The 576,716-nt window shown below is 37.2% G+C and overlaps 4 protein-coding genes, 2 long non-coding RNA genes and 1 pseudogene across 15 annotated transcripts; 3 read left to right on the top strand and 4 right to left on the bottom strand.

Moving 5' to 3' along the window:
- Positions 1-106,292: 106,292 nt before the first annotated feature.
- Positions 106,293-107,960, bottom strand: LOC140523775 (glucose-6-phosphate isomerase pseudogene; annotated as a pseudogene).
- A 103,765-nt stretch (positions 107,961-211,725) lies between these two features.
- On the bottom strand, positions 211,726-290,162 carry LOC140526671 (uncharacterized). 3 transcript variants are annotated; one of them, XR_011974471.1, is made up of 4 exons: positions 287,848-290,162; positions 257,182-257,245; positions 236,322-236,356; positions 211,726-212,624 (listed from the first exon to the last, which is right to left on the bottom strand). It is a non-coding gene; the product is annotated as an uncharacterized lncRNA (long non-coding RNA). The 3 variants fall into 3 exon arrangements; XR_011974473.1 differs by lacking the exon at positions 236,322-236,356; XR_011974472.1 differs by lacking the exons at positions 211,726-212,624; positions 236,322-236,356 and adding an exon at positions 254,082-254,358.
- LOC140526672 (uncharacterized) lies at positions 213,631-236,987 on the top strand. Its single transcript, XR_011974474.1, has 3 exons — positions 213,631-213,747; positions 233,464-233,543; positions 234,556-236,987. It is a non-coding gene; the product is annotated as an uncharacterized lncRNA (long non-coding RNA).
- Positions 278,253-478,443, top strand: LAMA4 (laminin subunit alpha 4). Of its 4 annotated transcripts, none has more exons than XM_072643068.1 (39): positions 278,253-278,429; positions 278,737-279,092; positions 334,606-334,707; positions 346,742-346,866; positions 354,695-354,775; positions 374,192-374,406; positions 378,530-378,604; positions 381,199-381,350; positions 382,996-383,106; positions 394,514-394,625; positions 403,145-403,312; positions 406,519-406,712; positions 413,248-413,364; positions 415,867-416,015; positions 420,643-420,784; positions 421,317-421,413; positions 425,548-425,664; positions 427,708-427,887; positions 431,534-431,673; positions 433,399-433,572; positions 434,481-434,626; positions 435,986-436,148; positions 439,382-439,515; positions 440,573-440,744; positions 442,754-442,885; positions 445,183-445,325; positions 448,122-448,260; positions 450,795-450,932; positions 453,429-453,562; positions 455,464-455,628; positions 456,631-456,784; positions 459,137-459,321; positions 460,454-460,643; positions 462,808-462,963; positions 464,929-465,088; positions 469,267-469,397; positions 470,677-470,770; positions 471,904-472,023; positions 477,983-478,443. In XM_072643068.1, the coding sequence occupies exons 2-39, from the start codon at positions 278,898-278,900 to the stop codon at positions 478,126-478,128; spliced, it is 5,448 nt and encodes a 1,815-aa protein (XP_072499169.1). In that variant the 5' UTR covers positions 278,253-278,429; positions 278,737-278,897; the 3' UTR covers positions 478,129-478,443. The 4 variants fall into 4 exon arrangements, with proteins under 4 accessions (XP_072499169.1, XP_072499167.1, XP_072499168.1 ...); XM_072643066.1 differs by having other exon boundaries at positions 378,530-378,625; XM_072643067.1 differs by lacking the exon at positions 278,253-278,429 and having other exon boundaries at positions 278,646-279,092; positions 378,530-378,625.
- Positions 478,444-490,888: 12,445 nt separating this feature from the next.
- FAM229B (family with sequence similarity 229 member B) lies at positions 490,889-496,762 on the bottom strand. 5 transcript variants are annotated; one of them, XM_072643071.1, is made up of 4 exons: positions 496,674-496,762; positions 492,623-492,784; positions 491,706-491,844; positions 490,889-491,126 (listed from the first exon to the last, which is right to left on the bottom strand). In XM_072643071.1, exons 3-4 carry the CDS (start codon positions 491,828-491,830, stop codon positions 491,009-491,011), a joined length of 243 nt encoding a protein of 80 aa, XP_072499172.1. In that variant the 5' UTR covers positions 491,831-491,844; positions 492,623-492,784; positions 496,674-496,762; the 3' UTR covers positions 490,889-491,008. The 5 variants fall into 5 exon arrangements, with proteins under 5 accessions (XP_072499172.1, XP_072499173.1, XP_072499174.1 ...); XM_072643072.1 differs by having other exon boundaries at positions 492,623-492,781; positions 496,674-496,761; XM_072643073.1 differs by lacking the exon at positions 496,674-496,762 and adding an exon at positions 493,462-493,521.
- On the top strand, positions 495,595-528,267 carry TUBE1 (tubulin epsilon 1). The gene is made up of 12 exons (XM_072643070.1): positions 495,595-497,012; positions 497,129-497,202; positions 501,569-501,621; positions 503,189-503,246; positions 508,875-508,990; positions 515,495-515,616; positions 517,195-517,382; positions 517,588-517,766; positions 518,849-518,989; positions 524,269-524,409; positions 524,892-525,066; positions 527,374-528,267. Exons 1-12 carry the CDS (start codon positions 496,541-496,543, stop codon positions 527,530-527,532), a joined length of 1,878 nt encoding a protein of 625 aa, XP_072499171.1. The 5' UTR covers positions 495,595-496,540; the 3' UTR covers positions 527,533-528,267.
- Positions 527,978-547,126, bottom strand: CCN6 (cellular communication network factor 6; the record flags this gene model as incomplete). The annotated part of the gene is made up of 4 exons (XM_072638086.1): positions 527,978-529,360; positions 534,262-534,455; positions 544,189-544,431; positions 546,814-547,126. Coding segments are annotated over 4 exons (1,032 nt in total), but the record flags the coding sequence as incomplete, so codon positions are not given.
- Positions 547,127-576,716: the final 29,590 nt, after the last annotated feature.

The following is a 576,716-nucleotide window of genomic DNA, read 5'->3' as shown; positions in this document are numbered from 1 at the left end:
TTTAGAAAAAAACCCACAAACATTCTCCCCAGCTTTCTGGTTCTCAGCTAGTTGGCTTCCAGGCACATTAGAAATTCAGGAGAGTTTACTGGCAGGACACTCAGTACTCCCTGATTTGGGGCCAGTTCTGAAGTGGAAAGGTGCATGGAAAATGGGTCAGGGCAGTGGAAAGTGGATTCAATTTGGTATGAGCAGTAAATGAAGATTCAATTGCCTAAAGAATATTCCTATTTGAATACTTTTGTTCATCTCCCATCACAAAAGTAGACTTTTTTCTACCATGGTTACTCTTGGCTACTTCTGCTCAATATGAAAAATGTCTTAATGGCAATGGCCTACATACCAATATAAATGAAACAGAAAAGGTTATACAAATAGAAAATATCCAAATGCACAGGAACTCTTTTTTGAAGACCTTGTGTTTCTTGGCTTTTCTATTTTCCCATACAAGTGAGTTAAGCTGAAGATCTTGCATCTAATCATCTTTCTCACTGGTCACTGTGGTATACTGCAGTTGGAGTCAGAGAACCTGAGTTCAGATTCTCTCTCTGACACTGAAAATCAACTGTGCTCTTTGGCAAGTCATTTAACTTCTCTGGTCTTCAGTTTCATCACCTGTAAAATAAGGGGGTTTGACTACATGCCTCTAGAATCCCTTTCAGGGGAAATCCCTATATTTGTAACAGAAATTAAAGAAGCTCAATATTTTCCAAAAATCACCTCATTTTATCCTCCCCTCAATGCTGAGATATAGACACTATTATTATCCCTGTTTTCTGGATGAGGAAACTTAGGCAAATAAAGATTAAGTTCACTTGCTCATGGTACACAGCAACTAAGTATTTAAGGCTGGATCTAAATTTAAGCCTTTTCTTTCTTCTTCTTCTTCTTCTTCTTCTCCTTCTCCTTCTCCTTCTCCTTCTCCTTCTTCTTCTTCTTCTTCTTCTTCTTCTTCTTCTTCTTCTCCTTCTTCTTCTTCTTCTTCCTCTTCTTCTTCTTCTTCTGTTTTTTGTTCCTAATCATCTTTTTAAAAATTTTATCATTGGGTGACAGAACCAAGATGGAAGAGTAGAAAGACACACCTACTCTAGCTCTTCCCCCACACCCCATAAAATACTTGTAATAAATGACTCTAAACAAATTCTAGCTCAGCAGAAGCCACAAAACAACAGAATGAAAGAGATTTTCAGCCCAAGGCAGCCTGGAAGGCCAACAGGAAAGGTCTATCACATGGGACAGGGCACAGAGCAGAACTCAGCCAACAGAGCCCAGTCCAGCCTTGGTCATGCTGCACCAGGCAGGAATAGGACCAGAGTAGGACTTGGGGGTGGAATCCCCTGCAGCAGCTGTGGTGCCCAGATCCCTCAATGCACAACTGCCAAAGACAGCTTCAAAGGTCAGTGAGAAAGTTTTTTCACTTGGGTGAGAAGGGAGCAATATCCTCCCCTAGCCCTGGCCCCAGGCAGTGGCAGCAGTGGCAGCAGCATCCATTTTTGGAGCACTTGACCTGGGGACCCTGGGCTGCTGATCTGGGTCTCAGTCCACAGGGGTGGCTATGGAGTGAGGAAGAATGCTGGCATGGTGGAGCTGGTGGAGGATCTGGAAGGGGAATTATACTTACAGATACTGGACAGAAAAGCTTTTTTAGCTCCCAGACCAGAGAGCAGGCTAGGAGAGGAGGAAGCTCCTCTCACTTGATTGTTCTACCTTGGAGGAACTGAGAACTTACAGTCCCCAGAGTATACCCTACTCTTGACAAAGGACTCAAAATTCAAGTAACTGGCTGGGAAAATGCCCCAAAAAGGGAAAAAATAAGACTATGGAAGGTTACTTTCTTGGTGCACAGGTATGTTCTTCCATCCTTTCAGATGAGGAAGAACAACGCTTATCATCAGAGGAAGATATAAAAGTCAAGGTTTCTGCATCCAAAATCTCCAAAATAAATATGCAATGGTCTCAGGTCATGGAAGAGCTCAAAAAGGATTTTGAAAATCAAGTAAGAAAGGTGGAAGAAAAATTGACAAGAAAAATGAGAGTGATGCAAAAAAATCATGAAAAGTGAGTCAACATTTTGCTATAGGAAACCCAAAAAAAATGCTGAAGAACATAACATCTTTAAAAAATAGACTAACTCAAATGGCAAAAGAGGCCCAAAAATCCAATGAGGAGAAGAATGCTTTAAAAAGCAAAATTAACCAAATGGAAAAGTATGTTCAAAAGCTCACTGAAGAAAATAGTTCTTTAAAAATTAGAATGGAGCAGATGGAAGCTAATGACCTTATGAGAAACCAAGAAATTACAAAACAAAACCAAAAATAGAAAACAATGTGAAATATCTCATTGGAAAAACAACTGACCTGGAAAATAGATCCAGGAGAGACAGTTTTCAAAATTATGGGACTACTTGAAAGTCATGATCAAAGAAAGAGCCTAGATATTATCTTTCATGAAATTATCAAGGAAAACTGCCCTGATATTCTAGAGCCAGAGAGTAAAATAAATATTGAAAGAATCCACCAATCACTTCCTAAAAGAGATCCGAAAAGAGAAACTACTAGGAATATTGTAGCCAAATTCCAGAACTCCCACGTCAAGGAGAAAATATTGCAAGCAGTTAGAAAGAAACCATTCTAGCATTGTAGAAATACAATCAGGATAACACAAGATCTAGCAGCTTCTACATTAAGGGATCAAAGAGTTTGGAATATGATATTCCAGAAGTCAAAGGAACTAGGATTAAAACCAAGAATCCCCTACCCAGCAAAACTGAGTATAATAATACAGGGGAAAAATGGTCGTTCAAGGAAATAGAGGGCTTTCAAGCATTCTTGATGAAAATACCAGAGCGAATAGAAAATTTGACTTTGAAACACAAGAATCAAGAGAAGCATGAAAAGGTAAACAGGAAATAGAAATCATACAGGACTTACTAAAGTTGAAGTGTTTACATTCCTACATGGAAAGATAATATCTGTAACTCTTAAAACTTTTCTCAGTATTTTGGTAGTTGGAGGAATTATATGTACATATATACATATAGATAGATAGATAGATAGATAGATAGATAGATAGATAGATAGATAGATAGATAGATAGATGATAGATAGATAGATAGATAGATAGATAGATAGATAGATAGATAGATAGATAGACACACAGAAGGCACAGGGTGAGTTGAATAGAAAGGGATGATATCGAAAAAATAAAATTAAAGTGTGAGAGAGGAATATTTTGGGAGGAGAAAGGAAGAAATAGAATGGAGCAAATTATCTCTCAGAGGTAAGAAAAAGCTTTTTCAATGGAGGGGGAAAGGCAGAAGGTGAGAGGAAAAAAGGAAGCTTACTGTCATCACATTTGTCTTAAGGAGACAATAATATGCATACTCAATTTGGTATGAAAATCTGTCTTACATACAGAAAAGTAGGGGAGAAGGGGAGAAGTAGGGTGGGGGGATGATAGAAGGGAGGGCAAATGGGAGGAGGGAGTAATAAGAAGTAATTCCTTTGGGGGAAGGAGAAGGTCTAAAGAGAGAATAGAATAAATAGGGGGCAGGATAGGGTGGAGGGAAATATAACTAGTCTTTGACAACATGATTATTTTAGAAGTCTTCAGCAAAACTACACATATATAATCTATATTGAATTGCTTGCCTTCTCAGTGGGACTGGGTAGGGAAGGAGGAAGGCAGAGAAGTTGAAACTCAAAGTTTAAGGAATGAATGTTGAGAACTGTTTTTGCCTGCAAATGGGAAATAAGAAATACAGGTAATGGGGCATAGAAATCTATCTTGCCCTACAAGAAAAGAGAGAAAATGGGGATAAGGGAAGGGAGGGGTGTGACAGAAGGGAGAGCAGATTGGGGGAAGGGTAATCAGAATGTAGGGTGCTTTGGGGTGAAGAGAAGGGAGAGATGGAGAGAAAATTTGGAACTCAAAATCTTGTGGAAATGAATGTTGAAAACTAAAAATAAATTAAAAAATTAAAAATTGTTTTTATCATTTTATTTTTTCCAATTACATGTCCAAACAATTTTAACCTTCATTTTTTTTTTACAATTTTGAATTTCAAATTCTCTCCCACTCTCCCTCCCTTCCCCTATCATTGAGAAGGCAAGCATTTTGACAAAGGGTATGCATATGCAGTTATGCAAAACAAATTTCCATATAAGTCATGTTGTGAAAGAAAACATGGGCAGCACAGTTTTTAAAATATATATGCTTTGATCATTATTCAGATTCCATTCATTCTTTCTCTGAAAATGGATAGTATATTTTATCATAGTTTCTTCAGAATTATCTCAAATCTTTGTATTGCTGGGAGAGTTTAAGTCATTCATATTTGATATACTATTGCTATTACTATGTACAGTGTTCTTCTGACTCTGCTCAGTTTACTTTGCATCAGTTCATGGAAGTCTTTCCAGGTTTTTCTGAAGCCATCCTGCTCATCCCCCAATTGATGGGTATCCCCTCAATTTCCAATTCTTTGCCATCACAAAAAAGTTGCTGTAATTATTTTAGTACATGTAAGACTTTTTCCTTTTTTTTTTTTTAACTCTTCAAGATAAAGACCTAGTAATACTATTGCTTGGTCAAGGGGTTTTATAATCCTTCAGGCATATAAAATGAGGTCTTCTTGATAGTGTTTTATCCACTGCAACACTTAGTGCCTCAATGACCTGACAGTCTAAGTTATTTAGATTTTAGGGTCTTAGTTTGCAACTCGCAACCCCTTGATTAAAGAGTTGTACTAGATGGTCTCCAGGGTCCATTGTAGCTTTCAGATGATGCTGTAGGGATTATAAAAGTAAACTATGAACAAAAAGAAGATTTTCTTTCAAAAAAGCAGGGAAAGGGGAGAAATAATGGTCATAGTTTCCACTAGCCTTTTAATGAGTTTTGCTTTAACTCTAGCCAGTAAACCTCAAGTTAACTGGGCAGTTTGCAGCCATCAAAATTTACCTTCCTTTGGAGAGGAGAGGGAGAGGATGAGACAATGGGCTGGATCCTCATTCAGACAACTTGGACTACTCACAGGTTGTGTTTGTCCTTCATTTTTGAAGAAAACCATGACATCAGGGAAATGATGACATGATTTGCAGTTGACTTTGATTTGAGTGAGAGGGTTCTTTCTTTCTTCCTTCCTTCCTTCCTTCCTTCCTTCATTTTTCTTCCTTCCTTCCTTCCTTCCTTCTTTTTCTTCCTTCTTTTCTTCCTTCCTTCATTCCTTTCTTCCTTCTTTCCTTTCCTCCTTCCTTCATTCCTTCCTTCTTTTCTTTCTTTCCTTCTCCTTCCTTCCTTCCTTCCTTCCTTCCTTCCTTCCTTCCTTCCTTCCTTCCTTCCTTCCTTCCTTCCTTTCTTTCTTTCTTTCTTTCTTTCTTTCTTTCTTTCTTTCTTTCTTTCTTTCTTTGTTATTTCTTTCTTTCTTTCTCTTTATTTCTTTCTTTCTTTTCTTCTTCCTTATTTCTCTTTTCTCAAACACCAACCTTTAAACCCATTTCACCCTGGAGCTCACAGATTGGACCACAATAAGTCCCAGCCCAAGTACCACTAAAAGACTGTAGTTTGGGCCCTCTAGACTCAGAGTGAGTGTCAATAGTAACTGTTTCTCTTGACCAGGAGCCCTAAGGGTCTTTTCTTTCTAGTTTAATTTTTTTTAATTAAAGGGGCCATTCCTTAACTCACTTCTTAAAGAGATCTATATTCTCTGAATAGGTATTACCTCACTCAAAGTGAGAACCTGAAAAGACCTTAGCCTAAAAAGGCACAGTCTCTCATTGCATCCTGGGTCATCTCCAGTCATCCTGATGAATATCTGCTCACTGGACCCAGATGAGCCCTCCCTCATTCAAATCAAAGTCACCTGAAAGTCATGTCATCATCTTCCTGATGTCATGGTCCTTTTTGAAAATGAAAATCAAACACAACCAACAACAACAACAACCTGTTTTAACTAAGCAGATGAATAATTCTATTCAATTCAACAAACATTTATTAGAAATCTAATGTGTAAAAGTCACCCTAGAAAAAATAGATGTTAGAGGTGCAAAAACAAAAAGCAATCTTGTCTTCAAAGAGTTTCCATTCTACTGGGGTTACAACATTTTCAGAAGTAACTAAAGATCACATGAATGTCATGGCATGAGGTAGAAAGAATTGGCAGCTGGGGGCATCAGGAAAGACCTCATATAGGAAGAGGCTTCTGAGCTCTGTTATTAGAAACTAGAATTTCTCATGAAATCTAGAGATGGGAGACCATGGGACATGGGGATTCAGGGATAGAGCATGTGTACAAACATAGAGGCAGGAGAATAGCTATGATGAGTGTATTTATAGTGTGTGTGTGTGTGTGTGTGTGTGTGTGTGTGTGTGCCTGAACTCCTTGGAGGAAGCAGGTACAGACTTTTCATTAATCTAGGGAATACCAGGTTTACAAGCCCCTTCATACTTACAGTAGAGCAAATCATATAGAACTCATAGACTTGGAAAGCTACTTAGAGTACTCAGATGTTAAATAATGTGTCCATCATCACATGACAGAGGCAAGGCTTGAATTCAGGTCAATCAATTGCTCAACAAGCAATTATTAAGCACCTACTATATAGCAGACACTGTGCTCAGCACTGGAATAAGAAGAATGAAATAATCTTTACTCTCAAGTTTACATCTTCATGTGGGTCACAAAACACACACACATACATATATATGTGTATATATATATTAATAAATATATATATGTATATGCAGTGGTATATATCAGTAGATTATATATAAATCTTCATATTTATAGATATATGTATATAATAAAATTATATACACTTTTAAAATTCTAATTATTTTAGAATGTTTAAAATTTTTAAATGCATAATAAAAATAATATATTGTTCATGGAGAGAGTATTATATATGTCCATGTATCCATATATATACGTGTGTATATGTATACATCAATTAAGGATAATAGGTGTGTATATATGCATACATATATAGTATATAGCTGTGACTGTATACTACTTCATATTTTTAATTCTTTTTAATATTTTCTTCATGTATATATATGCATATAATAAATATAAGAAGAATAATTACAAATAAGTACAAAGTTGTTAAGTATAAGATATAATGGGAGGCCTATAGGTGTTTAGGAGAACCAGAAAAAGACTTATGTTGAAGTTTGTGTTTGAGATGAGTCTTCAATGAGGAGAGGGACTATATGAGGCATATGTGAAGCAGGAATGTATTCTACGCATGAAGGATGGCCAATACAAAGACATAAAAAACAGAAGAGTGGGGTATGTGTGTGTGTATGTGTGTGTATGTGTGTGTGTGAGTGAGAAATAAAGGGAAAACCAGTTTGGCTGAATCAGAGAGTGCAAGGGCAAGTAATGTACAAAGGAAGATCATGGTCAGTTTTTGTAGGATTTTAAAGCCAAACAAAGGAGTTTATACTTTATCCTAGAAACAATAGAAAGCCAATTGAGTTAACTGAGAGGTTAATTGACATGGTTAGATCTATGATTAAGGAAAATCATCTTGGCAGCTGTATGTCGATGGAGAGTGGTAAGAGACTTGAGTCAAGTAGAACAGTTAGGAGGTCACTTTAATAATCTAAGAGAGACGGAGAGTGAGAGAGATGTCAAGATTACAAACATGGGATATTAGAATAATGATGGGGGCAGAGGAAAAGATAAGTTCTGTTTCAGACATATTGAATTTCAATATATTGAATTCAGACATATTGAAATTTCTCAGGATAACTCATCTGAGGGACCCAATAAGCCATTGGTAAAGCAGGATAGAAGCCCAAGGGAGACATTGGGGCTAAATATATAGAACTAAGAAACATCTCCATAGAGATAATAATTAAACCCATGGAAGCTGATGAGATCAACAAACGAGAGTGTAAAAAGAGAAGAGCACCCAAACCAAAGCTGCAAAAAACACCCATAGTTTGAGATGAGGTAGGAAGGAGTAATTAAACAGGTAGGCAGAGGATCAGAAAACGTAATGGCATGTTTGTTTGTTTGTTTTTTCTGACTTCAAGGCTATTCCTCTGTCTATATGCTACACCTTTCAGATTTATTTTATTTGTTGGTTTAAAATTGTTATTGGTCTGGACAATGTGTATGCTGATCAATGGATCTTGACTTACACAATTATTGAGCATAGAAAAATTTCTTGATTTATCTGGCATAAGTGGGAAGTCAATTCTAGAAGCTGAATCTTCTTTCTAACCAGGAAAGAAAATTTATAACTTTGGATTAAAAAAGGAAAAAACACTAGTTAAGTAGCTTGTGCATGATCATTCCATACTCACAATTTTAAATCTGAAAGGTCCATACTTCAAATGGAGTAATGACTATTTGGTCTCATATGCTCTTTCAGTGCGCTTGTTTTCATGATTATGTTTTGAAAGCTGTGTACGCTACGCATCTTCAAATTTTTAAGTTATCACTAAATCAGTGTGCAAGTATTTACTAAGTACTATATTCCAGTTGTTGACCAGGTGATGGAGATACAAAAACAAGTATGCAATTGCCCCTCCCCTTGAAGAACTTACAATCTATTGGAGGAGACAATGTGTCCATGAATAAGTAAACAGGAAATCTACATAAAATTCACTATATTACAAAGGACAAACCCAGTTTGGGATGAAAAGACATATTCCAAGTGCATAGGTAGATGGACAACCGACAGCATTAAAACACACACACACACACACACACACACACACACACATACACACACATAGCTCTCTCCTATGCATTTCTCTTTTTCAACTAGAGAGGACTGTGGAAGAACACAGCAGGAGCTAGTTGCTCTTCCTATTCAAATTATATTAACTAGAAAAAGGGGGGGGGGGTGACCCAAAAGAAGCTTTGAGAAAGAAGGGGATACTAGTAGCTTCGAGGCAGATGGGAAAGAGGACCAGATCAAAGGAATAGTAGGTTTCCTCCCTTGCTAAAAAGCCATGACTTTTCAGTTACCCTGAACTGAAAGTCTCTTGTGTTCCAATTTATTTAGTGTTCTTTTAATACTGCATAGTCAAAGCGACCTTTTCTTCTTCCCAGGAGACTTCCAGCAAAATATCCTATTTCATTAACTATCCAAATGAATAAGAATTTCATTTGAAGTATAATATTTGGGGAAAATTTGCCTGAGCCCCAGGATGCCGCAAGTGCCTTCATGATTTCAAATTCCTAAGTGACTCTTCAAATTTGATTAAATTCTAAAACTTCAAAGTCAAAAATGATTCTATTTCATTTCTACCCCAGTTACCTTAAGCCCGTTAGGAAACTCCTACCAAAAAAAAAATCAGACCCTTTATTTTTGACACTCATAGATGTCAAGGCAAACATACAATGATGGTTCATTTATCACATGGAAGCTGAATGAACATATGATTAGAAGCAGAATAAGCAGTAATAACGTGGGAATCTGTTCCATATTTTGGCACTCTGTGTAGTCTGTGTGCTTCAATTTACATTTACTCCTCTGAAGCTGGAATTTATTAAGGTATATTAGGGGTAGGTCCAGAGTTCATATTTCAAATTTTTCTGTTATTCTCCCATGTGAAAGTAGAAAAGAAGTGTCTCATTGATAGTGATAATTCCCACCACTGCTGAATATAGTTCCACTGTGTTTTTCTATCCAGCTGAGAAAATATTTGGCTGTGAAACATCTGGCTGAGGAATGTGGAGGGTCCCAAAACTGCTGGTGAATCTCCCTCAGTGGACATTTTTTGTAAGCAGAGTAACATGGAGTGCTAGGAAGGTCCCTGGGAATGAAGCTTCAGGCATGCCAGATGTCACTAGAAGTTTCATAGACCTTAGAAGGCCGTATAAACAGGACAGGATTTGTTTAGTAGCCACCTTGAGATTATTGAGTGGTTTGCAAAACAGATCCAATCGATAGAAAATTATTAATTGATGGATGTGCTTGACAGAACCAGGGGAGAACAAAGTTTGTAGTAATAAGAAGAGCATGTGAAAAAAAATGTACACAATAAACAAAGAGGGAGAGATTAGCCAATTTGTTGGCTTAACCAGATTAACCTGAAATAGTTATGTTAAGCACCCAAATCAAGCTAGACATATACCATAATGCTTTAAGCCTTATCAAAATAAGAGTACCACAAGAGACCATTCAAAAATCATTTTTGAAAGATTTTTATTTTGTTTTATTTAGAGGCTGCTAATGGAGCAGTGGATAGAGAGTTGAATTTGGAGTCAGGAAAAACCAGAGTTCAAATCCAGTCTCAGATGTTTACTAGCTGTGTGGCCTTCGACAATTAACTTAGCCTTTGTTTTGCCTCAGTTTCCTTAACCATAAAATGGAGATGAGAAAAGCACCTGCCTTGCAAAATTGTTGTGAAAATCAAATCAAATCAAATTTGTTTTTATAAAAAGTACTTAGTACAGTGCCTGGCACATAGTAGGCACCATATGCATGCTTATTCCCATCCTTTCCCACCTTCTTTTGCTTAGAGTAGATGGTCAGTCTTTATGTATCTTAAAAGCTATAAAGGTACATGTTGATAGCATTTCTTAATCATTCGCCAGTGGCCTTTAGCAATGAATATATTATGTTTCAGAAAAGAAGAATCAGCCTTTACTAATATCAGCATGTTATTATGGAAAGAGTACTTGGGAGTCAAGAGATCCAAGTTCAAATTACAGCTTTTACACTTACTAGTCGTGAAATCTTTGGCAGCACCTTTAACTTTTTCAGCTTCAATTTCCTTGTGTCTAAAATGTATAGGGGAGTTTAAATAATTTCTGGGGTCTACTCCAGCTCTAATATTTCATGATTTTATATTACTAAAGTAATAATAATGATAATAGACATTAAAAACCTTAAAGGCTAACAGTGTGAGAGAACTGTTTCTGAATAAACTTAGCCCTTCACAGCATTGGAAGGACCTAAAACATTTCCAAAGGATTCATGATGTAAAATGCCATCCATATCCAGAGAAAGAACTGCCAGGCCTAGAGGCCTGTGTGGGCTACCCAAGTCTTCTTACCTCACCTCCGAGGTCTTCGGTTGGCCAAAACCAGATGCTCATATGAGAGAAAGGACGTTCCAGAGTCGAGCAAGGGTTGAGCTTTATTTCAGGGTCTCGGTTACAAGTGCAGGGGAGTCTTCCTTAGGAGGAAGAGGGGGAGATTTCCTAAGGAGGCTAAGATCTTAAGGGATTGGAAGTAGAAGTACAAGCAGGGAGAGAGGGGGAGGGGAGAGAGGAAAGAAGAGAAGCGGAGCCTACTGTCCTCTTGGCTCCTCACGTGCTAAGAGAGCTTTCAGGCTTCCTCAATCCTACTTAACCTTCAGCCACACAGTTTGCATCTAAATACCGTGCTGTTAGATAACAATAGTGTGCCCAGATCCGGGACGACCTCGAGGGCAGGGAGACTCCACCCATCACGTATCTCCCGGGGAGAGGCGGAAATACCCGAGCTAGCCGAGCTAGCTCAGTCTGACCTTCTCGAATCCCCGCTGTTCATGGAGGGCCTCGTAAGACTCTAAGATTTAGAAGTCCCACTTTTACCCGCCCGAGACCGTCCACACGGATTTGAACTTCTAATCCCAACAAAGAACTATGGAGTCAGATCACAGAATGGAGCAGACTCTTTTCTCTTGTGTTATGTTTTGGTTTGGTTTTTCTTATGATTTCTTCCATTCTTTTTAATTCCTTTGTGCAACATGACTAATGTGAAAAGTATTTAATAAGAATGTATGTAGAACCTATATGATTTCATCCTGTCTTGGGGAAGGAGGGGGAGAAAATGTAAAACTTATGGAAGTGATTGTTGAAAACTGAAAACAAATAAATTAATTATAAAAAATTTTGAAAATAAAATGTTTGAAAAAACACTAAAAGCTAGTAACACTTTAGCATTTTCTGTTTACACAGATATATGTGTGTAAATATATTATCTCAATTAATTTTTACAATAAGCCTGTGAAGTAAATACTGAAGGTATTTTTCTCCCCATTTTACAGATAAACAGACTGAAGCAGAGAGATTATGGAACTTGATCAAAGTGAGTATGTGAGCATTTAACCTGATTCAAACTTTTTTTCACATTTATTTTATTTTTAATTTATGGAATAAAACAAACATTTCTATAACATAACATAAAAAAGATGATTGCATATGAAATTGTAAATATGTACAACTTACTATTTCTTTTAAATATGTAATAAAATTATTACGTAAATTTTTTTTCTCTCTTTCTTCTCTCCCTCTCAACCCTAGAAATGGCTACTATTAGACACAAATAGGTGTGTGTATGTATATATATGAGTGTATATATGTACACATAAACACACATATATACACACATAAAATTATTCTGTACATACATTTATTTATCAGTTCTTTCTTTGGATGCAAATAGTGTCTTTCTTCATATGTCCTTTATAATTATTTTGAATATTTATAATAGTCAAAATGACTTATTCACTCAAAGTCATTCTTAAAACAATATTGCTGTAACTGTATACAATGTTCTCTTGGTTCTGCTTATTTTGCTCTTCATTATTTTGGGCAAGTACTTCCATGTTTTTCTAAGATCATTGAGCTCATCATTTACTATGGCTCAGTAGTATTCCATCACAATCGTATACCACAACTTGTTCTTATCACACAAACAGGTCTTCCTGATAGGCCAGCACCCTATCTACTGCATCATGCTGCCTTTTTTTCATATAATGCTCTACCATTTATAATACAGATTGCTATCAAGAAATGAATAAGGTGCAATGAGTAACCATACCGTCATCTTAATGCTGACATGTTGGTGGTATTGAATGCACCTTTGTAGCACAAAGAATGTTCTTGCTATCAGAAAGATTAATCATTATTTAATCCAACCTCTTAAGAAATTAAAACCTAGAAAGGTTCACTGATATATAGATAGTCACATAGTTAATTAGTAGAGCTAGAATGGAACCAGTTCTCCTGCTTCCCATTCAGTCACTTTCTCTCCTATATTGTGATCTCATTATTGGGAGCAATAACAATAATGCTTTGAAAAGTTAGTGTTTCCATTTATTCTTTCTGGTTTCTGAAACACCTTATTATCCTACAAGGGCCTCTTATGTTATGAAAATCCCTAAAGAGAGAATGTCAGCAGCATTTGAAAGAAACTGGGATAGAGAGGTGAGTCATGAACTCTGGTTGTCATTTGTATTCAGTGACCAAAAAAAAACCAAATAGTATTGACTATGAGCCAGGGCCTCAATAATCTTATCAAGATTGTTGATAAGTTGCTGTTTCACTTTATACAACTCCTTTCTTCCTCCCTTCCTTCCTTCCCTTCTTTCCTTCCTTCTTCTCTTTCTCCCCTTCCTTTTTCCTTTTCTTCCTTCCATCCTTCTTTCTTTCCTTCTCTCCTTCTTCCCTCTCTCCCTCCTTTCTTTCTTTTCTCCTTTCCTTCCTCCATTTCTCCCTTTGTGCTTCCTTGCTACTTTCTCTTCTTCCCTTCTTTCTTTCCTCCCTTCTTTCTTTCCCAGCTATGTGACCCTGGGCAAGTCACTTGATTTTCAATGCCTCTGGCATCTTGGTGCCATCGTAAGTACTGAAAAAGTGACTTTCTTACTTCAAGTTCCCTCTTCTGATGAAAATGAGAGGCCTGGTCAAACTAAAATAGCTTTTTCAAGGAAATAGAAAGAGCTGGGAAAGAGAATTCTCGTAATAATAATAGATGGTCAAACACATATTAGGCTGTAAATAGGAATTCTGATACATTTTTTCCAAATGTCTATTTCCATCAATATGGGCATTTTTCCCACTAAGTTGTTGCTAAATCATTATTTTCTGCAAATATGTTTTTTTTTCTTTTTTTAAGAAAGGTAGAAGGGAAAATAACCTCCTACCATGATTAGTAGCTCCACTTGTGAAGCATGTTCAACTTCTCTTCTATAGAGATTTCTTCTGTAATAAGCTAATACATTGAAGCATTTTTAAAAGGATTTTTGGTTCGGTTCAGTTTTTTGCTTACAGAATATATCAACTTACATACAGGAAAGAATCCAAGAATAGCTAGCCAATATATTTCTTGTTTTATTTTTAACTTTAACATCTAATTTTCTCTGGCACATCTGGTTTGAAACAGCTCTCTACACATGTGTTCACATTCCCTCACTCTACAAAATGCACAGAAAATGGACTCTCTTCTGGCCCTAAGGATTTACAGAACAATGTCAGCCACATTCATGTAACATTGCCAGGAAAAGGAAAACCTTGCAAAATCATGTGGCTATGTCAAGGAGAGTTAATAGCACAAAACTCGATGGTCTCCTCTTATTCCCTGTGGAGCTCACCTCATGGCATGACCTTTTTGACTGTAACAAATTAGTTTGACAAATTATTCCTTTCATCAGACTTATTCAATTATCAGACAGTGCTTGATAAGTATTTCAGAAATGGACTCTTTGTCTTCAATTGACAGGGAAGATGGATCTGTTTAACAGGTTTATTTGTTGAAAGATGAAGTTTGACTTCATGATGGCAGAGTGTGATGTGTAATGTGTTGGAAAATTCAGTCACATAGAATTCACATCTCATGTGTCATTATCTTTCTTTCACAGGGGAGTATGGACTACTCCTGACCGATGGGATTCATCATGTCTCTTAATAGAAAGCTGGTTTGGAATGCCACCATATAGCACACTGCTATTACTCATATATTTCTAGGTTTTATTTTTCATTTTTAAAAATCTACTTCTTGGGGCAGAGCCAAGATGGAGGAGTGAGAGCAACTATTTACCCAAGTTCTAAGACAAACTCCTTCAAATACCTCTAGAAAGAAAAGCTGAATGCATTTTGGAGGGGCAGAATCCAACAGGAGACAGACTGTGGCAGATTTCCAGCCCAAGACAGACTGGAAGGTCTATGAGAAGGATATGTTGCACAGGATTAGAGGAACACACAGAACACAGAGCACAGGCCATGGTAGAGCTGAGCAGGAAGCCCCATGTGGTCTGAAGTTCCAGAAGCACTGTGGATTCTCAAACATCAGCTCAGGACAGGAGTCCAGTGGAACTAGGGGAGAGAGAAGTACAGAATCCCAGGTAATTGCAGCAGTAGCCAGTCCTGAGACTATCAACCCACAGACTAAATGTCTGTAAATAACCTATTTGAATTTCCAGGAGCCAAGAGGGTGGAGTGATCAGTAATTGCTATCTCCCTCCCCTTGTTGACTTTTAAGAGCCCAGAGAATATTTCACCAGGAAATATACTGGGAGAGTGGAATCAGCCAAAGGGGTAAACAATCTCTTAAGTCATGAGGCTAGGAAAATGACTTAGGAGAGTCCCTCTTGCTGGGCTGAAGGGGACCAGTGCAGCACCAGAGCTGTCCCAGACAGCCCCACCTCAACAAACTGGGAGGAGATCTGAGCCCCAGGGGCGTGGAGCCCATAATCACCAAAACCAGGACCCCAGGCATGCTATAGCAGCTCAGGGGAATTAGGAAGATACTAGCGCAGACAGGATCACCAACCACTGAGCTTGCCTATGTTCTAGCTCAGCAGAGGAGACCTCCTGTGGACAGACTACCCCTCCCTCCCACTTAACACAGGTAGCTCCAGGGTAACTCTGGGGAAACACAGAAAGACTTCACCTAACCTCTGCTTTCCAACACCAGCCAGCTTAGCACGAGGTAAGCTGCAGCATTTTAGCTTCTAGTTGGAAGAACCAGAGGCCACAACACACAAAGCCTCAGTTCTAGGCACAAGAACTGTGGGACAGATCCCCCAGAAGCAGGAAAAGGGTGATCATCATGAGTAAGAAGCAAAGCAGAAAAGAAAAAACCATAGAATCTTTCTATGAGGACAAGGACCAAAACATGAATACCAAAGAGGTCAGCATTGAGACTGTACTCACATCTTAAACTTCGGAAGGGAATATGAACTTGTCTTAAGCCCAAAGAGCATTGTTGGAAGAGCTCAGGAAGGATTTTAAAAGCCAAATTAGAGAAATAGAAGAAAAATTGGCCAGTGATTTTAAAAATGTGAAAAAAGAATTCACAGAAGAATTTAAAAGGAAAATTGGACAAATGGGAAAGGAAGTACAAAACCTAACAGGAGAAAATAACTCCTTAAAAGGAACAAATGGACAGATGGAAAAGGAGATGTAAAAGTTAACTCAACAAAATGATTTGATAAAAATTAGAACTAGCAAGTAAAAGCTAATGATTCTATGAGACATCAAGAATCAGTCAAACAGGATCTAAAGAAGGAAAAGATGGAAGAAAATGTAAAACATCTAATTGGAGAAAAAACTGACCTGGAAAATAGATCCAGGAGAGAAAATCTAAGGATTATTGTTCTATCAGAAAGCCACAATGAAAAAAAGAACCTGGACAAAATCTCCCAAGAAGTCAGCAAGGAAAACTGCCCAGACATCCTACATCCAGAGGGCAAAGTAGTCATCAAAAGAATCCACATTTCCCCTCCTGAAAGGGATCCCGAACTAAAAGCAACAAGGAATATCATTACCAAATTCCTGTTCTATCAAGTGAAGGAGAAAATACTGCAGGCAGCCAGAAAGAAACAATTCAAACATCGAGGAGCTACAGTCAGGATCACACAGAACCTGGTAGCTTCTACTTAAAAGATGGAAAGGATTGGAATATGATAATCCATAAGGCAAAGGAACTGGGATTACAATCAAGGATCAATTACCCAGCAAAGTTAGCATAATATTTCAGGCAAGGAGATGGACTTTCAAAGAAATAAGGGATTTCCAGACCTTCCTGATGAAAAGGCCAGAGCTCAATAGAAAATTTGATTTTTAAACACAGGTCTCAGAAGAGGCACAAAAAAGTAAACAGAGGAAAAAATGTTATTCAATATGGGCAAACTGTTTACATCCCTATAAGGGAAGATGATACTTGTTAATCTTAAGAACTGTGTATTTATTATGATATATGAAAGGGATGTACATAGGTAGAGGGGGTGAGTATAAAGTAAGTGATATCATAATAAAATGTGATTTAAGAGTGTGAAGGGATTGTAATGGGAGATGTGAAAAGGAGGAGGCAGAAAAGGGTAAATTACATTATAGGAAGAGGCAAAAAATATATTACAGTAGAGGGAAAGAGGGCAGGGAGATGAACATTGTTTGAGAGTTACTCTTATCTGATTTGGTTCAAGGAGGGAACAACAAACTCCATTAAGTATATAAATATAACTAGCTCTAAAGGCAATAGTAGGGGAAGGGGGAAAGAAGAGAGAGGGGAGACTAAAAGAGAGGGAAGAAGTAGTGAGGGAAAAGGGGAATAAAAGGGATAGGGGCAAAAAAATGGAGGCAAGACTGAGGGAGGTAGTGGTCATAATTTAAAACTCTATTGTGAAGGGGAAGGGAGAAGGGAGAACTAAAAGCACAAATGGGGGGAGAGAGGATGGAGGAAAAGACAGAGGTAGTAATCATAACTGTGAATGTAAATGGGATGACCTCTCCCATAAAACAGAGACAGATAACAGAATGGATTAAAAACCATAATCCAACAATATGTTGTTTACAAGAAACACATTTGAAACGGGGGAATACACATAGGGTAAAGATAAAAGGTTGCAGTAGAATATATTGGGCTTCAGCTGATGTAAAAAAAAGCAAGGTTAGCAATCCTAATCTCAAACAAAACAAAAGCAGAAATAGATCTAATCAAAAGTGCCAAGAAAGGAAACTGTATCCTGCTAAAAGGCACCACAGAAAATGAAACAATTTCATTACTAAACATATATGCTGCAAGTAGTATAACATTCAGATTCTTAGAGGAGAAGTTAAGGGAGTTACAGGAAGAAATAGACAGCAAAACTATACTAGTGGAGAGCCTCAACCATCCCCTCTCTGAACTTGATAAAACTAAGCTCAAAATAAACAAGAAAGAAGTTAAAGAGGTGAATAAAACTCTGGATAAGGTAGATATGATAGATCTCTGGAGAAAATAGAATGAGGATAGGAAGAAATATACCTTTTTCTCAGATATACATGGCACATATACAAAAACCAACCATGTGCTAGGCCATCAAAATCTCACAATCCAGTGCAGAAAAGCAGAGATAGTCAATGTATCCTTCTCAGATCATAATGCAATAAAAATTACACGTAATCAAAGGCCATGGAAAGATAGAACAAAAATTAATTGGAAACTAAATAATTTAATCCTAAAGAATGAGTGGGTTAAACAACAAATCATAGAAACAATCAACAACTTCATTCAAGAGAATGACAATAATGAGACAACCTACCAAATTTTATGGGACACTGCAAAAGCAGTTCTTAGGGGAAACTTTATATCATTGAATTCCTACATGAATAAAATAGAGAAAGAGGAGATCAATGAATTGGGCTTGGAACAAATTGAAAATCCATAAGTAAATACAAAATTAGAAATACTAAAAACCAAAGGAGAGATTAAGAAAATTGAAATTAAGAAAATATTGAACTAGTAAATAAAATTGAGTTGATTTTATGAAAAAAAACAATAAAATTGATACACTTTTGGTCACTTTGATTAAAAAAGAAGAGGAAAACCAAATTACCAACGTCAAAAATGGAAAGGGTGAACTAATCTCCAATGAGGAGGAAATTAAAACGCTGAATAGAAAATACTTTGCTCAACTGTATGCTCATAAATTCAACAATCTAAATGAGGGTAGATGATTATTTCAGAAAATATAAATTGCCCAGATTAACAGAAGAGGAAGTTGAACACTTAAAAAACCCCATATCAGAAAAAGAAATTGAACAAACTATCAATGAACTCCCTGGAGAAAAAAATCTCCAGGGCCAGATGGATTTACAAGTGAATTCTAGCAAACATTTAAAGAAGTTAATACTTTATAGACTATTTGTGAAAATTGGTGGAGTTTTACCAAATTCTTTTTATGATACAAATGGTGTTCTGATACCTAAACCAGAAAGAGACAAAACAGAAAAAGAAAATAGTAGACCAATTTCTCTAATGAATATAGATGCAAAAATTTTAAATAAGATACTAGCAAAAAGAATACAGCAAATTATTGAGAGAATCAAGTAAGAAATTTCTTGAAATAATAAAAACCTTTGGCAAAGTTGCAGGTTACAAAATAAACCCACATAAATTATCTGCATTTCTCTCTTACTAATAAAACCCAACAGCAAGAGACAGAAAGAGAAATCCCATTTAAAGCTACAGTGGACACTATAAAATATCTGGGAGTCTACCTCCAAAACAAACCCAGGGACTATATGAACACAATTACAAAACATATTTCACACAAGTAAAGTCAGACCTAAGTAAGTGGAAAAACCTCAACTGCTTGTGGACATGCCAACCTAATATGATAAAAATGACAATTCTACCTAAATTCATTTACTTATTCAGTGCCATACCAGTCAAACTACCAGATAATTACTTTCTAGAGCTAGAAAAAATAATATCAAAATCCATCTCGATGAACAAAAGGTCCAGAATATCAAGGATACTAATGAAAAGGAATGCTAGGGAAAGAAACCTAGCCCTACCAGATCTCAAATTGTACTATAAAGCAGCAGTCATCTAAACTACTCTGTACTGGCTAAGAAACAGAGGGGTAGACGAGTGGAATTGGTTAGGTACTCCTGACTCTGTAGTCAGTGAACATAGCAACCTACTGTTTGATAAACCCAAGGACCCTAGTTTCTGGGATGAACATCACTGTTTGACAAAAATTGTTGGGAAAACTGGGTAACAGTGTGGTGGAAACTGGGCATAGACCAATGCCTGACACCATAGACAAGAATAAAGTCCAAATGGATACAGGATCTAGGTATAAAGATTGATACTATAAACAAATTTGGGGAGCAAGAAATAGTATATTTGTTTGATTTATGGAGAATGGAGAAATTTATGACCCAACAAGAGATAGAGAACATTTTGAAGTGCAAAATGGATAATTTTGATTACATTAATGTGAAAAGCTTTTGCACAAACTAACCCAATGAAATCAACATTGGAAGTAAGCAGAAAACTGAGAAAGAATTTTTGCAACTAGTGTCTGTGATAAAGGCCTCATTTCTAAAATATATAGAGAACTGAGTCAAATGTACAAGAATACAAGTCATTCCCCAATTGATAAATGATCAAAGGATATGAACAGGCAGTTTTCAGAGGAAGAAATTGAAGCTATCTATACTCACATGAAAAAATGCTCCAAATCACTATTGATTAGAGATATGCAAATCAAAACAACTCTGAGGCAGCACATCACACCTATCAAATTGGCTAACGTGTCAAAACAGGAAGATGATAAATGTTGAAGATGTGGGAGAGTTGGAATAGTGTTCCAACTCTCATTCATTGTTGGTGGAGCTGTGTGCTGATCCAAACATTCTGGAGAGCAATTTGGAACTATGCCCAAAGGGCTACAAAAATGTGCATACCACCCAGCAAAACTGAGTATAATACTTCAGGAGAAAAAATGGTCTTTCAGTGAAATAGAGGACTTTCAAATTTTCCTGATGAAAAGACCAGAGCTGGAAAGAAAATTTGACTTTCTAACACAAGAATGAAGAGAACCATGAAAAGGTGAACAGCAAAGAGAAGTCATAAGGGACTTACTAAAGTTGAACTGTTTACATTCCTACATGGAAAGACAATATTTGTAACTCTTGAAACATTTCAGTATCTGGGTACTGGGTGGGAGTACACACACACACACATGCACACACACACACATACATAGAGACAGAGTGCACAGAGTGAATTGAAGAGGATGGGATCATATCTTAAAAAAAAAAAAATGAAACCAAGCAGTGAGAGAGAAATATTGGGAGGAGAAAGGGAGAAGTTATATGGGGCAAATTATCTCTCATAAAAGAGGCAAGCAAAAGACTTATTAGTGGTGGGATAAAGAGGGAAGGCAAGAGAAAAACATGAGGTCTACTCTCATCACATTCCACTAAAGGAAAGAATATAATGCACACTCATTTTGATAGGAAAATCTATTTCATAATACAGGAGAGTGGGGGACAGGGGCACAAGCAGGGTGGGGGGGAGGATGGAGGGGAGGGCATGGGGAGGAGAATGCAATACATGGTCGACACTCATGGGGAGAGAAAGGACCATAAAAAAATAGAAGTAATGGGGGACAGGATAGGATGGAGGGAAATATAGTCAGTCCTATACAACACAACTAGTATGGAAATCATTTGCAAAACTAAACAGATATGGCCTATATTGAATTGCCTGTCTTCCAAGGGGAAGGGGTGGAGAGGGAGGGAGCTAAAGAAGTTGGAACTCAAAGTGTTAGAACCAAATGTAATGTTCTTACCACTGGGTAACAAGAAATACAGGTTAAGGGGTCAAGAAAGCTATCTGGCCCTACAGGACAAAAGAGAAGACGGAGACAAGGGCAGGGAGGGAGGATAGAGGAGAGAGCAGATAGGTCACAGGGGCAATTAGAAAGCTTGGGTTTGGAGGGGAGAAAGGGGAGAAAATTTGTAACCCAAAATTGTGTGAAAATAAATGTTAAAAGTTAAATAAAAAAAAATGTGCATACCCTTTGACCCAGCAGTACTGCTTCTGGGACTGTATCCCAAAGAGATCATAGAAATGGGAAAGGGTTCCATATGTACAAAAATATTTATAGCAGCTCTCTTTGTGGTGGCCAAAAACTGGAAATCAAGGAGATGTCCATCATTTGGGGAATGACTGAATAAATTGTGGTACATGAATGTAATGGAATACTATTGTGCTATAAAGAAATGAGGAACAGGAAAAGTTCAGAGAGGCTTGGAAATACTTTATGAAGTGATGCTGAGTGAAAGGCACAGAACCAGAAGAACTTTGTACACAGTAACAACCACAGTGTGTGAAGAATTTTTCTGGTGGGCTTAGTACTTCATTGCAATGCAAGGACTTAAAAAATTCCCAATGGACTCTTTTAGCAAAATGCCTTCCAAATCCCAAGAATGAACTATGGAATTTGATCACAAAATGAAGCAGACCATTTTCTTTTGTATTTTGTTTTGTTTTGTTTTGTGATTTCTCCCATTCATTTTAATTCTTCTATGCAACATGACTAAGGTGAAAATGTATTTAATAGGAATGTATACGCAGAACCTATATAAGATTGTATGCCATCTCAGGGAGGGGGGAGGGAGGAGGGACAGAAGAGGAGGGATGAGAAAAAAATCTAAGATATATGGAAGTGATGGGAGAACACTGAAAACAAATAAAATAATTTAATAAAAAAATAAAATAAAATGATAACAGTATATATCTAAAAAAAATCTTCCTCTTCACATATATCAGTTACATAGTACTCATGAACCTGAAACATAATTTTTATCTTCTAGATAGACAGAAGGGGACGGAAGCTGGGGCAGGCAGGCTTAAGGGTTTCATTGTAAAGAGAAGAACTGTTCCCTGATGAGGAAATTCCCTCTTCCAGTTCAGAATCATACCTGCTCTGCAGCTTAAGAGCTCCCTGGGGTACTGAAAGGTGCCCAGGGTCATACAACCAATATGTATCAGAAGCAGAACTAGAACCCAGGCTTTCCTTCCTTTGAGACTACTCTCTCCTGACTCTGCCATGATATCTCTCAGACAAGTGATTTTTCCCAATGCATTTCATTATACTCCTGTATCCGCTTTCATTACCCAAGAACCTAAGATTGTTTTTCCATTCCTTATGAAAGGGCTACAGAAACTATTCTCATAATTTTCAATACAGGGATGTTTTTCAATTAATGGAGGAAATAGAAGAACAATTGAGGAGGTTACATTTCTGAGGCTCTAGTCCACTGTACAATTACGCATTGTTCTTTGGATAATGCTTGACTCGTTTCTTCAGAAATTGTAGTGTTCCACAATAACAGTCATAGAGCATCATCAGAAGAATATTCTTATTATAAAGATGGATATTTCCTTCAAGAAAGTGTTTTAAGTCACTAAAAGCACTGAATAATTTCCCAAAAGCAAGGTAATCTTCTCTGTTTCTCTACTTCAAATATTGGCACACTCATTATCCATGAGTAGCATTAGTCTAAGACATACTTGTGTACTGACGAAGCGCATTCTACATGTTGTCCATTCAGTTGCAGGACAGACTCCACATTCTGAGGTTCTTCAACCAATTGGATTTTTCCAGAATGGATGAGATAGCTGAGCTGAAGGCTTCCTTCACATTTCTGCCTCTTGAAATCCTTCTTAAGGAAATGGAAGGCATTTTCTGTTTCTTGAAAACTCCATTTTCAATAGCTTTCTCTTCGAGTTTGTTAAGAGGTACCTTCCTCATGTACCAGGTTATCACATGCCCTAACTAGCTGGTGTGAGCTGACATGTAGCTGTCATATTGGTAGCTATCTACTGGAGTGTTCAGTGTTTAGTGTTCAGTGTTTAACTTGCTGATAAGTCACTCTGCTAAGACAAAAGCTGTGAAATTTGCTTGAAGTGATAGCCTATGGCTCTCTCTTTCCTTTAATGAAAGTTAAATGAGATTTTTAGAAGATAACAAAGAGGCATATCTCCTGGGACTAGCATAGACATCTAGTATTGCTTACCTATAGGGTTAATCTGCCCTGGCTCCTATATTGCTCTCTGCCCTACAGCACATGCACAATTGGATTCTGCATTTTTTCAACATATGGTTCCCACAAGGAAAAATTGGGGTTGTGTCCTTGTATCCATGCTTAAGCTGCCTTTTTTTTCCTTGAATATTTTTACTATGGGAGCATTCACCTCTTCTGGTATGGGTGGATATTTCAAGTCTCATGGATGATATAATGAGTGGAAATATAAAGAGGCATTCGAAGGAAAAATAGCTCAAGAAAAAGACTGGACTTTTCTGCCCTTTTAAAGTGGATCAGAGAAGAACTTGGAGATCAAAGGTGAGTTGTGTTCTCTGTTGACAATGCTATTTGTGGAAGAACTCTTTTTGTGGAAGAATTCATAGCATGTTTGAGAAAAGCAGCCCAATTATTCCACCTAAAGAAAGGCTTTGAGCATCCCTTTGGCTCAGTGATAAAACCCAAAATAATCCAAGAGAATTGCTTTACAGGGTTTAAATGCAACAGTCCCAAAATGTGGATAGGCACCATCAATGGCTCACAAGTTCTTATTTGCCTATAAAATGAGAGTGAAAGTGAGTCAATTATGAAGAAATTCATGAAGCCATCTTCCAACTCAACTATGCAAGTCTACTAGGAGATTTGGGAATTATAATTGGTAGAAAATTCCCAGGGATTTAGCCAAAAATGCATTAATGAAAACAAACATACTATATTCTAATAAACAAGAAATTCTTTGAAAGTACTTAACATCAATCCAAGTCCAATGCATTCCCCTTTAGGGCTGAGATTCTTTTCTTCCTTTCCTAGCCCCTAGGATAATCTGACCTGTGGTAAGTGATTAAGAAACAATTGTTGTGCAATAGATACACTGTTGAACATGGAATCAAGAAGCCCTGACTTCAAAATTCTGACTCAGACACTTTCCAGCTTTGTGACCCTCTTCACATACTTAATCTCTGTTCACCAGTTTTCTCCTCTGTAAAATGGGGTGATAAAAGCATCAGTGCAGTAAATGGAGTACCAGGCCAGCAATCAGGAAGTCTCATCTTCCAGAGTTCAAATCTGGCCTCAGAAACTTAAGAGTTTTGTGTTCCTGGTCGAGTCACTTAACATTGTTTTTCTCAGTTTCCTCTTCCATAAAATGAGCTGCAGAAAGAAATGGCAAACCAATTCAGGATCTTTGCCAAGAAAAGCCCAACTGAGGTCCGAAGGAGTTGGACACAAATGAAACAATTCAACAACAACAACCTTATAGGATTGTTGTGAGGATCAAATGAGAGAATGTAAAACACTTCGCAACTTTAAAGTTACATAAATGCTATTATTATTGTCATCATCTTCATATGCATTATCATTACTATTAAATGTCACCTAACATTTTTAAAAAATATCATGGTTGGGAGACACTTTAGGTTGTGGGCATTGTGGTATATTTTATTTTGAATTCTGTCTTTGGGCAGGTCCCCTAACCTCCCTCTAAACTTCACTATTCTAATCTGTAAAATTAAAAACTGAACAAAAAACCATTTATTAAGAGCTGCTGTGTGCCAGGCACTATGCTAATGAAAGGGGTTGTGGATATAGCATTTAAAGTCAGCTTCACCTCTCAATCTATAAGCCAACTCCCTCATTTTACAGATGAGTGTCAATGAACGACATAGTCATGCATTTGGCTGAATAAGGAGAGCAAAGGTCCCACTCCTCACATTGGTATTAATCAGTGTAATTATCAACCTTGAATCCAGAGGACCAATGATGAAATATGCTTTCCACCTCCTAACAGAGAGGTAATAAATTCAAGGTACAGATTGAGATACAGTTCCAGAAGTTGCCAATGTGGAGATTTGTTTTGTTTCCTTATGTATAGATGATAAAAAGGTTGTGTTTTTTCTCTCAATTTGGAGATGGGATGGCACCATTGATAGGGTTCCTAAAATGACATATATACATACATATATGTATATATATATATATATGCACACATGCATGTATATGTGTGTATGCATATGGATAAATATATACACACAAATACATATTATATAAATATATGTATGATTGCACAGAGAATACAAGGAAAATCAGTAGGAAACAAAGAGAGATGCTTAGTATAAAGCTTACTACAATACCTGACACGTAGTAGGTGAGTCATAAATACTTGCTGACTTGACTTGGATTGATTTCCTTGGAAATGACATGTGGAATTTATTATATACTTTTTAAAAGGTAATGAAATTTCTCAGGTTCAGGTACAAATCATTGTTTCTGTTCTACTTCACATATGGAAATGCTCAGCTTATTTGGTGTTTATTAAGTTCAGAATAAAAAGTACTCCAGAAGAAGAAAAAGGCCCATGGTTACAGGAAAGCTAGATACAATGGCATCCCCTTCTAATGGATTCAGCTCATTTTTGTTGATTTTTTTGCAAATAGATGCAAAGCTTCTCTTAAAATATCTTCCTTTTTCTTCCTTTTGGAGCATAGTAAAAATTCCTTTATAGTATTTATAAAAAATGGTATTTTAAGTACAACAGGCCCATACAGAGAAGATGCTTGCCAAAGAATCTGAGAAATTCTGAGGTTTGGCTCTTTTACCCCCTCCCTTACACAGGATGAAAGAAAAACCCTTGGGTATTTTCTTAAAAGTTCTAAAGAGGGGCTTCAGGAGGGAAAAAAATACTGAAAAAGATAGATGGAACTTCCTATAAGAGTGTTCCTCATAGCGTAAATGCCATGCTAAAAGATCATAGCAACTACAGCTGTAAAGGCAACAGATATGGCAACACAAAGAAGATAGGAGGCCTTGGTATGGCTCTAGTATTAGAGACAGCAGTGAATGAGGCAGAAAGTTTCTTAAAGGGGCTGTCTGAACCCCTGGGACCCACTGGCAGGTGATATATAATTGTCCGCTTCCTAATGGATTAAGATACCAGTGGGACCCTTGTATGCATCTTTTAGTTATCAGCACATAAGTACTAATAATTATAAATATGTACTATATATTAGTATATTAGCACTATGCAGAGACAACATGGAATATTGGATAGAGAGTTGACCTCAGAACCAGGGAAACCTGAATTCAGGTTCTGTTTCTAATACATACTGATTGGGTTGTCCTGGACAAGTCAGATAAACTCTCAGGGCTCTAGATAAATCTCTAAGAACACAGAGAACATGACTTGCAGAGAAGATGCTGATCTGCAATCTAGAGAGCTCTCCATACAAATGAAATTAGAGGTCCAGTTGCCATCCCTAAAAATAGTTTAGTACGTTAGTTCGTTGGTAGGCTTGGCTAAGTATAAGAGGATGAAGTCTTGAGAAATGGGAGGCAGATTTCTGATGCTTCCAGGGATATTTCTAGCAGGGAATTAAATGAGCCAAAAAGTTATGATTAAGAAGGCCTAAAGATTAAGCCAGGGAAGTATGATCCCAGGCTATCTATAATGGACTACAGATTACAAAAGATTCCACCAGCATTTTCTTCTAATGTCTTTGTAATAGGAGTATGTGTTAGGAGTCCACCTATAAGGGGGTAGTATGTATCCACTTGGATTTCACTTTGCTCAGGGAACCCTGAGGTTGAATGTATTTACCAGAATATTGAGCTCCAGAGACAAGGCAAAAAGAGAAACAACAGTTGCCTTAGGATAGAACACCAAAGACACTCAAAGAAAAAAATGCTCCAATCCTTGCCCTATACCCATTCTCTTACTAATTTTATTTTTTCTCATCCTTGCTTTTAAAAGAATGTCTGAAAGGTATAATCTTATCATGTATGTGTTCGTATGCATTCTAGAAATGTATTTAAAATAGCAAACTCTTGGACTTTTTAAAATAACTAGTTAGTATAAGGTCGGAATATTGCTGTGGTGCAGGAAATGATGAGTAGGTTGAATTGGAAAAATATAGAAGAGATTATCCACCTTCGCAGAAACAGAGGACAAATGAGTACAGTAGTCTTACATAGATGCATATAAATGTACATGTCAATATAGGAGTATGATTATAGCTATCTAAGTATATGTATCTGTAAGTGTACATAGGTAGGTGTATGTGTGTATATTTTATATATTTATATAATATATACATATGTCTTTGTGTGTATATGTGTATGGATGTGTAAATGTATGTATGTGTGTGTGTGTGTAAATAGATGCAGCTTTCTTCAGCTGGGGGTGGGGGAAGAAGGGGTCAAAGTAAAAAGTGCATAGCAGAGAACAAAAGAAAACTTACAAGGAAGCAAAGCAAAGATGGACAGCTGAACCCACTGCACAGTATTTATTATATAGGCTTTCTTGAAGTGGAAATTTATTGCTGTATATTTTGAATCCTCTCTTATGATCTGCTGTGCATGACAATTTTCTTTTCTTATTTCGTATTTGTTTCAATATTTAACTTTATAATGTGTTTCTTTTTCTTTTCTTATTGATGTTTAGGTTTTACTGTCTAAGTTTAAAATAGTAACATAAAATAGAAAATTTTCATCAGCTCTGTACACAGTGATTTGTAATAATAATAAATAATAATAGTAGTGATATCAATTTTCTCCTGTTTAGTAAATTCTCTCTCTCAATCCCAAATTGTTACCTTACAGACAGATTAAACTCATGGTAAATGGCCATTTAGTAGGGGAGGGGGATTTGTTTTTGTTTTTTATTAACAGCTGCTAAAAAGATAAACACAAAAGTCAGTAGTTAAAGAGTTATAACTCCAAGTTTTGGCAGCTTTAGCTGGAATCTAATAAATTGACAAATGGATTTTCCCTCTTTCCCCCTCAATTCTGCAGGAAGTGAGTGTTGAACTGGTAAACACTAAGACACTTCAGAAACAGAAGACAAGCAGATAGAAAATTTTCTATAGATCAGGGCTTCTTAAACTTTTTCCACTCACAACCCCTTTTCACCCAAGAAATTTTTACACAACCCCAGTTGCGTAAACATAGGTATATTTAATAGGTATACAAATCAAATATCTATTGATAATAAATCACAAAGAAATGTATTTTAAAACAATCCTTTGGTATACACATACTTTGACCATTTATTAAAGACAAAAACAAATTTTCATCCTAATGAGGTGGATGTGCTTGTTCATTTTTGCATAAAGAATTCAATTTTGGAGTATTTGATATTATGCCGATTATCTGCAATAACTTTTAGAGTTGATCAATACTTTGATTTTATAATGGTCAGTGTTGAGAATGCCACTTTGCATAAATATGTAGTATAAGATGACAGAAGTGTGCTAAGAGTAATTTCAGAAATTGTTGGAAATTGTCCTAATCCCAAAATTTATTTGACAATTTTGTGTGTAGAGTAAAAACACCACAATTCGTAACATACAATCTGAGCCAAGGAGTTTCTGGCAGAGTTAGTTGGCATTGTGTGGCATGATGGCAAGCATAGTGCAAAGTGTGCATGTTGTGTGGTCAGAACCAAGGCTGCAGGGAAGTTGTATGATGCAACATCAGCAAGTGCTGCCAAAAACACCTTGGATTCATTACGTGTTTGACTTTGAATTAACTTTTTGCAACTGCACATACAGAAGCCTTTCAGTGTTGCTAAATTTTTCACCACCCCCACATTCAGTTATGTGATATGGGGTCACATAAGAAGTACTGCTCTATGTCCTACTCCTAGGAAAGATATAAAAAAAAAAACTTAGTACTCTATGTACTGATTCCACCACTTTCACTTCTACCTGGATCTGGTTAGTGCCTTGTGCTACCATGACTCTTCATTCATCTGTTTCCTGAGTCACAATCATGAATACCTCAGGTGCTGTCCTGTCTTTTACTCATCTCTGCCCACACATCCTGGCAAGTGGAGGGGAGCCCAAGCCACATCGAGACTACTCCAAAAACTCCCTGAGTGCTACTTCTCCATCGTCTGTAACTAACTACATACTTCTCTCAGAAAGTCCTTTTCAAAACCATAAGAACTTGGAAATATCTAGTTTTCCATAGTGACCCTTTTCTAAAGTTTGAGAGTTCCTGAGTCTCACTAATTCAACTATGAGACAGAATTATATCTTAAATTGTCAAGGAGGTGATCCTAGGTTCTCGAAGATTATATTTGTAGAGAATAAACTTTAGTAGGTTCTACCAACCTGAAAAAACTTTAACTTTGGAACTTGGAGACTAGCCATATGTCTCTTATATGAGGGCCACCCCAGCTAAGTTTGGAGAGGTTATCACAAGACACTTGGCCACCAGGGAGCCTGGTACAAAGTTGGTAATTAATAATGCTTATCAATGGATTGACACTAATTGTTTTACGGTTACTGTTCATTCATTGTTTTTGAAGGGGGCCAATGACATCACGGGGTAATATCTTGACTTTTGCATGTGAACTGGATTTAAGTGGGGCAGAGTTGCACAAAATCATCAACCTTACTCTCTCTTCCAGACTCATTTAAGTCCAGTAGCAAGACAAAGTCAAGATAATTGATAATGGCCAGAGATGCAGTGGATAACCTTGATGTCTTCAACATCTGACAAAGCTATAAGTGCTCCACAGAATTTGCTTCAACCAACTTCATGACTATTGGAACAAAACATCCTCATCCATTCATTTTGCCATGGGAAGTCTCCACATGTTTGGGGCAGACATCTCCCTAACTCGTTGATGGGTTTGAGACTTGTCTGTTTTCCTCATCCTAGTTTAGTCTGTCTGCTGAAATGGTTTTACTAGAATGTGGCTGCTGCACATACTACCGCTTCTTGGACCCAAAGGTAGGAGTTGGGTGAGGTGGATGAGCAGCCCTGAAAAGACCTCAATAAGCCCTCACATCTGAGATGTTAGTCCTCCTGAATACCCCATACACAGTGATTATTGACAGACTGACACTAATTAAATGCTTCATATCAAGCCATGGCATTGACCACTATGGAGTCTTAGGGTTCTCAGTTTGCATATCAGTGGAGGCAGTGCTTCTAGTGAGGAAATCACAGATCCTCTGAAGTACTGCAGCCTAAGACATCTGAAAACCATAGGCTTTCCCCTTTTATCAATGCTGTCACAATATAGGAGCACAGCTTGCCCATCTTGTCTATTATAGTTGTCAAAATCCCATTAGAGGGTAAATTATCTCTCATAAAAGAGGCAAGCAAAAGACTCATTAGTGGAGGGATAAAGAGGGGAGGTGAGAGAAAAACATGAAGTCTACTCTCATCACATTCCACTAAAGGAAAGAATAAAATGCACACTCATTTTGGTAGGAAAACCTATCTCACAATACAGGAAAGTGGGGGATAAGGGGACAAGCAGGGTGGGAGGGATGATAGAAGGGAGGGCATGGGGAGGAGAGTGCAATTCGAGGTCGACACTCATGGGGAGGGATAGGATTAAAAGAGAATAGAAGTAATGGGGGACAGGATAGGATGGAGGGAAATATAGTTAGTCCTATACAATACAACTAGTATGGAAATCATTTGCAAAACTACACAGATTTAGCCTATATTGAATTGCTTGTCTTCCAAGGGGAAGGGGTGGAGAGGGAGGGAGCTAAAGAAGTTGGAACTCAAAGTGTTAGGATCAAATGTAATGTTCTTGCCACTAGGAAATAAGAAATACAGGTTAAGGGGTCAAGAAAGCTATCGGGCCCTAAAGGACAAAAGAGAAGACGGAGACAAGGGCAGGGAGGGAGGATAGAGGAGAGAGCAGATTGGTCACAGGGGCAATAAGAATGCTTGGGTTTGGGGGGGGAGGGGATAAAAGGGGAGAAAATTTGTAACCCAAAATTTTGTGAAAATGAATGTTAAAAGTTAAATAAATAAATTTAATTTAAAAAAATCCCATTAGAGATTCATTTCCAAAACAGCCCTTTGAATACCATCACGAGCCCATATTGCAATCATCACAAGGCAAGGAAGGGATATTTACAGAACTAGTCTTTGCAGTGTAACTGCCGTGTTAAGAATTTGTACATTTAAATCCTATGTTAAATAAATCTAGCATGTGGAAATCAATATTTACCTGAAGAAAAAGAGAATTAAGAAGTGTTCTTTTGTTTTAGAAAACAATTTGAATTAGGATTATCTATAGACCATCCCAGATGTAATTCAATGTGTATACAAATTGTTAGAAATATCCCTAGGATCTAATTCTAGCTCTGTCTTGTATTATCTGCATAACCTGGTATATAAATCACTTAACTTTGAGCCTCAGTATCTTTAACTATAAATTAGGGGAGGGGTGAACTCAATGACCTCTAAAGTCCTTCCAACTCTAAATCTATAATCTTAGAAGTTATAGAAATTTGACCAACTGCATGGACAAAGGATATTTCCTCACAGGGAATTCTCTAAACCAATGGTATCATGTATCTGAAATTAAAAAAAAAAAAAAACAAATCCTCAGGAGCATTCAAAGCTAAGAGAAGAAGTTTGCACAGCTATAATTTATATAGAGAAATGGAATGTTTATATTTTGGGTTTTGTAAGAATGTTCACTTTAACAAAGGCAGAATATGGTACTGATTAAAGAAAATAAACAAGGAGTAAGAGGAAAAGACCACAGGAATAAGCTGGGAGAATGGACCTAGTGAGAAAAGGGAAGGAGAAGAATGAAGCAAAGCCCAGAAAGATAAAAAAGCAAATAAGAGTAAAGAGGCCAAGAACTTTTCTCCCTACACCCCAGCTGTGCTGTCCTCCTCTTCTCTAATTGTAGCTGGGGGAATCAGGAGGTCATTTTCAGGTTCAAAGTAGCAAGGACCTGAGGAAGTCAACCTTTTGATTGTCAATCAGACCCACGGATTACAAATCCTGTGTGTTGGGAAGGATATCTGAGATTTAGTATTCATGTACTCTAAGACACTGACCCTAGATCACTTAAAGAGCCAATTAGCTTCCTCTTTCTCCTTATATGTTGATGTTTCACGGACAGAGTTAGAACCAAGGCTTATTCAACAAATCCTAGACTACTGTGATGAAAGGACACAATGTTATTATTGCTATCATTACAAGTGTCCCTTCACCCTGGTAATCTAGGACTTACTGAGTGAGCCTGGGTTCAGACTTTTTGAAAAGCTTTTAAGTTTTATTTCATTTAATCCATAAAACAACATGGTGGAGTAAGTACTATTATGCCTAATCTACTACATGAGAAAACTGAGATCAAAAGAGATTAAGTGACTTTTTCAAGGTCATATAGTACAGAACTATGTTTAAAGCAAGTTTCAAACCTAGATCTCTGATTCCAAAACCAAGTGCTCTAATAACTATGATATACTACCTTGAAACTTAAAAAGGTCATTGAAAGAGAAAGAAAAGTATCTTTAGACCAATAATAAGCTCATAAGCAGAATTCATTTCTCCCAGGAGGTGGATCCAGTCAGCATAGCTTCATGATTTTCTCCAGCACATGAGTAGGAGCAAAGGCAGTTGATGGTGGTAGTAATTCAAGGACGGGGCCTGGTAGGGCAAAATCAGAAAAAAAAAAAGATAAGGGGGTAAAAGACATGAGAAAAGCCAACATAGAGTTGAATTAAATCACTTGATCATGGTCACATAGGTGGTAATTTATCTATCTATCCATTTATTTATTCATTCATTCGTTTATTTTTAAGGAGGCAGCTGGGATTAAGTGACTTGCCCAGCATCTGCTTTGGCAATCAGATTAGGATCTTTTGCTGTTCCTGTTTTACTAAAAGTGCCTCTGACTGAATAATATGATTGAAGAAGATCTTTCCCATCCATTGATGGGCCTGCCCATTGTGAGAATCTTGATTAGGGGAGTTGTTTTGTTGGTTGTTGTCCTTTGTTTTTGAAGAGGACCAAAATGACATCACCATGATAAAGTGGCAGACGGTGACTGATCAGACCAATACAAGCTTGGAATGCTCTACCATAGGTTGTGCGCACATAGTCCATGAGATTATTTGGGGTGGATACCCCAAATTTGCCCGTCCTACATTTACTTTGTGCTGTCTCAATTCTGCTTTGCTCAAAGAGCACAGCACCCTTTTTGATGTGGGCATGCCATGCTGAGCAGTTCTGTGCCAGTGTCTCCCATGTCCCACAATCAAATCCAGAGTTCTTGAGAGACACCTTAAGAGTGTACTTGGATGCTTCTGACCACCATGTAATCACCTGCTCCATGCAAGTTCTCCATAAAATAGTCTTTTTTGCAAAGCATTTATTTTGCATTTGAACAATGTGATGAACCCATTGGAGTTGTGCTCTCTGAAGCATAGTTTGAATGCTTGGCAGTTCGGCTCAAGCAAGGACTTCAGTGTCTGATACCTTATCCTGCCAGGTGATCCTCAGAATCTTCTTAAGGCAGTTCAAATGGAGTGATTCAGTTTCCTGACATGGTGTTGGTAGACTGTCCATGTTTTACAAGCATATAACAATGAGGTCAGCACAACGGCTCTGTAGATCTTCAGTTCAGTAGTCAGTCTAATAGCTCTTCTCTCCCAAACTTTTCTTTGAAGCCTCCCAAACACTGAACTAGCTCTAGCAATGCATGCATCAACCTCATTGTCAATGTGTACATCCCTACCAAGGTAAGTGAACTTATCCACAGCATTCAAAACTTCTCCATTTGTTATAACCAATGGTTCCACATGTGGATGGTGTGATGGTGGCTGATGGAGCACCTGTGTTTTCTTGGTGTTAATTATTAGGTCAAAATTAGCACAGGCAGCAGAGAATTGATCCATACTTTATCGCATCTCATCTTTAGAGGCTGCATTAGTGCATAATCATATGCAAACAGAAAACCATGCACCAACACTGCCTCCACTTTGGTCTTGGCTTGTAACCTCTTCAAATTTAAGAACTTATCATCAGTATGGTAGATGACCTTGATGCTGTGTTCATCCTCATTGAAAGCATTTGACAACATGGCTGAAAGCATCATGCTAAGAAGCATGGGAGCAAGGACACAGTCCTGTTTTACTCCATTTGTGACGGGGAAGGCATGAGAGCATTGTTCACTATCCAGAACTGGGGCAAACATCCAATCATGAAATATACGTACAATATTGATGAACTTCTCCAGGCAACCAAATTTTTACATTATTTTCCATAAGCCCTTATGTCTAACAATGTCAGAGGCCTTGGTCAGATCTACAGACCTGGTGTACAGACCTCTGTTCCGCTCCTGGCATTTCTCTTAGAGTTGTTGGGCAGCAAACAACATATCAACTGTTCCTTGGCCCTTTCTGAAGCCACACTGGCTCTCACCATCTTCCAGGTGAAGGATCAACCTATTAAGAACTTTAGCAAGAATTTTGCCACCAGTGACTAAGAGAGAGACCCTCCCTGTGGTTGTTGCAGGATAATCTTTACTTTTACGTTTACCTTTACCTTTATAGAAATGGACAATGGAGGTGTCCTTGAACTCCTGAACCTCCTCTTGCCATGTAGCCTGGAAAATTACAATCATCTTTTGTATGAGCAATGGTTCCCCTGCCTTGTAAGTCTCAGCCAGAATAGAATCAGCACCAGGTGCTTTGTCACATGAAAGGAGCCTAATGGCCCTCAAAACCTCTTCTTCAGTTGGAAGTTTAGCCAAGGAGGGATTGACTTCAACTTGAATGGTCAAAGGAGAGTTGTTTTGTTGGAGGGTCCCAAGTACCTTTTGTTTTTTCTATTGAGGCACTAGGTCAGAGGGTTATGCCCTCTGGCTCTAAAAAGTGTATAAATACTCTGAGGGTGAGGTTTTACTTTGGAGCTTAGTTTTTGTAAGAAGGTTTGAGTTCTAGATAAGGACTCTGGGAAGCCACTTGAAGGAGCCCCCCAGCTTTGAAAACCCAGATGTCAGTGCTTCCCTCTCTGGTAACTATGGTCAGACAGTTGAACCTGTCTGTTGAATTATGGTCAGACAGAGGAAGCCATGTCTGTTGACTCTTTGATTTCTCTGCATTTTCTTTGAAGTTCAGGGTGCTGATACCCCTCAACTAGGTGAATAATATATGTGTTTGGTTAAAAGCATGATACCTATGCTTGGTTAAGGTGATTGTTAACCCCTCAAAAGTTGCCTTTCCTTTCATGAATGCAGATCTAAGAACCTGTGATAGCAGGCCTGTGTATGTTGGGGTGCTTACTTACTGTTACAGCATCACACTGCTAGTATGTGCCTGAGGCCAAATTTAAACTCAGGTCTGCCTGACTACAGTAGAGCTCTGTCTACTGCATCACATAGTTGCCCCATAGCTAGTAATTTTCAGAACAGGAATTTGAACCCCATTTTGTTGATTGAAAACTATTCTACCCACCACATTGTCCTTCAAGGAGTCCTAAATATCAAAGTTAATGTCACAGAAGATAGTCACTCCTTCCCTTTGGCACCAATGACAGGGTCCTAGACTGAGCTAGAATGGTAATTTAGAAGCCACTATATGGAATCTTTGGTTGTCATTGGGCAGTTGTAAATGGTGGAATTGAATGAGTGTTTTATTTATAGTCAGAGGACCTGAGTTTAAATCTCAGTTGTGACAGTTGACCTTCAGCAAGTTGATTCACCTTCAAATGTTTCCTCATCCATAATTTTAATATCTGGACTACATGACTTCAAAGATAACTCTTTTAACTCTAAATCTTTGCATTTGCTGTTCCCGCTTCTCTTAATTGACCATAGCTTTGTCTATTCATCAAAACTGAAAATAGAGGAAGCAAAGAATAGTAAATAAAGCATTCGACTTGAGGATCAAGAAGACCTGGGTTCATATTCTTCCCTAGACACTAGCTCTGTGACCTAAGGCAAATCTCTTCACTTCTCTGATGCTAGATCTCTTCATCTATAAAATGAGAGATTAAACTTAATGGTCTCTAAGATTCCCTCCAGTTCCAAATCTATGATGCTATGACCTAGAAAGACAGGAAAAATACTGCTAGAATTTGAAAGTGGGTATGGTAGGCATTAGGCTTCTTTCTACAGAAACTGTGGTGTAGGTCTAAAGGTTTTAATGCCCTGAATCCTTTGAAGTATTAACAAAAGTAAGTTAATTCGTTAATTCATTCAGCAAATATTTATTGCGTCCCTGTTATGTTTAATTCACTGAATTATGGGAAGGAAAAATGGCATCTTATCTGCCCATAGACATAGATATCCAGATACAGAGAGTGAGAGAGAGAGAGAGAGAGAGAGAGAGAGAGAGAGAGAGAGAGAGAGAGAGAGAGAGAGAGAGAGAGAGATTAAAGTAGAATTTGGTACATACATAAGAGGAATGCCGTGCTAAGAGATCAGTCCAGTGAGGCATCATTTCTATCAGGTCTCATGGATACTAAGCCCCTTATATGCTAACTCCTAGCATCTAAGTTGTTGTTTTCCATACTCCTAGCTATTTCTATGTCTGACAATTGCTCTCCTCTTCCAAGGACTGAGGTTGGAGAGGACAGGATTGATCTTAGAAAGAGGCTTAGATATTCCTATATGAAATTACTGTACACTAAAGCAGCTTTTCCCTTTTTAAAATTTATTTTCTTGCTTTATTTCATACTTCATGAGATCTTTTGTTAATACAACAGCTCTTGCCTACTAGAATCACAAATAGAAATAGTCATTGGTGTGGGAGCGTATATACTGGGTATATGTGTTTGCCCAGCTGATTCAATTCAGAAAAGACTTTCAAAACCCACATGGAAAGAGTTTCTTCATCATTCCATCTGCTGAAGTGGATTTTGTATGCACAATTTTGCTGCCACTTTGCGGGTTTGGAAATACAACCCACCCCTTTAATTTTTTCCAGATAGTATCTCCATATATTAGCCAGTATTGACTCAACTATGGTCCCAGAGTCTATACAGAGAGACTTAATTGTTAGTCGGTTAATAAGTATTTAATAAGAGCTTATTATGTGACAGGAACTATGCTAAGCATTGGAAATACAAACAAAGACAAAAATAATGCCTATCCTCAAGGAGCTCCCACTCTAATGAGGGAGAGAACATTCAAACAATTATGTACAAATATATACATATATATCACATATATATATATATGAATAAATCAGTACTAATTAATGGAAAGAAATTCACTAGCATTAAGGCTTCTTGAAAAAAGTAAAATTTTTAGCTAGAATTTGAAGGAGGTTAAGAATCATGGAGAATTTTCTGCTATAATTTATTGTTGGAGACTTTTCCTTCACTCTATAAATTTTGTTTTAATTATTATCACTCCATGTAACTCTAATTTACCAATGGCACAAAGGATAAGGATAATAGATTTAAAACTATAAGGGAATTTAGAGATCATCTACTACCCCTTTATCATTTTCTAGATTGAGAAATTATAGCCTGGAGAAGTAGGAATCTCTATCCCTCACCCCCAGAGCCTAACCCATGATATGTGTTAAATTTATGTTTTTGAATGGATATATTATGAACAAATTAGTGAATGAATGAATAAATGAATTGGGCAGTTATAGTGTTTTCATTCAAGCTCTTTCAACAAAGAATTTACCTCTGTGCTAAAATGAAAGAGCAAGTGACTTCTTACCCTTTGGGGAAACAAATTATACCCCATCTCTATCTAAGTTGGGAGTAACAAACAAAAGATTCACTGTCCTCTAGAGAGCCACCTAGCATTCTTATCTGAAAAGGGTCACTCATGTATTTGAAGGGCATCAGATCTGGCCCCCTAATTCTTTGCAAATTTATGCACATTAGACCCTAGGAATAGATACACATATTATCTATAAAAGCCCTCAATACCCATTCTAAGTGAATAGCTCATATTAAGAACTATTTAAGGAAGTGGACACAAGATGGTAGAGTATAGGAGGCAATTGAGCCAAACTCTCCCAGTATTTCCCTCCAAATAACTTTAAAATAACACCTCTAATCATATTCTGGAGTGTCACAAGATTGGAATGAAACCTTTTTTTCCAGCCAAAGACAATTTTAGAGGTCAGTTGGAGAGAGGTCTGTGTCACCAGCAATGGGCCATCTCAGAGCAGAGTGCACACTGTGGCAATACCAGCAGTGGACCTTACAAGGAACTACAACAGTGGTGGCAGAAGCTTTGGTAACTCTCAACTCAGAGAATGTAAGGGGGTCAAACAACTAGTCAGGAAGAGAATGCAAGGGACCTTGAAGACTCAGGAGAAGACATTTGCTGCAACTATAAGAGAAATCTCAAAGGGAAAAAAGAGTAATTGGACACAAGCTCAATAAGAATTCCTGGAAGAACTCATAAAGGATTTTTAAAATCAGATAAGAGAGGTAGAAGAAAAATTGGGAAAAGAAGTGAGAATGATGGGAGAAAATTAAGAAAAGGGAGTAAACAGAGGCACAAAAAAATACTAAAGAAGAATACCATAAAAGTCAATATTGGCCAAATGGAAATAAAAGGTACTTGGGCTATGATGTTCTGAAAGGGAAAGGAACTAGGATTGAAACCAAGAATAACCAATCCAGCAAAACTGAGTATAATTCTTGGGGGGGAGAAATGGATATTTAAAGAACTTTCAAGAATTTTATATGAAAAGTCCAGGGCTGGATAGAAAATTTGACTTTTAAATATAAAACTCAAAAGAAGCTCTAAAGGTAAACATAAAAGAGAAATCATAAGGGATTCAATGACACTAAACTGTTTACATTCTTATATGGGAATATAATAGTTTTAACTCCTAAGAACTTTGTCATTATGGAAGTTGGAAGGAACATGCATAAAAAGAGTGAATGGGTATAAGGGTTGAGAAAGAAGGATGGACTGAGAGACAGAAGGGGGAGGGAAGAATGGGGAAAATTATTTCACATAAAAGAGTTGTGTAAGGAAGAGCTTTTACAATGGAGGGGAAAATTGAAGGTGGCAGGAAAAATTCAAACCTCAGTCTCACTGGAATTGACTCAAAGAGGAAATAACACACACTCAGTTGGGTAGAGAAGTCTATCTTATCCAATAGGGAAATAGGCGGGGGAAAAGTTAAGAGTAGGGAGTGGGGAGTTACAGAAGGGAAAGTGGATTAAGGGAGGTCAGAAGCAAAACAGATTTTCAGTAGGGACAGAGTAAAAACAGACAGAGAAGGATAAACTGGGAAAAAATAGGATGGAATTAAATAGAGTTAGTAATCATAACTGTGAATATGAATGGAAAGAACTCACCCATAAAATGGAAGCAGATGGCAGAACAGAGAAGAAACCAGAATCCAACAATATGTTGTTTACAAGAAACACGCTTGAAACAGAAAGACATAAACAGAGTTTAAAAATAAAAGACTGGAACAGAATTTATTATGCTTTTTGTTGTTCAGTCATTTTAGTAATTTCTGACTTTTTGCAACACTATTTGGGGTTTTCTTGGCAAAGATACTGGAGAGGCTTGCCATTTCCTTCTTCAGCTCATTTTACAGATGAGAAAACTAAGACAAACAGGCTCAAGTGACTTGCCTAGAATCACATAGTTAGTAAGTGTTTAAGGCTGGATTTGAACTCAGGTCTTTTTGACTCCAAGCCCAGAACTCTATTCAATGTACCAACTAGCTGGTTCCCCCTATTATCCTTTAGTTGAAGTAAAAAAAAAAAATAATAAAGTAAAGATAACAATCAAGATCTCAAACAAAACAAAAGCAAAATAGAACTAAATAAATGATAGAAGAAGGGAAACTACATTTTGCTAAATGGTACCATAGACAATGAAGTAGTATCAGTACTAAACATTTATGCACCAAGTGACATAACATCTAAATTCTTAAAGGAAAAGTTAAATGAGTAATAGGAGAAAATATAGAACAAAACTATCACAACTTTCCTTCACAGAACTAGAAATCTAACCATTTAATAGATAAGAAAGAAGCTAAGGAGATGAACACAATTTTAGAAAGATAATATATGATAGAAGTATACAGAAAATTGAATGTAAATAAAAAGGAATATGCCCTTTTTTCTCAGCTATACATGGCACCTCACAAAAACAATAAGACAACATATAAAAATTTGTTGGATGCAGTCAAAGCAGAATGTAGTGTAAAATTTATGTCTCTGAATGTTTACATCAATAAAATGGAGAAAGAGCTGATCAATGAATTAGGCAGAAAAAATTAAAAACTGGAAAAATAATTAAAAATCCCTAGTTAAACATCAAGTTGGAAATCCTGAAAATCAAAGGAGAGATTAATAAAATTTAAAATATGAATAAATTTGCCTAAAATAAGGAAGAATATATTGAACTGAAGCAAGAAAATATTGTATATATTAATAGCAATATTGTTTTAAGAACAATGTTGAGCACATAAGTCATTTTGGCTGTTATAAACACCCAAATTAACAACAATGGTTAAATGAAGGAAGACACTATCTGCATCCAGAGAAAGAACTGAAAAACAGAAGTATGTATAAAGTGATTTTACATATATGTGTATATAATGGTGACAATGATGATGATAAAGGTATCATTTCTCAAATAAAGAGAGGTCTGCATCAAATTTATAAGAATATTTGTATTTTTGTAACTGCATCAAATTTATAGGAATATGAATTACTCCCCAACTGATCAATGGTCAGAGACATGAACAGGCAGTTTTCAGAAGAAAAATCAAGGCTCTCTATAGTCATATGAAAAAATGCTCTAAATCACTATTGATTAGGGAAATGAAAGTGAAAACAATTCTCAGGTATCATCTCACACATTTCAGATTGGTTAAAATGACAGGGGAAAAATGACAATTGTTTGAGGCAATATAGAAAAATACATTTTTGGTGGTTTGGAACTGATCTAACTATTCCAGAGAACATTTTAGAGCTATGTCAAAGGGCTATAAAACTATGGATACTATTTGACTGAGAAATGACACTACCAGGTCTATATCCCAAAGACATCAAATAAAAAGGAAAAGGGATTAGATCTGCTATTTTTGTAGTGGCAAAGAAGTATAAATTGAGGAGAGAGCCCATCAATTGCAAAATGACTGAAGAAGATATGGCATGTGATTGTGAAAGATCACTATTGTGCTATAAGAAATGACTAGTAGAATACTATCAGAAAAACCTGGGAAGATCTATATGAACTTATGTAAAGTGAAGTGAGCAGAAAAAGGAAAACATTTTTCACAATAAAACAGCAATATTTTACAATGATCACTTGTGAATGAGTTAGCTATTCTGATCAATAAAATAATCCCAGACAATTCTCAAGAACTCATGATGAAGCATACTATCATCAACCTCCAGGGAAAGAATTAATGAAGTCTGAGTGCAGACCAAAGCATAATATTTTTACTTTCTTTATATTTCTTGCTTTTTTGCTACTTCCAACGTTGCTACTATGAAAATATGTTTTCCATGACTTCACATGTATAATTGATATCATTCTGTTTATGTTCTCAGTGAGTTCTAAGAAGATTTGGAAGGAGGGAGAGAATTTGTAATGCATTTTTTTTAAAATGAATGCTTTAAAAAGCAGGCCTTGGGAGTGACTGAAGCGGCGGTGGTAATGTCTGTTTCTGGCGCTCTCAGCTGACAAATGGAATGTTTAAAAGTGATGTATTTTGACTTCCTGGAGCCAAGATGGCAGAGTAAGCAGTAAGTTACTCTCACCCTCACTTATTGACCTTGAAAAACCCAGATAATATGACCCTAGAAAAAATAATGGAGCAGTGGAGCCAGTAGAAAGATGGAGTGCAACCGTCTTTTAACTCAGGAAACTAGGGAGATTCATAGGAAAAGTCCTTCTTGCTGTGGCTGAAGAGGACTCGTATATGACAGAAGGAATCCCAACAATCTAGTGGCAAGCCCCACCTCAGCAAACCAGTGGCAGATTGAGACCAAGGCAAGTACCAACCCCCAACACACACCAGCCACCACCACCAGCTCCAGCTTAGCACCAAATAAGCTACTAGACCCTTACAGCCTCTAGCTGCCAGTACCTGAGGTCCCAGCACACAAACCAGTAAACAGGCTCCTATCCCTTAGCTCAAGAAGCATAGGACAGCACCTCCTGTGTCCTAGACTCAGAGATCAACCTTAAAAGCCAGGGGGGAAAAAGGCAAACACCATGAACACAAAGCAACAAAGAAAAACTATGACCATAAAGAATTATTACAGGGACAGGGAAGATCAAAACACAAACTCAGGAGAGAACAACATTGTCAATATATCCATGCCCAAAACCTCGAATGGGAATATGAACTGGTCTCAAGTCCAAAAACCCTTCTTGAAAGAGCTCAAGAAGGATTTTAAAAGCCAAATAAGAGAGGTAGAAGAGAAATTGAACAATTTCTTTAAAAATGCATTTGATTAAATTGGCGGGGAAAGTAGACTCCTTAAAAAGTAGAATTGGCCAAATGGAAAAAGAGATACAAAAGCTAACTGAAGAAAACTATTCATTAAAAATTGGAGTTGGGAAAGTGAAAGCTAATGACTCTACGAGATGTCAAGAATCAGTCAAACAAAATCAAAATCATGAAAAAATAGAAGAAAATGCAAAATACCTCATTGGAAAAAAAACTGACCTGGAAAATAGATCCAGGACAGATCATTTAAGAATTAGTAGTCTACCTAAAAGCCATGATAAAAAAAAAGAGCCTGGACAGTATCTTTCAAGAAATCATCAAGGAAAACTGTCCTGAGGTCCTAGAACCAGAGAGTAAAATAATCATCAAAAGAATTCACCGTTCACCTCCTAAAAAAGATTGCAAATTGAAAACTCCAAGGAATATTGTAGCCATATTCCAGAATTATAAGGTTAAGAAGAAAATATTACAAGCTGTCAGAAAGAAACAATTCAAATATCATGGAACCACAGTGAGGATAACGCAGGGCCTTGCAGTTTCTACATTAATAGACTGGAGGACAATGAATATGATATTCTGTAAGGCAAAGGAGCTTAGATTGCAACCAAGGATCAACCACTCAGCAAATTGAGCATAATTGTTCAGGGTAGAAGATGGACATTCAATGAAATAGGGGACTTCCAGACTTTCCTGATGAAAAGACCAGAGTTCAACAGAAAAATTTAGTCTTCAAATAGAAGCCTCAAGAGAGGCATACAAAGATAAAGAGGAAAGAAAAACACATCTTATTCAATAAGGGCAAATTGTTTACATTCCTACATGGGAAGATGATACTTGTAACTTTTGAGAACTATATCTTTATTATGACATTTAGAAGGGATATGAATAGACAGAGGGTGTAGGTATAAGTTGACATTGATGTGCTGATAGAAAACCTTATTAAGTGGTGAAAAGGGATTGTGTTGGGAAAAGAACAAAGGAGGATGCAGAAAAGGGTAAATTACATCACACAAAGAGGCACAAAGACAAATTAGAGTAGAGGGAAAGAAGGGAGGGAGATGAGCATTGTTTGAACCTTACTCTTATTGAAATTGGCTCAAAGAGGGAACAACATACTCTATTAGGTAAAGAAATCTAACTTGTCCTATAGGCAGTAGGAAGGGAAAGGGGAAAGAAAAGGGGGTGAGGTAGAAGGGAAGGAAGAACTAATAAGAGAAAAAGGAAAGAAAAAAGAGGGGGCTGATAGAAAGGAAGGCAGTTTGAGGGAGGCAGTAGTCAAAAGCAAAACTCTAGTGAGAAGGGAAAGGGAGAAAGGAGAAAGAAAAGCATAAACTGAGGGGGGGAACAAAATGGAGAGAAATGCACAGATAGTAATCATAACTGTGAATGGGATGAGCTTTTCAAGAAAATGGAAGTGGCTAGCAGAATGGATCAAAAACCATAATCCCACAAAATGTTGTTTACAAGAAACATTTGAAACAGAAGGATACACACAGTGTAAAGGTAAAAGGCTGGAGTAGAATATATTATGCTTCAGCTGAAGTAAGAAAAGCAGGAATAGCAATTCTGATCTCAGACAAAACAAAAGCAAAAATAGATCTAATTAAAAGAGACAAAGAAGAAGACTACATGCTGCTAAAAGACACCATAGACAATGAAGTAATATCATTACTAAATATTTATGCATCAACTGGTATAGCATCCAAATTCTTAGAAGTTAAGGTAGTTATAGGAGAAAAGAGATAGTAAAATTATACTAGTAGGGAACCTCAACCTCCTCTTCTCTGAACTGGATAAATCTAACCACAAAATAAACAAGAAAGAAGTTAAACTGATGAATAGAAAAGTTAAGATACCATAGATGTCTGGAGAAAATTGAATGAGGATAGCTTTTTCTCAATAGTACATGGCAAATAAACAAAAGTTGACCATGTATTAGAACATAAAAACCTCACAATCCAATGTAGAAAGGCAGAAATATTAAATGCAGCCTTTTCAGATCATGATGCAATAAAAATTGTATGAAATAAAAGGCCATGGAAAGGTAGACTAAAAATTAATTGGAAACTAAATAATCTTATCCTAAAAAATGAGTGGGTCAAACAATAAATCATAGAAACAATCAATAACTTCATACAAGAGAATGATAATAAGAAAACAACATGCCAAAACATGTGGGATGCAACAAAAATGGCTCTTAGGGGAGGTTTTATATCTCTATATGCTTACATGAATTAAACAGAGAAAGAGGATATCAATGAAATTAAGAAAACTATTGAACTAATGAATGAAAGTAATAGCTGGTTTTATGGGGGGGTGAGGAACACAATAGATAATACTTTGGTTAATTTGATTTTTCAAAAAAGAAAGAAGAAAACCAAGTTGCCAGCATCAAAAAATGAAAAGAGTGAATTCTCCATCAATGAAGAGAAAATTAAACAATAATTAGGAGTTATTTTGCCCGATTGCATGCCAACAAATTTCACAAACTTGGTAAAATGGATAAATATTTACAAAAAAATATACAAATTAACCAGATTAATAGAGAGGAAATAAAATACTTAAATAACCCCATTACAGAATAAGAAATTGCAAAAGCTATCAATGAAGTCCCTAGGAAAAAATCTCCAGGGTCAGATAGATTTACAAATAAATTCTATCAAAAATTTAAAGAACAATTAATTCCAATACTATATAGATTATTTGGGAAAATAGATGGAGTCTTACCAAGTTCTTTTTATGACACAAATATGGTGCTTACTACAACTACACTGCGAAGAAACAAAACAGAAAAAAAATATAGACCAATTTCCCTAATGAATATAGATGCAAAAATTTTAAATAAAACATTAGGAATAAGATTACAGAAACTTATCATGAGAATAATACACTACCATCAGGTAGAACTCATACGAGGAATGCAGAGCAGGTTCAATATTAGGAAAACTATGAGCATAAATGACCATATCAACAACAAAACTAACAGAAAGCATATGATTGTCTCAATAGATGCAGAAAAAGCTTTTGACAAAATACAACACCAATTCCTTCTAACAACACTAGAGAGCATAGGAATAAATAGAGAATTCCTTAAAATGATAAATAGCATCTACTTAAAACCATCAGCAAGCATTCTATGTAATGGGGATAAGCTAGATGAATTTCCACTAAGATCAAGGGTGAAACAAGGATGTTCATTATCACCACTGTTATTCAATTTGGTATTAGAAATGTTAGCTTTAACAATAACAGAAGAAAAAGAAATTGAAGAAATTAGAATAGGCAGAGAAGAAACAAAGCTATCACTCTTGGCAGATGATATGGTGATATACTCAGAGAATCCTAGAGAATCAAGTAAAAAAACTACTTAAAAATAAATAACTTCAGCAAAGTTGCAGGATATAAAATAAAACCACACAAATCATCAATATTTCTATGTATTACTAACAAAGCCCAACAGCAAGAAATAGATAAGTGAATTTCCATTTAAAGTTACTGTAGACATCATAAAACATTTGAGAGTCTTCCTCTCAAACCAAATGCAGCAACTATATGAACACAATTATTAAACACTTCTCACACAAATAAGGCCAGATCTAAATAACTGGAAAAACATCAGCTGCTCATGGGTAGACCAAGTTAATATAATAAAAATGACAATTGTACCTAAACTAATTTACTTATTCAATTCCATACCAAACTACCAAAAAGTTATTTTATAGAGCTGAAAAAATAATAACAAAAATCTTCTAGAAGAACAAAAGGTCCAAAATATTAAGGGAATTAATGAAAAAAATGCAAGAGGTGGCCTAGTCATACCATATCTTAAATTGTATTAAAGCAGAAATCATCAAAACTACTTGGTACTGGCTAAGAAATAGAGTGGTAGATCAGAAGAATAGGTTAAGTACAAAAGACATAGTAGTTAACGACTATAGTAATCTACCACTTGATCAACCCAAAGACTCCAGCTTCTGGGATAAGAACTCAATATTTGACAAAAACTACTGGGAAAACTGGAAAATCGTATGGTAGAAACTAGGCATAGACCACATCTTACACCATATACCAAAATAAAGTCAAAATATAAAGGCTGATACTATAAGTAAATTGGGAGAACAAGGAATAGTTTACCTGTCAGATTTATGGAGAATGGAAGAATTTATGACCAAACAACAGATAGAGAACATTAAGAAATGCAAAATGAGTCATTTTGATTACATTGATCAAAATGAGTCATTTTGATTACATTGATCAAAAAAGTTTTGCACAAAGCCAATGCAACCAAGATTAAAAAGGAAGCAGAAAACTGGGAAACTATTTTTATAACCAGTACCTCTGATAAAGGCCTCATTTCTAAAACATAAAGAGAACTAAGTCAAATTTATAAGAATACAAGTCATTTCCCCAATTGATAAATTGTCAAAGGATATGAACAGGCAAATTTGTAATAAAGAAACAAAAGCTATTGATAGTCATATGGGGAAAAAATATTCTAAATCACTATTGATTAGAGAAATGCAAATTAAAACACCTCAGGTAGCACATTACAACCATCAGACTGGCTAACATGACAAAACAGGAAAATGATATATTCCGTAGAGGATGTGGGAAAATTGGAACAATAATGCATCGTTGATAGAGTTGTGAACTGATTCAACCATTCTGGAGAACAATTTGAAACTATGCCCATACGGCAATAAAAATGTGCATACTCTTTGATCTAGCAGTACCATTTCTAGGGCTGTATTCCAAAGAGATCATACAAGTGGGAAAAGGATCCACATGTGCAAAAATATTTATAACAGATCTGTTTTGTAGTGGGAAAGAATCAGAAATTGATGGGATACCCATCAATTGGAGAATGGCTGAACAAGTTGTGGTATATGAATGTAATGGAATACTATTGTGCCATAAGAAATGAAGAGCAGGCAGACTTCAGAAAAACCTGGAAAGACTTATATGAACTGATGCTGAGTGAAATGAGCAGAACCAGGAGAGCACTGTACAAAGTAACAGTCACATTGTATGATGTCTAACTTTGATAGATTTATCTCTTCTTAGCAATGCAAGAATCTAAGATAACTCCAAAGGACTCATGATGGAAAATGCTATCCACATCCAGAAAAAGAACTATGGAGTCTGAATGCAGATCAAAGGATACCATTAGCTCTCTTTCTCTTTTTTATTTGTTTGTTTCTTCTTTCTCATACTTTCTCCCATTGATTCTCATTCTTCTTTACAACATTACTAATGTGAAAACAGGTTTAATATGAATGTATATGTAGAGCCTATATCAAATTGCATGCTGTCTTAAGGTGCAGGAGGAGAGAGATGAAGAGAAAATTTGGAACTGAACATCTTATGGAAGTAAATACTGAAAACTGAAAATAATGTTTTTTAAAAAAATGTGAAAAGATAAATTTATATAAATTTAAAAAATAAGAGACTGAGAGGAGAGAAAGTGAAAAAACTATTGTAGACAGCTTTTTCAAAGAATTCAACCACGAAGGGCAGAAGAAATATAGGATGATAGTGGAAATGGAAGGATCAAGTCAAAGCTTTTTGAGGATAGAGAAAACAAGGGCATGTTCATAGACAATAGGGAAGGAACCAGTAGAGAAGGGAAATTTGAAGAAAAATGAGAGTGGGGATGTCAGAGAGGGCAATAGAATTCAATGACTCATCTAGTTCTAATCCTATTACCTCTATCCACTTTTATAGGGAAATTCAATTCTAGACATAATTCTAGACACGTGATTCTTTCTAATGTGAATATTGACTGCAATATGTAGAAATGTGATTTTAAAATTTCCCAGCCTCAGAAATCTACACATCATTTTGTTGAAGTGGTATGCATAAAATAACTAGCTTAGTTTCTCCGAAAATATGAAGCACAGTTCCACTAAAAATAATGTCTTAATTTATCATTTATATTACTCTGCATTATATTTCTTAATGTTTATTAATAAATCAAGCAAATAAAAATGTTTAAGGGATTAACAAGGGATTTCTTCATAATAACTCCATGTAGTGGGTCATGCAATTAAATTTATCTCCACTTTACAGATTAAGCGATATGAGACACTAAGAGATAAAGTGCCTTATTCAGAGCCTCAAAGGCATCCATGATCCTGTATGTAGAGAAGAAATGGCAGCATCAGATCCAAACCCAATTATTATATAATTGAAACTGGCTCTAAAGTTAGAGAACTTTGGTTCATATTCCTCTTCTAGTACTCACTACACTGTGAAAACCTGGCTAAGTAAATAAATCTCACGGGGGCTCAGTTTCTTCGTATATAAATCTTAGGAGTTGAACTGGATGACCTCTGGTCTACATTTATGGTCCTATAATTCTGTGACCTTCACACTGAAATTATGGAAGAGGAGAGATATGCATGCCCTGTTAATTACACAGCATTTTCATACATCTGTGCTGCAAAAGCAATTAATTAAAGGGGTGGCTCATAAGTACTAAGAATCACATTTTGGGAGGATGAGTGGTATGGAATGAGGAGGACTAGGAACTCTTTGAGTTACAAAACCAGTACTTGTCATGGTAAAGTATGGAAGGCACAGAGTCCAGGTAGTAAAAACAGCTTCAATGTGAGAATTGCAATATTTTAGATTTAACAACAACAACAACAAAATCTCAAGGGTCTAATCATCCCTACATTGGTTTCTCAGATAAAAAGAGAAATCTTCAGCCTGCCTCGGTCAATGACAGCTCAAATTGTCAACTGATAAAACCTTGAGTTTGAACTCAAAGGCCACTTAGTCCTCTCCTCTCATACGATTTAAAAATAATTTACCTCACAAGGAAGGTACCTGATATGCCCAAGCTCACACAAGTAGTAAGCATCAAAGGTAGAATTCATACCCAGGTCTTCTGATTCCAGAGTCACAGCCCTTTCCACCATTTCACACTACCTAGGTGAAGGACAGGGCTCTGCTTTACCCACAAAGGGCACAGAATAGTAAAGTTTCAATGTCAGTATATGTCAAGGGAAAAGATCATTGTTTGTATATAATATTAATTTTAGCAGATAAGAGGCATTTGGGTCTAAAAGGTAGACATTGTTCTGAAAATCTTAAGTAAAGTGATTCTTAAAACTTCTGTTCTCCATCAGCAGCTCTGCTTTGTTTTGACTACATGAAATATCACACCCTAAAGTGGGTACCCTCTGATGGCCTTTCCCCATCTTCAAGTCCATCTTGTGAGTTGTCTTCTGCCATTAGATTATAAGCCCCCTGAGGGTAGGAACTGTTTTTCTTTTTCTTCTTTATATCCCCATCCAATGTTTACCATAATTCCTGTCATATAGTAGATGTTTAATGAATGATTATTGAATTGAAATCTATATTACTTTGCAAGGCACTCTACACCATATAGTCCAATGGAATTGATGGATATGAACATGACAAAGTAGAACACCAGAAGGGGGGGGGGGGAACACAGGCCAATAAAACATTAAAGGGGAGGGGAGGAACCAATGACATCGAAGCCCTGAAGAATGTCAGGTTTCCAAAGAATGGCCTGACCTTTTAATGCAGGGTTTCAGATCCTACATTCTGGCAGCGTAATAAACCCTGAGGTTAGGATGGGGAAGGGGTGTCTAAGAATAATCTGCAGAGAATGAAAAAATGACCACTCAAGGTCAGCCAGAGACTTCAGATCCTTAGAGTAGAGCTAAACAAGACCCATCTGGTTCCATGTTTCCAGCATGAAGGGCCCTGGTCAACAGGTTATAAGATACATGATAGGAGATGTGGGCAATTCCCCTCCCATAAAATCAGAGGGATAGACATAAGACCCCTCCCATGATTCCTCAATAAAATGTAAACTCATTGAAGGCAGGGATTAATTCATATTTGTCTTTGTATCCCTAGCACCTAAGACAGCACTAGGCACATATTAGGTGGTTGCTTAATAAATGCTTCTTGATTATCTAATGGATACTGCTATCACTTTAGGAACTGTATTTCTGAGTCATTTGAGGAGAAAATTCATCAAAAAGAGAGCTAGGGATAGGATGCAAGAAACCAATGTCCTTTATCTAGATCTGGAAGGGACCTTGATGGCCTTTAAATTCAATCCCTTCATCTTATATATGAGGGTCTGAGACTAAGGAAGGTCAAGTGATTAACCAGGAAGTATTTGTTAGAGGTGGGATTTGAATCCAAGACTTCTAACTCCGAATTCAGCATACCTTCTCCTGTACCACTCCTATATATGAGAGGTAATGAAGTAGTGGTGGGGAAAGAAACACCAGGGGATAGGAAGGCTAAGTAATTGATCTGTGGAAGAAGAAAGCAGTAGTTATTGACAACTGACAATAAAGACACAGCTCTGTAATCAGTCTATATAAGTAAAGTTAACCCAGGCCACTGGCCATTGTGCAAATGAGTTGTAATGTCAGAAGAAAAAAATACAAAATGTACAAAATTACGAACATGGGAATGTTCTACATGATTGCATATGTATGCCCAAATCAGATTTCTTGCTGTTTCAGGAAGGGGGAAGGAGGGGAGAGAGGGAAGAATAAAATTTGGAACTTGAAACCTTAAAAAAAAGTTAAGAATTGTTTTGTGGGACAAAATAAAATATTTTTTAATGTAATTGGAAAAGGTTTAACAAAATAAACAAAAATACAATAGAACATTAAAAAAAATTATTGCCCATAGGTGGTAGATTAGTGCAGCTCTGGGGAGTCAATTTCCCTGGGTGTCTCACCATATGTCTCTACATTCCCAGGTGATGTCTGGTTCCCTAGAGATAGTTTCATGCACTCACATACACTGTAAACAGCTTGAGTTCTGAAGGAAGAGCCTACGCCAAAGAGCTTAAGTGTGTGAGATATTTATAAGGATTTGTCTTTGACCAGATTTATATTTGGGTGCTCTAATCTGTAGGAGTTCTTAACATTAGGTGCATAAACTTGTTTAATTTTATTATTTTAATAATGATACTTTAACATAATTGACTTCTTTTCTCGTTGTCAGTAACTTTTTTTTTCAGTTTGTGTCTAATTCTCCATGACCCTATTTGGGCTTTCTTGGCAAAAATACTGGAGTTGGTTTGCCTTTTCCTTCTCCAGCTCATTTTACAGATGAAGAAACTGAGGCATAGTTAAGAGACTTGCTCAGGGTCACATAAGTAGTAATTATCTAAAGCCCATATTTGAACTCAGGAAAATGAATATTCCTGACTCCAAGGCTGACTCTCTAACCACTCTACCACCTAGCTGCCCAGGCTTCTTTTGTAAGCCTATTTTAAAGCATTATTCTGAAATGCAGCCCATAGACTTCATGAGACTGCCAAAGGGATCTGTCTCACAGAGGGAAAGGGAGAGAGAGAGAGAGAGAGAGAGAGAGAGAGAGAGAGATATTAAAACACTTAGAACGAGAGTCTAATACACAGAGAATAGACCTATGAAGGGGTGTTCCTGAAGAAAGGAAGCATCACATGGTCTTCTGGTTTCCCAATCTATGTTTTCTATTTTCTCATGATATTTCCCTTCCTAAACAGAGCTACCTTTCTTAGGCATGTTCCTAGGGATGCTTTCTCAAGGGGCTAATTCTCCGTTCTTACTCCAAGGAATTATATATCAATAAGAGCTTCTGATAGTTTTCTATACAATTATCCTTTAAACTAACTATAATGCATACTTTTCTGTTTTTCAGAGGCAGCTGTTAGTTCAGGGATAGAGCCCTGGTCCTAGAGTCAGGAAGACTTGAGTTCAAATCTGGCTTCAGACACTTACTAACTTTGTGACCCTGGAAAAATTAAATCTCTATTTGCCTCACTTTCCTCAACTGTAGAATGGGGATAATAACAGCACGTACATACCAGGGTTGTTGTGAGGATCAAATGAGATAATATTTCTAACAAGCACTTGCAGTATATAAATGCTTAATCTTTCCCTTCCTTCCCTTTCCTGACTCATCTCTTTGGAGAGGTGTTTATTGGTCCCTTCTGTTTCCAGAAGTCAGTATCCTATAAAAGTGCAGTTTTATGGAATTTTAATGATTTTCTTTCTAATGGAAAAGTCCTAAGGAGAAGACAACACAGGAGGTTTTCAGTAGCACAGCCCTACTGGTTCTGTTAATGCAAACGCAGATACTTTAAAAAAATTACAGGAGACTTTTAAGGCTCTATAAAGCATAGTATTTACATATAATAGCCTCCTACAAATGGAGGGGTTCCAGAGGGTTCTAGAAACTCTCCTCTCAAAATAGCTAAGACTGTATTAACCAATCACAGATCTCAGCATAATTAAACAGCATTGGTTTTCCCCAACTTAACTTAACGTGGTCCCAAATGAACACATCATGTACTCAAAACAATTGTCTTTCCTCTCAACTTCTCTCTTTCTGTTGATAGCACTTCCATCATGCCAGTCACCCAAGCTTGAAACCTTAGAGACTCTTCTCTCTCCCTGAGTCCTTTGCATTCAGTCAGTTGCTAAGGGTTGTTGATTCTACCTCCAAAGCATTTCTCACTTCCTTCATTGCCTTTTAACTGATCTCTCTGTCTTTAGTATCTTCCCTCTCCAACCTCTCTTCAAATTACTTCACAACCTCAAGAATCTGACTTCATCAGCAAGAATATTTCTTCTACCCATTTTGGTACCTAATTTCCTGCCAAGACAGCTGCCTGAATAGGAGACAGTCTTCCAGCCTCCCACATACCAACATCAGTAAAACTTTGAAGTCCTCACTGGACTTGTGATGTACAAGAATTTCAAAGTCATATCATGACTTCTTCCATCCTACAACTGCACATATGGTTAGCCAGAAGCCTCAGGTCAATAGGAAAGGAAGGAAGGAGGCAGTTCCCAGCACCAACAGAGGCTTAGCCTCTCAGAATAACCAGAGACTACCTAAAATCCCCATAGCCTGCTAGATTCGGTGTCCACAGGCAGTCAGATTAGAAAGTTCTGATGCATTAGCCCTAGGGTAATGTGAAGGCTCCAGGGTGGCTGCCTCAAGGAAGTAGCAGAAACACTATAGCACTCAAATAGGGAAAGCCTAGATCCAATCTGAGGTTCCTACTCCTCTGCACTGAAATACCAGATATGGTCCTGAAATACAGCACTGTTAACTTCAAAGATGCAAAGCTCTCCCAAGGTAGGGCTCAACACAGGAACCCAGGGTTCTATGCAGATCACTCCAAAGTATGCCTATGGGCAGAGCCCAATCCTAGCACAGTGTCCCAATTCAGGAATGAAACCTAGTAAGATGAGTTGAAAAAAAAAACACACACACTAGCATCAAAATTATTGTTAATCTAACTCCATAATGACTGCAAGCAGATTTAAAGGAAAATGAATTCTACATCCCATTACATTCTATGAATGTCTTAGACTCCTAGAAGAAATGAAGCAAAAGCTAAAAAATTAAATAAAGCTATGTGGAAGGAATAAATAGTTTGGAAGACAAAATGGTAAATATTACTCAAGTAACAGACTTCCTTGAAAACTATGTATACAAGATAGAAATCAAGGATTCCACAAGACAGCAAGAAATATGAAAAGAGCATTCAAAGGTTGGAAAAAATAAGATAAAATGTGACAGCAACTGAGATGGAGGAGAGAAAATTTAAGAATCACTGGAATCCCTGAAAACAATTTTCAAAAGTTGAACACTGTATTTCAGTTAATCTTAAATGAAAACTGTGTAGATTTACTACAACCAGAGGGCAAAGTGAACTACCACTTACTATTTTAAAGAAACCCCAAATGAAAAGTCCTAAAGAAAACCAAAGCCAAAATCCAGAACTGCCAGATATGAGGAGGAGGAGGAGGAGGACAAGGATGTACACACCCAGAGAGGAGGAGACCCCAGTCAAGATCATAAAAGACTTGGAAGCTTCTAAATTGAGATATCTGGGAATATGATATTGCAAAAGGGAAAAGATAAAAGCTTAAAACCAAGAACAACTTACCCTACAAAGCTGAGTATCTTTGTGGTGGGGAAAGGGGGGAGCTAAAACGGAGGGGAATGGAACTTCGGTGGAAAAGAACATTTTCAAGCATTTCTCAAGAAAACAGCAGAGTGAGTAGGACCTTGAAATATAAACATGAGTTCAAAGAAACATAGACAGATAAATTTGAGAAATTGGAAGGAACTGTAAGATGGTAGAGTGCTAATATTCTACCAGAAGAAGAAGAAAGCAATGTCCCTTCAGAACTTCATTGTCTTCAAAGGGTGTTAAGGGAGTTGGGAAGGGAAGGGAAGGGAAGGGAAGGGAAGGGAAGGGAAGGGAAGGGAAGTCCTGGAATCGATTGGTTCTGCTTTGAAGATTTAAAGAAAGGTAATATAAAGGATAGTTTTAAAAATAGACTAGAACAGAAAAAGAAAAGAGTGGAGTGAAATTTTTTTGTTTCTCATAATTGGAGTACATGAGAAGTGTACAAACATGAAGGAAGGGGTTGAGGGAGTGAGCATCAGATGAATCTCATTCATCGAAAATGGGCAAAGGAAGGTTGAACATACACATACATGCATGCATGTACACACAAACATGTGTATGCACACACAATCCACAAACACATGAACACATACAGTCTGACACAAAAGTACATCAAACTCAAAATGGAAATAAGCAGGGATGAGTTAGGGATTGGCAATAAGAGGGAAATTATTGCCAGGAAGAGAATAATCACAAGTGAAAAAGAATTTCTTGATTTTGAAGAATTAATAAAAAGGGTGGGATGGATAGAAAAGAAAAGAACTAGAATTTAAACAGGTACCTTAGTCTCTTAGATAACTGGAGAATGGTCAGTTGTGTTATTGGAATGCAAATAAATTTTATCACACTAAAAGGAATGACAAAAGAGAGATTTCAAAGAATCATAGCATGTACTGATGCTGAATGAATTGATTCTTGACTTTTAGTGCCTCCAGATGAACTTCATAATTATTTTTTGTCCTAATTCTACAAAGTAATCCTTTGGTAGTTTGATTAAAATGGTATTGAATAAGTATATTAGTTTTGGTGGTACTGTCATTTTTATTGTATTGACTCAGTCTACCCAAGAATAAATAATATTTCTCTAGTTACTTAGGTTTGTCTTTATTTCTGTAAAGTGTTTTATAGTTGTATGCATATAGTTTTTTTGTTTATCTTGACAGACTATATAATGTATCCCAAATGCATTATATAGTTATTTTAAATGGAATTTCTCTATTTTTTGTGTTGGGTTTTATTGGTATTATATAGAAAGGCTGATGATTTGTTTAGATTTATTTTATATCCTGCAACTTTGATGAAGTTATTCTTTCAATTAATTTTTAATTGACCTTCTAGGTATCTATATCTAAATATAAAACAACATTCATACTGTAAAGAGAAACAACTTTGAAAGCCTTAAGAACGCTGATCAATGCAATGACTGACTGTCTCTAGAAGACCTACAATAAAGCACATCACCCATCTTCTTATAGAGAGTAGATGGTCACAAAATATACACATCTTTTTGAACTATATTCATTTTTCTTGACTGTGTTTATTTATTACAAAGACAGGTTTCATACATTTTGGGGTTGAGGGAAGGTGGAGATCATTGCCAAACAAACAAGCAAAGAAATGAATGAAAAGATAAATAAGCAGGTAAATAAATATACAAGTAAATAATAAGCAAACAAAGAAATAAATAGATCCTTTCTGGACACTCCTTCAGAATTGCTGGGGCTAAAAGAATTCTCTATTTAATGCACCATTTTCTGGCTATGAGCTTCCCTGAATTCAAATTGGTTCTCAGATAAAAAAGAAACACACAAAAACAGTCCATCATTGGACCCCCATTTGAAATCTTTCTAGCTTGGTTTTACCTCAGGAGTGCACACTGTGGCTTCAGAATAGGACAACAGCAGATGTCATCTTTACTTTCTGCAGCTGCCCACATAATCTTTTAAATATACATGTCTGAGCCTGCCATTTCCTTATTAGATAACATTAAATGGTTCGCTATTTTCTACAGAATGAAAAAAATCTTCTAAACCCAACATTGCACTATCTGAACTTTTTGAACTGATGCTGAGTGAAACAAGCAGAGCCAAGGGAACGCTGTACACATTAACAGCAACATTGTACAACCAGCTGTGTTAGACTTAGCTCTTCTGAGCCCCGCAAGGATCGAAAATGACTCCAAAAGACTCATGCTAGAAAATGCTATCCACATCCAGAGAAAGAACTATGGAGTCTGAATGCAGGTCAAAGCATGTTTTCTCTTTGTTGTTGTTTTCTGTTTTGTTTTCCTTTTTTCTTTCTTGTGGTTTTCCCTTTTGTTCTGATTCACCACTCCCTTTCATCCACTCTTCATTCTACCCAAATTGGACTACTAGCTATGCTCCAGTTCATTCTACCCTCTCTAATCATTGTGCAGATGATTCCCTATGGGGGAGGAGGGAAGAGAAGACAAGGGATGGACTCTCTCTTCTCTTTTCTGAGTACTTAAATCAATATACTCCTTCAAGATTCTGCTCAAGTGATCATTTCTTCCATGAAAACTTCCCTGATGGCCCCAGTCCAAAGTGATCTCTCTCTCCTAAAATTTTCTTAGAGCACCCTATTTGATTCTTTCCTTTATCCCTTCCCCTTATATAGTACATACTACATGTTTCCTAGGAGATTCCAAACTCCTTAGAATCAGGGATCTAGGAAAAACCTCAGAGGACTGGATGGCCAGGGCTTCTCAAACTTTTTTTTCCATTCTCAGTTCATCACCATTGCATGGCCTGAAGGCATGCAAAATGCAAAGTCCACAAACTTTGTGTTCAGAACCAAGGCTGTGGAGAAGTTGCCTGATGCAACACAGGCAGGTGTTGCTAGAAACACGTCAGATCCATTATGGGCTTGATTTTTAATTAATTTTTAGTTGTTGTACATAGATGAGAAAACAGAAGCCTTGGGAAGTTAAATGACTTGCCCAAAGTCATAAAGATAGTAAGCTCAGAAGTGGAATTTGAACCCAGGACTTCTAACTCTTGATCTAGTGTTTTCCTCGCTATTCCACATTGCCTTGAAAGCAAGGACTGTGACTTTGTGTATTGCCTGTGTAACTCGAGCACTTAATACTCTGCCTTGATTAAATAAACATTTGGTGATTTAAAGCGTTTGAATTGAAATAATCATGATTCTAAGATGAATAATTTATACACATATTTTATAGACACATTATTTCAGTTTTACCACTCTAGTTCAAATAAATAATGGAATATATTAACTAATGATTTTATTCTGTAGAATCTGCAGTAACTTGATAGAGAATAAAAGAATAACGTTTTTTCCTTAAAGTTCACTATTGCTTTATCATCTATTTCCTGTAAGACTTTATTTAATAGAAAATGAATATATGGAAGCCTAGTTATAGAAATTATTTCACAAAATATTTTAATGGGTTACAAGGGCAGTGCTTGCCTTTGGAACTAGGTGAGTTCTTCCAACACACAAATAGGCATGGTGTACCTGCATCAAAGAAGGCACTGTATTTGTATCTGACCTGTGGTGGAGCATTCTGAGCGCTTATTGGTCTGATTGACTACAGCTACATAAACTGTAACTTGATTCTAACACAGTGATGTCATGTTCTCTTCAAGACCAAAGGACACCAATCAACCAACCAGGGCTTGAGCATAAGGATTATTGGGGAAGTAGAAGATTTGGTGAATTTTTAAGTTTACTAAATGTCATCACAATAGTGCTAATTATTACAGCTAGAATGCATACAGCACTTTAAGTTGTGTGGAGCAGTTTGCAAATGTTATCTCTTTAAAGACTATCATTTGTTTATGAGATCATGGGATCATGATCATGAAATATCCTTTGATTAAAGAGATCTAAGAAATTATCTATTTCAACCTTTCACATTAGGGTTAAGGAAAATAAATCACAAGAATCTTAATTTTTTTAATGCAAAGTCACACATTTCCTTTACTCAGTAAGCTTTCTGTGAAGTCCCTGGGGCATTCTCCATGACACCTGTATCCCCTAAAATCTTTATCTCGAATTTAAGATAATCTGTGGTTCAGCCCCTCTCAAAATCACATTTTATCAATACCCACAAATGCAACTCTTTTATCAACCAGTTGAGTATTCATTAATTAAAACAAAATACATTTAATCAAATAGCTTAGGAAATAAAGTGATAGTATACCATTCCCCCCATATCCATGTGGTGTACATTCTCCTAGAGGTTGCCACAACACTTCTGTGGAAAATACAGAGGCAGAAAATACATGACTAGGGAATAAACATGGGATACAGAAATGTGAGAAACAAGTTACCAGATATCATGTATGAAGAAGTTCAGTTGACTAGATCACAAGAATGGAGGTACAGATGAAGGCAATGTGGGTGGCCAGGACTGTTAACTTGTCTGACATCGCCAAGCCACTGATGCATTTCGGTGGTGTCATTACACTGCTCTCTGTTACACCCTTTTGGGTATGTCATCTCTCCTGAGTATCTGCACTGGCTTTGTCACCAAGCTTCTCTTTCTTGTCAGCTTCGGGGCTGTCCCTCCAAGTCTGCCTGCTTCTCAACTCCCAACAGGGTGCAATAAACATAAATATTTAAATATTTAAAAAAATAAATATAAAGCCTCTCCTGAAAAGGACAGGCTAAGAAATGACTAATTTCATCCTCCACACTCATTTAAGGGGGAGCAGAACAAAAAATAAATAGAATACACTGAGTCTAAGATTATCTTTTCTTTTCACTCCCAGGTCTAAAATGGAATCTCAAACCACAGTCTCAGGAAACTTTAGGATTTAAGATGAAAACTTCCTGATGACTTTAGTTTAATTCCTTCTAGGGTTCCTATGCCCCAAGAACACTGTCTCAAAGAAACAAAAAGGCAACGTGAAAACTTAGATTGTGAAGGCAACTTTATCCCCCAAGATCCTCACGGGTTTAGCATGCAAAATTAATTTGAGCCAGAACAAAAACTAAGCAAGAAATGCATCGTGCCTTTCTGGCATGAATTCCTGCTGGTTATGTGTATCTTTTAGCAGGGGGGAAAAATCCTGTTTTGGCAAACAAAATACTTTGCTGCTAATGTGTGAAAAGTAGAGAGCCTCTCTCTATACTCCATCATGTAGAATCTGAGTATAAATGACAAATTAACCGAATGGCAAAAACACATCCAATTGTATTGGCGCAGAAGACAAGAGAGAAGAATGAAGAGTCAGGAAGACCTGAGTTCAAATGCCCCCCCAAATTCAGACATTACTAGCTGTGTGTCCCTGGATAAGTCATTTAATCTCTCAGACTCAGTTTCCTCATCTGCAAAATAAAAATAATAATATTCCCTACCTCACAGAGGTGATATAAGCCTACCTTGAGGTAACATATAGCTCTTTGAAAATTTTAAAGTGCTGTATAAATACTATTATTGTTATGATTCCATACGACTCCTCTAAATCAGAGATTCCCAGGTTTTTCCATAACATTCCCCATCCATCACTTTCCATCTAGGACCTCAGTGCCAATGACTAGTATGTCAATTAAAGGAAAAGAAAAAGGGAAGATTGGATTAAGAGGACTGACCTGAATAACATATTTTTATTGCTGAAAGATCTTGGAAGGATATGCCTTGATTGTTCTGATAGAGCCTACTCTAACGATATTAAAAAAAAAAACAAATCGAAAAAAAAAACACCTTCTTCCAGCCCTTTCACATCAGTAGCTCAATTCATGAGAGTATGATTTTAACATTTGCAAATTGTTAATCTCAGAAAATGGTGCTCTTACCCAAAGCCACCCTAATTTCTTTCTGTGACAGACTATCACTACTACATGGATTATATGTGTAATATATACAGAGATCTTACATGTAAAGAGGTCTCACATGCAATACAGGGTACTCAAGTACAACATTTGAGACTCAAGTATACTATATACTCACCTGTGGGATTCAGTTCTGGTGCTGGAAATCCCCTCTAACACCAGTTAATAATGCAAGGCTAGTGTACAGTAACAGCAATATCAAAATTATTTAGACTTTTCTTTCAGTTTTTTTTTCTCCTTATGAGTCTCTATCTCTGCTTAAAAGATGAGGAAAATTTTTCCCCAATCTCTTTAAGGGAAAATTTTTTTAAAAATCTCATTATCCAGAATTCTCCTTCTCCCTCACTAACTCCAGCTCCCTCCTTTTCTCCCACTCCTTTATGCTGTCATCATTAGCCACACAAGCCTGAAACAATGGTCACTGTTTTCTGTTTTTGTTTATCTGTGTGTATGTGTATGTGTGTGTGTTATTTGATCAATGAGAAAAACATGTAAGAGAAGAAACACCTGAAATCAAAAGAGGAACAATTCAGTTAGGAGGCCAGCTGCCTAGGGCTGCCAATGAGAAGAGAACAGAATAGGCATCTGCTTTTCCTCCCACCTTCTTGGATTGGGTGAGAAGGAAAACAGTGGAGCTTGAGATTTATGTCTCAATAGCAACACGACCTAAGTTTTAGCCTTCTTATACTGATACTGTCCTGAATCTAAACTTCCATCATCTGTCCTTTCTCCTGCTTCTAATCTACATGAAAATGTCCCATATGGTGAAATCCATTCCCTATCCTTCAGCCCTGCATCTCTATGCCTATTTCTCAATGTGCCTAGACAAGATGGATTATTATGCCCCTTTCTCCTTTCCCAGGGTCTTTCTCTGAGGAGAAGGTAAATGTCAAGTGGACTTGGGAACTCTGGGTAAAAATGGTATGTCAGTTGTCATAACCACTTCTGAAGCTTCACATTCCTAAGGCATTGACTGTGCTAATGGGAGGAGGGAAAGACATGCTACATGTGAACATCCATTTTCCTCACCACTTCTTACCAACAGGGAGATCACGCCAGGAGCCCTAGGAATGGTAGCATCCCAGCAGAACATTGGGTCTGCTTTCAGCCCAGCCCTTGTAGCCATCATCCTAGGAAGCAAACCCAAAAGAAAGGTAACCTGGAAACTCTTCTGTAGGTGAGGCAGTTGAAAGCTTAGAAAAGAAACTCACAACCAAAAGTCCTTGGAACCATCAAATAACTCAACTTCAGAAACTAATATGATTCTTTCAGTGGAATGACATTAAAGAGAATGTCCTGTCATCTGCTATGCCCCTGTGCCCTAAGGACCATAGAACTTTCTATGTGACTTGCAAATGAAAACCTAATTACATGTTATTTCCTCCAATAGATTATGAGTTTTTTGAGAACAGGGACAGTTTTCTTTTCTATTTGTACCTGTAGATCTTAGTACATTTGTACATAGTAAGTACTTAAATGCTTTTTCATTCACTCGCCATCACCTCACCATTAATTTATTTTTATGTGAAGTAATTAGTAGCATTTTTCTAATCACCTCTGCTTTCCTAATTAGCTTAAAAGAACTTCAGGACTAATGCTGATTCCCATGTTCTAAGATAATAGATTATTATTATTTTTATTATCATCATTATCTGAAATTCTCACATTAGCTTGTTTTCTTTGGTCCTATTCTGCTTAACTTAATAGCTTTCCCTGATCTGTTTGCTATTCTAGTGAAGTTTGTCATATGACTCTGATTTCCACTTAAAGATGAGCCAAGGAATGCAATGTAGCCCTAGTCCAGAGGCCCAGGTGTTTTAAATTAAGAGTGGAATAAAGCATGTTCCTGGTTTAAGATTCCCAGGCCAGAATGAGTTCTTGACTAACGAGGTGAGAAATAGCTGACTCTCCCAGGCTTAACTGAGGGCACCCTCAATCTAAAGTTATTTTTCTTTTTTTTTTTATTTTTAATTTTTTTATTTTTTTAATGTTTAACAATCACTGCCATACAATTGCGATTTTATCCCTCCCCACCCACCCCCCACTACCTCCCTCCCTCCCCACGACTGAAGTTATTTTTCTCTGTTAGAATGGGTCCCCCACGCTAGATGGTCAAATGATGCCCTACTTTTATACTTGCCAAAGGTTGTGGGGTTGTAGTATGTTGTTTATTCTTCTTCCTCTCTCTCTCTCTCTCTCTCTCTCTCTCTCTCTCTCTCTCTCTCTCTCTCTCTCTCTCTCACTCTCTCTCTCTCTCTCTCTCTCTCTCTCTCTCTCTCCTTCCCTCCCTCCCTCCCTCCCTCCCTCCCTCCCTCTCTCTCTCTCTCTCTTCCCCTTCCTCCTTCCCTCCCTCCCTCTCTCTCTCTCTTTCCCTCCTTCTGTCTCTCTCTCCCTCTCTCTGTCTCTCCCTCTCCTTCTCTCTCCCTCTCTCTCTCCTTCTCTCTCTCCCTCCCTCTCTCTCTTTCCCTCCCTCTCTCTCTTCTCCTCTTTTCTCTCCCTCTGCTATCTATCTCTGTCTCTCACTAACTCCTTTCCTCTTCTTCTCTCTCTCCCTTTCCTTCTCCCTCATTCCCCACTATTCTGAGTATAAAGCTGTGCCAAATCATGTCATAGCTCACAGCCCCCAAAGGGAGAAAATGTAACAGGGAAAGTGATTGTCCTCACATCTTGATGTCCAGGAGAAGGATAAAAGGCAAAAGGCATTCTGGGATGGCAAATGAACATCACAATGATTTCATTATTTGGCAAGGACATTCCCTTATATTTTCTCATTTAGCCCTCACAACACCTTGGACAAGTGTATTCATTAAGTATAATTAGTTAATATAAGGAAAGTAAGCCTTAAAGAGGCTAAGTCATTTGACTTGCAATGGCAAATTTGGAACTAGAACCCAAGTCTTCTTGGTTCAAATCCTGTTTCTAGCACATACTACCTGTATGACCATGACCACCTACATGAAGTCTTTGCTGATCTCCTCAGATGCTAGTACACCTCCAAAAAATTATCTTGCATTTCATATCATGTGACAAAAAATTATCTTGCATATAGCTTTTTATTCTCTGTATTCTTATATTTAAGTGTAATTTTCTACTATAGAATGTAAGCTCTTTGAGGGCAGTGACACATTCATTTTTGTCTTTGAATTACCAGTGCCTAATAATAATATCCATTATTATTAATAATAGATACAGACATGCTTTAAGATTTGAAAAGCATTTTATAAATATTATTTCATTTATCCTCACAACAGCCCTGGGAAGTAGATACTATCATTATTGTCATTTTTCAGTTGAGGAAACTGAGGTAGCCAGAGGTTAAGTAGCTTGCCCAGGGCTACACAAGGAGTAAGCATCTGAGGCTGTGTTCGAAATCAGGACTTCCTGGCTCCAGTCCAGTGCTGATAGCCACAGTACAACCTATCTTCAATAGATGATTAATAAATGCTGGTTGAATAATTGATTCAAGTTTTTTTTTGTAGTTATGCCTTTTACTCTTATTAGATGGTAAAGTGCTTGGGAGGAGGGCTGGTGTCTTCTCTTTCTTTGTTTGCCTTGAAGTGCTCCTTCAAGATTTGTTTGTGTTTATTGGTTTATGTATTTGATGGAATAGCAAGGAATAGTGATAAGAATACTTCTATTTGGAGTAAGAGGATGTGAGTTCAAAATCCAGCTCTGGCTATATGACTTTAGGCAAATCACTAAACTTGTCTGGATCTTAGTTTCATAATGGGTAAAATGAGGGAATTGGACTTGATGACCACTTGAGATTTATTCCTGCTCTAAAGCTATGCTCCCACCATCTTATTCCATTAGACCACAAGAGATGATCAATAACCCCTGGGCCATTTGCAATTCCTGATAAACTGGGTACATAATTTAGTTTAGAGGAATGATATATTGACCCATTCTAACATGCTCTATGAATTTCCTGTCAAATAATAAGTATTTGTATAGCACTTATTATGCTCTTACAAAGTACTTCCATATACGTATAATTTAAACCTCAAAATTATTCTGAGACTTTTTAGATTTTACTATTAACTCTTTATAGATGAGGGAAGGGAAACCTATAGAAGTTAAGTGACTTGACCTGGGTCACACAGCTAGTTAATGATGGAAATGGAAATGGAATATAACCCTTGCTTCCTGATTCTCAGTCCATGATCTTTCTACTGCATCTCATTGCTTCCTCCAAACATTGCCCTTATAAGAAATGTCATCTATTTTCTCAGTGTGATGATTTTTGAAAAGACTTGCAAAACCATATCTATTTATTTCACTGTTAAAAAAACAATTTTAATAACAGCGATCACAAAGAATGGGTTACTTTATATAGGTTTTTATAATTTTATTTTTCTTATCTAGATACATTAACCTTTAGACATAGCTGGATCTTGGCATGTCAGTGACAAAAAAAATGTAATCTAAACCATAATTTCTCTAACCCGTTGGTTTTAATCACACACCATATGTGTAGGACTTCAGTGGTTAAAGAAATAAGAGGGTTTAATTTCTCTGACTCACAGGAACAAGGGAAATTGCCTTCTTCATACATACACACACAGAGAAGATTCCAAAGCCAAAAATTATAGTATGAAAAGCAATATTATCAAAACAAATTCTCTCTGCATGAGGCTCCATCTGCAGTCAGTCAAGGAGCATGTTAAGCACCTACTATGTGCCAAGCACTGTCCTTTTGCTTTGAGTTTAAATGAGTACTTACATCGCTGCATAAATGTTGGAACCATGGCTAAGGCTGATATTAACTGCACTCCTAGGTAATGTCCCATTTTTGTCATAAGAAGTAAGCAGTTTTATGTTTACCTTATCCTGCTAGCATTTAGAGAATATCTTCTCCACCCCCAGCCCTTGAATCATCTCAGTTCTTAGCCAGCTGACTAGAGATTAATAATAGCCACCACAAAGTAATTTATAATATAACACCTATGTTGTAACTTGGGAGGGCAACTATGTCTAGATCCTTTTCATGGGCCATATTTAGGTGCTTATGATAATGGATACCAGCCTCAGTTATTGCAGATTTAAAGTTTGAGAAATTGCTTCAAATTTTTTTAAACGTTGGCAGACCTTCTAATGAGATGTTACCCCAAAGGAAATCACAATAATCTTCCACTCTGTCCTAAATTTCTATATTTAAATTATTCAAATCTAAACCCTATTAGAAAAGGTGTGATCATAATTGTATTCTTATGGTTCCAAATCACAGCTGGGGTAGAATTTTAAGATCCTCCCCATCTGTTGGAAGCTTATAAAAATAAAATGAGTTTTTCAGTGATTCTTAGAAATTGGAAGCATTTTATTTCAATTTTATTATGCAGTTATCAGTAGCAATGAGCAATATTCACTCAGAGGGAAAGATATTTTTTAAGTTGTCCCTTAATTTGTTTTTCCACAATGGATTTTATTTGGAATAATTCATGAAACACTTTTCAAGGTATAGAAGAAAATTTATTTCCATTGGTTAAAAACATAAAAAATTAACAGCAAAGTGCTTTCAATAAACAGGTTTATTGCCCTACTGGCTCAGAAGAATTCAAGAGAGTTCTGTTGCTGTGGAAGAGAATCAAATAAAAATTTTAAATATTTGAATTATTACTGTAATTGTCCAACTTCCAAGCTGTGCTAAATTTCCAGCTTATGTTTTGTCTTCAGGAAGCTGAATTTACCTAGCTCCACACAAAGGATCTGGTCACTGCCTATCTTATCAGGATGCATTTATCATTCTATAAGATGCTTGCTTTCTTTTGGTATTTTTTTCTTTTGCCATATTATAGCTTTACACATGAAAAAATACCTTAGAAAGATTTAGAAGGTACACCCAGTGAGTTAAAGTAGGAGAAATGAGTGGAAGTTTCCAAATGCAAGTTTCATGTCAGAGAAAAGACAAAAATCAAAAGATTCTAGCTAAACTATTCAGAAATGGAGCACGCTGCCTTCCTTAGTGGGAAGTGGGTACCTGCTCGGTGGAATCTTCTAGCAACATCTGGATGACCACTTGTGAGAGGTTTAGAGAAGGCACTCATTCAGATAACGGATTAGAAGGGATACCTTCCAACTCTGCAGTTCTGTGGCTGTGATCCTGGGGCCCTCTGTGCTGAGAAATCTTAATTACATTAACAATCGATGACACCAGTAATCAATTAGTTCTCCACATGTGAATAAAAACGTTTGATAAACCATGGGAAACAACTGGTCCTATGGCATAAGATGCTTTGTCAGAGTTGCTTATGGCATGGATTATGACAAAGTGTCTACACTGTGGAGACATGAACTGGAAAACGCTGGAGACTCATTACTAGCAAACACGTTACTTCACCAGTAGTCAGATGTTTTAAATTCAAACCACACAATGCCCTAAGGTTTGTGCATAGTGATTTATCCAGTCTCTGAACTGGGAAGATGAGAAGAAAAATTAAAATTACTACATGAAAAGTTTTGAGGTCAGAAATTAGGAACCACTTTCCAGTTACAACTTAAATGGAAAACTGGAGCTGCCTGTTATCACTGAAAATATTCAATGGGATTTGTTGCTGTCCAGAAAATCCTCGTCATCTTGCTACTCAGTCAACAAGAATTTATCAAGCATTTGCTACGTGCCAAATACCATGCTATACTTAGGGGTACACAGAGAAAGGCAAAAAATAGTTCTTCCCCTCTCAGGTGAAATAATTCATACACACAAGTGACATATAAAAGATTTGGAAGGTAATCGCAGAAGGGAAACCCCTAGTCTTTGCCCAGCAAGCTGCCTATGCCTTAGGACTTAGAATCCTCCTGTCTGATACTCCCATGGATCCTATTCTGTCCCTTTTCTGAAAACTTCACCCCACCTCAGCCCCCAATATCTGGAATCTTCTTGGTGTAGGATCATCCATGGTAGAGATTTCTCATTTACTATCTGATTGGCTTCTCCCCACCTGTGATATAAGGCATGGGAAACCAACAAAACCCACCTGACCAATATTGTTCTCTTAACTATAAACTACCTGAGTTATCTTAAACCTGGAGCTGGCCTAATCTGTGGATTAAAGATGGAGTGAAGATTTCCTACGAGAGCTCAGCATTAACAAGGGCTAAGTCATGGTAGCCACCTTGTAGACTCCCTCTGCCAGTCATTCCCAATGCTCCTGGACTATTACTGGTTGGATTTCTTCACTTCTCTTCCCCAATCCTACTTTGGAGATGTCATTCCAAACCTTATCATGCAGGGATCAGCTGCTGCAATAATTTGAGAAGTGAAAGCTTCCTAATATTCTATCCTGGTTGGTCCAGCATCCTCTTCAGTGCTTCCTCAAGTAGCCTACCCAATAGGAGGGTCTGTTATTTATAGCATTAACTGGCTCACAAAATGTATCCAAACAGAGTTGAAAGGAAAAATGATGTATTTTTAAGTCTACTTGAATCCTAGCGCATTATAGGACCTTGTTTTACTGTTAAAAGCAAAGAATAATTTCTATCAATCAACAAATATTTAATAATATCTCACTATGGCACCATTCTTACAGAGCTCTCCTTCCAATGAGGGAGAAATCTATGTCAATATATCTAAGACGAAAACTGAATAGAATGACAGTAGGCATAAAGAGGAAAGCAGCAGCTATGGGAGGGACTAGCAAAGGCTTCCAGTAAGAGGTGGCCCTTAAGCTGAATTTTAAGGAAATTTCTATTGATTGCCCAGTTTTTTTTTCTTTTTTCTTCCTTTGGTTTTCCTTGCTTTTTTTTTTATCCTGTTTCTATATTTTATTTTTATATCACCTTCATCTTTAAATAGAGCTGCTAGGAGGCACAGTGGTTAGAGTGCCAGGCCTGGAGTCGGGAAGAGTCATCTTCCTGAGTTCAAATTGGGCCTCAGATATTTACTAGCTGGGTGAGTCACTTAACCTTGTTTGTCTCAGTTTCCTCATCTGTAAAATGAGTTAGAGGAGGAAATGCAAACCACTCCAGTGTTTTTGCCAAGAAAACTCAAAATGGGGTGTAAGAGATAAAATACAGCACACCTGAGGGTTGCTAGCACAGGTTCACTCTTCATTTGGCCAGACAGGAAAGACACTAAGAAGGGGTTTATAATCTTATTTTATTTTAGTCTAGTTCTCTCAGAAGGGGTTGCTGATAGTGAGAGCACAAAGTCATACAGCATTCCCTAATCACCCTTCCCACAGGGGCTGGTGAGAAGGGAGCGGCAACTACCCCTATGTCTCAATGGGGTCAATCGAGACAGGCACAACTTGTGCTTCCCCTAAATCCCCTCAAGCCTCAGTGGAGGCAAACAGAGATTCCCCTCAAGCTTTGATGGGGGCCGATCAAGGCACACACAGTATTCCAGCTTGTGCATTCAACTCTGTTTCCCCGCCAAGCCTCAATGGGGGCCAGTTGAGGTACACACAGCGTTTGTGCATTCCACCCTAAGGGTTCCCCATTCGTTGCCTAGTGGCCACCTGCTTTATAGATCAACAGACAAAGAAGGCACATTGCCAACAATAGCCTCACAAGTTTGCATCACCCCATCCCTGTATCTCACTGCGCAGCCGCAGTGGGTGTTTATGTTATTTACCATTATACAACTATGCGCAAGTGTGGTAGAGATGTTTGGAACCACAACTGTGGGAACTCGTATCTAGTACTTGGGAACTATTGATTGTTATGGCTATGGATCCTGGGAAACTGAACTCTGAGAAATAATAACAAAAACTCACTTTACACACACTAAAATCCATCTTACACTAAAATTCATTTCACATACATGGGGTCACAAAGAGACAGACATGACTGAAAATCAACTAAACAACATTCTAAATCTCCCTCTTTCCCTAACATTCCCAAAGTCATTCCTTTTAACAAATGGGAAGGGAAGAAGAGGGGGAAAAGGATAACCATGAACTAATTAATAAGCTATTAAATATCTTTTGGTAGTGAAAATAGTTCATTAAAAAAGTATTTTTGCCCATGTTTTTCAATTGTCCATTTTAAAGGCCAACGTATTTAGAATCTTAGGATATAAACACTAGAAGATACCTTAAGGATCATTTGTTCAAATCTTTTGGTAATAATAAAGCTCTTTTAAAATCAATAAGAAATCAACAAATTCTCACTGGGTCCCTGTCATGTACAAGACATTGTACTACTTTATTAAGAGTGTCAAACTACTTTGTTCTTCTATTCCAAAAGTATGCATAATAAGTACACAATTATATTTATGTCATGTCTTTAAGAATGAATTTACTCTTATCGCAGCCACTATTTACTTAGACACACAACTGGGCTTTATTGGATCACTTCTTTGCATATAAGGATGGCTATGAAAACTGATCGAAGAATTCATGGAAGCCATCAGATCTCTTATCCTTGCAGTTCACCCTAATGTTCCAATGAGATGAAGTCTTTGCTGATAAGAAATATAAATAAGGGAATTCCCTTGATTAAGTTAGGTAGAGGTGTTTATTACAATATCCCTGGAAAAAGAGATAAGGACCTAGCCAAGAGCAGTGTCAGTGGGCGTAGAAAGAATGGGGATAATGAGATGGATTCCAGAGATATGATGAAGGTAGAACCAGTACAAGGGAAGGAGTCATCAGAGTGGTAAACAGGAATAGAGAGTACCTAGAAAGGAGTAGGTCAGAGTTGGATTGGGATGAAAGCAAGAGAGAAATAAGGTTTTTCCTCTCAGGTTCAGGTACTCAGGACTATTCAGTTCAATTCAAAAAGCAATTATTAAGCACCTAATGTACCTGATATAGCTAAGTATTAAGGAACATAAATACAAAAGGGAAATACAGTCCCTGCCTTTAAGGAGCTTAAATCTAATGGAAGAAGATGATGCACTCAAGGAAACTGAAAGGGAGTGTGATTGGGAGGGGAGAAGGTACAGGATATGAAGACATAGTAGAGAAATCAGAGAAGTTCTAAAATAGTCCAGTCTAGTAGGCAATGAGATGTCTGGTGGTCCAAGACCCCCTCTTTAAATTGAGGGTTTGGGAATTCATAGCTCCACCCTCCAATCAGAGGGACAGAAGCCAGGGATGAAGTATGAGTGCCTGGATTATTTTATCAACCTTCAAACTCATGATCTCAAAGGCTTTTACAAGAAGAGAATTAGAAGTCTACCTAGTCTGCATTTCACAGATGGGGGAAATGAGGCATAGAAAGGTTAAATGATTGGCTCAAAACCACATGGCAAGTTAAGGGCAGGGCAAGAACTTAGGTGTCATGTCTCTCCTGTCTCCCAGATTTTTTCCTCTTATATCATGATACCTCAGCCATCTCTCTCTCTCTCTCTCTCTCTCTCTCTCTCTCTCTCTCTCTCTCTCTCTCTCTCTCTCTCTCTTTCTCATTATTGATGAAGATCTGGGGTAGGACTGAAGTCAAATCACAACAAAAAAATTTAAGGATGTGCATGGGACTAAAAACAAGGTTCCTTTAAGGAGAAGCCAAGAAACTAAAACTAAAACCATGATCACATACAAAACGATCAACCTCACAAGAAAGCTAAATTTGCATTTTCAGGGCTCTGTAGCTGGAGAGTTAATGTTATGTTTCCATTAAGGACTCTTGCTTTCCAATGAATCTGTATAGGCAGTTAAATCTGGATTCTCGTTGTTTAGTCATTCAGTTGTGTCCCACTCTTCATGACCCCATGGAACATAGCACACCAATATTATCTATGGTGTTTTCTTGGCAAATGATACTGGAGTGGTTTGTCATTTCCTTCTCCAGTGGATTAAAGCAAACAGAGGTTAAGTGACTTGCCCAAAGTCACACAGCTATCAAGTTTCTGAGATCAGATTTGAACCCAATTCTTCCTAACTCCAGGCCCAGCACTGAGCCATTTTTCTTCCAAAAAAAGTCTAGATACCTCCATTCAAAAATGTTCAATAGCTCTTCATTTTCTACCAAATAGAGACCATGGTTACACTCCTGAAGAGAATTTTGGTCATATAAGTAAGACTGTGACTTATTTAAAAAGGCATTATGAAGTACATGTATAAGGAAGAGGGAAAGAAGGAATCCACATTTGTATAGCAACTCCTACATGCCAGGCATTGAGCACATGTCTTTAAAGCATTTATAAATGTTGTCTGATTTAAATTGTCATGATAAAGAAACAATAAAAGGAAAGAAAAGTGAGAGCTCAAAGGAAGCCCTAAAGAATTCATAAAATCCACCCAAAGATAGTATAAAGACTAGCTACAAGAAGAGACATTTCTCACATATGCTACCTCCCTTCTGTCCTCTGACACTGCTACTACCCTCTTGTGAGCCTCCATCACCTGCTACCTGGACTATTGCAATGATCTGCTGGTTGGAATCATTTCTTCAAGTCTCTCCCCACTCCAAGGTGCTCTTCTACTCAGTTATCAAAGCGATTTTCCTAAAGCACAGCTCTGACCTAGTCACTCCTCTTCTCAATAAGTTTTAATGGCTTCCTATTTTCTCTAAGATCAAACACAGACTCCTCTGCTCTGGCATGCAGAGTCCTTCCTAACCTGCCCCATTTCACACCTTTCCAGGCTCCTTACACCTTACGAAATTCCAACATATTCTGCCATCCAGTGACATTGCCTCCCTTCCTGTTCCTCACACAAAACACACTATCTACTGAAAAGGCATTTTCACTCTCATGCCTACAATGATCTCCCACTCCATTTCTGCCTCCTGGCTTTCCTGGATTCTTTCAAGCTACAGCTAAACTCTCACCTTCTACCTCCTACTGCAAGTCATTCCAAATCCCTTCCAGTTCTAGTTCCATAACACTATTAATTATTTCTAATATGTCCTATATATAGCTTGCTCCCCTTCCCCACTTAGGCTATGTGCTTCTTGAGAGTAGGGATACCTTTTCCCTCTCTTGTATCTCCAACACTTAGCACAGTAAATGGCATGTGGTAAGCACTTCATAAAGGTTTATTGACTGACTGACATGTAATTTATACAGCACAAGAGTACAAAGGCCAGCAATGCCTCCAGCAAGAGAAGAATTAGTGAAATTGTGAAGAGAACTGAGAATTTGAGCTTCATGACTTTACGGGAAAATGAAAGTGGCTGAGTGGTTGGAAGTGTGGGGCAGGATTGTTTTTTGGTGGTAGATTGGTTAGGAATTGCACATAAATGAAGAGTTAATTATTTTTTATATATTTCCAAAAGGATCTTCTATTAGGCATTTCAAAGGCAAGATGTCCAAAAAATAACTTTCCTGCCAAATTCACCCCTTCTCTTAATTTCTATATTTCTATAATAATGCACCAATCAATCCAAAAGCATTTCTAAGGGCCAGGTACTCTCTGAAATGGAACACATATTTTTTCCCTAAATACACTCTTCTTCCTAATGTACACAGGCATGACTAGGATATACTCCACATGTCTTGCGCATGTAACACATTGTATGGGTCTCGGCTCTGATCACACTTTCTTGTAGGTCATCCAACTTCAGCCTGACCCTTGTCTCATTGCTATATATTTATATTATAAATATTGAGAACCCCAGTAATCTGGGGGTATATTGGATAATTTATTTCTCATTAGTGAATTTACAATCTGCTATAATTAACTAATTAGCTTGTGCCCCCATTCAAATTAATTAAATATTAATTATTCAATGAAGTAGAGAAAGATCATTTACCATTAATAATAACTCTTATTTACCTATATTTAAATAGTAAAATTACAAATTACTTCCTACCTTTCCAATCTTCTTATACTTATTTCCACATATTTTACAATCTAGCAACACTGGCATACTTGCCAACGATGGCATAAAACACTATATTTCCCATCTCTTTGTCTTTTCACTGGTTGACCCCCATGTTCAAAATCCTCTCACTCTTGTCCTTTGGCTCTTAGCTTCCTGGATTTTCTTTTAGTCTGGGTTCAAACACCTACATTCTATAGAAGCCCTAGTCCAACAGGCTAGTTCAACCAGCTTATAGTGCCCACCGCCTTCTCTAAGATTACCTTCTTTACACAGGTATGTACATATACACATATATATGCATTATGTATTCATTTTATATGTATGTGTGTTGTGTACATGTGTACATATGTACCCCATGACTACTCATTTACATGTGTATATGTATATGTGAGTGTATATATACCTACACATATATACTTACACACATATACACATCTATACATATTTGTGTGTGTGCTTGTACATATGAGTGTGGGGGCTTATATATGTATAGGTACATATATCCAGTATTTTGGCTATGACAAAAATCACTGCCAAAGTCACCTCAAACCCTCAAAATATCCCCAGTTGACCAATCTTTACTTGTCTGGAAGATGAATCTCCAATCTTTCAACTCATGTAACACAATGACTAAAGTCTCTCAGTATCTTCTTAATATTTCTCTTTAAGATTATTTTTTTCTTCTTGCCCTCTTTTCAATAAACATGAAACCATCTCTCCCAATTTCACTGCATTGCTGGCTCTTCACAAAATTATTTTTATAAAGTTACTTTATAATACCCAGTTAAAACATTCCAATATTTTTTCCTGAAATCCTCTGGACATCTCACAGTCTTCATAAGAACTTCAGAATCACAGAACAAACTCACATTTTCTTTCTGACTCCATAGGGAAAGGTACTTCACCTTAAGTTTTTATCTTAACTGGTTTTTCATATATTCTCATAGATCAAAAATAAACACACCTACATTCTCCCTGACTTCAAAGGGATGTTTTCACCCAAACAGTCTATAATATAAAGTATAATTAACACCAGCTAAGCCCTTATCTATATCTTAAACAGACAATAACAAACCCCTTGGTCTCTTTAATACAGACATTGAAAACACAGGTTACACTAAGTTCCCTAGTTCTATGAAAGACAGCACCTTCATTCCAGAGGAAGTAATCAGGGCATTACCAAGGTATGCACATTCATTCATTCAGTACATATTTATTATTTACCAAAAATAAAGCTGTACAGTATCTGTAATATAGTTATACAGTTAGAGAATAAATGGGGAGTAACCCTTTGCTATATCATCATCTATATCCCTCCCCAAAACCGTGGATGTTCCCATCAACTCTATCCTGGGCCCTTTTCTTTTCTCTTTTTACGACATCTAAGTGACCACATTAACTCCTATGGGTTGAATTGTCATCTCTATATAGCTGACTCCTAGATGTATGCATTTAACCCTAGTCTGTCTCCTGAGTTGTCGTCCCACATGGCTAACTGACTAGTAGACATTTCAAATCAGATGTCCAGCAGGAATCTCAAGTTCAATATGCCCAAAATAGAACTTATCCTTTTTCCCTCAAAATACACCCCTCTCCTAGACATCTATATTTTTGTCAAGAATACCACCATTCTTCAAGTCAAACAAGTGTGCAACTTCAAAGTCATTTTTTATTCTTGACTCTCTCAGCACAACTTAGTCAATCAAATGCCACACCTTCTACACACTACCTTCACAACATCTCCTGAATCTGTCCCATTTCTTTCACTCATATAGTTCACATCCTACTTCAATCTGAGGTCACCTGTCTATTCTAATATCCTTTTAACTGGATAATAATAGCATATATTTCATAGGGTTTTTATGAGATTCAAAATTTCTTACTCTAAAGACCCATTTCTGAAACAGGAAAGGTCAAAGAACTGACCTGAGAGCTATGTGAAAGAGATGGTATAACTTTCTGCACTGTGTACCTGCTGTCAGGAAAATCTGGCTGGCAAAACCCAGCCTCTCTGAACTGTCACCTCACGCTTAAGAGGTGGAAAATAAAGATCTTCAAGCCAAGGTGAGAAAGCATAACTATAGATGTTTCTACCATTCCTAAACTTAGGGTTTCTGCCTTATCTGAAAAAGGTTAACTGCCTGAGCTAAAGGCATCAGTTGAAATTGAAGCTGGAAGTAACAGAGACTACATCTGTCATTGAGAAGAAAGCCAAGCTGAATGGAAGAAATATCCCAGCAAAGTAATAGAGTAACAGTTATCATATCAACACACCCACTAAGATGTTGGCCCTTTCAAGGACCTAGTCAAGCTAGCTGTGAAGAACATCCCACCTCATCAAGAGAGTCACCAATCCAAAATCATCAGTGGATCTTGCAAGGACAGTCCCTGAGAGAGGTCCACATTTCTGGAGCTCTGAGTTGCGTTAGCCACATTTATTATCTACACATGTGCAACATAAGCCAGATGATGAAAACATTGGGGGTAAAGAGAGAGAGAGAGAGAGACAGAGTATATCATAGGTGTCTGGCACTATAGTATAAGCTGCAGGTATATTAATATTATAAATATAAGAAATCAAACTAATCCCTCTCTCACGGAACATATGTTCTAATAGGGGAAGACAATACTTGAAGGGAAATTGGATGAGGGAGCTGAGGGTATGCCACAGAACTTTATAGAGTGATGAGTGACATGATGAAACCTACACTTTAGAAGAAAATCACTTGAATGATTTTCTCGAACTAAGGAACCCAATTCAAAAACTGTTATAATAGTTAAGTAGGAGCAATCTGTCTTAGAAGATGGAAAAAGGTAAAATCAAGTGGAGTGAGAGGCAGGTCAAAGATGGTGAGGAAGAGAAAATATTGCAGCTGAGTTTTTCCTACAATCCCCTCTAAAAAACTTTTTGAAAAACCCACCTCAGATTAGGAAATAAAAATGGCCAGAGGAAAGCAGGTCTGGGCTGTTCATATGCCTGGGCTGCAACTTGACTTCCACTGCTTGATTTAGATGCTCAAAGTAAAACATTGGGAGGCAGTAAAAAGTAATATCTGTTGCTCACCTATAGTAGGAAGAGTTTTTAGGAAACTTGTAGCTGATCAAAATATTTCAGACAAGGGAGGGATAGACTATAGATGATGCAACAACATCTACATATGAAATAGAAAACTCCCCTGATTATCAAGAGCAGACTTGCATGAAAAAACATGGCATGACCATGAATCATACAGCCAGGCAGATTACCAAAGAAGACTTCCTGACCTTTGTATGGATGAAAGAGATCTGAGAGATTTCAATAGAAAAGTTAATCAAGTTAATCCTGCACAGCTAAAATTGAACTTCTTAGAAGCTGTGATCCACAGAAACAACTTACTATTGAAGATCCATATTATGGAAATGGATCTGACTTTGAGAGCAGTTTGTGAGGTGCTGCAAAGCATTTTTGGAAAAATCTCATGAAGGCTTATACTCTTTTATTGCTAAAGGACAATAGTGATTTTCATCGACTTAAAAATAAGGTATACATATTAGTTGATTCTTAATTAAAGAGGAATAATGCATTGCATTTGGAAACTATCATTGTTTCTTCAATTTATTTAATGTTCACATATGTTCTACTTTTAAAAAGTAATGAAAATCAATCATTACTTTTGAAGCAAGAATATTTTATTAAATTGATTACCATTGTCAAACTAGCTAAAACTGGTGATCTCTGTCTCAGATTTTAAAAATGCATTCATTATAATATGGAACAAACCAAAATTTGTATGTGATAACTAGGAAACCTCAAAAAATACAATCATTTATAAAGAATGTTTGATAGATTTTTACTTTAAGACAGCTCCATTTATGTCTAATCGGGATCTTTAACAGGTAATGAAAACATTTACCTTTATGTCAACAATAGAAACTAACAGAGGTCATTATGAAAAGGTAAAGAAAAGTGCAATTTAGTGCTTCAGCAGTCATTTTATGATAATAATGAAGAACAAATATTCTTTTGATTCATCTTTACCATCTTTTAATATGTGGCTGTCTATTAAAATAAATGTATTACCTTCCAATAATAACCATGATAATAATAATACCTCAAATCAGATTCTGGAGTGGCAGAGCACAAAGGTTGAGGGGAGACATTTTTCCAACCTAAAACAACTTAGGAGATAAGAAGGAAAGGTTTGTCGAACTGAGGTGGGGATAAGTCCAGAACTCACACTGCAGCAACACCAGCTGTGGAACTTGGCAGTGACAGCAGCTTCTGATCTCTCAGCTTAGAGGTAGTAAGAGGATTGGACAACTGTAAGAAAGAGATTATAGGAGATCGCTGTGCTAGCACTAGGGAAAGGAATATTATATCAATGATCAACTGTGACTAAATTAGCTATTCTCAGCAACACAGTGATCCAAGACAATTCCAAAGGACTCATGAAAAATTCTATCCACCTCCAGAGATTGAACAAATGAACTCTGAGTGGATATTGAAACATACTTCTTTTCCTCATTTTTCTTGGTTTCTTTTTCAAGAATAATATGTAAATATGTTTTTGTATGATTTACATGTATAATTGATATCATATTGCTCACCTTCTCAATTACTGGAGGGTCTGGAGGAAGAGAATTTGAAACTCAAAATGTAAAAAAAAAATTTAGAATAAATAAATATTTTTTAAAGAACATAGGTACACAGGTTGGCCTTGGTAAGGAGAAAAACCACCTCTTTGTCTGAGATTGTAGTGAAGAATGAAATAGAGTTGAATTATGTGAGATGAGGAGGACAGGAAAGGGGGAACTCCCATCAACAGGCCCAAACTTTTTTTTTTTTTATTTAAGTGTGAGGAGAGGTCCTTAGTTGAAAGGGTAGAGAGAAAAAAACCTACAGGAGGTTTGAGGAGAAAGAAGAAAGTTTAGACAAGTCACTGTGGAGAGTTGAATAGTGAACTGATTGTGGAGGATTGCAATGATTACCTTTCTACTGTGAGGTCCTAATTCAGATCAAGCTCCTGGTCTGATGACTTTGTACAGCCCTGACTCACTTAAGTCTAATTCATTTTCAAGTCATAACATCATCTTCCAGAAGCCATGGTCCTCTAAGAATTAGAATAGGATTCTTGGAAAAGCTCAAGAAGGATTTAAAAACCAAATTAGAGAAGTAGAAGAAAAACTGGCCAATGATTTTAAAAATATGAAAAAAGAAATCATGGAAGAATTTAAAAGGATAATTAGACAAATAAAAAAGGAAGCACAAAACCTAACTGGGAAAATTGGTAAATAGAAAAGGCAGTGCAAAATCTAACTGGTGAAAATAACTCCTTAAAAGGAATAATTAGGCAAATGGCAAAGGAGATGCGGAAGTTAACTGAAGAAAACAATCTATTAAAATTAGAATTGGGCAAGTGGAAGCTAATGACTCCTTAAGACATCAAGAATGAGTCAAACAGAATCTAAAGAATGCACAAATAGAATAAAATGTAAACTATCTCACTGGAAAAACAACTGACCTAGAAAATAGATCACGGAGAGAAAATCTAAGAATTATTGGGGTAACAGAAAATCAGGATGAAAAAAAAGTGCCTGGACAATATCTTACAAGAAATCATTTAGGAAAATTACCTAGAAGTCCTAGATCAAGAGGGCAAGATAGTCATTGAAAGAATCCACCATTCACCTCATGAAAGAAATCCCAAACTGAAAACACCAAGGAATATTGTTGACAAATTCCAGAACTATCAAGTGAAGGAGAAAATACTGCAAGAGACCAGAAAGAAACAATTCAGATATTGAGGAACTACAGTCAATATCACACAGGACCTTGCAGTTTCTACATTTAAAGACTGAAGGGACTGAAATATGATACTCCATAAGGCAAAGGAGCTGTGACTACAACCAAGGATCAATTACCATCAAAATTAAGCACAATATTTCAGACAAGGAGATGGGCATTCAATGAAACAAAAGATTTCCAGACCTTTTTTCTTGTGATGAAAAGGCCAGAGCTCAATAGAAAATTCGATCTTCAAACAAAAGACTCAAGATGGGCATGAAAAAGTAACCAAGAGAAAAAAATTGCTTTTCAATATGGGCAAACAGTTTACATCCCTATAAGGGAAGATGATACTTGCTAATTTTGAGAAATGTTTATTTATTACAATATTTAAAAGGAATATACATAGATAGAGGGAATGGATATAAATTAAATGATGTGATGATTAAAATGTGATTTAAGGGTGTGAAGGGATTGTAACAGGGACGTGAAAAGGAGGAGGCAGAAAAAGATCAATTACATCACAGGAGAGGCACACAAAAACACATTACAGTAGAGGGAGAGAGGGAAGGAAGATGAGCATTGTTTGAGATTTACTCTCATCTGATTTGGTTCAAGGAGGGAACAACAAACTCAGTTAAATAAAGAAATCTAACTGGCTGTATATGCAGTAAGAGGGGAAAGGGGAAAGAAAGGGGAAGGGGGGCTAAAATGGAGGGAAGAAGTAGTAAGAGAAAAGGGGACTAAAAGGGAAGGGGCCGAAAGAAGGGAGGGAAGACTGAGGAAGGAGGTGGTCACAAATTAAATCTCTATTGTAGAGGGAAAGTGAGGAGAGAGAACTAAAAGCATAAATGTGGGGGAGAGGATGGAGGGAAGACACAGATAGTAATCATAACTATGAATGTGAATGGAGTGAACTCTTCCATAAAACAGAGGTAGATAACATAATAGATTAAAAACCAAAATCCAAGCGTATGTTGTTTACAAAAAAAAAAAACATTTGGAAAATGGGGGTACACACAGGGTAAAGGTAAAAGGTTGGAGCCGAAGATATGCTTCAGCTGGTCTAAAAAGAAGCAGGCGTAGCAATCCTAATCTCAGACAAAGCAAAAACAGAAACAGATCTAATCAAAAGAGATAAGGAAGCAAACTATAGCCTGCTAAAAGGCACCATAGACAACAAAGCAATAACATTACTAAATATAGATACACCAAGTGTTGTAGCATCCAAATTCTTAGATGAGAGGTTAAGGGAGTTACAAGAAGAAATAGAAAGCAAAATTATACTAGTGGGGGACCTCAACTTTCCCCTCTCTGAACTTGATAAATCTAACCTCAAACTATACAAGAAAAAAGTTAAGGAGATGAATAGAATTCTGTATAAGGTAGATATGATAGATCTCTGAAGAAAATTGAACTGGGATAGAATGGAATATACCTTTATCTCAGTGGTACATGACACACATAAAAAAACTGACCATGTACTAGGGCATAAAATCCTCACAATCCAGTGCCAAAAAGCAGAGATAGTTAATGCATCTTTCTCAGATCGTAATGCAATAAAAATTAGACATAACAAAAGGCCATGGAAAGACAGACCAAAAATTAATTGGAAACTAAATAATCTAATCCTAAAGAATGGGTGGGGTTAAACAACAAATCATAAAAACAATCAAAAACTTCATTCAAGAGAATGACAATAACGAGACAACCTACCAAAACTTGTGCAAAAGCAGTTCTTAGGGGAAGTTTTATAACATTGAATGCATACATGAATAAAATAGAGAAAGAGGAGATTGATGATGGGCACACAGCTGAAAAAGTTAGAGAAAGAACAAATTGAAAATCCCCAAGTAACTACCAAATTAGAAATACTGACAACCAAAGGAGAGATTAAGAAAATTGAAATTAAGAAAATTATTGAACTAATAAATACAACAAAGAATTATTTTTATGAAAAAAACAATAATATTGATAAACTCTTGGTGAATTTGATTTAAAAAAAGAAAGAAGAAAACCAAATTACCAACATCAAAATGAAAATGGTGAACTCACCTCCAATGAAGAGGAAATTAAAACAATAATTAGAAATTACTTTGCCCAACTGTATGCCCATGATTTTGAGAATCTAAGTGAAATACATGAACATATACAAAAATGTAAATTGCCCAGAATAACAGAAGAGGAAGATGCATACCTAAATAACCCCATCTCAGAAAACAAAATTGAACAAGCCATCAATGGATAGAAAAAATCCCTAGGAAAAAATCTCCAGGGCCAGATAGATTTACAAATAAATCCTATCAAACATTTAAAGAATAGTTAATTCCAATACTATATGTACTATTTGGGAAAATTGGTGGAGTCCTACCATAATTCTTTTTATGATACCAATATGAGTCTGAACCAGGAAGAGCCAAAACAGAGAAAGAAAATTATAGACCAATTTTGCTAATGGATATAGTTGCAAAAATTTTAAAGACGATTTTTAGCAAAAAAAAAAAAAAATACAGCAACTTATCATGAGAATAATACACTATGATCAGGGAGGATTTATATCAGGAGTACAGGATAGGTTCAATAATAAGACTATCAGCATTATTGATCACACCAACAACAAAACTATCAGAAACATGATTATCTCAATAGATGTAGAAAATGTTTTTGACAAAATACAACAGCCATTCCTATAGAAAACACTGGAGAGCACAGGAACAAATGGTGTCTTCTATAAAATAATGAGCAGTATCTACCTAAAACAGTCAGCAAGCATTATAAGCAATGGGAACAAACTAGAAGCATTTCCACTAAGATCAAGGGTGAAACGAGGATGTCCATTATCACCACTGTCATTCAGTATAGTATTAGAAATGTTAGCTGTAGTAATAACAGAAGAAAAAGGAATTGAAGGAATTAGAATAGGGAAAGAAGAAACTAAGTTATCACTCTTTGCAGACAATACCCTGATATACTTAGAGAATCCCAGAGGATCAAGTAAAAAGCTACTTGAAATAATAAAAAACATTGGCAAAATTACAAGTTACAAAATAAACCCACATAAATCATCTGCATTTCTATATATTACTAACAAAGACCAACAGCAAGAGATAGAAAGAGAAATCCCATTTGCAGCTACAGTAGACACTATAAAATATCTGGGAATCTACCTGCAAGAACAAATTCAGAGATTATATGAACACAATTATAAAACACTTTTCCCACAAATAAAGTCAGATATAAGTCAGTGGAAAAGCATCAGTTGTTCTTGGGTAGGCCAAGCTAATATAATAAATATGACAATTCTACCAAAATTAATTTACTTATTCAGTGCTCTGCCAAACTACCAGGTAATTATTTTCTAGAGCTAGAAAAATAATATCAAAATTCATCTCGAAGAAGAAAAGATCCAGAATATCAAAGGAATTAATGAAAAAAATGCTAGAGAAGGTGGACTAACCCTACCAGATCTCAAATTATATTATAAAGCTGCAATCATCAGAACCACTTGGTATTGGCTAAGAAATAGAAGAGTAATTCAGTGGAATAGTTTAGGTACTCATGACACAGTAATCAATGAATATTGAAATCTACTATTTGATAAAACCAAGGAATCTAGATTCTGGGATAAGAATTCACTGTTTGACAAAAACTGCTGGGAAAACTGGATAATAGTGTGGGAAAAACTGGATAACAGTGTGGTGGAAACTAGGCATAGACCAATGTCTGACACCATACACAAGAATAAAATCCAAATGGATATATGAGCTACGTATAAAGATTGATACTGTAAACAAATTAGGGAAGCAAGGAATAGTGTATTCTTGAGATTTTTGAAGAATGGAGAAATTTTTAACTAAACAATAGATAAAGAACATTTTGAAGTGCAAAATGGATAATTTCAATTACATGAATTTGAAAAAGTTTTGCACAAAAACCCTAATGAAACTAAGAGTAGGAGGGAAGCAGAAAACTGGGAAAGAATTTTTGCAACTAGTGTCTGTGATAAAGGTCTCCTTTCTAAAATATATAGAGAACTGGGTCAAATGCACAAGAACACAAGTTGTTCCCCAATTGATAAATGGTCAAAGGATATGAACAGGCAGTTTTCAGAGGAAGAAATTAAAGCTATCTATAGTCATATAAAAAATGCTATAAATCATTATTGATTAGAGAGATACAAATCAAAATAACTCTGAGGTAGCACATCACACCTATCAAATTGGCTAACATGACAAAACAGGAAGATGATAAATGTTGGAGAAGATGTGGGAGAGTTGGAATAGTGTTCTATTCCCACTATGGACCTGTGAGCTGATGCAGCCATTCTGGAGAGCAATTTGGAACTCTGCCCAAAAAGCTACAAAAATGTTCATAGCCTTTGACTCAGCAATATTGCTTCTAGGACTGTATCCCAAAGAGATCATAAAAATGGGAAAGGGTCCCACATGTACAAAAATATTTATAGCAGCTTTCTTTGTGGTGGCCAAGAACTGGAAATCAAGGGGACGCCCATCAACTGGGGAATGACTAAACAAGTCAGGGTATATGAATGTAATGGAATACTACTGTGCTATAAGAAATGATGAACAGGAAGGCTTCAAAGAGGCCTGTATGAACTGATGCTGAGTGAAATGAGCAGAAACAAGAGAACTTTGTACACAACAACAAGCTCAGTGTGTGAGGAATTTTTCTGTTAGACTGTCCTTCACAACAAAGCAGGGACCTAAAAAATTCCCAATGTACTCTTGAAGCAAAATGCCTTCCACATCCAGAGAAAGAACTGTGGAATTGGATCATAGAATGAAATATACTATTTTCTCTTGTGTTGTGTTTTGTTTTATTTTGTTTTTCATGGTTTCTCCCACTCATTTTAATTCTTCTATGCAACATGACTAAGGTAAAAATGTATTTAATAAGAAGGTATGTGTAGAACCTACGTAAGTTTGCACACCATCTTGGGGAGGGAGTGGGGAGGGAAGGAAGAAGGAAGGGGAAAGGATAGGGAGAAATTCTAAGATTTATGGAAATGATTGTACAACACTGAAAACAAAGTAATTTTTAAAAAATAAATGAATATGCTCAGAAGCTCAAACCTTTGTTTCTTCATTTTTTTTCAGATTTCACTCACGACCTACTACCATAGAGTAGAGGTGTATAAGATTTAGGAAGTAGGCAGTTGGAGGAGGGCAATGGCATTTGTATATCAGTAAACCCTTACAATCACTGGAATGAGGAGGGTGTAGTGGGGTAGGAGTGTAATCATTGAGGAAATAGTCCAAGCAGAGTATCAATGCCTGGAGAAAGAGGTGCTGAGAGAGGTACTTGTGTCCAGAGAGAGAGAGAGAGAGAGAGAGAAAGACAGAGAAAGAGAGAAAGAGAGAGAGAGAGTTGTGTGTGTGTTTGTGTGTCTATCTATCTCCCTATGTCTGTTCCCTGTGTGTTTGTGTGTTGAAAGTGAATTAAGGAGGGGAGTATACCTGTGGTCACCAACAAAATCATCTCATCTCTTCCCATCATCTCCAAGAAATTTCTTCCATTATAATGTCTACTCTCATAAATTGGTTAGGAGAAGCTGTAACCACACCATTTTAATAGTTAATTGTTTCCTTGTGTCAGAAACAGCAGACTCTATGAGATTATAGGGCAACTCTAAACATCAGAAAACCTAAATCGAATCTACCATATACCTGTGTGAGCTAGAGGAAGTCACTTCTCTGTGCTTCTGTTTCTTCATGTGAAATATGAGGAGCATGTACTAGATGACTTCTAAGATCCTTGCCACCTGCAAATCCCATGATCCTAAAAATGAGCCTAAAATTTGGAAAACGTGTACTTCTCTAAGGTTCTTTCAACCAGTTGGTTTGGAAAAGTATGATTTTTTAAAGTAGGTCTAGAGAATTAATAATATGCAGGTAATTTTCAAACAAAACAGATGTTTGAATATGGACTATGTTGGACCCAAGGAGCAAAACCAAAAAACTCTGGAGATTTTCCATTTTGGTTCCAATCTCACTATGCTTCAGCCAACAATCTGGTGGGAAAGTAAATCCCTGATATATAACAGAGTCTCTGTCTACTGTGTCCCAAGCAGAATGTACTTGCCAAGTAGGCTCAGTTTCCTAGTTTACAAAACAACCCCCTAATAGCTCCTAACTTTAGGGAGCCAACTTCAGTCAAGGAGAAAATGAAGGCATTTTTTGTTGTTGGCTGCACACATTATTGGTCACTAAGATTTGAAACCATTAACAGCAAGAAGCGAAAAACAAAAAGCAAATAACAACAACAACAAAAAACCGAGTCAATTAACTAAAAGAGGTAATTAATAGGGAGTTCAACCTAGCAAAGGAGCCAAAACCTTGTGAAACTGAAGTTTATGGAATGCTTTTAGAGATGGATATGGACAATTGGTGAACAAATACCAACAACAAGTAGGTGGTGCGATGCATAGACTGCTGAGCCTGGAGTCAAGAAGATGAGAGTTCAAATTCTACCTCAAACAATTCTTAGCTGTGTAATCCTGGGCAAGTCATTTAACTACCATCTGCCTCATTTACCTCTAGTCTAAAAGGGGATCAGTACTAGCATCTACCTCCCAGGATTCTTGTGAGGATCAAAGGAGAAAATTTATAAAATACTTAGCACAAAGTAGGCATATTATATAAATGTTAATCACTATCAGCATTTTTCAACTAGAAGGATGGGAGGACTTGCCCAAGATTATACACATTCAGTAAATATCACCGGTAGGATTTGAGCTGGGTCCTATGACCTTAGAGTCAACATGCTTTCTACTCTTAATAAAGCCGTCAGAAGTGCTTACTGTATCTTTGCCCTCTTGTCTGGCTATTAGAGCAACAATACCAGCCACGAATGGCATTTGTGTACAGGTGGCTCATCAATGTCCCTCCTGTTGGGGAAATAGTCACAGAACCTCAGAAGGAAAAGAAAGAAGAATGTAGAAACCATTGGAAGGCATCCAAATGTCAAAGGTGTTTTGGTCTAGGAAGTCATACCCAGAGGCATGCTGGAGTCAGTTTGAGATAGCTAATTGTTAAATTTTCATGTGAATATTTACTCTCTAAATTTGGCATTCTCTACAAATCAGAACTTGATTCATCATTTTATTGATTGTATAGATTTTTAAAACTGTTAATAATACATGTTAAATTTAAGAATGTTTTCATAGTTTTCCCAGAGAGCTGGTTGTTAAATAGCCCAGTATTTTTCTATAGACACTGAGCTTAGCAGAAGTACAGTCGAAGGCTCTGGGAAGGAAGTCCTCATTAAACTGGAGGCCTGGTTACTGTAGGATGAGGAGGAGGAGGATTGCCATTTATATGACACTTTAGAGCTTGCAAAATGCTTTCCATCAATTATCTCATTTGAGCCTCATAACACCCTTGGTCATAGACATAAGGAAACTACATAAAGAGTAGAAGATTGCACAGATGTGGTGGTTGATGCCCCCTTTCCAGAAAAAAAATAGTGGTCCTCATTTTGATTACTTTTCTCAGAACAGGAAGTGGAATGGAGTGGGGATAGGGAATAAAATGTACCATGGAAGAAAGATTATCAAGGTGAAACATGAAGCAAATTGCCCAAAGTCCCACTTCTAGAAAGGAGTAGAGATCAGTTTTAAAGACTTGATCTCCTAATTCTTCTAATGATCTTCTAAAGATCTCATTCCAAGGTCTATGCTCTTTCTCTAGTTATACTTCTGCCAACATTCTGCAAACAATCTGGCTAACAAAAAAGGAGTCTTTTTCATTGAAATAATCACTAGATATTCTTTTATTTTTCCTCTTTGTATTTAGAGCAATTGATATCTGCAAACACATTTTTACTGTCATCTGCATTCATGGTTTCAAGCCCCTTTGTACTTCCTAGTGATTTATTTTCAGAGTTTACTGTAGAAGGTAATATGAAAAGAAGCATTTCCAAGACTCAAAGAGCCCCAAGGAAGACAGAATTCGCTCATTCTGATTTTTCTTTTCATTTAAGAAACCCCATTCCTCAGCATGATTTATTTCCTCCACAGTAAATATTGTCTTCAGATCCAAGACTTAAAAGGCTGAAAGAGGATCCATTCCATGTGTAACAGACCTAGGAGGTCAAATTCTATCTCTGTTCATCATTAGGGCAGAGTATCTCTAAGCTACTTAGAGGCACTTTGGGGATCAAAGAAGGAATACTGAGTGGTAGAAAAAGTACTGGATTCATATTATAGGACCCAGTCTCAAAACTCACTCTGCCATTTTACTATCATTGTGATCTTGGGCAAGTCACTCCCTCCTCTGGCTCTCAGCTTTCTCATCTATAGAACAAGTGTCATGGACTAGATAATCTTTAAGGTTTCTTCCAGTTCCAAATCGCACGATAGTTTTGTCCTAAGGAAAAATTAAGGTGATTTCAGGAATGATTATCAAACTCAAGTTTGCCTCAAAGTTGCCCTGGTGTGATCTCAGAACAAATCTAGGCTATTGGATTTCTCTCTCTTTCTCTCTCTCTCTCCCTTTCTCTGTCTCTGTCTCTGTCTCTCTCTGTCTCCCTCTGTCTCTCTGTCTCTCTCTGTCTCTGACTCTGTCTGTGTGTGTGTGTCTATATCTCTTTCTGTCTCTGTCTCTGTCTCTGTCTCTCTGTCTCTGTCTCTCTGTCTCTCTCTCCCTCTCTCTCTGTTTCTCTCTCTGTCTGTCTGTCTGTCTCTCCCTCCCTCCCTCTCTCTCTCTCTCTCTGTCTCTCTCTCTCTCTCTCTCTCTCTCTCTCTCTCTCTCTCTCTCTCTCTCTCTCTCTCTCTCTCTCTCTCTGTCTAGGGCAGGGGGGAAAGGGGAGAAAGGTCATTCAAAGGTAGAACTGACTTTAAATAGTTTACCATTTTCCATGCTTGGTATTCAGTATCAGGAAGATCTTGTTTCTGGGCCTTCATGAAAACAGCAAATATTCATTAAGTTCTTACTTTGCTCCTAGCTGTGTGTTAAGTTCTAGTAATACAATGAAAGGCAAAAACAGCCTTTGTCCTCTTGATCCACCCTACCTGCACAGGCAATGGTAAATTATCTTTACGACAATGGAATGTGAACTCATTGAGGACAGGGAACACACACACACACACACACACACACACACACACACACATATGTTGGGTATGCATAAGTATATATACACAGATGTATGTACGTACGTATATATACCTACATACTTTTACCTATACATATGTACATATACCTACATATATGTAATATGTCTTAATATCATCAATAGCACTAGATAATGCTTGCTGAATTGAACTGAATTGAATTGAATATGAAGGTAGACGTTCCTGGATTGGACCAGAGATTGAAAGACTCAGGTGAAACTTGACTTCACCCAAGAATACAGACACTGTTACCACCACTGGAAGAGAAAAGGAAAAGGCAGCTGATGGAAAAAGGTAGGCTTTGACCAAAGACTTTGACCAAAGACTCTTTAAAGTAGTGGGGCATAATGAGAGGGCAGGTCTTTGAGGCAGAATCCAAGAGGACAACTCAAGAGTACAAATCTCAACTTTAGCACTTAGTAGCTGTGTGACCTTGGCAAGTCACTTCACCTATCTATGCCTTGGTTTTCCCATCCATAAAATGGGGATAATAATACATTCCGTCTATAAATCATAAAAATTCTGTGAGCAAGGTGCTTTCTAAACTGAAACAAGCCATAATGATGTGTCACAGGAACAGATTACCTATACAACCTGTATCATTTAGTAGAAAACGTGCTGGCTTTAGATTCAGAAAATTTGTGATTGAGGCATAGCTCTTTGCCTTACTGTGACCTTAGACATTATGTAACCTCCATAAGTCTGTTTTATAATCTATAAAATAGAAATGATGGTGATGATTATAATGCTGATAGTATTTACTGCATAGGACCATTATCAGGATCTCACCAAATGGTGTATTTAGAGTACTTTGCAAAACTTAAAATACTCTATCAATAATAATTTTTTATCTGTAAGTTGCTCTGTAAATATAAGTTATGACTTCTGAGGCTTAAGTGCCCCACGTTCACTAACTTTGCACTCGATCTACCTATGGAAGAGTTAAATTTCATGCCTGTTGGTCGTTGGATGACTTTGCTGACTCCCAGATGATAAAGCATCAACTCTATATGTATGAGGCCACAACAAGTCAGGATCCTACCTAGCTCTGTTACCTAAAAAAGAGACACAAGGGGCATAAAAATGTAGCCTTAAGAGTAATACCTGGTGAACTTGAAGAAGATGGTAAATTACTTTGTTCTGTTTCAGTTATGTTCAACTCTTCGTGATTCCATCTGGGTTTTTCTTGGCAATGACATTGGAGTGGTTTGCTATTTCCTCCTCCAAATTGTTTTACAGATAAGGAAACTGAGGCAAAGAGGGTTAAGTGACTTGCCCAGGGTCACACAGTTAATAAATATCTGAGGCCAGATTTGAACTCATGAAGATAAGTCTTCTTGACTCCAGGTCCAGCACCACATCCATTATGTCATCTGCCTGCCCTTTGATAAATTACATTATGAATCCATAAAAACCTAAGAACTTTTTTCAGGTAAATAATAATAATCATACCCCACTCCCCCCCAAAAGATCCCTAATTGGTATTTTCTTTAAGTATTGGTTAAATCAAGATTTTTAAATATTAATATCCTATAGAGTATTTCTATTTGAATGGTTTCAATTAGTAGGTAAAGTCTGCATGGTTTTAGTCAGTCTGTAACTTAAAAGTCTAAGACAGGTACCTAAGGCTGAGGGGTATTGAATGACTTGCCCATGGTCTTACAGCTCACTATGGTCAGACCCAGGATTAGAAGTCTTCCTGACTCCAGGCCCAGTACCCCATTCCCTATGGCTTTTGGTTTCCATCCTTAAGTAAGCTCAGGAAATGAAGCTGGGTTACTAAGCCTGTGACTCAAAAAATGCATATAGAGTTTAAAAGTAATCTAACTCTAAGCAGATAAAATTTGAAATTGATTCCACTGGCACCATATTTCTTTCTGTCAGGGCCATCAAGTGAATCATTTTAAGGAAAAACCTCAGGGAAAGTGTTTGAGGGACTTCTTGCTTAATATTTTTTCTCCAAGTCTATGTTCAAGGCTGAAGAAATATACAGATGACACATACTCTAGTGGCAATTATTTTGATGAAACTCTGAACACATCAACCTTGGTAGAGATTTCTTAGAACAGATTGGTAAAATGATCATTGTTCTAATAGTGAAATGTCAGCTGTTGGTAAAGTACAGTGGAATCTGCTTAGAACTCATCACTAGCTGGCCTGGAAAATTCCCTTTCTCTGCCTTATTTCTCCTCTCTTTAAAATAGGAATGAAAATCTGTCCTAAATAATATACAAGGTACTTACAGAGCACTTAGAAAGACAGGCAAAGAAGAAATAATAAACAGGCAAAACAGTTTTGAAAGTTAGATGTTAAATTTATTGTACTTTTTAAAAAGCAAGCTTTATGTAATAGAGATATATGGTTTCATTTGCAATCATTTTCTGTGCAAGAATGTATATGGGAATGCACGTATTATTTGATGTTTTTAGGTTTGAATTAAAAGAATAAAAAAAGAAAAACAGGGAGGAACTTTTCAAGTCTTAATGCAGTCAAATTGAAGAACCACAGAATCTGAGAATTAGAAGGGATGCTACAGACTACTACCCCCTTGCAGAATTAACAATGTCAATGCCCAGTGGTCATCCAGACCATAATTGAATACTTTTAATGTTGGGAAACTTACTTCAGTAGATAATCTATTTGATTTTCAAAGAGCCATATTTTAATAGAATTATAAAGTTGTTCTTAATATTTAAATCAATTTGACCATCATTTAATAAGTGTCTATTTTGTGCAAAGTATGATGGAAATAGATATCAGGTCAAATGCCATCCCTGCCTTTATGGTCTAGTATGGTGATGTGAAATGCAAATAACTGCATAAAAAGTGGCTGTGTGAAGTCCAAGTGAATAACAACCATTAGTAACCCGCTGGATTAAAGAAAGTTTCATGGAAGCTGGGAAAAACAAAGAGACAGAGACAGAAACAGAGAGCATTTAAGTGCTTAGTATATGACAGCCACTGTGCTAAACAAAGGGAAAACAAGCATCTACAATATGCAAAGGGAAGCTAGGTGGTGCGGTGTATAGAGTGTCAGGTCTGGAGTCAGGAAGACTCATCCTCCTAAGTTCAAATCTGTCTTCAGACACTTACTAGATTGTGACCCTGGGTAAGTCACTTAACCCTGTTTACCTCTGTTCCTCATCTGTAAAATGATCTGGAGAAGGAAATGGCAAACCTGTCCAGTGTCTTTGCCAAGAAAAGCCCAAATGAGGTCACAAAAATTCAGACATAACTAAAAGAAAAATGACATAACAATATGAAAAATATTGGAGGAAATATAAAGTTTAGATCAGAAGTCGCTGACATTCTAATAGAAAAAAATACACTGAAAAAGGAAGCAGGAGGAGGAAAAGGAAAGAGCAAAGTGCCAGATGCAGAGGAAGTCCTGGGTTGTGACATGATAAGGTGAAAACCAATCAGATCTGAGGGATCCAGGGTGGAATTCAAGTTACTAGTGGGAAAGAGGCAGAAATGCAAGTACAGATAGAAGTGGTTTCATGTGGAACAGCCCACAAAGTAATGTGGAGGCACAGTCTAGTAGAATGTATCCAGAGTTTCAACTGGAGGTGAGAGATTAAAGATAGAAAGACCAATTAGGAGGGTTTTTGCCATAGGGCATGAAGGTGGTAATGACCACCTATGCTTGGGTTGTGCCAATGCAGACAAAGATAAAGGGAAAGATGGACATAAGAAAAATCTGTGGTAGAATTATCAAGGCTTGATAATTGATTTGACCTGAGAGTTAAGGGAAAAGGAAGAATCCAAGAAAAAACTACAGTTCTGAATATGGCAGACTGAAAAATGGACCAACATTTCACACCATATACCAAGATATGGCTAAAATGGGTACATGATTTAGAGAAAAAGGATGATATTCTAAGCTAATTGGGGTAGCATAGGACATTTTAAGGGCAGTTAGGTGACTCAGTGAATAGAGAGAGCTGGTCCTAGAATCAGGAAGACCTTAATTCAAATCTTACTTAGTTACTTTCTGAGTGGCCCTAGGCAAGTCACGTAACCCTATTTGCCTCAGTTTCTCATCTGTAAATTGAGCTGGAAAGGGAAATGGCAAACCACTCCAGTACCTTTTGCCAAGAAAACCTCAAACGGGGTGACAGAGAATGGGGCATTACTGAAATGATTCAACAACAACAACAACAAGGAATAATTTGCCAGTCAGATTTATAAATAAGGGAAGAATTTTGACCAAACAAGAGACAGAGAGTATAATGAGATGTAAAATGGATAATTCTGATTGCATCAAATTAAAAAAGGTTTTGCACAAACAAAACCAATGTAACCAAGATGAGAAGGAAAGCAGGAAATAGGGAAAAATTTACAGTTAGTTTTTCTGATAAAGGCTTCATTTCTCAAATATAGAGAGAGGTGAATCAACTCTATAAGAATACAAGTCATTTCCTAATTTATTAGTGGAAGAAGAATATGAACAGGCAGTTTTCAGAATAAGAAACCAAAGCTATCTGTAATCATATGAAAAATGCTCTAAATCACCATTGATTAGAGAAATACAAATTAAAACAACTCTGAGGTACCCCCTCAGACAGAAAAGAAAAGTGACAAATGTTGAAGAGTGTGGGGGGAAATTGGGATTCCAAAGCCCCATTGGTGAAGTTGGTTAAAAAAAAAAAAAGAACCATTCTGGAGAGCAATTTTGATCTATGACCAAAGTGTTATAAAAGTGTGCATACCCTTTTACCTAGCAATACCATCACTGGATCTGCACATTAAAGGGATCAAAGGAAAAGGAACTATACTTATAAAAATATTTATAAAAGTTGTTTTTTTTTTTGTGGTAGCAAAGAAGGGAAGTTGAAGGGATGCCCATCTATTGGGGAAATACTAAGCAAGTTATGGCATGTGATGGTGATGGAATACCACTGTTCAATAAGAAATGATGAGCACAATGTTTTTAGAAAAACCTGGGAAGACTTACATGAACTGATGCAAAGTGAAATGAGCAGAACCAAAAGAACACTGTGCACAGTAATAGCAATAATATGCATTGAACAACTAATAATTAACAACAGCTATTCTCAGCAATGCAATAATCTAAGACAATTCCAAAGAACTTATGGTGAAAAATGCTATTTGTCTCCAGAGAAGGAACTGATAGAGTTGAAATGCAGATTGAAGCATACTTTTTAATTTTTTTTATTATTTTTCTTCTTCTTATTTTGAGTTTTCTTTTGCAACATGGCTAATATGGAAAGGTTTTGCATGTCTGCACATGTATAATCTCTATCAAATTGCTGCCTTCTCAAGAAGATAGGTGAGGAGGGAAGGAGGGAAAGAATATAGAACTCAATTTTTTTTAATGAATATGAGCTATATGTTTATTTGTAATTGAGAAAAATAAAAGAAAAATGAAAAGGAAGGAAGGAAGGAAGGAAGGAAGGAAGGAAGGAAGGAAGGAAGGAAGGAAGGAAGGAAGGAAGGAAGGAAGGAAGGAACTCTATACTCTGATATACTATAGACACCTCAAATAGACCTACAACTGAACTTATCCCATTTCCTCTATGGCTGTTCTTACTGTCTACATTATTATGCCTATTTATGTTACCACCATTCACACATTTCCCAATGTTTATAACCTTGTGGTCATATTTGACTTTTTCCTCTTCCACATCTCTAATTATTGGCTAGGGTCTGTCAATTCATTTCATTCATATATCATGCCTCTCCTGATTTTCATATTTGGTCCATCTTCCATCATCTTTTCTAGGCCTCCATTACCACCCATCTGAACTGGTCTTTCTTTTTTCTTCTTCCTTCTTTCTGTCCTTCATTTCTTCCTTTATTCCTTCCTTTATTTTATTCTTCCCTTTTTCTTTCTTTCTCCTTCCTTTTTCTTTCCCTTTTCTTTCCTCCTTTCTTCTTTTCTTCCTTTTTTCTTTGTTTTGTAATATTTTATTATCTCTCTCCCACTGTACCCCAAATGAACTGTAATAAAAATAAAAAACTCCTATAACAAATATTCGTACTCCAGAAAAACAAATTTCTACATTGACAACATTGCAGTCTGTATTTTCAGTGCATCACCTCTCTGGCAGTAGTCTCATTTATCAGAGTGGTTTTGGTAGCCCCCTAACTCACATTCATATCAGCACTATGTCTTTCACACTAATAATATAAGAATCTTATGTTTATATGTCACCAAGTCACTTTGCTACTCAAAATGTTTAGTAGTTCCCTGTAGCCTACTGAATCAAATAAAAACTCCTTGGAGTAAAAGGGAGGGGGGCTATAAGAAGGAGGGGAAGGCTGCAGGAGGAGGGGGTGAAAAGTGAATACTATTGAGGAGGGGAAGGGAGACGGGAGAGCTAAAACTCCTTGGTCAGGGATTCAAGGACTTCACAGACTGGTACCACTATACTTTTTCAGACTTATTTCATGTTATATCCTTCCATATGTTCTGTGCTCCAGGAAAAGTGTATTATTCTATGTCCCTACAATGATTGTTCTCCCCTATTCTGCAGCAAGCAACTGGTCATTCCTTCAACTTAATCAGTTTTCCTTGGATTTGAGATGCTTTCAATGTTTTTCCCATCTTTCCACAATACTTCACTACATATATATTATATTCTAGCCAAACTGGATCAATATTCCCCAAATTCACCTGACCCTCTCAAGTTTCACTGCATTTGTGTTAACCACTCCTCATTCTTGGAATGTTCTCCTTCCATTTGTCTCTGGTGAAATCATTCTCTTTCTGTAAAACCCAATTTAATTAGGACATATTCCATGAAACCTCCCCAGTTTCTCCATGATGAAAGCATTATCTCTCACTTCACATTTTTTAGAACACTTTATTTAGACCCCATATTTTCTACAACGGAACATGTTTATCTTTGCACTTTTTACCTACCTCTCCCCCATTAGATTACAAGCTTTTTGAGAGAGTGTTCTACTTTTAACATTTTCATATCTCCCATGTTCTACAACAGTGACTACACATCTAGGGTGCTTACTAAATTATTGAATTGATGTTAAAGCTTTTGTTTATATCATAGTTCTTTTAAAAATATTATTTAAAAAGTAATGTTCAAAAAAGTAGAAAGGAAATGAAATAAGAACAAAGTTTAGTACCAAATAAATAAAGTGTTACTTAAATTGATGCCAAAAAAGAGAGAAGTCAATAAACTTACCAAAAATAAAAATAGAAATGAAAGGTAAATCTATAACAAAAGGTAAGAAAAGCAAGGACTTGATCAGAAGCTATTATACCCAATTATATGACAATAATACTCAAAAATGGGAAGTAAAGAATCTAAATAACCCAGTTTCAAAAAGAGATTTAGCAAGTTATAAGTGAAATCCCAAAAGGCAGGGGAGAGAAGTGGTGAAAAATTGGATTCAGGTGAATTCATAAAAGAATTCCATCAAACATATAAAGAACAATTCCTACCCTGACTAAACTGTTCAGAAAACTATAGAAAAGAGCACCATATTAAGCTCCTTTTAAGGACAAATACTCTCCTTACACACAGAAAAAAAAATCAAGCAAACTGTAAACCAATATTACTAATGAATATTGAGGCAAATATATAGACTAAAATATTAGCAATGAGGTTACTACAACATATGTTCACTATGGTTAAGCTGAATTTATAGCTGATATGCAAGGATGATTAAGTAATAGAAATGAACTATTAATACATCATATCAATAACAACAAATCAAAGACAAAATGCTTTAAAATAACTCCATGATTAAGAAAAGAAAAAAAACCTAGACAAAATGCAACATTCATTCTTATAAAAAAGAAGGAAGGAAGGAAGGAAGGAAGGAAGGAAGGAAGGAAGGAAGGAAGGAAGGAAGGAAGGAAGGAAGGAAGGAAAAAGACAGAGAAAGAAAGAATTAAAAATTAAAAGCATAAGGGGCAGAATAGAGGCTGCAACACCACTGGACTTTCCCAACATTCTGCTCTAAACTTTGAAAGATGTATCGAATAAAATTTTCTTTCAATGAGATTACCATAAACTTTATTGCAAAGTGTTTATTCCAACTTAAGGTTTTATTTTGTAATGGAAAGGACAGAGGATGGGGAAGAGAAGATTTCCTAATCATTTCCTTCACAAACTCGATACTCTTTGGAAGTCAGCTGAAGCATAAGGAGGATGTCTGTGGGTCTCTGGGTCATTCTTCGAATCCTTTGAGGCTGTTGCTGTATATGTCTTATTTCCTGGCTCATTCAGCTATGAATGACAGTTTGGTTCTACTCTCTTGGTTTGTCACTCTTCATTCTTACCACATGAGTTCACAGCACCAACAACAAAAGATATGCAAAGGACAAGTGATGCAGTATTAATGAGACTGTTCTTGCAGCAATGCAAGGGGGAATTCACCACTAACCTGGCAACCAATTGGAAATGAATCATCTTCACTGTCCAAGGGCATAATGTATGGTTCATGTCCTACTCAAAGGTTACTTGTAATCTGGAAGGGGGAAGAGAAAAGAAATTTTGAAAAGAAACAGATTTCCTTCAAAAGGACTCTAAAATGAGGAAATCACCACTAAGAACACGGTTTAAAAGGCATACATTTTGGGAAGATAGAACATTAGTTTCTTACTTTCTTGGGAGGCATAAGAACTAAATTATGGAAGTCCTTGTCCCTCAGAAGGAACCTTAGAGGTCACCTAGTCCAACCCTCTCATTTTAGAGGAAGAAACTGGGGTCCCAAGAGGTTCAATGATTTATACCAGGTCACAGAGAGAATAAGTGACTAAGTAGTTGTGTGACATAATGGATAAAGTGCTGTGCTTGGGATCAGGAAGACTAAGTCCAGATCTGGCCTTAGATACTTGTCTGAGGTATGTCTGGGTATGTTCCCTGGGAAAGTTACTTAACTTCTGTCTCAGTTTTTACTTCTGTTAGGTGGGGATAATTATAGCATGCTCTTCCAAGGTTGTTACAGAGATAAAATGAAATAGTATTCATCAAGTGCTTTGCAGTGAAAACACCATATGATTGTGAAAAATCAATGTTGGTATTGTTTATTAAGTGAGACAGGTAGAATTTTAATCTGGTCTCTTTGGCTCCAAATCCAGGATTCTTTCCACCAACAATACTGTCTGCCATTCAATCTAATTCAAATATCAAGTGCAAGAAATAACAAGGATAATTTGACTAGACCGTAGGGTATGTGAAATGGAACATCTCCAATAAGGCTAGAAAAGTAGTTTGGATCAAAGTTCTAACAGGCTTTAAATTTGATTAAATCAAATAGATGGTTACTCTATAACAAACCAACACAATATCTTTCAAATAGTAGACCCTAAATTCAATTCAATTCAGTTCATGTCTATGAAGTATTTGTTGAAAACGATTATTTCTGGAGGCAGAGCCAAGATGGTGGAGTACAAGGACGGACCTGCTCTACCTCTCCCTCCATAGCCCATAAAATACCTATAAAAAATGACTCTGTACCACTCCTGAAAGAGATCCCAAAAGCAAAACTCCTAGGAATATTGTAACCAAATTTCAGAGTTCCTGGGTCAAGGAGAAAATATTACAAGCAGTAAGAAAGAAACAGTTCAAGTATTTCAGAAATACAATCAGTATAACACAAGATTTAGCAGTTTCTACACTAAGGGATCATATGGCTTGGAATATGATATTTCAAAGGTCAAAGGAGATAGGATTAAAACCAAGAATCACCTACCCAGTAAAATTGAGTATAATACATCAGGGGGAAAAAATGGAATTTTGGTGAAATAGAGGACTTTCAAGCATCCTTGCTGAAAAGGCCAGAGCTGAATAGAAAATTTGACTTTCAAATACAAGAATCAAAAAAAAACATGAAAAGGTTAACAGGAAAGAGAAGACTTCAGGAACTCAATAAAATTGAAATTCTTACATTCCTACATGGAAAGATGTTATTTGTAACTCAAGAGGCCTTATTCAGTATTAGGGTAGTTATATATATATATATATGTATATATATATATATATATATATATATATATATATATATATATATATATGTATATACACACACATACACATATGTGTGTATGGGTATGTATGTGTGTGTGCATATTACATATGTGTAGGTATGTATATGTACATGGGTGTATGTGTGTGTATGTGTACATATATATATACACACACATACATAGACAGAGGGCACATGGTGAGGTGAATATGAAGGGAGAATACTTTAAAAAATAAAATAAAACTTACTGTTGAATGGAATGCACCAGGAGTAAGAGAAAGGGAGAGGTGGAATGTAGCAAATCATCTCACAAAAAAGAGGGAAGAAAGAGTTTTTACAATCGAGGGGAAGAGGGGGGGAAATGAAAGGAAATAATTGAGTCTTACTCTCATGGAATTTGGTTTAAGGAGGGAATAACACACAATCAATTGGATGTGGAAATCTATTTTACCCTGCAGGAAGGCAAGGGGGAAGGAGATAGAAGAGGGAAGAAAATAGAAGGGACACTAAATTGGGAAAGGGAAAATCAGAAGCAAATACTATTGTGGTGGCAGATCAAGGGAGAGAATGGACACAGGAAAATGTGGTTAGTCTTTCATAATATAACTATTGTGGAAGTGCTTTGCATTGTTACACACATATGACCTATATTGAATTATTTGTTTTCTCAATAAGGGTGAGTGGGGAGGGAGGGAGAGAAAATGGAACTCAAAGCTTTAATAATGAATGTTAAAAATTGTTTTAGCATGCAACTGGAAATTAAGCTACACAGGCAATGGAGTCTAGAAATTTATTTTGCCCTACAGGAAAATAGAGGGGAAGGGGAATGGAAGAAAGATGGGTAATAGAAGGGAGGACAGACTGGAGAAAGGGGTGGTTGAGGTGCATGCTGTCCTGGGGTGGGGGAGCAGGGAGATATGGGGAGAAAATTTTGAATTCAAATTTTTGTGGAAGTGAATATTGAGAACTGAAAAATAAATTATATGTATATTACAATAATAACAACAAAAAATAGCAAAGCAACAACAGGAAAAAAAAAAGAAAATAACCAGTTCTATTTCTCTTTGGAACCAGTCTTGACCATTTGACTTATTTCTGGCATGTTATAAGCATGATAGAGTTTGGTAGTCTGAAAGCATGGAGTAATTTATATAACTGAGAATAATCCTTAGCCAAAATGGCTTAGCAACAGTCATGCCTTGTAGTTCTGCACTTGAGAGCAGAGAAGTCCTAAATCAAAAAATATTTAAAATTTTGCAGGTGATATATATTATTTAACAATCTGTATATCATCTTTAACATTTAAATTGGCACAGAAATGATTAGAGATAGAAGAATTCTGCTTTCATGTATTTAGAAGAGCAAAACAAAAATATTTAACCACATTTTATATTAAGGACTTCATATCTGGAGTAGATTCCAGTACTAGAGAATGACATGTTATCCTTTGAAAGACTTAATAACTGTTCAACAAAATAACCAACCAATCTTGATTCCAGAGGACTGATGATGAAGAAGCCTGCTGCTCATCTTCTGAGAGAGAGAGACAGAGACTAAATATGCAGAATGAGATATATTAAGGACATGACCAATGTGGGAATTTATTTGTCTTGACTATGTATATTCATTACAGGGATTTTTCCCTTCTCCTTTTGCAGTAGAGGAGGGAGATGTGACGGAGAAAAGACAGATATGCATTAATTGAAAAGAGTAAAATTGAATTACAAACTCAAAAATTGTAATAGTTTGCATTTACAGAGCACTTTAAAGTCGACAAAAAATTTTACAAATATTACATATTTCATTTGATCCTCACAACCACCTTGGGACATAGGTACAATTATTATCCCCAATTTTACAGATAAGGAAACTGAAATATACAGAGGTTATATAACTTGCCCAGTGTCACACAGCTAGTTTAGTGTCAAAGGGTCTATCTGTACTCATCTCTTCCAGGTCCAACATTCTATCTACTTCATCACCTAACTGCCTCTTAAAAAATAAAAGCATGATAGAAACATGCTAATGGAAGTTGTTCCCCTCAGAATCCAAAAGCCCAAGATAAATTAAGGAAATAGAAAATATTAAATGGGCAGATCTAACATCCAAGATGCTTTGTTAAATCCAGGAAAGCAAATTGAAATCAGATTGCTCATACAGCATTTTCATGAGCTACTAAATCTCTTATTCATTTGCCTCCCACTATGTAAATTCATTTCAGCTTTCAGGGTCAGAGGTCCTCCCAAGAGCACAGGAAGTATATGATGGATTTCTTCTTTAGCATTCTTGAGCGGTAGAATCATAGAAGGGCATAATTTAAAAGAACCTTAGGGATAATCTAACTAAGCCTTTCATTTTACAAATTACAAAGCTAGGAACTAGAGATATTACAACTTAACAAAATCACGTGCTAGCAGTACAAAAAAGAAAGACTAGAATGCAGACCTTCCAACTCCAAACCCAGTTTTATTTCCATCATACCACAATACTGAACTATCCACTTGTCTAAACTCCAGAACAGAAGAAAGAATGAATACAGGAAAAAGTATGTGAAAAATGGAACATCAGAAATATATTGTCTCCTAAGTCCAATCAAGTTTCCTTCTAACTCAATAATTACTATGCCTGTGCTTACATGTTAGAGGAAAATTCACCCTTTGAAAATGGAGGTCATTCATTTTTAAACAGGAACTGCTTCCCCTTGCTTCTGGGTTAATTGTTACACTTTTCTTTATAGAACGGCTGTCCACCAAGAAATATTCAGGAAATTCCAGGCCAGCCCTGAATGATGATGTGTTTCATGAAGACAAATGATAGATGGGAAACATGCCCATTTAGGAGGGTGTGAAATCTCAGGGAAGATGAATAAATATGGTGCTTATCCCATCAATTTCCTTCCTTCAAGACATCTCTATTAAAATGTAGGATCAAAGCAGTGAAATATTGGGTAAGGAGTAATGGGATGTGGACAATGATATAAATCTAAGGACATTAAAATCTTAGACGTCCAAACAGGAAGAGAAAAAGCATATCTTAGCATGGCTGAGGTCTAATATTGCAAATTTCTATCAACAAAATGTGTATCTATAATCTGGTTCTGATAAAGCAGTAGAGGGAGGGAAAAACCTTTTTTCCTTATATCTTACCTTTATTCAGCTTAATCCCAAATAATTAAATTCAATAAGTATTTATAAAATGATATCCTAAGATCTTGCAAAAGGAAAAAAGTCCTATAATTTTTACCTGCAGGACTTGAAAGTGGTCAACATTGCAGAAAATCTAATGGAAAGAGAAAATTCACTAGCTGATCACTATCCTACTCTGGTACTTTTCACCTAAAATTACCCTAAAACTGTCTTTAAAAATAAGAAAAGCATTATAAACCTTTTACAGAAAGCATGACAAAGGAGTCGGTATTTTCTGAGGATTACAATGAGTACCACTATTGTTTTGGGGAAATATTGTTTTGTTTTTAGATGAAACGTCTAAATGTCTTCTTGGGCTCATGGCTTCTATGAAGACACTTTGTAGTGACCAGTACTAAGTTAAAACTATGTAAGGACAGATAATTTAAGTCAATTCAAATTTATTTTAAATGACTAATATATAACATGTTGGTATGATGTAACAGTTCTCCACCTCAAGAAGCTTAAGTTTTAATAAGAGGGAACAGAACATGTACACAGATAGATATGATACAAGGAAAAGTGTCATCAGGACAAAAAATGGGGGGTTCTTGATAAAGTATCATTAAGTATGAGGTAGGAAAAACAAATGTTAGCAGTATCACTGTTAGGAGGTTAAGAATGAATTCTATTCCTGAATATCAGTTGTTTTTTATTGACTTCCCAACACACCACAGTACAATTCAAAGACCACTGGATTTGGAATCAGAGGAAGCACTTTTCTTATGTGACCTTGTTTTCCTTATCTGTAAAAGAAGGGAGTTGGACTAAGTAACCTCTACATTCTCTTCCAACTCTACATCTGTACAAAGTACAAATTATTTAACACAGAGAAGATTCCAGAGATAATCATGAGTTTTGTGCGTACAAAGGATGGCTGTGCAGAGAATGAGTTATTGATTCTCTCAATACATAAAATTGGATAAGAAAAAAGAACATGAGTTACAGTCTGCCAAAATATATTGTTATTTTTTTTATAATGAATAGGCAAGGAAGGATATTGAAATCTCTACATTTATTCTTATAGTTTTCTTTTTTCTTATTCATTCAATCTGTATAACACCTTTCAAAAATCTCTGGTTCCTATCCTCAGTTGTCTTTTTTTTAACTTATTTTATTCTGAACTTAAGAAATAAAACAAGAATGTGCATAATATAGTAGAGTAGAGAAAAAAAGATGGTGGTACATGAAACTGCCAATCTGTTAGGTACAATTTCCTTTTCCTTTTAAATATATAATAAAGTTATCATGTACCTTTCTTTTTTTCTTTTTTCTTCCCTTTACATGTGTGTATCATTCTTTACCAGTTATCTTAAGAAGCAGAAGTGCCTCCATTTCATTGACAGTCAGAAATTGTAGTCAGCGAAGGATTAAGAAGTGCTGAGCAAGCAAAAAATAAATGAATAACTAGACAAACACATGAATAAAGAAAAAAAGAAAATTAATTGAACTCTTTGAAATGAGTCGTAAAAATCAATGAAGTGGAAATGGTTTACTCTGAAAAATGAATGAGGTAAAAATGCCCCATTTTGTCCTTAGGGAATTATTTTTGCATTGTCAGCCCAAACTACCACCTTGGAGATACCCTAAGAACCACCATCCAAGCACGATACTGTTTTCAAATCGTTTGGCCTAAGAATGAATTGTCTTTCTCTGTTCCCTCAGGGAAGCACTTTGGCACAGAGAAGACAACATTGTACTAGTGAGTTCTAGAGTTCCCAGAGTTCAAAGAAGCTTCTAGTCCAGAGTTCTAGTCCAGAATCTGTCACTTGGTAGCTAAAGGAACATAGACTTTCATTTACCATCTCTTGACCTTGGGTTTCACATATGTAAAATGAGAAGAGTGAAGCAAATGATCTCTACTCAATAGTTCTATGAATCCATAAGTTTACATTCTAGATAATTAACATGTAACTTCCTTATTCAACCACTCTAAAAGCTTCCTATCAGCTCTAGGATAAAGGATGAATTCCTTTGTTTAGCTTTTAAAACTCTTCAAAACCTGGCCCAGAAATGTCTTTCTAACGTCAATGGACATTAATCTCCCTCCCACGTGTGGCCTTCTAGGGCCTTGGGTGCAGCCTTTGGACTGAGTCCAAACAAATCCTTTTATTGAGGTGATTTATTCTGTGAAGTTTGGATTCAGTCAAAGGGCCACACTTGAGCATCTAGAGGGCCACATGTGACTTCAAAGCCACAGGTTCCCTATCCTGTGAGCTTCATAAATACTTGTTGACTGACTGACCTCTCTCTATATAATTCGTCTCTTCTTTCAAGATGACATTCAACCACCTTCTACATAAAGGCTTTTCTATCCTTTCCCTCGTTCCCCTTCTACCAACTGCTAATATTTCCTCTTGAGCTATCTTGTATTAAACTACTTCGTCTTTATTTTATTTATTGTCCTTCTATTTATTCTTTATATATCTCTATATGTTCTTATCTCTCCCATGAAAATGTAAGCTCCTGAGAAGCAGGACTTGTTCCAAACTCTGTATCCACAACACTTAACGATGTGCCTGACTCATCATAAATATCCAATGAATGCTTTTTGGTTGATTGAATTTGGGCAAGTCATTAACTTTCTTTGGGCCTCATTTATCTCATCTCTAAAATGGGAATTATGGTAGAATAAGATCTGGATTTCAGGAGCTGGCTACACTCTCATTTCCATCTGGTATCTGCTTGCCTCATGAAACACCTTCTCTTCCAGTTAACCCAGGATCTAGTTGGCATCTCTCCTAGACTATCTTAAAAAAATATATGATTGATAACTATTGTTGTTCTGTTATGTTATGCATTATGTTACGTTATGTTGTTTTATGCTGTATATTATACTGTATTATATCATATTATATTATGTATTGTATATGTTTTTGTGTTTGTGTGTGTGTGTGTATAATAGTGTGATCATTCCAGATATATGTCCCTCCTTCAACTCTATCCCGACTGAGATGCCTTTCTCTTGTAATTTTAAGTGACCTCACCTTCATAAATGACGCATTCCACTCTCGTAGTCCCCCATCCCTCTATTGAAAGAAGGAAGGTTAATTTTACCATGAATACTCTGTCTCTTATAATCTCTCCATCATTACCATTATTCAGAGCTAAACTCTTTTTAGTGACCTTTTTGTCAGCATAATTGTGGTTAAACCCCTCCCCTTTCCACTAACATGGTGCTGGTGTGACCGTATCCAGAATCTTTAGCTGAGTAGCCTTGCCTTGCCTGCATACCCTTGCCTGGGTTTCTGGAATTTTATGGATCCCAGAAAATAGAAGAAGACTATCCCTGGATTTATATTAATCTTTCCCTCAAGTATGGAAGTTCCACTCCCTCACATATGCCTTTCTTTTCTGTTGCAAGGTTAGGCAAGTTCAATGTTCTTAACCTGGAAATCAAGATGAAGGGCTCAGGCGAGTTACTCCTATGAAGGTAAAGGATAGGGGCCACCACGGTCAAAGCTGAACATGCAAGTCTGTCAACTTTGTTACTGGACACATATCCCACAGGTCCACTGAGTGACTGGGAGCTTTGTACAGCTTGACCCTTCATTGTTTTTTCAGGAGCCTTCACATTGTTTAGAAGCATATCCTGCTTTCCCTTTGTGTTGCAATTCTAATTATTAGAAACTCATTTCTTTTCTTGTTTTGAGGTCATAAGGTGAGGAAGTTATGTTGAAAACCATCTATGTTACTATCTTGTTATATTTTTATTGCTGGCATTTTACCTAATTGCCTAGATTCCCTACAACCAGGACCCCTACAGAGGAAGGAGTTAGGGTTTTTTCTTCTTTCCTCTTGCCTTCCCAGAGTGTTCAACCTGATAAGACTTCTCCAACGTCCTTGATTGTTTGATTTATTACAAACACTGCAGGGATAGGGAGGGGGCATACAAAGGAATATACAATAACCGGTAAAAAGGGCATAAAAAATATACAATTTTCAAGGTTGTTATAGTTTCATCCTGGTTCCATAACCAATTACAGAGCATACACTCTACTCATCCTGTCTCTTCTGCCAGGTCCAATATTTAACACAATGGATTTAGATGTAAAGACTGTATCTCAGCCTTCCTAAATCTAGTTTTCCCAATGTTCAATCATATGAATGAAAAGGTAGGGTCTGTAAGTTCTTAATCTGGGGTCCTAGAACTTTAAAAAAAAGAATTTTAATAACTGCATTTCATTATAATTTGTGTCCTTTGTAATACAATGTATTTTATTTTATTCACTAAAAACATTACTCTGAGAAAGGAACAGAAGCTTTACCAGAATAGCAAAAGCATCCATGACGTAAAAATGATTAAGAACCCCTGTACTAGAGCCTTCAAAGCTTTGTCAAACACATGAATTCATCCTATAACTTGCATGTGCTGAATTTTTTACCTTACTTCACCTTCCAGTCTAAAGGCAAGAAAGGTCTTTCCCTGTCTTGGTCTCAAAGTCATCTCCCTCCTCAGCATTTCCCCTTAGTCACCTACTCCTAATCTGAAGACCTTGTACCCTGAAAATTTGCTATTTCTCAGTTGCTTCCTATTCTCTATTGTCACTTTCAATTTCCTGAAACAAATTCTATCCACAGGAACTTCCTGGTTAACTCAGCCCTAGATGGTGAAATCATCTCTTTCATCTATGCTCTCTACTCATGTCTTGGGCTCCACAGTTTGGCACACCACAAAGATCATTGGCTGGCCCAGACTAAACATCTTGCTCATTCTGAATGTCCATCCCTTTATGGTTCCACCCTTATTTTATTTTTCCTTTCTTGCCAGCCATCTTTATTTTTTCAGATCAGTCCTGAAAATTGTGGAAAGACTGAACACTTGTATCAGTGCAAAAGAAGGATAGTGTAAGCTTGTATGTGACATTAAGGACCAAAAAATTAAAAACTCCTCAGACTGAACTGGCCTCATGAGGTGGAACTTGTTTTCCTGACAAGGAAAAGGGCAGAAAGGAATCAAGTGATCACTATAACACAGATCAGATCACAATACAATAGACTGGGTCACAGGGGGAACAGGCATCTCCTTCATGACTTAGGCCCAGTGCTGCTTGATAAAGTTGATCAGTCCATTGGTGGAGGCATCATGACAGGTCACAGATTTATCAGAATCCAACTCAGGCTCAATTTTCTTGGCCAGTTGCTTCCCTAGTTCCACTCCCCACCAATCAGACAATACCCTGAACAAAGGTCTTGTGCTCATACATGGCAATCAAAGCTCTAAGAATGAAAGAAGTGAGTTTTGTGAAGACAATGAAATTAGTAGGACGATTTTCCTCAAAGACCTTATAAGGCAGCAGTTTCTTCATGGCATTGCCACTCTTGTCTGCATACACTCCTGCTCATTGCATACTTTCTCTGCTGCCTTCCCTTTTATCAGGGCCTCAATCTGAGTTAAGAAGTTGGCTAGAAGAATTTTGTTAGGGAGACCATGCTGGATTGGATTCTGTATCTGAACAGGGCAAAGAAAGTTCCAAGGAATAGTGTGGATACCCTGACGAATAAGCTGGTAGAAAGTATGTTGGCCATTGGTCCCTGGCTCTCCTCATACAATGAGGGCTGTACTGTACAGTCAACCCAGGCACCTGACTTAATGATGTAATTCCCATTAAACTCCATATCACCCTGCTGGAAGTAGGCAGCAAAGAAGGTATATACTGGTGACAGGGCAGCAAGGTCTGAATCTTCCATCCAAAATAGTTAATACCAGATGCCTAGCATAGCAAACAGCACAGGGGTATTCTTGTCCAGTGGGGTGGTGAGGAAGTGATTGTCCATCTAGTGAGCCCCTGACAATAGCCATTCAAAGTTATCAAAACCATCATGCAGAGTGATGGAGAGTCCAATAGATGACCACAATGAGTAAAGTCCACCAACACAGTCCCTGAATTCAAACATATTTTGATGTTGATTCTAAACTCTTGAACTTTTGGTGCATTGGTAGCCAATGCCACAAAGTGCTTTGGCACAGCTAAAGGATCCTTTCCTGTCTGAAGGAAAGACTCCTTGGTAGTCTCTGCATTGGTGATGGTCTCCATGTCTTTGAGGTAATGATGAAGAGGGAAGATTCCTGGTTGAGTACAGCAAGGGTCTTGGCAATATGGTACTATCAATATTAGAGACAAACCAGCCATGAAGACCTTCTTTGGGGTCCAGGGCTTCTGTCCCCACCTGCCACCAAGTCAGAACCTTCAATACCAATGTTGATCACATCTGTAATCATCTTCTCAGTGTATCCTTTCCAGGCTCCACCATAAGCACACTGGCAGAATGCCTTCATTTTCTCTAGCATTTTGTTCACCTCTGGTACCACGTCTCTGCCATTCACTACCATGGATATGTTGGAGCAATTTCACAATGCCACATGGAGCACAGCCTGGTCCTTGGTGAAACTGATCTTCTTCTCCTTAAACATTTGTTCCCAAGCATCTTGCACCCCTTGAGACTTAGTCAGTTCAATAAGCATCTTCATTACATCTTCTGTGATGAAGTTCTTAGAATAATCCACAAGAGTGTGTCTATTTCTGGCACTGAGATTTGGGCTAAAGTGGTTGAAGTGGTCCCAGTTTACTTCAAATTTGGATCTTTGTTTGCGATGCCATTGGACTAGTTTCTGGAAGTTCAGGTCCTGGCTGAGCATGGCCATGACAGGGACACAGACTGCCCAGAAAGATATGGTGTGAAACTGAAATACCTGACACTTTGCAAAATCTCCACCTTCATTTTCCAAGGTGTAGGCATGTCCAAGAGCCATTGAGAAATGAACATCTTTCCTTATCCATGCTGCTGACACTAATCACAGCATCAGGAAACTAAGTATCAGATTGGACTTGGAATCAGGATCATTTCATTTCAATTCTTACCTCAGACTAGCTGTGTGATCCTGGACAAATCATTTAAATTCAGTTTTTTCATCTGTAAAATGAGAAAATATCTTCTAGCTCTAAATCCATGATGCTCTTTCTTTTCTCCTAAAATGTTTTTAAATTTCCTGTAACAACAGTATTAGTATATGTTCTTTTCCCCTAGTAACCTTACCTACCTGAAGGAAGAGGCTGGACCAAATGACTCCTAAAGTTCTTTCCTCTTCTAAGATCTCCTGTCATATGATGACATCTTATATCAATTCATCATTTTTAGCATATTTAACATCTTTATCTAGGAATACAATAGGATTAAATTTCATATTTAATTACTTAAACCTGTTTCTGTGTTCAGTTGTTCAACCAAATAATTATTTTTCTGGTTTTCTAAATTTTTTACTTTTTATAGTTTCTACGATAATTCATATAATGCTCTCTATCTTTATCTTTTCCAGCAACCTTTTAAAAACATGTATTTCCACCTCATATTCCAGCAGACTGGCCAATATGATGGAGAAAGAAAATGATAAATGTTGGAGGGAATGTGGGAAAACTTGGGCACTAGTTCACTGTTGGTGGAATTGTGAACTGATCCAACCATTCTGAAATGTAATTTGAAACTATGCCCAAAGAGCTATACAATTATGCATAGACTTTGTTCTAGAAATACCACTACTATATCTATATCCCAAAGAGATAAAAGAGGGGTGAATTTATTTTTACAAGGGTATTTTAGCAGCTTTTTTTGTGGTGGCAAAAAAAATTAGAAATTGAGGTACTGCTCATCATTTGGAGAATGACTGAACAAGTGGTGGTATATGATTGTGATGGAATCCCATTTTGCTATGAGAAATGACAAACAGGATGATTTCCCAAACTCCTAGAAAGATTTATATAAACTGATGCAGAGTGAAGTGAGCAGAACCAAGAGAACATTGTACATAGTAACAGCACTATTGTACAATGAATAACTATGAACAACTTAGCTATTGTCAGCAACACAATGATCTAAGAAAATCCCAGAGGACTCATGATGAGAAATGCTATCCACCTCTGGAGAAAGAACTGATGGTGCCTGAATAGCATACCATTTTTCACTTTCTCTCCTCTTTTCTTTTTTTGGTTTGAGTTTTCTTCCAAAGAATGACTAATATGGAAATATATTTTCCATGATTGCACATAGCAGATCATGCAACCTATATTAGATTGCTTACCATCTCAGGGAAGGGAGTGAAGAGGGAAGGATGGAGAGGACTTAGAACTCAATGTGTTTTAAATGCATGCTAAAATTGTTTTTACATGTAATTTGGGAAAATAAAATTATTGAAAATAAAAGATGAAATATGTTATTTGAGACATAGTATACAAGGTATTTAAGTTTACCTAGAAGCACAACTCTTTTAATCACTATGACACTATCTTTGGACCCACTTAAGAGAGAAGAGGGTCTCAACTTTGTCTTTAGGGAATAACATCTGGTTTAAAAAGGACCATAGACTTAGAGTTGGAAAAGATATTAAGGTCATCTACTTCAATTCTCTCATTTTACATGTGAAGAAACTGAAGCTAAAGGAAGTCAAGTAACTTGTCTAAGGTCACACAGGTAAGAAGAACCAGAAGCAGAATTTTAACCCAGGTCTGGATATTCCAGTACCAGGGCTCTTTTCACTGCACCCAAAGATCTTCCCTGAGAATGTACCTACAGTCTTGATGATAAAATACCAGGCACTAAACTTCCCTTAGATGTTCCCCAGGCAGAGGAAGCAGAGCAAGCATGTAGTAAAATCACTCAATAAAATCATTTTATCTCTTTACTTGTTCATTTACATTCCTCAATGAAACAAACATTGCCTTGTTATTTTCCAATAGTCATTTCATCAGATTGATATATCCTTATTTCTGGAAACTGTAGTTATTTCTATGTAATGACCTCAATGTCACATAATTTTCCATTAAAAATAAACAATTATTAAAAGAGTCAATTATCATCTCCTCTGGATGGTATAGAGTAGTCTTGCCTGAAAACAACTTGAATAGGAGGAGCTTTAAATTCCCAATAGCCTTCTCATTTCCTGTCCTTTGGATACTTAAATATCCATATAGATCTATTATTTCATCAGTAAGAGTGTTTTTGACAATCATACAAATCTCACCCCATCACAACCTGCTCATTTTGTGATGCGTTCAAAACAGGAGGTCTATTTAACATGCTGAGAGACTTCATTGTCCTTTCCTGCTATCTTGAAGATACCAGTTAAACATTCTGACTGCCCACCTATTCTTCTTTCTTGCCATATGGCCACCCCATCTTTTTTTATTATTTATTTCCCTGGTAACATCTTTCACTCCAGTTCTTCTTCAAAGTTCCTTATTTATTATGTGTCACAGCCTCCTCCTGCCTACCATAAACTTCCATTGTCCACTTTATGGTACTCATTTTTAATTCCTAGATTATCCCTGCTCTGGAAATTTTCACCAGTCATTTTTCTATGCCTGTAATTTCCTCCCTCCTCCTCTTCACCTCCTGACTTCCTTCAAATCCTAGCTAAAATCCCATCTTATCCAAGGAGCCTCTTCTAATCCCCCTCAATGCTCCTACCTTTCTTTTATTGATTATCTCTAACTTAATCTATGTATAATAGATTGCATGTGCATGCACATATACACACACACTCATATGACTGGTCCAATAGTACTGGATGCCCTGCCCCTAGCATTATGGGAGATCAGGGTAAGGTACTTCTTCTTGATCAGGGTAAAAGAAGTAGATCAAACAAGCTATCCTCAATTTTATTTTTATAGAAAAACTTTGATCCCAGAGTAACCCAAAAGGATAGCCTACAATGTGATACATGAGACTCAGGAACAAAAAGCTTTGATTCATCATCCTTCCTTCCCTGGAGAGGGAGATCACCATAGGATTGTTGTGAGGTAAACACTTTTTAATCCTTAAAGTACTGTATAAACTTGAGCTATTCACAAAACTCAGTTCTCTGAGAAAAGGAAAAAAAGAAAGACAGTTGAAAGAATGTTCAGGGCATGATTTACAAAGAAGCATCAAGATGAGACATATGAATTATCTTCTTATGGAAGCCCAGGTGGTAGCATGGCCAGGGATGATTGCCCACCTTGTGGATCACACAAGCCAGTTTGATCTGCATTGATCCAGGTGATAGACAATAGAGAGACATAATTCTGTCTGCTACCTTATAGGGAGATCATTTATTTTTAGGTATCAGTGAAATCACCATCTTGGCCATTTCACAATATTAACCCAAATCAAAGTGGTTGGGAAGCAATGGACCAACATCAGCCCTGTGCACTAAGCAAGGATTGGGAGCAAGAGCTGATTTCTTCCCTGAGTCATGAGAGATAGTGTTAGTTCCTCCTCCATCCTTCTCAGGGAGAGGGGTAGAGAATGATCCTCAGAAAGGAGATAATATCTGTTTAACAGGAAGAATTAGATGTCATCCCACTCCAATGTCCTCCCATATCCAAAGTTAAAGAGTATGTTTATAACATGCAAGTCATGGACAGCATAAAGGAGATTCCCCCAGAATGCCACTACAGGATAAGTACTTTGAAACTGAAGTGAGTGGAAGCTGATGGTCCTAGCTGTTTCACTGGAGTTTTCAGGCCACGCACAGGATTCTAAATTTAGAACTGAAAAGGACCTTAAAAGTCATCCAGTCTGATTCTTTCACTTTACAGATGAGGAAGCTGAGGCCCAAAGAGACTTGGTCTAGGTTACATAGGTCCATAGCAGACATTATATTTGAATCTATATCCTTCAATAACAGATCTATTGCTCTCTCCACTTTGCCACCACATTGATCTAGTGACATGATACAACTGCAACACCAATATTTCTGTTCACGACTACTCCTTCAGCTTTGATTTTCATTGAGGTGAGGGGCAGTCATATTGGGGGGGAAGGGTCATAGATTTCCAGTATTAGTCAAAGCTCATAATATTTCATAGTCCTTACCCAGTATACACTAGAATTGGGAGAGTAACGGATAGTGACTCAAATTCATCCTAAGGCAGAAGATCCTAAACTTATTTGGCCTACCACCCCTTAAAAAAATTACTCAATGCTCACCTAGAATTCTACTTTCTTTAACCCTTTAAAGTTTTTTTTGAAATTTGCATCATTTCAAAAATATTTTTAAATAACATCTTAAAATTAATAATTTACATTATATTTGTGGCTTTTTCCTCCATTGAAATGTTGATGACACAATATTACATCATGTAAACATATAGTATTATATTGTAAACCAGTTGTTATATGCATGTATTCCTGCCAATGCATACTGGACTTCCCAACAATTCTCTCTTGTCAGCACTTCCTTGCTAAAACCTGTTGGCCGACTTTACCACTGATTAGTTATAATTTGCATTTTGTATGTTTATTTGGAAAATAACATAATCACTACAACTTTAACTCTGTTACACAACAGATGAAAGATGTACAAATGGTTTTTCAAGATTTTCTTATCTTCTCTCCTTTCCTTATGCTTCCATAGCCCCTTTATTTTTATTTAATGTCCCTCCATTGCTCCTGAGGCTACTGCCACCCAGTGGATCATTCCAGTTCCCCCTGGGGACAGCACTGCCCTCTTTTAGAATCTATATGACCTAAGGCCACCTATCTGATCTAAATTGTCTAAGCCCACTCCTTAGAAGAAGGGTCCCCATCAGTGTGCATCAAGAATGTGATATAATTTAATTGTTCCAAGTTCACTCCTGCTCAACCATTCTCAAAAAGACACACCTGGTCTTGGGCACCGGGACTTTGTAATACTTTATTCTCATATTCTAATTTGCATTATACTTATTCATGAACATACATCTCTTAATAACCTCCTCATAAGCTCCTTAAGAATTCAGACTATTTCTTATCATATCCTTCCTAGTGCTACTCACAGTGCACTGCACAGAATATTTTCTTCATCTATACCTGGCAAATGAATGGATCAAACTCAGTAAAACTTCTAAGCAGATTTTCTCTCTCAGTTCTATCCCAGCAGTCGTATTTTCCCAAGGCACTGCTATTTAAATGAAAAGTATGGGTAGCATAGAACACATGCTTTTTTATGATTAATACAAGTGCCATTCCTTTTCACTGTAATTTACTAAGTAGATATTGACAAAACAGCTGGGTTTTCCTAGACAATGGAAATCTGCACACTGCCCTTAACAAAACTGCTTATTAATCTGTCTTGCACAATAGGACCAGGGAAAAGGTGCTTCTTCAAGCATTTGGTATTACCAGCTCCTAGAAAATAGCATCCAGTGATAAAATGAACATGATAGTAGGATGTCTAACAGTGAGGTAAATATCAACTTTGGATATGAAGGATAGGTGATAAGTGAAATTGATATGATTTTCACCCACAGAAGAAAATATGATAGGCATGTTTATGGAAATTTGACTGCTATAATAATAATTTCTGAGATTCTTTGGGCATGATTTTGACTCACTGTGTAGAATTTAGCAGCTCTTTCCATCAGAGCTAATGCCAGATGCCATACCAAGCACAATAAATAAAACTGAGAGTGGGTCCCCTAAGCTGGTTTCCTGATCTATTCACAGTCACTTTTCAATTTCTGCTTGCTTAGATATACAAGAATCACAATTTATGCTTGAGAGCCTATTTTAATTAAAACTCCATGATTGAATGATGTTGGATTGTTATCTAAATATGAGGGGATTCAGTTATTTACTGTATGAATTTTAACCAGCACTGCGTCTGATATAGTGATGATATTTAATGAATTATAATACAGCATTCTAGATACTTAGAATCGGAAACATTTCTAAGTCACATAATGAGGTCAACTGAAAACAATACCTGAATTTTAAAAAGTCAAAAAGATATTAAATAATTCTGTCCCTTAGAAGCATAGACTGACTCAAAAGTCTTAGAGATTCAGAGGTAATAGGACATAATAGAATGCTATACCTAGCATCAAGACTAAGTTTAAAAGACACTCAGACACTTCTCTTCTGTATGTACTAAACCTCAGTTTCTTTATTTGTAAAAGTCAGGATAATAGATAGATGACAGATGATAGATAGATAGACAGATAGATAGATAGATAGATAGATAGATAGATAGATAGATAGATAGATAGATGATAGATGGATGGATGGATGGATAGATAGATAGATAGATAGATAGATAGATAGATAGATAGATAGATAGATGATAGAGTGAGCAAGCATTGAGTGCCTGCTATACTCCAGGTACAGTGCTAAGTGCTAGAGATATAAAAACAACAAAAAAAGACAGTCTCTACTCTCCAGGATCTTACATTATAAGAGAAGATAAAACATAAATGGGAGCTGGAAAAATGGGGAGAAATGAAGTGGAAAGTGGGTATGGTAGCTAGTGTGGCGGTATAGCCGACCAGAGGGTGAGCTGAAAGTGAAGTGAGTGTTGTATCTGAGACTTTTCATGATATGGTGATTCTTGCCAGGGACTCAATTTAGCCAACAGTCTTCAGAGTTGAATCACAGGAAATGAAAGAGGAATAAATTATAAACAAATAATAAATTCAAAATGAAAAACTACCTCACAGGATCATTAGAAAGATTGAATAAGTTAGTGAATATAAAAGTACTTTTGCAAACCTTAAGACAACTACATTAATATGAGTTTCTATTTTTATTTCTATTATTATTTTTTCTAGAAGGAAGCATCATCTAGTCTAATGTTATCAACTTACAGTTGTCACAGAACGGTGCAGTGACTTGCCCAAGGTCACATTACTCAGTTTGATTGATTCTTTTCTTAGAATGTTAGTATTCAATCGTCAGAGGTTTTCCTTTTTCATTTTATTTCCTAGTTATATGTCCTTTTAAAAAATTCCTCCTCCCAACCTCTAAACTGACTGCCTAAAGAAATGTTTCCACAAGTTTAAGTAGAGTGAAATTGAAAAAAAAATGAATATGGAAAAATCATTAATAAATGGTGATTCAATTGAGATCTTCAAAATCATGAGAAATTGAGAGGAAAACCTGTAATGATTCAGACTGTTATCATCTGAATATATAAATACATATATTTAAATAGGAAAGGAACTTAAGAATGAAAAAACAAACATGGTATTTCTTCTTATATGATGAAATTCACTGTTGCCAGTGATTAGTGAAATTCAATGCAGCTGTAAACAGCAAAAGCTAGGATAATGTTAATATCATTACTCTTTTGTTTTATAGAGAAAGATGCTATGAGTTCAAAAATAATTGTGGTCTTGTGGTTTTTCTGTGACATTTTTAGATCTCAGGTAAGAAAATCTGTCCCTGGATCCCCAGACCCCTTTCTTAGAAAGTAAATATTAGACCTTTAGACTTTCTGGTCCCACAACTACCCAACATAGACTCTGAGCACTCTTTGGGACATTGGGGGTCTCACTTGAATCTCTTAGACTACCTAAAAAGAACGAATTCATTCATCCATCTAGAAAATGTCTTCTTTACCCAACCCAAATTTAGCAAAGTTCATTTAAGTTCAAAGTAACCAGTACTCCAGAGGACAGAATTATTATCAGTGACTTCAAAGAGTCACAAAGACCATCTGAGCCCTCTTGGTACAACTTGTTCACCTGATAACACTAGTCTACAGTTTCTGTCAGGATCAGGTCTGCCTCACCACTTCAACTTTATCTTAGAACCCCTGCGGCCACCCTTACATGCTTCTCACCACTTATGAATCTACCTACTCTTTGATCTGTCTCCTCTAGTCCTTGCCCTAAACTGGCCCAAGCTTGATCTTCCAAGTCCATGTTGTTGATGCAGAATAAAGTGAACAGGACCAGGAAAATAATTTAAATTGCAACATAAAAATGGAAAATTTTGAAAGGCTTTAGAGCTCAGATGAACATAATATCTACCATGACTCTGGAGGTACAAAAATGAAGAATACTGACCACCTCTTGATAGAGAGGTGATAAACTAGTAAGCAAAATAAGATATATATTTTTAGACAGGACCAAAAAAGGAATTTGTTTTGATTGACTATGCTTATTTGTTATAAAGATTTTGTTTTTCTTTTTTCTTTTTTAGTGGGGGGAGGGAGTGGAAAGGAGAAAACAAATAAATAAATGGATAATAGATAATAAATGGAATTAGATAAATACTTGATCATGATTAGATAAATACTTGATCATTCAAAAATCACCTATATTCCTTTTATTGAATTATATGCTACAGAAATCTAGATAGCTTCTCCCAGCAGAGCCAATCTTGTCAACAAGCCAAGCCAATCAAATTATATTGAAATAGGCAAGCACAATTGAAACATGTCCCCCAAGGAGATGCTCCAAACCAATTAATTAATTTTAGGAGCAACACCTGGCCCTGAGATTTAATCAGATGTCCCCTCAACGGGGAGACAATCAACATGAAAACATCTTCTGCAGGGAGATGTTTTCAAAAGTCCAGGACAAAGGCTTACTGCCCTATAAGTTCACCAGGTTGATTGAGGAACTCCATGATCAAAACCCCCTATATGCGCAATGAGGAGATTGGACATAACTTTTAAAAACATATTTTACTAAGGTCCCTAGCATCTCTATTCTGTATCTTATGTACTAAGTCATGGGGCAAACTGCCTCCCAATAACATATCAGCATAGATATTCATAACATTGAAGTTATTTTCACCTAGTAACCATCCTCAACATCCAAGGGATCTTCAATTCAAAAAAATCAGATGGTTTTCCAAATACAATAAGTGTACCTATTTACCAATTTTGGGGAAAGGATAAGCTTTCTAGTAATTATACAAGACTCACACGCCCCAAAATGATCAAGAAATACTAGTTCTATGTCAATGATGATATATCTAGACTCCAGAAGTTAGATACAATAGATCCTTTCAATATCATGGGAGGAGACATCCTGTCTCAGACCACCCATGGCCTATGCTAGTTACAGTCCTGCAAATTCCTTCCCCTCAAGATCCTTGAAATTCATTTTCATTGAATGAAATTATATGAGCTGGAAATTTTCATTTCCATAACACTTGAAAACTGGCATCATTAATGTACACTACTAAAAGTAATTATTTTCATTTAGGATGGGAATGCTACTGCAGCACTAAGAATTTCCTGATGATCTGGTGTAAAATAGACCTATTTTATCTTCATCCAGGTCTAGCAGGAGCAGAATTCATATACTCAAGTATGTTTGGCTACTTCTCCAAGCTCAGATGGCCTTCTACACCTGCTCTCCTGCTGCCTCTATGTGCCAGACAGGAATTTCCATGCCCAAATACCATATTTCTATCACTATGTCCTGGCACTCCGACTTGTCCAAGATGCTATGTGCTATCATCCTGGATTTGGGAGGTCATAACCCAAAATCAGAGGGTATGTATGCTACCAAGTGGAAACTGCTGAGCTTTGTAGCAGAGCCAGATGCTAGATTATGATGTCCTACTAAAGCCATTTCTAACTATCCCCAAGTGACCATGGTCACAGAAACCCTAAACATTATGACTGAGCTCTCCTCATCTCAGGCCTGCAGTGTTATATGCTATGTCAGTCAATCACTCAACAAGTGTTCACTGTAATAAATGCTGGTGATACAATTCCCCCCAAAATGTCTCCCATCTGTCCTCTAATTTGCAGAAGAAAGCTGTTTCTTTGTAGAGAGGATAAAGGGGACTGCAAGTTTGAGAGATAAACTGAGTGCTTTGGTCACAAGGAATCTTGGTTATACATCCTAGGAATACAGAAACTGCCCATCATAAACATCTAAGTGGCAGCGATAATTAAAATACACAAAGTCTATAGATGGAGCATCCTCTTTCAGAAACAGCAAGAAGGCAAGTATCACTGAATGTGACTTCTCCATATTACCAGACGAAACGCCATTGACCTTCCAACCCCATCCCAAACTGAAGCCACCACCTGCCCAGCACCTGTTCCTACAATCATCATTCTCCTCCACCCCACCTGCTTGTTATTAAGCAGCTTGGCAGTAGCACTTGCTGCCTGGGGGCCACCCAGCTAATGAGCCATTTCAAGCCTCAAATAGGGAAAGTAGATTACTAATATTAGCATGTATGCCCTGGGGAGACACCTCATATTCCGCAACTGTAAAGTGAGCTCACTGGGTGTGCAATTTTGGAAACCAAAATAGCTTTCATAAACATATTCTTGGAGCAGATATATGCAATAAAAAAGGAAAGAGCTGGGGAAAAGACACATTTTCTGATAATTCTCTGTTTTCCAAAAGGAGATACTGATTAGAGCAGAGTAGATATTTCTGGGAACAAGGAAAGAAGCCAAGTTCACAGGAATTGGGAAGTCTTGGCACCCATCTGGAACATAGTGGCAAATGATAAGTCTCTCAGTCCCATGCCAGAATTCCAGAGCCAAGCTGTGACTGGTGCAAAAGTGCTAAAGAGGGATGCAGGTGTTGCTTGCCACCAAAGTCCCAGTTTCAGGTTTATTGCTGGCATTTCCTCTTTTCCGGTAGTTTGTATAATATAGGGAACGGTTGGACATCTTGAAGCAGGTAAAGAAAGCAACCCTAGTCCCTTGCTAACTGGGTGTTAAAAGAGAGAACCATTTCTGATGTGTTTAAATAAGTTTACCATGTGTTTAAATATTTATTGCAAGCTTGTTGCTTGCTAGAAAGAAGGGAGAATTAGAAAAAAAGCCAAAATTCAGATGAAGGAGCAGTAGAAGAGAGAGATGGACAGATAGAGACAGACCAACAGACACAGAGATGTTAAGACGGAGACAGATGCTCTGGATAGGGGCCAACTTTAACTATACTGATATTATTAATAATAGCTAATAATAACAGCTAACATTTATGTAGCACATACTGTGTGCTACGTGCTTTATAATTATTATCTCATCTGATCCTCACAACGGCCTTGGGAGATAAATGCTGTTACTGTCCCCATTTTACAGACAAGGAAATTCAGGAGAAGTGACTTGTCCAGGTTCACACAGCTAGGAAAGGTCTGAGGCTGGTTTTGAACTCAGATCTTCCTGACCCTTGGTCCAGTCATCTATCCACTGCACCACTTAGCTGAAAATCACCCCAAGGATGAACCTGCCAAGTTACACTAGCAAGCAAACAGATCCAAGCCATTGTGAACAATTCCCCAGCTAGAGAATGTTGTTTGGTTTTTTTTTAATTAAAGGTCTGAGCCTTCAATTTGTTAAGTAAGATATTTCATTTTCTTTATATAGGTGTCCTGGCTAAAAGATCCCTAAAGTATTTATTTTGTGGTTATTTAGTCATAAGCAGCTCGTCATGACACTGTGGGTCAAAGCATGCCAGGTTTTCTTAGCAAAGATATGGGAATAGTTTGCGTTTCTTTCTCCAGCGGATTAAGGCAAGCAGAGGTTAAGTGACTTGGCCTAGCGTGCTACTGCTACAGTGCCTAAGGCCAGATTTGAACTTGGGAAGATGAGACTTCCTGATTTTAAGCCCAATGCTCTATCCCTGTGCCACCTAACAGCTTTATGTATCCTGGTATTCTAGTCCAAAACTGACAAGAAAAGAGCACTGGAGTCAACACTTTGAGGGAGAAAGAGGACCTGGGGTTCAAATCCTTGTTCTGCCACTTACCATTTCTGTAATACTGGGCAAATCACTTAACATCTAGGTTCAGTTTCCTCTCCTACAGTATGAAATGATGGCCATATACTGGATGGCTTATAAAATCTCTCCCAGTTCTAAATCTATGGACCTGTGAAGTAAAATCTAGAGAGTTTATTAATCTTATTTGGATGACACTTTTTTCACTTACATATTTTTCAGGAGTTTGGGAGAATTATTTTGACTCTGGATAGAGAATGGGCTAAAATATTATTCTTAACTCCAGGGCATAGGTTTCTCATTAACAATAAGAATTAGCATATATAGGAGTTTAGGTCGGGAAAATGGAATCCCACAGACAAATACAAAAAAAATGTTCATCAAAAGTGAAGAAATTAACTTAACTAAATAACTAGTTTGCATAAGGAACCTAGTTTTGATCAATCTTTACCACCATTCACAAAAAAAAAAAAACAATCACATAGAGAAAAACATAGGCATAGAAGTGGGAAAGGGCTAAAGTACAAGAAAGGGAAAAAATCCACACATACATACAAACTGAAAAGAAAGGTTGTGTTTTAGTAAACTTTCTTTACGTTCAAATTTGCTTTATGTTCAAATGTTCAAAAGAAATGAATGGTGCAACTTGTAGGGAAAGTGACTTTGAATAATACTATCTAAATTAATTTATAGATTTCATGTTCTACCAATCAAATTACCTGGGGAATTTTATATAGAATCAATCAAAACAATAACAAAATTCAATTAGAAGAACAAAAGGTTTAGAACCTTAAGGGAAATAATGAGAAAAATATGAAAGTTAACAGAGAATTACTAGACCTCAAACAATTTTATAAAGTAGTAATCTTCAAAACTAATTGGTATTGGTTTAAAAGAAAGATCAGTGCAACAGAGTTTGAAAAACACAATGGCATAAATCACTAAGGCAAGGAGTCTTTTTAACGAAAACTTCTGGGGAAACTGGATAGTGGTTTAGTAGAAATTAAGGTTAGTGCAACATCTTACACTATATACTGCAATAAGCTCAAAATGGATTATGTCAGCATGATAAAAAAAGGCACATAAGAAGTATTAGACAAGAACAAAAAGGTAAATCATTCACAGCTATGGTTAGGTGGAATAATTTTAATCATACAATGGGATTGAGAAGCTCATAAAAGACAATTTTAACTAAAATTTCAGCTTTTACAAATATAAAATTGATGAAGGTAGAATAAGACAACTTAGAAAGTAGGGACAATATTTGTACCAAATTTCACCAATAAAAGCATGATATCCAAAATATATAGGCAAATAACACAAATACATATGTGTGTGTATACATATATAGGTATAACTTAAAGACTTTCACTACTAAATAAGTGGTCAATGGATTATGAACAAACAAAAACTAGAAAATCAACAATTTTTTTAAAAAAAATTTAATACCAAAATAAAAATTCTAAAAATTAAAGAAAAATATTAAATTAACAAAATTGAAAGAAAAATGTGAAGGTATTCTTTGACACCAATATAGTCTTGATACATAAACCAGGGAAAATCAAAATAGGAAAAGAAAATTCCAAACCATTATCCTTAATGAACATAGGTGCAAAAAACTTCAATAAAATCTTGACAAAAAGGTTAAATCAACATGCACAAAGATTACATACTGTGACCAGGTTGGAGCTGTGTTAACCACGCAAGGTAGGTTTAATAAGAAACTTAATCACAGTAATAACGAAAATAGCAAAAATCATGTGATTATATCAATAAATTAAAAGATCATTGGTAGAGAGAGAAACTTCAGTTAAGTGATTAAGTTGGAAGCCAGATTGCAAAGAAATGAGAAATGATAGAAGATGAAGTAGGGAGCAAGAATACTCAACTTTTTCTAATTTGTCCAGGAAATATAGGAGAGACAACAAATAATACTTCAAGGAAATAGTATGGTCTAGTAAAAGGTTTATAAGGGTAGGGAGATCTAACCATATTTATGGGTAGCCCAGGTAGTTGCCAATAGAAATGACGAGAAGGAAGCTTAAAGAAAGGAGACAATCATAAGGGCAATCTTTTCCATTTTTGGAAAAGACTAATGTGAGAATTTGCTTTTCTTGCTTATGTATGTTGGTTACAAGAATTTTTTCTTTCTTTTTCTTGTTTAATAAAGGGTTAAAGAAGTGGAAAAGAGAGAAAACAAATGTTTTGTTAAATTTTTCAAAAAAATAATAAAATTAAATTTTGTAATGAGAAAAATTTCTTTTATGGGGAGTAGAATAAAGGAGAAAAACATAGGAGCTGATGTCAAGGGCTTTTGACCTGTAGAGGAAAGGTGAAAGAAACTCATGCCAAAGGTTTCTGTTGTTTCTCAAGAAAATTTCAGGAGAGGTCCCTTGCTGGGAGCCTGGAGAAGACAAGACAAGGTGAAAATAGCCATTACTGGGAAAGGAATAGGAATCAGGTAGAGAAAAATAATAGGATTCTTTTGTCACAGTGAGGTCCCAACTGAGATAAATTTTCAGTAGACCAAAACAACGTATTTGAAGAATTTACTCCAGTATGCTTTAGCAACAATGAGAATACAAAACACATGATGGAAGTCATCCATAGTTGGGGTTAGGCAATGCCCTATAGGACAAGGTGGCATTGGATTCCTGGGTAAAGGATTATATAATGTTAAATTGATTTACTAAAGAGTCATGATTTAGAAGTCAGAGCCAGGATAATGGTGAGATAATGATATGACCGTGTGTGACCATGGTGAAATGTGGGTCATGGAAGTTGAGAAGTTTGAGAAAGTGGGAAGCCAAGGTATTTTCCTATCAAAAGATAAAAGGTTCTTACAATAAAAGGTTCTTATTTGAACGTAAGTTAAATTCTATTATAAAGAGCTCCAAAATGACATCTAGATTGATTTAGATAATATTTTGTTGAAGCAAACATTGTTTTGACTGGGCCCCAGTTTTGTTCGTTTTGTTTTTCTCTACTGAGATTTTTATTATAAAGGTGTCTGTTTCAAAAGAATTTGACATACCTATCCAGGTTTTTCTCACCCTATCTTTGACCCAGTCTCTGCTTCAGGCATTTCATCAACTATTAATTCATTTGTGTCCACTCAGTAGAGAACATTTGCTCTTCAGTGACTTTATGGTAACTGACATTTTCACTCATCTTAATTTCTCAAGGTCAAGGACTGTGCCATATACTTTTGCTTCCCAATGCCTATATTATTGAGTATAAAGCACTCAACTGATGCTTGATAATGATAATAATGATGTTTTCCTTGGCTCAAATTAACTGGATTGTTGGGTTTCAGTTCATATTAACTGCCATGAGCTTCAACACATGTTGGCTATCTGGTTTGAAGGTCTCCCTACCAAGAGAATAGCTTCTTTTTTTCCTAAATGCTGGAAATTGTCCCTGTCCTGCCTTTCCTCTCTCCCCACCCTCTACTACACCTTAAGTGTATATGGTAGGCAGCTGCACCATTACTTTCTCTCTTCACTTAGCCATTTCATTCTTAGTCCCTTCTGCAGCAATGCTAAATTCAATGAGGGAGGGAAGGATGAAATTATATTCTGCATTTTTAAATAGTAGAAAAAACAGGGGAGGCATAGCAGCATCAAGCATCCAAGTTGCCCTAATCCTGTTATGAAAACATATCACAAACACATAGGTGAACCTTATTTCTCTATCCCAAAAAATCAGTCTTTCCCCATGATGCTTTTCCAATCATACTGAAATCATAAATTTTACTTGTTTCCATGGTTTTCTGTCCAGAAATACAACCTGCTGTGATGTAAGCATAGATTTATAGCTGTAAGAAACCCTGGCAATTATCCAGTCCATCCCTTTCATTTTACAGAACTAAGACTCAGAAAGGCTAAGTGAGTTTTCCAAAGTCATACAAGCAGTAAGTGGTAGACCCAGGATTCAATCTCAGGTCTCCTGAGACCAAATTTGGTACTTTTTGTAAATACTTTGTGTTGTATACCACTTAAGCAAGATAAGACCACTGAGGAAAATAAATCAGTCCTGTCGGGATCTGATGTTGCAATAATATGCCAATAATATGATGCCTGCAGGGAGGTGGTATATTCATTCAAAATATATTGTGCATTTTTCAAAATGCAGCTGTTTTAGTCAAGTGAGAATTCTCAATTGGTTTCTAACTCTTGGTTCTGAACACATTTTTATTTGTAGTATACCACATCAACCCCTCATAGCCTACCTACACCAAACACACATACATTTTATGCATTTAAAGCAAACTATTTCAGAATGCAAATGGACGAGAGTGATTAGAGCTATTAAAGCCCTACTAATGGATTCCCCTCTTTTTCTTCTTCAGAAAGAGCATTATCTCCAGTGCTGGCAGTTTTGATGAAGTGAATATTTTTATGCTTTTTGAATAAGAGGAATTCACAATTCCCACAATGAAACATATACCCACCCACAACAAATAGCTTAAATTTCATGGACATTTCATTCCAGTTTAGACTTTCTCTGCATTAATGTGTTTGCAAATGTTTGCTTCCCATTAGTGATAGCATCTACTGTCCTTTCCTTTCCCTACTTTCAAAGTTTTTTTCAACAAAAGGCTATTGATGTCTCTTAAATATAAAATGGTTTCTGAACAGTCAACATAAGAATTCACATTTTCTTTAAGTACAACAAGCTATCTATACATTTCTTCAAGCTATATAAAAGTATAAATACAAATCTTTCGTTACAATGACATCTCCTGTAGAAGAAGTAGTCAACTTACAATTATTCAAAAATGTGTCCTCTTTCCCTTGATGTCTGTGGTTGGTCTTGGATTACTGAGGATAGTCAGCCCTACAAGAGTGGTCACTAAGGCATAAGCATAGATATTCAAAAGATAGATTTAGCCTAAGGGATTTTGCTGACTTACTGAGTGTGGCACCTTGTATCAGAGCTCAAAAAGCCCTGGGTTATAGTCAATCTCAGTATAGTTGTTTGACCACTGTCCTCAAAGAGAAATGGATCATGTAGCAGCTACAATTAAGCAGAGAAACAGCAGATAATGTGCAACATTAAAAACAAAGCAACAACAACAACAGCCCAATACTTGACATCAACATTCCAGAAGATGTCATTAATAACTCTGTGGGAAGAAATTTTCCAAATGGGACCATGAGTATGAGTTGTTTAGGCCATACATGTTACCTCTTACACATATGTTCCCTGTGTTTGCTACACTTTTTTTCTGCCAAGAGTGGTATGACTATCTCAGGGAAAATGTGACCCCATGTGCATTCTTTGTTATTTATCTTGCCCTTCTTTGTAAAGAAACAAATGACTTTTCTTATGAATTAATGTGTATTCTGGCTTGGCCTGGTTAAAGTAAAATGTTAGTAGACTTTAAAGTTATGGTTTTAATTAGAAGCTGACCTAAAGCGTACTTTGAGCTTGGGTCTAACTTTGAGGGGGTCTATGTTTGAGAAGATCCCAATTGGCTAAGTATGCTATCCCAGCTTCATAATGACTAATGTTATTTTGTGTGTGTGTGTGTGTTTGCTCTTTGTATCTTGCATCCTCTATGAGTGTCAGCACATTAGTCAGCTTTTAACAGATAATTTGTTGACTGATTTAATAAAATTATATCAGCCCATTACCTAGTGATATCTCAGCCTCATCTGAATGTCGGCAATGCTATAAGGTCTGTTTTTCTTCAGCCACTTTTATATGGTCCTTGATAAGTTGGAAATCGCCACAAAAATTTCACACAGGGTGCCAACCAAAAGCAAAGCTCACGTATGCATTAATAGTCTTTTCACTAAAATTCTACATTTCAGCCTGAATCAATAAGCCCAAATCATACTTTAACTTGCTCTTATAATTACTGATTGATCCACTAATATAAAATCAATTTTAGTGTACTATTATAATTATAACCAATCCCTAGTCTTATATATGGATTAATCATTACGCTTGGAATACAGTGGGCTTGGGGAATCATTGAATCTAAGCCTCTCACTTTCTATAGAAGGAAAGTGAGCTCCAGAGAGGGAGAGCAACTGCCCAAGTTCATACAGACAGTCAATAACAGAGCGCTGGTCCCAGGAGTTCTAATTACAACTAGTCCTCTTTTTTATTATGCCATCCTCTTGCTCCATAACCAGCTTCTGATATATCAACATAGTAATAGCTAGTATTTATTACTAACTATTATTATATAGCACTTTATTATTATATAGCATTTTCAAATTTGCAAAGTGTTTCACATATGTTAACTTACTTGATCCCTACAATAACTTTTTGAGGTATCACTATTTATTCCCATTTTACATATGGGGAAAACTAAAGCACAGAAAGACTAAATGATTTGCCCAGGGTCACATAGCTAGATGATTTGAATTCGGGTTTTCCTGTATCATTACACCACCAACCGGCCCTTGCAGTATAAATAAAGCTAATGAGCGTCATTTCAAAAGTGGACATGCATTCATTTATTTAATAATATTTACTGAGTTGTACTTATGTGGAAAGCACAGCGCCAGCTATAAGGGAAAATAGAAAGATAAAAAAGACAGGATTCCTGCCTCCGCCCAAGGATTTTGTAGCTTATTTGAAAGTAATTCCTGCAAAAAGAGAAATAATTATGATACTGGGAATAATATGAAAAATGTCAAAAAAGGGATACCAATGCGGGAGGAGGGGAGAAAGGTATTCCAAAGAAAGACACGGTTTCCAGTTTAGCCAACAGAGGGAGCAATCCGGAATGAAGAAAGAGGTGGAATATCAGTTATGGTTAGGAAATTGACAAGCAGAAATGGACAGCAGGGTGGGCATTCCAAGTAGAAGAAATAGCAAAAGCAGAAGTATAGGTGCATGGAGATCAATAAGTCTTTCCTCCTTAATTACTTTATAATTAACTATCATATATTTACTTTGTATTTATTTTTATTTACTCATAAATGTACTTCTTATCTCCCCTAGTCAGATGTATGCTCCATGAGAGGAGGAATTGTCTCATTCTTTCTATTTGGATTCCCCTATGACAGTGCTTGGCACATCAATGAGCTTTTAATAAATGTTTGTTAATTGATTAAGCAAAATTATTATTGGTCCAGTACCTCATGATGTCTCAGCCTAACAACAATGACAAGAAAAGATATTTATGATAAAGTACTTACTATGTACCAATCACCATGCTAAAATCTGAGGATACGAAAAAAAGCAAAAAAAGTCTTTGCCCTGAAGGAACTCACATAAGGGAGAGAGAGAACATGTAAACAACCATGTATATATAAGAGACATATAAGATAAAGTGGAAGTAATCTCAAAAGACACAGACCTTGAAGAGGACCAAAAAAGGCCTCTTAGAGAAGGTGGAATTTTAGCTTGAATGAAGCCAAGGAAGTCAGGAGACAGAGACAGTGAAGAAGAATGTTCTAGGCATGGGGAACAGCTCAGAGTTGAAAGACTGAGTGACCCATACAACAAGAAGGCCAGAGTCATTAGGTTTTAGCGGCCTATCATGATGTATATGGTGAGGAGCAAAACATAAGAAGATTAGAAAGGTAGGAAAGTGCCAAATTGTGAAGAGATTTAAAAACTAAATAGAGAATTTTTATATTTGATTCTATAGGTAATAAGAGCCACTGGAATTTACTGAATAGACAGACAATATTATTTGACCTGTGCTTTAGGAAGATCACTTTGGTAGCTCGTTTGGGGATGGACTCAAATGGGGAGAGACTTGAGACAAGGATATCAACCAGTGAATTATTGAAATAGTCTAGGTTTGAGGTAATGACTACCCTGTACCAGGGTAGTTACTGTGTCAGAGAAGAGGAGAAATTTACAAAAGATATCATGAAAGTATAATTTAGAGGACTTGGCAACAGATTAGATAAGAGAGGAGAGAGAGAGACAGACAGACAGACAGAGACAGAGGGAGACAGAGAGAGACAGAGACAGAGAGAAAGAGACAGAGAGAATATGGAGTTGTAAGCCCAAGTGACTAGGAGGAGAGCTGTCCACAGGAATAGGAAATTTTGAAAGCAGGGAGGGTTTGGGGAAAAGATGATGAAATCAGTTTTTGATACATTGAGTTTAGATAGAGTACATCCAGATTGAGATATCCAATAGGCAATTAAAGAAGCAAGACTAGAGCTCAAGAGAGAGGTCAGGACTGGATAAAGAGACCGTGACTCATCTATATAGAGATGAAAAAATAAACCCAAGGAAGCTGATGAGCTCACTGAGTAAGAGAATAGAGGGAGAGAAGAGAAGAGGACTCAGGAAAGAGCCTCGGGGTACTTTTCAGAAAATAAAAACTTTTGTTAGAACTTAGAACTTAGGGTTTTAGGAGAGAAGTAATGGAAATAATTCTGTTAAGGTGAAAGAATGGAAAATTTTAAATGTCAGGCCTTCTTCTACACCCCTTAAAGTTTACAGACAATTTGGAATCTGAACAGAAGTAATTCAAGAGGCAATTTGAAATATAATCAGAACTAAGCTCTAGGAAAATTTATTTGGCAGAAGCATACTGTATGTATTGGAGGGGAAAGAAAATATAGGCATGGCAATCAGATGAGAGACTATTGCAATAGTTAGGTAAGATGCAAATGAAGATGTGAACAAAGGTGGTACAAGTTCCTTTTTAAAAAAAAATGTGATGACTATATTCTCCAAAAGAACTATTAGAGCCAAGATGGTAGAGTAAAGGCAAGGTCTCACCTGAGCTCTCCCCTAAACCCCTCCAATTATCTTTACATATGATTCTAAACAACTTCTAGAATGGTAGAACCCACAAACAGATGCAGTGAAACAATTTTCTAGTCAAAGACAACTTAGAAGGCCAATGGGAAAGTTCTGTCCTTGCATCAGGGTAAGAGAGGAGCACAGTCTAGTGCAGGCTGCACCAGCATAGATGAGGCCCCCAGCAAACTAGGAGCAGGCTCAGGGTGACTAAATCAGTGGCAGCAATACTGGTTTCCAGACCTCTCAGGTCACAGATGCCAAAGATAGCTTAAAAGGTCAATAGCAGCAGAACATGGGAGCCACTTAATTAGTAGTACCAGCTGCTGCTTCTAGAGCTCACAGCACACAGACAGAAAGGTAGTTGAATAACTGGTCAGAAGGAGATTGCAGGGGTGTATTTGTTATCATCAGGAGCAGGACTTAGTTGCTTTGGCCATACTTTGATCCAGGTCACAGTCTTGGGTGTCAGTCTCAGGGTGAGAGGGAGCACTAGGATACCAAAGCTTGCAGCAACAATGGAGCAGGGACTCATTACAGTTCTGGGACAAAAAAGAGTGCTTATGGTCACTAACAGACCAGAGCACAGGCCAGGAGAGGAGTAAACACCTCTTCTTAGATCATACCACCTTAGAAGAACTGAAAACTTACAAATCGCTAGAAGTATCTCTGACAACAGCTATACAAAACTGCTGCAGCTTAGAACAGTGTACCCTCCATCCTGGAAGCAGAGACCTACTTTAAAAAAGAGTTAAAAGCCAAGTAATCAACTAAAACATGAGCAAACCACAAAAAAGTAAAGAAATTCTGACCATAGGAAGTTACTGTGGTGACAGGGAAGATCAAAACACACACTCAGAAAAAGATAACAAAGTCAAAGCTCCTACATCCAAAGCCTTCAAGAAATATATGGATTTATCTCAAGCCATGGAAGACCTCAAAAAGAATTTTGAAAATCAGGTAAGAGAGGTAGAGGGAAATTGGGAAGAGAAATGAGGGTGATACAAGAAAATCATGAAAAATGAATCAACAGCTGGGTAGAGGAGACACAAAAAATAACACCATAAAATACAAACTAGGTCAAATGGTAAAAGAGGTATAAAAAAACCAGTGAGAAGAATGCCTTGAAAAGCAGAATCGGGCAAATGGAAAAAGAGGCACAAAAATTCAATGAAGAAGAAATCTCCTTAAAAAGTGGAGTTAGCCAAATGGAAAAGGAAGTTCAAAAACTTACTGAATGAAGAAAATAATTCCTTAAAAATTAGAACTGAACAAATGGAAGTTAATGACTTGATGAGAAATCAAGAAAAAAACAAAACAATACCAAAAGAATTAAAAAATAGAAGAAAATGTGAAATAACCCATTGGAAAAACAAGTGACTTGGAAAATAGATCCAGGAGAGATAATTTTAAAATGATTGGACTACCTGAAAGCCATGATTAAAAAAAGATCTTAACCATCACCTTTCAAGAAGTTATTCAAGGAGTCAGAAGGTAAAATAGAAATTGAAGGAATTCATTGATCACCTTCTGAAAGAGATCCCAAAATGAAAACTCCCAGGAATACTACAGCAAATTCCCAGAGCTCCCAGATCAAAGAGAAAATATTGCAAGCAGACAGAAAGAAACAATTCAGTTATCTTGGAACCATAGTCACAATAACACAAGATTAAGCAAGCTCTACCTTAAACAATCAGAGGGCTTGGAGTATGATATTCCAGAGGGCAAAGGAGCTAGGATTACAACCAAGCATCAGCTACCCAGCAAAACAGTACAATCCTTCAGGGAAAAATTGGATATTCAAAGAAATAAAGGACTTTCAAGCATTCTTCATGAAAAGACCAGAGCTATATAGAAAATTTCACTTTCAAATAAAAGTCTCAAGAGAAGCATAAAAAGACAAACAAGAAAGGGAAATCACAAGAGACTTCATAAGGCTAAACCATTTAGATAACTACATGGGAAGATGATACTTGTAACTCATAAGAAGTTGTTCATTATTTGGGCAGTTAAAAGGGGAATATATAGATAAAGGTCACAGCTGTGAGTTGAATATGAAGGAATGCTATCTAAAAAATAAAATCAAGGGGTGAGAGAGGAATATACTTGGAAAAAGGCATAGGGATACATGGAATGGGGTAAATTATCTCATATAAAAGAGGCAGAAAAAAGGCTTTTACAGTGGAAGTGAAGCAGGGAGTGGTGAAGGAGAGCGAGTGAAGCTTACTTTCACCAGAATTGGCTCAAAGAGGGAATAATATACACACTCAATTGGGTAAATAAATCCATCTTACCCTAGGGAAAGTAGGAATTGAATAGAGATAAGAGAATGGGGTGGAGGTAACAGAAGGTAGGATAGATTTGGGGAGAGATAGTCAGAAGCAAAACACTTTTGAAGAGGCGGAGAAGGAGAGAGAGAATAAAATAAACTGCAAGGGATAGGGGAAATAGAATGGAGGAACATGTAGTTAACATTAGTAACTTTGAAAAAAAAATTGAAGCAAGTTTCTCTGAAAAAAAGCCTCATTTCTCAAACATATAGAGAACTGAGTCAAACATATAAAAATAAGAGCCATTTCCCAACTGATAAATGATCAGAATACATGAATAGTTTTCAGATGAAGTAATCAGTTATCTGTAACCACATGAAAAAAAATCCTCTAATTCACTATTGATTAGGGAAGTGCAAGTTAAAATAATTTTGTGGTACTACGTCCTACCTATTATATTGGCTAATAGGACAGAAAAGGAAAATGATTAATGTTGGAGGGGATGTGGTTAACGCATTGTTAGTGGAATTACTGATTCAATTTTTCTGTAGAGCAATTTGGAACTATACCCAAAGGGCTATAAAGCCATGAATATACCCTTTGACATAGCAATATAACTACCAGTTCTCTATCCCAAAAGAGTTTAAAAAAAGGAAAAGATACATATATACACCCAAAAATATCTATAGCAGCTCTTTTCTGGTAGCAAAGAATTGGACATTGAATGGATACCCATCAACTGAGGAATGGCTGAACAAATTGTGGTATGTGGTTATGATGGGACACTATTGTGCTATAATAAATAATAAGCAGGATGCCCTCAAAAAATAATCCTGGAAAGACTTGCAATGGGCTGATGCAAAGTGAATTGTACTATGTATAAAGTAATAAAACAGTACTGTAAAATCATCAGCTCTGACTGACTTAGCTATTTTCAGTAATACAATGATCCAAGACAACTCTGAAGGACTTACTATCTATCCCCAGAAAACTAATTGATGGCATCTGAATACAGATTGAAGTATTATTTTAACTTTATTTTTCTTGAGGTCTTTATTTTGGTCTGTGTTCTCTTTCACAATATGACTATTATAGAAATTGTTTGCATGACTACCCTTGTATAATCTATGTCAAATTGCTTCGCTTCTCAACTAGGTAGGGTGGGGAGGGAGGGAGGAACAGAATTTAGAACTCAACACTATAAAAATGAATGTTAAAAACACTTTTTACATGTAACTGTGGAAAATGAAATACTAAATAAAAAGCAAAAATAAATTAAAAAGAACTGTTAGCAGGCATCCTTCCAGGGACTTATATATCTTTTTTAACATGTTCTAAGAAGATTGCATTATTAGCTTTGGTAATAATGTGTACCTTAAGATCCAACAATCTTACTCTTACAAGTATTTCCTTCAAAACAAGAATCTACCCTTAAAAATGGTTTATTGATGCCCCTGTCTTAGATCCAAATAATCTCCCAATAAGTCCTCCCTCTACCAACCACATGAACTTTCCTTTGTAACATAAGACAAGATTGGGTGGGAGAGGGACACTTACAAATACTGTCTCATTAAGCATGTACTATGTTCCAGGTATTTACAAGTACTATCTCATTTGGTCCTCATAATAACCCTGAAAGGTAAAGGGTATTATTATCCAAATTTTATAGTTGAGAAACTGAGCCAGAAAAAGGTTAAGTGTCTTGCCCATGGTCACACAATTAGTGAGTTTCTGAGAATAGATATGAACTCAGACCTTCCTGACTATTGGTCTAGCACTCTATCCATTGCCTCATTAACACAAAGACTGTGTGACAGTGCATAGAAATTCCACATTCATAGTCTTATCACCCTTTTACTAACAAGAAGAAAGTGTATTTTATCATTTCTGGAATATAGAATATTCAAGTAAATGGGGGGAAAAGTACAGATGGAACACTTTAGGGAAATTTTAGCTCAAAGACAAATATGCAAATAATTGTTCACCAAAATGGGAATGAGCTCAATCAGATTATTTACTTGGCATGAGGAAGTTAACTATAAGAACATCTAACAGTAAGTCATTGACTACTGGCAGGCAGAGAAGACACATGCACAGATAAATGGGATAGAGCTCAGGAAGAAATATGTGTGTGTGTGTGTGTGTGTGTGTGTGTATACACACACACACACACACACACACACACACACACACACATATATATAATTATTTGAGGCAGAAACAAAAGCTACCTCTTTAAGGAAAAGAACTTCTGAGAAATGGGACAGAAGAGAAAAGATGCATTTCCTGGAGTCTGTTGGACTGTTCTTGTTGGGCAGAATATAAATTGACTAAAGAAGTAATCTATAAGAGACTATCTGGGGTTTCTATCCCTTAGAAAGTGCTAGAACTTCTGAGATAAAAAGACAAAGAAAGTGTAGTGAGGATCCCTCCCACCACCCCAACATGCAGCATGAGGGCATCACTATGTGACTCAAAGGCAGGCAGAATGAACATCTCTAGCCTCTTCTCCACCTGCCCTTCTCCAAGGGGGATTTTGAAACCTTCTAGGAGGAGGAGCAAGAAGTTGGAACCAGAAACTTGACCACTTTGCTCTCCTCAAGGAGAGAGTATATCATGCTAGAATAATATCTTAAATTCCCTTAAATATTATTAGTGTAGGGGATGTAATTTTCAGGTACAAGCTAAATTTCTTATCAATGTTCAATGATTGAGAAAGAAGGTCTCAAGGTTTATATCTGAGAATTGACTCCCCAGCCACCAAAAAAGGGTTCCACAATGAACTCCCACAGCAATAACAAAGAAACTCATTTATCCAAAAACTTAGAGAAAATGTGAAGGAGCACTCTTATTAGGCTGAGATAACTCAGCTCCATCAAGAGAAAGCTGAGCTGTGAATATAACAAAGTGTGCAGTCCACCAGCACAGCCTTGAGGACAGACTGGGACCTAACCTTTCAGGAGAATGACACCACAGACAAGACACTGAGTCCTCGAGAGGGTCTCATCCTTTATCTATGCTGCATTCAAAAGTGAACTTGGTAGGGCAAATGCTTAGTAAAAACTCCTGTATGTTTGCATACACTCTCCCCAGAGACCAAAATGGTATAAGGAAGAATGTGCCCTTCCATGATTGGAGGAAAACATTGGTACTTCTGTTTTTGCTATATCTCCTTAGTCAATATCTATCTTTAGAAAATAGTTGACTCTAGCTGGTTAAATGAAATTGGGACGGTTAACATTGGGGAGAAAGTGTCAGGATAGGGTTCCAGCTGATTGCATTAGAGAAGAATCACCCGAGCCTTTCAGAGGTAACCTAGAACCCTGAAGGGGAAATAAGGTTAACTTTGCTCTAGGGAACCCAATTTCAGTAAGAGTGGGAGTTAGGGAAAAGATCTTTAGTCTAAAAGGGCTTCATTAAGAATATACAAAAATTTTAGAGAGAACACTAGCAGTTGGGAGTAATTATAAAAGGCTTAAAATAGAATATATATGGAAGCTAATGCTTGACCTGAGTCAGGAGGGAAGTAAGGGATTCTATAAGTCAGGCAAGGGAGACAGTTAGTGCAAACTACTGAAGGAGGGTGTGTAAGGAAAAGCACAAATATGACCTGGTTACAATATGTATTCTAATAATCCTTTACCTTCTGCTGACCATTAGAGCATTTAATAATAAAGATCAAGGAATATTTTATAACTAGCTTGTATGCTTAAGTTTGTTGTTCTTTAGTACATAGTGGTGATATGACCATTTAATTTAAGTACTCCAAATAATCTAAGCACAATGCCTGACACATAGAAACACTTAGTAAGTAATTGCTTGTTGCCTTACCCTTACTTCATTAAGTGAACACACAGCAGGTCCCACCTTCTCAGAAGTCAATTTTTACAGTTTTACCTTGATAGATTTGTTTACTATAGCAAACAAAATTTAAAATCTTACTTATTATAAAAATAAATTTATTATACCTTTATCATTTATTTCTAATAAATAATACAGCTGCTAAACAGTTGGGTAAAACTATGAGAGTGCTTTGGAAAATAACATGTAATCAAATTTTATAATTTATCCTTTGTTAATAAAAGACTGAATATTTTACCTTTAACATGTTAGTACCAATATTTTCTATTTTATTTAACCTTTGTCTTGTTTTCTTTTAAGATTTTCTTCATTTGTATGGTAGAAGTCAGCGTGGTTGTGCATTGTTCTTTTGCATCTGTTTTTTTCCCTCTACATCAGGGCAGGCAAGACTTTCCACATGTCTTCTTCAAATCTGTGATTCCTTCTGGTGCAAAAATGTTCCATCACATTTACATGCCACAAGTTGTTCAGGCATTTCCTAATTGTCAGGCATATAGTTTATTTTCTAACTGTTTACAAATAATGCTGCCATAAATATTTTCAAACAGCTTTTTCTTCTCTTCGTTTCAATTTTTAATAACCTCCTTGGAATAGAAACCTAGCTGCAGGATCATGGCTCAAATGATACCAAAGATTTAGTAACTTTTATAGTATAATTCCAAATTATTTTCCCAAACACTCACATCATTATCATAGCTCCGCTAGCAGTAAATGAGCATGCCTATTTTCCCACAGCACTGCCAACGTTGAATTTTTCCTCTTTTAACATATTTTCCAATTCAGTGGGGATAAGGTAATACTTTAGAGCTGTGTTAAATTATATTTCTATTATTTGTGATTTTAAGTCATTTTCAGATGGTTTTTGGTTTGCATTTCCTCTTTTGAAAAATGCTTGTGGAGCTCACATTCTAAAATAATTACTATTACTAACCTAATTATCCATTTCCTTTGCTTACCACTGGAGCATTTGGTAATAAAGGTCCTATTAGAAATTATTTCCTTGCCTACTGAGAAAGAAAGCATTGCTCCAAATTTCTTAATCTTCCCTTTACCCAGTTTCAGCTTCAATAGGGTTCAGCTGGATCCCTATTCTGACCCTTTCTCCCCAATGTTAACTGCCCCAACTTCATTTAGCCAGCTAGAGTCAACTATCTTCTAAAGATGGATATTGACTAAGGAGATATAGTAAAAACAGAAATACAGATGTTGCCCTCCAATCATGTAAGGGCACTTTCTTCCTTATACCACTTTTGTCTCTGGGGAGAATATATTCAAACATGCAGGAGTTTTTACTAAGCATTTTCATAATATGAAAGCACTTATATACCTTGTAGGATCACTAGAGAACTGATAAAACGCTTGTGAAATATCCAAAAATATGAAGCATCTTAAAGACGTTTTAATGATTTTTAAATTCTGCCTTTGGTCATAGAATCATTGGATCACACTAGAACTCAACTCCTGGATTGAGGTTTCAGGAATTATCTATAGAAATCAACCTATGAATGTACTTGATATACAAAGAGTATGCTATTTAAAAGATGGGAATGTGGCTCATGCTTATAGCATATTTGTGTATTACGCCCTGCTGTGATCTTAGTATAAAGAGGATAGATGAAAAATAAAGCCCTCTGAGTCAGACCAGTGAATTGTAAGCTGATGGATTGTGCCCTCCTTTGGATAAGAGAAATGGAAAGTCCAGATTTTCCCAGGCTTTGCATTTCAGGAAATGTGATGCTTTCTGGTATGGCCGTGATTAAAAACAACTACAGCTTGCTTTGCTGAATCAGCATGAATCAACTTAGATCTGAAAGTGTTTCCTAGGAGGACAACTTCGGTTTTTTCTTCTGCTTGGACACAGGAAATCACCAACTGTGCCCATTGATGTAATCTATTGGTTTCTCAGCTTCACTTCAAATTAAAGCCAGGAAGGAAACCTGAAAAAGATAGGAATTGGTGTGACACACTGCCATCTACTGTGTCTCGGGAAGAACGGAAGCTGAAAAATTCAGAAATGGCTCCTGGGATTGGAACTGGATGTTTCCAACATGAAACTGATCTAGGATTATTATTTCCGCTTTGCTTTGGAGGCAGTTGAGGGCTTCTTGGGAAAATTCAGGCAATGTGATTCAGGGACATTATTATCTTCAGTTTCTCTCTTGTAAAACCAGTTCAAATGTATTCCATTATTTAATTTCTATAGTACTTTAAAAAATTAAAAAGAAATCTCCCCACGCCTCATTTTCCTCATGCCCATCTTTCAGTAATTTCTTATTAATATCCCCACAATACGGCAGCTAGGGGAAGTAAGAAGGGAAACTGAAGACTTTCAGATGTTATTATTGTACTTTTTTTGACAGACTTTTGTGGGGAGAGGGAGAGGTTTTGAAATTCAAAAGGAATTTAGGGATTATTTCTGGATTTTCTTTAGTCAAATATTTCTGTTCTTGATTACTACTTTCAACAATAGGTAAATTTGGATTTAATATACAAATGAATTAAAAGACATTTAATAATAGCTCTCATTTAAATAGAGATTTTATAATTTACCTATATTGTTTTTTGAGCCTCATAACAAGCTTTTGAAATAAAAACTATTAATTCAATCATTTTATAGATGAAGAAGCTAAGATTGAAAAATTAAATGACTATCCCAGGGTCACACATTGAGTGTCTGAAAAAGGATTTGAACTTAGGTCTTCCTGACTCCAAGTCCAGAGCTCTACTCACTGGTTAGATGAGGTGATACCTTGGAGAGAGTGCTGGGCCTGCAATCAGGAAGATCTAAGTTTAAATTCAGCCTCTGACATTTACTGGTTGTGTTATCCTGAGTAAATTTTTCAACCTCTGTTTACTTTAGTTTCTTCGACTACAAAATGGAGATGATAATAGTGCCTCTCTCCCTGGGTTGTGAGGGACTGAATGAGATAATATTTGTAAACTGCTTAGCACTGTGCCTGGCACATCTACACAATTACATATTCCTTTTCCCCCCATCCACTGTGCCATATGGTCCTTTTATGCAACAAGCACTATGCTAACTACTGAGAATACAAATAAGAGAGTGAGATAGTCATTCATTGCCAGTAAAGAGCTTACATACTCAGAAGGGTGATATGGGGGGCAGGGAGACAATCCATGTAGAGAAATGTTGGCCAGAGAAGGGAGTTTTAGTGAGGGAAGTCACAGGGATGGTGAGTTGATTGAAGAGTCCTTTGTAGAAGCAATGGTAGTGCTGATTGGATTACTGTGCCCATAACAAGCAGAGGAAAGAAGGTAGAAAATCTGAGCACAGCGACAAGGTTAACACCAAGGAAACCACAGTGGACAGATGAACAGGACATGAAACATTGTCAAGTCTAGTCTACTGCAAGCTAGTTATGGTGGGCTACGTGAGTTTTCATTCACCCTCTCAGCAAACAAGAACGGGCAGGAGTTTCAAAATTAAGTGGATTAACTCCCCCCAGAGACAGAGAGCATCTTTGAGTGGCATATTATATATCTTGTCAGGTGGAGTTAATGATCAGTAAATAATGAGAGTTACAAACATATGTGTAATCATTTATAATATATAAAAATTAATTTGTCTAACTGTTCTCATGAATTAATACATTATTCTCAAAACATTTATTAAGGAATTACTTTATGCCAGGAACAGTGCTAAGCACTAGAAACAGAAAAACAAACAGGACAACCCTTGCCTTCAATCAGCTTATATAATAATGGAGGGAGACAATACATGATGGCTAGCTCAAGGAAGGAGAGGTGGGTTCATCCTGAGTACCGTGGTTTAGAAATGATTGGGAAGGGACCTGGTTCGGGACAAGATGGAGTGAAAGTTCACCTGTCAGATACCAGGGTGCCAGGATCAGAGTTTCTGTTCTGGGACTAAAATAAAATAAGTAGTATTAACTTTCCCCAGGAGCTACTTTATGAGTTGGAAGCTAATTAAATGGCCTTATTTGAGATGCAGCAGGAAACTGTGTTTGAAATTCTAATATTTAAAGACATTTCTTTGAGTATCAGTGTCTTGATCTTTATTCCTATAAATGTAAGTGTAAATTACATTGTGTAAAAAAATTTACATAAAATGTAAATGGAGTCCAAGTCACCTTTATTTTTTAAGTATTAGGATAAGGGGGAAGAGAAAAGCAATTATTAATTACCTACTATGGATCAGTCACTGTACTTTACCAATATTATCTCATATAGACAGGTGATGGTGGTGATGGTGAGGGTAGGGATGGTGATGATGATGATGATGATTTGGAACTGGAATAAACCTTAGATCATGTCAAATTCAGTTCCTTCATTTTATAGATGAAGAAATTAAGACCCAAAGGCCTGAGGAGATTTTCCATAGGTTGCATAGGTAGTAAGTAGCTGTGTTGAAATTCCAATCTAGGTCTCTCAACTCCATGTCTATGTTCTTTCCCCTAGACCTTGTTGCCTCAAACACCTTTAGGGAATAAACTATAAACTCCTTGAGAACTATTTTGTTTTTGTCTTAAGCATCGCCAACACCTAGCATTGAGGCTGACACATAACAGATGTCTAATAGATACTTGGGAGTTGAACTATGACAGCTAATTAACAATGACAGCGAAGAGAATGCAGTATTGGGTAAATGAAGAAGAAAGGTGGTAAAGGAGAAGAGCAGAAAGGCAAAGGAACATTGAAAGAGAAAGTGGAAAGACTCCAAGGGGAAAATTTTACCAGTTTTACAATTTTCATGGTCTCATAGGATTTAGAGATGGAAGGAACACTCTCAGGTCATCAAGTCTAATTTCATTTTACAGGTAAGAAAACTGAGGCCCACAGTGGAGTAGTAACTTGGCTAGGCTCACAGAGCTAGAAGTGTCTGGGGGCAATATTCAATTCTATGTCTTTCTCTATCCAAGTCTAGTGGTCTATACACTGATTTCATAGTGCCTCTATTTTGTCTTGGATTAGAAAATATCTTTTAATTCTTTTTTTCTTGACTGTCTCCTTCTTTTAAGTATCAGTTGAGAAAGTCTATTTTAATCCTACATGGTTATTCATTTCTAGATCTTTTAAGAGGCTGAGAAATTTCATTCAGATACTGTTACTCATATGTGCATGAGGCTAAGAAATGGCCTGAACTTACTGACATGAAAACAAAGCAACAAAAATATGAAGCCCAAACATCCCTGGGGAGTCCATAAAATGATGCTACCCTCATTCTGTTCTAGCTGCTTCCTTCCACTTAGAACTTGTGTCTGATAGTTCAACTCATACGCTTGTAGTAATGTCAGACCTTGTTGGAAACCTGAAACTTCAATTACCTATTGCTCTCACCTCTCAAAAAGTCTAAATACAAAAGATTCCTTTATCTTTAAAAGTGAGATGTTATGAAATAGGCAGGATTTTTTTTTAGTCTTTCCTTTGCTTCTAATGATAGGCCAGTTCAAATTTTTAGAAAGTTTTTGAAAAGGTCTTACACTAACCAAGATTGCATTTGGTCCACCCAGGTACATAAGCCCTGTTCCCATCTCCTGGACACATCAGATCACAATTACATCAGCTGCAATTTCTCCTTACATGTTACCTTAAGGCACAGACCCTGGAACTATTTTCATTTTTGTAGGAGCCTCTTGAAGATAAATTATTCCCCAAAAAACAATTCTACTGGCACTCAATTTTTCTTATATTAAAAGGTTGCTGTGTTATAGTAATGATGTCACAGGTGGGCCTTTCTGCCTCTCTCTGTCTCTGTGTGTGTCTGTGTCTCTGTCTCTGTCTCTCTCTGTCTCTCTGTCTCTCTGTCTCTGTCTCTCTCTGTCTCTCTCTCTCTGTCTCTCTCTCTCTGTCTCTCTCTCTCTCTCTCTCTCTCTCTCTCTCTCTCTCTCTCTCTCTCTCTTTCACACACACACACACACACACACACACACACACACACACACACACACACACACACACACACACCACTGCTGCTGCCACCCCCGCCGCCACCACCACTACCTCCTACATAAGCTTTTGGAAAGTCATCTCACACAAAGTACATGAAAGATTAGAGAGAATTTATCTCCAAAATAGGCCCAGGAGAAGAGTAAGGATCCCACACAGACAATGCATCAAAACTATTGCCATTTGGGGTGTTGATACAACTCCTTGGTGAGCAGGAGAAAAGATGAGATAAGGAGTCAATCAGAGGGAAGAAGGGAGAGAGAGAGGGAGGGAGAGAGAGAGAGAGACATTCAGGCATGAGAGAAAAATGAAAATGGCTGAAATTGGGCAATGAAGTTTCTTGCACATTGTCACGGGATCAAAGAGTACATGGAATGAGGAAGAGAAAGGTATAAGAAGACAAGAAAGTTAGGAATGGTCCCAGATAATGAAGGGTTTTGAATGCAAAATGGAGATTATGTTTAATCCCAGAGATGATAGAGGGCCTCTGGAGTTTATTAAATGGGGGTTGGTTGGGTTGCATGGTTACATTTGTGCTTTAAGATAAATTTGACAGTTATATGGAGGATGGACTGCAATAGGAAGAAACATTTTTTTTTTAATTTTCATTTCCAAATTCCCTCTCTCTACTACCTCCTCTACCCAAAAGACAAGAAATACAATATCCATTATACATATGAAGTTATATAAAACATATTTCCATACTAGCCATGTTCCAGAAAAATAAAAAAACAAGAAAAATAAAGGGAAAAAATATGCTTCATTATGCTCTCCGAGTCCATAGGACAAACTTAAGACACAGAGACCATCTAGTAAGGTATTGCAATTATACGTGAGTGAGGTGTTGAAGGCCTGCACTTTGGTAGTGAATGTCAGAGAAGAGAAGAGGCCACCTATGTCTCATAGTTAGATGAAGAAAGATATATTGAGACCCTCAAAAAAGCCAGTCAAGTCTATCCCAGTAACTGGGTGACTTCTATTGAAATAAGAGAGGACCCAACTGAGAGATAGTCATATATCAGGTACACACACATACACATTTTATGGTTTGCAGATATACCTATATTAATGACAAATAATAATGCCTATGGTTTATGTTCAGATAAACCTCATATATTTGCAGAAGTCAGCTCCTACAAAAGTTGGGAAAGGGCAGATGAAGCAGATTCCTTCCTCTTTCTCTCTCTCTCTCTCTCTCTCTCTCTCATACACACACACACACACACACACACACACACATACACACACACACACACACACACACACACACAACAGGAGGGCTATCTGGGGTTGGAGGGAGAAAAATGGTTTCATAGGAAGTAGTGGGATACAAATGCAAGAAAGAGATATCCCAGAGCAAAAGAGACACAAGGGTTCAGGTGTCAGGGTTCTCCTTATCAGGGCTGGCTGTTGGGTCTTCCTACCTTGTTTCACAAGCAATGTTTAACTAAGGTGGGAAGAAGTTGACCCTGCTAAAAGACTAAGAACATCACCAATCTTGGGAGTGTCTGTCTTCTCCCAACTCTGCCTGGAACCTAAATCTATTCTCCTGAGTGCCTACCAGCCAATCAGTCATCTTGGGGGTCAACCTGCTGTTGAAAGTCTATCTATCAGAAACTATCTGAATCCTTACAAGGTACCTCTGGGAGTGTCCACACTTTCCATGATGAGTTGTTTCCAGGCCCCAGAGAATAATTCATACACTGTAAGCTCCTCAAATTGATCAGGGAGGCCATAAAACTAATTGACCAACTTCCTTTACACAGAAAGGTTGGTCATGGTTAAAATACTAAAATATCTTGACAATGACCTACTTTTTTTTTTTTCTAACTAGCACTGAAATGATAGTCATATATATAAACTATAAGACCAGGTTCCCCTTTGTTTTTGACCTTTTTATCTCCATTGTTTAGCACAGTGCCTGGCACTGGTAGGGGCTTTATAATGAAGGTTTTTTGACTTGACTTAGAAAATATAGTGTTGGCATTAAGCAGACAGGAAGAAAGGAACAGTTGTAAAATCAAATATTTAGTCTGGGAATAAAGTGGCAGGAGTACCAGGCTTGATCAAAGTGGGAGAGACCATGGCGTCTGTGGTTACCAAGGGTGTTTATTGCCTGGAGTGTACATCCTTTGCCTATGAGCATTTTTGCATGATTAGGCTTCAGAGGCCCTCATCCTTTCCTATACTACCCTGAGTGGTACAACGGAAAGAATTGTATTTCACTTGATGTATGTGTATGTGTATGTACTGTGTTTCTCCATGTGATCTATGTATTTGGCTACCATACATGGCATTTTAGCTGCTATGTATCATATTGGTCGCATGCATTAAGGTTAGATGCATGTAGTCATATCGTGAATACCATGTATCAGGTAATTACATGTACATTACAGGTTTTGATACCAGGCTTGAAATGTCCCAAAAGTCAGTTAATGTTTCTATGCCAAAGAATACTTGGTTTCCTGCGAAATGAGGGAGATGCTCTCAACCTCCTTCTCCTCCAGAGTCATTCTTTCAAATAGGTAGACATGAACTTAAGTTCTTAGGGGAGGAGGAGATTTATCCAAAAAGTATAGCAAAGGAGCAAACAGGAAGCAACCAACAACATCCAAGAAGGTCTGAGGCAGAATCGGGATCCAAGTACAAAGCAACCTCCACAAAATAGGAGATGTTTGCTAGCCTTGGGCAATAAGATGGCACGGTGGATAGAGCATGAGGTCTGGAGTCAGAAAGATCTGAGTTCAAATCTGCCCTTAGACACTTACTTAGCTGTGTGACTCTGAGCAAGTTATTGAATCTCTGCCTCAGTTTCCTCATCTGTAAAAATGAGTTGGAGAAGGAAATGACAAACCCTTTCAGGAAACCCTAAACAGGGTCATGAACAGTCAAATATGACTGAAAAACAAGTGAACAACATGACAACAACGTTGTCAGCAACGTTGGGCATGCTTTCATTCAGCTACCTTCATGAGCCAGAATTCTTCTATCCTGGTAGATGAAGAGTTATAGCCATGTTTCTGTACTGCCTCTCAATTGAGCTCCAGACGCTGTCACTGGCTGTGGTGGACAAGGACTGACCCCCGTGGCTCCCAAGCTTTAGTAGAAGGGTGCAAAGTAGGGAAAGCAAGCCTGTGGTCAGCCAGGAAACAAATACATTGAAAGTTGTACCATGTTGCCGCAAAATTTCCAAGAAAAGAAGTCAATTTGGTTGAATTGTCACTTCAGTTGAAAGTGAGGACTCTTATCACAGAGGTAAAAGATTCTGGTACAGGAGATTATGTGCCATAGGCTGGGAAGGCACTCAGAGACTTGCAGCTGACAGTTGTTTCCTGGAACAATTTAAAAGTGCTGAGGGAAAAAAAATCTGAGGACTGATAATGGTTGCCTTGAAGACAGGTTAAAATAGCTAGGATTAAACAGCTAGGATTTATATAGTACATTCATGTTTTACAAGGCAGCTAGGTGACACAGGACAGAGCAATGACCCTAGAGACAGGAAAATGTGAGTTCAGTTACAACCTCAGATACTAATTAGCTGCATGACCCTGAGCAAGTCACTTAACCTCTGCTTGCCTCAGTTTTCTTATCTGTAAAGTGGAGATAGTAATGGCGCATATCTCATAGAGTTGTTATGAGGATAAAGTGAGATAATATTGGTAAAGCACTTATTAAACCTCAAAGCACTACATAATTGCTAATTATAAAATTCTCACAACTCTGCTGAGTAGGTGTTATCATTATCCCCATTTTATATATGAGGAAACTGAAGCTGGGAGATGTTAAGTGACTTGTCCTCGGTCCCAGATCATCAGGATTTGGACTCAGGTCTTCCTAACTTCGTATCCAACACATTATCCACTGCATCAGACAGCTGCCTCAGTGGGAAAGGAGCATAGTTGGGGAGTTAATGTGATGAAGCTTGGAAAGTACGAGTACAAAATGGTTCAGGACAAATGAGTTGGTGTAGATCTTAAAAATAAGCAGGTCGTGTTAAAGGGAGAGGTAGGTAACCAGATGGCACAGTGGAATGATTGAGCACTGTCCCTGGAGCCAGGAGGATCTCAGTTCAAATCTGGCTTCAGATACTTACTAGCTGTGTGACCCTGGGGAAATCACTTAACCTCAATTGCCTCTAAAAAAAATAATTAGCAGAAAGAGAGTTACACTGATGTTCCTTGAAAAGATATTCCATCTCCCATGTCAGAGCTCTTTTGCTGGCTATCCTCCACGCCTGGAACGTTCCCTCTCTCATCTCCACCTCCTGATTCCCCTAGCTCCCAGGAAACTTTCCTCATACAGAGCCCCTTTCCTAATCAATCCCCCTGAATATTAGTGGCTTCCCTCTCAGACTATCTCCAATTTATTCATAGCTTGGTTGTACATCGTTGTTTGCATGTTATCTCCCCTATTAGATTGTAAGTTCCTAGAGAGCTGGGACTGTCTTTTGTTTTTCCTTATCCCCAGATCTTAGCACAATGCCTGACCCATAGTAGGCACTTAATAATTATTTATTGACTGGGCAGAAGAGGAAGGATTCAGTACCTAATAGTAAATGAAAAAGAGTGGAAGTGAAGAAAGTGAGAAGACAAGCATAGAACTGCTTCAGTCATAGTTCCAAATGTTAAGCCCTGATCCAAAAGGAACTATCTTTGGGAGTCTTTATCCCATTATCTTCCCTATACATGGAATGACGTGCAACTGAGATCAATTGGTTATATTTGGTCTCTTAACCACTTATCTGAATAGAATGTTTTCTGAGTTCTCCTTAAGTTGTTTTGAAGAAAAAAATCCTGGGAAGCAGAGAACACTCAGGGACATAGACTATAGGGCATGCATCACTGTGGTAACACTCTAGGACACTGTTCTGTCCTTTAGGCATATATGTCTGACATGTCCATTAGGCCATCAAGATGTCTTCTGTGAATTGTTCCACAAAGATTCCATGGCAAGTTGAGCTAAATGATGACTGTGGCTAGTCATTCCTTAAAGACGAGCTTGTAGCGGCAATACCCATTACTGTCATTTATATATGTATATGTTGTTTGCTTGGCAATGTGTGTGTGTGTGTGTGTGTGTGTGTGTGTATGTGAGTATGTGTACGTATATGAAATCCAGTGCTATCTTTCCATTGTGAAATTAATGAATTGACTTCTTTTGCTGGAAAATGGGTACCTGAATACCCACATTTGAACTTGGCTTTATCACTTATTGAAATCCTCTCCCCATATAAGGATCAATGGGTATTAGCTATGTTTCTCTCTTAAGAAACCACACCATACTTTTTTCTCCAGAATCGAGGTTAAAATTCCTATGTAGAATCCCAAGGGAAAATTCTAAAAGCGGCAACCAAAAGGCCTTTGTGTTCAAAATTGAGAAGGTGACCTGAAACCATTCTTCATTCAGTGGCCAAGCAATTTCTGGGATAAAGAGAACTCCCCTGGGATACCTCCACACATACCAGCTGCTTTTGTCCTCAATACTTACGGAGTGTTCTTGCTTCTCACTACATCTTACTTCAAGCCCCTACAGCAAGTGAAGTTTCCATCTGTCTCTCAAAATTATGACTTCATAGATGATTGTCCATATGAGCCCAAATAAATGCGTTCATTTTGGCCTCATAGCACCAAAAGAGATCACAGATAGCAGACTTTTTTGTATCCCATTGATAAAGAATTCTGAAAAGTAAGAGATGAAATGAGTATTCTAATCCTATATAGATTAGCTTCCAATTCCATAGAACGAATTACAAAACTTAAGGATCCCAAAACCAAGATCAAGGAGTAGAGGTAACAGGGAGCAGATTGATTCCTTGCCAATCACTGCCCTAAATCCCTGGGAGTTTAGTTCAGTAGTTTTAGTCACATCCAATCCTTCTTAATCCCACTTGTGGCTTTCTTGGAAGAGATGCTAAGTGGTTTGCCATTTCCTTTTCTAGCACATTTTGCAGATGAGAAAACTAAGGGTTGAGTGACTTGCCCAGGGTCACATGGCTAGTGTGAGGCTGAATTTGAACTCAGATCTTCCTGACTCCAGGTCTACTGCACCTAGCTGCCCCTAAAATCCCTAGGAACGGAGCAGTTTCAGTTTGTTTGTTCCCTTGTTTTTAAAAGCTGCTTTCTACAGAAACCAGGGCCTCAGAAGGGCTGGGCTGGGGACAGAGATTATTTAAGGTTTTCATATCTGTATCTTGAGCTGGATCTCCACAAGGTGTTTTGAGGGACAGCCTGTGCTGTCAGATTGGCTAATGTGGAGGCAGCATTAAAAATGGCTCCCTAAGTTTCCTTAAGACAGATAAATGGAATAATAGATAGACTTCTAGACTTAAAGTCAGGAAGACATCTTCCTGAGTTCAGATCTGGCATTAGACACTTATTATCTACGTGACCCTGGGAAAGTCATTAACCTCTGCTTTGGCTTCCTCATATGTAAAATGAGGATAGTAACAGCACTACCTTACAGGGTTGTTGTGAGAATCAAATGAGATTATATTCATAAAGTGTTTAGCATAGTGCCTGACACTAAGCTTAATAGCTGGCTTCTTTCATACGTACTGGGAGTACAAAGACAAAAACAAGATAGACCTTACCCTCAGGAAGATTATATTCTATAGGAATAAAAGACGCACACATAAAAGTAAAAACAAAAAAGCACAGGATTGCAAAGAGATGCAGAGTAATGAGAAAGCGGGAAAACATTCTGTAGGACAATGTACCTGAGCTGCACTTTAAAGTGACAGAGAGGAGAGGGCACATTCTTTGTAAAGGAACACCTTTACAAAGTCACAGAGGCATAGCATGGAATGGTGTGATAGAGAAATAACCACTAGGCAACTTTATCTAGAATGGAGAGAACATGAGGAACACAGGAGATAAGACTTCCCCTCTTCTCTCTCATTTTCTTCTGGTCCTTTAATGCTGCTGTGAAAACTCACTATTCTAAATATTTACTGAGGACTCACTATGGAAAAAGCAGAGGATAGGGAGTTTCCTAACTGAAGACAGATCTGGTCCCTCTTGGAATTAATTTTTAGGAATGATGAATTAGTGCTATTTTTTTTCAATGAAAAACAGAATCAATTTCTCTTACCCATTTTACTTTTAATGTTTAGTTGTAAATGCTCATCTAAATGCATGATTCTGTTGCAAACTAAGCTCCATGCAAAAAGGAAAAAGAGAGCCCCACCCCACCCACTCCAAAATACATTTAACGAAGACTAGTCTTCTTCAGAGAGAACAAGGCCTCCAGAGAAGTTGCTGAAAATCTTTCAGATCTTTATCCTGAGGTGTGTCTCTACTAGCTGTCTGGGATATTGCTTATGGCATCATATCTGCGTTAATGGGGGCAGCATCAAAGATGGCTCCTTAATACATATGATAGATGGAGGCCATTGTGGTATAAATAGAAAGTTGCTGTTGTTGAGTTGTGTCTAACTCCCTGTGACCCCATTTTAGGATTTTCTTGGCAAAGATACTGAAGTAGTTTGCCATTTCTTTATCCAGGATGAGGAAACTGAGGCAAACAGAGTTAAGTGACTTGCCCAGGGTCACACAGCTAATAAGGGTCTGAGGCTAGATTTGAACTCAAGAAGACAGATCTTCCTGACTTCAGGTCTGGTGCTCTATCCACTGTACGAACTGGCTACCTTATGAAAAGTTAGGAAGACATTTGCTGATCTGACACAGACTGTCCCCCAAAACACACAGCTAATAAGTATCTTGGGCAGGATTTGAACTCATGTGTTCTTGATTCTGGCCCTGGTGCTTTATCTACCATACCACCTGGCTGCCTCAATAAATGCTCCTTGAGACTCATGATGGAAAATGCTTGTATTGGATTGCACACCATCTTGGGGCAGGGGAATGGGAGGGAGGCAGAGAAAATTTAAAATTTATGGTAGTAAATGTTACAAACTAAGAATAAATTAATTAATTTGTTAAAATCAATAAATAAATGCTTCTTGAATGGAGAGCTAGGGTGAAAGCTGGAAGGAGGTTGGACTCTCCAAGAACATCAAGGATTTGAGACCACACTAGAAAGTTAATCACCTCCAACAAGCTTCTAGAAATCAATCCCAAGTGGCCTTCTGAGCTAATTGCCAGGTACTCAGGAATCATAACCCATCTGTTAATAGCTGAATTTGTAATTCAGGATCCTGGAAGAAATATAAGAATTGACTTCAAACCATTTCTAACATTTTGTAAAGGTAAGATCTCATGAAGTTGCTTAAGTATCATGTTCAGAATATTGCCTACATGAGTGCAACCAGCACCCCAGGCTACTTGGCCTACTTAAAGTCACAGATTCACTCACTGCCAGCTCACATAATTGTGGAATTCAAAGCCCCCCCCAAAAAAACCTTATGAATCAAGCCTTTACTTGTGAATAGACACTGAGTGAATTTCTCATGAATAGCCTCCCTCTTCACATGGTTCATGACATTTTACAATGCAATTATTGTGGTGCCTATTGTAGCATAATTGAAATTCTAGAGATGGGGTGGGGAGGCAGTGGGAGGGTCGACACTGCTCAAGAAAATGCAAGTGCCATTTTATTTGCAAATTGAATTAAAAATATAATGAAGTGGGTGTAGAAAATAATTGAAGAATTAATTGAGAGAAACAAATTTGAAATATTTTCGTAGTGGAAGAAAGATGCTTCTGATCTGATACAGCTCTTCAGAGAACAAATTCCTTCCTGCTCACTCCGATTTGAATGGAAATCTGGGTAGGCATCCTTGGGAAGATTCAGCAGGCATAGTCAAATCTACCCAATGGGGCCACAAGATGAACTCATGAACCTGCCTGATCTTGGGAAACAATTCACATGGAATTTTTTCCCACTGCTTACTCTATACCAATCTTTGGACCAAAGCAGAAAAGCATGGAATTATGTCCCTTGTTTGTCATTTTCTTTGCATGGCTAGGTAATTCTGCAAAGAAACTTAGCAGAAAACAGCTATTGGCCTTTAAAGATTTCTAATATAGTTAATGGTTTTAGAAAGTGTGAACTCAGGACTGTGACAGATTTTATTTTATTTTTTCCCTCAGATGCTCTAGACTTGATTTACAATATGTAATCATTCTACAAGGCAAAAATGAGTGTAAATATTTCTGAGTTTTTTTACATGAAATTCTGCTAAAAAATCCTTTCTCCACTCAGAGATTTGTGCTTTGTATAATGGTTTTGAAAGTGACTGTTAATTATCCAAAATCCTTTTTAAAGAGAGGAGGAAAAGGAGTGGGCAGGGTTATAAAGGAAGAATCTTAGCTGCTAGGATGAGAGACCCAATTTATTACTTTCCCAGCAACTCTTTAGCCAATTTTGCCCTTCCCCACTACCCACCTCCCTAGAGATAAAAAAAAAAAATACTTGAATTGGACTAGTCATTTCCTCTCTTCTGTTTAGTGCCAGTTCTCAGAGGAAAACATCATTTTGTTCTTTGTTCAGTAAAGTCTAGAGACAACAGTGAGAGGATTTGCTGCTTCCTAGAATATAAAGATTTCAATTTGGAGTTATGTGGGAACATAAAAGAGAGAGGTGAGAGGCCGAAAGAGACAGAGCAAGACAAAGAGAGACAGAGAGACAAAGACAGACAGGCAGAGAGATAGACAGAGACAAAGGGTGACAAAGACGGAGACAGTGAGACAGAAAGATGCAGAGAAAGAAACAGAAAGAGAAGAGAGGAGAAGAAAGGACAGAATAGGACAGGAGAGAGAGACAGAGAGAGAGAGAGAGAGAAGGAGGGAGGGAGGGAGAGAGAGATATCCATGAAGTATAAACATGAGAATGATTTTCTCCAGAGCCACTAAGCTGGCCTTGGGCCCAGACAAGTATTATTCATCTGCCTTGATCATCCTAAAGGAGTGATAACTAGAGTGAAAGTTACAAAGTGGTCTCAACCACTCTACTAGCCTTTAATGTATTTCATCTCTGCAGGATTTCACAGAATTCATGCCATTCTCTCCCTCAGGGAGATAAAGTTCTGGTTGTGGGCTAAATACTGGCATCAACTTTTCTGCTCCCTGGAGTATTTAGGAGTGGTGAACATTGCTCTCTTACTAGCCTTCCAGTGAAGTGTGGATTTCCAGTCCCATTGTCACAGGCACATTTCTAGTGGGGCAATCCAGGAGTTCCAGATCAGAGAGAACACTGAGTTCAGCAGGATCAATTCTATTGCTTGTGATCACTCAGCCTACTTTTAATTGTAGCTGAAGAATAGTGGGCGAAAATTTCTCTTCTCTGGAAATGTTTCCTGATACCAAGACCAAATAGTGCTTTTCTTTGAGCACCTGCTTTTGCTTATCAAGCCATTTTTCCCCTTTGTGATATTCAAATATCTATTCATGTTTTTCTATAAAATGTTAATACTATTTTAGGCATCGGATCCAGGACATGCTGGATTCAAGTCCCAACTCTGATATACTAGCACTGTGCTGCTGGGCAAGTCAGACACCCTTCAGTGCTGTAGGACACTCTCTCAGGCTATCAGTTGCAGAAAAGGTGCCAACTTACTTTGGTCAGAGGAGCCTCCTCACTGAGAAGTTCTCTAGAAAAAAATGGAATGACAGTTCTAGTCCCTATGCCTACCCTGTCCCTATCCAAGCCTACTAAAGCCATCTAATTTCTTTGACTCAAGTTTCCTCATTGATGAAAATATAATAATATTACAGTGAGGTGGTACAGTGGATAGAGTACCAGATCTGCAGTCAGGAAGCCTCATCTTCCTGAGTTCAAATTTGACCTCAGACCTTACTAACTGTGTGACCCTGGGCAAGTCACTTAACCCTATTTGCCTCAGTTTTCTTATCTGTAAAGTGAGCTGGAGAAGGAAATGGCAAACCCCTCCAGTATCTCTGCTAAGAAAACCCCAAAAGGAACCATGAGGAATTGGACACAACTGAACAACAATAATGTTATATGTACCTAAATAGGATTCTTCTAAGGGCAAAATGAAGTTATATATCCTATACTATGGAGCTGTAAACTACAATACTCCAATGATCTGTGATTTCATGTGTGCTTGTGATTGTGGGTGTATGTAGAAACTCCTTCCAACTATAAACATCCCAGATCCTTCATACATTAGAACACAGTTTAGCCAATTCCTCCAGAAAAAGATATATCATGATGGGCAAACATCTAGTAATGAAGCTCTAATAACCAGATTAATAGCTGATGTTCCCGGTGCGGACCCTGTCTTCCAAGGCCTATCTGCACCTGCTGGACAACTGAGAGTCTTACAGATCCCTAGGATACTGAGTCGTTGAATTACTTGCCCAGGGTCACACAACCAAAACATGCTAGAGACATGGGGCTTGAACGCAGGTCTTTCTGACACCCGGACTAGTTCTCTATGCACTAGACCACTCTGAATCTTCCTCCTCCCCTTCTTCTTCTGTCATCATCATTATGTCATCAGCATCATTATATATATTTCTTGTTGTTATCTTTCAGTCATAGGGTTTTCTTGACAAAGACACTGGAATGATTTGCCATTTTCTTTTCCCAGCTCATTTTACAGATAAGGAAACTGAGACAAACAGTTAAGTAACTTGCCCAAGGAAACAAATAAGTGTCTGAGGCCAGATTGGAATTAATGAAGATGACTCTTTCTGAGTCTAGGCTCAATACTGTACCCACCGCACCAACTGACCACCCCTACGTGTAGTACATTGATAATATCACACCCTTTTTGGTTGATCTCTCACCTGCTAACTTCTGTTGCTCAGTAGTATCTGACCCTATTTGGGGTTTTCTTGGCAAAGATACTGGAGTGTTTTGCCATTTCCTTCTCTACTTCATTTTAAAAATGAGGAAACTGAGGCAAATAAGATTAAATGACTTGCCCAGGATCACATAGCTATTACGTATTTGAGCCTGGATTTGAACTCAGGACTTCTTGACTCCAGGCCTGGAGTTCTATCTGCTGTACCACCGAGCTGCCCTCGTCATTGTATTTAGTTTTCATTTTTAGATGTGATGTTTAGAAATAAACCTGCTATCTTACTGTTGTTTTTTTTTTTTTATGCTTAATGTTCAGTATTATGCTAAAATATTCTCCCTGGCGTCCTTCAAGCCCCAAATAAAACCCCACCTTCTACAAAAATCTTTCCCAATCCTACTTAATGCTCTTTGGTCTTCCTTAATCCTTAGTACTTTCCCTCTGAGACTAGCCTCAATTTATCTTGTATATATCTTGTCTGTACACAGTTCTTCGAATTTTGTCTCCCCATTAAATTGTGCCCTACCTGAGAGTTAGGACTATTTTTTGCTTTTCTTTGTATTCCTAGAGCTTAACAGAGTGCCCAGCACATAGCAGGTGTCAAATAAATGTTTGTTGACTAATAGCATATTATTTTGCTTAAGCTGATAAAATTATTGATTTTTTTTCTAACTAAATAACAGTGTTGGGAGAAAAGTTCATCGTCACTAAAATCTTCAGGTCAAGTTCGGTATTAGACAAGACAACAGAAGTGATATATGGTTCTTCCTATTCACACATAGTTTTGATTTCTTCCTCTAGGTCTCTATATTTTAGAAGACTTTCATTCCCTGTAGTTTGGATGGAATGATAAACCAGGAGTCAGAAGGACCAGTGATGAAAAAAACTTCCTGTCTGTGCCTTGCTTGAATTCTTTCATCAAGCTGCAGGCAGGAACTGTCTTCAGTCCCCTATACCTCCACGGAGCCTATATTACCTCCACCTCAGTTTCCCATCCCCTGTTCCCACCACTCTCCATCCATTCGCCACTACCAGACAACCTGAGAAAGTCCATTCAAGGACAAACCCCTGAAAACAATGATTACCTACCTAAACTTACTTATTTATCCTCTGTCCTACCCCGTTCATCCCATTGATTTTGGACACTCACTTAACACTGTTCAAACTAGCTTTTCATTCCTCCACAGAAAACTTCCTTATTCTAATTCCCCTCACCTCAACCCACAATTCATTCCAAACCTCATACTAGGGAATTCTAATCCACTCTCTCAGCTTCAAAATCTTAAGCTATGAACCCTTCCACCGTGCTCTCCAAAATGCCTGCTCTGAACCAGGAAAACATTGTATACAGTAACAGCAAGATTGTATGATAATCAATTGTGAATGATTAGCTACTCTCCACTATACAATGATCCAAGACAATTCTGAAGGATTTAAGATGAAAGATGCTGTCCATCTCCAGAAAAAGAACTGATGGAGTCTGAAAGCAGATTGAAGCACATTTTTTTCTTTACTTAGTTTTTCTTGGGTTTTTGTCTGTGTTTTCCTTCACAATATGTCTAAAATGGAAATGTTTTGCATGACTGCACATGTATAACCTATATTAAATTTTTACCTCCTCATTTCCCTGACTTCCTTCAAATCTCAGCTAAAGTCTCATCTTTTGCAAGAATCCTTTCCTAGTCCTCCTTAATTTGACTGCCTTCTTTTTGAGACAGCTTCCAATTTGTTCCATATTTATCTTGTTTGTGCATAGCTGTTGCTTCCATGCTGTCTCTCCCATGTACTGTGAGCTCCTAGAGAGTAGGAATTGATTTTTTTTTCTTCTTGCCTTTCTTTGTAGTCCCAGCACATAACACAGTGCCTAGCACATAGTAGGCACTCAATATATGCCATTTGATAGAACTGACTGATACTTAACAGAGAAGTGATGAACTAGAGATGCAACTAGACATGTCCCAAGGATGGATTTATCTGCTTGACTGTGTTAACTTGTTATAGGACAGAAGTCTTTTTTTTGAGAGGAGAGAATTGGGGAGGAGAGAGAGGCTGGTGATAATAATGCCAAAAAAAGAAGAAATTAGTATCAATAAAACATTTAAAGAAAAGTACCAGAGATTAAAATGAGGTTCAGTGGGCAATACAGAGCTAGATAGCTTTAGAACTCGTGCTAAAATGAGAATTTTTTTTAAATCAAGCTATATATAATGAGATTGACAATTTCATAGGCAGTCTTCCCTTTCTATTCTTTGTGTATGGAAATGTTCATATTTGTTGGTGTTTTTCAAGTTTAGAATAGCAAAAAAAATTTATTAGTTAAAAAATATCCAAGTGTTCTTTATATAAGAACTACCGCAGGGTCTATTAAATTAAAAACTCCCTGAATTAAAAGCAAGGAACATTTATTAAACACCTATTCTCTACAGAACTCCAGATAAAGGTTAGACAACTTATCTTCTAAATGCTGAGAAAAATTTGATTGCTTCACAATCAGTGACTAGACCCATAACAACTAGGTCTAATGGCAGTACTGGCTGATGAGATTCAGTATTTATAGTGTACTTGGGTTTGACCTTACTTTTAGATTATATAGACCTTGTGCAAATATGCCTTCTCTGGTTCCCATCAAGCACTGGGGAGCCATTTTCTGTCCATGAATGATAAAGGGTTTGGTATAGTATGATGACAAAAAGTCTTCTAATTGATTATAGAGCCAGAAAAACACGTGATTCAGGAGATGTGGAACAAGAACTGAGTTCATATACAAAAAAGACATGACCAATCTCTGTCTCTTTTCCTTCCTGAAGACACAACAGGCAGAACTACTGTGAACTGCTAGGTCGGAAAAAGGACACTTGCTGACCAGCCACCACATGTCCGTGGTCACATGTCATTTCTGCTTCTTTTCTGTTTATTCTTTCCTAATCATAAGTCAACAAGTATCCTGAGAAGGTTGTTCAGCTGGGAACCTTGAGACTTTTGGAGATACTAAGATTGCATCAACACTATCACAAGTCCCACAAGAGATGAGCGATAGTAACAGAATCTACCAATAACAGAGGAAGTGCCTGCCAATGTGAAAAGATAGGCGCTCAGAGAACAGCAGTGGCTTTATGTAAGGGGCGATGACCACCACACCATCTGGGACGCCCCTTACAGCTTTAGGGATTGTGACCCCCTGTGATAGAAAGAAATGTTGGTTAAGAACTGGGCAAAAGCACCAACCCTCTGAGCCAAGCAAAGAATTTTACCTAAGGGGAAGTTTAAGAGGATTCCACAAATGGAGAAAAAGACTTCCAGGGTCAGGAGTTGGAGGTTCCCTTTTGCTATCTGTGTTCTCTATATGTGTCTCACTATCATTAAATTTTACGTTTGAGTTCATTCTCCCCTGGAATCTTGTTGTGCAAAGAAAAAATTCACCCCTAGTCGGTAATGAATGTTCTTGTTATACCTTCTCAGTAAATTCCTTTTCTAAAAGCCACTGGGGTTCACTAAATGCGCTTGGAAATGGAGAATATTCTGGCGGATGCTTAGTGTGAGAAGGCACAATTTCTCAGGGTTTCCCCTAAAAACCTGAGAGGAGTAAGTAGTCAGCTTCTATCTACGGCCCCAACCTGACAATGTGAGTAGAGTTGGGGAAGTAGTTGAGATGCAGGTGTAGTTTCCCAGTCTAAGAAAAAAGACATGAAAGAACGCATATAATGGAACATCTTGGTGATGTGGCATAGCCATCTTCATCTGCTTTCAGTGAAGCCCCTAAAAATTCAAAACACCAATATTCATTTCTTTCACCATTTGACAAGAAGGAAAATCAAATCTTTGGTAAAAGCCACATGAAGGAATCCATCAAGGTACAAATATCATAAGTATCTGAAATATATTACAGTTTGCCTGTCCCCAATAGATTTATAGTAGCTTCAGAACCAGTGAAATAAAGACTTAGCATTTATTGAGCCTAATACTGTGTGACATTTAAAAAGTTCAAGTGATATCATTTCTGGATAACTAATCATTTTCTTAATAATACTAGCATTTTGTTAACAAAAAAGTCAATGGCACTCTCCAACGCCAAAAAATCCTCAGGCAGTTGGGTTCACAGTTTATATGTATTGGAAGAGTCAGTGTTCTTGAGGATAGCAATCAACTGACTGTTTAACCAATTAATGAGAAGTTGACTTTACAAAGAGAAGGGTCTAGGAGAGTCACATCATGTCACTCCTGGACAAAGAGACTATCTCTGTACCCAGACTAACCTCCCCACCCCACCCCCACACACGAGTAATTTAACTTCTATATGCTTCTGATACCCCCTAGATTTATTTGTTAAGGAACAGACAGGTTGCTATCTGCTGACAGAGTGAGTTTCTAAACTGGACATTCCTCATGCTGAAAAAGTCACAAATCGTTTCCATATTTGTGGCTGTTGTTTGCATTGGCAAGAGGGAACTGATAGAGGAGAAAGATGGTCCACAGATCTTGTCATCTCACAAACAAATCTGAGAACCATAGCAATGGTGTGCTATTTCATGAACTAAAATCCTGTTTACTAAGTGATGCTTTTTTTGGCCCTGACTGTACATGAAAAATTATTATTTCTCCAATTATTTAAACCTGATTTTGTTTGTATAAAAGATTTTTTTTATAATTTTGTTTATAGAATTCCTGGATTTGTCATGCTCTCTTTATATTGAGAATTACTTCTGTAAATTCCCTGCCCACTTTGGAAGGTAGTCTGCCTTAATATTTTAGGAGTCGTTCTACATGACATACTTGTTAGAGAGCTGGCCCTGGAGTCAGTAAGAGCTGAGTTGAAGTGTTATTTTTGACATATACTGGTTAATGTGACCCTGGGAATTTGCTTAACCTCATGATGCCTTAGAAAATGAAGAGTAAAAGTTACAGATGAGTCAGCCGTTGGATTGAGAGAATTTCTTTATTAGAAGCACCCTACTCCAACAAAAATCACAAAACCAGAACAAAACAATTTTCAGTAGATTGTTGGTGGTGAGCTGACCATAAGATTAACAAAATTTCCCCCAAGAAAAATTTTTGAAGACCATCTGCAGAGTAATGGAGGGTGGTGATCTGCTGGGGGAAGGGAATTACCCAAATAAATGAAATAGATGATTAAAGTACTATTTTTGGTAGACTTTGACTATCACTTGAAAAAAAAATAATGGCCTTGTGGATAATGTGCATATAAGATTCTAAAACCATCAAATTGAAAATGTTGAGTGGAAATATCTATACCAGTGATGGGGAACCTGTAGCCTTGAGGTCACATATGGACCTATACATCCTCAAATGCAGCCCTTTGACTGAATCCAAGCTTCACAGAACAAATCCCCTTAATAAAGCATTTGTTCTGTAAAACTTGGACTCAATCAAAAAGCCACACCCAAGGACCTAGGGCCTTGAGGCCACAGGGTACTCACACTTCATCTAGATGTTTTGTTTTATTTTGTTTTTTTTCTGTTAATAATTAGCTGTATTCACTCTTCAAAAGTGATAAGCATAATTGGCTGTATTTTATGACAGTTTCCATATAAAAGGTGGAAATCAGCTAAGTTTGGTCCAGATTACTCAAAGGCATACATTCTGGGAGCGTTTGCAGATGGAATTCAGTTAATTTTTTTTTTCCATTCAAGATAATGAACAACTTTCTATGAGGTAGCAATGTGCTATGGTAGTCCAATTTGGGAGTAAAGAATTGTACTGAGATTTGTAACTCCCAAATCATCCTTGAGAACCACTCAGTTTCTATTAATTTTTGATTCATGGAAATCTTCCCATTCTTTCATCCCTTTAAGACCTCTCTAAATTCTCAACATTCTATGGCCACATTTGTGCCTTATTCTCCTTCGGTGAGGCAGGAAAGGCAGAGAGAGGCAGTTCTGGTTGCAGGAGAATCGAGTAGATTAAATCTGCTAGAAATGTAACATTTCAAATTTTTGTGACTGGAATATTTTCAGGAAGAAAACAATATTCCTGGTAGTCATTAAAATTAGCTACCCAGTTATTTGGAAACAGCCTATCTTTGAAGAATTTAGACTTTATACAGCATATATGAGTTACTAAAAATTCCTATTTTATTACATCTCATATTGTTCTAATATGGTAAAATCAGAAAAGCAACTGCCCCTTGCTTCCTTAGTAAGGTTAACCACATGGCCAATTTATAGAACGAAGGGCATGCTGGGATATTAGAATGCATGTACTGAACCACTCCAATTTAGAAACATAGCATTTTGTTTGGGTAGGTCCTTTTATATGTTGAAATTAAATCTTATTGGTTAACCTTCCCTTTAAAAATCAAGAAGCAAGATTTCTACAAAAATCTTACTAATATTTTGGCTCCAACCCACAAACAAGCCAGTCCAACAGAGTATTAAAATTTTTGCTCAGATCTCAGAAAGAAAATTTATCTGGTTTGTTTTACATTAAACTTTTACTAGGCTAGGCTTCATTTGATTGATGTGAATTACAAACATTGATGCAATGGGAAAAGACACAAATTTCATTTCTTCCTGAAATTGCAGATAAAGGCTATAGTAACCTTGGACTCAACCTCTAGGTTAATCAACACTATGAAAGCCTGGAATGAGGGCAGTAGAGCATTCCTCAATTAGCAAGAATGCTGGGTTTGGAATAATAAGACCTGATTCCTAATTTTGGCCTTGAAACTCACTATGTGTGTGGCCTTGGACAAGTCACTTTTAAGTATTTAGTCTTGTTTCCTCAACTATAAAATGAGGAAAGCTTTTATCTCTAAATCCTATTTTAAAAAGTCATATTGTGAAGCAGCATAAGCTAAAATGTCCCCACATTGCTGTTCTATTAATAAGCATCAGTTTCTCACTAATGGTATCAAAAAGTGAATATTTTTCATCATTGCAGAGTATACATTCTAAAGAAGAATAAAGTATTTTTTAAGACCTACACATATACACACATCTACACTACAAAAAAATAATCAAGAATGTGCTTGAACCCACTCCTGTGTGTAGGTTGTTAAATTTTCATTGGGAGCTTTTATACCTCCAAAATCAGCAAAAGCTATAAATCATTACTTGATTTATTATTTTATTGATTATCTGGATTTCAGAAGTGATGGAGAAAAAGGATAATAATGCAGATTAAACTTAAAAATGTATCATAGGGTACATTTTTAGGGGAGCCAATTGTTAAATACTTACCAACATACCACTGGAATGAAGAAACACAGAAACACAAAAGAATATCTACATGTTCGTTACATCCAGTCATGTAACCCAAAGGCAGCAAGGAAGGCATCAATCTTCAAGTCTCCCATAGCAGTCATTTCTTGCTATTGTTCAATAGTTTCAGTCATATCTGACTCTTCATGACCCCATTTGGGATTTTCTTGGAAAAGATATTGGAGTGGTTTGCCATTTCCTCTTTCATCTCATTTTATAGATGTGGAAACTGAGGCAAAAAGGTTAAGTGACTTGCCCAAAGTCACACAACTAGTAAGTATCTGAGGCTGGATTTGAACTCAGGTCTTCTTGAGCCAGGCCTGAACCTCTATCCACTGTACCACCTAAATGCCTCAACAGTCATTTTTACCCCTATTTAAAGGGTAGTGTAACAGAGAAGTCTCGGACAAAGGCATATGAAAATCAACCAAGGCAGTGTTAAAAATTGTGATTTTCTCAAGGTATTTTCTAAAATAGTGAATAAATTTCTAACTACACTATTTTTTACAAGCTAGAATTTCAGAGGTGGAAAGGTACTCAGAAATCACTGGGTCCAATTTTATTTTATAGTTGAAGAAACTGATCCCTATAGAAGGAAAGTGAGTTGCCCACAGTCACGCTAATTGGTGGCAGAATTATTACTACAACCAAAATCAACTCTCTTCATGCTTTCCTCTTGCAACTCTCTTCATGAACTTGGCAAGATTCGTTAACAAATGTAAATTAAATGGATTAAACTTACCAGGCTAAATGAAAAAGCAATAATAGAACATGAATAAATTGCAGTCTGAGTCCACTACCATTTTTTTTTTTTTGGCCCCAAGATTGATTACCTTCTTAGCCACCTCCTCTTGTGATCTCTAAATGCTTCCACTCTGGAGTTAGAAAGTCAGAAGCAGAATAAAACACTAAGGATGTTTCTTAGAGAGTTCAGACATTTCACAGTGTGTGGCCTTGACCTGTGAACACTATTCCTGATGTATAAGGAAATATCCTTTTAAATCAGATGCCTGCAGCAAAACATCAGAGACCAGGAAATGTGCATAAGCAACCACACATCACATTGAGAAACTAGATGGGACCGTCTCTGGAATCAAAATACATATATATGATGTTGCCCCTAGAAATGACATTTTAATTTTTTTTTTCACGAATCTAACCAACAGCAATGTTCCCTGACCAACAGTCCCCGCAATCAAAGCCTTCCTTTGGTTCACTAACTAGAGACAAAGACTCCAAGTTTCTCAATCCTGCCCTAAAAATGTGCCTTAGTATTGGAATTATGGACATTTAAGCCTAGAATGACCCTCAAGCATTGTCCAGTTCAACCTTTATATTTTGTAGATGAGGAAATTGCCAGCTGGGGAAGTGACATGAATCACCCAAAGTTACCCAACTAGTTAGTGTTTAACTAGTATTCAAACCCATATGTCCTAGGTTTTGATTGTATCACAAAATCATAACATTTCAGATTCAGAAGTGGTGCCAAAGTCCATGCCATCAACTTCATGCCTGAGCAGGAATGGACTCCATAGAACCCTCAGCAACATCCAGTGAAAGGAATGCATCATTGAGCCAATCTACTCCACTTTTAGATATTTCTAAAAATGGGTGATTTTCCTCTGCCATCTTCTACCCTTTGTTTCTAGTTCTGCCTTATGAGACAAAACAAGTTGAATCCCTTTCCTTATCCCTTTGAAATACCTAACGTAAGTCTCTAATCCACTCTCCCTCTGTCAAGTATTATTAACCTGGAATCTATGAACTTGATAGTTTATATATTTCTATCTAAGGGTGTGCAAAAGCCTGCTACTACTGGCTGCCAAGAGCTGATTGTTAAATTTTCAATGTGATCATTTACATCTTGGAAATAGCCAAATTATACAAATCAGATTTTGATTTATTGTATTGTTGACAGACTGGACTTTTACAAAGTCATCAGGAAATGTTAATAATGGAGATTAAACATTAAAGTGTGTCAGGCATACTTTTTTTTTCTTAGTTCTATACATAGTAGAACTCCAATTTACAAATTTAATTTGTTCCAAAATTCTCTTCGTCTTGTGATTTGTTTGTATTGCAAAGCAAATTTTTCCATAGGAAATAATGTAAAGTCAGATGGTCAGTACTATATCCCCAAAAATATTCCTATAAAATAATTATTTAAAATTTTAAGTTTTTTGTTCCTAATGTGCCTGAAATATGATAGTAATGATTAGTATACAATATAAACTGAAAATAAGATAAATTAGCCTGTACTTTACCTTTGAGAAGAGTTGTGGTTGGCATGAGGGACAGGAGAGGAAAGAGGAGGAAAGGTTATTGCTTGGAAGAAACATTGGAGATTTCAGCGTCAGGAGTGGTCTGTCATGTTACTTTCACTAAAAGTAAGACTAACGCTACTGCCTTCACTTATTTTTCATTTTTTAGAATCACTTTCATGTTTTGACTCATTGATTTTTTTTCTTTGTGTTTGCTTCTAACTAGGAATCAAACGATACTTGTTTTTGCTGGTTTTTTCAGAATGTCACAGAAATGTGACATTGCATTGCCATTAAAAAAAGATATTTGTGGCTCTCATTGCTACAACCTTATTTGGGTGATGTTTTTCAACAAAATTTTGTACTTTTGCAGGAAAAAAAAGAAACTATTGCTCTAGCTGAGAGTCCTTTCATGAGCCGTTCAGGTCCAAACATGATGTTCGTACTATGAATTTTTGTTTGTCCTGCAAGACAAATTTCGCGAAAGATTTTTCCTCCTCCAGCAAAGCATAGAAGCATACGTAAACCAGGTTATTCATAAACCGAGGCTCTACTGTGTATGTGTGTGTGTATATGTATGTATGTATATATGTGTGTATGTATGTATATGTATGTACATGTATATATGTGTGCATGTGTGTGTACATACATATATAACCATTTTAAAATGACATTTCCTTTGCAATCCTATATATTTTATTTTACACATTCTAAAACATTAATATGAGAAGAGCTTTACCAGGATGTCAAGGATGTACATGATACCACTGCCCTGCCCAAGTCATCTCTTCTCCAAATCCTTTAACGAAGTCTTGTATACATGGCATGATCTCAAATGATCTTCACAATCCTGTTCAGTCTCTTCTGGACATGTTCTAACCTGCCAAGGCTTTTTTTTCTTCTCAAATGGAGTGACCAGAATTGAACCCAGTACTCCAGGTGTGACCAAGGCAGAGCACAGTAGGACTGGTTGTTTTCCTTCCTTCTTGAAGAGGATCAAAGTAACATCATCATGTCATGGTTGAGGTACAACACAAGCTTGGAAGGCTCCACTCCAGTTTGGGCACAAATAGTCCAGTAAACATTTGGAGTGGAGATGTCTCTACATTTACACGTCTCACCTTTCTTTTGAGCCACTGCAATTCTGCTTTGCTCATATAGCACAGTGCCTTCTTTTATGTGGGCACACGATGCTATATGGTTCTGTGCCATGTCATGCAATCAATTCCAAAGTTTTTCAGAGGGACCTTGAGAATGTCAATGTATTGCTTCTTCTGACCACCATGTGAGTGCTTGTATGAACCTTGTGTGAGTTCTCTGTAAAATAATCTTTTAGGCAAGCATACACTGGACATTCAAATAGACCATTGGAGTTGCACTCTCTGCAGTAGAGTTTGAATACCTGGCAATTCAGCACTCTCTGCAGTAGAGTTTGAATACCTGGCAATAAAGGACCTCAATGTCCTGTACCTTAACCTTCCAGGTGGTCTTCAGAACCTTCCTAAGACAATTCAAATGAAAATAGTTCAGTTTTCTGGCATGGTGCTGCTAGACTGTCCAGGTTTCATAGGCTTGCAACAATGAGGTCAGCACAACTACTCTGTAGACCTTCAGTCTGGTAGTCAATCTAAAACCTCTTCTCTCTCATACTTTCCTTCAGAGCCTCCCATACACTGAGCTAGCTTTGGCAGTGTATGTGTCAACCCCATCATCTATGTGTACATACCTGGAAAGTATACTGCCAAGGTCACACCATTCAACATTTCTCCATTTGCTGTAAGTCATAGTTCCACGTATGGATGACATGGTGAGACTGGTGGAGAACCTCTATTTTCTTGGTATTAATTGTTAAGCCAAAATCAGTACAAGCAACAGAGAACTGATCCATATACTCTGTTGCATCTCAGACTCAGAATCTACATTGAGTGTACAATCATGTACCAACTCTCCTTCCACTTTAGTCTTGATTTGTAGCCTTTTCAAGTTAAATAACTTCCCATTAGCGCAATACCTGACCTTGATGCTGTTTTTATCTTCATCGGAGGCATCTGATAACTTCGAAAAAAAATCATGCTAAAAAACATGGGAGCGAGCACACAGCCCTGCTTTACTCCATTGGTGACTGGGAAAGCATAAGAGCATAGTCCATTATTTAGAACCCATGCCAGTATGCCAACATGAAACTGACACACAACACTCATGAACTTCTCCAAGCAACCAAATAAACAACTCCCCACCAGGGACTATTATATTCATTATAGATGCTGTATTTCTATTGATGAAGCCTACTTCTTTAGAATGTCATATACATCTGGTACAGTGGAAAGAGTACTGGTTCAGGAGTTAGAGGACCTAAGTTCAAATTCCACCTCTGCCACTGCCTTTGTAACCCTGGGGAAGTCATATAACTTCAATGAATCTTAGTTTCCTTATCTATAAAATGAGAGGAGTGAACAAGAGGACTTCTGTGGTTTCTTCTAGCTTTAAATCTATGATTCTTTGGGTATGCCACAAATTATTAAGCCCCAGGTCATTTTCCTATAAACTCAACCAACAAATAAGCATTTATTAAGCACCTACTATGTGCCAGGAACTGGGTTAAATTCTGGGGATACAAAAAGAGGCAAGAGATAATCCCTGCCCTGGAGGAGGGGAGACAACATGAAAGCAAATATATACAAAGCAGGTTATATACAGGATAAATAGGAAATTAGTAACAGAAAGAAGGCACTAAACTGTTGTTCCATTTCCCCATCCTATAAATAATAAATATCTCAACCTCCTTTGGTTTATTTTTTAAGCCAAATGACACTTACATTTAACCCTAGTAAATATTATTCAACTTAGTCATTCTTTCTGGGTTTTCAAAATGTTTTTGGATTCCAAGTAATTATTTAATGCATTTCATTTTACATCATCACTAAATTTGATGTAGTTATCTGTACCACATCCCAGGACTGAGAGCTGAAAGAGTCATTAGAGATCAAATCTAATCTAATACAGCCCCTTCAAAATACTAAAGATGATACTAAGACCCAAAAAGGCTAAGTGATTTGCTTAAGTTTCATAAAGATAATTAATAACAGAGTTAATTCTCCAACTGGGAAAGATAAGAGGGAAATGGTTAACAGAGAATTCAGATAAATGAGAAGACATTAAGACAGCAACTAATACTCAAAGAGTTTTTAAAATGTGACCCAATAAACTACAAGCCAAGGTATTGAAATAACTTTTGAATGAAATTACTGAACTCTTCATCTCATCTATGGAAAAATATGGATAATATGAGTAAAACAGTGAATCAGGAATAGAATATAAAATATAGAAAAGTAATGAATTAAAAATCTCAATTAAATAACAAAATGGAAATCCTGAAAATCAATGAAGAGATTAATTGAAAACAATAAAAACAACAAAATTGAATTAATAATTGAAAGTAGGATCTGCCTATTAAAAAAACAATAAAATAAATAAATTACTAGCTAATATGCTTAAGAAAGGAAAAAAGGAAGAAGAAAATCAAATTACCACTACCAGAAATGGAAAAAGAAAATTCTCAGCAAATGAAGAAATAAAGGATATTATTAGACACAATTTTTTACCCAGCTATATGCTACTAAAACCAAAAACTTAAATAAAATAAATGAAAGTTCACAAAAATACAAAATGCCCAAATTAGCAGAACAAGATACAGAGAATTTAAAGAACACAATTTCAAAAGGGAAGACATTGAAAAGGCCATAAGCAAACTTCCATAGGGAGAAAAATTTCTAATGCCATATGAATTCACAAGTGAATTCTATCAAGCATTCAAAAAATTATTAATTCTAACACAACATAAAATGTTTGCAAAAATAACAATACAAAGAATCCTACCAAATTCCTTCTCTGACATAGATATAGTCTTAATATAAAAACCAGAAAGAGTCAAAAACAGAAAAAGGAAATCAAAGTTCAATATCCCTAAAGAATACTGATAAAAAAAATTATTGAAATATTAGCAAAGAGATTGAAACAACATATCACAAAAATTATACACTATGATAAGGTTGAATTTAGACAAGGAATGCAGGGATAATTTAATATTTGGAAAGCACTAGACTTGCAGTCAGGAAGACCTGAGTTCAAATTCAGCTGAAATGACTTGGAAAAGTCATTTATCCCTGTTTACCTCAGTTTCCTTATCCATTAAGTGAACTAGAGAAGAAAATAGCAAACTACTCCAGGATCCTTGCCAAGAAAATTCCAAATGAGGTCACAAAGGGTCAGACACAACTGAAACAACTAACAACAATAATGATTCATATATTTATGTCAGTTAATAGAGAAAAAGCATTTGACAAAATATAATACCCATTTCTGCTGAGAACTCTGGAAAACAAAATTTATCTTTCTTTAAAATTATAAGTAGTATATGTCTAAATCTAAGAGCTACCAATATAAGTAATAGAGAGAAATTTCGATACTTTCCACTAAAATCAGGGATGAAACAAAGATGTCCACTGTCAGCACTTTTACTTGACTTAGTATTAGCCATAGCAATAAAACAAGAAAAAGAAATTAAGGGATTTGAATTCGCTCCTCCATAACTGGAAATACAGTATTATCCACTTGGCTACCTGGGCACTTAAAATTTGTGAATTTATAGGTGCTATATGAGCATCAATTATTATTATTTTAGGTCAGCTATTATTTTATCTTAATCATTTTTTCCTCTATACACTCCAGACTGAAGATTGCTCTCCACTGCAGAGAATCTGTCTAGGAACACATTTTCTTTTTTTTTTTTTTTTCAGGTAATACAACTTTTTAAAGCATTTACAACATGGACCACAAAAGAATTTTTTTTTAAACATAAGCCAACTAGGAATACATTTTCATCTGTTGCCAATCAAAGCCTGTTATAGAGTGACATATCCACAAGTACAGCTACTTGTTTTAGTTGTTGCTTCCTATGTTTTTATGAAACCTCTGAGGAGCTAGAAAGAAATTTCATTTTGGTTAAGTGGGTGACTGAATTTTAAGGAAGAGTAATACTTTAAGTAGTTTCTTGTTTATTGTAATAAGGCTAAGAGCCATCTCAGAGTCCTTAAGGATTCTGAGCAACCAACTGGGTTCCTTATTACTGTCACTGAATATAATACTAGCACATATTTACACTTAGATATGAAAAAATAAGGACTTACTGTCTTCACTGTCCTCTTCTCAGTATTCCTTTACAGAGTACAATAAGATGCTTACACTTGTAATTCAATGTAATTTGCTGATCTACTATAAGACAAAATTAAGCAAATCCCGGTAGACTGGAAACTTTACTTAGAAATCAATTTATGAATTAGCATCTTACATCACTTCATTTATCTGACTATCGAATAATATCCAAACTACTTTGCCTATCAGTCAGGGCTCTCTCAAGGGGCAAGGAGGTATAGTGGAAAGAACATTGCATTGGATGTCAGAAAATCTGGCTTTGAGTCCCACCTCTACTCCTTCCTACCAATCTGACCTGATCTTTCTGGCTGTCCTTTTCCTCATCTGTAGCATGAAAGCCTTGATCTGGATGGTCTCTAAGGTCCCTTCTAGCTTTCAACAACTATAAAGACCAAAGGACAATAAGGGTTGAGTATGTCTACCTTCTTTTCATTTGCCCATAATCATCTACCATTCTTGGCGATCAAAGTTATCATTCTTTCATCAATTTTCCCCTTCCCTCTAACACAGGTGAAAAAGACCTTTGGTTGTCTTATTACAGTTCTCAAATCCATTGCAAATCTCACCTCATGGATGAAGGATTATTATTATCATTATTTCACATATTTTTTTCATTTTTCCACAGCAGACAGTTCTTTCTTTCATTCCCCAAAACACAAAGAGCAAGAAAGAGGGATTGGCATGCTCCTTAAGTCTATTGCTTGTTCCCCATTGTGTTTTCAGATCTTTTCTTAGCCACTATCACTCAGCAAACTCTATTTATCTATTTATTATTTTTCGTTTTCAACATTCATTTCCACAAGATTTTGAGTTCCAAATTTTCTCCCCATCTCTCCCCTGCCCCCACCCCAAGACACCATGCATTCTGATTACCCCTTCCCCCAAACTGCTCTCCCTTCTATCACACCCCTCCCTTCCCTTATCCCCATCTCCTCTATTTTCTTGTAGGACAAGATAGATTTCTATACCCCATTTCCTCTATTTCTTATTTCTCAGTTGCATGTAAAAACAATTTTTAACATTCATTTTTAAAACTTTGAGTTCCAATTTCTCCCCCTTCCTCCTTCCCCACACATACCCACTGAGAAGGCAAGCAATTCGATATAGGTTATACATGTGTAGTTATGCAAAAGACTTCCATACAAGTCATGTTGTGAAAGACTAACTATATTTCCCTCCACCCTATCCTGCCCCCCCATTTATTTTATTCTCTCTTTTGACTTTGTCCCTCCCCAAAAGTGTTTACTTCTAATTACCCCATCCTCTCCCTCCCTTTTATCCCTCCCTTCTATCATCCCCCCAAAACTCACTTCTCCCCTTCTCCCCTACTTTCTTGTAGTGTAAGATAGATTTTCATACCAAATTGAGTGTGCACGTTATTCCCTCCTTAAGTCATATGTGATGAGAGTAAACTTCACATTTTCCCTCTTACTGCCCCCCTTTTCCTCTCCATTGAAAAACCTTTTTCTTGCCTCTTTTATGAGAGATAATTTGCCCCATTCCATTTCTCCCTTTTTCCTCCAAATATATTCCTCTCTCACCCCTTAATTTTATTTTTTGGATACAATCCTTCCTATTCAACTCACTCTGTGCCCTCTGTCTATATGTATATAATCCCTCCAACTACCCAAATACCGAGAAAAGTCTCAAAAGTTACAAATGTTATCTTTCTAAGTATGAATATAAACAGTTCAACTTTAGTAAGTCCCATATGATTTCTCTTTCCTGTTTACCTGTTCAAGCTTCTCTTGATCCTAGTGTTTCAAAGTCAAATTTTCTATTCAGTTCTGGTCTTCATCAAGAATGCTTGAAAGTCTCCTATTTCATTGAATGACCATTTTTCCCCTGAAGTACTATACTCAGTTTTGCTGGGTAAGTGATCCTTGGTTTTAATCCTAGTTCCTTTGACTTCTGGAATATCATTCCAAACCATTCAATCCCTTAATGTAGAAGTTGCTAGATCTTGTGTTATCCTGATTGTATTTCCACAATACTCAAATTGTTTCTTTCTGACTGCTTGCAATATTTTCTCCTTGACCTGGGAACTCTGGAATTTGGCTACAATATTCCAAGGAGTTTTTCTTTTTGGATTTCTTTCAGGAGGTGATTAGTGGATTCTTTCAATATTGATTTTACCCTCTGGTTCTAGAATATCAGGGCAGTTTTCCTTGATAATTTCATGAAAGATGATGTCTAGGCTCTTTTTCTGATCATGGCTTTCAGGTAGTCCCATAATTTTTAAATTGTCTCTCCTGGATCTATTTTCCATGTCAGTTATTTTTCCAGTGAGATATTTCAAATTGTCTGCTATTTTTTCATTCTTTTGGTTTTGTTTTATAATTTCTTGATTTTTCATAAAGTCATTAGCTTCCATCTGCTCCATTCTAATCTTTAAGGAATTATTTTCTTCAGTGAAGTTTTGTATCTCCTTTTCCATCTGGCCAATTCTGCTTTTTAAGGCATTCTTCTCCTCATTGACTTTTTAGATCTCTTTTGCCATTTTGGTTAGTCTATTTTGTAAAGTGTTATTTTCTTCAACATTTTTTGGGTCTCCTTTAGCAAATAGCTGACCAGTTTTTCATGATTTTCTTATATCACTCTCATTTCTCTTTCCAATTTTTGCTCTACCTCTCTTACTTGACTTTCAAAATCCTTTTTGAGCTCTTCCATGGCCTGAGATGAATTTACATTTTACTTAGAGGCTTTGGATGGAGGAGTTTTAACTGTGTTTTCTTCTGTTTGCATGCTTTGGTCTTCCTCGTCACCCACGTCTTTTTATGATTTTTGGTGATTTCCCCAGTCATTTATTTGACTTTTGAGCTCTTTGTCAAGGTAGTTCTCTGCTTCCAGTGGGGGTGGGTAGTGTACTATCAGTCACTCTGTCTCCCCACAATTTGTAGGCCTTGAGTTCCAGAAACAGTAGCTGTAGCTGCCCCTGCTGCTGCTGTGACTGCTGTGGGTTCCTCTGACCTCTCTTCTCTCTGCTGCCCTGGGGCTGGGATTGGACCACTCCACTCTCTTGCACTGGTCCTGTAGGCTTTTCCCACTGACCTTCCAATTTATCCTCAGAGTTTTGGGGTCATGAAGTCTGAAAACCACCATAGGTGTGAGAGATTCATCCCCAAGGTCTATTTAGATCCACTCTGTGCACTCGTGGCCCACACTGGACTGTGCTCTGCTCCCAGCATGGCAGGATAGACACTTCTGGGTGACTTTCCAGGCTCTCTTGGGCTGGAGATTTGCTTCACTCCATCATTCTATGAGTTCTGCAGCTCCAGAATTGTTTAGAGTCATTTTTTACAGATATTTGGCTGGGCTTGGTGGGAGCACTCTAGAAAGTCAGTGTCATTACTCCACCATCGTGGCTCTGCCCCCAGCAAACTCTTTTCTTTAAAATTCTTTCCATTCTATATACATCCTTTTACTCCATTTCTTTTTGGATATCCAGTCATTCTTTCTCCACCCAAATAATTTCAGGGTCCAGCTGGTGGGATCTGGCTCCCCAGGTCAACTCTAATAGCCCCAGACTCTCACTTTGTCAGTTTTCTCAACTCTTATGCCTTCAATCTCCTACAAGTAAGAAAGGTATTTCTCCCTCCCCGCCCCACCAAAAAACTGAATTTGTCTCAACAACTAGATTTCCTAGTTATCATTCTTACCTCAAACCTTGGTATCCAGACAATCCTATCTCTGAATTCTTTGAAATCTGCCCTCCTAAAATCTATGGTGCAGGCTATCTATGCCTAATGTAATAGTCAGGTTCAGTGATTTCATATATGTTTTCCTTTTAATGAGATGCCACTTAAAGGAGTGTCCTACATTTATAATTAGCTTATTATTTATAATTCAGATCTACATAGTAGTTTTCTTCATAAAATACAGGAGAAAATTAATTTGTACATGTAAAAATCATTGATTTTAATAGCATGTTTCTATTCATAGCAGGATCTATGCAGCAAAAGATGATTAGCCTTACTTGGAGAATTGGGGTGCTATAAACAATGATGGTGAATCATTGTGGAGAAATGACCTAAACTAACCTTCTGGTTGAAAGTAGTAATCATCAAAATTGTTTGGTACTGTTCAAAAAATAGAAAAGTTGATGGACTAAGTAAGCAAGTTTCCGAAGCAATAGAACACGTTAGACTATGGATCATTAAACCCAAAAACTTAGACAACTGGGTCAAGGACTACCTATTTCACAAGAATTACTAATAAAACTGCAAAGTAGTTTGGCAGAATTTAGGTTTAGACAAATATTTTATACCACATGCCTTGATAGGCTCCAAATAAATTTGCAACCTAAATATAAAAGGTGACACCATTTAAAAATTTGGTCAATGATTGCTCTTTTTGACAGACTTTTTGCTGTCTCTCATTCAATATCCCATCTCTGTATCTTTACAAAGGCTGTCTGTACTTTATGCCTAGAATGTATTCTCTTTTCTTTTTCCTTTCTCAGAATCCCTGGCTTCTTTCAAAACCCAGTTCAAATGCTACCACCTGTAATGAACCTTCCTGGATCTTTTCAGCTGTTAGTGCCAACCCTCAAAATTACCTTAAATTTCTTTGGATATATTGGCATTTACTTTATATGTGCATATATTGCTTCCTCCCACAGAATGTGAACTCCCTGAGGGAAGGGTATTTCACTTTTGTCCTTGCATCCCCTATGTTCAGTACAGCCCTTGGCATATGGTAAGTAAAGAATAAATACTCAGTGACTGACACATGGTAGGCACTTAATAAATGTTTATTGATTGACTAATCAGTTGACTGAATCTAACCTGCTTACACCAGAAGACGTTATGCAGGGCTCCTTTTCATATTGATCCTATGTTAAGGCACTAAATTAAAAAGAATTGTTTTTCCTCTCCCTGAGTTGCAACATGCAACATACTCATACAATGATAAAACATTCTGCAAAGTGGTAAGAGAACTCACAGAAAGCATTACCTACAAGAATCCAATGGACTCCCCTATAGCTCAGGCATTCCAGATAAGCTAAGTCACTTTGAACCAAGAGTACAAACTCTACACAGTAAAAATATCATCTGGATTGAAACACTTTCTCTTTGTTTCTTTGCTCCTGAATAGTGTATCAATTCTTTCACTCAGAGTTTTATTACATGCTTTATCCCATGTTTTCAAGACCCAATTTTGGGTCTTGAAAATAATGGTCCAGGAAGGTAGAGCCAAAATGACAGAGTACAGGCAGCAACCCAACTGAACTCTCCCAACATTCCCTTCCAAAGAACTTTAAAATTAAGTTCAAATCAAACCTTGGAGCAGCAGAGCTAACAAAAAAAAAAAAAAAGGTGAGACACTGTTCCAGTCTAATACAAGTTAGGAAGTCTATGGGAGAGGCCTATGATACAAATGTAGGAAAAAGTCCAGACAGAGCACAGGAGTAACACAAGGAGAAACAACAGTGGCAGCAGCAGCAGAAGCAGCTTGGGAGTTCTCAGCTGCAGACAGTAAGACAGTTGAACAACTGGTCAAAAAGAGATTACAGGGGTCCCTTTGCTGGCACTAAGTACAGCTGGTCTTGATTGACAGCTTATTGCCTATATGTATTTCTGGGTCACAATTCCAGGGCAGAGAGTATCTCTGGGGGTCAGTCACAAGAAAGCAGAGGCCCTGGCCTCAATTCCAAGGCACAGCTAGTGCTTCTGACTGCAGAAGAGAAGGGAACTTGGTCAAAGTTGCAAAGCCAGTAGGAGAGTTAGTGCTTGTAGCTACAGGGCAGCAGGAGTAGTTCCTGAGTAAAGATCAGATCACAGACCAAGAGAGCAGTGACCACAACTCTTCCTAAATCATATCACCTTGGAAGCAATGAACACTTACACACCCCAGAACCAGCTCTGAAAATAAAAAGTACACACACACACACACACACACACACACAGACGTGCACACACACAAAACCACCCTGAAGCTTAAGAGAGCGCCTTCCCACTCCAAAGAGAACACAGCCCAATTTTAACATAAAGTGAAAGTCAAGAAATAGGCAAGAAAAAGAAGAAACAAGAATGGCAACCAAAGAATTTGGCCATAAAAAGCTACTATGGTGTCAGGGACGACAAAGACATAAACTCAAAAGAAGACAACAATGTGAAAACAGCTACTAGTATAGCCTCAAAGGAAAATGCTATTTGAACCCAAACTCAACAATAATTCCTGAAAGAGTTTAAGAAAGGGTATAGGAAGAAGTAGGGAAAAAATCAGAGTGATACAAGAAAATGAATGTGAAAAGAGCATTAACAGCTAGATAAAGGAGGCACAAAAAGTAATGAAGAAAATAAAATAAATGTTCTAATGGTAAAAGAGGAACAAAAATTCACTGAATAAAATAACTCCTTAAAAAGTAGAATAGTCCAAATGGAAAAGGAGATACACAAAATCACTAAAGAATATAACTTCTCAAAAAGCAAAATAGACCAAATGGAAAATGATATGCAAAAACTCATTGAAGAAAATAATTTCTTAAAAATTAGAGTTGGTCAAGTAAAAACTAATGACTCCATAAGACATCAAGAAATAATAAAACAAAGTCAGAAGAATGAAAAAAAGAAGAAAATTGAAATATCTCATCAGAAAAAACAACTGATCTAGAAAACAGATCATTTAAATATTATTCGACTATCTGAAATCCAAGACCAAAAAAAGAGCCTAGACATTATATTTCAAGAAATCATCAAGGAAAACTGCCCCCATTATCTTAGACATGGAGGGCAAAACAGAAATTGAAGGAATCCACCAATAATGTCCTGAAAGTAATCCCAAAATAAAAATTCACAGGACCCAAATTCCAGAACACCCAGGTAGAGGAGATAATATTACAGTCAGTCAGAAAGAAATCATTCAAATATCATGAAGACAGTCAGAATAACTCAAGATTTAGCAACTTCTACACTAAAGGAACAGAGGGCTTAGAACATGATATTTTGGAAGGCAAAAGAGCTAGGATTACAACCAAGAATATTCTGCCTAGAAAAACTAAGTATAATCCTTCAGGGGGAAAATGATAGAGGACTTTTAAGCATGGCTGACAAAAATCCAGAACGGAATAGAAAATCTGACATTCAAACACAAAACTCAAGAGAAGTATAGAAAGGTAAAAAGGAAAGAGAAATTATAAGGGACTCAATAAAATTAAACTCTTTACAATACTATATGAAAAGATGATACATTGTAACTCCTAAGAACTTTATTGTTATTAGGAAGTTAGAAGAAATCTACATAGATAGAGAACATGAAAGTGAGGCAATTATGTTGGAAGGATTTTTTTTAACGAAGAGGTGATAAAGAGGAATGCACTGGGAGAAGGGGAAAGGGAGAGGTGGGATGGGAAATTTTTTCTTACATAAAAGCAGCATGCAAGGAAGAACTTTTATAGTGAAAAAAGAAAATGGGAGGAGTGGTAGGCAATGCCTGAACCTTATTCTCATTAGAATTGGTTCAAATAGGGAAGAATATATATACATACTCAGTCAGAGAAATCTATCTTGATCAATAAGAAAATAGGAAGGGAAGGAGATAAGATAAAGCAGAGTTGGGGGTAGAATGATAAAAGGGAAGGTAGTTTAAGAAAGGCAGTTGTCAGAAGACAAAAAGATTTTTCAGAAGGGACATGATAGAGAGAGAGAAAGAGAGAGGGAGCAGAGAAAGAGAGAGAGAGAGAGAAAGAGAGAGAGAGAGAGAGAGAGAGAGAGAGAGAGAGAGAGAGAGAGAAAGGATAAACAAAAGAAAATAAGATGCTGGGAAATATACAGTCAGTAATCATAACTGTGAATGTGATAGCAAGTTCCTCTAATAAAGACATCCTTTCTCAAAAATATGTGGAACTGAGACAAATTTATAAAAATAAGAACTCTTCCTCAATTGATAGTCAAAGAATATGAACAAGCAGTTTTCAGAAGAAGAAGAAATCAAAGTTATCTATAGTCATATGGAAAATGCTGTTAAATCACAATTGGTTAGAGAAATGTAAATTAAAACAACTCTAAGGTACCATCTTATACTTATCAGAAATGACAAATGCTGGAGGGAATGAGGGAAAATAGGTACACTAATAAAGTGAAAGTGGTGTAGTGAACTATATCAAGCATTCTGGAGAATAATTTGAAACTATGCCCAAAGTGATATCAAACCATGCATACCCTTTGATCCAGCATTACCATTACTAGGTCTGTACCCCAAAGAGGTCAAATAAAATGGATCTATGTCTACAAAATAGTTATAGAAGCTTTTTGTGGTGGAAATTGAGAGGATACTGATCAACTGGGGAATGGTTCAACAAGTTGTAGCATATTACTATGTACTATTGTGCACAAAACAATTCCAAAGGACCCATGATGAAAAAAAAGAACTAATAAACTCTGAGTGCAAATTGAAGTACAATTTTCTTATTTCATTTTTATATTTGTTTTGCAATATAGCTAATATGGAAATATGTTTCATATAATTTCATATGTATGATTAATAGCATTTTCTTTGTCTTCTTATAGGGTAGGGGAAGGGTGGGATGGAAAGAGGATTTAAACTCAAATTTGAAAAAAAGAATATCAAAGTAAATAAATAATGACCATTTAAAAGACAAATTTATGCATTGACTGAGGCTGTTGTTAATGGTATTTTTTCTTGGAAATGTGCCTTTGCATGTTAACAGACCATCTGGCATAATGCAGGATGTGTTGATACTGGTAGTTACACATATGTCATTACATTCAAGTAGAAAAGACAAAGTTTGATATCCTGTGTCAAACTACATGCCCCATGAAGGCAACCATTCTAAGCAAAAAAAAAGTCATTCAGTCAGTCAATCAACCAAGTGAAGCTATGGTCATAGATTTATAGCTAGTAGGAATCTTAGAAATCCTCTTTTTACAGACAAGGAAACTGAGGCCCAGAGAAATAATATGACTTGGCCAAGGTCACACAGATACTAAATAACACAGCAAGAATTTTAAGAACTCCAATTAACTCCAAGTCAACTGGTCTTTCCATTCCACCATATAGTCCAGACTAGGTGGAAGTTAACAGAGGCATATATAGATTTGATGTAAGGAAACATTGTAATAATTAGAGCAATCAACAGGTACAGTGAATTTCCAAGGAGGTAGTTCTCTCCCTATAAAGATTTTCAAGCAGGGGCCAGACGAACACTCTTGAAACAGGAGTGAGGGAGTACAGTATGTGGAGGAAGAGGGATTTTGTTGGACTTATAGATGTCCTTTAAGACTTCTTCCATCTCTGAAATTCTGTAATCCTTTCATTATCTTCATGCTACAGTTTAGGAAGCTGAGGCTTAGAGACATTAATTTACACTTCAAGACCAATGTTCTTTCTGTTATATGAACATAATAATAGTTACTGTGTGTGAAACACTGTGCTGAGTCCTAGGAATACAGAGAAAGACAAAAGACAGTCCTTGTACTCAAGGAGTTCATAGTCTAATAGAGGGAAAGAATTTGCAAACACCTAGATTCAAATAAGATATAGACAGAATAAACTGTGAGTGATCTTAGAAGGAAAGCACTAGCATGATGTGATGTTTAAAAAGTTCAAGAGACATAGCTTCTGGGTAATTAATCATTTTAGTAATAATGCTAGCATATTAAAAAAAATTGAGTCGATTATTCTCTCAAATGCTAATGACAAAGTATGGTGGTAGGCTCATAATTTACATGCCCTCGGAAGAACAGGTATTGCTAATGATTAACAATTAATAAAAGAATGAATATTATAATAAGAGAAGGACCTATTCTAATAAGGGGTCTGGGGACCTTGATAGGCACTGAGAAGGGCTAGATCTAAATGCTATTGTTATTCAGTCATTTCAGTAGCAAGCAACACTGCATGACCCCACGTGGGGTTTTCTTGCCAAAGATACTGGAGTGGTTTTGCCATTTCCTCTCCCATCTCATTTTACAGATGTGGAAAATGAGACAAATAGGGTTAAGTGACTTGCCCAGGGTCACACAGCTAGGAAGTGTCTGAGGCTGGATTTGAACTCAGAAAGATAAGTATTCCTGACTCCAGGTGTGATGCTCTACCCACTGTACCACCTAGCTATCCTAGGATCTAAACTTACTATGAGGGAAGGAAACAGTTGTGCTACCCACAATTACCATTGATGCTTATATTTATCCCAAGATTTTCACATCAAGCAGAGCCTTGGTGGTCTTCTGGAAAAGTGAGAATGTGGGCCCCAGAAAGGAGTGGGATGATAATAGCATACTGAGAGGGATGGTGTCTTGGAGAATGAGGAAAGGAATGGACCAGTGGGACAAATGTCACTTCTCTGAGGAAAATTAATTTACAGTGCTCCCATTCCCCAGGATGTCTACATGTGAGATAAAGGTTCAGTTATCTTGTTTTGCTACCATCTCTATCCATTGACGTAGCCTTCAATAACACAAGGTCACCTTTCTATTCCAATAAGGATTCAGAGTAAGACTTTAGTGCATGGGCCCTTAGTAAATCATGATAAATGATAGGATGACTTTCTAAGCATTTAAAAGGGTCTGCCCAACCATCAGTTTTTCAGAAAGAATACAAGTCAATAGAAGGAAATGAACCCATCAGACTATCTTCTGAAATCATGATGGATAGAGGAATCTTCTGAGGAAGACACCTGAAATGTCTTGGATCCTAAGAGCCATTGATAGAAGGAAGTATGATGAAGTGGAGAAACTACTGGCTGGCTGAGTGTCATTCTATTGTCTTCTGCGCACTGGGAGTTCATTGTTCATTCTGTCAGTTAGTATATAATAGATTTCTGATGGCTTTACTGAAGCTATGGAACATCTCCTAACAAAAGGGCTTGGGACCTTCCAATTATTTGAATGATGTGATGGTTTAAGGGGGCAAAAAAGCTTATGTGTAGGAAATAATTAGAAGAGAGGGAAACTATGTGATATTGTGGAAAGAATTCTGGACCTAGAGTCAAGCAACCAAGGTTTTAATCTATACTTACAAGCTGTGTGACTATGGACAAATAATTCAGTATCTCTGGGTTTCTTACTTCCTCATCTGTCAAACTGGAGAGTAGTCTGGGCAGAGGAGTTGGGTTCAAAGCCTGACTTTCCCACTTGGTACTTGGGTGTCCTTGACAAGTCATTGCTACTGTGTGGGCTTCAGTTTTCTAAAATTTAAAATAATTGAATTGGATGAGAAGACTTTAAAGGTCCCCTTATTGCTGTTCAGTTGGTTTGCAGTCATGTCTGAGTCTTCATGACCCATTTGGTGTTTTCTTGGCAAAGATACTGGAGGGGTTTGCCATTTTCCTCTCTAGTTCATTTTCCAGATGAGTTAGGTTTAGGGCAAACAGGGTTAAGTGACTTGCCCAAGGTCACACATCTTGTAAATATCTGAGGCTAGATTTTAACTCAGAAAGATGAATCTTCTTGACTCCAAGTCCAGCACATTATCCTCTACTCCACCTAGCTGCCTATCTATCTTTAAATCCGTAATCCTATGATATTACCTACTTCACAAAGTTTTTGGGGGGAGCAAGCACTATAGTCTTGTCTGTAAATGTTTCCCTTGGACATCTAGGTTATGCGGTGGATAGCAGGCAGGGCCTGGAGTCAGGAAGACTTCAATACAAATCTGGCCTCCAACACTCACTAGTTGTATGAACCCACACAAGTCACTTAAACCTCTTCTCTGTTTTACCATCTGTAAAACAAGAATGATAGCACCTCACTTCCAGGGTTGTTCTGAGGCTCAAATGAGAATATCTGTAAAGTGTTTAGCACAGTGCCTGGCACATAGTAGGCACTTAATACTTGTTCTCTCCTCTCCTATCTTTGACTTGTCCTCTGTTTCCTCACACATCTAATAAGTTGCCAGGTCCTGCTGTTTTAACCTCTGCCCTATTTCTCATCTATTCACTGACTCCTCCTCTTCATTCCCACAACAACCTTTATTAGACCCTCATTTTTTTTTTATCTAGATTACTCCATTGCTGTTAAGTCATCTCCATCTTATCTGACTCTTTCTGACCACATTTGGTGCTTTCTTGGCAAAGATATTTGAGTGGTTTTACCTTTCCTTTTGTAGCTTTTTTTACAGATGAAGAAACTGAGGCAAATAGGGCTAAATGACTTGCCCAGGGTCACAAAGGGTCACAAAGTTAGTAAGCATCTGAGGTTGGATTTGAACTCATGACTCTTCCTGATTCCAAGCCCAGTGCTCTCTCTACTGTGCCATTACCTAGCTAGGAGCTTGAGTTTCAGTTTCATTACAGAGAGGGCTGAGGTTTTATTACTCTGGAATATCTCTTGACCATGCTTGCTCCCTCCTTCCATTGGTGAGTTTCTTCCAGAGGTCTCCATTTTGGAGATGGGCCACAATAGCTACCTATGCCTCACTTCCCTCCCAACTGAACTCCTGATAGTCTCTGGACTTTGTCACCTTCTCCTCTCCCCTCCCACCATTTTCATCTCCTTTCTAGGTGTTGACTTCCATTAAAATGTAAGCCAAGGATTGTCTGTTTTGGCTTTTAGTTGTATTCTTAGTGCTTAGCATAGTACCTGGCTATAGAAAGTATTTAATAAATGCTTCTTGCCTGCCTGATGATATGGAGCTAGATTCTGAGCCTGTTGCCCTCACACGTGGATTTCTGATCAGGTTGTTCACTGCTGAAAAAATGTGGGCATCCATGGAATATATAATCTTTAAAGTCCCTTCCAAGGGCAGCTAGGTGACACAGTAGGTGGAGCACTGGGCTTGGAATCAGGAAGACTCATCTTCAGGAGTTCAAAATCTGGCCTCAGAAACTAACTGTGTGACATTGGGCAAGTCACTTAACTCTGTTTCCCTCTGTTTCCCCATCTGTAAAAATGAGCTGGAGAAGGAAATGACAAACTACTCCAGTATCCTTGTCAGGAAAACCCCAAATGGGGTCACAAAGGGTCGGTCATGATTGAAATGACAGAACAGCAACAGAAAAGTCCTTTCCAGATCTAATATTTTATGTCTCCAACTATTATAAATAAAATAAAATTGTAATCCAAATACATAATGTAGACAGTAAGACAATAATGATGATAATAATAATGGCTTGTATATAGCACTTTAAGGTTTACAAGTTGTTTTATAAATATTTCATTTTATCTTCACAACAACTCTGGGAAATAGGTAGTTTTATTACCTCCATTTTACACATCTGGGAATTGAAGCAGAACTACATTAAATCACTTGCCCAGAATCACAGAGCTATGGATTTAGATTTGAACTAAATCTTTCCTGGCATCTACCTGGTCCAGTGCTTTATCTACTACATGGCCTAGCTGCTTCAAGAAGAGACACGACTATTGCCAAGAATTATCAGAGAAGGTGTCAGGTACTCAAGGTCAGGACATTTAAATAGGACCTAACGATCTCTTAGAGATTTGGAGATGGGACTTCAAACTTTGGTTCCAAGCAAGGGGATTAGGAATCATAGTGTCTCAGATCTGGAATGTGCTTCAAAGATCATTTGGCCTCTTAAATCTTACTTGTACAAGAACATATTCTATAACATACCTAATCAGTGATTAATCAAGACTTTGCTCCAGTAACTCTAGCAAGCCAAGTGCATCCCAAGGTAGTCTAGTCTACATCTGGACAGCTCTGAGTGCTAGGAAGCTTTTCCTGACCTTGGCCTCTAAATTAACTCTTTGCAGATTCCATCTTTGGACCTAGTCCTATTCTCTGAGACTAAGGAGAATTTTCAGATATTTATGTCTTCATTTATCGTGTGCCATCCACAGATGAGATTTTCTCCACATGCTGGAATCAACCAGGTAGATCAAGAAGACCATTACCTTCTCCACTCAGCTCTCAGAAAGCTTGATTGCAGATCCTGAACTAAATGAACCTATTCTGTCTAGGTCTATTACAGGTCCTATAAAAATGACAAATTTCACATAACCCAAAGAAAAGCAAGAAAGAAAATGTCATAAAAACAGTGGTGTTAACTAACTATTGACATACTAGGTACTTTTTGCTCATAAAGTTAGACAATGGTATATGGCTGTTGATTAGGATGTATTGGCATCATCACACTTGGTGGTATAACACAATGACAGCACCATAAGGTCAAAGGATTTAGAGGTGGAAGGGAACCTAAAGGTAATGAAGGCCAATGCCTCTGCTTTTATAGGTAATATATAGCTGTAGATAGATAGATAGATAGATAGATAGATAGATAGATAGATAGATAGATAGATAGATAGATAGATGATAGATAGATAGATGGATAGATGGATAGATGGATAGACAGACGGACAGACGGACAGACAGACGGACAGACGGACAGATAGATAGATAGATAGATAGATAGATAGATAGATAGATAGATAGATAGATAGATAGATAGATAGATAGACAGATAGATAGGTAAAGGTCAAAGAAATTTAGTGATTAACTCAAGGTCATGCAGACACTAAGCAGAGTCAAGATTTGAATCCATATTTTTTTGAGCAAAGGATGAAGTTGGGAATAACCATGGTGCAGGAGTTGGAGGAGGGTGATGGCATAAAGAGCAGCCTTATTGTAACAGAGGGTTACACAATGTGGGGAAAAAATCTGGTTTGGATGCATTTGACATGACAAAGGACTTCAATCACAAAGAGGAGAAATATGGACTTGTTCTAATAAACAATGGAATGCCATTGAATGTTTCTAAACAGAAGAGTGATATGATGGAAGGAGTACATTAGAAAGATTAATCCATCACTGAGTTCTGCAGGACAGATTGGAGTAGAAAGAAGTTGAAAGCAAGGAGATAAATTAGGAGGTTAAGACAGTAGTCCAAATATGAAGTGGCCATAGGGCTGTACTTCAGTAATAAATAGGAAGAAAGATGTGCAGACATTCTAAAAGAAGAACCATGTGGGTATGGGGACAGATTGAATGTAGGATGTGACAGAGAGTTACTGGTGCCATTTTTGACACCTCTTAATTTTCTATCTAGGTTGTTTAGAAAAATGATACCTGTATGACTTTTGTCTATGTTTTCCCGCAAGTTTACCACAGAGCCTTCTTCTATTTCTCCACATATCCTAAGAATACCAGTGGAGTATTCAGGCTATCCACCAATCATTCCATTGTATAGTCAGCCCGTAGTCTTATCATTTATTGTTGTTCAGTTGTTTCAGCCAAGTCTGACTTTTTGTGACCCTATTTTGGTGTTTTCTTGGCAAAGATATTGGAATAATTTGTCATTTCCTTCTCCATCTCATTTTATAGATGAGGAAACTGAGGCAAACAGAGTGAAGTGACTTGCCCAGGGTCACACAGCTATTAAGTATCTGAGGTCAGATTTCAACTCAAGTCTTCCCGACTACAGGCCTGGCACTCATCCGTGTACCACCTCGTCAGCCCACAGTCTTTCTATCAAACATCTCCTTAATGACATCTTTTACATCTGTTCTTCCAGGGAGTTCTTGGTTGATTACAGATTGGAACTAACTTGTACTTCCTAATCTCCATCTATCTCCCACCCCAAACTTTCATCTATTTTCCATTACTTTCAGGATATCCTGAACAGTTTGATCCATTATCACTGCAAACTCAGTATGTTCAAAATTGAGTTAATCTTTTTCTTCCCCCTGAAACTTACCATCCTCCTAATTTTCTCCATTTATGCAGATGACGTGACCATTCTGGTATTTTCATTATTTATCATTTGATCTAACAGAGAGAAAATTAATTAAATGGCTATATAATAATATCAGATGTTTCATCTTTAAATTATCTTTTATTAACTTATGTACCTATGCTGCATCCCTCCAGTCCAAGTAAGCATTTTGAGGACAAAGACTGTTTATTTTCTGCCTTGATATGCCCAAAATGAAACTCTAGTACATTACAGGTACTTAATAAATATTTGTTTAATTTAATTGAAATGAAGATGATGCTTGTTAATTGAATGAAATATCTATTGATAGATTGTAATACCAGGAACTTCCCATCAGTTGGTGCCCAGGAAAGGATTAGTAAAGTGTCAAGGGTGGGGAACCTACAGCCTAAGGTCACAAATAGCCCCGAGGTCTTCAAGTGCAGCCCTTTGACTGAATTCAAACTTCACAGAACAAATGGCCTTAATAAAAAGATTTGTTCTGTAATATTTGGACTCTGTCAAAAGGCCCCACCCAAGGACCTAGAAGGCCACTTGTGGCCTTGAGGTCACAGGTTCCCCACTTATGGAAAGCCTCAGGTCGAAGGCTTTATACTCTGCAAATTCACTGAGGCAAAGAATGTTAAGAAAAAAGGATTTAAGGACCTATAGAATGTTAGGAAATATGTGACATTCTCGAAAATCATGCAATAGATTAATTGAATATCAGTTCCCATGCCAGGATGTTAATCATTCTCAGTTCTGGAGAGTAACCCTCCCCAATTTCCATTGTCTCTCTGATTTCAGAGATTATGGGATAAAAGCATTGACCCTGGATTCAGAGAGTCTAAGTTCAAATCTTGCCTTTGATGCTTAGCACAGGGATCAACTTGAACCAATGACAACCTCCCTAGGGTTCAGACTGTGCCTTGGAGAATCCTCCTGATTAGGGAATTAGAGTAAATGGAAAAATTAGACAAAAGAGAAAGAGGAAAGACCTACAATACTTGCAGTACTGAAGGGTGACTTTCTAAAGCATATGATTAAAACTTCCTAATCACTATAAAGGGAGCTAGAGCCAGAGTTAATCAGGAAAGCAGAGAAATTCCACCAAGGAGGCCTATTTGAAAGTGAAATAGAGGTCAAAACTCCACTATGATATGAAAATTAGAACCTACCAGATGTTTCAGTGATGTGATGTGGCATAGTTCGACGAGGGCAAAGTTGCAGGTTTATTAACCATGCCAGCTGGAGCTGGAGGATTTATGTTTTATTTGCCATGTGAAAATGTATGATCACAACAGAAACATAAAAACCTGAGCAGGTTCTGAAAAGGTCACAAAATCATGTAAATCAAATTTCATTGTAATAAATAAAACCAGCAGCAGAGGTCTCCCTGCAACGTGTGGCCTATCCTCAAGACAGAGAGGAGCCAAATGGCGGCACTGATTACTTGCCAGTAACACTTAAAATATAGGTCAGAAATCATTCATCCATGCACTGGAGACCAAAAGAAAAGAAAAAAATGTGCAAAAGTAACTGAGGACTTTCTCTGGGATTGCCATATAAGATTTAATGCAATTTGGGCTTTCAAATCCTTGGTAAGACTTTTTTTGGGGCCCCAGTAGATTTTCAAACCAAAATAAACAGGTTCTTTGACTAAATCAGGTCCTTCTGCTTATTCAGTTACTATATATATTTTTTTTTGCCAATAGAGAATCTCAGGTAGCTGACCCTCCAAAGTTGCTAAAAGCAGCAATTGCCAGTGGTTCGGATGTAACGACCTCTAGAGATTTTTAAAAAATATAAGTAGGCCAAATAACCACTTCTAGGTGCTTCCAGTCTTCTCTTAATATAGGTTATAGTTCTATAGAATTCAGATTTATTTTTCATCATAACTCTAGAGCTGAAAATATATCAGAAAACATCTAGTTCAATTCTCTCATTTTACAGAAGAGGAACCTTAGACCCAGCAAGGATTAGTGCCTTGCTTTTATCCAAGATCTCTGAAAGCACAAAAGGAAAAAATTCAGGAGTGCTACTCTGCAATCGGTAATGCACAATATTCTCTTGAAAGCTGGAGGAAATATTCACATTCAACAAATCATCAGCACAGTTCTCCAGAATATCATTTATTCACAAGCATTCCTGGGGAATAGATGATTTTAGATAATGAAATTCAATGGTTTACTCAATCAGTTTCATTTCCTTTCTGTCTTCAGTTTTCTTCCTGGTTGTCACATGAGGATATACACCTATTATCTTTTGAACATGTCTGAATAATGGTTTGTGTTTAGGATTTTCTATTTTAATGGTTTAAATTAAACAAAAATTTTGATTTAGATTTTGTGAAATTCTTAATAAATAAAAATAATAGAAATCTCAGGAGTTGTGCAGTTGTTAAAAAACATGGAAAGAGCTTTCAGCAGCAACTGCTTGAAGCAGTTGTTGCAGTAGAGGGGGACAAGAGACTATTTTTTCTGTCTGGATTTAGGCATAAACAATGCAAGAAAATGCAGTGTCTGCTTCTTGCATGCAATTTCTATCTGTTCTATTAAAAATCCAGCCCATTTGATCATGCTTGTGACTACTTTGTAACCGTAACAAGCACTATATGAATGTTGGGATTTTTTTTTTCTTCTTTTACAAAGCTACAATTGGAGATTTAATTTTTTGAACACTTTGTATTCTCAATACATCGCACTATTTAATATATTTTTATTTATTTCACTATTTTCCAATTACATGTAAAAAATTTTAATGTTCTTTTTTTTAATTTTGAGTTCCAAATTCTCTCTCCCTTGTACCCTTCCCCTCTTTTTGAGAAGGAAAACAATTTGATGTAGATTATGCATAACATATAGCTATATTAGTCACATTACAAAAGAAAACACAGACAAAAGAAATGAAACAAGAAAAATAAAGACAAGTTAAAAAGTACACTTCAATCTGCATTCCAAGTTCATTGGGTCTCTCCCTGGAGGTAGATGGCAGTTTTCATCAATGGGTCCTTTGGAATTGCCTTGGGTTATTTTCTTGATCAGACTAGCTAAGTCTTTCACAGTTGATCATCTTTATAATATTGTTGTTACAGTGTACAGTGTTCTCCTGATTCTGATCATTTCACTTTGCATAAATTCATATAAGTTTTCCTCCAAGGCATTTCTGAAAAAATTTTACTCATCCTTTCTTAAAGCTTAATAGTATTCCATCACAATTATATACCACAACTTGTTCAGCCCCAATTGATGGGTATCCCCGCAATTTCCAATTCTTCAGCTCTACAAAAAAGCTGCTATAAATATTTTTTACATATATGTCCTTTTTCTTTGACATATTTGGGATACAATACTACTAGTGGTATTGCTGGGTCAAAGGCTATGAACAATTTCATAACTGTTTGGGCATAGGTCCAAATTGTTCTCCAAAATGGATGAATTAGTTCACAATTCTACCAATAGCGCATTAGTATCCCAATATTTGCACCTCCCATTCAACATATCTCATTTTTCTTGACTGTCATGTTAGATGATAATGATAGGTGAGAGGTGGTATCTCAGAGTTGTTTTAAGTTGCACTTCTCTAATCAGTAATGATTTAGAGCATTTTTTCTTTTCTCTTTGAACCCAATTAGATGTTAATGAGGTTCTAGCATTGTTCTAGCATTGCCTACTCCACACACACGCGCACACACACACACACACACACACACACACACACACACCATTTTCTCCTCTTTTGCTAAAACTCTTCCTTGCATGACTCTTTTATGTGAAATAATTTTCCCATTCTGCCTTTCCCTTCTCCTCTTCTCTTAGAGCATCTCTCTCATCTTTCCATTTTTTTCACATCATTGCAATATAGTTTACTCACCTGTATGTCCTCTTTTTTTTGTAGAATCCTTTTTACTGTCAGAATAATGATAAAATTCTTAGAAGTTACATGTATCATCTTCCTATATTGAAAGGTAGTTTGTCCTTATTTAATCCTTTATTTTTTTCTCTTTCTTGTTTCCTTTTTTTGCTTCTCTTGAGACATATTTGAAAGTCAAATTTTCTATTCAGCACTGGTCTTTTCATGAAGAATGCTTGAAAGTTCTCTGTTTCATTAAATATCCATTTTTCTCCTTGAAGCATTATGCTTGGGTTTTTCTGGGTAGGTTACCTTGATTGTAATCTCAGCTCTTTTGCCTTCCAGAATATCATGTTTATTTTAAGTCTTCCTCTCCTTTAATGTGATAATTGCTAAATATTGGGATCCTGACCATCACTCCATGATATTTGAATTTTTTTCTTTCTGGTTGCATGAAGTATTTTCTTTTCAAATTGTAAGCTCTGGAATTTGGCTGTAACTCTGGGGAGTTTCATTTTGGGATCCCTTTTAGGAAGTGATTGATTTGTTTTTCCATTTCCATTTTACCCTGTGGATCTAGGATATCAAGACAATTAATAATTTCTTGAAATATGATATCTAGACTCTTTCTTTGATCATGACTTTCAGGGAGCCCAATAATTCCTAGATTATTTTTCCTTAGATTATTTTCCAGGTCAGTTGTTTTATCAATGAGATATTTCATATTGTGTTCTATTTTTTCATTCTTTCGATTTTGTTTTATTATTTCTTGATGTCTCATGGAGTCATTAGCCTCCACCCACCCAATTCTAATTTTTAAGGAATTATTTTCTTCAGTGAGCTTTTACACCCCTTTTTCCATTTGGCCAATTCTGCTTTTTAAGGTGCTATTTTCTTCAATATTTTTGATGTGCCTCTTTTACCAAGCTGTTAATAGTTTTCTCATAATTTTCTTCCTTTGCTCTTATTTTTTTTTTTACTTTTTTTTCTTCTACCACTCATTTGATTTTGAAAATCATTTTTTTCGCTCATCTGCAAATTCTTGTTGGGCTTGTGTTCACTTTGCATTTTTTTCTTGTATCTATTTTGACTGCATTGTCTTCTGAGTTTGTCTCTTGACCTTCCTTATCACCATACTAACTTTTTATGGTCAGGTTCTTTTTGATGTTATCGTTTCTTCATTTTTCCACCCTTTTTAAAAAATAGTTTGAACTTTATGTTATAGCTAAGCTCTGTTCCAGCATAAGGGAGAGGTACACTGACTTAAGCTTTAGGCTTCTTCACTCTGCTGTTTTCAGAGCTAGTTCTGGGGGTTTGGAGGTTCTTTATGCTTCCATGGTAGTATAATCTAGAAAGAGATATGGTCACTGCTCTCCTGGAGTATATTCTGGTCCTTGCCCAAGAAGGGCCTTGGATCTCCTTGGAATTGCAATCATTACTGCTCCTCAAGATCCCTGCTCCCAGGGACCAGAAATGATACTGTTCCTCAGAGCTCTCATTCCTTTTTGACTGAAGGTTCTCCTCTCTACTTTTGGACTATAACCCAGAAGTGGATATAGGCAATGATTTGCCAAACAGCATCTTGTCCTGTATCCAGTACTAACAGAAGCGTCCCCTGTTATCTTTTTGACCTTACTCTTACTGGCTTCAGAGTTCCTGAAGTTGCTGCTGCTTCTTTCACTGCCACCTAATCCTACCACTGCTGTCACATCCATATGTACTCCAAGTCAGTCTCCATCCTGTGTCACAGATCTCTTTTTTCCAACCTCCGAAGTTGTCTTGGGCTAGAAGAATGTCTCATTCTTACTTTTTTTGGTTGGCTCCACTACTCCATAATTTGATTTGAGGCATTATTTTAAAGTTGTTTAGAGGGGAATGTTTCTAGGGCTCAATTGATTATTTTTACTTTTCCATCATCTTGGCTTTTCCCTGGTGTTAATTAGAATTGACTGGGTGCGGTACTGAGATACTATGTGACTTGCCTAGGGCAACATAGTTAGTGTATCTCAGAGATGGCACTTGAACACAAGTCTTTCTGATTCTTAAGGCTGGCTCTCTATTCAGTGTACCACAGTGCATATCTCTAAAACATAAATTGCAGAGTAGTTTTCTCTCTGCCTTGGTCAAAGATTTTTCCTCAACCCAGAGCTCCATAGACCAACAAAATCATAACTCTGAAGTAAAAATCATAAACTAAAATCCAAAAATTAATGTCACTATAAATATTAGGTATTAGGTGTGATAGCATCAGAAAGCTCTCCCTCACTGAAGATCTTCAAGATACATTAGACAGATAAATAGCCAGACAGACAGACAGACATAGACAGACAGACATAGATAGATAGATAGATAGATAGATAGATAGATAGATAGATAGATAGATAGATAGATAGATAGATAGATAGATGGATAGATGGATGGATAGATAGATGGATGGATGAATGGATGGATGGATAGGTGGATGGGTGGATGGGTGGATGGGTGGATGGGTGGATGGGTGGATGGGTGGATGGACAGATGTATGAATAGATAGATTAACATATATATGTGTGTGTGTGTGTGAATTTACACATAAATATATTATATGTATGTGCATAGGTATCTATACCTATAAGATATTTATCAATGAGAGGTTGATTCTATATTCATTATGAGAGAGAAAAAAAAGAAGAGAGATACAGATAAGTGACAGATAGATGATACAGTACAGTAAATAAATCATATACTATAATGAATAAAGAGCAACATATTTGACCCCAGAGTCAAAAAGAACTGGGTTCAAATCCTGTCTTTGACTTGTACTAGTTGTGTGACCCTGTACAAGGGCCTTAACTTCATGTCTACAGGAAACTCTCTTAGGTGATGTTACAAAATAGTAAGCCGTCTGTATTGGTGAAGGAGTGGCCTCATTAGCAGTCTTCTGCCGTAGTGACCAACATGTGTACATAGAGATGTGCATATAGTTCTATGATGTTATAAACATGAAGAATCCCTCCACCATGCAGAACACAATCACTGTTGCTAAAGTTATACAGAGCATATAGAAATTGAGATTTTATCCTAACATATCCTAAAATCTACTTACTTTATCTACTTATGTAACACTCTACCAGTTAAACTTAAATAAAAAGGAATAATGGGAGAAATAACAATAACAATAAAGTAATAGAAGAAAACTGACATTTACGTAGTGCTTTAAAATTCCCAAAGGGTTTTGTATATATCATCCCATTTGGGTACAGAGAGATAATGGCAGATAGAGCGGGTTTTAAGGAAAGCCCCTAAAAGCCCAGCTTTAATGGACCATAAAGATGGATAATGGAGGGGAGGTAGTAACAATCAATCAATCAGTCAAGAAACATTTATTGAGCACTTATTAAGTGTCAAATGCTCTGATAAGTGCAGGGGATCCAAAGAAAAGCAAAAATTGTCCCTACTTTCAAGGAATATGTTTTGCATAAAAGAATTACACTTGGTGACAGCATAGATTTATCCCTTTGAGGTTTAGGGGAATAGTATCTTACATAAAAGAAGAGGTACTAGAATCTTATGAAAATTAGAGGTAAGAGTTTACTAATTTGACAGGGATATGGTAAAAGAGAAGGAAGGGAAGGGAGATTTTTTTTAAGAAAAATGTCATTCAAATATATATTCACACTATCTCAGTAGTTATTTATTACAGAAATTATAATTAAAATGTCTCAAACCCCTAGTAATGCAACCAATAGTAACAGTCATTTCTTTCTGAAAAGTTGAATATATTTACCCTTCAGTCATGAATCTTTTATTTCATCCTGCATTTGAAAGATGATATATTCAAAGAATAGGCAGCTAAGACATACTGAGAAATTATTTGTTTTGAAAGAGGATCTAGATATCTCATCGGAGTATGACTGAATACAATCCTCTCTGGGAAAATGAAAAGGACTGAATTGCTACTTTGGGGAGGAAATGACAATAGGAAAAAAGGAAGGAAGGAAGGAAGGAAAGAAGGAAGGAAGGAAGGAAGGAAGGAAGGAAGGAAGGAAGGAAGGAAGGAAGGAAGGAAGGAAGGAAGGAAGGAAGGATGGAGGACTAAACTTTGAGACTATAAGCTTAATTCACTTGCCAGTAATGTAGTGTAAAAAAAAAAAAAAAAGCTGACTAGGAGTTAGCAACCCTGAGTTTCAATACTAGTTCTTCCTTTAACTAGTTGTGTGACCTTGGGTAGGTCACTTAACTTTCCTTGGAATCAGATTCTATGATACATAAAATAAGAAGTTTGGGCTAGTGGACTTATAAATAAATGTCCAGATCTATAAGTCTGAGTCTTGATATTTTTCTTTATTTAGAGAAGAAAAGGCAGCATGGCCTTCTCATTACTTAATAATAATGATAAATTTCATTTGTAAATCATTTTAAGGTTTTCAAAGCTTCATATAAATCTTGATATCTCACTTGATCCTCATAACTCTGGGAGATAGGTACTATTATCATTCCCATTTTACAGACGAGGAAACTAAGGCTCAGAAAGTTAAGGTATTTGTCCATGGTTACACTGCAAGTAAGCATCTGAGGTATTTGAACATGTCTTCCTGATTCCCACCCCTTGCCATGGTCTATCTACTACATTATATACTCTCTCTCAGTGCATCTATTACTTTAAAAAAAGAAAAGAGCCTTAGATTTTAAAATGGCAAATACAACGAAAAAATAATAAAATATCTTAAAGGAACTGGAAGGTAAGTGAACAATGGAGAAGGATATTTCCTTGGGAATGCTGTGCTGCACATACCAAGAAACAGTAATAGATAGCATTTATATGTCACTTTAAAGTCCACAAAATATAATATACACACACACACACACACACACACACACACACACACACACATATATACATATTCTGTCTTTTGAGTCTTATACCAAGCCTATGAGATGAGTGACAGCTAGATGGTACAGGAAAGAGCAGTATACTTGGAGTCCCAAAGACCTGAGTTCAAATCCAGCCTCCCACGCTTACTACTTGTGTAACTCTGGGCAAGTCACTTACCTTCTGCCTTAGTATCCTTATCTGTAAAATGAGATAATAATAACACCTACCTCCAAGGATTTTAGTAAAGGAAAAAATAGATATTAATAAAGTGCTTTGCAAACCTTAAAATACTGTACAAATAGCATTGATTATTAAGTACTATCATCATGTCCATTTTACAAATGAGGAAACTGAGGCTGGGTAAAGCAAGTGACTTTTCCAGGGTCACATGGCTATTAAGTATCTGAGTCTGGATTTGAATTCAGATCTTCCTGACTCCATATCCCAATATTCTATCCTCTACATCACCTACCTACCTCAGTCTAGATATTGTTGGACCTCTGCAGTCCTGACCCAGTCAGCTTCCTGGACTATGGGAATGGCTTGCTCTGATGTCATGTTGCCTAATATTTATATTTATTGAGTCTATACACTCAAATTAAGAAGAGAATGTTTCTCTGAGAATTTGAAGAATGCACTGAGGATAAAAAAATCTACATTCATCCAATAGATACACGTTCTACATTTAGACCATCCTCTATTTGATAGATAATAATGCAATTTTCCCCTTTATATTAGATTGGAGAACAGAATATGTCTTTCATTCTGAGCGACCTAGTCAATAATGAATAATAACTCATGTCGATAATAGTGCTTTGGAACGTGTTAAGTGCTTCCTCACCTCCATCCTATGAGGTCCATAGCATTGTTATCCCACTTATACATAGACTGTGATTCGCAGCTTTAGGTTTATTCTCACATGGATCCAATTCAATCTACAAAACTCTCACTAATAATTCAATAACGTTACTACACCCATACCTACTCATCTTATGACCTGAGAATAGATGATTTTGGCTTATTTTTACAGTGACTTTTCAAAAGAGACCCTGGGGAGCATACATTTTAAAATAATAAATATTTATCATGCAAATTTAGTACAGAGTTCAGGTAAATGGCACTCAGCAACTCTAGGATAGATGTTCAGTCATTTTCAGCCACGTCCAACTCTTCACTACCCCATTTGGGGTTTTCTGGGCAAAGACACTGGACTGGTTTGTCATTTTCTTCTCCAGCTCATTTTACAGATGAGGAAACCAAGACAAACAGGGTTAAATGACTTGCCCAGGGTCACACAACTAATAAGTATCTGAGAGTCTTCCTGATTCCAAGTCCAGTGTTCTTACCCTTGCTCCACCTACATGCCCCTAGGATAAGAATGGTCTCTTGATAACTGATAGTTAAACACTGCTAAACACTGGACAGTAATTCAGTTAGGTACAATCTTCCCTCCCTCTCCCCTCCCTATCCCTCAGTGCAATATGCTGGATGGTAGACTGGATGAACAGTAAAGCAAAGAGCTGCTGGGGTCTTGGATTTATGTAGGACTGTCAGACAAAGGGATTTCTGTGGCAGTTGTCAGATGGGGCAACAGATTCAGGCAATGTGAACTACAGACAAAGGGAGGGGTTTCTAAAATTAACCAGGAAGGTCTACTCAGGATGAGCAAGAGTTTCAGCAGCCAGTATGTGCAAATTAAACCTTAAGCAAGACCAGAGTTGTATAAGAGGAAATAGGCCTAGGAGAGTGGGGCCAAGGACACCTGTAGCTCTTCAGTATTTCAACCAGAACTTCTTTGTTAAGTCTTGCAAGGGACATTTTGTTTCATCTGAATAAAGTTAAGAAGAAAATGGCAATAGACCACCTTCCAGTGAGAGCCACTGCCTTTCCTTCCCCAGCTCATAGTATCAACAAGTGAAGACTAAGTAATACAAATGATGGGGTGATGGGACCCCTAAAAGGAAAAGACCATGAATTTGAAAGCAACCCAGTCCTTGAATTTTCCCACATATTTCAGTAACCCAGATCACTGGTGTCTCACCCAAGACATCTGAAGTCTGATCAGTATTTTCCTCTCAGTATCAATTAAACAGTGGCTATCACCTCAATATCAATAACCCAATAACCAATTAATATTCCCAGTAACAGTGAACCAGTTTGTGTCTCCTCAATATCAGCTATCATTGAGGCCAGATTTGAACTCAAGTGTTCCTGACTCCAGGCCCAGCTATGTATCATTGAGCCACCTAAGTGCCTCCAATGTATATTAGTAAGCAAGAAACTATGAGGCTCATGCCTGTTGTTTGTCTAGACTGGAAATAATTTAAGACATGAAATCAATCAGGGCCCATGAGTGTTTGTGTGTGTATATATGTATATGTATACATATAAATATACATATATGTGTGTATAAACACACATATGCGCATATATGATTATATGCACACATACATATATACATAGCATATAATATGTACGTGGAACAACATGTGTACATGTATATAATATAGATGTACATTAATACAATGTCATTAGGTGAAGGATATATCTGTATATATGTGTGCATGCATATAAGTGTGTGCGTGTGAGAGTACAAATCTGGCCTCAGACAAACATTTACTAATTGTATGTTCCTGGACTCTTAATCTATTAACCTCTTACCCACTTAACCTCTGTTTGCCTTCATGCACTGGAAAACGAAATGGCAAATCTTTCCAGTATCTTTGCCAAGAAAAGCTCACAGACAGTATGGTCCATGGGGTCATGAGGAGTCAAACACTACTGAACACCACCAACAACAAAATGTACATTATGTCTTTGTTATTTAGCACCACTTATCTACCCAATGATTTTATGCCAAGAACAAAACAGTTACATTTCTATAATAGCTAACTTTTATATGGCACTTTAAAGTTCGCAAAGCAATTTACACATATTATCTTACTTGTTTCTTACAACAACCCTGTGAGGTAAGTGCTGTCATCCCTATTCTACAGCTGAGGAAACTGAGATGGACAGTAAATGGATTGCTGAGGCTCCCACTGCTAGTAGGTGTCTGAGGCAGGATAGAGCTCAAGTCTTTCTGACTAACATTCTAGCTACTCTATTTACTATACCACCTAGTTACTAGCATATTTGTCCGTTTTCTTGGGTGACATATTCTATTAGTCAAAGGTCACATGATTAGTACTCATTGAAATACAGCCTTTTCAGACAATGATGGTGTTGGCAAATAAGTAGTGGCTCGGAGCAAAGTGTGATTGGTAGATTCGCAAAACCCCATATCCATAGACAAGTGATGCTTCCCCAAAGAGGTGGAAATAAGAGATAAAATTTCTGGGAATCCCTGATAACCTTAGAGCCTCTTATTCATCCAGGATTTCTATAACAGTCAATAATAGGGTCAGTTTAAGCAAGCAGCAATCAATTACTATCTACCTCCATCCCTGGTTTCTGCCTCAGTGTCTCTATGGTCTACTGTGGATTCTGGTCTAGCTAAGTGTCTTATTCCCTCACCTTGCATTATCCCCAATCCAGAATTAGTTCAGTCCTCTGCTGGGTCCTATCTCCCCATATTGTGACTTAAAGAGCCTGGTTCTGTCATGCATTTTTGTTCTGTTAAAGCCAGAGCTTTAACATGGCTTCAGATCACTGATTAATGAAACTTCTACTGACTTGAGAATCCCCCCTGGTTAGAGCACAGACTGGCCTCACATTCATTTTTCTGAGCTCCTAATGACTTCCCTGCTATAACTCCCCTACCAGCTCCCTCTGGTCTTTCGTTCGGTTCAGTACTGGATAGAACATGCTTTTGTTTCTTTGTACCATTCTTTATCATTGGTCTCTCAGGGGCCATTTTCAGATATTTTATGGGGTTTGTGTGGGAGAGCTGGGTTTCTCTATCACTTTTCATGTTGACATCTTAACCAGAATTTCATTTTTACTCCATTATTTTGCCCCATCTCCCTGTGAGCCAACTAGATGGTAAATTTTGTCCTAATTTTATTAAAGGGAAAGGGGAGCTTGTGGTGATCTTTCCAAGTTAGCAGTAAGTTAAACTTAAGACATTCTGATTCCTGACTCAATTCTGAAACCACACTTCTTCAAGATTCAAGCTATTTTGCACATTTTAGATGTGTCATATACGGATTTTATTTTATTTTTTCTGAGAGTAGTTCATAGCCATTCAACAGTGACAAAAAAATCTTTTCTTTCTGATCATGATCTAGCTGTCGGTCTCTAAATAATAAATGGAGTTGAGGGAATTTGAGTAGAAATTTAATTTCTTAACTGTTGGTATCCATCCTAACTGCATCTTAACTATCACTTCAGGCATAGTAATACAATCCTAACCAACTGCCTAACTTTAACCAAAAAGAACTTAAATTTTGCAGGTTTTGACCCCTAATAGTTTATACTCTATAACATCTGGTGAAAGGAAATGAAGGAACTCAAGGAATATCTCAGGACCCCTTAGCAGCAAGGTCAGGCAGTTCCAGATGTCATTAAGTTAACCCTAGGATACTCTACCAATTTTGGTCACTTAAAGGCAGAGGTTGGAGAAGTGACTACAATTTCAGGAACTTCTTGCTCATAATAGTCTAGCATCATGGAAATGCATTTAGTATCTTTTATAGAGAAAACCCAATCTGATTTAACTAGAAGATCTCAGATAGAAAGAATTTAAAGAGGATCATATGAAAGGGGAAATAGAAGAGAAAAAACGGAGAGAGGAATCATAGAATCACCAATTTAGAGCTGGAAGAGATTTAGGAAGCCTTAGAATCCAATCCCTCATTATACAGAGGAGAAAGTTAAGACTAAAAGAAGTTATATGACTTGCCCAGGGTCACTTGGCTAGTAATTTTCTGAGGCAGGATTTGAATTAAAGTCTTCTTGATTCCAAGTCCATCACCCTGACCCCTGTCACCTAGTTGCCTAGTTTTCAATCCTTTGAACCCCAGAGCAGGTTATACAATACAAAGATATATGTATGTGTGAAACAGTGTTGTCTCAGTTGATTGCAACGAGAACCAGTCATTTTCCTGACTATATCTTCTTGGAGGAACATGGCAGCTAGCTTCCCAATGGTTAATGCAGTTTAATAATTACCATTTAAATTTTTAGTTTTACTACATTGGCCGGATAGCTTCTTAAATGGACAGAGAGTGAAGTGAAACTTTAAGAACTATTTGTACTCTCAGAGCATAACTGAAATAGCTAGTACAAGGGACTGATTGATGTCTCAATCCCTCGAGTTATGCTTTTAAACTTAGTTTTCTAGTTCAAAGAGTATGTGTTAGCCAAATGCATTAGAACGGGAGGCAAGCAGAATGTAGAATTTTGTACGTAATTCAAAAGATGGCTGGATAACTGACCTTTCTGTTTTCCATTTTACTTTTTCAGTGCTGAAAAGTACAGCTAAAAAGACATAAATAATTGAATGATTGTCCCAGGTCACGCCAAGCCTTCATTTTGGAGAATGATTCTTGCTGCCATCTGAAAGGACAGTCAGTGCTACTGGGTACTTTTTTCTGAGCCCCAATCTCAGTAAAGTGAACTACTTCAGTACTGACCTACTTACAATTGACTAATGGCTTGGTTTCTTACCAATCAATCACATGGCTTCCAAGTTCTGTCAATTACATGGCTTCCAAGTTCTACCTGAGGGTGTCCTCCTGTATTGTAGTCCTGATATCAGGGAAGATGGGGCAAGTCCCAGGTCTTATGAGTGAGAATCATTCTTGACTACAAAAGCAAACATCACATCAGTTAGCTATGGATAAGAGCCAGTAACTAGAAGACCAGTCTGAGAAATGCCAAGGGTACTGAGCCATCAAGGATGGGGGTGGAAGAGGAGAGAAAGAGAGAGAGACAGAGATAGACAGAGACAGGCAGAGAGAGAGAAATGAATAATATGTCTGAAGGGAAACCAAGCAGATCCATGGTCAGAATAAACCAGAGTTCCAAACTGCCAGAGAGACTGGAATGTGGAAAGAGAGTCAAGTGAGGGCAAATTGAGAGAACTATGGTCAGAATAAAAAACTCCAGGGCCAATTAGAAGTAAGGAGAATTCAGGAATAGAAATTAGCAGTTAGGTAAGGAGACAGCTTCTACCTTTGTTTGTACCCCTAGTACTTGGCACAGTACCTGGCATATAGTACATGCTTAATAAGTACTGTGTGGCACATAGCAGGTGCTTAATAAGTATTTGTTGACTTAAAGATATATGCAGCATGGTGGGAAATTAGATTACTAAATTTCTAGAGCTTAAAATGATTTTAGAAACCATAGGATTATATCATTTTTAAGCTGGAAAGGAACTTAGACATGAACCAATCCAGCCTCGTCTTTTTATTTATAGATGAAGAGAAGTAATTTACTACCACCCAAGTGTGTACTCTCAAGTTTAGGTCCTACCATGCAACTTTCCCCTTACCCACTCAATAAACTCCTTTGACTCCCTATGATCTCTAGGAGCACATATAAATACATCTTTTTGGCTTTTAAAGTTCTCTGTCTACTTACACGTTGCTCCCCACAATGCTCTCTATGGTGAAGCCACAGTGATCTTAGAATTGTCACTCACCTCTGTACCTTTGCACTTTGGCTGTCCCCATCTCAGGAACGCTTTCCTTCCATATCTTAAGACTCAACTCAAATTCTGCCTTTGGCAAGTCATTTCTAGCCCTGCACTATCACCCCCATCTGCCAGTGCCATCCCCTCCAAGGTTACTTTATATTTGATTTGAATATTATGCATGTACCTTTTCTCTTTGCGCCTTCCAGAACTTAGTGGAGAGCCTAGCACATAAGAGGTATTTCATGAATGCTCATCTATTATTGATCGATTGATTGTCTGTCATCCCACAGCTAGCTTGTGGCAGATCTATACCAAGTCTAGGACTCATTCCATTATACCACACTGCTGGAGCAGAACCAGTTATATGTTTAACATCTTAATGTGGACAACTAGGTGGCTCAATACACAGTGCACTGTACCAAGTGTCAGGAATACCTGAGTCCAAATCTGGTCTCAGACATTTACTGGCTTTCTGACCTTGAATAAGTCACTTTAGCCTCAGTTTCCTCAATTGTAAAAAATGGCACTAATAATAATACCTCCCTCATGGGGCTGTTATGAGGACCAAATAAGATAATTTCATAAAGTGCTTAGCATAGAAACTGGCACATAGGAGGCAGTTAGTAAAGCTTGTCTGGGGCAGTTAGGTGGCACAATGGATAGAGAGTTGGATCATTTTCCTGAGTTCAAATCTGACCTCATATTCTTACTAGCTGTATAATCCTAACCAAGTCATTTAACCCTGTTTGCCTCAATTTCCCCATCCATAAAATGAGTTGGAGAAGGAAATGGCAACCCACTCCAGCACCTTTGCCAAGAAAACCCCAAAATGGGGTCACAAAGAATCAGACTCAACTGAAATGACTGAACAATAGGTAAATACTTGTGTCCTTTCCCCTTAATATACGCTATTCATTTGTGAGGAACCAAAGAAAAGGTTACATTTCCAGAAGAATATTTTTAGTAAGTGCTAAATATCAGGTATGTCTAACAGGCCATCACCAATCATACATATAAACACATTGGCATGTCTTCTATAATGGGGTACAAAATAAATATGCATTTCACAAACATCTTTAACTCTTTCTGATTGAATAACATTGGGATGAGAAGCAGTTGGAAACAGAAGTCATGTCTCAACATCTATAAGGTTATATAATGACAAAAGCAGCCCTTCAAATTAATCAACATCCATCTCTTTGCATTGTTTTTTGTAAACCTGAAGGTGCCGTATGTTACTTTTATGACCACCATCATTATTGCTATTAATTTACCATCTCTCTATGAATGTCAAAGTATTTAGCAAGATTTTCTAGCCTCAAGTAGGAGATTAATACTGGTTTTTTAATAAATGAATAGTCTGAAGCATAGAAATTTCTATATTCTAACAGATCATTTGTGTATTGGGAATGAAAATATCAAAGGTAGAATTATCATTATTATCTCTTTAGAATTTTGTTATATTATGATCAAAATTTAGAGCTGGAAGGAACTTAAGATATCATCAAGTTCAACCCCTGCCCCATTTTATGGATAAAGAAACTGAGACCTAGAGAGGAGAAATGACTTGTCTAAAGTCAAATAGTAAGTAGCACAACTGGGATTCCAGCCCAGGTCCTTTGTGCCCCCAGTATGGTACTCTTTCCACTACACCACACTGGGTTCAATGATATTCTGGGAACTCACAAACATAATTTTTTTTGCTAGGGTAATACATAAATCAGAATGAGAATGTCATAATCACTTTTGACTTCTGACATCTACAAACATCTCAAACTACACCAAGGTACACCAATCTGAATGGGTCATGATTGCCTTCTATCTTATTTATTGAATCATCTTGGACTTTTACAGTATTATATTTTGGGAAATCATTTGAGCTAGGGTGTGTCTTTGTGTATGGGGAGGTTGTGTTTCTTTGTGTTTACACTATAATTGATTTTACTACATTTATTGGCATTTAATAATGGATTTTACTCATGACTTTCTGTTATATATTTTCTCATTCATGATTAAATTTTTGTGATTCACAAATTTTTGGCACATGAAATTGTTTATAGCATTGGTGTTCTCTGTACATTGGTGGAATATCGAGATTAGAAGGCAGGAACCAAGGAGATCTTTCAGACTCTTGTGTAGTATAAAATAAAACATTGGCAGGTAAAATGTCTCCCAGTTGCAGAGATCACAGCCGCTAGGAGACCATTATAAGGGCAAGAAAGAAAAACCACTTTCCTACTGTCTGTACTTTAGTCCCAGGGGATAAATATCTTCTTTGTATAGGTTAGTTTGTTTTCTTGCTCTTTTTCAGTTTTCTTCAGAGACTTGTATTGTGTAAACCCATATTGATAATTCCTGTTTGAATGTAAACACAAACTCAAAATTCCTGCTAACATTTTCTCACGTGAAACATTCAGCTCTGTGGGTCACATCTATATATCAATAATTTTCCATTTCCTTCTGGGATGTTTTGCCCTTTGAAATATTTTTATGGCCAGCCTTACAAAATATATACAGTCTCACTATATATAGTAAGTAATAACTCTATTGCTAAACTTAGGGGTTTGCTTTTTTTGTATATTTTGTTATCAAGACCATATGTGTTGAACATCTATCTTTTAAAGACTTCTCAAAGGTCATTCCTTCCCCTCCATGAGACTTGTGTGTCTGAGAAAGCTCCAAAGGAAAGGATAAATTCTCAGTTTCAATCAACAGTGCTTCAAACTCTCTTACTCATTAAAATGGATAGTAAGGTTTCTACATTTTTGGAAAAGTAGCTAGTATTCAAATCACTTGGTAGATGTTCTTCATAGATTCTGTTTCTGTTCTCATGAATATGATAAACGTTATCATCCAGGATTATTGATTTGTTAAGCCAAGTTGAGTACTTGGGGGAGGTGGGGTGAGTGGGAACATTCCATGATTCTTTTATGTATTATTTCTGTGCTCCCCAGAAAGAAAGAAGAAAAAGAAAGATGTTTTCTAGAACTTTTCTCTTGCTAAAAATGTGGCTACCATCCCTTCCTGGGAGGAGTGTCTGTTCTATGGTCGGTCAAGTGAAGAAGCTTGTGGAGGTCCTAGAACCTTCAAAACTCTTAGGGGAAGGCCTGGAAAATTTCACAGGAAGTGAATTAGCAAACCAGAAAAAGTTGGGAAAGGGCCTAAAGTGGACAAACGTGTACAGAAACCAAAGTCATGAGTCAATGGGGAGAAGCTGAGGTTTCTGCAAGTGGGCTAAAATTATAGACCCCAAAGTATGGTGCTGAAATGCTCTTCTCAAGGAACATTCAGAATGAATGGAAAATATACCCCCAAATCTACCTCTGAAGTGATGTTAGCACATTTAAAGGGAAGGAAGGAAGGAAGGAAGGAAGGAAGGAAGGAAGGAAGGAAGGAAGGAAGGAAGGAAGGAAGGAAGGAAGGAAAAGGGATAGGAAGGGAAAAGAGAAGAAGGAATCTTAGTGTGAGAGAGAGACTATCTGAAGTATGTTGAGAAGTGGCATGTGTTAAGAGTAATAAGACAAGAAACCATATGAGGGATCATGGTATGATGGAGAATGTTGTACTTGGAATAAGAGGATCTTCTCTCAAATCCTGGCTCTGATGTTTACTACCTGTGACCAAATCACTGAGCCTTTCTGGACCTCGGTTTCTTTATCCTTAAAATAGGAATGTTAGATGAGATGATCTCAGAGGTGCCTTCCTACTATAAATCTCTGATCTTACGTAGAGGTAAGGAGGGAATTGACAGGGCTAGAGTGTATTAAGGGAGCAACAATCCAAGCCAGATCATCACTCATGTTGCCTATATCAATAACTTCTGAGCCCATGTAGGTTTGTTTGGAGTAGTACTTCCTTCTTTTTTACTTCTTTGTTGTTGTTTTTTCCTTGAAAATGAGTATTTAAGTTTTCCACCTGTATTTTTCACATAATAAACATTATATATCTTATATATATTATATACATGATTCAGCCTGAGTAGGTGACTGATGATATTCCTAGTAGTACCAACATTCTACCAATCTCCAATTTTAGTTTCCTATTTAAATCATGTACTAAGTATAGAATTGGACGACCTTTGCAGTGAACTATCTTGATGCATACATTTCTTTCTCAGTTAAATTGCTTTGGATCCTGATTAAATTTCTCCCTGAGGCTTATGTCCTCTCTTCCTAGTGGTCAGCTTGATAATATACATTTCTTTTTTGGAGAAAGGTAGAGAATGGTTTCACTTGGCTATGTTCTTATTTCTCTGTTTATATTGATTGCCTATGCCAAACTTAATGCTAATGGTGAAAAGAAAGACCATTTGTTAGAAACACTAGAGATTCTGTATTTCACTAAAAATGTTGATAACCCACTTTTCACATATTCATAAATTGATGTAAATACTATTCATCATTAAATTTGTGATTTGGGGCCATCAAAGGTCCCAGCTGCAAATTAATCATATACATTTCTAAGGAACTGACCCAGGCATTAAGACATGCCATTTCATAGAACTGGTTTAGGAGTAATGCTCCTTTGCAGAGGAGCATAGGGTTTTTTTTGTTTTGTTTTTATTTTACAAAGAACGTCTGAGGCTGTTTTCAGATTTTATATGCTCATTTCTCTGGAATTTTTTCAGGGACAGATCATCCTGTTTCCCAACACCACTATATTAGCAATTAATCTTGTTTCATATCTCAGTGTTTCTATTTCTGATTTATTTTGAAACTATTGTTCTGGTTATGCAAGAAATGCCATGTTAGTGCTTACAGAGTTTCCCCTTGTGGAGTAGATGAGGTGCCATTTATGCAACTTCTCTGATTTTTATCGTTTACTGCATCATCTTTGGTTCCTTTTCAACTTGCCAAGTTCTTTATTTTGCTAATTTTTTAAACTATCAGCCTCAAAGTAGTTCCAATTCTGTGCAATCACTTTAAGAGCTACAACTACAGTCTTGTCCTATAAAATACTGATGGAAAATAAATGATGTGGACTTTCAGTTCAAAGCAAACAAAACATAAAATGGAGCTGGGAAAATGATGCCCTTGCCCATCTACATTTTATAAACTGTTCAGTCTACTGCCTGCAAGTGGTGAACATATAATATTTCCAGAAATAAATGGTAGGCCTTCATGCAATTCTTTGTACAGAAATAATGTGTGCCTACTTCAGCCTGCTATGTTCAATAATAACTAGTTTAAGGGAATAAGAACTAGGTTTAAAATCAAATGCAGTGGATTCAGTTCTGACTTCTACCATTTATTACCTGTGAGACTATAATGAGGTCACATTACTTATCCAAATCTCAGTTTCCTCATATGTAAAATGGAAATAATAACATTTGCATTACCTACCATGAAGGTGTCTCTGTTTTTCCAGTTCCAAGAGAACCAGAATTAAAATCTTATCCCTATCATTTATTACCTACTTATTACCTATTACAAGTCACTTCTCCCTAATAGGGTCTCAGTTTGCTTATTTGTAATATAAAGGACTAAGATCCATTCAATCTTCCAATTGTGATCTTATGTGATCCTCAGTGGACAGGCACTTATTCATCATTTGCTATGGACTAGATACTGCTAGCACTGGAGAAACAAAGACAAAAATGAAAATGGTCTCTATGCTGGAGAAGCTTACATTCTCTTGTTGGGACAGAAGAGAGACTTGGAAGGGGTACGCTGGAATCACCTTGAAACCAGCAAACAAGAAGCAGTGAACTCTTACACTTAGGAAATTGGTAAATGCTATAAATCAGGGCTTGATTTATTATTTTATTGACTTTTTTCTTTTTCTTTTTTTTTAGAGAGACAGTTGTTAAACATCTACCAGCACAGCTTTGGGGGATAACATGAACAGATAAAATATATGTGCAAAATGCTATCTAAGTTTTATAAAGAGCTTGGGATTCCAAGAGATGGATATAAGTATAAAGATTAATCCAAGTCTGAGAAAGAGCCTATATAAGGAAATGGAGACTGGTCATGAAATGCATAGCTTAGGCAATAACAAGAAATTCAGTTTGGCTAAAACATGTGAAATAAACCAAGAAAGGTAGGCTGGAGCCATAATGGGAAAAATTTCCCACGTCAAATATGGAAGTCTATATTTTATCCTCATAGTAACAGAAAGTCACTTTGTGTTGTTTCGTTTTGTTTTGTTTTGGAATATGTGAGTTACATGGCCAAACATGTTCTTTAGGAAAATCACTTTGACAGCTGTGTGGAAGATGGATGAGAATAGAAAGAAACTTTAGACAGAAAGACCACATTAAAATTACTTCATTAGTGCAGGCAAGAAGTAATGAGGGCTTGAGCTATTGCAGCAGTTGTGGAAGCAGAGAGGAGAGATAGATGAAAGACGTTATGGAAACAGAGTGAACATGACATGGCAATAGGGGATGAGGGTGAAGGAAAAGCCAGGAATAACTCAGAGGTTATAAACCAGGATTACTAGAAGAATTATTGTGCCCTTGATAGAAGTATGAAACTTAGAAAGAGAGGTAGATTTCAGAGTCAGGATATTGATGTCTGTTTTGGATATTTTGAATTTCAACTACTTATGAGACATCCAGATAGAAGCATCTAGCAAACATTGGGGGATAAAAGACTGGAGTTCAGTAGAGAGATGACGGCAAAGTGTGTATATTTAGGAGTCATAGGAATATGTATGTTAATTGATATGAGTTCATAAGGAAAGAGTATGTAATGAGAGAATAGGGCTCAGGTTAGTATGGATGAGAAACCAGCAACAGAGACTAAGTATGATAAAACAGACTGGGAAAGAACTAGGAAGGAGCAATGCCACACAGGAAGGAAAGAATATCCAAGAGGAAGACATTTTCACCACTGAAGAGACAAAAAGAATGAGGAAGTTAGGAAAAGGTGATTGGCATTAACAATTTAAAATGATTAGTAACATTAGAGAAAGCAATTTCATTTAAATAATTGGGTCAGAAGTCATTATGAGAAGTCATAGATCAGAAAAAGAAGTCAACAAAGTATAAATTTAGAGAGATACTATTATTGTAAGAAAAAAATTTTATAAATTATAAAAAGTTGTATTAATTTAATAGCCTGCTACATTGTGATCTGAGAAAAATTATCCACAAAATCTTCTGTTCTATATAATAAGAGAATATACCTATGAATCCAAGATCCTGTGTGAAATGTCTTTTGTTAATAATATAACACAAAAGTCTCTAGACTTTTCCAACTCTACTCCAACTGTATGTTAGGGCCTCAGAGTAGTCCTGGCTAATAGTCACTCTTGTTTGGAGGATATGGTTTCATTTGACAGGTTGATTCTCTGAGTTCAGTAAAGATTATTCTTCAAAAATGGCATCCAGACTCAATTATTTCTGCTGCTGGGTCCAATTACCTAGGGGACTTTGATGAACCTTCTGACCTTTTGAAGCTCAAAACATCATAACCTAGTCTGTTCTATGTCCAACACTCATCAGAAAGAACAAAACACAACAGAGACAGAAGAAACAGAAGCTCTATGTGTTCATGACCATATAGTAGCCAGGTGGGGAAAGAGAATCTGAGGAAGCTTCCCTATACACTGACTCACAGCAGTTCTTTCCTCTAAGACCTTCAGGAAAGAGTTCATCTATTTGAGCCTAGGTAAGCAATCACTGAAAAATCTTTTGGTCACACTGCGGTAATCTGACAGAAAACAGACGTTCCCTGAGCACAATTTGAATCAGGGAGGGAAAGAGCCTCTTCACTGAGCATTTCCCAAAGCAGGCTCACCAAGTTTACAAGTGAATGTAGTATACACTCGAAGGATTAGGCCCTCATTGGCCATTCTTCTCCTTCACTAATATTCAGAAACCTAAAAAAGAATGGACTTCAAGACATATTTGTCTTTTCACTCATCACCATAAATAAAGTATACACTATGGAACCCAAGTCTCTTTCTCCTGTAGTTTGGAAGACCTAAATTCAAATCCAGTAACAGACACTTAGGAGCTGTGTACCCCTGGGCAAATCATTTAACCTTTCTTAGTTTCCTCATCTGTAAAATGAGGATAATAATAGTACCCACCTCCTAATATTGGTGTGAGGATAAAATGAGATAATATTTGTAAAGTGCTTAACACAGAATCTTGCACGTAATAGGAGCTTAATAAATGCTTGCTTGTTTCCTTCTTTTCCTTTCCTTCCTTTCCTAAGGTCAAAACTATTTTCATAATAATACTAAGGCATTTCAACTTCAAATGCAATAAAATGCTCACAGATATAACTAAAACAAACATAAGATCTTTGAGGGATACTCAATGATTTTAAAAAATATTAAGAGAACCTGAAATCAAAAGTTTCAAGAATCTTTGATCTAGTTCAATCCTCAATTTGGTGATAGATTGATTTCTTTGTCCTTTCCCCCTGCCTTACTGACAGGAAGTGGTTGGAATTCAGTGGAGTCACAATGAATAAGAAAACCTGGAAGTAATCAGTGTTTTGAGGAGGTGGGAGAAGGTGGGGTAGAAGAGTGCCTCAAATTCAGTCTCAGGCTGGGTTTCCTCTCTCCCTTTTGACTGGAGGAAGACCTTTGAGTCTCAAAGGGTTAGAAGGATTTGTTGACTTCCTAACCTCCCACTAATATCCTAACTGTGTTCTCAGGACAGTAGCAGCTGATGACGGTATCCTTTCTAGGAACCAAAGATAGACTACTTGAGATGAAGAAAATATATTCAAGACTCTGTAAAGTGCCCTACAGAAAAGCTATCCCATACCTAAGAGGGCTGAACATCTTGAGGATACCAGCAAATAGATATCTAGGAGTGGTGAATTATTTTTTTCCCCATATGTGCTCTCTAAGCTTAAGTTTACTTTGCTCTGAATTCTCTGTATATTGGTAAGAGAATGTGTCAGACTCTCAGGGGGATATTATACCAAGTATTCTCACTATATCATTTTAGTAAATACCCCTTTCTAAAAAACAGATTGTCTAACTGATTGTATGATATTAACTGATAATCAGTGAGAAAGGAAGCACACCAATGAAGGTTGATGAGCTATAGCACTAAAAAAGCCTCAACTCATTTTCTCACAACTAACCAAAGAGCCCTCAGGCTATACATACCCGTATATGTATATATAAGTATATATATATGTGTGTGTGCGTGTGTGTGCGTGTGTGTGCGTGTGTGTGCATGTGTGTGCATGTATGTGCGTGTGTGCGTGTGTGTGCGTGTGTGTGCGTGTGTATGTATATATTTATTTATTTACATATATATACATGTACATACAAAGGAAGAGAGAAGGTGGAGGAGAGGAAGAAGAGGAAGATGGGGAGGGAGAGGGAGAGAGAGAGACTGAGATTTGGGGAACTGACCTGCCATGGCAAATATGACTTGGGAGAATAGCTCTGGCATCTGTACATGTTCCATGTAGCCAAACGCATATTATATATGTATTACCAAAATACATTATATACATTGTTTCTACCATGAGTTTCTGAGGATTAATAGGGTTTCAGAATTGGCAATTTTACTCAAATAAACTATTCTCATGGAAACATGGGGGTGAAAGGACAAATAGATTGATTGACCAACCGAGTGAACAACCAAGATGTGTTTTCACCTGATTAACATATCAGGGCTAAAAGAGGTAATTTTTTTGATTCCTTAGACACACAAGACATAAGTGTATGTGATGGGTGACTTTAAAGCTCTTGCCCTTGGAATTCATGTTGTCAGAAAAAATTAACAGCATGGCTGAAAGACAGAAGTGAACTAAAGGAAAACTTTAACAAATACCTATGCATTTTGGCTTGTACTGAGGAAGCAGATTACATACCAAAATAATAGTACACTATGTTCCCTGGGGAATTCAGCTACTTCTAGACCCACGTATATAATACGAGACTCCAAGCACGTTCTAAACAACTATTAGAAACATCTGAGTATTAAAGGAAATGTTTGTATTCTGTTGCCCAAATGGGAGTCAATGTTCTACATTCATCTGAACAAACAATCTTGACTTATTTATCTATACGATACATGTCTGTATTGAAAACACAAACAGCTACCCAGTAAAATATGGACTGTTGTTTGTTATTTTAGTGGCTTCCTGGAAAGGAATGAAAGCTTTTTGTTGATTTTTTTTAACATATAAGGGCACAGAAATTTATTTACCCTCCTGGAATGTAACCTGGAATTTCTTTTGAAGTGCAAAGGCACAGAGTTATTTTCAAGAAAGAAGAAAAGGATGGGATAATGTTGAGGCAGCAACAACCCAAAGAGATGGGTATGCCAGTTTGCCTAGTTCTACTTTAATTCAATCAAGACTTGAATAGGAGTTCAAGTCACTGCAAGGGTTTTGAACCCTTTCTGAAGCATAATGTGGTTTAAAAAATAATAATATCTGGATTATGAACCAGAATGCCAGCTCAGTAGTTGGTAACTCTCTCAACTTTGGGGGGATACAGTTCCCTTACCCTTAAAATGAGAGAGATTGACTAAAGAGGAACTATTAAACTTTTTTGTATATGATAGACAGTCTAGTGAAATTAATGGATCCCTTCTCAAAATAATGCTTTTAAATGCATAAAATAAAATACTTACAAAGAAAATCAATTATACAGAAATACAGTAAATGGTTTTTTTTTTTAAATGACAATTCTAAGTTAAAAACTTCTGTATTAAATGATCTCCAAGGCCCCTCGTAGTTCAAAATGCTATAATCCTGTGACACTATAACTAAATAACTTCTAAAGTGCCTTCTAGTCACAATATTCCTTGATTCCTGGAGCCCAAAAGTCTGTCATATTTTTTAAACTCCATTATCGCAATAACTCTGGAAGGTAAATGGATCCCTGTATGCAGATGGAGGAAAGTAAGAGGTAAAGCAGTTAACTGACATATCCAATAACAGGAAACACAATAGAAAAGCTGAGATAATGACAGAAAAGATATGATAAACATTAGCATTGGAAGGGACCTCACAGGTCATCTAATTTAACCTTATTGAAGGAACTAATATAAAGAAAAGAATGCAAAGCCAGGAGAACAATATGGACAACGACTGTGTTACTAAAATACTCCAATTTAGTCTGTGCTTTCGTCAGTGTAAGCTGGTAGGTGGAACAGTGGATGAGCACTGGGTTTGGAGTCAGGAAGATCTAAGCTCAAATCTGACGTCAGATACCTGCTAGCTGTGTGACCCTTGACAAGTCACTTAACCTGTCTGCTTCATCTATAAAATGGGGATAACGATAGCACCTACACTCCAGGTACGCTGAGAAGATAAAAGCAGATAGCACCTTGAAAAGATCGTTTACAATAGAGTGCCTCCACTTTCTTTCCTCTCATTCTCTTCTTAACCTCTTACATTGGCTTCTGACCTTATCATTCCACCAAAACTGCTCTCTCCCAAGTTACTAATGATCTCTTAGTGGCCAAATCCAATGGCCTTTTTTTAATCTCCATTGTCTTTGACCTTTCTGCAGCCTTTGCCATTGCTAATCATGCCGTCTCTCTTTAATGATCTCTTCTCTATACATTTATCTCCTACCTGTCTGACTACTACTTTCTCTGTCTCCTTTTCTGAATCCTCCTCCAAATCATGCCCTTTAACAGTATGTATCTCTCAAGGTTCTGTTCTGGACCCTCATCTCTTCTCCCTTCATACTACTTCACTTGGTGATCTTATAAGTTCCCATGATTTTAATTACCATCTTTACTCTGATGATTGTCAAATCTACCTTTCCTGCCCCATTTTCTCTGCTCACCTCCAATCTTGCATCTCCAGCTGCCTTTCAGACATCTTTAACTGTATGTCCAATAGACAACTGAAACTCAATATGCCCGAAACTGAACTGATTATCTTCCCCCTCAGTCCTCCTCTACTAGCACCACCATCTTCTCTATTACTATAGAGGGCAGCACCATTCTCCAAATCTCTCAGATTTGCAACCTAGGAGTCATCCTGGATTCTTCATGATCTCTCAGTCCCCAAATCCATGCTTTTACCGAGGCTCATAGATTTCAACTTTGCAACATGAGTTGAATAAGCCCCTTATCTCCACTGACACTATCACCACTGTAGTGCAAGCCCTGATCACCTGACACCTTGATTATTACAAGAGAATGTTGATGGATTTTCGTGCTTTAAGTCTTTTCTTTGATCCATTCAGCCAGTAAAGTGATTTTCTTAAAATGCAGATCTGTTCATCACACACACACACACACACACACACACACACACACACACACACACACACACACACACACACACACACACCACTCAGTAAACTCCAGTGGCTTTGTACTGCTGTGGAAGTGATTCTGTTTGTTCTGTTAAGCATTCAAAGCCCTTTATAACTGAGCCCCTCCTACCTTTCTAGCCATCTTACACCCTACTCCCCAACCATTCATTGTAGCAACACTACAATGTTCCACAAACAAGAAACTTCATCTCTCAGCTAAAGCATTTTCTCTGGCTATTTCCCATGTCTACAATGCTCTCCCTCCTCCACTCTGGCTACTGACCTCCCTGACTTCCTTTAAATCTCAACTAAAATCCTTTCTACAGGAAGTCTTCCCTAACCCCTCTAAATTCCAGTATTATTGTAATTATTATTAAGTATTATATATAATTATTAATGCATAATAATTATTATTAATCTTTTAATTATTTCCTATTTATCCTATATAAATATATATAGCTTATATAGCTTATCTTGTATATATTTGTTTGCATATAGTCTCCACCATTAGATTATAAGCTGTGTGAAGGCAGGAATTCTCTTTTGCCTTTTTTTTTTTTTTTTTTTTTTTTTGCATCCCCAGCACTTAGCACAGTGCCCGGAACATAGTAGATATTTAATAAATGTTTTGAACTGAATTGAAAAAGAACTATAAAAGTGTTAGTTCTCACTATCATCATCATTATAATTTTCATTGTCATTAGTAGTATCATCATCATCCTTATTTTCCCTCCAGCAATGCAGGCTACAACCCACCTATGCCTGCCCATTCAATTTTCTCCCGTAAGTTCACTACAGGGAATCCACCTGGACACCGGATGCTTTCTTTTAGCTCTCTTGTCATCACAAGGATACCAATGAAGCATATGGCTCCCTGAAGTTATCCTTCACCTTTGCCAGGTAAAAAGCTCAACTTTTTCAAACAAGCATTTCCTTCATGGCATTCTTATGCCACTTCTTCTATGCAATTCCTTGGTTAAAATGAGTTGTAGTCTGCTTATACTCATCATTAATAGTTCCATTGTTTTTGGGTGATCCTCAACTATAATCACTTGGAAACTGTAATTAATGATACATGACCCACAGCCACATATGAATATTGCTTTCAAAAGGTGGGGCGGTGGAGAGAGGGGGCTTTATTTCAGGGAGAAATTTAGGGTTTATTAAAAAAAATGCAATTTTCCCAAAAGCAACCCAGACTTCCCCCTTCTCTTACTATTTAGTTCTAGCCTTAGTTCGTTGTCCATCTACAATGTCTATTGAAAATATATGTACTAATCAATATGCTCATTGTAGGTTATTTATCCAAGTATATGTCATGGTCTGGACAATAGGATCTTTACAACTGCTTAACTTTTTTCTCTGTGAATGGTTAGGCTGCATTCTTTAGAGAGACACCAGATTCTCTTTTAAGACACTCTCCAAGGCTTGATGCAATCAGCCCAGTATTATTTGCAAACAGGAGCATCTGGAGGACATCACAACCTGTTAGAAATCCTTCTGTAACTAGGAGTCTGGGCAGGATCTCATCCATGACAGCAGAGACTACGTGACCACCATGGTGTACACAAAAATAGCCCTAAAAGGCAACATAATGCAACGATCAATAGTAGTTGAAAGTACAAAAGGTGAAATATGCTTTCTTTTTTCAGTAGAGGGGTAGGATACCACAGGTACAAAATATTACACATGTTTATAAACAGAGTTACTGTTTTCATCGGTTTTGCTTAATTGCTTATCTTTATTAAAAATAAAGATCTAGTGAGAGAGGATATAATGGAAAATGACTGGTTAAATAGCAAACAGCATTGCTTAAGTTTTAAATAATAATAATAATCTAACCCTATTTTACAGCAGAGGCAATATGACATATCAGTCAAAAAAGCATGTAAGCACCTACATGCCAATCACTTAGGTTCCAGGGATACAGAGACAAAAATAATGAAACAATATCCACTTTCTTACATTCTATTAATAAAGACAGAATATACATGTATAATTAAACATATAATTAATGCAAATTGAATACAAATTGGTAAATCTAAGGATGTTAGGGAGGAAGGGCAGTAAACAATTGGAGAAATCAATTGTATATTTAATGAATGAACATGCAAAATTGGACACTTGAAAGTCAATTTTGTTGGGTGAGTCTTCAAGCAAAAGAAAGTTTCCCCTAGAGGGTGGTACCTGAGCTGAGTCTTAAAGAAAGGAGGATGCTGGGAGGCATGGGAACTACAAAAGCAAAGACACAAAGGTAGGAGAAGGAATGCCAGTGTTATCTGAGGGACAGAAAAGTTCTTGGAACATATAATATATTGGACAGGGTGCTAGCCTTGGAATCAGTAGGACCTGGGATCCTGTAACATCTCAGATGTTTATTAACTCTGTTATGTATTGTGTTATTCAACCTTCCTTCTCAAAGAGGACAAATGACTCAGCAAGGATGATAACTTGACTTGATCATGAATTGGATTGAAGTGAGGTGGAACTGTGCAAAGTCATCAACATCCCTCTCTCCTCCAGAGTCCTCAAAGTCCAGTGGCTGGACAAAGGTCAAGGTGACTGATAATGGCCCAGGATGTATGTCAATGTGAATGTTGTTTGGATCCTTTCTGGAGAGCTGGAAGGGAAGAACACAAGACTTCAATGGGAAATAATACCTGCAGAATTGGGTACCTGCAGAAGAAAAGTACAAGACAGGCAGGGAAAGGATCCAGAATAAAGAAAAGAAGGCTGGACTTCACCTCCTGTAACACCAATCATGACAGCACTTCTGAGAACTGCTGCTGTGAATACTTTCAAGGGTCTAATCTCAGCTCTTGAAGGTCTTCTCTCAGCTCTCTTCTTCTCCATGCTGGATCACCCTTTCAAGGCTGGCTCTTTTCACATCTGCTTTCTCAATACCAGCTTTCTTTATATAGAGTTCTATTCAGCATCTGATTAGCTAGAACCCACATGTACATATCTGATTGGCTGAAGTCCACATACAGGTATTTGATTGGCTAAAACTAAACCCAGAAAAATAGCAAAAGATCTTACTTTGCTTGCTGTTATACCTCCTTTCACAATTATGTCCACTTTATTAGCTGTGTGGCCATGAACACATTACTTCATCACTACGAGATTTGAACAAGTTTCCCAAGCTAATCTAGCAAATTTAGACAGGTTACAAATTGCCCAAGAAAACACAGGTGCTTGATGTATCTTCATATCTATTTACAGATAGGGAAAATGAAGCCTGGAAATACTGTGACTTGTTCATTGGTATATGGTTAATAAGTGGCAGAAGTGGGAATTAAAATCAGGACTCCTGAGTCAAATCCTCTTTCTCTTACAACACACTGCCTCAAAAATTAATCTTCCACATAAGTTGCTTACAGACCCCACTGTATGTTCAGGCACCTAAACCCCTGACATTCATGAAGTTTAAGCACAGGAAGGGGAACATTCAACACTTTGATTATTTAAGCATATTTTGTACTAGGGCAATGCAGGCCAGCTCTATACTCTGCAGGATCTGAGATCATGGGAGGTAATGCCTGGGAATTGTGAGGCTGCCAATGGATGGGAGGGCCCCAAGCAGCTACGTGCAGCATTTGTGTTTAAAGTCAGACAGTAATCTGGGATATCTCAAGTGACTGAATCCCCCTGTGAAGTTCACATTTTATTCTAAAGGACTATGGCTAAGAGAAAACCACACATGGAAGGAGAAAGACGGGAAGAAAAGTCTTGCCTGTACCTTTGTAAGTAAATGACCCATGCCCACCTAAGGATGTCACTGACAAACAGGCCAGATTCACTTAATGATTTCCCCATTAGCTAGTAAGATGCAATCTGGGCCTCTGGACAGCAGGAACATCTGCTGTAAAACTACCAAGAGAAGGAGATTCATCATATTCTTGTTTTGAAAATTATCTGGCAAAGCTCCTAAAGTTGTCATTAGTTATCTACAGTAGGTATAGTTTTCTTTCAAGCTGTTTTTTCTTTTTGTTTTGTTGTTGGATGAAAAAAGATGGTAGGGTTGGAGATGAACTACTGAGAAGCAACATCAAGGTGGGGGAAATCTGTATAATCCATCTTTAAAATTTCTTTCTCTAACGTGTGGAGGTACCTCTCAATAATTGCCAAAAAAAAATTCAGTTCTTTAGTGAGAAAAAGAAGGTGAAGTTGGAGAGAAGCCATAGAGAAAGAGGAGCAAGGTAGGGCATCTACAAAATTCCTTGCTCTTATGTAAGGAAGTTTTTCTCAATAATAGCTTTAAAAAAAATCCAATGCTTTAGTGAGTTGAAATATGCATGGTCTTAAATGAAAGATCCTGTCTGAAGATTTCTTCAGAGAAACTTGAAACATGGTACAATGAAAAGAGTCCTGGATTTGGTTCAGGAGCCACTCATCCAAAACCAGAATCTGCTGCCTTCTCTCCCTCTGTGACCCTGGGCAAGTAACTTTACCTCTGTTATCGTGTTTCCCTATCTGCAAAATGAATGGGCTGGATTAAATGCCCCTAATAGCCCTTTCAACTCTAGCACCATAAACTTACCCACCAATGTTGCTTAGTCATTTCAATTGTGTCTGACTCTTCTTGACCCTATTTGGAGTTTTCTTGGCAAAGATACTACAGTGGTTTGCCATTTCCTTCTCCAGTTCATTTTACATATGAGGAAACTGAGGCAAATAGGGTTAAATCATTTTCCCAGAGTCATACAGCTATTAAGTATCCGAGGCCAGATCTGAACTCACGAAGATGAGTTTTCCTGACTCCAGGCCTGGTTCTCTATCCACTGTGCCACCTAGCTGCCCTTGCCTATCAATACAGGTCTGTAGATGCAAAAGCTCAGCTACTGTGGTATTATAAACAGTTATCCCTTCCACATCACAGGACCTAAGAGCATGGCACCTTTGTAATCTGGAAAATCTATGTAAATTTTTTGGCCCTCCCTTCATACCAGAGAAGTCTAAATTATTATGGTATTAAAAGATAAAATATGTTGATACACAAAACTATACGTATATTTTACACAGTTTTGAGTTTCTAAATTTTTTTCTGTTATCTGCTGGCCTTCACATGTCACCTACAGCTCCCCAAAACTCCCAAAAAATTCTCATTTAATTTCTTATGCCAACCTACGATATAATGAAATTGCCATGGGGAAATTTTGGATGTGGAAGAGATAACTGTATATGTTGGTATTGCTTCAGTCTCCCTAAATTCCCTGTTCCTCAATTAATTTCTGTCCCCTTACTAACTCACCCACTCCACCTCAGCCACACACAGGGATTGTCACACTCTTAATCTTGCCAAGAGTATTCTACTTGCATATTCATGAATGCTCAAATTCCTTTATGTGATCATAATCTTTTATCATGCTAGGTTTCCTTCTGCCAATATGTACACAGATAAGTAAAAACAAAATATTCTCAATGAGTATTCAATCTAATAGAGAAGGGGGAAAGTATCCACAAATAACTGTGATCCAAGAGAAAATGTGCTAAGAGCAATGGAGAGGGACAGATAAAGTGCTGTGGAAAATCTGAGGACAGAGACCTCAGTTTCAAATGAGAGATGATGATGATGATGATGATGATGATGATGATGATGATGATGATGATGATGATGATGATGATGATGATGGTGGTGGTGGTGGTGGTGGTGATGGTGGTGGTGGTGGTGGTGGTGATATATAGAGGTATATTTACATAGCATTTACTCTGTTCCAGGCATCGTGCTAAGTGAATCACAAGTATTATCTCATTTGAACCTCACAATAACCCTGGGGGGTAGGTGGCATTAATGTCTCCATTTTGCAGATGACAAAACTGAGGCAAACAGGTTAAGTGACTTGCACAGAGTTACACAGCAAGTAAATATGTGAGGCCATATTTGAACTTGGATCATCCTGACTCCAGGTCCAATGCTCTATCCACTGTCTACCTCCTTCATGAAGGATGAGGAATGTGAAACTGAACTTCAAAAAAAGAGGCACCTCAACAGACAGAGACTTCTGCAAAGGAGATAGGGAAAAGAAGAGCCCATTTCAACCATGGGGGCCACATCCAGCAAAGGCATGGAGCTAGGAATAGGACAAAAATAGGAGACAGAGAGTAGTAGACCAAAATGTAGAACTTGCAAACTGAAACTGAGTCTGGAAAGGCAGGTTAGAGCTCCATTTTTGGAGGGCCTTGAATGCTGGGATGCAGAATGTATTTTTCTTCAGCAGGCAACAAAGAAGAAGCCTTCAGGTTTAAGAGCAAGCTGAGTTGATTTTTCAATGAAGGTTAACTCATTAGGTTCATCTAAGATGAGGTGGGTACTTTACAAATTCAAGCTTCAAAGAAACCTTCAAAGACCCATCTTACTCCACATTACTATTCCAAAGTTAGACACAGGAAATATGGGGGAGGGGACTGAGTTTTTGATTTTTATGTGTCTGTAGAAAGTCAAGGAGCAATAGAGACTTGTGAATTCATCACTTAGAAGCAATGCTACTGGGAGGATCATAGAATGTGAGATGAATGGGACTACTGAGATAAAGTCATCAAAGCTCCTCATTTTGAAAAGGAGCAAACTGAGATTCAGAGAAAGGATGTGATTTCCCCAAGGTCACATAGCAAGACCTAGTAACAGAGGTGAAACTATAACCTCCTTAACTCCTACACCAGTCTTCCTACTACATCGTGACCGTTAATAGGATCATCCTAAACCCAGAGGCACTAAAGAGTCATGCCTGACTGGTCTGAAGTCCCAGGCTTTTGAGTTACACAGTTAGTGCAGGTCAAGAGGGAAAAGTGAAAATATCTGGTCAGCAGTCCCATAAGATAGTATAATTGGTGATGGGTTATACCATTTCATACTTTAAATATTTCTTAATGCATGCTTATGAGATGTTGGTTGTTTTGGTTTGTGTTTACTTGTGTATATGTTTTGAAAAACATATCTTTCCTATACCTGACATCTACTTTGTACATTTAGTACCTTTCTAGAAGAAATCCTTTTAATCCTTTTTAGAGGAGATGTTAGGTAAAATGGAGCTTCATTTAAATATATATTCCCTGTAAGTAGAGGCACTTAGGTGGCCCAGTAGAGTCAGGAAGACCTGAGTTCAAATGCTGAATCAGATACCCTAAGAAGTCACTTAAGCTCTCTCTAACAGTGTCCTCATCTAAAATGAGGATAATTATAGTGCCAACCTCCCAGGGTTATTGTGAAGATCAAATGTGATGATATTTGTAAAATGTGTAGCAAACCTTAGAGCATTAAATAAAAGCTAGCTATTATGAGCTGTTATTCACTCTGGGGTGGAATCAAAGAGTGTAAGGAAAGCTTGACTCCACTCTTTTAGGAGCCAACCTTTCCCAAGACTAAATCTAGGTCATTTGAGCCCACAACCAGGGCTCCTGGTGGGAAGGAGATTGAGATGTGTATAACATTGAGGTATCATAATGAATTTGAACAGTTGATTCTAATAAATTCCCAAGAGCTCAGGTCTCATTTGAATTCATTCTGTTTCTTTGGAGGTAGCTTTTTTGACCTATTAATGAATGAGCTTAGACTGGTATTTGGAATATCCAATGTTTTTACAGGAATCTAAATGAGACAAATGAGAAGCCCACTAACATGGTAGGGTTCCCTCAGCGAAATTATCTGTTTGGGCTTTATATCTACTGCCCTGTGCTTTGACAAAGATCAACAAGAGAAGTGTGTGAATCGTCCTGTGTACTTGCAGGCCAGGAAAAGCTGCCCCCTCAGTAAGCTATTAAAAAAAAAAAGCTCCATCTCCTTTCTTCAGAGGTCCTATCTGGTTTGGAACACAACACTAAGTCTAAAGACTTCTAGCAATGAGGAGAACTGTTATAAATCTTCTTCTAGGCAAGAAATCTGATCCCCTTCCAAACAACTACAGAAATGAGAACCTTTGCTCCCCTAAAAGAGCCTGAGACTGGGCCTCAGGAAACCCAGCTAACTTTTTTCTTTCATGTTTCTTTCCCTGAATCCAGTTCACAAACAGTGATCCTAAGAAATGGCCATTTCTAGAGCTTTTGGCAACACCATGTGTTCAAGAGGTTAGGAAATTCTGAGAAGAAGCTGGTTACTCAATGGAATCTACTTCCAGTAACTACACCAATTGTCAAAAGGGAGGCTTTCAGGAGAAAACCGCAAGGAGAATGTGGCAACCGAAAGAAAGAAGGAACAATTAATGCCCTGGTTTTCTAGGAAATCCAGACTTAGTGTCAGATCTGGGAAGAACCTCAAAGGGCATCCAGTAAAACTTTATATCTAAGTTGTCATCCCCTGTGCCAAAAAGGGAAATACTGTAGTGTGAAGGACTGACACCAACCATGCCTGAGGCAGTGCAGTATAATAGAAAGAGAGAAAATCAAAAGTCTCAAGGGAACCTAGATTTGAATTCTTGCTCTGATGCATACAACCTGTGTGACCATGGGGAGGTCCCTTAAACCCGCTAGCCCAAACTATAAAATGAAAGGCCGAGATCAGATGACCTTTAAAGTCCGTCCTAGCTCTAAATCTAAGCTCCTCTGGCAGCATATACAACATTCCATACTTATAGTGCCCCCACCTCTCCAGTGAAAGGAGGGAAAAAGCATTTTCCCATCTCACCAAAGCCAAGATTGCTCATTATACTTACACAGGTATCAGTTCTATTTTATTGTTTTCACTTATATTACATTATAGTCACATATTATATTTTATATTATGTTGTCATGTTGCCATGTCATGTCATGTCATATATATATTATATTATATTATATTATATTATATTATATTATATTATATTATATTATATTATATTATATTATAATCACATATTGTTTTCCTGGTTCCAATCAGAAATCTCCTTGGACAAATGTTGTCATCATCATTATCATCATCACATCAATTATATATCATATATTATCATAGTATCATATAATATACATGTTATATGTAATATATACTATACATACAAATTATATAGCATATCATATGCAATGTTATACACTTTATATACAAATTATATAATATACCATCACAGAATATGATATAATGCATTACACAAATATTATATATCACATACAAGTTATATGACATTATGTAATATATTGCATGCATATTATATACATATTATGTAATATAGTATATATATGTTACATATTATACAATGTTATATGTACCTATTATATTAATACATATTTTATTGCATGTTACATATTGTATACATTATTATATTACATAGAACATTATAGAATATATAGTATTCCAATATTTCACACTAATGATATAAACAGCAAACATTTTGCAAAGTGTTTTACATACATTATGTCACTTGATAACCCATAACAGCACTGTGAGGAGGTATTATTGTCATCTCCATTTTAGAGATGAGGCAATTGAGGCAGGCAGAGGAGGTAAGTGCCTTGCCCAGGATCCCACCACTAGAAAGGGATGGAGGCAGGATTTGAACTCTCCTGACACTCTTACCTACTGCACCATCTAGCTGCCACTGTCTAGTCACAACTGCGATCACTGTTTTCCAACATGAATCACGTATTGGTAAAAGGACCAAGTCTTAGATTTTGTTTGGGTTTTGCTCCATCATAATGATCCCAGGGGAGTGTGATCTATCCCAGCTGTTCATCATTACTCAGATAAGCCTGAGAAGCTTCCCAATTAACCTTAATGGGTAATAATGTCAATTGGTGCATGAAAACGGAAATTTCTCATTTACAGAAATTATATTTGGCTTGAACTCTCCATAATTGCTCTGCTAAGGTAAAGCCCAGGAAGTAAACATGGAAGGAGTCCCTTCTCCTCTCAGATTTAAGCTTTGTAAAGAGGAGAAAGGACTAGGGATATTATCTGCAGGCAGAAACAGTTATACCATGATGAACATTTACCACCAGGCAACATCCAGGAGCCTGCTGAAAAGAAATAGCCTGTTTGAATCTACCTGTGGCAAATGACCTGGGGGAAGCTGGGATGGGATGGCAATTTGTCATGCGCAGATAAGAAATCAATTTGGCAGATTCATTTCCCCTTTGTTCGGTATGGGAGAGGGGGAAATCCTTATTTTGTATTTCTCTATTTAATTTACCTTGGTCTTTCTGCTACAGAATGTTTTGCCTCCCATTTATCAGTTAGCCTGCATGAATCACCAGATGCCATTATCGCTATTGCTAGATGAAGTGCCCAGGCTGACCAAGTGAAGTTGAAGAAAACAATGATTTACATTTGTAACAGGACCCAGAGGGCAAAGCCTACAATCCCCTCAGGTGATCATCACTGCCTTGTGGGGATTCAGCCTGCCAGTGCAGGTGTGAGTTGGAGGAAGCAGATCCTAGGGGTTGTCAGACTTTATAAAAGACTTTTCTCTCACACATTTCACAGTACTCATACCTCACATTATTTACTTTCTTAAATTTCTTTTTATAATGAATTTAAACACGAACTGTTCAATATACAAAGGATACGGACATGGATTATACCAAATGTCCCAATAATCTTAGTGCAGTTTTAAGCTTTAAAAAACTTTTAAAATAATATAATATTAAATATAATACAATAGATATTAAATATTATTTAATAATCTAATTTAGTTTTAAGTTCATATTTTTATTAACAATAGCTAGCATATACATAGCACTTTAAGGTTTGCAAAAATTCTTTACACAAGTTATCTCACTTCATCTTCACAATAATCCTGGGGGTTGGTGCTATTATTTTCCCCATTTTATAGTTGAGGAAACTGAGGCCTAGAGGAATTAAGTGCTTTACTAAGGGTCTCACAACTAGTAAATGTCAGTGGCAGTATGTGAATTCAGGTCTTCCTGATTGCAAGTTCCCTGAAGCTGCTTCTGAATTTCCTTCTGCTCCCTTGTCCACTTTTAAAACATTTCATTCAGTGATACTCATTCTTTTCTTCTTTATTTGTATCATTATCCTAATCAACCCACTCCCCTACCCCCACTCATTTTTTTTTCCTTAGGACATTAGCATAAGCTAAAAAAGGGAAGGTTTTATTATCCCATTTTACAGAGAGATATTTTGTGCAGAAAGACCACATAGTTGTGAAGATTGTGATTTAATTCAGGTCAATAAATACTTATTATATAACATAATTGCAAGACATTCTGCTAGATGCCAAAGATAAAAAGAAGACTGAGTGCCAGCTTCCTACTAGAAGGAAAGAGTCCCAAATAACTATAATACAAGTGAGAAGACTATTAAGCACCAAGGAGAATTCAATCATAGTGGTCTGGAAGACTCACAGTCTTCAAAGAGACCGTGGTTTCTGACCTGGGCCTTGAAGATGAGGAAAGATAACAATAAACAGAGATGAAGGAGTCTATTCTAGATATGAGAAGCTAGGTGGTGCAGTGGATAGAGTGTTGAGCCTGGAGTCAGGAAGACTCATCTCCCTGAGTTCAAATCTGACCTCAGATGCTTACCAGCTGTGTGACTCTGGGCAAGGCATTCAAAGCTGTTTGCCTCATTTTCCTCTTCTGTAAAATGAGCTGGAAAGGCAAAAAAAAACACTCCAAGATATTTGCCAGGAAACCCCCAAATGGGGGTATGAAGAGTTGGACATGACTGGACAAAAACAATAAAAATTCTAGATATGGCAAATGGCTTGTGCAATGTCACTGAAGTGCAAAGAGGTAAGATAAAGTTGGAAAATTAGTTTTATCATTTTGGCTGTAGCACCCAATAGATGAGAAAGAATACCAGAGGGAAAGACTGAAAATATTGGTTTGTGCCAGATTATAGAAAGCCTTGAAAATCAAAAATTGGAGGCAGGGTAGAGGAAGGAGAAACTAGAATTGTTGATTCATTGGTAGAGGAAATTTCCAGTGGGGAAACTCCCTTCCCCAATGCAAATCTGTAACTGCTCATAAATTACAGTCTTAGATTATATAGACTTGGATTATAAATTATAGTCTTACTGGGACATTGAGAAATTAAGTCACTTGCTCAGGTTCACATATCCGGTATAGGTTGGAGGCAGCACTTAAATTTGATTAAGTCTTTATGAGTTGCTCAATACCTATTGATTGCATAACACTGTCTCTTTTTATCTAACAGAAAATGGAAAAATCACCATTTTGTAGCAGGAGATCTCAGGGAAAAAAATGCATGTAAGACACACTTTTAAGTTTAATCTAGATTATTAACATTTTCTCCATCAGTTTCTTAAGTCCAGACAATCAACAAAACAAAACAATAAATCAAGCCCTGATTTGTAATATTTGCTAATTTCTAAGGTACGAATGTTCAGAATGAAAAGTGAACAATCAGCTCTCATGAGCCCATTCAGCTGACTCTAGCACACTGCTGGACAGGGGCGGTGAGTACTAGATAGCCTCTCCTCCTTCCATCCCTAAATCTAGGATCCTGTAAACTAGTTAAGAGACTATTACAATTATTGAGATAAAAAGTCATGGGGAAGTAGGGCATGAGAGTTAAGCATGACCTTAAGGTTTGTTGTTCAGTCATGTCCAGCTCTTTGTAACACCACTTGGGATTTTCTTGGCAAAGATACTCGAGTGGTTTGTCATTTCCTTCTCCAGCTCATTTTATAGATGAGGCAAACAGGATGGAGTGACTTGCCCATGGTCACACAGCCAGCCAGTAAGTGTCTGAGGCCCGATTTGAACTCAGGAAGAGAAGTCTTCCTGACTCTAGGACAAGTGCTCTATCCAGTGTGCTACCAAGCTGCTATAACCTCAGGGTTTAGAGACTAGATAACTAGAAAAGTGCCTTAAATTTAATTTGCTTCAAATTGAATTCAATGTTCAAACTACCCTTTCACCTAATTTCCATTGTTGGTAATAGCATTCTTGTGGGACATCCAGATGGAAAGAAGGAGCAAGGAATTCAAAATGTGAGTCAAAAGATAGGTTGATATTGGAGATAAATATTTGGCAATCAGTTGGATGGAGATGACCAGTGAAGCCAGGAGACTGAATGAGATTAACAAGGGATAGAGCTGGAAGAGAATTTTGAAATCTTTTACTCTAAATCCTTCACATTGTGGATAAAAAAAAAAAAAGACAAGAGAGAATAAAGGAAAGAAGAAAAGTAAAAGCATTTATTATTCAACTATTATATAGCAGGCACTGTGGGGGCAGCTAGGTGGTTCAGTGGATAGAGCACCAGTGCAGGAATCAGGAGGACCTGAGTTCAAATTTCACCTCAGATATTTGACACTCGCTAGTTGTGTGACCTTGGTCAAGTCATTTAACCCCAATTGCCTCATCCTGGGTCATCTCCAGTCATCCTGATGAATATCTGGTCAAATATTCTGGATTCAGATGGCTCTGGAGGAGAAGTGAGGCTGGTGACCTGCACAGCCCTCCCTCACTCCAAGCAAAGTCAAATGCAAGTCATGTCATCATTTCTCTGATGGCATGGTCTTCTCGGCAACAAAGGATGACCAGGCACTGTATTATACATTTCACAAATATTATCTCATATGACCCTCCCAACAACCCTGGATGGTAGGTGCTATTATGATCCCCATTTTACAGCTGGGGAAACTGAGGCATGTAGTAATTATTTGACTTGCTCAGCATCACAAAACTAGTAAGTGTCTGAGGCTGTCAAGTTTTCTTGACTCAATCTACTGTACCACCTACCCATGCCCAGGCTTGTATACCTAGTAAGTAGGTGTACAAATTCAGCACTCTTCATGCTGCACCACAGTGTGGTTAAGGAGAGAATAAATAAATAAAAGAATGTCTGAGTGGCTCCATAGGAGGAGTTCCATAGTCAATGAGTGAGGAGCTCTCTCATTGGAAGGGAGTTACTGATGATGCTGTGTGCTGGATGGCAAGTGCCCAAGATATGAATAGAAAATACCACCAAAGTTCTTGCAAGGGGCAACTGAAGGGATGTAGGAAAAGGCAAAAAGGGAAAGAGGGAAGAGAGATCTTGAGATAATAAAAGGAAAGTGACATGAGGAAAGAAATAGATGCAGAGCTGAGGTCTGCTTGTAAATGTTTAACAACAGACTCTACAAGGGCATAACACATTTATATGCTTAATAAATTTTTATATGCTTATTAACTTTTTCCTTCCCTTTCTTAAGTCTAGAGACAACCAACAAATCAATAGATCAAACCCTGATTTGTAATGTTTGCCTGTTTCCAAGGTAGAAATTCACAAACTGAAAATTTAACAACTAACTCCTGAAAACCAATACAAGCCAACTCCAGCATACCCTTTAGTGAATCCCGGAAGTTGAGGAGAGATGCATTCAACTTCTGCTGCTCCTGCATCCTTCCACTTATTCTGCTTCTATGTTAGGAATATGCAAATCCTTCCCTCACTAACAGGAAGACCCATGTGCTTCTACCCCTCTAGCAGCAGCAGCAGTGACCAGTCTTTGACTTTCAGACATTAAGGCAACATGATTCTCAGACACTGAGAATTTGTCATGCCAATGAAGAGAAGGAACATCTTCCAGGCTTCAAGATTTCAACGTTTGTCCACCAGACAAGTTATTATACCCTTTCTGTTCATGTACTCATGACGTCCTGTTTATGAGCTGGACTAGGGAACAAGGATGTCCCAGACCTGGATGGTGGGAAGAGGTAGTGTGGGGAAACAGATGTTAGGAGAACTTACTTCTTAAATTAACCCTTCATTGTTTACCTTTCTGTAATAACATTAAGTAAAGATTTTTTTTTCCATTTCTATGGTGTCATGTGATGAGAATGGAGGATGATACCTGGGGGTGAAGGCAGCCCCCAGAGACTAGGTAACTGGAAGGGCACCTTAAATTTAAGTTGCTTCAAATTGAATTTAACCAATGTTCTCCTTTAAACTACCCTTTCACCTGGTAATACCATTCTTGTGGGACATCCAGATGGAAAGAAGGACCAAGGAATTCAAAATGTGGGTCAGAAGATAGGTTCAGATTGGGAGGGAGGGTGAGTGTGGGGGCTGACTTCAAAAATGATAGGGAAGTTCAAAGGAGGACTGGGTAGAGGGGAAGAAAGAGTTGTTGTTCAGTGGTTTCAGTCATGTCTGACTCTTCATGAACATACTTATTGAAAAAGATAGTGGAGAGGTTTGTTGCCATTTCCTTCTCCAGTTCATTTTACAGATGAGGAAACTGAGGCAAAAAGGGTTAAGTGACTTGCCCAGGGTCACACAGCTAGTAAGTGTCTGAGGTCAGAAGATGAGTCTTCCTGATTCCAGACCCAGCACTCTGTCCCCTATACCATCTTGCTGCCAGACAGAAGGGGGAGAGATAAGTCCTATTTTGAATATGATGAGTTTGAGATGTCTGTGCGTCATTTAGATGGCATTATCAAATAAGCAACTGCTGATTTGGGATTGAAGCTCATTAGGGAGAAACCAGAAAAGATAGACATGATAGGTAGATAGACAGACAGACAGACAGACAGACACAGACAGATAGATAGATAGATAGATAGATAGATAGATAGATAGATAGATAGATAGATAGATAGATAGATGATAGATAGATCTGGGAGTCATTAGCGTAGAGACAATAAGTGAATCCAATAAATGAGAAAGTATGAAAAAGAAATGTTTAAAAGGCCCAGAACATAGTCTTGGGAGATTGTGAATGAATGGTCAGGCAAATAGAAAAATCAAGAGAGAGCAGTCATTAAAATCGAAAAGGAGAAAATATCTAAACAGTGTCAAATGCTACAGAAATCAAGAAGGCTAAGTATTAAGAAAAGTCCATTATATTTGCCAAGTAAGAGATCACTAGCAACTTTGGGGAAAGAAGTTTCAGTTCAGTGATAAAGCCAGAAACCTGAATGCTAGAACTTAAAAAGAGAATGGGAAGAGAAATACTGAGCAGACCATTCTTGCAAGAAATTTGCCTAAGAAAGGGGGGAGAAATATAGAACAATACTTAAGAGACATGGTAGCCCAATGATGTCCTTGAAAAGGGCAGATTCAGTAGTGTTGGGGGGCAGACCAAATTGCATGGGTCTGTGATGTGGCTAAATAAAAAAGGTAAAGGCTGTAAGCACAGACTATATACTCTAGGACAGAGATTCCTAACCTGCAGTCCACAAAGTCCTTTCAGAAGTTCTATGAACTTGGGTAGGGAAAAATGCCACTTTAATTCAACATCATTATTTTCCTTTGTATTATTTTTTATTTTATGAATCTAAATATTTATTCTGTCAGCTTCACTAGATTACAAAAAGAATTCATGACATAAAAGGTTTGTTGTTGTTGTGGTTCCATCAATTCAGTCATGTCTGACTCTTGGGGGTTTTCTTGGCGAAGATACTGGAGTGGTTAGAGCACAGGAGAAAGATAAGTCAATAGCTAAAGAAATAGCAGACTCAAGGGAAATTTTTTGTTTGCTTGTTTGTTTGTCTTTTAAGGATTAGGGATGCCTGACGTTGCTGTTCAGAACTCAAGATATTCCAAGTTCATAGGCAAAAGGAAAGTAGCTGATAGAAAGGGAGAGATAGAATGATTGACGGAGCAAGGATTTAGAAGGCAAGAGGTCATGACTCAACAAGGATTGAAGACAAGTCAACTCCATCGGGAGGAAAACCACACCATCAAATGAGAAGAGTGGGAGGAGGGAATCAATCACAGGATAGGATCTAATAAGAGAGGAAACCTGGATTCAAATCCCAACTCAGTTCTTTGTTACTTATGTGACTTAAGGCAAGTCCATTCTTTTCTCAATCATTTTCTCATCTGTACCATGAAGTTGAACTAGATGATTTCAAAGGTCCCTTCTATGATTTTAGAAACTTTGCCTAATGGAGGAAGGAAATTAAGGGAGAACACACTTAAAGACCTTGAATTTTGCAATATAATAGAATCCTTTGCTGGTGGGAATGACAGATGGATTGTCATGGGAGAACTGGGAGATTGAGAAGAAATGAGAAGGTTTGAAACCATCCCTGTGGGGAGTGGATAGGGGATGATAAAGGACAAATAAAAGAATTCTAGTCTTGCCATGAAGCAATGAGGACACACAGCTAAGTTTAGATAACATAAATCTGTAGGAAACCTGCTCAGTAGTTTCCCGACTCCTTCCAGCAGTCCTCCGCTGCTCAGGAAAAGGCAGACGGTGAAAGTTCTCCAGTTTTGGTGATTAGTAGTGCAAGAACAGTAAAAGGTCAAGGAACAAATCAGTGATAGAAGTAGGGGCATAGCCCAGTTCAAGGACCTCCCAGCATGAAGTTTTTTCAATTAGGCTAAGTTGTCAAAGGGCCATGGCACAAGATAAACACTGCTCAGAGAACTAAGAGGCTCTCCTGTGCTGACTAATACACATTCCAGCCCATGTGAGTTTCTCCTGCCATAAGGTTAAGTATGTTTTCTCCAGGGTTTGGGTGGGAGCACAGGGGGAAAGAAAGAATACATCTTTCAGGAAGGCAGTTGTGATGAATGATAAAACACACAGAGAAACACAAGGGGGCAAAAACTGCACAGGCAGTATAACCATACACCTCCTGAATAACAGGTGTCAATCAATAAAATATATTCAATGTCTATAATTCTGGACACCATGGGAGATATGGCCCCTCCTGCTAAGGAATTTGAAATCTAGTTGGAGAGTCAAAGAAAGATACAGGACATACCAAAATATTCATAACAGTGTTTCAAGATGTGTATTGAATGTATATATGCGCATGTTTGTGCATGTATATGTTACACTGTGATATGCATGTATGTGTCGCACAGGTGGGCATGTGAGTTTCACGTTTTGTGTGTACATCTGTGCACATGTGTGCGTACCTCTGTGAATGTGAATGTGTGTGTGTGTGTGTGTGTGTGTGTGTGTTGGCAAAAGAACTGGAAACAAAGGAGGTACCCTCAATTGGAGAAGAGGTAAGAATTTAGGGTATGTACATATAATGGAATATCACGGCTATGATAAATGAAAAATGTGAAGAATTCAAAGAAGTGTAGGAAGTTTCATATGCCCTGATGCTAAGCCAATAATCAGAACCAGGGAAAGAGTATACATGATGACTACAATAATGTGACCAGAAAAAACCATTAAAATGAAATTGAATATACTAATTATGATGACAAAATTTGGCCCAGGAGAAAAGTTGAGAAAATGTTTCTCCCTCCTTTCACAACAGAGGTAGGGGATGACATAGTATTACATTCACAGTATTGTCAGACATAGTTGATATTGCTCGGTTTTGCTGACTTGCTTTTTTTTAATATTTGAAGGGCCAGTATTTGAGAGTGAAAGGTTATGTTCAGTCAGTCTATAAGCATTGATTAAGGATCTGCAATGTAACAGACCCTGTACTAAGTTCTGAAGATATAAAGAGAAGCAAAAGATAACATCTGTCTTCAAGGGGATCACAATCTTTTGGGGGAAAAGGAGCAAACAAATATGTACAAATAAGCTGTAAATGGGATAGAAAGGAAATATTTTACAGAATTAAGCCACTAGAATTAAGAGGCATTGGGAAAGTCTCCCTGTAGAAGGTGGGATTTTAGCTGGGACTTGATGGAATCCAGGGAAGTCAAGAGGCAGAGATAAGGACAGAGAGCATTACAGGCATGGGGGATAGTCAGGGGAAAAAATGCCTAGAGCTGTAAAGTGGAGTATCTTGTTCAAAAAATAGCAAGAAGGTCAGTGTCACTGGATCAAAAGATATATGGAGGGGGATTAAGACGTAAGATGACTGAAAAGGTTGGGAGGACTAGGTTATAAAGGGATTTGTAAGTTCAAATGGAGGATTTTATATTTGATCCTGGAGGTGATAGGTAACCATTGAATTTTATTGAAGTAGGGGGATGGGAGGGTCTGGGTGAAGTGAGGAAGTGACATCAGTTGGACTTACACTTCAGGAAAATCACTAGCAGCTAAATTGAAGATGTATTAGAGTGGGGAGAGACTTATGGCTACTGTAATAGTATAGGCATAAAATGATGAAGGCCTAAATCAGACTGGTGGTAGCAGCAGAGGAGGAATATTTGCAGAAGTAAAATCAACAGGCCTTCACAATAGATTGGATATAGGGTACTCTAGATAGTGACAACTAGAGGTTGGTATCTAGGCTATGTGTCTAGAAGACTAGAAGGATGGGCCCTCGATAGCAATGGTGAAGTTTAGAAGGAAACTGGGCTTAGGAGGAATAATAATGAGTTCAATTCTGGATATGTTGAGTTCAAGATGTGTACTGTACATCCATTTTAAGATAGGAATTGGAAATGCAAGAATGCAAGTAAGCTGAGAAGTTTGGGCCAGATATGTAAATATGAGAATCATCACAATAGGGATGGTAATTAAAGCCATGGGAGCTGAAGTGAATAATACATAAAGAGTAGAGGAACGGGCCCTACTCTCCTCTAGAGAGCATATCTACAGCTAATGAGTGAGCAACAGTGCAAAGGCTTCAGAGAAGACAAGGAGAATAAAAACTGAATGAGAAAAAGTCATTGGATTCAGCAGTTGAGCGATCTCTGGCAACTCTGGAGGGAGCACTTTTGATGGAATGAAGAAGTTGGAAGCCAGATTTTAGGAAGTTAAGTAGAGAGTTAAAAAGAGAAGTATTTAGCTGAGAGAGTGGGGAGAGGGGAAGCCATGGGAGACTTGAGGAGGGAGGCAAAGGTTGAGAATAGCCACAGTGGAGAGTGGGATAGCAAGTTAATAAGCAAGATGGTAGAAGGATTGCCTACCAGCAGTGAGGGTCTGGTTGAAGCCATGTAACATATTTGTAGTGGACCCAGTCAGAATGGTTGTGTGATACTTTTTCCACCTTTGTTCAACAGCAGGTATGTAGGAGAAAAATCAGTGGATAGTGGGAATGATCTATGGCTAAGGTTTGGTATAGTGACATTCATGATACGTAAAAAAGGCCAGGGACTCAAGAGAATAGGACAGTGTAGAGTTGAAGGGATTCACCAAGGAGTCACAATGAAGAAGAGGAGAGAGAATGGCTAGTGTAGAGGTGATGACCTGGAAGAAAACTAAGGACCATATAATGTCAACAAGGCTCAGAGTTTGATAGGCTAAGAGGCAGAGGGAGAGGGGAACAACCAAAAGATTATGGTCAGTGAAGGAGGTTTCAGAGTTCTTGAACATGGAGGTGGTGCATCTATGAGTGATGGCAAGATCTAATAGAAATGACTATCTTTGCATGCAACTAAAATGGCACAGAAGAATTGGTCATGGGAAAGGACCAGACTGAGGAACTGAATGTTAGGGTATTTGAGGGATGTATGGTGAAGTCCTTTAGTATGAGAACAAGGCTTGGGGAGGAGAGAAAGATGGTGAGCCATCTTCTTGAGAAAGGAAGGGGAATTATTAGAAGTCTATAGAGAATAGTTATCAGGATTTCAATTGGGTGGAAGATGTGGATTGTAAGGACTTCAAGGGAAGAGAATTTACTGAGAGGTGGAGGTGAGGGAGGAGAACTGAAAGTGGTAATGGGGAGCAAAGAATATTCCAACTCTTTCACTTTGACCAGAGATAAGAGGGAAATGAATGAAAATAAAACAAGTACTGGAAAGGTGGCCAGGGAGGCTGTATCAGAGAGGGAGCTAGATCTCATTGATTGCTCAAAAGTAGAAGGAATGGGAAACTTAAGATGAAGACTTAATCTTAAAAAGATTTGACATGAAGTCATATTTGTTGTCTATGGAACAGCTATTGCAGGGGGCACAGTTGAAAGGCTGGGCAGCATGAAGCTTTATGGTGGGAAATTTAAGGGGAATGGGAATAAGGTATCAGGTCAGGGGGACAGGGTTTGGATGATGACCTACAGGGGGTTCAAAATCACTGGAAAGTATAGGGTATGATGAAGTGTGAATATTTTAATCACTAAACCACTCCTTTTCCCAGAAGAGGCTGAAGATCAGTCAGAAGATACATGCATCACAAGATGGAAGTCACATGGTTAGAAGGAGGGACCCATTTCTCCCTCCTCTTCCCTCCAAAGGCTAGGTTAGAGAAGACAGAGAAGACAGAAGTTGAACTCGTACAACATGAAGTGGAATTCCTGTTTCCTGCTGACTTCCCTCTTGCTCAGAATTAGCTCACTGGGAGATGGTACATAGTTAGATGAAAGTTTGAGCCTGTTTAGAATTAATGTGATATAAAAACAAGAGGTGTTCATAAATCTAATACTTTAAAAAATAAAACCCCAGATTGAGAGAAGATGTAAATATGTTAAAAGTTAAATAATAATATAATTTGTTATTGTTGTTCAGGCGTTTTAGTCATGTCTGATTCTTCATGAACCCATTTGGAGTATTCTTGGCAAAAAACCCAGAGTATTTTGCCATTTCCTTCTCCAGCTCATTTTATAGATAAGGCAACAGAGACAAACTGGGTTAACTGTTTTGTCCAGGGTCACACAGCTAGTAAGCATCTGAGGCCGGATTTGAACTCATTTGAAGATGGGTCTTCCTGACTCTAGACCCAGCACTCTATGCACTTTGTCCTCTAGCGCATAGTAGAGGAAATGATAACAGACAGTGCAAAGTTATTTGTAAAATTAGTGATACAGAGTGATGAGCTAAGAGTTCATGGTTTTTCAGTCTTTCCCTCACCATTGTTTTGAGTTATTTTTTCCCATCTTCCTGAAACCATGCTCCCATCTTTCCAGTCATGAAGGAGCCTTCTCATTACCCTACGATTCTTTTTCCACACTACTCCAATCTTCTTGAAAATCTAACGTATATCTATGTTTCCATCTTCTTCATCTAACACTAACAATCCATCCACACCATTCTTCTGAAATTGCTCTCAATAAGTCACCGGTGATTGCCTTACTACCAAATGCAATGATTTTTTTTTTTTCTCAGTGCTCAGTCTTCTTACATTCCCTGAAGTATTTGACACCTGATTTTCCTTATGCCCATTTCCCCTTACCGTGGTTCCTCTTACACTCTCAGGATATTCTGAATTTTGTACCTTTATTCTTTATCTCTCTTCCTGCCTCTCCTTTATCTTTCCTGGTCTCCCCCAAGGTTTTGTCCTCAGCTCTGCTTTCCTCTTTCTATTTTAGCAATCCCATTCACACCTATGACTTTCCAAATAACTTCTCAATGCAGATGACATGCAAATCTATATTCCCCATACTGACTTCTCTCAAAATGCCAAAATCATATCTCTGATTGTCTATAGCAGAGGTATCAAGCACACATTTGTGACTCACATAGTTAAACTGGCAAGTCTTGTAAGAGGCTCATAGATCTAGAATTAGAAATAATCTCAGGAATTATCTAGTCTACCTTTCTCATTTTACAGATGAGGAAACTGAGGCCCAGGATAGTTCGGTGACTTACCCAAAGTCACAAAGGTAGTAAGTGTAAGAGGCAGGATTTAAACTCAGGTTCTTTGCCTCTGACACCAGTACTCTTATCGTTGTGACACATTATCAATAAATACATCTTGTATCTCTTCTCTGTCCTAGAGCCACTTCTCTAGGACAGGCCCTAATTATCACCCTGCTGGTTTTGGGAAATCGTCTTCAAACCAGTCTTCCTGCTGCTAGCACTATAACTAATGAAACCCAGGGGAGCCTACAGACTGACTATATTGAGAGTAATTGTAGTGATGGATGGAACACTTAACTAGGGCATTTATGGCCAAGGTAGGGAAGTAACTTGGGCCAAGTGGTACAAAATTGGCTACAACCCTGATGTCTTTGGACAGATTTCTCTTTTTCTGTTGGGGCAGGGGAGGTTGTTTTGGAGCATTTTGAGGTTTTTGTTTTTGTTTTAGCACTGTCCCAAGTCAGCTGTTAAGGTATGAAAAAAGGCATAGTTGAATTGTGTTGGTATCATGGAAAATTTTGGCATTTATTTCTATGTGTGTCTCTCACAGAAATCTCGCATATTGTAGCTGTGTTATGTAATAGGCGGATAGGGAAGGGAAAGTCTGTTGATGGGAAAGATGTATCTGTGACAACAAAAGTAATTCAGGTACAGCCCAGGTTTTATTATTTAAAGGAGAATGACAGTAGGAGATTCTACTACATATCCCTCTAGGAACATTTTTAAATGTTCTTCAATTCAAGTATGTTTTGGTGGAATGGTTAGAGAATTGACCTTGGACTCTTGAAGACCTGCGTACTGTATCTGATTCCACCTCAGATACTTACCAGTTGGTAAGCCCTATGGTCCTAGGCAAGTCACTTAGTTTAGTGATGCAGCAAATAGAGTGCAGGACCTGTAGTCAAGAAGACCTAAGTTCAAATCTAGGCTCAGACACTTACTAGCTGTGTGGCCTCTGAACAAGCCATTTAATCTCTCTTTGCCTCAGTTTCCTCATCTATAAAATGGGAAAAATAATAGTACTTATCTCTCAGGGTTAGATAGTGAGGGTAAAATGAGATAAAGCTCTTAGCACATAGTAAGTGCTATGTAAATGTTGGCTATTATTGTCTGAAAGAAATTATTAATTGTTATTATTAATTATTAATAATGTGAGGAGAGTCAGATTTCACCCTTTTTCTTTTATCCTCACTTCAAGGCTTCAGTCTCTGAGCTAACCTTCTCTTCAATGAAGACCCCACCCAGATGAGGAAGCCATTGTGCTCTACTCAGGTTCAGGTGAGATTAAATTCTTTGAAAAGATTGCCCAAAGTTGGAGGTAATTTAGAAGTACATGACATAATCAAAGTTCAGGTCCAGTCACTCATAATAATCATTCTCTCGTTAATTGTTAACCAGAGTTGATTACCACTCAAAACACCCCTCCTTCCAATGAGTATATAAGTCATGAGCCCACCGCCATGATTGTCTTTGGTCTAAGAGAGAGACAGCCAAATGACCATTCTTCTATTAATAAACCTCCTGGTGTTATTAATAAAATGATTAAATTATCCAGAAATAGTGTCTCTCAAACTTTATAAATGTCATCTAACTTTAGGACTCAATTTGGACTCTAAAATGACATTTGGACTCAATGAACTCTAAAGCCACTTTATATCCTAAATCTAAGATCCTATAGTAGCAAGGGCCGACCCTGGTCTTCCTTACTCAAAGTAAATTGGACTTTAATGCTGAGCCTGGTACTTTTGCATTAGATTGGACACAGGCAGTTTTTGTGAGGTGTGGGCCAGATGCAGAGCGGACACTCTCTACCCTAAATGCCATCTTGTACTCTCTTTCCCTCTGTATCCTTAAATTTCCCATGTTTCCACAGAGGTGGAAATTAATGTCACCTCCTTCTCTGTCCTCTTGGTTCTCTCTTCAATAGTCTTTCTTAATGAGTAGAGCATGGCAGAGATACAAAGCCTCAGTGACCAGATGAGGTCTAGGTATTAAATTCTATTACAGCATTATAAGGGTGAGGAGTGAAGTCAAAGAGGCAGTGGAAAGAGGACTGTTTCAGGAATCAAAGGATCTATAGAAAAATCCTACCTCTCCTTCTTACTGCCTATGTGACCAGTTTTCAGTATGCTCTTTATTAAAATGATGGAATTGGAATAGATAACCTCTGAGGTCTCTTCCAGCTCAAGAAGTAAAATCCCACGAACAAGACCTTTCAATTCAAGCCTGTTTCCCAGACAAGGAAATTTAAAAAAAAGTTTTGAGGCCAGCTCTTTTCTCTTTCCAGCAGTACCCTAAAGAGATGAATGGAGCAAAGGGAAAAAGTGGAGAAAACTTTTAGAAGAACAAGAAGGAAGATCTACAAGAAATTTCCAGACATGGGAACATGGCAACCTTTTAGTAACAGATTTTTGATCACATAGAAACCAGGGAAGGTGATTGATGAGTGGTAGTTGTAAATACTCTCACAAGTGCAGTTCATTGCTACAAAGATAGGACATCCATGCCCTTGCCAATGTAAATCAATTCCCCACCATATACCCATCTACCCTCCATTCACAGATGTACTGCTTATGCATCTCCTGTAAACAAAAGTTCAAAGGAGTTAGGGGAAAAATAAAGACACCAAATGAAGAACAAGAACTGTGAACAACAACAAATTTAGAGGTAAATAGATCTAAATATGTTTTCAAATACAGAATGGTCAAATCCTACTCACCACCACTTCAGAAAAGGAAATGAAAAGAAATAGTGCTAGATGGAGGAGAATGTTCTATTACTGGTATTAGAAAAGAATAACAGAACCATAGAAAGTGAATGAACTATATCATGAGTAACAATTTTATTTTGGTCTGGACCTGTTTTATCAGTGAGGATACTCCAAAGGGGGGAAATTCTTACCACCAATATAGAAGAGTGAAATTTCTGTATCCTATAGACCTTGTTGTAGTCATTGTGAAAATTGTTTTCCTAATTCTGCTTATTGACTTTGCATTAGTTCATATATGATTTCCCATGCATCTCTGAATTCTTCACATTCTTAACTTTTATAGCATAGTAATATTCATATATTCATGCACCTCAATTTGTTAAACTATTTTCCTATTGGTGAGTACTTACTTTGCTTTCTGTTCTTTGCTATCATAAAAAGCACTGCTATGAATATGTGACCTCCTTTCCTCCTGTAAGATTATAAGCAGAGTGTTTGAACTATCAAAATTTTCAAATATTGAAAAGTATTCTGCCAATAGCTTGGTACCAGTTAAGTCTATATAATACTGATATTCATCAGATCTGGACATACCACAGCCATGAGGTCCACAAATAATACTCTCAATGAATTTCAAGCACAATAACGTGCCAAAGGATGAAGCATTTCCATCACTCAAGTCACAGAGTCCTAGATATTTTTATGGGTTATAAAGATCTTTTTGTCAAATACAGATGGATTGGAAGGCAATGTTCATTTGGGGTACATTGTTCAGAACAGCAAGACATTTTTTTATCTTTACTCTTCATAGTAACTTCTGCATGCAGTCCTTTGAATCCAGATCGAATAAATGTCTACCCCAGATGTGTGTTCACATCCACTCAAAAGTTTTCATGAGCTCTAAATCCTTTGTCTCTACTTTTGTTAGTCAAAAGACGTAAAGAGTTTAAAACAAACAGCATAGTTGAACAAACAACATAACAAACAGCAAAATAAATGTCATAGTAAGAAAAGTATTCATAAAATATTTTTACCATAAACCTAAGGCATACTCTTCTTCACACTATCAATGAAGAAGGGAAACATATAGAGAAAACATGTGTAGAGTGTTTGGACGGTGTAATTTGAAGTCCAGGTGAGCCTTTCTTGACAAAGATCAGTACAACATTGGAAGATAAAGAGTAAAGAGAATAAGCCAAGCTTGGTAAGTCACATGGCTCACCACTTGGCGTTTCCATAATTTCTAACAAGTCCACTGGTATATAAATTGTAGAAGGATAGAAAACCTGTCCCCATACGTAATCATGGCTACAGTACAGTCAGCCTCATGTTTGTGCATCACTTACCCAGCTGTCCTCCAACTCTTCCAAGTAATCATTGGCTAAGAAAATCGTAGTACATGTAAATGTAGAGAAAACAAAAATGAGGTTAGAAAGCAAGGATTTGTTTTTATGAGACAAATAGACCAGATAGATAAAAAGAAGAAAGACATTTGTTAAGTGTTTATGATGTGCCAGCACTGTGCTAAATTGCAGGGATACAAGTACAAATAAGCATCACAATCCTTCTCAAAGTTGATTTATTGCTTTTTGGCTATTTATAGTGGGCACCTAGGTTGCAAAGTTGAAAGAGCACTTGGCCTGGAACCAGGAAGACCTCATTTCAAATTCAGCTTCAGACACATAGTAGCTGTGTGACACTGGACAAGTCCATCAACCTCTGTTTGCTTCAGTTTCTTCTATCGTAAAATGGTAATGATAGTCTACCTGAAAGGGTACTTGTGGAAATCAAATGAGATAATATTTGTAAAGTATTTAGCCCAGGGCCAGGCACAGAGTAAGTACTTACTAAGCACTTACTCTCTTCTTTTTCTCTTTTGTTAATTATCCAGCCTTAACAAAGAATGAAGAAAACATGAATAATTCAGATTGAATTTTTAAAGTTTATCTTGCTTTCAGAAAGCAGGTTATTAAATATTAAACATATTAAACATTTACCAGCACAACTCCTAATCCCTGCCCTTAAAGACCTTTCATACTTACCTGGAAAGACAACATGTAAATGAGAAGTAGAAAAGGGGAAGTAATTTGTCAATCAAAAAAAAGGAAGAAAATTCTGGAGACAATCCAGGAGTGCATCTTGAAAAGCATAGCTGGGTACTTTCCTAAATTGGTTTTTGGGGGGAAGGAGTCACCAATATTGGGAAATTTCTCAAGATGACAATAAAGCAATTGAAATTCCAGAGAAGACTCTAGAAAGAGGCCAAGCATGCGTGAGGAGAAACATTTTCTAAAATGGTAGTCCAAAAAACAGTCACTATTGAGGAGAGGAGAGCCTCAGCTGGGATAAATTTCTCTACTGTATTGTTAGGCAGTCCCATCCACCCTGATGGTAGAATGTAAGCTCCCTGAGGTCAGAGACTATTTTATTTTTATGTTTTTATCTCCAATACCTAGCCAGTGCTTGGTACATAGTATGTACTCAACAAACATTTGCTAAATTGAATTATGGAAATTGTAGCACTGGAGATACTGTTCCAAGGTTTTGTTCTTTCATTCATTAAACTGAAGATAATATGCCATGGAGAGGTGAACTTTCACTTAAAAATTTTCTCATGAAAATGAGGTGAAATATACAATACAGAAATATGAGATGAACAGGGAACACTAATCAAAGATGAGAAGAAAAAAAAGGCCACAAAGATGGAAACATTCCTTAAGAAACAGGCAAAGTCTAAGAGGCTATGGTGTGAAATTTAGTAAAGAGGTGAAAAAAAAGTCATCTTGGTGACAATGTTTACCATCACCAAGATGACATTTTCTCTCTAGAATGGGGGCAAGTCCATGTTACTGACTTCCAGAGATGAAAAAAGCTATTAGGGGTTACAGGCTGGCCATACCTGCTGAGTCCTTGACCCAGGCCCCGTATTCATATTGCCTCATGACTGGCCTATGCATATAGTTCAGCCTGGGTAGAACTCTGTGCCTTAATAGTGTAAATAGACCAAATACCATGTTTTCCTAGTGAAACAAGTTTTGCCCTCCTCATTTTCCCCATTATCATGAAGCAGAATCCTAGAGGAACGACTAGGCAAATATTTAGGTCTAACATTGTTTTGGCCATTACCATATTGCCAGATAAGTATGGACCCATCAGAAGACACAAAGCCTGAGACCAAATCCTCATGTTTGGCCATATCCTCCAAAAACTGACCTCTTCAGTCTGAAAGGAAGTAGTATAGCCTATCACCATTACTTGCCCCCATTAGAATTAATGAATCTTCAGGTTAGCAATCTCATGTCTAAATGGGTATTATAAATCTATGAGCTCCCAAAGAAACCAATCCCCATTATCTAATCCAAAGTTAATATCAGTTAGATGGGACATGGCCAAGAACTGCCTCAGAGTTCTTTGGCATGTTCTCCCACAATACTGTGGTCTTTGGAATTCCATATGGGGGTGACTGTAATACTGCCATTTTCCCTTTTGTCTTTTGGGAGACTGTCATAATCACATGGCAGTATGATAGACACATGATTTGGACAAGTCAAAGGAGAAAGACAATCTTTTCCTGAGAGAAAAGAGAAGGAATCCAAATTAGGTCCTAAAAAATCTAAACCAAAAATCCTACTCAAAACTGCTTCTTCATGGCAACAAAACATAACAGTGCAACAAAATTCATTAAGCACTTACTGTTTGCAGAGAACTATGTTAGGCACTGATGGAAATACAAAATTTGGAAAAGATATAGTACCTGCCCTTAAGGAGCTTACAGGCTGATAGAGAGATATGACACCAAAGCAGATAAGACATGGTCCCTGCCCTCAAGCTTACAGCCTGATGGAAAGATAAAACACCAGACTAAACAAATATAACAATATATATATACACACATATATGTATACATAAACATACACATGTATACATATATAATGCAATGTTGTATTTTCTAATCTGCACAATAAGTACGTTGGAAATTTACAAAATAAGGGCTATGTGAGGTTTGAGGGGTAATGTTGCTACCAATCAAAATCAAGTTTCAAAGAGATTGCATTTTAGATGAATTTTTAAAGATGAAAATAATTTAATTGGCAATGAAGAAGGAAGAGAATCCCAGTCATAGGGAGCAGTGTCAACAAAGGCATAGAAGTATCAGAACCCACTGGCATCAGGAGGTTGTTCAATCTGGGGTATCTTAGGATACATAGAAGAAAGAAATCTCAGAGAAGATTGGAAAAGTATTTTGGCATCTGATTATAATGGACCCTGAATGACAAGCAAAGGAATCTGAATTTTACTTACTAGTTAAGAAGGATATGAAAACAAAGACAGAGGAACCTGTGTATATTCCCTCTCTTGACATGAATGACTCTACCTTTCTACTTAGCCACCATTTCAGCGCAAATTGAACAAGCATATGTGTCCCTTTATGATCATTTTATCTCTACCCCAGTTCTTTTGCAAAGCTGGTCACACAAGAAAATAGTCTAACCTGTTCTTCACATCTTAGATCTGCCACTTATTATCTGTGCAAATTTGAAAAAGTCACTTAACCTCTACAGATCTCAGAATCCTTATATGTAAGATGAGGTGGTTGGATCTGGTGACCTCTAATGTCCTTTCTAGTTCTAAATTTCTAATCCTATGATCCTATCTTCCCATAATGACTTCAGATTTGAACGTGTTGAAGCTGAGGTACAAATGGGGAATCAGGGTGAAGATAACCTATAGATAGTTGAAAATGTTGGTATGGAGCTCAGAAGAACCCCAATTTAACATGTGTATATATATATATGTGTGTGTGTGTGTGTGTGTGTGTGTATGTATGTATGTATATATATGTATGTATGTATATATATAATAAATTCACATATAATTTAATTAATATAATGAATAATATTCATAAAGTAGGTAGCTGAAGTCATGGGAGCAAATTAGCATAGGAAACTATATAGACAAGAATAGCCCTTAAAAAATACTTAAGAGGAAGGGAAAGGAACTGAGAAGTAGCAAAAAAAAAGAAAACAAAGAAAAGGAAAGTAGAGAAAGAGCACTTAAAGAGATAGGAGAGAATCAAGGGAGGGTCATGTCTCTGAAGCTCAAGAAAGAAAAAATTACAGTAGGAGTGTTTGATTAACAATATTAGAAAATATATTAAGATGAAAATAATTTTTAGTTGTATTTGGCAATTAGGAGATCATTGTTGACCTTAAAGAGAGCAATTTCAGTAGAATGTTAGTGGTTGAAGTCAGTATGCAATGGAACAAAGAGCATGGGTAGTGAGGAAGTGGAGGCTTTAGGTATAAACATTTTAAAGAAGTTTAGCCTAGAAGAGGAAAAGAGAATTGGAGTGATAGTCTGGAGGACCACAGTAAGGCTGTTGTACGAACAGAGAAATCCATGCATGTTTCTAGGTAGATAGAAAGGATATAATAGTGAGGGAGGGATAGGAGATACATGGGAAAGAAAGGGGAAGACAGCTGTAGTGAAGAGGCAAGAGGGAATGGGAATGGGAAAAAATTGAATGGGTTAACCCCATGGAAGTAACAAGCCAATTGTAGGATGAGACATTTAGGCTAGCACCAAATATAGGGAGTGTCAGGGAGCTAATTGTTGGTGTAACTCAACCTGTATCACTAAAACATTAGTCTTTAACCTTAGTTTGCGATCCTTGATCATGGATGAAGTTCACTATGCCACCTACCCAGGAAGAGGCAAAGCAGAGTGTCATCGAAAAGACAGAACAAGGTTACAAAGATAATTTTACCTGCTTCACCACTTTGCCCTGGAGTTTAGGAACTGTACAGCTGGGGTCCCTTGTGTATGTAGCAATTGACATGATCATGGGGTCTACATCACTAAATACAATAATCACTTCAATACCATTGGGAATTCTTAAGCCACAGAATGACTCTTTGTGCCTCTTAAAAAGAACACTTAAGTAAGTTCTTCCTTTTTGGCAAGCCTCTAGCTACATCATTCATGATCTCTGGAAGCCATTCCAGCTAATGACCAAAAAGAGTAAAGCCCACTCCCTGAGAGCAAAAGTTGTCTAAGGTCGGTGAAGTTGTTTAAGGTCACTGGATTCCATGGGCAGTGGTGAATAGATCAGAAAGGAATAGGATTCACAAATATATTCAGTTTTATAGAGGTCTAAGATGACTAAGATCCAGGCTGGTGTAACGCAAGCTAGTTACCTAGAGACTATGATTTGCAGGTCATCAGTAAGTCCTGCTGTCCAAAAAGTATTTGATTTTCCCTTCCTCTCCAAAATACCTAAAATTCTACCATTAGAAATTCAATCATAGTGTCATATGACATATAGAGTCCTTAGAAATAAAATGTAATCCCTTGATTTTACAAATTAGAAAACTGAGACCCAGGGAGGATAAATGATTTGCCAAAGGTATTGTAAAGGATTCAAATTCTGGTCTTCTTACTGCCAAATCAGAATACTTTCACTCTGCATCAGAGTTTCCTTTAAAACAATACCTTCAGAATTTGGAACTCAACATTTAAAAAAAGAATATTAAAATAATTTCTCCATGTAATTGAAGGGAAAATGAAGTATTAAATTTTTAAAAATACTTTCTTTTACAATAGAAGTGCTAGTAGGAAGATAGAATACTGGTGGAGAATCAGGAAGGCTCAACTTCTTGAGTTTAAATCTAGCCTCAGACACTAAATATCTATGTGACCCTGGGCAATTCACTTCACTTTGTTTGCCTCAGTAAGGTCTTTCTAGGAACAGAGAAATCTGTGCATGTTTCTAGGTAGATAGAAAGGATATAATAGTGAGGGAGGGACAGAAGATCCATGACAGAGAAAGGGGAAGATGGCTGTAGTAAAGAGGCAAGAGGGAATGGGAATGAGAAAAAACTGAATGGGTTAACCCCATGGAAGTAACAAGCCAATTGTAGGATGAGACATTTAGGCCAGGAGGTCAGCACCAGATATAGGGAGTGTAAAATGAGATGCAGATGGAAATGACAAACCACTTGAGTATCTTTATCAAGAAAACCCCAAATGGAGACACAAAGAGTTGGACACGACTAAAAAATAATTTAAAAGAATGGGGAAAGGGTGATTGGACTTTGATTTTGAATTCGGGTTCTCTATTTGACCTCAGACAATTCAATTACCCTCCCTGGGTCTATGTTTCTTCCTCTGTAAAAAGAAAGGGTCAGATTAGGTGAGTGTTAAGGTCCCTTCCAGCTCTAAATCTATGATCCCATCATCCATGATCCTATATTTTCATGGCATAACACAGGAAGGAAAAGGGAACAGCTGTTAATGTTTATAACTTAGTTGAGGTTTTTAATATAAATATTTTATTTATTGGTTTCCTTTAAATTACACTATCAACACTGACCCTAAAACCCTTGAAAAAAGAGGAGAAGAGGAGAGAGCCAAAGTGATATGAAAACATATATTACAGATGGAAAAAGTTGGCCATATAATATTTTTCATTCAATATACCAAGCGCTTTGTTGCATGGGTTCAAGAAATTCCAAAGTTGAATAAATGATGTTAACCTTCCCTGTGAAAGTAAAGGCCCATCTTTTCTATTCCAACACTATATTGAGAATAGCTAATAACAGTGCTGTATGAAATATAATTGTCTGAAAAAATTAAATTTAAAATGAATATCAAGCAGAGGGCTCTGGAGAGGGTCATGGTAGGTTATGAGCAGGCTGCAGCATCAAGCCAATGAGTATCTCTAAAGAATAGGAATGAAAAAGGTGCCATCAAGGCATTTTTATGATTCTTACAAATATTATCTCATTCAGTCCTCACAACAATCTTATGAGGGAAGTTGAGGAAACTAAGGGAAACAGAGTTTTAAGTGACTTGCTCAGGGTCACTTAGCTAGTAATTATCAGGGCTCAGATTTACACTCAGATGTACCTGATTCCAGCCTCAGTACCCTACCTACTCCATCTAACTGCCTCAACAGCCAGAGGGAGGCCAGAACTCTCAGCTGGTAGCCTCAGAATATCAGACTAAGGGAAGGCTTTCAACATATTGGATGGACTGTTTGGACTGGGAAGATAATGGACAAGAGTTGAACAGGATGGGCAGGTGTGGATGACTTGTATATGGCACCACTGGAGGGCACTGCCAACCTGAGATCACAGATCCATTTGAGCATATAAAGCATTCATAGGTATTTTCCCATAAACTTGACCAGTAGTACATTTTTAGATTAATAAATAAATGACTTAAGAAATAGCTAGTCTTCTCACAATTTCCCTAGAAATTTAGCTCATTCCTCTTTTTAAGTACAAATAATTACACTCACTTATTTCAGTCCTTAAAAATGCCAGTGAGAGGATGAATTTGCCCTGGCACATTTTTGTCTTCTATCTTCAATTGGACTTTGTTCTTTTTTCCTTCCCTACTCTTTTCCCTACCCATACCTGACCTCTACCCCACCTCAGATCGTAACAGTTTGCTAAAATATACATTCTGTTTACACTTGAGAAAATTGCCTTTTCCTGTCAGAGGCTAAACTAAGCGGGCCCCACCAAGATTCATTTTGTCATCAACTAACAAAATTTATTAAGCACCTACTATGTGCCGGATACTGTGCTAAGTGATAGAATGGAACCATAGAATTGAGAGTTGGTAGTGGGCTCAGGAATCAGCTAGACCAGATTTTTCCTCTCATTTTACATGAGGGCTATTTGTTTTATTTCACAATTTAACAAACCTCAGCAAGAGCCAAAAGCCAACCACATGGTTTTGGATTGTCCTGGCCTCAACCAGAGGAAACTGTATTCTTCTGAAGCTATGGGCCCATGCTTGGCTTAGTTATCATGCCTTAGTTTAACTTAGTAAATTCATATCATGAAAATTGGATGAGAATGAAATGTTGGGTGGGATCATTTCTGTGAGGGAAAATGCAAAAGTGAAATACAAGTTGGAGGAGGCGTACTTCTTTCTCAAGGATCAAGGTTAATAGCTCTGACCCCTATTAAACTACATTTATTCCCTTATTTTTACAAGCATCTGATCTTGACCTGGGGTGGCTCAGGCTACAAAGTAGAGGTCAAATAGTTTGCTTAAAACACTATTTAAGACCATAATTCTTATATAAACTAAATCCTCCCTTTCAAAGCCAAAGGCTCATCTCTGATCAGAAAATTGCTAGACCTTCAATGACTATAACACTTCACGTTGCAAATATGTATCAGCTGTGTCAAGCAGAATCTATACCAGATGTTCTTTTGCTGACTGAAAAGAAGTCCCAGAAGGTCCCCTGGTTTTGTGCATCTGTGGGTTCAAGTTTGGATTGGTTTAACCTGAGAGTACCCAATGTATAACCATTGAAACTTACAATCCTGAGACACAGCTTTAGGTTCTGCTTCTGCCACTGAATAAGTCATGTGATCTCAGGGAAATTGATGCCTCTAGACTTCAGCTTTATCATCTCTAAAATGAGAGGATTGCTCTAGATGAAGAGAGAGAACGTCTTGATATTTTTGTGTCATGCACCTCTTTGTCAGTCTAGTGAAGTATGACCCCCTTCGCAGAATATTTTGAAAACGTTTCATAAAAGAAAATATCTAGTATTACAAAGGAAACCAATTATTAGAGAAAAAATAACATATCAAATTTTTTCTTAAAAATAAGTTCACAAGTTCCAGATTAAGAATTTCTGCTCTAGAGGGTCTCTAATGCTCTGATATTTCTGTAAATCAGTGAAATTGTCTGGTCTCTGCTTTGGGAGTAAATAAAAATTCAGACTGCACTGTTTGTAAAGTTACCAAGAAACCCAAGAAGAGAAATAAAATACTTCAACCTTTGGAAGTTTAGAGAAGAGAATGCTGATCTCACTGTAGGGAGCTGGGCTGTTCCAGGGAGAAGGATAAAACCTCCCCTTGGGATATTTCACTTTTGAATCATTTTATTTGGCATTGCTCAAAAACTGACAGTAATTTCCTGAAAATAAAGCCTTTACTTCAGTAACAGCCAATAACGGGGTCCATTCCACTTTCCTATATGCATTGTCAAGCAAGCTGTTCAGCCTCATAAGGAGAAAACTTTCTCCAGGGTCCTGCTAAAGGGATTTTTCTCCTTCCTTTGGAGCATTGAGACAAGTAATGCAGCTTTCTCAAGGGTTCAGGTTGGGGTAGGAGACCAGGCTTAGAGCCATCTAAAAATGTTTATTAAGATTCAATAAAATAAGACAAGTAAATTGTAAGTTCACTTTCTGAACCAAAATTTGAGGCATAGAATTTCTAAGATTCAGAGAAGGGACCTTAAAGACCATCTAGTCTAACCCCATCATTTTACAGATGAGGAAACTGAGGCTCAGAAGATTAAAGCAACTTGCCCATGGTCATATAACAGGTAAATGACAGATAGGGAATTTGAACTGAGGTCCTCCTTATTCCAAATCCAATATTCTTGTCCCCCTGGGTGGCAGGGGGAAGTGTATACAACAGACTTTTAAGGTTAATCTGCATTATTAATATTTTCATAGTCACTTCCTTAAGTCTATATAATCAACAAAACAATTAAGCCCTGATTTGTAGGTTTCAGATTTCCAAGCTGTATTTGTATATGATAATTTAATGATCAGCTAGAAGGTGGTAGCAGCTGACTCCAGCACACCTCTCACCACTGCTGAACACATGCATATCTTTCGCAGAATTTCATTAAAAGTGTTTTCTTCAAATCAGAACTGTTCATGATTTATGATCATATGTGTGTGTGTGTGTGTGAAACAAAGTAGATACTCCCATCCTCTACCTCTCAGTGCTTTGCAATCCAAAACACTTTTAGTAGGGGTATAAAATAACGAATAATGGAATAAACAACACAGAATGATAAAATATTTATACTGTTCATGGATATTCCTTTATTCTATTGTCAGTGAGTTAATTTTTTTCTAGTCCTTAGGTCATTTCTAGGTAATAAATCTATTTTGTTCATTCAAACTTGAGAAAGAAAAGGTGGGAGAGGGGGAGAACCCTCACCTCCTCCAGATAAATAGAAAGACAGCTGTCGCTTTTGATGGGACACTAAGGGGATGATGTCTTATTGTTATTATATTTCTTTTTCTGATCATTTGTCAAGAACCTGTAGCTACATATTGCTGTGGAGCTATAACTTAGTCTTAACAAGCTGCCCAAGGCTCAGAGGGAGTTTGTGTCTTATCTATGGTCATATGGCTAGTAAAATCTCAAGGACAAGACTTAGAACTCGGTCTTCCTGACATGAAGATCACCATATTCTCTATGGCACAACACTGCCTCTCACTTCCTTAGGGCTGCTAGGTTGGGTAGTAGAGAGTGCTCAACGTGGATTCTGGAAATCCACAGTTGAAATCCTATCTAAAATACTCACTGAGTAACCCTGCACAAGTCATTTAATCTCTCTCAGCCTCCGTTTCATCATCTGTAAAATGAAGATTATAATAACATTGTCTTCCCAGGACTGTTATGAGGATCAAATCACATAGCTTATATAAACCATGTTTTGCAAACCTTGATGTGCATTCATTATTGTATATATTGTAAACTTCAGGAGTTTACAAAGTTTACAAAGTACTTACTTCACAAAAACCCTATGAGAGAAGTAGTATGTGTTATTATCCCCATTTTACACATAGGTAAACTGAGATTCAGATTACTGTGACTTGTTCTAACTCATGCTGCTATCAAGAGCTAGATTCAAGAGAGACTCAAATCTAGGTCCCTTGACTCTGACTACACTATACCCCAGTGTCTCTCAATAAAAGTTAGAAATTACTTAATTTTTTCTTCTAAGGTTCATAAAGACCTTTCTATAAAAATTTTGTGAGGTATTCTGTTTAAGAATTTTTATTCCTTTTTTAACAGGTAGGGAAGCTGAGGCTCAGCAAATTTAGATGACATGCCCAAGACCAAACATCATTTAGTAAATTTGAGAGCCAGAATCACTAAAAATATTAATATTATTGGATACCCATCTGTCCACAACTTCTAGTAATAGGATCTTAGATTTAAAGCTAGAAAGGACCTCAGAGACCATCTAATACAATCCGCACATTATACAAATGAGAAAACTGAATTCTGGGGAGGTTCAAGGCTTACCAAACTATATACAAGTAGTAAGCATCAGAGATCACAGCTGAACTTAGGTCCTTTGAATCCAAATGACTGTTATACCACTCTCCCCTTGTAGAGACCAATAGCAAAGGTCCTGCTTCTTTCCGTTTCTTTTGATTGGTCCATGAAAACCCAAACTGAGAAACCCTTCTTTGGTTCACCAGCTATCAAGATAAGAGTAAGGACTTGATGTCGTACAGAGCCAGGGCCAAATGCCAACCCAGGGGACAATAGTGGATTGACTTTTTCTAGAGCCAAGAGACTGTTTCTCTTTCTCCACCCACATTAAATATGAAGGGGCAGGGAAGGGGGAAGTCTGCAAATTTAACACGCTTTCTTTTTGTCCCTAGGCTTTGCCCTCTGTTTGAAGAATGCTCTTTCCTCTAGTTTGCCAAAAATATAGAATGTGGCTTGAGGAAATAACATTGGAAACATTTTTATTTTAGTATTTGACAATAGGCTTTAGATTTCAACCCAAGTCTCAGTAGAGGGAAAGCGATGCAATGTGGTCATTTATTTCTACTTGTTGTCAAAGTTCACTCTTTCTGCTTCCTGCCTGCGAGTGAGCAGACACACCCCTAGTTTGTAGAATTTTCCTTACTTGTAGGAGTCATGTCCACACACCCCAGGCCAAAGGATTCCATTGTCCATTTTTTTGCAAGCTTGCAAACTGAAAAGTGATGGAGATGAGGATGGGAAAAGGGGAGAAGGAGACAGTGTGGTATGGTAGTTAGAAATCAGGACCTAGAGGATGACCTGGATTCAAATCTTGCCTGTGGCACTTATTAGCAATGTGACCCTAGACAAGTCATTTAACCTTTCTGTACCTGCATTTCTATATCTGTAAAATGAGAGGGTCAGAGTCAACAGCCTCCCAGCTCCATTCCATGTCAATATCCCAAAAGTGCCTGTTTTCTTGGTGAAGTGGCAAAGAATGCCCTATGAAACTTTCCTAAGCACTTATATATCTCCAAAAAACCAGACCCAAATGGGGTTATTCAACAGGGCTGCATTAAAATGCAAAGAAAGTCTTTTGATTTCAGGATGTGACATTGTATTTCCATTCTCTAGCCCAGAAAACTGTTAGTAACTGGAGTTCAAGCCTGTAAAGAGCCATTGTCTTTGTGAGTATGTGAGATTTCTTTCAAATTCGCATATGAAATCCTTGGCATTTTTATGTGTTGACTATTCTTTCCTTCCCTTGCTCTCCAGATCGCCCTAGCTCCTTCACTAAACTTCTAAGAAGCCAGTCTGGGAGAGGAAGTGATTTCATTTGGGTGGAGAAGAAAAAAAAGGATACAATTCTGAAGTCCCATGTACTGTAAATTTAACACACAGCACACAAAGAAACAGCTGCTGAACACTCTAACTAAGCCTGATTGAACTGCAGCATCTTATACTGGCAGCTGTTCTGGAATGGATTAGCCCTGGGTGGAGCCTGAGAATAGAACTGGCCAAGAGCAGCAGGGATGAAGTCTTCTCACAAACACTGGAGTTTTCAGTCTTTTATGGGCTCCCTTTCTTTTCGATTTTAGGAAGGAACAGAAATATTGCCCTCCAGTTAAGTCTCAAGTTCTGGCTCTGGTCATCTGGGTGTGGAAGTCACCTTTCCTTAGAGAGGTAAAAGTCAGATTAGAGCAGAAGTTCCTAATCTTTTTAGTGTCATGGACCTCTAGCAGGCTGGTGAAACCAATGGACCCCTTCTCAGAATAACATATTTAAATGCATAATTTAAAATGCATAAGATTACAAAGGAAACCAAGTACAGTATGTTGAAATAGTTATGATATTTAAAAAACCAAATTGGCAGACCCCCTGAAATCTAACCATGGACTCTTTAAGACCCCCTAGATTAAAAGAACCTAACCTGCACCTGAACCACTGTTTCTCTCTCTAGTATGGCTACAGAATGTGCCAGTTCTGCACTCAAAGCATAAGAGTATACTCATCTGCTAAATTCTCTAAAGACCATTAGTTTAACATTTCTCTCCCAAAGGCCCTATTTTCAAAACTACAAAGGGGCTGTCAATCATCAAGAAAAAGTATTTGACAAGGCATATTCTGAGAAAATAGTCTTCATATTGAATCACATAGTTCCGTTTACTCTCTCTGCACCTGGAGTCAGAAGACCTGAATTCAAATCTAGCCTCAGATACTTAACTGTGTGGCCCTGGACAAGTCCCTTAATCCTATTTGCCTCAGTTTCCTCATATGTAAAATGATCTGGAGAAGAAAGTGGTAAACCACTCTAGTATTTCTGTCAAAAAAAATCCAAATGGGGTCACAAAGAGTTAGACACTTCTAAAAATGACTAAACAGCAACACTGTTGGTGGTGTCCATGTATGAAAATTAAAAATGCAAGATTTTGATGATAGTTATTGTTCTTATTACTAGCTCTGACTTATTAGCAAGTCACTTGACCATTTTGAGTTTTTAACTTTATGAAACACAAAATGAGAATTGTGGTACCCACCACACAGAATTGGAGAGGGTTAAATGAAATGACATATGGAGTGGGCAATAGAAATGCCAGTTATTCTTACTAATAGAAATGTTACATGCCTTCTCTGTACGTCCTTTTGTCTGGAAGAGAACCTCATTTTTGTTCCTTGAAATATGTTGGAGCATAACCTTTGCCTTTTGTAACAAGGGATGGAAATAGGCAAGGAGTTTCAATCAGAAACCAGGAGCCACCATGAAAGAGAAAGGCTGATATAAATAGTTACGCAGGAGCATGTTAGAAACAAAATGAAACATCTGATGATTACTGCAAAGAATTTTTAACCTGAGTATATGCCATATTAATAAATTATAGAGAAGGCATGTGGCCTAATGGATAGAGAGGTGGCCTTGAATCCAAGAAGACCCAGGTTCAAGTCTGGCTGTGGGACCCTAGGCAAGTCTTTTAACTTTTCAGGGCTCTAGGTTATGTTCTAAGACTCTTAAGTATAGAAGAGAAGGTGACAACCTGCATTGGTGGTAGAAATTTCCTCATGTGGGAGTTTTCTAAATCAATGAAATCATAGGTCCAATTCCTAGTGCCTTTTCTTCTCTTAATTATTTCCTATTTTTTCCTGTAGATAATTTGCTTGTACATATTTGTTCTCTACCATTAGAGAGTGAATGCCTTGAGGGCAAGGACTCTCTTTTGCCCCTTTTTGTATCCTCACAATTTAGCAGAGTGACTGGTACATAGTAGGTGCTTAATAAAAGTCTGTTGTTCATCTTCTGTTTTTGAAGAGGACCAATGGCATCACTGATTGATGTCTTGACTTGCAGGTGAATTGGAATTAAGTGACACAGGGCTGTGCAAAATCATCAGCCTCACTCTCTCTTCCAGAGTCATCAAAGTCTAGTGGCAGGATAAATGTCAAGATGATTGGCAATGACCCAGGATACAGTGGATAATCTTGGTGTCTTTGATGTCTGACTAAACTCTAAGCATTCCACAGCACAACATTCCTTCAACCACCTTCATGGCCCTTGGAACAGATTGTTCTCATTTATCCATTCTGTCAGTTTGAAATCTTCACATGCTTCATATAATTGTTCATTGATTGACTATCCTTAGTCCAAATAGGGTTTATGCACTATTGAACATTTTTGCACAAGATAGGCTACCCTAGGAGGGAATAGGTCCTCGCTCCTCAGAGGTCTTTAAGCAGAGTCTGGATAACCACTTGTTGGATAGTTTATGGAAGAGATTCCTGCTCTGTCAGTGATTGGTTGAGTTAATAGTAACTGTTTCTCTTTTACTCAAGAACCCTGAGGGTCTTTTCCTCCCAGTTTGATTTTTTTTTTTTTTATTTATTAAAGGGGCCATCCCTTGAGTAACTACTTAAAGAAGCCTATTCATTGAATGGGTGTATCTCACTTAAAATGAGAATGTGATAAGACCTTAGCCTAAAAAGGCCAGGCTCTCACATTGCATCCTGGGCCATCTCCAGTGCTCCTAATGAATATCAGACCACTGGACCCAGATGGCTCAAGAGAAGAAAGTGAGATTGGTGACCTTGCACAGCCCTCCTTCACTAAAATCAAAGTCATTGGCAAGTCATGTCATCATCTTGATTATGTCCTCTTGATGTCCTCTTCGAGAACAAAGGATAATCACAACCTGTGAGTGAGTAGGGGCTCCCCTGCCCTGCCCTGCCCTCCCCTCCCCTCCCCTCCCCTCTCTTTTCCTCTCCTCTCCTTTCCTCTCCTCTGGTGTTCTGCCCAGAGGAAAGTAAACTCTATGGCCAAAAGCTGCTTCTTTTCTTTTGGGTTTACTGGCTAGATTTCTTGCTCAAAGATCAAACCTTAAACCCAATTCACTCTGGAGCTCATAGACTGGACAAAAAGTCCCTACCCACCTAGCACTGAGTGAATGCAATAACTAAATAATAACTGTTTCTCTTTTACCCAGGAACCCTGAGGGTCTTCCCCTTCCAGTTTGATTTTTTTCTTTTTTCTTTCTTTCTTTTTTTTTTTTTTTGATTAAAGGGGCTGTTCCTTGAGTAACCTAAAGAAGACTATTCATTGAATAGGTGTATCTCATTCAAAGTGAGAAGGTGATAAGACTTAGCCTGAAAGGGCCAGGGTCTCACACTGCATCCTGGGCCATCTCCAGCCATCCTGATGAATATCAGGCCACTGGACCCAGATGGCTCAGGAGAAGAAAGTGAAGTTGGTGACCTTGCACAGCCCTCCCTCACTCAAATCAAAGTCAACTGCAAGTCATATTGTCATCTTGATGTGACAGCCCTCTTCAAGGACAAAGGACAAACACAACAACAACAATGATTGTTTAGATTAAATGACCCCTTCCAATACTGAGATATTACAATAGTGACATAACTGCAGAGATCACTAGCCATAAATTACATGAACTTTTTTGGTCTGGAGCCAGGGGCCATGATGGGCATCAGTGTAATCTCCTATTCACCCCAGTCATCAACTTTGATCCAATCTTCTGGCAAAAGTTCATTTCTAATTGAACATAAAGGAGTCAATTAGATTTTACAATCCAGTGTTTTGTATAGGAGAAAGTTTCTTCCTGTCTTGTCCTTGAGTTCCAGGTCCAGGTTCATACCATCTAGTTGCCCAGTTTCAAACAACCAGTATATGTATGTCTAAGGCAATACTTGAATTCAGATCTTCCTGACTGTGAGCCTACTCTATATTCTACCCCACACCATCTCTCACAAACAGGAGACAACCTAGAATCAGACAACCGAGGTTCAAATTGCGCCTCCAAAACTATCTTTGTCACCTTGGACAAGTCTCTTCATATTTCTGGGTCTTGGCTTTCTCATCCATACATGGAATGAGTTAGGCTAGATGTTTCCCTTATTCAAGTGGCCTGAATATCATGGAAACCAGATATTGAAAAACATGGGAGAAAGTCAACTGACTTGTTATATACTCCTTCTTGCTACAGCCTGGGAGGAAGTAAAAGTTTAGGGAGTGTCTATTTTAAACAGCTGTTCTTTGACATAAGAAAAACTTCTCTTTGGCATGAGGTACTTCATCAGATACTTTTGAATTTCTGAGGTAATTTGAAAGACCAAGGCCAGAACAGATCTCCTGGGCTCAATCGAGGACTCAGTTACATCCCCATGAAAACTTGTATGTCCAGAGGTACTCTAAAGTTTAGGAGTGGGAAAGCAAATGTTCTTGTTCCATGGCCTCTAGATATCATCAGCATAAATCCATACAGTAATCTGTTATATAGTTATGAGCCAAGGGACCCTGAGGGAGAGACAGAAGATAGCTTATGTCAGCAAAGAAAAGCCACCACTAATATTTCTCCTCAGCCACTGTCTATGCTCTGATCCCAGTGGAGACAACCCAAGCCTCTAAAGCTAAGAGCCTTCAGAATAGTGTGCCCACCACACCACTGGTCCCACTTCTATCAGTAGAAATGACATCTACACCCTACTACACCCTAAGGATCCCACTGGGACTTTTCCATTTGACTTGTAACCTTCTATAAATATCATCTGCCCCATCAAAATGTGAGCTGTTTAAGAAAAGAGATATCTTACTCTTCTTTTGTGTCACCAGCAATTAGCCCAGTACTTTGCACATAGTAAGCACTTGCTATCATTCATTAACTCTTATGGGGGAAAAGCAATCTACCAAACAGCAGTCCCATAGAGGCACAAGGCACACACAACGTGATCAGCTATTGTTGTTCAGTAATCTTTCAGTTGTGTCCAACTCTTTGTGATTCCATTTGGGGTTTTCTTGGCAAAGATACTGAAGTAGTTTGTTATTTCCCTCTCCAGCTCATTTTACAGGATATTGAGACAGAATTAAGTGACTTGCCCAAGGTCACATACCATGTAAGTTTCCAAAGCAGGATTTAAAATCAGATCTTCCTAACTCTAGGTCCAATGCTCTAGTCACCACACCATCTACTTGCTCAGGTTCAGACAGTCAGTATATGTATGTCTAAGGCAGGGGAACCTGTGGCCTTAAGGCCATATGTAGACCTCTAGGTCTTCAAGTATGGCCCTTTGACTGAATCCAAACTTCAGGGTCACACTTGGGGACCTGAAGGCCACAGGTTCCCCTCCCCTGCTCTAAGGCAGCACTTGAATTCAGGTCTTCTTGACTGTGAACATGCTCTTTATACACTACCCCATACCATCTTTCACAAATAAGAGACAGCATAGAAAGGATCTTGCCTCTAGTCAGACAATCAACGTTCAAATAGTGCCTCTGAAACTATCTTTGTGACCTTGGACTAGTCTCTTTATCTTCTTGGGTCTTGGCTTTCTCAAATATGGAAGGAATGAGTCAGACTAGGTGGCCTTCTAAGATCCCTACAACGATCTTATGGTCATGTATTCTATGACTAAATCTATGATCCTGTAAGTATTCTATCCTCATTTGCAGATGCAAAAACCAAAACTCAAAGGCTTAAGTGTGTTTTCCAAGGTTACTGTTAGGGGTGAGTCTACTGCCAAGACCTTGTTAGTTCAGATTAGATGTAATGAAATGAGACACTCTAATCGTTAAACAGTTAACAAAAGGTTTATTTTGCAACAAGGATAAAATGGCATTTATCTTCTTTAGAAGTACCACCACCACACCACTCTCTACTTAATTTCCATTTAGAAAGAAGTAGGGGGTGAGATATGTTGACTCGTGTGGTCTTTAGACATCCACCAAGTTGAAAGGATTCCTTCTCCCCGTAGGTGGAACTTTTTATGCTTTTAGGTGACTAGGGAGCTTGGTCAAGGAAAGCAGGTTCCAAGCACTCCTCTGGGATACTTCTAAGGGAAAACTGTTCCCCTGTTTTGGGGGAAATGAGGGAAACACATCCTATTACAGTTACACAATTAGTATATGGAATGGAAAGACTCAAACCCACCTAATTCCAAATCCAATCTTTTTTCCACTACACCCAATAAAATGAAGGACAATATTCCCAAGTTGGGGATTTCTAAGCTCTGGGTAGAGCATGTATTATTTTAAATGGTTATAATTCTGTTATAACAACTACATCCGGTTAGCTGTGCTAGTATGTATCTTATCTCTTTTTCTCAAAACCAGTGACATTAAAGTAAGTGTCCATTGCAAAATTGCCCACAAAAATATACCAGACTCAGCTAGTAGTCCAGACAAAAGAACTTGACCAGCCCATAATTATTCTCATGGCTAAGCTTCATGATATATCATCAGAAACAAGTTGAACTGGCTACTTCCTCTCAACTATACCTACTTTTTGGCAACGATCTCCCAGGAAGGAAGTAGCCTTGTTTCTTATATACTACAGCAGATGTTTTTTCCAGCTATATCTTCTTTTTTTCAAGCAGGTAGTTTAGAGATAACTAGACAGAGGTGGGCGGTCTTAGCATCACCCTAGTATCATCCATACTATCATCAAATCAAGAAAAGTCATCTTTCTTTGATCCCTGATGTGGTTTTTCTGGTTTATATTTTGATTTTGTTGTTGTTTCCTTTTTATTTTTTGGTAGTGGGAAAGAAGAGACTGAATTGGGATAATATTTTTATACTATTTTATTTCATTAAATATTTCCCAATTACATTCTTTAAGTTTTAGGAATTTTTTTTTTAATTTTAAGTTCCAAATGTGCTCCCTCCCTCCTGCCTCTCCCTTACTCATTGAGAAGGCAAGCCATATATCAATTTTACATATGAAGTAATGTGAAATATAATTCCATATTAAGTTATATTACAAACATACACCAAAAAAAAGCAAGAAAAATGAAGTGGAAAAAGTATGCTTAAATCTGCACTCCATTCATCATCAGATCTCTCTCTCTCGACATTTTTCATCCTGGGTCCTTTGGAATTTTCTTAGATCACTGTCTTGACCAGAGCAGCTTTCACAGTCAATCATCATTACAATATTGCAGTTACTTTATACAATATTCTTGAAAGCTCCCTCGACCTACTTTTTTATCAAGTCTCTGAGCTATCAGCATAGTTCTTAGCATCATAACTTTATTAACAATAGAAGTAAAAGCTTACCTATTTGTTCAGACTTTGATTTCGCTCCAGAAGGGATATTAGATGTCATCTATACTTACTTCATTGTTTTAGAGATGAGGAAAGTGAGGCCTAAAGTAGCTAAGTGACTTGCCCAAAGTCATATAGATGGGTATAGCAACATTTGAACCCAGATTCTCTAATACTCTTTCTACTACATTAGATTTCTCCTAAGCCAATGGATTTTGAGCTAGAAAGGATCTTAGAAATCGTGTACTCCAACTCTGACATTTTACTGATAAGGAAATTGGGAGGTACAGAGGTAAAGTGACCCCAAGATTACATGAATAGTAAGTAGCTGAGAGTCACTTAAATCCTCTGACTCGTACAGTCTTTCCACAACTCCACAGTGTTTCTCCTGTTCCCTGATGCAAAATATCTCCCAGTCCCTAGAATTTTCTGCATTTAAGACATTTCCCACTATTCTAAGCAGGTTCAAATAATATTTTAACCTTTTGTTAAGCAGCAACTGGGGAGCCAGTTATCAAGGAACTGTTGAAGTTGCTCTTATCGGTGCTGTCTCAGAGGAATTGCTCACCCTTTGTTGCTGGCAGCCATCCAGAGTGAAACTGTTCCTGATGGCATTGTGTTTTTGGGCAAATTGCCCTCTTCCCCAACAGTCTTTAAAGTCTAAGCATATGTTACTGAAATTACCAAGGTGAAATATGAATTATATATAATCTGTACAATCTTCAGATTACTAAGAATTATTGGTACCTAGTTAAATTTTTAAAAATAAGATTGTTGTTGAGATAGGGCAGGGAATTGAGGGAATTAGAGCAGCAAATGGTGGTAGGAATTGAGTGAACCACATTGACTCCATCTTGTGACTCAGTTCTGGAGCTAACTCATTTCCCTTTCTATTCTATCTATTGGGTCTAGTCCAATTTCTGTCCTGTGAGAAAACTTTTTTCAATTATGGGAATTGTGTTCTTTGAGCCTAATCTTGCATGGCTGGGAAGTTGGACTACTTCTACGTGTTGCTTAGAGACCCTTAACTAAGGACCTAGGTCATGCTAACTAGAAACCCAGTAAGATCCTAAGATTGATGCACAGAGTTTTCTCAGAATTATACATCTCAAACATCCTATATGTCTTATCTGAAAATTGACCCCATACTAATCAATCAATTATTGTTTCTATTGGCCAAGTCATATAACCTCTGAGTCTGCATGGTTTGTAAAATGGAGATGATGATATTCATTCTTCAAATTATTACTGGAAGTAAACTGCCCTATAAATTCAAACTATCCCACAGGAACATCCAATTGTAAATCAACCATGTCCATCTACCAAGCCTGTAAAATTATGTATTCATAGTGGGTGACCACGGCTGTGGAATCCTGTATATATTGTCAAACAATATTGCTATGCTGATCAGTTTTGCTGAACTATTTTATTTTTTCTCCTTTCCTGATTAATCTTCGTTACAAAGGATAGAGGCAGCCATAGAGGATTGAATAAAAGGTAAGCCTTGAAGTCAGGAAGGTATACCTGCAAGGGTCTTCTCTGTAGATACTAATTAGGGGATGAGACACTTAATTTCTTTCTCAATATCTTAGGCAAATCTCTAACACTATAAGTTGAAAAGTAGGTACTGACCTGTGATTATAGAGAAAGCTTCCTTCTTCAGTGTTACCAATGCCAATGAAATCAGAGCTCCAATCTAAAATTACAAGAGTAATTGGAAAAGCTAAGGTTAGGGATATGTTCAGAAATTAATAAGTAATATTATATTAAAATAAAAGGCCAGATAAAATATTTTAAAATAAAATTAGGCCTCCAAATGTTACTAGTACCAGTCTTCATCATAAAGTCAAAAAATCATAGCATTCTCCAAGCGAGGAGTGAGGAACCTGTGGCTTCGAGGCCACATGTGGTCCTCTTGGTCCTCAAGTGCAGTCCTTTGACTGAATCCAAACGTTCACAGAACAAATCCCCTTAATAAAATGATTGGTTCTGTAAAACTTGGACTCAGTCAAAAGGCCACATGTGGCTTCGAGGTCTTAGGTTCCCCACCCCTACTCTACACCAACCTCTTCATCTGACAGAGAATATTGCATTAGTTTTAAAAGCATTTTTACATGGACTATCTCATTTCAAAAAGCCTTTATTAAGTATCTACTATGTATTAGGCACTGTACTAGGCTCTGGAGATACAAAAGCAAAAAATGGAATAGTCCCTGCCCTCGACAAGGCTACTGGCTATTGATGGCCATGATCACAGATAAATAAATATGATATATGCAAAATAAATACAAGAAAACTGGAGGAAGCAGAAAAGCCTTCACATAGGAAGTGAGAGCTGAGTTGAGTTGTCCAGGCAGCTAAGAATTCTCAGATGCTGATTTAATCTTTTCAACAGCCCTAACCTTAGCAAGGAGGCATTATTATTTCTGTTTACAGATAAGAATTAAAGAATTAAAGTCACTGACCCACACTACAGCTTGTAAGGATAGGTTTCATATAGCCTATAGAAATTGTTATATATCTTGAAAATCTTTAAAAGATAAAAATATTCTAGAAAAATGATTGGAAACCTCTTTGTCTGAGAAAAGATTCCTTAAAAGATGACCAAGCAAAGCACTCTCCCTTGGGGAGGCATGAGCCAAATGTCCTCATCAGCCTTTTTCCCTCTCTAACACTCCACGACTAGATGACCTCTTGCTTTCAGGGACAGTGCCATAGAACTCATTTGATTGCTAAATAATGGAAGGGTGAACTGGGGACAGATACTAATTTCTGAATTCCTTTCCTTTTGTGGTCTCAAACGACATCATTCTTTTTGGCCTACAGTTCTGAGTCTGGCAATAGTTTCAAAAGTAACTCATATTTCTCTTCTATTTGTTGCATTTGATGTGTCATCTGAAATGTTCCCAAACACTCTTGTGGAACCTCAAAGTAGTATCAGTTGCAATCTAACAGTCTCTGTGCATAATTCTTCTTGCAGAGAAGGTCATAAGATCTCCCTTCCAGTGTTGCTCTGGAGAACTACATATCCGCTCCTAAAGAATTCATGGCCAAAAGTGGTTGAACTGTCCAGAGTTGAGGGCCCCACCGAGAATCAGAGATTGTTGGAAACAGAATGGTCTTAGATACTAGCTAGTCCAAATCCATCATTTTATAAGTGAGGAAACGGAGACATTGAATTACCCCTCAGACACAATGGAAGTATTGAGATTTGAATTTATATTGTCGAGTGGAGATCTGGGTTCAAATCAGCAAAGGGATACTGGACCTCTTGGAGACTGTTTCCTAACTGGCAAAATAGTAGTAAAGATGCTTGCTCCTACCTACCTCATGAAGTTATTTGTGAGCAAAGTATTTGATAAAATACATATAAAAGTAAGTGAAAATATAAATATCTAGACTCACCAGGAAGACCTAAGCTCAAATTCTGCCTCTCACAGAGTGGGAGGCTTTCTAAGTCTGGGCAGGTCACTCACATTGCTCTGGATAGCTTTCTACTAAGTTGCAGTTAAGATTCATGAACTACGTAAGCAGAAGTTTCCTCATCTGGAAATTTCCTATACTAGTGAAATCAGCAATCCGTCCCTATTGCTATATAAATATAAATTATGAATGCAATACAAAAACAAAAAGTAAAAATGTTAAAACATTAAAAAGAACTGTTAAGCTACTCTGTCTTCTTTCCCCGTCTTCTTGCCTATAGGGCCTAAGAACCACCCAGCGCTGACAATACCATTCAAAAATGTCCTGTGTTAAGAATTACCATACCAAATTTAGATGGCGTCATTGCAGAAGCTTTATGACCCATTCTCAACCAGTGGCCAAGAGAATTTCTTTTCAAGACTTATGCATTATGTTAAACAACTGTGGAACTGAATGGTCACTTTCATCAAGATTATCTGTTCCTTCCTCCTACCAGATCTCTGTCCCAGCACCTTATTCCTTTCGTTTTTCTATTCCTAGATTTTCTAGCTTTAAAAAAGAGATAATATTCCATTCACTAACTCTACAAACCGCAGTTATTTAGGGGTTAGCTTGGGTCTTCTCTCAAAAGGGTCATTCCCTTACTCCCCCCCAACCCATCCTACTCATATATTTTTTTGGAATAAGCATATTTTTTTTCTAATGAGATACCAACAGATGTCAGTAATTTAGCTAAATCCCAAGGACAGAGTTCTTGAACTCCCTTATTCTAGTTGCTGTGCTACTGTTATTATCATTTAGGCAAGTTACTTAACTTGAATGAGTGCTACGAAGTCAAAATGAAAAAGCCTTAGTTTAGAGGTCGGGGAGGAAGAAAGGCTTTATAAAAACCTACATAGAGACATTCTGTTAGATCCATTTTTATCTACGGTGCTTTAATTTTTCAAGAGATATTTTGTAAAGTGTTCATCTAAGCCTAATTTGTACCAGATTACTTGCAGTTTTCTCAAGAATCGTTCCTCTTTATCAAATACAGTACTTTCCTAATTTATTTATATTTTCAGGTTTATTAAATTCTGGGTTATTGAGTTCCCTTATTTCTGAGTCTCCCTTGTCTAGTGTATTCCATTGATTGACCTCTCCCTCCCTTTCTCCCTCCCTCTCTCTTCCTCTTTCCCTCCCTCTCTCTTTTTCTCTCTAACAAAACGAAATGGTTTTGATTGCTGATGTATGATAATATAAGTTGAAGTATGGAAATCTATCTCACCCCTCTTCCTAGCTTTTTTCCTTACTTCATTTGATAGTATAGGTATTTTCTTTCTCTAAATGAGTTCTGTTATTATTTTATCAAGTTCTGAAAGGTATTTGCTTGGTTGGCACATCATTAAAATTGTAAATTAACCATGATAGTGTTGTCTTTTTTATTAAATCAGCATGATATGGCTATTTAAATTGTTCTTTATTTCTTTAAGGAGTACTTTATAATGGGGAATCTATACAGATAAACTTTGATAGATTGATTCTTAAATATTTTGTGTATTTTGTACTTATTTTTAATGAATTTCTCTATTTTTACCTTTTAAAATCTGTTAATATTATACAGAAATGTTATTGATTTAATGGATTTATTTAGTTTCCTGAAGCTATTAATTGGCTCAATTACTTGCTTTGCTGATTCTCTCAGATTTACTAAGCAAATGTCATGTCATCGGCAAATAGGGATAGTTGTATTTCTTCTTTGCCTGTCTTTACATCTTTAATTTCTTTGTTTTGTCTTACTACTATGGCTATTATTTCTAAAACTACACCAAATAATAGTGGGAGAATAGGCATTTATTCTTTGTTTCCATATTTATTGGGAAAGTTTCTAGTATATCTTCATTGCAAATGATGCCTGCTTTTGGTATTAAATAGATAGATACCTGTTATGATATTTTAAAAGATCCCTCTATGCCTATCCTTCGTCAGTTTTTTAACACAAACTGGTATTGCACTTTGTCAGTCTTTTTATACTTCTATTATTGATGTATCATATGACTTAGGATGTTTTTGGTTTTAATATTAATGATTACATTAAACTTTCCTAAAATTGAACTCTCCTTGCATCTCTAATAAAAACACAATTTGGCCATAATGGAATGATTTCTTGGATAAATTGCTGTAGTGTGTTTGGCAGGATTTTATTTAATATTTTTGAATTGTGATTCATGAAATCTCTAGTAATTGAGTAATTTGGCTTAAAATCCTTCATGAAAGGTACTATACAAATATAAAATAAAATTATATGTACCTTTTAAATAGCAAATTGTGACTCTAAAAAGTAGAAATATAAATGAAAAATACAAAAAAATCCTTAAATTATCTTCATTGATTTTAATTTTTAAGTTCAGATAATAAATCAGTCTTTGGGAGCCTTCTTGACTTGAATCATATCTGATATTTCCATTATTATTTTTTTCTTTGCTACTTAGGCTTATAGGACCATAGATTTATAGCTGGAAGGAAATGTTGAGACCCTCTACTTTACAGATAAAGACCTGAAGTCTAAAGAGGTTGTGACTTGCCCAAGGCAAGTTAGGTTAGACAGTTAGGTGGCTCTATGGGTAAAACTGCTGAGCTTGGAGTCAGCAATTGTTGTATTTGTCCTTTGTTCTTGAAGATGACCATGACATCAAGACGATGACTCGAGTTGCAGCTGACTTTGATTTGAGGGAGGGAGGGCTGTGCAAGGTCACCAACTTCACTTACTTCTCCTGAGTCATCTAGATCCGGTGGCCTGATATTCATCAGGAGGGCTCTGGCCCTTTCAAACTTAGGTCTTATCGCAATCTTACTTTGGGTGAGATACACCCATTCAATGAATAGACTTAAGTAGTTGCTCAAGGGATGGCCCATTTAATCAAAAAAACAAAACAAAACTGGGAGGTTCTTGGGGTTCTTGGGTAAAAGAGAAACAATTACTATTTAGTACTGAGTTCAAATCCTGCCTCAGACACTTACTAGCTGTATGAACCTGGGCAAGTTACTTCACTGCTGCCTGCCTCGGTTTCCTCAACTGTAAAATGGGGATAAAAATAGCACCTCCCTTCCAAAGAAGTTATGAGGAGTAAATCATGTAATATTTATATAGTACTTAGCACAATACCTGGGGCACAGTAAATTTAATAAATCCTTGTTTCCTTCCCCCTTCCTAAGATCACACAGGTGATAAGTAGCTGAATCAAAATTCAAACCTGATCCTAATTCCAAACTGAGTCTTCTTTCCACTGTACCACAACATTTATTACAGAGTTAGTAACCTAATATGAATCGTCAATTTGCATTCATTTATAAAGAATTTCCTAAGTGTTCTCAAATTGTTACAATGTGTGTAGAATATGTCCAAGTGAATAGAGGGCAGATTCATATGTTCCTTTAATATACTTTATACAATCCTAGGTACTATGTATAAAATGTGCATTCAGTAACTGTCTGGAATGAATTCCAGAATACACTTTTGCATTCCTAATCATTTTCTCAAGAAGACCAAGCCACACCTCCTTCCCAAATCTCTCCAACCTTTAATTTTGATGATGCAAGTTACAAATTCCTTTCAAATGTCACATACTACTAACAGTCTCATTCTTGGCACCACCTAAGACTACTGGAGATGTGAATTAGAACCGGTCTTCACATAGTTTCATTTAAGAAAGTGTTACTTGATCATAACTAGGGGACTAAGGGGAGGGAGGAAACATCCTGTGTTGAAGGGTATATTATTAATGAGTAACTTAATATGATTTATTACCATTTATTCACACTCTATCTCATTCATTCAGTAAAAGTGATAAGCCAAAGTAGCACAATCATAGAATATTAGAAAATTTCTGTCTAGTCCATTGGTTCTCAAAGTGTGGTCCATGGTTGGGGGCCCCTGAGATACTTTTAGGGATTCTGCTAAGTCAAAACTATTTGCATAATAAAACCTAGATTTGATTTGACTATTGAAATACTCCTCCCTTTTCCAACTCTATCGTTGTATTTTAAAACTTCAAGAAACATAGTTTTTGGGTAATCATTGGATTAATGAAGCTAGCATTTTATTACTAAAAGGGTCAGTGTTTCTCTTGACTGCCAAAGACCAATCATGGTGGTGGAGTCACAATTTATATGCCCTTGGAAGAAAGAGTGTTCCTGAGGGTGGCAAACAATTCTGACTGGTTAACAATTAGTGAGAGAGAATGAATATTACAATGAGAGGTGGACCCATTTCAATAAAGGGCTGGGGAATGTAACTTTATGTCATTTATTTCTAAATTGCCCAGCCTTGGACAATCTATTCAAAAGATTTATATTCCTTACCCAAGTCTGAGCAGAACACAATGGGTCAGGAGGTTCACCTGGGATTAAATTCCTTGTAAGGTTGGGTACCCAGATTGAGGGTACTTTGAAATGAAAACTTTAGAAAAGGGGGAACTCTGGATCTCCTCAAATCATAAGTTAATAATCATTTTTCTCATTAATAATCATTTTCACAATATATCTTTGTGAAACTAGACAGTCTTAAAATTCAATCAAAATAACATTAAAACAAATTGAATGTGAAAGTAGAAATGAACATGCAACTACCTTTTATTAAGTCAGACACTGAAGAGTTTTGCAAAAATATGTAAAACAATGTTGCTTCTCACTAATTATTTTTTGTTTCGGGAAAAAACATTTTTCATAAAAATATGTCCTTTTTGTTAGTGTTGATGGGTTGTTATTTTTTAATTAATATTTTTAAATCTTATCAGTTTTAATTTTATTATAGTAAATATTGATAGATGTAACTCATACAAACAAAAGATCTTTGGGGTCCTCAATAACTTTTAAGAGTATAAATGAATCTGGAGTTCAAAAAGACTGAGAAACATTCTCCTTTTACTAATGAAGTGAGATTTACTAAACATGACTGACCTACACTAGCACCAATGTGCACATCCCAAGGTACAGAGTAATCTTTCTACTATGGCCTGTCAAGAGGCAGCTTGAATACCCTAACTTACAAAATGTCCTTTGAAACTATGGAATTGATCCATCAACAAGCATGGATTATTAAATGTCTATTAAGGCATTAGGCATGAAGTTAGGGAGACCTGCGTTCAAATCTTGCCTTACACACATACTAGTTTTGTGACAAGTCACTTAACCTCTGTTTGGTTCAGTTTCCTCAACTATGAAGTGGGGTCATAATAGCACCTACCTCACAGAGTTGTTGTGATGATCAAATGAAATAATATTTGTAAAATACCTAGCACAGTGCCTTGCCTAGAGTATGTAATTAATGAATGCTTATTCCCTCCCACCATCACCATCACCCATATCATGTGTAATCACTGTGCTAGACATTGGGCAGGGATGATCTTATTTTTGTCTTTGTACCTTCAGTATCAGTCACATGATAGATATTTAATAAATGCTTGTCTGATTGAATTAAATAAGATAATAAACATGAAAATCATTTTGAAATCAGTAAGCATATTCATTACCCAATCAAAGATAAAACTAATCAAGGTCAGGGTAGAATTTTTCAGGAAACAAATAAGGACCACAGAGTGGGACAGATAGGAAAATAGGTAGATTTTGTAGATTATTTGAAAGTATTCAAAGATAAGGCTAATAATAGGTCCAGGGTAATTAATTCTTGAAATCAGGTTGGGTGAAGGGAATTGATAGGAGCTGCCTTAGAGAAGTGGAATCAATCAACACCTTCCACTGGCCCAAAAAGTAAATCAGAAATTTGTTTGTTTCTTGATAAACCCAAGAGACTGTGCAGAGCTTAAGAAACAGATGCCAAAATTGTCCCTCCCCTTTATAAATGGTGATGGATATTCTCTTTTGCTGAGTGAGAGATGCCATTTATATCATTTATGTCCTCCATTCAGAGAGGAATCAAGCAAAATTCTCCTCAGCTCCAAAGAAACAAATGGTTTCCCCCAAATATTATATTTTAGAAACCTAGTTTTCTCTATAGTCTATATAGCAAATTGAAATCAATAACTTATTAACATGTATAACCTGTATCTGATTCCTTACTGTCTCAAGGAGGGGGAAGAAACAAAAGGAGGGATGGATAGAGTTTAGAAGATGAAACTCTCAAAACTTTAAAAACTAACACAAATGTTAAAAAAGTGTTCTAACATGTAGTTGAGGGGGAAATAAAATAAATATTAAAAAAGAAATCGATAACTTAGCTAGCCTAATTCTGGTCTGTTAACTTCTATATGATTATAAAAGCCTTATAAACAGAAGCTACCTGCACATTGTCTCCTACATGATTCATCCCATCCCAGATGAATCTTACTAAAGCCATATTTTGATCATGGCATAGTCTACATTTTCCCACCATTTTGTCTTTTTTAAAGTTTTTATTTACTTTATTTTTAATTGATGGAATAAAGCAAGCATTTCCATAACAGTATAATTTTTAAAAAGATGATTGCACATGAAACTGCAAGTCTATTATGTACATCTTGCTATTCCTTTTAAATATATAATAAAGTTATCATATAAATTTCCTTTTTTTCCCTTCACCATCCCCAGCCATAGAGGTGGCTACCATTAGACACAAACACATGCAAACACACACACACACACACACACACACACACACACACACACACAAAATCATTCCATATACACTTCTATTTATCAGTTTTTTCTCTGGATGCAGAGAAAAAACTTCATATGTTCTTTGTAATTAGAAAAATGCAGATTAAAACCACCTTGCTTTCCCTTTGTTCTCTACCTGGCATGTCCTCCGTTACCCTTACTCCCTTCTCCTAAGGAAATCTTATCCATCCTTCAAAAACTAACTTAAATACCACTTCCCACTTCCCTGGAGCTTTTTCTCATCACTTCCTTTAGAAATTTTACTTCCCTCCTCTGATCTTCTATAACTCTTAGTTTCTACCACTGTTGTGGCACTTAGCACAAACTGTCTTGTGCTGGAGTTATTTGTGTAAAATGCATGAGAGCCAAGAACCCTTCAGCTTTTGTTATGGATACATAGACATGAAATAAATTCTGATGATCCCAGAGTGAATGTTTGATAGGATCACAACACAAGAGAGATTATTTACTCAATCAATAAACATATACTTGTGAAGTATCTGTTATGTGCCAGGTACTGAGCAGGGTACCAAGAATACAGATACAACAAAAAAAAAGTCCCTGGTCTAAATGAATTTACATTGCAACAGATGTGCAACAGAAACCTCCAAAATTATATCTCGCAGGTTCTCAAGAATTTTCTTATCCAAATAATACCTCGCTCAGTCAACAATCATTTATTAAGTACCTACTATGTGGTAGACATTAGATTGAACATTGGAAGAGAGATGTAGAGAGGGAGTGAGGGAAGGGGAGAGATGGGGGAAGAGAGAGAGGGAGGGAGGGAGGGAGAGGGAGAGAGAGAGAGAGAGAGAGATAGTGAAAGAGAGAGAGAGAGTCCACACTCGAGTAGTTCACAGTCTAATAAAAGACACACATGAAAACTATGTACAAACAAGATATAGACAGGACACATTGGAGGTAATCCAAAGAAGGAAACCACTATCATTAATGGGGATTTTAACCATGATTTGTAGGAAGCCAGAGAAGTCAGGAGACAAGGAGGGAGAAAATTTAAGGTATGAGTTAAAGCCAATAAAAATGCATAGAGGTAGGAGATGGAGTGTCTTGTGTGAGGAACAGCAAAGGGACTGTTGTCACTGGATCACAGTATAAGTGAGGATGATTAAGGTGAAAGAAAACTGGAAAGGGAGGAGGGGAGTAGGTTATGAAGGACTTGGAACAACAAAAGGATGATTTCCTATTTGATCCTGAGGGTTACAGAAAGCCATGGGAGTTTGTTGAAGAAGGAGGCAACTTGGTTAGGTAGGAGGTAACCTATACTTTAGGAAGATCAATTTGACAGCTGAGTTGAAGATGGATTGGAATAGGTAGAGACTTGAGACAGGAAGACCAACCAGAAACTATTGGAATAATCCAAGCATAAAATGATGAGACCATTCTCCAGGGCTGTGGTAATATAAGAGTAGAGGACAGGGCATAAAGGAGAGATGTAATGAAGGTCAAAACCAACAGACTTTAGCAACAGATTACATATGGGAGAAGGGGGGGAGGGGTAAGAAAGAAACAAGCAGTCAAGAATGACTTCTAGTTGCGAGACTATTTGACTGGCAAGATACTGACACCCTTGATAATAATAAGGAAGTTAGGAAGAGAGGAGGGTTTGGGAGGGAATGAGTTTCATTTTGGACATATTGAGTTTAATATGTCTATGGAATATTCAGTTTGAGATTAGACAGTTGAAGATAAGAATCTGTCATTAGGAGAAAGGGTTTTTGGACATAGGAAGCATTAACGTAACCAAACTTTGTGAGCTACCTACTATAGGAATTATTATCCCTATTTTATTGCTGAAGAAACTGAGGCTAAGAAAGGTTAAATGACTTCTTCAGGTTCACACAACTACTAAATGTCTGAGGCAGGATTTGAACCCTGGTCTTCCTCACCCCAAGTCTAGTGTTCATTCTACTATATCATACTGCTGAATGTACTGTGGTGAAATGTTCAGATATTCCAGAGGAACTACTTGCTGTGGAAAGTTTCCACATTAATTCCAACTGTTAGTCATGGATAGAAGGATGTGCATACCACCCTTTGTGTTTCATAAGCTTTCATACTACCAAAGTCCAGGATGAGAACAGACCCTGTCAGCATCTGAGCACTGATTGGATGGGATTATGACCAGTAGGCTGGATATTGCTAAAATTAGACTATTAATTTTAGCAATATCTAAAGTCTAGCTTATCCCCTGGCATTTTGGGATAAGATTGGAGCTGGCACCAGGGCTGACCTTAGTCTAGGGCTAGGAATCCAAATACCAGAAATATTATGTGCCACCTCTGGAGAATCAGGCTTATCAGCAATCTTAAATCAGTCTACAAGAGGTAGGGTATCTCAGGGTACCAAAAGTATAAGTGGGTTAGTGGAGCTAGGGACTCAGAGAACAGGAGGCAAATGATTATTTCATATCTTCTTAATCCACTGGAAATGTTGAAGAAGGAGGCATACATTATCCATAAGTATCTTGGGCTATAATTATATACTTAGAGCCCAGGTATTCACTGATCTGAATTCAAGCAAAAATTTCCAGTCAATGCCATAGAATCAGAATTACAGAATCTCAAAATAATCCTTACACACCTTCTAGTTCAAGTCATATCTGATCAAGGATCCTTTTTACAACTTACTCTTTCATTGAAGACCTCAGATGAGGTGGAATACACTACCTCTTGTCTTCTGGATGTAGGCAGCTGGGAAACATAATAGATAGAGATGTGGATTTAAATTTTTTTTAAAAAGTGTTCAATTGTGTCTGACTCTTCATGACCTCATCTGGGGTTTTCTTGGCAAAGATACTGGAGAGGTTTGCCATTTTCTTCTCCAGATCATTTTACAGATGAGGAAACTGAGGCAAACAGGGTTAAGTGACTTCCTCAGGGTCACACAGTTAGTAAGTGTCTGAGGTTGTATTTGAACTCAGGTCCTCCTGACTCTAAGGCCATCACCACTGAGTCACCTAGTTGTCCCACTGTACATCTTCACCCATTTTTTTCCCCACTCTTTAAAGAGGCTGCCTTTACCCTTGCCAAAGTCAACCTTGTTTCCTTCATTCCTCTTCTTCTCTCAAAGATCTTTCATTCTACTTGGCATGGGCAGGGAAGAAGAGGATACATACTTGCATATAAACAAGTATAATGTGAGGTAAACTAAGTATGATTAAAGATCTGAGGGAATGATAGCCTGAGAGAATCAGAGGATTCACAGAATAGGTAGTATCTGAATTGAGAAAAGTCCACTAAGGATTCTGAAAGGCAGAGGTGAGAAGGAAAGGCACTCTCCCAAATGGTTCTTGTCTGCTACAAATATACAAAGTGGGAAGATGGAATGTCCACTCTGGGGAACAGCAAGTTCCCCATTGGGAACTGTGTGGATAAAATATGGAACAGAAATTCCTGTTTAGCTTTAAACTAGTCGGTGAAATTTAAAAAAAAAAAAGCTCCTTAGAGTCATGATATTATAATTCAATTTGACTCGTCATATTTATTAAGCACTGTACTAGGCAACAGAATACAAAGACACAAAAGATAGCCAGCCTCTGCCTTTAAAACACTAATCTTTATAATTTTTTTAATTCTGAATTTAACAATCAAAAAAAAGACATAACATTTCCATAAACATAGGAGAACAGAGAAAAAAGATTTTATGTGATAGCACATATCTCATATACTGCCTATTTTTTTTAAGTAAATAATAAATTTAGCCAGTAACTTTCAAAGCTGTCCTACTTGTCTATGTTTCCCTCTGAACTTCCTTCTCTTTTCTCAAGGTACTAACACATTCTTGTAAGCAGTCTATAATGAATTAGAGATCTTTAGAAAAATTTATTTTGTATGTTTCACAGTTTCACAGGTATAACCTATACCAAACTCCTTACCTTCTCAAGTGGGGAGGGGGACAGAAGGGAGAGAATTTGGAACTCAAAAAAATCTTTTAAAAACAAATGTTAAAAATTGTTTTTTTATGTGCCATTGGGGGAAAGTAAAATATATTTTTTTAAAAAAAGAAAAATTTGTTTTGGAAAGATTCTAATACTTAAAAGGAGGGAGTGTAATGGGAGGTTAGTGAGAGCTGACAGCTTGAGTCAGCTCTTCTGAACATTGTAGGCAGAGTTTTAAATGGTCAGAGGTCATAAAGCTTGTCTCTTTAAAGTATTTGAAAAACAATACCTTCGGAATCTTTCCTCTGCTGATCTGGCTCTGCAACTTGCTCTTTGGAATCAGATAACTATATCCCAGATCAATTTTTCACATAACCATGTTGTTGGAGGAGAGGTATCTGTCCCTTCCTTCCTGGCAATTGTGTTTCTATATTAGTCTATCCTATGTTAAGCAATTACCAAGTGTGTGCTGCCCAGAATAGTGTCCTGTGCACAGTGCTAAATTTGGCACAGATCATATAGATTCATAGAATCTTACAGCTGGCCCAGCCTTCCACCCAAAGCAGAAATTCACTCTACATCCTGATAGACGTATTTCTTATGAATACTTCCAATGGCAAGAACTTCACTATTCTACTAAGAGAATCATTCTATTTATAGACAATTCAAATTTCTTAGAAGTTCTCTCACTCTGAGCTAACATCAGTGCCCCAGTAACTTCCCTACCACCACCATTCTCATCATTTGGCTTGATTTGAGATCCTGCTTCATGGATTTACTAGCTGTATGATATTGGTCAAATCACTCAACCTCCCTCAGTCTCAGTTCCTTCATCTATAAACTACAAGGGTCACACACAGGGCAGCTAGGTGGTCCAGTGGATAGAGCACCAGTGCAGGAGTCAGGAGGACCTGAGTTCAAATCTCACCTCAGATACTTGACACTCACTAGCCAAGTCACCTAACCCCGATTGCCTCATCCTGGTCATCTCCAGTCATCCTGATGAATATCTGATCACTGGATTCAGATGGCTGTGGAGGAGAAGTGAGGCTGGTGACCAGCACAGCCCTCCCTCACTCAAAACAAAGTCAAGTGCAAGTCATGTCATCATTTCTCTGATGGCATGGTCTTCTTTGGCAACGAAGGACGAACGCACAAGGGTCACACCTGGTAGCTTCAAACCTTAAGATTCTATCTTTTTCCTTCTATCTTCTAAGACTATGTAGAAGAAGTGTTATTCCTGTGTCCTTTGGATACATAAGGGCAGCTCTATGCCACACCTATGCCTGACCCTACCCAAACCCAGGATGTGTCTTGGCTCTAAAATGAACATAACTGCCATTTATATCAGGTTTTAAGGTTTACAAAGAACTTTCTTTAAGTATTTCATCTGATCCATATAGCAGCCCTATGAGATAGGTCCTGTTATCTCCATTTTTATACATGAGAAAACTAAGGCTCAGGGAGCTTTGTGACTTGCCTTTAATTACACAGCCAAAATTCAAATGTCTTTGTTAACTATTTCCACTCTAGCATACTGGCCACCTTGTACTTAGCTTCTCCTTTAGCTATTTATGCTCAAGAACTCAAACTACCCATATATTTGGTTGGTGAACCAAAATCCAATTTATATTTCTTCTAATGAAATGTTTATGGAAATTCCTTGTACAGTCCCTTTACGGGTGGCTAGCCTTCTCCTCAGCTGTGGTCAGCCCGTATAATATTTCAAATATTATTTCATGACAAAATTGATAGAGAAATGGGTGTGGTGTCCTTCAGAGACAATTTCATGGAAGTGCTTGAGAAGACATCTTCTTTATCTTCCACAGGGGGGCAACAACATTCCAAGCTACAGAACAGCCACTGTGGAGCAGGTCACTCCTTTTCTCCTGATGCTGGAATGGCAGTGGGGGTCTACCATTTTTCCAGATCTCCTTTCTGAACTCAAATTTCCATGCATTATGTTCCAGGTTCTAGATTTCTTCTTGATTACATCATTTCCCTGATCATTGAATGTATCTAGTTTCCACTGATATCATCACTCACCTAATCTTGGCTTACATTTCCTATTCTAGTGATTGAGGTCACATCTAGGTCACAAGGTTGGCTGGAGGTAAAATGTTGATTAATATTAATCAGAGAAAGTTTTTTTTTTCCTCTCTTTAATCTTGGATTTTCCCTCTTGATTTACGGTTCACTTCATCATAATCAAAACTATCAACAAATTTTGTTGAGTACCTATTGTTAGCAAAGTACTATGCCTGAGGATAAAAAGAAGTATGAAACAAAGTTCCTGCCTTCAGAGGGATTAAAGTCTAGTTGTAAAAATGAGGTCTATTTAGATAGCTAGGAGGCATGGTTGATAGAGTGCTGGGCCTGGAGTCAAGAAGATCTGAGTTCAAATCTAACCTCAGACACTTACTTGCTGTATAATCCTGTGCAAGTCACTTAGCCCTGTTTACCTCAGTTTCTTCATCTATAAAATGAGTTGGAGAAGGAAATGGCAAACCACTCCGGTATCTTTGCCAAGAAAACCCCACATGAGGTCACAGTCAGACATGAAAAGTTAAAAAAATAAAAAAAATTTTAAAGTTTTTAAAAGAGTCAGACATGACTGAAACAACTGAACAACAAGTTAAATCAAGAATAAGTAACCACAAGGGGTAGCTCACACTACTAGTAGAATGTAAACTCCTAGCTGTCAGGGACTATTTCCTTTTCTTGGGTGCCTTTGAATTCCAGCCTAACATACTAGTGGATGTTTAATAAATACTAAGTAAATTGAATGTTAAGTTCCAAAGGAATAGTCAGAATGATAAGCACTACTGGAAGTCAAAAAAGAAATGAGTTACTGAGTAGTGGAATGGGGATGAAAAATATGTAACACTTAACAAACTAGTAGCTACCTAGAAAAGGACATTAAAGCAGCAGTAACTACTAAATGCTTTCCACACAGGTACACAAACTAATAACGTCTTCCCAATATCCATAAAAGAATATTAAGGAATCAAGCATTTATAGTTTGCAAAGCTCCTGACTGATATTATCTGCATTGATTTATGTGACACTGTGTGTTTATAAAACTTTGCAACCCTTATCTCATTTGGCCCTCGCAACTAACCATGAGATAAAAAGTGCAAATATTATTATCCCCATTTTACACTCAACTTGGAGTTAGAAGACCTGGGTGTGAAATCCAGCTCTGTTATTTACTACTAAGCATGACCTCGGGCAAGTCACTCCATTTCTCTAGACTCAGTTTCCTTTTTAAGTATTTCTATTAGATATTTTCTAGGGAACCCTTCTTAACAATGAGCCTAAGCTCCAAGACACTGAATGGGCTGCCTGAGTTCCTAAGGCCAGCAAACTGCAGCACTTGGACTTGAAATCAGGTCTTTTCATGCCACATTCATTGTGTTTTCTTCTACCGCACAATGCCTCCCTTGATTTTGATTATAGTACTCATACACACACAGCCTGAACTTCAACATTCATTCATAAATGGGAAAACATTCTAACAGCATAGTATTGTGGACCAAAAAAAGAAAAGTTATACCACCTATCAGCTCTGATACACCTATTGCTTGCTTACCTACTCAGGATATCATGGTAACACATTTTAACAATTTTTTTTCCAGTGGTTAATCTCAATCCAGTATTGATGCCAATAATGCACTCACTGTAATTCAATTCAATTCCACTAAACTCAACCCAGCTAACATTTATTAAGTGTCTACTATGTGCCAGTCAGACAGCATCTAGGAGGCTCAGTCGATAGAGTGATAGGTCTAGAGTCAGGAAGAACTGAGTTCAAATCCAACCTCAGACTTTTACTAACTATGAGACCCTGGGCGAGTCACTTAATTTCTGTTTGCCTTAATATGATGGAGAAGGAAACAGCAAACCACTCTGGTATCTTTGCCAAGAAAACCCCATGGGCAGTATTAGCCTGCTGTGGTCCATGGGGTCACAAAGAGTTGAAGACCACTGAACAACTAAACAACAATATGCCAGTCGCTAGAGCTACAGAGATGAGAATGAAAACAAACCCTACAAATTTAGGCATGTTATCCGTGAGAAACAGCGAGAACAACTTGGCTAGATTGTACAGTGCATGAAGGGGAGCGAAGTATCAAAAGCTTACAAAGGTTTATTGGAGTTAAGCTGTAAAGGGCTTGTGCCAAACAGAAGAGTTTGTGCATTCTAGAGATAATAGAGAGCCAGTGGAATTTATGGAGAGTGGGGAGTGATACGGTATTACCATTTTTCTAGCTCATCCTTCACTCAGTTGTCAGCCCAATCTTGGATACTTACATACCTGGTCAAGTCACTCCCCTGCTTAAAATCACTCAGTGGTTCCTTACTATCTCTTGATTAAAGTTCAAACTCTTTATCCTGGCACTCAAAGCACTCCTCTTTTTTCTTCTTATTTTATTTATAACCGTTTTTTATTATGAACCCTAGCAATCATCAACAAACATAACCATTTCACTATTTTTTAAAAAAGCATTCTATATGAAACTATATTTCTTCTTTGAACTCATTTTACTGGGAAATGACTAGGAAATGTTATTTGCTACATAGAGTTTGGGAGTTCTTAATAGATATTAAATTTAGCATAATAAGAACAAAATTGCCCTGTTTCCTCATGTGCCCTTCTGAACTTTTTCCTTCTGATTTTAGATATTTTATCGATTCTCTTTGTTGTAATCATTGCTGTATCTCTGGCATTACTCACTAAATCAGTGCTCCACCATCAATGAAGCCCTTCCTTTTTGCAAATAAGTAGAACAAATCAACACACTGGTGGAGAGTCTGAAAATGTATCTCATTCTGAGGTTCTGGTCACTGCTCTATCTTTCCAACCTTGTTCTGCATCATTCCCCTCCTGGTACCCTGTGCTTTGACCAAACTGTATTACTTTTCAAGATCAATACACACTCTGTACTTTGCTGCCTTAAGTCTTTTCTCAATATTCCCTATTCCCAAATTGTACTCTACTCTCTGCCCCCAACTTATTAAATTCCTGATCAAATACTAAAATACAGGAAAAAGTTACCTCCTTCCTGGTCTTCCTGGATTTCCTTAATTGGTAATAATATTGTCTCTCCCAAGCCTCATATCATCACAATCATCATCATCACCATCATTGCCATCATCACCATCACTATATTTATGGAGCACTTTAAAATTGGTAAAATGTTTTATGTATTATCTCATTTGAGGGGCTGTTATTCATCCCATTTACAAATGACAGAAGTTAAATGACTTGCCCAGAATCACACAGCTAATAAATATCTGAGGAAGGATTTGAACCCAAATCTCCTCAACTCCAGTTCCAACACTCTACATACCAGGTCATTTAGTTGCTTAGCATTTTCCATCTCTCTTACTCATTTGTGTATTCTTTTGCAGTATTAGTTACCTGTGTTTTTGTTATATATCAGTTCTAGGTAATAGACTGTAAACTTCATTAAGGCAAAAGCCAAGCATTAAATATATGCATACACACACATATACACTAATACACATACACACACACTCATACTGCATCTCTAAGCAGTGGATGTTGTTGCTGTGTTGTTGCTCTCTTGGTGTTGAATGGAATTATTGACTCAATTGTTAAATACGCTTGAGAAGAAAATTTTTACAAAAGTCATAGAAAATATCACATTTTGCTTGCTTTTGTCTCATTTTCTCTAGAATTTCTTACTAGCCTAGCTTCTAGAAAGAAGATAGAAGATGCACTGGGGCATGGCATCTTCCATCTTCTCTCTTGAAGATGGAAGCTGGGAGCCACAAGGGCTTCAAATGACTGAATAGCCTGGGAGAAAGTCTGAAGACTGATGAAACTTGAGCTTTCCTGTTCTTGACATCCTATTCCTCCCTCTATGTAGGCATAAAGCATTAACCTCCAGTTAGGGACAGGGTTTTATATATGTGTGTGTGTGTGTGTGTGTGTGTGTGTGTGTGTGTGTGTGTGTGTGTGTGTGTGTGTGTGTGTAATTTTTCATTTGGGAGAAGGAAGTCTGGATTTGGTGCCAGGGCAAGTGGTTTTGGCCCCCAGCTCTGTCATTTACTATATGTGTATACTTTGGCAAATCTCTTCTCTGGGCCTTAGTTTCCTCCTCTATAAAAAGAAATGTTCAAAAGTAATTATCTTTAAGGCCCCTTCATTTTATTTCTAAATCCTATGATCCCATGAAGCAGAGATTTCAAACCTTATTTGTATTGACTTTGAGATGCAGCCAAGAAATATTTGCAGCCTGTGGTGCAATGGACCATGTGGTATGTTGGGAGTCAAGAAGACCTGAGCTGGCCTCAGATACTAATTATCCATTAGACAAGTTATTTAATTCTCTAAGTCTCAGTTTCTTTACTTGTAAGATGAGGGTAGTAGACTAGTTGAACTCTAAGCTACTTTCCAAAGTGCTCAATTGATGATCCTATGATCCTATATTCAAAACTAGATAGATATGGGAGTGGGGCAGAGAAGGGAACACGCACTTTTTAAGTACCTACTGTGTGCCAGGCACTATGCTAAGCACTTTAGAAATATCACCTCATTTGATCCTCACAACAACCCTGGGAGGTAGGTGTTATTAGGATCCACATTTTACAGCTGAGAAAACTGAGGCAGACATCAGTACCTTATTTGTCGAGTGTCACATAGTAAATATCTGAGATCGGATTTGAACTCAGGTCTTCCTGATTCCAGGCCCAGCACTCTACCACACCATCACCTAGCTGTTGATAGGTAAATGATAGATTGACTGAACAAGCTTTCATTAAATTATATTACATGTCAGACACTGTGCAAAATGCTGGGAATCCAAATACAAGTAAAAAGAAAGTCCTTACCCTCAAGTAGCTTCCACTCAGGTAGGAAAAGACAACAGATAAAAGGGAGCTAAAAAGCAGGGGGAAGGGAGTTGAACATTTTCATATATATATATATATATATATATATATATATATATATATATATATATATATATATGCATGTGTGTGTGTATGTATGTATATATATGTACATGTGTGTATACATATATATATAAAATATATAGGTGTGTACATATAATCGAAGTTTAAATAATCAAAGTTTAATTCCCACAGCTCCCTACTTTGTTCTGCCCTGCAACATGGAAAGGTGGGAATGGAAAAAAGGCCCCAGCTCCCACAATTAATCAAAAAGTAATTTATGACCCATGGACTGATAACCAAGAGCAAAGCATAGTACATTTAATCTTTAAGTTGAGAGCTGGTGTTTTTTTTTTCCTTTTCCTAAGGGTGAAAAGATCAGTATCATCAGTAAAATTTGGGCTGGATTTTGCATTTCAACACTTTCTTTAAGGTTTCTGTAGACATTGTCCTAATAGTGGAAAATGGTAGACATAAGGATAGTAATTGTATTCTCATTTTTTCCTTCTTTAAAGTCCCACCCTGTAGCACCAGTCTCCTAAAGCTCTCACTGCAAACTCAATTGACATTTCTAAAGCCTTTCATTCAATATCATCTAATCGACTTAGTCAACCTACTCCCATAGAAAAAGTGTTTACAGACTAGAAGAATAAGTCTCAAGAGCATTTTTATCCTAAAAAAATAAAATTAAAACTTTACAAATATTATGAATTTCACCAAACCTAGTCATTGGGACCTTTGTGACCTTGGGTAAGTAACTTACTCATCCTTTGATGAAATGTCCCTTCTTGGCAAAGTAAAGATAATAAACCCTTCCACAGGCACTCAGTAAGGGTTATGTGAAAATGAGCAATTCTATGATTTTTCCAGTTTCAGACGACTAGAAAACATTGCTAAGTTTCTAAGCTAGCCAAGGCTTTATGTGAATGAAAAGTGCTGTCCCATCTAATCTATCAAATGCCAGATTTCCTGAGAATTTAAAAGTCTAGTTTATGAAAGCAACGGAAAACAAGATGCTTAATTGGATACAGTGATAAGTGGTCCACTAACATCATCAGTATAATTATATCCTAACTGTGTCCAGAAATCTTAGAAAAGTTACGTTACTTAGACAGATGAAGTCTTCATAAGATTACATGCAAAAAAAAAAAGTATGAGATCGACTGTGGGCAGTATATTTGACAGCCTTTCACACACTGCAGGCCTTGTTCCTGGGGCTTTACAAAGCACCTCTTTAGGGGGAAAACAAGATGTTCTTTGTAAATAAAGTTCATGCATTTGAGTAATGAAGTCATTTTCCAAAGTTGCGGGGAATGAATGATATTCTTACATTCGTGCTGGGTGAGGAGAGAAGGAGCTGTCAGGATCAAGAGGGGTGGGCCTGGGAGTTTGAAGTGAAGAGACTACTCTCTGGTGTAAAAAAAAAACCAAAACCAAATAAACAAACAAAAAAACCCACAACTCTGCCCTGTGGAAAATAAGAAAACTTGGTCAAGGGAGTGGGTACTCTGCTCTTATGTTATTTGAGATAATCTAAATTTGGCCCCTTTCCCTAGAATCTTTTTCCACTCCTCTCTGTGACCCTTGGAGAAAAAAAAAATTGGCACCTTGACTAAATGAATGGTAGTTTTTTTGGGTTTTTTTTCTTAAAGTAAATCTGTGGGAGTTTACTATTCATCTAGAGTCCTTGGACCATCTCCAAATCAGGAAAGGTGACGATGAGGGTCAAGGGGAATAACCAGAGGACACTGTCTGACTGGTGAACTGAGAGTGGGAGGGTCCCATAGCTAAAGGTAAAAGGGAGTGATGTGACTGCCTGAAGGAAAGCAGAGGCAGAATAAAGAATCAGTCTGTATCCTGACTGAGGGAAGATAAGGTGGCTGGGGAGAGAGTGGGGTTTTCCTGGAATACAATCTGCATTTTGACACTCTCCACTTAAGCACTGCCCATCTGTATATTATTCAGGCAGAGTAAGGGGAAAAGAAGAACTACAGGCACACAAAAGGTGGGGGAGAGGGAGAGAGAGGGAGAGAGAGGGAGAAAGAGGGAGAGAGAGGGAGAGGGAGAGAGAGGGAGAGAGAGGGAGAAAGAGGGAGAGAGAGGGAGAGAGAGGGAGAAAGAGGGAGAGAGAGGGAGAGGGAGAGGGAGAGGGAGAGGGAGAGGGAGGGAGGGAGGGGGAGAGAGAGAGAGAGAGAGAGAGAGAGAGAGAGAGAGAGAGAGAGAGAGAGAGAGAGAGAGAGAGAGAGAGAAACTTACATAGAAGAGGAAGCAAAAGACTCTCCCTCTTCCCCCTCCCTTTTTTTTTAAATAAGGAGCTGGTTAGGCTGTCTTAAAGTGCCACATCTGGAAACTCCAAACCGAAAGAAAGTTAAAACAACTGAGGCACCACTGAACCGAGGGGGGCTGACTGAAGAAGGGGGTAAACAATTACAAAACTCTTAGAAGACCACCCTCCTGGATGTAAAAGAAGGCAATGGCTTTGATCTGTGCCTGGTCTCATGCCTTTCCTCTGCTGCTCTCCTTGGGATGCTTTTCCTCCAGCGCTGCAGCAGCGGAGGGCAGTGCTTTTCAGTTTGACATTGAAGGTAGTTCTGCAATCAGCAAACAAGACTCAGATGATAACCGAGAGCCATCGCTAGCGTCTGGAAGTCCTGTGACTTTGGCTGAGGTATAGTAACTGTTTTATCTCTCAAGTGAAAACTTTCTCTTTGCATGCTGGATGTGTTTCCTTTCTTTCTTCATTCCTATTCCTCCCATAATAGCCTCACCTGCATTCAAGTTAGCTTTGAAAGGTTTTATAAAATGATCAATAAAATTTCCATGGGGAAGCCTTTCACAGTCGACAGATTATTTTTTTTTTTTCAAATTACAAAAGGCACGTACCTTCAGCCTGCGCCCCACAGTGCAGCAGAGTGGTTTGGGGCACTGGCCAGGAATGCCCTTGAGTTTCTTGCCAGCACTTGGGACAAACTCCTGTCCAATGAATTATTCTGTCCCAGTGAACCTACGGCCCTTAGCACTCCCAGGTAGTCACTGACTTCGACTTTCAATAAAGTTTTTGATGTTAAAGGAAATCCACTATTGTAATATTGGCAATGTCAATTCTTTTCTAACTTAGACCATGGATAAGTTCCTTTCTAAGAGAAATGGGGAAGGGAGAGGGTCAATTGTGAGTGGATACCTTTGATGCTTACTGCCTGCGTAGGCGACCTTGAACAAGTCATTTAATTTTCCTGAGTCTCAGCTTCTCCCACTTTAAAATACAGAGGTTGGACTGAATGGCCTTTTAGGTGCTTTCCACTTCAAGATTTATGATCCTATGAATTGCAATGAAGTCACTATGAGTGCCAAACATAATGCAAAAAGTTAAGATTTTCCCCAGGCTTTGTTTTAAATTAAAAAGAATCCCTTAAACTGGAATGTGTTGTTGGTGTCATATTCATGAAAAAGTCTGTTATTTGAATGTCAAACACTCATTTTATTTAGGGGGAAATAGATAACAACAACAAAGTACAGAAATTTCCTGAGGTAGAAAGGTTAAGAGCTAAGAGTGAAGGGCTGAGGGGCCCTATAGGTCAGACAATCCAGTACGTGGGAGATACTGAGTAGGAGGCAAATGAAAGCCACTGAAGTTTATGGGAAGGAAAAGGCAATGAGAAAGAGAGAGAAAAAGAGAGAGACAGAGACAGACAGAGCCAGAGAGCTAATGGCACAGAAATTCATATCACAGATTTAAAGTTATAAAGGATCTTAGAGGTCATCTAGTCTAACCTTCTTAAAAATAAAGAAACTGAGGCACAGGGAATTTAAGTGGCTTGGTCCAAGATTACACAGGTCAAATAAGTATCAGAGACAGAACCTGAATCCAAGTGGATCTCAAATACTAATTACACTAAAAATTCAAGGCCCCTCTAAATTAAGAAACCACAAGACCATAAAAGGAAGATCCACAAATCTCCATATTTTGTCTTCCAAGGGAGTAAGGCCCTTCCAGTTAAGAAATTCTGTGTGGGAACTGACCACTCCAACAACACTGTAAGGTGGGAAATGAGACTTACATGAGAAGATAATGAGCGTGAACTATGGTCAATTTAATATCTCAACACTGGGGAGCGAGCTGGGGCTTGGATACACTCCATAATGTAGGGAGTGAACCTCCTCTTCACAGGCTTGAAATTAACCACTGGGAAACATTATCTCCACCTGTTGCTTACCAAACGGAAAGTCCCTGAATGAAATGCCTGCTCATGAGACACAAGGTCGAATACGCTAAATACATTCCATCATGAGTTTCCCAGGATCGGGTGGGGTAGGGGGAGAACCACTGCCAGCAATGCACATATTTAGAGATCATTAAATTAAATGATGAAACTAGAAGCAAACTTCTTACATCATTTGATACACAACTGATTAGACCAGCGTTCCTTTATTGTCTGTGTGACTTTGGGCAAGTCACATAACCTCTCTCAGCCTGTTTCCTTATCTGTAAAACAATAATAATAACACCTTCCTCACAGCATTGAGGATCATTTGACATAAGATTTGTAAAGTGTTTTGTAGACTTTAACATCCTATATTAATGCTCACTATTACTCTAAGACCCCTAAGTCTACATTTACAATCCTATGAAAATAATGCTAATGATGACAGTGATAATAAAAACTTTAAGCTCTTTCTTTCATCTGTTTTTAAAGTTTTGTTTCTACTGGGTGCTTTCGACTTAATAGTTAATTCAGTCTTCTTGTTAAGGTTTTTTACCTGCCAACCAGAAAGAATGTTCTATAGGAATTTAACTTCATAACACTGTTTGATTCCAATAGTTCCTTAATTTCCCTAAAAAAATGATTCCAAATACTAGAAAAGGCCGGTGGTTTTCTGTAACTGACAGACAGAGGTCCTTAGTCATTCCAAACAGAGTCAAATTGCATACTACAGAAAGGGGGGCAGAAGGGCGGGACTGTGGTAGTTACGTTTCCACTACATATTTTCACATAATGCCTCGTGTTATACTGATTCCACAAAGAAGGCAGATCCTTGGCCACAATGTTTACTATTCCCTTCACAGACAAAATACAAACAGACCTCAAGCCACATACATGCTCCACCTTCAATAACAGAGCAGCTACATGGAAACTCATCATGATGACCATATGTATGCCTATGCCTGTATATATATATATATAAAATACACTAAATATAGCTATAAGTGTGTATTTAAAGACATTTCCTGTATATATATATACATTTTATGTGTATATATTTTATGTAATGTATTCAATTTATAATTATATATTTTAATATATTGCATATGTGTGTACATGCATATATGTGTATATATATATTACATATGCATTACATATCTATATATCTATGTATGTATATACACATTTTTGTCCATGAGGGAAGATTTGAAGCACAAATAATGAAATGTCCTGAAAATACACCTTCCCCCTTTATTTGCTTGAGTTGCATGATTTTTTCTCAAATTCTCCTAGGACTCTAGTACCACAAACATTTCACAGGCAAGAGAGAGCATAACTACACAGAGCAGAGAAGGGGCACCCAGGATTGAATGGATGCCTTCTTTCTGCCTTTCACTTCTCATTCTTCAGGTCTTTATGAACTTGAAGTGATGGATAACATTAACAGGGTCAGAATGCAGGCTTCGTTCTATTCTAGGACATTGATAGTTTGACAGGAAAACAGTGGTTCAGTAGCGTTTTACTAAGTCTAAGGTGTGGGGGCTTGGGAGAAGGGGGTTGCTTTCCTCCAGCCTTGCAGTGAAATATTTGACAGAATCACTGTTTCTGTGTGAGTATAAAAAGATTGGGTGTGGGAGAATGGAGGGGAGAAATAAAAGAGGCAGAGAGAGGGATGTGGTAGAAGAATAAATAGTGTACCTAGCAGAGAAAACTGGGACACCGTAACATCACCCTTTCCAGTGCTTACTTCTCAGCATCAATTCACCATACATTGGTCAACAATTAGCCACATGTATTTCACAAATGGCAAACACACTGAGAGTCAGCTTGACATAATGGAAAGATCACTGAGGACTGAGTTCTAAGATCAGCTTCTACATTTGCTAACTCATAGAAAGTCAGTCACAACTTCTCTGGTCCTCTCTATGGGTAAAATAGGGGAGAGGAAGGGGGAGTAACACTTTCACTACTTAACTAGAAAGAAAAGGTAGGTCAATTGACATCACCTGAAGTACCTTCCATTCTATGATAACTCACTAGTTGTGTGACCTTGGGCAAGTCATTTAACCCCAATTGCCTCATCCTGGGTCATCTCCAGTCATCCTGAAGAACATCTGGTCACTGGATTCGGATGGAGCTGGAGAAGAAGTGAAACTGGAGACCAGCACAGCCCTCCCTCACTCAAAACAAAGTCAAGTGCAAGTCATGTCATTATTTCTCTGATGACATGGTCTTCTTTGGCAACAAAGGATGAACACACATTCAGATGAGGAAACTGAGGTAAACAAGGTTAAGTGACTTGCCCAAGATCACATAGCTAGTAAGTGTCTGAGGCCAGAATTGAACTTAGAAAGATGAGTCTTCCTTAGTTTAGGCCCAGCACTCTATCCACTGTACCACGTAGGTCCAGATAATTATCATCATCAGTACCACCAACTCCATAGTTATTTTCCAAAGTCGTTGAGAAGACAGAACTTTGTAAATTACTGTGTAGATGTGAATTATTATAGCTATATTGTAAAACCAACCCTAGTTGTCCAAAATGCCTTAAGAATTAGGCAAAATCTGAGGTATTTTTTTCAACCCTACTTTAACGCTTATTATTCTGAACTCACTGGAAATAAGTTACTTCTCATGGTCTACCAAATAAAGTTATATTAATTATCTGGGCTTGTAAGGGAGTCTTTTTTGCCTCTTCTTTCCACTCATCCCACACATCCAATCTGTTGCTAAAGTCTGTTGTTTGTATCCCTCCAGCATCTCTGGAATCCACCTCCTTTCCAATCAGGCTGGCAGTCCCTCTAGATATGGTCTTCATTGCTCTTTGCCTAGACTATTGGAAGAGCTTCCTAGCTCCCTGTAAGAGCTCTCCCTTCCTCTGAGCTATCATCCCTTCTATCTGCTTCACAAGTTGGCAAGAAGAAAACCTTTCTAATGGATCTTGCTAATCATGACATGCCTCTTCTCAAAATCTTTCAGTGATTCCCCATTACTGACTGAATCATATGGACACAATCCGACTCCAACCTTACTTTCCAGTCTTACAGCACTCTTATTCATGTATTCTACATTGTGGCCAAACTGGACTGTTCTAGACTAACCCTTCCTACCCATACTATTCTCTCTCTTTTCCATACATTTGCTGATATTGTCCCGTATCCCTAGAAAGGATGCTTCCCTCATCTCTTTCTACTGAAGTAACTCCCTCCAAGGCCACACTCATCAATCAATAGTTAAGCCTTTACAGAGTGCCTATCAGGTGGCAGGTCTATGGGTGCTGACAATACAAAGACAAAAATGAAAGTCCCTTCCTTCAAGGAACTGAAATTCTAATCTAGGTACCCTTTCAAAGTTCTCCCTGACCTCTGCAGCTAAAAAATAATCTCTTCCTCTAAAAATTTCTCAGGATTAAGAAATATTAGTCCTTGTTTACACTTCAATTCAACACTTATTAAGGGCCTACTGTATACAGCGTATTGTGCTATGTGACTGGGATACAATAATAGATCATATTCTGGCACTCAGGAATTCCTAATTTATAGCAGTACAGTTGGTAATTTTTAGAAGGGCAAGTTTTAAAGCCCTTACTTCCAAAGCAGAAGCCGTCTTTAAGAAAGGATGAGTCTAGAAAAGGATGAATGGAAAGTAAAAAATTGTTAGGGCTGGAAGGAAACTAAAAGCCTATGCAGTTCAAACTCCTCAGGTTACCACTGAGCAAACTAAAGCCTGGCAAAAGTGAGAGGGCCTTATCCAGGGTTATATATTTTGCATCTAGCAATGTCAGGGTTGAACTGAAATCCACGTCTACTGATTCTCAACCCTTTACTCTTCTGGAATAACGAAACTATTAACTAGGATACTATTTTTCAAAGATTTGGAAACACATTTAAATAAACTGTAACATTCAATTAAAGTAGCATGTATTGAGCATAGACTGTGTGATCAGCACAAGTTATGATAAAATTGCCAAAGAACTGAAACAATGCTTTCCTTTATCTATCTAGATGTAGATATAGATATAATCTATCCTTATTTCAAAGTTCTAGTATAAACTGACCTAAATAATCTCTTTATGGATCTTTACTCTGAACCATAATATATCTTCATTTGTAAGTATGACACAACTATTGTCTTCCCTATAAATATCAATAATTATAATATCCATTGTTGATGAGACAAAGAGCAGTAACTAGTCAAGTTATTCTAGGCAGTATATGACACAGTACCATGTATAAGGAGAGATATAATACATGCTGCCTCTCAACAGTAAGTTCCTTTCTTCAAATTGTTTCTGGAAAATAAAATATCCCTTTCCTTATAGGATCCTTTTTTCTCCACATCTATCAAGAGATGGTTTTAGGACATACAGACCTAAACACTTCTTTGCATTTACACTCTCTCCCTCTTCCTCCCTCCTTCCCCCTCTTCCCCATCCCATCTCTTTCTTCCTCCTTCTCCCTTTCCCTCTCTTTCTCTTTCTCTCTCTCTACCCACAAATGGTCTGTCCCTTTGCAAGCTGTTGGTCAATCTTGGTTATCACCAAGACTCATTTGGGGCTTTTTCTCAAAAAATATATTATTCTCTGGCAAATGTTGTTTCCTTCAACATTTAGTTATTAATTCAAATTGTGTTTTTCCTATGTGTACCAACTCTTCAGGATAGAATTAAATTAAATTCAACAAGTAGTTATGAAATATATGCTCTGTACAAGGCTCTTTGGGGATACACAGACAAAACATACCCCCAAAAAATCCCTATCCTCAAGGAATTTACATCCCACTGAAATGAAGAATATATCTATATTCCCATAATCATGGTGAATGCCTGTAGTCCCTGCTACTTGCAAGGATGAAATTGGTAACTTGAGTTCAGGAATTCTGAGCTGTAGTAAGAAGGTCCATTCTATTAGATGTCTGCCCTAAGTCTGGCATCAATATGGTAAGCTGTCAGGGCAAGAAGACCAAGTTGGAAACAGAGCAGGTCGCTGATCTGCAATGGGGTTGATATATAAATTAAGCCAGGGAAAGGGGAAAAGAATATAGGTTAGAATTTTCCACCTTTCCTTGCCAAATAGTTTACTTAGTGTGTAGATGAACTTCTGTTTTTTCCATTGTAATAGGATACTTTGATCAACACAGGACCGGAAGAAGAAAAGCTATTTGGGACACATGGAGACCCCTGAAATACTAAGGGAAAAGTCCTCTATTTAAATCCATCCTTTCCCAAATGTAACTTGTCACACATAGTGTCTTTTAAACATATAGTCAAATCCTCTTTCTTCAGGCTACTTATCCCGGCTCAAAGGAAACACTTGAATAATGGTAAAGTCATAAGGATAGAATTTTGAATCATTTGTTGGTTAGTATCATCTGTAAAGAGACAGATACTAAGAATAAGAGATTCAGAAACATAGTTATGAGCACAGTCTTTTGAATGCCCAAATTTTGTGTATTTCTCTGCAATTTCATTTTATTTATATTTTATCAAAAATAATTCAATACCATTCCATTCAACAAACATTGACTGAATGCCCTGGTAATATATAGACAAAAATGAAATACTTCTTGTTCTCAAGAAGTTCATATGTTACTGGGTAAGGGTGATATTTCATTGAAATAAATTGAATATATAGGGAAGGTCCATCAGAATGTCTATATTTGTACATGTGCACTGGTGAAGAATTATGACCAGAGTGGAGCAATTGGATCTTTGTACCAGGGCACTGAAATATTGACAGGAATGATAGCACTAGTACTTCTTCAACAGGTAAAATCAATTCAGTTCATAAGATTATGGAATTAGAGCTAACAATTATCATCAATCTCTTCATTTTACAGAACAAGAAACTGAGTCCCAGAGAGGTTGAATAATTTTTCAGGCCCACTTCATTAGTGCCTGAGGCAAGATTCAACTCTGGGTCTTTCTGATGCCTAGTGTGGCATATAGGATACTAGACTTGGCATAAGGAAGACCTAGACTCAAATTCCACTTCGGACTCTCACCAGTTATGTGACAACTTGAACTTTTCCGTGCCTCAATGTCCTCCTCTATAATAAGAGGGGCTTTGATGGGCTCTGCAGTTACTTTCACCTTTCAATTTATGATTCTATGATTCTGTAGGACTCCATGTCCAGTGCTCTATGTGTAACATCGTGCCATCTGTTCTTGCAACAAGTTAGTATGAACATTTTTGTGGCAAGTGTTGGTTTCATAGGTTTAGAGAACTCCAAAAGAAAAAACTCCATACACCAATGCAGATGACGATTGTCCAGTTTCCTTCATTTCCTCTCCCAACTCTGCTTCTGACTATCCTCACTTTGCCAACATGTCTCACTTGTTTTCTTACCGTAGAAGTTCCTTTACATCCCTTGCCCTTTTCCCACTGTTGGTGAGTTTTTACCAGATTCCCCATTTTGTTGAAAGGTCTAGACCAGTCATCCTTCATCTCCTTTACCAGCTCTGCTTCTGACACTCCCAGTTTTTCCACTATGCCTCAACAGCCTTCTCCCCTGGAAAGTTCCCTCTGCGTCTGTGGCTTTCTCACCCCCTCTCTGCCTCTGTGGCATTCTTCTCTCCATGGTGAGCTCCTTCCAGGAGTTCCATTTTGTGGAAGGGCTCAAGCCAGCTATGTTGATTCTATTTTCTCTGGGCTCTTCTTCTAACTCTCCAGACTTCTTTTTCCAGTGTACCTACTTTTTTGTTTGTATTTTTATCCCCTCCATTTAACATAACACTTAATAAATGTTTTTTGACTTGATATGCCTTGTAATTTCTAGTTTTAAAGAACTGCTCAAAGAACTGAGTAGTTCCATGATTTGCCTTAGTCAGCATTTCTAAAAGGTGAGTCTTGAACCTAGGCTGGCCTGATTTCAAGGCGTCCCTTCTATTCACTATGCCATGCTGAAAGAATAATTAGTTCCAAGAGGTAGCTACCAGATGGTGTGTCCCTACCCTCCCACACACAATACTATGGTACCCTAGGTGAAATCCTCCTGGGTCTACTTCTTTTCTCTGGTGGTAGCCTTTTCAGTGGTGGCTTCAAGGCATCTTGGGGTCGCCACTCATGGGCACTGCTGACCCTCAAGAACATCCCTATCCTACCAAATGTCTCTCCCGTTCCCCACTTCACAGCAGGGCTGTGGATACCAGCTTCCAATATTTAAGCACAGGACCTCTTCCATGATGCTCTGCTCACTCCCTCCCTCCCAGTTAACTGCTTACCCCAGGAACATTTTTTAGTGCTTGCCACAGATATAGGAACTGCTAGTTAGGTCTCTTGGCAGAATCCTTTTCTTGGCTGCCTTTTCCCCTCCTGGTGTGGTAGAGTTAAGTTCTGGGAAACAGTTCACTGAAGGGAAGTGTAACCACAGATGTTTGTAATTCCAACTTAAGTTTCTCATCAAAGTCCTAATGAAAATCAGCTGCCAGTAGTTCAGCCATGAATCCCCACAGTCTTGTTATCATGAGAATCTGGGAGCAACAGCATTCCTGGGCTCACTGGGAATGGGAATTTTTATATGTGCAAGACTATGTCTTCAGAGTGGGGGAAATCACTGAGTAAGACAAGTTTTAGTTAAAAATAATAATAATAATAATGCCCCATCAGAGAAAGACACTGAGTCTCATGTATCCTCAGGAATTTTTTGGTCTGTGTTTGAGATTTTCACAAAGTCAGGCAATCTAGTGTTTACCTAAATGGGAAAAAAATGCCTACATTTATTATTACTTCATGAGAACCAGCAGGAAGGATGACTTCCATAACAATACCAGCTGTCTCCAGGGACCCCCTTACAAATCTTACATAATGTGGAATGAAAAGGGCTTCCCAGGTCTGCTCAGTCTCCAGTTTGGGGGATTGTTGTTTTTCAATTGTGTTTTCAGTTAACTTAGTGAAGTATTTCCCTTGAGGAAAACAATGTTCCCAAGGGGTGAAATAGTCTCCTTAATTAAATCCTAGTCTCCAAACTGACTGATATTTAATATCATTTATCTCCATACCAAATGGCATAGGAACATGGAGATTCTCGAATGAGCCTCAGTAAAAGGAGACATCAGTCTAAAGAATGACTCCAAAGAGATTTTAGATGTAAAATCAAGCAGTATTTAAATGAACTGTCTATTTTCAAACATCTTTGCAATATAAGCCCTGGAGATGCGAAAGGGGTAGCTGTTTTGCAATGAAATGCCAAAGAACAGTGTGAAGTCAAGGCTCCAGGTGCCTAAGGAAAAGAAAGTGCCTTCATAAAAATTGTGTGTATCCGTGTGTGTGTGTGTGTGTGTGTGTGTGTGTGTGTAGCTGGGGAGAGGAGAAGAAAGGAGGGTGGGTGATTAGTGTGATTAAGTATAATATAGTTCAACAGTCAGGATGTATTGATTATACCATCTTCATTACTGGTGATCAGTCTTAAATACTGGGAATAAATATTCATCGTAATGGTAAAAAATGGCTACTAAATGTGTAAAGTCAGGACCTTCTGTGAAAAGTAACTTAAAAACAAAACATTTAATTTAAAAAATTAAAAAAAGAAAAGTAACTGTGGCATGTTACTCTGATGAACTAGAAATGTAAATAATAATAATAAAAAATGTGTTTTATTTTGGAGAGGAATGGGAAGAGGGATAAACAAAGCAAGAAAGCTTCATAATGATCATTGACAGTAAAGTTCCAAAATAGCTAATCAACCAATCAAAATTCATTTATTAAGGTTCTACTATGTGATAGGAATTGATGATATAGTATAAAAAAGTGAAAAAATCCCAATTCTCATGGAGCTTACATTGCACTAAGGGAGTAAACTTGTAGATATGTAAATATAGAGAGAATTAATTTGAAAAAGGTTTGAGAGGAAGGGCACAAGCAACTGGCATGACAAGGAAAGATTTGTGAAGAAGGTAGTGCTAAACATGAGTCTTAAAGGTAGAAAGAGATGCTATATGAAAAGAGAGTATGCAAAAGCACCTAAATGAGAGATGAGTGCCATGTGTGAAGAACAGATTGAAGACTACTTTGGTTGGACCATAGAGTGTGACAAGAAGAGTAACGTAGATGAGACTGGAAAGATAAATGAGCAGTAGGCTATCACGACCAAACAAGGTTGTTGGGTTTTGTTTTGTTTTGTTTTGTTTTTATCTGGCACAGTGGATAGAGTACCAGACCTGGAGGCAAGATAACTCAACTTCATAAGTTCAAATCTCACCTCAAACACTTATTAGCTATGTGACCATGGGCAAGTCACTTAACCCTGCTTGCCTCAATTTCCCCATCTGTAAAATGAACTGGTGAGAGAAATGGCAAACCACTCCAGTATCTTTGCCAAGAAAGCCCCAAATAGGGTCACAAAAAGACAGATGACTGAATGACTGAACAAGGACAGAGGGAAGAGAGCCAATGGAGTTCACTGAGTAAGGGAATGATAAAGGAAATTCAAACTATAACCACTGGAGCCTCAGTACAGCACTACTCACTGCTACAGGGTAGAACTAGAATCCATGATAGACTCCATTTCAGGTGGTTGATTATCACTGAAAGTATTCATAAGGCCCCATCATAATGACATTTAATGTGTTATTTAGTTCTAACAAGGATGTCAAAGACAATTTTGTTGTTGTTCAGCCCTATTTGGGGTTTTCTTGGCAAAGATACTAGAATAGTTTTACTCTTTCCTTCTCCAGTTCATTTTACAAATAAGGAACTGAGGCAAATAGAGTTGAGTGACTTGCCTAGGGTTGCACAGCTAGTAAGGGTCTAAGGCCAGACTTGAACTCAGGAAGACTCAGCTTCCAGACTCCAGGCCTGGCATTCTATCCACTGCACCACCTAGCTGCCCCACTAAAGACAATAGAATCTAGAAATTCCAGAATAATCAAGCTACAAAATTTTCCTCAGGTGTCCAACTGCCTAATTTTGAAGCAGCTAGGGGGTACAGTAAATAGAGCCCTGGACCTGGAATCAGAAAAACCTAAATTCATATCCAAACTCAGATACATACTAGCTGTGTGACCCTGGGCAAGTAATTTAATATCTGTCTTAAGTTTACATATCTATAAAATGGGGATAATAATAACACCTCCCTCTCAGGACTGTCGTGAGGATAAAAGGGAATATTTGTAAAGATCTTTGTAAATCTTATGGCACTGTATAAATTTTATATGTTATTAATGATTTATTAAATTATTAGAAATAAATTAGATACAATAAATTATTAATAAATATAATTAATGCGTAAGTATTATATATTTATCCACTGGGGAAACAGAGTTCCAAAGAACCCAAAGTTAAACAGCTAATTACTGGCAGAGTCAGTACTAGAAACCAATTCAATTGTTTCACAAGACCCAGTGCTCTTTCTAATCTGTTTTAAATGTTTGCCTGTTTGCTCTCTTAGTCATTAGACATAAGGAGAATTAGATGAAAATAGGTACATGGTTTTTAGTGAAAAATTGTTGGCATTGATTATCCTATTTTCTCATCTTTACTCTTTGATATTTCTCTTTATTCTTATGTTAACTAGTCACTAGGGAATTGTAGTAGAACATAGTATGATAAGAAAAGCCTTAAGTTTAGCTAGTACATGTTATGTGGTGATTCTTCAAACCTAGACTCCAACTGGCAAACAGGGCCCCCCAAGCCTGTCTGCTATATCTCTCCTCAGAGTCCTAGGGTAGCTTTCAGATTTTAAGGGGTATCTGTCTAACACCAAAGCTCATGAGCCCCCAGTGGTATGCTTCCCCTATTGATTATCAGTTACAAGCCAGAAATAATTGGGTTTTAGAAAGGGGTGTTCACTAAAGTAAAAAGAGTTGGTACAAAACATTTACCCAGAAGTGTATCTGCTAATAAACTTCCCTACAAGTTAATCACAAGTCCAGAAATAAGTGTGCTCAAGCTTGGACAGAATGTGTAGCAAAGTGTGTAATATATAATCAATCAGTTACTGTAACTCCTTTTGGATTATGATTAATAAATTATTAATATTTTTTCAAAGTATTGATTATTAAATTGTTCATTATTACATCATTAATAAATTATTGATTATGATTGAATTATTTTACCAGGATCATAAAGGTGGACTATATTAGCAAACATTTGAATCCAGGCCTTTTTGACTCCAAAACTAGTTCTCTATCTACTTTGTCATGCTACCCTCTCTCTAGCAGATAAGGCTTTATAGTTTACAATGGGCTTTCCTCACAGCAAGGCAAAATAGTGATATTTTGTACAGCTGAGACAACTAAAGCCCAAAGAAGGAAAACAACTTGTCCAAGGTCATATAGTATCGTAGCAGCAAAACTGGGATAAGAACTTTCATGCCAGGCATAGTCATCCTGACCTGACCTATTCTGGAGCTCTAGAAGGTAAGGATGTAGACATGAGCACGTACAGGCTATCTCTATCCCTACCCCAATCCTCCCCAAGTTTCCTGGCTCTTTGCCAATTAGTTAATCAACACCTGTTCCTAACCTTGCAGGGGGAAGACAGAACTACTGAGTAACAGGAAGGAAATGAAAAGAGAATAGGTTGGAAGTCTAGTGCGATGACACAGGGAAAAATGAAAACAGAGCTAAATGCCAATTCCAGTAAGTCTACAAATGAGAATATGTCAGAACCTATTGTAAAATAGGCAGGGAACAAATGAAAGATTTAATTGGATGTGAGACAAAAATTGGTCCAAATGATTTTTCCAAGCCTACATTTTGAATATAAGAGAGCACACAATGATTTATTAACAATAATGAGTGGTGGGAATCTAACTTAATATACTCACTGATCTTCAGACTCAATGATTTCCCTTCTGAACTCTTCCTTTCAAATCTGCAGAACACAATAATTGACCAATGCACTCTGGAGAGAGAATCTAGAAGGCAAAAGTTAAGTTAGAAGCCAATATTTATGTCTATAATGCAATGATTTATGACTTCCCATGAGGTAGGTTCAGTCTGACAAAAAGTGGCATTCTGATTCTAAATGGACTCAAGGAGAGATATGTCCTATTCTCAACAGTACATTTCTCCTTGTGTCTAAAATTAAACTCTTATTTTCCTGAAATTTGTCCCTCCTAATTTCCCTATTTCTATTGGTACCACCATTATCCCAGGAACCCAGGCTTAAAAACCAAGAGCCACTTTTGAACTTTTTCTCTCGCTAACCTCCCTCATCTAATCAGTGAGCCAACCCTATCATTGTTTCAGCTATAATGATGCTCAAATACATCCCTACTTTTCAAAGTGGCTGCCACAATTTTAGTTCAGATCCGTTTTGCTTCTCAGTATCATTGGACTTTAGAATCATAAAGTCATTTTGACTATTATAAATACGCAAATTAACTACAAAGGACCTATGAAGAAAGATACTATCTGTATACAGAGAAAAAACTGATAAATAGAATGTATAGAAGGATTTTACATATATGTGTATGTATGTATATACATACATACATACATACATATGTGTGTCTAATGGTAGCAATCTGAGGGGGGAGGAAGAGAAAAAAGGGGAAAAGTTACATCGTAAGTTTATTATATATTTAAAAGGAATAGTAAGTTATACATAACAGATCTGCAGTTTCATGTGCAAACATCTCTTTTTTTCTATTTTACCATGTTATGGAAATGCTTGTCTTAATTCTCAATATTTCATAATTTCTTAAGGCCCGAGAGCATTGTCCATTATCTGGAACCCAGGTAAGCATGCCATCATGAAATTTACATACAAAGATGATGAACTTCTTCGGGCAACCCAAACTTTAACATAATTTTCCATAAGCCCTCATGACTACCAGTGTCAAAGGCCTTGGTCAGATCTACAAACATTGAGTATAGACCTCTGCTCTGCTCCTGGCATTTCTCCTGGAGTTGTTGGGCAGCAAACACCAAATCAACTGTTGCTCGGCCCTTTCTGAAGCCACACTGGCTCTCAGGTAGATGAACATCTTTCAGGTGAAGGATCAGTCTATTAAGGAGGACTCTGGCAAGAATCTTGCCAGCAATGACTGAGAGAGAACAATTCCCGCCCCCCCCCGCCCCGCCCCCCATGATTATCACAGGACAATCTATTTCCTTTACCTTGGTAGAGATGGACAAAGGAAGAATCTTTGAACTCCTAGGAGAAAACCTCCTCTTACCATACAACCTGGAAAATTTCAGTCAGCTTTTGCAATGAACCTCTTAACTTGTAAATCTCAACTGGAACAGTCAGCACCAGGTGCTTTGCCACATGAAAGAAGCCTAATGACATTCAAAACCTCTTCTTCAGTTACTGCTTCAGCTAGGGACAGATTAACTTCAACCTAAGGTAAATGGTAGGGTCCCAAAACCCAGAGCATTGAGTAGTTAAGTGCCTTGTCCATGTCACATAGCCGGTATATGCTAGAGACAGGATTTGAAAATAGCTCTTTGTGACTCCAAGGTCCAATGTATGGTTATTAAGATTGTCAAGTAACAGAAGCTTGATAAATTATTTTTAAATCAGATTTTAATTGTGTTAAATTGAATATAATTTTAAACAGACCTTAAAGTTGTCAAGTCACTACAAGGGTCCTTGTTTGGTACAGGTAGCTTATCCCAAGTTGCCCAGTTACCAGATCTCAATCCCGAGGAAGTGCCCTCCTGCATATAATGAGCAACAAACTGAGTTGCTGTTTTCAGAAATCTTGCAGTTTTGAAAGAGTAACACACAGCTTGCTGAAACAGCGCCTTCCACATAGCAAGCAGTTAACATGTATTTGTTCAGTGAATGGATGAATGAATGAATAAAATGAAAGACCAAAGACAATAACACAATTATTCAGGATTTCTCTGCCATTTTCAACCCTGTTCCTCACACTGTGATCATAACAGTAGAAGCTCTGTATTTGAAGGAAGGTACTTTTGGGTGGATACTTATAAGTAGAATATTTCTCAGAGAATTCAGGAAGCAGCTAAAATATATTTCCATCAGTAGGACACAGTTGTCTTAGCAGCTCAGGATGATGTGTACACAGGGTGTGAGAACTATGATTTGTGCTCTAGCCTGTGATGACTGGAATCTAATTAAGAAATTTCATCCAGACTTTGCTGGGTTTTAAATGCCAAAGACAAGACTTTATAATTTATCTTAGAGGCAAGAGAGAGTCACTCAAACTTCTTGCTTTAGGAATATCAGTATGTCAACTATGTAGAAAGTATGTTGGAGAGAGAAGCTAAATATAGGAAGATAGATCAATTAATCATAGCTGCTATAGTTATGAAAAAGAAAATTCTTGCCAAAATCTATGGCACCATCAGATGGCTCAATATCAGAAAAAAGAATATGATTTTATCAATGAAAAGGATATTAAAGAAAATGTATTGTCTGGTCCGCTTTGCCACTGTACTCTAAGGACTGTGGGATCTTTCAGGCACTGTGCTAAGCCCTGGAGATACAAAGAAAGACAAAAAATAGTCCCTGCTCTCAAGGAACTCAGAAAAAGACAAGCAAACAACTAAGTACAAATAAGGTATATGCAGGAAAAATTGAAGATAATCAACAGAGGGAAGGCACTTGAATTAAAAGAGATTGGGTAAGCCTTCCTGTAGAAGGTCAGATTTTAGCTGGAACTTAAAGAAAGTCAGAGAAGCCAGGAGGCAGATATGAGGAGGGAATGAATTTCAAGCATAAGGAAAAGCCAGTGAATATAATTATAGTCCAGAAATGGAGTGTCTTATTGAGAAAAAAGCAAGGAGCCCAGAGTGAGTAGATTGTAGGGGATGTGGTGGAGTACAAGGTATGAAAAGACTAGAAAGGTGGGAGGTGAGGGTTATGAAGGGCTTTGAATGCCCTTGAAAATCCATAGAGGATTTTATATACATGGATGGATGGATGTATATATGCATGTACATGTATATATGTGAATGTATATGTGTGTGCATACACACATGTGTTTGGGTATATATTGTGCACATATATACATACATGTGTATATGTGCGTACATGAGTGTGTGTGTATTTCTAAGTTGCTGTTGAAATCCCTATCTATATTGATTAGACTATAAACTCCTTGAGAGCAGGAGTCATCCTGTTTTTCTTTTTATATCCCCAAAGCTTAGCACAATATTTTTGCATAGAGTAAGCACTTTATAAATTAAGAGTTCATTGCAGTAGTCCACACAAGATGAGGGTCCCTAGATTATGATATCTGCTAGAACTTTATGGATTTATACCCTTAGTCAATACAAAGAATGGAAAATGTCCCCAGAGTGTCCTCTAAGTTCTTGTAGATAACATGAAACATTCTACAAATAGTCCTAGCTTAACACTTAGTCTCTAAGGTTGAATCAGGAGTCTTAACAGCTTGACCACATCTCTGAAGTTGCTCCAAACTTACCATATCTAGAAACAATGGACCAGAAATCTCACAACAATTAGATTTCTCCTGAGAGATATTTTTAATGCTTCCTGTTGCCTGTCTGATGGTATTTTTGGCCCCTTCTTAGGAATTTAGGAACTTCCACTTCCTGTCACAAGCATCACCTGGAAACACACAACAAAGGAATTTCAGAAGGGGGTGCGGTGAGGATTCAGATAACTTAATGTTTTTAAATCACATAAAAGACATGGCCAATTCTAAATCAGTTATCCCAATCTTTCTCTCTCTCTGTCTCTGTCTTTCTCTCTGTTTGTATTTGTATACATAGATATGTCTATATATGTATGTATTCATATTTTTTTCTATACATCAGGTCATAATCTCTTCCCTCTTCAATATGATGACAGATCTCCTTTCTACCAACTTTGAGTTAATGAGACACCTCTCTGATCTGCTCAAGAGAAATATTGTACATTACAGCTTACTGGTTCCACCCAATCTAAAGTGTTCCAAAAACAGGACCTCCAAAATATGCAAAGGCTTTGTTGTTGTTCAGTTATGTCTGACTCTTTGTGACCCCATTTGGGGTTTTCTTGGCAAAGATACTGCAGTGGTTTGCCATTCCTTCTCCGGGTCATTTTGCAGGTGAAGGAGCTGAGACACACAAGGTTAAGCAACTTGCCCAGGGTCATACAGCTAGTAAGTGTCTGAAGACAGATTTAAATTTAGGAAAATGAGTCTACCTGACCTCAAGCCCAGCACCTTATCCACTGTGCTACCTAAACTAGCAACTAAAATTATCAGCAATATTATAGGGAACGGGGAGGGGCCACCCGGAAGGAAAAGATAAAATACTCAAGAACTGTATTTTTGATCTTGAATTTTTATTCCACCAAGTTGTAAGGCCTAATCAACACTTCAAAATCTCTCAAAAGCTAGAAGCAGATTGGTTTGCTACTGCCTACTTTATTACATTGAATTAGAGGAGACCCTAAGGAGTCCTAGACTGCAAAAATATTGGTAAAATTTCCCACTGTCTTCTCACTGGAAGTCTAAAACACTTTCTAAAAACTGATTGAATTTCTCACCAGGTACATATGGATTGGCATCTACTTTCTGTTGATCATACTTCTACTAACTCAAAGAATCACAGAATCTTATAGCTGGAAGGGACTTAAATGGTCATCTCATCCAGTACATCCTGCCCTATCACACATCCTCCCCCATCACACATGCAGAAGAACGTAACAGACAAGTAATCAGTTAATCTAAAGGTGTCCAACACAGCCCAAACCTGATTGAAATGTAATTGGAAAATATTTAGCAAAATAAATAAAAATGCAATAAAACATTGATAGTATTACATTTTAAAAGTAAGCCACTAGGTAGCCATATATCTTCATGTAAGGATTAGTGGCTTACATTTCTATTTGAGTTTGGTACTACTGATCTAGACTTTTCAGGAAGGAGAAACTCATCAAATCTTGAAGATTTCCATTCCCCATTTGAATAACTAATTAAGAGAATTTTTTTTCCTTATTTAATCAGCTCCTAACTGTCATTTGATTAAACAGATTCAACAGTTCAACAGCTTGGATAAAAATCTAGGCAGTCCTACACTCATCTCAGGAGTTTGCACATACCCAACAAGGCAGAAGTATTAAGCCATGCACTCTGTAGTTTTCAGAGTTAGTCACCTCAAGTCAACCAGTCAATAAGCATTTATTAAGCACCTACTATGTGCCAAGCACTGTGTTAAGCACCAGCGATACAAAGAGGGGGAAAAAAGAGTCTCTTCTCTCAAGTAGCTCAAAATCTAATGGGGGAGACAATACACAATTATATACAAATAAGGTTTTATATATACATATATAATTGTATATAAAGGTATATATGGTATATATAAAGTATATCATATATGATATCATATATAAGGTATATATAATTACATACAAAGGTATGCAAGTTATATACAAGAGAGATATAGATATAATGATATACAAATAGGATGAATTGGGGGAAAGAAATCTCAGAAGGAAGGCACTAACTTTAAAGAGTACCAAGAAAGCCTTCTTATACAAGGTGAGACTTGGTTGTTGCTGTTTGTCCTTTGCTCTTGAAGAAGACCATGACATTAGGAAGATGATGCCATGACTTATGGGTGAATTAGATTTAAGTGAGAGAGGGCTGTGAAAAGTCACCAACCTCACTTTCTCCTCTAGAGCCATCTGGATCCAGTGACCAGACATAGATCAGGACAACTGGAGATGGCCCCCAGAAGATGAGACTTTAAGTAAGACTTGAAGGAAGTCAGAAAGACAAGAGACAAAGAAGAGAAGGGAGAGAATTCTAAGCATAAGAGACAACTCATAAAAATGCCCAGAACTGGGAGGTAAAGAATCCTGAGGGAGAAACATCAAAGGGGCCAGGGTCACTGGATCCCAGAGTATTCAGTTCTGCCTTTCTATGCATGGCAACATGAACTTCTTATCAAGGAGTGTGTGGATTTGGGATGTACCTAATTAGAACTTAGCTCTGATCTCCCACCCTCTGTCAAATCCCCACCTCCTTTCTGACTTTATAATATTTCAATGAGTCTTTCTTGGTGACTGACATAATAGAACCTACTCTCCACCCTCACACCCCAATAACTGGGAATCAGGCCACCCTGATGCTTCCTACAATTTCCTCACCCCTCTCCCTTATTACTCCCTCCTTTCTAGCATCCCTTCATGTCCTGTCTTCTCCCATTAGATTCTAAATTTCTTAACAATAAAGACTATCTTCTTTGCCTTTATATGTATCCCTAGCACTCCATACAGTGCCTAACACACTGTAAGTACTTAATGAATGCTTTATTTTGTGTGTGTGTGTGTGTGTGTGTGTGCGTGTGTGTGTGTGTATAAGCTATGGCGTTGCATAAGCACTAGTTACTATGATATACTCACCAATATTTAGTGTGTCCTGTGAAATCCTTCCTACCACATAATATAACTATGGAGTTAATGACAAGAGGCTTGTGGGAATGCCATATCCCAATACAAATCAGCACTGAGGCTTTAGCTTCCGTTTTGACGACTTGAGCTGATTCATTCCCCAACACATACTTTATGTCACCTGGTGGTCCTCCCCAGCTGAGGACTCACCATATTGGTTCTATACTAAGCTAAAATACCTGATTTGCTTTAGCTCTACTATAGGTCAAAATTGTCAAATTCAAGGGATCTATCAGCCTCAGCCTTCTCATCACCTGGGCCTACAAGCTAGGGGTAGAGAACCTGCAGCCTCAAGGCCACATATCACTTTCTAGGTCCTCAAGTGTGACCCTTTGACTGAGTCCAAGGTTCACAGAATAAATTCTTTTATTAAAGGGATTTGTTCTGTGAATTTTAGATTCAGTCAAAGGGCCACACTTGAGGATCTAGAGGGCCACATATGACCTTGAGGCTGCAGGTTCCCCATCCCTGAATTTAGGGCTTCCATGTCAAGAACAAATGATATTCTAAAGAACATCAATAACCAAACCAAATTTCTCTAATCTGAGACTTGTGCTTTGCTGTGACGTTCCCAGCCGCAGGCTTTATGACAAAAATATCTCATATCCTTACTTCCATTTTTGGCATTCTCACACTCATTCTCCAATGGATGTAATACCTTGGGGCTGCATGTGACCCCGAGATGGAACCAAGAAAGGTGGAATACTTGGTTCTGAAAAAGAACTTGCCCCTCACTGGAATCTTCAGCATTCTTTGACAACCTTTTTTTTCTTCTTCTTCATGAAAACAAAAGCATCTAGTTATGTCTGGTTTTTTTCCTGGCATTTTTCAAAGAACTATCCTCCTATCCCAAACAGTATCTACTTAAAAGACATCCTGGGAAGAATAAGGTCAGACATCAGAGAGAATGGTGGAGACTTTTAGGTAATACAAATGTTGTCTCTAAAACAGGAAAGGCACTGGGGCCCAGGATGACTCAGATGAAGCCAGCACAGAGTCTAGTTTTCAGAAAGGGGCCAGTGTATGTTGTTCTCTTTCTTCTCCTTACAGAAAATAATAATTTTCATAAGATGATTGACTCACCTGAGTTTAGAATAAGAGGCCTAAAACTGTGACTACAATGACTTTAGCAGATGAAACAGAAAAACTTCTGGTTTTTGGACATATGACACTTCAAAGGAAGTCATGACAAAACACAGTCCATTAACACCAAAGATTTTGGAAAACATTGCGTTGTCTGTATTTTTCTTCAATTGTTTTGAAAAACAATTCATATATTATAAGGTGAGAGCATTATTGAAGTATAAAATAGATAATTTTGATTATTTTACATTAAAATTTTCTTGTATAAATAAAACCTATGCAGCCAAGAATAGAAGGACAGAAAATTGGGTGGAAAACTTTCATAGACAATCTCTCAGGTAGGATGTGAATGAGTTAGAATATTGTTATGGTATAGGAAACGATGAGGGGGTTGATTTACAAAAACATGGAAAGATCTAGATTTATTATTTTATAATATATCATTATTATTTTATAACATATATTATTTTATAATATATCATATATTATTTTATAATATATCATTATATTAATATAACAATACTATATTCATAATAATGTGGTTATATAAATCGATAACAATTATTAATAATAGTAGCTAGCATTTGTATAGTGCTTCATAAGATTATAAAGCAATTTAGAAATACTGCTCATGTTATACTCAGAACAGCCCTGAGAGGTAAATACAATTATTATCTCCATTTTACAGATAAACAAACAGAGGTAAATGGTGTTTAGGTAATTAGCCCAGGGTCACACAGCTAGTAAGTGCTGAGGTGGAATTTGAATTCAGGTCTTCCTGATTCCAGGCGTAGTCCTCTTTCTACTGCATTCCCCTGGCTGCCTTTGTATATATTTTTTCATTTACTTTTAACGTATCAGTGCCTGCTTCTATATGAAGCTTTCTGTGAGCCTCCTATATTCCTCCCTACCTCAAAAGAAGTACCCTGCGTTTATTTTGTATATATTTAAATTTGTACATTTTGCCTCCCTTATTAGAATGTAAACTCCTTGAAGGAAGGTACTATTACATTTCTGTCTTTGTCTTCCTACGACATATAGAAGGTGCTTAATAAATGCTTCTTAAATAGAAATTAACTGAATTATCTTTACAATATAGATACAACTTCTTTACAATAGAGATATCTTTATCTGAATATGGATATATGATGCAGATATCTCAAAGTGAATAACTATTTTTATAACAGATTAAAAACATAAGATTGCTCTCCTTGTTCTTTTCACTTCATTCTGCATCAATTCATAGATGTCTTCCCAGATTTTTCTGAAATCTCTTCTGTAATCATTTCTTATAGTACAATGATATTCCATTATATTCATAGGCCTTAATTTGTGAGTCATTCCTCAGTTGATTAGCTAGTCATTTGTTCATTCAATAATCATTTATTAGGTGCTTCCTTTGGCCAGACACTATTATAGACTCTGAGGAAACAGAGCCCAAACCAAAATGAAGCATTCCCTGACCCTCAGGGAGCTTATATTCTATAAAGGAAAATACCAGCTCCATACATAAATCAATACAAAACATAGTAATAATAGCTAGGATTTATTTAGAATCTAAATACTTTGTAGACATCTCATTTGCTCCTCACAACAACCCTGAGAAGTAGGCATTACTATAACCATTTTACAGTTGAGAAAACTGAGGCAGATAACAGTTAAATGACTTGTCCAGGTTCACTGATCTAGTGTCTTGAACTCATATCTATCCTCTTCATCACCTTGATGCCTGGGTACGGTCTTTTATATTATAATATATCATATACATATATAATATATTGTACTTACTATCTCTTTGTTCTTCACAATAACTTTGTGAGGTAGGCATTATCTCCATTTTGCTGATGAGTAAATTGGGGTTAAGGAAGATGAAATGACTTTCCCACAGTCACATAGCTAGTAAGTGTTGGAGACAAAATTTAAATGAAGTTCTTCTTGACTTCAGTCAAATTCAGCATTCTTGGTGTTTTAATGTTTTGTTGATAATGGTTTTTCCTTTATATGTATATCACTTTCACTTTGCAAAGACATCCTTCCTTATAACAAGCACAGCAAAACTACCCCTCAGTTGCAAGTACAAACAAAGCAAATCAATACATTTTCCAAGTCAGTATGTGTCTTATCCTGTACCTATAGTCCCCCACCTCTCTTCCAAGGCACAGAAGGCATGTTTTGCCATATCATCTGAAGTCACAATCCTATATCCATTATATCATGTTATCATGATGATATGGACTTTAGAGCAACAAAATCACTGTAATTTTATGGTTGATCCAGATTCTTTTTAATGCATTGGCTAAATTCTGGAAGTAAGTTAAGACATTTTCCAAAAGTGCCTCTTTCTGTCAGGCCACTAGGGTATTCCATAAAGCAATGAAACCATAATCTTCCTAATGGAACCCTGATGTCCTAAAATATTAATCAACTTTTTGGAAATGCCTAACTTATCCTCAGGGAATACTTTGTACCTTAGCATATCCAGCATGACTTCTCTCTGACCCTTTAACTCATTTTTGCAAGGACAGGGAGGTTGGAAAGGAACCACTAGATCATGCAATAGAGAGAGTACTAAGGCTATAATCACAAAGACTCATCTTCCTGAGTTCAAATATGGCCTCAGATACTTACTAGTTATGTGACCCTAGGCAAATCAATTAACCCCTTTTGCCTCAGTTTCCTCATCTAAGGAGAAAGAATTGGCAAATCTTTGCCAAGAAAACCCCAAATAGGGTCACATAGAGTCAGAAATGACTGAATGACAAGGAGGAATAAATTGTGTTTAAGCCCTTCCACTAAAGTCATACTTTGATTCCCAATTAGGGCATACAGGTGATCCTGGGTGCTTAGGGAACTCAGAAAGGATTGTGGGTATGTCAGCCAAGGAACATCAATAAACATATAATTATTTTGTACCTACTGTGTACAAAGAGCTAAGAAGAGATGCAAAGTGTGGATAAGACACAGGTTTGCCCTCAAAGAGCTGAAAATCCAGCAGCTAAATTTGGAAAAGCTCATTTAGAAAGGACTGGCGACAGATGAGGAATGATTTGAGCTGCACCAATTCTTTAAACCTTTTCCTAAAACATGGAGGAATTGCAATCTTCAGGGGCAAAAGAATTACCCATACCAATGAAATCCCCGATCCATAAAGGATTAAAATACTTCTTTAAAGCATCTTTTAATCCAGAGGTCTGAAGTTATCTCCCTTGGATAAAAACTGTTGCTATTAAATTTATCCTTCCCAGCTTAGGAAAGATAGAAAGAGAGTGGGGGCAGGAATAGGTAGTTCCTTATAAAAGCAATTTTTCAAAAATAGATAAAGCAGTGTTATTTGTAATTGTCAAGAATTGAAAACAACCAAAATGTCCAACAGCTGGGTAATGACTAAGAAATTATGATTTACCAATGTAATGGAATACCATCATACCATCAAATTGATAAAGATGAAGAATATAAAGAAATTTGGAAAAACTAAAGCAAGGTGAAAAAACTAAAAATATGTGTTTACGGAACAACTGTTAGAACATAAAACAAGAAGAAGAAATGTCTTTACAACTATAAAAATGAGTAAACAAACTGAAAGCCAAAGGAAAATAATGACAGTAGAAGTAATTTATGAACTATTTTGAACATTGTATGTTTGTTTTTCAAAACAAAAGCATTTAATGAATAGTGTAGTGAGATGATTTGCATTATAACCCATCTCCCCATAAACCTAGCACATAAGCTCCTACAAATCACAAGGATCATGTAGAAGAGGCTTACTCATAGGAAATTTATGTGGAAAGGTAACTCACACCTGTCATGCTGATGTACCCTGATGTCTTATCCTTTACAAATTTTCTTCTTTATTGTGACCTTTCCCATCACCAACAAACCCAAACATTTCAGCATACAAAGAACAAAAAAAAGGCTTAGAATGAAGCCATAAACTTCTTATAACTGTTTGGTTTTTAAGGGTATTTTTGAATCAAACATAATAGTAATGAATTTGCCTGGCATGAGTCCACTTCTGCTTCTTTTTTTAATGCTTTATTAAATGATTTTCTTTCTTTCTATTTGCATCTTTAGCCCTACCTACTAATTTCCTTGTTGTCTCTAGATACCCTCCTCTCTTATAACAAATAAGTATAGATGAGTTCATGTCAGCACATTGGCCATGTGTGAAAATGAGTGTTCTGTTCTTCATGTTATATTTAAATTTCATTGTCAAATTTATAGTAAGTATATTATTTCTGTTATTTAAAGATAAGTGTAAACTGAATTATTTCTTTTTTTTTTTGAATTATTTCTTAAAATAAACCTATTGAAGAATCAGTTACAAGGAAGCAAATTGGCTGTGGATGAAAGGATATCATCCTTGTTTTGAGCCATAGAAGCATGACAAATAATCCAAGTTTCATTTTATCAGTACTTCCTATAAAGGAAGAAGCACACCAAAAAAAATTCCTCGAACCCTGGAAGACACAGGATATGTTTCTAAGTAACAGTATGCCTGACTTTCCAGTCGTGGTCATGGACACACTCCAATGTCCTTTGTCATGTCTGAGAAATAAATGAACACAATAACCCACCATAAACAATACACAGATGCTTTACCAGGGGACTAAAGCCAGGGAGTATTTCTCTGTGGGAGGAAGGGAGAGTACCTTTTAAGCTAAAGGCTTTGTCTTTCCCACTGTATATGGAAAAATTGAATGTGCACTTTTATGGTGAATGCCTAGCTGAGAAATGTTTATATTGGAGCTAACCCCATCTCTAAATCTGGGCTTGCTGCTGAATGGTATTCTGTTTTCTTGGCTCCGGAAAGGGGTCTGGAAACATCTGTAAGTGAAGATTTTTATTAACTGTATTTTAAATCATTATCTTTTTTTCTTCAAGTGATAGGTAACAGAATTGCTTTAAATCAAACATTGTCAGCTGTCACTATCTGTTTTCATATCCCTGCATTATTTTGTTACTATTAGGGTGACAAAGTACATTTTGCAGATTTACGCACAAAAATTATTGTCACCAAAATTTGCTGTGTAAATCAGAGGCTCCCTGATCTAGAATTGAAAGGAACCTCAGAAGTTTGTTTATTCAGCCTCACCATTCACAGGAATCTTCTTTCAAGTCCATCCCATCAATGCTGGGGCAAGGGAGAGAGAGGCATAGGGAATTCTGTAATAGGATGACAATCTGAAGACCAGCAAGTGTTTCTCAGTAAAATATAAATGTTGCAAGGACATAATACTAGTAGGCTAATGTGGTCAGAAGACCTAACTCCAGAATTCTTGGTAAGGAAAAATGCCGTTGCTTTTGCATGGTTCATCAATTTGAAATTACACAAGGATGAGGATTTAAATTGGACAGGATTATATGTGGCCTTTGACTAAATATATTATTGATAAGATGACTGGAGAGAGAAATGTCTAGGAAATATAGACACAGCCATAAGCCTTTTGTGGAAGACAATCTGATTTAGTAGCCAAAAAAGAGGAAGGGAAGAGGGAGGGTTGGTTGGGACCAGATGGAAAAGATTTTATTTTGTCTTTCAATCAGAACTATCTTAGGGAAAGGAAATAGTATACTCATTTCCCCTCTGTTTTTCATGGTCTGGCTCTATACTTGTTTAATTAGCACTGTGCGATTGTGAAGTCCTCAAGGGCAGAAACTGTCTTAAATATTTGAATCTAGCCAGATTTCAAGCATGGTTCTCTATATGTGATAGGAATTGGAACTATGGTTTCATTAGTGTAGAGAGTTTACTTCAGCAGTGCAGGTCAACGCTTTCTCCGTAATTTAGGGAACAGTAATTGACATACCCAGACCAACACAACCTATGTATGTCAGAGGCAGGACCTGAACCCAGGTCTTCTTGGCTTCAAGACCAATTCTCTATTGACTACATCATGCTGCTTTTTATATACGGCTGTTTGTCTATAATACTTCTGTACCCGAGATTTTGAGAGATCAGATTCCAAAGGATTCAGAAAAAGTACCCATATCCCATGGACTAAAACTCTATAAGGAAGGTCAACCTAGGAGGTTGGTAAATTTTAAAGAATAGAATTCTGAAGATTCAAGAGAAACAATTTCTTTTAAGAGGAAAAAGAGGAATTGTATAAAGAAACTAATACATGTGTACAAGAAAAAATCATTGATCAACTTAGATTGTTTTTTTAAAAAACGTACAGAAGATTGGGCAACTAGGTGGCACAATGGTAATTCAGTGGTGATTCAGTGAAGGGACTAAAGGCAGGAAAACTCATCTTCCTAAATTCAAGTCTAGTCTCAGACACTTACCAGCTGTGTAACCCTGGCTAAGTCACTTAACCCTGTTTACCTCAGTTTCCTCATCTTTAAAATGAGCTGGAAAAGGAAATGGCAAACCATTCCAGTTTCTTTGCCAAGAAAATCCCAAATGGAGTCACAAAGAGTTAGACACAACTGAAATCAGCTGAACAACAAATAAAAGATGGAGATAGGGACAGGTAATGAAAGATGATTATAAAAGCATGGTATATTTTTAAGAGTATCAAGATCCCTGAAGGTCAGAATGATCTGATGCTTGTGAGAAATACCAAAGACAGCAAAAAAAAATTTGGAGACTTTTGAGTAAAATTAGGAAAAAGAGGAAGAGCAAAGATAGAATAGAACCATTAGTAAGGTTGGATGAGTCAATAATAAAGAATGACCCAGAGAAAAGAGCAGATCTACTTTAAGTCTGCTTCTCTTTTCTCTGTCAAGAATAGCAATCTTTGGTTTAGAAAAGATGGAACAAAAATTGGTTAATAAGAAGGTGTAAGTTAGCCTTGCCTTTCTTGGCACCCCTGGTGCTTAGTGCGGTGCCTGGCAAATTGTAATCACTAATATAAATGCTTCTTATCTGACAAAAAAGGAATAAGCAGAGACATAATAAGAAATTGCCTAGTTGTCCTTGATAGGTTTGACCCACCAGACACAGTAGATCCAAAGTTGCTGAAAAAGCTAGTAGGTATGATTTCAGAGATCTTTGAAATATTGTGGAAAACAGAAGTGCCACAGGATGAAAGCAGGATGAATACTGTCTTGATCTTCAAAAAAGGAAAGAAAATGGAATCTTCAAAGTGCACACCAGTAATCTTGATTTTTATCAAAATTATGTGACCAGTTATTACAAGGATAGTTAGCACCATCTAGAAAGAAAAGTGATCAATCAACAAGCATCTGTTCAGCTCCCACTACACCTCAGGTACTAGAGGCACAAATTTAAAGAATAAAATAATTCCCTTTCAAAAGGTATTAAAATACCAACTTCATCAAAAACCTTTTGGAATAGGATTTCAAGATTTACTTACAGACCAGGGACAAATGTCTTTCTATATCTCTCTTTAGGGCCAAGCTTATTCTTTATAAACTTGTAGTATTCATTTTCCGCTATTTCTGAGTATGCTCCCCAAATTTGCCAAAGGCAGAAAGCTAAAAAGAAAGCTAGAATTCTCAATGATGAAGTAAGGATCCAAAAAGATCTCAATAAGTTAGAATATCAGCCAAATAAAATTTAGTAGCATTAAATATAAAATTTTACACTTGGATTCAAAAAATCAATTTCACAAACACAAGACAGGTGAGATATTGTTATATAGCAGTTTACCTGAAAAAGATTATGGCATTTCAGTATACAATAAGTTTAATATAAGTCTCTTCTGCTATATGACCGCTAAACAAGCTAATATAATCTTAAATTGTACTAAGAGAACTGGTATGCAAGACTAGGACCATCTAGGTGGTGCAGTGGATAGTGTGTCAGGTTTGGAGTTAGGAAGACCTGAGTTCAAATCCAGCCTTAGATATTTACTAGCTACGTGACCCTAGGCACATGAGTTAACACTGTTTACCTCAGTTTCCTCATGCATAAAATGTTCTAGAGAAAGAAATGACAAACCATTCTAGTTTCTTTTTCAAGAAAAGCTCAGATGAAGTTATAAAGAGTTAGAAACGACTGAGCAGTAAAAAAAAACATGAAAAACTAGAGAAATAATAGTACTCTGACCTATCAGGGCTATGCCTGGACTACTTTGCTTAATTCTGGATACCATAGCAATAATTGAGAAAGCATTCAGAGGAAACTGGTGGCCTAACTAGTATCCAGTTGTGAACAAGGGCTAACATAAGCCATTTGAGGATTGGTAGAAGGACCTGGTTATGCTCACCTTGAAGAAAAGGCTTACAGGGAGGGCAGAGCAGGATATGGTAGTTGCCTCCAATATTTAAAGGACTTTGATGTGGAAGAGTTTTCATTATGCTCCTCAGAGGGTAGAATTAGGAACAATGGGTAAAAGGTATAGAGGCAGAATTTGCTTGTGAGGTATGTTGCAGAGTGCATTCTTGTTCAGGTAAGGGTTGGACTAGATGGACTTCAGTGTTAGGCTTCATGTTGACACATGATCAGTAGCTTTAGCCCTACTGCAGATTAGCATGCCCTAGAATTCATTAAGTGCTTAATGGCTGGTTGGTTGTTGGGCTTCATTCTTGAGGAGGACCAAAAGTACATCACTATGTTGGGGTCAAGGTACAGCATGGCTGATCATGGCTGATCAGACCAATATAAGGTTCAGAAAGCTCTATCACAGGTTGGGCACAAATAGTCCTGAAGAACATTTGAGGTGGAAGTGTCTCTAAATTTGTGCATCTCACAATGATTAACAAATGACCATGAAAGATTGAAGAAATGGATAAAGAAAAAAGAACTATATCCATGAACAATTCTCAAAAATATAATCAAACTATGAAGAAATTATCTAAATATCTAATCAGTGACAATCATCTTAAAAGAAAGTGTTACTGGCTCCAAAAATTTTCAAAATTTAAAGTAGTAAATCATCATCTGAGTGTTTTGAACCATCATGTCATTCTTGGCAGGTTTATTTATGAAATGTGTGAAAATGATGCAATCCCTGGAGTTCCTTAGAATATAAATAGATGGGTATTTTTAGACTACTTCTTATGGCAAAATTTCTCTCCTTGAAATGAACTGCCATTCCATGACTTACTTTTTAAAGAAGGAAATTTGAGGCAAAGTCAGGTTAAGTGACTTATCCAAGGTATTTCACATCAAAATAGAATTAGGATTCAAAACTTTAGCCCAAAGTTTATGGTTAATCAGATATTAATTCTCCATGGTTTGGTGTGTTTGTCTTTGTTTTGGGGGTTTTTTTTAACCTATCATCACAGTAAAAAATGAAGATACGGCATTGTACAGAAGTGAGTAGTCACATTTTCTTTCGTCTTCCAAACAAAGCTGGAATCCTATTGGCAATTTTTTTTGCCTGTCTGTAGTGTTGCCATTCTATTGCTGAAATTTATGAATTACAATTTTCCTTGTCAGTTTGAGCTGGACAGATGTCTGAAAAATGTTCATTGTTCAAGTTGTCATAAGCCATACCTGACCAAACATCTGTTTCCAAACACCAAGAGGAAGCACCTGCAAGCACATTAGTGTTTTCCTCCAAGGGGCCATCCTTTTTCAGACCCTGTTATCAAATCCTTCCAACTGGAAGAGAGAAGGTATCATGGATACAGTTGTTCTCTTCCAGATGGTTTCAGGCTAACTCCTAACGAGGGTGAGTTTTCTGAAGGCGTATCATATATTATTTGTTCTGTGGTGTGTTTCAGCTCAAAACTGCTAAAATTTTGAAAATACAAATTATAAATTATTTTATTTAACATTAATAATTATTATTATAGATAATATTTATATAGTGTTTACTATGTGTCAGGCACCATGCTAAATGCTTTACAATTGTTGTCTCATTTGATCTTTACAACAACCCCAGGAGGTAGGTCTATTTATTATCCTCACTTTACCAATGAGGAAACTGAAGTAAACAGACATTAAGTGACTTGCCCAGGGTCACATAGCTAATGAGTGTCTGAGGCTGGATTTGAACTCAGATCTGTTCTGACTCCAGGGCAGGCATTTTATCCACTGTACCACTTACCTGCCCCCTAACTACTATACAGCAAGGGTCTCAAGAGCAAAGTTTTCTATTCCAAGGCAGTGAGGCAGTACAGTGGATCAAGCACTGGTCATGGAGTCAGCACGACTTGAATTCAGATCCTACCTCAGTTACTTAGTAGCTTTGTAATACTGGGCAGATCTCAGCCTCTCTCAGCCTCACTTTCTTTATCTATAAAATGAGATTACATAATAATATCACCTACCTCACAGCGCTATTGTGAAGATCAAACGAGATGATATGTGTAATTGCTTGGCATACTTAAGGTGCTATGTAAATGCTAGGTAGTATTATTATCATTATTACACCAAATCACCTACTAATTTTCCAAACAAACTTGAAAAGTGTGACATGGCAGCCAAAAAAGCTTCCTTAACCTTAGTTTGCAGTAAGAGATAAAAACTGTACAAAGTGAAGGCAATGAAATTCCAGAAAGCCAGAACCCATCTGGAGTATTGCGTTCCAGTTTGGATCTTATATTATAGCAAGACATTGATAAATTAGGATGCATGCAGAGAATGCATACAGTGACCTATGCTGTAAAGGAACTTAAGACTATGTCATCTGAGAATTGATGGAAGAAGGAACAAAAGATATTTATTCTAGAAAAAAGAAGGCTTGCAGTGGGGGAGGGGGAATATGACAGCTTCATTTAGGTATTTGAAGGACTGTCATATGGAAGAGGGATGGGATTTGTTCTCTTTGGCTCCAGTGGGCACAATTAGTAATGGAAGTAAGGGATAGAGATAGTTATAGAGAAGTAGAATTAGATTTAATATAAGGATAAACTTCCTAAGCTTTGCTCTGCAAATTTATAGTTTTAGAGAGTTGCCTGATATAAAGTGCTTTGCTGTCATATGTTGGAAACAGGTTGTTGTTCAGTTGTTTCAGTTGTGTTCAACTCTTTACGATCTCATTTGGAATTTTCTTAGCAAAGATACTGGAGTGGTTTGTCATTTCCTTCTCATTTTACAGATGAGGAAACTGAGGCAAATGGGGTCTTGCCCAGAGTTACAAGTGTCTGATTTGACAGTTCTTTCTGATTCTAGGCTCAGCACTCTATCCACTGTGCCACCTACCTTGAACCCAATTTTTCTTCTCTCTGCGGTCAGTCTTCTATCCACTACCCAGCATTGCTTCACTAGAAATGTACCTTGTACGAAAGATGATATTGACATCAGTAATGTATGTATATTGTGCATACACACTACATAAAGATCAGAGAACATATTCAACCATTACATATAAGTAATAGATCATACTGTGTGTGGGGAGTGGGGGGGGTGGGTGTGCATCGCCTTCAAATATAAGACCAGGGTAAGTAAATTTAGACTCTGTGGGTGATTGCAAGTGTACAGATTCCTGTGAAGGAGATTAGCAAGTATGCACTAACATATAAGGATTGCATGGTGTGCCCAATGTTCAGACTCAGCTTGAATCTGTAAACTGATTAATTCTTTGTAAGTTTGCCCATCATAGCAACTAGTAGAAAGGAAAAAATTCTAATTGAGGAGGAAGAAAGAGAACAAGAAGTTATTATGCATCTATTTGGTTGTATCTAGGCACTGCGGTAAGCACTTTACAAATATTTCATCTGAACCTGACAACAGCTGCTCAAGGTAGGGGGGTCTATAATTATTCCCATTTTACAGTTAAGGAAACTGAGGCAGATAGCAGTTATAGTGAATTTCCTGGGGTCACACAGCTAGCAAGTATCTGAGGCCTGATTTGGACTCTGGTCTTCAGGACTTAGACCCAGTGCTCTATTTACTGCACCTTCTAACTGCCTGTCACCCATTACTATAAATTAATGAACACTTAAGTGTTTACTAAGCACCAACCACTATGCTAAAGGTTTGGGCTACAAAGACAAATCTGAACCATTCTCTGCCCTTCCAGAACTTTCTTCTAACAGAGGAGACACTATGTGCATATACAAAGGTATACAAAATGAATTCCAGGGAGTTTGGGGAGGAAGGAGTCAATAGGAAAGGCCTGAGCACAGAAGACAATGTTTGAACTGAGTATTGAAGAAAACCAGGGATTCCAAAAAGTGAAAGTGTGAAGGGAGAGCTAGCTATTTAAATAGGCTTATTAATTTTAAAAAAATCTATTTGTAGGCTTGGGGAAGCGCAAGAAAAATGGAAAATACTTGAAAGAAAACTTTCTACCAGTGGAATTTCTATAATTGTGTTGTTTTGAAACTTCTGTGTTTATATGGAAACATCTGTCAAAGCAACTGGGTAGGAGACTCCCAAACCTTGAATGCAAACCCATCTCCATTTGTATATCATATTATATTATACTGTGTTCTATTGTGTTATATATCACATTATATTATGCAATATTATATTGTTTTCAAAATTATGCCACTTCTCTCAGAATAATATAAATCGCAGTAAAATTGTTCCTAAAATACGAAGTCTGATATATGTCAATATGCAGTTTAAATAATGCACAATATGTAGGTATAACAACTTATTTGTGGGTTCAAGGTGTCTTGGGAACTACAAGTTTCAGTAATGAGTCCATGGTCACCCAGTTATTATGTGTGAGAGAGAAGAGGGAAAAGTAGGGGAAACAAAAATTTATTAATCACCTACTATGTGCCAGACATTGTACACTTTACAAATAATATTTCACTTTATCTTTGCAACAATCCTGGGAGGTAGGTGCTGTTAATATATTACCTTTTACAGTTGAGGAAACTGAGGTAGACAGGGTTTAAGTAACTTGCATAGGGTCATACAGTTAGCAAATGTCTGAGGTCACATTTGAACTCAGGTCTTCCTGACTCTATTTCTAAGGCTCTATCAAATGTGGCACATATTAATAAATTAAAAAGCATTTATTAAGTGCAAATTATCTGTAAAGCAAGATGATCCATATACTTTCCAAGAGAAAAGCATATTATTCCCTGATTTCAAAGAGTTCATACTCCAGTGACTGGGATAACACATATAGCTGCTAGTTGTAATGGAAAAGCCCAATGGTCCTTAGTGTACATCAGTAAAGCAAATAGTAATGCATCTTCTTTAATGTTTCTTTAACTAATAAAACAAAATCCATTTCTGATGATGAATAATTTGACAAAGCCAAGGATTTTGATGGCGAGAAATTTTCATTTCCAAGTAGCCCTTGTTACTGCATGCTGCAACAGCTAAAGAAGCATTTGCCAGGTTACATTTCCACAAAAATAAATTTCCTATATTTTGGCTACAGGAGAAAGTGTTCCTTTCTTCCCATAATGTTTCCCACACTGATTATTTACATGTCTTATCATTTTTTCAATTTACTGAACATGAGGTAAAACCTCAAGATATTTGAATTTTCATATGTGTAATTACAAGTGACAGAGTATTTTTTTCTGTGTAATTGTGATAGTTTGCATCTCTTCTTTTGAAATCTTTTTATTCCTATTCTCTTCTCCCCTATCTATTAGGGCCTTACACATTTATATTAATTTTGTATAGATCTTGGATATCAGATTTTTATGAGATATTAGGTACAAAGATTTTTTTCCCACTCAAAAGTTTAATCTTCTTATTCTAGGTACATTAATTTTGTTTGTACAAAGACTTTTTTAAAATTTTTGCATCTGAAATTGTCTATTTTATATTTTATGATAACCTCTATCTCTTTTTTGTTTCGAAGTTCTTCCCCAATTCTAGATATGAAAGTTATCTACTTTTTTTATGTGAACATATATTTAAATTAAGTATACACTTCAGACCTATTATGTTATGTGGCATAGGTTGCTGGTCTAAATTTACTTCCTGCCAAACTACAAACTGCATTCTTATTAAATGGAGTCCTTTTCCCAGGGAATTGTGTGCTTGGATTTATCAAATGTTGTCCAGTTGCTTCAGTGTCTCGTTTTTCTGTTCTCTAAACATTCTAAAATAAATCTAAAAATAAACTAATTCCACTACCAGATGGATTATTTCAAATGTTGTATCTTTCATATCACAGAACATAAATTTCTTTGTAAGCCATAAAGTGACAACTAGAAGGTCAGCGATCATTTTTACTCAACAGTATAGGTCTTGTAAAAGGCATATTCTTTTAGGCTACTTTCTAATTACTAAATGGCCCCTAATGAGACTACTTAACTATCTAATTGTCCTGTCACTGAAGAATTAATTTTAAAGTAATTACTGCCAGAATGTGACCTTTTTCACTTCAAAGAACTAGAAAGATCACTAGAGATAATGAAAAATTGCATAAATGTTAGTAAAGTTTGGTAAAAAAAAAAAATTAAAAAGGGGGAGGGGACACAGAGTTATGTTGGTTTATCAAGTTTGTGAGTCATTCAACTGAGGAAGATGGGGAAAATCAGGATTTTGGACAGAACCAAGGACACAAAAAGGTAAGGAGATGCTGATCACCTGAGCCTAGATTTAGAGCTATAAAGAAGGATTATGTACTAGAAAATGGAAGGAAAAAATACACTGAACTTGGAAGGCTGAACTTAGAGTTATAGAACTTGAGATCAGATTTTGACTATAGCAGTTGCTACTAAATTCAGTTTAATCTCTCGGGGCTTTAGTTTCCTCATGTGTAAAATGAGGGTGTGAAACTAAATGACTTCTAAGGTCTGTCCCTTCTATCTCTAGATATGAGATCCTAGTATGGAAGTCTGACAAGTCAATTTGAAGCTGCGTCTTGTTTCAGGCTCTCTTACTCAGTAATCAGGCAGCAAGGTGACTCAGTGTATCCACTGGGTACACTAAGCACAAGGGTTAAAGTAAAGAAGATTTATCTGGCCTCAGAAACTTAGTAGCTGAGTGACCCTGGGCAAGTCTCTTAACCCTGTTTGCCTCAATTTCCTCATCTGTAAAATGAGTTGAAGAAGGAAATGACAAAGCACTCCCAGTATCTTTGGCAAGAAAACCCCACATGGGGTCTTGAAAGTTCAGACATGACTGAAATACAACTGAACAAATAAATTTTGTAATCACTCAGTTCAAGATAAAGACATCATCGTTAGGAATGACTTTTTTCTGTTATATTTTTATTCTTATATATTTCTTTTTTATTTTATTATATATTTATTTTATACATTTTATATTATATTTTTATATTAAAATCTGACTCGGCTTCTAGTCCAGTACGTGAAACTTTTCAGAATTATAATTTGAAAACTTGAAAAATGCAACCCTGAAATGTGAGGGATCTCTTGACCAAAGACTAGAAAGAGAGAGGAGGGGAATATGAGAACAACCAGCATTCCCAACATACCCATCATTCAGGACAAATTCAAGCCTGCTGCTCCATGGAAGCACAGGGAGTCATTCGATCTCATGAGAGTTCTCTGGACTAATCAGAACTGATTCGGGTCTCCCAGATCTAGGTCAATTGGCCTGGATCTACAGTGAAGTAGTACCAAGCACATCCTAACACAAAAGTTTCCCTCAATAGTTTATGATCACTGTTTATGTAACTTTCTGCTATCACCATACCCAAAGAAAGAAGGAATTGCTCTATCAAAGACAGCATCTCTGATGTTCTTAGCCTTTCAATTTAGCATTTGTGATGCAACAGGAAGAACACTAGATTTGGAGTCAAAGGATCTGGGTTTCAATCCCAGCGCTGATATTTGATAGTAATGTAAATAAGCGTGTCACCATCACTGTAGGTCTTAATATCCTCTATATAAAATGAGAGGTTTAGACTGCAAGGTCCCTTCTAGCTCCATAACCTATTACCCAACAGTGTCCTTCTCCACTCACCACCCCCCCATTTTCACAACAGTCTGCAATTTATATTACATAAAATATTTTTCTATAATGTGAGAGAATTTCCAGGGAATGAGTGGAATTCAAATTTATTAAGATTTTTAGATTTTTATTGTCAATTTTTATGTCTTTTGTTTTTCATCACTTACACTCCCCAACATATCCCTGCCCATTTCCACTTTCAGAGATTTTCCTATTATATATTACAAAGGCTAAAAAAGAGGGGAAATAAGCAGTTCAACAAATCAACACATTAACGCAATCTAATGTTATATGCAGTGTGTGATGCCCATAATTCCCCATCTCTATATCTCTCCTCTACACTTTGCCATTATAAGTTCACAACATTCAGTTTTTATTGCTTTGTTGCTATAATTCTTCCATTCACATTTCTGTAGGACACACACAGTATATATTATTACCCTGGCTCTGCTTAGTTCACTTTTCATCAGTTCTATATGATACATGGCTTCTCAGTACTCATCATATAAATTGTTTCTTTCAGTGTCATACTCCATTACATTACTAGACAGCTTCCCCCTGTGACAATCACAGGGGGATCTCTCTCTCAGTAATTGCTGGCAATAGTCTTGCTAGAGTCCTCCTTAATAGGCTGATCCTTCACCTGGAAGATGGTCATATACGTGAGAGCCAATGTGGCTTCAGAAAGGGCCAAGGAATAGTCAATATGGTGTTTGCTGCCCGAAAACTCCAGAAGAAATGCCAGAAGCAGAGCAGAGGTCTGTAGGCAATGTTTGTAGATCTGACCAAGGCCTTTGACACTGTTAATCATGAGGGCTTATGGAAAAACTATGTCAAAATTTGGTTGCCCAGAGTTCATCAATATTATACATCAATTTCATGATGGCATGTTTGCCCAGGTTCTGGATAGTGGACAGTGCTCTCATGCCTTCCTAGTCACCAATGGAGTGAAACAGGGCTGTGTGCTTGCTCCCATGCTTTTTAGCATGATGTTTTCAGCCATGGTGTCAAATGCTTTCAGTGAGGATGAACACGGCATCAAGATCAACTGCCATACTGATAGTAAGTTCTTCAATTTGAAAAGACTGCAAGCCAAGACCAAAGTGGAGGGAGTGTTGGTGCATGATTTTCAGTTTGCAGATGGTTGTGCACTCAATACAACCTCTAAAACTGAGATGCAACAAAGTATAGATCAATTCTCTACTGTCTGTGCTAATTTTGGCCTAATAATTAACACCAAGAAAACACAGGTGCTTCATCAGCTACCACCACAGCATCCATATGTGGAAACTTCGGTTACAATAAATGGAGAAGTTTTGAGTGTTGTGGATAAGTTCACTTACCTTGGTAATGTACTTTCAGGGATGTAGACATTGACAATGAGGTTGACGCACATATTGCCAGAGCTAGCTCAGTGTTTGGGAGGTATTAGACTGACTACCAAACTGAAGGTCTACAGAGACATTGTGCTGACCTCACTGCTGTATGTCTGTGAAACATGTGCAGTCTACCAGCACCATGCCAGGAAACTGAGTTACTTCCGTTTGAATTGTCTTAGGAAGATTCTGAGGCAGGATAAGGTACCAGACACTGAAGTCCTTACTCAAGCTGAACTACCAAGCATTCAACCTATGCTTCAGAAAGTGCAACTCCTATGGGCTGGCCATGTTGTTCGATTGCAAAACGTATCTTGCCAAAAAGACTATTTTATGGAGAACACACATGGGGCAAGAGATCACATGGTGGTCAGAAGAAATGATACAAGGACACTCAAGTTCTCTCTTAAGAACTTGGGATTTGATTGTGAGACATGGGAAACAATGGCACAAGACCGCTCAGCATGGCATGCCCACATCAGAAAGGGTGCTGTGCTCTATGAACAAAGCAGAACTGAGACAGCACAAAGGAAATGGAAGATGTACAAATTTGGAGTAACCACCCCAAATATTCACACGGGCTATCTGTTAGCACATGTTAGCACATTCCAAGCTCATATTGGTCTGATCAGCCACAGTCAGACACACTGAAACTTGAGTTTATCATGGTGATGTCATTTTAGTCCTCTTCGAGAATGAAGGACAACAACCAACCAACCAAGACAACTTCCGTAACCTCTCAGTGCTCTAGGCAGCTTAAATTGTAAATTGAAGATATGATTCTGACCCATACTGGTATAGGGAGATTCCTATACCAATGAAATCACTATCCCTAATGTCAACCTCACCCTACATATACAAGCCAAAATTTCATTCAGACATTCCTCAATCACTGGCTATCAATTTGCATTCTTTTTTTTTTATTCTACTTAAAATTCTGTACCCCTTTTTTTTTAATCACTAACTTCTTTAGGCTGTATACCATGGAATAGGCTTTCTGAATTGCAGAGTATAGACATTTTAGTTGCTTTCTTAGTATAATTCCAAACTGCTTCCCAGAATAGTTGAAACAATTCATAGCTTACCAACTCTGCATCAGTATGTCTATCTTTCCACAGCCCTCCAACACTGACCATCTTTGGTCATTTTTGCCAATTTGATAGTTGGAAGGAGAAGCCTCAGAGTTGTTATGATTTTCATTTCTCTTATTGTTAGTGATTTTGAGCAATCTTTCATATTTTTTAACATTTTATAATTGTTCTTTTGAAAATTTTATTCATATTTTTCACAGGGGAACAGACTCATTAAGTTAAAAAAATTTAATAAGTTCAGCCTGGCTTCTTTCCAGTCCTTTTTTACCTCCAAGTTAGCCAACTCCCTTTGGTTTACTCTCTCGTTCCTTTGTTAGTTTACCCTTACATGTACATTCCAATACCGTAACAGAGTTTTCTCTTAGCTTCTCTGGTTCCTGAGAAATTAGAATTAACTTTCTGTATAGTTTTTGGGTACCCTAACACCCTTCTCCCCCTCCTCAAGTTGAAAGAACATTTTTCATGGCTACCATAACCCTAATTCAGTAAGCACACTGAACTCTGAATACAGAGTTTCCTAAAATTCACTCCCTGCTATGTTTGAGCAAACACTACCCTCTATAGCTACCCAGAGCTTTCTAACACTTTTCTTTGCTGGCCCTTCAGATCTCAAAATAGCTTTTACATCTAGCAACCAGTGGTATATTACCTTATTATAGATCTGCTATTTTTGAGTTTATTGCCATTTGAATTTTCATATATTTATGATTTATTTACAAAAATCATTTCTAAGGTTTTTGAAGGCAGGGTGTGTCTGAAACTTTTTGTATATTATCCTTGAATGTACCTAATACAGCAAAGATAGCTAGGTGACTCAGTGGAAACAGCACCAGGCCTGGAGTCAGGAAAATTTTCATACAGATCCAGCCTCAGATTCATACTAGCTGTATGACTCTGGGCAACTCATTTAACCTCTGTTTCCTCATCTCTAAAATGGGAATAATAGTACCTACTTCCCAGGGTTGTCGTGAGGATCAAATACGAGTATAAATGTAATGCACTTGGCATAGTACCAGGCAAGTAGTAAATTCTATAAAAATGTTTAAATGCTTTAATTCCTTTTCCTCTTACAACTTAATCCCCTCCCCATCCACACACAAACCTCATTCCATTTCATTTATGTTGGCCTTTGATAAACTGAGATTGTTCCTAAATTCACCTTTAATTTGGGATTAGGAGTGGGCTGACATAGGATGTATCCCATTCTGGACATGCTTCCATGGTGGAAAACTGAGCTAAAGGGCTCAGGATGGTTCTATAGCAATCATTTCATCAATATTACTGCTACCTACATTGGAAATACCATTGACTAATGAAAAACTAAAGTCACACAACTATACTATTTTGATCTTGAAATTGTATCTTCACAACTAATAGAAAAATAATGTTTTTAAGCACAATTTGAACTCTTTTTATCTCCTGCCTTATTTCCAAATAGACCTAATTTTGTATGCCTAGTAAGGTCCAAGAAGTAAATACAAGCTCTTCATAAGAATTTTCCAGCTGGTAAAATGAAGCAGAATAAAATGATAATCAGTGTGGTACATGGACAGGGAAAGAAGAGTATGAATTCTGTCTATAACACTAACTCAGTGTGTGTCTTCAGGCATGTTATTCAACATCTCTGAGCATCGGTGTCTTCCTGTTTTAAAGGAAGATGTTATATTGAATAATCTTTGAAATCTCTTCCAAAGACTTGGTGCTCGGCACGTAGAAGGTATTCAACCAATATTCATTGAGCTAAATAAAATAACTAATGTTTATAGAGTATCACAATTTGCAAAAAGCTTTTACATAAAGGATTATAAGATTATAGATTGAGAACTGGAAGGGACCTCTTGATGTTTAATTGTTTCAGTTATGCCCAACTCTTTTGGACTCCATCTGGGATTTTCTTGACAAAGACACTGAAGTGGTTTACCATTTCATTCTCCAGCTCATTTTACACATAAGGAAACTGAGGCAAACAGGGTTAAGAGAGTTGACCAGCTTCACCTAGCTAGTAAGTGTCTGAGGCCAGTTTAAACTCACAAAGATGAGTCTTCCTGAATCCAGGCCCAGTGTTCTATCCACTAGACCACCTAGCAAGGGACCTCAAAGGTCATCTATTCCACTCCTTTCATTTTATGAAACTGAGGAAAGAGAGATAAAATAATATACCCAATATCACACTGGTATAGAAAAGAGCCAGAATTCGAACCCAAGACTTCTTACTCCAAAGTCAGTGTTTTTCCACTGTACCTTGCTCCTTCTCCTTTATTATGCTCCTCAAACAAATCCAATAAAGACTTTGTTGATGGAATCATCTAGCGGCCAACTTCTTTATCAACTGTGATGTGGCAAAAGAAAAATAACGAAGTGTTGGGAAAATCTATTTTGTTCATTTAGATTATGACTAACCCTGTATTCATTGAATAACAAGGAAGTTGGGGAAATAATGAGCAAGAGTTCCCTCTATTGTCAAGGTCAAGGTCATATTAGTCACTTCCCAAGATCTTGCTTTTTTAGACAAGGCCAGCCTTGGGAACCCAATGTACAGCTTCCAAAAATGGGTCCATTTACTGACTCAAAGGCAAATGATCCTCTTCCTATTAATTTGTAGAGCCTGTTCTAAACCAATGCATGACAACATGAGATAAAGAAAGAGGGAGGAAAACCCACTATCAGACCTTCCCTTCAATCCTATCCTTACTTCTCCACTCAAGACCAGTATCTCTAGAGATAAGAATAAAAACTTGTTTAGTGATTTCATTGTTATAGTGAACTCCTTCTACCAGGCAGCCTTGCACATTCTCCTCAGTTTGTAGTCTTATAGAATTTTCTAGAGCACTCAGAGACTCAATGACTTGCCCAGGGTCACACAGTCAAGGTATTTCCAAGGTAGGACATGAACTCAGGCCTTAAGGCTACCTCTCTATCCATTAAGCAACACTGCAACCTCAAATTTAGCATACCAAAGATCAAGCTTATAATCTCCTCTGCTAAATCTGCTTCTTATTCTGATTTCACTGTTTTCTGTCTGGAAACTATTCCCCCATGTCCAAAGCCTTGTGCTAATCTCAGAAGCATCCCTTCTTCTGCCTTCAATCATCTAGTCAGGTAATCACTAGTTCCACATAGTCCCATCTCTGTAACGGCTGAGATAGCCTTTTTATAGGTCTTCCTGACCCCAATTTATCTCTATCCCAATCATCTCATTAACAATATGGTTTACCATGTGCAAACTTATGCCCATATCACTCTTCTGTAATCAATTAATTCATCATTAATGAACAAGTAAATAAATGGATGAATGGATAAATATATAAATAAATGGATGGATGAATAGATAAATACATAGATGGATAAAAATATGAATGAATAATTAAATTAATAGATGAATAAATAAATAAATGAGTGGGTAAATAAATAAATGAACAAACAAATAAATGATAGATGAATGGATAAATAGATAAATAAATATATAGATAGATGATAAATAAATTGATAAATCTTACATGATTCCTTGGCCTTACAAGGACCTACATAACCCATCAGCACTCTCCCGTAACAACCTTATTTCATATTATTTTTTCAATCTTCTATTATTGAGGCAATATGGATCATTTTTTGTTTCCTGAACATTCTCTGAAGTCTCCTGCTTCTATTTCTTTCCTCATACTAATCCCTTTGCCTGAAATGTCTTCTTCATTTGTCAAATTCCTACCAATTCAATACTTCTTCCTCCATGAAGCTCTCATTGATCCTTCTTTTTTATTTTATTTATTTTACTCTGAACTTAATAAAATAAGCATTTTATAACATAGTAGAATAGAAAAAAAGATGATTATACATGAAACTGAAAATCTATTATGTACTACTTACTATTCCTTTTACATATGTAATAAATTTCTTCTCCTTAATCTACCCAATCTCTCTAAAGTCCTTCCCTTATCCTGTCCCCTAGTCCTTTTATCTCTTTAGAAGTTTAAGAGACTTTTTATCCTTTTAGATACCAGTTCTCCAGCCCCCAACTACTCCTTCTGTATGTGTTCTTCTTTTCATACCCCATTTTTATGGAATAATTGAGATACACATAAATGCAGAATTATTATGCTTCACCTAATGCAAAGAAGGCAGAGCTAGCCATTATGATCTCAAAGTTAAGGCTAAAATAAATTTAATTAAAAGAGATAAACAGAGTAACTACATTTTGATAAAAATGTATCACTGATCCTTCTTAATGGCCTTTTCCCTCCTCTCACAACTCTGTTTTGCAACTTCAATGCATTTATCTTGTAATGTTACTTAGTATATCTTTCTTTGTCCTACGTCTTACCCTTATAGAAACTTTACAAACTCAGTGCTTTGATGATAAAATATTTAACAATTCACTCTCTGGGGGAGAAAATATACAAGTGACATACTTTTAAATTTAATCAGCATTACTAGCACTCTCCATCACTTTCTTAAATCTAGACAACCAACAAAACAATCAATCATGTTCTGATATGTAGCATTTTCTGATTTCAAAGGTATAAATTCTCACCCAGACACACACACATCACCTAGTGCAATGCTCTGGGCCCATGATGTAACTACCAAGTGATTGTTGAATGAATGAGTGAAACTTGAGACATTCCAAGAATACAAATATATTGGGAGTCTTAAGATAGAAGCAGCTCCCTCTGCAAGCAAAAGTCAGGGAAACGTGTCCAGGGAAAAGTTAGTAGCAGTTCGGTCTATTGAAACGAGCACTATATGGAAAGTCAGGAAGTCTGGGTTCTAGTCTAGGTACTATCACCCTTAGCTGCGTGAGCCTGACCAAGCCATAACTGTTCTAGGTAAGGCTCAGCTTTCTTCTTCACAAAATGAAGAAATGAAACTAGATGATCCTCCAGGTTCCTGATATTTATAAAATGTGTAGTATAAAATAATCAGACAATATGCTGCCTCTACATGCACATGAGCACATACCCACACACACACACACGTACATACACACATACACATTTTAGCTGCTGCAGATGCATGTATTCAGAAAATCAAGCACCAATGAAAAATTGAACTTCCGAGCCTAGTAACGAGGAAAGACACAGTATGGATGGATATTTCCAGGACAGTGTTTCAGTTCAAACCAGAACACTATTGACTAGCAAAGAAAGGTTCCTCTCATCCCACAGAAATGATTGCAGGATTTTAGTTCTAGATGTAGAAGGATCCTCAAAGGTCATCTAGTCAATTTTTTTCATTTTACATATAAAGAAACTGAAGTCCAGACTTCAAGTAAGTGACTTGTCCATGGTCACACAAAGAGTAAGTGACAACGGTGAGTATGAACGCAAGTGCTCTGATCTCAATGTTCTTTCTACTGTGGTGTCTCCCTACAGGCAAAAGCTACATCAGAGTGATATGCATAAATCTGAGGTCAGAGTAATAGCAGCAGCTCACTTTTATAAAAGAGCATGTTAGTATGAGTATGTGTGTATGTGTGCACACATGTGCACATGTATGTGTGTTTTTGATATACAAAGCACTTTCCTGACAAGATAGATACTTGTGAAGTAGGAAGTATAAGTAATGTTACTGCCATTTTATAGATGAGGAAACTGAGCCTTAGATGATTTGCCCACAGTGACAAGCCTAATAAGAGTCAAAGCCAGTAGTGAAACCTAAGTCTTCTGACTCTAAATCCATTGCAGTTTTTACCATACCACTTCACCTCTTTAATCATCACACCCTACTTACTCTTTAAAAATTTTGTGGTCCAACCTTTTCTTTGCCCAGAAAATTGCTTGTGGCTTTTTTTCTAGTAAAAATTTGATCATGACTCAGTTTTCAGATTAGCAGTATGCTGGTAAATGATACATTGTGTTGTCATGATTTAGAGGACAAAAAGTGAGAAAAATAAGTAAGTTAAAACAGCTGGCAGTGTAATGCTGTGGTGGAAAGGGGCAGTAGTTACACAAACTCACAACTCTAGGGGTCATCCGCATGTCCTCATCCTCCACATGCAATCTGTTGCTAAATTCTGTTTCATTTATTTCACCCTTGTAGCATCTCATAAATGCTCCCTTATTTCCTCTTGTCATTAGCACCACCCTGATGCAGGCCCTGAGGTATCATCTCACATGTGGATTATTGTGAGAGCTGACTGGTTGGTCTCTGCCTCAAGTCACTCTCCACTCCATCCATCTTTCACTCAGCTATCAAGTTTGTCTTCCTAAAGCATAAGTCTGACCTTGTCACACATACCTGTCCCTACCCCTATTAAAAAAAAAAAAAACTCCAGTGATGCCCTAATATTTCCGGGATCAGTATATAATCCTCTAGTCAGCATTCAAAACCTTTTATAACCTAGTTCCCTCCTACCTCTCTAGTCTTCTTACATCTTACTCCCCATTTCCCCTGCCACTCACAGAGTACTGTGCAGTCCAGTGACGAGGGCCTCCTTGCTATACCTCAAATAGGACACATCTCCCAAGTTTTCACGGGCTGCTCCCCATTCCTGCAATTTTCTCCCTCCCCATCTCAATCTCTTGGTTTCTCCAGCTTCAAGTCTCAACTAAAATCTCACCTTCTACAGGAAGCCTTTCCCAATCTCCATTAATACAAGCATCTTCACCTCCTTGATTATCTCCAATTTATCCTGTATATAACTTGTCAGTACATAGACCTTTTCATGTTGTCTTTCCCCATTAACCTGTGAGTTCCTTGAGGACAAGGACTGTCTTGCCTTTCTTTGTGTCACCAGTACTTAGCATTTTAGCAAGCTGCCTTGCTATGTATAGTGGATGCTATTTATCAAAATGCTTGTTGACTGACTGGGTAGACTTCTCACCTGGTACCTAGAATAGAACCCAGTCAGAGTTTTATCTCAAGAAAACCACAAAAGCAAGCATCCCTCAAACCTGCCCAACCTACCTGCCTTAAAAAGGGGCGTCCTACAAAGTAAATCATTCTATGTTCTTTGTAAACTGCTTTTAAAGTGAGAAAATGGAAGAAAATATCCATCATTCAAAACAAAGGGTTAAAATCAGAAACACTATAAAAATGTGATATTTGAAATAGAAAAATAGTACCACTTCTTCAACTGAGGTTTCTTTTTTCAGTCTTTAATTTTAAAGGGTGGGGGGCAGAATGGTTCATCAGCAAAGTTGAAAATCAGAAATATTCACCAAGCTGTTAGTCTATATATTCCAGTACTGTTTGAAAATTATTCATTAGTCTCCTACATATTCAAGCCACTGAAAATAAAAAGGCTACAGGTAAAACTATCTTTGATCTCAAGGACTTTGCAATTCTTTTTTTTTAAGTAGACATTATATAAAAATCTATTTTTAAAATATTTAATTGATATGGAGAGCTCCACATAATTCCTCTACCCATGCAAGCCAACACCTTCTCTGTAATTTACAGTCTTAGAAAATTTCTGGGAGCACTGAGAGATTTGTCACCTTCTCTGGGTCATTCAATCACTATTCCATCCAAGGTGGAACTCGAACCCTGGTCTTGCTTTCAAGGCCACCTCCCTGTTCAGTGATCTCTGCTGCCTCTCTATCTATAGTCTATGTCCTGTCTGTAATCAAAATGAACCTATCACTCAGGATGTGGTCCAAGTGACTTCACCTTTCTGAGCTCTGGTCTCTTCACATACAAACAACATACTTAAAGGCAACAAAGAAGTTATGAAGAAAAAAAATATGAACACAAAAATAATCACTGCAATAAATATTATTATCCCTCATTTTGTCATTGAATCAGATCCTTTTTAATTAGCAAAGGTCTGCAAATTTGACCCCAAAAAATGATGGTCTCTGAATGCAGATCGAATCACTTTTTTTACTTTATTTTTCTTGAGTTTTTTTGTCTATATTTTCTTTCACAACATGACTGTTATGGAAGAGTTTTGCATGATTATGTATGTATAACCTATATTGAATTGCTTGCCTTCTCAATGGACGGAGGGAGGAAGAGGAAGAGAAAGAATTTAGAACTCAAAGTTTTAAAACTTAATGTTAAAAATTGTCTTTACATGTAACTGGGGAAAAATAAAATGCTAAATAAATGGAAATGCAAAAGTGAAGAAGAAAAAAAGACTACAAGCTCATTAGAATTGTGCATGGGCTGGTAGAAAGGACCTTGAACTTGGAATCAGAGGTCCCAGACTTGGACGTTCCATCTTGGACGATAACATACAACCTAAGTGACCCTGAGCAAGAGACTTCACCTCTCCAGGCCTCAGTTTCTTTATCTGTTAAGGAGAGGGTTGAACCAGCTGGCTCCTAACTCCCTCCTACTTCTAAAGTGATGATTTCACTTTCATCATTTCCTTTCAGATCCAGGGAGATTAGGAAACAAGTAAAGACATCACCCCCATAAAAATAACTGAGGAGAAAGCAGCTGCAATCTAAACACAAACTGTTCTAAGCACAAAGGTCTATTTCACTTTGCTTTAAGGGAGGTTTGTGTCCAGCCCTGAAGAGCCTAAAGAGAGGGTCACATTATGGTTACAGCTTTGGAATTTCTACAATGTTCCCCCATCCATCTCAAAAAGAAATAAATCTGTGTGTGCGTGCGTGCGTGTGTGTGTGTGTGTGTGAGAGAGAGAGAGAGAGAGAGAGAGAGAGAGAGAGAGAGAGAGAGAGAGAGAGAGAGAGAGAGAGAGACAGACAGACAGACAGACAGACAGACAGACAGACAGACAGACAGACAGACAGACAGAGACAGAGAGAGACAGAGTAAGAGAGAGAGAGGAAGAGAGAGGGAGGGAGGGAGGGAGGGAGGGAGGGAGGGAGACTTGAGCAGAGAGGAAGCCTTTGAACTGGATAAACTGTTGAAGAATTTGAAACAACTCTCCTAGCTAGGAAGAAAAATCAGTCAAGCAATAGTGAAATTTCTTTTGGCCTATAAAGCTTCACCCTTTGAAAATTGGGGAATTTGTAACTATGCAAGCAAGAACTAGAGTGGAGGGAGGATATACATGGATAATTCTCTCCAGATTTCAAATAAATCAGCCAAGAGAGCCCAACATCTAGCCAACTGAAACCACAGTATGCAGGGACTCACTTCATTACTGAATTTTTTTCTACTGAATTCACATACTGATTGTAGATGAATAATGAAAGGCCTGGTGGCTCATTACCTCGAATGAGGCAAAGCAGAATCAGTTTTATCTGAGGACTGTCCTTGATCTCTAGTTAAGTCTTTTTCAATTCTAGATGGACAAGGAGAGAATGGTTTATAACACTTCTTAGTCAGGATCACCATTTCAGGCTCTTCCTACCAATAACTAAAAGTATTTACTGCAAGGTATCATGAGATTTTGGATAAAGAACTGGTGAAATAAGAAAAGATAAAAAAAAGAAGAGGCAAAATAGCTTGAGCTCAAGTCACTTCTCTGACGCATGATGGTTGTGTGACCCTGGACAAGTTAATCCTTCTGTGTCCTAGGCAACATTCTAATACTATAAAAAGCTGCAGAGTACAGGTTAATCTGCACTCAAAGAGCAGGGCCTCATGCCAATTAACTCACACATCTGGAACAGAGCAAAAAAGTGTAAAGGGGACAGCACTACACCTGAGAGACCTGCATTTGAAGCCCCATCTCAGGTACTAATTATGCAACTTACTTAACCCTCAGAGCCTCAGCCTTTACATTTGTAAAGGGCCATAAGAATATGTTCCACTTCCTTCACAGAGTAATGCTGAGGACAATATAGTTTCTCATGTATACATATGCATGTATATATGTATTATGTGTATGTATGTATATATATATATATTTCATTAAATACTACCCAATTCCATTTATAAAAGATCAGCTTTTTTTTAATTTTGAGTTCCACATTCTCTCTGTCCCTCCAGTCCCTCCCCCACCCCTTGAGAAGGCAAAGCAATATATCAATTATATATGACATCATATAAAACATTTCCTTATTAGTCATGTTGCAAAAAAACACAAAAAAAGAAAAATAAAATGAAAAAGTATGCTTCAATCTGCACTCAGATTAGATCTCTCTTATCTCTCTGTCTCTGTCTCTGTCTCTCTCTCTGTCTCTGTCTCTCTCTCTCTCTCTCTCTGGAGGTGAATAGCATTTTTCATCATGGATCGTTTGCAATTGTCTTGGATAATTGTCTTGATCAGAATAGCTCAATATTTCATGATCATTGTTACAATACTGCTGTGACTGTGTAAATGAATTTTCTTCTCAGTAGTGTGGCCGAGTAGTGTGACATTTACTCCTGGTGTAAGATTGAACAAGTTACTTAATCCCCCAAGGCTTCAATTTATTCATCTGTAAAATCAGGGAACTGGATTAGCTAACCTTTAGGCCCTTTTAGTCCTTAGTCTATGATCCTATGAGTCCCCAGTTTCTGAAGTACACATGGCTGTGTACACTATAATGTTGCCTCCCATAGACTACTAGATGAGGAGTCAGAGGGTGTAGGTTCAATTCCTAATACTAACATTTACTACCTGTTTGACCTAAATCCCTTTACCTGACTGGATTTCAGTTTCCTCTTCTGTAAAATGAAAGTATTATACAAAGTGACCTCTAAAGTTCCTTCCCATTCAAAATCTATGATACTCTCACCCAAAAGTTTATGTACACATATATATATGTATATGCATGTCCACACCTACATATATATGCATATGTGTGTGTTGTGTGTATATGTATATATACACATAAATGTTTACCTACACATACATGACACACATATACAAGTAAGCATATGCATGTGTATATGCATACATGTGTATATATACATACAAATACACATGTGTTTTATATACATAAATACTCTATGCATTGTAATTGCAAGATTCTGGAATTGCATCAGTGTGGCTACTACCTTTATGAAAGTAGATTACAACCCTTCCATGCTTTTTATAGAAATTTGAATGGTTGATGTGGCTGGGTGGTCAATTCCAATCTCCCAGTTACCAGGCTTTTTTGATAGACTGGTGAGGTTCTCTGGGAGCTCTCTTTTAATCTTAAATTTGCAAAGGGTTTTTTTAGTAAGCCTAGAGTCAACATGGCCAAGCTGAGTATACTCAGAGCAAGGAAGCATTGCTTTGGGTTCTATTCTCAGCATAATATCTGACTATGAATGTTACTTTCCCAATTAAACTACAAAAGTTAAATAGTTGTGGCCATAATTATTGTTGCCTGGAGACAATTTTTTTTTTTATTGGAAGAATCACTGGCACACACAGGTCTTAGACAGGAAAAGTCTTTCATGTGGGGTGAAATTATCTCAGCTCATACACAATGTTCAAATGAATGTGCCAAAACAAATTTTAGAAGAATTAAACATTACTTTCTGGGCCATCAGTGTCACACAGACAGCTTGAAAACTTGTATGGTTTGATGTCATCTGCAAATTAATTTAGGAAGTTAAAAGTATTTCCATAGCCTAGACAATGATGTGAAATGGCCTCGACATCCCAGAAAAGTAAAGTAAGAAATACTAAGCAAAAGTCAAAATTCTAGAAACCCTATTTACTAACCTGGTAATAAATTAAGATGGTTGAGTCAGTGGTCCAACCATTTTAGAAAGCAATTTATGATTATGCCAACAAAGTGATTAAAATGCCTATATCTTTTGACCTAGAGATTCCACTACTAACCATATGCTCCAGAGAGATCAAAGATAAAAAGAAAGGTCTCATATGCACCAAAATATTTATAGCAGTACTTTTGAAGTAGCAAAGAACTGAGGGGGGAAAGTAAATGTCCATTAATTAGGAAATAACTAAATAAAATCTGATACAACAGATGATAGATTTCATGTGGGAAGGGACTTCAGAAAATAGCTAACCCAACCCCCTTCATTTGAATGTATGAAGGAAAGAAGGCAGGAAAAAGGCATGTAAATAAGCATTCACTATTTGACAGAGATTGTGCTAAGAGCTGGAAATTAAATATAAGCAAGCAAAACAATGCTTGTACTCTAATATAGGAAAACAACACAGAGAGAGGAGTTAAGTTGGAGTTGTGAAAGGGTAAGGGGTAAAGGCATGTGGCACAGGGTGGAGATGGAGGGCAAGTAGCATGGTAGACCTGAGATTTATTGGAAGTCCCAGTTCCAGTGGGAGAAGGAGGGCTGGAGTAAAGGCAATATGACCTGCACTTATCATTTAAGAAATGGGTAAATTGAGGAATTGTGGTGTCATAAGAAACAAAGACTATGAGGAAGACAATTAGAGAGAAGATTCATAAGAACTGATAAAAATAAATGAAGGGGGAAAACATATACAATAATTATAACAATGTAAAGGAAAGAATAATAATAAGCAAACAAAAAACCTTAACACTATGTAATTATAATGATAAAGCTTGGCCTCAAAAAAAAGGTGAGAAAAAGAATCTTCTTTCTTTGATAAGCTGGGAAACCATCCAATATGGTGGATGTGTTAATTTAACTGGGTTAATTTAACTGAACTGCTTTATTTTCCCTCATTCTTTTATTATTTTTTGTTAAAGGAGGCTGTCTATGGGGAGGAGTGGGAGGAGAATATATCTGAAATAAAGGTAATGCAAAAACAAAAGACAGCAACAATTTTTTTAAATAAAATAAAAGAAAGTCAGGATTATTTTAAGGTCCTTAGTTGAGCATAGGAAGCAAATGGTTGGCATAGATCAAATCAAATAATAGCAAATCAAGATATAACAATCTGCAAGACATAACATACAGATTAGTTTTTAGAATGACATTTTCTTAAAGTGAAAATGCTGCTAAATTCCAAATTCTGATCTGTAGGAACTAGAAGAGAAGGTCTTTTTTCCAGATGTGCATTAGCAAACCACCAATCCTCTTACCCCTTAATGCCCCCTCCCCCAAGAAAATGCTCTTGGAATATGATAACAGAATGAAAGAGGCATCCTGCATATTCCACCCACCATCCTGATTACCTCTAGGGTCTTTCTGTGTATGTTGTGTTGATTTAGTGGGTGTTAGATTTGATGGGGTTATGTAGAGGAAGTGATTGGAATATTTGAAGGGGGACAAATGTGAGGACTTAAACTACTTAATATCTTATTCTTTGTAAAGCATTTAGTCTAAAATGGTCATAGAGTATGTAGTGCTCTATGAATATTCAATCACACACAAGTCAAGACCTCACCCTATGATGTCATTAATTCTCTTCCAAAACAAAAGACAAACAGCAAGTGTCCTATAAATACTCATTGGTAGATTGATTGAATAATTGATTTATATTCTGCTATAATTAAAGCTCTCTTCTCTCATATCCTCAAACTGTAAATAAGTAGTAGAATTATTAGTATGTTCCTATTTCTGCCTAATAACAAATCAAGGGTCAAGGCTCCATAAGGTAACTCAGGAAAATTCCAATGGCAACAAGTTTATTGATAGGGTTTTAGCGTCTGCTCTTCCTTCATTACAACTAATTTCTCTACAACCAAATGCCTCTGCAATGTTTTTCCATTGTTGAAATGTGCTCATTGTAGTTGATCTTGAGTTTCATCAATTGCACACATATGTGCACCATTCATTGAATTCAGTCAGGAGAGTATCCTGGAATGAAATGAACCAACATTAATTTATTTTTCAGATGATCATGTATCGTTTACAGATCTGCAAGGAAAATAAGCCTCAGATGTTATAAGAGAGGAAGTTATTTTTAAAAGTTAAGAGATTAACTTTTATCTGCTTTTTAGGTGGTCAGCAAATCTAGTTTTGATATTCTATGCAGAATTTTAAGAATAATGATAAAACAGAAATTTCTAGACTCAGAGTGAAAGGGATCATTCTTAATGATAATAATGGACTTCAGTAACTTTTCTTTAGTAATTAGAGTCTCCCTAGGCTCTTTAATGAAGACCCTACACTCAAATCCTTCAAGCATGGCATTTCGCTTTCATACTCCTTCCTTCTTCCTGTGTACCACAGTGGGGATGAGTGGCCGAAGGTGTTACCTTTCACTCAGCAGTGGAATGTCTGTGCCCTCTCATCAACAACTTCCTCCTAGAATATATCTTTGGCCCCTGCCAGCTACTCTACTCTACTCTGCTCTTATAAATAAGAGAATAAAGACAGATATTTTAGCCTAGCCTCCTTAAGCCACAACGTTGTTCAGTGGATAGAGCACCAAGACCTGGAGTCAGGAAGACTCATCTTTCTGGGTTCAAATTTGGCCTCAGACACTCCCTAACGATAAGACCCTGGGAAAGTCATTTAACCCTCTTTGCCTCAGTTTCCTTTTCTGTAAAATGACCTGGACAAGGAATTAGCAAACCACTCCAGTATCTTTGCAAGAAAAACCCAAATGGGGTCACAAAGAACTGACTGAATTACAACAAAGCCACTAACTCTTCTGTGGGTTTTTCACCATCATAAAATCATAGCCCAGAAGTTCTTAACCTTTGTTGGTTTGGAAGTATGGTAAAGAATATGGAATCTTTTTGGAATAATATTTTTAAATGCATTAAATAAGGATTATTTTACTATTGTATTCTTGTGTGTGAGACTACAAAGGAAACAAATTATACTGAACTATAATTATAAAAATCTTTTAAAAAATAAAACTCATTGCAATACTAATTCATCATTGGTAGAGTTATGAGCTGATCCAATGATTCTGGAGACAATTTGGAACTATGTCCAAAGGGCTACAAAAATGTGCATACCCTTTCATCCAGCAATATCATTTCTAGGGCTGTATCCCAAAGAGATCTTAAAAAATGGGAAAAGGACCCACATGTACAAAAACATTTATAGCAGCTCTTTGTGTGGTGGCCAAGAACTGGTAGTCAAGGAAATGTACATCAATTGGGGAATGGCTGAAAAAGTTGTGGTATACAAATGTAATGGAATACTATTGTGCTATAAGAAATACTGAACAGGCAGACTTCAGAAAAACCTGGAAAGACTTATATGAACTGATACTGAGTGAAATGAGCAGAACCAGGAGAACAGTATACACAGTAACAGCCACAGTGTGCGAGGACTGTTTCTGATAGACTTAGCCCTTCAGAGCAACGCAGGGGCCTAAAACATTTTCAAAGGACTCAATGCAAAATACCATCCACATCCAGAGAAAGAACTATGGAATCAGAATGCAGAATGAAGCAGACTATTTTCTGTTGTGCTGTGTTTTGGTTTAGTTTGGTTTTTCTCATGGTTTCTCCCATTCATTTTAATTCTTCTATGCAAGACGACTAATGTGAAAATGTGTTTAATAAGAATGTCTGTGTAGAACCCATATAAGCTTTCATGCCATCTCAGGGAGAGAAGGGTAGAGGGATGGGGAGAAAATTTAGGACTTATAGAAGTGACTGTGAAATAGAGTCTGGCCTGAATGCTGAGATTTCTTCCATCTTTTACATTCTATGAGTGTCCATCATTCTTGATTAGATTTCTTCTGGGTTGTTCATGTCCAGCTTCAGTGGGAGGCCCCCAAACTTGCCATCAACCTGGGGGGGTGACTAGTTGTTTTTCATTTTACAGAGGAAAATGCAAGAGGAAATAGGTTTGCATCATAGTCACTGAGAGGGGAGAGGGAGGAGTGGATATATGCCAAATATAATTCCTGAAGGAAACTGTATGAGCTCCCTCTTCCTCAGTAGACCCTTGGAAATAAAATGGAACATTTTATTTCTCTGGGATGGTTTAGGGACAGACCTGGCCAAAAGAGCAGTGAATAGATATCAATGTCTTTGGTAACACAAGAGCCTACATTAATAAAAATACCTTTTCTCTTCAAGAAGTAAAAGATAATAAAATACAATGACTTATAGCCCTAACATTCTTCCATGAAGTCTATTATCTGTTCCAAATTTTCCAAATGTTAGAAATATGTCCTAAATATATTCCAAAATTTTTCTAATGCCAAGAAAATAGCAACAAATGAAAGAATCCTAGATACGTAAAAGTCCATTAAATCCAACAAATATACACGTATATGTATATGTGTGTATGTATGTATATATATGTTATGAGATTTAATGGACATACATTTAATACATACATATAGTACTCCATCTCAGATAGATAGTAGCTGTGTGACCCTGAGTAAGTCACTTAACACCTCTAATTTATAAAATTTTCTTATCTATAAAATTGAGGAATTGGTCTCAATGGCCTCCAAGTTCCCTTGCAGTTCTAAATCTAAAATCCTATGACTTCAATTAAAAAAAGAAGAGAAACTAATCAGAGCTCAGATTTATAAAGAAAGAGTGAGGCATCCATGTTGCCAATGAGAAAGATGGAGTAAAATAACTTGTGAATGAAAACTTTGCCAAAAGGTCACAAGAACAGGGTCTATTGGATCCCTATTAGAGTACGTGTTTTATAGAAAATGTAAAGGCAATTTGAAGATTTTGCTTATTTCTCTTATAGAATGTGGCCCAAAGTTGACCTTTTAACTAAGAAAAACTTTGTATGTATGTGTTTCAGATCTGCGGAGTGGGATATTTTCACTCTGTGTCAGGAGAATGTTTGCCCTGTGACTGTAATGGGAATTCGAATGAGTGTCTGGATGGCTCTGGATTCTGTGTGGTAAGTGGCAGTTCCCTTCATCCTGTGTCTAGTTCATCCAACCTCTTTATTTTGAAAGTAGAAAGTAGGATCCTACTGGTGAATAATCAATACATTTGGATCAGGGTTAATCAGAGGAAACCAAATCTTCTAGACTGTGATCCCTCCCATGGAGCTGCCCATGATTGTTTTGGCTCTATGGGGAGGAATATACATACTAGCCCCTTGCTAAAAGAAGGCATATGAACCTCTATGAGCCTTAGCCCAAGAAGTCCTACACATGAGTACTGTATTCACTACAAAGGAGTTCAATTACAACCAGAACTTTGGTGATTCCAAAGTAAGCCCAGTTGACCCTGGGAAAAGGTAATAATGAAACAGATTCAGGCAACTTTTCTCATTCATTTCACATAAAGGAAATCTCTTAGTTCATTTTTTTAGGTTGGAGTCCTCCCTTCTTTGTGGAGAGAGACAAATAATAAAGTCCCTTAAAGTGGCTCTATCTTTGCATTGCTTAGTCTGGATCAACTGAGTTTCCCTCCTCCCCCTACCTTCTTAAATAACCCTTACATTCAGGATGTCCTCTGCTGGGGTGTAGGCATTGGCAGCTGACGAAATCTACTCCCCCTTTCTAATGCTCCCATCTCCGGTTTCCTGTTATTTTAATACCAGAGACTATTTTTTTCCAAAATCATCCCCATGGAAATGTTTGAGTGAATGTACAACTTTGATAATTTGTATTTCATTCACTTAACCCCCAGGACTTAGCATCCCAGTCTCTTTTCTTGGCAAACAAGAAAAGGGAAAAGCTGGGGAGGTAGGGAGAGGCATATTCTCCCATGGGTAAATATAGCAAGTGAGCTGACAGAAAAACTATTCCTCCTGCCAGGTGCCTAATGGTAAAAATGAGAAACACATCTGCCTTTCTGATGAAGGTATTAGCACAAATGAGGATGGGGGCTTAATAGTAAAGGGAACATCGACTAATAGAAGCCAGCACCATCTCTGAAGTTTATAGTTTTAAGGCAGTTATTAACCTTTCCTGTGTCATGGACTCCTTGAGACTAAAATAAAATACATAGGATTTTGAAGGAAACCAAATATGTTCAAATTAAAATTTAATTTTTTTCCCATCTAAGTTCAAAGATTTGTGGACCCCTGGGTTCAGGTCTTGAGTTAAAGAGTTGCCTAAAGTACTGAGAAGTTAAGTGATTTGCTCAGGGTCACATAACCAGAAAGTATTGGAAGATTTGAACTCAGATCTTCCTTAGTACCAGGTGGCTCTCCATCAATTACACCACAACTGACTCTCTTTAGCCTAAGTAATGGGGCCTTTTCATCATGATTAAAGCATTGAACTTTTTTTATAGAGTTTCAAAAGGCAAGTGGAAGCCTCTGGTCATTGTCACTAGCCAGAGAAACAGAGGCAAAGCAATAGAGTCACACCTAGAAACATTTCATCTTGGACAAAGGTGAGGGCTGGAGGATGGTGGAAAAGGAGAGATGGACCGTGGCAATAGTAGCTCCATTATGGAAGACAGTCCCATGAGATGGAGGTAAGAGGAAGTTGTACCAAGAAAGAGAACTGCCCGTATTTGCCCATATCACAGAGAGCTCCATTTGAACCACTGCAGGTGTTGAAGTGATAGAAAAAAAAATGGGAAGATCCCTGGGAGAGTTGCATTATAGCAATGGGAACATGGGACCAGGCAAGGGAACCAGACAACATTGTGCAAGGGTCAGGGTGTTGCACTGAACAGTTTCCACACATTGGGAATAGGGCCAAGTGAGGGAGCCAGGTCACTCACTCTGCCATTCTATAAATCAGAAGACACCCAAGAAATAGGGCACATCACCCCACTTCTCCAGAGTTTTGCACAACCCTACATATCAGCACCCAAGAGACAAGGCCCCATCATCCCACCTAAGTTGCTGTTTATGTAACAGTTATGAATGGAAAAACAGGATACGTTGTAGCACACCGTCACCAGTTTGTTTGTTTAATAAAGAAATAGAATGATTTATAGGAACAACAAAACAGTTTCTGAGTTACGTGTATTTTTTTGAAGCACATGAACCAATTGTGAAAGTAGCATATGCATTGTGTCATACCACTTACTTTGGACAAAACTTAGTTTCTAACCATTTGGTTTATTTGTCTGACTTGTCTCCACAGTCGGTAGCAGGCCAGCTCATGGTTTTGGTCTTCCTTACTACAGATTATTCTCAGCTGTCTAGCAGCTAGAAAACAAGTATAGAATTTCCCATTTAAAATGAGCATCCTCATCATTTCATAGCTGGGGGCTACCTGTGACATGATCTAATCCCATCCCGTTTTACAGATTGGGGAACAGGCTCACAGAAATTCAATTCAATTTACAGTCATTAATTAATTAATTTAGAGCTGTGAGACTCTGAGCAAGTCACTTAAACCCATTGTCTCACAGCGCCCTCCCCCCCCAAAAAATACAGTCATTAAGTGACTACTATGTACAAAATAGCCAGTCTGAGTGCTAGGGATGCAACGACCAAAGTCAAACAGTCCTTACCCTCAGTGAGCTAAGAATATGGAAATACGGAAAGGGAGAGAGTGTTGATAGCTGCAGGCATCAAGAAGGGCCCCATGTAAGAGACAGTTGCATTATATTTTAGAAGAAACTAAGGATTATATGGGGCTGAAGGGAGAGATAAGGTCACCATCTTTGAAAAGCCATGGAGGCAGGAAATAGGATGGCGTATTTAGAGACTAGCTAGTAAGCCAGTTTGAATGGAATAGAGAATGTGGGAAGAGGATTAACACAAAATCAAATTGGAAAGGTAGGTGGGAGATAGATTTAGGATGACTTTTAAATGACAGACATATTTTTAGAGCTAAAAGGCACGTGGAGAAAATATGTTTTAGGAGGGTTCTAATAACCTTCAAGTATTTGAAAGCTGTCACATGGAAGAGGGATTAAATTGGGCAGAGCTAAGAAGAATGTGAAATGGGTAAAAGCAGCATAAAATTTGCAAAGTTAGGTTTTACGTAAGGAAAAGCTTCCTAAAATGAGAACTTTCAAAGTAGAATTAACTATCTAGAGAGTTGGGTAGTACAGTGAATAAATAGAGCCTTGAACCTGGAAATCAGGAAGAGCAAAATTTTAGATACCTACTGTGTGACCCCAGGCAAATCACAACCTCTATCTGCCTCAGTTTTGTCATCTGTAAATTGGGGCTAACAATAGGCCCTAACTCCAGGGTTGTTGTAAGAGTCAAATGAGATAATATTTGCAAAGCATTTTACAAACCTTAAGGCACTATATAAATGTTAGGTACCATTATTATTTGTATTATTATTTTTATTATTTTACCTCAGGAGACAGGGGATGGCAGGATACTTCCAGTTGGCTATGTTCAGCTGTGTTGTAAAGGGAATTCTGGTTCAGGTGTAGGTCGGACTGGATGATCCTCCAAACCTGAGACCTTGTGATTTATTGAGTCTGGATTTTTTTCCAGAGGCAATAATATGTCTTTTGAAATATATAGAGATCCTGCTGTGCTTAGGTGTTTAATGAATATCCATATGGAAAATAAGTAGAGATTAGAAAGCAGGGAAGAATGGTGAGAGACTAATTAAGAGATTATTGCAAAGTACAGGTGATTTGTCCAAGGTCATGTAGCTAGGTAGCCCAACAGATGGAGTGCTAGGCTTGAAGTCAGGAAGACTCATCTTCCTGAGTTTAAATCTGGCCTCAGACACTTATTAGCTGTGTGACCCTGGGAAAGTCACTTAACCTATTTGCGTCAGCTCTTCATCTCTAAAATGTTCATGAGAAGGAAATGGCAAACCATTCCAGTATCTCTGCCAAGAAAACCCCAAATGGGGTCACAAAGATTTGGACGTGGCTGAAAAACAGCAACATGCAGCTAGTTAGGAGTAGACTTGAAACTAGAACCCAGGTCTCCAACCTTACTTTAGTAGTCCATCCCCATTTATCATACTGCCTCTTTTTTGTTGTTCTTCTTCTTATTCAGTTGTTTCCAACTCTTCGTGACCCCATTTGGGTTTTCTTGGCAAAGATACTGGAGTAGTTTGCCATTTCCTTCTCCAGCTCATTTTATAGATGAGGAAATTGAGGCAAATAGGGTTAAGTGACTTGCCCAGGGTCACACAGCTAGTAAGTGTCTGAGACCAGATTTGAACTCAGAAAAATGAATCTGACTCTAGGCCCAGCACTCTACCCACTGCATCACATAGCTGCCTCTTGCAACTTACTAAAAACATAAATGTTTCAAATGATTATCTTAAATTTAGCTGTACCAATTTTTGACTCTTACTTTCCAAAACAACTGCCTTCTCCACAACTCCCAGTCTCAGTCTCTCTTTTCCCACCCATTTTTCCCCTTTAAAAAATCATTTTGACTTCTTTTCATGTTGAAACCAAAAAAAAATTTTTGTGAACATCTGTCCCCAACTACTCCTAATTTTCTCTCAAGCCTGCTCTTTTCAGGTGAAGCAGTTCAATGTGGATAATATTTTTACACATTGACTTTCAAAAGGAACAAGGCCACTTGTAATTGATCCAACAGAGGGAAACCATCAAATACTCTGGATATAATTTAGACAAACAAGAATGATATTTCTTCACAAATGATATTTTAGTCTATAAATTAGGAGGTCAGAGAATATTTGATGGGTCTCCTATGAGTTCAAGTCAACCAAGCACAGAAGATGAACTACATTCTAGGATGCTAAAAGAATTTGGATTTGTAATTATGATGAATTATCAACAATGTCTGGGGGTAATGAGAGAAAGATATTTGAAAAATCATAAATATTTAAAAATTTAAAAAAATTTTTTAATCCTAAAAATAAGAGAGGACCCCCAAGAAAAGAGATAGGTTCATGTCTCAATTTCCCAAAAGGGAAAAAATGAGTTCTTCAAACTATAATTTGACAAAATTCTATAATATATCGAAGAGATCATTTTGAACACTTAGTAAGGGAAGCCAAGATTGATTGCAGAGAGCCGACTTAGGTTCATCAAAAACAAGTCTCTGCAAGACTAGCATTATTTCTCTCCCTCTCCCTCTCCCTCTCCCTCTCCCTCTCCCTCTCCCTCTCCCTCTCCCTCTCCCTCTCCCTCTCCCTCTCCCTCTCCCTCTCCCTCTTTAGGAGACTGGATGACTAAAGAGATGTTACAGACATAGAGTCTACACCTGTGAATAAATGAAATAACAAACTTCAGGTGAAAAATTTTCTCTATATTTTTTTTTCCAAGAAGGATAGATTTATTTTGATTGATATAAAAGACAAACTTAGGAGAAATGGATGGAAGCACAAGAGAAGTCCAATTTAGTTACTTAACAATTTGGGCTACACAGAAGTTAAAATGGGTTGGTTGAAGAAGCCATATCACTGGAAGGCCTCAAGTCATGACTGAATTACCTCTAGAGAATGTTATAAAATGGATTTCTGCTTCAGATAGGAGTTGTACTGGATGGCCTTTTGATTCTAAGATTCTCTATAGAATGAGAAATTTAAAATCAATGTAAAGACAGTTTTTCATTCAGTTGGACTGCTTTCAAAAGGCAACTTTACAAATGTGATTGTGTGTGTGATAATAAGGAGCAATCACTTACTTAAATTTCCTCATGCATTTCTGTACCAGTTCTAAGTCCCTCTGGCTGCAGATGTGTTAGAGAAACAAAAAGAAATGCCTGCATTTCAAAGTGGATACTATGCAAAAGTAAGCATAAAGCTTCAGCAACCAGAAGCATGAACATCAGCTTCTCAGAAAGACTCAAAATGACTCAAAATATCCAAGTGAGTCTCAAAACTACTTCCCCCACCCCAACCCTGAGTATGTTTCTTTCACTTTGGGGAAGGTAAATCTTCTGTTACATTACATTCTAATGAATTTTTTATTAGTCTCAAAGTCTAATTAAAACACTATTCACTAAAGCCAGAGATGCTCTAATTTCTTCAGATACCAGCATTTAGTTTATGATTTCCCAACTCTTCAACATTTTTGGTACAGCAGAAATTGACCTACATGAAATCTCTGCCAAACTAAGCGTACACAATCAATAAATCAGCACATTCATTTGGGATCTGAGAACAAGAAGAAATTGCTTCTTTCCTATTTTATGTGAAATTGTAAAATTGGTAGATAGATCAGCTTGCATAATCCTTTCATTAAAATTGAACAGTTATTCAACCTACTGCAAATGAGGGGAAAGAGGCTTAATTCAACTCTAGCTAAAGTAGTAAAACAGTATTTGCATCAGCATTTCATGATAAAGGGGCTTTAAGGACATATGAAACAGTAGGGTTCCCTGTCACCCTTCTATAATACCAGCCAAATAAACTGGTATAGAACATAGATAATCAGATCATTGCACAATAAAACACAGAGCACCTCCTGGCAACCCTGGGTCACTTTTCCACTACAATATGACAAAACCAATTGTGGTGTAAAATGATAAACCCAGTACATTTTGGTGACCTGGTGCTGGGGGCAATGAAGAATTGATTTAACTATGCTGACTTTTGCTCTCTTAATTATGGTCATGGCAGTTTGTCAACAAACCAAATCCTAGGTCTGGGATCAAGAATGGATGTTAATTGGTACTTATGGTTGAATCAATGATTTACATCAAATGAATGAGTCCATTCATTTTCCATATAAAGTTAATTTATGTTTAAATGTTTCAATGCATCAAGAGCTTCCCTCTCCCCTACTCCTTTCTCTATTTCTATACATATGTATGTGAAAGAAAGCAAATTCCTTCTATCAATGCAGATAAGCAATTGTTATGAAACTTATGGTCTCAGAGTCAAATCAATAGGCATTTATTAAGCCCGTACTATGTGGTCAAGCACTCTGCTAAATTCTGAGGATACAAGACATAGTCCTTGCCCTCAAGGAACTTATGTTCTAATAAAGGAGATATGTAAAAGACTATATTCAGGAGTGTTAAGTGGCACATTGGATACAGCACCAAGCCTGAAGTCAGGAAGACTCATCTTCCTGAGTTCACTTCTGGCCTCAGACACTTCCTACCTGTGTGACCCTGGGCAAGTCACTTAGCCCTGTTTGCGTCAGTTTCTTCATCTGTAAAATGAGCTGGAGATACAAATGGCAACCCATTCCAGGATCTCTGCCAAGAAAACCTCAAATGGGGTCATGAAAAGTCAGACACAACTGAAAAATGACTGAACAACTCTCTCTATATATCTACATCTATGTAGGTATATAGTACACACACACACACACACACATATATATGTGTGTGTGTGTGTATGTATGTGTGTGTGTGAGTGTAAACTTGTGGCAATCTCAAAGAAAAGCACTAGCCTTTGAGAAGAACCAGGAAAGACCTCTTGCAGAAGATAGATTTTGAGCTCATAGGAAGCATGAGTTTCGTAGTGTGTGGTTTGTCCTTTGTTCTCAAAGAGGACCGTAACATCAGGGAGATGATTCCATGACTTGCAGTTGACTTTGATTTGAGTGAGGGAGGACTGTGTAAAGTCACCAGCCTCACTTACTCCTCCAGAATCATTTGGGTCCAGTGGCCAGATATTGATCAGGGTGACTGGAAGTGGCCCAGGATGCAGTGACTTTGAACTAAGACTTGAAGGAAGATAAAAGGTAGAGCCAAGGATGGAAACCATTCCACCTGTGAGAGCTCTATAATATATGATAGATGAGTGATTTGTCCAGAGTCCATCAGCCAATATGGAAGACCTTAACCTAGATCTTCCTGCCTCTGAGGACAACTCTCTGTCCACTAACTCTCCACATGTGTTTCTCCGAATCACCCTTCAAAGATCCTGATTTAAGTGAAACTAATTTTTACCAAATCTTGTTTCTATATGTTATGGCATTTTTTTATGTTTAAGTAATAAGATAGTTGAGGACCTAGGCAGAAAAAGCTCACTACAGAGCAAATGCCTACAATCTCCTAAGAGGAACCTCTCAGGAAATCTCATAATAATTTTAGAGAAATACAGCAGATGAGAGAAGTGTTTGTACTTTGTGAAAATTAGAAGGGTTGGAAGGTAATTGTTCCAAATGACTGCCAGGGCAGCTAAGGAAGCCATAAGCATCCATCAAGCAATAAGGGACTGTAATAGTTATTGGCTCAGTTTTGCAACTTAATAGGTACTTCAAGCATGAAGAATGACCTTACAGCTTACAACTGGTACATTTTCTCCTACACAGATGGGCTTCATCTGTCCAACAATGGAGACAAATTCAGGACACTTTTACAAACAGACTTGAAGTCCTACATGTAGCTCAGCTTCATGGAGGCAAAATAATCCAAGCAACATTCAACAATACAGGAATACCAAAAAGAAAAAAAAAATTCAGCACCAACCACATATAGGGTACTGGGCTAGGCACTCAGAGTAAACAAAACAGTCCCTGACCTCAAAGAGGTTAAATTCCACTAAGGAGATGTCACATATATAAGAATAACTAACTAAATAAATAAATTGGTATTATAATAATATTATATGTAATAATAAATGAATGAATGAATGAATAAACAAATAAATAAATTGATATCACGAAAGACAGAGTATTGTTAACCAAGACCTCTAAGAAGGAGTTCTCAGCTAGGGAGCAGAGGAGCCAGGAAAGAACTGCCTTGAGGAAGCCAAGGAGACATTGCGGAGGTGAAAGGAGGTGGTGTCAGTCAACAGTCTCAAAAGGTACAGAGAGGTCAAGGAAGATAAGGTCCAAGAAAAAAGTCATTGGATTTAGCATTTGAGATGCATTCCAATCGATTGGCCACGTTGAAAGCTAGATGGTAAGAGGTCGAGAAATGACTGGGTGGTGAGAAAGTCAAGTGTGGGATAATGGAAAGTCATCAGTTTTGACCTTTGGGTTTATCTCTATTGTTTACTCAGGAGACTAAAGGAATATTATTTTTATTTCATTAAAGGAAAAGGGGGAAGCAATACAGGATTTCATTCTTTTTTAGCTTTCTTTTTTCTTTTTAATTTTTTTATTCCAAACAAACACCAAAAAAGAACATTTCCATGTACACAGCAGGACACAAATAAATTTTTATATGAATCTGCAAATCTTGCTTTTTTAAAAAAAACTATACAATAAATTCTACCCATTACTTTTAAAGCTATCCTGCTGATCTATACTTCCTTTCAAAATTCCTTCTGTCCTCATTTCTAAGTTTAATAAATTACATTTATAATATTCATCCTTTTCTGTATTACTAGTGCTGACTCACCTCCTGAAATAAAAACCAAGAGAAACAGATAAAAATATACTGCAACAAATAAGCATAGCAAATCAAAACGAATCTACACAGTGGCTATATATGTATAAATAGATATAGATATAGATGATATAGATTAGATATAGATATAGAAATAGATAAAGTGCCTCTGCACCTTAAGTCCATCACCAGTCTTTCAGGACTTCAGTAACATGCTTTATCCCAAATCCTCTGAGACACTGTTGGTCATCTCATTAATCAGAGTTCTCAAGTCTTTCAAAATTGTTTTTCTTTACATTGCTGCCATCCTTTTATAAACTGTTCTGGTTCTGCCCCTCTAGTTTTCAAAAAAATGGTTAAGTTCTTTTAAATATATCTAATTGATAGGGACCCAGGTTCATTCTTGAACCCTGCTCTGATAACATAAACCTCATCAAGGGCTGACTATAGGTTGTCCTTAAGTAAAACATTCATGAAATAATTAAATATCCACTGTGTATCCTATAGTAATGACTTACCTCCTTCCAGAGACATGTTTTCCTTATCTGGTTGGCATATCAATCTTCATTTTAAACTTAGATCTGTTAGAGAAAAAAGCAAATTAATACATCCTGGGACATCTCTTATGCTTAGATGTTACTGAGGGAAATGGAAGTCTACCTTTCTGATTGAATATTAATCCTGACAGCTGGATTCCTTGTTGTACAATCCTTCACTCCTAGTCGGTTCAAACCCAGCCTTTATATTGTCTTCGTAATAAAGGCAGATTAAAACCTTCCCCTCTCTGCTCCATTGTCATGCAATACAAAGGATATTTCCAAAAAGCTAGAATCATTTCTGCTTATAGCATTTCATAGATAGATAATATGCAAATGTACCTCTTTTCTCTTCTTTTTAAAATTTTATTTATTTATTTTTGGAGGCAATTGGGATTAAGTGACCAGGGTCACACAGCTAGTGAGTGTCTGAGGTCAGATTTTGAACAAAGATTCTCCTGAGTCCAGGGCCAGTGTTCTTCCCATTGTGCCACCTAGCTGCCTGATGTATATTTTTTCTTACCCTTCTCCTCACTCTGGACTTAAAGCACTTTGTATTTTTCCTATACATTTATTATGTCCTAATTCATAGTATATCTTTCTGTGCACATTATAATATTCCACCTAGATTGATAGCTTTTTGAGGGTGGTCTCTGTATATTCATTACCATTGACTTCTGCATCTCCCAATACCTAATCCAGTGCATGACATGTAAAAGGTACATACTATGGAATATCATGTGGGCAAGGGAGGCTATATTTAGCTATCACCCATTTTAAAACATTTTTTGCATTCAGAAAGAAGAAACAATATAACAAACTAGCAATGTGCCACTTTTCCTACCTTCCCTATTCTTTATCTTCTAATTGCTTCTATTGGAAATGCCATTGATCCTCTAATCTATCAATGTTTATGGAATCATAGAATTAGGTCATAAATCAGAGAGAATTAACATTCATCTATTCCAAGATATTGGTTTTGGGCCAGAGAAATTGAATAGCTTGCCCAAGGTCATATATCAGATCTTCAGTGGCTAAACTGGATCTTGAACCAAGGTCTGCTAACTCCTAATCCAGATGTTTTTTCTATTTTACCATACCACAGTGATATGGGCAGTTTTCTTCTGATGCCATCTTCATGTCAGGCAAATAGCCAATCCTTTTGGAAGCTCCAGAGCTAGAATTCAATCTTGTCACCATTCTGAATTTTAAGTACTGACCTTTTGGTAATGTCTTCCTGCATCCAAATTGTACTTGTATTGGAGCAAGCAGAGCATCTCTGAAAATAATATGTTGAACTTAATATACCTAACATTTATAGCCAAAATTTATAATGTGCCAAGTACTTCATAATTATTATCTCATTTGATCCTGACTACCCTGGGAGGTAGGTCCTATTATTATCCCCATTTTACAGGTAAGGAAACTGAGGCCAACAGAGGCTAAATGATTTACCTAGGATACAGCTAATGTCCTAGCTCAGACACAGCTAGGGTCTGAGGTCAGATTTGAACTCAGGTCTTCCTGACTCCAACCCAGAGTTCTATTCACTGTGCCATTTTCATCTATCTGTCTATCTATCTATCTATCTATCTATCTATCTATCTATCTATCTATCTATCTATCTAACAATCAAGACTGAGGCTGGAAGGACAGTACCTATTTACAGGACCAATTCCACTATTGATTAGCATGGGAGCTTAGAACTGCTTCATTTCTTTCCTGGATCGGCCTATTCCTCCTTAAGCAATCTGGTTCTTCCCTCCCACCTTCAACTCCTATGGGCCCAGCATATTGATGCCAAACTAAGCACACATTCTAATGGCTTTAGCCCTCTGCAATTCAGAATTCCTAAGCTCAAATGATCCACCAGCCTCAGCCTCCCCAGTCTCAGGAGTTATAAGCAGGGACTACTATAACAGGTTTTATTATATACTTAAACATAAAAAACCCAGCAAACTGTACTTAATAGACACTTGAAGTTTCATTTTTTTTTAAAAATTGTGTTGGAGGCTCTCAAGTCTCAAGCGCCCATTCTCTGTAACGTTGCCTTAGTCTCATATATCATATTATTAACTTGCCCTTGATCGAACTTTAATTGTCCAAAATGATTTCCTTTTTTCTTACTTTATTACCCATTAATAGCACTCACTCTCTAATCTAGCAACATCTTGGCAGACCCAGATCTGGCAGCCATTCTACTAGGCACTATTTTTTGGTTCCTTGATATGGGCCAATAAGACTTTTCTTTTATGCTGGTCTCTTTTTATTTTTTTTTCTTTTTTACACAGAACTGTCAAAGAAACACCACCGGAGAGCACTGTGAAAAGTGTCCAGATGGCTACATTGGGGATGTCATCAGAGGAGCTCCTCAATCCTGCCAGCCATGTCCTTGCCCCTTGCCCCATATGGCCAAGTAAGTTTAATACAAATGTTATCCCCTTACATGTTTGTGTGTCTCCTCCCTCTTATTCCCTTCACTCCTTTGATGCATTCTTAGAGAGATGTTTGCTTTTTACAGCAGCCAAAAAGTGACTTGTTCCCATACCTAAAGGAAAAAAATCAGAATGTTTTCCCCTTCTATTCTTTTTCTCTTAATTAAAAAGCAATTTCATTTAATCTACTACTTCTGATCATTACATCATTTTCCCTGATGCTTCTAGCATGCTACAAGAGAGGAAGATATTTGAACAGCTCCTATCAGTCTTTCAGAAAGTACCAGTTCCTTAAAGTCAACACTGTATTTATCATATATAGTGATATTAATATGTGGGGGAAATACATGGTGACAAGAATAAAAATTACCATTTCTACTTTTTCTTTTATTTTGCTCAAACTATGCCTCCTCACTTTTCAGTCTCTTGCTGCTTTATCTGTGTTTTCTCACTGACTGATTATCCAGGTTGTACACTTGAGCATCGCCTTCAGCCATGTCAGATAGCTCACATGTCTACTTTCTGAAGAGGGAGATTAGAGCACTGGGCTTGCAATCAGGAAGACTCAAGTTCAAATCCCACCTGGGGCACTTAATAGCTCTGTGACCAGAAATAACAGCATTGATTTCACACAATTGTGAATATTAAATGAGATAATGTATGTAGATTGCTTTGAAAAACTTAAATAGCTATTTAAATGCAAGATACTATTTTTATTAGTACCTGAATGCAGCCTTCCTGCCATATTACAGTTGTTGGGGTTAAATGTGTTCTATTCAACATTCTAGTGATTCCAGGAATCACTTACTATTTATTTCATTATATAAAGGCTCTTATTGCAACATCTACATTTTTTTAAAAATAATTTTTCACACCTCGAGCTGTTGGGCAAATTCTCTAGGCAGAGGTGGGGGTGAGGAGGAAGATGAATTAAATTGACAGCCTTTGGGGGTACCTTCTAATTATATTATTCTGTGATTCATTTTCCCTTATGTGAATGACAAAAATTTCCTGTCTGAATTATCCAACACTAATTTGTTGGGAGATGAGGTGTGCACAGTCTCATTCCCCATGCATCAATGCTCTTCTCCTACATCATTATTTTTAAATTGCTATTGCAAAAGTTATTCTCAATTTCAAGCCAGGATTCCCAGTGCCTTAGGCTCAGAGTAAGCTAAGGTTCCTCTGAAAGCTATGTTAACATTCCAAGTCACTAAGCAGTAAGTGTCTAGTCATATACCAATTACTCCACAAATTCCACTGGTGCCAAATATCTATTTTTTTTTCCTTATGTGTTTGCCAAGATACCAGGAGACTTTGCCTAGGTAGATATCAACTCACAGACATAAGTAATTATATAGGCCCATGACAGATTGGATGATGTAAGTGAAGAGAAGGAGGCAGATATAAGAAGTGTTGTGGATAGAATCCCCAAAATTTGGCAATTGATAGGATAGATGAGGGGAGAGAGAATGGGGAGCTAAAGATTATGCAGAGGATGCAAACCTGAGTGAATGGTGGTGACCTAAACAAAGAGAAGATAGTTTAGAAGATTGTATTTGGAGAAAACATAACAACTTACTGGAGAAGGAAAGAGCATGATCAGAGAAAAGGTAGATCATTCATGTAGCAAGAGGAAGCCATAACAGATGGATCATGGAAATAGAGGGAAAAGACCTTAAAAGTCATCAAGTCCATTTTATAAAGAAAACTGGAGGGAAAAAATGGAAATCATTCTAATATCTTTGCCAAAAAAAATTCCAAATAGGGTCACAAAAAGTCAGACATGACTGAAATGACTCAGGAACAAAATTAGAGTACCCATTTGTATGAGATCACAGATGCCCTGAAGTACTGAAGTTTATGATTTGCACTGATGTATCCACATTTTCCCATCTGGTCCCACCATCAATAATACATAAATTCATATTAGAATCTAACCTGTGAAATTTTGACTTTATTAGCACTGCATACTGGGCTATTTAGAGAGCTAACTTCAGATACTGATTAAATCAGGAGCCTCATTTTTTCTCCTTTTATTTTCCTTCTATATTCATAGCCCAGGAGATTCAGGAGCTATAGTTTGCTCAGAAAATTATTGTGGCATGGCAAAAAGAAGCCTAAACTGAGAGTTCAAGGACCCAGGTTTTGAGGGATTTGACTGTGTGTTTTTTTTGATTGGTTCCGCCAATAATGGTAGAGCACTGGCCTCAGAGTCATTGATGACCTGAGTTCGATTCTCACTTCCAACATATATTGACTGCATGATTCTTGGCATGTTACCTAATGTCCCAGTGTTTTAGACAACTCGTTGAGAGTCTAAGTTGAAGAGAAGGTACCAACATGCAGTTATAGGAGGCAGATTACTAATCTGGGAGTTCTCTATACCAGTTAAGTCACAAGTCCAGTCCTGGCCCCTATTCATTACAAATTCACTGTATAAACTTGAATAAATTATTAAATTTCCTTGGGCACCCATTTCTTTATCTGTAAAATTTGAGGGAGTAGATGAGTGGGAGAGAGGAGAAAGGCAGACTAGGCTCTAGTCCACTAGAGACCAGAGGGTGCCCATTGTCCTCTTAACAGTCTGTGATTTTATAATACTGTGATCCTATTCAAACATCAAGGTATCAAAAACTTGAGCACATATATTCAGAATTTGGGTTCCCAGTACAAATGACCATTCTGAAAAGCAAAGAATATAATAGTTGAAAGATTTTTTTAGGACAAGAATTTTTTTTAAAAACTTTTCTCTTGTAAAATCCCCAAGGAGCTTCCAAGAGCATGAAGCTCCAGTTGGCTGTAAAGAAGCAAGAGACTGAGGGTAGGCTGAGAAATGATCCCAGGGTTATTTCCTTAGTCAACAAAAACCAACTTACCCTAAATTTTAATTTAAACAGGGCTGACTACAACATGAAGTGAGCAGTGCTGTATCAGAGCCTCCAAGTAATGGCACCCATTGGCTACACAGTTATTCCTAAGGATTGTCTGCATAGATTTTGTGTATTTACTTGGGCCCTGGCCAGACATTCCACTCTTTCTTCCTGGTCATTGGAATTTGTGGCCATAGTTCCAGTGAAAGGAAACATCATCTGTTAGGAACATTGAATTTCAGGGGCAGGAGGAGAAGAAAGAATCAGCTTAAGGCATATTCCTCTAGACACTAGCAGATGTTTCAGGGCTCTGAACCTAAGGAGTAAGCAGCAATATTGTCTTCCAAGAGAAATTATTCAAGGCATTTGAGTTTTCCATGTTCTGTACTCTAAACTAACAGTGTGTTTCTTAGTGGGTTCAATAATCCAAATCAACAAAATAAAGGAAGTTTTTTAAAAAGGGCCTACGAAGGGTAATTTGGTTGGAATGTTTTTAGCAGTCTGTTACAGAAGATAAATTATCTGCATTGCCTTTCCCAGAAAATCACATATTGTTTTCTGATTGGCTTTATAAACATCTCCAAAGAAGGCAAACAAGTCCATTTTCTTTTTTCCAAATAACATTAGCTGAGAGGTGCTGGTAAGTGCAGAAACATGAGAGCACTATGGCCAAATTTCATTGCTTATACATTATCAAAGCCAAAACTAATTTAAAAGTCTTTAAAACATTCACCTTTGCTCTTTTTGTGTAGATGGATCCATGTGTAGAGGCCAAATCTTACAGATGTAGAAATGTAACACTCAATTTTCCCTGCCTTAATAATCAGAAGACACTTATGTTTTCTCTTCTTACCCAAACATTTCTAATACTTTCCAACTCACTTTTAAATGATTTTTGCCTGGAGGGAATTAGGAATTAATTATACTAAAAAGAGGAGGTTTAAAAGACTAGAATCTAGTGGTCTGGGAATTCTATTGTTCTAGTACTTGCTATGTAGGATGGAGCAACTCAACCACCCCCTGTCTTTTCACCCTTAACTATAAAAGAGTAGCAAAGAAACTTGATATCTAGTAAATGCTGATTTTCATAATCAACAATGTTTAATGTATCCACAGAGTACATGGCAATATACTAGGTATTGTAAAGAATTCATAGAATGTAAGCTGTATATTCTCACTTGTCTTGAGAAATTTAATGTCTAAGGCTCCTTCAATTAACTACTCTAGTGGAAGGTAGCCAATAATACAGATAATCCAGAAAAATAAGCAATGGGAAAAATTGCATTTGGGTTTAGAATGCATTTCTGTGCTTAGATTTGAATACAACTTTGTAACATTATCTGTAAAATGACAGGGTTAGATTTGATGAGCTTCCAGATCTAAAATTCTAGATCAAACTTTATATTAGTAATGTAATACTAGTGGTTGTGGGTAGTTGTAGATGCTGGTGGGTGTCACTTAAGGAAGGTACAATGAGACAGATGACCATTCTTTCTTTCCTATTTCTTTTTTCTCTGGAGATTTAATCAGTAATCCTATGGAATTACAATTAGCTAATTTTTAACCTGTGGACAATATGATGACCCTTCTAGTTCACGGTTTCCTCTTCTGCTACTTTATGGAGTTTATATTAAGCAAAAAAAAATTTAGTAGTATAATCATAATAACTCTAAATCCCCAGTTACAAAATCTATGATATTTAAACAGAGGTTAGACTTTCTGCCCTAATTAAAAGGTATGTCTGTCCCTGGCCACTTTATGATTGAGACAACCAGAAATGTTTGGGTAAAGAATCAAGCAGAATATGCTACAGCATTTGTTAACGGACAGATGCCAGGAGAGGAAGTTGGGGAAAGAAAAGACCTATTCCTGGAACTCTCCATCCTTGAAGAATAGATACAACCCATTGCTTCAGCCAAAGCTACCTGAAGGGACCAAAAGCCCTCCATGATCTCCACGATCTCCCTTTCCTCTTCCAAAGCTCAGCTCTACTCTTTCTTTCTCATTTTTCTTGTCTCTCTTGTCCCATCAATTTGTTCTGTCTCAACTCAATATATTCTAGGAAGGGGCTGAGGATTGCTGTTGTTAAATTATTCATACCACCTTCCCTACTCCTAGCTCAATCTCTCTCTCATAGACTGTGTGTATCTCTTTAAGAACTCCTGGCTATGATTCAATTCTAACTTCAGATTCAAAGTTTTCAATAGTCCCAAATCACTGTCAAGACTGAGAATGAAGTGCTTGTCCCCCATCATTACACATCCGATGATGACAGTCAGTTCTCAAAGTTAGCGTAGTGTTATTACACTAACTTCCTATGATCTTATGATGATCTGAGAATGTACAATTCTTCAAGAAAAGTAATGAAGAGCTGTAAAGAACTAAGAAAGCATCGATATTAATCTTCTCTGGCTAAATTCCCTGATCTCTACTGAGGGCTAGAAATTATGAACGTCACTTCTTTTTTTAAATGTATTTTTTATCCATTTTTTTACAGGCTGTCATTTCCAAGTAGCTAATTCTGACCCCTGTGCAGAACCCTATTTTATAATAAAGAAGAAAACTTAAACAATATGAAATACATTTCTGTCACTTACAATGTATGCATCATTTGGCATGAATAATCTACCACCTCCACATAGAGCTTTGAATCTAAGGTTCTAAATTAATCAAAATTCTTTCAACATTGTCTTCTTTTACATTGGTAGAGTCACTTTTACTTTAAGAGTTTTTAAAAGTTTTCTTACTTCATTCTGAATCAAATCTTTTCAAGTTTCTCTGGATCATCCTGCATATCCATTTTTTATTGCATAAGAATATTCCATTATATTCACAGTGTATTAAGCCATTCTCCAAATTATAGGCACCCACTTGGCTTTACTACCACAAAAAAAAATAATAGAATCACAGCTGAGACTGATTCAAACTACTCATCTAAGAAAAAACTATCTTTTCTCTATTTGCAAAATTCACAGGGAAGATGAGATGATTATGGTGGCAGACTGATATTGAATTTAACACACAAAAGAGAACACATCCTATACAGGGATTGTGTATGAAACCATGAATCTCTGAACCATTCAGCTTACTTTTTTAAAATATTTATAAATTCAACATGCTACTTTCAAAGCTATCCTGCTTGTCTGTGTTTCCCTCTGAAATTCCTTCTGTTGCCTTTTAAAAAATGTTTTAAAGAACCTTTTTTATTTTTTTTGTTCACAGTGCTATCACTAACCCTTTTTTCCCCACCAAAACCTCCCCTAAATAATAATTTTATATATAATATATATACATATATATGTATCATACACACATATGTATGTGTATATGTATATATGCATATATATATATACATGCATATATATAAACATAACACAATCCTTGGAACAATAAACATAATTGAACAAAACAAATCCATACATTTGCTAGATCTATGTGTGTGTATAGTATATATGTGTGTGTGTATGTGTTTGTGTGTGTCACATTCTATTCCTTGGTTCCATCACCCCTCTTTAAAGAGGTAGGAAATATACTTCATTATTGGTCCTCTAGAGGCAGAGTTGGTCATCAAACTGATTTCATCTTTCTAAGCTGCTTTCATTTACTCTATTGCTGTTACTATAGAGCTTATTTTCCTGGTTCCTTTCATATCTCCATCAATTCATGCAAAACTTTCTAGGATTCCGTGAAACTATCCCTTTCATTCTTTATTATGATATAGTAATATTCCATTATGTTCATATATCATAATTCATTCAGCTACTCCTCAGTTGATACCTACACCCCCCATTGTTTCCAATTCTCTACAACAAAAATAGCTATTTTTGTACAAAATGTTCTTTAAAACTTTTTTTGTACAAAATATTTTTGTATATGGATTTTTTTCTTCCCCTCTTTGATCTGTTTGAAATTTAAGACTAAGAGTGATATGGCTAGGTCAAAGGGCAGCACTTTTGGAACATAGTTCCAAATTGCCTCCTAAAATAGCTGGACCAATTTACAGCTCCACCAAGAGTACATGGGAGAGGCTTTCTTCCTGTTTCTCCTACAACAATTGTCATTTTCCTTTTTTATCATCTGTTGGATCAATATAATAGATGTGAAGTAGAACCTGAGTTGTTAAAATTCATATTTCTCTAACAATTAATATGAATGCTGATATCCAGGATTTCTTACATTCAGAAGGGTCTGTTTTCTCTTTGACCGTTTGTCTATTAGGGAACAACGATATTTTTAAATATTTTAATCAATTCTTTACATATCTTTATCAGAGAAAGCATTATCGGAGACATTTATCAGAGAATCTTGCTGTCAAGGTTTTTTTCTTAAGAACAAGAACTACTTCATTTTGTCTTTGTATTGCCAGTGTCTGCATAGGGTATGGCACATTGTCAGTGTTTAATAAATGTTCAGTGGTTGATTCAAGCTCCTAATGAATCAGGGTATAATTTATGGAAAGGGTTTTGCTCCTAATAGGTTAGGTCATAGTATATGTAAAGGGTTGTACAATTCTTAAAGCTCCCATAAGTGTTGATTATAACTAATAATATAAAAATAAACTATTTATTTTTTATTTTGTAATGTTTAACAATCACTGCCATACAATTGTGGTTTTATCCCCCCCACCTACCCCCCACTCCCCCCCTCCCTCCCCACGACTGCATACAATTCTGTATAGATTCTACATATACTTTCCTATTGAGTATATTTTCACTGTAGTCATGCTATGTAGTCAGACTAAGATAAATGAAAGAAATCGTATAAAATAAACTATTTTTTGTCAACAAAGGACATGGTTGATTATATTAAGTGATAAAAATAAGTGAAAATTTGATAGCAAGATTTTCTGGCAGTATTTTGCAATGAGATAATAAAAAATTAAAGATATCTGTCCATTTATATTATTTTTTTCTGATTCTCTCATCTTAAATTCTAGTTTTGCAGTGTCCTGCTATAGGAAAAGTGGGGTGGTACGGTGCGTTTGTAAAGAAAAATATGCTGGACCCAACTGTGAAAGGTGAGTGAACAAGTTTTGAACTTGTATTTTTTGCTCAACATTATATACTTTACCTTTATTAAACTGTAATATAATGTTTGGGGTTTTTTGTAAACAACAATAAGTTTTCCCCTGAGAAGCACTGTGACCTAGTGAATGAAGAGCTACCATTGCAACCAGAATTCAAGCTCTGCCTTGGATATACATAGGCTGTGTAACTCTCCCTGGCCAGTCACTTAATGTTTTAACAATTTTAGCAATGCTAAGACATACATTGCAGTGAAGGTACTGACGTGGATTGGTAGACAGACTTTCCTTACCCAAGAATACCCTACATTAATAAAAATCAAAGGCCCAGAAACTATGCTTATCCCAGAGAATGTATGCATCTTATATCAGACAACAGACTGAAGGAAAAAAAATGAGTTGACTCTACCTTTTTTCCTGAAAAAATGACTCAACTTTCATGACGGTTTTAATGATCCTATACCATTCATCAGCATCCTGCTTCCCTCTTTGGAGCTTTCTATGTATGTTTACGGGCAGCAAAGAGGTACAGTGGATAGAATTCTGGGCCTGGAGTCAGGAAAACTTGGGCTCAAATTCAGCCTCAGACACTACAGCTTTATGACCATAAGAAAGTCACTTAACCCTGTTTGCCTGTTTCGTCATCTGTAAAACGAGCTGGAGAAGGAAATAGCAAACCACTGCAGTATCTTTGCCAAGATAACCTTACAAAGAGTTGGACATGACCACTGAACAACAAAGATATATTTATGTACATATTCATCTTTGCTGTTAGAATATCAGCTTCTTGAGAATGGAGATTATTAAATTCTTTGTATTTGTTTCCCCAGAGCCTGTCACATAGTGCTAAATAAATACTTGATGATTGATTAATTGATTGACTGGATAACCAGTGTTCTTTACTTTTAAAATTAACTTTTATTCTTTTTCAGTTAACAAGCATTTATTTTCTCTCCTTCACACATAAAAAAAAAAACAAACAAACCTTTGTAACAAATGTACTGAGTCAAATAAAACAAATTCCCACATTGGCCATGCCCAAAACTTTATCTCATGTTTTGTATATTAGTCCATCATCTCTCCATCAATAAGTGAATAATATTCCATATCATCAATTCTCTGAAATCATAGTCTCACTGTGTTGGTCAGAGTTCTCAAGTCTTACAAAATTATTTGTTTTTTCAATATTGTTCTTATACTGTGTTAATGTCCTGGTTCTGCTCACATCACTCTGCATCAGTTTATGCAAGTTTTCCCAAGTTTCTGTGAACCATTCCTTCTGTCATTTCTTAAGGTATAACAGTGTTCCATTATATTCCTGTACTGTAATTTGTTAGGCCATTCCCCTAATCAATGAACACTCCCTTAATTTACAATTCTTTGGGACTAAAATAAGCACAATATTTTGTATAGATGGATCTTTTTCTTCTTTCTTTCTTTGATTTCTTTGGAGTATGGACCCAACACCAACTTGTACAGTATTGTAGATTCTACTCAAAGAGAGATCCCCACTACTCAGGATATAAGACTTTTGAGCAAGTGACTTTCTAAAGTTTCTACCCCCTATCAAATGCTGTTTTCTAAGACAAAAGGACTTTAGCTTAGAGAGACTTACATAGACATCATTTCATTTTCCTCAAAAAGACCATTACCTACTCTTTGCCTGCAGCTTCCCCTCAAGATTTGAAGGGTTCAGCAGGGAGTACCATAAAAGCTTGGTCTGCCTTTCATAGCCAGAGGTCATTATATGACTCTGGGTGGAGCAGGAGCTTAGCCTTGGTGAAGAAACTGTGTTCCACTTGAGGAAGGCCATCAACACACTGAGGCTAGGACTCAAACTGAACACTATATATGGGAAAGACAGTCCAAATTTTAACAGGATAGTCTGGGATTCCAGAAATGGACCCTGCGTCAAGGGAATGAGTACAATCGTTGCACAAGAAGAGCATAAAGGAAGAGACACTCATTTCCCAAAAGGACTTAACCTATAGTCATTTTGAAATGTCAAATACGTAAAGAGAGGGAGAAAGCTTCTGAGGAATCAAAAGGTTTCTGGGCTTTGAGCTGGGTAGGAAGACTTTAACCAAGACAAAATAGAGAACAGGGAGCTGAAAACATGATTGCACTTCCCCCCTAGAAAGACCTAATGATGAATATCAGATCCCAGGTGTGACAGCCACTATTATCTAAGGAGAAAATGAAAAGAGCACCCAGCTCCCCAGATTGGCCATTTTCTAGTCACTGGGTAGTGGAGAGGATTGTTAATAAGCCTTGTAGCCTTTCTTCTCAGTATCTGTGATTTAAAGTCAGTGTAGCTTGATAAGGATTAATCAAAGTTACTACCTAAGGAGTGTTTACTGATCCCTGTGAAAAAGAGTTAATGGCCTTGATCTAGTGCAGGCAGATTAAATTCAGGACTTTCATCAAGTGAATAGGAGGATCCTTCTCTAGTGACCCAGATAACTTGCATACAGGAATCAGTCAACAATCAGTCAGTCAATAAGTATTTATTAAGCATTTGCTATGTGCCAAGATCCAGGCTAAGCTCTTTTGCTGCTGTTCGATGGTGTCCAGCTCTTCATGACCCCATTTGAGGTTTTCTTAAAGTTACTGGATTTTCCTTCTTCAATTCATTTTACAGTTGAGAAACCTGAGGCAAAAAAGGTTAAATGATTTGCCCAGAGTCAAGCAACTGGTAAGTTTCTAAGGCTGTATTTGAATTCAAGTCTTCCTATTTCCAGGCCAACTACTCCATCCATTGCACCACCTAGCTGCCCCAGGCTAAGCCGTGAGGATAAAATAAAGGTGACAAAAACACATTGCCTCCTCTCAAGTAGATCACATTTTAAAGGTATAAATAACATGCAATTCTATACATTCTAAATAATTCTATAGGTACAAGATATATGGTAAATGTTTAGCTAGCTTATTCGATAGCTCATCACCAGTTTGAACTGAGTGATTTTTTTTTTAAATAGTAAAAATCTGAGGGACGACAGTGGAGGGGAGAGGGCCCAGCAGGAAAGATTCTTGTAGAAAGTTGGATTTAGGTAGTCCTGACCAAATGTTGGTATACAGGTCTAGAATGAAGGTGCTCCAATTCATACTTGAGGCTCATCTGGACCTTCCTGCTCTCCCTTTAGTCCAAATTCAGACAAGTCCTGAGATTAGGACCTTTTTCCATTTTTGTTGCTGTTCTGAATCCTTTCATTTGTGTCTGACTCTTTGTGACCTCATTTGGGGTTTTCTTGGCAAAGACACTGAAATGGTTTTTTCATTTCCTTCTCTTGCTCATTTTACAGATGAGGAAACTGAGGCAAACAGGGCTAAGTGACTTGCCCAGGGTAACATAGCTAGTAAGAGTCTGAGGCCAGATTTAAATTCAAATCTTCCTCACTCCAGGCCCAGTGCTCGATTCACTGTGGGAAATGATTGTCACACCACTCCTAGGCTGTGGGGATCACGTGGACTGTGACTATAACTACAGACAAGAGCTGGGACTGAGATTCATAACATCTGCTCTTTCTTCTAAAGCCCTTTACTGATTCATGGAACACACTCTGAGTACTTTCCACCCTTCCTCCCTCCACTTCCACCAAAGCAGCACTATTTCAAGAACTTATCTTAGAAATAAACATTACCTCATCATAAAGGAAGTAATCAAGTCTGACCAGTAACAGAGGTAGCTAGGTGGCGTGGTGGATAGGGTTCTGTTCCTGAAATCAGGAAGACCTCAGTTCAAATTTGACCTCAGATATTTACTAGTTTTGTAACTGCCTTTTTCAGTTTTAAAATGGGGATAATAATAGTACCTACCTCTCAGGGTCATTTGTGAGGATCAAATGAGATATTTATAAAGAATTGTGTACAATGTCTGGCACATAAAAGGTGCTTATAAATGCTCATTTCCTTCCTATGTTACTTTTAAGTCTACTGCTTTTAATTTGCTATTGACCCTTGGAACAGTACAAGAGCTTCCGTTTTTAATTTAGCTGCCCAATAGGCTTAAGTTCATAAGGTCCTAGATTTAGAAATGAAAAAGACTGGAGAGATCATCTCAACCTCTCATTTTATCAAGGTTGAGGATCCACATTTCTTGATTTTGAGCATTCTTTTCACTAAGGCAAATCACAAACTCTCCAGCTTGCTAGATGGTCTTCAGGATTTTATAAGATAAAAATTCATTACCCTGAATCCAAATAGGTGATGAATTTGCCTTGTCCATGGATGATAGATACACAATCAGTCATCAAGCTATTTACTCAAAACCTTTCCAATTTGGCAGGACCTAAGGTGGAACTATAGATAGAGTGCCAGGCCTGGAGTCAGAAAGAGTCATCTTTGTGAGTTCAAATCTTATCTCTGATAGTTCCTAGCTGTATGACTCTAAGCAAGTCAATTAACTCTGCTTTCCTTAGTTTCCTCATCAGTAAAATGAGCTAGAGCAGAAAATAGAAAACCACGCCAGTATCTTTGCCAAGAAAACCCCAACTGGGGTCACAAAGAGTCAGACACAACTGAAAAAACAATTGAACAAAATTTGGGCTTTGCACTCTACTGACATAACCTTCCAGAACCCAAGGTCACCTCCAAACTATGAATGTAATTAAAGTCAAGAGATAGCACAGAGTGACAGAGCACATGACTCAGAATGGGAAGATCCAGGTTTAAATCCTGTCTTTAACCCTTATTCCTGCTGTGACCATAGGCAGGTACTTCATCTCTATGATCTGTTCCTTTCTTTCTCTATAAAATGAGGGAATGCATGTAGATGATGTCAAATTCTTTCCAGCTCTAGTATACAATCTAGTCTATATACATGAGGTTTCAAATAAAGAGAAAAAGAATTGAACACAAAAACAAAACTTAGTCTTGTCCATGTAGAATTTTGGAGCTGGACAGAGTCCTTAGAGATCATTTAACCCAATCTCCTCATTTCTGAGGAAACTGGCAAGTCCCAATCAGACTACATCTGCACTTTGCAAAGGTGACTCTCTTTCAGATGGGAGTGGATCATTTTGAGCCTTGAAATGAATGCAAAACTTTGAGTAGACTCATAGGTACCTAGTAAATGACTTGGAGTGTTCCTTTGTATATGAAAAAGCCAGAAAAACAATCAAGCAACCAGCAAAAATAATGACTTAGGAACATAGATTGCCTGGCTGTCTCTTTCCCAGGTTACCTACTCATTTGCATGGACCTGTGAGAGAGACTTAGAGTTCCAGTTTGGAGTTGTTTGGTAATCATTGGACAAATAGTCATTATCTGGTTACTTAGTCTGCAGAGAGGAAGATTTAGAATATGTGCTGGATAGTCACCATTAAGTTAGAGTTAGATCTCTCATCCTTGAAATTTAGCTTGGTATTAGGAAGAATTGCTGAAAGGAAAACAAATTTTCTGTCATTAATAATGATAATGATAGCTAACATTTATATAGCACTATGTGTCAGGCAGTGTGCTCAGCACTTTACAATTTTTCTTTTATATTTGATCTTCATAATCCCTATTTTACCAATGAAGAAACTGAGGCAAACAGAGGTTAAGTGACTTGCCTAGGGTATATATCTAAGGTCAGACTTGAACTCAGGTCTTCCTAATTCTAGATTTTGCCTAAAGCAGAACTGGGAAAGGAACTCTTAGTCTTAAGGTAAGCATACCTATTCTTTCTGAAAGAATAAAGCAATAACCCAGCCAAGGACTGAAAGCAAGCATAATACTATGGAAGGAGAGGGCATAAGAAGCTGGGATGGCCACTTGAGCTCATGGGAGCCTGAAGCTTTTTCCCTTAGCGGAGGAAAAGTGTTTCTCTTTCTTTATTTTAAACATTTACTTTTTCTTTATAAACAGTGTCTATTTTGGTGGTCTGGGTATACTTACTGGAAATATAATAGAGAGAAAGAAATTGAAGGGGGAGGGGAGAGAGACAGAGAGGCAGAGAGAAGGAGAGAGAGAGAGAGAAGAGAAAGAGAGAGAGAGGTTTTGTAACATCTTCATAGAACAGAAAGAAAAATTTATGTCAGGAAATCAATCTAGGCAACGATTTAGGAATAAAATAGGGGTAAATAGTCAGTTAGTCAAGTGACATTCATAAAGCTGCCAGACACTGTGCTAATCACTGGTGATACAAAGAAAAATAAAGACAGTTCCTCTTCTTGAAGAGTTCACCATATAGAATGGAGGAGACAACAAGCAAACAACAATGTACAAAAAAATTGTATATAGGATAATTTGGAGATAATCAAGACAGGGAAAAGTCTAGAACTGAGAAGATTAGGAAAGGTTTCCTATAGAAGGTAGGATCTTAGCTGGGATTTAAAAGAAGTCAGGAGGCAGAGAAGAAGGAGTGCATTCCAGGCATGGGAGACAGTCCATGAAAACACCCAGAGTCAGGAGATAGACTGTCTCATGTGAGAAACAGCAAGGGAGCCTTTAAGTCAGTCAATAAGTATTTATTATTGTTATTTTATTATTTAAATGTTTGTTATTAATAAACATTTATTAAGTGCCTACTATGTGCCAGGCACTATGCTAAATGCTGCCACATAAAGAGACAAAAGACAGTACCCTCAAGAAGACTATGTCCCTGGATCAAGAAGAGTAGACGGTGGAGTGCAAGGTATAGGAAGTCTGGAAAGGTTTGTTGGGGAAGAGGGTATATAGAGATCAGAAAGTGTCATGATCACCAAACAGAACTTGAATACTCTTGAATGAACCACATTGTTCACCACCCTGCCCTGCCTGACCATTGCTACGTACAAGTGAAGAAACTGAACCTAAAGGAGAAGATGTAATTCAACCTAGATTACATAGCTAGTTAGTGAGGCCAGGTCTAGAACCAAGTCTAGACTCCCAGTCCAAAGTTTTTCTAAGCCTATTTCAACAAGTCAACCTTTTAGGTCTATTACAGTGCATTCTATAAAACTTTAATTACATTTTCTCCTCTGCTCAACTGGAAGATAATTAATTGGTGTCTATTTTTTATGCTTTTTTAAATGATCATGTTATCCCTGTTTTCTTGGCATCTAAGAATATAAGAGAAAAAAACAGGACAGCAAGTACATTAATCTCAAGGTGTTTATTAAATTAAATTCAGAGAATCATATGTTTAGAGCTGAAAGAAATCTTAGAGATCATTGGATCCAAACCCTTCATTTTACAGATAAGGAAACTGAGGACCAGAGAAGTGAAGTGATTTTTCCAGGGTCACCCAGCTTGTGTCTAAGACAGGTCTTTCTGACCCAAGTTTAGCACCTTATTCACTACCCCATGAATTGAATTGAATCAAATTGAATTAAATGTGACCTCTAGAACTTCTCAGGTTAGCATACACCACTAGGCAGAAGATCAAGAATTCAGTATGATCTCCATCTTCAATACATCAAGAGAATTCCTCTGAAAAAGTAATTCTCTTATTGTCCAGAGAATCCTTCTAGAATGAATCTATTTCCCTGGTAAGGAGTGCGACTTTCTAACAGGAAGATGACCAGCCTATGTTTTTGAAATAGGAAATAACCCTGAGCCAGTCTCAGAGGATCTGGGGAATCCAGTCAAGATCATGTCATTCATTAGCTATGTGTTATTTGGCTAGTAACTTCACCTCTTCTTAATATTTCCCTCTATAACTACTACACTTTCTACCTCACAGAGTTTGTGTGAGCTCAGATGAAGAGACTTTGAAAAACTCTAAAGCACTATAAAAACATGAAGTGGCATTATCCCAGTTTTCTCTCTCCACCCCCAATACCCTAGAGACCGTGGAGACAATTCTTGAGTCTTCATGAACCAGGGTAACTGGTGAGTTGCCACTGGTCACAGAAACCTTCAGTGGTGGATGATGGACATGTTAGCTAAATATCTAGGGAAATCAAAGAAAGAAGAGGAGCAGGGGATGGGCGGGAAGCACCCAGAAGTGGGTTTGTACCTTATTCACATAACCACCTTCAGAAAGGTAGTCTTGGATGCTGAAAATAATGATTTTTGGTTAAATCTGTTTTCCATGAAATAACTTCTTTCTAGTTGATATTCACTCTTGAAAACCTAAGCAACTAAAATCATGAAATTCAGGTCTCACACTCATTATGTTGGCCTCAGAACTTTATTACCTTCACTCATTTCCCTGAATTCATTGAGTCATTTGGCAAAGCTAGAAATAGAACCAAGGCTTCCTCTACCCAGCCCAATGCTCAATTAACTGTAAAGTTTCATGTTCTCCTGGGAAAGAAACACTCAGCACCAGAGGCAGGGCTATTAATATGCTAACATCTGTATTTTTATTCAAGAAAATCTTCAGGATTTATTATAAGTATGAATAGGGAATTGGGAGTAGGCCCTAAGCCAAAGATAAGGTCCAGGGATATTCTTGATGAACTTCCACTGAATTATGGTTTTGAAGGTATATCCAAAAAGGCTTCTTAGGTGAATAGAATTAGCCTAGAAAAAGACAAGGTGAATTTACCCTTGTGGAAAAGTGGATATCAACAGGATCATAACTCTTTTGAGACCATATAAAGAAAAATAAAATAGAGAGGAGAGGATAAATTAAGTCTCATGGTTAGTGGACTGTAGCCAAGGAAAGTGAGTAGAAAGCCTTTGACCATATGGCCTAGGAACTAAAGGAGTGGAAGGTCAGCCCTGTCTCTATGGAGGAGTAACTTAGGGCTGGTCTGGGCTTCAAATTTCTGATAAATTTCATGGTTCAGTGGCATGAGAAAGCATCAGTGGAGGAACTAATTTTAACCATTTCTCCAATTTTGCCTTTTTGGCACGTCACATTTGTTCTGCTATTGAAGTCCTGTCCTTGTTCAAGATATCCAAATACCCTAGTTTGTGTCTTACATTTTTTCAATTATTGTATATATTTTACTTATAAATTCCTTCAGGATAGGGACTATATCTCCTTTATCTTTGCTTCTCCCACAAGCTCTTAGAACAATACATTTGAGTGAGGTGTCCAATGAATATTTTTGAAATCATAAACCTACAAACATATTGTTGATTTTTTTTCCTTCAAAAATGTCTTGCCCCTGCTTTCTGTTCCTACCACCCTAGACCAGGACTTCATGACATCAATATTAGTTCATTTTTTTATATTCTGAAATTAACAAATAGCAAATAAAATAAGAAAAAGAGGATTACACGTGAAACTACGAATCTTTTACATACAGCTTGCTTCTCCTTTAAATATGCTATATATCTATACATATATTATATGTATATACATATATTAGATATGTATATCTACAAGGGTTATGTGTACATATTAGATATGTATATCTACGTAAGTTGTATGTAGATATACATATCTAATATGTATAATAAATTCATCATGCAACATTCAAAGCTGTTCTACTTATCTATTTCCTACTTCCTCATCTATGCTTTGTTTTAATGCTTCAGTGATTCAATGTTGGATTTTTTTTTTTGGCAACCCTACTACTAAGCTCTCCTCTTTCCTCCTACCCTGCTCCCATTACAAAAAAAAAAAAAAGAAAGGAACAAAGAAGGAAAGAAAGGAAGAAAGATAGAGGAAGAAAGAAAGACAAAATCTTTGTAACAATGTGGGTTGATATTAGCCTAATCATTACACACTATTTTAAATTTGCCAATCCTTCTCAAAGAATTTATAATCTATTTAAAGCTGTAAGGGACCTCAGAGGCCATCTAGTATGACTCCTTCATTTTACAGACGAGGAAACTAAGACCCAGAAAAAATAAGTGCCCAGTCCAAGGTCACACTGGAAGTAAAAGGTGGTATTTGAACCCAGGCGCTCTGACTCTTAAGTCAAAACTCTCTTCCCTATATAATCTTTAGTGGCTCTGAGTTTCCTACCATATAAAATCTAAGCATTTTTGCCTGGTTTTCAAGATCTTCGATTATACGGCCTCATTTTGTTTCCCTCTATTTTTGATTATATCCTCTCTCTTATTCAGACCTCTTTTATATCAGACCTGAAAATACAGGATGTCCCAAAAGTCTTAGAACAATACTGTTCAGTGCTTTGATAGCACTAAGACTTTTAGGACACCCTTTTAGTCATACCCATTTTACACCCCTGAATTTCCTCCCATTGTTCTACTCGCCTAGAATGTTCCTTCCTCTCTCCTTTTCTTATGCTAATACCATCCATTATTTGAAACCCAAATCAAATTCCATTTCTTCCATGAAAACTAAATATTCCAACCTCCACCAAACGTCCTCATTTCTATACTTCAATTGCACTTTCACAAAGTGAGTCTATAAGATAATATTACTCATTTTTTTAGCAAACATAACAGAACTTATAGTTCCAATGAACATCATATTTGTCAAAGGATTCAACTATGTATTTATTCCTTCCATGTTGGTATTGCTCAGAGGGATTTCAGAATTTCTTTTTTTTTTTAAATCACCTTCAGAATCTCTCACTCCTTATGCTGAATATCTTAAGTGGTAGTAAACATTTGTCCTTTGAGATTATACTGGACTTTAAGAAAGGACAACAAGCTATTAGAAGTCAGTCAGGGAGGATTCTGGGAAGATGGAGAAGTAGGTCAGAAAATTTCATGCTCTCAAGATTTTCCTTCATAAAAGAGATAAAATAGCACCTCTAGGCAAACAGAGCAATGAAAATAAATGAGTAGGGCAGAAGAAGAATCCTCTTGGGACAATGGGAGAAGAGCAGAAGAAAAATCCCAGGACTAGATTCCCTCCCAGTGAAGAGTAAACACCTCCAGGCTAGGTCCACTGTAACAACAAGTGGCAAGTCTAGGGGTAGCTGTTTGGGAGGCTGCCTCAGCCACAGGAACTTTTACCTCTGGAACAATGAGGAGAATTTGGCAGCTAACCTGGGTAAGATCAAGGAAACCTCTGCTGACAAGGAACACCAATTCCAGCTAGGAAGAGCAGTGGAGCAAGAAAAACCAACACAAGCCCAGTGAGTGCAGAAGCAATGGGGTAGGGCACCACTGACTGTGGGCACTTACAGGAGACTGGAGGTCTTAGTTTCATTTCAAGGTCAGAGGGGAGAAATGAAGAGGATCAGAGACTGGAGGCACAATCCTCCATACCCCAGGACTAGAGGTGATTATAAAAACTATATTATCACAAGCACAAAAATATGCAGGCAAAGGAGAAAGAATCCAGCCATAGAAAACTACCACAGAGAAGTACTCTCTATCAGAGAGCTTCATGGAAAAGACTGGGGTTCATCTTCAGAGGAAGATACTGAAGCAAAGAAATTCTCTTCTACCCCAAAGTGTAATATCAAATGGTCACCTGCCTGAAAAAGAATCCATTGAAGACTTTTAAAAAGACTTTAAAAATCAAATGAGAGAGATTGAGGAAATATTAAAAAGAAAAATCAGAATAATACAGGAAAAACAAGATTATGACAAGAAAGGCAACCAATTAGAAAAGGAGATCCAGAATCTTAAGAAAGAAAATGATTCCTTAAAAATCAGAATTGGGCAAGGGGAAACTAGTGAAGTTATAGGAGATGAAAAACATTTAATATAAAGAATAAAAAATAGAAGAGAATGTGAAACATCTCATAAGAAATTCCATGGATCTAGAGAACAGATCAAGAAGAGAAAATAAAAGAATAATTGGACTATCTGAAAGCTCTGATAAAAAAAAGAATCTTGATACAATAATGCAAGAAATAATTAAAGAAAATTGTCCTGATGTGTTAGAACAAGAGGGGAAAGTAGAAACAGAAAAAAATTTACTGATCAACCCTTAAAAGAGATCCTACAAGGAAAACTCACAGGAATATTATAGTTCAATTCCAAAACCCCTAGATCAAGGACAAAACATTACAAGCAACAAGAAAAAAAATTTACATAATACCACAATTAGAATCACACAGAACCAAGCACTGGGAACACTAAAAGGTCACAGATCTTGGAATGCTATATATCAAAGGGCAAAAGAACTGGACCTCCAGTTGAAAATATAATACCCAGCAAAGCTAAGCATAATTTTGAATGGAAAAATGGACATTTCATCAACTTTCAGGCTTTCAGGACTCTGTTTAAAAAAAAACCTGAACTCAACAGAAGATTTGCTGCCACAGGCAGCAGCAACTTCCACTGTTGGAGCCCTGGCCTAAAGCCCCTGGGAGAATTGAACAGCTGATCTGTATCTCTTCCCTGAGTGACCCTGGAGATGAGGAAGAATGCTGGCATGTGTGGTGGAGCTGGTGGAGGCTCTAGAGAGGGAATCCTGCTCACAGACCAGAGTGTAGGTCAAGAGAGGAATAAACTCCTCTCCCTTGATTCTGCTACCTTGAAAGAACTGAGAACTTACAGATCCCCAGAGTATACCCTCCCCTTGACAAAGAACTCAAAAGTCAAGTAACTCACTGGGAAAATGCCCAAAAAAGGGGAAAAAATAAGACAATAGAGGTTACTTTCTTGGTGAGCAGGTATTTTTTTTCATCCTTTCAGATGAGGAGGAACAACTTACGTCTTCAGAGGAAGACCTAAAAGTCAAGGCTTCTGCATCCAAAACCTCCAAAATAAATATGCAATGGTCTCAGGTCATGGAAAAGCTCAAAAAGGATTTTGAAAATCAAGTTAGAGAGGTAGAGGAAAAATTGAGAAGAGAAATGAGAGTGATGGAAGAAAATCATAAAAAGCATGTCAACAGCTTGCTAAAGGAGACTGAAAAAATATGCTGAAGAAATTAACACTTTTAAAAATAGACTAACTCAAATGGCAAAAGAAGTCCAAAAAGCCAACAAGGAAAAGAATGCTTTAAAGAGCAGAATTAGCCAAATGGAAAAGGAGGCTCAAAAGCTCACTGAAGAAAATAGATCTTTAAACATTAGAATGGAGCAGATGGAAGCTAATGACTTTAGGATAAGCCAAGAAATTACAAAACAAAACCAAAAGAGTGAAAAAAATAGAAGACAATATGAAATATCTCATTGGAAAAACAACTGACCTGAAAAATAGATCCAGGAGAGACATTTTAAAAATTATGGGACTACCTGAAAGCCATGATCAAAAAAAGAGCCTAGATATCATCTTTTATGAAATTATCAAGGAAAACTGCCCTGATATTCTGGAACCAGAGGGTAAAATAAATTTTGAAAGAATTCACAGATCACCTCCTTAAAGAGATCTGAAAAGAAAACCTCCTAGGAATATTGTAGCCAAATTTCAGAGTTCCCAGGTCAAGGAGAAAATATTACAAGCAACCAGAAAGAAACAATTTGAGTATTGTGGAAATACAATCAGAATAACACAGAATCTAGTAGTTTCTACATTAAGGGATAGAGGGGCTTGGAATATGATATTCCAAAAGTCAAAGGATATGAAAATCTATCTTACACTACAGGAAAGTAGAGGAGAAGGAGATAAGTAGGGTGTGGGGGGCATGATAGAAGGGAGAGCAAATGAGAGGAGGGGTAATTAAAAGTAAACATTTTTGGGGAAGAATAAGGTCAAAAGAGAGAACAGAAGCAATGGGGGGGAGGTTAGGATGGAGGGAAATATAGGTGGTCTTTCACAACATGACTATTATGGAAGTCTTTAGCAAAACTACACGTATATAGACTATATTCAATTGCTTGCCTTCTCAGTGGGGAAGGGTGGGGAGGGAGGAAGGGAGAGAAGTTAGAACTCAAAGTTTTGGAAATGAATGTTGAGAATTGTTTTTGCATGTAACTGGGAAATAAGAAATACAGGTAATTGGTTATAGAAATGTATCTTGCCCTACAAGAAAAGAGAGATGAGGATAAGGGAAGGGTGGGGTGTGATAGAAGGGAGGGCAGATTGGGGCAAGGGACAATCAGAATGCACAGTGTTTTGGGGTGGGGGAGTGGAGAGATGGGGAGAAAATTTGAAACTCAAAATCTTGTAGAAATGAATGTTGAAAACTAAAAATAAATTAATTAATTGGGAAAAAAAGTAAAACTGCTCAAGAACAGCTAAAAGAGTAATCATCTTATACAAATGAGGTGTAAGAGAAGAACCAATACAGAGGAATTTGATTAGGGAGCGAGGCTGTTAGTTCTGGAAACCTACTTTCATTGGGAATGGGTTTAAGGGGAGAAGTATATATACATCTAGAAGAGTATAAAAGTCTTCTAAATTTGAAAAAAAGAAATAAAGCTCTAAGGGGATAGAGAGGGGAAGAGGATACAGGAAGGATCTTTAAAGGGGAAGGTAAAGGGGAATAGTGTAAAAGGGGGAGTATAAAAGGTTATTTAGATTTAAGGGAATGGGAGGATAAGGGAGGGAGCTTCAGAGGGGAGAGGAACAGAATAGGTCAAAGGGGTGAACAAAAGGGTGTTTAAATTTAAGGCAATGGGAGAATAAGGGAGGGATTGCTGGAGTCGAGGTAAGTTAAGTAACAGGAGAGCAAGGTTGCAGGTAGAAATAGAGGAGTTAGGAAAGATAGGAAAAAAAGAGATATACACAAACATAATAACAAAATTAGGAGTAGAATCTCTTAGGGAAAGTATGTGTTTATATATGTATGTATGTATGTATATGTGTATGTATGTGTATATATGTATATGTTTATGTGTATATCAATACCAACATATAAATATATCCATGCTCAGTTGTAGCCTTGGGGTGGTGTGTAGAGGGGAGAAAGAGGAAAAAAGAACAAAGTAAAAAGTGCACAGCAGAGAACAAAATAAAACCTACAAGGAAATAAAGAAAAGAGAGCTTTCAGCTTAACACACAGTATTTAATATATAGGCCTTCTTGAAATAAGTTATTGCTACATATTTTGAATCTTCTATGTTCTGCTGTGCAAATGACATTTTTTTCTTTTCTTATTTTACATTTAAGTTTAATATTTAAGTTTATAATGTTTCTTTTTCTTTTTTTTTACTATGTATTTAAGTTTTGCTATTTGTCTAAAATAAAAAAGTCAGGCAACAAGCATTTATTAAGCACCTACTATGTACCAGCTAACAAATAATGTGCTTACTAATACTAATGCAATTTTGAATCCAAAATTATCCAAAAGTTATGAGAAGGATTTTCATTTATGGTTGACACTGAAGGCAATTACAATTGCACTTTGAATGAATTAGAATATATATTAAAATCCATTTTCCACCTATAAAGTGACAACTTTGAAGGACCTCACTAATTTAGTTAAATTCTACTATGTTTAATTTTCAAAGTTACCAATATGGTATAGTTCTGCACCATACTCAAACTGTAGGATCATCATAGGATTATAGATTTTAAACTGGAAGGGAACTTAGGTGCCACCTTTATCAACCTTTACATTTTAAAGATCAAGAAACTGAGGTTCAATTAAATTACTTTCCTAAAATCACACAGGCCATAAGTAGCAGAGCTGTAACATACCCTAAGTCTCCTGATATAGGCAGAGATGGACATACCCCTGATCTTGCCATCATCTGCAAGTGTTCCATTTTCATGTTCATGAACTCTGAAATTTCTTTGCCTGATCATGATCTGCTGCCAAGATAACTCTCCTTCTGCCTTACAAATTTAGCCCTGTTCTTCCTTCTCACTATGATCTCGAATACCCCACCACCAGTTCTTTCAAGGCCATCATACCTACACTGGCTGCACTCACCTCCCTTCCCTATCTTAACCCCTTGGTGAACCAGTTCAATTCCATGAGGTCATTTTCTCTCTAGTCCCTTCCTGCCACCCCATCCTATGAAAGATGTTGCCCTACCAATGCTCAGTCATGGATTAATCCCACAATTGGCTTCCTTTGTTCCTACTCACATTCTGCTGAATGAAGCTGAAAAAAATACTGAAATTGTGGTGTCTATATCCACTACAAATTTGTGTTAATCATTTCAACTTGGCCTTCACTGTGACAAAGTAATGCTTTTACACTTCCCTAATCAAGTCAGTATCCCACTCAGCACAATGACTTTTCCAAACCTTTTCATTCTTCCTCAAATGTCCCATAGACCTCTCTTCAACTTCTTTCATTGTCCATCGCCCTCTTCTTGAGATTCTCTTCTCTCTTAGTTCTATAACTCTTCATTCTCCTGGTTCTCTTTCTACCTTCAGATTGCTTTTTCTCAGCCTCCTCTGTGGGATCTTTATCCAACTCATGTCCACGAACTATGGATATCTACTAAGGCTCTGTCCTGGGTCCTCTTCTCTTCTACCTTATACTATTTCACTTGGTAATCTCATCAGCTTTCATGAATTCAATTATCATCTCTACAAATGAATCTCATATCTGTCTGTACAGCACTAACCTCTCTCTTGCTTTCCATTCTTAATTGTCTGTTGCCTGCTAGACATCTAGAAATGGGTGTCCCATAGACTTTTAAACTCAACATTCCCAAAACTAAATTCATTATCTTTCTCTCCCAATCTCCTCTCTTCCTAACTTTCCTATTACTACTGAGAGTTACCACCACCTTCTTAATCAACAAGGCTCACAACCTAAGTGTCAGTCATGACTCCTCATTCTCAGCCTTCCTATCTAATCTACTGCCAAAGCCTCTCATATGGTGGCTCCTGTGCTAAGCCTTGAATAACTGTAGGGGATCTTAGAGATAAAGATAAGGAGATGGAACATTTCAGGTATGGGAGACAATCTTACAAAGGCACACAGCAGGACCTGAAATGCCATATGTGGGGAACAGCAAGGCCAGTTGGGTGGGAATCTAGAGTGCTTGAGGGGAAGCAATGTGAAATCAATCAATACTTTCAAAATGTAAAGAGAGCAAGATCAAGGTCATCAACATGTTGGGAAGCTTTCTTTGGAGCAGCTGTTTCACAGGAAAGATGTTGATGGGATGCAGCTGGCACAGATGAAGGGAAATAAACACATAGATGAGAAATTGGATTCATTTAAATATTGAATTATAGATGTTCTTTTGATCCCCACATATAGATAGAATTCAGAGGATTCATAGGTTGTACAGGAGTAGCAGAAGGAACTTGTGCAAAGATGGAGAGAGACTTGAATAGAACTTCAGGACTTCAAAAACAATGGAGTTTGTTTATAGACATACTTAAGGAGTTCAAAAATAATCCAACGTCTCATCTTCGATTATAATTTTTTAAATTAATTTTCTTAATTAAGAAATATTTTTAGATCAAAGACAACTTAAAGTGGGTTTAAAATTAACTTATTTTGCAAGCTGGAGGCTTTTTAATTCATAGAAGTATTGAGTATTTTGAAACCAATTTCATTGATTTAAATCCTTGACAAGATTTCCCCCTGACTGAGAGAGACATCTTCTGCCTCTGTGGAGGTGAACCGACCTGAATTTCAATAAGCCAGCTCTTGGAATGTGTAAAAGGAATCAGAAGACCTCAGCCCTAGTCCTGAGCTTTTCATTAGCAGGCCATGTAACATATTTGACAAGTAACAGTACATTTTTCTCAGCTGTAAAATGGGGATAATGATCCCTGCCTACTCAATATGGTTACAAAGTTGTAGTGAGGAAAAATGTATATGCAAGTTCTATGGAAAGCATCAAGATCCATACAAATGAAAAGTAATTAGCAGCAGCAACAATAGTATACAACTAAGTAACAACCAATGCTTAGGCAAAGGAGAAAAAGATTTCTCAAAAAGAAATGGAAGTCCTTTAAGTTTCTCCCAGCAAAATGTAAGATCCTTTAAAGGAGGGATTGTTTCATTTTTTATTTATGTTCTCTAGCTCGTGACACAGTACCTGGGACATAATGGGTAACTGCTTTTGAGTTGACTGATTACTTGACTGATGCCAGGGTGTTAAGCAAACCCAATATCATCATAGCTTTGGCTTTTGGTCAGTTCCAAAGAAATCATAAACATGTCAGAAGTGAGACCCAGAGTGACCTGACGCTGAAAACAAAGCAAAATAATATTTCTCAGAGTCATAACGAGAACCAGGATAGTACAAACTGTACTCAAGAGCAGCAAAGGAAATAGTTCTCTTGGATAAATTTTTAAAGGTTGATGGGGAGCAGGATAATACTTACAGCCAGTGCCCTAGATGAGTGGATGCCTTGTGCTCCTGCTGTCTATTCCCCTGACATATAGTGGGAGTGAGACTACAAGGGTGAATCACAGTAAAAGGAGACAGGAATATGTGTGGATCCTTCATGTTAACAGGGGAGGGGATCTACCCAACCTGATTCATAGACCCACCATAAGTTTCCACTAATATCATCTTTGTGCTATGGTAGGATATCCTAGCTTTACCACTCCTTGCCTGGAACTGGACCTCATCTGTTATCAGCATGAAGAGGGAAAGCTGGTTGGTAACATATATACCAATAAAACATAGGACAGAGTGGATGGATGAATGGATGGATCGATGGATCGATGGATGGATGGATGGATGGATGGATGGATGGATGGATGGATGGATGGATGGATAGATGGCAAAGGATCTTAGACATTAGTCACACACATCCATACACACACAAAACACCACCACCACCACCATCACCACTACCACCATCCAGGCTTCTGGAAGCAACAACACATGACCTGACAATGTTACCATGCTCCAAGACCAAGTGGCCACATCAATCCTGCACAGTGTAAGACAACACCATGTAGGTCTGTGACCTTTATTTCTCCATTGGAGACCCTGGGACAGTTGCCAGAGCAAATGCTTTCAGCTCCCTCAAAATCTGTTGCAATAGGACAAAGCCTCCTTCCCTCTAGTCTAGTTAAGGCTCTGATAGTCACTTTGGACCATTTCCCTGCTTCATAATAAAATTTCACTTTTGTAACCTCTAAGCTCTTTGCTAGCTACTAAAGTTCTGGGTCCTAAGAAAATGAAAGACTTGTTTAATGAAGTGCAACTGTATCATATACACATCATTTCTCTCATAAGTCAGAAGGAGAAATACTATTCTACTCCCAGTAAAAACTTGGAACAATTCCCAGAGAAAGTAAAATTTAGCACAATTTGGGCAGTTAGGGTAACTAAGGCTGCAATTAGGGCCAAAGTTTTTCCTTTTTTAATAAAAAAAATTATATTGATATCTTTCATTTTAATGTTGATAAAATTTCCCCCTGTATCCCTCTTAGAGAGTCATACTACATAATAGTTTATAAAAGAAAAAAAGGGGGGGGGGAATCAGCAAAACTAATTAATATATCAAAGAAATCTGACAATGTTCCACATCCACGAACCCCATCCTCTGCAAATCATCTTAGCCCACAACAACTCTGAACTGCTGTGCCCAAGGAATCCACCAGCTTCTGCTTTTCCAGTAGCAGGAGTTACAGAGAGTCTGACCACCTTGTAACCATTAAGGCACTACAGGAACAAGAATTTATATTGTGACTCTAATTATCATTAGGATATTAGTAGCCAGACAGGAAAATTCTTAGTGATTGTGTGTTTTTCTTTTATTAAATTATTATCCACAGTACTAGGAGAATTAACCTGCTGGGTAAAAAGTCAGGAAATTGTTGATGTTAATTATTCATGCTTTATGATTTCCCTTCAGGTGTGCCCCTGGTTACTATGGAAACCCCTTACTGATCGGGAGCACCTGCAAGAAATGTGACTGCAGTGGAAATTCAGATCCCAACCTGATATTTGAGGATTGTGATGAAGTTACTGGCCAGTGTCGCAATTGCTTACGGAATACCACTGGATTCAAATGCGAACGGTGTGCCCCTGGATATTATGGTGATGCCAGGATAGCCAAGAACTGTGCAGGTATTTTATTCCACATATCTGTATGGTTGCATGGCTTTCATATACATGTCCACTTGGAAAACAATGATTACCCCATTAAAATGATAGATTTACCTCATTGAAACTTGGCAGCTGCCACCTTTTAGCCTTTCCCTATGTAACACTATCTTCTCTATAAAGTGCTTCACAGTTTCATCAATGGTAAATATTTTTGCCAAGATCACTTGGGTAAGATGGAAAATTAAGCAAGTTTCGTGAGCTAGGAAACTGATACAAATATACCTGGGCAGAATATTTCTTCTTATATATTCATTGTTGCTGTTCAGCCATTTCAGACGCTTCATGACTCCATTTGGGGTTTTCTTGGCAAAGAGACTAGAGTGGTTTTGTGTAAGATAGATAAACACAGCACACTAGAGGGCTGCTAGCACAGGTTCACTCTTGATTTGGTCAGACAGGAAAGACACTAAGAAGGGGTTAATAATCTTACTTTAGTCTAATTTTCTCAGAAGAAGATATGATAACAGGAGCACAAACTCCTACAGCATTCTCTAATCACCCTTCTCACAGGGGCCAGTGAGAAAGGGGGGAGCAATTACCCCTATATCTCAATGGGGTCAATGGAGACAGGCTCCCCTGGTGCTTCCCCTAAATCCCCTCAAGCCTCAGTGGGGGCCAGCTGAGGCAAACGCAGATTCTCTGCAAATCTTGATGGGGTCTGATCAAAGCATGCACAGCATTGCAGCTTGTGTTCTCAACCCTAAGGTTCCCCCCAAGCCTCAATGGGGGCCAGTTGAGGCACACACAGCATTTGTGCATTCAACCCTAAAGGTTCCCCATTCACTGTCTAGTGACCACCTGTTTTATAGGCTAATGGACAAAGAAGGCATATTGCCAGCAATAACCTCACAAGTTTACATCACCTCATCCCTCTATCCACTATGTAGCCACAGTGGATATTCATGTTATTTACCATTATACCACTATGTGCAAGCATGGTGGAGATGTTTTGAACCATAACTGTGGGAACTCGTATCTAGTACTTGGGAACCAGGGATTGTTATGGCTATGGATCCTGGGAAACTGAACACTGAGAAATAAGAAAAATTCCCTTTACACACTCTAAAATCCACCTTACTTACCCTAAAATTCACCTTACATACATTTTGTCATTTCCTTCTCCAACTCATTTTACTGATGAGAAAAATGAGGCAAACAGGGTTAAGTGACTTGCCCAGAATCACACAACTAGTAAGTATCTTGGGCCAAATTTGAGCTCAGGTCTTCCTGGCTCCAGACCAGGTGCCCTACCCACTGCACCATCTAGCTACCTTATTCTCAGCTATTTATATCCTTCTAAATCTGGTTAAAGGTACTGAGAAAATGGAAAATGATTTTGTAAGGCTTTTTACATTTATCAAATGGAAAAATTGGACGACTTTTTATTGATATAAGTCAATTTTCCCAAGATGTTCAAATCTTCTTCTGTTTTCAGTGACACAAGAGAGAGCTGAGGGTAAGAAGTGGAATGCTGAATATTCTTCCATATCTCTCTTTCCAAAATTATAATTGATAAATACTTCAGTAATACTAAGAGAAATATTCCTAATTTGAATTTAATTAGAACCCAGTAGATAAGCTAAGCTTTTCATGGTTTTTCTGTGTGCTGCATCAGGAAACTGTTTCAGATGATTTCTTTTAAGAATAAAAAAGAATATGATTATATATTTCTTGGTTTTTTGTGGAGCAGATGATGGAAGAGAAGAAGCAAGCAGGGAATGAAAATAATATTCTATTAGTGTTAGAACTTAGATATAGACATGGAAGACACCTCAGAAGCCATCTAGGTCAACTCTCACTTTTTACAAATGAAGAAATTAAGACTTGATGAGGTCAGATGATTTACCTAAGGTCATACAGGCAATAAATGTTAGAGGCAGGATTTGAACTGAGGTTTTTCTGATTCTGGAGCTTACCACCTTACTATTGAATACTACTATGAAAAATTCTTACCTGAATGAGAGATTGTCTTACTAAAGCTATGTGACAAAAAAGAAAAGAAAAAGCAAGAAGAAAAACAAATAAACATGCATGACCTAGAAAAGACAATGAAGATAAACCCCACAGGCTGAAAAGTCTAAAGTTAATGGCAGACCCAGAAGCATAAACTTGGAAATGAACGAGGCCAAGCCATAGGATTGTGCCAGCTCACACTAGACAGGAAGAGAAAAGCTGAACTAAGACTGGTGATAGCCAAACTAAAGTCATAAATAATAATAATGGAATGCATTTATATAGCATTTAAGAATTTGCAACGTGATATTATATTGTTCAAGGAAGAACTGTAAATGACTTAGCTATTCTCAGCAATAGAATGATCCAAGACAATCCCAAAGGACTAATGATGAAATATACTATTTGCCTCTAGAGAAAGAACTGATATTGACTGAATACAGACTGAAGCATGCTATTTTTCACTTTCTTTTTTCTCTTTTATTCTAGTCTTCTTGAACAAAATGACTAATAGGGAAATGTTTACATAATTGCACATGTATGACCTATATCTGATTTCTTACTGTCTCGGGGAGGAGTAAGGGGAGAGATAGAATTTGGAATTCAAAACTTGAAATAAAAATGTTTAAAAACTGGGGGAAAAAAAGAATTTGCAAAGTGCTTTTACAAACATTACCTTACTTTATGCTCACAGTAACTCTGGAAACTAGATGTTATTATTATTCCCATTCCACAGATGAGAAAACTAAAACAGACAGAGATTAGTTGATTTGACCAGAGCCATACTAATAAGTATTTGAGACTGGATTTGAACTCAGGTCTTTCTGGCTCTAGATCTAATACTTTATCCACTGCACCACCTAGCAGTCTCCAATCTCAATATCTCTTTTAAGATTTTCATTAAGCTCAGTCTAACCTACAAGATAGCAAATTTTTGTTAGAAGATCAGCTAACTTTAAAAATATTCTGCAGCAATAAGTCGTAATATTCCTGAACTGATTAATAAATCTGCATTTTATGGAACAACTAAAACATCATAAATCTGTTATGTCTTTGAAGCTAATTTTCTAGAGCCACCAAGCCGTCACAAATCCTTAAGATAGTTAAGAGGTGGGAAAAGTTACAGTTTTATTCAAGTATAGAAAGGTCACCAAGCATTTTTTAAAATTTTGTAAATGAAGTCCTACTTTTATACCTGGTGAAGGGTTTCTGGGTTTTGTTTGTGTTGTTGTACATTTGTTTCATTGATTTTAAATTTCAATTAGTAAAATTCGAGGAAGTAAAATGACAGATAAGCACTGGGAATCCTGTCATTTCAAAGCAATCCAAATATATCAGTTATGCTTATGACTGGTCTTAATGATCTCTTCAATGCCCATAGGAAGATTTGAAGATGAAGTGTCTGACTTGCCCAGGTTAACATACCACAGGAGCTTATGTTTATTCTTCTGAGTCTTCTCTGCCACGCTGCCACGTAGATGATCACTATTGATGTCTGGAGTAAACTAGAAAGAAATTTTCACTCAGAAAACAGGGTCTACTTTTGCCCAGTGACATGGCCCACAGTAAGATGCAAGGAACATAGAATATTGTGGGAGCCAAGCATTTGTGTAGTCTAGTCCAAAGGTTCTTAACCTGGGATTCATGGAGCCCCAAGGCATCTGTGAATAGATTTCAGGGGTCTATGAACTTTCATAGGTTTTAAAAAGTTTATCTCAATATAATTGCCTTCTTATTATTTTATATGTTTACAAACATTTTGAGAAAGGGTCCATAGGCTTTACCAGACCATCAAGGAGATACATAACACAAAAAAAATGTTAAGACCCCCAGGTCTAGTTGGATTCAGGAAGAACTAGGGAAAGAATCCTTAATAATTTTGTTAACTTTTTCCCTCAATAAAAAAATTCTCCTGGAGATACCTACATTCTTTTTTTAAATGCACTCCTTTCTCTGTGTCATGATTAAGGTGGACTGCATGGTAAGGTATCATAAAGTCTTGTTGTGAGCCCCCTCAAAGAACGCATATGTACACAAATGCAGAATGTGAATGGCAAACATGAAAGCACCAGTCATTTCTCCCATTGAGTAATAAATCCAAAATTCTTGTTCTTTGTTTTTATTTCCACAGTATGCAACTGCAGGGGAGGACCATGTGACAGTGAAACTGGAGAATGCCTTGAAGAAAGTTCTGAACCTCCTACAGGCATGGACTGCCCAGCTATAAGTAAAAATAACAATACCTGATTGACTAACCCGCACTTTCTCTAATATCCTGCAGTTGTGGGCTTTTAAAAAGTGCATCAGTATTAGTCTCTCTAAGGAACACTTGAGACTGTGGTGCTAACCCTGTCTGTATACCCTTTGGCAGAATGGACCACAAACAGAAGCACATGACTGAACATATCCAGGGCTCAGATAATACCAACTTACGAATAAGGGTGCTAAAATTAAAAAACTCCTTTAAAAAAAAACAGATTTTTTTTCAAGTTTCTTTTAGGTCCAGCATGTCAATGGAGGTGGCCATTTGATAATAGTAACAAATTGATGATCAAACACTTTGTAACTCATGGGACTGTTAAAGCAGATGCTAAGTTTAATTTTACTTTAGATTTCACTATCCATCCATATTCCAGTGTGTCCTGGGTTCCCAAAGTAGTAGTCAGTAGTAGTATGTAGTAGCTCAGAAAATCTGGTAGATCCTACCATTCAAGAAAGTTTCTGAGTATGAGCTGATGACAAGCAGACTATCATCCAGTCTGGCTAAGTTTGGAAAAGCCCATTGATAATCTTAGCCAAGTGATCAATTATGTCAGCCACAGCACCACAAGCAAGTCCTCTTCTGATGGATAAAAGAGCCATGATGAGCCCCAGTGGAGCAGTCCCCACATGGGTAAATTTGTGTATCTCTGGAGTATTTCTTCATAATTCTTTGAAGATCTCAGTATGATTTATAGGTACTATCTCACAATACATTTTCTCTCTAAGGAGTCATAGGATAGCTATTAATAATAACACTTTGCACCTGTGTAAGAATTCAGTTTGCAAAATGCTTTGTGCTGTTTTCTCACTTAATCCTCACAATGATCCTGTGAGGTAAGCTGAGCAAATATAATCATCCTCATGTTGCAGACGAGGAAACTGAGGAGTGAAATGACTTGCCGCAGGTTGCACAAATGGAAAAACTGAAATAGCAGATTATAGGACCCCTCCAAAATCAGATCAGATTGTGAGTAGAACTAGGAATAAAATTCAGAGTTCTGAATCTCTGGTGACTTCATTCTTCATTGACTCATTCCTCTTTCCCTAGAGATTTAAAAACCAATAAGCACACACACACACACACACAGAGTTTTTTTTTTACTTTATGATTAAAATAAAAATTCACCAGGAATAAAAGACTGAAATAAACAGTGACAAGAAAGATAGTCTTAATTTGAAAGTCATTGCTTTGCTAACAAGTTAGGATTTCAGCTGAGGCTGGAGGAGAGGTTATTTGTGAAACATATTAAGAGGAACATAAAAAGCCCCACCTACCCTCAAACTACCTCCCTTATTGGTTGGCCTTCATGCCAGAAATTCTCAAGAATGGACTCCCTTTTCATAACATTATCCAAAAAGAGGCCTTTGGTTAAAACGTAAATATCTTAGCTGAGACTTAACACATTAACAACCATTAACACATTAACATGGACTAATCCATGCCCTCAAAGGTAAGGGAGATTTGGTGCAGGTAACACACGGGAAAAGTAAATTTCGGATTTCTAGACAAAGCAGATTCCATCAGGAAAAGTGGAAATTATGGCATATTTTTGAGGGTATGAGCAGGATACCTGGAAATATATTGACAGCAGAGGAGAGGACTCCAAATTAGGTACCAACCAGTAGAATAAAGTGAGGAGTAACTCTGTGAAAGAAGAACGTCACCTGCTACACAATTTTACCTGGGCCCAATCCTAAGTAAAAGTTTCCTCTTTCTCAGGAAAAGGGAGTGAGTTTCTTAAGTGAAGCCCTAATGGATCTTTTCTGCTAAGAAGATGATCATTGATAGGAAGAATTTTTTTTAAAAAGTATGGGGGACAAATAGAGTCAACTCAGGGATATAAAGAATCACCTTCACTCTTTATAGCTGAACAGATATTCAGAGAGGCTTTATGAGATGGGGGGAGTGGTTCCACCAACTGATGATTAAAAAATAAAGTTCTGAGAGATCATATACATATATTTTAATCCCACTAAAACTACCCACTTATTGCCAAGAGAAACTGAATGAAATGGGTCCCTGTCCTCTTCCACATACTCCCCCAAACTTTATGTTGCCTTTCTATGATTCCTTTTTGCCACCAAAGTTCATTTTAATCTTATTGCACTCATCTAAAAATATTTGCCAGGAGGAACTGCCTAAAATAAGCTGATTTTCTTCATTTTTATGTGGGCCCTACATCCTTCTCATCATCCTCATCATCATCAGTAGGCATTTATTATACTCCTACTATGTGCCACTCATTATATTAAATACCAAGGATACAAAGAAACACAAAACTTTACATTCTAATGTGAAGGAGAGATGCAAACAACTATGTGCATAGAAGATATGTACCATGTAAATGGGTTGGCCATGGAGATCAGGACCAATTTCAATGAGAAAGATAGAAATCTACTCCGGATTTTTTTTTTTTAATGAGAGCAATAGCAGTCAAGAAAATATAGGTGCATGATGCATGACCTAGCAAAGTCAGAATGCTTTCAATTTTCAATTGCATAGTGCGAGAAAATGGCATTTTCCCATTTTATCACCAGGCTGTGACAAATGTATCTGGGATTTGACTGATGACCTACGATTAGCAGCTCTTGCTATCGATGAAAGCAAATCAAATTTGTTGAGTGTGTCATCTGGAGTAGCTGCTCATCGGCATGTAAATGAAATCAATTCCACTATTTACCACCTTAAGGTATGTTGTGATTATGGGTCTTTGGCTATATTTCCATTTTAGTCTTGTAAGATAAATCCTATCAAAACCACTTAGTCTCATTCTGATTTCTCAGAGCTTAGCTGGCCAGGAAAGTCATGCAAAACAGATTGTATGCATAGGTATGCACTAGGTCCATGGGATTTAGAGTGGGAAGGAACTTCACAGATCAGCTAATATAATCCTCATTTTCTAAAGAAGGAAATTGGTTCCCAGAGAGGGAAATGACTTGGTCAAGGTCAACTAGAGAGTGCTAGAGCTAAGCAGGGGTGGTACTGAAGCAAGTTTATAGAGTTGTTAAATTTCCAGTGTGAACATTTATACTTCAGAAATCAGCATATACTACAAATAAGGACTTATTGTATCATATATTTTTTAATTAGACATAAGAATGTGATGGAGAAAATGTTGATAATGTAAATTAAACTTAAGTATATTAGGTACTTTTTTTTGGAGAGCTAGTTGTTAAACATTTGCCAGCATACCCCTGAGACTGAGGATTGAAAACAGATCTTCCAACATGGTCTTTCCACTTGATCAGCTTCATATACCTTGGGCTGCTCACAGTGACAAAAGGTATAAGGAAAGTGGTTAGGAGCTGCAAATATGACTAGTCAAGACAAGAGAAAATTTTCCTTTCAATTTTTTCTCCTTAAGGAGTTCCAATTAAGCAACTTCAATAAAGGGATTATCTTAGTAGAGTTTAAATTGACCTCAGTTTCCATGGTTACCCACTGAGATGAGAAGCCCCCCTCATTTTACAGGTGAGTTAACTAGAGTTCATAGAGAAAATTGATTTACCCTCATTAGAGGTAGTGCCTATGCCCTTTAATTTCTCCTTTGATTATACTACAATTTCAATAGGGTCATTATATCTTGTTTTATCGATTAGCTAACACTTGATGTTGCCAGAGCCTTAACCTGAACTCTGAGTCCAATACAACAATTCCTAGATGATACTATACAGTTATACCTTCCACATTATGACTTTCCCCAAAATGGTTTCAATATATTGCAGGTAGGCATAAGAAATTACTGTAAATGGTAATTTGGGGGTAATTTTATGGACAAACAATACACAAAAGCTATCATATGACAGAAAAAGTTTAGAAACTCAGAGATGAATAAGATATGCCTATATTAGTCCAAATTTTACAATAAGGTGCTGTAAACACCCTATAAAAGAAAAAGAAAAAGAAAAAATTCAGACTTCTCTGATATGGAGAGGGCCAAAAATTTTATGTGGCTTTTCCAGATCATGTCACCACAGCTCCCCTAACCCCTGCAACATGGAATAGATAACTATTATAAGCTAAGACCCTAGAAGACAGAAGAGGAAAGGATCAAATCATAGTAGCATTAGATCTGAATCTGTCTTAGAGAATTATTTCCTTTATGATAAACTAGGGAGAGATGAATTTATAAACTCCATTTTCCCTTGATCCTGGAAGCAGATTCCCAGGATGACCTCCTACCCTGCAATTCTCCAACTTTTGTACTAGCAGGAGTGAATTTGGTACCTCCACTTACTCTAATCAGTCTTATAAGAACATTGCTTTATGAATATTTCAGAAAAACTGATGCATGAGTTGAATGAAATCTTTCAAAACACATTTTTCCCCCACAGGCAAAAGTTTCAGAAAGAGAAAACCAATACCTCCTAAGAAAACTACAAATCAGTGATGCTGAGAATACAACGAAGGGTCTTCTATCTGATTTGGAGGAACTAGCTGAAAAGGTATGTGTTCATCTGGATTGGAATCACTTTCAGAGATAGACCAAAATCTGGGTAAATGCAACAATTTATGTTATTATTCTTTAAATGGACTCACAGCTCTAGACCAAAAGAAAAATAATCTTTAACTCAGGTTTGAAAATGAGCAGTAGCCCAAATATTTTAAAATTAATTAGAGTCAACCATGAGAAATTCTCTCATTTATCTTCTCTTGTTGCTTGGTCTTTTAGAAACTTGCTTGTGGAGAAATGAGTAGTATCTTTGCTGCTTATGCTCCTGTTCCCTTATTCCAGTGATCAGAAGGGAGGGCTAAGTGAGGTTACTAAGAAAAGGTGATATCAATAAAAATGGTTGAGTCCAATGCAGATTTTTCTGGGATAGAATTGCTACTGACCAGTTTAACATTTCACTGTTAACATTTCACATACAAAGAGTGTGCTATAGGGAAGATAAAAATATAAATGATATGTAGATTGATTTTTTTAAAAAATCGTAATTTTGAATTTGTATTTTAAATGCTACTTTGTTTTGCCTTAAGAAAATGACAATGAAAAGAGTCAGAGCGGATAGACTACAAGGTTAGTTGGTTGGTTGGTTGGTTTTTAAGTCATTCAATTTCAGTAATGGGGGTGGGGTGGGGTGGGATGGTGAACCAGACTTGTTTTTACACTTTGTAAGGTTTTAAGCTAGAATTGAAAGTACCATCTTATCATTTTTCTATAAATCAAGATTTTAAAGACTATAACTTGTTTTTTAACATTTGAAATGCTGATCTCATTAGGAGCATACTTCCCCAAAATGCAAATTGCACTAATTGGTCCTTTCAAGAACCTGCTACTTTCAGAAGCAACAGTTCAGAATTAAAAGTTTTGATTGCTTCCTTGAAAATTAGTTGGGATTTTCTGTTGGTGTTTGCCTTATAGAGAGGGAGATCCTGATTTAGGATTTGCAAACCAAATATCTCTTCCACCACTTGGGAAAGTAAGCCCAAATACATAAATTTAGAATGATGGCTCCCAGACAGCTTGCACAAGCAAAAACTTTCCTCTCTAGTGGTATTTGAAGGGTTGTGAAATTAATGGAGTGGAAGACCAAAATAGAGATCCAGTCATTTCTTCACGGAATACAGCTCTCTTTATTATTCCTTTACTTCATGTTATAGCTAGGAGCTTCCCAAATGGGTCTGAGCTTATAGGAAAGATGAAATTTTCCCAAAAATATCACATCCAGCAGCTTAAACCTTTTCCTTTTTTCTTTTAAAGTTCCATGATTTTGCCAGTGTGAGCATTCGTTCTACTAGCACATCCCCAACTCCTAAATGCCCTAGTAAATTGTTTTCATGAGTTTCTGTGGTCAAAATCTTTTATCATGTGGTGGCCAACCTCGACTAGAGGAATGTTGGATTTAGTATTGGAAGGTATTTTAGAAATCATCTTGTCCAGGCCCCTTATTTTCCAGATGAAGAAGCTAAGATTCAGAATATATTTTCCACATGTAGAGAATAAGGTCCTAACTTAAATTTATCATGTGTTAAGCTCCTTCTACATACAAGGAACTATTCCAGGGGTTGGGAATATAAAAATAACAAAGTCCTTAACCTCAAAGAATTTACTGCCAGGTGAGGGGATTCAACATGTTCACACATCACTATAGTCTTTTACCATAGGGTGCTACCGTAGGGCATGATGGAGCTGTAGATAAAGTGCTTGAAGAAGATTTGATGAGAGAGAAAACGCTTTTGCCTGGGGAATATTAGTCAGTCAGTCAACAAGCATTTATTAAGCCTTGACCTTGATCAAGGTCAGCTACTGTACTGATGGTAAGTTCTTCAATTTCAAAAGGCTACAAGCCAAGACCAAAGTGGAGCGAGTATTGGTGCATGATTTTCTGTTTGCAGATGATTATGCACTCAGTGCAGCTCTGAAGCTGAGATGCAACAAAGTATGGATCAATTCTCTGCTGCCTGTGCTAATTTTGACCTAATAATTAACACCAAGAAAACACAGGTGATCCATCAGCCACCACCACACCATCCATACATGGAAACTTCAGTTACAACAAATGGAGAAGTTTTGAATGCTGTGGAAAAATTCACTTACCTTAGTAGTGTATTTTCCAGGGATGTACACATTGACAATGAGGTTGACACACATATTGCCAGAGCTATCTCAGTGTTTGAGAGACTCTGAAGAAAAGTATGGAGAGAAGAGATATTAAACTGACTACCAAACTGAAGGTCTACAGAGCTGTTGTGCTGACCTCGTTGTATGCCTGTGAAATATGGACAGTCTACTAGAGTCATGCCAGGAAACTGAATCACTTCCATTTGAACTGTCTTAGGAAGATTCTGAAGATCACCTGGCAGGATAAGGTACCTGACACTGAGGTCCTTGCTGGAACTAAACTGCCAAGCATTCATTCAAACTATGCTTCAGAGAGTGCAACTCCAATGGGCTGGCCACATTGTTCAATGCAAAATGTATGCTTATCAGAAAGACTATTTTATGGAGAGCTCACATGGGGCATGCAATCAAATGGTGGTCAGAAGAAACTATCCAAGGACATTCTCAAGTTCTCTTTCAAGAACTTTGGATTTGATTCTGTGACATGGGAGATACTGGCACAGGACCACTCAACATGGCATGCCCACCTCAGAAAGGGTGCTGTGCTTTATGAGCAAAACAGAATTAAGACAGCACAAAGTAAATGTAGGATGTACGAATCTGGAGTATCCACCCCAAATGTTCACATGCACTATTTGTACCCAATTTGTGGTAGAGCATTCTGAACTCATATTGGTTTGATCAGCCACAGTTGGACCCAATGAAACTTGAATTTATCATGGTGATGTCATTTTGGTCCTCTTCAAGAACAAAGGACAACAACCATTTATTAAGTACTTACTGTATTCCAGGCCCTGTGCTAATTGCTGTGAATGTAAATTCAAGAATTGTTTCTCCCTTCAAAGAACTTTCATTCTAATGGGAAGACAATATTTAAACAACTGAATGAGAGAGAGAGAAGAAAAGGATGGAAGGAAGGAAGGAAGGAAGGAAGGAAGGAAGGAAGGAAGGAAGGAAGGAAGGAAGGAAGGAAGGAAAAAAATAGATATTCCAAAATTTAATCATTTGAGAGGCATTGATTCATAATGAAAAGCTCAACTAGTATCAACAGAAAATTTAAAGGTACATGCTGTTTAGACTAAACATCAGGAGCTAGAAGAGATGATAGGTTTATATTTAGAAAGGACCTCATTCTCCAAGTAGTTCAATCCACTCATTTTACAGATGAGGGAACTGAGATACTGGGCTTTAAGTAACTTGTGCAACATCACCTAAATGTTCTTCACTGAAAACTCTTTTAAACCCCTAGGAGTCTGTGGAATCCCTTGACATTTTTAGATGCATTTAAAGAAAGTTTCACTGGAGAAGGATTATCCAAGGAAAATAACTGACATTTGGATTTAAATAAAGGCAGAGAATCCCTTTGCCATAGGCATCTACTTTTTTTTAAAGAACTATCTTAACACGTTCACCCCAGCTATACATCTATGAGAATTTGGCAAAGGATATCAGCATATGATAAATACCTTATTTGTCTCTGAAAAATGTTCTTGGAATATAATATGGCAGAAAGAGAGAGAGACAGAGAGACAGAGACAGAGAGATGCTATGCTGGCTTAAGAAGGGTTTTACAGTTCCATAGAATGATTCCCAAAAAGTACACTGGTAATGTGAGTCATGTCCCTGTTGTTAAATTTCTTATCCCTTTAAAATAATATATTTAAAATTTTCAAGTTATAGGAATATTTGTGTAATGAATCCCCTGGGCCCACTTCTCCAACTCATTCTTGTACCGACAAGTTGTTATCCCAAAGAGGTTGCTGCTGCCACACTGAAGGTTCTGAGAGTAATCCTATATGTGGATAGCTATCCTCCTATCACTGCAGCATACCAGATCTCACCAGTGTGTTCACCAATCAACCAGTAGACACAGTTAGTTGGAAACAAAAACAATTATTCGTAAGTGGCATAATAATAACAGTACTTAGAAAACATTTTCCCAAAGGCCAAAACACCGTCTCCTGCAAATACACACGGAATCCTGGGTGAAAGAGTGAACATAAGTTTGTGGTTCAAGGATAGTGGGGCATACATGTAGCCAAGACAGCACACAACTCCAGAACTACAGGGTCTTATTGTGCTTTCTTTCTCCAGGGGGCCTCACAAAGTTTGCCATGAGATTCATTCTGTTTTCTGGTTTAATCTGGCCTGGATAAAGGAGTTTATCTATTGTTTTTGCTGTTCTGTTATTCAGTCATGTCCAACTCTTTGTGACTTCATGGATCATAGCACATCAGGCCCTTCTCTCCTCTGCTCTCTCCCAAAGTCTGTCCAAGCTCATGTTTGCAGCTTCCATATACTATCAGTCCATCTCCTTTTCCTTCTGCCTTCAGTCTTTTCCATCAGGATCTTTTCCAATGAGTCCTGTCTTCTCACTATGGGGCAAAGTATTTAAGTTTCAGTTTCAGTATTTGTCCTTCCAAAGAATAGTCTGAATTAATTTTTTTACACATTGACTGATTTAATCTCCTTGCTCTCCATCAGATGTCTACTGCATGGCTAGGTCAAACAAAGTTGCATGAAGCTGAGCTTGCCCACAGGGTTACAGTATTCTTTTCAGCAAAAGAAATAACCTTTGGCCTAGAATTAGCAGAAACCTCTTATCTTTGAATCCCTCAGAGCCTTGACTCCAAGATTTGTCACATTCAGGTAGGAGATATAACCTCTCCTGTTGAATAGGTCTTCCTGGCTCAATGTTACAGTTTGGTTATATTTCCCATACTTCTTTTGGGTCTTATGCGATGAGTGGCTGAGTACAAAGGTGGGTAAGCAGTTTGTTCCTTTGGGGTCATTCACTATCTTATTGACCTCTCCTGGTGAATTGGGCTATTCAAGCATCTGATGGTCCTTCCCCTTAAATTCATTAACCTTGAATGCTAAATAGGATAGAGAGAGTCATATGCTTGCTTTATGTAATTTTACTAAAAATTTCAATAATTTAATGTTTGAATTATTATATTTCATGCACATTGGGGAAATCTGGCATTTTGGTATATCTCATCCTTTATAAAAGAAGATGCCCCTTTTGGAATGTAAATAATCACATCTGCTTTTACAGTTAAAATTCTGGATTTTTTTAACATCAGGCTTTCATAAAGCAAAACACTTGTATATTTCAGCATCATAGACTCTCCATTAGATGTGCTCTCAGAGGCCAACCAATGGTCATCCCAAATTGTGCTTGAAGGTCTACAGGAAATGAAAAACCTTCCAAAGTAGCTCATTACATATATGGAAAGCTATCATTGTTAGACTTTTTTTTTCCTTTGTGTTAAACCAATTTGCTTTCTTCTCCCCCCCAATTACTAGTCATTGTTACTGAATTTGCCTTTTTGCAATTGCTTCTTGGTTTTGGGACCAAAATCAAATCAATAAGATGTAATTGAAAGAATGCCAGATTTAGAATAAGGACTTAGGTTCAGATCCTTCATCTGCTACTCACTGTATGAGCTTAAACATTCTGGGTCTCAATTTCCTCATCTGCAAAATGAAGACATTTTGGAATAGATGACTTCTAAGAGCCCCTCCAGTTGTAAATATATGATTCTGTTCTCTTGTCTTCCTAATCTCTTTTTCAGACAATCCCTATTTTTTTTTTCAGATACTTAAAGACAACTATCATGTTTTCCTCCAGGTTAAATATTCCCAAGTCCTTCAACCTTCAGAAGCATGATCCTGACGTTCTTCATTACCCTAATGGACTTCCTTTTCCCATTAATGCCCTTCCTTAAATGTCATACCCAAAAGGGAATCTAGTACTCCATATGTAGACTGACCAGGACAGGGTACAATTTATCCTTCTTTCCCCTAGTTCTGGCTTTTGGAGTTCCCATATTACAATGTTGAGCAGATCTCTCAAGACTCATAGACCATTTTAGACAAACTGCTGCCTAGTTATGTCTTCCTGACTTTGTACTTGTATTATTGTTGTTCAGTTATTTCAGTTGTGTCCAACTCTTCATGACCCTAACCTGGGGTTTTCTTGGCAAAGATATTAGAATTATTTGTCATTTCCTTCTCCAGCTCATTTTACAGATGAGGAAACTGAGGCAAAAAGGATTAAGTGACTTGTTCAGTGTCACACAGCTAGCAAGTATCTGAGGACAGATTTGAACTTAGGTCTTCCTGACTCCAGGCCTGGTGCTCTATCTACTTCATCATCTAGCTGCTGAAGGTGGAAAAAGCATTAGCTAAGAAGTCATAGTACCTGGGTTCAAATCCTCCCTCTGATACAACTACCAGTGTAACCTTAGGTAACCCAGTTAATCTCTCAAGACTGTAGTTTTTCATCTATAAAATGAGGGAATTGAACTAGGTAGTCACTGTGGCCTAGATCTATTATTCTATCATCCCATGATATTTTATTTATTACTATTAAGTTTCATCTTATTCAATTAGCATGGTCACCTCCAATTGTCTTGACTTTTGACTTTTGATGACTCTGGAGGAAAGAGTGATACTGACACCTTTGCATAGTTCTGCCTCACTTAAATCCAATTCACCAGCAAGTCCAGATGTCACCCTTGTGATGTCATTGGTCTTCTTCAAGAACAAAAAACAAACAATTCATTTAGCCAAGTGTTCTGGCCCATCCAGATCTTTTTGAATCTTGATTCTCACTCAGTCAGTTACCTCTCCCATCTTTTTATCACCTGAAAACTTAATTAACTTGTCATCCGTTCCTTGAGGCAAATCATTGATGGAATATGTTAAATGTCACTCTGCCTCCAACCTCTATCCAAGTTGATACCAAAATATTAATGACTACTTTTTGGGTCTAGCCATTCAACCAGTGCTGAATCCATATATCTAATATCTAATCCATACCTCTTCATCTTTCTCACAAAAATAGTTTGAAATCTAGCTATACCAACAGTATTCAACTCACCTGCCAAACTAATGACTGAGTCCCAAAAAACACTAGTGGCCTATTCTTAATGAAGTTGTGGTAATCCTTTAGGGTGACCAATTACTTTCAAGGTATTTGCTAGCTATCCCTTTAATAACAAGCCTAGAATGTTGCCAAGTACTGAAGTCAAGCTCATTGATCAATAGCACTCTATTATCTTCTCTTTAAAAAAAAAAAAATCTGAACATTTGCCTTACTCCATTCCTGCATCATTTGTCCCAGTCTCTTCAGTCTTTCAAAGCTTACTGACAATGGCTCAGCAATCACATGTACCACTTCTTTCAGAATTGTAGAATGCTAGTTTATCCATGCCTGGTGTTGTGAACTCATTAAAAGTAGCTAAGTGCTCTATTATAATCTTCTTCCTTACCTTGAGTATTGCAACCCGATCATCAAGAAATGACCGAGAAAGCAAAGGCAACTAAAATAAACCATCTCTACACATTGTATCCAATAATTACACCTTTCAGGTAAATGCAAATCTGTTGTTCTTAGATACTGTGTTGTGAGAGATGAGTATAATTTTTTCTTCTACTGATGCTTAACTAATGAAAAAAGAGGTTGCAGTGCCCTCTTGTGCTTTTCTAAATGAAAATGTTTGCTTGTATGTAAGCCTTGTATTACTGCAGTCATTTTTAACATTTCATTTGGAATCAAATGAGAAAATTAAAGATGCATAATTCAGTAATGATAGGGATGGAGCATTCTCCACGAAAGGATGTTACAAACCAAGAAAGTAGACAGTGTACCTTCCAAACTGAGGCAAATTCACACTGCAGTCAAAAATTTCTGTAATTTAAATTAATATTTAAAATGGAACTGGTTAGAAGAAAAGTCAATCTGAAGGCAAAATTTAGCACTTTTATTTCAGTATTGGGAGGAAAAACCTTCCTAAGAATAGGAACTACGACAAGCATCCACAAGAAAATAAAGACAGAAAGAATGACTTCATCAAATATATTAGGTTAAACAAAGTAGCTTCTTCATAAGAGAAGGAAAACCAAAATACTCCAGAACAGGATACTCTCTGTACAAACAAGACACATTTTCATGAAATCCATACCAGAGGACCTCTTTCCAGGTCACAACAATTTAGTTCAAGTAAATGTGCATTTAGTAAGTGCTTACTACGTCCCAGGCACTGTATTAAGTGCTAGATTAAAAGACAAAAAAAAAATGAAACATTTCATTGGGAAAGGTTTCATACTATGTTTACATTCTTGACTACCAGTGTAACCTTGTACAAATCACTTAACTTCTCTGCATCCTAAGCATGCACAATCTCATGGGAAAAGCCCTGGATTTAGAAGCAAAAGCCTTGGGTTCAAATGCTAGTTCTAGGACTTGCTAGCCACGTGACCTTAAGCAAGTCATTTAACTTCTCTAAGAAAGTTTCCTGGCATTTTAAAGTTATGATAATAATATTTCATTACCAACCTACCCTCAAAAGGTGGTTGAGGGAAAGCATTTCATAAAATATAAGACTCTGTCCAAGTGTGAGCTTTGATTCTAAATTAACAGTGAATGACCTAATGGACTCAATGTAAAATCTTCAGGCATCATTTGCTTTGAGGCTTCTCCTCCCTTCGTGTCCCTGGATGTCTCAGTTTTGCCACCCCATTAGATCATAGACTGCACACCAGTTCCCTGTCCATCTAGCACAGAGTGAATGTAATCACTAAATGTTAACTGTTTCTCTTTTACCCAGGAACCCTGAGGGCCTTCCCCACCACCCAATTTGATTTTTTGGTTATTTTTTTCTTTTATTAAAAGAGGCCATCCCTTGAGTACCTACGTAAAGAGACCTATTCTTTGAATGGATATATCTCATCCAAAGTGAGAATCTGATAAGAACTTAGCCTAAAATGGCCAAGGTCTCACATTGCATCCTGATCTCACATCAGCCATCCTGATGAATATCAGGCCAGTGGACCCAGATGGCTCAGGAGAAGAAAGTGAGATTGGTGACCTCACTCAGTCCTCCCTCACTCAAATCAAAGTCAAGTGCAAATCTTGTCATCATCTTGATGTCATGGCCTTCTTTGAGAACGAAGGACAAACACAACAAGCTCCTTGTGGGCACGGATTGTCTTTTGCCTCTTTTTGTATCTAGATTACTTGGCACGATGCCTTCAGTAGTAGGTATTTAATCAATGTTTATTGAATTGAATCAAATTATTGAATCAGAAGGAATTAAGCTTTGTCAATGCAAATGAGGCAAAGAAGATCTGAGTGGGACAAAAAAAAAAACGTTCTGCCATTTCCACAACAAAACATGTGCATTGTTTCGCTTGACACCAGTTGATTATAGCTTTTTTCTCAATGAAAGACAATGTGATACAGTGCAAAGAGGGATGGAACTGGAGAAAGTTGAGAGACATCTGGATTCTAATTCCCTCCTTTGATACTTCCTAGCTGTGTGACTATGAGCAAGATATGTCATGACTCTGACCCTCAGTTTCCCCATCTGTAAAATGGATATAATAATAACATCCACCTCCAAAGGTGGTTGTGAAACTCTAAATATAAACACTTTGCAAACTTTACTTTATAAATATTAGGGGATAAGACAGATAAGATAAGACCTGTGGTGTCATTGGTATAAGGCAGGGGTCTTTGTATTTTAAAATGTAAAAACCATTCTTAGCTCTATAAAAGTTGATGGTGGGTTGATTTGTCCCTCAGGCTGTAGTTTGCCCATCCTTGTTATAGGTAATTCCCAGATAAGGAAACTCCTACCAATGCAGTTCAGCAATTTAGAGTCTTAGAAATTTGGCTAGAGAGTTTAAGTGATTCACACAGTGTCACACAGCCAAGCATGCATCAGAAGGATTTGAACCCAGGTCTCCCTGACTTCCAAGTCACCTATCTATCTACTATACCACACTGTCTCTCATGTACATATTAGCTATTATGGATACCAAGGCAATAATTTCATCTTGCACCTCATTCAGGTTCTGCAACCTGTTCAGTATTAGGAAATAGAACTGTATTTCATAGAAATTCAAGAAAACAAAGTAAATGGTAGGCCAGACTGAAGACTTCCTTCTCCTTTGCAAATATATTCAAAGACTCAGTGTCTCTAATAGGAACAGAAATGAATGCTTTCTGCACACATTGTACACAAAACATAAAGTAATATTCAGGCCTTCAACTATTTCCATTTCCTGAGCTCAGCTTCCTAATCCCCATCCCCGCTACTAATACATACACTCATACACACACACACACACACACACACACACACACACACACACACCCCACATTGGATTTTGACAAACAATATTTTGAAGCTCTTGAACATAAGTTCCCAAATGTAGGGAAGGAATTGACTGTTCAGAAGAGAACTCTATTCACCAGGAGCCAAATCTGCTTGAGTACTTATTTGTACACAAGTACCATCAATGTTGACAGAAATTTGAAATGAAGCACTGAAAGCAGTATTTAGCCCAATGAGCACAATCCTTGAAATCTCTGCTGTAATTCAGTCACAATGGTGATTGATCTACCCAGGAACACTGTAAGTTGGCTTCACCTCATCGCAGTCTTCTCTTTGGAACTTTAAGCTTTTCCTTCAATATATTGATCTGTAAACCTGGCTGATAGATTAGAAGTCAGACAACCAAGAGTTATGACATAAATTCAAGGGGAAAATAGCATCAATTAATGAGACAATAAACATTTATTAAGCACCTATGTGCCCGGCATCTGCTAAGACCTGGAGACACAAAAACTAGTCAAAGATGGTCCTTGCCCTTAAGGAGCTCACAGTCGAATATATTGTAATAAGCGATATCCAGGGCCACTAGGTGGCACACTAGATAGAATCAGGAAGATTCATTTTCATGAGTTCAAATCCAACCTCAGAAACTTACTAGCTGTGTGACCTTTGGCAAATTATTTAACCTTGCTTGCCTTGATTTCTCACCTACAAATTGAGTTGGAAAAGAAAATGGCAAACCAGTCCAGTAACTTTGTTAAGAAATCCCTAAAAGGGGTCACAAAAAGTAGGACCCAGCTGAAAAACAACTGAACAACGAAGCGAAAAAAGAGATTAATTAGGAAATTAGAGGGGAAAGGGAGGAAAGCACTAGAATAAAAAGGGTTAGAAATGGCTTCAGTTTATATTACTGAAATCATAGAAATATGATCTCATTTTGAGTCATTTCCTGATTCTAGAATTAGTAATCACATCAGTCTTCAAGTATATCTTCTCTGATCATTTTGTATGCTGGACTTCTGTTTTCCAGGGAAGTGAACGTTTATCACAGACACACACACACACACACACACACACATACACACACACACACACATACATATACACGGAGGTCCAGACTCACAAATTTAATCTTGTGTTTATATGGATTATTTGTAGGAAAATCAAGCCTCAAAAAAAAGCCAGCTGGTACAGAAGGAAACCATGGATACCATTAACTATGCAACACAGCTTGTAGAAGAAGCCCACAACATGAGGGATAAGATCCAAGGTAAATATATTCTCCCCTGGTTTAACTTAGCAAAACTTGCTTCAGTGGAATATTACTGTATCAGTACTGATATTGTATCACCTAACAAAAAAAATTAATTCAATACTTTGATGAAAAATTTTTTTTAAAAAAAGACCATAATGGAGCCAGGGCAGGGGTATGTTGATAAATATTTAACAATCAGCTCTGGAAAAGAAAATGTCCCACTGACACACTTTTAAATGTAATCTGCATTAGTATTTTCTCCGTCACTTTCCTAAGTCCAGACAATCAACAGAACCATGAATTAAGCCTTAACTTGTAGTGTCTGCTGATTTCTGAGGTTCAAATGCTTACTCTGAAAATTTAGCAATTGACTTCCCAGTTCTAGTGGGCTCCAGTACACCTCTGGCTCCAATATACTAGAATGTCAGCATCTCTTCCATTCTAAGGCTTTTTCCCTACTAATCTTTCCTGCTGAGAGATCTCTTAAAGTTAATCCAAAATATAAAATTTCCCTTTGCAGAAGCAGAAATCAATTATACAAGTCTACAATATTGACACCTAATGCTGACAATCAGACAGGAAGTTTCTTCCCTTGGACCCCTTAGCCTATACCGTATACAGAAGCTTCCTACTGAACTATTGCCGAATAGAACACATGGATCTTGCAATTATATTAAATTTCTACTTTTTTCCACTGGAAAGAAACAAAGGAAGGGGAAAAAATAGAAAAATCCAAATTGAAAGAATCCAGTAAATCAACTGGGAAAATGCCAATAAAGTTATGGGAGAAAGTGTTTTAGATGAGACAATACCCTACACATTCCCAACTTCTCAGAGCTGCACCTAAGTAGCTTCACCCATCACCCAGAAATTACTAGCTGTCCCATTTCTAGGCAGTAAATGAAAAGGAAGGAAAATCTAAACACTTAACCCAAGTCCAACCTAGCAAACAATATCTCAAGTTCAAATCTCATTCCTTTGGAGTTTCTATCCTTATTTTATAGCTGATAATTTTCAGGAAAAAACATTAAGATTATTCTGCTTTTCAGTTAATTCAGAGAAATGGAGTGCCACAATACTTCCCCAGGAGAGGAAATAGCATGCCTTAGTGTCACAGAAGTACAGCCTGTTCCCCTTCAGTATCTACAGAGAAGACATTGCCTATAGTCAATGGAAGGAAATTGGTTAATGCAAACTGTCATAAGCTCTCAGCAGAATAGTTGGCATTTGAGGAAAAGCATGCAACAATTTCTTTTTTTTTAATTGATTTATTTATTTTTAATTTTCAACATTCATTTCCACAAGATTTTGAGTTCCAAATTTTCTCCCCATCTCTCCCCTTCCCCCACCCCAAGACAGCATACATGCCTTCTAATTACCCCTTCCCCCAAACTGCCCTCCCATTTTATCATACCCCTCAATTCCCTATCCCCATCTTCTCTCTTTTCTTGTAGGGTGAGATAGATTTCTATACCCCATTACCTGTATTTCTTATTTTCCAGTTGCATTGCAAAAACAATTCTCAACATTCATTCCTAAAACTTTGAGTTCCAACTTATCTCCCTTCCTCCCTCCCCACCCATCCCCACTGAGAAGATAAGCAATTCAATATGGGCTATATATGTGTGGTTTTGCTAAAGACTTCCATAATAGTCATGTTGTGCAAGACAATATTTCCCTCTAGCCTATCCTGCCCCCCATTTATTCTGTTCTCTCTTTTGACCTTGTCCCTCCCCTTCTAATGACTTCCTCCTCCCATTTGCCTTCCCTTCTATCATCTCCCCACCCCACTTGTCCCCTTCTCCTCTACTTTCCTGTAGTGTAAGATAGATTTTCATAACAAATTGAGTGAGTATGTTCAAATTGAGTATGTTATTCCCTCCTTAAGCCAAATGTGAAGAGAATAAACTTCACTTTTTCATTCTCACCTCCCTCCCTTTTCCCCTCCATTGACAAAAAGCTTTTCTTGCCGCTTTTATGAGAGATAATTTGCCACATTCCATTTCTCCCTTTCTCCTCTCAATATATTCCTCTCTCACCCCTTAATTTTATTTTTTTAGATATCATCCCTTCCTATTCAACTCACCCCATGCCCTCTGTCTATTTGTATATAATCCCTCCAACCACCCAAATACTGAGAAAAGTCTCAAGAGTTACAAATATTATCTTTTCCTGTAAGAATGTAAACAATTCAACTTTAGTAAAGTCCCTTATGATTTCTCTTTCCTGCTTACCTTTTCATGCTTCTCTTGTTTCTTATGTTTGAAAGTCAAATTTTCTATTCAGCTCTGGTCTTTCCATCAAAAATGCTTGAAAGTTCTCTATTTTATTGAATGACCATTTTTTTCCCCTGAAGTTATTATTATACTCACTTTTTCTGGGTAGGTAATTCTTGTTTTTAATCCTATTTCCTTTGACTTCTGGAATATCATATTCCAAGCCCTTCAATCCCTTAATGTAAAAGCTGTTAGATCTTATGTTATCCTGATAGTATTTCTACAATACTCAAATTGTTTCTTTCTGACTGCTTACAATATTTTCTCCTTGACCTGGGAACTCTGGAATTTGGCTACAATATTCCTAGGAGTTTTTCTTTTCAGATCTCTTTCAGGAGGTGATTGGTGAATTCTTTCAATATTTATTTTACCTTATGGTTCTAGAATATCAGGGCAGTTTTCCTTGATAATTTCATGAAAGATGATGTCTAGAGTCTTTTTTTGATTATGGCTTTCAGGTAGTCTCAAAATTTCTAAATTGTCTCTCCTGGATCTATTTTCCAGGTCAGTTGTTTTTCCAATGAGATATTTCACATTGACTTCAATTTTTTCTTTTTTTTGGTTTTGTTTTGTAATTTCTTGGTTTCTCGTAAAGTCATTAGCTTCCATCTGCTCCATTCTTATTTTTAAAGAATTATTTTCTTCAGTGAGTTTTTGAACTTCCTTTTTCATTTGATTAAGTCTGCTCTTTAAAGTGTTCTTCTCCTCATTGGCTTTTTGGACCTCTTTTGTCATTTTGGTTACTCTGTTTTTAAAGGTGTTATTTTCTTCAGCATTTTTTGGGGTCTCCTTTAGCAAGCTGTTGACTTTCATGATTTTCTTGCATTGCTGTCATTTCTCTTCCCAGTTTTTCCTCCACCTCTCTTACTTGATTCCATGGCCTGAGACCATTGCATATTTATTTTGAAGGTTTTGAATGTAGAAGCCTTGACTTTTATGGCTTCCTCTGATGTATGCTTTGCTCTTCCTCATCCAAAAGGATGGAGGAAAATACCTGTTCACCAAGAAAGTAACCTTCTATAGTCTTATTTTTTTCCCTTTTTTTGAACATTTTCCCAGCCAGTTACTTGACTTTTGAGTCCTTTGTCAAGTGGAGGGTATACTCTAGGCACCTGTAAGTTCTCAGTTCCTCCAAGGTGGCACAATCAAGGGAGAGGAGTTTACTCCTCTCCTGGTCTGTGCTCTGGTCTGGCAGCAACCACAAGCTTTTCTGCCCAGCATCCTCTCCAAAGCCACCACCAGCTCCTCCACTCCAACACTCCTCCTCACCCGAGGGTCACCCCTCAGAATTGAGACCTAGATCAGTCACTTGATTCCCCCAAGGTATTTAGGCCAAGGGCTCTGAAAATGGATGCTGCTGTCTCAGGGACCCCTGCCACCCTGAGGCCAGGCCAGATCACATTCCCTTCTCATCCAGATGAAAGAGCTTTCTCACTGATGTTTGAAGATGTCTTAGGCATTTGTGGTTTGAGAAAGCTGGAAACCACTTCTGCTGCCCATGATTCCACACCCTGAAGCCTGCTCCAGTCCTGTCCCTGTTGGGCTGAGCAGCCAAGGCTGAGCTGCTGTCTGCTCTGAACCTGGTGCAATAGACCTTTCCTATACACCTTCCAAGTTGTCTTGGGCTGGAAATCTCTTTCATTCTGTCGTTTTGTGGCCTCTGCTGCTCTAGAATTTGTTTGGAGTCATAATTTACAAGTATTTTATGGACTTGAGGAGTAGAGCTATGGCAAGTCCATCCTACATGCAACAATTTCAAAGTCTCCCAAATCTGGCAAAAAGTACCTGTAGCATAAAGCGATATAGACACTTCCCCTCCCATCAGGTAGTTTTGCTCACTTTGGCATCAATCTGTATAAGTAGTTGCTGTATCAGTAGGAATTGCCTCTCAGTAATAGATCAGCGACCAAGAACAAGAGTTCTTTTTCATGCATGGATTAAGGTAGATGGTCACTAAGGCAGGCTAGATGACAAAGTAGACAAAGAACCAAGAATCAGGAAGTGCTGAATTCTAATAAGGTCCCAGACACTTACTAATGTGTGACTTGGCCAAATCACTTTGTTTGCCTCAGTATCCTCAAATGTGAAATAGGGATAATAGTAGCACTGACCTCATGGGGCTGTTGTGAGAACCAAATGAGATAAGAATTTTAAAATACTTAGCTTGCACATTGTTATTACCCAATAGTTTCATTCACGTCTGACTCTTTGTGACTCCATTTGGGGTTTTCTTGGCAAAGATACAGAATGATTTGCTATATCCTGTTGCAGTTCATTTTGCAGATGATGAAACTGAGGCAAATAGGGTAAGTGATTTGCCCAGGGTCACACAGCTAGTAAATGTCTGAAGCTGGAATTGAACTAAGGAAGATGAATCTTCCTTCTTCCAAACTCAGAGTTCTATCCACGGTGCCATTTGCTGTCAGACCTAGCACATGGTAATTAGTACATAAATGGTAGCCATTATTATTATTACCTTGCAACTCTAAAATGCCATTAATCTCTGAAATCATTCTTTTACTTCCAAAGCACACCCATGTTAGTGCCAGAAAATGTGGTTTTATAAGTTCTCAAAGGAAGAATAATGGTATGGGCTAGGGATAAAAAGGTAGTTTTCTGCTTATTGTTGTTTTCATATTCTCCAGGATTATTATTTTTCCTATACAAAGAGATAGATGAAAAAAGAAAGTACATCTCAAAGCAAATGAAAGTAAAGAAAACAACAGTAGTAGATTATTTTCTTTATTTTAAAATACCAAGGACATCTCAGTCCAATGGATATATCAAGCTACAGTTAAAACATTTGCTGCATTTCATTTGATGCCTATTGTGTTAAAAAAAATGAAAATTATTTGCAATATCTACCTGATCCTTATGGCTTTTACATTCATATAGAAAACATGTGGGTTTTGTTCTTCATAGTGTTTTAAAGTAATTAATAATCTATTTAAAATGCAGAGAAAAGGAAGATGTTTTGGGGTTAGTAGTTTGATTCATGCATAGATTAAATGAAAGCCTTCATCACTCAGACTATTGCAATAGTCCCTGATCTCCCTGTCTCAAGTCTCTCCTCTCTCCAAACTGTCTTCCACACATTGCAAAAGTGATTCTCCTAAAGTAAAAGTTTCTGATTATGTCACATCCCTGCTCTATGAATTTCATTGACTCCCTATTGCCTTGAGTTTCAAATATAAACTCATCTCTTTCTTATCAACCTGACCTCAATCTACCTTTCTAGGATCCTAATATATTACTCCCTTTTAGTGTTCAGGCAAACGAGCCTTCATGCTATTCCTCACATATAACTATATCTATGCTTTCAAACTGGCTCTCCCCCATTTCTTCCACCCCCGTTTCCTAGAATCCCTTACAACATTCACACCTCAGCTCAAACCCCACTTGCCAATGAAGCCTTTCTCACTGTTTCCAGAATCGTATTTATTCTACATAGACTTCTTTGTGTATATGGTGTCCCTTTCATTAGAACATATAGATGTGCATGTATAATATGCATATGTTCCTTAAGAAAAGTTGTTGTTCAATTTTGGTCTTTATATATGCAATGCCAAGCACAGTGACTTAAAAATACTTCTTGATTGTTGGGTTGAAGGAGCATAGCGTGAGATAAACAGAGGCAAGTGGGGGTAGCTAGATAGAGCAATGGATAGAGCACTAGATCTGGAGTCTCAAGAAGACCTGAGTTCAAATCCAACCTCAAACCCTATGTGTAACCCTAGGCAAGTCACTTACCCCTGTTTGCTTCAGTTTCCTCATCTATAAAATGAGCTAGAGCAGGAAATGGCAAACCACTCCAGTGTCTTTGTGAAGAAAACCCCAAAGGGTGTCATAAAGAGTCAGACACAACTGAACAACATTCTTTCTTAGGCAACATTTGCTCCCAATTGTGGGTGTTTCAAATATTAATTTCAGTGATGGTATAAACTTTATCTGGTCCCGCATTTCCTTACATCCTCATAGCTTTCTCAGCCACCATTCTTGCAGCAATAGCCTCTTCTTCTATTTTTCTTCCCCTCCTCCAGTATATATGAATGCTTTATGGCATCCGTAGTGACATTCCTTGTGACTAACAGTCTATAAAATAACTGATGGGGACATGTGAGCTGTTATTCACATCCAGCCCAGTTTCCTGATCTAAGCCTGATTTATGGGACTGCAGTGTTTGTTTACCCATCACCCCTCACCAACCACATCAATCATAATAAGGCCCAGGGACCTTTTTATTTATGTGTTGAAGGTAGAATAACTTTCCCTGGTAGCTATCCTAGAAAGATGTGGCAATCATAGAGCATGATGTACTGATCAGAGGGTCTGGTTGGGGAGTCAATAAGCCTAAGTCTGACATTAACCATCTATGTGACCCTGATAAAGTTATTTAATCTTTGTAATGCTTTGGTTTTCTCATCTGTAAAAATGAGAGAGTTGGACTAAATGACCTTTTCAGGCCTTTTTCTGCTCAAGCATTCTAGGGTTCTGAAACATTTTACCAAGACTCCAGGTCTCTCAGAGGCAATTCAAATCACTCAGAATGTCAGAACTGGAAGGATCATAAATCTAAAACTGGAAAGAATCTTTGAGGCTAATTATTTCATTTTACACATGAGAAAACTTAGGTTAAGAGGAATTAAGTGACTTTCCCAGAGTCAATATGTATTGGAGGCAAGATATAAACTCAGGTCTTCCTTAGCACTTAAAGCAGTTGCCTGGCACACAATAGATATTTAATGAATGATTGCTGACTACTGACTGATTCTAAACTCATCTAAGTGTACTCTCTAGCTGCATCAAGGTGCCTTAGAAGCATTCTAACCCAACCCCACAGTTGAAAAATATTTTTCTCTACAATCTACTAGAAAGAAATAAAGAATTCACACATCAGTATAAAGTATACACACAATTTTGAAAGGTAGTACTGACAACTAGGGTAATCAGGGAATGTTTCTTAATGGAAATGGCACTAAAACAGAGTTGCGTGTAGAAAGAGTTCCAAGAGGCATAAGTGAGGAGGGAAGGCATTTAGGCATGAGGGACAGCCTATGCAAAGACCCAAAGGTGGGAAATGAAATATGTATAGAGAAGAGCAAGTAGGCCAGTATGATGATAGCTTTGAGTACAATAGAAAAATAGTATATATATTATTATATATATAGTATCGTATAGTATAACATTTCTATGTGCCAGGCACTGCGCCAAACACATTACAAATATATCTCATTTGACCCCCAAAACAACCCTAGGAGGTAGACACTATTATTGTCCCCATTCTATAGAAAAAGAAACAGGCAAACTGAGGCTAAATGACTTGCCCGGGGTCACAGAGGTAGTAATTATCTAAGGCCACATTTGAATTCAGGGCCTCTGGACTGCAGACCTAGGACTCTGTCTACTCTGCTGCCAGTCAGATTGTGAAGGCCTTTATATTCCAAACAGAGAAGTTTATATTTTATCCTAAAGGCAAAGGGAAGCTCTGAAAGCTTCTTCAGCAGAGGAGTAAAAAAGGGAGATCAGAGCTATACTTCAGAAATATCAATTTGGCAATTGAATAGAGGCTACATTGGAGTGTGGAGAGACATCGCATAAATTACACACGGCCCATCAGAATATTTTTCCATATATTTGTATTTCACAGAAAGCACTGATTAGCACTGGCTGATTAGTCTATCTTAAATATTAGCAGTTTTGGCCCACTGCAGAAAAACAGTAGGTAGACACCATGCAAATTTTTCATTCCTTCCATTGCAAACAAGAAATACCATGCCTGAATCTGGAAAGAGCAGCTAACTCTGTTTTGATTCTTTCTATCCCTGGCCCATAGCGGGTCCACTTTTATTCTATTATTTTGATAAGTAGACAGGCTGTCTCCTGTTTAATATGCACATGGGCAATGATGATACTAGAATAGGCAGCCCAAAGAGGTGATTTAGTCCTCACTTTTAGAAGTCTTCACACTCAGCCTGGATGACTCCTTGTCAAGTAATGTTATAAAGGGGTTTCATAGTCACATATGAGTTTCACTCGCTGGGCTCCTTCCCCAAATGTGTGATTTGCTGTATGGATACCCCTGACAAAGGCACTAGCGCAGGATCAAGCTCTCATCACACTACTATCCATGGGTTCTGGCCATCACTGACAATCCCAGACGTCTTTTGGCACACTTACAGCACCATTTAAAAATAACTAGACAGGCTTTCCCTGCTGCTTTTCTCTATGCTCAAAACAGACATCTGTTCTTTCTTTCAGAGATCAACCGCAAGATGCTATATTATGGAGTTCAGCAGGACCTCAGCCCAGAAGAAATCTCTGAAAAGCTTGCATTAGCAGAGGACATGCTGGAGGAAATCAGGCGTCGAAAGCCATTCCATCTTCAGCAGGAGCTTGCAGATGAAGAGGCTGATGAAGCACAAGAATGTAGGTTTTGACATCTCTGACTGTCCCTTCTGGGGCCTGACTATTGGTCTGTCCTAGAGAAGAGGTTGTTTCCCGTGCAAAAGTACTCGAATCCTAGCATTCCAAGGCATTGATGGACGCTGCTTCTGGTACCATTTGTGATGGCTACTTGTTGTCACTGATGCAGTGGAACTAGGAGTAACTTCACCTACCTGCTATTCAATCAGCTCATTTCAATCCAACTCAATTAGGAAGTGCATCGATAGGACCCGCAAAGCTATCACGGGAGGCACTGTGGGAAGTAGGCCCCAAGTTTACTTAAAACGGGAGAGGGAACAATTAGTGATATCCACAAATAGTCACAGTTCCTCTCTCTCTCTTTCCATATATATATATGTATTTGTATATGTATGTATGTGTATGTGAATATGTATATACATATACATTGCAACTATTTATAGATATTCATAATTTATACACACACATATATACACACATACATGATATGTATACACACATGCACAAAAGCAGGGTGATACAGTAATAAGGATACTTGCTCCACCATCAGAAAATCTGGGTTCTAGTACTTCTGACACTTACTACCCTTGTGATTTTGGCCAAATCATTTAACATGTCTGTCCTATTCTAACCCCCCTCTCCCTGCTGTTAGCCTCAGTTTTCTCTTTTGTAAAATAAGAAAATTAATCTAGGAAGCTTCTGAGGTCCCTTCCAGATTTAAGTCCATGATCCAATGATTTGAGGTGTGAAGGGAAGAAGTATTTATTAAGCACCTACTATGTACCAGTCACTTGACAAATACCATCTCGTTTAAACCCGACAACAGGTGCCATTTTATAGTTGAGGAAACTGAGGCAGGCAAGGGTTAAGTGTTTTGCCTAGAGCTACCCAACTAGCAAGTATCCAAAGCAGAATCTAAACCTGGGCTTTCCTGTCACCCAACAAGCTCAGCTCTCTTATCTTCTGCCCCACCTAGCTGCCTGTGTGAGAACAGAAACCTCATTGCTACTCAGATGATCAGTAAAGATTTCACAGGGAAGGCCTCTGAACTGGACTTTAAAGAATAGGGAGAAATCCAGTAGGAAGAAGTAGGACTTCAGGCCTTAGAAATAATGCAGAGTATGTATGGTCCATGGAAAATAGGATATGTCTCTGGTTCAGACAAATCAAAGCGTCCAGTGGTTTCAGTTCCCCGAGTCGCTCTTCATCAGCGATGGGGGCTGGGGCTTGCACTTAGAGCTCTCTTTGCTGTTTTTGGAGTCCTGTACTTTGACCAGTGGATGTATCTATCAAATTTCATAAGTGCATGGAGAATACCTTCTTTGATTCAGCACTGCAAATGCATCTGCTGCGCACATTTTAAGCAGTAGGATAAAATGCCAGGCATGGGAGGGGCAGAGCACAGTTCACTTTAAAAAATTCTGGAACTGGAACAGTTTTTTCTTGAAGAAAAGCAATAGCAACAAGCAATTGATATTTATATATGGTGTTCAAAGTTTCCAAGTAATAATTTATATTATACTTAAGGTTTGTAGTTCCCTTACAACATTCCTTTAAAGTAAATAGAATAAGAATTATTATTCCTGTTGCATAGAGAATGAAACTGAGGCTCAAGAGTTTTCGTGATTAATCCAATGACACGTAACTATGGTCAGAAAGCCAAGATTTGAACCCAGGTCTGCTGACCCCAAATATGTGTTCCTTCTCCTTCACCAAACTGTTCCTCTAAACATTTTACCAGTCTTCTAGAAAGTGCAAAAGTGTACTATAAGTCTCTTCAAAGATTCTTTCTCTTTCTATTACGCAACGAAATCTTGATGATTAGGATCTGACATAGGGAGTAAGCTTTTGCTACTAAACTGGAAGGAAAAAAGCTAAATAAATAATTAAGCTAAATAAAGAACAGAAAGCAGAAAACCTCTTCTTTGCAATATTTTGCCAGACAACTAGCTCTCTACAATATATCAGCAAAAAATATATCAGTAAAAATCCTAATGATTCTTATTCTTCCATATAATTCAATAAATATGATAAATAGTTGGCAGAGCAAAAATAATTAGCATATTTTAAAAGGGAATTATTTCCATGTAAAAATAATTACCTAAATAGAAGAAATACTTAAATTCTCAACTTCTAGATCAAAGTATATATGTTTAGGAACAATTATGTTTTTCCTGTTTACTGTGTAAGTATTCCCAAATCCTTCCAAATGTCATTATTACCTTAACCATAACAAAAACAATTAACATTTATATAATGTTTAACATTTACAAACTACTTTGTAAACATATACATTTCATTTGTTCTATGCAAGCCTACAAAATTTCCAGGACAGATATTATCCCTAAAATGAGCAAACTGAGAATCGGACAGATCAAGTGAAAAGACCCTGCTCCCCAAGTTTAGTAAAGTAATGGATCCAGGTCTTAAATCCAAAAATGCTAGTCTCGGAAGGTAATTGTGTGTTCATCCTTCGTTCTCAAAGAAGACCACACCATCAAAGAAATAATGACGTGCACTTGACGTTGTTTTGAGTGAGGGAGGGCTGTGCAGGTCACCAGCCTCACTTTTCCTCCAGAGCCATCTGAATCCAGTGACCAGATATTCATCAGGATGACTGGCAATGACCCAGGATGAGGCAATTGGGGTTAAGTGACTTGTCCAAGGTCACACAGCTAGTTAGTGTCAAGTGTCTGAGGTGACATTTGAACTCAGGTCCTCCTGACTTCTGCACTGGTGCTCCATCCACTGCACCACCTAGCTGCCCCTGGAAGGCAATAGGGAGCCACTGCAGAGTGTTAAGCAGAGGCATTTTGCCTCTGGCACAACCAGATCCAAGCACGAATTAGAAAAATTTGTCTGGGAGGGGTAAGTATAGGTTAGACCAAGCATATGAATCTTGAAATTAATTGATCCAGAGAAGAATCTGAGACTGATCTCTATCATTATGGCAGAATTGGACAAACCAAAAATATCCAATGGGTCTTATTGACAACAGCTTATCATGACATCTGCATAAGCAGAAGGATCTAAATTTAATCCTCCAATATACCCCACCTCAGGGAACCAATAATCATCAAGAGACTGCTGAAGTCTTTGCTTTGTAGAGGATGCTTGCTAAGCATTAAACATGCTTGCAAGTTGAATTTTTTTTCTGAACATTAGGTAGAATGGAAGGAACGAACTTAGTTTCTTGTAATTTTTCTCAGTGTTGTCCCTCGCTGAAATCTGGCAACGGCTTCACAATGACACAAGGTTGCTGTTTCCTGTTGTATTAGAGCAGCTTGAAGACTATGATGCCAAACTGTCAGAACTTCAGGAGTCACTGGATGAGTCTCTTGATCGTGTCAGAGATGCTGAGGACATGAACAGGGCCAATGCTGCCAGACAACGGGACAATGAGGTACAATAAAACCCTGACAACTATAACTGCATGAACCCATAACTGTCCTGATATTCCATTGGAAAGACATAAATAGAACTGAACACAGACAATATTACAGAGAAATGTCTGGTAATGTTACAAATGTCAATGTTTTTCTTTTCCTTTCTAAGTAAATATGGATGCATGGATATAGATATAGATATATAGATATGTGTATATGTGTATATGTGGAAGGGCAGCTAGGTGGTGCAGTAGATAGAATGCCAGACCTGGAGTCAGGAAGACCTGAGTTCAAATTTGACCTCAGACACTTACTAGCTGTGTGACCCTAGGCAAGTCATTTAATCCTGTTTGCCTCAGTTTTCTCATATGTAAAAAGAGCTGGAGAAGAAAATGTCCAATCACTCCAGTATCTTTGCAAAGGAAACCCCAAATGCAGCCATGGATAGTCAGACATGGCTGAAACTACTGAACGTATGTGTGTATATATATGCATGCGTAAGTATATAGATATATACACATACATATATATACATATATATGTATATATAAGTGTATATATATATATATATACATAATTTTTGTCAAAACTAGCATTCACTAAAGAAATATAAAATGAGTTATTTGTAAAAATACTTTGCACACCTTAAATAAGCATTACATAAATGCTGGCTAAGTCTCAGCTAAAATCCTGCCTTCTGAAGGAAACCCTTTTCAGTACTTCTTAATCTTAGCGCCTTCCCTCTGAAATCACCCCTACTTCATCTTGTATGTAGCTTGTTTGTACATAGTGGCTTCCATGGTGTCTCCCCCACTAAAATGTGAGCTCCTGGAGAGTAAAGGAGAGGTGTTTTTTGTATTGGGGTTTTTTTTTTGTTTTGGGGTTCTGTTTTTTTGCTTTTGTATCCGCAGTGCTTAGTTCAGTGCCTGGTACAGAAGAGACATCAACAAGTGCCAGTTGACTAGTCAGATGAGTGAAACGCTATCACCACCAACATACTTTTGTGTAAGAGGATCCAGAAATAAACCAACTGATAGAATTCAGCTAACCAGGGTGCTAGACTAGATCAGCTGTCACAGCTTTATTACTGTATCTCACTACCTCTTTTGAGATATTCTGTTTGTAGAACATAGCAGCAGCAAAATCAACCCAACACCAGTTTTTTCATTCCCTTCATTCTTTATTGACAGCAAAAGGGAGAGTAATGAAGACCAACTCTGTGAGCCCAACAACCAGAAGGACACCCTCACCCCTAACTCCTCTTCTAACTCAGCTCTAGCCAAATACATTTTCCACACCTTGAGAGCACACTCTGTTTTCAATTTTGTCTTTGTATCCCCAACACCTGCTACAGGAAATGACATACAATTGTTGTGTTTGTCCTTCATTCTTGAAGAGGACCATGACATCAGGGAGATGATGATATGACTTGCAGTTGACTTTGATTTGACTGAGGGAGGGCTGTGCAAGGTCACCAGTCTCACTTTCTCCTCCAGAGCCATCTGGGTCCAGTGGCCAGATATTCATCAGGATAACTGGACATGGCCCAGGATGGAAACAGGAAATGACATACAATAGGCACTTAATAAATGCTTGTTGAGTTGAATTTGGAATGCTGGCCTTTCCAGATACATACATTATACTTCTTTACATCTGAAACATAGTTCATATTGTTTCTTTACTTTGAAATGTCATCCTGCTCCATCACTGACTACATGAATCCTACATTTCCTTCTTCAACATCCAACTTAAGTGTTTCCTTCCCTAATAACGACTATCCCCAATTATCCCACTAAAAGTGAACTCTCATCACTTACTCTTTTAACCTATAGTTGGTCTACTGATTACCATATACCTTCTCCACATCATAATAATTTGTGTTCATAACATCTCTACTAGATTGTGAGGTCCTGTGTGACAGGGACCTTGTATCTTATGCATTTTTTGAGTGAAGTGCCCAATAACTATTTCTTGAAGGACTAAAGCATCCTTGAACACTGTGGAACACTTTTTCACATGCAATTGCTATATTAATTGCAGAAAATGTCAGGAAAGGCTTTTGTGTAAACTAGAATGTAAGTTTCTTGAGGGTAGGCACTATTTTTAATTTTTAATTTTTCTTTTTGTATCCCAATACCTTGTATAGAGTCTGGCACCTCACAGGCACTTAATAAATATTTAAATGAATGAATAAGTGAATGAATGAATGAAACATTGGTATCTATTTTTTAAGGCATTTTATATACTTAAATCAAAAAATTCTGATTTCTTAAAATTTCTTAATTTCTTAAAAAACTAGTGCAGTTAAGACTTTTCACTAAAATAGACCAGTTTTTTTCTAATTAATTAATTCAAATAAGTTTGCTTTGACCATAGTGAAATTTGACTTCATGACTCTTACAAAGCAGATCTGAATGTCTTACAATCCTGTATTTTACTTGTGCCTGTCCTGTAGGGCAACACACTTCATATGTTCACAAAGAATGACACCAATGAATGACAAAGTAGCAGAGACAAGAATGACAAGATTTCTGCTTGTGTGCATCTTCAACAACGTTGCTTCAGTGCACACCAAGAATAATTATGTACTGCACTTGGCTTGATGTATACAAATAGTATCAACACAATAGAAATTCTCAATATATTTTTCATCTCTCCTGGTCATTGCCCTCAAGGGTAAATTGGCCAGTGATGAGTTTTATCAGCTGAACAAAGCTTTCAAATTAAAATTTAGAAACTGGTCTTTAGAAAGTATAAGAATTCACATAAATAGAATTTCCCTTTGTACTGGCCTCCCATTATTCTTATGGTTTCTTAGAAAAACCAGCAAACCACTTCTCCCAGATGTGGAATAAAGCCTGCAGCATGCAGAACATGACAGTAATCATGCTTCAGTATGCAAATATTGACTTCATTTTTTTCAGAATTGTTCTTCATTGCTTTCTAATTCTTTAAAGAGGATGCAGATTTCTTCATGAAGATCTTTTTATTTCAGTGGTCTTTCTTTAATACTGAAGAGAGGTACAGGTGATATAATGATTAGTAAGCCAGCCTTGAAGCCAGGAGGTTCTGAGATCAAGTCTTGACTTTACTGTATTTTGGCTGTGTGACCTTAAGCAAGTCATACTTAGGTAAGACTATAAGTTGCAAAAGTGTCCGTTGACACTGGTAGGAGTTTCCTCTCTCAGAAGTTCCTTATGAGTCTTGTCTATTTGTTTAATGCTATATGAAAAACTTGAAAAATTTATCAACCCTGCTGCAGGATTTCTTATTCAGGACTACTAGTATTGTGCTGTAACCTGCAGATGGGGGAGATGAACTATTTGCTTTAGAAAATGCTTCTTCAAAGTCCATTTCAGACTGTCATCTGAGGGAAACCACCTTAGATTGAGCTAAGTCATGCAAATAGCCTACAGGGCAGCAAACTATGCTTTCAATTGTTTCTGCTCCCTTCCTTGTTAATCAATAAGGAAGTCAATGAGCATTTATTAAGGACTTACTTCATGCAGAAGTAAGAACGGTAATAATTCACTGGATTTATGAAGGATGGGGAGAAAGAAGAAGGAAAGGAAAGGAAAGGAAAGGAAAGGAAAGGAAAGGAAAGGAAAGGAAAGGAAAGGAAAGGAAAGGAAAGGAAAGGAAAGGAAAGGAAAGGAAAGGAAAGGAAAGGAAAGGAAAGGAAAGGAAAGGAAAGGAAAGGAAAGGAAAGGAAAAAGAAGAAAAAAAGACATTCACTAAGTGTTTACTATATACCAGGTACTATGGTAAACTCTAGGATTACAAATATAAAAGAGAGTCCCTGTGAAGCTAAGAGTGAAGTGGATTATCTTTCTGTCATCATAGGCTCGTACTAATTGAGCTCCTACAATAACAAAACTGTCTAAGTCTGATGAAAGCATGCAGCAATGCAGAGCCTCTCCTATGAGAAGGGAGTGCATAAATAAAAATGCCCTCTATTTATGGTGGTTGTAGTAGAGTTAGGATGGGCTGGGTGTGGGGAGAGGGAAGGGAGACATTTTGTCTGTTTTGTCAGCCAGTGATGTGCTTAAAGTGGGGACCCACATTCCACTTACACTTAATCAGAGATGGCTCTGTGGAGAAAAATGGAAGTGAAGACAGCTTGGAAAGAAGGCTTTTATGCAAATAGCTAATTATCCTGCAGAGGGGCTAATGTTCTCTGCTATGGAATCGTGCCTTTGCGAATAAGTTTTAACTTAAGGGCTTCCTGCTGCAATTAAAATTGTCATTTCCAAAACAACTTCTTATTCTTCCCTGTGACCAAATGTAAAATAAATATTTGACTTCTCACCTCAAAAGTTCAGTCCAGTTTAACTCAATGAATATTAAGTCTTAACCCTTTCAGGACCAGATCTCAAGAGACCATGCCTGAGGGAAGCTAGGTAACTCAGCTCTGCCCTCTCTAGGTTCATGTAGTTTCTTCATCAGGTCATTTTCCATCCTGTTACTTACACCTTCCCTTCTTTTCCAAAACCATCCCTTTACTTTTTCATCTTTGCTCTGAAAACTCTAATTGAATCAACACTTCCAATCCCTTCTGGAAAGTCCATGTAATTTGACTGCTTTATTTTTCTGCTTACTCTCTTTGTGACTTCCCAGATCATAACTCCCTTCTCTGGTTACCATTCCTCTGTTATGTACTGTGTAAGCTACCTGAGGGTGGGGATTATCTCACTTTTATGCTTGTTTCCCAAGATTAGTACAGAAATGAGCACTTAATGAATGTTCTTCATTCAATAGCACTTTATATATGTCTCTCAACAAATCAAGTCAACAAGCATCTAAGCACTGTGCTAAACTCTGGGGATACAAATATAAACAAAAAGAAAAACAGTACTTGCTGGGAAAGCTGGAAAGAGGAGTGAGATAGGTTGAAGGAACTGGAGGGGGCAGGGCAGGGCAGAGATGTAGAAGAAGTCTGGGGTATCATCAGGAATAAGATATGGAGAGGAATGGAGATATGGGTGACTTGGGCATCCCCCTTAAAATGGAGGCTCTGAGAGGAGTCAGTCAATTAGAAGAGAGGATGGCTAGGTAGCACAATGGATAGAGTACCCATCCAGAAGTCAGGAGGGCCTAAGTTCAAATCTGTCTTCTTGCACTTACCAGCTGTGTGACCTCAGGCAAGTCACTTAACCCTGATTGCCTCAAAAAAAAAAATTTTTTTAAAGACCTAAATTTAGGGGCAACTAGGTGGTGCAGAGAGTAGAGCACTGGCCCTGGAGTGAGGAAGACCTGAATTCAAATTCTGTCTCAGACAGCCAAGTAGTTGTGTGACCTAGGGCAAGTCACAACCCCAATTGCCTTACCTTCCCTCACCTCCCAAAAAAGAAAAATTAGAGGGAGAGTCCACAGGGTAATTACAATGTGTGAAGCCCAGGGCTGAAATGAGCATCTGAGGTAGAAAGGTTTCTAAGACATTGTAAAGAAAGTCCAAGAGGAGAGTCCGTAATGCAACCTATTCAGAGGCTCTCTTCCTAATAAAACCATAAACTGAACAGTGTTTATCACTTAGTAAGTATTTAATAAGTGACTCCTTTCATTCATTCACATACCTGCTACATTTAAAACCTTTGCTACTTTCAAATCTCAAATGCATTTGGGACCCATAAGTAAAATCCCATTTAGAATCATAACATGCCTGTTACTAAAATCTAATAGACCCTACATTTGAAGGTAGAACTGAAAATATTTCCCAAAACCTGACCAATTACCCTTTCCATATGCTTATTGAGCATTCCAGGGGCTGTTGTAATTGTTTGTCCTTCGTTCCTGAAAAGGACCATGACATCACAGGAGGTGATGCCATGATATGCAAATGAATTGGATTTAAGTGAGGAAGGGCTGTGCAAAGCCACCAGCCTCACTTTCTCCTCCGGAGCCATTTGGGTCCAATGTGAAGATACAGATCAAGATGACTAGAGACAGCCCTGAATGCAGTGAGAGACCTTGCCCTTTTTGCTAAGGTCTTTAACAGATCTCAGTTTTGACTGAGGCAACTCATCATTCAGTGATTAAGGTTAGGTAAAAAATGAGCTATTGAGCATCCATTAACAATAGGAAGAATTCACAGGGAATCCAGAGCAAGAACAGAATTCAGCAAACTAGCTTTTAAATAATGGAAGCATTTGCAGCTTTCAATTAAGTCGGTATTTTACTTGAAATTAATACTTTATATATGCTCTAATTAAAGTCAGTATTTCATATTGACGATATACATGTATGCATACTTATATATAAAAGTATATATATTTAGATATGCTTTAATTAAGCTTAGTAGTTGACATACGTATTGAAGAATGGAAGCGATTAGGACTTAGCATTCATATTTTCTATATATTTAGTACACTCAATCCATTGTATTATACAATATCAATAAGAAATCAAATCTGTATTTTACTTTCATGTTTCCTTTGCATTGCTTGATATCAATTGCTTTGATATTCCTATCAAAAGCTTTAACTCCTCCTTTTAGGTATCCTTGTCTGGATTTTTTAAATTTTTCTTCCTCTTTTCCATGTCCTCTCTGCCCAGAAACAATACGAAAGGCTCAAAGAACAGGTAGAGGTGGTGAACACTTCTCTGAGTGAATCTACAGAATCTCTGGAAATCCCTCGTCTGACCATCTCTGACCTAAGTGATGTCATTAAGGTAACTAACTACCTGAGTCAACTCAGTGTGTGATTACATACTCAACAAACTAGGCAACTCAGAGGGGGAAATAATGAAATTTAATTAATTAAAATAAACAAATCAATTAGAACCTAAGCAGTTAATATTCTGATATGAAAAAAGCTAATTGATTTCTGTCAGATCACATCTCAAATACTGTGTGTAATTCTGGGTGCCACATTTTTAAAGGGACACTGATTGATCATCTGGAAAGCACACAGAGGAAGACAACAGGCATTATGAAGTGCTGTGTGAGAATCACTTGAAGGAATTGATTGTTTTTAACCTGATAAAGAGCAAACTTAAAAGGAACATAATAACCTTCTCCCAGGTTTGAAGTGCTATCAGCTGGAAAAGAGATTAAATTTGCTTTGTTTGTCCCCAAGGGGCAAAACTAGAATCAATGCCTAGAAATTACAGTCTGTGCCATGGATAGAGCAGTCTAAGAGACTCAGGTTTGATTCCCACGATGCTTACTGGCTTTTTTTGTGACCTTTGGGAAATTCCTTAACCTCTCACATCATCAGTTTCTTCATGTGTAAAATGACCTTTAAAGTGCCTTCCAGCTCTAAATCTATGGTCCTATGATTTGTAAAATGGGAATAATAACAACATCTGCTTCACAGTGTTGTGAATATCCAATGAAATAGTGATTGCAAAATTCTTTGAAAACCTTAAGGAGCTACATAAACGTTGGCCATTTTTATTGTTATTAGAAATAATAATATGATAAGAAAGTTGGTCTTTCACAGAACTTATCACAGAAAAGGGGATAGAAAATGAGATGGTTAACTGTATAAATGCAACCTTGCAAGAGTATCTAAAGATCCCTTTAGATACAAGTTAGTCCTTTGAATTAATTTCCAGATGAGAAAGAATGATAGGCTGTGCCTCTAGCTGGCATAGCCACCTGTAGCTTTTACAAGCCAGTTCACTGAGTTCAAGAAAGAGACTCAAAGAGAAATCTAGCTCCCGACTTTACAAGAAAACACATAGAGCTGAAAAAAGGCACCTGGAGCTGGGACAGCAGAAAGAAGCAAAGAAAAGGAGTCTAGGAATCATGCTGTTTGAATAAATTAGGCATGAGGTATTTGAGGGTAGAAGCTATATAGATAAAACCACCTCTAAGACTACAAACTACCCAAGATGGTAGTCCTATATTTCCTTTCTCCCTTTGAACTTCTTCATGGGAATCTGAAGCTTTTTTACTCTGGTCTTGGGGAAAGTATGTCTACATTATATGTTTTAAATATATACTTCTTTAGAAATAGTGTTAACCATTGGTATTTCATGGTGGGGTATATATTTTTGGAAATATAGTTGAGAAGAGAAAACTATGGGGAAAATATTCCCACAGAATAGATAGAGTTAGCTCTAACATAGGTATTTTGCCAGAAGTTCTGTCCCTCGTTGGGCCTTAGAGTCAATGTTCTCCAATAAAGAGAAATACAGATTCTTTGATACTACTTCTCACCCAGAGTAGAAACAAAGTGTGTAAGCAAAAGGACAGTAGCATAAAGGAGCCAATAAGAGTAGTTGAACAATTTTGATCACCATTCCCTCACCTACAATAATATTATTAATAGGTAGATCTATCCAAATTTAGAATGGGCTACCTCAGAAACTAAAAGGGGTCCTCGTCATTGAAGGTCTTTAATAAAAGGCTGCATGAAAAAAGTTGAGGTATGTTGTGGAGAGAATTCTTTTCCAGATATGTGTTGATGAGCACTGAAGTGCCTTTCAACTCTGAAATTTATGATTGGAGTTTTCACTTTTCAAATAATTTTATTTTCTACCTTAGGGACTATCTTTAACCAAGGTGGATTTTTAGTTTCAAAAGGCTCACATACTAAAAAATTGTTAAATACTACAACAATTTATCAACTATGCCACCATGAAATATATTGTAAGCAGCTTTCACTGTTTTTGACATGGAGCATTATCTTATGTGTACCTAATCAGTAATGGGGAAACACGTGAGTTACTTTTTACACTTATAAAATTTAGATCAAACATTTTTTAGTTGGATAACTTTTTCATAAGTGATGCCCAATCATGAGACCAAAAAAAAAAATACTCTTACTAAATGTCTAATAAGAGTCTGTGAAAAGAAAAGACCAAAGATAAGATAATTTTAAACAAAAGATCCAATTTCAGGTTTTCAGAAACTATATTTAATGGTCAATTTCATTTTCATCCAACTCTTATTAAATAATATAGTACCTTTTTCTGCATCATTTAGAAAATAGGGAATGCATAGTATGGTACAGCAAAAACTAGACTATACAAGAGAACAGTGTTTTTTTAGAATACCTTGGTCCCACATATATTCTCAGTGATAAACTTAATTGCTCTTCAAATTTGAGAGAATGATGGTTGGTGGTTTTCTTTTGGAGGAGAGAGGTGTCTCCTAGGAGTAATAATTTTGAACTTGTATTAAATTTACTTTCTTATTAATTTTCATCTTGATATTTTCTTTAGAATGCATCAGGGATTTATGCAGAAATAGATGGAGCCAAAAAAGAGCTACAAGATAAACTCTCCAATTTGACTACTCTCAATCAAGACTTGGTCCATCAGGCTGTAGAGCATGCACAGGACCTTCAGCAACAGGCTGATGAGCTAAATAGGTAATTTCTTGCTTTCATCAATGTGAGACCAGGACATGCTACCTAAAATATTTTCTCTAAAGACATTAATCACATTCATATGTTCTCCTTCTCTTATCATCCATACCTTTTATACAAAGAGGTTAACTTTTCATTCCCAAGATGTTAAGTGAAAATAATTGGGAATTAGGAATGAAACTGACTTCTAGTAAGTACTAGAGCTATTCAACTATGCCTAGCAGGAACTATTTGATTTCAACACCTATTAAGAGAAAATCAAATGACAATTTTCCTCATAGCACCTCATAGAGAGCCCTTTGGGCAATCAATAAATGTAAACTAAATTGTAAGAATGGAATTAGAATTGACTTTATGAACCTGAAGCAATAGGAAAACAGTGAGAACGTTATAGAGAGAACCTGAAAACTAGAAATTATAAATAAGAACAGGTAAAGCAGATGGGTAAATAAGAAACAATGCTGGTTTTCACGTTTTCACCAACTCTTAAACCAGCTCTTTATTATCAAGAATTTTAAGTGTTGTCAGGTTTTATTTTCTTTTCATTTTTAACTCTTTGGACTTTCAGATCACTCTAGGGTAGAGCACGTAAATCTTTTCAACGATATCTTAGTCTTGAGAAATATTGCATTTAGCTTATGTACACAGAGAACATTTATTAAGGGATTTCTGATAGTGTTATTGCTACCATATTGAAAGATTTTAAGTAAATTCAATGAAGAGTTATCATAGACTTACAGTGTGTAAGGTACTATGCTAAGAATCAGTCATTGTAGTCATGTTCAACTCTTTGTGACCCAATCTGGGGATTTCTTGGCAATGATACTGAAGTGATTTGCCTTTTTTTACTTCTCCAGCTCATTTTACAGATAAGGAAACTGAGGCAAACAGGGTTCAGAGACCTGCCCAGGGTCACACAGTTAGTAAGTGTTTGAGGCCAGTTGAACTCAGGAAGATAAGTCTTCCTAACCCTAGTCCCAGCACTCTATCCACTGTGCAACCTATCTGCCCCAGGAACTGAGGATACAAAAGTGGAAATGAAATAGTTCCTAATCTGGAGGAGCTTATAATTAGATGAAAATTCATTATAATGTTATTTCTGAGGTCCATACTATGGGATGCTTTAGTTATTTTAGTGACTAGCTTCTCACATAGGTAATATAAGGGACCTATCTTAAAAAAAAAAAATATATGATTTGCAGTGAATATGTCAAAGGTGTCCTAGCCCTGACATTAGTGGCTACGTGATCTGGGCAAGTCAAATAATCTCTCTAGGCTGCTCTAGGCAGCCCTCTATGATTATACTTTACAGAGAAGTTGCTGATATAAATTGCTTGAGGAGTTTCTTCACTGGAAATTCCATGTACCAATGAAATCATAGATCCAATCCCTATCTATATCCCTTTTAGTAAAGAGCAAGATTACAAGGAAGTTATTAAAAAACTTCCATGAAAGTATGTCATTTCTAAAGTGATCCACAACATAATAATTTAATAATCATAGTCAAAATCTGTAATACTTATGACTCCAAGAAGAACCAGTAAGATGTGATAAAGCACATGACTGAGTGTCAGAAAGACATAAGTTTCAAAATCCTAACTCTAATACTGGCTGGGCCATTTAAGCTTTATGGACCTTAGAAAACTCCTCAATTATCTCCTAGTTCATAGATGGGTTTCATTCTGTGTTAATTCTGTTAGTAGAGAAGCTTGCTCTGTTAAAGAAACCACAGAGCATTTGTGTATTATGTAAGAGATGCAAAGAAGCATCTACATTTATAGCTGCAAATATGATTCACATTTATGAAACGGGTACAGTTTGGGATTTTGTGTAGCAGAAATAGAAACAATACATTGAGAAATATCCACTTTCAAGAAATCAACAATATCACCATCATTATCTATTATTAACGTGCATTTGGTATCTGTCCTACAAGTTAAATCAAGCATCTCAATGAACTCCACCAATCATTTATGAAACTATTATGTTTGGGAAGGGGGGACAGCTAAGAGGTACAATAGATAGAACACTGGTCCTGGAATAAGGAAGACTCATCTTCCTGAGTTCAAATCTGGCCTCAGACTCTTACCAGTTGTTTGATCCTAGGCAAGTCTAGTTTGCCTTAGTATCTTCATCTGTAACATGAGCTGGAGAAAGAAATGGCAAGTCATTCCAGTATCCTTGCCAAGAAAACCCCTCCCAAATGAGGTCACAAAGATTCATACACAACAACTGAATAACAACAACAAATTGTGTTCAAGGTACTCTGCTAGATTCTCTTGTTATAAAGACAAAATAACATAAAAGATTCCCTGCCTTCAAGAAGTATAGAGGTATACGACATATAACAGAGAAGTGTATACATGGCAATTTGAAAAGGGAGAGATGAAAAACTTCATGGACCTAGAACGTTATAAACATTGACACACACATGCATAAACAGAAGAGACAACTGTTGTATAGGAAAAATCAGTAGAGTTAGGATCCAGAGAATTGCCTTCAAGTCACATGTGATAACTTATTGTGACTATAGGCAAGTCTCTTTATGTTTCTGAGACTCAGCTCCCTTATCTGCAAACCTGAAATAATTATATATGTATTCCATCCTTCCCAGGAGCTGCTGAGAGAAAAATGTTTTGTAAACCTCAAAGTGTATTTAATATAAAAATATAAGTGAATTTTTAAATTATTCATAATTATAATCACAATTGAACAGTCATTCAACTCCACATATGCAATATGTTTTTGCCCATTTTACTGGTCTTTTATAAGAGTCAGTGTGATGTACTGTGTTAGTATGAGTGAGATCCAGTTAAACTAGGTCATCCCAAGGACATTCCTAGCTGAAACTGAAAAAAGAACAAAATGTCAAGAAAGGAAACAGACTTCCCAGCATTTGTATAACAATCTATTCCCATCATCAGAGATTTATGTGTGCATTATAACGAAATAGAAATGGCATTCAAGAAGGTGAAGCTGGGAAGATCATTTGTTCCTGATCAAATATATATATATATTCAAGAAATCCATGTTGAAGGCATCTCAGATAAAAAGCACTCCAAGATCCATTTTCAAAATCTTTCAAACAAGAGAAGAATCTAAACGAATGGGAAACTATCACAAATTTTTTAATTACCTCCTAAAGAAGACAATCTGATGACATCAGCAACTACTGAGCCATATGCTTATTTCCTGGTTTCCATAAAATCTTTAGGAAAATAATTTGCATAGGTGGAAGTATCCTAGATGATAATAATCGAGAAGAAGAGAAATGATTTTACAGACAATTTTCAGTAACAGATCACTTTTCCATAGGTACATAATTAACTTGGAAGCATAAAGAGTCCAAGATCCCACTGTTTATTGTTTATTCAGATTTTTTTTTAAAAAATCTGACCACATTAGAGAAAGACACTACTTTAAAGACTCTCCTTCAACAATGAACCCCTTTGTACACATTAAAATCATGTAAAATCACAGTTATATTACTATCATCAGAGTTAGCACTTTGTTCAACATTGCTTGATCAATATTAATAAGGCAAAAAACAGAGGAAATAAATATTAAACAAAGCTTAAAAAGAGGAATATAATTGCAAAAGACATTCATGAGTTGTCATAGATCAGGTGTGGGGAGCCTGTGACCTCAAGGCCACATGTGGCCCTCTAAGTCCTCAAGTGGTGACCCTGATTCCATTCAGTCAAAGGGCTGCACTTGAGGACCTAGAGGACCACATGTGGCTTCAAGGTCACAGGTTCCTCACCCCTGTCATAGATGATGTTCCCCTTACCCAGTACCACCAGCAGGCAAGAAAACCAAGAGTCCCAGGAATAGCATTCCTTCCCACCCCCTTAGACCACTGACTATGCCTGAACCCATTGTCCAGAGGAGCAATCCCTGTAACCCCCATCCCCCAAGCATCCAGAGCTCCTGAAACCCTGCCTTATTGAACCATTTGGTTCAACAAACAGATCTGATCTCAGTGGAAATACCATTAATACATTAAAACTGCATTTCCACCTGCTTTGCTGCTGCACTCTGAGGACTACAGAGGCTTTTCATCTGACTTAATAGCTGTAACCGCCTTTCTGTGTGGCCTTCCTCTATTTGAATGTGAACTCCATAAAGGCAGAAGTTGTGTTTGGCACATAGCAGCAGCCTCAGCTGAATAGTAATGGAAGCAAAGGAAGAAGGCTACAGATATATAATTGCACCTAAAGAAAAAAATGGCTCAAGAAATTGCTGTTGGGAAATATGCATTCAAAAATAAAAATAAGGAAGCAAATCTGCTATCTTTAAGAGCAAAAAAATTTGAAATGTCCCTATTTCATAAGGAGGCCTTTCTCAATCACAACCCCCCATCCCCACGCTACCAGAGCCTTCATTTCTAAGATTACCTTCCAGGCATTTTATCTATCTTGTATGTACCTTTTATATATTGTCTCCCCTGTTAGAACATAAGCTCCTTGAGGGCAGGAACTGGTTTTGCATTTCTAGACATCTCTAGGACTTAGCACAGTGACACATTGGAAGCAGGTAATAAATGCTTTGCTGATTGATCGACAAATATGGAATAGGAAGGAAAAATGAAAAAATGAAAACCATATTTTTGCCTCCATCTTTTTCACAGGAGTCTACACAGATTGGATACTAATGGGTTAGTACAGAAGGCACTAGATGCATCAAATGTCTATGAAAACATCATCACCTACGTCCAGGAGGCCAACGAGTCAGCAGCACAAGCCTTGAGCATTACAGACAGAGTCAATGATGTAAGTCTTCTGCTTCAGATTTGTCTGCACAAGTCAAAAGGGTAGAAAGGTGAAGAAGAAGAGGAAGAGGAAGGCAGAAATGAGGCCAGGTCAGAGAAGATCAAGGGGAAAATGAAAGGGCAAAGATCAGTTTTATTTATGATATTTAGGTTTGAAATATATGGTTTTTGAAATTGTGCTGTTCCAGTGACAGCAGATCAAAGGCATCAAATAGCATATCCCCTTCTCCAAAATGGTTTGACCTAAATTCTTGGAGAAAACACTACAGAGAACAGGCCAATCTTGTAGATTAAATGCCTGTTCTATAATGAGCTATCCTTGAAAAGTACTTAAGTGGGGAGATGGAAACTTAGAAACATCAGGGAACTTATCTTCTCATAGTCACATCTGACCTTAGTCTGAGCTGTGAAAACAGAATTGGGGGCATTTGGTGGAGGGTGTCTTGGTGAATTAGAGTATAATCTATCCCCCAAAGCTATGAAAAGCTAATTTCTTCTGTGATTCTCACTCTCTTTTTCCCATTAATTTCTAGGCTGTAGGTGGGATTGACACTCAGATCACTTACCATAAAGATGAAAGTGAAAATCTTCTCAGTCAAGCCAAGAAATTGCAAGCAACAGCAGATTCTAGTAAATATAATCTCTTTCTACTGATTTTTCATATAATATCATTATTGAATTTGGAAATACATTTCAGAATCCTGACATTGAAGAGTAAATAATACTAAAACAGAATAATACATTAGTATTTCATGATAAGATTTAATGAATTAAAAAAGAAAATAATTTATTTTTAATATAATATAGCACAGTAAACTTTGTATGATCTGGAATTATAAGTGGATAGGACATTCTGGATAATAAAATATTTTAGTTATTAAAGTTATCACCAATTTTCAAAGAATACAATATTTTAGCCCTAAAACTATTCATATTCATATGAACATTCCAATCTATTATCATGACATAAGCAGAGATCCATTGAGCATCCAAATTGAAGATATATGGTCTTGTATTTCCATCCTTGCCCAAACAGTCAAATCTTTAGCTCATCCTACATGAACCAACAAATGATGGGGGTGATTGAGTCAGGAGAAAGAGGACATGTACCCTCCCCCAAGACCAGTGGGAATGTGTGAGCCGCATTAGCAATAAGGCATAAAAGACTCTTTCCCTCCACTTTTCAGAGAAGCAGATTAAGCTAGACAAAGTATCAATTCCTTGGTATTCCCTAAATTTTCTATTACTAATTTCAGTCCTGTTCCTTCGACCTTGAACTTTCTCTTTTCTTGACAACCTATATATGAAATCATCTCAACCCCTTAAATCTGTGTGCCCCTCAGTTTCCAAGGTAACTAGAGTATCCCATCTTTCTGGTGTAGGTCAAATCTGACACATCCCATCTAGTTTTTAGACTGTGAAATAAAATTGCATTGAACACAATTTAATCTGTCTTGGATGATTCATTAAATCCTTCAGGATCTCACCTGATGGCTGTTGTTATGATCATTAATTGTAATTGATCCAAGATATTACATGATCATAATTTATGTTCATATTCAAATGTATCACCCTGAAGCATTTGGCCAAAACTGAAAATATCAGTTCAAAATTCTGATATCAAGTTCATCTGTACTCATATCATCACTCAGTAATATATCACATTAATACCTCAAAGATCTGCGATTCTATCAGTGAAATGCATATTCAAATCTAACTACTGAGGGCATTTTTATTCCACGCTCAGTAAGGTCCCTTCTCTCTCTGAATTTATAATCAGACAACTTAATAGAGAAATCTTAGAAGTTCAGAGATGTTAAGCAATTAGACCTTGGTCATACAGCACATGTCAGAAACAGAATTTAAACATAGATCTGCCTGATTCCAAGTCAAGCTGTCTATCCATTATGACAAGCTACTATGAATAAGTACTATTTTGAAAACATTACTGTGAAAAGCTATAATCTGATTGTTTGGATGCTGGATTTTTGTATTTTTATCCACAATTGCTGACATAGTGCTTGGTATGTATAGTTAGCACTTAAATGCTTTCTGGTTGATTCAACTCTAATACTTTAAGACTATGTCATCAATTAATGGAGGCTTAACTGTTGAGCAGGTCCCCTTTGAGTGTGTCAAATTTGCAGATTCATTTTCAGTTCTATAAACCATAAAATATAGTCTAGAATTTGATTTTTTCATGTAATCACATTTTAAAAACTTATTTTTCAAGTCTGTAAAAATTTTTTTCCATATTTTTTCAGTCCAAGAGAATAGCAAATGTATTTAATAAGTTTTTGAAATAATCTCTTCATTTAATCTTTCTAAAGCAACTGTTCTTTCACTGAATCAAAATTGAAAGGCCAATATTTTCGAGCCTCACCATTAATTCTGATTTCTTTTATGTATAAATTTGGTTTCTTGCTGCAAATCTATCAGGCTCATCCTGTGATAAAGGAATAGGTTTTTCTAGTTAAGGATTTTCAAGTCAAATGCTTCTCTATCACTACATTGCTTTCTCTTCATAATCAATTGAAATTAACTGGGGCACATGAGACTTTCTGCCACAGTTTGTTAAGTGTTTTCATTTCACTTTGATAATATGGAAAACAGACTTTCCCAAAGTATTTCTTCTCCTTTCAACAATGTGTCATTGAAATTCATGGGAATAACTCCTTATAGATTAAAGATAGGATATTTCTTCAGGATTCTATGTTTTATGTCCATAGAAATCTCTCTGTAGCAATGATACATACCCTTTAATACAATTAATAAGGCTTATAACCTTATTTGGTGGACTTGCCTACTCAGATCCCTCCTCATTTTAGCAGCAGGCATTTTAGGGTTGGAGACAAGAGGAGGAAATGCACAGGTATACCTCACTTTACACAATAGGTATGCTCCTGAAAAGTTGTGCTTAAATTAAATATTGGAAAATGCAGTGCTATTTTTCCTATCACATTATAATTAATGGTATATTTAGTATTTGTTCATTTCTGATTGGTCTTCAATCGGTTGTAAAAACTAACAGGACAGTATTATATTCCTCTATTTCTTAGCTACTATGTTATCTCCCCCATTTCTATCGAGTAGTTAACAGTCTATAATAATTTTTTTGATTTGCTATGGTACATACCACTTAATAGAATTCTTTGATAAGGCCCATTTTCCTCAGAATCATTTTCTTCCATAATTGTCCAAATGAAAATAAACCTCTCCATCATCTATCAAAGTCTCCAAATACTTTATTAGCTCAATTCCTCTCTAGCTCTGTACATTAGCAGATCCTTTTTGACATTAGAAATAGTTTGGTAAAGGAACTGAAAATTTGTTTGAAAAAAAAATTGTACATTTGGACCATACTATGCCTAGCATTCGGCATAGTATAGTGTATATAGGTGTTTAATTAATTTTTGCTGAAATTAGTTGACAATGAGATTAAGTAACATTTCTGAATAGTATTTATTAAGAACTCCTCACAATTTATGAAATACTCAACACTACCCAGAATGGCAAAAACAGATACACACTATGACTTCTACTAGGCGACATGGCCAAGTAATCATTCATTCATTCATTCAAGAAGCATTATTAAATGTTTGCTATATACCAGGCACTGGGGATACAAAAAAGATGAATAAAAGTTCATATTCCTAAGGAGATTAAATTCTTCTAGAAGCATGCATGGCACATAAGGACAATTGACTATTTGTTTTGACTATTTTGACAATTGACTATAATGTTTATTAAACATTAAAATTTGCTGTGTATATTATTTAATGGCAAAGGAAAGTTGCAAGCGTCATTCAGGAGGAGAAAAGGAACATAGTAAGATATAAAGAAGCTATATTTTGTTGAATGTTAACAGCCACATCTTTGCCTGGGACTTTGGTAATGAACTAAATTAGAGAGATGGCATGGTGCAACAGATAAACAATTGACCTCAAAGTTAGGAAGAGCTGGATTCATGTCTTATCTTGAAACAAACTAGACTTTAGAACTCTGGGCAAATCACTTAAGTCTCAGTGCTACAAATTACAGAGAAGGTGCTAGTCTACATTGGAAGAGGGAGTTTTCTCCTTCCTTCCATTCTAATGAAATCCCAAGTTCAGTTCTTATCCCTATCCCTGGTGATAAAGCAGAGTGTCTAGAGAAGAGCAAACAGGACAGTGAAGAACTTTGGGTCCATGACATGTAAAGAACAGATGAAGGAACTGGGCATATTTAGACCGAAGGAAAGAAGACTTACCAGGGAACTGTCTAGAAATATTTATATAACAAGTACAAATCAAATATTACCACATTCTTTGTTTTCTCAGGAGAGTCCCAACTTGCAACCAAAAGTCTGTGCTGATAAGCCTAAGTTCAAAAATTAATTTTATTCGTATTCTTTGTCCAATTCATCATCATTACCCTCTGGCTACATTATATCGATATCTGATGCATCGAAGTCTTCTCTAGTCTTCTGGACTGGCCATTCTGATCAACCAATCTAAACTTGTGGTTGAGATGTTCTTAGGACTATGTTTGGCTTTGTACATACAACCAAAGTCCTTTCCATCCTATGCAATCCCTTCAGAATAATTTATATCACAATGAATTGGTGTGTTCTAAATTCTTTACATATTTTCTACCTTCAAAAAAGAGATGATCTATAGGAAAAACATGGAGAAAAGTAGGGTTTAGTAGTGATGGTTGTCATTGTTTTCAATTAAATTAGGATTTCTGAGCTCCGTCAGAACTTTTTCTCCTTTTTATCCAAAGGTGATGAGCAGGCTGTGGCTGATACCAGCCAGCGTGTGGATGGAGCCCAAGCTCGAAAGAGTATTCTGAAAAACAGGCTAAATGAAGCTATTAAGAAACTTCAAGCAGCAGAGAGAGGTAAGAGACAGTTGATAAAAGGAAGACATCTTTATTTTTAATCACATTAACCACTGAACAGACATGAAAGATAATATTCCAAAGAGGACCTACAGCATTTCAGGAAGTAGCAGCCTCTTTAGAGCTCATGCCTAATGCCCAAATTTGGCCATCATTTCTTTGACCTTCACTGTTCATAGAAGTCTCTGCAACCCTACACTCAAATTCTTATCATGTTAACATGTGGGTGAAGTCACAGAGCCATACTAAAAAACCTGGCATTTGTCTTGACTGATCTGAAACTGTAGTGTTATCTTAGGGAAGTAAGTGATAGAGCAGGAGTGCATTCCCAAGCAATGGAAGGGTTACAACTCTATTTCCAACTTCACATATTACAAGAGAATCAAACGTGTATTGTGATTTACAACAACCCATTGGAGTTCCCTATACTGAGAATGGGGCATGGAATGGAAGTAGGGAGAAGAAAGAACTAATGGGTTTCCATTTTTTAAAAATGTTCATTACAAAAGAAAAAGGAAAACTCACCTAAGGACAATCTAAGAAACTGAAATTTGGTTTCCCTGTGAACTTCAAACTATTTTTCAAACAGTTGGTGATGTTATGACCTTAGGAATGTTTTGCGCCTAGCATTTCCCTTATGATTTCTAACCTAGAAAAATTGGAGAATTCTTTGTAAATACATTTCTAGATCTAATAAAAGAGCAGTGTGATGTTCAATTTTAGAGTTTTTTTTTAAAAAACCTTCTTGTCCATTAATAATGCTTGTATAACCCAGCATCCAGAACAAAAGTTCTGCTTTTATACCAATCTTCACATTAATCCCATTCTTTCTGGTTTGCATCTCCATATAAGATCTCTCCTAGAAGCAGAAGTATTGAACTGGTATATAGTTATATACAGCAAAAAAAAAAAAAAAATGAAGAAAGCCCCTCTACTCCCTTGTAAGCACTCTGGAAAACAATGTTTTAAACATAGGACAGACTGTATTTAACCTTACAAAAATATAAAGGACTCACACCTGGGACCATAAACAATCAAAATAATTTTCCCTTTTTCTCCACTGATTCTCATCTTCTCCAGGAATACATGCAGTCGTACTGACTTAGCATTATCTCAGTATTGATCATTTACCTCCCAGAAGGGGAAATACCTAGGATGCCTTCACATGTCTCATAACTCACAGTCGGTACAAAGTAAAAGTCCAGATTTGTTCCTTCATATTGATGCCACTCAGGTCCAACTGGCTCTATCCAGGGACTTGTCATTGTCCAGGAATGGACACAAAAGGCTGGGTCCAAAAATGTCAAACTCTGTCATTCTACCACTGCCACTGCTGGCTTGCATTCCTGTGGCTCCCAGTTTGAACCAAATACTCTCTGCTGCTCTAAAGCTACCTCTATATAGTACCACCACTTCCTTCCCTGGAGAGGTCTGCCAGATGTATAAGCTTCTCCTCCAAGGAACTGATTCTGAGTCTCCATTTGTAGGTTTTGTCCTTAGCCCTCTGGTGGCAGTTCCAGTTCTACATAGTCTGTTTTGGTTCTCCCCTTTAAAGGTCAAGTTCAAGGATGTAGGAACTGATTGTGAATCTAAATTAATCATCTTGAATGTGATATCAAAAGTTCAGTGGGAATACTCCTTATCAAGGAGACAGCAGTGACCAGGACAAAGACTTCATCAATGTTAACCTTGATGACAAGGAGTCAACCTTGACAAAGGAGTTAACCTTGTCAGGAGAACATCATACCTTATTAAGGATTTCAGGGTCATAATCTACATTTTGTCTCTGAAATCTTAGTAGCCCTTCATAGGCACAAATATCTTAAATGATAATATTTAATATTTTAATTTAACTTAAATAACATTTATTATATTTAAAAAGCATTTAAGTATTGAGCCTTTAATATTTAAATATTTGGGCTCAATGGTCCAAACCTTTCCAAACTAAATTATTCTTCCTTCAGTAAATGAATTTGCACACGCTACAAATAAATGTCCAGTTTCTCTAAAAGATAAATCATTATTTATGGTCCGTATAACCAGGGGATGCAGAGCAACGCTTGGATCACTCAAAGCGAATCATTGCAGAAGCTGAGAAGACGACCATGGTGGTAGGCCAAGCTACCACCCCAATGGCGAACAATTTAAGCAGCTGGTCCCAGAGCTTTCACCATTTTGATTCGTCTGCCTACAACACTGTAGTGGACTCTGCTAGAGATGCAGGTACTATACAGAACATTCTGACATCTGATTGGGTATTGAAATTAGCCATTATGTTTATGCATTTGGGAGAAGAATTGCATTCAAATCTCTGCCCTGACACAAACAAAGTGACCATGGGAAAAATTATTTCCCTTCTCTAGACCTCTTCTTAGAGGCCCAAGTGGTGCTAAATCTATGATAATAGGATCTTCCTCTATTAAAGAATGCCCTTTACTAAAAAGTTCTAAATGTACAAACTTGAAGTTCCATGAGAGTCTTTTTAAAAAAAGATTATCATACCATTGTGTCCCTTTATAGGAAATTGGTTTTATGTGTTGGGACTGTAAAATCCTTTAAGTTTTGAAATTTTCCATTTCAATTGGTTTAGCAGAAACTACATCTGTTTTGTACCAAGCAGGCATGGAGACAAACTTGGATTTGTTTTGGGGTGGGGAGGGAGAGGCAGCGAGGCAATCGGGGTTAACTAACTTGTCTAGCACCTTAAAAAGTATCTAAAGCTGGATTTTAACTCAGATTCTCCTGACTTACAGGGCCTGTGCTCTATTCACTAAAAACTTGGATCTTTAAAACACATAGTTTTATGTCCATCAGATATTTTAAAACATTATTTTTCCCTTGAAAGAATATTGTTTTAATTATTTTATCAACTAATTCAGCAAATTAAAGGCAGAACATAGCAGGTAAAGAGCTAGCCTTAGAGTAAAAAAGACCTGGTTTCAAGTCCTGCTTGTCCAGACTAGCTGTGAGTCTAGCTGCAAGTCATTGAACTTCAAAGTGCCTCAGGTTAAGCTGTAAGACTTCAATTGCAAAGCACTACTGATGTGCATCGGTGAAGGGAATTTCCTTATTGAGAATTCCCTATAAAAACGAAATCACATGGTTAGTTTAAAAGAAACTAGTAAATGGCATTAGATTAACATTACAATGAAGAAGATTTTCTGGGAGTAAACAATTCACCCATGTGATGATAAGGCTTGGTGAATTACAATATTAGTTTACTGAGAAGAAAGTGATTTACTTTTTCATTTAATTTAGTTTTCATGTAATATAAATACATGGGGAAAGCTAGGTGGAGCAGTGCATCAAGTGCCGGGACTCTTCCTGAGCTCAAATCTAGCCTCAGACACTTACTAGCTGTGTTATCTTGGGCAAGTCACTTAACCCTATTTTCCTCAGTTTCCCCATCTGTAAAATAAGCTAGAAAAGGAAGTAGCAAGCCACTCTAGTACCTTTACCAAGAAAATCCCAAAAAGGGTCACAAAAAGCGGGACACAATTGGAAAACAGTTAACAACAGCAACAAATATAGATATATGATAAATGTAATAGAAGTGTGTACTATATAGTTCAGTAAATACGTATAATAAATAGTTCACTCGTGCGCTCGTAAGGAGTGGATTTAGTGAATTATGGTGTTGGTTTACTGAAAAGAAAGTGAGTTACTTTTTCATTTAACTTAGTTTTCATTTTGTATTTAGTTTAATTAAATGTTATTTAATTTACTGGATAAGGTGACGGTAAATGCACTCACTAAATGGAACTAGCATTGGCTCCCTAGAAAAAAATTAGCCTTGCCTAGCTGAGCAGACTATTACCATGGGGTAATTTGCTCAATGGAGAATCATATTTATTATTAACATTAACCTAGTTCTATCAGTATGCATAAGAACATTGCTTTGGAAAATTCAAAGACGTGCTTGGATACAATGATTGGTTATACATGCTACATCTATTTTTTTAGCTCTAGACTACTCAACATTATAGAGATACTACTTGATATTACTAGACTTAATTCCTTTTAACTGGGGAAACCATTTCCCAAAAATAGAGAGTAGAGGAATCTCCTCTGGCCCCCATCCATGTTCTATGCCAGAGAGTTTATGATTCGTTCCAGAGAGAGAATTTCTCTCCCTGAGCCAGCTGACATTTAGGGGCCCAAGTCCAAGAGGACATACAGATGCACAGATGGTCCCTGTGCAAACAATAGAATGGCTACTCGATACTTTTGACCCTAGGAAGAATGAAATTTATTCTGGTTCCCCCTCATCTGCTCCTCTCTCCTCCCCAAAACATTTTAGAAGCTTCTGGAGGGTTTCCTTCCACAGATGTCATGCAGTCCAATAGCCTGGCTGGCACATAAGCCCTGGTCGCCTCCTGACCACGGCTATTTGTGCCATCATCTTGGTACTATGCTGGGTGCTGCACCATTTTTCCCCTAGATAAGAATGCTTCTGCTCTGTCACCAGTAGCAGTGGTGTAATGCATGGCATTCTGAGCACTCAGGACAGATCCTCACTCCCCTTGTCCCAGGCTCTTCTTTTGTCTGACATGCCAATGCCTAGACTGCATAGCACATGCACAGAATAGTCTTGGAAATTGTCCTTGGATCTGTGCTCTCACTGATTCCCTCCAACCTTGCAGATCATAGCCCATCCATGCTTTCTCATCCTCTGTAACTCTTTTCATGTCATCTGGTAAATTCTCTACTGACAGTCCACCCAGCACATTTGGGATCTTCCTCTAAATCTCATGATGTTACATTTATACCAAGGGACCAAACAGGTGATCCAAGTTAACTCTAACTCTTAACATATGACAATTTCTCCAACGGTATCCTTCACACCATTACTTCTGTCCAATTCTTCGTTGGTAATAAGTGCATTTACAGTATACATAGCATAGCCCTGCACTCCAAAAGTCAAGTCAAAAAGCATTTAAGCACCCACTATGTACTCAGACAGCTAGATGGATCAATGAATAGAACACTGGGCATCAAGTTAAGAAGACCTGAGTTAAAATCTGACCTCAGAAACTTACTAACTGTGTGACCCTGGGCAAGTCTGTTTGCCTTAATCCACTGACTAAGGAAATGGCAAACCACTCCAATATCTTTTGTGGACAATTTGGTCCACGGGGGTCATGAAGAGTTAAACGTGACTGAATGACGCAACAACAATGACAACAGAAACATGTACCAAGACTGTGCTAAATGAAAAGAATAAAAAGGCAAAATAAGTTCCAGACCTCTGATGGGGTAGACAGCACACGAGCAACCATGTACAGACAAGGCATGCAGGGTATTGCAAAAGTCTTAGCATGGTTTTAAGCTACTAAAGTTTAACACTGCACTAAGACTTTTACAACTGCCTGTATGAAGGATTAATTGTAGATAATCACAGGGGGAAGGGAGGACTGGGAAAGGTTTCTTGAAGAAGACTGGATTTTATATCCTAGGAGTTTCTATTCTAAGAAAATTTACCTCATAACTTATAATACCGAGACCAGAATATCTAATAACATCCCTGGACAGATGATCATAAGCTTTTAGCTTTCCCATTTATTATCTCTTCTGATGAAAATCATTTTTAAATTTTTTACTCTTCCTGATATTTCTCTAAAACTGATGGCTTGAGTCTTCTCATTTGGTTGTAGTGCAATGCCTGGTACAAAGTAATTGTTTAATTAATGTTCTGCCTATCTATCTACCTACCTACCTACCTATCTGTCATCTATCTTTCTGTCTATCCATCCACCTATCCATCTATCTATCCATATCTATTTATCTATCTATCCATCTATTTATCTTCCTAGAAATTTAGATGATATCGACATATTTATAGTTAGTCTGTGTTTTTTCTTAACTTCAGTAAGAAATTTGACTGAAGTGGTCCCTCAGCTCCTGGATCAGCTGCGTACAGTAGAGCAGAAGAGGCCTGCAAGCAATGTGTCAGCCAGCATTCGAAGGATCAGAGAACTCATCGCACAGACCAGGAGTGTAGCCAGCAAGGTAAAGAATTGAAAGGAAAGAATCAGTCCCTTGTGATTTTGAGAGCAAAGAATTTAACTTCATGTCCTTGTGTCACTTTTTAGCCTCAGGAGTTAGGGCTACATGATCTCCTACAAACCACAAGGCAAGGGCAGCCTCAGGATCATTTGAAGAGAAAAACTAGTATTAGAGAGGACCTCCCAATTCATTAATTTGGTTGCAATTATATTTTTAAACATTCTTTTAAATTTTTTTAACTTTAAGTTCCCACACGCATACCAAGAAGGCAAGCAACATGATAGCAATTACGTATGTGAAAGCATGCAAAACATTTCCATATTAGCCATATAAAAAAAGAAAGAAAAATAAAGTGAAAATATGCATCAGTTTGCACTCAGAGTTCATCAGTTCTCTCTCTGAAGATGGATAGCATTCTTCGTCATGAGGCCTTTAGAATGACTTGGATTACTATATTGATCAAAGTAGTTAAGTCTTTCACAGTTTATTATTACAATATTGCTGTTTTTGTATACAGTGTTTTCCTGGTTCTGTTCACTTCACTTTATATCAGTTCATATATGTCTTCCTATGTTTTTCTGAAACTATCCCTTTAATCATTTCTTATAACACAATTGCATCATGGATAGCTTTGACATCAGAAAAAAATATACTCCTAACATATAGAGGTTATGCGACTCTAGAAAAGTCACAACCTCTAAGTGCACCAGGAAACTCTATAGCATGATAAACTACAGATAAGTTACTGATCTACATTAGCAGAGGAGGTTTCTGCACTGGAAGTTCTCCCACACCAATAAAATTACAGTTCTGAACTCCCCGTACATTTTTTAATGTATGTATATGTCTGTATATATATATATATATATATATATGTATATATATATATATATATACATATATATATATATACGTGATAAATATGTATTATATATATGTTATTTTATTTTTGGCAATAATTTGACTGAATTCAGGTTTCTAAAAATGTTTAAAGTTGAAGAAATATATACTTGATATTAAATATATACCTATATGAATATATTTAATTAGATATTATATTTATAAATATCACATATTTTATATGTATTATATAAAAGTATGTGGTATTCATGTTATAAATATATAAGCATATGTTTATATGTGCATATATTATGCATACATAAAATTATATGTATATTTATAGTATAGTAAATTATTTTTTCAGTTTGATCTTTAATAGCTTAAAACTGCACTAAGACTCTTAGGACACCTCATATACGTGACACATACAGACTTTGTAATGAATCACAACTCTCAGTGCCCTAGTCAACTCTCTAAGACTATAGGCTGCAGAGAAGATAATGAGCTACACTGGTAGACAAGTTTCTTCATCTGGCAGTTCTCTAAACAAATGAAATCACAAGTCTAGTACCTTTTCCTGTCCCTGTACTACATTACAGTTATCTATACATCCAGTTGCCCTGTAGGTTGCAAACCCCTTGAAGATGTGGAGGTTATCTTACTCATTTTTGCATCATCCTCAGCACCTTTCACTTTACAAATATTAGACATTCAATAAATGTTTACTGGATTAATTTGACTTGAATACAATGACCCAAGATGGAGTCAAGAGGCAGAGATGAGAAAAGAAACAGTAATCAATATATATATTTCCCATAGCACTGACTCCTACTGTTCACTCAATATCTAACATGAGACAACATTTAACAGGATATTTTGTGTTTCCAGATTCAAGTCTCTATGATGTTCGATGGTCAGTCAGCAGTGGAAGTCAGCACCAAAACTAGCGTGGATGACATAAAAGCTTTTACTTCCATGAGCTTATACATGAAGCCTCCAGCAAAGGAAGCAGTGAAGAATGAGAATGCAGACAGATTTATCTTGTATCTTGGAAGCAAAAATGTAAGCATAGTCAAGTTTTCTTTTAACTAAAGATAAAGCATTAAAAAAAGTTTTTTTTAATTTTAATCTTTTTCTGGAGCATTATGAAGTACTCTAGATTTAGAGTCAGGAGTCTTGGGCTCATATCACAAATCTTTCCCTTACTTTGGAAAAGCATGACCTTGTATGATCTTGAGGAAGTTAACTGACTTCCTTAGACATCCATTTTCTTTTCTCTAAAATACAGAAGTCTGGACATGTCCTCTACAATCACTGTGATCTCTCTAAATCTATTATCTCTAATCCTATGATTAGATAACCTCCAAGTCCCCTTCCAATTCTAATTCTATCTAAGGCAATGTCTCCAAACATACAAAATTTCTACCCTGGAATGGATTCACCCAAAATGACTGTGAGTTTAGTGACAAAGACCCAATTTGAGACTCAAGAACAAGTAATTGCTTTTCTGTGTATGGTTTTCTGGGGTCACTCTACATGAATTTTTCACTTCCAACTCTGGGAGTTTCAAGTAAATCCTTCAGAGCCACAGATCTTCAAAATGACTTCTGTTTGCTCATATTATATTACCATGAAATATTGTATGAAAGTGTCTTAAGTTATGCTATCAGTCAGCAGTAGATCCTTTGATCAAACAAACAATACCAGCACATTCCTGATCAGCAACTTTATTGAAGCACATCTACAGTTGCTCAGTTCTATTCCCAGGGTACTATCAGAAGGCTGGAACCAGTTGCAACACAGTCCAAACCAACCTTCATCAATAGGGTAGACTGATCACATCAAATTAGAATGTGGTGTCCCTTCTAAACACTGCCTCTGTATTGGTGACCGTGTATTAAAATAAGAATTTTAAAAAGGCAGAAGAAACGATTTGTTAATATTCCATAACAGCCTCGTTCTTGTTTCAGGCAAAAAGTGATTATATGGGTCTTGCGATCAAGAATGATAACCTGGTATACATTTATAATCTGGGAAACAAGGATGTGGAGATTCCTCTGGACTCTAAACCAGTCAGCACTTGGCCTGCCCACTTCAGTATTGTCAAAATTGAAAGGTAAAGTAAATGTCTGATGTAAATTGTTTTGCAAATGTCTTAAGAACCCAGTTTTTTTCCTTTTTTAATTTAATTTTTTGTTACATTTTAAGTTCTGAACTGTCTCCCTCCCTCCTTCCCCACCCCACAGTAGAGAAGGTATATATAGATATCTATGTATATGGATATAGATATATGTGTAATTATAGGAATAGATATAGATGATATAGATGCAGTAAAAAACACTATGTGTACTTCTGTTTATCAGTTCTTTCTCTAAAGGTAGATAGCATTTTCCTTCAAACATCCTTTGTAGTTGATGTAAGTATTAGAACAGTTCACAGTTATTCTTTGAACAATATTGATGTTACTATATGCAACATTCTCTTGGTTCTGCTTATTTAATACAAATTTTTCCATGATTTTCTAAAATCAACCTGCTCACCATTTCTTATAGCACAGTAGTATTCCAAAGAACCCAGCTTTATTATATTCTTCTGAGTGTAGTATCTCTCTGTCTAGCCAGCTAGATCTCCATTTATACAAATAATGAATCCTGTGAAGTGGACACATTATTTAAATTTGCATGGCATATTTCTATTGGGTTGGAGCCAATGACTGTATTTTACATCATTATTGCTTCAGATAGAATGAATTCAAATAAATGTGTTCACTTCACGGGATTCATTATTTACACTAGTTATTTGAATGGGTATTTAGCTGGCTAACTGGAGAGATAAATAGATAGAAGATACATATATACATATGTACATACATATACATCTGCATGTATATGTATGTGCATATATACATATATGTGTGTGTGTGTATATATACATATATATACACACATACCACAAAGGAAGAGAAAGAAAATTATCAGGAATTTGTTTTTTCTGTTTCTGTCCTGTGTATTTTCTTTCTCTTCCAGTATAAATATTCTCTTGCTTTCTTAGGTCCTTCCCTATTTTCTCTTTCTTCTTTTTTTCTTCCAGAAAAACGAAATTAAAAAATAAACCACCTCTAAACAGGAAACTTCCTATTTATTCAGATCTTACCTAACAAAATCCTTGAATTTGTTCCAAGATATGATGTCTGTTCTTCCTTTGATTTCTGGAGCTTATGAATATTTATCATTACTATGCAATTTAAGCATTACCTTTTAATAATGAGGAAAATATCTGCTAAGAACATTTTTATATAAGGAAAGATTAAAACTTTTCTAGATCTTGTTTGACCAATAAAAGTTGTCAATCTTTCCTTGAAGGCATGAGCAGTCTTTTTTTTTTTAATCTTTCAATCCTGGGTCTAGTACAATAGATGACACATAGTAGGTGCCTAGTAAATATCTGTTGAATCAAACTGAATTTGTCTCAACAGAGTAGGGAAACATGGGAAGGTATTCCTAACAGTCCCAAGCCTGACCAGCACAGCTGAAGAAAAGTTTATCAAGAAAGGAGAAGTCTCTGGTGATGACTCCCTGCTTGATTTGCAGCCAGAGGACACTGTCTTTTATGTTGGTGGAGTGCCACCAAATTTTAAGGTAAGACAAATAGTAACTACTGTATATTTGTCTAAAAATGATCTTTAAGTAATTTTTCTTACAAACCTCTTAGGTTTAGAATGATTAGATTACAAGATGACCATATTTTTCATCGTAAGCAGCAGCTTAAGAGTCAGTGTCCAGTAAGCTGGCCTCAGGAGCAAGATGACTAGGGTTTATGTCTGATACATAGTGAGCAAAACACTTAATCTCTCATTGTCCTCAGGCCACTCTCTAAGACCAAAAAGCGGAAAAGAAATGGCAGTCTAGTTCCTTATTGGGAATCTCCATATGCTAGTAACACCACAGGTCTGAAACCCAAAAAAGAGGTACATTAGTTTGGTGAAACTGGCACTGAACCTGGCACCTAAAAATCAGGTTTTTGTTTCATTTTTACTTACTTTATCACTTAAGTTCTGTCAACAATGTAAATTTTAGAATTCACCTAATTCCTACTCAGGTGTCTCCACAGGGGATGAAATACCATATGTGACAGCAGTAAAGCTATCTAGTTTGTCCTGGACCACAGAGTATAGCTACATCTTGTTGGGGACACCATAGTCCAGAGTCTTGTGTTTAGCTTAGCAAGTTCTGGACTCACTCACTTTTTCCGGGTATTATAAGATTCTGGGGGATTGATTCACCATAACCAAGCCCACCAAAGACTAATTCATAATTAAAATATCCACTTACTAATGAGGCATATGCATTCACTTATTTATTAAACATATACTAAGTGCTGTTTGATGCAATACGCTAGCCTACGTGCTAAAGGAAATACATAAATAAATATGATATACACACAGATAAATATAACTTTTAAAGAGTATAAAAAAGTAACAAGATTCTAAAGTGCCCTGTGAGACTTATCAGGGAAATAAATACATGGTCCAAGAATGAGGAAATTAGTTATCTGTATAGGGCATTCACTTTTGGGGAGTCACTGAGCAGACCAAGTTAAAGATGAAAAGTTTTCCTTGGCAAGCATGGACTTAGAAAAGAGTTCTATAGTGTTAAAAAGCTGTTTCCATTAAGCTGATCAATCAATTCATCAGTCAATTAGCAAGCATTTATTAAGTACCCACTCTCCTATATGTTAGGCACTGAGGATACAAAGTCAAAAATTAAGCAGGCCCTGCCCTCAAAGGGCTTACTTTACATAGGGAAGATAATATCTATATAGAAAATATCAATACAAAATATCAATAAATACAAAATAGTCATCACTCCCCTGGCAGCTAGGTGTCACAGTAGATAAGAGTGCTGAGATCCAATCAGGCCTTAGAAACTTACTAACTGTGTGACCCTGGGCAAATAACTTAACTTCTACCTCAGTTTCCTCAACTATAAAATGGGGAAAATGATAGTACTTACTTCCTAGAGTTGCTGTGAGGATCAAATGGGACAATATTTATAAAGCACTTAGCTCAGTGCCTGACACAAAGTAGACATTTAGTAAATGCTTATTTGCTTTCTTTCTGCTCAGATAGCTTTAGTTCTTCCTTTTCTCCTAATTAAAAAAAAAATCCAAAGTTTTCCCTAAAATTCTACCCCTTCCCCACCAAATGCCACCTCACCTTTTCAGTTTTATTACTACCCTCCTAGATACGTACTGTAGACTAATATGCTCTGTGTTCTTCTGTCTCTATGTTAATGTTAGTGTCTAGGCCTAGAATGACTAGGGCATATATGTCTTTTTTGTGTTATAATGATAATACCAGAAGTTTCAAACACATGGCCCACAGGCCACATATAGCCCACAGTACTCCTGAGTGCAACTGGAATTAAATTAAAATATAATTGGGAAATATTTAACAAAATAAATAAAAATATAGTAAAGTATGGATAATATATTTTTTTTTTAATGAAATCAATTTATAGCCTGCAGGAATCTTTATTTATGCATTAGTGGTCCACCTTTCTATTTGAGTTTGATCCACAGATGTGTACTATCTATCCCTTGACCAGACCTTAAGTTCCACAAGCACAGGAATTTTGTCGTTGTGTTGTTGCTGTCCAGTTGTTTCAGCTGTGTCCAACCCTTTGTTCTTGGCAAAGATACAGGAGTGGTTTGCCCTTTCCTTCTCCGGCTCATTTTACAAATGAGGATATTGATGCAAACAGAAATTAAGCGACTTCCCCAGGATCACACAGCTTGTAAATGTCTAAGACAAGATTTGAACTCAGGAAGATGAGTTTTCCTGACTCTAGGCTTATGGCTCTATCCACTGTGCCACTTGGATACAAATCTAGTTCATGTGCCTCCTGTTCTGTGATGTCTTCTCTGATCACACCCTCCACACCTTCCACACCCTCACACACAAATGAAAGTAATCTCTTCCTCCTCAAATTATCTTAAAACACTTTGTACAGATCTCTTGCTTGCCTATAACACATATTCTCTTGTATCTTACCTACTCAGGCACATTTTGTCTCTTTAATCTACCAACACCCCATCAGGCTGTGAGCAGTGCTAGGAAAGGTCTTTTGCTTCGTTATATTCCTAGGATCTAACACACTGACTTTCAATAAAAGTTTATTTGATCAAAATGAAATAACTATTTTATTGCAAACTTGTAAGTCTTCCTTCATAACTTGCCGCTTTTTGTTCTAAGAACATTGATGACACTAGACTAGGTGGTAGTTTCCTTTTTAAAGAATAAATAGCTTTTCAGCACCACCCATAGAGCAACCATCCTTTCTTCATTTGCCCTTGAGAGTTCCTCTGGTAATTGCCTTCTAACTCCCTAGGTGTTAAATTATTAGGTTTCCTTTCCATCCAGAAGATAAGCATAAAATTTTAAATTCACTGCCCATACTTCTCAGGCAGGAGTTGGAGGAAATATCTAGGAATCAATCAATCAATAAGTCATTATTCAACACTTAATATGTGCTAAGGACTGTGCTTGGAGCCAGAAAAATTAAATAAAATAAAACCATCGATGCTTTCCAGGATCTGGGAAACTGGTTGTGTTTTTGTGGTGCTTAGGCATGAACAGACTTCACAGAATTTTTCACTTTTGACTAGGAACTTTGAGATCACACAACACTCCCACAATCTAGATGTTTATGTCAATAGAAATATTAAGTCCTCTTACTCAACCATCTCTGTTCTAGTGTCCTTATAGAATCCCCTGAAACCCTATCATTAAGTCCACAATCCCCTTGCATTGGAGTCCTTATTTATGTGTGTGGTGTCTTTTTTTTTCATATTCCTTTTCTCTGCAACACAGCTCCCTGCTAGTTTGAACCTTCCTGGCTTCATTGGCTATCTGGAGTTGGCCACTTTGAATAATGAGGTGATCAGCTTATACAATTTTAAGCACATCTACAACATGGACCCTTCAAAATCAACACCCAGTGCAAGGTAAGATATGTTTAAAAGTAAAGGAAGCTGTGCACAACTACAGAATAGCATAAGAGAGATCAGATACAAACAGATGTTTGGTGTATCTACTCTCCTTTGCAAAGCTAGGTTTGAACTAGCTTAGGAGGAGGTCATGCCTGTCCTTCAGTGTTTTTTTTCCTGTGTATGTACAGCAAGATGACAGAGCTGGGCTAGAAATACTCTGAGATAACTTCCAGCTGAACCAAGAAAAATTATTATTCCTCTCTTGTATTAATAACCAATTATTAAATTAAGACTAAGATTTTTTTCCCTTCCCATTTCCTTATTCTCTACTAGGTCAGATCAGCCCCTGAAGAATAGGATTGATCATGAGATTGAATTTTAACATTCTTCTCAAATTTGTTCAGACCCCACCTAACTACTGAAGATTAGCTCTGATTAAAGAATAAAAAGAATTTAATCTGGGTGAATGCTGGCCCACTGTATTCTACTCAGGGTTGGAGGGAGGGGCAATAGATCCTTTGTCTAGATTGCCCAAGGCTGGGAGTGGTATGGGAGTAAGAATGACATAATCAAAGTCAGGTCCCCCTGCCCCTCATTAGGATATGTCTACCTCTCATTATAATATTCATTCTTCTCATTAATTGCTAACCAATCAGAGTTGATTGCCATCTGTGTGAACCACCCACTCTTTCAAACACATATAAGCATCAATTAATCCATCTTTGGTTTATGAGAGATGGCCAAATAACCATCCTTTATTAATTATCCCCTAGACATAATTAATAAAATGATTACCCAGAAAGTCTCTCGAACTTTTTATTCATCACAGAACCTAAGAAGGAAATAGCCTTGAAACTTAATAGACTGATATTCTATAAGGGCAAAACACTGTATTTGGAGAAGTCATTTAACTAACTTTTCTTCCTTTGTACTCTAATGGAAATAGTAGTACCCATAATAAGGATCATTAACAAAATGTACCAGATTGAATAGTTAACATTTCCCTTGAGTAAAACAAAAAGTTCACATAATCTTATTTTCTTTGGGTTTTTTTTTTACTTTTCTATTTCAGGGATAAACTGGCCTTCACTCAAAGTCGGGCTGCCAGTTATTTCTTTGATGGTTCAGGTTATGCTGTGGTGAGGGATATCACAAGAAGAGGAAAATTTGGACAAGTGACACGCTTTGACATTGAAGTTAGAACACCAATAGCCAATGGATTGGTGCTCCTCATGGTGAATGGGGTGAGTAACAATTCTGCATTTTAGTCAGGTCATCGCTATTTTTATGTTTTCTTTAATCCACATGAATATAAATCTGGAGAGAATTTCTCTTGGGGAAGCAGACTTTGCCATCAAATTGCATTTCAACTTTTGAAGAAAAAGGTTAGATTATTTTTAAGGTAGAAATAATACAAATAAGTTGGTTCTTTGAGATAAATAGACCATGCATTATATAGCTTACTATAATTTGATAACATCTTCTATATGCTTCTATGCAGCTAAAACAAAGTCTAGAATGAGTACAGAAATGAAAAGTAAATAACAAAGTATGAGAATAGAACTTCAAGTAAAATCAACACTGCCCACCTATTAACAAGCATTTATTAAACACCTCCAGTATGCCAGGTTCCAATAAAATTTGAGCAAGAGCATTAAAATACCTCCCAGTGCTCCTAAAGTAGCCTGTGATGGCCACTGTAGTTAGATGCTTTGCTGGAAGTAGGAACTGTGTCACAACTGCATAGCTTTACACAATTACTTAAATCTTGTTATTTCAAAACTTTTCTTTAAATATAAAGCACCTGCAGTATAGCTGAATAGTAAAGGAGCAAATTACTTCACTGACACAAAGTGACTTTGTTTCTAGAACATGTGTGGTCAAAATTCACAATAACATTGTGGCTATTATTATAAATTCAATGCCTCTATGTAATATGCAAGTTTAAATGCTCATTTAATGTTAAACCAGTTTATAAAATACTGGGAGATCACAAATGAAATTTAGGAATCATTCTATTCTTAATTCTTTGTCATTTCTTTCTATCCTTTTTTCTTTCACTATAGAACTTCCTATCAATGACTAATTTTTCATTTATTGGTTTTAATGTTCTTTTCAGTGTGCACTTGATTTCACGAGTTCCCATTTTATTTTTGGTGGGTAAGACAGATTGTCTAATGTAATCATTTGAGTTTAAAAAAATCACCTTCAGAAATATAAGATTGGCGAGACATTGTTAGACGGTGGTGAGATGTAGTGGACTGAAAACTCAAAATGAGGCAGCGATATAAGGTGGTAGCCAGAAAAAGCTAATGTTAACTCCATTGATAGTGAGAGGCATAACTTTCAACAACAAGTGAAAGGAGCTTTATACTCTGCCATGTTTCAATATGTGCCTTGTGTTTTGCATTGTGTTCAGTTCTGGGCATCATGTTTTAGTATAAACATTGATAAACTACAAAATGTCCAGAAGAATGCAACCAGGTTGGTGAAGAGCCTTGAGATCGTTTCATGTAAGGGCTGATTAAAGGAACTGGGGATGTTTAACCTATAGAAGAGATGACTAAGGTTGAGGTTATGATAGCTGTCTCCAAATATTTGAAGGACTGTCATGAAGAAATGGGATTTAGATATGCTGTTTGTCCCCAGAGGGCAGACATTTACAAAAAGGCTAATTTAACCTTACTATCCGGGAAAAAAATTTCTAACAATTATAACTACACAAAAGCATAATGAATTGCCTCAGGAGGCTCATCCTAATTAAAGGTCTTCTGAGAGAAAGTGGGCAACTACATGTTGAGTATTTTATAGTGGGAGTCCCTTGTAGATTTGGATTATACTGCTACATGATCTATGAGATCGATTCTTCCAACTCTACTATTTTATGATCCTATGACAATTTTGAAACTTCACCTGAAAAAAAAAAAAGCAGACAAGTCCATAGACTTCAATTTACCCAGTTTTCAGGAAATGATCAATCTAATGCATTCAAGCTTCAAAATTCTTCCCATGGATTTATTAAATAGAATGACGAAAACAAGAGTAGGTAGTGGTTTTGAGTCATGAGCACAACAAACTGGCATTTGAAGAAAGATCATATTAAATTAGGAAATAGCTGTTGCTTCACAGATGTTTTGGTAGAAATTGTTTAATAAGACTTACAAGAACTTGCCATGACTTATCAAATTCAGTCATAACTGTGTCCCAATACAAGTCTATTATCTCATTTATCAATATTGTTTTGTCTTCACAGAGTACATTTTTCAGCCTGGAGATGAGGAATGGCTACCTGAATGTGTTTTATGACTTTGGGTTCAGCAATGGCCCCGTGCATCTAGAAGATTCCCAGAAAAAAGCACCAATTAATGATGCAAAATACCATGAGGTACTACTAATTGAGGACATAGCTCTACATTTAGATTCACTGCTTGAGACATCTGTCCCCATAAGCAGCTTGTCCTACTAATGAAATGGGATGGACTATTCAATTAAGGCACAAAGTAGATCATTCACCATTTATCCAATGCCAGTATACTAGTTCCTAAATGAGGATTGATAAGTTTCATAGAAGAGGCATTATTGGCATGTTCAAAAATGTCTTGTGTATGAAAGGGCTTGTGTTAGCTCTAAATACAATTCATCAAATCATCAATCAATCAGTCAACAAGCTTAAGCTGTTTGAGAGCAGAGATTATTTCATTTTTTTGTCTTTGTATCCCCAGCACCTAACACAATGGTGGCATGTAGTAGGCACTTAACAAAGGCATGTTGATTGAAGTTTTGATGAACCACACTTATAGAATTCCCTTTAAAATCTTTGATATAGAAACAGAAAGAAATAACAACAATGTTGATGAGGATGATAGCTAATATTTGTATGGCACTTTAAGATTTATACTTATATAGCACTTTGAGATTTGAGGCAGCTAGATGACATAAGGGGTAGAGCATTGGACTTGATTTCAGGAAAACCTGAGTTCAAGTCTAGTCTCAGAAATTATTACTTGTCTGACCCATGACAACTCATTTAATCTCTATTTGCCTCAGTTTTTTCATCTGCAAAATGGAGTTAATAATAGCACCCCTAGGGCTGTTGTGAAGATTAAATGAGAGAATATTTATAAAGAACTTTGGAAACCTTAAGACATTACATAAATGATGTTGTTGTTCAGGCATGTCTGACTCTTCATGATTCCATTTGAAGTTTTCTAGGGAAAGATAATGGAATGTTTTGCCATTTCTGTCTTCAGCTCATTTTACAAATGAGGAAACTGAGGCAAAGAGGGTTAAGTAATTTGCTCAGGGTCACTTGTGTCTGAGTAAGTGTCTGAGGCTAGATTTGAACTCAGGCAGATGACTCTTCCTGACTCCAGGCCCAGCACTCTATCCACTATACCATCTAGCATGTAAATGCCAGCTAGTAGAAGTATAGAATACTTCATATGTATATGTGTACATATATGTGTGTATCATAATATCTGCCAGTTATTAAGATCAATTCTGTCTTCACTATAAGCTGTCTTAGAACTATTTGTTTTAATGGAAGGTGTGCCATGAGGGTTTTCAAGTTCAATCAGCTTTGGGAAAAGCTTGCATTTAGGGAATGTCATTCCTTTTAATCTGCAGTTCTGTTTTTAATAAAAGAGGAATGCATTAGCAACTTTACTGGCTTAGGGAATAATTATTAAGTCAGAAGGGATGGTTACCATGCAACCAAGATGCAAACAGCTTACAGCTGTCATCTAGGGCCCAGAGGGGTGAATAGTTTTCCATCACCTCACCAACCATCTTCTGTCTTCATGGTGACCTTATTCCATTGAACTGAAGGAGCATAAAGGAGATGAAATGTAGAACTTCCTTATATACATCTATATCAGCTTCTTTCTTACGATGCCACCGTTGCCACCCTGATACCCAGCATGCACACACACATACACATGCATGCACACACACATACATACACACATGTGCGCACACCCACACATACATACACACACACACACACACACACACACACACACCATAGTCTTCAAAATTGGTCCATGTCACACACATTGACAGTGACATGATGAATAGGCCTGACCATCACTGCCACATGGGTTACCCATCCACAGCTGACTAGATTCAGTCAGTTAAGAAGCATTTATTAAGTGCTTACAATGTTGTTGTCCAGTAGCATCTGACTTTGTGAATTGATTTGGGGTTTTCTTGTCAAAGATACTAGAGGGATTTGCCATTTCCTTTTCCAGCTCATTTTACAGAAGTGGAAACTGAGGCAAACAGGGTTAAGTGAGTCACTCAGGGTCACACAAGTAGCACCTGAGGCCAGATTTGAACGCAGAAAGATGAGCCTTCCCAACTCCAGTCCCATTACTCTATCCACTGTACCACCCAGGGCCAAGTACTATGCTAAGTGCTATGACTACAAAGAAAGGCAAAAGCAGATATCTACCTTCAAAGATCTTACATTCAAATGGAGGAGGTAACACGTGAACAACTAGGTTTATTCAAGATATCTACCTAGTAGATGGAAAGTAATCTGAAAGGAGAAGGTATTAGCAGTGGGGGGATGATAAAGATTTCCCTGCCTCTTGTACAGATGCTTACACAAACTACATCATTTTTGATCTACTGATTTCCTAAATTGGCTATGACTTGACCTTGTGTTGTTATTCCTTTCAGATTTCAATCATTTACCACAATGATAAAAAGATGATTTTGGTAGTTGACAGAAGGCATGTGAAAAGCATGGATAATGAAAAAATGAAAATACCTTTTACAGATATATACATTGGAGGAGCTCCTCCAGAAGTCTTACAATCCAGGTGAGTTATGTGGTTAAATCAGTGTCTGTTCACGTAGTGGCCAAAATACAAGATGATCCATATGCAATGTGGATCACCTATCACCTGGGCTATTGTTGTAGCCTCCTCATTGGTCTCCCAGCATTCTCAAGTCTCCTATAGGTACCAAGGTGATTTTCCTAAAGTTCAGATCTAACCATATCACTCTGCTACTCAGTAAAGTTCAGTGGCCCCTTGTTATCTGCAGGACCAAAGATAAACTCCTTTAACTTTAAAAGCCTTTCACAATGTGGCCCCAGTCTAGCTTTCTGATTTGCTGCTGTCCATCATTCTTGAAGAGGATCAAAAAGACACCAGTATGTTGGAGTCAAGGTACAGTGTGCTGTACTATGGCTGATCAGACCAACAAGAGCATAGCAGACTCAACCACCAGACAAGCACAAATAGTCCTTATGTATATTTGGGGTAGAGATGCCTCTAAATTAGTAAATCTCACGCTTCTTTTGAGCTATTGCGATTCTGCTTTGCTCACAGAGCACAGTGCCTTCTTTGACGTGGCCACTCCCATGCTGGGCAGTCCTGTGCCAGTGTCTTCCACATCATGCAATTGATTCCAAAGTTCTTCAGAGAGACATTAAGAGTGTCTTTGTATTATTTCTTCTGACCTCCATGTGATCACTTGCCTTATGTCTTTTCTCTGTAAAACTGTCTTTTAGACAAATATATTCCTAAATATTACTCCCCTTCCTTTGTTATAAAATCCAACTGGCCTTGTTACTGTTCCTTTCACTCAGTACTCCTCTCATCTCTGTGCCTTTACAGGAGTATCTTCCATGCCTAGACTGTACTCACTACGCACTTTTGACTTTCTTTAACACTCAGCTCAAGCACCACCTTCTATATGAACTCTTTCCTTCCCCCATCCCCAGCTTTCACTACCCTAACTCCCTAAGTTACCTTGTATACATTTATGTATGTGCATGTTGTCACTCCCAAAAGAATAGAAATTCTGTGAGAGTGGAGACTGTTTCATGTTTCTTTATATCATCTGCCTCACATGGTACCTCCTGATACACAAATGCTTAAATGTTTGCTGACATCGATCAATATGGCGCTGCAGTCTAGGACACCTGCTCTGCCATCATTTCAGACATACTGATGTTAAAAGAGCCACTGAAAGCAGCTTTCCATGTTTTCTAAGTAGTAAAAACCAGGGGAAGAAATAGGGTCACTTGTTATTTTCTAAAGTCTGGTACTAATGGACCTTCTTTAATTAGTGATCTCCAGGGTTCTTTAATAATGTCACTGCTTTAATAATGCCAACAAATACCCAAATCACAGGGTTGTAAGAGAAATTATTATTAAATAATAAATTATTGAGGAGATCCTTGACTTTTCCCAAAAACTCACCCCACCTAGACCATTTTATGTATGTGGAGTTGTTGCCCCACCCAACTAGAAAACCTTACAAAGAATTTAATCTAAGGTGAATTCTGATCCACTCTGGCAGGCTTACGGAAGTAGATCCTTTGTCTAGATTGCCTGCAGCTAGGGGTAGTCTGTGAGTGAGTGATCAGAGTCACTGTCCCCCAGCCACTCATTAGAATAGGTCCACCTCTCATTATAATATTCATTCTCATTAGTTGTTAACTAATCAGAGTTGATTGCCACCCTCAGGAACACCCATACTTCCAAGGCAATGTAAGTGTTGAGTGGGTTCCATGAGGGGTTTTGGCATCTGAGAGTGCCACTGATCCCTTTTATTAATTACCTGCTAGCATAATTAATAAAATGAAAGATTATCCAGGAACTATGTCTCTCAAACTTTTTATACATCACAGTTGGAAGAGACCCCAGGAATCATCTAGTCCAACCTACATTTAAGCAGGAATACTTTCTACAATATCCTGAACAAGTGGTCTCAAAGCTGCTATTTGAAACCTTCAGTCATGGAAAACCCACCACTTCCTGAGGTGCCCATTTTCGTGAGAGAACTCAAATTGTTAGAAAGTTTTTCCTTAAATGGAATTAAAAATTTCCTCTCTGTAATTGTCTCCTTTGCTCTGCCCCACAAGGCCCAAGCAAATTAAGTCTAATTCTGTCTTCCACCTCACAGTCTTTCCAATAAGTAATTTGCCAAGCTAAAACATGTTTCAACCAATCTTCATATAACATGGTCAATAGTCTTCACACTGTCTTAATGACCCTCCTTTGAAATATTTCAGGTCTGGTTTTATCAGGGAAAATTACAGTAAAGCTATCACTTATTTCATTCTTAACTTATCCCTCTTTCAAGACAGCCTAATATTGTTATTTTTAGCTGTCAGTTCACATGATTAATCTTTAGCAAAGCACTGGGAGATAAAACTGATAGGGTAGGTTGGGATGATTCCAAAATTTCAACTATGAGTGACTGGGAGAACAGTGATGCCACTGAGAGAAACAGAAAGTCAAGATGAAGAACTGGCCTATGGGAGAAAAGTGATGAGTTGAACATTGACTATCTTGAGTTTGTAAAGTAACAGTATTATGTAACTTCTGATTAATTTAAAATTCTAAATTGTATTTTAAGTTCTATATTTATAATTCTATTCAAGCCCAAGATGGGTGTACATGATCAAGTGCCACATAGTCTAAAGATTAAAGATACCTCAAAATCTTTCTATGGTTTTGAAACATTTACTTTACTGAGAGACAGATAAGAATTATGTTACTTAAGAAATAACTGTCTTTTTCAGTAGTATATCTATGTTCTGAATGTCTTCTGTGATGGTAAAATTAAAATAACTGAATTTAAACTGATTTTCTTTTTTGCAGTAACATAAAAGTACACCTTCCATTAGATGTCAACTTCAGGGGCTGCATGAAGGGTTTCCAGTTCCAAAAGAAGGATTTCAATTTATTGGAGCAGCCAGAAACTTTGGGAGTTGGTTATGGTTGCCCAGAAGACTCACTTGTAAGTATCAATCAATATGCCAGAAAGAAGCTAACATCACTGATTTCTAGGACAAGTGCAGTTGTCAGTCCTCAGTCTATGTCCTCTGAAACAGTACACAGACTGCGAGTTCCCTGCTACTAATAATAGTTGGTTTTCCTAGCTAGAAATAGAATCACAGAGCCAGAAAAAAATCATTGGAAATCATCTGTTTTGACTGCTTCCCCTTTCAAAAAAAGCAAACGAAAGTAGAAGAGGTTAACTCAAATATTTACTCTGAGGAATCTATTCTCCGTAAGTATACTTTTGGAAGCATAGCCTCTAATCCTACCCATTTGTAAGCCTTGTTCCATCCACTTACAAGATTAGAAGCAGCCTGCAGCAACTGAATTCTGTCTGTAGAATGAACTGCTAAGTAGAGCAGACGTATTGTGGCACAAACCTATAAACAAACTTATTCAATCAGACTAGCAAGTTTCTTAGGACAGTCACCCTCACAAAATCTATCATGCCTTGCACATAGCAGATATGCAACGTAAGTCGTTGAACGAATAGATTTATGATTTGACATGGCTTTTATTGTGAATATGACAAAATCCATTGGTGAATTGGTGAGATCTGCATAGCTGCATATGTTCCAGAAAATAACTGATAAAGCTTACAATCAGGTATATAGGATGTCTTACAGTGCATTATCATCAAAACCTGTCACATCTCTGGTTTAGAATGCTGCCAGGCAACAAGAAGAATTAGAAACAAACCAACGCTTCAAAATACTTTTAGTCCTTGAAATTATTATAAAGTTCTAGTTTAAAAATTCCCACAGGAAAAGTGTACCCTAGGAGTTCTTCTTTTCATATTCCAGTCATTTTTAGCATGCAATCTGACTATCCATATTTGTTATGAGGTTTTTGAATTGTTTGTTTTCCAATGGGAAAGAAAATAAATGCTTGTTAACTGGGGAAAAAAAGAAAAAATATGTAATCTCAATCGAAGTCACAGGATATACTAATGTTAAAAGAGTCCTTTTGTTTCCAAGAAAGAGAAAATCTCTGCCACATTAAGCTATCCAACTAGAGTGGGAAAGGTTACAGAGGCTTCTCCAAAGGGGTGGACTCACCTCCCAGACACAGTTCAGTCTTCCAACCAGATCAATAGGCCCATGCACTGGAAGACTTAAGAATTGAAACTTGACCATCAATCAATAATGTCAGTCCCATGCATTTCCTGGGTGATTACCTCAAACATAGCCTGAAATACAGTTATCCCCTCCATATCCCAACTTTCCCCATTGTGGTTTCAATGTATCATGGGTCAGTATAGGAAATTAAAGGGAAATTGGGGGGCAGCTTTGCAGAAGCCACAGATGACATATGAAACCCAATAGACAACACAGAAAAAGTTTAGAAACTCAGAAATGCATAAAATGTGTATAGTGTCATATAATATCAATATATTTTATCTTTTAATACTATAATAATTCAGACTTCTCTGATACGAGGAAAGTCCAAAAATTTTTACACAGATTTTCCAGATCACAAAGATACTATACCCCTAACCCCTCTGAGGTGGAAGAGAATAACTGTAATCTAGTTTGGAGTACAACCAAAGAAACAGGTACAATAGTTGTAGTCCTCCAGGATTTTCTTTGCATAACCCTTACTATCACAATCACTTGTTCCTTCCTTTCCTGTTTACTCAGGTCCTGCTCCTTCCCTTTTCTGTATCTTCCCTTTGGGTTATGTCTCTTTCAACATAATTAGGAAAAAAAAACAAACATCTGTAAAATCAGCAGAAAGTCTACTTCAATTTATCTGAATGTTTAAAATGTTCCTTGAGCATTTATATTCTATCTAACCCAAACGATATGTCCCTTTCTAGTGTCTCATGTTAAGACTAACTCTAAAAAAATGCCATCTCCCCCATTAGTCTATAAGCTTGACAGGAGAGATTGCTATATGTTTCCTTTGTATCCCTGGTGCTTATCACACTACCCAACACATGGTTAGTGATTAATAAATGCTTGTTGATTAAGTGATGATTGGTAACAGAGAATTAAGAAAATATGGGTTTAAAAAAGGGGTCAAAAAAAGTATAAGACAACATATTCATTTCTTAAGCAACTCAATGTTGCAAACTGGTCTTTTCAAGATGTTTTGACATGTTGTACACCAAATTCATATTTCTGGCAGACCCCTTTCCTTTCTATTTATTCCATTTACTATATAGTATATTTAATGAAAAAATAGATTCTATCCTTCTACAGCCTGGAATCTTTATTTAGCCAAACCTGTCTTCTCATCAAGGTCACATTTCTTCCAGGACCCAGAGAAGCATTTTAATTAAGCAGCTTACATAGCTATTTTTGCTCAAAGGCTTTTTTCACAGACTATGAATATGTCTAAATGTCATTGTAAACTGACTAGGGAAAATGGGAATTTTTTCACCTGAAAATTACAGTCTTTAAAAGCTAAAAAAGTGACATTGGTTTTAGCATTTCCTAATTGTTTTAAAACTATAGCATGTCCTATGTGTATTCTTTAATTGGCACGCAGATATCCCGCAGAGCATATTTCAATGGACAGGGTTTCATTGCTTCAAGTCAGAAAATATCTTTCTTCGATGCCTTTGAAGGAGGTTTTAATTTCCGGACACTGCAGCCCAATGGACTGCTCCTCTATTATGCTGCAGGGGTGAGTATTTGTTTTTACAGGACACTGGGGGAAACACCTCATCCTAATTGTCACATTAATTCCAAAACAAAAATAACAACTTCAAGTTAGTAGTAAATTCAGATTAAATTCAACTCTAAGGCACTCATGTTTAAACAAATGTATGTCCTGTCTAGACATTTCTAGTTTCAGAAAGTGTATGCAATACATAAGAAAGGTGAACTAAATACACCAATTTCACAATTCATATCAAGAGCAAGAGGATGTGTGCTGTAACTTATAAGAAACCCAAAGGAATGCATATATATTCCCTGGCCTGCTACAGAATACTGGAGATAAGCTTAAAGAGATATTTTATTTCTGCAAGAGAATAGTACAACAGCTGCAGGTGACTCAGGGCCCCTTGATCAGTGGAGTTTCTCCGCTGAGTGAAATGTTCCTTAATTGAGACTTCATTGTATACGTATACAATGCACAGTGAGGAGGCAGGACCGATTCATTTCTTGTATCCATTCCCTATACATGCAGTATCCCCAGTGAGTTCAATATAAATATATCGTATCTGTGGACAAGAACAATTTGACCAGAAGCGCTTAGTGTGAGTTCTGCTACTGAGATAAGGCCTTTTCATGTCATGATTGGTAGAATCTTCTTTGTTCCAGAAAGCAGCCTCCACTGAAAACTCAGCAGGCATTGAGATGACTAAGGAGTAAGGAGAGAACAAGCTGAGTCTTATCTTTTTGATTCACTGTTTCCTTTCTTCTGTTTTTTCATGGTGTTTCTAAAGGATAAACATTCCATGTTTCGAAAGCCAAGAAGAAAATATCTGTAAACAGCAGAAGTTCTTTATCCTGTTAATGTTAGAGGGCAGCACCCATGCTATAGACTAACCAAGCTGTATCAGGAGATTACTACTTGTATTTATTATAACTTAGGGGGCATGATTTGACCTGGAGCATATTCAAATCTATGTGACGACATATTGTTAGCATAGAACTACATTGCTTATAAATATCTCATGTGGGAATCCCAGAGGCATCATGGCCTATTGGATAAAGAAGCAAGCCACAGAGTCAGGAAGAACAGGAGTCCTCCCCTCCTAAGACATATTGTCTGTGTGATCCCAGAACAGCTCTCCAACCTGACAAGGAGCACCAGGCATAAAGTCAGGAAGACATGACTTCAGATACTTAGTTTTATAACCCTGGACACGTCATTTAACTTCTCAGAAAATTTCATTCCTTAATGTACATATCAACAAGAAAAATCCTAATTCACATGTATATGACTCTTTAAGTTTCACAAAGCACTTGACGACAGGGTAGATAAAGTGATTATTATCCCTATGTTTCAGATGAGAAAAGTGAAATGTAGAGTAGTTAACTGCCTTGCTCATGGTCACATGAGTGACCATGTACTGAAAGCAGTCAGTACTGAAAGCAGTCTCCCAACCCCAGTTCCAATGTTCTTTCCTCTGAACTACCCTGCTTCTCAAATCTTGTACGTAAAGAATTGGTGAAATATAGAAAAAAATTTCTGCATAACCAGAGCCCTCACAGCATTGGATTAATCTAGATGTTGTATAACAGTTCCTGATAATGAAATACAATATTTCATCCCAAGATTATTACTGTTGTAAGTACTACAAAAAACAAAAGAGGAGCAAAACTCTGAAAGGCATGATTGTTGAGAATGAGAGGACTTTTAAGACACAAGGAAAATTCTTATGTGTCAAGAGACATGACTCAGATCTCTGTGCCTGAGTTTGGGTCCAAGACCAAGAATACCCAAGCCAAACTGCTAAACAAAAGGTGAAATTAGCAGCTGAGGCTAGTCTTACTAAGCTGAAATGAAAGACCTAGAGATCATAGATCTGGAAGGAAGGTAACAATAACACAGGAATTCTGAATGAGATCAATAAAATGAAGTCATGAACACATCATCAGGAGGAACAGGGGATGTATTGCAGTACAAAATGGCAGAGTAGAACATGTTAAGACCAGATACAAAGATCAGCGACAAAGAGGAGAGCACCTAGAAGTCTTAAGCAACCAATTGTACCTGATAGTATTATCTGCAACATGTACTGACTCACAGGTTAATGTCTACTCAATTTCTCTCATGTGACTAAAGGGGCTTGAGGCTATGATCTCTGGGGAATTATGAATGAAGGATTGACAAGAGGGAGAGGACTCAGAGTTAGGCAAGTTTTGCAAAGAAAAAGAGAATTAATTGTTTAGTGATAACTACAATTTCCAATATGATATGGAGCTAGTCACCACCTCAATTCCTTCCTCACCAAAAATGTCCAATTGGAAGAACTGTTTTTCCCCCATGGAAATCTGACTCCAATTTTATCATGGAAGTCAGCAGAAATTTAAGACATCCTTTAACTTTGCATTCAGTTTTCTTGTGATCCATCTGTTCAAGTAAGTAACACTTTGAAAAAAATTACATAACTTATAAATCTTTTCCATAACTGGACTCCCTTCTTAGACTCCTCTGCTTGCTTTTCAGTCGGATATATTCTCCATTTCCATGGATAAAGGAACAGTGATATTGAATGTAAAAGGGATCAAAGTTCAATCAACAGATAAACAGTATGATGATGGTCAGTCTCATTTCATCATTGCTTCTATATCACCCACAAGGTATAATATTTTAGTGTTTTTTTTAAAAATTACTCTGCCATATTTCTTTTTGCCCTTGAAATATTCACTACAAGCTACAAGCAAATCTATTGTACGCAGATAGTTTATTGTCCTACTATCTAATGTAAAGAGTATACCTCTGATCTTCATATGTTCAGAGAAATAAAAGTCAACTTGATTTCTTTTTAAAGGTATGACTTAATTTTGGGGCTCTGTTTATTTATATTTAAATTAAATTACTAACATTCAAAAAATCAGAATATAAAATCTTTGGTGGAACCATGAAAGGTATAGATAAGTTCCTCCTGACTTTCTAAGATCCTAGAGGACAGCCAGCATTATTTGCCTTTTAACCCTGAGCACCTTTAAACATGGAAAGTAGTCATCCCATGAATATATATACCAGGTGAATAAACAGAACATTTAGAATCTATATTTAATTATCAAGTGACCCATAACTGTGGTTAATCATAAAATCTTTAATAACTGGTCTTCAAGCTAAGAAAGTCTGAATTTGTTATTTGAAAGAATAAAGAAAATCTCTAGATGGAAAAATGGAAACCATCATGACTAGAAACCAGTTATGAAAATAACTGCATTTCTCCTGGGTCTGCTCCAACATTCATTTGAAAGAGACATCTTCCCGTACTCTCATAATCAAAATCCACCTAAAAGATTTTATTTACATGAGCAGTTGAATGGTCTCCCAGCCAATATTACTCAGAAGATGGCCAAAAAGTGATGAGTGGGTTCTGCTTGTCTCACAAATCCCAAAGGAGTATAGCAGACATCATTGGATTACCTAAAATTTTGATCTTTATTGACTTATTTTACATTTCAGCCTTTGCTTGGAGCAAGAAGAAGAAGGGAGTGATTCTTTGAATAATATAGAGCAAATAATTGATGATCTAACTCAAAAGGATAACTAATCTAGATATAAAAACCAAGAGATGATAATGCACATCAGATTTTGCACTCTAACCCCCCCAAGTGATTCTTCTTCTCGTTACCTGTAGCCATAGTTAATATTGTATTACAGTGTTCTGAATCGCTGACATTTCTTCTTAATATTAAATATAATTAGAGGCAGAATGACATAGTGGATTGAAGGTTACTGATAGAGTCAGGAAGAAAGGTTCAAATCGTCGTTTCAAGACATATGCTACTGGGTAAACCTGGGCAAATCGGGGATAGCTAAGTGATGCAGTAGAACACTGGACCTGAATTTGGAAAGACCTGAGTTCAAATCCTTTCTAAAACATTTACTAACTCTGTCTCCTCTGTCTCCTGTCTGTCCACCTCAGTCTCCTCATCTATAAAATGGAGATAATAGTACCTACCTCCCATTGTTGATGTGAGGAGAAAATGAGATGATATTTGTAAATTGTTTTGCCAAACATACAGCACTATATAAATGCTAGTTGCTATTATTGTTATAACCTTTTAGTGCCTCTAGGCACCTCTCTAAGACTATAACTTATAAAAGAGTTGCAGATTCACATTGATAGAGAGAACCTCCTCTCTGGAAGTTCCCTACAGCAGTGAGATCACAGATCAGATCCAAAAGATAAGTAACAATTCCTCACGTTGACTTGTGCTTACACATAACTATATGGTTATATATACTATGGTTATATAAGTCATAGTTTATAGTTACAAAGTAGATCATTTGATCCTCACAGCAATACCAGTTGAAATATTATAGCTCCCACCTTATTTACGATGAAACTTGGACTCAGAGGAGTAAAATGACTTTGACTTGTCCAGGTCCACCCAAATAGCAAATGACAGATTCAAAATGCCCAGACTTAGGTCTACCTCCAAATTCAATGACTATCCATCCCACCATTCATTCCAAATGATCCACTGGACAGTTGACGAGGAAACTTTTTTCTTTGCAGATATGAACTCATAGTGGATAAAGACAAACTGATTAAAAATAACCCAAGCAAAGGCAAAACTGAGCAGTCTCCGGCCACAGAGAGCAAGTTCTACTTTGGTGGCTCACCGATCAGTCCCCAGTTTGTTAATTTCACTGGATGCATAAGCAATGCCTATTTCACCAGGTGAGTTTTATTTCTATTACAAGTTACCTAATATATCTGAGAAAGAAGGTACTATCGTTGCTGATTTTTTTTTTCAGTACCAGATCCAATACTAACATTGCAGAGCAGATTTTTCACTTGGGTAGGGTTTGCAAAGCATGATGCCTAAGATTCCTTCTAATCCTAAAATTATATGATTGATCTTCTCAAAGAGGAGGCAAAAACAGAAAACTTTTAAAACTGCAATACAATGAAGCAGCGGTATAATACAAAGGGAAATGCCCTGAATGATGACTTTCTTTTAAAAATTTGAAATTAAATTCCAAAGTATTAAATAAAGCTGTTCAAAAGAAGAGATAGGAGATGGCACTCTTACTCCTACACCTTTGCATAGGTTGGGGTGGGGGCCCACAGGGGTGAAACACTATATGCATTTTCCTACCTTTTTTTGACATATTAATAGATCTTGCTGATTTTTTTTTCCTTTTCATCCTCTCTTTTTTTTCTTCAAAAATATTATTTGTTATATAGAATGGCTCTTTGGGAAGAGGCTATTAGAAAAAAATTTTGTACATACAAAAAGATATCAGTAAAGTTTTATTTGTTAAAAATTTTGAAGTAATAAAAAAAAATAAAGCCATTCAGCTAGTTCTTTAAAGCAATGTTAAGGAATTCAGGAATTGAGAAGAGTTGAATATAGTTTGAGTTACACATAAGAAGTTCTACTAACATAAAAGAAATATTGAAGGAGAAAGCAGCTGTCACTTCTTAGAAGTTCTAAGCACATAGCCAACACAGCTTGTTGACTAACTCATGGTTTAAAGTGTCTTGATTAAGATTATAATGAAGCCATCAAAAAGCATGTATTAAGAACTTAGTATGTGCCAAGCACTGAGATAATATGAAGAATAAAAAACTAAATGTAAGTCATGTTTTACCAATAAATTTTATGTGCTAGTGATTTAATTTCCCAGTTTTGAACAGCCCTTAAGGAAACATTATTTTTTTTAACCCACAACATAGGTTGGACAGGGATGTAGAGGTTGAAGATTTCCAACGGTACTCCGAGAAATTCCACACCTCCCTTTATGAATGCCCTATTGAGTCAGCACCAGTTTCTCTCCTCCACAAAAAGGAAAAAAATTCTTCAAAGTCCAAAGCAGATAAGAACAAAAAGGTAAGTTATATTGAGCAACTCTTATTAAATTCCTCTCACCAGCTATTTGATGTAATACTAGGAGAGACCAGTGCTTAGTGGAACTTATTTATTCTGCCATTATATGCCTATTAAAAATGACATATCTTGATTTCAGATACTGTGATTTGCTCTTCTCATAACATCAGTTTAGTTACATGAAAGATGCTACAAGGATGTTGTTAAATATATATTCTTCATGTTACACCTTCTGGTATCTTCCATTATACTTATCAAAATCTTTCTATGTGTCCCTCCCTACCTAAAATAAATGACTAAAATACAGTCTATAAACTACTATGGCGTAAACAAAGCTTTCCTTTCCAGTGTTAATCGGGGCCTATTTAAGCCTCTCCAGACTCAGACGTTGTGTGTTTTTATTAAGAAAATCTCTGCACACAGCAATAGCAATATTATATGGTGATCACCTGTGAATGACTTAGCTTTCTCAGTAATACAATGATCCAAGACATTATAAGTCCAAAGGACTTATAATGAAAAATGCTATCCATCTCCAGAAAAAGAACTGATGGAGTCTGAATGCAGATTGAAGCATGCTATTTTTCACTTTCCTTCTTTCATTTTTTTGGGGGGGAGGTGAGTTTTCTTCCACAAAATGACTAAAATAAAATATGTTTTACATGATTATACATATATATAACCCATATCAGAGTACTTACTCTCTCAGGGAGGGAGAGTGAGGGAAGAATTGAATTTGGAACTCAAAACTTTAAAAATAAGAACGTTAAAAATTGTTTTGCATGTAATTAGGGGAAAATATTATTTGAAAAAAAAATCTCTGAATCAAAATATTCCCATACCTAAAAAGATATACTGTGAAATAGTCAATTCATGGAGGAACATCAGATTGTGTGTGATTTTATTTTACTTATTTTCTGAAATTCAATCCAAATTAAAATATCAGCCTACTTAAAGGCTAAATTTTGAATTCCAGCAAAAAAATGGTGAACTAACTCAATTAAAATAGACAATCTTTAAAAAATGTTATTATAAGTCCTCAAACATGTAGAGTTATTTTTAGCAAGTGTATTCTTTATGACATTTCATTTCATATTCTGATTTACATGCTGAATTACATTGGCGTTTCCTTTAAAATGAAGTGCTTATTAGTTCCTTACTTCCTGGCATATTGTATTGCCAAGGTCTCTGTTTCTATTTATTCTTTTAACATATATGCTTAATTTTAGAGAAAAATGAAATTATAGATTTTAGATTTGAAAGAGACCTAAGCCCAGACCCCTCATTTTTGCAGATGAAGAAATAGGTCTAAAGAGGTTGAGTGACTTATCCAAGGGTACACAAATAGAAAGTGGCATAGTGAGGATTTAAATCCAAGTCTTCTGATTCCAAATCCAGTAATCTTTTGGCTACTGGAACCTTGGTTGGAGGAGTAAGGGAGGGGGGAGGACAACAACAACATTATTGAGGACCCATGATGATCCTATAAAGGACCATGTCAAACCAGAAAACCAAACTGGGGAAATGAAAAGAAGATAGGTATTGGGATCCGAGGCTCTGGCTTCAGATCCTGTGCAACCTTGAGCAAGGTCTTTAACCTTCCTACTCTTCTGTTTCATCATCCATAAAATGACAGGACTGGACAAACTATGAGATAATGGGAATGTTTTCATTTTATTCTATAAACCATCATTGATGATTGGTTTTTTTAACATTAATTTTTATGATGGAATACCCTTTTGCTATAAGAAATGATGAGCTGGTTGATCGTAGAAAAACTTGGAAAGACTTACATTAAATAAGGAAAAGCCAGATGAGCAAAACCAAGAAAATGTTTTACAAAGTAGAAGCAATATTGTTCTAAGAACAACTTTGAACATTAAGTCGTTATGAGTATCATAAATACTCAAATCAACTGCAAAGAACCTATGAAAGAAAATGCTATCCACATCCAAAGAAACAACTGACAAATAGAACGATGTATAGTATGGTCTGATAGTAGCCTGTTGTAGGGCAGGATGGAGAGGGAGGGAGAAAGAAATTGAAAGTACTCAACAGAAAACAAAAAAAAACTTAGAAGGAAGCACAGAAAAACAGAGTGGTTTTGAAAATTATGTGTAATATTTATCACATAGTTTTCCAAAAAAAAGTAAAGAGTGTAAAATGAAAATTCATGGTTTTATATTGAATCCTCTTTTAATGTTGTGCTGTGTACACAGAAATGTTCTTTTTGGGTTTTTGTATTTAAATTCAAAATGAATTTTAAAAATTTTAAATATTAATTTTTAGTGAATTTCATCTACTATTATTTCAGTACCATATTTTATGTGATTTTTCATTTACTTTTTTGTACAGAATGAGAAAAATAAAGATTCCCCTCGGAATCCAATTGGCCTGAAATCCTTAAAACAGAATGTTTCCCGGGACTCTCACTGTCAGCTTTCCAGCAGGCCAAAAGCAATCTCCCATGCCTATCAGTATGGAGGAACAGCTAACAGTCGCCAAGAGTTTGAAAATTTAAAAGGAAATTTTGCTGAAAAGTAAAGTAAAACCCAATCTTTCTAATAATTATAACTTGCTTATATATAATATAGTATTTTTAGTACTACAAAACACTTTTCATACATTATCTCTTTCAAGCATCACAATAAGCCTTGAAGGCAGGTGCTATTATGATTCCCAGTTTAGAGATGCAGAACTTGAGACTTAGAGAGATGAAATTATTTCTGTAGGGAAAATGATAGCTAATATTTATAGCATGGCTATAAGATTTATATATCTAGTGACACAGGGGATAGAGTGTTAGGCCTGGAATTAGGAAGGCTCATCTTCTTGAGTTTCAATCTAGCCTCAGATACTTCCTAGCTGTTTCACCCTGGGCAAGTCACTTCATCCTGTTTGCCTCAGTTTCCTCACCTGTAAAATGAGCTGGAGAAGGAAATGGCAAACCACTCCAAGATCTTTGCCAAGAAAATCCCAAATGGAGCCATGAAGAGTCAGACATGACTGAAAAATGACTGAACATCGATAAAGGGGGTTTCGTTAACTAAAATTTCTGTCTAAACCCCTAAACAGGTCCTGTCCGTGGTCCATACATATACCTGCATGTATATATATACACATGATTTAGCTAATAGCTACAAATATAGATAGATATACATCGTATGCTTTAATTTTTGCTCAGAAAGTAAAAAAATAATCTAGGCTTTTATCAGTGAAGGCAAGTCATGAACACATCTGAAGTATTTTGAAAAATCATATTCTTGGCAAAATCCTTTGATCTCCATAAACCACTTTGTGTTTCATTTAAGGGTGAGATTCATTATCACAGAAATTTGAATCAGTCTACCAAATATATTTTTCAAAGATCTGAATGGTCTAAATTTAATACCTGAAAAACTGTTTTCTTAAATGAGAAATGCTACCTTTTCACTTAAGAAAGGTAAGGCTAAAAGGAACTATATTCATCCCTCGATGCTACTTGACAAATGTTCATTAATTCTACTGAGACAATTTTTAGTATCCCCACTTGACTTTTAGTTAGTGTTTTTCTATTCCAAGCATTTCACAACCATCTGTCAATTATTCAATACAAATGTCTTGCTTTGGGGGAGGCCAGAGATTATAGTAAATTCCATTTTTTAGTTAGTTTTTGTAATTGTCATTTCCCAGGTCTCAGTTTTCCATTCGTTTGAAAACTCGCTCCTCCCACGGAATGATCTTCTACATCTCTGATCAAGAAGAAAATGATTTCATGACTCTTTTTGTGGCACATGGCCGACTAGTCTTCATGTTTAATGTTGGTCATAGGAAATTGAAGCTTAGAAGTCAGGAGAAGTATAACGATGGATTGTGGCATGATGTAAGTTGAAAAGGGAAAGTTAATTGATCATCAAAGATCTTGAACCAAATGCATACGCATTAATGACTTAATATGAGTATAACTGGAAATCCCTGTTCTAGCATTTTTAACATTCCTATAATATTATAATAACATAATACTATAATATTCCTGTCTTTTAAAATATAACAATACTGAAGCATCTGAAAAAAGACAAAGGCCTATTCTTTAACTCATAAACTGAAGTCAAAGGAAATTAAAACTTCGGATTCCTGATTCCCACTTATCTCAATTGAGTCAAATCTTTAGGACTGTCTTTGCCCAAAAGATTTATTAAGCACCTACTGTGTTCAAAGGCACAGTGGAGGATAGATACAAGAAAAATTTAAAAGAGATTTACAAAGGCAAGATACACAGAAATTAATCAGTTAAATAGGTATTTTGTACATACTAAGCAGTATGTACTTAAAGACAAAACTAAGTGGTACAGACAATAGTTCTATTTGAGTTTAGGAAAAGCAAAGATGACTGTAGGCAGGAATAACGGGGCAGGGCTTTTATATAAACTATATTTGGAAATAAGCAGCCTTAAGTAGAAATAATACTATAATGCCAAATCACTCTATTATGATGTCAAGTAATACAAGTGTCGATTCCACAAATATATGAAGAGAAAAAAGATGAAAATGAATAGTACACAACTTCTAAGATCATAAAACACATTGGAAAACTGGAAGAATGACTCAGATGTGTAGCCTGAGGGACCTAGAAAGATAACAAAGTAAGCTCACTTGAAATATGTATCTGTCACCATGTGTTTATATACATTCATGGATACACATATTGTATACATATATGTACACACATATGTATATAGAGATTTATATTTGCGTGTGTATACATACACATATATATACTACATACACATATGCATGTATATGAAATTCAATTTAACAAGTATTTGTAGAACCACTATATGGCATCAAAGAATGTTAGTATACCCTCTAGGGATCTCCCTCACACTAGAAATAATCAATCAATCAATCAGCATTCATGTATTAAGTGTCTACTATGTAGCACACACTATGCTAAATCCAGGGGATAACAAAGACAAAACTAAAGTATTTCACACTCTCAAGGAGATTATACTCTCTCAATGGAGATAACATGTACATATATGAGTATACACAAAAATGAATACGAAGTAATTTAGAAAGAGATATCTTAATGCAGTTTGAGTGAGATTCAAGATTCTAGGTACAGTACAAGAACTGGGAAGCACCCACAAGACAAAGCATAGCACAAGATAACTGAGCTAGCAGAGGGAAAGCAAAGGAAGACATCTTTATTCAAGAGAAATACAATATGTGAAGCAGTCAGGGATGGCAACAAGTGGAAGGGAGTGCTAAAACCTGGTGGGTATTTATAGGATTCTTAACTGGGTTCAAGCAGAGCCACACGTTGAAAGGAAAGATTGCCAATTCAAAGGTACAGAGATAAGATATGGAAGGCTGTGTGTGAGGAACAGTTAAGAAGGCTAGTTCACTGGATCCCAGAATGCAGGAAAGAGAGTAGTACATAATGAAACTGGAAAGGTAGACTGGGGCCAAGAAAGTGTTGGCCTTTAAAAACCATACAAGAAAACCAAGGATTTGAGAGGTTGTGACCTTGAGTTACACAGTAAAATAGTGATCAGTCTGAAACTAGAACCTGAGTCTCCAATTTCCAAACTGGTCCTCTTTCCATCATACTATGCCATCTCATCTAAGCTTGCTTCACTTGAAATTAATACAGAGGAGGATAGAGATTTGGCATATGTGATTAAATATTAAGAAGTTACTAGGCAGGTGAGAAAAATACATGAATATTAATGGTTTCAATATAAATACATTTGTAAATTTGATTTATATAAAATTAATTTAATTATTTATAAATATAACCATGTAAAATATAATATACATCTAAAAAACTTCAAATGTAAAACTTTGGAATAACTATGAGTTTATAAAATGGATCCTTTCCATCTCACAGTAAATGTTGGTTATTTTAACTGTTTCTCATACATAGCCGTCTATCTCTTTTGTCTGTATCTTTGGATTGGAAATCTTTCCTTTCAACATTGCTTTCTTTACTGTACACAACCTCAACCTTGTCCCTGTGTCATTTTTCCTTTGCCTCCATCAAGGTGATATTTATTCGGGAAAAAAGCAGTGGCCGTTTGATAATTGATGGTCTCCGGGTCCTAGAAGAAAGTTTTCCTCCAACTGGCACTGACTGGAAAGTTGAGGGTCCTATTTACTTGGGAGGTGTTGCCCCTGGAAAAGCTGTAAAAAATGTCCAGGTAATCTATCATTCAACAAGCGTTTGTTAATTACTTAATAGGTGCCAAGTAAACCACACACACGTAGTCACAGAGTCATGGATTTTAGAGCTAGACAAGACTGCGTAAATTATTTCAATCTATTCTCCCCTTCCATTGCCACTCTCTCCTCCCACTGCACACTCATTTAACAGATTAGAGAAACCAGTTATGAGATAAAATTATTTGTCGTGACAGAGACAGGAGCTCAGAAATTGATACGATGCTACTTCTTTTCTGTTAATCTTGTGATTAAAGAGGCACAAGTAACTCCATCCATTCTGGTATAGAGGTGAAATGAAGTATGTTTCCTCATCTAAAGACTGACAAGAAAAACTAAAGTTCATTTGTAATGCTAAAGAAATAAACTTTTTCTAAAGATCGCTATTAGCCAGATGTCAATGTAGAAATGATTGCCAATCCTAGCCATCTAGGTAACATGCACTGAGATCTTTATAAATATAAGGATGAATTATTTTTAAAAATTAATTTCAACATCTCTGTGAAATATAAAGACAGGATCTATAGGATCTTTTTTTCCTGAGAAAAGGTGGTGACTAGACTTTTTGTTTACATAGCAATAGGAAACTCCTAGTACAGAAATTCCCTCTACCAAAGCAGATTGGTGCCTATTCTGCAATGTATAGTCCCAGAGAACTCCCCACGACCCTGAAAGATTAGATGATTTGCTCCAGGTTCCACAACCAATGATTTCTAGATGCAGAATTTGAACACAGGTCTTACTGACTTGGAGACCACATCTGTATCAATGAAACTATGGGGCCTTTCTCCAATTTTATAGAAGAAAATAATGGCAGACAAACGGCAATGGGGACTCACTTCTGTGGGGGAAACTCTACACTCTGTTTAGTAAACGCATTCTTGTAAATATATATATATATATATCCATTCAACTCTGAAGCTAGCTTGTGGTTCATTAAAAAATAGTCATCATGGTAACATTTAAATTGTTCTTTTATCCCCACCTTACTAAAATGGCTTCCAGTCATTTTTCAGTGGAGTGAGGAGAGGCAATGGATTTGCCTTAATACAAATAAAAAACATATTTAAGTCTGTGGTATCACTCCCACATCCTATGGTATTCACTGTGATAGTTATGAGTAAAATTTAAAGTCAAAGAATTAGAATTATTAGTTAAGCCACACTAGGGGGTGCTATTGAAAAGATTCTGGGGGAAAAATTTTCCAAAGAATTAAATGGAAAGTTTATTACATCTGAGAAGTTCAAGTTTCACATCCTATAGCATTATACTTTCAGCTGCTCATTTCATAATGTGAAAAACAAGTTCTATGATATTTGATTAGCCAGAATGGACCACAAAGACTATTGTTCTTATTTTCATACAACAGCAAGAACTGTTTTTAAGCATAGCTAGCAGCATTCAGTTAATCAACAAGCATTTGTGAAGTCCCTACTATGTACCTGGGATTGTGCTATATGCTGAACCCTACAACAAAAATAAAGCAATCCTTGCCCTCAAGAAGCTTATACTCTACTAGGGAAAAACAAGTACACATATAAGTAAATACAAACTATATATGCTCTAAGTAATTTCTGGGAAGCCAGGAAGAAAAGTAATAAAGCATTATAGTTGAATATTTAAATCAAATGTTTAATTATTTAATTCACTTCATGGATGTGTGTAAAAAACTCTTTGACTTAGCTGTCTCAGATTAACACTATTAAATATGAAATTCTATCTACAATAAATTCAGTTTAAGAAAATAACCCCCTACAGATAGCACAAAAAGCAGCTGCATTAAAAAGGACCAGGCACTTGAAAAGTGGAATAAATAAAACAAAAATAGATCTTGTTACTTTTCCTTAATGCTTGTAAGCCTGGCATATTTGCTTCCCGCCTTAATGTGCTGATGGAGTACATGAGAAAACTGACATGAATATTCCATTCATCTCTTCTTCCCCCAGATTAATTCAGTCTACAGTTTCAGTGGCTGTCTTAGCCATCTTCAGCTTAATGGGACCTCAATTACTACTGCTTCTCAAACATTCAGTGTGACTCCTTGTTTTGAAGGACCAATGGAAAGTGGAACATACTTTTCAGCAGAAGGAGGATATGTGATCCTTGGTAACATGATGCTAAATAATGTGATTCATGAAACATTTCTTCATTGTTAGCAGCTAGATAGGAAGACCCTTGGGCTACTAGATAAGAATTTCAGAAAACCCTCTATAAAACTTCCCAACATGACGCTTCTCCATCACTATAACTCTTCTCTTCCTTACTAACTCTATCAAAACCACACCAAGCAGATATCAGTCATTTATCAATAGAATGAATACAGAGGATGAATTTGCCTTAATACAAATGAAAAACAGATTGAAATCTAAGGTATGACCAAAAAGTTAGCTTACTCCCAAACCCTGTGTTACTTATTATAATAGTTATGAGTAAAATTTAAAGTCAAAGAATTAGAATTATTAGGTAAGCAGCACTAAGTAGTATCACTGAAAAGATTCTAACTCTTATCCTGGATCATAACATCATATATTAGAGCAGAAAGGGACCTTAGAAGCCATCGAGTTCATCTCCCTTGTTTTGCAGATAAGCAACCTGAAGTTTAAATGGGTCTTGCCCAAAGTCACACAAGTAGAAGGCAGAGTTGGGATTTGAACCCAGATCATCTGACTCCAAATCCAGACCTCTTTCCACTGAACTATAGTGCCTGTTTTCTATTGCTTCTTCTATTCCTATTTGATCTTATTCTTTGATTATCCTGATTCCATTAGACCCCAGCTCTTTCCCACTTGATTCTACCCACATTCTCACAGATTCCACAGCCCATGCCTACAAGAAACTTCAAGTCTCTTTATTTTTATATTTCCTTATTGATCACCTCTTGTAACTTACTAATGTCTTCTATGGTCCTACCTCCAGAGACAAATGAATCCTGAAGCAAAGTAAAAGTCTCACTTCATACCCACATACCAAAGTTTCCTTGTCCCCAACCGCAAAGAACAAGCAGTTGTCTGGAAAAAAAAAGTGTGCTTTTCCTAGCTGGCACACAGTTTTATATTTTGTCTTTCTTATCCACTGTCACTATACCATACTCACCAACTCATATCACTGTGTCTTTTGTTTCATTCAAATCATAAAACATTATCTAATCCCTATCTGCATAAAATCTTTAATAACATGTATTCTAAAACTTCAAAAAGTAGATCTTTCTTGAGTTATCTTTTTCCCCAATATATTTTATTTTATTAAATACTTCTCAATTGCATGTAAAAACATTTTAATATTCATTTTTAAAATTTGTGAGTTCCAAATTCTCTCTCTTCCCTCCCCCTTCCTTGAGAAGGCAATTTGATATAGATTACACATGTGAAGTCATGCAAAACATATTTCAGTGTCAACCATATTGCAAAACAACAACAATAATACACATGCTGGTGAGACAAAGACAGTTTTAAAAGTATCCTTTCATCTGCATTCAGACTTCCATCAGTTCTTTCTCTGGAGATAGGGAACATTTTTCATCTTGAATCCTTTGGAATTGTCTTAGATCATTGTATTTCTGAGAACAGTTAAGTAATTCACGATTAATCATCTTACAATATTACCATTACTGTGTACAATGTTCTCCTGGTTCTACTTACTTGGATGTGGATAGCATTTTGCCTCAAGAATCCTTTGGGAATGTTTTGGGTTTTTGCATTGCTGTGAAGGGCTAAGTCTATCAGACATAGTCCTCGCACATTGTGGCTGTTAATAAGGTTAATGTTCTCCTGGTTCTTCTCATTTCACTCAGCATCAATTCGTGTAAGTCTTTTCAGGTTTTTCTAAAGTCCTTCTATTCATCATTTCTTATAGCATAATAGTATTCCAATACATTCATATACCACAACTTGTTCAACCATTCCCCAATTGATGGGCGTTCCCTCGGTTTCCAATTCTTGGCCACCACAAAAAAGAGCTGCTATAAATATTTTTGTATATTTGAGACCTTTTCCCATTTTTATGAACTCTTTAGGATATAGCCCTAGGAGCAATATTGCTGGGTCAAAGGATATACATATTTTTGTACCCCTTTGGGTATCCAGTTCCAAATTGCTCCCCAGAATGGTTTAATCAGCTGACAGCTCCACCAACAATGAAGTAGTGTTCCAACTGTCTCATATCTTCTCCAACATCTTCCTGTCTTGTCATGTTAGTCAATCTGATAGGTGTGATGTGGTACCTCAGAGTTGCTTTGATTTGTATCTCTCTAATCAATAGTGATTTAGAGCATTTTTTCATATGAGTATAGATAGCTTTAATTTCTTCCTCTGAAAACTACCTGTTCATATCCTTTGATCATTTATCAGTTGGAGAATGACTTGTATTCTTGTAAATGTGACTCAGTTCTTTATATATTTTAGAAATGAGTCCTTTATCACAGACACCTGACCATCATTTCTTATAGCACAATAGCATTGCATCACAATAATATATCAGTTTGTTTAGTATTCCCCCCCCCAGTTGATGGACATCCCTTCAATTTCCAATTCTTTGCCACCACAAGAAAAACTGCTATAAATATTTTTGTACAAATAGGTCCTTTTACTTTGATCTTTTTGGGATACAGATCAAAGGACATAAACAGTTTCATAGCCCTTTCATATAGTTCCAAATTATTCTCAAGATTGGATTGGATCAGTTCACACTTCTACCAACAGGGGATGTGTCCCAATTTTTCCACATACCCTCCAATATTTGTTATTTTTATTTTCTGTCATAGCCAATTTGATAGATGTGAGGTGGTACCTCAGAGTTGTTTTAATTTGTATTTCTCCTATCAATAGTGATTTAGAGCATTTTTTCATATGACTTTAGAGAGCTTTGATTTCTTCTTCTAAAAAATGCCTGTTCACATCCTTAGACCATTTATCAATTGGGGAATGACTCATATTCTTATAAAGTTGATTCAGTTCTCTATATATCTGAGAAAATGAAGCCTTTATCAGAGAAACTTGATATAAAAAATTTCCTAGTTTTCTTTTTCCTTCTCATCTTGCCTACATTGGTTTTATTTTTCAAAACCTTTTAAATTTAATGTAATCAAAATTATCCATTTTATATCCCACAGTGCTCTTACTCTTTTTTGGTTATAAATTCTTCCGTTATCCACAGATCTGACAGGTAAAATTTTCTGTGATCCCCTAATTTGGTTATGATATCACCCTTTATTCCTTAATCATGTACCCATTTTGCCCTTATCTTGGCATACAGTGTGAAATGTTGATCTATACCTAGTTTCTGCCAAACTGCTGTCCAGTTTTCCCAGAAATTTTTGTGAAGTATTCAGTTCTTGTCCCAAAATCTTGGGTCTTTGGGTTTATCAAACATTAAATCACTATGGTCATAAACTACTGTGTATCGTGCACCCAATCTATTCTACTGCTTTATTTCTTAGCTAATACCAGACTGTTTTGATGATTGCTGCTTTGTAATACTGTTTAAGATCTGGTACTACTATATTCTTGATCTTTTATCCTTCCAGATAAAGTTTTTTTCTAATTCTATACAATAATGTTTTGGTGAAAAGCAGATTTGAAATGAGAAAGATGGCATATACAGGACAAGGAGAGAGGATGTCACTGGGGATTTTGAATTCTAATTTCCAGCGAGCCTTCTTTTTATTATTCAGTAGTTTTTCAGTCATGTCCAGCTTTTTGTGACCCCATTTGGAGTTTTCTTGGCAGAGATACTGCAATGGTTTGCCATTTTCTTCTCCAACTCCAGAACTGAAGCAAACAGGGTTAAGTGACTTGCCCAGAGTCATACAACTAATAAGTGTCTGAGGGCAGATCTGAACTCAAGAAGATGAATCTTTCTGACTTCAGGCCCAGCATTCCATCTGCTGCACCACTTCCAGGGAGTAGTGATCCTTCATAAGTTTAATAGTGATTCTGATAGCTGATGTTAATGTGGCACTTAAGGTTTACAAGTTGCTTCATATACATTATCTCATCTAAGGCTCACGACAATCCTGAGAAATAGGTACAACAAGTATTGTCCTCATTTTACAGACCGGAAAACTGAGGTTTGGAGAGGTTCAGGAATTTCCCTATGGTTACTTAGTTCATAATACAACAATATAATGAAAATCTTCCTTTTGTAAATATTCCCTGGAACATAGTCTGAAAATTTTAAATAAATAATAAAAAATGTAAAATCACCTCATAGAATCAAATAAAGCTTGGGGAAGGGATGGGGAAAATATGCTATATGTGATTATATATTGATAGTATTTCTTTCTACAGATGAGTCTTTCAATATTGGATTGAAGTTTGAGATAGCATTTGAAGTTCGTCCCAGAAGTAGTTCAGGAATCCTGGTGCATGGTCACAGTGTGAATGGAGAGTACCTGAATGTTCACATGAAAAACGGACAGGTAGGTATTCATGTCTTCCATCTTTGACCCTGGAATTCTAGATTAGAAGGCGATCTCTATTATGGAATAATAGCATGAATCTCCAACTGATGAGATAATGGAAAAGCAATAAAAATTAAATTTGAATGAGCAATTTAATTTAAATGAACCTCTTAGGGTTTCCTTCCCTTAGGATATTGTTGTCAATAAACACTACATGGTAAGAACACTTTGCCCAAAATAGATGGTTTGTGGTAAGGTTAATATTTGGTCAAGTCTAGTTCATATTACATGGCATCTGAGGTCCCTTCTTACTCTGAGATTCTATGATTGTGTAACAAATGTTGTATTTGAATTTATTTCTTAAGAATAACAAAATAATGTGACAATGCTCCCCTCCCATCCTTACTCCCCCCACCCCCTAAAAAAGTGAGGGATTTTGGCAAAGTAGGGAAAATGAATGTACTTTTTCATAAAACAAAATATGATCCTAAAAGCATGTAATCAGACTCTATACCAACTGCCACCAGCTTGTATCTATATACCTCTTTTTAATGACTTGTAATCTGAAACTTTTCAATTGTAATTTAAAACTACTTCTACTGCAAAACAATATTATATTAGATTCATGAGAGAGTTTCTAGGTGGCACAGTATATAGAGTACAGGAGTCAGGAGGATCTGAGTTTAAATCCAACCTCAAACACTTACTTGCTGTGTGACCCCAGGTAAGTCACTTAACCCTGTTTGCCTCAGCTCTTCATCTGTAAAACTATCTGGAGATGAAAATGGCAAACCACTCCAGAATCTTTGCCAAGAAAACCTCATTGGGTCACAAAGAGCTGGATATGACTGAAACTACTCAACAACAAATTCCTAAGAGTCTTGCATATAAGTACTAAGAAAGAAAAAGCTACATTTTCAGTGATGTGTGAGATATAAAAGTTATCTGAGTCCAAGTACATTTTTTTCTGTTGTCATGTAAAATATCCATTAAAAAAAAATGCCATCTATTGTCTGCCTTTGCTATTTTCTCCCTATGTTTTCTTTTTTTCTAAAATATGTCACTGTTTTGATTTGAAATGTGGGAATTGAATATAAAAACATTACTTGACTTATCTGGCAAAAGAGTGTCCCCTAGTGTGCAAATATGGAATATATACATATCTCTGTCTGTTACACAATATATTAGGAATTCTGTTTCAGTAAGGAAAATGCTAAACATAACTGAGAGGAAAAGTGAAATATAAAGTAATTTTCTGTTAATTAAAAGGATAAATGATCTTATATTATTTTTACAGGTAATAACAAAAGTCAATAATGGAATCAGAGACTTTTCTACTTCAGTTACACCCAAACAGAGTCTCTGTGATGGCAGATGGCACAGGATAACAAGTGAGTAAATGTGAATGGTCTGTGCTTCCTTGAAAAGAATAGACATAAGCACTCATGTGGAATGTAGACTATAAGCATACTATAGAAAGAGTGATTATATGATCAAAATAATCGAGGAAAGTAGCAAAAAAAAATCACTATACTTTTGACTAAAGACGTGTTGACTAAATATTTTCTAGAGGTTATTTCCCCATTCTTGAAGTCATGGAACATGCATGATGCTGTTTTTAATGTAACCAAAATTATTGCATTTTGAATTCACTCATATTGTCAAATGCCATATATATGAAGTATTAAAAATCTAGTTCAGTTCATGATTAAAAACCACATACATTGAAGATAAAAATTATTAAAAAAAAGATATTCAAGATTTTTAAAATCACACACATTTTTCCAAAGCTAAAACATATAAGAAAAGTCTTCAAATTATGTTCTTATCTGATAACTGGAAAATGTCATAGGAATAATTTAGCAATATTGACGATAATGATGATGATGATAACAGCTGATGTTTATATTGAACTTTGTATCAGTTATTATTATTATCAGTATCACTAAATAATTCTATTTATATCACAAAGTACTTCTTTATTCACACTATCTCATTTTAAAACTTAATTTTTTTTTTTTACCATCACCTTCATTTCTAAATATATCCCTCCTTGCCTCCTACCCATCATTTCATTTGGTCCTCACAAATTCTGAGACACAGATGCTGTAAGTTTATTATTCCATTTTGCAGACCAGGAAACTGAAATTCAGAGAGATAAAGTAAGTTGTCTTGATGACACAGTTAGTAAGTGTTAAAAGTGAATTTTAAACTCAAGTTCACATCCAACTCCTCTTTTCTTATGTTACAGAACAGTGAGATCTTGTGTGTGACTATATATTTATATGTATGTGTATGCGTGTATATATATATATGTTCATACCTATATATCTGTATCATAGATATATAAATAGATGTAGAAATATAGATATATTTATATACGTATTGTGTATATATAGATAGACATAAAATGAATTAAAAAATATCCTGAATAACAGATAATATGCAAAGTAAATTCAGCTTTTGTATACAAAGTGAATGCTGTTGGGTATGTTCTATAATCAACTTTTCCACTGCGTTTCAGTTATTAGAGATTCCAACGTGGTTCAACTGGATGTAGATTCTGAAGTCAACCATGTAGTTGGTCCCCTCAATCCAAAATCAGTTGATCACAGGGAACCCGTATTTGTTGGAGGTGTTCCAGGTAAGATTTTTAAGAGAATGAATTAAGATTAAGTTTCTTAGGCTCTTACTGTAAGTCAGGCCTTGGGGAAACAAATACAAGAAGGAAAAAAATCAAACGGTGCCCATTTCCAAGGAATTTAAATTCTAATAGAGGGAAACACCACCTACAGGTGAATGATGGCCACAGAAGAGAGTTTGAGCCTGAGAAGTCAGGGGGATGGTGAAGGAAGCTATATTTTGCAGTCAATCGACATTCCCCAGAAGCAATGGTGTTATTGATTCAATTGAGGGAATGCCGAAACTAGTTTCACGTGACTGTCATTACATTGTTGAAAATCCCTTGATTATTGATTTTCATCCTTCACCCAAATATGTCAAAGGACACTCCAAATAATTTCCTTTCTTTGAAAAAAAGCATTTGAAGCTGTGAAACCTTACCCAAGATTTCAAATTAACAGAGAACTGGAAAATCTAACATTCCTAAGATAAAAGATTTTATCCTAACTACTCATCATTGCCATATATATTTGCAAAATTCCTTAACACTCCACTTCCCCAGCCACTAAAAACTAGAGTTAAAGATGAAACTAGTCATGTAAATTACTTCAGAATCATGGGAATTTGGGGGACTCATACACCCATGCCTGATGGTTACTGCCCACAACTGGCTAGAGAAGGGGAAGAGAAGATGTAATTTTAGTGGATGCAACAGCTGCATACATATGCCTTCTCATTCCATTGTAGAAATAATCAGAAAAAGAGACTGTCAGTTGTGACTCTATAAACATTATTAGTGAGACTGCTGGCATAATCAATGAAGAATGCAAAATATTTTAGAGTGATATTCAGAAAATATTTTAAGGATTCAAAAGGGTTGGGTTTGTTTTTGTTTTTTTTTTTTTATTTTCCTAAGAACTAAACAAAACCTTATATCTTATTTATACCTACTTTTCATTTCAAATACTTATCAGCAGTGGCAGAAGTCACATTCTTGACCTGAAGTAAAAATGTTGTGACTGGTAGGGCAGATGTAGGATTAAGATTCCTAAACCTTTGCATCTAGGATTTTTTTTTGTTTTTATGAGGTAAATGTGAAGATTGTTTAATTTACTATCTTGAAAAAACATTGCAGACTGTCTCCTGCCAAGGAATTCACATCACCTTTCCCAAATAACTTAAAGCAAGAAGGGAGAGCACGGGGTGGGGGGAGGGAAGGGAGGGGCAGGAGGGAGTCTTCCAAAAAAGCAGAAACAATGATAATAAGTATCTCAGAAACTACTGAAAGTGATTTATGCAGGGATAAAAATGTGCCCTTTTCTTATCCCCACCCCACTTCTTAAAAAAAAATTGCCCAACCTCCACCTCCTTCCTGGTGCTGCCAAGCTTCTCTTCTTTTTTTCTTGTTTGTTTGTTTTTAGAGGTTTTTTAATTATTTTATTTGTTTTCAGTTTTCTGTAATCACTTCCATATATCTTAGGTTTTTTTCCCTCCATCCTTCTCCTTACCCCCTCCCTCCCTACTCCCTCCCTGAGACAGTGTGCAATCTTATATAGGTTCTACACATATATTCTTATTAAATACATTTTACCTTAGTCATGTTGCATAGAAGAATTAAAATGAATGGGAGAAGTCATGAAACAAAACAGAACAGAACAGAACACAAAAGAAAATGGTCTACTTCATTCTGCAATCCAATTCCATAGTTCTTTCTCTGGATGTAGAAGGCATTTTGCCTCGTGTCCATTGAGAATTTTTTAGGTCCTTGCATTGCTGTGAAGGGCTAAGTCTACCAGAAAAATTCCTTGCACACTGTGGTTGTTGCTGTGTACAAAGTTCTCCTGGTTCTGCTCCTTTCACTCAGCATCAGTTCATATAAGTCCAGGCCTCTCTGAAGTCTTCCTGTTCATCATTTCTTGTAGCACAATAGTATTCCATTACATTCATATATCACAGCTTGTTCAGCCATTCCCCAATTGATGGGCATTCTCTTGATTTCCAGTTTTTGGCCACCACAAAGAGGGCTGCTATAAATATTTTTGTACATGTGGGACCCTTTCCCATTTTTATGATCTCTTTGGGATGCAGTCCTAGAAGCAATATTGCTGGGTCAAAGGGTATGCACATTTTTGTAGCCCTTTGGGCATAGTTCCAAATTGCTCTCCAGAATGAATGGGTCAGCTCACAGCTCCACCAACAATGAATTAGTGTTCCAACTCTCCCACATCTCCAACATTTTCCATCTTTTTGTTTTGTCATGTTAGCCAATCTGATACCTCATAGTATCTGGTACCTCATAGTTGTTTTGATTTGCATCTCTCTAATCAATAGTGATTTAGAGCCTTTTTCATACGATTGTAGATAGTTTTAATTTCTTCCTCTGAAAACTGCCTGTTCATATCCTTTGACCATTTATCAATTGGGGAATGACAAGCTTCTCTTCTGAAATATGACTAGAATATTCAGAAAATTGACACTGTTATTTCTACCTTCCACAACTTTTCTTTGGTGCTCAGAGTCCAAAGGCAGTAGTGCCAAGAAACATACATGCTTTCCAAAGTATGCAGTCCTTTCTATTTCTCATATAGCACTGTATTAGAGTCTTCTGTTTCTACCAAGTGCTGTCCCCAAAATAAAGAAGGAGGAAATCATTAAGGGGAAAATATTGTAGATGAATTCATAAGTAGTTTATGTGGGGCAGCTAGGTAGCCTAGCAGATGCACCTGAGTCTGGAGTCAGAAAGACCTGAGTTCAAATCTGGCTTCAGATTCTTACTAGCTATATGACGCTGAGCAAATCATTTAACCCTGCATGCCTTATTTCCTTTTCTGCAAAATGAACTGAAGAAGAAAATGGCAAACCACTCCAGAGTCTTTGCCAAGAAAATCCCAAATGGTGTCACCAAGAGTCACAAATGACTGGACAACAACAAAGTAAATAATAGTTTCCCTAAAAACTCCTGGGTTTTTGGACCCTATTTTTCCAATCAAATTTATGTACAAAACTCTGCCATTGGTACTATGTTCTAAGTCACAGTACTTTCCCTTAAGTAAATCATGTACCTACTTGGTTTGCAAATGAGCCAACGGAGCACTGAAGTTTTTGCATCTTCATTTAATCTCTATCCTTGGTATTCCCTAATTATTTAATTGACTTTCATACTTCTGATGATGAAGTGTATGGAAGAGAAATGAATCTTGTCGAGTCATACCAATTCACTACCATGTGGATTACATAGCTGATATGTAAGTTGGCTTAGTTCCCCTTCCATTCTAGAATTCTGAATCTATTGTAATTTTAAGTAGGAATTGATTTTCCCCACACAATATGACCTATGTGCCTATGCACCTTCAGTTTTGTTAGTTAACCTAGAACAATTGCATAAAGATGTCCCATTTGTAGTCCTGACCATTTTTTATTCCCCTTTCTGAGTTGCTTATTTCTAAGTGTCTTCCATCTTTTATCAACAATGCCTAACCATATCCGTGTCCATGTTTACTTCTCTACACACAAAGGAATAAGCTTTGCTAAGTGGAATTTAAATTTTCTGAATGTTTCTAATCTCTCAAAAAAGCTTTACCTTATATTGTTTCTATTTTCCCAGCTCATTTAATCGTGCAGCCCTCTTCAAGATTATTGATTAAGATAACAATAAAACAAGCTTAACTAAGTCCCTATGACATAGCACTGGGTACCTGAAACCATTTCAGAGGAATGACATTTTTCATTTTCTTTGTTTACCATCCAAAACCCCTTCCTCTGAGAAAAAAAAATAGGCTAAAGCCCATCTGAATATGGATATTTTTATATGAGATTTATGAATTTGCCTAAAACATAAAGACTTGGAGGCAATAGATAATATGAAGAGAAAAACAGAAAAGTTAACAAATTTCAATGAGAGACTCAGAATCAGACTCTGCTCCAAACAAAACACTCGCTCAAAATGGGTGATGTGAAGATGAAATTAACTGTACAACTTCTAAGGGGCCCATGAAAATTCACAGCTAAGACTTTAACAACGGAATCATATCATATACTCATAATTCATACTTAGCCCTTGGCCAAAAAGAGAAAGAAAAATAAGGAAAGATATAACAATTTAAATGATGCTGCCTCTTCTGCTCACTTCTAATTCTGCTAGTATATTCTCCAGAATAAACCTCAGATGGTATATGTGAATCTGTTGTTTGCTCTGGAAGTCTCAGTTCCCACATGCCTTTTCCTATGACCACTCACCTCAGTTTGTGTGATGTTAGAGTCTCCTCTTCATCTGACCCATGGATAGCATCTATTCTTTTTTCATAGGGTGGAAGAGCTAATAATTGGCTTTCCTAGCATTTTGATCAATTAGAAAGTCCCTGTTGTATTCTATTTTATTTCCAAGTCTTGGTTCTTGCCTCTGACCTGTTTCTTCCTTTGAAAAAGAAAGATGAATGTTGTTTTAGTTCTTTCAGTCTTTTCTTCTTTCACAACATGAAAAAATATATATATGGAATATAATATGGAAATATATTTTACATGATTGCATATATATGACCTATGTTAAATAGCTTACCATATTAGGGAGAGAGGAGTGAAAAGAAGGAGAAAATTTGGAACTCAAAATTTTTTTTAAATGAATGTTAAAAATTATCTTTACATGTGATTGGAAAAAATAAAATACTATCAAAAGAAAAAAGAAAGATAAAGCCATGCAGGAAAGTAATTACCCCCTAAAATAATCACTTATATGTGAAACTCTTTCAAAATAATTTTTCTTTTAATCATTAATTTTTCCACCAGTTAAGTTTTTATTTATTTTTGCTTTATTCTATTCAAGTAGAAGTCCTAGTTCTCCTCTTTTTTTAGATCAATAATTGTCTAGCTGGGTATAGTGAAAAAAATAAAATTTACATTCAATTGTTTATATTATGGTTATTTCAGTTCCATCTACTCTCTGAGACATATTGACTTCTGTTAAAGAGTTCCCATCCCAAAGCTTTCATGAGGCTCAAATGGAGGTGAAACACTTGGCAAACTCTAAAGCACTATACGTATGCCAGTTGATGTTGCTGTTCATGGCGGGGGGGGGGGGGGGTGACAGTGATAGTAGTAGTTAGTCATAGTGGTCATCATTGTCGGGGTAGTAGTAGCTATTAGCCTACAAGGCTACAAGTCCAGTGATGACTTCAGTCTCTAAGCCTTCCCTCCTGTTGAGTTCAAGCAATGGTTATAAAGCAATATAAGGGTCTGCTGGTAAGTATTTAACAACCAGGCTCTCTGGGAGAAAAGAGGGGACCAGAGGGAGAATACATACACACACTTCTAAGTTTAATCTGCATTATTAACATATTCTTAAATCTAAACAATGGGCAAAAATAAATATAGCCCTTACTTCTGAAGTATTGATGCTCATACCCCTACTCTACTTCTTTTCCAGCTATACTTGTTTGAAATTCCTGTTCTGAAAGGGTAATATTGATAATGTGAGATTTTCACCATACAGGACGATTCTACAAACTAATCTCTAAGTGAGATGGAGGACTACTGTATTCTACAAATAACATTTCAACTTTGGATATAATTAAATTAATTGAATCACAAATAGGAACTTGACCATGAAAATCAAGATAAAACATGAGTTATATATTTCAGAGACAAATTGCTCATAAAGTATCATATTAAGTTGAGAAGCTTTATTAAATCTGAATTTTACAGCTGAATGAGGACTTTATGAGGCTGTTATACACTTTACCTAAGAATTGGGGTTTCATATGTGAACTGCCTACAGAAAAAGGAAGATGGGTAGTTATGGTGACCAGAAACTTTCTATTGCTTGGTTCTAATGGCCTAACATCAGATTCTGCCTAATCTGATTTAGTTACTAGCTACTTTTTTATGCATAAATCACCACGACCTTGCTTGCAATATTATGCCTATTTTTCACAGTTCAGTAACATCTGGGCTTGGGATGAAATAATTCCTTTTCTTGCTCCTTGCAGAGTCTCTCCTGACACCAAGCTTGACTACGGGTAGACCCTTCTCTGGCTGCATCCGAAACTTCGTGATTGATGAACGCCCAGTGAGCTTCAGTAAAGCAGCACTGGTCAGCGGGGCTGTGAGCATTAATTCTTGTCCAGTAGCCTAACAGCAGCCAAAGTACAAAGTTCTTCAGAGCACTGAAGAAACAAAAGCCCTACCAGCAATAAGGAACAGCAATCTCTTTTTCTAGACAGAAGTACCCATGTAGTGAGCAAAACTAAATGAGTCATGAACTCTAGAGCTGGTGAAGGATTATATTTAGGTTTTCTCACTTGAATACCTATTTTCAATCTTAAATATTTGCTGTTGAAAACAAAAGGAAGGCTATGCTTCTGTGCACTGACCACACACTTATTTTATGTTGGTAAGGTATACTGTTCCTGTCTGTAAAAAATAAAATAAAAATTGTGTTTCAAACATGCCTTGGCATACATTTTCAATGTGCTGACATATCCGTAGATTAATTTAATTGTCAGTCTTCAGGGAGATGTTATAAAATTCATTCTGTCCCAAACTTTGCCCTAGGCTTCATTTTTCTTGAAAAGATTTGCTAACATACATTAAAGAACCTATCTAGACAATAAATTTATTAGTACTGTTTGGATGCTCTGACAGAAAAATATGAAGTTTTTGTGTTTGTAGCAGATATGAAGTTTTTTTTTAATCTTCTAGAAAGTGAGAGTTGAATCCATTTTACAAGAGGAGAATAAAAGACAATTAGATAAACTGAACAAAGGAAAATAAATCTCTGTTTCCTTCATATGTGCTTATTGATATGATATTAGAAAATATTAATCAGGAATTAGTGTTATTGGTGGACTTCTTAATTAGTTGCTGTCTTTCATTCTCAAAGAGGACCATGACATCGTGGAGGTGATGCCATGACATGCAAGTGAATTAGATTTAAGTGAGAGAGGGTTGTGCAAAATCACCAACCTCACTTTCTCCTCTGGAACCATTTGGGTCCAGCAGCCAAACATAGATCAGGACAATTGGAGATGGCCCAGGATGCAGTGGGGGGCCTTGACCTTTTCAAAATAAAATCTTTAACAGGTCTCATTTTGACTGATGCAACATCCATTCAGTGATTAAGACAAAGAATGACTTTGTACCTAGTCACAAGCAATAAATCAATAAATATTTATGGAGCAACTACAGTGTTGAAGGCACTATGCTGAAAAATATCATCTCATTGATCCTCACAACCACCCCCTGCGATATCTGAGATTATCAACTTTTTAATAGTTGAGAAAATTGAGGCATTACAGAAGCTAAGTGACTTGCCCAGGGTCAAGCCACTAGTAAATGTCTAAGGCAGGATTTTAAATAAGGTCTTCCTCCAGACCTAGCATTCTCATTACTGTGCTACCTCGCTACCTTGAAGGTAGAGCTTTGAATGCCAGTATAAGGAGCTTATACTTTAGCATTCATTTTGAAGTTGGAGAGCTGAAAAGTCTTGAGCAGGTGAACGATATGATTAGATTAGCAATGTGTATGAAAAACTGAAAACCATAAAGGAAGTTATTGCAATAGTCTAGGTGACATATATGTGTGTATATACACATATAGACATGTACATATATATATGTGAATGTGTGAATATACTGTTCTATTATATCACATTCTGTTATAGATCATGAGCTACCTAAGAGTAGTAACTGTCTTATTTACCTCTCTATCTCAGCCCTAAGCACAGCTAGGTGGCACAGTGGATAGAGTACTGGGCCCAGAGGCAAGAAGACCTGAGTTCAAATCTGATCTCAGAAGCTTACCACCTGTGTGACCCCAGATAAGTCACTTAACCTTGTTTGTCTCAGTTTCCTTGTCTGTAAAATGAACTGGAGAAGGAAATGACAAGTTATTCCAGCATCTTTACCAAGAAAATCCCAAAAGGTACTATAAAGAATCAGACACAACTGGAAAATAACTAAACAACAAGAGACCTAGATATTCTACATATAAGGACCAGCTAGTATGTGTTTATTAATTTAATTCATTCACTTCAGGCAAGAGAATACATCAGAGACAAGAGAGGTAACATGGAAACTCCCTGACTGAATTTACTCGGTAAACTCTTGGATAGCCCTTATTAAACAACAATTTAAGTCCCTGGTTGAGCTCCAAACAGCTTCATAGAATTGTCTCCCTATGATTCCATGGTTTAAACATGAGGGCCATTTTGGCCAAGTAATTTCACTACAAAGAATTTTAGAACTAGATGGGGCCCTTGCTATAATTTGTTTCATTCCCTTCAAATTGCAGGTGGGAAACTAGACCCAAAGAAATCAATTTGCCCCAAACCACACAGTGACTCATGGCCTCATGGTGAATTAGAAGCATGATTGGAAGCAGGACCTGGGGCTCAAGTTATATAGACCAGCAAGCATTCTTCTTACTACAAGAAAACATTGCAGATTCTTAGCAATTGCTGAGTCTTTTTGATTTGAAAGATAACAAGGTTTTCTCATTCACGTGCCTACCATATTATGTAGATTTTTAAATTACTACAATATCTTATAGGCATAATTTGGGGAAACTCTGAATTAGACTATATAAACAAGGTCATAACTGTAAAATATAGAAATAGAAACCAAGTTAATGCCTATGAAGAGAATGATTCAAGTTGAAATAGGAGGTTGAAAGGGTAACTAAAAATTCTGCATAGAGAACAGAGGGAAAGAAAATGGTTTCTAATTTCAACTGAATTTAAACTAAGTTACATAAAAGTATTTTCATAAGAAAAGAATGAGTCATTAAAAAGAATGCCATGCCTTAAGATAGTCACAGGAACACTTCCACTATGGACCCAATTCTGCCTCTGACAATGCCTTCTTTTCCACTTTCTTCAGAGCAAACAACATCAAATACACACATAGCAAAATCCCATGATGGCTCTAAAAGCATGTTCATTCATCCTAATCTATTATATGTTGACCAAGTTTGACACACTATGCTTTCAGGTTATTTCCCTATATGAGGTGGTAATTAAAAAAGTTCTCTAATCAACATTTGAGCTTAAAGGATAAAGAGTCTTTGTCTGGGGTCAGAAAATCCCTCTCCATAGAGAGGGTAGACATGTTTATTGGCCTCATTGGCACCTAAAGAGGACAAAGGACCATGCCTGATTGTTTTCCAGTGACTGGAGATGCCCCAAGATTATTTGATTTGATAGGCTTCTTAGGAGAGTATATTCTTGATGGAGGAGTTAAGTTCTACGCCAACCTATAAAAGACAACCAACAGATCAACTCTCACTTCTTTACCCACTCTACCCCATCTTTCCTTTTGTACTTTCTTCAGGAGTGAGGGGGAGGAGCAATCCTAATGGTTGTCTTTAGGGCAGAAATACATGGAAAGTCACATGTGCCATCCTCGGTGAATTCTTAGGATTCAAGCCCCTTTTTGTATCCCTCCATGTAAACATTCCAAGTCCAAGAAATGGCATTAACATCTAAGGAGCAGAGTACGAAGAGTCTCCTACTATACTGTTCTGAATTCTAAATTACTATAATATATTTCAGATATAATTTGGAAAACTTTGTATGTATTGAGCTATATGAACAAGGTTGTAACAGTAAAAGAAAGAGAAACTATACCCATAAGGAGAATGATCCAAAATGAAACAGGAAGCTGTAATGTTAATTAAAGATCTTTCCCACTCATTAATAAGCCTCAGATACCTTTTGTTAATTTCTAATGAGGCACTGGGTCATGAGGGTCATGATGACCTCTGGCTCTGAAAAACATATATATACTCTGAGGTGAGGCTTTATTTTGGTGCTTACTCTTTGGAAGAAGGTTCATATGCTCATGAGACTCTGGGTAGCCATTAAGGAACACCATCTCCCTGCCCCCTGGCTTTGAAAACCCAGATGTTGGTGCTTCTGTATTTGGTAACTATGTATGTATGTAATGGTTAGACAGTTGGATCTGTCTGTTGATCTGTGATGTATGTATTACTTATGGTCAGATAGAAGCCCTGTCTGTTGGTTTTTATTTCTCTGCTTGTATTTTCTCTGTTGGTGAATGTAATTACAATAGATTGTTGAAGCCTCAAAAGTTGCTTTCCTGTTAGAAAAGCAGATCTAAGAACTTGTATAGCAGGCCCTCCTGTATATGCCAGAGCAGTGCTTGCTGCTACAGAAGCTGAATTGATTTTAAAGGAAACTGGCTAGATCTCTTTGAATTGATGCAGAATGAAGTGAGTAGAATTAGGAGAAAATGTAAACAGTAACGTTATAAAAAAAAAACTTTGAATTAGGATTCTGAACAGTAAAATCACAAACGATAATGCCAAAGGACTAATATATTTACTAGTTCTGTGACTTTCCCTGAGCAAATCATTTAACCTTTATCTGCCTCGGTTTTCTCAACTATAAAATGGAATAATAATAGAACTGAGTTATTGTGATGATCAAATGAGATATTTGTAGAGTGCTTAGAACAGTTGGGTGCTGTCCATTTCAAAGAGGACCAAAATGACATCACCATGCTAGAGTCAAGTTTCAGTATGCCCAGCTGTGACTGATCAGACCAATATGAGCTTGGAATGCTCTACCACAGATTGGGCACAAATAGTCTATGTGAACATTTGGGGTGGATTCTCTAAACTTGTGCATCCTGCATTTCCTTTGAGCTGTTTCAACTCAGCTTTGCTCATAGAGCACAGCACCTTCTCTGATATGGGCTTACCATGCTGGGCAGCCCTGTGCCATTGTCTTCCACGTCACATAGTCAATTCCAAAGTTCTTAAGAGAAATCTTGAGAGTGTCCTTGTATTGCTTCTTCCGACGACCATATGAATGCTTGCCCTGTGTGAGTTCTCTGTAAAATAGTCTTTTTGGAAAGTGTTACATTTTGCATTAGAATGTAGCCAGCCCACTGGAGTTTCATTCTCTGAAGCACAATATGAATACTTAGCGGTTTAGTTGGAGAAAGGACCTCAGTGTCTGGTATCTTATCCTGCCAGGTGATTGCCAGAATATTCCTATGACAATTCAAATGGAAGTGATTCAGTTTCCTGGTATGATGCTGGTATACTGTCCAGGTTTCACAGGCATTCAACAATGAGGTCAGCACCATGGCTCTGTAGACCTTCAGTTTGGTAGTCAGTCTAATACCCCTTTTCTCCCATGCTTTCCTTCGGAGCCTCCCAAACACTGAGCTAACTCTGGCAAGGTGTACATCAACCTCATTATCAATGTGTACATCCCTGGAAAATACATTACCAATGTGAGTGAATTTATCTTCAGCATTCAAAACTTCTCCATTTGCTGCAACCAATGGTTCCATATGTGGATAGTGTGGTGATGGCTGATGGAACACCTCTGTTTTCTTAAGTGTTAGGCCAAAATTAGCACAATTAGCAGCAGAGAATCAATTCATACTTTATTGCTTCTCAAGTTCAGAGGTTGCATTGGGAACACAATCATCTGCAAACAGAAAATCATACACCAATACTTATTTCCTTTCCTTCTTATTTTACTGTTAGACCGTGAACTCCTAAAAAGTACTGTTTCTTTTGCCTTTCTTTGTATCCCCAGAGCATAGAACAGTACCTGGTACATAGTAGATGCTTAATAAATGTTTATTCATTAACCACCACCTGCAAGAGAGGAAATGTACTTAAAAATGAAAAATGAGTCATGCTTTTTTGGACATGCACAATGTAAAAAAATTCATTTTCCTGGACTATGCTTATTTTTTTTGAGTGTTGGTTTTTGTTTTGGGTTGTTTTTTTTTAATTGTTCTTTTAGAGGGAGGGGAAGTATGATGGACAGATAATGAATATAAAATGAAAATAAATAAAATGAGAAAAGAAAATTGGAACAGGAGGGGGGAAAGGAAACCAATATAAGTTAAAAAGAAGAAAAAAAATCACTGAAGAAGAATGTGGTAGAATCAGATATCAATCAACCAACTATGCATCAGTCACTGTGTTTTCCCACTTCCTAAAATCATAGAGTTAGATTTAAAAGGGATCTTAGGGTCCATCAAATCCAACCCAACGCCCTCATTTTACACATGACATTGAAAGCGCAGAGAGTTTTAAGAAGAAGACCCACAGTCACACAGCTAGTGAGTATCTCAGATATTTGACACCAGGTCCTACTACACCAAGTCCCTTTTTCATTTAGTCTGAGGAAAGGTCATCACAATATTCCTGAATCACAATCAAACCTGAGGAGGTTTGATTTTCTAGGCTGCATGATCCCATAATCTGGCCTTTTGATCTAAGAAGGGAGATGTCTTAGGCTGTGACAGCCTTGAAGGTTATTTCATAACTAACACTAGATTAAAGAGTCTGGTAATCATACATTATTGAGAAAGGAAGTTCCTTAGTAGCTATGAAAAAAAGAGAAGAACACCCTGATAGCCCCAAACTACATCCCCAAAGTCTGATTCTCAATATTGTCATAAATCACTCAAATAGTATGGGCCTAATGAGAAAGGGCTACATATTCAGCAGTCCAAAGTGTTTTTGACTTCTGTGAGGAGTCCAAGCACAAAGTTAGCACTGATACATCTAGGAAGAGCTGTGTAAGATCTTGTGATGAAAGGATTTTACCAGAACATCAAAGGATTGTCCTGTTGGCAACTCAAATTGGTTCTCTTTCAAGGAATGCTTACATACTACGTACCTACAGCATCTTCAGATGTTTTTTGTATCTGTTTATGGTCTCCTTTGAGTCCTCTTTTGCATTTCTTGACTGGTGAAATAAATGTCCTATAATTGACACATGTGGGTAGACAGAGATCTGTGTGTCATTGTAATTCCACAGATATGCATATACATACACGTATATATATATATACACACAAGACCCTGTGAAATACATAGTGTTGTATGTATGTATACATATATGTGAGTGTGTATGTATGTGTGTGTGTGTATATATACATGTGCGTGTGTGTATATATGTGTGTGTGGGTGGGTGTGTATTTAAAATAGTTTTGCCCAAACTTAACTAAGTAATTTAATGTAGCCTGGCATTGAATTTAATATTTATATTGTCAGAGGTTTGGTATAAAGAGTATGAAGAACTCAAAAAGTAAAGATCCACATTAATTACCTTGTTCCTTCAGGTCAGAAAACAATACCATATTCATTCCCTCTGCCAAAATTTGATATTTACATCAATACTTCAGTGGATAAGTAATCTCACCAGGGTGGGTAGTGCTATTGGTGGAGATCATTACCTTTCTCTGCCTTTTCATCCTGTGTCATTCTTGTCATTCTATATTCTTCCATAGATCCTACACCAAAGGCCTTCCTCTAGATCTTTTGACTTTTTATGAGGACTAGTAGAGCATTCTGAGTGTCCAACTCTTAGACCTCAAAACTGTAACTTGACCTATCCACCTCTTTTGCCAGTCATACATTTTGACAATATTCCTTATGCTAATTCTTGGGGGAAGGAGGGGCCATCATTAGAAACCTACCTACATAGTAGGGACCATCATAATAGGGAAATGTGAGGAAAGTGGAAATGTATGCATTTAATTCCTTTTTAATGCTTCCAAAGTGTGATTTTATAGCCTAGCTTCTAGATTACTCAATATCTTTTTAAAACAGAGTTGTGGAAAGGTTGGACAAACCAATACACTATTGGAGAATCTGCCACTTGGTCCAACCAATGAAGAAAGCAATCTGGACTTACGCTAAGAAAGTGAGTAAAATGTTCATACCCATAGATCTAAGATTTATTTAAGCAAGATTTATTTAAGCATATTTCTCGGGAGGTTTCAATCACACTAAAATATCTATAGCAGCATATTTCATAGTAGCAAAAAACTGGAAATAAAGCAAATATACACCAATTATGGAATGGCAAAACAATTTGTGATAATACAAATTAATATTACCATGCAGTAATTATGTATATGTTTTAAGGGCAGCTAAGTAGCTCAATGGTTAGAGTGTCCAGCCTAGAGGCAAGAAGACTGATCTTCCTGAGCTCAAACCCAGCCTCAGACACTTACTAGCTATGTGACCCTGGGCAAGTCATTTAACCCTGTTTGCTTCAGTTTCCTCATCTACAAAATGAGCTGGAGATGGAAATCGCAGACTACTCCAGTATCTTTGCCAAGAAAACATCAAAATGGGGTCACTGAGTCAGATATGACTGAAACTGAACAACAACAACATCAAAGAAATAATGAAAATGAAGAATATAGAAAATTACGAGATTTGCATGAACTGGAAATTAAGTAAGTAGAATCATGAACTGGAAATTAAGTAAGTAGAATGTTTTCTTGAACCAAAACAAATAGAAGTAAGCAAAATGTTTTATTTATGCCTTTTGGAGTTTTATTTATACACTTTTCATAGCCAGAGGACATCACAACCCTTGAGAACCAGTGCCTCATTAGAAATTAACCAAAGGTATGGGACTCCCAACAACAACAAAAAAAATCTCCCCTCCTCAAGCTTCCCTTAATGGGCAGGTCCATTAATGGTTGGGGAAGATCTTTAACTCTCATTAGCGTTACAGAAAGGAAGTATCTTTGTGTAAAAAAAATATATCTTAGTTTAAAATATCTTTGTTATATTTAGATTGGACACAACCTTTACCAAGGCTTGTCTACAGAGGAATGATTCCAAAAGCTAGTTAAACTACAGAATGAAAAAATTAATGAAAAGAACATTTAATAAGTACAATATTAAAAGTATTGTGTTAAATCCTAGAGACACAAATCAAAAACTAAACTAGTGCCTGCACCAATCTAAAAAAGCTGACATTTTGAATGGGGAAGTATGATAATTACAAACTTTATATTTTTGATGTTATGGTCATAGTTTGATATCATAATAATAAGACTACAATATGAAGTTACTCAGGCTAAGTAGTACAGTAAGCCCATAAAAATATAAAAGCAAAACAGAGTTTGTACATTTCTACTGTTAGCTTGAATCATTCATTCTCCTTCTGCTGACTTAAAGCTGGATCCTCCCATCATTTTATGATCCTGATAAACTCCATCTACCTGAGCTTCACCAGAGCCTGATAGAGACATCACCTTGCTGACAAAGGTCTGCATAATCAAAACTATAGTTTTTCCAGTGTTAATGTGCAGCTGTTAGAGATGAACTGTAAGGAAAGCTGAGCATTGTAGAACTGACACTTTGGAACTGTGGTGCTGGCAAAAGATTTTGAGAGCCCCTTGAACTGCAAGGAGATTAAATCAGTCGATACTTGAAGAAATTAATTCAGACTATTCAATTAATATTCTGGCTCTAGAATATCAAGGCAGTTTTTCTTCATAATTTCTTGAAATATTTTATCTAGGCTCTTTCTTTGATCATGGCTTTCAGGTTAATAAAATCATCTCTCCTCAATCTATTTTCCAAGTCTGTTATTTTTCCAATGAAATATTTCACATTTTATTTTTTAATTCTTTTGACTTTTATTGTTTATGACTTATGGAGTCATTAACTTCCATGTGCCCAATTCTATTTTTTAAGGAATTATTGTTTCAGTGAGCTTTTTGTACCTCCTTTTTCATTTGGCCTGTTCCGTTTTTTAAGGAGTACGTATCGGCAATGGAGCTGCCAAACAGTGTCTGATCTTCCATTCATTGCTAGCACAAGGGTAGCTTATAATTTTGTTCTGATCAGTTATCAGGTCCCCTTACCATCTCAGACTTAAGAGCTCCTGAAGTTGCTACTGCTTCTGTCACCACCACTTAGTTCTACCACTGATCTTTCAATCCTCTTCAACCTATTTTAAGTTTTCTTAATTTTCCAGGTCAAACTCCTCATTCATGTCACAGATCTCTGACCTCCTATGTTATCTTGGGCTGGAAGAATGTCTTATTCTGATCTTTTGTTGGCTCTGCCACTCCACAGTACTTAAAAAGGTTTATCATTTTTTTTTTAATCTTTTCAAAGAATCTACTTTAAGTTTTAGGTATCCTTTTTAGTTTCCAGTTAATCTATTTCTCTTTTTAATTTCTTTGTGATCATTTTAAATTTCTGTGTTAGCTTTCTAATTTTTAGGTACACGAGGAATATCAAGTCACTGGATTCAGACGGCTCTGGGGGAAAAGTGAGGCTTGGTGACCTGCACAGCCCCCCTCACTCAAAACAAAGTCAAGTGCAAGTCATATCATCATTTCTCTGATGGCATGGTCTTCTCCAGACATGTACAGTTCATTCATGCTTTTGGGGGTTTTTTTGGTAAGAATTTTTCCCAAGTACTGCTTTAGTTCCATCCCAGAAATTTTGGTATGTTGTTTTATCATTTTCTTTGACCTACTCATTATTTAGGATTTCATTGTTAAGGATCTTCATTTGGGTCTGTAGCTTCTATTTGAATTCCCTGAACTCATTACTATTTTTATGGCCTTATGGTCTATAGTATTTGCCTTTTTATATTTATTTGCATTACCTGTGCTTAAATACATGATCAATTTTTGTAAAATGTTTCATGTGGTGCTACATATACATTTATATATTTTTAGCAATTCCAGTTAGAAGACACCGTAAATCTTTTAGCTCTTGTTTCTCCAGCAATTTTTTCACTTCCATTATTTTCTCATTTATCTGTTAAAATTATCCAAAACAGAGAGGGGCATTGAAATTTCTTGCAGCTATTGTGTTATGTCTTCTTGTAGGTCTATAAATGTTTCCTTTATGAATTAAGATGTGAAGGTATTTGAAGTATATTAATATTAATAATTGGGTTGTTATCTGTGGTTCCTTTCAACACAATGTTCTTTATCCACTTTTTTGTTTTGAATGTTTGCTTTCACTTTGTCTGATACCATAGCTACAGTATTTTTTTATTCTCCATCAAAAACCAGTCTTTTTTAATCCTAAATGCCAAAAAAAGGGATACAAGGACACTCTCAGGGTCTTAAGAACTTTATGTGTGACATGACTGGCACAGGACTGCTCAGCATGGCGTACCCACATCAGAGAAGGTACTGTGCTCTATGAGCAAGGCAGGATTAAGACAGCTCAAAAGAAATACAAGATGTGCAAGTTTAGAGTATTCATCCCAAATGTTCACATGGACTAATTGTGCCCAGCCTATAGTAAAGCATTCTTGAGCTCATATTGGTCTGATCAGCCACAGTGGGACACACTGAAACTTGACTCTATCATAGTGATGTCATTCTGGTTCTCTAGGAGAATGAACAGCAAAAACCAACCAACCACCCATGGCTGCAACTCCTATTTCATTTGATGCATAGCAAATTTTTTCCCAACCCTTCATTTTTATTATTTGTATGGCTTTTTAAATGTTTCTTTTAAGCAAGATTGAGGTTTTATTATCTAATCTATTGCTGTTTTTTGTTTCATTAAGTTGTTTAATCCTTCACATTTAAAGTTATGTTAGGTTTATACCTAGATCTATTTTTCTCTATTATTTTTTTCCAAATTAGGAATTTTTCCCACTGTTTCTGTAAACACATGTAATGGTAATTCAAATGAGAAGATATTCCCTATTCATTAATAGGCCCAGGTGACCTGCCTGGGTCACATGGAAGCCTGAGTCACATGAATCTGTGATATGTGGCGGGAAGAGCGTGCTGAATGATTGGAACAGGAAGAAGTAGAGCAGGAAGGGTGGAACAGGAAGAGGTAGAGCTAGAGTAGAGCTAAGAGGAAATTAGTCAGAGAGCAGTCAGAGCTAGGAAGGATGCAGGCAAGCAGGCTGCTGGCTAGTGTGAAAGCTTGTTTGTGTTTGTTTAACGGAACTGGTTTGTGGGAAACCTGGCAGGGAGAAGGCTTGGAGATAGTGTTGCCCTCTCTGTTGTTATTGTATATAGATTTCTTTGTTGCTCTAGTGGATTTGGCTTTCTGGTGTCTGAACAAATGTTTTGGTTCTGTCTTAAATGTGCAGAATCTGTGGTATTTCAATTTTTAGGATTATGCCAGGATACTCATGGCCGCAGTAGGCACTATATAGGAAAGTATCACATTGGGACTGCAACACAGTACTGTATCTCTTCAATTATTTTAACTTAATCTATTTTTAAGGAAACCTTAACCCCCCTTCTTTTTGGCTCTCTTTTCCTTATCTTCAAGCCTGTTCCCCATTTTTCCATACACATTCCATTACCTCCTTTTTTAGTTTGAAGAATGTTGATTAGTTCTTTTTTCTTGTTATTATCTAGCTAATTTAATTCTTCCCCTTTTCCCCCCTCTCAATTAAGTAGTCTATTAGAATTCCCCTTTCTCTCCTCTTCAACCTATTTGAAATTTTTAAATTTTCATTTTCCACATCTTCTTTTAGAAAGGCTTTCTGTCACTCTATTATTAATCTTCCCTTTCTATTCTAGACTTTTGTTCTTTGATTAATGGTCCTGATACTTAGTCGTTATTCTCTATATTCCTCATGGCTCAAAAGTGTTTAAGTTTTCTTCCTCCTGGATCTCTGGTAACTTCAGCCTTTTTTTTCCTTCTTTTCTGACTCCTTCTTTGATGGCAGCTTTCCTAAGGGCTGGATCTCAGAATCTCAGCCTTCTCTCTCATTCTAAGCAACTGAGTTTTGGGGGGATGAAAAATGGCCCCCATTTGGATGCTAAGCACTTTTCCTCAGGCTTAGTGGAGTGTCAAAGCCACACGTGTCCTATTCCCTGTTACTCAATTTTCTGGCCAAGCTCTCGTTATAAAATTTAATTGAAGAACAGACCAAAAATAACATGGAAAAAACTATCCAGAGCAGGCAGGAGCTGAGATGCAATTATCTCAGCACACTGATGCCATCAATTTAGTATAATTTATCATAGTAGTATCATAGTATCGTATCATTTCCTTTCATGTAGATAACAATTGACTATATATTGTCCCTATTGTTTATTAGGCATTTCTTCTCTTTTCCCACCAATAATAAATGACAAGTGAAAACCACTACGAACATCCAAAGGTGTCACCACTTTTATTTGTTTACCAGATCATAAAATGATACTGGCCCATTACCTTGACCTACTCAAACCTCTACAAAAGCCTTATGATGATCTTCACCAAAGGAGCGGCTATTTAGGATGCATTTCCTTGCTGCTCTGAGCAGGTGGTTTTCTCATTGTCGCATAAAGATTGACAGGAACATCAGTGATTGTCAGACAGTGACTTCCAGGGCATCTTCGAAGTTGCCTACATAACAGGGAAAATGACATCTATTTAGTCGCCTATCAAGAAATGATATTATGAAGTGCTAAAATCTAACTATTCATCCTCCTTTCTTAAATCAATTTCTTTAAATGCTACTGGGGAATTATGTAACACTGATGAGGCAAAAATCAGACTTGCATTCCAGCAAAACCATAGCTATTGCTACCCATTTTAATCACAGGAAACTGATTTTAAAAAAAGACAGACTTCCAGCTGTTAATTTATAAAGCCATCTTATGGTCCCCAAATGGCAATAAAATATGTGTGGGATGTACATATAGGCGCTTCCATGGGTATGCATTTTATATCTTTTAAAAGTCATTCCAAAATCATTTCATTTAAACAGTTAAGATATCCAGGGAAAGTTCCAAAACTGAGCATAATATTCCATATAATATATTAATCCTCTTTACACTACCTCTAATGAGCTACTAAATTAATGATGATTAAATTTTTTAAGTTTTCCTTTGTCCTACCAACATTTAGATATTATGATGACATTAATCAGAGTTCAAATTTGCACTGTAACACATATATTTTTGGCAGAATCACTAAGTTTACCTGGTTGGTGGAGTCTCTTTCCTATACCATGCAGTACTGGAGCTCAGGCCAGGTTCAGGACCAATTGAAGAATCTCCTCCTTCCACTGGAAACCTCCTTGGCTGAGTACCAAACCGAAAAGGCATAATTCACTGAAAACCTAAATTAGAAATTAAAAGAGAAAACACATACTGGCCTTTTGTCCTTTTAAACTTCTATAATTTGTATTATAGGCATGACAGAATCTATAACTCATAAATTTATACCTCTTATCTATAACTGTCAGTTGTCTACATGTATCCTTATTTCAGTTCCAATGACAAGCAATCACTATCATAAATGAGAGTCAACTCTAAGACTAACAAAACCTAAGTTCCCATAAGCTATAATGCAATGTGCCTTTAAATGTCATTTATAAATAATTCACATCATAGATCCTTGAAAATTTCTCCCTATTTATCCTAGCTTTTCTTCAAGGCCTACCTCCAAAGCTTTTCTAAATGCCTGATTGCTCCCTCCTCTGATTCCTATAATATTTTCTCTGCCCTGTATTTGTCACTCAACCTATACTTGTATTATTGCTTCTCTTTTAATGTGTATATGTTGTTCATCAAACTAAATTTTAAGTCCCTTTTGGGCCAATGGTCTATTATACTTCTTTGTATCCCTAGAACCTAAAACCTAGTAAATATTTTGTTATTGATGATGATGATGACAATGATGATGAACTAAAATTATTAAAGTTTAAGGGTTTAAAATTTTTTTAATGCACAAAGATTTTAGGGATGCCCTCCAGTTGCTACATACCCAGTGAAAAGCTGTATTCTTCCATGGCTTAAGAAAAGTTTTCCAGCTAGGTAAGTTCAAGAATGATATGTCTTTTTTGAAGGGAGTAAAACATGGTTTTGGCTAACTAAGCCAAAGATACATACACTTACCAAAATAAGTGAAGTCTGATTCCTGTAGAGGCTAAATAAATCAAATGCTTCTACTCTCCTTCCATAGGAGGATGGAATGTGCCAAAGGAAGGCTGGTCGAATGAGCCAGTGACACCCAGAAATTATGACATCAGAGAATTCTTTCACATAGTTTCCTACCTGCTAAAGAATAGAAGTTTTCATTCTGAATTCATGATGGGAGCATTAAACTGAAAAGATTTCTGTTTAGAGCTAATTGCCCTTAAAAATTTGGTTTGAGTTTTGTTATCCTTCACTTGTTTGTTTCTCAAATATTGTAGAATAGGGAAAGGACCAAACAAGACTAAGGCCATTATCAGATAAACAGGACTATCATCTAAATCTGTGTTCCAGATCTTAATTCTTTCAATTAACACAAAAATAAATACATGACTTCATATCCCAGTCTTCCTGCTTCTTTTCAGGTCTTTCCCTGCCTAATGACCCAAATCATAATCTCCTCACCCCACTTCCCACATGTCTGCAATTTCCCAAACCCCACATGAAATCAAGCAAGATCTGAAATTTCAACTTACATAGTATAGATGAGAAACTTCTTCCAGTACACTCACTAATCTTAAAGATATTTATTAAAGCCCCAAAATTTTCAGAATTAATCTATTTAACTCTTAAAAACAAATACTGCAGCTAAAGCAAACCATTTTTTCAGAACACATGAGAACTGAACTTTCCGATGCATAATCCAAGTTAAAGATTATCTTAATCAAAATTTTCAGATTAAGTTTTTTATGTTCTCATTTTTCTTATTTTCACATGACCTGTTATAGGAAACTCATCTTACTCAAGCTGCTCAGTCTTACCTCCACTTTCTTTCTGGGTTAGGAGCTTGACATGTGTGAGCAAGTTAACCACAAGTCTGGTTGGCTGTGGAAAAAAACCACCTGACTATGTAATAATAGTCCAGATAAACTGAGATCACTGAAGGCCATTGTTAGCTAATGCATTGGTCTATCCTAAATACTAAATCCTTATACTGACTGGCAACATTTTCAGTGGTTTGTATAACTAGGAAATTATAGTTAAAAGTATAAAAACAAGCTTTTTGTGGAAGATATTTTTTCACTTTCTGCTCATTCCAACACTACACTGATCAATGTACTTTAACAATATCAGCAACAATTAAGCAATGTTTTGACATAATTATTTTCTATCTGATTTCAGAAATTTCAAATGAAAGATATTAAAAAAAGTATGAATCAATCATTACTTAAACTATCTTTTCTGAACTCCCTACAAGAGGCTCTAACTAAGTCATTCTATTCCAACAAAGAACTGGAAATTTAGGCATTTGAGCACAGGCAAAGAAGGGAATAGAAACACAACATGAATCTTGAACTAGATTTCTTCTAGTCAAACCTCATTTTATACATGAAGAAACTGAGGCTCTCCACAGTAGTTCTCATGGTTTTTGCAGCAACACAATCTTCCTTTTTTAACCCTTCAAACATTTTAAATTTTCTAAACATTCTAAATTTTTGTTTAATGTCTACTAAAAAATTTTAAAGAGTAGAAAATGATAAGGCTAATAAGCAAAAAAGCCTTCTTAACTGTACTTATGATTTCATTAGTATATGGAACTCCCAGGGAAGAAAAATCCTCGACCAAAGCAGATCTGCAGCTGCTCAGTAACTTAATGGTTTTAAAGAATTATCTGGGATTGTAAAAGTTTAAATGATTTGTTCAGTTATATTGGCAACAATGTATCAGATGTAGAATCTGTAACATTCTGACTCTGAAGTCATCTTTATATCATCCACACTGCCTCTCTTAATCAATAAATACACCAACTAAAATGTATTTATTATTACTACTTGCCAGGCACCGGGCTGAATGCTGGGAATAAAACTATAACACATTCCCTATTCACAAACAGCTTACATTCTACTGGGAGAAACCGCTTATTCCCCCACCAAAAAAAAAAAAAAAGTTGCAGAAAAGTGAAGCCTCTTTAATCTCATCTAATTTCCCTTTTCATTTTAAATAAATGTGAAACATTGACTGTTGGATGCTGCGGATGCTTCAGAGGTGAAAATACAATAGGAAATCATCAGTAGCTATGTTTTATTTATTAAATGAATACTGTTTTGTTTGGCTTTAAAATATGTAAAACTGATTCTTATGAAAACAATGACAGACAAAATCAAAACACAAACACAAAAGAAATGAAAAAAATAGCATAACTGAAACCTATGAGTGTGACAAAAAAGACTCCCCCCTTTTGTTACTGTTACCTAGAATAATTAAAATGTAAATAAGAGATAAAAAATGATGAGTCACTACTCATCTTACAGCAGTAATGTAGAGGACTAAGAGAAGCACTTATTGGATTTTTTGAGCAACAGATGGTTAATAACGTTTTTGGGGCCAATATCACAGAGTGTGAATTTCCTATAATTACATGCTAGATAAAACATCAATTAAGACACTGAATCATCACAAAAGGATGACACACTTTTCCAGCATTATAATGTAAAGAAACTGTAATAAGCCAAAAACAAAAACAAAAAAACCCATGAAATTCTCCAGGGGGAAATGGTTAAAAGTTGATTTTTTAAAAATTGGGAAAAAAAAAAAGTGGTTTAAGGGATATAAAAAGTGTATATCTATATATTTATGTATGTATTCCAAAGAGATTTCTTGAAAATATTTTCAAATTCTGCACAATACAAAATCTCAGCAAGTCTTGCACTATGAGAAGAATTCAATGAATACTAGTTGCATCTGTTAATTCACATTAAAGTATAGACTTTAATGGGGAGAGAGAAGGAAACTACAGCAAATTTCCAAGGATACAACCATATTAACCACCTTGACAGCAAGCTTTCTTTTCATTCTATCTGTATGTGCAATGGTAAGCGTGGCAAGGTTCTCTCTACCACCCACACCTCTGTTGCAGAAGGATATAAAGCAGAAATCTAGATTTTCTTTTTTTACACCATGTACTTACTTCCTGCATCAGTTAAATTTTAAGATTTTAATTCTTCACCAAGTTGCCAATAATATTCATGAAGAGTTCTAAACATTAGTTTAGGTGCAGTTCTTGATCACTGGGCTTCAGATGACAAATATGGAATAACAAGACAGCTCTACCCCATCGCTGAAGGTATTCCTAAAAGTCCCCATCAAAATCACTTGATCCAATACCATATCACCTTTAGCATGAATTTTTCAAGATGACCATCATCATCATCATCCTATTTCATAGTTTTAAAAACACTTTCACATACATATTTCCTCTCTACAATAACCCAGGAGGTAGGCTGGGTTGAGTATTATTATCTCCATTTTATTGATGAGGAGACTCTCTCAAAGAGGGTCAGTTTGTCCAAAGTTATATAGTTTTAAGCGGTTAGCAGAACTAGGAGGATTAGCTCTCAATTTAATGCTTTTTTCCACTCCATACTGCCTTCTATTTTTGACAAATCTGTTCTTGCTTTCATCCGCTAAACTTAGGCGGAGGGTTCTGCCTTTAGAGAAATTTTGAAGCTCTCAGTACCAAAACAGACCCAGACCGTTTTACAGAGTTAAACAGGGCTAGAACTACTAACTGATCGTGCCTACCTGGAGGGATCAGAGGAGGTGGCACCCTACTGGATTAAACCCGAGCCCCCATATTGTTTCATGGGTTTAGACCCACGAGGGCAGCCGCCTCCACCTCAGGAGTACCCCTATGTGCCCAAATAAACGCAGGGCAAGGCACCCCGCTCCCGGAAGGGTAGGATTTGACTCTCCTCTCCGCGACCCTCTAGTACCAGTCCCTCTGCTCGCTGACACCCATGCCCCCACCCCCAGACCCCAGGGCCTGCGGTCGGTCAGTCTGCTTCAAGGTCCTCGTCCACGGGCGCCGGCTAGGGACACAAGCCGCCCGGGCTGGGGCTAATGGAAACCCTTTCGGGGAAGGGGGTGGCCGCGGTGGGAGACGCCCTTCCCCGCCGCCCAAGGCGGGGCGATGCCGTGGACAAGGAGCAGCAGGGGACGGACGCTGTCCACCAACCCCACAATCTTGAATTACCCGCTGGTGCGGGCTCCGGAAACCTCAGACACTCCGACTTAGTCGTTGAGGGCGCCGCGACTGGAAGTCGAGCGGGGGGACGCGCGGCTGGTCGCTATGGCAACATCGGGGACGCAGGCGCCCTCGAGCCCGCTTCCGTTACTCAGGCCACACCCCCACCCCGGCCGGCGGCGCGAGGCGCAGGCGCGAGCTGGGCCCCAGAAAGAAAGCAGACAGCGTTGCTGCTGACTGTTGAACGGCCGGCAGGGTGTCCGCGGGCCCGGGATCCCGGCTCGGGGGCTGGCGCGAGCGGCCGAGGCTGCAGGAGCGGGCGCATGGCCCAGTCTGTCGTAGTGCAAGGTGAGCTGCTGCGGGGGGGCGGGGGGGCGGAGGAGGAGGAGGAGCCTCCCGAAACGGCCTCGTAGCCCTCGTTGTCTCGTACTAACGTCCTGTTCTCTTTCTGTGCCCGCCTGCAGTCGGCCAGTGTGGGAACCAGATTGGCCGCTGCTTCTGGGATCTGGCCCTGAGGGAGCACGCGGCTGTCAACAAGGTAGGACAGCGGGATGTCCCTCCCGCGTGCCGGACCCCTCCGCAGCTTCGCGACTCCTCCCCCAGCCTGCTCCCTTCCCCCATTCTCCTCCCCAGCCCGCTCCCCTCCCCCCATTCTCCTCCCCCAGCCCGCTCCCCTCCCCCATTCTCCTCCCCAGCCCGCTCCCCTCCCCCCATTCTCCTCCCCCAGCCCGCTCCCCTCCCCCATTCTCCTCCCCAGCCCGCTCCCCTCCCCCCATTCTCCTCCCCCAGCCCGCTCCCCTCCCCCATTCTCCTCCCCAGCCCGCTCCCCTCCCCCCATTCTCCTCCCCCAGCCCGCTCCCCTCCCCCATTCTCCTCCCCAGCCCGCTCCCCTCCCCCCATTCTCCTCCCCCAGCCCGCTCCCCTCCCCCATTCTCCTCCCCCAGCCCGCTCCCCTCCCCCATTCTCCAGCCCCTGCCCGCTCCCCTCCCCCATTCTCCTCCCCCAGCCCGCTCCCCTCCCCCATTCTCCTCCCCCAGCCCGCTCCCCTCCCCCATTCTCCAGCCCCTGCCCGCTCCCCTCCCCCATTCTCCTCCCCCAGCCCGCTCCCCTCCCCCCATTCTCCTCCCCCAGCCCGCTCCCCTCCCCCATTCTCCTCCCCAGCCCGCTCCCCTCCCCCCATTCTCCTCCCCCAGCCCGCTCCCCTCCCCCATTCTCCTCCCCCAGCCCGCTCCCCTCCCCCATTCTCCAGCCCCTGCCCGCTCCCCTCCCCCATTCTCCTCCCCAGCCCGCTCCCCTCCCCCATTCTCCTCCCCCAGCCCGCTCCCCTCCCCCATTCTCCTCCCCAGGCCGCTCCCCTCCCCCATTCTCCAGCCCCTGCCTGCTCCCCTCCCCCATTCTCCTCCCCAGGCTGCTCCCCTCCTCCATCTCCTCCCCACTCCGTGTCCCCATATCCTCTCCCCATCCCCTATCTAACCACCCTTTCCTCATCTATCTAACCCCTCTTCCCACCTTCTTCCCCCCATGTTCTTCCTTCATCCTTCCCTCATCCTCCCTAGGCCTGTCCCTGAAAGACAGAAGTTCCTGCTTGTTTTCTGTGCCCCTCTCTGATCAAAGGATCCAAAACCACTGAATAACCAGTAAACATTTATGAAGTGCCTTCTTCTAGTCGTTGTGCCAAGTTCTGGGGACGCAAAAAGAGGCAAAAAACATGCCCTGCCTTCAGTGAGCTTACATTCTAATGGGGGAGACAGTGTTGAAACAAAGATACGTACATAGATATAGATATATATGTATATATGTATAAAGCAAACTATAATCAGAATAGATAGGAAATAATTATCAGAGGGAAAACACTAGAATTAAGAGGGGTTGGAGAAACCTTCTAGTAATAATATTAATTATTAACATTTATGGGGTGATTAAGTCTTGGCAAGTAGATTTGCATGCAATATCTAATTTGATTCTTTTACATAAATGCTATTATCCTTGTTTGAAGCCAAAGAACCTAGGTTCATATTCTGCTTTTGATAAATGTGTGGTCTTGAGCAAGTCATTTTTAAACACCTTAGACCTCAGTTTCCCCATATGTAAAATGAGGGGACTGGACTAGACTGTAGCTTCTGAGGTCCCTTCCAACTCTAAATCTCTGGTAAACCTAAGGTTAAGTAGCAGTTAACCCATAGTCACATGGGGCAGTTATATGACACAGAGGATAGATAGAGTGCCAGACCTGGCATCTTCCTGAGTTGAAATACAGCCTCAGGTACTTAGGTATGTGACCCTGGACAAGTCACTGAACCCTGTTTGCCTCTGTCTCCATCTGTAAAATAAGCTAAAGAAGGAAATGATATACACCTTGGTATCTTTGCCAAGAAAACTTCAGGGTCTCAAGTGGAAGAACATAGTACATACTTGATAAGTGTTGATTGTATCAAACTGAATGTCTCCATTTAGTGTCCTAGATGAGAAGAATAAGGCAGGGTAGTGCAATGTTAATGGGATAATAAGATCTTCCCTGAGTATTAATAGGACTTAGGTGGAACCCATTGCAGGAGAGACTTTTATAAGGAGGAGATTGCTTAAGAGGAGCCTTGCTTGTAGAAAAGCTTCCACATTTTTTGGTACTAAGTTGATTAGGCACTGAGTCGTAAAGATTGTGATGCCTTCTTGCTCTGAGTAGCGTATAAATACTTTAAACTGGTATTTCTCATTGGGGGCTCACTTATCAGAAGGACATTGTGATTCCCTGGTCAAGATGTTCAGATCTTCCCCTCCTCCTCCCCCACTGCTCAGATGTAAAAGTCTCTTGATCCAAGTGATATATGTGAAGTGTATAGCAATATTGCTTTGATTCAGGCAGTCAGAACCCTGTCTGTTGATCTTTATGCTAATTTCTTCGCTTCTATTTTCTCTTGACATTCATGGGGCTTTTCTCCTGAATTAGTGAATGCAATTAAAGAAAATCATTGACCTCTTAAAATTTGCTTTCCTTTAAGAAAAGCAGACCCAAGAACTTGTGCTAGCAGGTCATCCTGGGTGTGCTAGTGTGCTTGCTGTTACAGGCAGAAATAGAGAAGTTGGTAGGAAGAGAATCTAAAAAGTAGTGTCATTGAATCAGACTCTTACAGGAATTTTAACATCAATGTTAAATTTTGAGAAGTGGGATGATGATAGTAACAGTAATTATAATACCTAATACTTACAGAGCTTAGTATGTGTCACACATTGTACTAAGTGCTTTACAATTATATCATTGAAGTCATTCCCCAATTGATAAATGGTCAAAGAATATGAACAGGCAGTTTTCAGAGGAAGAAATTAAAACTATCTATAGTCATATGAAAAAATGCTCTAAATCACTCCTGACTAGAGAAATGCAAATCAAAACAGTTCTGAGGTACCACATCACACCTGTCAGATTGGCTAACATGACAGAACAGGAAAATGATAAATGTTGTAGGATAGAAGATAGAAGATGTAGATAGATAGATAGAAGATGTAGGAGAGTTGGAACACTTTGTTGGTGGAGCTGTGAGTTGATCCAGCCATTCTGGAGAGCAATTTGGAACTATGCCCAAAGGTCTACAAATGTGCATACCCTTTGACCCAGCAATATCACTTCTAGGGCTCTATCTCCCCAAGAGATCATAAAAATGGAAAAGGGTCCCACATGTACAAAAACATTTATAGCAGCACTCTTTGTGGTGGCCAAAAACTGGAAATCAAGGGATGTCCATCAATTGGGGAATGGCTGAATAAATTATGGTACATGGATGTAATGGAATGCTATTGTGCTATAAGAAATGATGAACAGGAAGACTTCAGAGAGGCCTGGAAAGATTTATATGATCTGATGCTGAGCGAAAGGAGCAGAACCAGAAGAACTTTGTACACAGCAACAACCACAGTGCGTGAGGATTTTTTCTAGTAGACTTAGAACTTCATTGCAATGCAAGGACTTAAAAAATTCCCAGTGGTCTTTTAAGACAAAATGCCTTCCACATCCATAGAAAGAACTATGGAATTCAGTCACAGATTGTAGCAGATCATTTTGGTTTGTTATATGATTTCTCCCATTCATTTTAATTCTATACAACATATGACTGGTGTAAATGTATTTAATAGGAATGTATGTGTAGAACCTATATAAAATTGTATGACATATTGGGGAGGAAGGGGGGAGATGAGAGGGAAGGAGAGAAAGAAAAGAGGTTGTATGGTCATGATTGTGGAATACTGAAAATAAATAAATTAAAAATTAAAAAAAAGCAAAACAATTATATCATTTGATCCCTACAACAAACCTAGCAAGTAGGAGCTATTATTATCCTCTTTTTACAGATGAGGAAACTGAGGCAGACAGTGGTAATTGACTTACCCAGGATCATGCAACTAATAAGTATCCGAAGTAGTATTTGAACTCAGGTCTTCCTGATTCCAGAACTCTATCCATTGTGTCATCTAGGTGCCCAAGGATGAGAACTAGAATTAGACTATTAAACTTGGCAATTAGGAGATTATTAGTAGTACTTCCTCTCTTTCCATCTGCACATTATTTGGGCACAGGTGATATAGTTCACCAAAGCAGATTGATTCCTATTTTAATTCATGTTGCAACATAAACTTCTGAAGTTAGAAGAGAAAACCTTCTCTCTGGATTGTACTCCTTTAGGAAGAGGAGTCAGGTTCTTCTTTCATGAATTTAGAAAATGCTGATCTTAAATTTATAAGTTGGAAAACAAGTGTAAATGTTTTTGATATTTTTTCTTGAGAATTCAGCGCCTATTATAAACTGTTGTTGCCTAATGATTGGTTATCATTTAAAACTTTGAAAAACTTCTTGGGTGGGAGTATAGAACCTTTAAAATAGTTATACTTACATGACTTTTTTTTTTAATTTTTAGAAAGGAATTTATGATGACTCACTGAGGGGCTTTTTTAGAAATGTGGATACTAGGTAAGATGTATCTTGTTTATTTCAAATTCATCAGAATATTTGATGAGTCAGTGAGTATCTTGTCCCTAGGTTGGGATCACAGCATAGTTTATAGTACATGAACTTAATTCAAAAGTTCTCACAACTCTGTATTCTGAGGGATTGCAAAGTCATGCCTTCTGTAGGCATCTTGTACACTCTTCAGTACATTAATGTAGGTTGGGATGGTTAAGCTTACAAGAGTATGTGCTTTGTAGGTGGACCAAGGATTAAATATAATGTATATAAGACAGAAGGCTTCAAATGTACTAACCCCCATTTGTTCCATTTTTGCAACCCATCCTACCCAATAGTTACAGAGTTTATGCTTGCAAGCTTTTATCAAGAGAAGTAAAAGAAGATTAGCTACCCAACTCCGACTTCCACCCTGAATAGTATGGAACACCTCCCACTTAAAGTATGTCACAACAAAACCCAGAAATCAAGAATTTTAAGACCAGGGGAACCTTAGCTGAAGTGGCATGTGTTCTTGTCTAGTAGTTTCATTTCAAATATTTATTATGCATGGAGTACATGCACATATACAAGAGCACTGTATTCAGTTAGTCATCATCAATAAACATTTATTAAGCATCCACTATGTTCCAGGCACATAGTCAGGGCCAAAGAAGAAGAACCAGAACATCCAAAAGCAGTCCATTCTTATCAAGTAAGTGTTCCCGGAGTTCAGTGGACTGAAGAGCTCTTCCTAGGGTGGCATTGATTCATCACAGACAAGATTTCTAGGTTAGACCCCTGACTTGGACCATCCCACTGACAGAAGTATTTTGCCCAGGTTGCAACTATCCTCTATTTTTAGTAACAATTTTTAGAAGTTTAGTAGTCATTTTGAGAATACTTGAAAAACATAATGGTCAAGAAAAGAGGGACTTGAGAGCAGTGGAATTTAAGATAAGTCCCCCAAATCATGCACTGTGTATACCTCTAAAAATTGAGTAAAACCAAAATACTTTGTACAACAATAGCAAGATGTATCAGTTGCCAAAACTGCTCATATACTGGGCCTTGGTGATTTCATTGCTAGAATTTCTTAAAATGTCATTAAAGTTTCAACCTATACAAGAATATTTATGGCAATTTCGAGCAAAACTCTGGTGAGGCATCTCACTTCTCAAGGTCAGACAAAGGGAGACTGTAGCTTTTAAGTTACACACAAGTTGCTGATCTCCTTTGATGAAGGGAGTTTCTTTACCAGGAGTTCCTTCCCACCCCACCCCATCCCCATTGATGAAATCTCAGTTTTGGACCAATAAATATTAATACTAATATCCATAATTTTCTATGCTTCCCTATACATGGGTATGTTGGCAGAATGATATATTAAATGTATCATTTATATACATAGATTTTAAGTAAACATTTAGTTCAGATAAATTTTTTTGTCCAGCTTAATTTATTCGTAATGATTTAACATTTCATATTCCTTTACATTCTTTAGAGTTGAAGTTTAATGGATTATGTTACAGTATTGTTTCCTGTTGTCAGTTTTCTATTTTTTCTCAGTAATCTTTTTTTTTTAATCTTTCAGAAGAAATGGTGATGGTGTAGATATTCCCAAAGGAAAGATTTGCTCACTAAAAGCACGAGTAAGATATACATTAAGATTTTTACTTTATGTAGTTTAATGATAGTTATTCTGCTGTATTTGTCTCCCAAATTAAATTTTCTCCATGCCAACTTAAATCAGTAAATCATATAAAGAACATAGAAAGAAATACCCTGTTTGTATGAATGCCAGATGTTGTACCTTAGGCATTTTTTAAGACTTTACTAATTAGTTAACAAATTTCCAGACAGATCAGATGATAAGAAAAGAGTTGTATTAAGAATAAATGTATATATATTTTATGGACGTGTTGCATATAAAAATTTCTTTTTCAAGGCGATTTTGTTCTGCCACCTAGTTACTTTTCCCAGTACAAAATGTAGTTGAAACTTCATAATACAACATAATAATAGTACTTTCTTTTTTGTGGAGGGAGGGCAAGTCCTGTGGTTTCTTTGATATAGGTTTGTAACATCTCGTATGGAAACTCCCTCTCTTGATAGAATTGAATTCATGAGATAACTAAGAGGGTAATAAACTCCCTGAGGTCTCACAGCTAGCTGTATCAGGAGCAGAACTTGAAGTCAGATCTTCCCAACTCCAAGGTCTTCTGTTCACTGTGCCACAGTACCTTTCTTTTTACTTATTTTTCCAATCCTATTTTATCATAATGTTAAGGGAATTTGAAGATCTTCCTTGGGCCTTAATAGGCCCATGTGACCTGCTTTGGCCCAGCCCACAACTTGAGTCCTGTGTAGCCCAAAGTGGGAGGAGGTTGCTGAATGGGTGGAACAGGAAAGGTATAGCAGGAAGACAAAGTGAGATGGTGCTGAGAGAGAGAGGAGGCAGAGCTGAGGCAGAACAGAGCAGTTAGCATGAGTGAGAGAGGGTGGCATTTTGTCTTAAGAGAACTGGTTTATGGGGAGGCCTGACGGAGGGAAGGCTTGGGAATGGCTGTGCTCCCTTTATTGGTAATGTGTACAAGCTTTGCTGTTACTATGGCATTCTGAATAAATATTTTGGTTTCATCTTTGAGGAAGAGAGTTTATATTTTGCAAATTTATCCTGGAAATACACATGCACATCCATAAGCGGCTGCTGTGGGTATCTCATTGGCACTACACTCACACAGTTCAAAATGTTTTCACATACATTATCTCACATGTTTCTTCCAACATTGCTGAGAAAAGAGTAGGACAGGTAATACCATTCCATTTTATAAATGAGAAAACTGAGATTCACTTTCAGTAAGTTGTCTATCTGTGGTCATATAACTAAAATTCAGTCCTTATCTAGTACTCTTTGCCACTCTACACTAGTGCCAAATAATAGCGGTACAATAAAAAGATCACAGGGCCATAGTAATAATATTTTATTCAGTACAGCGAAATTTCATTACTACTGATGATTCATTATAAGTAATGTTTTACTTTGTTTTCTCCCAAGATTTCTTCTCTAACCCTTGCTGTTAGAAAAAAAGATATGAAACACCTGATTTCATTACTCAGCACAAACTTAAGGAAGAACCAGCATGGATTAGATTCATTAGGAACTTCCATCTCACAGATTTCAGTTGAAGTGTTGGCTTTAGAATGTTCCTCTGTGCTAACTAGATTGCTTATCTGTCAGTTCATTAAAAACTCAACAAGTGTTTAATTGAGCATTTACCCATCTCCAATCTTAAGGTACCTCTCCCATTTTCCGTAGTCTCCCAGATATCACTGATTATAGTAATATATGCTATTACTCAAGAAGTCATTCATCTGGGCTGGCTGACTTAAATTCACCTGGCATAGGTAAATGCTTTCTTATATATGATAACTTCTTTTCTTGCTGTCCCTTCCCCATCAGTCACTCTGTCATTTCCAGAATGACAAAAGCCAGTGTTGAAGGAAAACACAGAAATGAATAAGAATTCATCAGCTCTGCTCTTTCTGGCAGTTTTTCTCATGCCATCCACCTCAAGCAAAGGTTCAGTGCCATCTTTGATTTTCCTTTTGTCTCAATTTAGGTTTAAAAAGCAAAAACAAAACTTACTGTTCTTAGCTTTCTTTACCAGCTTCAGCTCATTTTGAGATTTAGTGTTCATGATGTCCTTTTTATTATACTATACCACACTCATATTCGTCTTCGTATTCATTTTGACATATTTCCATCTTCTTTACATTTCTTTTTAAAAATGTAAGGTAATTGGTGTCTTCCCTGTGAATTCACATCTGTTTCTGTAAACAATTCATTTTTTTTTCTCTTCACTACAGTTGTTTCCTTTTTTTGTCTTTAGAATTGCATTGTTTAGCACCCTCAGACCCTCATGGGCTGCCTTCTGGCCAGGATTCCATCAATTTTGTTTTGAGCTGCGGTCCAAAAATTCAAATCTCATTCTTAAACACCATTTTTTTAGCCAACCATTGTTCACTTCCCAGTTTTTTCTTCTGAGTCCCTTGCCATCAGTCAGCAACAAAGGACGAGTAAAACACAATATCTGATCCTCTGGTTTCCAGTTTCTTGCCCCAGACTTTGTTATCATTGGTAATACTTTTCAGGTTCTTACAATTTTATTTGTGCCCACAATAGTCATCAGAGTTGGATAGTTGTTATCTATTATGAAGTCTTGAGAGCTTCTGTTTTGCCTCAGATGTACAGCTTGGGAAGACAAGAGACCTCTCTATGATTATGGAATTGACACATAGTTTCCTCAGTGTCCCTGAATAGTATCATCAGCCCCTACCTACTCTTCTCTTCTTCCTCTGACCTTTACTGAATAATCATATCGAGTAGTTCCTATGACTTTGTTCTTTGGAGGACAAATAGCTTCTTCCTCAGAACATCCCATTGTGTCTTCAGAAGGACTCTCAAGTCTGTTTGTAAGCTCTGATTGTCTAGCTGACTCTTTTTTCTTTACTTTCTTCTCTCTGTAACACTTTTTTTTACTCTCCAGCCTCCTTCACAAGAGTCAGGTTTCTTCTGGTTTACTTCAAATCCCTTTTTGTTCTGCATTGAAACTTCACTTTTGTTTCCTTTAAGTAACACCTTATACTCCTTAATAACAATGTGTAAAGGTACTTTTTTCACATTCCTTCATCTTCTCCTTGAAGATGGTCATCCTACACTTGAACCTGAAAGACAATCACTAGTTTGCAGAAGGAATACAGACATCACAATCCCAATACAAATTACTGTACAGTTTCTTTGACTTTCTATAATTGTTGAGATTTTTAACCTTGTTCTTTTGGACAACTTGTGGATCATGAAAATTTTTGCTTCTTAATAACTTCACATCCCCTCGCAGTTTGCTGTCCTCAGCCTCGATAACTCACCAGCCACATCCACCTCCCTTAATTCTTAGACCCTACTGTTTTACCAATTTGCCCTACCACCAATTTGTTCCTTTACTTTGTCATCTTGTTTTTTTTCCACTAACCTTGCTTTGTCTTTTCAGTTATCTTCTCTTTGCCCTTCTTGAGTCTACCTCTACTGGTTCTACCCTTAATCCTCCTTAATCCTTTTATATTCCCTAATTATCCTTCCCATTTACCCCAGAAGTAATGTTTGGAAATTTTTCTTCAAATTACCCTCAGCTTTCCCCAATTTTGCCAAATTTGAATCTAACAAATTTACCCCCTAATCTAACTTGTGCTTATTCATAGGTAGACTGGTAGAGCAGAAAGAGGGCAGAATTTGGAGTCCCAGAACCCAGAATTTGGAACCCCAACCAAAGGTTGAATCCTAGCTTCAACTTTTCCTATTTAAGTGACCTTTGGGCAAGATACATCTTTAAAGTGTAGAACTCCTCTTTCCAGGGAGCTTTTTTGTTTAATTCCACTGACTATTAATATCTTTATTTTTTCTATTTAGACAGAGTATTGTATAGTGGAAAGAGAGAGTGATGGATTTAGTCAAGAGACAGGGATTTCAACTCTGGGCAAATCAACTTCTCTGAGACTTCAATTTCATTATCTGTAAAATGTGGATAACACTTGTACTATCTTCGTTCACAAAGTTGTAAGGAAAGTAAACCTTTAAAGCATGGTAGAAATGTAGGTTATCACTACTGCTTACATAAATATTTTACTACTGTATGCCAATTCATGCATATTTGTATGTTTTGCAAATGTTATTAGATTGTTCTGTGTGTGGCTGTGTGCATATGAGTAAACTGCTACTGCTTCCAAAGCCCCTATTTATTACATATTTCCTCAGAGTCTGCTTTTATTTTTTTAATCAGTCCAACTCCTACTATGTACTAGATACTGTACTAATAATCTCTTATAGCTCCAACTAGAGGAGTTTGAATACAGTAGATAATCTGTTAGGGCATGCTGGCCAGTTTTCTAACTTCCCTCAAAAAGTAATAGATATCTAAAGCCCAATTTCTTATCTCTTCAGCCAAACCTGCCCCTCCTTCTGACTTTACTGTTCTTTTCATGGTACCATTCAATCAACCATATTTGAAATTTAGGTGTTATCTTTTACTGTTTCCTCTCACCTCACATCCAATTAGTGACCATGTCTAGCCAGTTGTACAGTTGTACAAGATAACCTGTCACATCTGTCCTATTTCCTTTCCATTCCAACTGTTACCATTCAGGTATAAGCACTCATTACCTCTTTGCATGCACTGTTTCATTAGTTACCTCATTGTCTCTAACCATATAATATCCATAGTCTATCCTTTCTTTAATCCATCCTTCACACTACTGACAGACAGTTTTCTTCTGCATAAATCTAGTCATATGCTACTCAAAAATCTACAGTGACTTCATATCAAAGACAGCTCATACTCCTGTGTGGCATTCAAGACTCTCCACAATACCTTTCTAGCTTTATATTTCATACTAATACTTTCCAGGTTGGGATAAGGAACCTGCGGCCTGGAGGCCACAGGTTCCCCATCCTTATTCTAGGTAATCAACGGTTTTATGTTCTCTTTCCTGGAATGCCCTCTGACTTTAAACCTCATCTGATTATCAAATGCTGACTCTAACATTCTGCTCTTTCCACACTCCAAGTCAGTTATGATCTCTTCCTTACACTTCTCTGTATTATTTGGCATGTATTATTTTGTTTTATATTATTTTTGTCCATATCATATTTGCCTGTTGGAGACCAAATCTTATGAAAACTTTCAAATCTCACCCAACATTTTAACTTTTATACACCATATGAAATGGAAGATAAAGACACTTAATGCATGTTTGCTGAATTGTATTTTTGGATCTTGTCTTACTGACAGGAGAAAAGCTCATCCACATCAATCAGTTCCTCTATGATATATAAATAAAATATTAAGTTTATAAAAAATATGTACACTTCTTTGTTATTTGTAATAAGATCTGGCCTATTGTTAGTAAATGTCAGTCTATCTTTCTAATACAACAGGAGGCTATGGGAAAATAAAATGTGAGTATGTGTTGGGTTTATTTCCTTTTTTGGAATATGATAAAAATAGAGAACCTGGTGGAATCCAATTCTTAAATGGATTTTACCTTTTAATAAAAGATAAAACATTTCCTTTTAAATTGAATTTCTGAAATACGTTATTTTTCTTAAAGGAACATTTTGATTAAATCTGGAAAAAAAATCAAATTTCAGTTTAATTGTGTTGAATTCATTGGATAATGAATTTAAAATAAAATATGTTAATTAAATTTTCATTCTTTTTTCTTAGGCAGTCTTGATTGATATGGAGGAAGGAGTCGTGAATGAAATCCTTCAGGGACCATTGAAAGATATATTTGATAGCAAGCAACTCATCACAAATGTTTCTGGCTCAGGGAATAATTGGTGAGAATATGCAAAACATAGCAGCTGAAACTGGAACAATCAGCTTTCTATCTAGTAGATGCTATTACATGTAAAACAAATACATTAAAGGAGCTGTTAATGTGAAAGATCACTCTCATACTTCTTGTGGTAAATCTTGCTTTCTATTAGCCTTTCAGTTCCTAGCCTTTGTCTTTGTCCCATAGTTTTACTTGTATTATTGGAGCCCTCTAATTTTTTTTTAATCACTTTTTAAGGAGAGAAGAGAGATAGGAAAAAAATTTCCAAATTACTTTGCTACTGAATATTTTAAAGTATGTTGTTTCTAAAGGATTATTAGAAAAATATTTTAGAAAATAAATCTCCAATATTGGATTTTTAGATCTACTTAGCCAGTTACTTATATTTGACCTTTAAGGTTTCATTGATTAGCAGATTATATTACTAATGCCCTTCTGTGATGTAGGGGCTCAAATTCTCAGATTTTTATCCAGCTATTTAAAAGAATTGATGCAAAAAAACGGAGGAATGGTAATAACTACTAGTTTATTTAGCTTTTTGCAAATTATGAAGTACTTTCCTCACAACAGCTCTGAGGTAGGTGGTGCAAAATTTATTCTTCCTATTTTACATACAGGAAAACTGAAGCTTAGAGAGTTAAGAATTATCCAAAGTCACAATGCTAGTATGTTAAAGAGCCATCTAGATCTAGCCAGAATGGCATCACAGGCTTCATGCATCATCTTAGAATTTGTCATTAACTTATATTTAATATGTTCCCATTATATTTTATGAACTAGAAATCCTACAGTATGAATTTATTAGTTACAATATTGTTAGAAAACCCACATTTATAATATTTTCACTTTTACAAAATAATGCATTTTTTCATTAATAACAGTCAACTATCATTATGTCTTCATATTTTAAACTTTTATAGGTTTGTTATTTTTAAAGCATTTTATTATGTGATATTTTCTTATGCTTTTCTCATTTTTTTAATAATGTAGTATCATTCATTTTTGTGTTTCCATGAAGAACAAAATTCTAAGAAAATACAACCTGTGATATTATCAATGTAGGTATTCCCTCCCATGGTACAAATTATAACCTTTCTTTCCATGCTTTCTCATCTTTGTGTATCTCTTGTCCATGTTTTCTCATAAATTTTTCAGTGGGGAAAGTGGGCAGTCTATCCAAAATACTGCAGGTATTCCTTTAGATCTTTTGACATTTTATGGATACCAATGAATCACACTGGCTCCTTGGATTATCTTGTCATTTGTTCTGTGCTGATTTTGTTGCAAATTCCTTTGTTGATTTTACAGCCACCTATCCATACTTAACCATGTGTTTTCTCTATCATCCTTTAATTAACTTTAAATCTTTGGATTCTGTGGTAGTTACATGATTCACAGCCATATAATATTCCTGGAAGAGGAAGTTGGTGCTAAAAAGATGGTTCTTTGTTCCAGATTGATGTTTGAGATCATTTTTTAAAAATACTTTACAATTTCCCCAAATGTTATTTTATCTTTTACTTCTTTTCAGTTCTAAAACCAGTTCGTTGTTCATCTTTAGTGTCTGCCCAAGATGTATGTACTAATGTAACAACTCTGGTCATTCTATCCAACTGTATATTACAGCCTGGACATTCTTCATCTACTTTTTTTTTTCCCCTGTATGAGTAGTTAGATCAGTTTCTTGACTAATCGTATACCTCATTTAGGATCCTCTACAATTTCTTTGTATTTGATACTGTTTCAGTAAATCATTGTCTAATAATAAGAGCATTTGAAAGACCTCAGTATCTATAGAGAATCCCTTCTCCATTTATATTCTTTGCTAGGCATCCTTTTATAATATTTACAAAGACCTATGGTGAGCATACTTATCCATATTTTATGCACTGCCCTCATTTATTAATAATCAAAGGGTCATCAAAGTCCTTCAGTGTTGCATTTTTAAAGTAGTATTGCATGATTTTCACATATGCCTGGGAGACATTTGTTAGAGAAAAGCCTTTTAAGGCATCATTTTACTTTGCTAAAACCAAATGCTTTTTTAAAATCAGCAAACAGTAGGCCTTGTGGGAGTTTATATTCTCTGAACCTTTCTGTGAGCAATGTAAATATGGTGATGTGGTCTGCTAAAGGATAGCTTTTGCAAAAGCTTGACTGTTCATTTCTCATATCTTCATCAAAGATGTCATCAATGTATATGTAGATTATTTCACATAAATCTTCTTATAAAAATTTTGTAGGAATAGGAAAGTAGGTATATGCATTGATACTTAATTTTTCCTCAGCCATCTTTCTTAAGTAGTTATAGTTCCCATGAGTTTTCTAAGGATTTCCCTATTTCAGACATATCTGACAGAGTCAGTCTGTAAAAGCAAGCTCCCTGACATACACAGGAGGGGCTGCTATCATAGGTTCTTAGATCTGCATTTCTAAAAAGAAAGCAACTTTTGAGGGGTCAACAATCACTTTAATCAAGTATGCATGTACCAGTCCCTTAGTTCAGGGGGAAAAGTCAGCACCCTGAACTTCAGACAAAATACAGAAAAATCAAAAACAACAGACATAGCTTCCAGCTGTCTGACATAAATAATACATACATCCCAGATGCAACTGCCTGACCACACATGCATAGTTACCAGACAGAGAAGCAACAACATCTGGGTTTTCAAAGCTGGGGAGCTGCTTAGCAGCTTCCCAGGGTTTCATCTGGCCAAACAAACGCTTCCAATCAGTAAGCCCCAAAGTAAATACCTCAGAGTCTTTATATACTTTTCAGAGCCAGAGGGCATCCCAACCCTTGAGAATCAGTGCCTCATTAGAAAATTGACAAAAGGTGTGGGCCTTCATACAGATCTTCCCTAACCAAACTCCCCCTTAATGTACAGGCCCATTAACGGATGGGGAAGATAGCAAAGTTATATTAACAATAAGCAAAAATGCATTATCAATACACAATTCCACAAGGCCATCAAAATCGTTACTTCCAGAAAGATCTCCTCAGAGTATATTTAATTGTTCTTCTTGACTGTTTTCTTTAGCACACTGGGGACTGTGGCAGAGTCAAAATGCAGTGGCTTCGATTTCTATGATGGAGAAAATAGTTTGTTCTAAAAGTTTGGATAGATCTCTTTACATTTTTGTCTGTTCTGATCTTTTGAATGATTTGGCTTGATTGGTTGTCTTACCAAGCTTTCTATAAATGCGTTTTCCCTTCCCCTTTTTGCTGTTTCATGAGACAATACTGCTCATAAATTCTCTACTAGTCATTTTTGTGATGTTTGGTGTTCTTTATCTCAGAGCTTGTATATCTTACTGACAAATGGACAGTGATTTGGACCTAGAATTAAACAGGAGGGACTTGATTGCCCTCAGGAAATTACAGCTTTCTTTAAATGAACTCAAGTTTCTTCCAGATTCAAGTCCATCTTTTTTTCTTTTTAAACTGTTCTACCAGTGTTATATCACTGTAAGACATTAAACTCAGAATGACTCCAAAGAATTGAAAAGTAATTATGATGAGGCTGCAACATACAACCATTGAGGAGCTTCAAGGAAAGATATAGAAATATATGCTGGAAGGAGAATATGGACTGGTTACGTGTGGAGGGCAAGTGATGACAGGTAGACAAACAGTGCTCCATTAGTGTCTTCACATTGTTAAAGAAGGCTTCCACCTCATTCATTGTATGTTTCCTCCAGTATGCAGAGCAACAAGATTACAGATCCATTTGTCTCTTGGATTCATATATATTAAGAATGTCAAGATAGACATGTAATGTCTTGGTCATTGGACAGTTTTTTCACCTTAAAGTGACAGTTTAGTTAATATTTATAAATGGCCTAAAGCCCATGTAATTCTTAGCAGCCTCTGCCTCTTTTTCAGTCATTCCACTGCAGAGGTGGGGGTGAACCAGCTAAGTCCAAAGACCATTTTGTATTTTTCTTCGTGAGTTGTCATGGCCAAAGATTTCATCATCTAGTAGCTAGACTAATGATGATGGTCTTGGAAAAGCAGATGCAGTGTATATCTAGGACCATATTCCAGGCCAGGAGTGGGGAGTCTGCGACCTCAAGGCCACATGTGGCTTTTTTAGGTGCTCAGGTGTGGCCTTTTGACTGAATCCAAGTTTTACAGTACATATCTTTTTACCAGGGGGAATTTGTTCTGCGAAATTTGGATTCAGTCAAAGCACTGCACTTGAGGATCTAGAGGGCCACATATTGCCTTGAGGCCACAGGTTCCCCACCTCTGCTCCAGGACTTTCTAGTACAGTAGAATCTTCTAGGACTTGAATTCCACTGGCATAACTTGCCAAAACCTGGGATCACCTCCGTATTACAAATGAGGCATTGAATCTGAACACCAGATATCACCATTTTCTAGATAAGTTTAATGTAAATAATGAGTAGCCTTAATAAGGAAGCCAAAAGAGCCTACACATGAACTCAATCAGCAGAGGACAAAGACGAAAACCCTACAGTTTTTTGCTTTCAAGAAACACATATAAAAAGCAAAGATGTGAGTAGAGAAAACTAGAGAGATGGGAATAAAATTTGCTCTGTATCAGGTGGATCCAAAAGAGGTAAAATCATGCTTTCAGACAAAGTAGAAATAAAATTTGACAATATAAACTGTTAAGGATATACAAGAAACCAACGTCATTATTAAACTTATACTCCAAGTACTTAGCACCTAACTTCATAAAGGAAAAATTAACTGAGTTGCAAAAACATATAAATAGTAACACAACAACAATAGGAGACTTTAGTTTTCCTCTCAGGTTTGGCCATATCTAACAGAAAGATAAATATTGAACAAATTGTTAGAAAATTAGAAATAAAAGGTTTATAGTGCCTTCTAAATGAGACCACTAAGTAACATACCTATTTTTTGGTCACTTGGCATTTCAATAAAAATACACCATATATTAAGGCACAGAGAAATTAAAAATACGTGTTAAAAGGCAAAAATGCTAAACACATCCTTTACAAACATGACACAGTAAAAATGATAATTAGTTCAGGAAGTACAAGCAAAAGACACAAGCCTTCAATGGAAGCTTAGTAATGAAATCCTAAATGAATGAGTTTAAAAGAAAATCACAGAGATAGGAATTATGGGAATAATAATAAGACAACATGCTAAAATTTTTAGGATGCTATAATAGTCCTCAGGGGAAAAAAATAATGTACATAAGACTATATGAACAAACGAGAAAAAGATTACCTAACTGAATGTTCATTTTAAAATATTTAAAATCCAGCATATAAAGCTTGGATAAGTAAAAAAGAGGAAATTTTGAAGATTAGAGAAGAAATCATTAAATTGGAAGCCAAAAGGACTATAGAACTAATAAAACTAAGAGCTGATTCTTTGAAACATGGCTAATACAGAAATTTGTTCTGCATGACTTCATATTGTATAATGGGTATTATATTTCTTGCCTTCTTGATGGTTGGGAGAGAAGGAGAAGGGAGGTAGACAATTTGGAACTGAAAATAAAATTGAATTGAATTTGAAAAGACTAACAAAACTGGTAAACTTTTAGCCAATCTGATTAAAAAGAAGAGGGCAAGAAATCAAATCAACAAAATAATTGAAAAAGGCAAAAGCAAAAGAGATTAAAAACAAATATTACACAATTTTGAGAATATACTGTACACAAATTGAAAACACAAAAGAAATAAATTATTTTCAAAACAAAATATTCAAACTACCACTAAATAGTCATCTTAAATTATCCAGTTTCAGAAAAAGAAATAGAACTAACTATAAAGGAACCACAAAAGAGAAAAAAAAAACTGTGATACAGATGGATTTATAGGAGAATCAAAATTTTGAAAGTTATTACCTACATTGTATGATTCTCAAAAATACTCCTTTTATGAAACAAATATAGTCCTAATACTGTCCTACACCAAAAAAGAATAAAAGGAAAAATAGATTATAGACCAAGATCATTAATGAATATTCAAAATTTTTTAAATCTCAAGAGAAAAGACAAATTTAGAAAAGTACAGTTCCTTGTCCATTGATAAGAATGCCCTTTAGGATATGTTGGAATTGGTGGAGATAATGCTGGTTAAATGTTTCATGTGGATTTTATATGGTATTAAGCTATAAAGTAAGTTTATATTTAAAAAAATAAAAAGCATATAGCTTATTCTAGCACTATGTTTGGTCTCAGATGGCTTAGGTTCAGGTCCAGAGCTGCTGCTTTACTTATGTGGCCTTCATAAGCTCACTGAGCCTCAGTTTCCTCTTCTGGAAAGAGAGGGATTTGGACAATAAGACATCTCACATCCTTTGCCAATGCTAAGCCCCACCTGTGATGCTGTGAACTTAATCCAGGGTTAGGAAACTACAGATTGGCATTTATGCTTTCAGAAAAATAATTCACATTATTCTATACCTTCCTGTGAACCTCAGAGAAGGAAAAATCATGAAGTATTAATATTAAATGCAAAGGGTTTTGTTTGTTTGTTTTAATGTTTTTTTCAGGGCAGTGGGTTACAAAATTTTCGGCCCTGTGTTCCAGAATGAGATTGTGGAGAAACTCAGACGGACAGCAGAGCACTGTGACTGTTTGCAGTGTTTCTTTATAATTCACTCCATGGGAGGAGGTAAATCTACTTACTCTTTGCCCACAACTATTTAATTAGAAATGACTTTACGGTTTTAAATAAAGAAATTCCATTTTAGAACCTGTTGTTGATATGTGTAGTATAATTTAATTATGCCTGCTTGAATTGAATTGCTTTCCTTTTGCAATTTGTGAAATTTTAGCAGTCTTAACTGTAATAATAACTGTAATCTATTTTTATATTGATATTTTAGAAACTAATATAAATACAATCGAAGAGTTTTCTAGTCTACAATTTTTAAACAAAATTGCATACTGTTATGAAAACTTTATAGTATTTACAGACAGAAAATAAATTGCTTAAATTTTTTGCTACTTTGAACTTATAACATAGGTCAACTAGAGATGAGCAATGGGAGCCTAGAGTATTTATTTACATATTTTATAACAAAAGTTTTATAGATAGCCTTTTCAGCATCTCTAAACTTTTCCTTAGTTATAATTCTCAGAATTGCCATCAGTAGAAAAAATATATATTAGACACTCTTGGAATGTCTATTATAAATTTAAATCATTCCTTAGCCTAATAAATTGAGTGACCTAGAAATGAATAAACTACTGAATCTGAGAAAATTTGTGCACAAGAACTGAATTTTTCCTATCCATTCATGAATATTGAATAGGTAGATAAAATAGAATTAACTAGTTTTGGGAACAGAAAATTGACATGCTTAATGTTAATATTTGTATTGTGTGAATACACACATATTCAAAATCCTATTATAACATTAAAGATGCATTTTACATTATATTATTTTTGTAGACTGCCATGAACATTAAATTTTGTAGCAAGTTTTCATTATGCCATCATAACACAACTTCTGTTTTGAATGACTTTTACATAAACAGTTTGATTTACATTTTGTGATAGCTTAAGAGATAGTTTATACATGTTCAGAGATATCAATTTCCCAGTCTTTTAGAATCATTAAAAATATTTTCTAACTACCTATATAATGCATTCATATCAACTAACTGAATTGAAAATCACCACAGATATAAGCACATTTTTAAACAGTACTATTTAGACTTTGTTTTTTAAACCACAGTAACTTTTTCTAATTGATGCATGAATTTTTGTATAACATTTTAATTTTATAAATTTAAAATAGTCACATTTCAATTTTTTACAACAAAATTAAATTTTTACTTAGTTTAATTTCATCACTAAGATATATGCATCACACCAATTACATGACATCAGTTAGAGAAAACAATCAGTTGATCATCACATTTTTCACTTTTCTATTTGTCATTTCTTTTGTCATCTTAACACAATTATATGTTACAAAAAAAAAATCTAGAAAAACCTCTTCGTAACAAGATGGCAGTCAAGTAGCTGTAAACCTCACTACCTACTCTATTTCCTAATGTATAATGGAATGAATGTTTGTTATAGAGATATTTTTAGAATAGAGTAAAAGTGTCTTCACATAGGGAAACACACACACACACACACACACACACACACACACACATACAGTAAAAAATTAGAATGTAACCAAAATGTTACAAGTTTTGTATACTATTTTATGGGTTCTTCAATTGTCATTCTTAGGGACAGGTTCTGGTCTTGGCACATTTATTTTAAATGTGCTTGAAGATGAATTTCCAGAAGTATACAGATTTGTGAATTCAGTTTTTCCATCTGGTGAGGATGATGTCATTACTTCACCATATAATAGTGTTTTGGCAATGAAGGAACTTAATGAGCATGCAGACTGTGTGTTGCCCATCGAAAATGAAGTAAGAAACACTGTTGATATTTGATCTTACAAATTTTTCAGCTGACACGTCATAAACTAAACACATTGTTGAAATATAGACTATCTTCCATTTTAACTTAATTTCTGATTCAAGAGACTTATTTTCCCCAGTTTCTCTCAATTCTATATTTAGTATTTACATACATTAAATTTCTACTTTCTCTCTTGATTTTTTTCCTCAAAAGTCTTTATTTGACATCGTTAGTAAAATTAATCAGATGGTAACATCTGGAAAAACAGGACCAGCAATGAAGCCAGAGAGTCTGGTGACTTCAAATGAAGGTGGCATTAATAAAAAACTGCAAGAAAAGCCATTTGATACAATGAATAATATTGTAGGAAATTTGCTGCTCAACTTAACAAGGTAATATTATTGCATACTCATTGGGAAAATGTTAGCTGGCATTATTAAGGGAATTTACAAACCCAGGACACTCTTAACATAGTCCCTGGACACTTACATTTTTTGTACTTATTTACTATTAGTTATTTTGCAAATAATTTATTTGCTATTTAGTTTGTTGTAAATTTTTTTCAAATCTTCTAGTCACTGACTAGAAATTCAAATCCTAAGTGTCTAGACCTTGGAATACATTTACCAGCTCATTTATTAGCAGAACCAGTTTCAAAAAGAAAAGTAAAAGCCAGATTGCTTCTCTAGTATGGAATAGAGAACTTTGCAGTAGAGGAAAAGGAAAGCTTAAATAGAGCAAGAAAACTTGATATGTACCCAGGTGGACTTAATGCTTCATTAAGCAGTCTTAATGTAATTAAGATCTTAGTATGTGGATTTTTGTGTGACTAACTTGAGTCTACTGATTTATTTTAAATCACATTTCTTTAAATACATAGAAAAGCCAAGGTGAGTTGGAAGTTTTTATCTAATCCAGAGGTTGAAATGCTAAAATTGTTAGGTATGTGTATAATCTTTAAATTACCATTATATGTGAGATTTCACAAGAAGTATTGCTGAATAAAGGATGGAAAACCAGCCTTGGAGTCTTGAAGACCAGGGTTAAGCCTCTTCCTTTGACACATACCCGCTGTCCTATTGTGGGCAAATCACTTGATTTCTCAGTGACCATGAAACCTTTGTTTTAAGACTAAATTTAAAAAGATCCTGACTGACATTTTTTGAATAGAGTTTCCATGTTTATATTGATGAAATCATGGATCTAGAGCCCTACTTCTGAGTATCCAGCAGAAAAAAAAATAGATTTCACAGTACTAAAATCTAATGTCAGAGAAACAGAAAGTTTAATCAGCCATGTACAGATAATAGAATAATACATGTAAAGCGCTTTCTAAACTTGATAGTGTTATATAAATGTCAGCTGTTACAATGGTTTGAAAAAGTGTTCACTAAATGAAAGGAAATATATGTTTTAAATTGTATATAATTTAATAATCAAATGTTTTCTAATTGTTATAATACTTATATTTCAGTTCTGCCAGATTTGAAGGTTCCCTTAATATGGATCTTAATGAAATTACTATGAATTTAGTTCCTTTTCCTCAACTTCATTATCTTGTTTCAAGTCTCACACCTTTATACACACTGGCAGATGTAAACATTCCTCCTCGAAGGTAAGACATACTGACTTTTAGTTTCTAGAGATCTTGTCTTATAAAACAGCCATTTTAAAATACATTTGAGAAAACATGAATAATGTTTTTATTAAAATAGATTTCCCTCCAGTTTATATATGCTAGCTTATTTGTATTAGGTGTGGAAAAGATCCAGTTGAAAATGTACATTTTTACCATAAGTTTGTGCATGTAATTAGGATGTCAGCTTTTACAGTGTAAAAAATATTTAAATGTGATTATTGAACTCATGTATGTTAAATATTTAATGATAGCAAAATGATGGAGTTTTTAATGAAAAAATGTGACTCAGGAAAATTCTCTAAGATAGAATTTATTAGATCATACAGATTTAGAATTGGGTGTGACCTACTTAAGGGATCATCATGTTCAATGTATTACTGAAAAAGAATCCCCAGTACAATATACCTAACGAATAGTCACCTGACTTTTGCTTATAAACCTCCAACAAGGAAGAATCTATTGCTTTTTGAGGCAACATTCCAATTTCAAATAGCACTAATTATTTATTAGGAAGTTCTTTTTTCTTACATGAAACTGAATCTTCCTCTTTGCAACTTTCATCCATTACTTCTGTAGTCTCTTGGGCCAATTAGAGCAATTGATGGAGGCACTGTGGCAAAAGACAAAAGAATCTGGCTTTGAAAGTTAGAGGACTTGGGTTCAAATTTTGCCTGTGAGAATGTGGACTAGTCACTCAACTTCACTGGGATATGGTTTCTTTTTCTGTAAAATGTGGGGTTGGAATAGATGATCTGTAGGGTTCCTTCATGCCATGAATCTGTGATCCTAAGTAGTTATTCCTTTTCCCATAAGACAGTTTTTCAAATACACAACTTTCAAATACACATTTTCACATCTCTTTGTTCTCCAACCCTGCCCACAGTCTTCCCTTCTCCAAACTAAACATCCCTAGTTCTGTCAGCTTCTCCTGATTCAACTACTCCTGCCCCTCCCAGAGTGATTTATCTATATATTTTTTTCTTTTCTATTAAAGAGGCCATCCCCCTGACTACCTTCTAAAGAGGCCTGTTCACTGAATAGACATCACTTCACTTTGAGTGAGGAAAAGGCCTTAGCCTAAAAGGCCAAGGTCTCTCATTGCATCCTGGGCCATCTCCAGTTATCCTGATGAATCTCTGGTCACTGGATCCATATGGTTCAGGAGAAGAAAGTGAGGCTAGTGACCTTGCACAGCCCTCCCTTACTCAAAACAAAGTTAAGTGCAAGTCATGTCATCATTTCTCTGATGGCATGGTCCTCTTTGAAAATGAAGGACAAACACAACTCCTCATATGACATAAATCAAAGGCCTTTGACTATTCTGATTTTAAGACTTTATACTTTACATTATGTTCAGTTTTATCTTTTTAGATTTAGGCCAATATTTTTCAAAGTCTTTTTGGATCCCGATTTTTATCCAGTTTATTAGCTGCCTTTCCTAACTTTATGCTATCTGCCTTCCATAAGAATGCCATTTATGCCTTAATCCAAGTGACTAAAAATGATGTTATATAGCACAAGCCCAAGTACAGCTCTCTAAGGAACTCTGCTTCCAGGTTGACATTGAACACTAATGACTTCTTTTTGAGTTCCACCCTTCAAGCAGAACTGAGTTGGTTGAATTGTAGTATCTTGTCCACATCTGTTTTTCCATAAGAACAGTTTGCTTTGCTAAAATCTAGGTAAACTTTATATGTAAACATTCCCCTGATCTACCAGTTTACCTTGTCAAAAAAGAAATAAGATGATTCTGGTGTGACCTATTCTGAGTTTTTGTCGATTCTTTGTGTTCCCTTCTTTTTCGAGATCTTCACTAACCTTTTCTTTAATAATGCATTCAGATTTGACCAGGAATGGAAGTCAAGCTTATTTGCCTGTACTTTGCAGATTGCATTTCCTTTCCCTTCCCCCATTTAAAAAAAATCAAGATACAATTTTCCTTTCTCTAATGACCCCTGTGCTCAAGGAGCTACTATACTGCTGGAGGGATAGACTATATGAACAAATATACATAACAGAAGGTAATTTGAGGAAGGAGAGAGCACTAACAACTGGGTGGATCAGGAAAATGTTCATGTAAGAAGTAAAACTTAAGCCTATCCTTGATGAAAAAAGAAAGGGATTCTGGGAGGCAGAGATGAGGAAGAAGTATCCAGGTATGGGCACAAGCTTATGAAAAGGCACAGTGGAGGCAGATGGAATATCAAACTTAGAGAACCACTAGTATTCAGTTTGTCTAAAACAAGACATATATAAAGGTGAAAAATGTGAACTCTACAAAGATATATAAAGGATCTTAAATTACCAGACTGAAGTTGTTTTATCTTAGAGGCAGTGGAGAACCACTCGAAGGTTTTTGAGCATGGCAGTGATATGGTCAGGCCTGTACCTGCAGAGGATAAGTGATTGATTAGCGACTATAGTTTTGAAGTGTAGAGATCAGGAAGCTCATGGCAGATGATTTCAGCTTTTTCAGGTAAGAAGCCATGCTTTCTGCCACAGAGTGGGGGAGGCTTTAGAAGAGAGGATTAGAATAATACAGAAGGAAGTACAATAGAATCAGGGATCAGTGAAAGGATTGCCATGCAAAATGAGGGACCAATGGAGATTACGTAACATGAAGTTCTAGTGAGTGTAGTCAGTATAGTTTAATGACTTCTACTGACAACGTTCAGCATTATGGAATTAAGATCAGAAAAGGCATACGGTTAGGGTGTCCAGGGTAAAAAATTTGCAGGGTATAGATGGTAGAAAAACGGGAAAGGGGTCAAGGCTGGAGAACATTGTATAATTGAATTATAAGTTAATTATTTGCCAGTGCAACCTAAGGAACCCAAGGCCCCGAACCTGAACCCTCAAATTGGAGCTGAATCCTCAGTTATATACTGCTCCCCAATTAGTGTGAGCTCCTTGACAGCAGGGGCTATCCTCACTTTTCTGTATCTCCCACACTTAGCAAAGTGTTTAGCACCTAGTGAATGCTTAAGAAATTCTTTTACATTTGTTTTTTAAATAATTTTTATTCAGTTAACTGTAGTGAACCGGAGAAAGGTAAAGTGAGAGCAGGGATGATGGAGATGGGCTGGGTCTAGAGATTGCAACGAGGATGAAGAGTAGTTTTAAGAGGAGTGAAACAGAGAGATGAAAAGATAACACTATAATCAATCCAAAGGGGAATTTCAGGATTCATGATTAAGAAGGTGGCACGTTTTTAGATGACGATGAGGCCAACATTTATGAACTATCCCTATGAGTTACTAATGCATAGTAAATAAATAAATCAGCAGGCATTTATCAATGTTTATGCCATGCCAGGAACTCAGCTAGGTGCTAGGGATATAAATGTAATGAAACAAACAGTCTCTACCCCAGAAGGTGTTTACATTGTAATAGGAAGAACAAATATATGTTTGTGTGTATATAATGGATGGATGGGGGAGAGGTGTCCAGAATAAATATAAGAGAAATAACCACAAAATAGTTTGGGAGGAAGGATAAACCCTAAGAGTTGGGGGGAATCAGGAAGAGCTTCGTATGGTAGGTGGGACTTGATCTTCATCTTAAATATAGCTGGCATTTAAGGAAAAAGGGTTCTGTGAGGCAGGAGTGAAGAGCTAATGCATTCCAGAGAGATTGAATCTATATGTAGAATAAAGGTCTACATCATGGATCTTGGGAAGGTTAATGAAGTAGAGGGTAAGGATATTAAAAGGGTGATCAGCGTATACATTGAAGACCTTAAATATGAGGGCAAAGGATGGATTGGAAAGGAAGATTCTGAGATAGGAATTGGACTCTTTTAATAACCTTTCCTCAAGACTTAATCTAGGTACTATATCACCTGGTCCAAATCTTTGGCCTTTGGGTCATTCTCCCTACTTTCTAAGTAATAGTGGCAAAGATAGAGTCTGAAGTGGCAGTAGGGAAATAAGGAGTAGACCAATTCCTTCTCCTCCTGGTCCTGAGAGTGCAAGGTACAAAAGAAGTAGCAACACAGAAGATAATGTCTAGGGACATGGTCTCTTCTGGAAAAATCCAGATTTCCCTTGGTGTAGGTGATGGGAAAGTTGTAAAAAGAAGGGATCCCAAGATAAAGGACTGTTGAATAGAAATAAGAACTTGGGAAGAGATAGCAAGGAAAAGGTTTTTGCCTTAGCAGACGGTGACTGATTTATGGAAATTAGGGAAGCAAGAGTTGTGACCTTTAACCATTCGACTGAAGGAAGCACTAGCTAGGGTCCTCTGACAGTAGATTTTGATGTGGGCCTTTGGATTGGACTTCTGGATCAGTGACTATCTAGAAGTCAGATCCTGGGAATCAGCTCTGGAGTTGATCTCATATGATGGCCTGACATGAGCCATGTCCAGAAGATAACATGTAGTCTGCGCTCAACTTTCATTTGATCAGTCATTTTAATCTAAGGCCCTAGTTCTTCTGTAATTGTCTGATGATTCTGATCCTTTCAGTAATACATATTGTATCTTGTGGTCCATTGTTTGATAAAATAGGTTTTGTTGTGGTACCTTCATTTCAGTCGTGTGTAACTCTTTGTGACCCCAGTTGGGGTTTTCTTGGCAGAAATACTGGAATGCTTTGTCATTCTCCAACTCATTTACAGATGAGGGAACTGAGGTAAACGGGTTAAATGACTTGCCCAGGGTCACACAGCTAGTAAGTGAATGAGACCAGATTTGAATTATGGTCCTCCTGACTCCAGGCCTGACACTCTATGCACTGTGCCTCTAGCTATCTAGAACAGGTTAGGGAGTCATGAAATTAGAGTTGGCCCTTTCGGCATTACAGTAAGATGTCTGAGACCTGTGTAGCTAAGTTTGGGTAGTGCTCATAGTTAAAATAAAGAGCATATGCTGGACTGAAGTAATAAAAATGCTAAAGGAAGTAATTTTTTTGGCTAAAGAACATCATACTAAAATTAATTCCTTAACATATGACTTAAGTTCTAGAAATAGACAACTATACTGATCTAACACTTATCTAAAATTTCTATAAAGATATGACTTCTTTTATTATCAAAATAACTACAAAATCTTTCTGTTTCCTTTCTAAGAAAATAAGAATTAAATGCTCATCTTTTCATTGGTGTTCAGTTATTAAAGTTACTATAATGTAAGATAATAGCTAAGATTATATATGTATATTTTGTTATAGCTAATTTTGATAATGACCTTTCCAGATGACTGAAAATTTTTTTTAGTATGATTTTGTATATCAAATTATTTCCTTTTTTTATTAGGTTAGATCAAATGTTTTCAGATGCTTTTAGCAAAGATCACCAGCTCATTCAGGCTGACCCAAAGCATAGTCTCTACCTTGCTTGTGCCTTATTGGTCCGAGGAAATGTACAGATTTCAGATCTTCGAAGAAATATTGAAAGGTTTGGCCTTACCTTTTACTTAAAAAAAAAGTTTTGACATCTTTTATCTATTCTATTAAAGATGACTTTTTCGATGTATTTCATGATTATTTATTTGTGTTTAATGTGTGTTAGAGAAATTGGTTTTAAAAAGCCACAAAACTAATCTTACCAAAAAAAAGCTATCTTGTTGATTCCCCCAAGTAAGCCTTTCCATCCTCACAGTATTGAAGATTTAGAACTGGAAGGAACCCTGGCGTCTTCCTAGGCCAACTGCCACATTTTATTATGAGGCCTGAAGAGGTTAAGTGACTTACCCAAGGGCACCCAGTATACTCAGTAGCAGAACACCCAATCTCAGTTCTCTAGCTCCAGATGTAGTACTTGCTGCACCTCACTGGTTCTCACTTCTATCCTGTATTTATAATTAGTGTAGCACTGGTCTAATTCATTGTTCATATATTCATATTACTTGATTCTTAGTTGTAAATGTTTATTCTTAGATTGAAACCTTCTCTCCACTTTGTCTCATGGAATCAAGAAGGCTGGAAAACAAGCCTGTGTTCAGTACCACCTGTGGGCCATTCTCATTCACTCTTAGCACTAGCAAACAACACTTGTATAAAACCAACCTTCATAGAACTTAAAAAGAGATTCACAAGACTCTACAAGAAAAAGGTAATTATCAGTAAAATAGAACGAATATGCTAACTTTAGTTCTTTTTAAATATACTACTACCACATAAAGGCTTTTGCATTTGACATTGCTTCTGTCAAGAGAAGAGGTCTTTCACTGCTATCATTATAGAAGTTCTTAAACTTTTCTGTGTGTCAAACAGCCCTTTGGTAGACTGGTGAAGCCTTTAGCTTCTCAGAATGTTGTAAATAAATAAAATAAAACCCATAGAATTACAAAGAAGACCAGTTATATTGAAATAAATAAGTGTTTTTTTGCTTGTTTTTCCATCCAAGTATACAGACTCCCTGAAATCTATCTATAAACCCCTTGAGGATCCACTTCTAACCTATTGAGATCTCTCTGGATCTAAACTGTTATCCAGTTGGTTATACCTCTTAAGTTTTGTCACCTGAAAATTTGCAAGCATACCACTATGTTTAGATCAAGGATAGTTACATGGGGTACTTCGTTCCCTCAAAGTTGGTATCATTAAGTAATTAAGTGCAACCAGATGCTGTCTGACCATCTCCTCACTTATTTTAGCTCCTCCCTCTGCTAATTTTTTCTATTATTTCCAATCTAAAAATTATTTTCTTTAGAGAAAAAATAAAATAAGAGGTAAGTAGTTCAGCTTTACTATCAACAATTATTACTAGCCGTCCACCTCAAGCACAAGGCCTATCCTTTCTTTGATCGTTTCTTTTGTTCCCAGCATAGCATTTCTAAAAATTGTCCCTAGAATTCTTTGACAGCCCTGGAATATTCCAAGTCTTAATATACCTAATACTCCTGTTGTACATATTCCATTATGTTCTAACTTCCATCATGTCTTTTTAAAGCCTAAGCTGGTCATAGAGTTGCTTGTGTATTCTTGTCAGTCTCATTTAAAAACATCTCCTTTTCCTCTTCACAGAAATCAGTTCTGCTTGTGTCTTAAGAATCTCATTCTTGAGAACATACCATGCCTCTTACATCGATTTTTGTAAAAATTTAGACCATCGAGTCTTACATATCCTTTCCCCTTCCCCTTTGAATATGTTCTAAAATTTAAGATGCGCATATTGCAACGCTAGGCTTTCTTCTCGTCTGTCATGAGTTTTGTGATAGAGTAGTCACTTGTTCCCAAGGATTAGTTCTTTTTTGCTTCAGCAAACAATTGATAGTCAAGTCTAGAACCAAAGTTTCTTTGGTTGTTTTCATTGCTTTTTGAAGGATGCAATTATCATGAAGTCAAATCACAGATTTTTTCAGTTCTTCAGCTTTTGGCAGAGGATGCCAGTAATTGTTGACATAGTAACAGTCCCACATTATTATATTTTCTGTATGAATGGTCTTTGCATATTACCATCTATCACTATCTTCTTAATTCACAAAGCTTTTCCACCTCCCTATCTCATTAACCTAGAATAAACTTGTGCCAGGTTTGTGATCAATTTCTGAAATTCATCATCTAATTTCTTCTTGTCTAGGTGGTTTGAGCATATCACCCATAATATCATTTCTGTCTCTGTAATAACAATAATAACAATTGCCATCATATATTCACTTTAAAGTTTACAAAGGACTTTATATGTGTGTATATATATGCATATATATATATATATATATATATATATATATATAAAATCTCATTTGAACCTCTTGGCAAGCCTGTGATGGATGGTGCTCCAGTTTTAGAGATGAGAAAACTGAGGCTTAAGGTGGCTAAGGTAGTTCTGTATCTCTTAATCCTCAGTAATATACTATAAACCATGTTTTTCCCCCTCAGTTTCCTGAATTTCTTTATGTGAGTGTATGCTAATATATCATGCTACTTTACCCTCCAACCCTTGTTCTATTCCTTTTGAATAAATTTTAACATTCTAGGGCTAAACTCTACTCTTCAGTTCCCTCCCACTAAGTCCGTGATCAAATTTGCTTTTTTTATGTGTGCTTCTGATTCTTACACAGATATAGTGCATTTTTATTACCTTTAGCCCCTTTACCTTTTGAATTCCTAATCATTCTCTAAACTCAATTCAAATGCCTTTGCTATTAAGCAGTCCCTGATCTCTGATCAGTAACAGCCTTCCACTGTACATAGTACTTGATTTTGTACATTTGTAACACACTTCTGTAATCTTATATGTTATAATCCATCTGTGTTTATGCCTTATCCCCCAACTTTATTGTAATCTTCGTAAGAATTGGAACTTCTCTAGATCCTAGCACAAGGCTTTATTCACAGTAGATACTTAGTACATGTTTGTTGAATGAATAAATTGTCAAAGTGATCAAGTTAAACTTGTTGGGTTTTTTTTTTGTAGGCTCATCTTCATCACTATCTACAGGCTGATGGAATGGAGGAAAGTTGTTTTACAGAAGCTGTATCATCTTTGTCATCTCTTATAGAGAGCTATAATGAATTAGATGTCACAAAAGGCATGCCTATGCATGATCCACTGAGACTAAATATAGCTATGTAAAAACACACTCACAAGCTTTTATTTACAATTAGAAATTTTTTTGGTTTCCTGATGGTTGACTTTTTAATTTTTGTTCTATCACTCAGAAAATTTTGCTTGTTTTTTTATCACTCCAGACATCTTCATTGATTTTCTTCAAAGTAGCAGAGGCAGCAGTGCTGTCTAGGAGAATAGTTTTCCTTTAAGACAGTTTGATGGAGATATGCCATACCACATTTGGAATCAGTGCAACCTATGAACCATATATACAACCATTGTGCCTTTATAAGAACCATGTTTTTTAAAGATTTATGAGAAATAGGAGATCTGTTTGCCTTTTTATAACCTGCTATTCAGGAGTTATACACTAATAAAGAGGCTGATGTGTGTATATTTTTTTGTGTATGTACCATTCATCTTTATTTTGAAATACTGTATAAGTACTCCAATCCCTTTTAAAACTGATCTGATATACTAGGAGTAGTTTATAAAAATATACGTTGATGTTGATTTTGCTATAGCAATTGGAGATGAAATCAACTTTTTATTTCTCATTCAAAATTATTTTAAAATATGTGATTTTGTTATGCAACCAGATTGATTTTATAGTGGTAAATGTGCCTGATTTATAAAGTTCTATTATTTATAATTGCTTTGCACAATAAAGTCTATACAAAAGTACAGGACTTTTCCAGGCTCAACATCTCCTGGACCTTGTAGTAAGCAAGTGAAATAAATACTACAAAATTACTGTAATTTGAAATGCTTAAATTATGTTCATTTGTAGCATGACTGTGCAAAAATTTCACTGATAATTCAAGACTAATACTTCACTCTCTTTTTTAGCAAAGGATTGATTTTTGTTCTTATTCTTCTACTAGTAAATCAATTTAAATAAATCATTAGACTTTTTTTCCTACCTTATTTATGTCAAAAACTTTTTTCCATCCTTTAATGAGATATGGAAGAGAAAAGTTTTGTGAATTAAAAATGGTGGATGATAGCCAAAAAATGGCTAGAGTAGTGAGAACTATGAAGAAATTTACTTTTGTAATTCTATAGCTTTATTTCTACACAAAAATTAAAAGAGTAAAAATTATTTGCAAAAGGCAGTACATTATAACCCCTCAGTTAAGGGATCAAGGTACAGTCTGGGGGGCCAGTCATTCTTAGGCTTTTTTAATTAATGTATTTTTTTTAATAGTATGTCCACTTGCTTTTGTAGAAAGCATCAAATACAAATAATTGGCTGTATTTTGTCTTTATAGAATTGCCAAATGTAGGATCAAATCTTGTTCTGATATTTAATTATGGTACGCATTTTAGGACATAAGTGTCTTGCTTTTCAGAGTCAGTTCCATATTTGTTTAAAAGAACTTCCAAAAATTCAAATCAGATATTTAAATATGACTAGACATATCTTTCCTTACTCTTTTCATCATTAATGCATTTTTTTCCACTTTTTTTTAGCCACTCAAATTATTGGAAGGATTATTTGGTGTAGTAAAGATTATGCTTAGACTAAAACTAATGTTTAATATTTACTGCCATTTTTAATTAAAACTCTTTATAGAATCTTTAGCTCAGAAAAGATATCTCCTGGATCTCTGCAGGTTTTCTGACATACACAAGAGGTGATCCACATCATCTTCCACTTAAATGACCCTTCATTTGGGCAGTCAAATTGTATGGTAATCATCTTAGACTTATTAGGAATGCAGCATCTCTTATCTAAGCATTTTCCACAGAAAGTTGGTTTGTAGCTCTGAGTACTTGAGCACCCAGAAAAGGAAAGTTTCTCTCCTTTAGAAAGTTGAAAAGTAGGCTGGCATGTTTTTCCTTTTGGTATCTAAAAAATAAAGTAGAAAATAAAAGGAAATTTTAAAATTTTGAATGCAAGGAGGATGCAAATTTAGAAAAACAATGCTATTTATATACATATGCATATATGTGTGTGTGTGTGTATGCATAAATAGTAGTTTAAAGTTTTTGTTGTTTAATTGTTTCAGTCATGTCCAACTCTTCATGGCCCCATTTGGGGTTTTCTTGGCAGAGGTACTAGAATAGTTTGTCATTTCCTTCTCCAGCTCATTTTACAAATAAGGAACTGAGACAACCAGGGTTAAGTGACTTGCCCAAGATCACACAGCTAGTAAGTGTCTGAGGCCTGATTTGAACTCAGAAAGAGGAGGATTTCTGACCTGAGATCTGGCACTCTTATCCACTACACCACTTAGCTGCAGTTTAGTTATTGGTAATAAAAAAACATAGTACATTGTACATAGTAGGTGCTTAATGTTTGGTGAATAAGGAATGAATGAATGTTAAGAGGAGTAGTGTGGTAGTGAACTGAGTAGGTTGCTCTTTATTGTAGATCTGCCTGACCTTGTCACCAAATAACAGCTTGAGTAAGTCATTAGCTTTACTTGTAGATGAGGGATTAACTGAGTCTTCTCTCGAATTCTAACATCCTTTGTTCCAAGAATGTTTGTACTAGCTTTAGAAACAATTTGAATGGTCCCTTTTTTTCTCTTCCTACAGTGATCTATCACTTAGGATCTGGGGTCCTGCCCTATTTCTTCATTCTAAAACTGTAATACCCCAATTAGTATAATTCAAGTCATCATTTATTCAGTTTCAACTCATATGCTAGGTGCTGAGGATAAAAAAACAAAAAACGGCTTCTTCCTTTAAAATGCGTATATTCTTCTGGAAAGATGCACCATGTCAGTCTGTACAGAAATAATACAAAGCAATTGGAGAAGAGAGAAAAATAAGGGTAAGGGAGGGATCAGGAAGACCATGGTGGCACCTAAACTGAAGCTTATAAGGAGACAAGGACAAGAAAGGAGATTGAATATTGGATTCAGAGTCCAGGAACAAAAAAAGCACGTTAGAAGGGAGAGAAAAAAGAATGAAATGATCCCAAAACAGTATACTGGAAACAGATTGTGCAGCTTTAAATGCAGGGTTAAGGGGGTCTCTTATCCTTTAGATTTTTTAACTGGGGTGGGTGCTTTAGGGAAATTATGTTAACTATGAAGGAAGGATTGGACAAAGAGATAGACACATGGAATCCAATTCTGTCTATACAGTAGTCCAAGTGAAGTGGTGAATTCCTAAACTAGGGTAGTTAACTAGGTAGGTCTTTCTAGTAAGATCAAAAGGATAAATGCAAGAGGGGGTGCAGGAAAGAAGATGAAGAATAACTCAATGAACTTTTCAGATTGACAAATTGGTGATCTCAACAGAAAAAATAAGCTGGGGAAAGAGTTGTAATATAGGGGAAGGTAATAAAATTCTGTTTTGGATATGCTGAATTTGAGATGCCTATGGTACACCCAATGGTTGGTAGTGCGGAATGAGTTCCTACATTGAAAAGATTAGGAAATACATGTATATATGCACACATTTGTCATACATCTAATAATGATACTTGGGCCCCATGGTCTCCCAACTGGGAAGCAGTTAAGATCATCATTGAAGAGAATGTTGGAAAAGAATATATGACCAAAGACAGATCCCTGGAAAATATAGCCATGTTAAGAAAGAAAGAAACTCTATAATGATCCAGACAAAAAAGCTGAGAGAAAATAGCACCATAAGATACCAATGGAAGAGAAAATATGGGGGCAAGGAGAGTGGAGGAGTCTATAGAGAGGTTAAATAGGGTGACTTCCAGGTCAAGTGACCAACAAGATAGAGGACTAGATAATTTCTCTGATTTTCATTACCTCTCAAACCTCTCCCATGCACAGAAGATAATTCATCTTGTCTTCATCAAGAAATTTAACAAGGTAACAACTTGATATGCAGAGAAGGCTAATCTCTTATAGGCTCATTTAGTACTCCCTCATCAGCCACTGTGCTCATCAGGGTAATACCAGGTGACCCATGGACTGAGAACTCCATTCCACCCCACTGTGGAAAACCAAAGATACAAACTCCTTCTGGCTGGATCTGTAGTGTGGCAGCTGTCTATGTTAACTATAATCCTTAGCCACAGAACTAAAGAAAATAGGGAGCTAGGGTAGGATAGCAGCATGTATATGGACCCACCAACCCTAAAGAAAAGGGGACTAGCATCCATTGTGCCCACTTTTATTCCCTCAGAACTGGAGGCAGAGAGTGAGACCACTAAAATATGAATTGCCAGGGTAGGAGGAGCCTGAGACAGTTTTAAAGATCTGTCTCCAGGGAAACTTAACCATCAAAGGTGAAAGAGTCAGAAAGTGAGCAATAGGGTTAATATAAGAGGGAAAAGAACTGAAATTATCGTAATCTCATCAGGAAGAAAACTCAAAGATCTTGAGCACAAGCAGATTAACAGAGAAGATACTGTTAGCAGTGGAAGATAGGATCTAGACCATTTAAAGGAGAACAGACATCTACGAATGAATATAAGATAGAAAAAAGAATCAACACCACATAAGGCAGAAGGTACTGTGAATTTTCAAGAAAGATAGAATCACAAACAGGATGTTCCTGAAAAAACTTGAGAGAAAGAATAGTGAAAGAGAATTTCTGACCTACACAGTAGAAATAATTGGCTCAATAAAAAAACTTGGATTCATATTGGCCAACCTCACCAAAGAACCTGAGAGACAAAAAAAGAAAAAAAAGAAAAATTGATCTCTATACAAACACAACATTGATCTTCCAAGATAGAGACAATTTAAGGATTATAAATCTTCCAGAACGCACAAGTTAAAAAACCTGAACACCATAATGTAAGAAATAATACAAGAAAACTGCCCAGAACTTTGGAACACAGAAAACAAAGTACTAATCAAAAGACTCCACAGACTACCCCCACGTTGGGGCGGCAGGGGGAGGGGGAAATTCATGCTGCAAACTCCAAGACATAATGGTTAAATTTAATAATTCCAATAACAACAAATATGAATGACCAGGACAAAGACATTCAAATGTAAAGGAAAGATCTGAATAACACAAGCCTATTCTGCACCTAATAGAAATCAATGGAGGAAATGAAATATTGTCCCACAGAACAAAGGAGTCCAAGTTGCCATTCCCCCTCTCCAGTAGGTGACATAGCCAGTCCGATAAAAAAAAGATAAATATTCAATAAAAAAGAAACACAAAAAGGTCAACAAAGCAGCAAAAGAAGGTACTCCTCGCTAGTGGAGGAAGGAGGAATAAAAACTAGAAAAAGGAAGACACTTATAAGGTTTAACCACAAGAAAATAACAAATATTAAAAGATTTCTTTCTAAAAGGTCAAGACAAGGATGAAATCAGAAGTACAAGTGATGGTGGGGGAACAAGACTAAAGCATGACCTAGACCTTACCACACCCTGCCTACGGGTGAATCAAAACAAAAATCTTTTGGTTTTTTTGCCTGAAACTAAACTATAGAACATAGCACATAAAACAGAAAAGGAAAGAAAAAAGATAGAGGAGAACATGCTTGTGAGGTGACCTAATCAAGTCAATGACAAACTCTGAAGAGAAAGTAGTAACTCCTGTAGTCGTTCAGGAAGCAGAGGGCCCATAGGAGAATGGCTGAGAAGGCAAAAGAAAACACAAAGCCAGGCTGCACAGGCGATAGAGAGCAGGACCTAGGGTCAGAAAGATCTGATTGACCCTTGGCAAGTCCCTTAACCTGTCTGCCTCAGTTTCCTCAACTGTAAAATGAGGATAATAATAACCACCCCAAGAACTGTTGTGAAGATCAAATGAGATATTATCTGTAAAGTACTTAATATAAATGCCTGTCATATAGGCATATAATAAATGCTTGTTCCCTTCCATTTTGAAGGGGAGGAAACTTTTGAAATAGGAAAAACATGGAGAAATGTTCTTTCAATAGTGAGATAAGGGTTCCCTCTGAAGAACTTCCCCATGAAGAGAGGTACTCTCCAAATGGAGTTGGAGGGGTTTACAATGGATTTAATCTGCAGAGATTTAGTGCTTAGAGAGACTGCTCCTACTTCCAGAGAAGGAAAATCCAGAGGGGCAAGTGGCACCCAGAAGAGTAGGAGGACAGGGACTCATTTCATTACATATGGAAGAAAAATGATCAGGGAAAGCAGAGTGATAATGAACTGTATAGTCAGGGACATGGGAAAATTCCTACCAAATGGCAATATTTCTCTTATACTTACTATCACCAGAAAAAAAAGGGCCAGCCACCCAGCCAGGGGACAACATCTACAATGTAATAACTCTTTAGAAGAGGAAACTCAGAATAGGTACCCTGGAAGCTTTAATTCCATGAGGAATACAGAAACTAAAAGAAAACAAAAGAAAAATAACTAAAAGAATAAATATAAGGGACTTGAATTAAGGAATAATATGGAATAGACTGAGGAGAGAGAATAAAGAACAAGGTAAATAAATCCTTTTTAAAAAGGCACAGAAAATGAAAATTTTAAAACTAGCAAAAGTTGAGGGGGAAAGGAAAAGGGTTTTACTTAACTACTTGGAGGTGGGGCAGAGAGAGGGAGGCAGGAGGGGAGAAGGAGGGGAGAAGGAGGGGAAGGTGTACTTGGGGAGAGAGTAATTAGAAAATAGATGGAAGAGACAATTCAAATCCCAGCTCTGCTGTTAAATGTCTGTATGATCTTGGGCAAGTCACATTACTTCTCCTGGCCTCAGTTTCCTTATCTGTAAAAATGAAACAGGGGAAAGGTGATCTCTAAGGTCCTTTCCAGTTCAGACCCTAACTACCTATGGTCATTTATCCGTAGGACCACAAAATGTGCTTCTCTTCAAGTCAAATCTTACCTTCACAGCTTTTAATATGTTATTGTCACAAGGCTGAATATAACATAGTCTTTTCTCTTTCCTCATTTCACAGTGACTATTTTCATTGGTCACCCTATTGGATATTCCTAGCCCACATGTTCTAGAACAAGGCGTCCATGTTGTAGCCTGCACAAGGCACTTCCTCTTCCAGAAAAGTGGGAGATTCTTATAAACTGGAATAGAAAGGAGAAAAAAGACTGCCAGTCATTGATTTCCAGTTCTATTTTAATTATTGATTTACCAAAATAAAATCCCATATTAGCTTACATTTTGGAAAAGTAGCTCTATTTTCCTTTATCCTACTCCCAAAATTCTCAGATTAAATTTCAAGATACTGATTTCTTTTATGAATAGGAATGTTATCTTGATCTTTAAAAAATAACCTTTGAGGTAACATTGCAAGCTTTTTTCCACTTAATTTATGCTTCCTTCTATCTAGAGTCAAGTAGGACCCTTTGACTGAATCCAAACTTCACAGAACAATGGATTTGTTCTGTAAAATTTGGATTTAGTCAAAAGGCCACATCCAAGGACTTAGAAGGCTACAAGTAGCTTTGAGGCTGCGGGTTCCCCACCCCTGAATCTAGAGTATCCTCCAGCTATTGAACCTGGCTATATTCTGATCTGTAGCTTGTTTCTCCTACACATACTACCTACACGTACAATCCTTTCTTCCTTCCTGAGTTGATCTCTAACAAAACAACAACAATAAAAAATAGATGTTAATTATGGAGAAGCAAGATGTTAATCAGAATGATATAAGCTTAATAGGAAATTTCATGATCTATGTATGAAAATATTTTATGGTCCAAGACAACTAATCTTGAAGCACAGTATTTCTCCCTAATTTGTGCCTTGTTGTGTGAATTTGTTAGAAGATATTCCAATACTTTGGGAGCAAAATGACTTCTGCTTTTAAAACTGACTAAAGACTGAGAAAATAGTCTTCTACTCTGACACACAAAAGCCTCGATATTCAGTCCTAAACCCCGGACCTCTAATTCAGTCAAATTCTCCCATTCCAACTGTGCAGGGCTATTGTGCAGCCTCCATTAGCTGCTTCTGGTTGGATCTGACTTAGCTTTGTTCTGAGTGGGGAGCAGGAGACATCATACTTCTTCCATCCCCAAGTAAAGCTAGTGGAAGCTTCTGTGTCAGTCCAGACTGACTCACGCAGAGCACAAAGTCAAGCTCATTAAGTCTGAACAAGTTACATGTTGTTATTCTCAGAGATTCCAAAGTATTTCTTTAATCAATTTCCCATCATTAAAGAGAATAGGAAAATATTAATATTTTAAAACCTGCGTTTAACTGTTCTGTGAAAAATTCTGACACAATATGACAAAATGTCAATTTGAAAGAAAAAAGAACTTTTACTTCTAGTCAGCTGAGAAACATCAGCTGTTTTGAATTATATACTATATTGAACAAAAAAAAAATACGTATCTGTGGATTGTACAATAGTAGCATTTGAAATATGTATATAGATGATGGAGAGGGGGCAGAAATATGGGTACCTGAAAGGTAGACAGCAGTTTAAAGACCTCAATGCAGGAGGGAGAGTAAAAGCCTGGCACATCTGCAATAAATAGAGGGAAGGTAAGTTGTTGCAAATCCAGTGCATCTCATCACTTAAAATTAAGCCAGGAGATGCAGTTTAGAAATCTGATTAACAAAATATTCGATTTTTAAAAGCAAGAAATTTGGAAGAGCAGTTTAAAAAAGAAAAAAGCTTAGCACTTGTAAGCACTAAAAAGGCAGCAAGCATTATGTCATTGCGTAATTTTACGCTGACCAAGTAGAAGCTAGATTCTAAACGCAGGCCATCTGGAATTAAGTGTGTGTGCATGTGTGTGTGTGTGTGTATTTATATATACATACACACATATATGTGGGTGTGTATGTATATACATGTGTTTATGCATACATATACATATATGTGCACGAGTATATATGTATATGTCTGTACATATACACACATATATATGTGGGTATGGTATATATGTGTGTTTATACATACACATGTGTGGGTGTGTATGTGGGTGTTTATACATACACATATATGTGGGTATGGCATGTATGCCTATGTGTATGTTCATATATGCATACACGTGTATGATGGTCGGTCATTTTTTTCAATTGCATCCAAATTTTCTTGGCAAAGACACTGGAATGGTTTTGACATTTCCTTCTCCAGCTTTTTACAGATGAGAACACTGAGGCAAACACAGTTACATGACTTGCCCAGGGTCACACAGCTAGTGTGACCAGATTTGAACCCCGGAAAATGAATCTTCCTGACTCCAGGCCTGGCACGGTATCCACTGCACTACTTAGCTGCCCAACTATATGAATACGTAACACCGATGTGAGAAAGAATGTGTGTCTTTGTGAGTCTGTCTTTATGTGTAAAGGACTGAAATCTTTCAAGGTTCATTAATACTATAACTCAGTTAATCAAAGCAGAACTTGGGGAGATAGATTAAACTCCCTTTGTAACATAAAGCCCAGCTAACCAGTCACCCAGAATGTCTGGATTTGAATCCCAGTTCTGAAGTTTTACATAGAGTTTGACACTTGGATGGGACCTTAGTGACCATCTGATCCACCCCATCTATGAAAAGAATCCCTACCAAAGCAATTCAGGCAGTGATCATCCATTGTCTGCTTGGAGACTGCCAAGGAGGGAGAATCCCCTACTTCTGAGGAAGGTTATTATACTTTTGAGTACTTCTAATTATGGGGAAATCTTTCCTGATATTAAGCCTAAATTTGCTTCTTCATTGTCCCCAGTACTATACAAACAGAATCATTCTCATCCTAAGGACCATAACTCCATAAGCCTTGAAGGTATTTTTTTTAATGACATTGGACTTTGAGAGGCTCCTCTATATGACACCCTTCAAACACTTGTAAACATCTACTAATGTCCACCTTGAGAGTCTTCTGAGCAAAATAGCTCCAGTTTCTTCAATTGCTCCTTTTTGTGATGTGGTCCCAAACCTTTCACAATCCTGGTTGTGATATTATGGACATTCTCTGATTGATCAATGTCCTCCTTAAACCAGAGTGCCCAGAACGGAACATGATACACCAGGTAAAGTATGATTTAATCATTTGTGTGACCACGGTTGAATTAGGTAACCTCTCTGGAGCTCATTTTCATCATTTATAAAATGAGGGAGTTGGACTGATAGCTAAAATTATCTACTATCCCTAAATCTAAGATTTCAATTGAATGACATCACACAAAGTTAAAGTTGGCAGGGTTCCTGGAGATCATCTAATATATCTCTTTCATTTTACATTTACATTTGAGGAAACTGAGTCCCTGAGAACTTATATGACTTACAAAATAAGTGGCAGAGTCTGAATTTGAACCCAGGTTCAGAGATCTTAACACTTAACACTCTACAACACTGCTTTTTTTTTACTATTGGTACTGCTCCTACCCTGGGTCCCAAGTGTATATTACTAATTTTATACTCATGGTTTCTCTCCCCTCCACCCAATCCCCATCCTCCATTACACTATAAGTAGGTTCCTTGAGAGCAGGACCTGTTCTATATTTGTGTTTCCCTAAAACCCAGCATAATATCTTATATATAGAAAGTAATAATAATATAGCTAGCATTTATATAGTGCCTTAATATTTGCAAAGGGCTTCCATGATAACCTTGGGAAATAGGTGCTATTATTATCCTCCATTTTACAGAAGAAGAAAAGGAGACTGACACAGGTTAGATGACTTGACCATTTGAATGCTGGTCTTCCTGACTCTAAATCCAGTGCTCTATTCTTGGCACTATCCAGAAAACTTAACTATAAAGCAGAGCTCTATAAATCATAGGACGTTTTTAGACTCCACCCAAAGGTAAGGAGCTTAGATATATGGAAGTACCTAAAAGACCTGGTTAACAAGGGTGTTTTACTTATATCAAGGGATCCCTACCTGGGGGACACATACCCCCACAAAAAGCTTGTCAAAACAGCATTGAAGAATTTGGTAAATAATTGTGTGGGTTTGTCCTTCGTTGCTGAAGAAGACCATGCCATCAGAGAAATGATAACACGACTTGCACTTGACTTTGTTTTGAGTGAGGAAGGGCTGTGCAGGTCACCAGCCTCACTTCTCCTCCAGAGCCATCGGAATCCAGAATATCTGACCAGATATTCATCAGGATGACTGCAGATGACCCAGGATGAGGCAATTGGGGTTAAGTGACTTGCCCAAGGTCACACAGCTAGTGAGTGTCAAGTGTCTGAGGTGAGATTTGAACTCAGGTCCTCTTGACTCCTGCCTGGTGCTCTATCCACTGCACCACCTAGCTGCCCCTGGTAAATAATTGTTATCCTATTGAATGAATATTTCTTATGTGTATATTATAGTTATATATATAGTATATATCACACATCACATATATTATTATATAAATGCTTTATAATATAGTGTAGCATATGTAATAACTTACAGTAAATTCTAGAAATTATTTCTTTTTTATTCAATAAAGTATATGAGAAAGTTAACTGAAAGTCAAAAGGTATGGAAAATGTTGGGAACCACCCCACTGTCCCAACCTGCCAGATAACCCAGCCATAGTACCTGGATCCTAAGGACAGTAGTAGTATTATAAGCCTTCAGGGTATTAAAAAAAAATAACAGACTTTAAGAGCCTCTGGATTCACTATAAGAAACCAACATGTGCTTTAAATGGCTTATGATTTCATTGATGTTAATGTACTGTGAAGGAGGCAAACTGGGCTATTAGTCATCTAAGGGCCAGCATTAATAGAGCAAGATAGCTACGATGTGTTAATGAACTTCTAAGTTAATTGACTTGATTGATTTCTTAAGGTTGTTCCCTTCATGAAACTAGATATTCTTTAAACCTACATAAAACTCATTCCCCTGACTAAAGTTGCTTTTCCAAATATCCCTAAAAGGCACTTACACACAGGACTAACTTCTTCAGCATGTAGTTATATCACATTTCCATAACAAATAGGTTATTCCAGCTGAAACTTCAAGTGCATGAGTGAAAGAAATGTTAAATGAGACTGGAAAAATAGCTTAGTGCCAGACTGTAAAGAGTTTTGAAAGTTATAAGAATCTGCATTATATGCTAGAAATGATAAAAGGGTCACAGAAACTTCTTGAGCATGAGTACTATGGTCAGACTTGTACTTTAAAAACGACAGTTTGGTATCTGTATGGAGCATGGATTGAAGAGTGAATAGACTGGAAACTAGGAGACTAAAGAAGGGTCTATTTCAATAGTTTGGGTAAGAGGTGATAAGGTGAATTAAAGAGGCAAATTACAGTGATACCTATGTGAGTAGAGAAATGGGAACTGATGGGAGAGATAGAGATCAAATCAAGACAAAGGTGAAGAGAGTGGGACAAGGATGAGTTGAAGATGATTCCAAGGTTACAAACCTTGAAAATGAAAGAGGATGAAACCCTTGACAGAAATAAGGTAGTGAGGAAGAAAGATAATAGGTTTGATTCTAACTCTGTAAAGGTTGAGATATCAATGGGATGTCCTGACAGTGATGTCCAGATGGCAATTGGTGGTACTCAGGAGAGAGACTGGCTGGATATGTAAATTCTGAGGTTATTTGGATAGAGATGAAAATTGAAACCAAGGAAACTGACAAGTTCACCAGGAACTCCACGTAAAGAGAATGCCAAGGCCAAGAATGTCTCATTCTTCCCTAGGGTATATTCTGGACTTCTACTGTGCCCCAACTCTTCATCCTGAAGCTCCCTCTAGTCTTAGAATTCAAACATTGGGAGTATGCTGCACCCCTAAAGCCTCTCCCTCTGATTAGAAGGCTCTTCCCAGAGCCTCCATTTGAGGACAGTCAAATCTACCATGTCTCATTCTTCTACAGGCTGCATTCTAGACTTTTGTCATGCCTCTCTGCTGGTTGCCTTCATCTGCAGCTCTCACTCCCCACCCCTTCCACTTCCTTTATATGGATAGTCTTGCCTCATTTAGATATAAACTCTTTGAGAGGTAGAGTCAAGATGGTGGAGTAGCCAAAAGAAGTGCAGCCTAGCTCCTTCACCACATCTCAGGCTATAGTTTCCTTTCCACTGAGAGTAATGATTATTTCTTTCCCATATTAATAGCCAGTTATTAAATTAGGACTAAGGTTTTTTCCCCTTCTTTTTCTCATTTAGAAATCAGAGCCCCTGTAGGTTATTTAGACAGCCTTAGATGTAGGGCTCATAATGAGATGAAATCTCTTGGATAAAACTGACTGAACTGGAAAACTCAGATCTGTTCAAAGGGTAAAGAAATGTCAGTTTAGGTGAAATGATGAATTTTGACCCATTATGCTTTATTCTGACAAGTCTGGGTAAGAGCAGATTCCCCCTTTTGTCTAGATAACCAACATGGGTATGCGTAAGTCTCTTTGACTATGACTAAGTGATCAGAATAACATCCCCAGATCTTCATTAGAATAAGTCCACCTCTCATTATAATATTCATTCTCTCATTACTTGTTAACCAATCTGATTTGATTGCCACGCTCAGGAACACCCACTTTTCCAAGAGTATATAAGCATTGAGGGGATTCTACAAGGGGTCTTTGGCATTTGAGAGTTTCACTGACCCACTTTTATTATCTGCTAGCTTGATTAATAAAAGGATTAATTACCCAGAAACTATGTCTCTCAAACTTTTTATACAACACATCATAACTATGTGTATACTTGTCCCTATGATACTTTACTTTGGCACTTAAGCAGGATATTAGCTTATATTTGGTGATGTGTACAGATCTAATTACCATTAATAACCTTTCAAAAAAAATTCTTGCTCAGGTTGAGTTATATAATCTCAATGTCTTTTAAGAGTATCTGCATTTCCTGATTTTTTTTCCCCACCTTCTTTTGATTTTATTTCAGTATATCTTGTCTTAACTTTGCTTTCTTTGTGACCCACTTTAGTTTCTAGGGATTCCAGATTTTAGGTAAAGTTCACCACTGTCTGTTATAACCTATTAATTCTCTTTTCTATTCTTTCCTCCTTAGCTCTCATTTCATTTAACATTACATTTTGTATCTGGTTTCATTTCTAGGTATTCTGTAATCCTTGTGCCTAGGTCATTTTTTTCTCTGATGCTATAATCAGATTTATTGTGTAGCTTTTCTTTTCTTCCAGGTTTTCTTTTGAGACTTCTCTTGGTCTATACCATTTCTTCATTGTGTTCAATATTTTCTTCTGTTTACCCATATCTCCAGCTTCAGTTTCTCGATTTGTTTTCCACTTGGGTCAAACTCTTTTGTTGTTGCTCAGTTGTTTACAGTTGTGTCCAACTCTTCATGATCTCATTTGGGATTTTCTTGCAAAGATACTAGAACAGTTTGCCATTTCTTTCTCCAGCTCATTTTACAGATGAGGAAACTGAGACAAACAGGGTTACCCAAGATGACATAGCTAGTAAGTGTCTAAGGCTGGATTTGAACTCAGGAAGATGAGTCTTCCTGACTCCAGGTCCAGCACTCTATCCATTACTACTCCATCTCATACACTTGGATGATACTGGCAGGCCCTGCTTGGTCCCAGATGCAGTGACTATGATGATACACACCCTTTACAGGAGTTCCTGGGATTTGTCTTAGTTTCCTATAAGTTCAATTAAGTTTTGGGCCTTGATCATTTTTCCATTTCATTCACTTCACCTGGAATTGGCTCTGTCCCTTGCTGTAACTCTGATACTGCAACCACGCGCTTTAGTAGCAGATACTCTGCAAGAACTCAAATGCTTTGCTTTCCAGGTAATGCCCTGGTACTTTTTCCTGTTCTGATTTGAGTGTGAGCTTCCCAGAGTCTTCTCTGGCACTGACTCCTGCTATAGTTTGGTGGGGGCTGCCTGGTGCTGACCTAGTTTTGCCTCCTTCTGTGGCTCTGGTGCAGGCTAGTTGGACCTTGTCTGTTGCACTGGGCCTTCTGTCTAACTCTGCTCAGAGTCTCCACAGGTTTCTGGCAATTTTGTCATGAGTTTTTGTGTGAATAGAGGAGTTTATAGTCTTTTCATTTTGGTTTTCTTTATGATTATTCCTTCTGGTGCCTTTTGGGAGATTTATTTGTATAGGATCTGGGTTCTTTATGTCCTAACATGCCACAGTCTTAGTCTAAAGACCATCAGTGCCTATCAGTACACAATTAGATGGCATAGGAGATAGAATCTGGGCTTGGGGCAGGAGGACCCAAGTTCATATCTAACCTCAGACACTTACAAGTTATGTATCCCTGGGCAAATCACTTACTTGCTATGTGCCTCAGTTTTCTCTTCTGCAAAATGGGGATAACAATAGTACCTACCTCCCAGGATTGTTGTGAGGAGTAAATGACATAATGTTTATGAAACAGCTAGGAAGCACAGTGGGTAGAGTCTTGGGCCTGGCATCAAGAAGCCTCGAATTCATAACTAAGTGACCCTGGGCAAATTACTTTAACCTCTTTTTACCCTAGTTTCCCCAGTTGTAAATGGGGATAATAATGGTACTTATTTCCCAGAGTTGTTGTGAGGAGCAATTGAGATAACATTTATAAAGTATTTAGCAAACTAGTTCTGGATACATAGTAGACTTAAATTTAAATGATTGTTTCCTTCCTTATTTCTATAAATAGCCAATTTCTATCAAAATCTGTGATTATAAATATACCTTCTGCAGGGAAAGATGGGTTAGTAAAGCATGCACACGTATAAATAATCGTTATAGGCGAGTGATTTTGTGCCTATTTTCAAAATAAGTGAAACATTAATTTGGCATCAAAATAGTTTTATACAGAAAAATATATTTGGGCCAAGTATAGTAGTACACACTTGTAATCTCCATTTCAAGAGAGGTAAAAGCAGCTGGATGGTTTGAGTTCAAGAATTCTGAGCTGCAGTATACTAAAAACTGATCAAACATCCACACTGAGTCCAACAATAATAAGAGGAGCCCTTTAGTGAAGGGGACACAGGAGGAGCAAGATGGCCCAGGTCAGAAATGAAACATGTCCAAGTTCCCATGTTAGTCAATACTGGGATCAGGCCCCTGAGAAGCCGCTCTTCTTCTAGCCTAGTTATAATAGGGAGACTTGTTCTCAAAAAATTAAATACATATACATCTATATTTGCAAATATACATACATTTTATATGCTTATATATGTGTGTACATATGCATATATGTCTACATATACTCACATACACATATATGTATTTTTGGTTAGGATAATAACAGGTAGAATCAAACAATACTTCTAATTCCAAGTCTATCTTTAATTCACAGTACATCTCAGTTTCTTTTGATATCACATAGAAAATATATCTTTAGATATTTGTCACTGAGACATAGTAATAATTGACTACATCATAGCAGTGCAAGTAAATCTCGAAAATATTTCCCAGAAGATTCATGGATGCCAAGCATTGTTTTATTCAAAGACAGGATGAAAGGACAGGAATTTCAAGAAGAGGGTGGGAGATGAAACATCAAAAGAATCTTCTTGATTCAAAGTGTTATTTTAAAGGCTAAAATGCTTTACCAAAGAAAATCACAAAATATCCCTTGCAGATGATTCATCAATTCATCTGCTGGAAGGCAAAGGGTTAGATGAGGTGTCACCTCATGGTTTCTTTCAGCTCAGTGATCTGTGATCAAGAACTCAAAGTAAAGAGAAATAAAAGGTAAACGCTCAGATCTATGGACACACCATCAACAGCAAAATTAGATTAATCAAATCAGCAATTATTTCTTGGGTATCTACTGGGTACAAGGCACCAGGCTACATAAAGCAAAACCAGGATGGTAAATTGTAAGAAAAATGGCAGCAAACATTCATTTTTGGCACAGTCAGCTGAGTTTAAAAGGAATTTGCCATAGCTCTAGTTGTACTCACCTGGCATTGCTTGGTAGCTCGCTGATATCTGTTGTTGCAGCAGTCTCAAGCTACAGTAGGATTGGTCAGACTTTTTCCCACCTTTGAGGCCAGAGCATTGACTGTCTACTTGCTTTGGTATGAATAAGGGTGTACACCCAATGGCACCACTCACACAAAGGCATTTGTATAGGGGATTAGGTTGAAAAACTTGGCCATTGTGATAATGCACCTTATTGAGTTCACATCCTACAGCTATAAGATCTGAAAGTGGAAAATAACCAAATTACCAAAGAAGAAATGAGCTGTGATATTTTATACCTCCATTCAAAAATAGGAGAGGATATATCTATGTCTTTTCAGGTGCAAAACTCTCTACTATGTATTCTACATTGCAAACCCTCTTTTGCTATAATGCCTTAAACATGCAAGAGGAAAATTAGAGATTTTTAAAAATTGCATAAGAATGGCTCTCCTGCCCTGTCTCCAATGCCCAAGCAGCTATCTGCTAAACAGTAGTCTCCTGTCTTCTCCTTGCATTTTCTGGATTTTTAAGCACCCTAAAAGAGCTGGAAGTGTGAAAACATAGCCTCAGAGAGGGCCAACCCTAAAGGAAATCAATTGTCAGTTGCACTTTGGTGGAACCTTAAAATGTCCAGACTGGGACCTTTGGATTGTTCTCTCTAGCTTTAGATATGTGTCTTCTTCAAAGGAGAAGAGACTTGGAGGAGACTGTGATGGGCAGGTACTTTAGAATGTCATTAGGCCAGCTAACCATCTGATTTGCCTAAAAGATGGTCAGGGGTCAAGTATAGCCTTTGCAAGAGTCAAACTATGAGCAGAAGTTAATGGTTGTGGTCAGCAATGGAAGCTGGTGATGTAGGGAAATATTTTATTTCTAAGCCAGTGAATAGTGGACAGTAATCATTACAAAATGGCCTTTGGGAGCTTCTTTCTCCACAGGGAAAAAGAGGGGACAAGAATCTATAAGGGAATGAGGAATCGATGTTAGGATTTTGATGGAACTGTTTTATAGTCCTAGATGTGAATTCAAATTCCAAGCTCTAAGAGTGTATTAAGTCTAGGCATTGTAGTGACAGGGGCAGGGGAAGGGGAGGGGAGGTGTGTCAGTGTAGTGAGCTGGTGTAGCTCAAGCTTCAGGCGCCATCTCCTGGCTTAAACAGATATAGCACTTGGCAGTAGCTTCTCCAAGCTTTGTAACACACAAGATTGTCACACATACAAATGTAATATATAATTAACTAGTTTAATTCATTTGGCACACAGGTCAAAGAACAAAACCAATGTCTGAATGATTTTATCATTATAATAACAACACATTTCATTTCATGCTTTAAGGGTATACAAAGCACCTTCCTCATAGCAGTCATTTGAAGCAGGTGGTTCAAATAATGCCCCCATCTTATAGATAAAGAAACTGAGGCTCAGGTTCATTTAGAGACCCAGATATTTCCTAACTCCAAGTTTAGTGCTCCTTCTGGCTTCAGAATCAGGAGATCCGGGTTTGGATCCCACCTCAGACATTTACTAATAATGATCATAAACAAGCTCCTCAGTTCTCTTATCTAAAAAGTCATTATAATATTTATAATAATAATATAATAATAATTATACATACAAGCCCATAGGAGGTGCTTGATGAATGCTTGTTGGAAGCATTTTGTAAAACTTTGCTGTATATGTATGATTTAATTTTACTACATTTCCTTGTCATTTTGTTCACTCAGAATTATGATTTAATAAGTGTAGGAACTCCCAGTGTGGAAATCTCTCCAAAAATTTGGATGGACAACTCTCTATATTTCATAACCTCACTTACCTGGAGCATTATAAGGTTAGGTCATTTGTCTATGATTATACAATACGTATCAAAGTCAGAACATGAACCCAGGTCTTCCTGATAACCACTGTATCATGCATGTTTTTATGTTAGTTAAATTATAAAAGACAAGCAATTAGTTACAGTGAACGGAAGGCAGGCCTTAGAGTCACTTAGATGTGGATTCAAGTATCATCTGACATAGTATCTATGCATACTAGGCAAGTCTCAGTACCCCAAGCAACTTTCTAGAACTATGTTATAGATCAATTACTGATTCACATTAGTGGAAGAGGCATCCATGCTGAGAGTTTCCAAATTCATGAAATCATAGTTCCAGATCAAAAACTTTTTTTTCATTACAAAGGGTTAAATTTAGGTTGAACGACGTGTTAGGAAAACACTCAACATGGTCCCTGGCACGTAGAAAATGCTTACTAAAAATGTTTTGATTCATTCATTTACTTCCAAGGTGCTTTTAAATCTTCTAAGCATTTTCAAATGGTTTTCTCATGTTTAAGAAACACACTGCAAAGGCAATTAATAAACTCTTCTCATTGATTATTTAACAAAACTCTCAGAGGTGCCTAAACATACCTGCATTTCTCCTAGCTTCCCCACTGATGTTTAGCCCTATGGAGCCCATCTATGTAGAAACTGAAAAGCCCACTGGTTTTTAGCCAGATATTAGAATGGATCTCCCAAACTAACAGCTTTTTCTTTTTTATCCCATCACTGCTGAAAGGGATACTCCTTCCCCATCCTTGCCCCAGGAGCCAAGAAGAAGATGGAAACATGCCACTTACATGCACACACTCCTGTCTCATACCTAGGCTTGTCCACAGAGTAGTCACAGTAAAGGCCTTTGTGGGGATCACACACCTCTGCCTCATTGCAGGCGTCCCCAGGCTGCTTGGCACAGATTTTGCAGCACCCACAGCCGTCCTTCACCAGGCTCACCCCAGGTGAGCACTTGGGCTTCCTCTGAGGGCACTGACATGGCCAGTGGCAGAACTCTTTCCTCTGATATACTTCAGTGATTTCTGTTGCCTTTGCTTCAGATGCCCCATCAGCAGCTTGACGGTTGCCTTGAGCCCTGCAACAGGACTTGTAGATAGTTTGGTATTAAGGCTCACACTAAGTTGTTAGGCATCTCCTCCCCTCACCCTTCTCACCCTATCCCTCAATAAAACCAAATTCTACCCATTCTTTAATCCTGGCTCAAGACTCATTACCCCCATAAAGAATTTTTTAACAATTAAAGAGCAGGCTGGTTTTTCAGTCCTATGAACTCAAGTGCACTCATAGTCAGCAGCTAAGTTCTCCAAGCCAGTGTTACACAGCACAGCACTGAATTACACACTGGTCAATTTATTCATCGCTACACACACCAGTGCTCTGGCTTCTTCCTGATGCCCTTAAGCTCCCTTTTGCAATTGCCCCCGCAGTTCTGTGAGGTAGGGAAGACAAGGCTAACATTTATATCTGTCTAGCCCTTTCAGCCCTAAATGTCATAAATGTCTGCTGTTCCATGGATGATGGGTTATGGATTTATCAGTCCCCCAAATTTTTTTTTAAAAGGTTCCCAAGAAAAAACATCCTTGGAAAGCAATTCCTAATGGTTTATGATGTGGGCTCCCATCTTTCTTTTCCACTCCCTGTGGGTCATGTCATAGAAGCTGTGATAGGACATGGGTAGAGGTATGCTGGTAAATGTTTAACAACTAGCTCTCCAAAAAAACTCACCAGATTTTTAAGCTTAATCTGCATTATAAACATTTTGTCCATCCTTCTTTAATGAAGACGATCAACAATATAATTCAACAATATAATTCAAGTCTTAATTGGTAATACTTATTGATTTCTGAGTTATAAATAGTTAGAATACTGAAATTTTAACAATCAGCTCTCTGGTAGGAGTGGGGTCCAGCACTGCCCTATAACTATATTTCAAGTACATAGAATATTAGACCTGTAGGAAACCTCAAAAGTCATCTAGTCCAAACTCCTTATTTTCTAAATGAGGAAACTAAGTCCCAGTGATGTGCCTGAGGTCAGTAATTAAGTAGACACAGAATCCAGGTCTTCCTATCCGATGGTCTTTATATTACACCATCTTCTTTTTCCCCTTTATAATCTCATCCTCAGAAACTTCATTTTTTCCCTTAAACTCAACTGTCACTTTTGATTATAGAGTAATAGGCGGGGAAAGACCTAAGAGATCAGCTGGTCCAGTTTTCTCATTTCACAAATGTGGACACTGAGGCTCAAGGAAGTGGTCATCTTGCTAAAGGTCACTCAAGAAGCAAGAAGTGACAGGACCTGATGAATCACTTTTCTGGTTTGGACTTCTTTCCAGAACTATTTTCAAGACATTTTCACCTGGATCTGACAAGGAGAACTAGTTTATGAGCTTGGAAAGTCTTTTCTGAGGGTGGGAAATATTAATTCACGTATTTACACAGTCTAACACAATGAATCTTTCAAAAGTTTTTTTGGTTTTTTTTTTTTTTTGCTTGTACTTGCAAATACAGAGTTCCATCAAAAGGCATCAGCCAAGTGACTCAGTGGATGGTCCTAGAGTCAGAAAGTTGTTCAGTCGTTTCAGTCATAAGGTCTTAGTGACCCTACTTGAGGTTTTCTTGGCAAACATAGTAGAGTGGCTTGAAAGACACAAGTTCAAATCCAGCTCCAGATACTACTAGCTGAATGAACCTGGGCAAGTCACTTAAACTTCTATTTGCCTCTGTTTCTTGAACTGTAAAATTGGAATAATAGCACTTACCTCCCAGGGTGGTTGTAAAGATCAAATGAGATAATACTTCTAAAGTGTTTAGCACATAGGTACTTAGTAAATGCTTATTTCCTTTCTCTCATAAAGTAAAACATTCATACCTTGTAAAAGGTTCATACCGTTAACCTTCAATGATACTTCCTCACCCTGTGCTTAGAGGCAACTTGATATATTCAGTAAATATACTGACTTTGAGGGAAAACTTGGGTTCTAATGTCACCTCAGAAACCTACTAACTGTGTGACCCTCTGATTCATCTCTAAAAGGAAGGAACTGGACTCAGTGGCTTATAATGTTCTTTCTGGCTCTAAATCAATGATCTATGAACCTATTCTTCTACAGCCACCCACCCATCCACCTTTCAGATTTTACTTACAGAAGAATTTTCTTATCATGGGAGTTTGGTCATATTTAGCAATTCTAGCTAATTTTGATTACCAAAACAGTCATTACTTCAGATTGCAGAAATGGCAGCTAATTTAACACCATCACCTGAATTCCTCCTTTACCTAAATTTTCTTGGATTTTTTCCTACTCCCATCTGAATAGCTATGGTCAAGACTGATCAAATATAATTCAGTTTTGTTGCTTCTTAGACTGGCAACTGTGATCATTTTTATTTTAAATCTAGTGCCATGTGACTTAGTGGATAGATAGCTGGCCTCAGAGTCAGGAAGACATGGGTTTAAGCCCGGATCATGACATAGAGTGGCCATGTGGACAAATTATCTGACCGTTCAGTGCCTGAATCAGCTCTCTAAGATGACAAGTTGGAAAATAGTTGCCATTCCACATAGATAGTGAGTTTCCTCACAGGGAATTCACTAAACAGACTAAATTACACCATATATATAACATGTATATAGTATATAGCATATATATATGTATATACACACCTGTAATTGCTATACAACCTGTCTCTGTCTTTCCTCCTCTTCTCCCACCCCATTACCAGTCCTTTAGGTTTGATTCTTGAACCAATTCAATTCAGTTCAACAATTAATTATTAAGTACCCCAAGAGCATCATTCTAGGCACTGGACACCATGATGGATATAAAGAACGCAGGATTTTGAGTCAGAAGATTTGGATTCTAACTTAGCTCCGCCACTTACTACCTTTAATTCTCCCTGGGGCTCAGTTTCCCTATATGTAAAAAGAAGTTGGTTAGATTAGATGACTTCTGGGGTCCATTTCAGATCTAAATCCTATGAAATACAATCAGTAAAAAATAATATTGTCTCTACCTCAAAACCAGAGGAGCAAAAGCAAAAAATATCCTAAATTCCATAATATGACGCGTCATTAAGGGGCCTCTTGGCTTTCCCAATAAAATACTGATGAGATTGTTCCAAGACCACCCCACTGGCAATTCCACTGCCCACTCTCCAGAAGCTACGGATACCTTCCTGTGTTTTCTAAAGTGCTGAATGAATTTTAAAAATAGATTTGACTGTTTATCATCAATTCCTGGGGAGAACAAATAAATAATTCACCATGGTCTATTTCTACCACTCCCACCCCAGTTTTTGTTTTGCTTTTTATTTTGTTTGTTTGTTTTTTAAACTGAGCTAATGGCAAGCCCACACAAGATAGTTTTGTTATGAAAATAAACTTTTCTTTGGAGACAGAGCTTTCCATATTTCAAAAATAGTCCTAGCTCTTTAGGAGAGAGTGAAAACATACATGTTGAGAGGAAAAGTCGGCTGTGGATTGTAAGAGGCAACTGTTCCCTCAACTCCTCTTCCAAACTGGAGCAGACATAACGGAAACTTTTTGTTTGCAAAAGTCTGTTTTTTCCAGCAGCCTTTTGCACATTCTGTAACCAAGTTGTGGAAAGCTGGGCCCTGGCCTGGAACGGGAATGAAGAAGCAGTGTTTACCCGTACTGTGGACCCCAGCAATGCTGCTTCTTCCGAAAGAGATGATTTGCCAAGCAGAATCCCTCAAACCCTATTCCTCTACCCCCAGCCCCAAAATGATTAAAAATCAGAAGGTTATTCAAATACCTTGAGAGAGAGATACTAGATATTGCAACAAGAATCCTGTCTGAAACACCTTTGATTCATTCAGTACTTAAACTAATACAAGATTTCACTCAGCATAGAAAATAGCTTGCTAACTGTAATGAAAGCTGTCCTCCAGTGATTCCCTGACACTGTCAGTGCCACCCCATTTGCCCCCCTTCTCTTCTTTTATTTTTCATTTCTCACCTAAAGAAATAACTACTTCTCTATCCCCCTGAAGTGGAAAGATTAACTGGCCAGAGCTTACCTGGGAAGCCCAAGTAGTGATGAGGAGAGAGAAGGAGAGCAGTCCCTGCATGTTCCTAAGCTCAGCCTCCAAGGGAAAGTGAGAGATAGGGAGAAGACTGGGTCTGCTCATTGCTCACGACACAAAGCTCGCCTCTGTCTCCTCTGCAAACCCTACCTTTCCTCTGCCTGAGAGGACACACACGCTCACACTAACACTCACACACACACACACACACACACACACACACACACACACACTGCCTCATACATAACCAACTTTGGCTGATACTTTTGAACTGAATTTTCATTTTTGAAGTTCAGAATTCATTTCAGAGCCACACTGAAGTCTTTTGATGCACCATAATAATAATATAATTTAGGGAGAGGAACTAGACCTAAGATGTTATTGGCAGAGGGAACTCCCTGTGAGGAGACTCCCTCTACCAATGCAAATTTAACATCTTTTCTGCAACTTAGTCTTAGAAAATTGCCTGGGGGCCCTTAACAGTTAAGTGACTTCCCCAGGATTACAGTTCGTATGCATCAGAGATCGGTGTTGAACCCAGATCTCACTAGCTTTAAGGCTGGCTTTTTATCCATTAATCATCATTGTCATCGTCATCGACAACCAACAAAGGATGAGTTAACATCCCAATACTTTCATTCCATGTCAAAAAGTATTTATTTTATTCACCTAGGCCATAGTCTAGAAAACATTAAATGTAAAAGAATAGGAGAATAGCGAATTGTCCAAGGATCATTTCAATCTGAACTCCATTGAAAAATATGAGAATGAGATAGTATATTGTTATATAAAATATATGTTCATATATGAACATATGTTCATGCATGAATATATATTCACATATATATTCACAAGATATATTTAAATATATGAACATATTTTTATTAATCATACTCATCATATATAAACAGGTGTTCAATACATATGAAAATATATTTATTCATCAATGACAATATATTTTTATTCATTGATAACAATGTATATTGTTATTTGATCTTTAAGAAGTTTTTCAGTCATTTTTCAGTTGTGTTCAACTCTTCATGACCCCATTTGGTATTTTCTTGGCAAAGATACTGGAGTGGTTTGCCTTTTCCTTCTCCAGATCATTTTATAGATGAGGAAACTGAGGCAAACAAGGTTAAGTGACTTGTCCAGGGTCACACAGCTAGTAAGGGTCTGAGGCCAGATTTAAGCTCAGAAAGATGTGTCTCTCCCTGACTCTGGACCCAGCACTCTATCTACTATGCCACCTAGCTTCCCCTTCAAGAACATACATGTGTGTATATGTATATGTATATGTGTGTATGTGTATGTGTATGTGTATACACACATACATATATACGCAAGGAGAGTGAAAGAGAGAGAGAGAGAGAGAAGTTTATTTTTTTAAAAACTAGACCTATGATTTCATCAATGAAAGGGGCTTCTGGTAAGAAACTTCCTCTACCAATGTAGATCAGTGTCTGAATTGCAGAGAATTATCAGGGGCGTGACTTGCCCCAGATTCACACAGTTACTATGTCCCAGAAAACGAGTCTTGAACATAGTTCTTCCTGATTCAGAAGCCAGATCTTTATTCTCTATACTGTGCTATGTTTAACAAAATTACAACAGCAGCCTTCAGACAATAATTATCTTGTTCTCATATTTTTCAGTGTAGTTTAGATAATCATCTAGGTTTGGACGTGGAGTCAGAAAAACCTAAATTCAAATGTGACCTCGTATACTAACAAGCTGTGTGACCCTGAGCAAGTCACTTAACTCATCTGTCTTAGTTTCTTCAACTGTGAAATTAAGATAATAATAGTACCTACATCCCAATATTGTAGCAAGGATCAAATGAGATAGTATTAATAATAATTGATCATAATAATAATTAATATATTTTAATTAAAATTAATTTTAAATTAATAATAATGTCATTGAGCACAGTGCCTGGCACACAACAGACATTCAAGAAATGCTTATTCTCTTCCCCCTCAAAACAGTCCTTAGATGAGTCACTATTCTACAATTCTTTTGTATTTTATATTCTACAGTTTGTTGCACAGGTATGTAGAAAAGCTGCATTTTGCACTTGGGTACAAGTACTGGGATGTAAGTTCACCTTCTGTAAATTAACTGAAAGCATCTTTGGGCCAGTCCAATAGCATACTGAACAACAAGGATGGCAATGACTTTACATTGGAATCTTCTGCTGGTTGATGATGATGGTGGTGATGAGGATGCAGGGTATAATGGAAAGTTTTTAATTTCTTTTGCTAGGTCTCTATATTTTGAAAGTTTTTCATTCAGTGTAGCTTGGAGAGTACCAGTATTTGATATGGCAAAAGCATAATCCTTAAATTTTTATGGATTAGTATTATTTTCCCATTATCATTATTATCATTGTCACACACAGCCATAGGGAAGGAGGCCCTTCAAGGAAAACCACCACTAGGTTAGGCGGGCAGGCAGGCTGCTCACATGATCAGAGATGGACCAGGAATATATGAAACCTACAAAATTTTGTGTCCAGAAATAAGAAGACTAGAAGACTCCTCTAAGAAAGCTCGAGGGTCAGAAAACCCCAGGGTACAGAAAACCCTGGGTTGGAGACCTTGGAAGCCCTTGGAAGTAGATCTCAAACCAGGATACCCCAGACTTATAGGTTCTAGCACACTAACACACCAAAGAAATCCCTGAAGAGCAAGCACTCTGAACCTCAAAGATCCAAGGCAGAGCCTACCCCAGGTCAATGCAGGACCTGGGTAGACCTAGGGCAAATCAAAGTACAGTCAACCACCCCACCTAAAAGAACAGCAGTGGGCACAAAGCCTCAGTTGAGCAGCTAAAGCTGGAAAGACGAGTAAATCAAAAGAAATGTTGACCAGTATAAAAAAATTATTGCAAATTTAGAGATCTCCAAGAAGGAGCCGATGATCCCTTAACGCTGCAAGCAGAGACAAAAAGGGGAAAAGATAGATTATATGAATACCTAGAAGAAATTAAACAAAAAGTTTAAAATGACGTAAAAGCTCTGGAGAAAAGAATAGGAAAGAGGTTAAGCAACTTAGGAGAGAGAAGTAAACCTTAGGAACAACTGGATATCCTGATGCTGAAAGCTGTCTCAAGGTAGATTAGGAATCAGGGTGCTGCAGGGGCCTCCTGTGAATGTTGCCAAGAGTAATTACTGTTCTTTTTTTCCCCCTGGATGACAAGTCACATGACCACCCCATCCCCAAAGGGACACATTTTATATTCTTAGCAAAAAAAAAAAAAAATTATGCTGTCCCCCAAGCCCAGTGTGTTTTATTGAATAAAACTCCTCTGGGAATGCAAGGTAATAAAGTCTTCCAGAACAAAGAGAAATCAGGATTATTTTATTTCTTCTATTTCCATCCAACTACAGACTGCCAGTAAAATGACAGCTGCCCCTGTGCTTATGAATGCAGTTTTGCACTCAATTACATGTATTTTCTTTGGAAACAGAAAAAAATTGTTTCCCAAAGGCTTTCCCTATCCTCTTTTCAATTCAATTCATCAAGCATTTCCATTCAATTCAACAAATACCAGTTCAAATGCCTTACCTTTAATTAAGAAAGTCTTCCCTACCCTGCTTCTAGTGACCTTCCCCTGGAAATTTTTGCATAAAATTTGCAGAAGCTGCAGGGAACTCAGATGGAGAAACAGAAGATAGAATATGCCAGGAAAAATCAAACCACAACCACCACCTTGACCACCATTTTCTCTGAGACCCTGTTGGAAACCACCTAGGACCCTCAGCCCAAGAGGCTTAGAAATGCAGTGCTCTACAAACCAGTCCTACTTCCAGGTCACACCCAAAAGCCTTTATTAAGGAGAAAAATTGAGTGAGCCCACCAGCAGCAATGATTAATGACCAGCTGCCACCAATGAGCCTATAGAACAACACTTCCCATACACAAATCCTGCTTCCAATCCAGCCCTCACAGCCATTAACCAAGAGAAGCAACTCTTATGAGGAAGGGTCCAACCATCTCAATGAACTTCCATTCACAGGGCAGACAAGCCAGCCTAGCTGAAGCAGCAGGACACCCTGGAGAGAAAAGGGGTAGCATGTACCAGGTAAGTCAGACCACCCCCACCACCTCTCCCCTCAGACCTTGAGGGAGACAGTCCAGGGCTCTGAGCCCAAGAGCCTTGGCAGTACTTCTAGCCCAAGTCCTTCAACCATCACCCTGGGAAGCACCCCCTCTGTGCAGATGTAGTCTGGCCACTGCTTCTGCAGATGTTCTACAGTACTGGCACTGTTCAATGGTTCAGCATCAGAAACTGACTGTGATTTTATTAGTGGAAATGATATTAAAGCAAAGACATTAATATCTGCTTTGCCACTGCCCCCTAAAGGATTTTTTCCATATGGCTTGCTGCTGAAACCAAATTAAAATGTACTGGCATACCTCAGACATAATGTGGGTGCAGTTCTAGACCACCACAATAAAGTGAATATTGCAATGAAGCAAGTCACATGATGTTTTTGGTTTCCCAGGGCATATGAAAGTTGTGTTTACATTATACTGTAGTTTATCAAGTGTGTGATCGTGTTATGTCTAAAAAAGCGCGTCTGAATTTTAAAATACTTTATTTTGCTAAATTACGCCAACCATCATCTGGACCTTCAGTATGTCATAATCTTTTTGCTGGCGGAGGGTCTTGCCTCTCTGTTGATGGGTGCAGACTGATCAGAATGGTGGTTACTGAAGGTTGGGGTGGCTGTGGCAATTTCTTAAAATAAGACAACAGTGAAGTTTACCTCACTGATTGACTCTTTCATTTGAATACTTAGAGGCCATGGTAGGGTTATTAATTGGTCTAATTTATCCCAGGGAATAGGGAGGTCCGAGAGAGAAAAAAAAGAGAGACAGACAGAGAGACAGAGACAGACAGAGAAACAGAGACAGACAGAGAGACAGAGAGACAGAGACAGAGATAGAGAGACTGTGAATGGCAAGTGAAGTGGTCAGAACACACACATTTATCAATTAAGTTCGTATTCTTAAATGGGTGTGGTTTGAGTGTCCCAAAACAATTACAGTAGTAACATCAAAGATCACCAATCACCACAACAGATATAATAATAATAGTAATAATAAGTTTGAAATATTGTGAGAATTACCAAAATGTGACACAGAGGCATGATGTGACACTGTTGGAAAAGTGGCACAACAGGTGGTTCCCACAAACCTTTAATCTGTAAAAAAAAAAAAAAAAAAAAAAATGTGCTATCCTCAAGCAATATAAGGAGGTATACTTGCAATTGGGAAATGTCCAGCAAAGTAAATAAAAATACAGTACAACATAGATAATGTTAATTTGTGGTTTTCTAAGACCACAATATGCAGCCACAAGGATTCCGTTCTATTTGAGTTTGACACCACTGTTGTACATCAAAGTTACTTAATAAATACTTTTTGAATGAATGAAAGAATGAGGCAATACTAGAATACCATCCTGAGAATAGCTGTGGAAATATTCTAAGGGTTTCACTTTATCCTATGACAACATTTTGCCAGGAAAACTTAATATTGGTGTTTCAGTGAGAACACCTCAACTTCGGCTGACATTATGCCTTTGACCAACAACCCAGGCTCAAGAACCAAGTGTCTCAACTTATAAGGTGAGAGACTTTGCTATTAACTGAGCATGGTTACTATCCACTGTAAGGTACGTGGTTCTTTCCTGATCCATGATGAGCTTACCTTTTAGTGACTCATAGCCCAGGTGTAATGTTTATCCCACTAGCTACTTCTCAAAGGATTCTGCCTACCCAAGAGTATATGATTACTAATAACTCAAGAGATACTTATACCTTTGGCATTCTCAGCAGAACCATAAACAGGAGGTCTTATAAATTTAGTTTTAGGGAGGGAGACAGCAAAGGCACATCGGACAATTTGACCATGGATATGGTTGTGCAGCTTAGGAAGAACTATATGGGCTCAGTGGATAGAGTGCTGGACCTGGAGTCAGAAGGCCTCAGACCCTGGGCAAATCACTTAACCTCTGTTTGCCTTAATCCACTAGAGAAGGAAATGGCAAACATCACCAGCAACTTCACCAAGAAAACCCCATGGACCGTATAGTACATAGGGTGACAAAGAGTCAGACACAACTTGAATGACTGAACAGCAAAAATGGTTGTGCCAGGAGATAGGATAACTTGTCCTCCAACGAATCTAGTCTTATGATCCTATAAAGGTTGGTAAGGCAGGTAAGCCCTGACCCAGAAGCAACACAGCCATGGGATGTACACTGCTTGTGAGGCATGTTAGGAGTTCATCACTAAAGTGTAAAGACAAGATCTCTCTTAGCTAAGAATTGGGAATCAAAGGGATGCCCATCAACTGGGAATGGCTAAACAAGCTGTGGTAGATTATTATAATGGAATATTAATTTGCTGTAAGAAATGACAAGCAGAATGATTTCTGAAGAACCTGGAAAGACTTATATGAACTGATGCACAGTGAAGTGAAACTTCACTAAATAGAAGAACATTGTACACAGTAACAGCAATATTGTATGATGAAGAACTATGGATGACTTAGCTATTCTTAGCAAAGCAATGATCCAAGACAATCCCAAAGGACACATGAAGCGTACTATCTACCTCCAAAGAACTGAATACAATCTGAAGCATGACATATTTCACCTTCATTTTTATTTCTTTTATTTCAGTCTTTTTGAACAAAATGACTACTATGGAAATGTTTTACATGATTATAACCTATGTCTGTTTGCTTACTGTCTCAGGGAGGGGAGGGGAGGGAGGCAGGAAGGGATAGAACTTGGAACTCAAACCTTTAAATAAAAATGTTTAAAAAAAATAAAAAAGGCATTTCTGTGAAAAAAAAAAAAAGACAAGACTTTTCCCTAGATATCAAAACCCTAGTCACCCCAAGCTAGTTACAGCTCTGAATCTCAGCATTGATATGAACAGTTATTTCTATCTGAAGACAAAGATTCACTTTCATTCAAGAAAAGGAGGATGCTGTCTTGAAGACCTCAAATTCTGGTCAGCTTTCACTGAACTACTAAGGGGAAACAAAAGATCAAAGCATCTTGACCAGAAATTTCCTGTTCATCCCACTTACTTAACACCTTTTACTCTAATTGTGGAAGGTGTGGTATAATATACTGTAATCCCTAGTAGAAGGTAAGTTCCTTAGGGGCCAGAACAGTTTTTGGTTTTAGGGTTTTTTTTTTAGTCTGGGTATCTCCTGTACCTAACACTGAGCCTGGAGCACAGGCTTAATGATTGATGGATGCTCCATGTATGCTCTCCCATCCTTTTGCACCCCACTATATTTGTTGTGGTGATCTGTGATCAGTGATCTTTGATGTCACTGTTGTAATTGTTTTGGGGCACCCAAACCACACCCATTTAAGACTGAGAACTCCCACCCTTTTTACCAGACCTTAGGCTGGACATTCTCCAATCTCTCATTGTTCTTTCTAAAACATGGCTCCTAGAATTGAAGCCAGTACTTCAGATGTGATCTGACAAATCAATTAATAAACATTTATTAAGCACCTACTATGTGTCAGGCCCTATGCTAAGTGCTGGGGATACAAAAAAAGGCAAAAGACAGTACCTGACCACAAGAAGCTTATAGTCTGATAGAGGAAATAACACACAAACAAATATAAAGAAAGAAAACTATACAACAAAATAGAAAGGAAATAATTCAGGTCAGAGGACAGCAGGACTCTCAGTTTCCTGGATATGGACCCTATATCTCTATTAACGCAGCCCCAAGATCCTAAGATCTCTTTTTCACTTCCCTGTCCCATGCTTGAGTTATATTGTATGTGCAGTCCACTAAACCCTCAGATCCTTCTCAAATAAACTATCATATTAGCTATGCCTCCACCTTCCTATATTTCTGCAGTAGATTTTTTTAATCCAAGTGAAGGATTTTGTTTTTAATTCCATTAATTATTTCCTAATATTAGACATGGCTCATCCTTCTAATCAGGTAAGATCTTTTGGGATCCTTATTTTTTGATCCAATCTGTTGGATATGCCTCCTAATACGCATTGTTTCAGCTGAAAATTTAATAACCAGACTATCTGTGCCATATGTAAATCACTTATTTTAAAAATGTTGAACAGAGTCCAGCACTCTATCCTATGTATCACTCAGCTGCCTTGACTTTCTTCTACTGTAGTAATCCCTTCAAAAAAGGAAATGAAGCCCATCTGGTGTGGCATATTCTTAAAGAGTCAATCATATCCCTTTCAAAAATGACCATAAAACATCTTTTCAATCATACAGTTTAAGAGAAGTTAGGTGGCTGCAGTGGATTCAGCACCAGCCCTGGAGCCAGGAGGACCTGAGTTCAAATTTGACTTCAGATACTTATTAGCTGTGTGACCCTGGGCAACTCACTTAACCCCAATTGCCTAAAAGAAAAATAACACTCTAAGAAAGGTCATAGAGTCATGACTGTTGAGTTAGCCTCATTGTCAAGAAGATGGAGGCTCAGTTCCTAGCTCTGGCACACTAGGTGTTTGCAGGTCATTTAAATTCTCAGTGCCCTAGGCCACACTCTTAGACCTAGAGTTTCAGAAAAAGAACTGATATCTTTTGGGAAAAGAGATTTTTAACTAGGAGCTCCCTGAATGAATAAAATCACAGGTCCAGACTCTTCCAACTGCGAATAATAACACATTCTAAAGTTTGACTGAAATTGAAATTAATCTTACTAATTATTTTTCTTTTCCTTTCTGTTCTCCAATCCCTTTGCCTTTGTAAACCAAGTAATATATAAAATGGCCTTCCTAAGTCTCTCCTAAGTAATTCCCAAGATAAATGTGTACAGGTTTACCATCTCTGATTTCTTCCTTAAGCTATAAGCAGATCTAGTTAACCAGAAAACTAGCAATGATCTATGAGGGGTAATTATAAAGGGTACAATGAACTATCGTCTTTTAACTCCTTCCTCTTTAGAGTATAGCAATGTAATTCTTGGCCTTGAATCTACCTGAGACACTGAACTGAAATTAGCAATATTAGAAAGATATCTCCTATACTTAGGTGCCATTATAACTAGACATAGAGAGAGGAATTAGATTCTCCATGGAAATAAGCAACCTCAAGCATTCCCAAGCCTAAAAGAAATCAGGTACAGGCTTAAAAGAAATAAAGCAGTAGACTCAATGAAAATCACAGTGTACGTAAAATAAATGTAACCTGTTCTGTCTACTATCTTGGCTCCCTATATGCAGGGTCTTCATAGGAAGCTAAATATGGGAGAGAATTTATCAGATAAACTAGGAAGTTTAAATGATAATGAGAAATCAGATTTAGGATTTGTGTTAGAATTCCCTTAAACCTGTAAGAAGAGAGATGGTAGAAGAAGAAATAGAAGGGTGGAGAAAGGACTAGTATCATCTATTGATAAAGCCAATGAGGTTTCTGTGGACCACACTAGGTCATTGCATTACAGTCATTTTCTAATGAATTTTAAAGGCCAAAAAAGGTGACCTCATAAGATCATTTCCAGTTTTGTGTGTGGCTTCCTGATTCTGGATGGTAATTATTTTATAGCTGGGTTCCAATTAGTATGAACAGTAACATCCATGAAGTGGTTGTATTATTCTAATTTACACTGCATGTTTCCATTGGGTTGGAACCAACTGCCACATTTTATATAACACCCGCTCTGAGATAGTCCAACATAATACATGGCCTTTTATAAGTTTGGGCCTCTTTGGGCCTCAAGAGTATACTTGAGGTGGAAAGAGCTGAAGAAATCCATGGACCCAACCTTATCATCTCATAGATGAGGTAACAGAAATCCAGTCAGCCAGTCAGTCAACAAGTATTTATTAAATGCATTATTTATTACAGGCAGCTAAGGGGAACAATGGATAAAGTACCTGACCTGAAGTCAGGAAGATCTAAGTTCAAGTCCAGCCTCAGACACCAGCTGTGCAGCCCTGGACAAGTCACTTAACCTCTATTTGCCTCAGTTCCTCATTTGTAAAATGGGGACACGCTGAAGAAGAAAAAGGCAAACCACTCCAGTATTTTTGCCAGGAAAACCCCATGGACTTTGTTCATGGGATCAAATAGAGTTGGACACAGAGAGAGATAGAACAGCAAATGTGCCAGGCATTGTACTAAGCCAGTCTTTGCCATCAAGGAGCTGACATTGTAATGGAGAAGACAACATACAATTATGTATAAGGCATAGACAGGGTAAATTGGAGATGAGACACTAGAATTAAGGGTGACCCAGAAAGTCTTCTTTTACAAAACTGGATTTCAGCTGAGACTTGAAGGAAGTCAGGAGGCTGAGATGAGTGGGAGAGAATTCCAGGCCTGGGGGACAGCCAATGAAAATGCAAAAACTCTGGAGACAGAGTTTCCTAGTGTCATTGGATCAAAGTGGGATGGTGGTGGGAGGAAGGGAGAGGTTAAAGTATAAGAAGACTGGAAAGCTAGAAAGGGCCAGTAAGGTTTTTTTTTTTTTAAGATCACCCATTGTACTTTCCATTAAATAAGAATTGAAAGCTGCTATACAAGCTCAAACAGATCCCAAAGAAAAGTTTACATGTTCAGTACCCTAGAACAGCTGTTCTCAAATATTTTGAATTCAAGACCCTTTTATACTTTACAAAAATTTCTGTGGAACCCTAACAATGTGGATAATAGTTATCAACGTGAACCATATTCTAAATTAAAACCAGTACACTTCCAAAATATGTATTAATTTATTTAAAAATAGCAATAAGCAGATCACATGTTAATATAAAAATATTTTTGTAAAAAAATAACCATTTTAAAACAAAAAATTAGCAAGATAAGGGGCATTTCTTTACATATATTTGCAAATTTCTTTAATATCTTAGTTCTGCAAACCTCTTTAGTGTGAGGCACCTAGAGGGTGCAGTGGATAGAGTAATGGACCTGAATTTGAGAAGACCTAAATTCAAATGTAGCCTCAGACACTAGCTGTGTAACCCTGGGCAAATCATTTAACCTCCATTTGTCTCGGTTTCCTCATCTGTAAAATGGGAACAATAATACCTACCTCTCAGAGCTGTTGTGAGGATCAAATGAGGCAATACTGGTGAATTACTTAGCAAACCCTAAATACTATATAAATGATATTATTAATAGAAGACAGCTGTATTCTCATATATGCTTTTTTCTGCAGTCAATCTGTTGTTCTGGTTGAAATATATAAAGAAATCTGATACCACATAGATAGTTGGAAAAGAAAGGAGTATTTTAATTGGCAAATTACATCTTAGTATTATTAGTATTATATGAACCCCCTGAATGGATCTCAAGGACCACATTTGGAGAATTTTTGGAAGAGATGATCTGTAAGTTCTCTTCCAGCTCAAAATCCTAATTCTAGTACTATAATTCCAGCAAAGACCTCATCTTGGCATGAATGTGATATTGGCTTCTTGAAGGCTGATGGAGGAAAGCGCAGAACAAGGCAGAGACTTTATGATGTGGTGCTAAGAATTTGGGGGGCAGCTAGATGGTGCAGTGGATAGAGCACCAGTGCAGGAGTCAGGAGGACCTGAGTTCAAATCTCACCTCAGACACTTGACACTCACTAGCTGTGGGACCTTGGGAAAGTCACTTAACCCCAATTGCTTCATCCTCAGTCATCTCCAGTCATCCTGATGAATATCTGGTCACTGGATTCAGATGGCTCTGGAGGAGAAGTGAGGCTGGTGACCTGCATAGCCCTCCCTCACTCAAAACAAAGTTAAATCATGTCATATTTCTCTGATGGCATGGCCTTCTTCAGCAACAAAGGAGGAACACACACAGCCTAGAAATTTGGGGATAGTCAGGAAAAGCAACGTTCAAATTCTGACTTCAGGCATTTACTACCTGAGTGACCCTGGACAAACCCGCTTAACCTCTCTCAGCCTCAATTTCTTCACCTGTAAAATTAGGGGTTGGACCTGCCAACTCGAGACCTATGACTTCGCTTCTTATAGATGTAATTCCTAAGACAAGACACTTCTTTCGTCTACCCCTGCAGTGAAACTTGTAGGACTCTGGGTGGCGCAATGCGCTAACTTATTAGTTTTTCAGCATTAGACGCCCAAGTTCAACACACTACATCCAAAGGGAAAGACCCCGCCTTCTCCTCTTCAACGCCGGAACGCTGACTGCGGCACTGCTGGCGTGAGCTCCCAGCCCGCCCCGCCCCGCCCTGCAGACGGCGTGCTCTCCTGCTAGCTCTAGTCTGTTACATTGTAACAATCCTGGCGATTCAGTTCCCTTCCCGCAGCCTGGTCTCCAGGGCTCACACAGTCCTTGAAGACAGAGGTCTGTCTGGGATTAACGCTATTACTTCTCTTCGTCAGAAGAACAATCCCCTTTAAGAACCAGGCTCATTATAAAATTTTCACTCAATCGCAAATGGAAGTCAACGCAATTTTAAGATGTCTTTAAATATTTATCTTCCTATACAGATGCTAGATACAAAGATGTTTTTGTTCCCTTCGCTGTCTCTTCTCAATGATCCCCTCTCCCCAAAGACACCTCCTGTGTAACAAAGTGGTTAAACAAAATAAGCCAACACGTTTAATTTAACATTGTAGGATCACATTCTCTCTCTTTCTCTCTCTCTCTCTCTCTCTCTCTCTCTCCCTCTCTCTCTCTCTCCCTCTCTCCCTCTCTCTCTCTCTCTCTCTCTCTCTCTCTCTCTCTCTCTCTCTCTCTCTCCCTCTCTCTCTCTCTCTCTTTCTCTCTCTCTCTCTCTCTTTCCTTCTTTTCCTCTCTCCCTCTCTTCATATATTATTACATATACGTATATTTGTGGAAATGTAACTAATTGCAAATATAACCCGTGTTTATTTGTGAAAAGGCAATTTCCTACCAAAGCTTTTATTTTTTCAAGTTTTTTAAAGAAGATTTTATAAATATATCATTTCCCCCTCAAACCTCTGATTTCATTGTAGGATGCTGTAAAAACACTCCAGTCCTTGGAATCCGATGAGCCATCAGCTGTACTTTCAAGTTAGACAGTTCCCAATGGCACTGTGATTAGTCCTGCCCATATACAACAGAGGCTAGGCATGAACCCAGGTCTTCCTGACTCTGAAGCTGGTTCTCCTTATATCTTGATTAGCTGCCTGTCATATATTTCCTTACAGTCTGCAAATAACTGCTTCACAAGCACTGTATTTGCACAGAACATTATAACATAAATCTGAAAGGACACACCCTCAGACTGAAACCACAGCTGCATATAGTTCTGACAAAGACATAAAAAAAAAAAAAAAAGTATTCCCTAGCACATCCACACTAACCTAGGAAGACTCAGACAGATTTATATTTATGGTCTAATCAATGCTAAATTACAGCATTATAACAGTTAAGATTTGGCAGAATAAAACCAATCTTGCTATTAGACACAGCATGACTGTAAAGTAATGATCCTAATTCTGGCTCCAAAAGCCACACCCAGAAATCTGTCTCCAATAAACCTTTAGGCACTGCAGAAAGAGCATCTTCATGAAGTGGATACTTGATAGAGGAATGCCCTGACCCCTTACTGTCCCTAAGACCAAAGTCTGATTTTTCTGCTGGGTGTTGTACAAGACCCATTGTTTTAACCAAATGTGAGTCTGGGTTTCATTTATCACTGTTTGGTTGTTGTTGTTTTAAGTCACTAGTAATAGGGCTAAAACTCCCTCTGCTCAGGAAGATAGGCAAATTGCCCTGATGTGAGATTGCTGATTTCCTTGGGGTAGGAGTTCGGGATGGTAGAGCTTGGCAACCCTTCTTCTTCTTGAAAAACTGTGAATTATTCTGAGGGGTCATCAGAAGAAAAGACCTAAGAGTTCTTTGAGGGAAAAATCCTGCCTTTTAAACATTAAGGAGAGACAGTGCTATGTATTCATCACCAAACACTGCATCCCTATATTAGCAGAAAATAAGCCAAATTTGGATCCCCATGTGACATTGTGTCTTGGTTGCACATTGTGGGAATTTAATCAGTATTTGTTGAATATATTTCATTCCAGATACCTAGAATGGAAGTTTACATTTTTAAAAGAATCATCATGGTAGCTTTCTCGTGGTGAGGGTAGAATGTAAGCTCCTTAAGAGCTAGACCTGCTTGATGTTTGTCTTTGCATCCCCAGCATCTGGTATAGCAGCTGATACCTACTATGTAATAAATGTTTGCTGATTGAATGACATATGAGAAGATCAAATGAGAAGATCACTAAATTTAGAGTCATGGGAATTGAGTTCAGTCATGGTTCTGGTATTACCTATATAAACTTGGACAAGTCACATCACTTCCTTGGACCTGTTTCCTCAATCATAAAAAGGACTAGATGATCTCAAAGGTTCCTTTCAGCTCCAAATCCTATGATTTTATTACTTCTCCATAAAAATCTCACTCCAATGCTCCATTTTGGCATTAGAATGACGTATGTTTGCTTTATTATTGAATGTCCATTTTCTTTCATTTATAGTTAATCACTGATTCGTAGGGTAGATCATTTTAGGCTACATCCCGAGTTCCATTGCTCTTCAGAACACATTGTCTCTCCTACATAATCTTACAGTGTTAGAATTTCCTTTCCTTTGTGTTGCTAAATTTAACCACTATGTGTCTGTCTGTCTGTCTGTTTGTTTGTTTGTTTTTCTGGAGGTTATCTGTCAGTTCTTTCAATTGGTGTTTTCTATGTTCAGAAGTTCTGAGCAGTTCCCTCCTATTATTTTCTGAATCATGGTGTTAAGTTTTTTTGTCCTGTCATGTTCTTTTGGGAGATCTATGATCCTTTGCATATCTCTGCTCATCCTGTCTTTGAGATCAGTATGTTTTGCTTGCATAATGAACCTATTTTATTTTTTCTTTCTTTCAGAATCGTGCTTCTCTTATGTATATTCACATTCCCGATCTCTTATTCTCTCTTTTGTTTCTTTGTCATTGAAAATTCCAGAATTATTATTTGCTCTCATAATTCTCATTTTTCCTTTGAACCACTCAGGAACAAAGTGTTGTAGTTCCATGTTCTCACGTTCTAGGGGGTCCTCTTTCTCATCAAGTACTAAATCATTTTCTTTTATTTTGCAGTATTTATTCGTAGATGCTTTAACTCATCTACTAGTTCCCTATTTGAGTATCTTCTTATGTTTAAAGTCTTTGAGTTGTCTTCTCTCTGAGATCTTTTGTAATTTCTGCCTCCCCTATCCCATTTTCCCCTTTTCATTTCTTGACTTTGTTCATTATGAAGGTGGTTTCCTTGGGGGCTGAATCTCAAAGTTCTCAGCCTCATTCCACACTAGGAAATTCATGGTTCATCAGCTTAAGTCTCTTGACTTTTGGATGGTCAGAACTGACCCCAGTTCTTTTCCTTAGGCTTAGTAGAATGTTGTGCAGCCTCTCTCCCAACATGTTCTTTCTGGCTCCCTCTGTTCTCAGCTCACTGGCCCAGTAACAGAAGTTTAGACAGCTGCTGCACTGATTCTATAGGGTTGTCCAGCCTGGCACCAGCAGTTCAGAACTTTGCAGCACTGGTGCTACATAGTTGTGGCCCCCTGCAGGCTTTCAGTTCCTGAAAAGCTGCCATCTGTCTTGCTAGTTGTCTGTTGCTTCCCAAACAAACTTCTACAGCCTGGATCCTGGGTTCTCCACAGCATCAGAAAGAGGGAGGGTAACTAGAGTGTGGGGTTGTGTTGTACTGTGGGTCTTTGGGTCTTCTAGTGTGCCCTCAAGACTGGTAGCATAGAAGGAGGGGAAGGGGTGCTTAGTGATCTCAAAGTCAATAAGATTCATGTTCATGGGATTTTGTTTTTTAATCTTCTTTTGGATACCAGGTATCCTAGAACATGGAGACAGCTAAAGTTACTTTTATTTTTTGTACATAATTTCTGTTTTAGAGAGTTTTTAGAGGTTTTGGGAATCAGAGAAAATATCTAGTCCTCCATTTTGTTACTCAAATGACCCAGAAGTCAATGCTTATTTTTCAAATGCTCTGTGAGAGTAAAGAGAGGGTGATACAAGTACTGTAGGGGAAAGAGTTCAGGGCAAGGGCATAAGCTTAGCTCCCCATCTCCTCATCCACACCAGGGTTACTAACTACCTCCTTGAGGCTCATCGAGGCTTCAAGACAATTTGCATGGTAGATAGGGACACTAAAACTACAGGGGTTTCTATGGGAGCTGAAAGTAACAGCTGGTTGGATTAGATCTAAAAGAGCTGAGACCTTCCATGCTAAATCTATGATCCCATATGCATTTATTCCAAGGCTAAGAAGAACTCAGTGGATGTTTACTCTTTGACCAAGCCATATGACCATGAGGCCTAAACACCAACAAAATCAAAGAAAAAGGGAAGCGTCCCCCATACATACAGAAATACTTATAGAGACTCTTCTGGGTATAACAAGAAGCTGCTCAGAGTCACAGTTTTATCCTGTCCATATGCTGTCATTTAACTGCTTTTACTCTAAATATGAAAGGTTTGCCCAGTAGCTACCATGTTGATACATAGTTGGAGGAAGTTATTGTTCAGTAGAACAAACCCCAAAATCTAAAAGAATTTTAGAAAGAAATGTATTAGGTTGTTTGGTAGGGAAAGAGAACAGGAAAGAAGGGGTGACTACCTCCTCAAGTCTTTGTGAGGTTACGTTATAAAGAGTTCAGATAAGGGTATGAGGACACTGGCAGCACATACACAGTATGTAGTCTCCAAGAGAGGGGCAGTTTGGGATGCATAGCATCAGGTAAGTCAGTGTTATTTGTCAAAACTGAAACATGCTTCGGGTGGACCCAAAACAGGACCTGAGGAGACCCAAATAAGAATTGGGTGGGATCTAAGCATTCTTTACAAACATCTGGTTTTACTGGATTATCTCTGAGGTCAGCCTGATCTGTACAGTAAGTTTTTTGGGCTAGACAATTTTCTGAACAATAAACAATTTTCTAGGTTCAAACAATATAACTAAACAATGAGTAATAATCCACAATGCCCTCTTTGGGGCTTAAAATCCAACAAAATGCATCTCATCAATATCTGTATCTTCATAAGTTATAAAGATTTAGAGATGGAAGGTACCTTAAAATTCATAGCTCACCCCCCTCATTTTACAGAAGAAGAAACTGAGGCCCAGAACTACATTTTTTCAAGAAACCTTTCCTAAGTTTCTCAGTTGTTAGTGTCCTTCCTCCCTCCCCTTCCCCATCACTTTGTATTTATTTTGTCCATATCCTATTTTTACTTTAACGTGAACATATGGTCTCCCCCCAGTGGCTCCTTGAGGGTTAGGGACTGTCTTTTTTATTTATGTCTCTAGTATCTAGAATACTATAAGATACATCCATCAATCAATTAATAAATACTTATTAAAAGCCTACTATATGTCAGGTACTATGCTAATTAAATGCAGAAACAACAAATTCTACAAGCCATTAACTCAGATTTGCAGGGTAGGGCACCTTGGGCTGCATCTTGAGCCCCACTGCTCTTCAGAACACTTTATTTTATTCCCTCCTATATTTTCTGGTGGGTGTTTAGTAAATGTTTGTTGATTTATTGATTAAATTGACTTGCTCAAGGTCACACAGGTAGTAAGCTGCAAAAGTGATTGAATGGAGTGTTTTCACAGTATCCTACAATGAAATTAGAGGTGTCAGGCAAAAATGATACATTTATAAAATCTTTCTTAAATTGGAAAACATTCCTTAGCAAAGTACTATGCTTTAATCTAAATGGAAGCTGTCTTTCTTTATTTCCTTTGGAGACAAATAACATAGTTGATAGAGTTGATTTCATTATACGTTGTAGCTAAAAAGAAGTACCATTTCATGGCAAGAGGAGCCATTACATTAGCTGAAGCTTATTCATGGACATCTGCTGCAAAATATAAAGAAATAGAGAAATCCTGTATAGAGCTAACTAATTCATTCAATTAAATGTGCCTTGGAGCCCAGCGACATCAGTGTGAAAGTGGGACAAGGGATGGATGGATGATGGTGAAAAATATATAGAAAATACAGTTCAAGATTTTAAAATGATGGAGATCAGAGGCTTATAAATTACCTAGAAGCCTCAGATATGAATGCCATTAATATTGCTTCAAAAAGAATTAGAAAGTGCTGAAACATGCTAAGCACCAAACAATAGCATACAAAAGAAACTGACTATCTTCACACAATTTTACAGCCTTTCCTGGAACAACACCGTCCCCAACTGCCTGGAATGCTCTCCCTCAGATTCTTTTTTTCCCCTGATGTCCTTCAAGATAGCTCAAATCTCTTCTGCAAATGGCCTTTCCTACTCCCCCTCTCCTCCTTAGTGCCTTTCCCCTCAGACTACCTTTCATTCATACTTCATATATCATATAAAGTGTCATTTTTACATATATATACATATGGAAAAAGAGAGAGTGTATGTGTATGTGTGCATGTGTATTGTGTGCATACTGTCTCCCTCATTTGAATTAAATCTCCTTGAAGGCAGGGACAACGTTTTTACCTTTCCTTGTATTTCTAGCCCTTAACATAGTGACTGGTTGAGATTTCTACTATGAATCACACCTGAAGAAGAGTCCCTTCTATGATATTGCTGAGATGTGTTCGTGCAGCTTCTGCTTAAATAACCTACAAGCTCCTAACACAGATGTAATCAATAGGACCTGAGGTATGCTGGAGCCAGCTCAAACCAACTCCCTAAAGCCAATTGTTAAAAGTTTCAGTGTGAGGATTTACATCACAGAAATCAGCAAGCTACAGATCAGAGCTTGATTTATTACTTTGTTGATTATCTATACTTGACAAAGTGATAGGGAAAATGCAAATAATGCAGATTAAATTTAAAAGTGTGTCATGAATACATTTTACCAACATTCCATTGAAAAGGACAAAGGTCTCCCAAGGATACTTTTCCTAGCCCCCACTATGGGGATTAGCTTTCCCTAAAAGGTGATAAAGCTATCCCTGATTGACCCCCGCCTCCCTTAAAGCTTCCTAAGGGCGTAAAAGTTCCATTCACATGGAGTCAAGTAATCCTCCAGCTTCGTAGACCTCATGTCTGAAGACTCCTGGAGTCACCATTCCCTGCTCTATTGATCAGACATGTGGAGACAAGAGGAATGTCATCTGTAGAAACTAAATGTCTGTATCCTTATGGCATATCTTTGCTATATTAGGACTAAATAAACCTCCTTTTGTTAACTGTTCAATTACTTATGAGCTCCTCATTTAGTCTTATCATCAAAACTGTACTTAAGAGGGTGCTCCTAACAAGTCATTCAACTTTTGTATCATTTTAGCTGCTAGAAATTTTTTCTTTTTCTTTTTTAAAGCGTATTTATTTTTAGTTTTCAACATTCACTTCCATAAGTTTTAAATTTTCTCTCCTGTCTTCCTTCCCCTACCCCCAAGATGGCATGCAATCTGATATAGACTCTACGTAAATGTTCCTATTAAACGTATTTTCATGTTAGTCATGTTATATAGAAGAATTAGAATGAATGGGAGGAGCCACGAGAAAGGGGAAAAAAAGAAAATGTCTGCTTCACACTCAGACTCCATAGCTCTTTCTCTGGATGTGGATGGCATTTTCCATTATGAGTCTTTTGGAATTCTTTTGGGTCCTTGCATTCCTGAGTAAGGCTAAGTCTATCAAAGTCAGGCATCACAAACACTGTGGCTCTTATTGTGCATAATGTTCTCCTTGTTCTGATCACTTCACTCAGCATCAGTTCATATAAGTCTTTCTAGGTTTTTCTGAAATCCTCCTCTTTGTTATTTCTTATAACACAATATTATTCCATTACATTCATATACCACAACTTGTTCAGTCATTCCCCAATTGATGGGCATCCCCTTGATTTCCAATTCTGGGCCACCACAAAAAGAGCCGTTATAAATATTTTTGTATATATGGGTCTTTTTCCCATTTTTATGATCTCTTTGGGATAAAGCCCTAGAAGAGGTATTGCTGGGTCAAGGGGTATGCACAGTTTTATAGCCCTTTGGGTATAGTTCCAAATTGCTCTCCAGAATAGTTGAATCAGCTCACAACTCCACCAACAATGAATTAGTGTTCCAACTTTCCTACATCTTCTCCAATATTTTTTCCAGTCCAATCTAGTCATTTTCCTGTTTTGTTCGGTTAGCTAATCTGATTGGTGTGATATGGTACTTCAGAGTTGTTTTGATTTACATCTCTCTAATCAATAGTGATTTAGAGTATTTTTTCATATAACTATAGATAGTTTTAATTTCTTCCCCTGAAAACTGCCTGTTCATATCTTTTGATCATTTATCAATTAGGGAATGACTTGTATTCTTGGAAATTTGACTCAGTTCTCTTTATATTAGAGAAATGAGGCCTTTATCAGAGACACTAGTTGTAAAAATTCTTTCCCAGTTTTCTGCTTCCCTCCTAATCTTGGTTGCAAGAAATTTTTTTTTCTCACGTCAGTCTGAAATCTATCTCTCCATAACTTCTACCCATTTTCTTAGTCTACTCTGTGGACCCAGCAATGACAAGACAAATTTCTAGTGTATGGGATAATCCTTCTTGGTCTCACTTACCCTCCTTATCCCCCAGGTTTTTTCTTCTTCAGGCTAAATAACTCCAGTTCATTCAACCAAGCTACATATGACCTGGTGTTAAGATGAAGACTGCCCACCCCCTATCTGCATGTCCTTCCTAAATCTGCATCTAGAGCTGAACTCTAGATGTGCTCCGAGCAGTGTTGTATAAGGTGAGGGGACGATTACTTTTCAACTTCTCAACACTGTACCTCCCAATGCTACTTAAAATTACATTAGCTTTTTTGGTTGTCAAGTCAAATTGTTGGCTAATATGGAGTCTGTAGCCCACTAAATCTCCAATTTTTTTTTCACACAGTCTATTGACAAAGCAATCCTCCCCCCATATTTTCATTCATGAAATTGACCTTTTTTTATCTGTGTAGAATTTTATGTTTATCTCTTTTAAAATTCAGCTCATTGCTCTAATTTGTTAAGGTATCTTTCTATTCTTATCTAGTACGAATTAAACCTTCCAGTCTTTTGTCATCAGCAAATTTGATGAGCACTATATCCACACCTTCATCTGCATTCTGCTAAAAACCCAGAATCTTAACACAGAGGAAACAAGAGGTTACTTATGTGGGTGTCATTTAAGAGTTGAGTGTCCATGTGCAATCAGATTATAAAGTAGCTATGGCAAAAGTCAAAATTATTAACAAATTGTAAAAAAAGATAAAAATGATAGGAAGACAGTGACATACAATTACAACAGCTCCCAGCTGATCCATTTCAGGAAGTGATTGACTCTAAAACTGTGAAACAGATAAAAATAAATACCTTCACTCTCATTATCACCATTCCTTAGAAAACTATAACTGAGGTGAAGTAGACAGTACAATGAGGATTACAAATGGTCTTAGGAACTGCTTCAGTCAACAAACATTTGATATCCTTGACAAGCACAGAGATATGGTAGTGAAGGCCAATGCCAGTGCAGAATATAAACTCATTTGCAAAACACAACAGGAGGATGATGGAAGGATACACAACTTCACCTCACAAAACAAGAAAAACAGTGGAAAAGAAGAAAAGAACATATAGAGTTTGTCCTAAGATGTGCCTAAGTCAGAGCATTCTTAGATGCAACTGGAAAGAAGGACACAAATAAATACAAAATGATACAGATTTTCCAGAGTGCTTATGGTGCTCTAGTCTCATCATCCATGACTATGGTGTTTTTGTATCGTATTGCAATACATGTGTGCCTGATAATCTGTATGAAGTAGAAAAAAAATGAAACCAGAACATGCCCAAATACATACAGAAGAGAATCATTCAATGGTCAACATGATTTTAAGGATATTGGGAGGATTTTTCAAAGACAGGAAGATAACAATTAACATTTACATAGTACTTTTAAAGTTTAAAAAGAGCTTTATACATATTAGCTCATTTCATCCTCCCAACTCTGTGAAGTAATTGCTATAATCATTTTACAGATGAGGAAACTGAGACTAAGAGAGATTAACTAAGAAAGTCAAATAACAAGTAAGGCAAGATTTGAACTTAAATCTTCCTGACTCCGAGTCTCTAGTGCTCTTTCCACTTTACCACATTACATAAAATCGTACATGACATCATGACCATAACCAAGTGATGGGAAAGACATCAGTAACTGGGGAGTAGGGGCATATACCTACTTTCTCATCTCTATAAAATATGAGAATCATCTCCTTATATGTATCTTTGATATTTGAAAAGGTAACAGATAGGTTTTCACAGATGATTTTCCATAGCCAACCACAGTTTCATTGATGCATAATTTACTGAAAAGTGTAGAAAATGCAAGATATCTGTTTTTATTATTTCTTAATTTTTAAAAAATTATACAATAGAGCAAAAAGAAGCCTCAAAGACTCTCTCTCAACAAGGTAGTCCCCCTGCATTCGAAGATTATACAAGGTTCACTTGACAGAGGCAACCACAGAGAAAACTTTTTTTATAAAATGGTCCTTTGATCACAGTTATCCAGTGAGTCAAGCAACAGGCATCATGGATCATGGACTTAAAGCTGTAAGGGCCTCATAGGTCAACAAGACCAATCTCCTCCATTTAACAGATGAGGAAAGTGATGTTCAGAAATGTGAATTTGCCCAGGGTCACACAGCTACTATGTGTCTGAGGTAGGATTCAAACCTGGGTCTTCTTGACACCAAGTTTAGTAATTTATCCATATGTGTGTGTCATGGAAGATCTCCTGAACTAAGTGCCAACAGAAGAGAGATCCCTCTTAAACCACCAACATGGTGGTTCTCCAAAGAATCAAAATCTTGAGGGACTAAAAAGGCCATGGAAAGACACATGGCAGATAGTAATAGGCTATAAAACCTTATCAATAATGACATATAAGAAAGGGAGCAAAGAGATATCATAAAAATCATATGTGACTGGGGGGAAAGGTGGAATGGATATCTTAAATGTAACACTGATATACATATAATGTTTAAACACCTAGAGGAAGGCCTTCAGAATGTTAGGCAGATTCCCTGTAGAGAATTTATGGAAGAATAAAGTCAAGAATTGTAAAGTTGATGCCAAAAGGGCTATAAAACTGCCCACACTTTGATCCAGCAATACCACTTGTCTGTTTCCCAAAGAGATCATAAAACAGGGAAAAGGACCCACAGGCACAAAAATATTTATAGACCTCTTTTTGTTGTAGCCAAGAACTGGAAATTGAAGGAATGACCATAAATTGGAGAATGGCTAAACAAGCTGTGGTTTATGAATGTAATGTAATACTATTATGTTATAAGAAATGTTGAGCAGGCAGACTTCAGAAAAACCTGGAAATCTTTAGATGAATTGATGCTGAGTGAAGTGAGCAGAACCAGGAGAACATTGTATATAGTAACAGCAGCATTGTGCAATAACCAATTTTGACAGACTTAGCTCTTCTCAGAAATGCAATGATCCAAGACAACTCCAAAAGACTTATGGTGGAAAATACTATCCATATCCACAGAAAGAATTATGGAGTCTGAATGTAGATAGAAGCATACTATTTTCTCTTTTTTGTTTTTTTCTTTCTTGTGGTTTTTCCCTTTTCTTCTGATTCTTCTCTCACAACATGACTAATGTGGTAATATGCTTAATATGAGTGTACATGTATAGCCTATATCAGATTGCATGCTGTCTTTGAGAAGAGGGAGGGAAATTTGAAACTCAAAATCTTATAAAAGTGAATGTTGAAAACTAAAACTAAATCAATAATTTAAAAAAAATAAAAAAGAATTGCATAGGTGGAGAAGGTATGACCAGGTTGTGGTTTGCTGTGATTTAAGGATTATTTAATATAAACACTTTGGGTATGTAGTATAAGCAGTCTAAATCAGTTTATATACTACTTTCTATAAGCCTATAGAAAGGCAGTTTGTCACTCAATTAATTGTCCATTAAGGGAGTTCAGTATATCTGAGAAGTGTACCATATGCTATTTTCCTAGAGCCATCAGCCCAAAGGTCACTTCAGTTTCTCCAAGGCACATGTGTGGTCTGGCCTTACTAAAGGCTGCAACATCCTCATTGGCCACCAGAGAGCATTCAGCCTGCCCATGCCCTGACTGCTTCCTATCACTGCCATTTTGCACAGTTTGAAGTATCATTTACTGTCAGGTTCAGAATTTAACTAGGAGATGATAAGGAATATTGCTAACGGTGTACCCCCTCTGAGCTACCCCACTCAATTCATTGGATCCTCTAAAAAATGACTAGCCCAAGTTCAAAATATTTTGAAGGCCCACAATCCTAAAATTAGCTCACAAGTCTCTACCCATATTTACTTTCAACAGTCAGCCAATTAACCCATTAACTCATGGCAAAAGCATATGCTGAAACGTTATTGAAAGAACGGTAACCATACAACATTTCCTTCACAATCCTGCAGCATACTATTCCACAAATAAACACACAGCATCTCTAAGAAGAGCTGGACAACCCATAGAGTTCACAAATAGAGAGGCATCTGTGAAAGGAAGCCATGCCACCAAGACATGAGGGAAGAGGGACATCTTACACTCTGGTCCTGCTGAATCATTGATGTCTTTGTGCTGGTCCCACAATCTCTACTGAATGCACCTTCACTGTCACCTCCTCTAGTTTCTGGCTCCATGGGCATCCTGTCCTGGGATGCTACTTACTATGCACTGAAGAAATATCCACATTCTAATGGAGAAGACAACATAAAAACACCAAGCACAAACATGATCTATACAGGAGAAATTGGAAGATAATCGACAGAGGGAAGGTTTTTGCCATAAGGTAGAGTTTTAGTTGGGGCTTGAAAGAAAGCAGGGAGGCCAGGAGATAGCGATGAGGAGAGAAAGAATACCAAGATTATGGGGAAAGAATCAGACAACATAAACTTGCCTAGATTTGGTCTCCTAACCTTGAGAGAAAATAAAGGTGATAAGGTCTGAGATGCCTCTCAGTCCTCAGAGGATGCTCTGTATCCTGGTCCTATATCCTGTGTCCAGACTAACAGAATCTAGAATTAGAGGAGGTCTTAGTCAGCTGGTTCCATATTTCCTTTGGTGAAGGACTTCACCTTTCTAGAACATCCAGTCTCTGCTTAAAGACATTGAGGGGTAACTCTTTACCTAACAAAGGATCTCATTTCATTTTTTTAAATCTCTAGTCGGTATAACTAACATTCATACCACCTCAATGAAATTTACTGGAAGAAATGGGGATGTGACCATGGCAAAGGCAGGAAATATATGCAGTCATAATTCCCAGCAAATTTAAGTTTCCTTTTCTTTTGCCTTTGAAGAGATTTCCGGTCCACAATTCCATTACATTCCATTCTTTCCATACAGCTGGGAACAGAGAGGCTCTGGAGCCTGGGAGTTCTTGGTGGAGCGGACAGCCTACAGCTGCCTATTACTTTGCAAGCAGTTGCTATATCCCAAACTGGGCCAGAAAAGAGTGATCTCTGAGATAAAAATCTTTAAGAATTACAGTGGTTAAAATAGAGATCTGGAGCAAAGATGGGACCAGGGCATTACTATGACTAGAGAGCTGTACTGGACAAGCAAGGTAGGCCAGGACAAAGAATGGTCGCTGAGGACTA

This window comes from Notamacropus eugenii, chromosome 2 (assembly GCF_028372415.1).
Source record: "Notamacropus eugenii isolate mMacEug1 chromosome 2, mMacEug1.pri_v2, whole genome shotgun sequence".
NCBI classification, from domain to species: Eukaryota; Metazoa; Chordata; class Mammalia; order Diprotodontia; family Macropodidae; genus Notamacropus; species Notamacropus eugenii.
This window is presented reverse-complemented; position numbering and strand designations above follow the sequence as displayed.

What these genes read in the sequence shown, in the direction of transcription:
- LAMA4 (XM_072643066.1), top strand. Translation starts at nt 278,898, where the DNA reads ATGGCTTTGATCTGTGCCTGGTCTCATGCCTTTCCTCTGCTGCTCTCC. An exon ending in AGCAATGCCTATTTCACCAG is followed by an intron (nt 455,629 to 456,630) that starts GTGAGTTTTATT and finishes CCCACAACATAG; the next exon opens with GTTGGACAGGGATGTAGAGG. An exon ending in AAGCAGATAAGAACAAAAAG is followed by an intron (nt 456,785 to 459,136) that starts GTAAGTTATATT and finishes TTTTTTGTACAG; the next exon opens with AATGAGAAAAATAAAGATTC.
- FAM229B (XM_072643071.1), bottom strand. Translation starts at nt 491,830, where the DNA reads ATGCCTTTTCGGTTTGGTACTCAGCCAAGGAGGTTTCCAGTGGAAGGA. An exon ending in AAAGAGACTCCACCAACCAG is followed by an intron (nt 491,127 to 491,705) that starts GTAAACTTAGTG and finishes CCTGTTATGTAG; the next exon opens with GCAACTTCGAAGATGCCCTG.
- TUBE1 (XM_072643070.1), top strand. Translation starts at nt 496,541, where the DNA reads ATGGAAACCCTTTCGGGGAAGGGGGTGGCCGCGGTGGGAGACGCCCTT. An exon ending in TGTTGCCCATCGAAAATGAA is followed by an intron (nt 517,383 to 517,587) that starts GTAAGAAACACT and finishes TTTCCTCAAAAG; the next exon opens with TCTTTATTTGACATCGTTAG. An exon ending in GTAAACATTCCTCCTCGAAG is followed by an intron (nt 518,990 to 524,268) that starts GTAAGACATACT and finishes TTTTTTTATTAG; the next exon opens with GTTAGATCAAATGTTTTCAG.